General features: G+C 41.0%; 3 protein-coding genes, 1 long non-coding RNA gene, 1 other non-coding gene and 1 pseudogene across 10 annotated transcripts; 4 read left to right on the forward strand and 2 right to left on the reverse strand.

Annotated features, from left to right (window-relative positions):
• Positions 1 to 25175: 25175 nt before the first annotated feature.
• On the reverse strand, positions 25176 to 282279 carry LOC141583723 (uncharacterized). Its single transcript, XR_012516574.1, has 4 exons — positions 281257 to 282279; positions 265944 to 266019; positions 73367 to 73455; positions 25176 to 25227 (listed from the first exon to the last, which is right to left on the reverse strand). It is a non-coding gene; the product is annotated as an uncharacterized LOC141583723 (long non-coding RNA).
• LOC101028611 (DNA repair nuclease/redox regulator APEX1-like) lies at positions 57536 to 58539 on the forward strand (annotated as a pseudogene).
• LOC120366427 (U6 spliceosomal RNA) lies at positions 137944 to 138046 on the forward strand. Its single transcript, XR_005581095.1, has one exon. It is a non-coding gene; the product is annotated as a U6 spliceosomal RNA (small nuclear RNA).
• On the forward strand, positions 160747 to 202109 carry IL33 (interleukin 33). 5 transcript variants are annotated; one of them, XM_039475281.2, is made up of 8 exons: positions 160747 to 160844; positions 186041 to 186142; positions 194021 to 194146; positions 194671 to 194796; positions 196664 to 196789; positions 197342 to 197392; positions 198572 to 198663; positions 198811 to 200193. In XM_039475281.2, exons 2-8 carry the CDS (start codon positions 186052 to 186054, stop codon positions 198898 to 198900), a joined length of 702 nt encoding a protein of 233 aa, XP_039331215.1. In that variant the 5' UTR covers positions 160747 to 160844; positions 186041 to 186051; the 3' UTR covers positions 198901 to 200193. The 5 variants fall into 5 exon arrangements, with proteins under 5 accessions (XP_039331215.1, XP_003928223.1, XP_074250884.1 ...); XM_003928174.3 differs by having other exon boundaries at positions 160749 to 160844; positions 200100 to 202109; XM_074394781.1 differs by lacking the exon at positions 160747 to 160844 and adding an exon at positions 179054 to 179121 and having other exon boundaries at positions 200100 to 202109.
• Positions 282280 to 282398: 119 nt separating the features above from the next.
• Positions 282399 to 375472, forward strand: UHRF2 (ubiquitin like with PHD and ring finger domains 2). Of its 2 annotated transcripts, XM_003928173.4 has the most exons (16): positions 282401 to 282891; positions 289831 to 290061; positions 305877 to 306136; positions 326227 to 326445; positions 339280 to 339389; positions 343856 to 344042; positions 348312 to 348435; positions 348665 to 348772; positions 352598 to 352702; positions 361847 to 361953; positions 365534 to 365696; positions 366364 to 366504; positions 368236 to 368332; positions 369256 to 369413; positions 373003 to 373101; positions 374449 to 375472. In XM_003928173.4, the coding sequence occupies exons 1-16, from the start codon at positions 282739 to 282741 to the stop codon at positions 374593 to 374595; spliced, it is 2409 nt and encodes an 802-aa protein (XP_003928222.1). In that variant the 5' UTR covers positions 282401 to 282738; the 3' UTR covers positions 374596 to 375472. The 2 variants fall into 2 exon arrangements, with proteins under 2 accessions (XP_010337073.1, XP_003928222.1); XM_010338771.3 differs by lacking the exon at positions 326227 to 326445 and having other exon boundaries at positions 282399 to 282891.
• Positions 375473 to 402335: 26863 nt separating this feature from the next.
• On the reverse strand, positions 402336 to 519958 carry GLDC (glycine decarboxylase). The gene is made up of 25 exons (XM_003928172.4): positions 519474 to 519958; positions 518834 to 518912; positions 490235 to 490370; positions 477222 to 477386; positions 473910 to 473987; positions 472509 to 472656; positions 471955 to 472151; positions 469836 to 469932; positions 458253 to 458358; positions 455625 to 455764; positions 454951 to 455031; positions 452644 to 452741; positions 452079 to 452163; positions 451858 to 451899; positions 450645 to 450787; positions 436550 to 436625; positions 428808 to 428933; positions 426719 to 426868; positions 425350 to 425462; positions 423922 to 424063; positions 421456 to 421567; positions 410085 to 410180; positions 405711 to 405883; positions 404109 to 404189; positions 402336 to 403026 (listed from the first exon to the last, which is right to left on the reverse strand). Exons 1-25 carry the CDS (start codon positions 519726 to 519728, stop codon positions 402883 to 402885), a joined length of 3063 nt encoding a protein of 1020 aa, XP_003928221.1. The 5' UTR covers positions 519729 to 519958; the 3' UTR covers positions 402336 to 402882.
• Positions 519959 to 546762: the final 26804 nt, after the last annotated feature.

Below are 546762 nucleotides of genomic sequence, written 5' to 3' on the forward strand. Positions count from 1 at the left end.
AGATTGCAAAAATTTTTTCCCATTCTGTTGGTTGCTGATTCACTCTAATGACTGTTTCTTTTGCTGTACAGAAGCTGTGGAGTTTGATTAGGTCCCATTTGTCTATTTTGGCTTTTGTTGCCAGAGCTTTTGGTATTTTGGTCATGAAGTCCTTGCCTATAGAATTTCATATAAATAGAATTATTCAGCATGTGGCTTTTGTATCTGGCTGCTTTCATTTAGCACAATGCACTGAAATTCATCCATGTTACTGCATGTTTGTTCCTTTTTTTTTTTTGAGATGGAGTCTCACTCTGTCCCCAGGCTAGAGTGCAGTGGTGCAATCTTGGCTCATTGCAACCTCCACCTCCCAGATTCAAGTGATTCTCCTGCCTTAGCTTCCTGAGTAGCTGTGATTACAGGTGCATACCACCATGCCCAGCTAATTTTTATATTTTTAGTAGAGACGGTGTTTCACAATGTTGGCCAAGATGGTCCTGATCTCTTGAACTCGTGATCTGCCTGCCTTGGCCTCCCAAAGTACTAGGATTACAGGCATAAGCTACCACTCCTGGCCTTTCCTTTATATTTATATGTCATATTAATATATTGGGATTTTATCATATGAATTTACTACAATTTGTTTATGTGTTCATTAATCAGTAGACGTTTCGGTTGTTCCCAGTTTTAGGAGATGAATAAAGCTCCTATGAATGTGTGAGTACAAGTTTTTGTAAAAATATGTTTTCATTTCTTTTGATAAATAGCTAGGAGTAGAATGCCTTGGTCATATGTTAAAGGTAGTTTTATAAGAAACTGCCAAATGCTTCCCAAAGTGGTTGCACCATTTTTCATTCCTAATAGCAGTTTATAAGAGTACCAGTTGCTCCACAGTTTTGACAACACTTGGTATTGTCAGTCTTTTAAATTTTAGTCACTCCAGTGAGTATTTTGCAGTATCTGATTCTAATTTTAGTTTGCTTTTCCCTAAGGACTGATGGTTTTGCACATCTTTTCATATGCTTGTTTGCCATCTGTATATCTTTGATGGAAGGTTTATTCAAATCTTTTGTGTACTTTTAAAAAAATCTAGCTTTCTGTCCTCTTAGTATTGCATTTTAAGGGTTCTTCATATATTCTGAACACAGGTTCTTTATCAAATGTATGTTTTCAAATATTTTTCTCCTTTTTTCCTTAACTGTGTCATTTGAAGATCAATAGACTTTAATTTTCAGGAAGTTCAAGTTATTTATTTAAAAAGCTTTAAGATTTATACTTTTTTATGGCCTATTTAAGAAATCTTTACCCAATTGAAGGTCACAAAGATTTGTCCAATGTTTTCTTCTATAAATTTTGAAGTTTTGCTGGGCATGGAGGTTCACACCTGTAATCCTAGCACTTTGGGAGGCCAGGGTGACTGGATCACTTGAGGTCTGGAGTTTGAAACCAGCCTGGCTAGCATGATGAAAACATATCTCTACTAAAAATACAAAAAGTTAGCCAGGCATGGTGGCATATACCTGTAATCCCAGCTACTTGGGAGTCTGAAGCAGGAGGATTGCTTGAACCCAGCAGACAGAGGTTGCAGTCAGCTGAGATCACACCACTGTGCTCTAGCCTGGGTAACAGAGTGAGACTGTCTCAAAAAAAAAAATAAATTGAAGTTTTAGGTTTTACATTTAGATCTATATCAAGTTGATTTTTGTATATGGTCAGGTATGGATTGAGATTCATTTTTTTCCATATGCATTTGTACTTGTTCAACTTTTCCACCATTGAATTACTTTGGCATCTTTGTTGACTATGAATTGAACTGTCAATTCTGAACCTTATATTCTGTTCCATTACTCTATTAATCTATGTCTGTCCTTTCTCTAATACCAGACTGTGTTGATTTCTATTCCTTTAAAGTAAATCTTTTTTTTATTATTATTTTTTGAGACAAAGTCTCGCTCTGCTGCCCAGGCTAGAGTGCATGGAGTGCACTGGCATGCTCTCAGCTCACTGCAACCTCCACCATCCGGGTTCAAGCAATTCCCTGCCTCAGCCTCCAAGTAGCTAGGATTACAGGTGCAAGCCCCACACTCAGCTTATTTTTGTATTTTTAGAATAGATGGGGTTTCAACATCTTGGCCAGGCTGGTCTTGAACTCCTGACCTTGTGATCCACCTGCCTCGGCCTCCCAAAGTGCTGAGATTACAGACTAAGCCACCACGCCCCACCTACAGTAAATCTTGAACCCAAGTATAGTTTCCATAATTTCACTTCTCTTTGAAAATGATCTAGTTTGTCATCCAAGAAGGGAAGGAGAATTGTTGTAGAATAAGAGAGACATAAGACATAAAATCTGCACCTTTCCACTCCCCCATGGAAATATAAATTTGGAAAAATGTCTAGCAAAAATATTCATCGTCCATTTATTCATTCATTCTAGTAATGTCTATTTTTGTTATGATTATATTTCTTTTAAAGGTTCTAATTCTGGCTTTAGTATAAATAGGAAATATCCATAACCCAATATGTTAACTTAGGCCTTTTCTTCTAGCTTTGTTGTGAAGAATAATTATTAAATAAAATTCTAAAAATCATTGAACACTGTAATTTTTAGAAAGTACTTTCTAGGCTATAATAAATTGAGCACACTTTTAAGCTAATTAAAGTCCACACACTTTGTAAAATTTGTGTATAATTAGGAACTTTTTGCAATCTAAACTCACTGCATTTTGAAAAATTAAATATTAATCTAGATAAAACTGAAAACAAATTCCGTAATTTTTTTCATTGTGAACTTACAGATTTAGAATAATATCTCAACTTCTTCACCTCACCCAGATCTTCTGCAAAAAATAGCTGAGGACAAAGATATTCCTGATATCTGGGGCTACAACCTTAAGCAGCTTGTGTTTCAACTTAAAATAGTTATGTAAATATAATGTTCTAATTGCTTATATTTTCAAGTTTTTTTTTTTTTTTTTTAGTATAAAACTGCTGTCTCTCTAAGCTTTTCACTTCATTCATTGATTCAGCAAATATTCACTAAGTACCTACCATATGTCAGGCACTGAGCTGAGGCATTGGGGATACAATGCTGAATAAAACAGAATGTCTATCTTCGTAAAGTTTACAGTCTAGTCTGGAACTCCTTAGCTCATGCCAAGAAGACCAGCCATGTTGAACCTGTGGTTACCTCTTGCTTCTAGGTATATGAGAAACATAGTAGTGAAACACTATTATCATCTTTTAAGAATTGTGTGGCAATTCAGATTATCCAAAGTTGAATTAAAATATATCCAAAGTTGAATAAAAATGTAAAATTCTGCATGAAAACTCAATTGGATTATTCTCCAGATGGTTGAGAATATTTACATAGTACTTGCAGGTATTAACTGATTTAATTCTCATAACAAATTTTTTAAAGGGTAGAAACAGGCTTTGGAAAAAAATTCTAAATACAGATTTAATAACTGACTCAGAGGAAAGTTATAAGTGTGATGGAGGATATCTACCATCCAGACATTTGATGCTCATTTTGTTCTCTTAAAATAAGAATGTTTGGGCTGGGTGTGGTAGCTCACACCTGTAATCCCAGCACTTTGAGAGGCCAAGGCAGGTGGATGACTTGAGATCAGGAGTTCAAGACCAGCGTGGCCAACACGGTGAAACCCCATCTCTACTAAAAATACAAAAATTAGGTGGGTGTGGTGGTGCATGCCTGTACTCCCAGCTACTCAGAAGGCTGAGGCTAGAGAAGCTCTTGAACTCAGAAGGTAGAGGCTGCAGTGAGATGAGATCATGCCACTGCACAACAGAACAAGATACCTTCTCAAAAAAAAAAAAAAAAAAAAGTTTGGCTCCTCCCAGGGATAGAGAATGCTCAGTAGAAGCAATGCCTAGGGGGAGGGTTGGTGGAGAATGAAGAAAGAACCAAAGTAGAAATCAGATGGACACTTATTAGACATTTTATTAGCTACGAATTTGAGAAAAAAAAGACACTCAGAAAAAAATCTCACACTGCAGACATATTAAACTGTATTGGAAAAGTAAAGCACTTGGAAAAATATCTTTATAATAATACTAGTAGGGTTACAAAAGTGAAAATATATTTTATTGATTAGACCTACTGTTTTGGACAGTCTGTTGTGTAACAGAAAAAATAAAAATTACACAAAGGACCTGCCCACTTGGGTAGTGTACTTGGTAGAAAGATCTTAGAAGATGCCAAAACATTTTTATCTGCATCTTGAGCTGGCATGACTTTCTACTTGACTGACTTTCTACTTAAGTTGAGGAAATTGTATCTCTAGGAAGAAGTAATAAAAATGAGATAAATATGGCCAGGTGTGGTGGCTCATGCTTGTAATCCCAGCATTTTGGGAGGCCAAGGTGGGCAGATCTCCAGAGTACAGGAGTTCAAGAACAGCCTGGCCTGCATGGTGAAACCCCATCTGTACTAAAAATACAAAACTTAGCTGGGCATGGTGGCATGCACCTGAAATCCCAACTACTTGGGAGGCTGAGGCAGGAGAATCACTTTAAACCAAGAGGCAGAGGTTGCAGTGCCGAGATTGCACCGCTGCACTCTAGCCTGGCGACAGAGTAACACTCAGTCTCAAAAAAAAACAAAAAGAAAAAGAAAAAAAAGAATAAGAAATTAATTATTTAGCCATTGAATTAGAAGTCCTGTTAGTATAAAACTGCCACTAGTGTACTGATCTGTTTGCAGCCATTGTATCATGTCTACTGTATTATTGTGTTTATACTTTTCAAGTTTTTGAAAATATGATCTATGAGAATTGTGACAAGTGTAATTGGTTAAACTTGCAAATTATCAAATGAATTACTTGCAAATAAAGTGTGCCTAGGACCAGGGTTTCTTGAAATGGAGGACTTTTAGTTCTGGGAGAACCCTATGCAAAGGGGGACCCTAACTTTCATCAACTTTTAAGTGTCAGAAAAATATTGTTTGTAAAAAGATATTAACTATAAAGGTTAAACTAGATTCAAGTTAAACATTTTTAACAAGAATCCTTTATAAGTGATGCTTTGTAATTCATATGCATTACATCACAATGAACAAAATATTTGGTTGTCCTTCGATTATTGTTGCAAAGCTTTAAGTGTGACTGCCTGATCCCTCTATTTTGTTTTTCTCCTTTAGATCAATAGTTTATTTTAGGGTGTTGATACTTGGACAAACTTCAGCTTGTCCTTGTCTGAATCAGTCATTTCACCAGGAGTGGGGACAAAGGTGATTGCTTTTCTAATTCTATATTTTTTTCTATACTTATAAGCTGCTGTTATTCTGTAAAGAGGAGCTGTCCTTCATTTTCTAAGGCTAACTGGCTACTGTGAAGGATTGCTTAATTCTTACTCTTTAATTACCAATTTGCAGAGTAAGGAGTTAGTGTAATAACTACCTACAATGGTGATAAATATGGTTGTTTTGTTATGTTTTGTTTGACCTTCTCTTTTGTTGATTGGTTAGGAACTGTGAAGAATCACATTTTACCTTACTTCAAAGTGAAAAAGCTGGCCTTCCAGTTATTATTGTGTTTATTATTTTCAAAAGTTTGTGAAAATCTGATGTATTAGAACTCTGACAAATGTAATTGGTTAAACTTGCAAACTACCAAATGAATTACTTGCAAATAAAGAGTGCCCAGGACCAGGGTTTCTTGAAATTGAGGACTTTTAGTCTTGAGAGAGTTCTAGGCAAAGGGGTACCCTAACTTTTCCCTAACTTTCACCACATTTTAAGTGTCAGAAAAATATTATTTATAAAAAGATATTAACTATAAAGGTTAAACTAGATTCATGTTAATATTAAAATATATTTAAAATGTGAAGTTCACTGATAAAGGCCAAGTCAAACATTGGTAAGAACAAAAATAAACCAGAGACAAAGTAGCAAGTGAGTCACAGGACAACTCAGACTATGCAGTCAGTTTTTACCACTCTTCCTTGCAAGTTGCTTTGGACACATGTTATTGACATGTTCATATATGAGTGGATTTCATCTGAGGATGTTTTAAAAGCACCTATTGACCTGGGCACAGTGGCTCCTGCCTGTAATTCCAGCACTTTAGGAGGCCGAGGTGGGCCTCGGAGTCCTGCCCCTACGAATTCCCTAAGCAGCTTTCCCTGCCAACTCAAGTATCCCTAATGGTAGAGTGGTCTCCTCTTGCTGGGATTCCAGAGGTCCATAGTAAGAGAGAGTTGCTTTTTGCCTGTTTAGCTCACAGGCAAGAAGTAGTGGTAGCCCCACGCAGGGTTCCCAGCTTCTTCCCCCTTCAGTCCAGCCTCTGTCTTCCCTCCACTCACTCTCAGTGCCTTCTTTCTGGAGATGTGGTTCCTTGCTTGTCTGAAAATGATTTTATTTCTCCTTTGCTTATGAAGCTTAGTTTGGTCAGATATGAAATTTTTAGTTGGAATTTCTATTCTTTAAGAATGTTGAATACAGACCCCCCTTACTTCTGGCTTGTAGAATTTCTGCTGAGAGGTCTGATAAGCTTCCCTTCATAGGTGACCTGTCTTTTCTCTCTAACTGCCTTTTACTTTTTTTTTTTTTTTTTTTTTTTTTTTGAGACCGAGTTTTTTCGCTCTTGTTACCCAGGCTGGAGTGCAATGGCGTGATCTCGGCTCACCGCAACCTCTGCCTCCTGGGTTCAGGCAATTCTCCCGTCTCAGCCTCCTGAGTAGCTGGGATTACAGGCACGCACCACCATGCCCAGCTAACTTTCTGTATTTTTTTTTAGTAGAGACAGGGTTTCACCATGTTGACCAGGATGGTCTCGATCTCTTGACCTCGTGATCCACCCGCCTCGGCCTCCCAAAGTGCTGGGATTACAGGCTTGAGCCACCGCGCCCGGCCTACTTTTTTTTTTTTTAATCTCATTTCAACCTTAGAGAATCTTATGATTTTGTGCGTTGGGAATTATCTTCTTGTCAAATATTTTCCACGAGTTCTTGTATTTCCTGAATTTGAATGTTGGCCTCTCTAGACACGTTGGGGAAGTTCTTGTAGAAGATATTCTGAAATATGTTTTCACATTGCATCCATTCTTCCCATCTCTTGCAGGGATGCCAGTGAGTTGTAGATTCAGTCTCTTTACACAATCCCATATTTTTGTCTTATTTTTTTTTAGATGGAGTCTCATTCTGTCACCAGACTGGAGTACAGTGGCTCCATCTTGGCTCACTGCAATCCCTGCCTCCTGGGTTCAAGCCATTCTCCTGCCTCAGCCTCCCAAGGAGCTGGGATTAGAGGTGTGCACCACTACACCCAGTTAATATTTTTTGTATTTTTCAGAATTTTTGTCATTCCTTTATATTATTTTCTCTTTATTCTTGTCTGACTGTCTTATTTCAGAAAGCAAGTCTTTAAGCCATGAGAGTCTTTCTTCAGCTTGGTCCTTAGTCTATTCTGCTGTTAACACTTGCAAGTGCATTATAAAATTCTTGTAGAGTGTTTTTCAGCTCTGCCAGGTCAGTTACATTCTTTTCTATACTGGCTATTTTGTCTGTCAGCTCCTGTATCATTTTATTGCGATTTATAGCTTCCTTAGATTGGGTTTCAATGTTCTCCTGAATCTTGATGATCTTCCTTCCTGTCTGCATTCTGAATTCTATTTCTGCCACTTCAGCCATCTCAGCCCAGTTAAGAACCCTTGCTGGAGAATGAGTGTGATTGTTTGGAGAAAAGAAGATACTCTGGCTTTTCGAGTTGACGGAGTTCTGGCACTGGTTCTTTCCCACTTGTGTGGTCTGATGTTCCTTCTGTGTCTGAAGTTGCTATCCTTTGGATGGACTTTTTTTTCTTTTATCCTACTTGATGACATTGGCGGTTTGATTGTGATATAAAGAGGCTTCAGTGGACTGTTTTCATTACTAAAAGGTTTTAGAGGGGCAAGGCTCAGCTCAGGACTCCTGACTGCATGATCTAACTCTTGGAGACTGGTATCAGACCCTAGCTTTGTTCTCTGGCTCCTCAAGGTTAGGAGCCTGTTGCACTGGAGGAACCAAAGTGCTCCCAGACTGCTGGTCACAACACTGCGATGGGTGGTGCCAGCCAAAGGACCTTATAGAGCAGTGGCAGTCAGATCTGTCCTCATTTGCACATGTCAGCAGCAGTGTCAGCAGCAGCACAATGGAGTGCATCCTCATCTGCTGCAGCAGGATGCTAGTGGGTGCTGGGGTACTGGCCTTCATGTGAGTGCTTGCAGCAGCGGTGGTGGCAGTATGACTCAGGGAGGTGGGGCTCCTGCCAGTGACTGCATGTGTTTATATTGGTGGTGGTGTTAGCACAAGGGCAGGGCACTGGTGGGCACAGGACTGTGTGCATGCTCTGTGCATGCTAATGCTGATGGGCTCTCTGCTGCCGATACGCTGATGACAGTGGCTGTGCAATGGGGAGAGGGAGAGTGGAGTGCACTCACCCTGGCAGCACTGGCATGGCAGGATGCATAAGCATGTGTGTGCTGGTAGAGAAAGGAAGGCTAGGTCCTCTAGCACACATGCACTGGCAAAGTGATGGGGGAGAAGGATTGGATGTAAGCAAGTGTCTATAGGCAAGGCAGATGGAAGAGGCTGCAGTGAGGGGAGGGCACAGGTAGGCTGCTGTGTGTTTATGGGCAGCTCTGCTGGAGCACTCTGCTAGTCAGGCCTGGTCTGCCAGCACAGAAGCTATGATGCAAGCCCTTAAGAGGTACCTGAGGGCTGACCTGCAAGCAGGCACAGCCAGGCTGGGGCCTCAGGAGAGGCCAGCAGAGAAAGGGCCACTGAAGTCCATCTTGCCTCATGTCATGAATAAGACCACCACCCAGAATTCAGGTCCAGTACTTTACCTAGGGCTAAAGTATCCTATGGGAGCAAGTTGAGCTTAGGGGGAATGGGTGTTCTTGGGATCCCCAGACACTCCTTCACCAAATCCTCTGAGCTCCTCTCCAGCTGCAGACAGCCACTGTCATAAGAATATCGGTAGCAGAGAGTCCATCAGCATTAACATGCACAGAGCACGCACACAGTCCTGTGCCCACCAGTGCCCTGCCCTTGTGCTAACACCACCACCAATATAAACATATGCAGTCACTGGCAGGAGCCCCACCTCCCTGAGTCATACTGCCACCACCGCTGCTGCAAGCACTCACATGAAGGCCAGTACCCCAGCACCCACTAGCATCCTGCTGCAGCAGATGAGGATGCACTCCATTGTGCTGCTGCTGACACTGCTGCTGACATGTGCAAATGAGGACAGATCTGACTGCCACTGCTCTATAAGGTCCTTTGGCTGGCACCACCCATCGCAGTGTTGTGACCAGCAGTCTGGGAGCACTTTGGTTCCTCCAGTGCAACAGGCTCCTAACCTTGAGGAGCCAGAGAACAAAGCTAGGGTCTGATACCAGTCTCCAAGAGTTAGATCATGCAGTCAGGAGTCCTGAGCTGAGCCTTGCCCCTCTAAAACCTTTTAGTAATGAAAACAGTCCACTGAAGCCTCTTTATATCACAATCAAACCGCCAATGTCATCAAGTAGGATAAAAGAAAAAAAAGTCCATCCAAAGGATAGCAACTTCAGACACAGAAGGAACATCAGACCACACAAGTGGGAAAGAACCAGTGCCAGAACTCCGTCAACTCGAAAAGCCAGAGTATCTTCTTTTCTCCAAACAATCACACTCATTCTCCAGCAAGGGTTCTTAACTGGGCTGAGATGGCTGAAGTGGCAGAAATAGAATTCAGAATGCAGACAGGAAGGAAGATCATCAAGATTCAGGAGAACATTGAAACCCAATCTAAGGAAGCTATAAATCGCAATAAAATGATACAGGAGCTGACAGACAAAATAGCCAGTATAGAAAAGAATGTAACTGACCTGGCAGAGCTGAAAAACACTCTACAAGAATTTTATAATGTACTTGCAAGTGTTAACAGAAGAATAGACCAAGCTGAAGGAAGAATCTCACAGCTTGAAGACTTGCTTTCTGAAATAAGACAGTCAGACAAGAATAAAGAGAAAAGAATACAAAGGAATGAAGAAAAACTCTGAGTAATATGGGATTATGTAGAGAGACTGAATCTACAACTCACTGGCATCCCTGCAAGAGATGGGAAGAATGGAAGCAATGTGAAAACATATTTCAGAATACCTTCTACGAGAACTTCCCCAACATACATAGAGAGGCCAACATTCAAATTCAGGAAATACAAGCACTCCTGAAAAATACTTGACAAGAACATAATTCCCAAGACACATAATCATAAGACTCTCTAAGGTCAAAATGAAAAAAAAATGCTAGAGGCAGTTAAAATGAAGGAAAAAATTTTAAAGGCAGTTAGAGAGAAAAGACAGGTCACCTAAAAAGGGAAGTGCATCAGCCCTCTCAGCAGAAATTCTACAAGCCAGAAGTGAAGGGGGCCTATATTCAATATTCTTAAAGAAAAGAAATTGCAACCAAAAAATTAATATCTGATCAAACTAAGCTTCATAAACGAAGGAGAGATAAAATCATTTTCAGACAAGCAAATGCTGAAGGAATTTGTTATCACCAGACCTACCTTACAAGAGCTCCTGAAAGAAGCAATAATATTGAAAGGAAAGACCATTACCAGCCACTACAAAAACACACAGACCAGTGAGAATATAAAGCAACTACACAAACAAGTCAGCATAATAAATAGCTAGCAACAGGATGACAGGATCAAATCCAGGCATATCAATACTAACATTGAATGTAAATGGGCTAAATGCCCCAATAAAAAGGCAATGTGAGTAGCAAGCTGAATAAAGAAGCAAGACCCAATGGTATGCTGTTTTCAAGAGATCTATCTCACATGCAATGACACTCATAGGCTCAAAATAAAACGACAGAGAAAAATCTACCAAGCAAATAGAAAACAGAAAAAAATGAGAATTACGATCCTAATTTCAGACAAAACAGATGTTAAACCAACAAATCCTCAACACAGGATCCTCCAGATTCATAAAGGTAGGGCTTAGAGACCTTCAAAAAGATTAGACTCCCACATAATAACAGTGGGAGACTTCAACATCCCACTGACAGTCTCAGATCATTGAGGCAGAAAATAAACAAAGATATTGAGGACTTGAACTCAACACTGGACCAAATGGACCTGATAGACATCTGCAGAACTATCTACCCAAAAACAATAGAACATACATTCCTCTCATTTTCACAGGGCACATACTCTAAAATCAAACATATAATTGGACATAAAACAATCAGAAAATTAAAAAAAAAATCACCAAAATAATACTATCCACATTCTTGGACCACAGTGCAATAAAAACAGAATTCAATATGAAGAAAACAGCTCAAAACCATACATTTACATGAAAATTAAGCAACCTGCTCTTGAATGACTTTTAGACAAATAATAAAATTAAAGGAGAAATCAGGAATTTCTTTGAAACTAATGAGAACAAAGATAAAGTATACCAGAATCTCTGGGACACAGCTAAAGCAGTGTTAAGAGGGAAATTTATAGCACTAAATGCCTACATCAAAAAATTATAAAGATCTCAAATTATCAGTCTAACATTACAACTAAAAGAACTAGAGAAGCAAGAGCAAACCAACTCCAAAGCTAGCAGAAGACAGAAAATGATCAAAATCAGAGCTGAACCAAAGGAGAGCGAGATATGAAAAGGCATTCAAAAGATAAATGAAGGCAGGAGCTGTTTTTTTTTTGTTTTTTTTTTTTTGGAAAAATTAGTAAGACAGATAGACCACTAGCTAGACTAATAAAGAACAAGCAAGAGAAAATGCAAACAAATACAATAAAAAACAACAAAGGGGATATTACTACTAACCCCATAGAAATATAAATAATCATCAGAAACTATGAAGAGAATATTTATGCACACAAATGAGAAAATCTAGGGAAAAAAATGGATAAATTATTGGAAACATACAGCCTCCCAAGACTGAACCAGGAAGAAACCAAATCCCTGAACAGACCAAAACTGAATCAGTAATAAATAGTCTACCAACCAAAAATAGCCCTGGACCAGTCAGAGTCACAGCCAAATTCTACCAGCTGTACAAAGAAAAGCTGGTACCATTCCTTTGGAAACTTTTCCAAAAAATTGAGGAGAAGGGACTCCTCCCCCACTTACTCTATGAGGCCATCATCATCCTGATACCAAAATCTGGCAGAGACACAACAAAAAAAAGAAAACTACAGGCCATAGCTGAGTGTGGTGGTGCACGCCTGTAATCCCAGTTACTTTGAGGCTGAGGCAGGAGAATCACTTGAAATTGGGAGATGGAGGTTGCAGTGAACCACGAAGATTCCACCACTGTCTGTATTCCAGCCTGGGTGACAAGAGTGAAACTCAAAAGAAGAAAGAAAGAAGGAAAGAGGAAAGAAGGAAAGAAAGAAAGAATGAAAGAAAGAAAGAAAAGGGAAAGGAAAGGAAAGAAAAGAGAAAGGAAAAAAGGAAAGGAAGGAAAGGAAAGGAAAGGAAAAGAAAGAAGGAAGAAAACAAACTACAGGCCAACATCCTTGATGAACAACTGACACAAAAAACCTCAACAAATACTAGCAAATTTTATCCAGCAGCACATCAAAAATCTAATCCACCACTGTCAAGTAGGTTTTATTTCTGGGATGCAAGGTTGGTTCAACACACACAAATCAATAAACATGATTTGTCATGTAAACAGAACTAAAGACCAAAACCACATGATCATCTCCATAGATGCAGAAAAGGCTTTTGATACAATTCAATATCCCTTCATGTTAAAAATTCTCAACAAACTAGTTATTGAAGGAACATACTTCAAAGTAATAATAGCCATCTATGACAAACCCACAGCCAACATCATACTGAATAGGCAAAAGCTGGACATACTCCCCTTGAAACTGGCACAGGACAAAGATGCTCTCTCTTACCACTCCTATTCAACATAGTATTGGAAGTCTTGGCCAGTGCAATCAGACAAGAGAAAGAAATAAAAGGTATACAAATAGGAAAAGAGAAAGTTGAACTATCCTTGCTTGCAGATGACATGATTCTATATCTAGAAAGCCTCATGGTCTCATCCAGAAAGCTCCTTCAGCTAATAAGCAACTTCAGCCAAGTTTCAGGATACACAATCAATGAACAAAAATCATTAGCATTCCTATACCCCAACAACAGCTAAGCTGAGAGCCAAATCAGGAAGGTAACCCCATTCGCAATTGCCACAAAAAGAATAAAACACCTAGGAATACAGCAAACCAGAGAGGTTAAAGATCTCTATATTAAGAATTACAAAACACCCCTGATAGAAATCAGAGATGACACAAACAAATGGAAAAATATTCCATACTCATGGATGGAAAGAATCAATATTTTTAAAATGGCCACACTGCTCAAAGCAATTTATAGATTCAATGCTATTCCTATCAAACTACCAATGACATTCTTCACAGAACTGGAAAAAACTATTTTAAAATTCATATGGAACCAAAAAGGAGCCTGAATGGCCAAGGCAATTCCACTCAAAAAGAGCAAAGCAAGAGACATCATGCTACCCAACTTAAAACTATGCTACAGGGCTATAGTAACTGAAACAGCAGGGTACCAATATAAAAACTGACACACAGTCCATGGAACAGAATAGAGAGCCCAGAAATAAGGTTGCACATTTAAAACCATCTATCTGATCTTTGACAATGCTGACAAAAAGAAGCAATGAGGAAAGGATTCTCTTTTCAATAAATCGTGCTGAGATAACTGGCTAGCCATATGCAGAAGATTGAAACTGGACCCCTTCCTTATACCATATACAAAAATCAACTCAAGATGAATAAAAGACTTAAATTTAAAACTCCAAATTATAAAAATTCTGTGAGACAACCTAGGCAATACCATTTTGGACATAGGGACAAGCAAAGATTTCATGACAAAGATGCCAAAAGCAATCACAACAAAAGCAAAAATTGACAAATGGGACCTAATTAAACTAAAGAGATTTTACACAACAAAAGAAACTACCAACAGAATAGACAACTTGCAGAAAGGGAGAATATTTGCAAATTATGCATCTGACAAAGGTCTAATATCCCGGATCTGTGAGGAAAAAACAAACTTGTGAGAAAAAACAACCTCATTAAAAAGTGGGCAAAGAATATGAACAGACAATTTTCAAAAGAAGACATACATGCAGCCCATATGTGTATGAAAGAAAGCTCAATTTTACAGATCATTAGGGAAATTCAAATCAAACCACAATGAGATATCATCTCACATCAGTCAGAATGGCTATTTAAAAATAAAAAAAAATAACAGGTGCTGGCAAGGTTGCAGAGAAAAGGGAATGACAACACATTGTTGGTGGGAGTGTAAAACAGTTCAATCATTGTTGAAAACAGTGTGTTGATTCCTCAAAGAACTAAAAATAGAACTGCCAGTTGACTCAGCAATCCTATTACTGGTATATATCCAAACAAATACAAAATCATTCTATCATAAAGACACATGCACACATATATGTTCATTGCAGCACTATTCACATGGCAAAGACATAGAATCAACCTAAATGCCCATCAATGGAAGAATGAGTAAAGAAAATTTGTTACATATACATTATGGAATACTATGCTGCCATAAAAAGCAGAGATCATGTCCTTTGCAGGAACATGGATAGAGCTAGAGGCCATGACCCTTAGCAAACTAATGCAGGAACAGAAAACCAGATGTCACAGGTTCTCACTTATAAGTTGGAACAAAACGATGAAAACACATGGACAAAAAGAGGGAAACAACAGACACAAGGGCCTACCAGAAGGGTAGAGGTTGGGAGGATGAAAAAAATAACTCTTGGGGACTAGGCTTAGTACATGGATGATGAAATAAGCTGTTAATCAAACCCCTGTGACACAAGATTACCTATATAACAAACCTGCACATGTACCCTGAACCTAAAATAAACGTTAAAAAAAATTAAAAAACTAAATAGATGAAGATGAAATATTTTCAAAAGTCCATAAAGCAAAAAAAATTGCCTCCAGCTTTGTTTGGAAAAAATAAGTTCTTCATCTTTAATGATATGTTGAATATTGGAAATCTTATAAGCATGTTTAAATAAATATAAGAAACTCAATTAGGTATAGCAAAATACATATCTGTTAGAAAGAAATGAAATAGAAAACCTTATGGCAAATCTTTGAAGAATGTACCCTTTAAAGAAGTGTTACAAATATGCAAGACCAATATCTACCAATAAAACTCTTTTAGGATAATTTATAGAATATGACTACACAGTAACAGTGAAAGTACTTAAAAAGTCAAAGGGTCAAAGGTACAAAAGATTTATATCCTGTATTCTAAATGAACAGAGAAGATAATTTATTGACAAAGAAATATACAATCTAAGTCACAACATGAAAAATTTCCAATTTTAGTACCAATTAAAGCAAAGCAAAATAAGGATACAACCACATTTCTACTTAACTATCCAAGATAAATCAAACCAACAACATAGCATTGGTGAACTGCTGGAAAATAAATATATTGCTGGTAGTCCTTGATGACTTTGCTGAGAATCTAGAGCAGTGGTTAAAAAAGTTTTTGATGTACCAATTTCATTTTGAGCAATAGATCCTAAGTGGATGATATAAAGGAAAACAAAAATCAGATATATGTTTCTCCACAATAGATGTATGTTAGAGTACTGAAAAACTGAAAATAACCCAACAATAGGTGAAATAATTGTTGAATTAACTATGAAACTTTTTTCAAAACATATATATGTGTGTATATACACATATATACATTTTATTTCAATAGCTTTTCTGGTACAAGTGGTTTTTGGTTACATAGATGAATTATATGGTGGTAAAGTCCAAAATTTCAGTGCACCCGTCACCTCAATAGTGTACACTGCACCCAATATGTAGTTTTTTATTCCCTACCTCCCTTCTATTTTACCATCTTCTGAGTCTCCAATGTCTATAATACCATTCTGTATGCCTTTGTGTACTCATAACTTAGCTTCCACTTAATGTGAGAACATACAGTATTTCGTTTTCCATTCCTGAATTACTTCACTTAGAATAATGGCTGCCAGTGCCAAACAAGTGGTTCAAAAGACATTATTTTTATTTTTTTAATGGCTGAGTAGTATTCCATGTTGTATATATACCACATTTTCTTTCTTTTCTTTTTTTTTCCTTTTTCTTTTTCTATTTTAGGAGTAAATAACTTGTTCTGACACATTTTCTTTATTCACTCGTCAGTTGATGGGCAGTAGGTTGGTCCTACATCTTTGCAATTGTGAATTGAACTGTGAAAAACATATGCATACAAATGTCTTTTGATATAATGACTTACTTCTTTTCCTTTGGGTAGATACCCAGTAGTTGTATTGCTGGGTTAAATGGTAGAACTACTTTAAGTTCTTTGAGAAATCTCCATTCTGTTTTCCACAGAGGTTGTACTAATTTACATTCTCACCAGCCACTGCTGGTGAGCATTCCCTTTTCACCACATCCACGCCAACATCTATTTTTTTTTTTTTTTTTTGACTTTTTAGTAAAGGCCATTCTGGCTCAGGCAAGGCGATATCTCATTGTGGTTTAAATCTGTATTTTCCTGATGATTACTGATGTTAATCATTTTTTCATATTTTTGTTGGCCATCTGTATATTTTCTTTTGAGAAATACCTATTAATGACGTTTGTCCACTTTTTTGATGGAATTATTTGTTTTTTTCTTGCTGATTTGTTTGAGTTCCTTATAGATTCTGGATATTAGTCCTCTGTCAGATGCATAGTTTGCAACAAATATTTTATCCCATCCATCCTGTGGGCTGTCTGTTTATTTCTTTGTCTTTTCTTTTTTTTGGAAGCGGAGTCTTGCTCTGTCCCCCAAGCTGGAGTGCAGTGGTGTGATCTCAGCTCACTGGAACCTCTGCCACCCGGGTTCAAGCAATTCTTCTGCCTCAGCCTTCTGAGTAGCTGGGACTACAGATGTGCACCACTATGCCAAGCTAATTTTTGTATTCTTAGTAAAGACGGGGTTTCACCATATTGGCTGGTCTCAAACTCCTGACCTCGTGATCTGCCTGCCTCAGCCTCACAAAGTGCTGGGATTACAGGTGTGAGCCACTGTGACTGGTCTCTGATGATTATTTCTTTTGCTGTGCAGAAGCTTTTTTAGTTTAATATGGTTCTAGTTACATATTTTTGTTTTTGTTGCATTCACATTGGGGGTCTTGGTTATAAATTCTTGTCTTAGGCCAGCGTCCAGAAGAATGTTTCCTAGCTTTTAAATCTTTTAGAATTTCTTTGGTTTCAGGTCTTAGATTTAAGTCTTTAATCAATCTTCAGTTGATTTTTGTATATGGTAAGAGACAGGGGTCCAGTTTCATTCTTCTACATGTGGCTTGCCAGTTTTCCCAGCACAATTTATTGAATAGGATGTGCTTTCCTCAATTTATATTTTTTGTACGTTTTGTCAAAGATCAGTTGGTTGTAATTATTTGGCTTTATTTCTGGGTTCTCTATTTTGCTCAGTTGGTCCTCATGTCCACTTTTATACCAGTTCCGTGCTGTTTTGGTTACCATAGTCATGTAGTATAATTATAATTTGAAATTAGCTAATGTGACGCCTCCAGATTTGTTCATTTTGCTTAGGATTGTTTTGATTGCCCAGGCTTTTTTAAAATTTCATATAAATTTTAGGATTATTTTTTCTGATTTTATGAAAAATGATGTGGGTATTTTTCTTCTTCTTTTTCTTTTTGAGACAAATTTTCAGTCTTATAGTCCAGGCTGGAGTGCAATGCAGTGATCTGGGCTCACTGCAACCTCCACCTCCTGGGTTCAAGCAATTCTACTGTCTCAGCCTCCTGAGTAGCTGGAATTAAAGGCACCCACCACCGTTCCCAGCTAATTTTTGTATTTTTTAATAGAGATGGGGTTACACCATGTTGGCTAGGCTGGTCCTGAACTCCTGACCTAGGGTAATCCACATGCTTTAGCCTCCCAAAATGCTGGGATTACAGGCGTGAGCCACCACACCTGGCCTGATGTGGGTATTTTCATAGGAATTGCATTGAATCTGTAGATTCTTTTGGGCAGTATGGTCATTTTCACAATATTGATTCTTCCAATTCAGAGGATGAGATGTATTTCCATCTGTTTGTGTCATCTATGATTTCCTTCAGCAGTGTTTTGTAGTTCTCCTTGTAGAGCTCTTGACCTCTTCGATTAAGTATATTCCTAAGAGTTTTATTTTATTATTTTCAGCTAATTGTAAAAGGGATTGAGTTCTTGATTTGATCCTCAATTTGGTCATTGTTGGTATATACCAGTGCTACTGATTTGTGTACATTGATTTTGTAACCTGAGACTTCACTGAACTAATTTATCAAACCTACGAGTCTTCCAGAGGAGTCTTTAGGGTTTTCTAGGTATACAGTCATGTCATCAGCAAACAGATAGTTTGACTTCCTCTTTTCCAATTGGTGTGCCCTTCATTTCTTTCTCTTGCTTGATTGCTCTGACCACCATTTTCAGTACCATGTTGAATAGAAGTGGTGAAAGTGGGTATCCTTGTCTTGTTCTAATTCTTAGGGGGAATGTTTTCAACTTCTCCCCATTCATATGTTGTTGGCTGTGGGTTTGTCATATATGGCTTTTACTATTTCAAGATATGTTCCTTCTATGCCTAGTTTGTTGAGGGTTTTTAATCACAAAGGATGTTGGGTTTTATCAAATGCTTTTCCTGCATTTATTGAGATAAGCATATGGTTTTTGTTTTTAATTCCATTTATGTGGTGAATCACATTTATTGATTTGCATATGTTGAACCATCCCTGCATCCCTGGTATGAAACCCACTTTATCATGGTGAATTTTCTTTTTGATTTGCTGTTGGATTTAGTTTACCTAGTATTTTACTGTGTTGAGAATGTTTGCGTCTGTTTATCAGGCATATTGGTCTTTAGTTTTCTTTTTTCTTTTTCTTTTTTTTTTTCTTTTTTTTTCTTTTTTTTTTTTTTGCTATGTCCTTACCTGGCTTTGGTATCAGGGTGATATTGGCTTCATAGAATTAGTTAGGGAGGATTTTTTCTTCCATAATCATTTGGAATAGTTTCAGTAGGGTTCGTATCAATCCTTCTTTTTTTTTTTTTTTTTTTTTTTGAGACAGTCTTACGCTGTCACCCAGATTATAATGCAATTTCTTCTATTTATTTTTGAATTTATTTTTGATTCAACTGTATTTTTTAATTTCCTTTTTTCTCCCTTGAGGATGTGACTTTAATGATTAGAGGGTTTTTTGTTTGTTTGTTTGTTTTTGTTTTTCATATATATAACCTAATTCAACTCTGAGTGCTTCAGGGGTAAACAGTCTTTGAGTTTCTTAGTTATAGAGAGTCTTTTTATGATTAATTTCTCAGATGCTGGGTGTAGTAGCAATATGCATGGTATGTGAGCAGGTTCACTGTCTCCTATGGGAATGGCAGAGGTCTCTTGAAGCTTATCTCACTTCCCGGTAGTGTGCAATTTTTATTTACTTATTTTTGTCCCCAGTATTTTATTTACTGGGTTAAATAGTTCAGGCTTCAGGGCCAGTAGAGGAGGTTTCCACAGTTAAACACTGGCTGTGGCTAAAGCAGTTGGATAAATGCAATACTCAATGGTGGGCAGAGGTCCCAGCCTTGACAGAAGTGACTAGGGGAGCTCTCAGCAAAATGCACTGAGGTCTTATTGGGGGAAAGGTGAGAGCCACCTCAGCTTCCCTGACAGTTCAGCAGGAAAGCTATCCACCTTCCAGTCACACTCCTAACCCAGTGTTCTGGCTATTCGGATCAAACAGGCACCTCTTTTCATTTTCAGGAAAGTCAATATTCCATGTAGAGAGGGATGGTGACTCTCCTCCTTGTGCAAGTCTGAACGTGGAGGGTACTCTTTTTGTGGGAATGCAGTCACCCTAAAGTCTTCTCAAAAGGCAGTCTACTGTTTGCACCCATGCTGAGCTCCTTTGGGAGAAGCCCATCTGTGTCTGCAGTGGTGGGTGAGGGGAAGAAGAAATCCCCTTTTCCAAGACCTTTCGTGAGCACCAGGGCTGCCTGTTGGGGTAGAGTTACAGCACCTGTTGGTGCTGTCCCCTACTGGGCTTAGCACCACATCTGTACTTCTGCTGAAATAAACTTCCCACAAGAAGACAGTCCTGGGATACAAGGCTTGGCACCTGGATTCTTTTGTCCGATGGGGGTACTCTCTTGATGTGGTGCACCCTCCTTTCCACAGGAGTAGGAGTCCTACTCCTGTGGAAAGGAGGGTGTCTAGCTGCCCAGCTGGGCTGCCATTCTCCAGGCCAGTGCTGGGGAATGTCTACAAGGGATCCAGTGATGTGACCTATCCTCAAGTCTCCCAGCAGTGGGTACCAGCATCAGGTCAGACAGAGGTGGCTGGGGAGTAATGTAGACTCTGTGAGATTCCTTGGTTATAAATAGCCCTGGTGTGTTGGCTTTCTCAAATGCCAGCTGTAGTAGTAACGAACTAGTCACATGGACAGACTTAGAACCTCCTGGTTAGTCAGGGTGATGCAAGCAATTGTGATAGCTGAGGCCATGCACAAGTTTTCGCCTGCCTGAGCACTGTGTTCTTCTGCCTGAAGATGCTGTAGTGGCTGTGCCAGCTGGCCTCCAGCTTTGATCCTTTCATCACATCACTTCCTAAAATATGTGTTCACGTGCCAGGTCACCTCTCTTCCTTCATTCAAGTGTTTCGTGAAATGTGACCTTCATTTGTGTTGCCTTCTGTTACCCAGGGGAAGTACTCTGGTACCTCAGGCAATGAGCAGGGCCAAAGAGCTCCCAAAAGTTTCTGTCATTTATATTAAGTGACCAGAATGGGTGGAGAGGCAAAGCCAGATAGGGAATGGGTCAGGCAAGTCCATATTCTGGTTCTCCATGTGCAGACACAAGCAGTGGCCCCAGTGGAGATCGGAGGGCAGTTCTCTGCCTGCTGGAGTAATGTTTTATGGGGGAGTACAGCTGCTTCAGCTGCACAGAAGAGTCTACAAGGGGAGCGGTGAGCAGCAGGTGGCAGTAAGCCCCACCCAGCTTCCATGCACTTAGCAAGCCAGGTCTCATGCTTGCAATGTTCCACTAGCAGCAGCTCACTGGGTACCAGGCAGCCTATGCTCAGAACTCAGAACTGCCCCAGACCATAAGCCTTCTCCATGGAGGCAGATATTGAGGCTTTCAGGCCACACTCTGGTCTGCCTGAAGCAGGGGCACCCAGCTCCTGCTTAATTTCCATTGCGAGCTTCTCTCATCCTGTGACTGCTGCCTGAGTTAGCTGGCTGACTTTTGTGAAGTACCCTGTGAAGCAGAATCAAGAATGACTTACTTCCGTCCTGTCTGCAGACTGGGAGTGCACATAAAGCATGTCCCAATGCTATTCCTTCTCATATACTCCCCCCCATTCACTATATTAGCTCCAGCACTGTGTTGGGTTAAAACCTTCCCTCGTGGCCTGGATTACCAGGTTCCCTGGTGGAAATGTATATCCCGGAGGCAGCTTCTGCCCCCTCACACTCTGGTGATTTTAAGGTTTACACCTGGCTCGTGGTGTAGGCTGAGGCTTGCTGCTTCTTTCATAGGGTCTGTGGTTTCTTTCAGTTTTCCTGTTAAGTTCTTGTGTTGCTTCTTGGAACAGAGTTCACAGTGTCAATCTCTATACACTAGCTTGTCTTTCCAACTGGGAGAGGCATGCTAACAATGCCTCCAATCTGCCATCTTGGAAAAAAACCCATGATACTTCAAGACATGTTGAAATGTTTATAGGAAAAAAGAGAATATACAATATGTACACACTACATATACTTTGTATAAAAATATGGCTTTATGTTCATTGATTTTGTTTTCCCATAAAGTTTCTTAAAGCTCTGGTTTGTTTTAAAGATGTTGACTTGATTTTCACAACAATTTAGTGTAGGCTCCTGAGAAGCTGGCACCACAGGTGTGCACCACCATGTCCAGCTAATTATTTTTATTTTTTTGTAGAATCGGGGTCTTGCCATGTTGCCTAGGCTGGTCTTAAACTGCTGGGTTCAGGCAACCCTCCCGCCTTGGACTCCCAAAGTGCTTGGATTTAGAGTCAGGAGCCACTACACCTGGCCATGGTTGTCATTTCTTTTTTTCTTGCTAGGACCCATGGGAACTTTTGAATTACTCAATAGGATATTCCCTTGAAGTCACAGTTTAAGGTAAGGGTTTGGATGCAGGTAGTTTACTTAGGAATTAATCTGATGGAACAAGAGTATGAGACAGAAAATAAGGGAAAGTTAACACAAAGTTCCATTAGTTAGTTGGTTACTGCTATGGGCTTAAAACTGTTGACTTGAAGTGTCAAGGAACAAGCGATAGAAGCATTCATTCATCTGCTCCTACCCCCTACTGGCTGGGGCAACAACCTCTCTGGTTTGTGTGTGTGGTTAAGTGCTAGGTAGACACCTATGGGCACTCATAGCAAGGACTCAGAGAGGCCCTAAAGCAGGAAGTGAGAAAAACAAAGGTTAAGTTTGAGGTGAGATATTGTCAGTGCAAAGAGGTGGAAGCCTTCAGGGATCTTTTTGCCACAGCTGGAATCTGAGCTGAGGCTTAGAGGATGTGAAGTGGGGCTAATAGACGTTCCCAGTGGTGACTAATACAGGGAAAGGGGCTCAATAATGACTAAGCAATACAGGGCATAGAGACTTAAACATATTTTTTTCTCCTGATTAAAAAAGTAATACAGGCTGGGTGTGGTGGCTCACACCTGTAATCCCAGCACTTGGGGAGGCTAAGGTAGGAGAATCACTTGAAGCCAGGAGTTTGAGACTAGCCTGAACAACATAAAGACTCTGTCTCTACAAAAAAAAAAGGTTTCTTAAAAAATAGCCGGGCATAGTGGCACATGCCTGTAATTCTAGCTACATGGGAGGCTGATGAAGAAGGATCACTTGAGCCCAGGAATTTGAGGCTGCAGTGAGCTGTGATTGTACCACTACACTCCATTCTGGGCAACAGAATGAGAACTTCAACTTAAAAAAAATCTAATACATATATTTTTGGAGTGTAAATGAATTTAATATGATTAATGGAAACATAATCTTTCTGATTTATCCTTGTTTTTGGTCTAAGGTTTATTCCTGTTATAGTAACACAATACCTAATATAACACCATGTCTTACTCTGTTTTTGGTTGCTATAACAGAATGCCCGAGACTGGATAATTTATAAAGAAAAGAGGTTTGGAGTCAGAATGGCTATTATTAAAAAGTCAAGAAAATAACAAATGCTGGCAAGGTTGCAGAGGAAAGGGAATGCTTACACACTGCTGGTGGAAGGGTACATTAGTTCAACCACTGTAGAAAGCAGTGTGGCGATTCCTCAAAGAGCTAAAAACAGAACTACTGTTCAACCCAGCAATCCCATTACTGGGCATATACCCAAAGGAATATAAATCATTCTGTCATAAAGACACATGCACACGTATGTTCACTGCACCACTATTCACAATAGTGAAGACACAGAATCAACCTAAATGTCCATCCATAGTAGACTGGATAAAGAAAGTGTGGTGTATATATACACCATGGAATACTAGGCAGCCATAAAAAAGAATGAGATCATGTCCTTTGAAGGAACATAGATGGAGCTAGAGGCCATCATCCTTAGCAAACTAAGGCAGGAACAGAAAACCAAACACCACACATTCTCACTTGTAAGTGGGAGCTAAATATTGAGGACACATGCACACACAGAGGGAAACAACACACGCTGGGGCCATTGGAGGGTGGAGTGTGGGAGAAGGGAGAGGATCAGAAAAAATCAAAGTAAGCACTCAAATACACATTTGTGGAATAAATAAATATGTAATTAATCAAAGTAAGTTGCCTTGTAAAGTATAATGAGTGCTTGCTAGATATTAAGTGTTGTGGGAGGTAGTTTGTGAAATCCCAAGACAAAATAACACTGGAAATACTTGGAGTCTCAAAACACGCTCAGACTTAGATGCCTCTGCTATGTGACCTTTCCAGGCTCTCAGTGAATTTAAATAAGTTTGGTGCTATCAGTCTTGCTCTTACATCATGAAAGCAGCTTACCTAGAAGCTTTGTACTCTTATACCTAAAATAAGGTCAGCTGAGGAGGGTAGGGTATTACTAGTACTGTTATTACATTTTAGGAAAAAAAATGTAAGCTCCCAATTCAGCCTTTCTATTAAAAATAAATCCAATCCCTGCCCATGCCCCGCCCTCCCCTCGCCCAGCCAAAAAAGAAAAATACTGGGCAAAAAACAAAACCAAAACACTTTGCCCCTCCCTTCAGGAATTGACAGGTTAGTGGGGAAGACAGACATGTATAAATAAATGTAATAAAGACAGAATTATCAAAAGTATGGTACAGAAACAAGCCAAGTACTGGAAGAGCCCAAGGAATCAAGTCTGAATTGTGAGTTGGGGCAGCAAGGGGAGACTACATGAGGGTAGTAACATTTGAGTGATGGTAGAATTTTAACCTATGGGGATGGGGAAGAAATTTCAGGGAAAGGGAACAATCGGAGCAAAGGCCTGGGGGCAAAAATATATTCTTAATGTTTTACTCAAGGGATGATAATCTCTACTGTAACTGACTTGTGGAGTGTTGTGTGGACAGTAAGTGGGAAAAGGTTAACTGGGGCCTAATAGTATAGAAAGATGAAAATCATAGTCTTTCATATTATGGTCTTCCATTGCAGCCACATATGAAAAATAAATACTTGCTCAGGCCATGCATGAATTATACATATGTATTTGAAAAGGTCCCTAGGTGGTGCTGGTGGGAGCTAAGATGATGACTTGAAAAAGGATGTGGAAGGCAGTGTGAGAAGTGAGATGGCTGGAGGAGGCAGGAACTGGAGGCAAGGGATCCAGGTAGAAGATTTGGAAAACCAGGGGAGAGTTTGTGGAGAAAGAAGACGAACCCAGTTCAAGTGAGTGAAGAGATGGGTGGCACTCTAATCTGCTAAATATTGAGGGTGACTCAAGATCCATAGGCTAGAAGGTAGCTACAGCATTCCTTCATCTTGCATTTCTGGCTCATGAATTTCTCCTTTCTTTATTGGGAACATGTAATACAGATTCTAACTGGTCTTGGTATGTAGTATAACATAGTAATTAAAAAGCATGATATAGGGTCAAAGGACTTACCTTGCTCCATAACCTTCTGCAAGTCCTCACACTTTCTAAGCCTCAATTTTCTCATCTGAAAAAAAGGAAAAAATAAATCTACTGAGAGGATTGAAAATGAAAATACTTCGTTGAGCACCTAGCTGTGATAGTCAAGGTTGTATATTCTAAGCTACAGTGATGATTAATTCCCAAATGCCTGTGATTTTAGATGAGATTTATTTTTCAATCATGTTAATTATCCACTGTGGATCAGCAGGGGACTCTGCCCATTGTAGTCACTCAGGGACCTGGGCTGACAGAGTAGCTACCATCTTGAATATTGTTAGTACCTATGTCAAAGGGAAAGAGAACTCTTGAGGGTCTGGCACTACTAATTCAACACTTGGTGCAGAACAGATACATGTCTGTAATCCCAGTATTCTGGAAGGCCTAGGCAGAAGGATTGCTTGAGCCTAGGAGTTTAAGACCAGCCTTGGAAACAGTGAGACCCTGTCTCTACGAAGTTTAAAAAAGAAGGAGGACAAGGAGAAGGAGAAGAGGGAGAAGGAGAAGGAGGAGAAAAGAGATACATACCACCCCTGCTGACAACTTACTGGCTATTGGCCAGGGCCAATCATATAGTCCCACCTATAACAGGAGGATTAAGGAGAGCAGTCCAACCATACAGTCAGTAGATGGGAGAGCCTGAAATATTTGGTAAGCCTTTATTACGACTCTTTACTTATAACCTAAGATCTGCAATGTTAACTGTCTTCTCTCCTGTACCCCTGCCTCTTCCTTGAGTCCCCATTCCAGGGGGCTGCATCCAATAGCTCCCCTCACCTAACTGGCAACAGAGTCCTCACAGTGCCCTCTAGTGGTACCTAGAGCTATTTCATTAGCCCTCTGAGGGAACTTAATTCCGAAGCATCTGGAGCGGAGTTTACCCAGCACGGTTGAATAACAACATTAATTGTCCAGTTTGCCTCACTTTGTAAGCCTCATAAAAGCATTCAGTATAAGCCCTTATGCCTCGAGACTACCCTTTCAGGAGTATTCTGTGGAATCTATCCTTTCTTCTTGGCAAGAATATCTAAACTTCAATAATTTAAAGGACCTAGATACAAAACCCAACATGTTTTCACTATGTAGATGGTTTCTATTATATAAACTCCCCTTATGTCTCCAACAACCTTTCCTTTCTTATAAAGCATATAAATACGTATAGAGATAGAGCCAAAACCATTATGTGATTCCCGAAAGTCTATCTGCAAACTCCACTAGAATAATGATCCTTAATTATAAGAATAATAGAGAGGAGTTGCTTCTGAAGGAACCAAAATGTCACGTTCCCAGTCTCCTATTACCGCTTCCTAACTAGAGTCCATAAACACCTGACCACAACAGTATTTTCATATAATTGATTTCCTTTGTGATTCTATGTATTGTATTTTGTACTTTTAAAAGCATTAGTCTGAGAAGAGGCCCAAAACTTCATCAGTCAGCTAGAGGCACTTAGCATCTTAACGTTGTAAGATGGAAGTTGTACTTGGCAGTGTGAGGAAACATTTTCAATCTTGCCACAGGGTGGAGCTATTGCTTTAAGGGTAAGGAAGAGCAAGTCAGCAGGTTGAACAAGAATCTGTTACCTCGGAGAAGATTGAGAAACCAAGTACTGATGTGGTCGCAGAAAGTTTGCAGTCGTGTTAGTCTTAGTGGCAGTTACGAATTCCTAGCAGATAAAATGCAAATCCATTAACTAAGACATTTTTTTCTATTACATAAGATGTGATTAGTAACGGGTTTTCCTATTTTAAAGTAGTATATAATACAAAAATTTTATACCTCTCAAGATTTTGAGGAGCTGTTAGCCAACCAATTACATAAATATTCATTCTACACAAGATTAAAGATTTTCTTCAGCACACAGGTGGCTCACCAGTGGTATCATTTCTCTCAACCACGTTGTCAGAGTTTTATTTTTGCCCTTGGCTCCATTCTGGGTTTTTGTATGTAGACATCATACTACTTCATATGTACTGAATTTCAGCAAGGCACAATCATGATGAGATGCACACGGCAAGTACAAAAGCAGAAGACCCAACTCCCGAATAGGAACTGATAATCAGATGATGAAAATTGCACAAAGACCCCAAGAAACCACCATAAAACAGAGCTGGTTAGACTGTCAAAAGCAACATAATCAGACAGATAAAACAATTTACTTCAAAACAATTTGGAGGAGAAGGTGATGATGCAGAAATGGGTAGTCGTATAGTCAAAATAAAATGATTATGTGATAATCTTTAAAGCAGGGAGATAAGCAATTGGGAGTTCCTTATACAATCTATTTTTTATACATTTTAAATTTTTGACTAAAAGAATTAACATATCCATAAAATAAAACAATGTTAAAAAGCTGAATTTTTGGTGATCAGAGTCAGGTATGTGAGTACAAACCAAGCCACAGAATTACTAGAAGGGAAGGAAGGATGAACACTGATGCAGAAGAGGTTGTAAGTCACAGGAAACAGATAAACTTCAGGAAGGTGTGATGCTGAGTTGTACTACTCAATCTCCACTTAGACTAGATTTGTTTTTTTTTGGGGGGGGGGGATGTTTTGTAACTTTTTTTCTATCAAATCTAAAAATATGTTTTTTATGAAACTTTAAGTCTCCTGGACCTTTGTTTGGGGACGGGTGAGTTTGGAGTAAGGGAATTGGTGAAAGTCAGCAAAACCAGGTGTTAGGGAAGACAGGAGACTCTTCCTGTAGCATTTTTAGACAAAAGGGTAAGGAAGAAAGCTGGTCTTTCCTATTACCCTTGTAAAGTCTTCATGGCTTTAAAAAGAGAAGAATTGGTTTATTTTTATTAACTATGATCCACTTGAAGATATTTGTTTTAAGAAATCTATTTTACGTTCATTGTCAAAAGAACTTTTCAGGTTGTTATAAATGCATGTTCATGGAATTTAGTATTTTTGAAAAGGTCAGATAGAAATGCGTTTTTTTTTTTTTTTTTTAATCTATGAATGCCTCCATTTCTGCTCTAACCGCAAAAGAAAAGAAATGCGTCTAAGTTGATCTTCCTTAGCATTCAGAAAACCCCTTATTTTTTTACTTTCAGCAGGATAACTAAGGAAGACCTTTCTATTTTTAGTTTTACAAGGACAAGTAGGAATTGCAACTTACTCTCTGTCAATACAGCAGTAGTATTTTATCCTCTTGGATAAAAGAAAATTTATTAATGGTAACGCAATATAGTTTTATTTAAACCAAAAACACTTATAAGAAGTCATTTTAAAATGGTCTAATTGGTAAGCTGATTATTTTTTTTCCTCCCAAACCTTGTCTACCATTAAGATTCCATCATGAGGTTGGAGTCTGGAAGGAGAGGATGTGACCTACAAGTGGAAAGCCTCAATGTTGCCCCTTCTGGTCCCAGGGGGTTGTGGGGGAGAAGGGAAACAGATTGGAGAGAGATGAGGGGTGAGGATCAAGTAGCCTGGTCTCCCCTCTCTGAGCTTTGACCAGAATGGGAACATCCATGTTGAGGGGAATTGCCTTGATCCACAACTGGGCTCCAGAGGGAGCTTCCGTATCAACTGGGAGCAGCCACAGCAAAGATCTCTGTGTCACAGCCTGATTGCACAGAGTACGGGCCTGAGTTGTATTCTTGAGTTGCTCTTGGTTTCCAGGTGGCAAAGATGAAAAGTCCCTGCATATTGCTGGAGGAGCATCAGGAAGGTGGGCCTGCTATGGGGTCTGCTATGGTAAAAATGGCACAGCTTAGGTGGGCATCATAGGTCAGGGCTAGATAGGGAAAAGGCAGTCTCCTAGAGGAGTCTTCAGCATCAGCTGAAAGCCAAGGCAAGGATGAGCTGTCTGGAAGAACATAACCTGGTTCTGATGAAGCTGAGAGATGAAACCACCATGAGGTACTCTACTGCACTTCAGCAGCACTGGTCAGGAGAAGGCACAGGGATGGGACCAGTCACCCTTGAGTACTCTCCAGGGAGTACTGTGGAATAGCCACTCAACAGTAGAGACAAGCAGTGGTCCAGATGCCATCACAAGGATTTGAGGACTTCATGTCACTTCTGCTGTCATTGAACACCCAGCTATTGCCCTTGTTCTATGAAGCCAGGTGACAAAAAAGAGAGGCTCTGGAGAAAGGTGGTAAAAATTTGAGAGATTAAACTACTAAAAGAAATTTAGTGCTTATCCAAAGAGGCTACTTAAATTATTCCAGTAGATTAAGTTTATTGGAGTGACCTAACAGTGGTTCCCCTTACCCCAAGTACCGGACTAGTGGAAATGCATGAAGGGAGTTCAAGACCAACTGGCTAATATGGTGAAAAAATCCATCTCTATTAAAAATACAAAAATTGGCCGGGCGTGGTGGCTCAAGCCTGTAATCCCAGCACTTTGGGAGGCCGAGGCGGGTGGATCACGAGGTCAAGAGATCAAGACCATCCTGGTCAACATGGTGAAACCCCGTCTCTACTAAAAATACAAAAAATTAGCTGGGCATGGTGGTGCATGCCTGTAATCCCAGCTACTCAGGAGGCTGAGGCAGGAGAATTGCCTGAACCCAGGAGGCGGAGGTTGCAGTGAGCCGAGATCGTGCCATTGCACTCCAGCCTGGGTAACAAGAGCAAAACTCCGTCTCAAAAAAAAAAAAAAAAAAATTAGCCAGGCATGGTGGCGGGTGCCTGTAGTCCCAGCTACTCAGGAGGCTGAGGCAGGAGAATCGCCTGAACCCAGGAGGCAGAGGTTGCAGTGAGTCAAGATCGTGCCACTGCACTCCAGCCTCGACTCGGTGATCGAGTAAGACTCTGCCTCAAACAAACAAACAAACAAAAACCAAAAATCAGAACGCTACAAAATGAAAAGATGAATGGAAATTCCTTTAGTGGTCTCTTCATAGTTTAAGTTTATGATTGATACTGCCTCTACTTCAGAAAAGAAGTTGAGATAGTTAACAACAAAATAAGAATAGCTAATGCTGAGTGGTTCTTCCTTCTGCTGGGTACTGTTTTAGATGTTCTAAAGTATATCATTGAATCTACAAAGTAGCAGCATTGTATTATACCTATTTGACAGATAAGAGAAATGAGGCCCAGAAGGGTGGAGCAACTGGCCCAAGTTTTCATAGCTAGGAACAGGGAAAGATGGGCTACAAACCTACTTAGCTTTCAAAGCCTGTGTTTTTAACCACTTTACTATCAAAATAAAAACTTAAATACCTTAGGGAAAGCGGTAACAGTTATATCCAGAGAAGGCTAACATAGTCTTCACAACCAAACATTAAATTTCGCTTACTGAACATCCAGACCAATTAAAACTTATCTTTGTTTATCGGATGACCAGGAACTGAACTCAAAAGGAAATTATGAAAAGTAACATTGGACATTTTGCTTGATAAAGTTTACAAAAATTCTGCCAAAGAGCTCAAGAAAGTAAGCCTATCTGCTAACTAAGAAAATAAGGTAGCTTGGACATTTTGCAACATGTCAGATTACGCCAGATCCTTCACATGAATTGTCTTCTCTAACGCTCGCAATAAATGCTCTGAAGGTAGGACTTTACTGTCCTTATTTTACAGATAAGGAAACAAGCTTTTACAAATAAGCTTTGCTCAGGCAAATCTTCTTGTGGTCCTATAGCGAGTAAAGGGTGGAGTTGGGATTTGATCTTGCAAGCTTGACCATCACATCATACTGCCTCCTGCAACTAGAGAATACTATGATGTTCATCAGATGGTCACTGCCAGGACCAAGATGCTGCTAATGTATACTGGAATAGTCCCCACGGTTTACCTGGGATTGGCCATCCATCCTGACTCATCTTTGCCTATGCCCTTACTTGTTATACATTTTAAATATTATCTCTGTCAACTTCTGGTGAAAAGGTTAGGGAATCAGGATATATTTTCAACCAGCGAGAGCAATCCCTGCTTTGAAAGCACTTTTGCACAAATAAAATTGAAATATATAAATAAATAAATTCCAAGAATGTAAAACCATTATTTCAAATGATTTTAAATGGCCAAACTGAATGTTTTGGCAGCTGGGTGTTTTTCCAAAAAAAAAAAAGAAATTGGTGGTGAATCAGCAATTTGGTTAAAGTCCTTTTTGGGGGGTGTGAATCAATAAAATAGGGGGATCAAAAAAGAGCAATCTGTAATAATCAGGTTTCCTGTAGGTCACATTTTGTTTCTGATGTATGGTATCAAGGGCTGTTGGTGGTGAGTTTAAGTGCTAGGCATGGCCCTGGGGCCAAGCAAAGTATAGGACACAGGAATTTGGCTCAGACAGAATGGGTGGGCATTGAGGGGAGCCACTCTAGCATGTATGAGTTCAGTTAAGACGTCAAAGCAGGTCCAAGTAAGACCTGACTATCACAGGGCCAAGAAAATGAAAACAACTGGAGACATAGTAAATGCTTGCTGAAGTTTAACAGAAACACAAGATTTTCTCTTGGCCCATTTACTCATGGGAAAGTCTTTAAGAAACAGCGCAAGTGTGCTCTTTGTGTTTTCTTGTTTCTTCCTCCACCTTGTTCAGAATATGGATACCGAACGTGGTTTATTTTGAACCATGAAGTCAAATTGCTACAGAAAGGAGCAAGAAGATAGAGAGAACCTGATCTTTGTACCAAACCATGATGCACCGTCTACCTCTAGATCTCTGATATGGACTTTGATTGGGGGGAATAAATTTCTGTGCTACTCGAACCATTATTCTGTTGGTTGTTGATCACCTGCATCTGAACCTAATCCTAACTAATAAACACCGCTTACCATAAGTGAGGAAGCAGACTGCAATGAATTGGCATGAGGAAGTATATTAGGGGGTGCCTCAGAATCCACGATTGTGGAAGAGAAGGAGGCAGAATTGGACAGAGGGAGAAGATGAGCTATGATGTGATCATAACAAAGGCCCCAGCTGATTATATGAAAAGCTCTCATGCTGGCATGGTCATTGAGAGTTGTCCTGTGTAGTGGATAGATGGCCCAGCCTTTATATCCTCATGCTGATCAGTCATTCTGTGTGGGCTGCCTCCAGGGAAGGGAGTGTGAATTTGGTTGAGGCAGATCTGTATATTCAAAGATCTTCCCAAAGAGGGATGGCAGCTGAGGTCTTACAGCAGGTTGGGGAACCTGTTCCTGGTAGTTGAACAGGATGGCACAGCACAGCCCCCAGTCTACCACTTGTCTTCATTTATTTATTTATTTTTGAGACTGAGTCTCACTCTGTTGCCCAGGCTGGAGTGCAGTGGCACAATCTCAGTTCACTGCAAACTCCACCTCCCTGGTTCAAGCAATTCCCCTGCCTCAGCCTCCTGAGTAGCTGGGATTACAGGTACATGCCACCATGTCCGGCTAATTTTTTTGTATTTTTAGTAGAGACGAGATTCCACCGTGTTGGCCAGACTGGTCTCGAACTCATGAGCTCAGGCAATCTGCCTGCCTCAGCCTCCCAAAGTGCTGGGATTATAGGCGTGAGCCACTGCACCTGGCCTCATCTTTATTTTATGATAATGTATTTTTCAGTTATTGATATTTAAGAGTGATACTCAATCAGTTTTAATGCTTTCAGTTGCAAGTAACAGAACACCCAACTTAAAGGAAAGGAGAAGCTTGCAGTAAAGAATCTTTAAGTCATCTGCAGTTGGGAATAAATGACAACCACAGAATATCTACACTTTTTTGGAAGTAATTCTATCAGGAGACCAAAGCTTTTAGCTAAAAAGGTAAATTTCAAACAATGGGGTAGTCATTTTACAGGAAGAAAAGAAATAATTTCAAAGAAACTATCACCTTCTCAAAGACTAGACTGCGATTGTGAGCCCCTGCAGTACCCACAGATCCTGAGGAGTGGCGGGCTGTCTTGACAAGGAGACAGAGAGTCAAGAAGTTTAGTGAGATCAACAAGAATCCTGCAGCCTCTCATCTTCCAGATCTGCGGCAGCCTGTGTTGCAGTCCTACTAAGCTGAAGGCTTAACCATGTCTGCCAGTTCATGGTACGGAACCCTGCTGACTATTTATTTTCCTTCTTTCTTCCTGTAGGGAATGTTCTCCTTCAGTGGCCACAACACATCAAAGATTCTCCTTCATTTTAGTAATTTTCTACATTCTGTGTACTACCTTCTCAGTGTAGAAGCCAGAAAACTTACACATGCTCAGATTCCTGTATCGTTATAGTGCAATCATGTGACCTATATTCTATGAAACATATGTAACCACGAGACTCAGATTTCTTCAAGTGCAGTGTGATTAGCTAGCCACAGACAGCAGGATGGATGTGGCATATTATCCTGAGCATTACAGATGTTTAATGACAGTGACAGTGACAAACCTCCAAAAGCACCCGCACCCCCCACCTCACCCGAAGTGTGGTCTGGGCACTGTGCTTGGCTACGTGGCCTCAGCCTCTGGCCTCTGATCCTCCCAGAGAATCTGTGAGTTATCAGTTATTGTTTAACAAATCTCTCCACCTTATTTTATTCTTAAACTATCTAGAAAGGATTCTATTGCTTGCAGCTAACAATATACTCCTGAAAGGCAAATACAGTCAGTAAATGCCCCTGTCAGCCAAATCCCATCTTACATGTATTAATATACTCTGAATTTTTTACTTGTTAATATCCCAACTTCTGCTTTAAATCTATAACCTTAAGTTTGCACCACATCTTACATTCACTTTCTCTTTCCTATAAGGAAGTGGTGCTAACTGAACGACATGGGTGTCAGCAGAACATGCTGCAGCTTTACAACAATGCTTGGTAATAGTATCAGACAGCTTCATTCCTCTTTCTTTTTGTTTCTGATACGTTTTGTTTTTCAGGCAGATGAAATTGCTAAGGTAATCTTCAAAGGCAAGGCATCAAAATGGTCCTTTTTTTTTGAGATGGAGTCTCACTTTGTCGCCCAGGCTGGAGTGCAGTGGCGCCATCTTGGCTCACTGCAACCTCCACCTCCCAGGTTCAAGCAATTCTCCTGCCTCAGCCTCCCGAGTAGCTGAGACTACAAGTGCACACCACCACGCCCAGCTAATTTTTGTATTTTTAGTAGAGATGGGGTTTCACCATGTTAGCCAGGATGGTCTCAATCTCCTGGCCTCGTGATCTGCCCACCTTGGGCTCCCAAAGTGCAGGGATTACAGGCATAAGCCACCATGCCTGGCCTTTTTTTTTTTTTTTTTTTTTTTTGGAGACAAGTTCTTGCTCTGTCACCCAGGTTGGGGTGCAGTGGTGTGATCACAGCTTAATGCAGCCTCAACCTCCTGGGCTCAAGTGATCCTCCCACCTCAGCCTCCCAAGAGCTAGGACTACAGGTGTCTGCCAATTTTTTAATTTTTATTTTTGTAGAGTTAGGAGGTGGGTCTTGTTATGTTTTCCAGGGTCATATAAAATCTTAGCCACTAGAAATACATTTGTGGTCAAAACCACATATCAAGGACTTGACTGCCCTTTCTCTACACTGATATTTCCCAAAACTGGTTTTTTTGTTTGTTTGTTTTTGTTTTTTGAGACAGAATCTTGCTGTGTTGCCCAGGCTGGAGTGCAGTGGCACAATCTCGGCTCACTGCAACCTCCACCTCCTGAAGCAATTCTCCTGCCTCAGCCAGCTGAGTAGCTGGGATTATAGGCCCATGGCACCACACCCAGCTAAACTTCATATATTTTGTAGCGACAGGATTTCACCATGCTGCCCAGGCTGGTCTTGAACTCCTAAGCTCAAGTGATCCACCTACCCTGGCTTCTCAAAGTACTAGGATTACAGGTGTGAGCAACCATGCCCAGCCCTGAACTGTTTTTTAACCTTCACAATAGTAAGCAACAACCACTTCTAGCCTGACACTCAGTCCACAGGGAGATTCATGACTGTCTGCTCTTTTACTACTTAACAGAGATTGGTTTTGAGATTGGGCAATGTTATGGGAATTGACTTATTGAGAATATTTTCTGAAGTTTTCTTTTTTTGGAACTGCTTTAGAAGTGATAATGTGAACATTCCCCAATGATACATGCTTTTGCTGCTGCGATTATACAAGCACAAAGAACTGTGTAGCACTTGGATGTGCCCAGGACCTACACTCTTCCTCTTCACATATAACACATGGGAGCTCAGGCATAGAGAAAAATATCAGAAAATAAAAATTTTGATGGGATTTGAGAGGGCCAGGTTAATATATTTTTAGTTTTACTTCTGCTAAGATTAGGTTAAAAGTTCCATATCATCATCATCTTTTTTTTTTTTTTTTTTTCAGACAGAGTCTCACCCTGTTGCCCAGGCTGGAGTGCAGTGGCACAACCTTGGCTCATGTAACCTCTGCATCCCGAGTTCAAGCAATCTCCTGCCTCAGCCCCCTGAGTAACTGGGATTATAGGCACACACCACTATGCCTGGCTAATTTTTGTATTTTTAGTAGAGACGAGGTTTCACTGTGTTGGTAAGGCTGATCTCAAACTCCTGACCTTGTGATCTGCCTACCTCAGCCTCTCAAAGTGCTGAGATTACAGGTGTGAGCCACTGCACTCAGCCTATCATCATCTTCATGTGATAATTATTTACAAGATTTTCAATGAAGAATTCCAATAGCAGAATCCATATTTAGGATTTGTAGTAGACTGAATTAAAGGCCCAAATTCTTCATCTTTTCCTGTATCCATGCCATTTGCCATCTAACTTTTCACAGTTTCTCCCTCTAAAGCAGGATTTCTTAATCTCAGCACTATTGACATTGGGGCTGGGTAATTTTTTGCTGTTGGGAGCTGTTCTGGACATTATAGAATGTTTAACTGCATTCGTGTCTTCTGCCTAGTAGATGTCAGTCTCATTACACACCACTTACAATTGTGACAACCAAAAATGCCTTTGGACATTGCCAATATCCTCTCCTTGAGGACAGCATCTCCTCTAGCTGGGAACCACCACTCTAAAGGTGGGCAGTTCTCACACAGACTTCAAGTTCAACCAACATAACTGTCTGTGTCAAAGAAAAACTTGAAATACGTTTGTGTGGTGAAGCTTGCTCTCTTGTGCTTCTTACATCACCATGAGCAGAACGTCTCCAGGAAAGCTGCTCTGTCTTCAGCCTGGGCCCTAGAATGAAGCCACCTTAGCTGATCCCAGAAGAACGTATCCAAAGAAGTAGGACTACCCCAGCTACCAAGTCCTGAAGTAGAGTTGTTTCATCCAACTTCAGATGTGTGAGAAATAGATAGACATTGTATGCCACTGAGATTCTGTGGTTGTTTGTTACGCAGCAAAAGCTGAGTGATACTGCTTAGCCAACATAAAGTATATCCAACTCTTAGTTATATTGTATTGAATTTTTTAGTTGCTTACTATGTCTTGAGATTCTCCCTCATTGCTGTTTCCTCCCCTGATTGTAGCTAATCCTCTTTGTCAAGGATGCTTCTACTTCATACTAATCCTTCCAACTCTCTTCTGAGAGATACCTGCAACCACTTGACCATGTATTTCATGTAAATTTTGGCAAAGAAACTGGATTGTTTGTCCTTTTAGTATTGAATTTTATAGGGATTCTTTATACATTCTGTATACAAGTCCTTTGTCAGATATATAAATGGTGGATATTTTATCCAAATCTGCAGCATTTTTTTCAGTTTCTTAATAGCATCTTTTGATGAGCAAAAAACAAAAGTAATTTTGATGAATCTAATCTATCATTTTTTAATTTTCTGGTTAGTGCATTTTTTGTTCTAAGAAGGCTTTGCCTAGATTGCAAAGATATTCTCCAATCTTTTCTTTTTTATAGTTTTAGCTTTAGTGTTTAGCTTTTGTAGGTTAGCTTCATAGTCTTAGCTTTTGTATTAGAGCCATGAGCTAACTTGAATTAATTTTTGTGAATGGTGTGAGTTGTGAGTCAAGATTAATTTTCAGGCCGGGCGCGGTGGCTCAAGCCTGTAATCCCAGCACTTTGGGAGGCCGAGGCGGGTGGATCACGAGGTCAAGAGATCAAGACCATCCTGGTCAACATGGTGAAACCCCGTCTCTACTAAAAATACGAAAAATTAGCTGGGCATGGTGGCGCGTGCCTGTAATGCCAGCTACTCAGGAGGCTGAGGCAGGAGAATTGCCTGAACTCAGGAGGCGGAGGTTGCGGTGAGCCGAGATCGCGCCATTGCACTCCAGCCTGGGTAACGAGAGCGAAACTCCGTCTCAAAAAAAAAAAAAAAAAAAGATTAATTTTCATTCATGTAAATACCCAGTTATAGTAAATTTAAATATAATATGTTATTGAAAAAAGCAGGATGTAAAATAGATACTGTAGGGTCAGAACCATTTTTTAATCTTATTTAAAGAAATAGGATAGGAAATAAATATAATCAGATTAATACACCTTGTCACTGGTAGGACCTTGGGTGAGTTTTTTCTTCCTGTTTTTCTGCATTTTCCAGTTTTCTACACTACACTTATATTAATTTAACAATTTGAAGAAAAGCTCTAGTTCTTTTTGTTATTGTTGTTGTTTTTGTTGTTTGTTTGTTTTTGAGACAGATTGTTGCTTTTGTCACCCAGGCTGGAGTGCAATGGCACAATTTTGGCTCACTGCAATCTTTGCCTCCCAGGTTTGAGCGATTCTCCTGCCTCAGCCTCCTGAGTAGCTGGAATTACAGGTGCACACCACCACGTCCAGCTAGTTTTTGTATTTGTAGTGGAGACAGGGTTTTGCCATATTGGTGAGGTAGTCTTGAACTCCTGACCTCAGGTGATTCGCCCACCTTGGCCTCCCAAAGTGCTGGAATTACAGGTGTGAGCCACCACACATGGCTGGAATTTCAAGAACCTTTAAGGTGATTCCTCCATATGCTGGGATTAGGATTAAGGTGGTCCTCAGGCCTTTGTTCTGCCTATAATGTTCCTGAGGGTTGCTTTCTAGGTTTGATTGCTGCTCAAACATTCACAATCTGAAATAGCAAAGAAAGAAAAAAGAGGAAATCCATTCCAAAGCAGATACTATAACTGAAAGTTGAACGCATGTCAGGAAACATTATAATTTGATATAATATGATATTTCAGCCTTATTTATTCTGAATTCCTAAAGCTTTGTATGAAAAAATATTTGTTTACCTAGAAGCTTAGGGTTCCAAAGTGTATACCTTCTATGTTTCATTTGGCCTGTGGACAGGAGAAATATTACATAATTCTGTAACTAAGGCCATCTCTCTGCAACTTCTACACAGCATTCTGTGTCCTTGACCTTTACATGGTGGGCTGTACTGTCCCTGTCACAATGCTTGTGCAGTATTCCTCTCTCAACCAGACCTCCCTATTTACTCCTAAGTGCTAACTCTTATCTTAATATACTGTCTCTAATACCCATTCACTCCACCCAGACCTTTGCCCCCTCCTCTCCTCCTAGACCACGTGGTTAGTTGTTTCTAGTGGTTTTATTCTACTACCACAACTGTCTTTCTGCCTATAATTTCCTCCTTGACAGTGCTAGCTTCCAGAAAACATATATTTTGCTACACGCCCATGTAATATTGCTACCTGACATATTACAACTGATACAGGAGTGCTGGGAAGGAAAGAGCATCGACCCCTTAAATAATACAGAAGTGGGCAAGGGAAGTGCTGAGTAGAGAAGGGCATGGTCCCTCAGCTAGGTCCACCTTCATGGACCTAGCTGAGGACAGGCACTCCTGCCTTGGAGCCCAAATGTTGAATTTCCCAAGGCCACCCTGGGCTGCCACTCCCCCATCCTGTGTCTACAGAAACCCGAGACCCTAGCAGGCACACACCCAAGAAGCTGGACATTGTGAAGAATACATCGGTGGAAGAAGACACAAGGAGCTGGTCGTGGAGAGCACACTGGCAGAAGAGCATGCTGACAGGCACCAGCACGCCATCAACCAGCGGAAGACACAAAGTTTCACTAGAGAGGCTGGAGAAGAGTCCAGTAGCAGGACTCCAGGGAAAAACTATCTCCCTTCTGACTCCCCCATGTTCTGAGAGCTACTTCCACTCAACAAAACCTTGCACTCATTCTCCAAGCCTAGGTGTGATCCAATTCTTCCGGTACACCAGGGCAAAAAACCCTGGGATACAGAAAAACCTCTGTCCTTGTGATAAGGAAAGGGGTCTAATTGAGCTGGTTAACACAAGCCGCCTATAGATGGCAAAGTAAGTGAGCACCGTGTAACACATGCTCACTGGGGCTTCAGCTGTAAACACTCACCCCTAGACACTGCCATAGGGTTGGAGCCCCACAGCCTGCCCATCTGTGTGCTCCCCTAGAGGTTCGAGCAGTGGGGCACTGAAGAAGTGAGTCACAGCCCCACTGCATGCCCTGTGAGGGGGACAAGGGAACCTTTCCTATTTCATAACCAGAAAAAAAATGGAGTTGGAGGTAACACGAGAAGAATTTGTAAACAAAAATGAACAGAACTGCAATCCTATAGGGAATCTGACTAACCAGGATAGCTTGTTTCCAGAAAGCATCAGATTTCAGAAATATGTAATCTGGGCAATGAGAACAAAGACATACCTTTAAAAATATGTGGCAGGAAAAGTAGGATATCACATAAAGGTGGGTCATGTAGGGAAAATCTGGGAAAGACTGCAATGTCTGAGTGTCTTCAGTGGAAACTATGGCCTTGTTTAGCACACAACCTCCAGGTTACCTGATTCTATGAGGTTTGTGCCTTTCATTATCTTTGAGCCATTTTATAACTGTAAATTTAGACAATAACTAGCGATGCAAATTATTCTTGTTTCTGATGCGCAAATGAGTTCTGTCTAGTGGACTGGCAACTGTTTTCCCTCCCCCGATCCTCTGTGGAATAAGCCAGTTTTACTTCATTTGTTAATTCATTCCAGTATTCTTAATTATCTCGTGTGTGTGTGTGTGTGTGTGTGTGTGTGTGTGTGTGTATCTTTGAATTCTCCTTTGAACTGGCTGTCACAACTTACTGGTCCCTTGGTTAAGAGTAAAATAAGGCTGGGCACAGTGGCTCATGCCTCTAATCCCAGCACTTTGGGAGGCCAGGATCACCTGAGGCTAGGAGTTTAAGACCAGCCTGGGCAACATACCAAGACCCCACCCCTACAAAAAAAAAAAAAAATTGGCTGGGTGCAGCAGCACCTACCTATAGTCCTAGCTACTTGGAAGGCTGAGGTAGGAGGATTGCCTGAGCACAGGAGGTCAAGGCTGCAGTGAGCCATGATTACGCCACTGTGTTCCAGCCTTAGCAACAGAATCAGACCTGTCTCAAAAAAAAAAAAAAAAAGTTAAGTAAAATTTTGACACTCATTATTCTGCCTCTAAAAATATCTTTTAACAATCACTTAAAGATATTTGTTAAAAAATAAATTTAGGAGCCGGGCGCGGTGGCTCAAGCCTGTAATCCCAGCACTTTGGGAGGCCGAGGCGGGTGGATCACGAGGTCAAGAGATCGAGACCATTCTGCTCAACATGAGGAAACCCCATCTCTACTAAAAATACAAAAAGTTAGCTGGGCATGGTGGTGCGTGCCTGTAATCCCAGCTACTCAGGAGGCTGAGGCAGGAGAATTGCCTAAACCCAGGAGGCGGAGGTTGCGGTGAGCTGAGATCACGCCATTGCACTCCAGCCTGGGTAACAAGAGTGAAACTCCGTCAAAAAATAAATAAATAAATAAAAAATTTAGGAACTGTGACAATAGGGTCTTACTTTCACAAATAGGCCTAGCAGAAATTATGGCAAAATGCAAGTCCTAGTTTGAATCTGAGAACTTTGTTCCCACTCCTATTAGGTGCCAGAACCCTGGGTTAGTAGAGAAATGCCATGTACTCAAGAACTCAGATTTGGGCGTGAGTTATGTGGGATACCTGGCCACCCCACACTGACACTTAAGAGATGTACCACCTGGTGGCATTCCCCAAATGGGGCTTCTGTCATCATACAAGGAGCAGCCATGGTTACTTATAAACCTTGTCATTTTGTAGGTGAGTATTATAGCTGACAGGTTTGGCTTGCTGCTTCCTGTTTCAGTACAAAGTGGTGCAGCCCCTAGAAAGCTGTAGGAAAACCTGGAATTTAGTTCTGTCAGTATAGGGATTCACTCATTTTTTTCTGAGGTCCAATCCTGGATTGTAGTGCTGTTCTCTTCCTCTGTCCCTGTTCCTGTGTTTCAGAGTTCAGAATGTTACTATAAGAAATTTCAGAATGAAGCAGACTGGAATAAGAAAATTCGTTATTTTTTTCCAGCCTACCATGCTGCTCTCATCTAATTGACTTCCTGGTTATACTTTCCTTTCCTCTCTACTTCCCCACTTCAGGTCCTCCTTGCTTCCCTTTCAGCTAACAGGCTCCTCAGGCACGACCTCTTTACATACTCAATTACTTTCTTATCTCCATTCTTTCACCTTTCTTCTTACTTTTGATCAGCCTGAATAATTCCATCAGGCCACCAAACACCTCAACCATCACACTGGCATTGCATAAAAGGAGAGTGTTCACTTCATCCAAATTCAAAGACATAGTCCTGAACTACTCTCTTCCATCTTTTCTTTTGGAGGGGGTATTACTCTATTACCCAGACTGGTCTCAAGCCATCCCCCCACCTCAGCCTCCCAAAGTGCTGGGATTCCAGTCATGAGCCACCATACCCGGCTTCCTCAATGTATTTTTTTAACTCCTATTGTTTTCTGATTCTTCTGGCTATTGATTTGACTCCATGTTGACCTGTATGCTAGATATGATTTATTTGCAGCTTTGTTTTTCTTAGCAATTATAATTTCCTGCTTTGCATGTATTGCCTTCAAACTGTCTTGAATAAACACTTTCTCAATTTATCTTAGTCCTAAAATCCTTCCCCTTTTGTCCTGCATCCAATGGTAAAGCTTCCTGCCAGCTCACTCAAGGCTTCATCATTTCCTTTCCACCTCAGAGGAGTTATGTAATCTAGTGTAGTTCATATAGTAGTTACCCAATCATGTGAACGTCAATGATGGCTGCTAGGAGTTTCCAAGTAGAAGAACAGTGGCTCAAATTTTCTGTTATTTGACTAACTTTCTACAGCCACATTCTGTTAATTTCATCCTAAGGGCCATTCTCCTAGAATATAATCTACCCTCAGCAATATACACTCACCAATCAGGAGAATGGTTTGTCAGCAGTCCTAGTTAGGATTAAATTATTCTCAACCTATCCTTTTCCCAAAAATGCTGCATTTCCTCTTGATTCCACCCACATAACATGACTCCTCAACTAACACAAAGCTATCTATTATTTCTATTTTTTTCTTCTCAGAAACATTACTCATCTTCAAGACTTCCTCTTCCAAGCTTCCCATTACACACATAGTTGCCCAAGCTTGAAGCCTTTGTTATCTTCCAATCTTCTTTACCACCTTCGCTGCTTCTTCACTCAATTGAATCAGTCCCACTTTATCCCCTCCTCTGTACTAAGACTAAGACTGTTCTGTATCTATTTCTCTCTAGACTTTCTGCATAACCCTCATTCTTCACTGTCAACCTAAAAAATCCCTACTTTTCTTCTGTAATGGATCCTACATTTCCTACATCCCGTATCTTCTACTTTTTGGGTTTATTTTTGTGAAGAGACTGATGGCTGTATACTTAATATTATTTTTTTTTCCTAAGGGAAATCACAATTTATTTGTGGGTGGCAGTGTGTCCAGCCAAAACCTGTATTTCTCAGTCCACCCTGCAGATAAATATGGCCCTGTAATATGATTTTGGTTGCTGTAATATAAGAAGTTTTTGGGTGAAACTTTCCAAAAAAGTTCTAGTCTCAGCTGACACATACATGGCATCCTTTCCCTTTCCCTTTCTTCTTGTGGGGAATAAAGACATGAGTCTTCCCATTGAGAGAGAATGTATAAGTCACATGGACTTAATAATTTAGTTCTCTATAATTTAAAAGTTCTCATCATTAATTGATAAATTGACATTCTGGTGCATACGTCACTCTATGAACCTGTTAGAGTCTTTCTTAAGAGATAAACCCAGTTTTGGCATTTTTCCAACTAGTTTTCTTAGACTCCAATATTGAAAAAGAGACTATGGGAAATTCTTCATAGCCTGTGAGGCTTTTTAGGAGTTAGACACTACCAGCCTTACCTGGCAACAATCTAAATACAAAAATATAAATTAAATATATGACATAAATATAAAGCTTTTCTTCTGAATGTCAAGGGATTACATATTTGTACTAATAATACATAAATGCGCCACTGAAGAAAAAATAAAATGTGACTTAAAGGCAACCCATGAGGAGGCATAAAAGCTTTCTTCTTCTCAAGGCTACCCCACATTCACTAATGATTTATTCAATCAATTACATTCTCTCAGGGAATTTGAATGTGAGACATATAGAGAAATACACAAACAGTAGAGAAACACAGAAACAGACAGCAAGGCAGAAAAAAACTGTAAAAGTCAAAGCCATGAGGCAGCAAAGTCATGAATAAACAGAAAATCATGAATAAGTTGAAACAGTATCAGGTGGTATGAGCTGTACCATATCGTGATGATGATCCATATTTTGAAACTTGCTGAAAATATGTACATAGTTTCATATTTTTATTTTCTCATTCATCTTGATAGTATATCACTTAAGATGATCTCAGTGGGCCTATGTGCCTTACAACTTTTAACAGTTATTAGCACAAATATTTCACAAATCTATTACCTCATATCTGTGCCCATTTCCCTGCCTAGATTAAGCCTTCATTCTTAGTCACATAGATGACTAGAACTTTCACTCTTCCATCATGTAACACAAATCTTATGTCACTCTCTCTGTTCATGAATAATGCATGTGTGAGAATTGTCATGTCATACAACCGTGTGTCATGGGGCTGGCTGTAGAAACATTCCACCTGTGTGTGTGCATAGGCCTGAGAGTCAGAAAGATGGAGGAGGCTTACCATTCCCTTTGAGTAGGGAGGTGAGAATCAGAAAATTAGTGGTAGCTACATTGACTCCTCTGGCTTCCATCACTATATATATGCTGATGACCTCTGCTTCACTGTCTCCATCTCCTGACCTTAGACACATATAGCCAACTGTTTACCCCACGTCTCCACTGGGAGGACTTATAGACACTTGAATCTCAACATGTCTAAAACAAAGCTCATCAGCTTTCCCTTACTGTGTGAGTGATTTTATTTCTCTCTTTAGGGACTGGCATCACTATTTTTTCAAGCCAAAAACCATGAGTACTTTTTCCCTCCTCCCTCATTCTTCATTTATAAGAAATCACCAAGTTCTCTTAATTTTACTTCTTTAATGCTTTTTGAATCTGAGCTCTTCTCTCTAACTCACTGAATTACTTTCATCTGATCCATCTCTCTCATGTAGTTAATTCACAGGTCTTTCTCACCTATTCCAGGATCTTCCCAAATACATTCACTACTCTGCATCCATCCACAGGTGTCTGTTTAAGTAAATTATGAAACACCCATGCAATGTAATACTGAGTAGCCTTTAGAAAGAATGAGGCAGATTTGCATGTGCTGAATAGAAAGCTTTTATTTGATAAAAATACAAATAACTGAATGGCATGTATTATATTATCTTTCTAGGCAAATTTATAAAATATACGAAATGTTATAGTTTCATTTGTTTGCCCCCTCCAAATCTTGTATTAAAAGTTGATGCCCAATGCTGGCGGTGGGGTCTAGTGGGAGGTGTTTGGATCATGGGAGCAGATCAATCATGAATGTTGTGGTGCCATCCTCTTTGTAATGAGTAAGTTCAAACAAAAAACACTCGCTTTTCTCTTCATCCTCATCAGCAACTGTTTGTTTGTTTTTGACTTTTTAATAATGTAACAGCTATACAGACTAGTGGAAGATGATGTATCATTTTGATTTGCATTTCTCCAATGATTAGTTTTGTTTTCATATGTCTGTTTGGCCACCTGTATGTCTTTTTTTTGAAAAGTGTCTGAGATAATTTCTCTTGCTGTGCAGAAACTCTTTAGTTTAATTAGGTCCCACTTACCAATTTTTGGTTTTGTTGCAACTGCTTTTGGAGACTTAGCCATAAATTCTTTGCCAAAGCTGACGTAGAGAAGGTATTTCCCAGGTTTTCTTCTAGGTAGTAGTTTGAGGTCTTACATTTAAATCTTGAGTTAATTTTTATACATGGTAAAAGGTAAGGATCCAGTTTATTCTTCTGCATATGGCTAGCCAATTATCTTAGAACCATTTATTGAATAGGGAATTCTTTCCCCATTGCTTATTTTTGTCAACTCTGTTGAAGATTATATGGTTGTAGGTGTGCAACTTCATTTCTGGGTTCTCTGTCCTGTTTCATTGGTCTAAGTGTCTATTCTGTCAGTACCTGCTTTGGCTACTGTAGCCTTATAGTATAGTTTGAAGTTGGATAATATGATTCTCCAACTTTGTTCCTTTTACTTAGGATTGCTTTGGCTATTCAACTTCTTTTTTGGTTCAATACACATTTTAGAATAGTTTTTTCTATTCTGATAGGAATAACATTGAGTCTGTAAATTGCTTTGGGTAGTTTGGCCATTGTAATTATATTGATTCTTCTAACCCATGAGCATGGAATATTTTTCTATTTATTTGTGCTTTATCTGATTTCTTTTAGCAGTGTTTTGTATTTCTCCTTGCAGAGCTCTTTCACCTCCTGGGTTAGATGCAAACCTAGGTATTTCATTCTTTTTGTGTGGTTATGGTAAATGGGATTGTGTTCTTGATTTGGCTCTTAGCTAGAATGTTATTGGTTTACAGAAATACTACTGATTTTTGTACATTGATTTTATATCCTAAAACTGTACTGAAGTCATTTATTAGTTCTAAGATCCTTTTGGCAGAATCTTTTGGATTTTTAAGTATAGAATCAGACCATCAGCAAACAGAGATAGTTTCACTTCTTCTTTTCCAATTTGGATGCCTTTTATTTCTTTCTCTTGGCTAATTGCTCTGACTAGGACTCCCAGCACTACATTGAATCAGAGTGGTCATCTTTGTCTTGTACCAGTTCACAAGTGGAATGGTTCCAGCTATTGCCTGTTTAGTATAATGTGGGTTTGTCATAGATGGCTCTTATTATTTTGAGGTATGTTCCTTTAATGCCTATTGAGGGTTTTTATTATGAAAAGATGTTAGATTTTGATATGGTTTGTCAGTGTTCCTACCCAAATCTCATTTTGAATTGTAGTTTCCATAATTTCCTCATGTTGTGGGAGGGATCCAGTGGGAGATAATCATGGGGGCAGTTTCCCCTATACTGTTCTCATGTTAGTGAATAAGTCTCATGAGATCTGATGATTTTTATAAGGGGAAACCCCTTTCACTTGACTGTCATTCTTTCTTGTCTGCCGCCATGTAAGGCATGCCTTTCACCTTCTGCAATAATTGTGAGGCCTTCCCAGCCATGTGGAACTGTGAGTCCATTAAACCTCTTTTTCTTTTCTTTCTTCTTTTTTTTTTTGAGATAAAGTATCACTCTGTCACCCAGGCTGGAGTGCAGTGGTGTGATCTTGGCTCAGAGCAACCTCCAACTCCCAGGTTCAAGTGATTCTCCTGCCTCAGCCTCCTGAGTAGCTGGGACTACAGGCGTGTACCACCATGCCTGGCTAATTTTTGTATTTTTAGTAGAGACAGGGTTCCTCCATATTGGTCAGGCTGGTCTTGAACTCTTGACCTCATGATCTGCCTGACTCGGCCTCCCAAAGTACTGGAATTACAGGTGTGAGCCATCGTGCCTGGCCAAACTTCTTTTTCTTTATAAATTACCCAGCCTCGGATAAGTTTTTAGCAGCAATGTGAAAACAGACTAATACAGATTTCATCAAAAGTTTTTTTTCCATCTATTCAGATGATCATACGGTTTTTATTTTTTATTCTGTTTATGTAGTGAGTCGCATTAATTTATTTGTGTCTGCTGAACCAACCTTTCATTGCAGAAAGAAAGCTTAGTTGATCATGGTGAATTAACTTTTTGATGTGATGTTGGATTCTGTTTGCTAGTATTTTGTTGAGGACTTTTATGTCTATATTCATCACGGATATTGGCCTTAAGTTTTTTTCCACTGTGTCTCTGTCAGATTTTAGTATCAGGATCATGCTGGCTTTGTAAAATGAGTAAAGGAGGAGCCCCTTCTCCTTGATTTTTTGGAATAGTTTCAGTAGGATTGGTACTAATTCTCCTTTGTATGTCTGATAGAATTCAGCTGTGAACCCATCTAATCCAGGGCTTGTTTTAGTTGGTAGGATTTTTTTAAATTACTAATTCAATAATTTGTTATTGGTCTCTTCAGGTTTCACTTTCTTCCTGGCTCAATTGTGGGAGGTTGTGTGTTACCAGGAATGTATCCATTTCTTCGGAGTTTCTAATTTGTGTGCATAGGGATGTTCGCAAGTCTTTAAAGATCTTTTGTATCTCTGTGAGATAAGTTGTAATGTCATCTTTGTCATTTATGATTGTGCTTATTTGGATCTTCTCTTTTTTTGTTTGTTCTCCCAGCCCTCATGATAATAGCTGCTTTCTTCAATATCCATATCTATGATGCCTTTAGAGTTTTCTATTTGTCTTGCTTGTTCTTCAATGCCTGTTAACATTTTTTTTCTTATTAAATAGGTAATAAGCTACCATGTAAGTAATCATCAGTAAACTTTCAGGTCATCTGTCCATTTATCAATTATCTATTTTTCCTCTGTTTACCTGTTTTTCTAACGATCTAGTCAATGCATTTTTATCAGGAAATTTCCATGTTTTGTGGAAACAACTTGGCAGTCTGACTTGATGTAAATAATTATCTTCAGAGTGTAGTTTGAAGTACACCTCTGGTCCCAGCACATCCCCCTCACTGCCTGTTGCCTACCAAAATTTCCACCATTAGGGAAATCATCCTTTTGGGATGAATTTTTGTCTCTGGGGATTCTGTTAAAACCCATATGTAATCACCTAATGAGTTCTTCCTGCCTCCATCACAGATAAAACCAGCTCACTGAGACCATGGTATTGCAGTAGAGAATTTTTTTAATGCAAAGCCAGCCACATGGAAGATGGAGTTGTTACTCAAATCTGTCACCTCAAAGCCTTGGTGACTCTGGTTTTTCAAGGATTGCTTGGTGGGTAGGAGGTAGAGAATGGGGCAATCAACTAATGTTGATTAGTTGGGGATGCAGTCATTGGGGTGTGGAAAAGTGTCCTACTGCACTGAGTCAGCCTCTGTGTGGGAGCCACAGACTGGTTGAATAATGCATTGTGTGTTCTCACCCAGACCCATGATCCATGTTTCAACTAGTCCTGCAGTCCCCACTGGAAGGCAGCCAGTCAGCCAGTCATCAGAAATGCAAAAGTGTGAAACAAAATCTCAAAAGGCCCATCTTAGCTTCTACAATAGTGATGTTATCCCAGGAGTAAACAGGGAAATTGCAAATCTCATGACCTCTGGAACAATGGCTGGTAATTGTTCAGCTATGGATACATCTTAGCAGAATTCAGGACCCTCTTGATGGTGACAGGAGGCATCCAAATGCTTAGGCAGATAGGGGTGGATCCCCAGTGAAATGCCACCTCCAAGCCAAAAACAGCCTGAAGGCAAAACCAGACTGTTGGTCCTGGATGAAACCCACAACAAATAGGAAGAACTTTCTGTTCCTGTTTGCCAGCCCTTTCCTGATTGTTTTTTTCTGAAAAATGCCTTTTAACCAATCAAATGTTGCCTTTTCCAATACTACCTAGGCCTGACCCTTCCCCATTCTGAGCCCATGAAAAGCCCCCAGACTCAGCCATATTGAGGTGGCTTTCCTGCCTTCAGATAGGGGAACCACCCTCACATACTCTCTCTGCTGAAAGCTGTTTCATCCCTTAATAAAACTCCCTGTCTTGCTCATGCTTTGATGGTCAGTGCATCATCATTCTTCTTGGGTGTGGGACAAGAACTTGGGAACTGGTGTATAACCCAGACTTGGCCTAGGCAGGCTGAGTGGGCAGGCCACCTCTTGCAGCAGGTAGAGGCCATCTCCAGTAGCAGGTAGTGTGGTTCAGTAAGGCCCAGGCGCAGCATCACCAGCTAAAGGTTCCTGGCTTGCAAAGTGACCAAGAAGAAAATCTTGCATCACTCTCATAATCCTAACCTTGGCCTTCCATTAGTTTTACAAAGGGTGTTTAGTTTGGGAAGGGTTATTATTCTTGCTTTAAGTTTGAACTCTAAATTAAACTCCTCCCGGAGTTAGCTTAGTCTGTGTCAAGGAGTGGACCAAGGACAGCTTGGAGGTTAGAAGCAAGATGATGTCAACTATGTCAGATTTCTCTTACTGACATAATTTTGAAAAGGTGGTTTCAGAGATATTCCTCAGCATGTACAGTATGGTGTCATTCATATTGTAACATAGATTAGCAGATCATATTGTTTATTCACCTGTCAGAACAATGGCAAAAAGGAGTACAGAGCATTGTAAGTTTTCATAACTTGATCATGAGCCCTTGTTTTCCTATATCCTTGGGATTTCCATTGTGACTTGTATACATTATACGCTGAATGAGTATGTGTCAACAGCCTGGGACACAGTTGAGGTGGGAGAAAATGAAGCAGAAGACGGAGTGTGGCACAGGAAGCAATATCTGAGTGTGGCAACCTCTCAACCAGGAGGTGGTCTCAGAGCCACGGCCACCTGAAAAGAGGGAAAGAGCAGAGAAATGGCAGGAAGGACTGCTGAGGGTAAACTTTGCTTATTTCAGAAGTCCTGTCTCAGACGTCCTCTGAGGCAAAGATTGTGTTTAAGTGAAATTAATTGGCAACAAATAATCTTTTCCAAAAAACTGTGATAAGAAATCGTTTGTATCACAGCATGGCCTTCCTTTTCCTGTACTGTCCTTCTATATCAGTGTAAAGTTAGTCATAAGACCAGGTTTATGGAGAGTCCCTGACACAGATAAATTCAGGGTGTAAAATAAGCTAATAGATTGAGAAATCGTATCTCTTCTCTTATTAGGAAAGACTAGTTTTCCTTAAGCAGTTGTGGGATGGGAAACTGAAAAAGACTTACTCATTTAGGCTCTGCTATTTACAACTCTTTTTCATTCTTGCTTACAAGGTTTTCAGCACTGACACTTTTTACCTGCCTTGCACTTTTCTCCTCCTCTCCAAAATTTGTCAGAGAAATGCTTACCTATACCAATATCTATGTCCAAATCTATATTTATTTTTTTCTCAGCAGAGCTGCCCTTACAGAGGCCTTCTTTGTATGCTAAGCAGCATTACGGAAGTACTAGAAAACTACAAAAAGATGGATCACTCTCACTATATGGGTATTTGATTGCTCTTACGTTTTCAGAGAGATTTTATGTCTGAAAGCTTGTGTCCTGATTGCAGGCCATGAGCAGAAAAGAGGAGTAAGGAAACTAATGTGAACAAATAGAACAATTATTGGACTTCCATTCATGTGGGCAGAGTGATGGATTAATACTGAGTGTCAACTTGATTGGATTGAAGGATATAAAGTATTGATCCTGGGTGTGTCTATGAGGGTGTAGCCAAAGGAGATTAACATTTGAGTCAGTGGGCTGGGAAAGGCAGAACCACCATTAATCTGAGTGGGCACAATATAATCAGCTGCCAGCATGGCTAGAATATAAGCAAGCAGAAAAATATTAAAAATGGAGTTTTTTCATTGGTTTTGGGGTTTCTGGTGCTGGTTAATAAAATTAGACCCCAAAATGCTAAAGACTCTACTTCTAATGATAGTGAACACTTACAGTTCTTGGTGTGAACTGTAGAAATTTATGCAAAATAAATGCATTTGCCACTCCTGATTCATTGCTCATGAGAGGCAAAGAGTTTAGTGACTCTAAAGATATTACTTTTGACCATATGTGGAGAACCAAGGAACATAATAAAGCTGGTTGGTTGCTCCTAAGTTCAGTGGACAAAGTGATTAAAGAAAATGAACTCAGGGATTCTATCTCCTGGCTTCAGAAATAGCCACAAATCTGCTAAGATTGCCCTAAGTGAGAGTCTTATCTCCTGTAGAGAAAGAGCTGAAATTGTGGAAAAATAGACACAAGTTCTTATCATGCAAGTGGCTGACTTGCAATGAAAGGTGGCATGCACAGCCTTACCAGATGTCTACTGTTAAAGTGAAGACACTGATTGGAAAAAAAAGGGAGCCTGCAACTTGAAATGGGGATGTGTGGGAGGACGATGATGAAGCTGGGGACACTGAGTTTGTAAACCCTGATTAACCTTTTTTGCCAGAAGAAACAGTTTCCCCATCCCCAGTAGGAGCAACATCCTCTCCCCATCTCATGTTTCCATCAGCCTTTCTACCTGTGTCTGAGGAAATTAAACCCTGTGCTGCCTGAGGCAACAGTGATGGCCTCCCCTGAGGCAGCTGCCAGGCAAGATAATGTTGATTCTCCTCAGTAGACACTACCAATGCCCAGTTTTACTTCTAGGCCTACAACTAAAGTCCCAGCAGGCTCCTGGAGGTGAAGTTGAGATTGTTATCATGAGGAGATGCACTACACTTGAAAAGAACTGCTTGAGTTTTCTAAATTACATAAACAGAAATCTGGAGAACAGGCATGGGAACAGATATTAAGGGTGTGGGATAATGGTGGAGGGAACATAGAGTTAGATCAGGATGAATTTATTGATTTGGGCCCACTAAGGAAGGACTCTGCATTTAATGTTGCAGCTCAGAGAGTTAAAAAAGGTTTTAGTAGTTTAGTTTCTTGGTTAGCTGCAATATGGATTAAAAGATGGCCCACTATGAGCTGAAAATGCCTGATATCCCTTTGTTTGATGTAGAGGAAGGGATCCAAAGGCCCAGGGAGATTGGGATGGTGGAGTGAATTAGTCACTTTAGACATATTCATCCCAGCTAGGAGGGTCCAGAAGATATATCCTTGACCAATGCCTTGTGAAACAGATTTGTGAGGGCAGCACCTACATCTTTGAAGAACCCTGTAATTACCCTTCTTTGTATGCCAGATCTAACAGTGAGAACCACAGTCACTCAACTACAAAATTTAAATACAATGAGAATAATTGGATCCCAAGGTGGCAGAGGCCAAGTAGCGGCACCCAACCATAAAAGGCAAGGTGGGCATAGCTACCATAACAGACAGCAGAGGCAAAGCAGAAATCAGAATACTTTGAGTGTTGCAGAGATTTGGCATTGGCTAATCAATTACAGTGTTCCTAGAAATGAAATTTAAAGGACGCCTCCTGCATTCCTGTTTAATTTATATAAACGGAAAACTTCTAGGTCAAATGGACAAAAGACTAATTTGAATTTGAATTATTAAAAACAGGGTATCATGGCCCCTCAATCAATTTCCAGACTTGAGCCAGTTTACAGACCCAGAACCCCTTGAATGAAGGGGAGGCCATGTCACCTTGAGGAAGGACCCCAGTACATTACCGACAATTTATGCAGTAAATCTTTCTCTCACTCTTCCCCAAGGAGATCTCTGGCCTTTTACCAGGGTAACTGTGCATTGGGGAAAGGGAAATGATCAGATATTTCAGGGACTACTGAACACTGGGTCTAAGCTGATGGACCCAAAACATCATGATCATCCACTTAAAGTAGGGGCTTATACAGTTCAGGTAATTAATAAAGTTTTGGCTCAGGTGTCACTTACAGTGGGTCCCTGGGTCCTGGTTCAGTAGTCAATTCCCCAGTGCCGGAAAGCATAATTGGCATAGAAATACTTAGCAGCTAGCAGAACCCCCACATTGACTCCCTGACTGGTAGAGTGAGGGCTACTAGGTGGGAAAGACCAAATGGAAGCCATTAGATCTGCCTCTACCTGGGAAAATAGTAAATCAAAAACAGTATCACATCCCTGGAGGGATTGCAGAGATTGGTGCCACTTTCAAGGACTTGAAAGATGCACAAGTGGTGATTCCTACCACATCTCTGTTCAGTTCTTCCATATGGCCTGTGCAGAAGACAGATAGATCTTAGAGAATGACAGTGGATTACGATAAGCTTAACCAAGTGGTGACTCCAATTGCAGTTGTTGTACCAGATGTGGTTTCATTTCTTGAGCAAATTAACACATCTGCTGGTATCTGGTATGCTGCCATTGATGTGGCAAATGCCTCTTTCTCCATTCCTGTTCATAAGGCTAATTTGCCTTCAGCTGATAAGGCCAGCAATATGCCTTTACTGTCCCACCTCAGGGGTATATCAACTATCTGCCTTTGTGTCATAATCTTACTTGGAGAGACCTTGATTGCTTTTTACTTCTGCAAGATACATACTGGTCCATTACACTGATGAGATGTTGATAGGATCCAGTGAGCAAGAAGTAGTAAACACACTGGAATTACTGGTGAGACATTTGCATGCTAGAGGATGAGAAATAAATCCAATTAAAATTCAGGGACCTTCTATCTCAGTAAAATTTCTAGTGGTCCAGTGGTGTGGGGCCTGTTGAGATATTCCATCTGTTGAGATATTCAATGAAGGATAAGTTGCTGCATTTGGGCCCTCCTACAACCAAGAAAGAGGCATAAAGCCTAGTGGATCTCATTGGATTTTGGAGGAAACACATTCCTCCTTAAATGTGCTACTCCAGCCCATTTATCAAGTGACCTGAAAGGTCTCCAGTTTTGAGTGGGGTCTAAGAGAATGCTCTGCAACACCTTCAGTCTGTTGTGCAAGCTTCTCTGCCACTTGAGCCATATGACCCAGCAGATCCAGTGGTGCTTGAAGTGTCAGTGGCAGATAGAGATGCTATTTGTGAATGCCATAGGTGAATAACAGTGGAGCCTCTGGGACCTGAACTGCCTATCATGAACTATGTGCTTTTCAACCCATTTAGCCATAAAGTGAGTCATGCACAGAAAGATTCCATATTCATATGGAAGTGTTATATATGTGATTGGGCTGGAGCAGGTCCTGAAGGCACAAGTAAGCTATATGAGGAAGTGACTCAAATGCCCATGGTCTCCATTCCTGCCACCCTGCCTTCTGTCCCCCAGCCTGTACCAATATCTTCATGGGGAATTGCCTATGATCAGTTGACAGAGGAAGAGAAGACTAGGGCCTGGTACACAGATGGTTCTGCACAATATACAGCCACTACCCAAAAGCGGACAGCTGCAGAACTACAGCCCCTTTCTAGGACATCTCTGAAGGACAGCAGTGAAGGGAAATCTTCCCAGTGGGCAAAATTTCAAGCAGTGCACCTGGTTTTGCACTTTACATGGATGGATAAATGGCCATGTGTGTGATTATATACTGATTCATGGGCTATAGCCAATGGTTGGGCTGGCTGGTCAGGAACTTGGAAGAAGCATGATTGGAAAATTGGTCACAAAGAAAACTGGGGAAGAGGTATGTGGATGGACCTGTTTTAGTGGTCAAAAACTGTGAAGCTATTTGTATCCCATGTGAGTGCTCACCAATGAGTGATCTCAGCAGAGGAGAATTTTAATAATCAAGTAGATAGGATGACACATTCTGTGGACACCACTTTGCCTCTTTCCCCAGCCTCGGTCATTGCCCATGAACAAAGCAGCCATGGTGGCAGGGATGGTGGTTATGCATGGGCTCAGCAACATAGATTTCCACTCACTAACGCTGCCCTGGCTATGGCCACTGTTAAGTGCCCAATTTGCCAGCAGTAGAGTCCAACACTGAGCACTCGATATGGCACCATTCCTTGGGGTGATCAGCCAGCTACCTGGTGGCACGTTGATTATATTGGACCTCTTCCATCATGGAAAAGGCAGAGGTTTCTCCTCACTGAAACAACACTCTGGAAATAGGTTTTCCTATCTTGCATGCAATTCATCTTCCAAAACTACCAACAGTGAACTCATGGAATGCCTTATCCACTATCATGGTATTCCACACAGCATTGTCTCTGACCAAGGCACTCACTTTAAGTGTGGCAGTGGGCTCATGCTCATGGAATTCACCAGTATTACCATGTTCCCCATCAACCTGAAGCAGCTAGATTGACAGAACAGTAGAATGGCCTTTAGAAGTCACAATTACAATGCCAACTAGGTGACAATACTTTGCTGGGGCAAAGTTCTCCAGAAAGCTGTGTATGCTCTGAATCAACATCCAACATATGGTATTGTTTCTCCCATAGCCAGGATTCACAGGTCCAGGAATCAAAGGGTGGAAATGGAAGTGACCCCTAATGTGTCATTAGCAAAATTTTTGTTTCCTGTTCTGACGACATTATATTCTGCTGGCCTAGAGGTCTTAGTTCCAGAGGGAGGAACACTGCCACAAGTAGACACAACAATGATTACATTAAACTGGAAGATTGCCACCTGGAATTAAGTCTGGGCCAATCCAAGATGGCTGAATAGACACAACTCCAGCACACAACACCCAGTAAGAGAGATGCAGAAATCCAGAGATCTCCTAACTCCAACCGAGGTACCAGGTGCATTTCAATGAGTCTGGTCTGACGGTGAGCAAAGCTCACTCAGGGCAGAGAGGCAGGGAGGGGTACTCCTTCACCCAGAAAGTGCATCTGATCAGTGAGTCAGAGGCTCCCCCTCCGGCACTCCAGTCCAGATGCAGCGCTTCCCCCAAAGCCTCAGCAGTACACAGAACAGGAGATCTTTGCCAGTCAAGTGCCGGGAATTACAAGCGTGGAGTTGAATAATAATCCAGGACGGTGTCCCAGATTGGCACATAGACCTAAACAGATGCATAAGCCAAAAAGGCAGCCAGGAGAGCCTGCGGACCCAGCTACTGCCCCCTCCCCCCACCCAGAGAGAGAGGGAGCTGTAAGCAGGAGCAGCTGGGTAGGCCCCTACCCCATGACTGGAGAGAGAGGAAGCTGAAAGGGGGAGACAGAGATGGCTGGGTGCTGCTGGGTGGGTCCCTACTCTCCCTCACAATTCCCAGAGGGCTGAAGCTCTAACTCTAGTGGGTTGCGCAGCCAGTGCCACAGTCTGAGCTGAACCCTGAATGATCCAGCCCAGTGAAGGAAGGGCACAGCACACCATGAGAGGGGTGGGACTGGGCTACATGTTTCAACAAAAAACACAGGAAGCCTACATAGCAAACGGACAGTGTTCTTGACAACCTAGAAGTGCCTACAGGTCAGCAGAAGAGGTGGGCCTAATCTCCAAGTATAAACAAAAAAGACACAGGAAGTTTCCCTAGTAACCTGAAGGAGTCCCTAGAAACCCAGTAGCGCCTCCACAGGCAGACAAGCGACTTCATCAAGCAGCTCCCTGACAATTGCAGCCAGGTAAACCCACAAAGATGGGAATAAACCAGAGCAAAAAAGATCAAACCATCAAAGATCAGAACACCTCTTCTCCTTCAAGGGATCACACCTCCTCAACAACACAGGATCACAGCATGACCGAGAAGGAGTGCGACGAACTGACAGAAACAGGCTTCAGAAGGTGGATAATAACAAACTTTTCTGAGCTGAAGGAACACGTCCTAACTCAATGCAAAGAAACCAAAATCCTTGAAAATAGGTTAGACAAAATGCTAACTAGAATAGCCAGCTTAGAGAAGAACATAAACGACTTAATGAAGTTGAAAAACACAGCACGAGAATTATGTGAAGCAAACACAAGTTTTTTTTTTTTTTTTTTTCTTTTTTTTTATTGCATTTTAGGTTTTGGGGTACATGTGATGAACATGCAAGATTGTTGCATAGGTACACACATGGCAGTGTGCTTTGCTGCCTTCCGTCCCCTCACCTGTATCTGTCATTTCTCCCCATGCTGTCTCTTCCCACCTCCCCACCCCCCGCCCCTCCCCCATTTCCCCCCAACAGACCCCAGTGTGTAGTGCTCCCCTCCCTGTGTCCATGTGTTCTCATTGTTCAACACCCGCCTATGAGCGAGAATATACGGTGGCAAACACAAGTTTTAACAGCCAAGTCGATCAAGCAGAAGAAAGGATATCAGAGATTGAAGACCAACTCAATGAAATAAAAACAGAAGGCAAGACAAGAGAAAAAGAGTGAAAAGAAACGAGCAAAGCCTCCAGGAAATATGGAATTATATGGAAAGACCTAATCTACGCTTGATCGGTGTACCTGAATATGACGGGGAGAATGAATCCAGGCTGGAAAACATGCTCCAGGAGATTATCCAGGAGAACTTCTGAAGCCTAGCAAGGCAGTCCAAGTTTCAAATTAAAGAAATGCAGAGACAGATCTCGCGAGTAGGGTACAAGGCACTATGAAATGATCTTGTTACGTGGGTGAGCGACTGAAGGGCCTATGATGCACTGAGGCTGGGAAAGGATTTAGAAATAACATGGTTTAAAAAGCGGGACCTGGTGTGGGGATGCTCTAGTGAGGAGTCTTCTCCCCAGTTTTAACTGATTTCATTTCTTTGCGTCTGTAGGCAATGCAGTAAAAATAATCCTTCGGTGGGCGACATGGTACAGGTGCCTCTGAAGGGCATTCGTTAGGGGAATGCCGAAGCGAGGGAAAAAGGGAGCAGTGGCAGAAGACGGGAAAGAGCTCAAGACGGAGCAAAACGGCGGCAAAGAAAAATGACAAAGAGGCAGCAGGCGAGGGCCCAGCCCTGTATAAGGACACCCCAGATCAGAAAACCTCACCCAGTGGCAAACCTGCCATACTCAAGATCTGCTCTTGGAATGTGGATGGGCTTCGAACCTGGATTAAGAAGAAAGGAATAGATTGGGTAAAGGAAGAAGCCCCAGATATACTGTGCCTTCAAGAGACCAAATGTTCAGAGAACAAACTACCAGCTGAACTTCAAGAGCCGCCTGGACTCCCTCATCAATACCGGTCAGCTCCCTTGGATAAGGAAGGGTACAGTGGCATGGGCCTACTTTCCCGCCAGTGCCCACTCAAAGTTTCTTGTGGCATACGTGAGGAGGAGCATGATCAGGAATGCTGGGTGATTGTGGCTAAATTTGACTCGTTTGTGCTGGTAGCAGCATATGTACCTAACTCAGGCCGGGGTCTGGTATGACTAGAGTACCGGCAGTGCTGGGATGAAGCCTTTCGCAAGTTCCTTAAGGGCTTGGCTTCCTGAAAGCCCCTTGTGCTGTGTGGAGACCTCAATGTAGCCCATGAAGAAATTGACCTTCACAACCCCAAGGGAAACAAAAAGAATGCTGGCTTCATGCCACAAGAGCACCAAGGCTTTGGGGAATTACTGCAGGCTGTGCCACTGGCTGACAGCTTCAGGCACCTCTGCCCCAGCACAGCCTATGCCTACACCATTTGGACTTATATGATGAATGCTCCATCCAAGAATGTTGGCTGGCGCCTTAATTATTTTTTGTTGTCTCACTCTCTGTTACCTGCATTGTGTGACAGCCAGATCCATTCCAAGGCTCTCAGCAGTGATCACTGTCCTATCACCCTATACCTAGCACTGTGACACCACCCCTAAATCACTTGGGTCCAGTGAAATAAGCCCCCTAAACTACCATTCTTTCTTTAAACACTCTTCAGAGAAATCTACATTGTATTTTTCATCTATAAAAATAGGAATCCTCCAGCCAGCTTCCTCTAACAGGCTTAGATTTCTTTTACGCTCAAGATTTTTTTGAGGGTTTCTAAAAAAAAAAAAAAAAAATTGAACAAAGACCACTAGTGACTTTGTTTGAATTATCCACATGAAAATAAAAAGCCATAGTTTCAAAAAAAAATACGGAGAACTCCACAAAGATATTCCTCAAGAAGAGCAACCCCAAGGCACATAATCATCAAATTCACCAGGGTTGAAATGAAGGAAAAAAATGCTAAGGGCAGCAAGAGAGAAAGGTCAGGTCACCCACAGAGGGAAGCCAATCAGACTCGCAGCAGATCTCTCAGCAGAAACCCTATAAGCCAGAAGAGAGTGGGGGCCAATATTCAACATCCTTAAAGAAAAGAACTTTCAACCAAGAATCTCATATCCAGCCAAACTAAGCTTCATAAGTGAAGGAGAAATAAAATCATTTACGGACAAGCAATTACTGAGAGATTTTGTCACCACAAGACCTGCCCTACAAGAGCTCCTGAAAGAAACACGAAGCACAGAAAGGAGCAAGTACCAGTCACTGCAAAAACAAACCGGTTGGCAAAGACCAAAAATGCAATGAAGAAAATGAGTAAACTAATGGGAAACAAAACCAGCCAGTAATAAAATGGCAGGATCAAATTCACACATAACAATAGTAACATTGAATGTAAACAGCCTAAATGCCCCAATCAAAAGACAGACTAGCAAACTGGATAAAAAGTCAAAACCTATCGGTGTGCTGTATTCAGGAAACCCATCTCACATACAAAGACATGCATAGACTCAAAATAAAGGGATGGAAGAAGATTTACCAAGCAAATGGAGAACAAACAAAAAAAAAAAATAGCAGGGGTTGCAATCCTAGTCTCTGATAAAATGGACTTCAAACCAACAAAGATCAAAAGAGCCAAAGAAGGACACTACATAATGGTAAAAGGATCAATCTAACAAGAAGAGCTAACTATCCTAAATATATACACACCCAATACAGGAGCTCCTAGATACATAAAGCAAGTTCTTAATGACCTAAAATGAGATTTAGACTCCCACACAATAATAGTGGGAGACTTCAACACTCCACTGTCAATATTAGACAGATCAACGAGACAGAAAATTAACAAGGATATCCAAGACTTGAATGTAGAGCTGGACCAAGTGGACCTAATAGACATATACAGAATGTTCCACCCCAAATCCACAGAATATATATTTTTGTCAGCACCATATTGTACTTACTCCAAAATTGACCACATCATTGGAAGCAAATCACCCCTCAGAAAATGCAAGAGAATGGAAATCATAAGAGTCTATCAGACCACAGTGCAATCAGACTAGAATTCAGAATTAAGAAACACACTTAAAACTACACAACCACTTGGAAACTGAACAACTTGCTTCTGAATGTTGACTGAAACAATGAAATGAAGGCAGAAATAAAGATGTTCTTTGAAACCAATCAGAATGAAGACAAAACTTATCAGAATCTCTGGGACACATTTAAAGCAGTGTTGAGAGGGAAATTTATAGCAATAAATGCCCACATGAGAAACAAGGAAAGATCTAAAATTGACACTCTATCATCAAAATTGAAAGAGCTAGAGGAGGAAGGTCAAAAAAACTCAAAAGCTAGCAGAAGACAAGAAATAACTAAGATCAGAGCAGAACTGAAGAAGATAGACACACAAAATAACCCTTCAAAAAATCAATAAATCCAGGAGCTGGTTTTTTGAAAAGATCAACAAAATAGACAGACTGCTAGCCAGATTAATAAAAAAGAAAAGGGAGAAGAATCAAATAGCTGCAATAAAAAACAATAAAAGGGATATCACCACTGATCCCACAGAAATACCAACTACCATCAGAGATTACTACTGACAGCTCTATTCACTTAAACCAGTAAACCAGGAAGAAATCGATAAATTCCTAGACACTTGTACTCTACCAAGACTAAACCAGGAGGAAGCCGAAACCCTGAATAGACCAATAACAAGGGCTGAAGTAGAGGCAGCAATCAATAGCCTACCAACCAAAAAAAGTCCAGGTCCAGATGGGTTTACAGCCGAATTCTACCAGACATACAAACAGGAGCTGGCTCCATTCCTTCTGAAACTATATCAAACAATACAAAAGGAGGGAATCCTCCCTAACTCATTTTATGAGACCAACATGATCCTGATACCAAAACCAGGCACAGACTCAACTAAAAAAGAAAACTTGAGGCCAATATCCATGATGAACATCAACGCAAAAATCTTCAATATTGGGAGGTTACCATGAACTGAGATTATGATGAACACTATATATATGATTTAATCTTCCTCATAAGTCTCCCAAGTGGATCCCATTATCATCCATATCACACATTAAGGAAAATGAGAATTGGTGAAGATGTGTGCCTAAGGTTACACAGCTAAGTGGCAGAAATATGCCAAGCAGCCAGATCTTCTAACAACAAAGTCTGGCTGGGCTGCCTGGCTACCCACACCTCCCCTTCTGGAATCCCTTTTATATATTCCCTACGTGGGTTCCTACTGAAGGAATGAGCCATGGGTCCAGGCACCACTGACTTTATCATATGGCCCTGTCCTCCTGTACAAAGCTTGTTCTAACTTTCAAGATAAAGATTATATAATTTTAAACTACAGCCTGGCTACGCGTTGTTCCCTGCCCTTGCATTATTACAGTTGTTTTCTTAAAATGAACAAACCCCTCTTGGCTTGAGATATTTATGTTACCATTCCTTGCATTCTTTCTGGTTTTTATATTCTTTGCAAAAATCCTTGCTTGAAGTGTTCAAAATCTCCTCCAAAATGGGCACCGCTGGTAGACTCGGAAAGCCTGAGCTGCTGCTGTACAGTCCAAAATCTACTCACGCTGTTGAGACTGGAGAAGGGGAGATGGAAATGGTGCTCACAGCCTTCCATCTTTGTCTGGTTCAATGGCTAAGTTGCTGCTTACATAAGGAGTTTTTGGCTGGGGCTTAAACCCTAAGGTTGGAAGATTAGCTTCCCTGACTCTGTTTCCTGATCCTTCTCTTACTGTTCTGAGTAGTGATTCTGTACCATCTGATTAATGCAAACGATGCAGTATTTTCTCCCTCTTTAATGAACATAGACACTTGTGATGAAAGACACATAACACATAGGATGGAGAGGGAAGGGATTTATGAGTTCAGACACAAAGTTGGGGCAGTGAATGCAACCTCTTACACAGAAATTCATCAGAAAGTCTCCAATCTCAACATGTGGTACGTTTTACTCAGTACTGTCAGGTAGCTTTTATTTAATCCCTTTATTCATGAAAAGACAGATTAAGATGGCATTTGCCACAGGTATCACAACTAGCTAGCTACTGACAGAATCATGATTACAATGGAAGGATTTTTATTCCTCTTCCAAGATTACACTATGCTTGGCAAAATAAAAGCATTCATTCATTCCTTATTCAGCACATGTTTATCTAGCACCTTTTCTGTGCTAGGTTTTGGGGAATTACGAAGGGAGCAGAATAATATAATCACTGATGTCATGGTGAATACAGCTCTGTGTCAGATCAGACATGAATCAGATAATCTCATACAAATAAAAACTTATATTTGTTTAGAAGTAAGGGAGTGATAGCCCCAAGAGAACAGATGTCAAAAATGAGGTTAGTAAGAATTTCATGTAAGATGGGTTAATCATATTAATTATCAAGCACAAAAAGTTTCTTTATTGAAATCATCAATGATCAGGAAATCACTACTACACAATATATCCATGTAATCTGTACTGCATTTGTATTCCTTACTCTTATACAAATTTAAAAACAAATCTTTGATGTATCAGTATTTGAAGAAAATCATATCTTTTTCATCTGTGATGCCATCAGTCAGATCACAGCTGATCTAATTAGAGGCTAAATTGCTAACAGCTGCTAGCTCTTTTGGACCACAGAGCTTGTTAAATTTGATACTTAAAAATATAAATTTTTAAAAATAAATGGCTTATTCTGGATTCTTTTAGCAGAGACAGTTTCCTCTCTTGGCACCAGGCAAGTCTACTTGAATTATTCCCTTATGGTTAGAGTAAGAAAACCTCTTTTCCTTGCACTTTAGCTGGGCCTAGACTCAGTGAAAGCTAAAAGACACAGGCTATGAGCCCTCAAATCCCACCTCCATTCCACATAGGACACAGCCCCTCTGGCCTTTTCACTTCTGGAAACTTGCTTTGCTGTCTCCCCTCTCAATCCTAAAAGTCTACATATTCATCTAGCAGCCTGGCTTCTTTGTGGCCTTTATGCAGATGAAGTGCTTGGTAACATTTTATGTCTCTCTCTTTGCAAAAGTAATACTGGTTTCCTATAAAAAAACAGAAATGTGAGCTGTCACCACTCATCGTTATCAGGTTTCTATTGTTTCTCTTTGTTTTTCAAAGTTGATAAAGAATGGAATTTTAGACTCCTAAATTTCCTTTTGGTTTTAGAAGTGACTTCATAAAATAATTGCCCCCAACCTAACTTTTCTGGTTCTTTCAGGCTCTTTTTAGACAAAGCAGATCAGCTGAAAACCCCACTTACAGTAAATTGTGGGGGGAGGGGGGAGGAAAGAGGAGAGACCGTAGGTTTTAATCCTGCTTTTACTCTATATTATACTTTGTGGTCTCTGTCAATGTAAAAAAGACATGGGCATTCCATCACTGTTGGTATAATTGTTTTAGACTTCCAGAGCCACTAGTTTTACATGTGGTAGTCTTGAGTTCTGCAGTGCACAATCTGCACAGTTACACCCTTGCTCATTCTTTCTGCTCTGTTCCAGGTCTATTCAACTTCTATAGTCTTTGTCTTGGGGAAACTTCATGAGTAAATTTGGCCTTCAAAGTTTGGTCCTTTTATAAATAATTTGTCCTTATCAGTGTGGCTAGATTTAGCAAACAGAAATGAGGATACCTGTTTACATTTGGGGACATATTTATACTAAAAATTATTCCTGAGTATCTACAATTGAGATTTATTATAGCTGGGCATCCTACATTTTTTCTGGCAACGCTTACCCTGACCTTAGCTTTTTTAGGCCTTGGATGTGTTTGGTGATCCCTCTGCCTGCTCAGGTATCTTCAACCCTATCCTGGGGAATGCTCATGTCCTCTAGGGGACAATGAATTTTCTCACACGAAGTGTAAGAAGCAAAGTTCTTCTGATTGAGGAGCATGGAGGGACACGGTCTAGATAAAATAAATGAATATTGTCTCACAATTGTCTATTCACTAGCAATTTCCTAAGTGTTTATATTATAGCTGTTACATTGCAAGATTGCAAGTTTCTGGAAGACAGGAACTTTTTTTTTTTTCTGTGTCACAGTAGGTTTTATTAAGATCAGAGAGATTCAGTTATAATCAAATCAATCAAGCTTTAATGTATTGGCTGGCTAAGAGACTTCTAAGAAAACCAAGCTTCCCTAAAAAAAAAAAAAAGAGCAATTAATTATTTTTATTCAACTTATCATGCAAATATCTGAATAATTTACTTTTGTTTGGTCAGTTCCCACATAGCTCAGTTTATAAGTATTGGTGTGGAAGCTATAGGTTAAAGAAACATATTTATGTAAATTTGCTGTCCCATATAGCATTTACCACCATACCATGTTGTTTATCTTGAGAGGCTAAATATACAAATAAATACTGGCCAGACCATATATGACAAAACAACGCTGACCATAGTCTCTGCAGCAACCAGCCCAGGAAGCCCAACCATAACCTTTGTAGCCATTGGCCCAAACTGGTCAGAACTTGGTCAGTGACTCTTAGCTTTCCTAATGTTTGCTCTCACTTCTAACCCACCAGAACCAACCAGAGAAAGAAAATGTGCTCCCCAAACCAATCCTAGAGGCTTCTACATAGCCCACATCCAGCTTCCCCAGGCCAACAGCTTTTGAGCAGGGCACACCTGAAGCTTTTCCTTTTTTCTGCTGTAACGCTTTCCCACTCCTCTGCCTGCCTGTGAGTCTCTGCCAAACAAAAGTGATGGTACCTGACTTCCTTGCAAGCTCTGGATGAATAACCTCTACCTGTTCTAGATCAGATTGTCTTTGTTTATTTCCACAGTGTTTATTAAGATCTCTATACAGAATCTTTTAAATGGCAAGATTAGTCCTGCCTAGGTTTAGAAAATCATTTAGGGCTGCCAGATATCAAATATGGTACCAGAAAAAGTGTTGAGACTGGTTCAAACTTGGGTCGAGAGTCCTTTGATCTAGCTCAAATCTGCGAAATTTGATATTACTCAATCCTCTTTCCAGCACATCTCAGCAAAAGTCCCACTGCTTGTAAGTGTCCTGCATCCAGTCTGACTTGGGTGGTTGTTTCATTTGCGGAATTACTCAGAGGTCACATGACATTTACCTGTGGATAGTTCAAATTGACTCTATTTCCTTAGGTCTACTTTGCCCTATTCATTGAGGAACACGTGGTCTCTGATATTAGATTGTTTTAATTTGGATTCTGCCAATATCTTTTATTCATCTTGTGAGTTTGGAAAAGTACATGGACTTATTTAAGTCTTAAATTACTTATTTAAAAATTGTTATAGTGACATTAGCACCTAACATATAGGTTTGTTTGAGAATTAAAGCATTATTTCTCTAAGACAATTACCAAAGTTCTAATATGTAATAGTTATTCAATAAGTAATAGCTATCATTATTACCATTATTACATCAAAATAGGTGCTTATATTTTCAAATTAACAATCTTTTGTACTTTTGATATCATAATATGTACATTAAGTGGTACAAAGAATTAAGGCACCATCTTCATAATTAGATGATAGCAACTTTCTTCTGTATTGGAAATCAAGCATCTCAGAATCTTCAGGATTAGCTATTATGCTTTTTGACCTCAGCATTCTCAGTGGCTTCTACTGGTAGAGCAAGTTACAGCTACTAACTTGGTCAAGATTTTTGGATATAAACTTTACATTTTAGAGTGTAGACCAACCTACATTTAAAATATGACACTCCAGAGGCACAGAAAGGTACGTGACACAGCCAAATGAAGAGGCAACATGTCCTAAAATATTTTCTCTATTATCTTTTGAATCCCATTATAATCAAAGATATCTTCATGGTGAAATGCTCATTTTGCAGACATGACATGGATACGTTTAATTTCAAAATCATACAAAGGAAAAATTCTGGGGCATTTTATGTACATTTTTGTTAATGTGATTCACAGATACAAAGTTAGTCATTCAATCCCAAATGAGACATGACCTCAATGGGAGATTTGTTCCTTGAATAAATTACAGAGATCCACACAAAGCACATGTCAACTGCACTGTCCATGTGCTCCTGTCTCCTCACCGATGTCAGAGATTTGTTCTGGGAAGCCTCTAGCAAACATTTTTGGAACAGAAATTTTGTGAGAATGTCACTGTTTGTGTCACAAAGGTAATTTAATGGTCTAACTGGAACCAAAAATGGAACGAGTTACTTCATCAAAATTTTAAATCAAAAACTGTTTATTTTGTTTGGTGGGTTTCAACAGGAATTAGAGGAGCATGTCATGATGGAGAAGCAGGAGATCTATCAGGAGCACCAGGAATGCTTTTTCAAAATATATATATTCTATTAAATTAAATGTTACTATGAACAGACCCTCAATGCAGCCTCATATTGCCTATTTTTCCACTTTTCTACAGTGACTATTTCAGATATTTTCCAGTATCTTCAAATCTCTACTCCTGTGTCCCTTATTAACTACCCCTAATGACAGCAGCAGTGGGCCATCTGGAGTGGACAACACCATCACACTGGCAGCAGTAGGGAGGTGTGGCCAGGGCTGCACACTCTGTGGAGCCAGTGGGAACCAGGGACAACCAGGAGCCCCATCCCTTTCATCAGAAAGTCTCCAATGTCAACATATGACACTTTTTACTCAGTACTGTCAGGTAGCTTTTATTTGATCCCTTTACGGATGAAAAAACAGGTTCAGATGGCATTCGCCATAGGCATCACAACTAGCTAGCTACTGACAGAATCATGATTATAATGGAAGGATTTTTTATTCCTGTTCCAGGACTGCACTACCTTGTGGCAAAATACAAGCATTCATTCATTCTTTAGTTATTCAGCGCATATTTATCTAGTACCTTTTCTGTGCTAGGTTTTGAGGAATTACAAAGGGAGCAGAATAATATGATCACTGATGTCATGGTGAATACAGCTCTGTACCAGATCAGACGTGAGTCAGATAATCATATAAATAAAAACTTACAAATTTTTGTTCAGAAGCAAGGGAGTGATAGCCCCAAGAGGACAGATGCCAAAATGAGGTTAATAAGAATTCATAAGAGTTAATCATATTAAAAAAGCAAGAATTTAAATAAATGCCAAGCATAAAAAAGTTTCTTTTCTGAAATCATCAATGATCAAGAAATCACCACTAAACAATATATTCATGTAATTTGTACTGCATTTGTACCCCTTAAATTTGTACAAATTTAAAAACAAATCTTTGATGTATCAGTATTTGAAGAAAATTATATCTTTTTCATCTGTGATGCCATCAGTCAGATCACAGCTGATCTAATTAGAGGCTAAATTGCTAACAGCTGCTAGCTCTTTTGGACCACAGAGCTTAGAGTTAAATTTGATACTTAGAAATATAAATTTTTAAAAATAAATGGCTTGTTCTGGATTCCTTTAGCAGAGACATTTTCCTCTCTGGGCACCAGGCAAGTCTACTTGGATTATTCCCTTATGGTTAGAGTAAGAAAACCTCTTTTCCTTGCACTTTAGCTGGGCCTAGACTCAGTGAAAGCTAAAAGACACAGGCTATGAGCCCTCAAACCCCATCTCTATTCCACATAGGACACAGCCCCTCTGGCCTTTTCACTTCTGGAAATTTGCTTTGCTGTCTCCCCTCTCAATCCTAAAAGTCTACATATTCATCTAGCAGCCTGGCTCCTTTGTGGCCTTCATGCAGATGAAGTGCTAGGTAATAATTTATGTCTCTCTTTGCAAAAGTAATACCAGTTTCCTATTTTAAAAAAACATGGAAATGTGAGCTGTCACCACTCATTGTTATTAAGTTACTATTGTTTCTCTTTGTTTTTCAAAATTGATAAAGAATGGAATTTTAGGCTCCCAAATTTCCTTTTGCTTTTAGAAGCTATTTCAATACTATGTTGAATAGGAGTAGTGAGAGAGGGCATCCTTGTCTTGTGACAGTTTTCAAAGGGAATGCTTCCAGTTCTTGCCCATTCAGTATGATATTTGCTGTGGGTTTGTCATAAACAGCTCATATTATTTTGAGATATATTCCACTGATACCTAGTTTATTGAGAGTTTTTAGCATAAAGGTCTGTTGAATTTTGTCGAAGGCCTTCTCTACATCTATTGAGATAATCATGTGGTTTTTGTCTTTGGTTCTGTTTATGTGGTGGATTACATTTACAGATTTGCATATGTAAAATAAGCCTTGCATTCCAGGGATGAAGCCTACTTGACTGTGATGGATAAGCTTCTTGATGTGCTGTCAGATTCAGTTTCCCAGTATTTTATTGAGGATTTTTGCATCAATATTCATCAGGGATACTGGCCTGAAATTTTCTTTTTTAGTTGTGTCTCTTCTAGGTTTTGGTATCAGGATGACGTTGACCTCATAAAATGAGTTAGGGAGAATTCCCTCTTTTTCTATTGTTTAAAATAGTTTCAGAAGGAATGGAACCAGCTCCTCTTTGTACCTCTGGTAGAATTCAGCTGTGAACCCATCTGGACCTGGACTTTTTTTGGTTGATAGGCTACTAATTGCTGCCTCAATTTCAGACCTTGTTTTTGGTCTATTCAGGGTTTAAACTTCTTCCTGGTTTAGTCCTGGGAGGGTGTAAGCATCCAGGAATTTATCACTTTCTTCTAGATTTGCTGGTTTATTAGCATGGAGGTGTCTATAGTATTCTCTGATGGTAGTTTGTATTTCTGTGACATGGTAGTGATATCCCCTTTAACATTTTTTATTGCATCTATTTGATTCTTCTCTCTTTTCTTCTTTATGAGTCTGGCTAGCAGTCTATTTATTTTGTTGATCTTTCAAAAAAAAAAAAAAACAGATCCTGGATTAATTGATTTTTTTAAAGGTTTTTTTGTGTGTGTTTCTATCTCCTTCAGTTCTGCTCTGTTATTAGTTATTTCTTGTCTTCTGCGAGCTTTTGAATTTCTTTGATCTTGCTCCTCTAGTTCTGTTAATTTTGACTGTAGGGTATCGATTTTAGATCTTTCCTTATTTCTCTTGTGGGTATTTAGTGCTATAAATTTCCCTCTACACCTTGCTTTAAATGTGTCCCAGAGATTCTGCCATGTTTTATCTTCATTCTCATTAGTTTCAAAGAACATCTTTATTTCTGCCTTAATTTCATTATTTATCCAGTAGCCATTCAGGAGTGGGTTGTTTAATTTCCATGTAGTTCTGTGGTTTTGAGTGAGTTTCTTAAACCTGAGTTTTAATTTGATTGCACTGTGGTCTGAGAGACTGTTTGTTATGATTTCTAGTCTTTTGCATTTGCTGATGAGTGTTTTACTTCCAATCATGCAGTCAATTCTAGAGTAAGTGTAATGTGGTGCTGAGAAGAATGTATATTCTGTGGATTTGGGGCGGAGAGTTCTGTAGATGTCTACTAGGTCCACTTTGTCCAGATCTGCCTTCAAGTCCTGAACATCCTTGTTACTTTTCTGTCTTACTGATCTGTCTAATATTGACAGTGGAGTGTTAAGTCTCCCACTCTTATTGTGTGGGAGTCTAAGTCTCTTTGTAGGTCATTAAGAACTTGCTTTATGTATGTGGGTGCTCCTGTATTGGGTGCATATGTATTTAGGATAGTTAGCTCTTCTTGTTGCATTGATCCCTTTACTGTTATGTAATGCCCTTCTTTGTCTCTTTTGATCTTTGTTGGTTCAAAGTCTGTTTTATCAAAGACTAGAATTGCATTGCAACCCCTGCTTTTTTTTTTTTTTTTTTTTTTTTTCATTTTCCATTTGCTTGGTAAATATTCCTCCATCTCTTTATTTTGAGGCTATGTGTGTCCTTGCATGTGATAGGGGTTTCCTAGATACAGCACACTGATGGGTTTTGACATTTTATCCAATTTACCAGTCTGTGTCTTTTAATTGGGGGATTTAGCCCATCTACATTTAAGGTTAATATTGTTATGTGTCAATCTGATCTTGCCATTTTGAAGCTGGCTGGTTGTTTTGCTCATTAGTTGATGCATTTCTTCATAGTGTTGATGGTCTTTACAATTTGGTATGTTTTTGCAGCAGCTTGTACTGGTTGTTCCTTTCCATGTTCAGTGCTTCCATCAGGAGCTCTTGTAAGGCAGGTCTGGTGTGACAAAATGTCTCATTATTTGCTTGTCTGTAAAGGATTTTATTTCTCCTTCACTTATGAAGCTTAGTTTGGCTACATATGAAATTCTGGGCTGAAAATTCTTTTCTTTAAGGATGTTGAATATTGGCCCCAACTTTCTTCTGGTTTGTAGGGTTTCTGCCAAGAGATCTTCTGTCAGTCTGGTGGACTTCCCTTTCTGGATAACCCAACCTTTCTCTCTGGCTGCCCTTAGCATTTTTTCCTTCATTTCAACCCTGGTGACTCTGATGATTATGTGCCTTGGGATTGCTCTTCTCAAGGAGTATCTTTGTGGTGTTCTCTGTATTTCCTCAATTTGAATATTGGCCTGCCTTGCTAGGTTGGGGAAGTTCTCCTGGATAATATCCTGCAGAGTGTTTTCCAACTTGGTTTTATTCTCCCTGTCACTTTCAGGTACACGGATCAAACATAGATTTGGTCATTTCACATAATCCCATATGCTTGAAGGCTTTGTTCATTTCTTTTCACTTTTTTCTCTAATCTTGCTTTCTTACTGTATTTCATTGAGTTGTTCTTCAATCTCTGATATCCTTTTTTCCACTTGATTGATTCAGCTATTGAAACTTGTGTATGCTAAACAAAGTTCTTGTGCTGTATTTTCCAACTCTGTCAAGTCGTTTATATTCTCCTCTACACTGGTTATTCTAGTTAGCATTTTGTCTAACCTTTATTCAAGGTTCTTAACTTCCTTGCATTGGGTTAGAACATGCTTCTTTAGCTTTAGAAGTTTTTAATTATTCACCTTCTGAAGGCTGCTTCTGCCAATTTATCAAACTCATTCTCCATCCAGTTTTGTTCCCTTGCTGGTGAGGAGTTGTAATCCCTGGAGGAGAACAGGCATTCTGGTTTTTGGAGTTTTCAGCTTTTTTGTGCTGGTTTCTTCCCATCTTCGGGGATTTATCTACCTTTGGTCTTTGAAGTTGGTGACCTTTGGATGGGGTCTCTAAGTGGATGTCCTTTCTGTTGATACTGAAAATATTTCTTTCTGTTTGTCAGTTTTCCTTCTAACAGTCAGGTGCCTCTGCTGCAGGTGTGCTGGATTTTGCTGGAGGTGCACTCCAAACCCTGCTTGCCTGGGAATCACCACTGGGGGCTGCGGAACAGCAAAGATTGCTGCCTCTTCCTTCCTCTGGTAGCTTCATCCCAGAAGGGTACCTGCCAGATGCCAGCCAGAGCTCTCCTATGTGAGGTGTCTGTCAGCCCCTGCTGGGAGGTGTCTCCCACTCAGGATACACGGGGGTCAGGGAGCCACTTGAGGAGGCAGTCTGTCCCTTATCAGAACTAGATCACTGTGCTGGGAGATCCATTGCTTCTTTCAGAGCTGCCAGGCAGGGACATTTAAGTCTGCTGAAGCTGTACTCACAACTGCCCCTTTTCCCAGGTGCTGCATCCCAGGAAGGTGGGGGCTTTATTTATAAGTCCCTGAAGGGCTGCTGCCTTTCTTCAGAGATGCCCTGCCTAGTGAGGAGGGGGTCTAGTGACACAGTCTGCCTGCAGTGGTCTTGCCGAGCTGCTGTGGTTATTACTCACCTTCTGAAGCCTGCTTCAGTTGCTGTGTAAACTTCCCAGCAACTTTGTTTACTCATGCAAGGTTAAAACTGCCTACCTGAGTCTCAGCAATGGCAGACACCCCTCCCCACACTGAGCCCTAATATCCCAGGCCAAGCTCAGACTGCTGTGCTGGCTGGGAGAATTTCGAGCCAGTGTATCTTAGCTTGCTAGTCTTCGTGGGGGTGGGACTTGCCAAGCCAGATCACTTGGCTCCCTGGCTTCAGCCCCCTTTTTTAGGGGAATGAGCGGTTCTGTCTTGCTGGTGTTCCAGGTACCACTGGGTTATTAAAACAACAACAACAACAAAAACAGCTGCTGCTAGCTTGGTGTCTTCCCAAATAGCCACTCAGTTTTGTGCTGGAAACCCGGGGTGCTGGTGTTGTAGACACCGGAAGGAATTGCCTGGTGTTCAGGTTGTGAAGACCATAGGAAAACTCAGTATCTCAGCCAGAGTGCCAGAGTGCTGGGGAAAGTCCCTAATGACTTCTCTTGACTAGGAGAGGGAGTTATCTGGCCCCTTGTACTTCCTGGGTGAGGCAACACCCCAACCTGCTTTGGCATGTCCCCCTTGGGCTGCCCCACTGTCTGACCAGTCCCAATGAGATGAACCAGGTACCTCAGTTGGAAATGTGGAGATCACTCACTTTCTGCGTCTCTCTCACTGGGGGCTGCACACCAGGGCTATTCCTATTTGGCCATCTTTGGAAAAACTCTTCATATGCTTTTTAGACACGTGTATATCTTCTTGTATATCTTTTGTGAAGAAATGTATACCCAAATCCTTGACCATTTAAACAATTTTTTTTTATTGTTGAGTGTTAAAAATTCTTTATATATGCTAAATGCCAGTCCCTTATTAGATATGATTTTCCAGTATTTCCCTCATTCTGTGAATTGCCTTTTTATTTTCTTGATGGTATCATTTGAATCATAAAAGTTTTAAATTTTGATGAAGTCCAATTTATCTAGTTTTTTAATTTTTTATACTTTTGGTGTTATAGCTAAGAAACCACTGCATATTCCAACATCAGAAAGTTTTAACCTTATGTTTTCGGCTAATAGTGTTATATTTTAGCCATTACACCTAGGTGTTAGATCAACTTCTAGCTAATTTTTGTACATGGTGTATAAAAGTGAAGATTAAAACAAGGGATTTTATGGCCAGGACTGAAAATGGAATGCATGAGTTCTTCTCACACTCTAGTGGCCAGGACCCAGTCACATAGTAACTACAATGGAGACAAGAAAATGTAGCATTTCTGTTTATTCAGGAAAAATATAAATTGGATTGGTAAACATCTAGCCAATTTATGTTACAAGAGGATTTGGGCTGTGTTTCTGTTTCATTTTTTTTCATAGTAGAAACAGTACTGACATCCTGGCAGTCTGGCTTTTTCAGCTGGAGGCCAACATTTTCACATGTAAAGTGGATTCTTACAGGGGTGTTTCTTTTTAGGCATGGAGGTCTTAAGAAATCAGTCAGGTGCCACCTTGAGAGGAGGCTTATGGGAGAGGTCTTTTGGTCTCTGATCTTCACTTCTACCACAACACATCTGTTTTAAAATTATTCTAAAGTTTGAGGGTTCTATGTAGAGTGTTGTTAAAAAACATTTCTATTACAAAAAAATATGTATTTTAAAAACCACTTAACTAGATTAACAATTATCTTACTTTCAGCTCTGATACTTGCAATACAGGATCGGGGTTAATTAATTCATACATGAATTCAACAACCTACCTTGTATTATAAACTGGACTAGGCAGTGAGGACATCTCTAGAATGCTTATACTGTAGCTAACAAAACAAGGAATTCATACCTTTTGTAAGGGTTTCTTGCACATATGTTTTCTGGCTCTCCACAAAACCAATTTTTCTCCAAATATAAATCTCTCCAATAAACGTTTACCTGAGTTGTATTGAAAGGAAAAATGAGGCTTTGTTAAATTCTGATTATTTTTTCACCTTTTTATTATTGTATTTATTCACTTTTTCAATTTTTTTGTTTTCTTTTATCTACAGAAATGACATAAGAAAATTATGTTTAATTTTTATCAAAGCAATATATACACATAATTTTGAAAATCACATAACATTAAATGGGCCAAAATAAAAGTCAGTAGTGCCCATTTTATTATTCTTTACTTTTGATTCCTGTCCACAAATTTGATTCCTTTCTTCACTTTTGATTTCCTGATCTACAAATATTTAAAATATTTTAATGCACTTTTTAAGGTTTATTTCCATGTATAATATACTTACTGATTTTTAAGATTCAGGTATTATGTACAAGATTTACTTTATGGTTGTGGGTTGAATAGTGTCTCCACAAAAATGTAATGTCTGCCTGGAACCTCAGAATGCCACCTTATTTGGAAGTAGAATCTTTGCAGATGTGATTAAGGATTTTGAGGTGAAATTGTGCTGGATTTAAGGTGGTTCCTACATCCAATGAGCAGTGTCCTTATAAGAACAGGAGAGGCTACATAGACATGGAAAGAAGTCCATGTGAAGACAGAGACAGAGATTAGAGTTATGTTCCCACAGGCCAAGGAATTCCTGGAGCTACCAGAAAGCAGCAAGAGGCAAGGAAGGATTCTCTGCTAGAGCTTTCAGAGAGCATGAACCTGTTGAGATTCCAGACTTCTGGCTTCACAACTGGTGATCATATACATTTCTGTGTTTTAATTCACATAGTTTGTGGTACTTTGTTACAGCAGCCTTGAAAACTAATAGAGTAAGGGAGGAATCTGCTTACCCACTCCTGCCCTACTTTAGCCCATTCCTTTCATTCCCATGCCTACACCTCTATTCCCAGAAATTTCATGAAATGTTTTGGTTAAACCAATATTTACATTGTTATGATCACATACATATTCTTTACTACAAAATGAAGTATACTATGTGATATGGTTTGGCTCTATGTTCCCACTCAAATCTCATGTTGAATTGTAATCCTCACATGTCAGGGGAGGGACCTAGTGAAAGGTAATCAGATCATGGGGGTGGATTTCCCTCTTGCTGCTCTCATGATAGTGAGTTCTCACAAGAGCTGATTGTTTAGAAGTGTAGGGCAGCTCTCCCTTTGCGTGCTCTCTCTCTCTCTCTCTCTCTCTCTCTCTCTCTCTCTCTCTCCTGCTTTGCTGTGGTAAGACATGCTTGCTTCCCTTTCACCTGCAGTCCTAATTGTAAGTTTCTTGAGGCCTCCTAACCATGCTTCCTGTAGAAGCTTCCTAGTCTCTGAAACTGTGAGTCAACTAAACCTCTTTTCTTCATAAAGTACCAGGTAGTTCTTTATAGCACTGTGAAAACAAACTATTACACTATGATTTCTTTCCTTTGTTGACAATGACCTCCAAAACCTTTTCTTTTTAATTGCTTAATTTTCTACAGATCTATTACAATTCTTCCACACTTCATAACAAACTGCCAACACATTTCCCATATTAAATACTGTATCAGTGTTTTTATTATTGGTGTTTTTCCCTAGAGTCTTCTGGCTCTGGTCTGGATTGGTGCTATCTGCTACTGCTACGCAGCTATCACCCTAAATCTTGCTTTGCCATCTCATTCTGGATAATCCTGTTGTCTCTTTGTTGTCTGGGATTGCTCATTTCCTGGAAGCTGTAGCTTTCACTTTTTTGCTTATTGGCTTATTTGGTGAAGCACATTCCCCATAGTTTAGTACTTCCAAGAAGTACTAAACATAGAAAGGAACAACCAGGACCAGCCACTCCAAAAACATACCAAATGGTAAAGACCATTGACACAATGAAGAAACCGAGTCAACTAATGGGCAAAACAATGAGCTAGCATCAAAATGGCAGGATCAAATTCACATATAACAATATTTGCCTTAAATGTAAATGGGCTAAATGCCCCAATCAAAAGACATAGACTGGCAAATTGGATAAAAAGTCAAAACCCATCAGTGTGCTGCATTCAGAAAACCCATCTCATGTGCAAGGACACACATAGGCTCAAAATAAAGGGATGGAGGAAGATTTACCAAGCAAATTGAGAGCCAAAAAAAGCTGAAGTTGCAATCCTAGTCTCCGATAAAACAGCATTTAAACCAACAAAGATCAAAAGAGACAAAGAAGGGCATTACATAATGGTAAAATGATCAATGCAACAAGAAAAGCTAATTAACCTAAATATATATGCACCCAATACAGGAGCACCCAGATACATAAAGCAAGTTCTTAATGACTGACAAAGAGACTTAGACTCCCACACAATAACAGTGGGAGACTTTAACACTCTACTGTCAATATTAAACAGATCAATATGACAGAAAATTAACAAGAATATCCAGTACTTGAACTCAGATCTGGACCAAGCAGACCTAATAGACATCTACAGAACTCTCCACACCAAATCCACAGAATACACATTCTTCTCAGCAACACATCACTCCTACTCTAAAATTGACCGCATAAAGGGAAGTAAATCACTCCTCAGCAAATGAAAAAGACTGGAAATAATAACAGTCTCTCAGACCACAAAGCAATCAAATTAGAAATCAGGATTAAGAAACCCAACTCAGAATTGCACAACTTCATGGAAACTGAACAACTGTCTCCTGAATGTGGACTGGATAAACAATACAATGAAGGCAGAAATAAACATATTCTTCGAAACCAATGAGAAAGAAGACACAGTGTACCAGAATGTCTGGGACACATTTAAGTCAGGGTCTAGAGGAAAATTTACAGCAATAAATGCCTACATGAGAAGAAAGAAAAGATCTAAAATTGACACCCTATCATCAAAATTGAAAGAACTAGAAGAGCAAGATCCAAAAAACTCAAATGTTAGCAGAAGACAAGATCAGAGCAGAACTGAAGGAGATAGAGACACAAAAAAACCCTTCAAAAAATCAATAAATCCAGGAGCTGCTTTTTTGAAAACATCAACAAAATAGACAGACCACTAGCCAAATTAATAAAAAAGAAAAGAGAGAAGAATCAAATAGATGAAATAAAAAATTATAAAGAGGATATCACCACCAATTTCTCGGAAATGCAAACAACCATCAGAGATTACTATAAACAACTCTATGCACATAAACCAGTAAACCTGGAAGAAATGGATAAATTCCAGACTCCTGCACTCTCCCCCAAGACTAAACCACAAAGAAGTTGAAACCCTGAACAGACCAATAACAAGGGCTGAAGTTGAGGCAGCAATTAATAGCCTACCAACCAAAAAAAGTTCAGGTCCAGATGGTTTCAGAGCTGAATTCTACCAGACATACAAAGAGGAGTTGATACCACTCTTTCTGAAACTATTCCAAACAGTACAAAAAGAGGGAATCCTTCCCAAATCATTTTATGAGACCAACATCATCCTGATACCAAAACCTGGCAGAGACTCAACAAAAAAAAAGAAACTTCAGGCCAATATCCATGATGAACATAGATGAAAAATCTTCAATAAAATACTGGCAAACCGATTGTAACAGCACATCAAAAAGCTTACTCATCATGATTAAGCATGCTTCATCCTGGGTATGCAAGGCTGGTTCAACATTCACAAGTCTATAAATGTAATCCACCACATAAACAGAACCAAAGACAAAAACCACATGATTATTTCAATAGATGCAGAGAAGGCCTTTGACAAAATTCAACAGCCCTTTATGCTAAAAACTCTCAATAACCTAGGTATCAATGAAACGTATCTCAAAACAGTAAAAGCTCCTTATGACAAACCCACAGCCAATATCATACTGAATGGGCAAACACTGGAAGCATTCCCTTTGAAATCTGGCACCAGACAAGGATGTCCTCTCTCACCACTCCTATTCAGTATAGTATTGGAAGTTCTAGCCAGAGCAATCAGGCAAGGAAAAGAAAAAAAGGGTATTCAATTAGGAAAGGAGGAAGTCAAATTATCTTTATTTGCAGATGACAGACTGTATATTTAGAAGACCCTATTGTCTTAGCCCCAAATCTCTTTAAACTGATAAGCAACTTCAGCAAACTCTCAGGATACAAAATCAATGTGCAGAAATCACAAGCATTTCTATACACCAATAACAGACAAACAGATAGCCAAATCAAGAGCCAACTCCAACTCACAATTGCTACAAAGAGAATAAAATACCTAGGAATACAACTAATAAAGAATGTAAAGGACCTCTTCAAGGAGAACTACAAACCACTGCTCAATGAAATAAGAAAGGACACAAACAGATGGAAAAATGTTCTGTGCTCATGGTTAAAAAGAATCAATATTGTGAAGATGAATCAATACTGCCCAAAGTAATTTATAGATTCAATGCTATCCCCATCAAGATACCTACAACCCTCTTCACAGAACTGGAAAAAAAACACTTTAAAATTCACATGGAACCAAAAGAGAGCCCACATAGCCAAGACAATCCTAAGCAAAAAGAACAAAGCTGGAGGCATCATGCTCCCTGACTTCAAAGTATACTCCAAGGTTACAGTAATCAAAACAGCATGGTACTGGTACCAAAACAGAGATAAAGACTAATGGAAAAGAACATAGGCCTCAGAGGCAACATCTACAACCATCTAATCTTTGACAAACCTCACAAAAACAAGTAATGAGGAAAGATTTCCCCTTTTAATAAATGGTGTTGCGAAAACGGTCTAACCTTGTGCAGAAAACAGAAACTGGACCCCTTCCTGACCCCTTTCACTAAAATTAACTCCAGATGGATTAAAGACTTAAACTTAAACATCAAACCTAACACCAGGAAAACCCCAGAAGGAAACCTAGGCAATACCATTCAGGACATAGGCATAGGCAAAAACTTCGTGACTATAACACCAAAAGCATTGGCAACAGAAGCCAAAATAGACAATAGTATCTAATTAAACTTCAGAGCTTCTGTACAGCAAAAGAAACAATCATTAGAGTGAACTGGCAAGCAACAGAATGGAAAATAAACTTTTGCAATTTACCCATCTGACAAATGGCTCCAGAAACTACAAAGAACTAAAACAGATTTACAAGAAAAAAAACAAACACATTTGAAAGTAGGTAAAGAATATCAACAGTTTTCAAAAGACAATGGCAACAAAAGCTAAAATAGACAAATGTGATCTAATTAAACTGAAGAGTTTCTGCACAGCAAAAGAAACAATCATCAGAGGAACCAGCAACCAACAGAATAGGAAACTATTTTTGCAATCTACCCATCCGACAAAGGGCTAATAACCAGAATCTACAAAGAACTAAAACAGATTTACAAGAAAAAAAACAAACAAACCCATTCAAAAGTGGGCAAAGGATATGAACAAACAATTTTCAAAAGAAGACATTTATGAGGCCAACAAACATATGAAAAATGCTTATCATCACTGGTCATTAGAGAAATGCAAATCAAAACCACATTGAGATACCATCTCACTCCAGTTAGAATGGTGATCATTTAAAAATCTGGAGACAACAGATGCTGGAAAGGATGTGGAGAAATAGGAACACTTTTAAACCGTTGGTGGGAGTGTAAATTAGTTCAACCATTGTGGAAGATAGTGTGGTGATTCCTCATGGATATAGAAATAGAAATTCCATTTGACCCAGCAATCCCATTACTGGGTATATACTCAAAGGATTATAAAACATTCTATTATAAAGACACATGCACACGAATGTTCACTGAGGCACTGTTTACAACATCAAAAACTTGGAACCAACCCAAATGCCCATTGACGATAGACTGGACAAAGAAAATGTGACATATACATAGCATGAAATACTATGCAGGCATAAAAAATGATGAGTTCGTGTCCTTGGTAGGGACATGGATGAATCTGGAAACCATCATTCTCAAAAAACTGGCACAAGAGCTGAAAACCAAACACCGCATGTTGTCACTTATAGGTGGGTGTTGAACAACGAGAACTCACGGGCACAGGGAGGGGAACATCACATACTGGGATATGTTGAGGGGTGGCGGGCTAAAGGAGGGATAGCAACGGGCAGGGAGGTTGAGGAAGGATAACACTGGGAGAAATGTCTGATGTAGGTGATGGGAGGATGGAGACAGCAACCCACCATGGCATTTGTGTACCTATGCAACTATCCTGCAAGATCTGCACATGTACCCCAGAACTTAAAGTACACTAAAAAAAAAAAAAAAAAAAAAAAAAAGGTTCGGTAATTCCTCAAAATGTTAAACACAGAATTACCTCATTATCTAACAATTCTACTCCTAAAGAAATGTACTTAAACAAATACATGCATATACATGTTCAAAGCAGGACTATTCGCAGTAGCCAAAAGGTGGAAGCAACCCAAATATTCGTCAAAGGATGAAAGGATAAGTAAATTGTGATATGCATATAACTATAAACGTTATTTGGTCATGTAAAGAAATGAAATAGTAATACTTGCTACAACATGGCTGAACTTTGAAAATGTCATACTAAATGAGAGAAATCAGACAAAAAGGATCACATGCTGTATTATTCCATTCACATGAAATATCCGGAATAGGTGAAATCTATACAAACAGAAGGCAGACTGGTGGTTGTCAGGGGATAGGAAAATGAAAAATAATTGTTTAAAGAGTATTAAGTTTCCTTTTGGGGTGATGTTTTGGGGCTAGATAGAGGTGGTGGTTGCACAACAATGCAAATTATACTTAATATCACCAAACTGTAAGCTTAAAAAGACTATAATAGTTATTTTCATGTTACATATATATTAACACATTTACTACAGTTAAAAAAATCTCAAGTTAACAACCTAACATCACAACTGAAAGAACTGGAAAACCAAGAGCAAACAAATCACAATGCTAGCAGAAGATAAGAAAAAACCCAAATCAGAGTTGAACTGATGGAGATCAAGACACAAAAAACCATTCAGAAGATCAGAAGCTGGTTTTTTGAAAAAAAAAAATTAATAAAATAGACCACTAGCTAGACTAATAAAGAAGAAAAGAGAGAAGATTCAAATAAACACAATCAGAAACAACAAGGAGGATACTACCACTGACCCCAGAGAAATACACACAGCCATCAGAGAATATTATGAATACTTCTATGCACATAAACTAGAAAATCTAGAAGAAATGGATGAATTCCTGGACACATACAACCTCCCACACCGAACCAGGAAGAAATTGAATCCATGAACAGACCAATAAAGAGTTCTGAAATTGAGGCAGTAATAAATACCCCACCAACCACCCTCCACCCCCCAAAAAAAAGACCAGGACAAAACAGTTCATAGCTGACTTCTACCAGATATACAAAAAATAACTGGTACCATTCCTACTGAAACTATTCAAAACAACTGAGGTGGAGGGGGGCTCCTCCCTGACTCATTCTATGAGGTCAGCATCATTCTGATACCAAAATCTGACAGAGATACAATAAAAAAAGAAAACTTCAGGCCAATACCCTTGATGATGATCCATGCAAAAATCCTCAACAAAATACTAACACACTGAATCCAGCAGCACATCAAAAACCTTATCCACCATAATCAAGTAGGTTTTATCCCAGGGATGTAAGGTTAGTTTAGCATATTTAAATCAATAAATGTGACTCATCACATAAACAGAACTAAAGACAAAAAAACCTCCATGATTATCTCGATGGATGTAGAAAAGGCTTTCAATAAAATTCAGCATCCATTCATATTAAAAAGTCTCAAAAAACTGGGTATTAAAAGAACATACCTCAAAATAATAAAAGCCATCCCAACATATAAAGGTGAGTATGTAAGAAATAAAATGTTTTATTTTTCTCTTATCCAACCTCACTCTTATTTGAAGATTTTATTTCATCAGAGTGGCAGAAACAAGATTTCAGCAAATCTGGATTCTCCTCTCCTTTTTCCAGGGCTGTATCTAAATTCCTGGGGCTTATAAAGTGCAAAGACCTGGAGAATACAGTGGGTACGTGAGGATCTGTCTCAGCCTCCCTGACAGCTCTGGAATCATTCAGAGGCTGAACCAGCTACTGGACAAAAAACACTGGTGCTGAGATAACACAGTGATAATGACAGCTTATCTTTTCATAGTGCTTACCATGTGTCAGGAATTAAATAAACACTTTGCATATATTAATTAATTTAATTTAAACAGCAACCCTTCAAGGCAGCACTCTATTTATCAGACAAAGTCAAATGATACATAAGTTGCCTGATTTGTACAAAGTTGCACAGGCTACCATATGAACCCATTCAATCTGGCTCCAGTGTCTTCATGTTTAACGAGTCCATCATACTATCCCTCAGGCTTGTCTGTGAGACTCCCTTCAAGAGATCAGGAATTGCTACTGTTTCCCTGACACACTTGAAGTCTCAAGAATCTTCCTGCTGCCTCTATCTCTGTCTCTTGTTTTGGGTGTGCCCTGTTTGCTAGCCAGGCACACCACCCAGAAATGACATAGGACCACTTGCCCTTCAACTATCATCTGCCTTCTTTTCTTTTTTTCCCATCTTCCCTGGGGAATCCTATCCTAGTCTCTAGGAATAAATCCTTTCCTCTAGTAATTTTGTTGTTTTCTCTAAACAATTGGTTTTGTTTTCTGACTTTAAGTCGTTAGAAGGCAAAGCAAGCAATAGTGTCCTTAAAGTATTTGTGGAAAAGGAAGGGGAATGGTAGTAAATTAGGGAAGAAGACAGAAGGAAATATCAAAAAGAAAAAAGAAGCTAGGTACAAATTTTAAAACATTCTGCCAGAGTGGCTTCTGGTTAAAGTGAATAGATTGACTACGACGTTTGTTGTCTTTCTGAATACTGCTAGTTTTCTCACGGTGCTCCCAAAGGTATTTCATAAGTGTACTCAACCAATCATTTACAATGCTTTGTTCTCTTCCCTGGAGTCACTGGATGTATACTTTTTTTTTTTTTTTTTTTTTTTTTTTTGAGACGGAGTTTCGCTCTTGTTACCCAGGCTGGAGTGCAATGGCGCGATCTCGGCTCACCGCAACCTCCGCCTCCTGGGTTCAGGCAATTCTCCTGCCTCAGCCTCCTGAGTAGCTGGGATTACAGGCACGTGCCACCATGCCCAGCTAATTTTTTGTATTTTTAGTAGAGACGGGGTTTCACCATGTTGACCAGGATGGTCTCGATCTCTCGACCTTGTGATCCACCCGCCTCGGCCTCCCAAAGTGCCGGGATTACAGGCTTGAGCCACCGTGCCCGGCCGGATGTATACTTTTTAGTGTCTTGGACTACCACCTCATCACTGATGTTAGTGTGGCTTTAGTCATTCTTTCTCTGTCACAGCAGTGAGGTGAGAAAATGGCGCTATTTTTCAAAATGCTGGGAGTAAAGTGTGGTAGATTGATTACAAAATGGCTTCTCTATTCTCCTTTCTTGCACTCATGCCCCTTGTGATAAGACTTTGCAACCACTCTCATCAGGAAGTGAAGTCTATTACCCTATGTCTTGAATCAGGGTTGGCCTATGACTGGTCTAAGTGGCGGAAGTATCTGTGCTCTTGCCCTAAGCCAAAGGCCTCAAAGGTCTTGCCCAGTTCATCTCTCCCTGGCGCCTCTGCCTATACCACAGGACACATGGAGCAGAGCCATTCATCACAGTCAAGGCTGTCTTCATCAACCAAAGGCCAGTCAACCACCAGCAGGTGAGTCCCAGCTGTGACAGAACTACTGAAAGATCAGCAGAAACCACAGACTTGAAATAAATGGTTGTCTGGAGCCACTGAGTTTGGAAATGGCTTATTATAGAACACTACTGTGGCAATAGATAAGTGCTCCAACTGTGTACTCTCAGTTTCTTAAAAGGTTACTGGTTTGGGGACTGTATCTGTTTTTAAAGCTCACCCACATCAGTACTGTGGCACAAATTTCTTAAAAGAGAGAGTTGAGAGATAAGAACACCCCACCTTTGGACAGGGCTATAGGAACCTAGGAACCACTTTTGTGCTGCGAGTGGGGAGCAAAGACTCAACTTACCCATTTCAAATATTGCAAAACATTGCCAGCCTTTCCTTAAAGCCTTGGGGCCATAACAATTCATTTCTGTTCTTTTCTCTTTGGTCTGAGGCAAGTAAAGTGGTATTTCTTGGTTTCAGCAGAAATACCAATGTGGGCACTAGAATCCCAGACCCTAGTTTGAATTTATGACTGTTAAAATCATCTATTGTTGTCTCTCTTTTCCCCAGTAGAACAGCCACTCTTTTTTGTTTGTTTGTTTGTTTTTGACCAGTCACTCTTCAAGGACCAAGACCATTCATCTGTGTCCTCCAAATCCAGAAAAATGCCCAGTACAGGGAAAATATCCAGTAAATGAATTAAAGAATAAATAGATCAGGAGTGTCAAGACAGTCAAATCTGAGAATAGGTAGATAGAGGACAGTGTGGCAATCACTAAGACTAGCTCACAGAGAAAACTGGGATTTCTAGCGGGAAGGAGAAGCTGGTGAGGCAGGATGTGGTCAAGAAGAGTCAATAGGCCTCGCTAATGGTGTCAGACACAGATGCTATGAAAGACATAGAACTGGTAATTGCTTAATCAGAGAGTCCTGGTTAAAATACAGGAAATCTGGGGTAATGAGGCAGAGAACCAGAGTACTTTGAGGTCAGGGATGAAAACTAGAATTTTTTTTTCCTGAGAAACATGCTGCTTTGAAGAGGCCCATGGATTCACTGCTTTGATCTTCCTTTTCTTACAGCTCTTTAAAGGTCAGAGCTCTCCTTATCCTGAAGGAATCTTACCCTTAGCTATAATAAGTACTCTCAGTTACAAAAAAGGAAGAAATCTTGAGGCCTATTGGCATCTCCCTGATCAGAAGGTCTTTCTCTGTCTCCCATGCTGGAGCGCAGCACCACAATCCTGGCTCACTGCAGCCTCGGCCTCCCTGGGCTCAGGTGATCCTTCCACCTCAGACTCCAGAGTAACTGGGATGACATGTATGTACCACCATGCTGGGATGATATTTAGGTTTTTTTGTAGAGGCAGAGTTTCGCTGTATTGATTAGGCTGGTCCCGAACTCCTGGGCTCAAGTGAGTTGCCCACTTCCACCTTCCAAGGTGCTGGGATCACAGGTGTGAGCCACCACACTCGGCCAAAGTTTCTCATTAACACAAATTACTGATGGCTCCTTGAATAACTGAGATATAATTTTGTTAGATTTTTTTGTTGCCATATTTTTGGATTTCGCAGAACTATAATTTGTTGTTACTGTAGTTAGGTTTGGAAGACTGACATAGGGTTGCAAATAATCAAGTAGGAATGGAATAACATCATAATAAACATCAGTATTGACCAAAAGGGAAGAGCTGGCCATCTTACACTCATACATGTATCTTGCATTGTCCTCATTTTTCTCATTTTGTCCTAGACCAGTGAGAGCATTGTCTTGGGTCCTTACCAGTCTATTGGTCTGAAACTACTAGAATGAAGAATGGAAAATTGTTAAGTAGGCGGCAATAACAAATCCTGTGCTTTAGTGGACTATAACAATGAACCACCAGAGAAATACGGCATTAACGATATCGAGTTAACCACCCCCCCCAAAATATATTGCCTCTATAAAAAATGCGGTGACTTTTCTGTTGCCCTGCAGCTATAAGACCACACCTAAAGTATTTTGAGATAAAGAATTCTCTGCCAGATCTGAGTGTGCTCCAAAATTAACCCTCAAGGTGATGAGAGGATTTGCAACCATATTATACTTATGAGCTGAGAGAATGCATGGGTATATTTGCAGGAGTAAAGAGTGGTTAAAAGGTATAACTTTTGAATGGTTGGCTCAGTGTACAAACCAATGACTTACCCAGGAACCTTCTTCAGAGGGCCTCAGAGGCCCATCTTTTCCCAGCAACCAAGCTATGACCTTGCTCTCTGAACCATGGTTGACCAAACCTAGGCCAGCTGATTGTCTCCCAGAGTTTGGAATTGGGACTGTGATCGTTTGAATTGTGGTTTGGCTAAGGGAATGTCAAGAAGAACTTACAGAAAGAGCTCTTCAAAATCAAAAACGCATCTCAGAGAGCACGTATCCCTTACTTGAATCAATTCTCTCCTCTCCCTCTCCTCCTCCTAAGTAGAGAAAACAAGGCAGCCAAGGTTCTTGGTCTGAGGGATTCACACATCAGAATATTATTTCAATCAGATAAAACCCTTAAAAAACCTACAAACTCTGAAAGGCTGTAGTGCAAGACGATGTCAGGTGATTCCATGGATGGATGTTTTTATTTTAATGCTTACATTAATTAGTTTATTTTCATGTATTTCAGTAAAAGAAAAAAATTACTTCTAAGACATCAAGCTCATGAATTCATGAATATTGTTTCAAAAAAGGCCTAATCTATTTAAGTAAGAGAAAGATGAGTTTAAAGAAAACTATTACATACATAATAGTCAGAAAATAAGAAAAACATCATGAGAATGAGTCACAAAGGAGGCTCAAGTACCCCCAAAATGTTTTCAACAAAAGCAACAGAAAAGTTAATGCCCATTGATCTTATTAGTAATATAAATTGACACGTAATAAACCAAACACTGAAACTCACTGAGGTTTTAAGAAACTGGCTTGGATGATTCAGAGAGTGAGTAATAACTAACATCTGTTGGGCGGTTAAGACCTATCAGGCATCATTTAAGCTCTGCAAGCATTAACTTAAACTCATTTGATTCCTTGGAACACCTTTATGGGGTAGGTGATTATTGTTATGCCCATTTTCTAGATGGGTTAACTAAAAGAGGTTTGTAACTTACCCGATTATCTGCCATTTGTAAGTCACAGAGAACTTGCTTTTTCTTGAGTAAATCTGACATCCCAGTCTGCTTATTTTGAATGTGAACTGGATTTTGGTTTCTTGGTGCTATATATTAGTCATTTATAACTCTCCAGTGTTAGCACCATGCCTGGTACTTTGCAAGAAAAATGAAACAAAAAATAAATGAGTAAAGGAATAGGTGTGATGATGGTAGCAGTTTGAAATGATCCTAAAATTTTCTCCACATTTATTTTCCGCTTAAAACAGTAAGAGCTAGGCAAATCAAAGTACCAAATGGAAGTGCCAGGTCAAAGGATTCCCTTCTCTCACACACTGTGCTGTGGCCACAGCTAGGACTTGGCAAACTCTCAACTCAGCTTCTTAGAAGCATGATGAGGTAAGCTGAGGGCTTACTTGACTCTGATGCCTTAAAAAGTACGTTTTGCTTAATGATGCCCTATGGCCCTTTCAATTTGACTACCCCATTGCTGTCATAGTTTTCTTTCCTCCATTAAGAATGTTTATAACACCTGGAATAAATTCTTCCAATTGGTCAGTCCTCCCACCAAAGTACAAGTATCTCAGGTATTATCACAGTGCTGCCTGGGAGTCCTGGAAGAGTGTGGGGAGGGAAGTAGGGACAGTGACACCTTAGGCCTATCTTGTGTAAGTCAGGCATAGCCGCCATGACTTCAGGGAACAGGGATTTCAAGTTGGGGCTCTTTCCTGGACTGTGAATGGAATATTTCCTCCTTTCTAAGTTGTCTACTGTCCTTGGCAGTTAGTCCATTGGTATATGATTCAGGAACAAATATGAACCTTTAATCCTTTTAACAAGTTAATTTAAACCTTTTGTGTTATGGTCATATCTAGGGGAAGGGAAATCCTTCATTCCACAGTCTCCTCCACTCACTTCTCCACCCTGCCTAAATAATGTACAAATTGTGTATGCTATGGCAGGCAAGGCATTTTCTGCTTTCACAACTTGTGGCTATACTTGGCAATTATTAAATCAATATGTCATTCAAGAACAAATATGAATTTTAATCCCTTTGGCAGGTAAAGAAGAGTCTTTTCATATTGAGCTCAAGAATGCTGGTCATGTTAAAGCCACACCAATCCACAGAAGAAAAACTTTTATAATTCATCATATTGTTTTCTCACTATTCCCAATTGCCAACTCATGGACAGAAAGAGGGAAAACAGACACAGTTCAGAATCTTCTTTTGACTTTTCCAATCTCTCTAATTTTTTCACTCACTCATTCTTTTATTTATTCAACAAACATGAACCGTCTTCTATGCTTTATGCTTAGTTGGACCTTGCTGGGCTTGATTCCAAGCTACAGGTTGGTCCAGTAGGCCAGTGGTCCCCAATCTTTTTGGTATCAGGAACCAGTGTCATGAAAGACAATTTTTCCACAGACTGGTGGGGGAGTGGGGGATGGTTTTGGGATGAAACTGTTTCACCTCATGAGGATCATCAGGCATTAGCTTCTCATAAAAAGCGTGCAACCTAGATCCCTCACATGTGCAGTTCACAATAGGGTTCACACTCCCATGAGAATCTAATGCCACCACTGATCTGACAGGAGGTAATTACTACTCAGGCAGTAATGCTCCCACACCCTCTGTTCACCTCCTTCTGTGTGGCCTGATCCTAACAGCCCATTGACTGGGTACTGGGGTTTGGGGACCTCTGCAGTAGGCTATACAGGACATTTTTTTTCCTCGTGACAATGGGAGAAGCGCAAAAGGGCAAGCCCAGTTTCAAATCTGCTAATATTCCATTGCCAAAGCAAGTTACATAGCCAAGCTTGAAGTCAAGGGGCAGGTAAATACATTCTGTCTCTAGTGAAAAGAACTGTAAAGTCAACTGGCAAAGAGTATAGATATATCAAAGAACGATTAGGAACAATTATACAATCAATCACACTGACAAAAGATATCATGATGTAGTTTCAAAAAGCTCTATGAACCCTGTGCAGTATAAAATACCTAAAAAATGAAAACTTAAGCAGATTGCCGTAAAACTTTATCAGAAACTAAGAGGTAAAGATCTTACCCCTTCAGGTGGGGTAAGGCCAATATCAGTAGATGATTACCACTGAAAAAAGTGTGTTATTCACAGTTAATGTCTTAGTACATTTCATCTGCTATAACAAAATACTGTAGACTAGGTAGCTTATAAACAACAGTAGTTTATTTCTCACAGTTCTGGAGGCTGGAAAGTCCAAGATCAAGGTATTGGTAGAATTAGCATCTGGTGAGGGCCTGGTTCCAAGACAATGGTCCTTTGTTTCAGACAATAGAGAGGGCAAAGATCTCTTTGGGGTCTTTTTTCATACAGGTCCAATCCCATTCATGAGGGCTTTACCTAATCAACTAATCACCTCCCAAAGGACCCACCTTCGAATACCCTGAGGGATAGAATTTTAACATATGAATTTTGGGGGACATAAACATTCAGTCCATTGCAGTTACCAGGAAGAAGGAACATGCCACACCACATACGGCCACATGGAGAGTACCACAGTCAGGCAGGAGGCAGAAGGAATGTGTGAAAAATGGGCAAGAGCCTCTGTTGTGGTGGTTTCCATGGGAAACAATGGGCAAAGGGTAAGAAGGCTTAGGATTGGCTAGTTTGAATAACTTCAATGAGCTCTTCAGTGGGGGTATAGGAATTGTCTCAAGTTTTCTGGCACCTGGTCCTGAGGTTATTAGGGCAGGGGATAAGCAGCTTGATGTGTGAGAGCCAGATAAAGGAGATGGTTTGGATATGGGCTCTGGATTGGTTGGTTTGCATTTGAAAGGTGCACTCCCAGGTGAGTCTTTAACTATCTCTAGGAATTGGCTGGCCCCTGAAGGGCCAGTCTCTTCAGAACAGCCAAGACCATACACATCAGAGGATCAGAAACATGAAAAATTAAAAGGCATGATTAATAGAAGAGAATGTCTTAAAAGCAGCCAGAGAAAAAAAAGGCATGTTTCTTTCACTGAGTAAATGAACTAACACATGACATCTCAGTAGAAAGAAGTCAGTAGATAATGGAAAGGTATCTTTACTGTACTGGAAAAGAATAACTGCCACCCTAAAAATTCTATGTTCAGAGAACATAGCCTTTCAAAAGGAAGGCCAAATAATCATTTTCAGACAAATGAAAACTGAGAATTTGGTACCACTCAAGAAAGTTATAGAATTCTTCAGACAGAAAAAAAAAAAAAAAAAAAAAGAATCCAGATAGATGCAGACACATGCAAAAAGAATAAAAAATAACTTAGAGAGTAACTAAATTAATATAAATGAAGTTTGACTGTATGATACAGCACCAATAAAGTTTTAGGGCATATACACTGTGTAAATGTAAACATAGAATTTAATATATATGTAATTTATGTGTTAGCAGTTGACATAAAAGGCAGAAGGGCAAGTGGATTTAAATACTCTAAGGTCATTACTTTCTCCCAAAATCAACCTGTAGACTAAATACAATACTGATTTTAAAAATCAAGGATATTTTTTGTGGGGGTGGAAAAAGAGAATGTAGTAACTAATTGTAAAATTTATATAAAGATACAAAGTGTCAAGAATAGCAAAGATACACAGCTCAGTTAAAAGGCTTTCATTGTCTACTCTTTCAATACACATACATCTTTACTGTTTGAAAGGTGTTAAACTGTCAACCAATCGTCATGGATCTGAGGATAATTTTGCAAAGCTGAATGCAAGTGTACTTCATTCATAGTGTTTATGTAAAAATACCATAAATCTTCACTTTTGCTACCTTGATACAGCACTGGGCTATCAAATTACAACATTGAAATATATTGATTTATTTAAAAAATAATTTTATAAGTTAAAAATAGCAAAGACAATTTTATCTTTCTTAACTTCCTATGAAAAGGGTCAAACATATACAAAAACAGAAAAATATAATGAACCTATTACTCATCTTCAATAGTTTTCAGTTCATGGTCAATATTGTCTTATTTATACCCTCATGCCCACTTTTTCATGTAATTTACTTGTGCTTTGAGGGCCTCCTCAGGCCCAATCATGTATATGCCACTTCCATTTGATAATGGAGTGCTGTTGTGCATGCTGTGCCCAACTTTTGGCTCAGTGAATCACATAACACCCAGTTTATGATAAACCCCTACAGTCACATGGTAACTTGGTAGTCTGTGGTCAAGTGTGGATTTTTACTAAGGCCCAGTAAGAGGCAAAGAGCTGTCTCTCTCATTATCTGTGGTGATGGCAGGACCCTGCCTCAAAAATGCTAAAGGCTTGTGCTGTGATTCACTTATAGGGGCTTGGCAAAGGCTCCAAACAGCATCCCTATCTGTCACTGACACTTCAAGCACCATTAGATATGCTGGATCATATGTCCCAAGTGGCAGAGTAGCCTGCACAGCAGCCTGGACCTGTTGTGGAGCCTTCTTTTGTTTCGGGCCCTAATAAAACTGGCAGCTTTTTGGTCACTTGAAAAAGAGACTGGGGAACACACCCAAATGAGAAATATATTACCTCCAAGATCCAGATAGATCCAATAAGCATTGTGTCTTTTTCTTGGCTATAGGAAGGACCATATGCAACAACTTATTCTTCACCTTGTCCCATACCACAGAACCCCTAGAAATTTCACTAAGGAAGAAGGCCCCCTGAGTTTTAGTTGGATTTATTTCCCACCCTCTGACATGCTAATATCTTACTAGTCTAGAGTAGTTGCTATTTTTGCTCACTAAGGCCAATCAGTATAATGTCATCAGTGTCATGGATCAGTATTAACCCTCATAGAAGGGAAAGGTGATCAAGATCCCTGAGAAGTAAATTATGACATAGAACTGGAGAGTTGATACTCCCCTGTGATAGGACACTGACGGCACAAGGCTGGTCTTGCCAGCTGAGGGCAAATTGCTCTGGTAGGCCTTATGAACAGGCATGAAGAAAAGGCTATCTGTAAGATCAATAGCTATATGCAAAGAATCAGGAGATGTGTTAATTTGCTGGAGCAATGAAACCACACCTGGTACAGCAGCTGGAATTGGAGTCATCACCTGGTTGAGATTATGATATCTATTGACATTCTCCGAGATCTACCTGTCTTCTGCACAGGCCAAATAGGAGAGGTAAATGGGTATGTGGTTTGAATTACTACCTCTCCATGCTTCAATGCTTTACACTTTAATCTCTGCAGTTTCTCCAGGGATGCAGTATTGCTTTTGGTTTACTATTTTCCTAGGTAGAAGCAGCTCTCATGGCCTCCAATTGCCCTTTTCACCAAAATAGCTCTCACTCTGTAGGTCATGGAACCAATATGGAAATTATTCCAGCTGCTAAATATGTCTATTCCCATTATGCATCTGGAACTGGGAAAATAACCTGTATAATTTCAGGGACCCACTAGACCCACTGTGAAATGGACCTTAGCTACAATTCCATTAATCACCTGACCTCCAAAGCCCTCTGTTAGGAAAAACACAACAAAACAAAAAAACAACAACTCACAAACTGTTTTTGCCTCTGCTCTCACACCACAGCAACCATCAACCCAGAAGTCTTCTGTGACCAAATGTGTGGGGATTTCTCCCCACCAAAAAGCACGCAAGCAATTCTGTACCAACTAGGAGTCTTCCAATTCAATTCAATTTTGATGCTTTCTACCTAGAGATAACCTCAGAAACCACAGGCTTAAGGGGTCAGTCTCCGAGACTGTTTTCCCTTCAGACACCAGTCATAAGTCCAGGCCTCTGGAACTTCTGATCAACTGGCTTCAAGTTGGTGTTCCCACTACCTCTTTTGGGGGGTTATTTTGCTAGAGAAGCTCACAGAACTCGACCAAACACTTGAGTTCTGAAGCAATGCAACCAGAGGACCCCTAGAAACTTCCTCAAGGAAGCATTTGAGTTCTGTGAGCTGCTCTGAGACAAGGTGTTGGGGAAGGGGCACAGAGCTTCCATGTGCTCTTTCGGTGTGCCACCCTCCAGGAACCTCCAGGTGTTCAGCTATCTGGAAGCTCCCCAAACTCAATCTTCTTGGTCCTTTTATAGAGATTTCATTAGAGAGACATGACTGAAGCCTGAACAGCTATGTAGAAATGTGATTGGACAAAAAGGATATTATCTAATGGTAATAGTCTGAGTGGAGAAACCCAGAAAGACCTATGTACTTAGATTCTTGGCCTCTATGTGGAACATTTGTTCCTCCAGGGTATGAGACAGGACCCTTTCTGGAATGGGGGCCTTATGACTTACTATCAAACAAGGTAGGTTGGATAATTTCTTTATAGGCAGAAGGGTGGGGCTATGGCTGGCTTTCAGGAAACAGAGTTCTGGTTTCTATGATTCAGTTTGGGGAAGAAAAACTTTAGTTTCTAGGGATAGCCTTGAGGGAGAATCCCTCTGATTTCGAGTTGGAAACTTAATCCCCAAATTCATATGTTGATGATTTTTGGAGGTGGGGCCTATAGGATTAGTTAAGGCCATTAATTAGGATTAGTTAAGATCTTTAGAGTGAAACTTCCATGATAAGACTGATGGCTTTGTAGTAGAGGAAGAGAAATCTGACCTGGCATACTCTTGCTCTTTTGCCACGTGATGGCCTCCACCATGTTAGGACACAGCCAAGAAAACCCTCAATAGATGCTAGAGCCATGCTGTTGAACTTCCTGCCTCCAGAACTTTGAGCTAAATAAACTTCATTTCTTTATAATTACCTAGTCTGTGGCATTCTACTATAGCAACAGCAGACAGACTAAGACACCCTAAGCCACTGAATCCCTTCCTCTACATTAAAACAAGGGGGATCGGGCATTTCCAATTTTCTCATAGTTTAGCCAACCACCTAACAAAACAATTAGAGCCCTTTCCAGCTTCCCAAACTGCAACAGTACATGCAGAATCTCTGCTTAGTGAGTTCATATCAATAAATTCTGCATGCTCCAAGTTTACATTCCTTTCACCATTATCCCACATGGTTAATATCCACTCCCACACATGTTCCCAAGATTTCTGCTGGTATAAATTAGAAAACTCAAGTATTAATATTTTTTGGGGGGAGTGTAGTACAACTCCTCATTGGTCACACTTTGTACTTCAACCTTAGGTGCCTGCTGAGACTTGAGTCGAATTATAGTTCTAGAATCAAAGAAGATGATGGGATGGATCCTGAGGAGAAACTGTTGTCTTTGTGGCAACTACCTCAGGAGACACCATTGCTATTTTCTCAGGCAATGCTGTGTTAATCACCTCAGATGGTGGTGGAAAATTTGGTGGAAAGCAGATACCACTGGGGTTGGAGAGGCCACTTCTGCTTGGGGATGAGGAGATCTCTTTCACTGGCAAAAAAGACACATCACAATTTAAGAGTCTAAGTCCCCAGCTTAAGCAAGATCTTCCAATATGTCCCCATCCCAACTCATAGGATACTATTCTTTCCCAATCAATGCCCCTACTTTAACAGTAGATACCCTGTGAGGTTGGGAGTCCAACTTGCACTGTAATTCAGCCAATCATAAGATGAGGTTCTGCATTTGACTTTTCAACAATTTCAGCCCTGTGGCTATAGGAGATAAGACTCTCTTTGAGGGTATATCTATAGACTCTTAAGTCATTTTTGCAGTGCTTAAACTAGGAATTCAAATCTCTAGGCTCATCCTTTCCTTTCACTGCTTTATCCAGCAACATCAGGAGCAAGAAACCAATGTCATTATGTTCCCTGGTTAAAAAAAATGTCAACCAGGTGCAATGGCTCATGCCTGTAATCCCAGAACTTTGGGAGGCCAAGGAGGGCAGATCATCTGAGGTCAGGAGTTCAAGACCAGCCTGGCCAACATGGAGAAACCCAGTCTTTACTAAAAATACAAAAAAAAAAAAAAAAAAAAAAAAAAAGTCTAAAAGTGTATCACATATAAAGTTACTTAGCTCATTGCATTCTGTAAGTAGTAGATTAGGTGTATCCAATGCAGATATTTTGTGTGTCTCTATAAGCAGGTAACATCATGGACTACCAGTGCTTTCTTTACTACTGGAAATAGTCACTAATGTCTTTAAATCTAATCAAATTAGAGAGCCAATTCAGAAAATTCATCCTTAAAATTTTTATCCTCTAGAACAATTCTTGATCCCAAAATCTATGTCAGTTTTCCAGAGAGACAGAACCAATAGGAGATATATATACATATATATATAATATATGTATATATATAATAATTATAACTAAATAAAATATAATTAAACAATAAGAATAATTTATTATAGAAATTGGATTTATGGAGGTCAATATGTCCCACAATCTTCTATCTGCAAGATGGAGAACCAGGGAAGCTGATGGTATAATTCAGTCTGAGTCTGACAGCCCAAGAACCATGATTGCTAATGTTGGCAGGAGGAGAAAGATGTCCCATTTCAAACAGAGACAAAACAAATTTTCCTTTCTTCTGCCTTTTTGTTCTATGTGGGCCCTTAATAAATTGAATGATGTCTGCCTACATTGATGAGGGTGATCTTCTTTACTCAACCAACTGATTCAAATGCTAATCTTTTCTGGAAATATTCTGATAGGCACACACAAAAATAATGTTTTGCCAGCTATCTGGGCAACACTTACCCTAGTCAAGTTGATACATAAAATTAACCATAACTCAAATGTCCACCAACTGATAAACGGATAAACAAAATGTAGCATATCCATACAATGAAATGTTATTTAGCTACAAAAAGGAATAGAGTACTGATACATGCTACAACATGAACAAAGCTTTTAACAATTCTAAGTGAAAGAAGCCAATCACAACCTCTATCTTTCTGCATGGTTTATGGCAATTATTCACTAAGTCTTGTCAACTCAACCTGTTTTAACGTTTCAAAAAAATATCACTTCATATTCAAAATGTGTTTGGTTGTGAGCAAAGGAAATTTACTCAGACCAACTTACACGGATATCCTTTTAATAACAACTCCTGAAGTATGTCTACTCCTAAATTCCAAGGGTAAGGGAATGTAGCCAAGTCTCATAAAAGACTGAACTGCTCTTGCTACGATCATCACTGAACTTCCAAAAGTCAAAACTATAGGACTCTTTTCCATTCTTATCCTACTTGACCACTCCACAGAATTTGATACACTTTATTCTTTCTTGAATCATGCACACATGTGCTCTCTCTCTTGCTCTCACTCTCGCTCTCTCTCTGAATGGGAAAAATCATTTTACACAAGAACTTTCAGTATCGTGTTTCTCCATGTATATACATAATTCATTGGTTTCATAATGTCATCATATTCTTTTCATGTTTTTATTCTACCATCCTCTTTTGGTCAGCATTGTCTCTCAAATTATCTCCCTTCATGGTCTCCAATACCTCTGCTTTCTTTTAAATCTTAGATCTTGCTTCTGGGGTCATTTTGTGAGTTCCTGTAGCAGCCTGCAGCAGCCAGGGTGAATAAAAAAGATCCTGTTCAAATACTACGGATCTGTGTTTGGATTGCCAATCATTGTTTCTGATCATAGTGATACCGACAAAGAAGTGAAAAGCTATTGTTTCACTTCTAGCCTTTTTGCAAGCTCCTCCCTTCCACCTGAGGTGAATTCCAGGGGATTCAAACCTAGAGCAGCTATAGGACACCACCAAGTGGATCCATATATGCATTTTGGGAGTCTGAAGATGAGGCAGTGGGGCAGAAAGAATATTCTAAGAAATAATGGCTAAAAGCTTCACAAATGTGATAATACACATGAACATTAATATATAAGAAACTCAACAAACTCCAAATAAGAATTCAAAGAGACTCATTACATTACAATCAAACTTTTGAAAACCAAAGACAAAAACAGAATCTTGGAAGTAGCAGGAGATCATTGATTTGTCACTTACAAGAGATCCTCAATAAGAATACCATCAGATTTCTCATCAGAAACTTTGGAACAGAAGCCAGTGGACTGATAAATTCAAAGTGCAAAAAAAAAAAAAAAAAAAAAAAAGAAAGAAAGAAAACAACCTGTCAATCAAGAATCTCTTACCTGGCAAAACTTTCCTTCAAAATTGAGGACACGATTAAAATATTCCCAGGTTAACAAAAGCTGAGTGAGTTCACTACTAAACCTCCCCTGCAAGAAATGCTTACGTCTTGCAAGGTGAAATAAAAGAACACTAGACAGTAACTCAAAGCTATATGAAGAAATAAAAATCTCAGCAAAGATAAATACATGGACAATTATAGATGCTAGTATGTTGCAACAATTGTTTGTATCTCCACTTTTTGTTTTATACATGGTTTGAGATTTGTACATTAAAAACTGTTCGTTTAAAAGCTAGTATTATTGTAACTTTGGCTTGTAACTCCCATTGACTCAAATTAAGGCTGTTGAGGCAGAAATAATTTGATAAAGTTTTACTGGAAGCCAAATGTGAGGATCAACCTGGGAAAACACATCAAAAAAATTGGGAGTGTTCTAGAATCTGTTAAAGGTTGGAAGACTTTTTTTTTTTGAGACGGAGTTTCGCTCTTGTTACCCAGGCTGGAGTGCAATGGCGCGATCTCGGCTCACCGCAACTTCCGCCTCCTGGGTTCAAGCAATTCTCCTGCCTCAGCCTCCTGAGTAGCTGGGATTACAGGCACACGCCACCATGCCCAGCTAATTTTTTGTATTTTTAGTAGAGACGGGGTTTCACCATGTTGACCAGGATGGTCTCGATCTCTTGACCTCGTGATCCACCCGCCTCGGCCTCCCAAAGTGCTGGGATTACAGGCTTGAGCCACCGCGCCCGGCCGGAAGACTTTTATAAGTAAATTTAGGGGAAGGGAGAAGGACTCCTCATAATGAAGTTGTCCTTTTTCATTGCAGGATACAATACAAAGGTTGGCTGCAAAGTACAACATACAGGCTAAAATGTCTATGTGCAGGACAATCAGTGAAACTTCATGATTCAGAAACAAATCAGCAAAACTTTATGATTCAGAAACAAATCAGCAGGCTTTTTTACGTCAGAGGGCTATAAATTAATCATTATACACCAATAATTTGAGAAACTCAGATAAGATTCTTTAAACAGGAGCAGGAGGTTGCCATGAATCACAAGATCACCCCAAGACAGGTTAATTTAAGAAGCCCTGTTTACTTTTAGGGCAAACTGCCCCACATTTGTTTTCTCCTTTTTTTTTTTTTTTTTTTTTTTTTTTTTGAGACAGTCTTGCGGTGTCACCAGGCTGGAATGCAATGGTGCAGTCTCGGCTCACTGCAACCTCCATCTCCTGGGTCCAAGAGATTCTCATGCCTCAGCCTTCCAAGTAGCTGGGATTACAAGAGCCCACCACTATGCCCAGCTAATTTTTGTATTTTTAGTAGAGACACTGTTTCACCATTTGGCCAGGCTGGTCTCAAACTCACAATCTCAGATGATCCGCCTGCCTCAGCCTCCCAAAGTAGTGGGATTACAGGCATAAGCCACCATGTCTGGCCAATTTTCTACATAATTTAAGAGACTAATGCACGTAAATAAATTATTACTTTATGTTTTGGGGCACAAAAATATAAAAAGATGTAATTTTATGACATTAACAAGTAAAAGAGGTAGGGAAAGAATTGTAAAGGAGCAGAGTTTTGTATGTTATTGAAGTTAAGATGGTATAAATTCAGCCAGGCGCAGTGGTGTGTGCCTGTAGTCCCAGCTACTCGAGAGGCTGAGGCTGGAGGATTGCTTGAGTTCAAGAGATCTGGGCTGTAATGTGCTATGCCAATTGGGTGTCTGCACTAAGTTCAGCATCAATATGATGACCTCCTGGGAGTAGGGGACCACCAGGTTGCCTAAGGAGGGCTAAACTGGCCCAGGTCGGAAATGGAGGAGGTCAAAACTCCTGGGCTTATCAGTAGTGGGATCTCGCCTGTGAATAGCCACTGTGCTACAGCCTGAGCAATATAGCGAGACCTCATCTCTTAAAAAAAAAAGATGGTATAAATTCAAATTACAGTGTTATAACTTTAGGATGTTAAGTGTAATCCCCATGCTAACCATAAAGAAAATAGCTAAAGAATGTATACAAAAGGAAATGGAAAGAAATTTTAAAATTTTACTACAAAAAATCAACTAAACATGGAAGAAGATAGTAAATGCGGGAAATGAGAGGCAAATAAGCTATAAGTCATAAAAAACAAATAGCAAAATGAAAAAAATTTAGTTTCTCCTTATCAGTATATACTTTAAATGTAAATGGATTAAACCCTACCATCAAAAGGTAGGGATTAGCAGAATGAACAAATACATTGTCTGACTGTTCACTGTTTACAAAAGACTCACTTTAGATCCAATGATACAAACAGATTAAAAGTGAAAGGATGGAAAAAATATTCCATGTAAATAGTAACCAAAACACAGCAGGAGTAGCTATAATAATATCAGACAAAATAGACTTTCCTTTTTAACAGGGTCTCACCTTGTCACCCAGGTTGGAGTACAGTGGCACAATCTTGGCTCACTCTAGCCTTGACCTCCCAGGCTCAAGCAATCCTCCTACCTCAGCCTCCCAAGTAGCTGGGATTACAAGTGAGTGCCACCACACCCTGCTAACTGTTGTATTTTTAGTAAAGATGGTGTTTCACCATGTTGTCAGGCTAGTAGAACTCCTAGGCTCAAGTGATCTACCTGCCTCAGGCTCCCAAAATGCTAGGAGCACAGGCATGGACCACTGGCCCCAGCCAAAATAAACTTACGAGGTTATACTGGACAAAAAAGTTTACATTAGTTAAAGACCCAATATAGCAAGAATATATTCAGTTATAAACATTTATCCCCACTTAGAACAGACCATCAAAACATACAAAGCAAAAGCTTACAGAATGAAAGGGAAAAAGAGATAGTTCTATAAAAATAGTTGGAGACTTCAATACTCAACTCTCAATAATGGTTAGAACAACCAGACAGAAGATAAGCAAGGAAATAGAGCACTTAAACAATGCAATAAAACGACAAGACTAACAGGTATATACAGAACCCCCTATACAACCACCACAGCATACACACTTTTCTCAAGAGCACATGGGACATTCTGCAGTATACATAATATGTTAGGCCACAAATTCAGTCACAATAGATATTAAAATGTGGATATCATACAAAGTATCTTCTCTGACCAAAGGACATTAAGTTAGAAATCAATAACAGAAGTGAAATGGAAAATGCATAAATTTATGAAAATTAAACAACAAACAACAAATGGGTCAAAGTAAAAATCACAGAGAAAATTAGGAAATATTTAGAGACAAATAAAAATGAAAACATAGGCCGGGCGCGATGGCTCAAGCCTGTAATCCCAGCACTTTGGGAGGCCGAGGCAGGTGGATCACGAGGTCAAGAGATCGAGACCATCCTGGTCAACATGGTGAAACCCCGTCTCTACTAAAAATACAAAAAATTAGCTGGGCATGGTGGCGCGTGCCTGTAATCCCAGCTACTCAGGAGGCTGAGGCAGGAGAATTGCCTGAACCCAGGAGGCGGAGGTTGCAGTGAGCTGAGATCACGCCATTGCACTCCAGCCTGGGTAACAAGAGCGAAACTCCATCTCAAAAAAAAAAAAAAAAAAGAAAACACAACATGCTAAAACTTATGGAACAAAGCAAAGGCAGTCTGTGGCTGGAAATTTATAGCTATAAATGCTTACATGAAAAAAAAAGAAAACTGTCAAATCAAAATCCCAACTTCACAAGTTTAGAATAAGAATAGGATGGGTGTGGTTGCTCATGCCTGTAGTCCCAGCACTTTGGGAGGCCAAGGCCGGCAAATCACGTGAGCCCAGGAGTTCAAGACCAGCCTGGGAAAAATAGTGAAATTGGAGCTCTAGAAAAAATACAAATATTATCCAGGCATGGTTGCACATGCCTGTTGTCTCAGTACTCAGGAGGCTGAGGTGGGGCAATTGCTTTAGCCTGGCAGGCCAAGGCTACAGTGAGCTGTGATTGCACCAATGCACTCCAGCCTAGGTGACAGAATGAGATCCTGTTGGAAAGGAGAGAAGGAAGGAAGGAAAGAAGGAAGGAAGGAAGGAAGGGGGAAGGGAGGGGGGAGAGGGGAAAGGGAGGGGGAGGGGGAGGAGGGAAGGGGGAAGGGGGAAGGGGAAAGGGGGAAGGGGAGAAGGGGGAAGGGGGGAAGGAGGGAAGGAGAGAAAGAAAGAAAAAGAAAAACAAACTAAAGTCAAAGATAGCAGAAAGAAGGAAATAATAAATTAGAGCATAGAAATCAAGAGAAAATCAATAAAACCAAGAGTTGGTTCTTTGATAAGATTAAGAAAATTGATGAATGTTTATCTAGGTTTAAGAAAAGAAAAGAGAGAACATTCAAATTACTAAAATCAGAAATAAAAGTGGGTACATTACTGTTTATTCTACAGAAATAGAAAGAATTATAAGAGAGTACTAATAACAATTACATATTGACAAATTGAATAACCTAGAAGAAATGGACAAATTCCTTGAAACACAAGCCTATCAAGACTAAATCACAGAGAAATAATCAATCTGAATAGACCTATAACTAGTAAAAAAGATCAAATTAGTAATGGAAAAATATTCTCACAAGGAAAAACCCTGAACCTGATGACTTTGCTGATGAATTCCACCAAACATTTAAAGGAAAATACCAATCCTTCTCAAACTATCCCCCCAAAATTATAGAGGAAATACTTCCTATCTCATTCTATAAGGCCAGCATTATCCTGATACCAAAGTGAGACAAAGACACTACAAGAAAAGACCATTATGTCATAAAATTCATTTTGCTAATATTTTGTCAAGAATTTTTAAAAATCCTTTTAATCTTTTAAAACAATATATTTTTTGACTATTGATGCAAAAATCCTTGACAAAATATTAACAAAATTAATTCAGCAGCATATTAATAGGACTATACACCATTACCAAGTCATATTTATTCCTGCAATGCAAGGATGGTTCAACATATGAAAATTGATTAACAAAATATACCACATTAACATAATGAAGAATGAAGAGAAACAACCACATGATCATCTCAATTGATGTAGAAAAAGCATATGACAAAATTCTACACCCTTTTATGATAAAAACACTCAACAAACTAGGAATAGAAGAGAACTTCCTCAACATGATAAAGGGCATTTATAAAATTTTCATGGCAGCATTATACTCAATGGTGAAAGACTGAAAGCTTTTCCTTCAAGATCAGGAACAAGAAAAGATGTCTGCTTTTTCTGCTTATATTCAACATAGTACTGGAAGTTCTAGTCAGAGAAATTAGGAAAGTAGAAGAGGCAAAAGATATCCAAACTGGAAAAAAAGAAGTAAAATTATCTCTGTTTGTAGATGATATGATTTTATATGTAGAAAACCCTAAAGATTCTACAAAAAAACTGTTGGAACTAATAAATAAATTCAATAAAGTAGTAAGATACAAAATCAACACACAAAAAATAGTTTTATTTCTATACACTAAAAATCAACAATATGAAAAAGAAATTACTACAATTCTGTTTATAATAGCATCAAAATGAAGAAAATACTTAAGAATTAACTAAATAAGTGAAAGACTTGAACAATAAAAATATAAAACATTGCTGAAAGAAATTAAGATATAAAGAAATTGAAACAAATTGCACGTTTGTGCATTAGAAGACAATATTGTTAAAATGTCAATACTATATAAAGAGATCTACAGATTCAGTGCAAACCCTAGCAAAATTCCAGTGATTTTTTTCTGTAGAAAAACCTATGCTAAAATTCACATGGAATTTCAAGGGATCCTGAATAGCCAGAAATAATCTCAAGAAAGAAGAAAGCTGGAAGACTCGCACTTCCTAATTTTAAAATTTACTACAAAGCTATAGTCATTGAAACAGTATGGTACTGGCATAAAGGCAGTGCCATAAAAGCATAATATCAGAAATACAGATCAAAGAACTAGGATTGAGAGCACCAAAATAAACTCTCACATGTATGGTTAAATAATTTTTGACAAGGAAGCCAAGACCATTCAATGTGGGAAAGAACAGTCTTCAACAAATGGTGGTAGAAAAACTAGATATCCACATGTCAAAGAATAAAGTTGAAGCCTTACCTAATTATACACAAAAATTAACTCAAAATGGATTAAAGATCTAAAGGTAAGACTTAAAACAATAAAACCCTTAGAAAAAAACATAGGGAAAAACTTCACAACATTGGACTTGGCAATGATTTCTTAGCTATGATAACAAAAGCACAGGCAACAACAAAAAGACAGATTGGTCTTCACAAAAATTTGCGCATGAAATCACCATCTGCTGCATAATCCTCCTCTACTTGGTTTGTGAGTTTTCTTTCTTAACATGAAATTCTTGTATTATTTGAAATGGTTTCAGAGTCATTTATTCTGCAGGTATCCCACTTCCTTGGCCCCCACCCTTTCCTTAGAGACAGGGCCTCACTCTGTCTCTCAGGCTGGAGTGCAGTGATACAATCATAGCTTGCTACAGCCTAAAACTCTTGGACTCAAGTGGTCCTCCTGCCTCAGCCTCTTGAGTAGCTAAGATGACAGGCTCACACTTCTATGCCCAGCTTTCTTTCTTGCTTTCATCTTTCATAGACAGTGTCTTGCTATGTTGCCCAGACTAGTCTCCAACTCCTGGCCTCAGGCAATCCTCCCTCCTTGGCCTCCCAAAGTGCTGAGATAACAGGCACGAGCCACTGTGTTTGGCCTATGTTTTTCCCAATAGTTTGTCCATTAATTCTTGTTAATACAGGCTTTTTACTTCCTTAGGTTATAATCCATTTATACCCAGCTGAGAAAGTGTTCCTTTTTTATCTTAATTATTTTTTTCCAAACATTTTATAGTAATCTTACTTGTTAATTTCCCAGGTAAAATATAACCAGGGAAAATTTGTCCATTTCTAAATCCTGATTGTGTGAATTTCAACTGGAAGTGTGGTAAACTATGAATTACTCAGATACTCAGAGAGGAATTGAAGTTTTTAAAATGAGCTTTCCGTTTAAGAATACATATTTTTATATATTAACTCAAATCTTCTTTTACATCTTTGTTTAAAACAAAACATATCTAAACTCAGAATACTAAAGCTGCTGTATTCTACCTATAAAGATATGCAGAAAGTAAAAGGTATTTTTCTTTGTTGTGTAACCTTCTTATATTGGTAAAAACTTGACTGAAATTGATAACTGGAAATATCCTGCCACTTGGACCTGTCTCTATCAGACTTAGAGTGATGTGAAAAGAACATTATTTCAATTATTGCCAGGGTAGGCTTCAGTGAGACAATAAATCGCATGTACAGGCAGGTATTTTTCTTTGTCAAGAACAAGAATGTGAGTTACCAGATCAAAACTGACTTGGACGGCAGAATTTTATCACATTCTTTTATGTAAACTAAGTGAAAAAGACACATTTGGAAAGTGATCACATACTGTTAATGAGTAACTAAATCAGTTCTGTTCCGAATTTGAGGGTAATTAACTATTAAAAAATTGTGGTTCAAAACAATAGAACTTCAACACACCAAATGAATGTGTTCCATGGTGGTCACGAATCTCCATATTTGTGAACATAGAAATGTTTAGGCAGATGCCTTTCTCTCAAATCATAGATCCCACTGAGAGTCTCCAGTTTTCTGTGCGTATTCTCAAGCCACAGGTATTAATTCCCTTTCAACTTTTACTAAAGTTTTCCTGTCCTCTGATAGACATTTTTGACATGTGAAAATTCATTTCCATCTTTCATAATCAAAGTGTGCTACAATTAGTGGAATTCAGCAAAGGCAAGACGAGACATAGCTGAGTTGTCAGCTAGGTATGCTTGTTGTCAAAGTAACTCCAGCTTTAAAACACCTCTTATTCAGGATCACTTGAGCCCAGGAGTGAGCTAATGTGATTCAAGTGGCCTTACAATCTGTTCAACAAATATTTTGGCATTACCAAAAGAAACCTTTCAAATTTATTTTTTAGTTTCCTTGGCAAAAGGTTAACCAAAAGGATCTTCTGTAGGTGGACAAGGATTGAGAAAATGAAGTAATTTGATCCATTGAATCTATTGTGGCAGAAATGTGATGGTTCTGTATGGACCTAAACAACTTGGGCAACATAGCGAGACCTTAATGAAAAAAGGGAGATTTTGGAAGTGTAGCCAAAGCTACAGGACTAATAAGTAGCAAAAGTGAGAGTTGAAGTCAGACAGGCTGACTTAGAATATGTGCTCTTAGCCATATTTAACACAAGGTCTCGGCAAAATGTAACATTTTCCTTGCCCACAATCAGCTAGTAATCAATTTAACCCCAGTTTCAGAGAAGTAATTTTGCATAATCACCAAAATAAGACTCTGGAGCCTACCTCTACCACATATAAAGCATCTGACCTTGGCCAAATTGCTTACGTTCTCTGTGCCTTAATTTCCCTATATAGAAAATGTGGATAATAATGGCACCTACTTCATAGGATTGCTGTGAACACTAAGCAGGTTTGTATATATAAGATGTCTACAACTCATAGTAAGCACTGTTCTTTATTAATAGATAATTGGATTAATGAATTATGATACATTCATAATGTGGAATATAATGGAGTCATAAAAACCTGAATAACACAGAACTATGTTGACTGAGGAATGCAGCTTACACAATTGAATAAGATGGAATAAAACTGTGTTTGTGTGTGTGCATGTATCTGCGTGCATGAGTGCACATAAAGTTAACTTGTTTGTTGATTTTATTAAAAATTTTTTCTGTATTTTGAAAGAATTACAGTAACTTTCACTTAAAAGATCTGATTAGGAAATATGGAGATTACACACACACACACACACACACACACACACACACACACACACACACACAGAGTTGTTAGGCACAGAGCTGGACTGCGGCACAGAGCTGGGCTGCAACCCAGATCCCCTGATTCCTTGTCAAGATTTGGTCTATCACATCTCCCTGAGTACACAGATGAGGTATGTGAATGAAATCTCTCTGAGTCAAGAGGAAGAGCCCCCCTAAAGTTTTTTTGTCCCCAATGTTTCTTTGCTGAAACATTTTCTCATCTGTGAAACAGGTTAATAACAGTGCCTGCTTCAGGTAATGCTATTAGGACCCATATTAAATACTTAAGCCTTCAAATAGATAACATTCATTAAGACATCTTGATTCACCCACCATGGGGCAATTTTCCTGAATTGTAGAATGGCTCCCACAAAAAATAATTGCCTTCTCAAAACTCATTTGGTCTCCCAAGTCCAACCGCAGGAAATAGGAGAACTAGCCCTAATAGTAATACTGTCAAAGAGAAAGAAACATATCTGCAAATTAGTGATGCTATATTACATGCAGTGGAGAGGAAATGGTTGCATAATCTCCAAAAAGGTACCTGAACTAAAATCACTATCCTTATAGTTGAGTCTTTGACATTGTTCATTTCTTCCTGATGTCGAGAGGGTTTGCTCTGAGTCCAAAGAAATCTAGCCAGTGGTGGAGTGGAAATGACAAGGTAACTATTTCCCAAGACAGAAAAGCAAAATTAAAAGTGAACTTTTAAATTTGTTCAATTTTTGGCATCCTTAAAGTCTCACTTCCCTAGAGCAAAGCCTTAATTGCCCTGCCTTAGCTGTGATTTGATAATAAGGAAGAGCTATTGAGTGCATGTAATGGGCTAGCACCTACACTTGACATTTATTATCTCATTAACTCATAGCAACCCAGTGAGGTGGAAGAAACCAGTATTCTACTCATAGAATCATAGAAACAGAGTAGAATAGTGGTTTTCAGGAGGTACATTGGCTCCTTCCTGTCAGAGGGGTATAAGGTTGAAGCCAGACAGGCTGACTTAGAACATGCGCTGTTAGCCATATTTAGCACAAGGTCTCAGCAAAATGTTACCTTCCTACTTATCCTTGCCCCCCGCCCCCACACACATATATATGTGTGTGTATAATATAAATATACATTTATATTTTATTCTATATATATATTGTTTCTCTGAAGAACCCTGACTAATCTGACTAATATATTTTGCTAAATGGTTTCTGGGAAATCATAAGCTTTCTTGATATGAAAGAACAGTAGCATGTGGTACAGACATTATCCTACCTATTTTTCCTTCTTCTTGTTTTGAAGTGATGACTGGAGCTAGAGCTGCAGCAGCCATCTTGCAACTATGAGGGAAAGGTCAAATAAACTGCAGATATAGATGCCCTGATATCAGAAATACCAACATCAGCAGCTGCCTGCTTCTAGGCTTTTAGCTATGTGAGAAAAGTACCCCTCAATTTTTAAAGGTCATTTTTTGTTTTATGTTATTTTGAATTAAAATCCTTCTTAATTGATAGAGTAGTGATCTCAAATGCTAGAAAAGTTTTCCAAAAAACGATTTACTAATAGGCTTACCTTGATGTATTATTGCATTCTAGATACATCATACTTTCAATGATTCATCTAGAGCAGAGTCACATGCTCACTCCTAAGCTAATTAGAAGTAAATGACCTTTTCATGATTGGCTTAAACTATTCAAAATCCACGGTCCCAGAACAGGAATTGGGATAAATACCATGGAGAATGGGATAATACCTGGGAAAATCAGTTTTGATATTAGGAAGGGAGAAGGAAGCCAGTAGATGTTGAGTAGGTAACCGAGAGTGTCTGCCACACTTACAAAGGAAAAAGAATCCAATTGGCATCAAACTACCGGAATACATAATAAAATCTGAAAACCAATTAAGTTATTTCTATAGGCTACCTCCAAAACTGAGCTGAAACCCAAAAATTCAGTGTCTAACCTAGTCAGGATAAAAATATATATATTTGCATAAGCTCAGGAATTCAGAGAACATTAATCACATACTTCATGTGAGAAGAACATTATTAAACTACAAATGTTAGAGATTTCAAAATGAGAGAAGAGGAGCAGTAATAGGCAATACATTTGGCTCTATATGTAGAAAAATATAAGTGAATAGTGGCAGAGTGACCAAGAAATTATAATTTTAATTTTAAATAAGGATTTTTGAAACAAAAACTATGTATTTTAAGGAAAAATATAAAATCTTTGGGTCTTAGGGTATTAAATATTTCAATACTTGGATCTTAAAATATAATTTTTAAAACAACTCTAGGATTATAGTAGTGGGTAGAAAATAGATTATGGGAAGTGAGAGCATTCCAAGAGTCTCATCTGAGGAGGAGATGGGACAGTAAAACTATCTTAAAGGTTTCATTGTAGGGGAGGAATGAGGTGTGTGGAAATATTTGGCATTTTGCTCTCTTACTAATCGAGATATGTTTTCCATTATGAATGTCATAAAAAGGAAGGTGACCATTAGCAAAATGCAAAGCTGCATCGAGAATCCCATATTCATAAGGGAGAAAGTGGAGAAGAGGGAACTAGAAACTTGACCAAACTAGTAAAAACAAACAACCAATAAAACTGGTAGCAATAACAAGAAAGGCCAAAACAGCTCAAAAGTTGAAATAAATAAATATCAAGCATAAAATTAAATAGAAGGAATAAAGTCATGAATATCAATTGTTAGACTTAATGTGGATCTTCCATTAAAATCTAGATTGAGTCAAAGAAACAAAATCTAGATACATGTTGCTTACAATTAACACTTAAAATGATAAAAAATAAAAGATGGACAATAAGACACAAGGTAAATTCAAGCAAAAAAGAAAGCAGAAATGTCAATATTATTATTAGCTATAATGGAATTTAAGATTAAAGTAACTGACCAAAGTGCACTAAGTGATTTTAAAGGGGACAATTTACAAAGTAAATGTAATTCTCATAAATCTACATGCAGCAGTGTAGCAAAAACTGTTACAAACAGATGGAACACCTAATGGAGATACAATTGTCATGGGATATTAATACACTGTCTTCAGAATTAAACAGACTGAATAAACAAAAAATAACTAATATCAGAAGATAATGTAAACCTGAAATAACCAAAAGGGTCAGTATCCCGTTTTGAAGAGATTATTCAGGCAAAAATCTGGAAATGGACATTCCAGGATGCATAAATTCCAGAGAAATGGGTTCAGTACTCTGAATTTAAAAGCTAAGTTCCTGTTTATACAGGAGAAAGACAAAGAAATGTGAAATAATTTTACCATTTTTCTATACAAGCCTGGTTTTAGAGTTACAACAAATTAATTAGTTACAGTTTGTTTTCTTTTCTGTGTGGCTTGTTTTCTTTCCTTTACAGCTGGTTTTCATTTCCTTTCAAACTTAAAAGAGTATATTTAACATTCCATCTTAAGACAATGTGATAACCATGAATTCTTTGTGTGAGAAAGGAAAGAGGGAGGTTAATTTATAAGGAAAGGCAATAGTATAGAGGAAAGGGGGTCTTCCCTGGCATCCTTCAGCCATTTACAACATTTTACAAAACAAAGCACATAAGGCAAAAGCTTTCATCCATAACTAGAGGAAAAAAGGTTCTAGCTGCCTAGGTTACAGCAGCCTGTGATGTGACTCAGGCCTCATAGTTCACATTTTTTTTTAAAACTCACAATAATTTAGAGTTCTAACAGCTTTGATTTTGAATTACTTATTTCACAATAACACAAATAAAACTTGACATAATAAATGCATATATCCTTAGAATTGACAATATTTATTTTCTATGACCATGATTTGTTCAACAATTATATTTGCTGCAAAAAAAAACATTAAAATATAAAACAGTAAATATTTTTAAAACCATTAACTCTGATCCTAATCCAATAAAATCAGAAATATATCATATAAAAATGAAGTGACCAAGATGGCAGAATAGAAGGTAACCCACTCATATCTCCCCACAAGAATTCTGCATCCATCCATAGTAAAAAGTCACTCTGCAAGAGCCTCAGGATTGAGGGAGGAGTTTGTGAAACCCTAGTGAAGTCTAAGACATCCGAGGATCATTTGCAGAGGGCAGACCTACACATAGGTGGCTGATCCACCAAACTTGTTCCTGGGTTCAAGCCAGAAAATGACCCAGTCTCCCAAGGGGTTTGGCTACAACCCCACTTCATCTCAATCCTGCAACAAAAGCCATTGCCAAAGAGAAGAAGGAATTGTGCACACTAGTGCCTTGGTAGAAAGGCTCATCTTCCTACTAACAGTGGTGTTTGCAGTCATTGTGAAAGTTGGCCTCTGGTTCTGCTCCAGCCCCCTCGGGTGAGGTACCAGCTCAGAGCTGATCACACAAAGAACCAGAGGGAGACTTGCCCATAACTTGCAGCCCAGTAGTCTGAGCCTCTCAGACAGGCTAGAACTCTTAACTACAGAGGCAAATCTCTGTTCCACAGTAGATAACAAGGGGGCCCAGTCTCAGCTATAGCCTCTCACATTGCAACCAAAGAACTATTCCATCTGTACAGAAACTTGATGGGAGAATGTACCTCTCTGAGCCAATGAGACCAGGCTCTCTAGCTTCTGCCCCACAAGAGACGTCAAAGGGGCCCTAGCTCTAGTGCATCCTGCTGCAGTTGGGGAGCTATCTCATCTATGCTGAGACCTGCTTGGAGATGTGTACCTGTCTGAGCCAATGAGAAGTGCTCTTCAGCCTCTGTCCCACAGCAGATCCTGAGAGGCCCCAGTAACAGCTCTGATTCCTCCTGCTGCACAGAACTTAGCCCATCTATGCAGAGACCTACTTGAAGATGCATACCCATATAAACCATTGGGATAGGCATGCCAGTGTCTGTCTCACAGCAGGTCCCTTGGAGGTCCAGCCTCAGCTTTGCCCTCTCCTGGTACAGTCAAAGAACTCCCTGCTTGTTCAGGGTACTGCTGGGTGACACATAGCTGTCTGAGCCAACAAGATAGGTTCACTAGCTTCCTTTCCGTAACAGATCCTGAAAGGGCTCAGGTTCAAGTCCATCCTCCCTTGCTGCAGGTGGAGTCCCAATCCACATGTGCAGAGACCTGCTGAGAGGCATGCACAGGTGGGATGGGTCCTCAACTGAACACAGTCATCCATCTTGGCTACCAGGACAGTTGTCTGGATTCAGGTCCCCCGCCAGCATTCCCAAATAGCCCAAGTATCCTTCTTGGGTCTCCCTCTGATCCATCTGGGCTGGAAAGCTGTGCCAATCGTATAGTCCTCACAAGACTTGCAGAAAGACAGTGAAAAAGGATGGAACTGTAGGCCTTTGTTAAGCTAGTCACAGAAAGACAAATACTGCATGTTCTTATTCATATGTGGGAGCTGAAAAAGTAGATCTTATGGAGGTAGAGATTAAAATGGTGTTCACCAGAGGATGTAAAGTAAAGGCAAGGGAGGTAGGAGGAATGAAAATAAATTGGTTAAGGGAAACAAAAACATAGATAGATAAAAAGAATAGGTTCTAGTGTTCGATAGTATAGTAGGGAAATTATAGTTAACAATAATAATTTATTGTATATTTCAAAGAAGCTAGAAGAGATGTGTAATGCTCCCAATAGAAAGAAAAGATAAATGTTTGAAGTGATGGCTATCCCAATTATTCTGATTTGCTCATTACACATTGTATGCAGGTATCAAAATATCACATGTACAACTATTGCATATCAATTTAAAAAATTGAGATTGGCTATGCCAATCTCATAGTCCTCACAAAACTTCCAGAAAGCCTGTACTTAGAGCATCTTCTAGTGCTGATATTGCTTCAGAGGTCAGAGGCTCAGGGAACACAATAGTCAGACTGTAGAGAATCCCTACAAGTATAGGCACAAACAAAGCTAGATTGCAAAGACTAAAATATTAAATAAATACCTAATCCATCAATACACAGACATCATTTCATGTTCATAGCATCAAAAACATTCAAAGAAATACGACCTCATCATATGGAAAAAATAAGATGCCAGAGGCTGACCCTAAAGTGATAGAGATATGCACTTTCTTAGGCAAATAATACAAAATTGCTATTTCGAGAAGCCTGACTGACTTCAATAAAATATACAGAATCAATTCAGAGATTTATCAGAGAAATTTAATAGAGATTGCAATAATTTTTTTTAAAAATCAACAAGAAATCCTGGAGCTGAAAAATAAAAGAATGAAAGGAAAAATGCAATAGACATTATCAACAGCAGAACTAATCAAGCCAAAGAATCATGAGCTTGAAGACAGAATATTTGAAAATATGCAGTCAGAGGAGAAAAAAGAATAAAAAGTAGAAAGAAAGTTTACAAGAATGATGGGACAGCACCAAAAGAGCAACTATTCAGGTTATTTAGTTAAAGAGGGAAATGAAAAAGACAAGAAGGTAGAAAGCTTAAACCTAAAGATATAAATATCCAGGTACAGAAAGGTAAATGGTCACCAATCACTTCCAACCCATACAAGAATACACCTAGGCATTATAATCAGACTCTCAAAGGTCAAAGACAAAGAAACGATTCTGAAAGCAATGAGAAAAAAGAAGCAAATAATAGATAAGGGAGATCTAAAAAGCCTGGCAGCACACTTCTTGGCAGAAACTGTGCAGACCAGGAGAGGTGAAATGATATATTCAGAGTGCTGAAGGAAAAAATTGCAAAGCAAGAATATTGTTTCCAGTAAAGCTATTCTTCAGCAATGAAGGAGAGAGAAAGGTTTTTCAAGATAAACAAAAGCTGAGGGAATTTGTTGCTACCAGACTTGTCCTACAAGAAATGTTCACAGGAGTTCTTTAGGCCAAAAGAAAAGGATACTAATGTGATTGCTACACTAATATTGTAATTGTGATGTGTAAATCAATTAAATCTTTACTAAGAAGACTGAGACAAAACTACTAAAAATAATAACCAGAACAATTTATTAAGAGATGAGCAATATAAAAATATAAATTGTGATATCAAAAATTCAAAATATGGGAGGAGAGGGGAATTAGTATGTATAAGGTTTTGTTAGTTTGTTTCTCTTTGCTTTTGTGATCAAAGCTAATTTGGAATCAGTTTTAAGTAACTTGTTATAACTATAGAGTTTTTGTAAGCTTCATGCTAACCACAAAGCAAAAACTAATAATAGGCCAGGCGCAGTGGCTCAAGCCTGTAATCCCAGCACTTTGGGAGGCCGAGGCGGGTGGATCACGAGGTCAAGAGATCGAGACCATCCTGGTCAACATGGTGAAACCCCATCTCTACTAAAAAATACAAAAAATTAGCTGGGCATGGTGGCGCGTGCCTCTAACCCCAGCTACTCAGGAGGCTGAGGCAGGAGAATTGCCTGAACCCAGGAGGCGGAGGTTGCGGTGAGCCGAGATTGCGCCATTGCATTCCAGCCTGGGTAATGAGCGAATCTCCGTCTAAAAAAAAAAAAAAACTAATAATAGATATACTGAAAATAAAAAGCAATGAATAAAAACGTACTACCAGAGAAAATCACTTAACCATAGAGGCAGACAGTGAGAAAGGACAGAACTGTAGGTCATTGTTAAGCCCATCACAGAAACACAAATATTGCATGTTCTCATTCATATATGGGAACTGAAAAAGTGGATCTCATGGAGGTGAAGATTAAAATGGTGTTTACCAGAGGATGTAAAGTAAAGGTGAGCGAGGTAGGAGGAATGAAAATAAGTTGGTTAAGGGATGCAATAACATAGATAGATAGAAAGAATAGGTTCTAGTATTTGATAGTATAGTAGGGAAATTAGAGTTAACAATAATTTACTCTATATTTCAAAGTAGCTAGAAGAGAAGATTTGTAATGCTCCCAACAGAAAGAAAAGATAAATATTTGAAGTGATGGCTATTCCAATGACCCTGATTTGCTCATTACACATTGTATGCAGGTATCAAAATATCACATGTACAACTATTATATAGCAATTTAAAAACCTTTTAAATCCAAAAATACTTTTCAAAAAAGAAGCCTGTATGTCCTAATGACTGTGGAGTAACCATAACACTCCTGTACTGCCTGTACACACATGAAAGAAAAATAAATTTCCATTTGGAAAAAAAAAATACATCATATAAATATGATCTTAAAAATTATTTTCCAAACTCAAAGAAAATAAAAGCTAAAATTGATGAAATAGAAATTTTTTACATGCAAAAAGAATGCATCAACTGAAAAGCTATTCCTTTGAGAAGACCAATAAAAACAATAAGCTTCATGAGCCTGATTACTGCAAAATTAAAATATGCCCACAAGAGAAATTATAAATGATTAGGATAGAAAAATGATAACTATTAAAGAAATAAAAATATTTTTTTAAAAACTGTAAGAGCCGGGTATGATGGTTCACAGCTGTAATTCCAGCACTTTGGGAGGCCAAGGCAGGAGGATGGCTTGGGGCTAGGAGTTCAAGCAACCTGTATGGCCACAGTGAGACTCTGTCTGTACAGAAAAAAAAAAAAACAACAACAACAACTAAAAAATTAGCCAGGCATAGTGGTTCATGCCTGTAGACCTAGGTACTCAGGAGACTGAGGCAGGATGATTGCCTGAACCTAGGAGGTTGAGAATGCAGTGAGTTATGATTGCGCTACTGTACTCTAGGCTGGGTAATGGAGTAAGACTCTGTCTCAAAAAAAAAATTATAAGAATATTATATGCAAATCTGTGAAACAAATTTGAAAACTAAGAAGAAATTGCTTATTTCTTAGCACATACAAATGTCTAAAATTGACCTAAAAAATAGAAAACATTAAAAGGCCAATTTCCTTAAAATAGATTTGAAAGGTGATAAATGATAGCTGTCCAAAGATGTCTGTGTTCTAATCCCTGAATATGTTAATAAAGTATGTTATTTTACCCAGCAAAATGAACTTCACAGTTATGATTATGTTAAGGTATTCCTAGACATAGGAAGAGTACCGTGCATTATCCAGGTGGGCGCGGTGATGTAACCACAAGGGTCTTTGTAAGAGTAAATGTGGTAGGCTGAATAATGCCCCCCAAATATATCCAATTCTTGATCCTTAGATCCTGTGAATATTACTTTATTTGGCAAAGGGATTTTGCAGGTATGATTAAATGAAGAATTTTTTAGAATAAGAGATTATCCTGTATTAGTTGGTGGGCCTTAAATATAATCACAAATGTGCTTGTAAGAAGGAGAAAGAGGGAGATATGACCACAGTAAAGGGTGATGTCATCATGGAAGCAGAGAGAGATTTGAAGATGCTATACTGCTACCTTTGAAAATGGAGGAAGGTGCCATGAGCCAAAGAATGCAAGTGGCCCCTAAAAGCTGGAAAGGGCAAGGAAACAGATTCTCCTCCAGAGCCTTCAGAGGGAGTGCAGTCCTGCTGACACCTTGACTTTAGCACAGTGAAGCTGTTTTGTACTTACGACCTCCAGAACTACAAGACAATAAATTTGTGTTGTTTTAAGCCCCAAAATTTGTGGTAATTTGTTACAGTAGAAATAGGAAACTAACACAGGTCAATATTGATCTACGATTAAAACAAGGTGCCAGAACCAAATGTTTCATAACAGTGTTCTAACTCTTAAATAACAGAGAGCAATAACCCTATTTAGTTTCCTTTTTTTATTTTATGAAGTCAGCATAATCCTAATACCAAAGCCAGATGGAGAATATAAAAATGTAAAACTCTTAAATGAATCTAGATATAAAAATTCTAAATAAATTATTAGTAAACAAAATCTAGATTTTAATAAAATGAAAAAATATATTATAAGTTGTGTATATTTTAGGAATGCAAATGTATGATCTAAAATCAATCACAACATCACTCATTACAACACCAAATTAAGGAAGATAAACTACATAATTATATCAATACTTACTGAAAAGGTATTGCTAATATTCATCCAGCTCACCTAATAATATCTTGGAATAACATAGGAATAGGAGGAAATCAATGGAAAAAAACAATGAATGACAAGTACATGAAATATATAAGTTCCCATTCATTTAATATATATTTAAGTAGTTCCTAGTACCAGGCACACTCTGGTGACACAACAGATGGATACATGATGGATATAATCTGTGCTCTGCAAAGCTTACAGTACAGTGAAAGTGACAGGAAATTTATTGGAGGCTTTGATGTGGAAGAAGGATATTGAAACCCATGAGAAAACACGAAGCTCAGTCAGGGTCATGTGACAATAGAATTCCTGCAGACAGTTAACAATTAAATTGAGATCTGAAAAGTGAGAAAGATGTATACAGATTAAAGGGAGGGCAGATGGAGAAAATATTTCTGGGATAGAGAATAACACTTACAAAGGCCTGGATGGGAGAGAACCAAAGTAAGTTGAGTGTGGCAGAAGTACAGAGCAAGAGCTCAAGATGATGTGATACAAACTGCTGAGAAAGGCTCAGCCCAGATCAGGAAGGCTTTGGAAGCCAAATCTAGAAGTTCGCACTTTACTCTATATGCAACGTGAAGATATGGGTTGGTGTTAAGCAGAAGAGTTGCACTGGTTCTTTTGTTTCCCATACCTCCAGATTCTCTGCCCTTTTCCTCTTCTGCCCTGGAAATCAGATCCCCATAGGGTTTGTCACCCACTCTCCCTTGCCTACTGGCTTCGATATGGGTTCAGCCAATGCAGTGCCTATTCCCTGGGCCCCTTTGCTTCATTGCTACACCTCTGATAGTAAGTGTATCCCTCCTCGAACACAGGTCCTGCCAGGCATCCCCTTTGTGGCTCCAGATTTTACTGAATATTTCTTGTCTCTTCAGGCCTAAAAAGGAATATGGCTTCCCCTGTTTCTAGTCTTTCATTTTGCCCATACCTCCATAAGTGGTGCTTTCATCAAAGCTTTTCATTTGAACCATCTGAATTAAAGTCTATTTCCTTTCAGGACCTGACTGATATAGGCGTGATTAGGTCATGTTTGTGTTTTACAACAATCCCTCTGGCTGCTTTATGGAAAATAGATTGGAGGATGGCAAAGACTGGCTCCAAGGAGACCAGCGAGAAGGCTGCTGTAATTCTGGAGGTAAGAGAGAATGGTGGCCTGGGCTCAGATGGCAGAACTGGGGTTCAGGAATGAGGAGTCTAACTCCTGGCTGAAATAACATGTGTGATATTTCAGGGCCCACCACAGGCAATTACACAGGCTTTACCTGGAAGACCTCATAGGAAAAGCTGCCCTTCCACACCAGACTTGGTGCAGAGCCAAGACATTGTAGTGTCTGAAGAGAGTTGCAGTCAAGGACTCAGGCCCCCTGGTCAGCTGTGCTCTTATATATAGCTGCATTCATGGCCCATGCACCTCCATTTAGAAGTCCTCTCCTTTTCAGGGAACCTTGAAGGCACTTGCCCCACTCTGACCCAGTACTCAATATTTTCTACTTCTAGCCCTCCTGCTGTTCCTCACTTCTGGCTCCAAGGTCCATAAAACCCCAGGAGCCTTCTGGTTGGAGATCCCTAAACAATGAGTTGACTCTACCAACACACTGTTCCATAGGGGGAAATGAAACAAAGGGAGTCAAGGTTTGACTGCTACTTTTATTCTGGCATTTTTTTTTTTGAGGTGGAGTCTCACTCTGTCACCCAGGCTGGAGTGCAGTGGCGCAACCTCGGCTCACTGCAATCTCCGCCTCCTGGGTTCCAGCGAGTCTCTGCTTCAGCCTCTTGAGTAGCTTGGATTGCAGCACCGACCACCGTGCTCGGCTAGTGTTTGTGTTTTTAGTAGAGACGGGGTTTCACCATGTTGGGCAGGCTGGTCTTGAACTCCTGACCTCAAGTGATCTGCCCGTCTCAGCATCCCAAAGTGCTAGGATTACTGGCATGAACCACCACACCTAGCCTTGGCTCATTTTTAACCAGCTGAACTATCACCTGAAAGCTCAGATTAGTTCCTGATGTAAAGAAGCATGTAGATTCCAGAGATATTTGGATGACAGAGTTGACAGGATTTGGCCATTGATTAGAATGGGGAATGGGGTGTGATAGAGAACAGTGAGGGAAAATAAAAAGCCAAGGAAACTGCATAGGTGATTTGAGCAATGGAGTAGATGGTGGTGCCATTCACTAGACCATGAAACAAGGAGCAGGAGCTGAGTAGCAGGAAAATACTTTCATCTGGGGCAGGAAGGAAGGAAGGAAAGAAGAAAGGAAGGAAGGAAGGAGGGAAGGAGGGAAGGAGGGAGGGAGGGAGGGAGTGAGGGAGGAAGGAAGGAAGGAAGGAAGGAAGGAAGGAAAGAAGGAAGGAAAAGAGAGGTTTAAATAGACTCATGGTTCCACATGGCTGGGGAGGCCTCACAACCATGGTGGATAGTGAAGGAGGAGCAAAAGGCATATCTTACATCATGACAGGCAAGAGAGCATGTGCAGGAAAACTGCCCTTTATAGAGCTGTCTTATTCACTTATTCACTATCATAAAAACAGCATGGGAAAACCCTGCCCCCATGATTCAGTTACCTCCCATCAGGTCTCTCCTATGACATGTGGAGATTACGGGAACTAATCCCCACATTATGGGAACTCAAGGTGAAATTTGGATGGAGACACAGCCAAATCGTATCAGTAAGTTAATCCTGAAAGGCTGAGAATAAAGCAATCATAAAGGTGGGGATTTCCATTCTGTGTATATTTTTACATCCTGTTTTGTTATAAAGTGTTATTTTGAAACAAAGGCCTGGAAAGAAATCCAAGTAGGCTCTGACCTCTCTTGCACCTCCTATACCCATAATGGAGGTAATACAGATCCCATACTTCCATGAAATGAATGCAAGTTTTGGAATCAGGCTGACTTGGGCACAAATATGAACTTCATCACTAACTAGATATGTAAGCCTTAATTCTCCTATATTTGTAATGAGAACTTTTGGGGGTTCTGGTCTGGATTAAATAAAACATTGTGTATAAAGCCCTAGGCACATAGTAGGTGCTCAACATAGTAAGTGCTCAATAAGTGGGAGCCACAGTGATATTTATTATGAAGCTTAGACCCGTCAGGAGAATGAAATGGGCCAGACTTTGGGAGGAAGAAAGAAGGGAAAGAAAGATGTAGATCAAGTGGGAAAATAATGTCATGTCTTTTAATTCACTTTTCATGGAAATCAGAAGAGATTGCCAGTAACAGAAGGTCACTTGGGTAGCTGTCCAGGATGCAGAGGGTACCAAGAAAGATTCATCAGATTGAAGAAGCGAGTTCAAAGTTCATTAAAACTTCTGTTTACATTTAAGCAAAACCTCCTCTTAATTATTACTCTCAAAAGTTTCAAGCTAAAGTAACTAAATGATTCACCAAGTATGTAGATACCAGGTCTGAGGCTCAGAAGACCTGTCGAGAGTGGGTTACCAAGCTCCAGGCCACCAGGCTAGGTACAAGAGTAAGATTACAATTCTCAGGAAGGAAGAATGGAAGCCATTATCCGAGAGGAATATAGAATGAGCTATATTCTATGTGGTGGAGGGAGGAAACTAGAGAACAATACTTGGCAACAGGGACTGCAGGGGTAGCTGGTTTTGTTCATGTGTTTACTGCCCAAGAACAATTTCTGTATCGTTGGGTGACAGATCCCTATTTAACTTTGCCACATGACCTCTCCTATTGAAGGTGCAGGCCTTCCCAAGGTTGACCGATTCATTTTGTTCCTTTAAATGTTGAATCTTCAGTAGATATTTTAAAATGAAAAATAGTATGAATTCCTCTGAGCAGGAGTGCCTTGCAGAGTCCCTATTCCATCCTTATTACCAGATCCTGTTGTTTCCTAAATTAGATTCTCCAGGATTCTTGTAGCTCTGTGAATTGCTCAATATCCTTCCAACCAATCCATTTTCTGCTTAAGTAAGTCAAAGATGGAGACCCAGTCACCCATCCCTGGGACACTGACTCAAAAAATAGTTTATATGAAAACAGGGGATGCTCCTCATCCCCTGGAGTTCAAGATCAGGCTGAGAAACATAGTGGGACTCTGTCTCTACAAAAAATTTTTTTAAAAAATTAGTTAGTCTTGGTGGCACATGTCTGTAGTCCCAGCTACTCAGGAAGCTGAAGCCAGAGGATCACTTGAACCCAGGAAGTCAGGGCTGCAGTGAGCCATGATTGTACCACTGCACTTCAGACTGGGTGACAGAATAAGACTTTGTCACAAAACATAACAAAACAAGTAACTACAATACAACTCCCTGGGAAAGGTAAGTTTTAGCTTTAATTCCTGCGCTTTAATATTCTCTATATTGCAAGGTGCTAAAAATTTACAAACTAGGTTCCCAAGTTTCCTAAGTAGGTGACTTCCAGTTAGATTTTTCCAAAGGCAGGTCTTGGAGAAAGACCAGAAGGCAAGAGGAAGAGAGAAGCTATTTTTTCCCATTTTCTGTTTCTGGATCCAGCTGTAGTCACAGAGAGCCATAGAATCCAGAAGTCTCCGCAGAGAGTCCAGTAGCATCAAGGGTACTATGGGCTCCCAAGTTCTTGCAGGTTCAGTAAATGTGCAAATTCTCAGCCTCCTGAAAGGTAACAGCAGCAGTGGTTTCAATAAGTAGCAGGAGCGTTCACAAAAGGATGCTGGCAACCTCAGCAACACAGCTCTTTTTAGTTCTGGATGCCATCACTGGCCCTTTTTGCACCTTCACGGATTTTATTCTCTCTGTTTGAATGCCTAGAGAAATTCTGCTTTAGAAAAGCAGAATTGAACACCAATTAATTGAACATCAATTACTAACTTGAGAGTGATCTACTATTAAACTTTTGGCAGGAATGTTAACAGGTGAGTACAATCAGCAAGATGCAGTACAATTGAACACATTTGTGTTTAAACCAGGCTCCCCCATCTATTAGTAGTGTTCTTAGTCAAATAACTTAACCAAGCCTCAGTTTTTCTTATCTGTAAAATAGAAATGATAGAATACCTCATAGGAATGTTACATAAATTATGAAAAAGTTTTATATATAATGATTTAATGTATGCAAAATGTACCTGGCACTTAATAGGCACTCAACAAATCTTGGTTTCCTACATCTTTCACTCAGCACTTGCTTGGTATGGCTTGGGTTCATGGACACAGACACATTCTAGAGATTTTTGTCTCAGTCAAGCTTCTATCAGCAACTAGAGTACAATAGAAACTGATTACATGAGGAAGTCAGATATGAAGGAAAAATTAACTAGATGCTGACAGGAAGTGTTAAATGGGATTTCTAGAAAGGATACTTCTCAGAAGAGAAGCATCATGCAAAAAAAATTTAAGCCTTCACTTAGTGACAGCCTAATTCAAATCACAAACATAGGCCTGTACTCAGAAAAGTTACGTTCCTACATAAGCATAGGAATTAGATATTCTTTGGAAGAGAGAAACCCTGGCTGCTGGTCCTATTGAGGATACCTTCATACTTCACTCGGAAGCTGGAAGAGATTATTATTATTATTATCATCGTTATTGTTATTTGAGACAAGGTCTTACTCTGTTGCCCAGGCTGTAGCGCAGTGGTGCAATCTAGGCTCAGTGTAAGCTCCACCTCCCCAGCTCAAGCAATCCTCCCACTTCAGCCTTCTGAGTGCTGGGACTACAGCCACCACATCCAACTTTTATTTATTTATTTATTTATTTATTTGTACTTTAAGTTCTGGGATACATGTGCAGATCTTGCAGGATTGTTGCGTAGGTACACACAAGCCATGGTGGTTTGCTCTCTCCATTCCCCCGTCACCTACACTGGGCATTTCTCCCAGTGTTATCCTTCCCCAACCTCCCCATCCCCCACTGACCCTCCCCTAGCCCCTCATCCCCCAACAGACGCCACTGTGTGATGTTCCCCTCACTGTGCCCATGTGTTCTCATTGTTCAACACCCATCTATGAGTGAGAACATGTGGTGTTTGGTTTTCTGTTCTTGTGTCAGTTTGCTAAGAATGATGGTTTCCAGATTCTCCTTCATTACCATCTCACTGGCTCTTCTACCTTCTTCAATTCTTCGTAATATTGCCCTTGAATTAGTTTGTCCATTGATTTTACTGTATCTATCTTAAGACTCAAGATTGAAGTTTCTTAAATGTGTCCTGTTTCCATTGATACTAGCCCTTCATGAGCTATTTTTTTTCTGCCTTTTCTGTCCTTAACTATCCAGCAAATTCCTCCTCATCTATCAAGACTCAGCTTGAGAATCGCCCCCTAAGAAGTCAGTCATGACCCATGTTTGACTAAATGGGAATCCTATCTATATCAGAGAAATCTCAGCACAGTGTCTGAGCTATTTATTTTCAACCAAATAAACTCCTTGTAAAGCAGTGTGAGAGCAGAATTGTAAGGCATTTTTAATATTCCCTATTTTAATAAAACTCTTTTTATGTCTGATTTTTCTTTATATTCTTTTTCCGCATGTATATAGATGTGGATACATCACATTTAACACGGTTGCAATCAGAGGGTGATCTGATTTGTTAACTTAATGTCACATCATAAACATTTTACATGCTGTTATATAATATGTGTAATCATTTTTAATGGCTACATAACATCCCATCCTATTGACAAATCATTATTTCCTTAATAAAATCTCACAGTTGGGAAAAAAAAAAAAAAAGAATGATGGTTTCCAGATTCATCCATGTCCCTACAAAGGACACGAACTCACTGTTTTTTATGGCTGCATAGTATTCCATGGTGCATTTATCCCACATTTTCTTTGTTGAGTCTATCACTGATGGGCATTTGGGTTGGTTCCAGGTCTTTGCTATTGTAAACAGTACTACAATGAACATACATGTGCATGTGTCTTTAGAACCATTTATAATCCTTTGGGTAAACCCAGTAATGAGATTGCTGGGTCAAATGGAATTTCTATTTCTAGGTCCCTGAGGTATCGCCACACTGTCTTCCACAATGGTTGAATTAATTTACACTCCCACCAACATTGTAAAAGTGTTCCTATTTCTCTACATCCACTCCAGTATCTGTTGTCTCCAAATTTTTTAATGATTGTCATTCTAACTGGTGTGAGATGGTACCTCAATGTGGTTTTGATTTGCATTTCTCTAATGACCAGTGATGATGAGCATTTTTTCATAGCTTTGTTGGCCTCAGATATGTCTTCATTTGCAAAGTGTCTGTTCACGTCCTTCACCCACTTTTGACCATTCTATTGTTTGCTGGCGATTGTTTCTTTTGCTATACAGAAACTCTTAAGTTTAATCACATTTGTCTATTTTGGCTTTGGTTGCCAATGCTGTTGGTGTTTTAGTCATGAAGTCCTTGCCTATGCCTATGTCCTGAATGGTATTACCTAGATTTTCTTCTAGGGTTTATATGGTATTAGGTCTTACGTTTAAATCTTTAATCCATCTGGAGATAATTTTAGTATAAGGTGTCAGGAAGGGGTCCAGTTTCTGCTTTCTTGCACATGGCTAGCCAGTTTTCCCAACACCATTTATTAAACAGGGAATCCTTTCTCCATTGCTTGTTTTTGCCTAATTTGTCAAAGATCAGATGGTTGTAGATGTGTGGCATTTCCTCCGAGGCTTCTGTTCTGTTCCACTGGTCTATATCTCTGTTTTGGTACCAGTGCCATGCTGTTTTGATTACTGTAGACTTGGAGTGTAGTTTGGAGTCAGGTAGAACGATGCCTCCAGCTTTGTTCTTTTTTGATCAGTATTGTCTTGGCTATGTGGGCTCCCTTTTGCTTTCATATGAAGTTTAAAGTGGTTTTTTCCAGTTCTGTGAAGAAGGTCATTGGTAGCTTGATGGGGATAGCATTGAATCTATAAATTACTTTGGGCGGTATGGCCATTTTCACTATTGATTCTTCCTAACCATGACCATGGAACATTTTTTCATCTGTTTGTGTCCTCTCTTATTTCCTTGAGCAGTGGTTTGTAGTTCTCCTTGAAGGGGTCCTTTACATTCTTTGTTAGTTGTATTCCTAGGTATTTTATTCTCTTTGTAGCAATTGCGAATGGGAATTCACTCATGATTTCGCTCTCTTTGTCTGTTATTGGTGTATAGGAATGCTTGTGATTTCTGCACATTGATTTTGTATACTGATACTCTGCTGAAGTTGCTTATCAGTTTAAGAAGATTTTGGGCTGAGACGATGGGGTCTTCAAAATATACAATTATGTCATCTGCAAATAAAGACAATTTGACTTTCTCTTTTCCTAATTGAATACCCTGTATTTCTTTTTCTTGTCTGATTGCCCTGGCTAGAACTTCCAATACTGTATTGAATAGGAGTGGTAAGAAAGGGCATCCTTGCTTAGTGCCAGTTTTCAAAGGGAATGCTTCCAGTTTTTGCCCATTCAGTATGATACTGGCTGTGGGTTTGTCATAAATAGCTTTTATTATTTTGAGATACATTCCACTGATACCTAGTTTATTGAGGGCTTTGATAATAAAGGGCTGTTGAATTTTGTCAAAGGCCTTCTCTGCATCTTTTGAGATAATCATGTGGTTTCTGTCTTTGGTTCTGTTTAAGTGGTTGATTACGTTTATCGACTTTTGTATGTTGAACCAGCCTTGCAGCCCCAGGAAGCAGCCTATTTGATCATGATGGATAAGCTTTTTGATGTGCTGTTGCATTCAGTTTGCCAGGATTTTATTGAAGATTTTTGCATTGATGTTTATTATGGATATTGGCCTGAAGTTTTCTTTTTTATTTGTGCCTCTGCCAGGTTTTGGTATCAGGATGATGCTGGTCTCATAAAATGAGTTAGAGAGGATTCTCTCTTTTTTTATTCTTTGGAATATTTCAGAAAAAATAGTACCAGCTCCTCTTTGTACGTCTGGTAGAATTTGGCTGTACACCCATCTGGACCTGGACTTTTTTTCGTAGGCTATTAATTGCTGCCTCAACTTCAGTCCTTGTTGTTGGTCTATTCAGGGTTTCGACTTCTTCCTGGCTTAGGCTTGGGAGGATGCAAGTGTCCAGGAATTTATCCATTTCTTCTAGGTTTACTGGTTTATGTGCATAGAGTTGTTTGTAGTAATCTGATGGGAAATTGGTGGTGCTATCTCCTTCATTGTTTTTAATTGCATCTCTTCAGTTCTTCTCTCTTTTTGCTATTAGTCTGGCTAGTGGTCTATTTCATTGATCTTTCCAAAAAACCACCTCCAGGATTTATTGATTTTTTTTTTTGAAGCGTTTTTGTGCCTCTGTCTCCTTCAGTTCTGCTCTGTTCTTAGTTATTTCTTGTCTTCTGCTAGCTTTTGAGTTTTTTTTAATCTTGTTCCTCTAGCTCTTTCAATTTTGATGATAGGGTATCGATTTTAGATCTTTCCTTGCTTCTCATGTGGGCATTTATTGCTGTAAATTTCCCTCTAGACCCTGATTTAATTGTGTCCCAGAGATTCCGGTACTTTGTGTCTTCTTTCTTATTGGTTTCAAAGAACATCTTTATTTCTGCCTTTATCGTATTGTTTATCCAGTCAACATTCTGGAGACAGTTGCTCAGGTTCCATGAGCTGTGCAGTTCTGAGTTAGTTTCTTAATCCTGAGTTCTAATTTGATTGCACTGTGGTCTGAGAGACTGTTTGTTATTATTTACATTCTTTTGCATTTACTGAGGAGTGATTTACTTCCAATTATGTGGTCGATTTTAGAGTAGGTGCGATGTGGTGCTGAGAAGAATGTATAGTCTGTGGATTTGGGGTGGAGAGTTCTGTAAATGTCTATTAGGTTTGCTTGGTCCAGGACCTGCATATCCTTGTTAATTTTCTGTCTTGTTGATCTGTCTAATATTGACAGTGGAGTGTTAAAGTCTCCCACTATTATTGTGTGGGAGTCTAAGCCTCTTTGTAGGTGATGAAGAACTTGCTTTATGTATCTGGGTGCTCCTGTATTTAGTGCATATATATTTAGGATCGTTAGCTCTTCTTGTTACATTGATCCTTTTACCATTATGTAATACCCTTCTTTGTCTTTTTGGACCTTTGTTGGTTTAAAGTCCATTTTATCAGAGACTAGGATTGCAACTCCTGCTTTTTTTTGCTCTCCATTTGCTTGGTAAATCTTCCTCTATCCCTTTATTTTAAGCTTATGTGTATCCTTGCACATGAAATGGGTTTCCTTAATACAGCATACCAATGGGTCTTGAATTTTTACCCAATTTGCCAGTGTGTCTTTTGATTGGGGCATTTAGCCCATTTACATTTAAGGTTAATGTTGTTATGTATGAATTTAAACCTGCCATTTGGATGCCAGTTGGTTGTTTTGCCTGTTAGCTAATGCAATTTCTTCATTGTGTCATTGGTGTTTACCATTTGGTACGTTTTCGGAGCAGCTGGTACTGGCTGTTCCTTTCTGTGTTTAGTGCTTCCTTCAGGAGCTCTTATAAGGCAGGTCTGGTGGCAACACTGTCTCTCGGCAATTGCTTGTCTGTAAAGGATTTTATTTCTTCTTCACTTTTAAAGCTTAGTTTGGCTGGGCATGAAATTCTGGGTTGAAAGTTCTTTTGTTTAAGGATGTTGAATATTGGCTCCTACTCTCTTCTGGCTTGCAGCGTTTCTGCCAAGAGATCTACTGTGAGTCTGATGGGCTTCCCTTTGTGGGTAACCTGACCTTTCTCACTGTCTGCCCTTAGCATTTCTTTCTTCATTTCAACCCTGGCAAATCTGAAGATTACGTGCCTTGGAGTTGCTCTTCTTAGCAGTATCTCTGTGCTGTTCTCTGTATTTTCTGGACTGAATGTTGGCCTTCCTTGCTAGGTTGGGGAAGTTCTCCTTGATAATATCCTGAAGAGTGTTTTCCAGCTTGAATGCATTCTCTCTGTCACATTCAGGTACACCCAAGCATAGATTAGGTCTTTTCTCATAATCCCATATTTCTTGGAGGCTTCATTCATTTCTTTTCACTCTTTGTTCTCTATTCTTGCCTTCTCATTTTATTTCATTGAGTTGATCTTCAATCTCTGATATCCTTTCTTCTGCTTGGTTGATTCAGCTATTGAAACTTGTACATGCTTCATGAAGTTCTCGTGCTGAGTTTTTCAGCTCCATCAAGTAGTTTTTGTTCTTCTCTAAGCTGGTTATTCTTGTTAGCAATTCATCTAGCCTTTTTTCAAGGTTTTTAGTTTATTTGCATTGGGTTAGAACATATTCCTTTAGCTCAGAAAAGTTTGCTATTACTCACCTTCTGAAGCCTGCTTCTGTCAATTTGTCAAAGTCATTCTCCATCCTGTTTTGTTACCTCACTGTTGTGGATATGTGATCCCTTGGAGGAGGAAAAGTGTTTTGGTCTTTGATGATTTGATCATTTTTGCTCTGGTTTCTTCCCATCTTTGTGGATTTATCTACGTTTGACCTTTGAAGTTGGTGATTTCGGATGGGGTCTCTGAGTGGACATCCTTTCTGTTGATGTTGAAGCTATTTGTTTTTGTTTTTTAGTTTTCCTTCTAACAGTCACGCCTCTCTGCTCTGGGACTGCTGGAGGTCCACTCCAGACCATGCATGCCTGGAAATCACCTGCAGGGGCTGTGTAGGAGTGAGGTCTGCTGCCCAATCTTTCCTCTGGTAGCTTCATCCCAAAAGGGTACCTGCCAGATGTCAGCCAGAGCTCTCCTGTATGAGATTTTTTTTGGTTATTCAGGGGTCAGGGAGCTGCTTGAGGAGGCAGTCTTTCCCTTGTCTGCCTGTAGAAGCACTGCTGGGCTGCCTCGGACTCAGCCTAGCTGGTATGTAGGCTTCCTCTGGCTTGTGTTTACACAGGTGAGATTAGACCCACCTTCGCAATGGTGGACGCCCTTCTCCGCATCAAGCTCAATCATCCTGGGTCAAGCTCAAACTTATGTGCTGGCTGCAAAACTCTCAAGCTAGAGGGCTTCAGTTTGCTGATCTTTGTGGGGGTGGGACCTGCCAAGCCATATCACCTGTCTCCCTGCTTTTAAGCTCTCCCTGGGGGATGGGTAGATCCATCCTGCAGGCACTCTGAGCGCTAGTCAAAACTTCTGCCCAGATCTGTGCCAAGAACTCATGGTGCTCGCCCAGCCAGAGCTGTTGCTCAGATCTGTGGTAGTAACTCACGGCACATTCCAGCCTGGTGTCGTTCTCCTGGACTGTGGGTTGCACAGGCCATGGGAGAAGTGCATTATCTAAACCTGAGTGCTGAGGGGGTAAAGTCCCCAACCTCAAGTTGGTTGCACTTCCTGGGTGGGGCGGTGCCCCGCCCTGCATCAGTTCGCCTTCCTTCAGCTACACCCACTGTCCAACCCATTGAAATGAACCTGGTACCTCAGCTGGAAGTGTGGAGATAACTCACCTTCTGTGTCTCTCTCACTGGGACCTGTGCTCTGGAGCTGTTCCTATTTGGCCATTTTGGAAGAAGTCTTTTTTTTTTTTTGGTAGAGACAGCATTTTACCAAGTCATGAGGCTTGTCTTGAACTCCTGAGCTTAAGTGATCTGCCCTTCTTGGCCTCTTATAGTGCTGGAATTACAGGCATTAAGCCACCACACACTTGTCGAAAGAGATTATTTTTTATCTGTCTGTGGAGACATTTCACATTTTTTATAATTTAATGTAAGTCATGGTGGATGGAAAGATACAAATATGGCTTTTCACAAGGTGCCCCTTTGAGCCTTCAGAGCACTAGATCTCTAAAATGAAGTATTTGGAGTCCAAAAGATATAAATAAGAGGTCATGATGGTGTCTTCATGAGAAAAAAATAGGAATTAAAGATGTTTATGCTGAAATACAATTATAAGATACTAGGATTGGATGATGCTTTAAAGCCCTTACCTCCCACACTTATATTTTAGATGAGAAAACCTAAGCTCAGAGGAGGGAAGACTTCTTAAATTACACAAAAATTTGGAGGCAGAAATGTCACCAGGTTTCTTATATCTGGGAGAGAGACCCAAAACAGTTGTTAATCTTCTGGAATGGTCTTGGCTAGAGCCTTTCTCCTTTAAGAGTGGGGCTGGAGGATGGAGCCAGGTCAGTTGTGGGTCTATGCCATTGGCTTGTGAAAAGCACTCACATAAAAATATGCCACACTGACTATAAATTAGTTCAACCATTGTGGAAGACAGTGTGGTGATTCCTCAAGGACCTAAAAATAGAAATTCCATTTGACCCAGCAATCCCATTACTGGGTATATACCCAAAGGATTATAAATCATTCTATTATAAAGACACATGCACATGTATGTTTACTGCAGCACTGTTCACAATAGCAAAGACTTGGAACCAAGCCAGTGATGGACTGGATAAAGAAAATGTGGCACATACATACCATGGAATACTATGCAGCCATAAAACAGGAGGAGTTCATGTCCTTTGCAGGGACATGGATGAAGCTAGAAACCATCATTCTCAGCAAACTGACACAGGAACGGAAAACCAAACACCACATGTTCTCACTCATAAGTGGGAGTTGAACAATGAGAACACATGGACACAGGGATGGGAACATCACACACTGGGGCCTATCAGGGAGTGGGGGGCTAGAGGAGGGATAGCATTAGGAGAAATACCTAATGTACATGACAGGGTGATCTACAAACCACCATGGCATGTGTATACCTATGTAACAAATCTGCATGTTCTGCATATGTATCACAGAACTTAAATTATAATAGACTATATATACATATGTATGTATGCCATCCTTTGGGTGCAGCCACTAATGTTACAGTCTAATATTGAGTAAATGGACACTTGATTTTACATATCTCCTTCAATATATTTCATCATATTAACAACTATCATAACCACAAATTATCAAAAACTCCCTAATTTTTAAGAATGTACATCAGATGAAGAATGCTGGCTCTCCTCTGTCCTAGCGAGGGACAGAGATTGGCCTAGAAAGCAGGTCTCTTGTTATCCAGTCCAGTGTTCTTTCCAGTTTCCCCAAAATAACCATAGTATTCAAAGGTATTAAAATACAATGCCTTACATGGGTCTAATAGGAAGATTTTGTGCTTGCTTGAAAAGTTAGCTATAATAGTAGTCTAAATTTTTAGTAGGCACAGTAGAAGAACCTAAAGTAAATGTTTTAATTTTATGCTAATGGTTATGAAGGATTATCATAGAATTACCATTTTTGGAGAGCTTGAAAAATAGGTGTGACAATTTGAGGGATGAAAAGATAACCAGAAAATAAATTTAGCTCCTGCTGTTGCCACTAAATGTGATGACAAGTGATACAGAGAGGTCATTCTCACAAGACCTAGGCTGAGGAGAATGAAAAAGAGACACTGCACCAGCATTTAAGTTTAGAAATCAGGTATGTGGGTGGCTGTTATGGTTGCTTTTTAAAATTAGTTTTAAAAAATAATAGCTTTGTTGAAATATATTAATAATTCACATACACATAATTCACTCACTTAAAAGTGAACAGATTGATGGTGTTTACTATATTCACACAGTTGTGTAACTTTCGCCAGAATATTGGAATACTTTCATGACCCCAGATGAAATGCCATACCCATTAGCCATTCTTCCCTTTCCCTCCCTTCATTCTACCCCAGATCCTGGCAACCACAAATCTACTTTTTGTCTCTTTAGGTTTGCCTCTTCTGGACCTTTCATATAAATGGACTCACACAAAAGGATCACTGATATGTAATCTTTTGTATCTTGCTTCTTTCACTTTAATATAATGTTTTACAGATTCCTCCATGTTGCAGTATACACCAGTACTTCATTGCTTTATATTCTCAAATAATATTCCATTATATAGATATACCATGTTTTGTTTATCCATTTACCAAATGGAGGACATTTAAGTTGTATCTTCTTTTTTGTTGTTTTGAATAACGATGTTACGAATGTTCACGTGTATCTTTTTTGATGCATTGCTTTCATTTCTCTTGAGTGTATTCTTTTTTAATACTTGTTATTATGTCTCTTTTACATTTTAACCATCCTATCATGCATGAAGTGATATCTTACTGTGGTTTTGATTTGCATTTCCTGTTAGATAATGATGTTGACTCTTTTCATGTATGATTGGCTATTTGCATATTTTTTTGAGATATTGCCTTTTTTTTGAAAGATAGTTTTACTGGACATAAATTTCTTGATTGACAACTTTTTGTCTTTCAATACCTTCAAAATGTTACCTCCCTGCCTTATGGCATTCATTGGTTCTGATGAGAATTCAGCTGTAAGCATTATTGGCATTCCATTATATCTGATCAGTCCTTTTTCTATTAAGCTCTCAACATTTTTGCTTTGGCTTTGGCTTTAAACATTTTTACAGTAATGTGCTGTGTGTGGATTTCTTTGTATCTATCTCACTTAGAATTCATTGAGCTTCTTAGATACATAGAGTAATAATTTTTATGAAATTTGGGTACCCTTAGACCATTAATTCTTTGAATACTTTTTCTGCTTTTTTCTGTCTCCTCTCCTTTTAGTATACCCATTACACTTATGTCTGCAAAGTCAATGGTGCCCCACATTTCTCTGAGGATCTGACACATTTTTCTCATTATTTTTCTTTCTGTTCATGAGATAGCACAGTCTCTCAGTCTCTCTTCAAGTTTACTGATTTTTTTTCTTCTGCCAAAACCAATACCTGAAGCTACCAAATGGAGAACAAAAACAGATTGATACTGAGGGAAGTCAATGCTGGGCAGAAAAGAACAAAGATCAACTTCCATTTTGTGTGCGTGGGTTTTTGCCATGTGGGGTAGCTAAAACTCTGATAGAAAATCCTAGTTTTACTGGCTTAAGAATCTGAGAAAAATTTGTGTTTGGGGAACTAGATCTACTGGAAACTGAAGAAGGAACTCCCAGAAAGGAGAAAGCCAAAGAATGGGTCTCAAAGTCTAGGTACAAAATTTTCCCAAATCTCTGAGTAGTTCTTGGATATGACTATTGGGGTAAGACTCAAAGCAGATCACTTAAAGTTAAGAATTGAAATAAAATTTCAGCTACACTCATCACAGTGGAGATACAGTGTTACAGTGTAATTCTATAAAAGTGAAATATGTGCTTTAAAATCAATATTATTCAGAGGAACATTCAGATTCTGGAACTTCTACAACACATCATTTACAATGTTGAAGATGCAATCCAAAATTATACAACATTCAGGCTGGGCACAGTGACTCATGCCTGTAATCCCAGCACTTTGGGAGGCTGAGGCGGGTGGATCACCTGAGGTCAGGACTTTAAGACCAGCCTGGCCAACATGGTAAAATCTCATATCTATGAAACTATAAAAATTAGCCAGGCATGATGGCAGGTTCCTGTAATCCCAGCTACTTGGGAGGCTGAGGCAGGAGAATTGCTTGAACACAGAAGGCGGAGGTTACAGTGAGCTAAGATTGTGCCATTGCACTCCAGCCTGGGCAACATGGCAAGACTATGTCTGAAAAAAAAAAAATTATACAATATTTAACAAAGCAGGAAAACATGACCAATTCGTAAGAGAAAGATCAACAGAAAACAATCTAGGATGACCCAGATGTTGGAATTAGCTAACAATTATCTTAAAGCATATATTAAAACGATACTCAGTGGTAAAACGAAAAATATGCTCACAACTAATAAAAGATGGGAAATTTCAGCAGAAGAAAAGAGATTATTTTTTCAAAGCTCAAATAGAAATTCTAGAACTGAAAAACAAAACAGCTGAGCCAGGTGCAGTGGCTCATGCCTGTAATCCCAGCACTTTGGGAGGCCGAGGCAGGTGAATCACATGAGGTTGAGAATTCAAGACCAGCCCGACCAACATGGAGAAACCCCATCTCTACTAAAGATACAAAATTAGCCAGGCATTAGGTACATGCCTGTAATCCCAGCTACTTAAGAGGCTGAGGCAGGAGAATCACTTGAATCCAGGAGGCAGAGGTTGCAGCAAGCCAAGATCACGCCATTGCACTTCAGCCTGGGCAACAAGAGTAAAACTCCATCTCGAAAGAAAGAAAGAAGGAAAGAAGGAAAGAAGGAAAGAAAGAAAAGAAAAGAAAGAAAGAAAGAAAGAAAGAAAGAAAGAAAGAAAGAAAGAAAGAAAGAAAGAAAGAAAGAAAGGAAAGAAAGAAAGAAAGAAAGAAAGAAAAGAAAGAAAGAAAGAGAGAGAGAGAGAAAAGAAAGAAAGAAAGAAAGAAAGAGAAGAAAGAAATCCTGAAAGATTTTATATAACATAATATCCTTTGGCCAGGCCGTGTGGCTTAAGCCTGTAATCCCAGCACTTTCTGAGGCCGAGGCAGGTGGATCACAAGGTCAGGAGTTCAAGGCCAGCCTGAGCAATATGGTGAAACCCTGTCTCACTAAAAATACAAAAATTAGCCAGGCGTGGTGGCACATGCCTGTAGTCCCAGCTACTCAGGAGGTTGAGACAGGGAAATCGCTTGAATCCGAGAGGCCCAGGTTGCAGTGAGCCAAGATCTCGCCACTGAACTCTAGCCTGGGCAATAGAGCGAGACTCCATCTCAAAAAAACAAACTAACTAAAAGCTGAAATATAAAAATAACTTAAGAACAAAATGGAATGATGCAGGAAAGAAACAATGGACTTTAAAGTCAGTAGAAATTATCTCATTTGAAGAACACAGAGAAAAAAATTTTAATTAACAGAGCCTATTGATCTGTGTGACAATTCAAAATTGGAGACCTGAAAGAAGAGAGAATTGAGAGGAAAAAGCATGGCTCAAATTCCCTAAACTTGGCATGAAACATATAGTTATAAATTTACAGCGCTTAGGAAGAAGTAGAAAAAACACTCCTATTTACATCGTAATCAAGCTATGGAAGAAAAATATTTAAAGGCAAAGAAAAATGACACATTGAATACAGGGAAACAACTAAAATAATGGCTGCCTTCTCATAAGAAGCAAAAGAAGGGGAGTCAGAAGACAGTGAAATAATATCTTTAAAGTACAAGGGAAAAGCTTGTCCACTCAGAATTCAGCAAAAACATCTTTCATTATTGAAGGCGAATAAGAGTTTCAGATAAAGAAAAATAAGAGAATTTATAACCATCATATCTGTGGTAAAACAGAAAGAACAAACAACAAGACTGAAGTAAATTCTTCTAGTCTGAAAGAAAATAAGCCTTCCTATGTGCCAGGGCCTTCCTTAGGCACAGAAGTCTAAGTTTGAGTATAATGAGGTTCATCAGGGAGTTTGTAGCTTATAGATGAAATGGAAACCAAACATTGTACTTCACAGCGGTATCAATAGAGCAGAAATGCTTAGCTTCAATAACAATAGGGGACAAAAGCCATACATTTATTTGCTAAAATCTCTCCCTAGAGGGCACACCTATAAGTCTCTGCATTTTGCCACTTACACTACTTTATCTTTCAACCCTTACATAGGGTCAGATTACCTGACAACAGCTGTAAGCCAAGAGAAAATTGGAGGAGGAAAGAATTAATAGATACCTGATACAGGATATAAGGGCTAAGCTTTAAATTTTTCTGTCCTGATTCAACCCAGAGTATTCGGTTTCTATTGTTTTTCATTGAAAGAAGATAGGTCTTTCAACACACCTGACTTCTGTGGAATTAGTGGAAAATAACAGCTAGAGACTCGAAGCATTTACAGTAGATACATTTGAGTAGGTACATTGTTCAAGTCACACTGTAACTGCCCAATGGGATCATTTTGCCTGCTGCTCAGATAGACTCGATTTATTAAGACAAATGTACTACAATAGACAAAGAGTTTAATTCATGCACAGCCAGCTAAATAGGAGACAGAAAATTCAGAAACTGAAGGTTTTTAAGGGCAATTTGGCAGGTAGAGGGCCAGATAATGAGGAGTGCTAATTAGTTGGGCTGGAAATAAAATAATAGAGGGTCAAAGTGGGTTGCTGTCTTCTGTTTCTGGACAGGATTAGACAACGGGTTTACCCAGATTACTGAGCTGGATGGCACCAGCTGGTGCATCATAATTTTAGGGTCTGAAAAATATTTCAAGCACCAATCTTAGGTTTTACAATAGTGATGACATCTCTAGGAGCAACTGGGGAGGTTTGGAATCATGTGGCTTCTGGCTGCATGACTCCTAAACCATAATTTCTTATCTTGTGGCCAATTTGTTAGTCTTACAAAGGCAGTCTGGTCCCCAGGCAAGAAGGGCATTCATTTCTGGAAAGAGCTGTTAACATCTTTATTTCAAAGTTAAACTACAAACTGAAGCCCTCTCAAAAGTTAGTTTGGCCTTTTTGCCCAGGAATGAACAAGGGCAGTTTGGAGGATGAAAATAAGATGGAGTCAGTTGGGTCAGATCTCTTTCACTGTCACAACTTTCTCACTGTTACAATTCTTGCAAAAAATTAAAATACCACAGTCAGGTCAACAAATACCACAGTTGCAAAAAAATAAAATACCACAGTCAATATAAATACCACAGTCAGGTCAACAAATATTTTGAAAATGCGAAAAAGGGACTTTTCAAATTAATTTTTAAAAGAGATTAACCCCAGAAGGTCTTGTACGGGGTGGAAAAGTAACAGGAAAATTATATACTGTGATGATTCTGTGAAACTAGTGGGTCAGAAATAAGTGTTTCCAGGCCAGGGCCTGGTGGCACCAGAATGAGCTCTTGGCAGTGGCCAGCTTCCTGTGTTGGGTTTACATGTTGGTTCGCCCATGTGGCTGCATACCTGATCTTGGTGAGTGCTGAGGCTAGAAAGCCTGATCTCATGAGTCCTGAGGCTAGGAAGCCTGAGGCATTGGTGTCCCTGACCATCGCCTAGATGTTTCTCATGGCCCACTAGAGACCAGTCCAACTCCCTGTCCCCTTCTTCCCCTGAACTCCCTAAGAAGTTCATCTGCTCCTTCCAGGACTGTACATAGCACCAATTACGATAAGGTCCAGATGCTTGAAGAGCACCTTTGCAAGCACAAGAGGAAGAGACCATTCATTTGTAACTATGAAGGATGTGGCAAGACTTTCCTCAGGGTCTACCACCTGAGTCACAACATCCTGATTCATATGGAAGAAAAGGTGTTTATGCACTAGTGGCTGTGATAAAAGAAAAAATGCAACACAAGCTCAAACTTGAAGAAATATTTTGAACACAAAGATAAGGTTCAGCAAACAACATGTATGCAATTTTGAAGGCTGTAAAAAGATATTTAAGGAACGGCAGCTGAAAATCCATCAGTGCCAGCATACCAACGAACCCAGAAAGGATGTGGGAAACACTCCCTGACCCAGCAGGCTGAAACCACACACGAAAGTCCAGCAGGGCTAGATGTCAAAAGAGATGTTCCTTTGTGGCAAAAACATGGGTTGAACTTCTGAAATATGTGAGGAGAAAAAAAAACCCATAATGTGAATATGCCAGAAAACTTTTAAACATGAAGATTATCTTAAGCAACATATGAAAACTCATGCTCCAGAAAGAAATATTTGCCAATGTCCAAGAGAAGGCTATGGTAGAACCCACACCACTGTATTTAATCTACAGAGCCATATCCTCTCTTTTCATGAGGAAAGGCGCCCATTTGTGTGTGACCATCCTGGCTGGGGCAAAAGGTCTGCAACGAAAGTCTCATAGAGACATACTATTGTGGCAAGAAGAAAATTAAACTCAAAGTAAAACCAACTCATGAAAAACGGAGTTTGGCAGGGTGCAGTGGCTCACACTTGTAATCCCAGCACTTTGGGAGGCTGAGGCACGCAGATCACTTGAGGTCAGGAGTTTGAGACCAGCCTGGCCAACATGGTGAAACCCCATTTCTACTAAAAATACAAAAATTAGCTAGGTGTGGTGGCATGCACCTTTAGTCCCAGCCACTCAGGAGGCTGAGGCAGGAGAATCACTTGAACCCAGGAGGTAGAGGTTGCAGTGATTCTAGTTATGCCACCGTACTCCAGCCCAGATGACAGAGTGAGACTCCATCTCAAAAAAAAAAAAAAAAAAAAAAAAAAAAAGAAAAGAAAAAGAAAAAGAAAAACAGAGTTTGGCCTCTGGTCTCAGCGGATATATCTCTCCTAAAAATAAAGAAAAACAAGACTTACCTTTGTGTAAAGATGGAGAGACGCTGAACTGTACTAGAGACATGGTGCAATAACTTAGCCTCAATTAAATATCACATTACTTTGTTTAAAAGACTACAAATCAGTGAGTTTTCTTTCAGAAGCTTCTTTTTTAATTAAAATCACTGATGCAGAACAACAATGTGTTTTCTATGTGCCCTTGGTCAACACCTACATCTTTATTATGTCTCCTATGAGCTGGTACTGGGCACAGAGGATGCAAAAAAAAAAAAAAAGAAATTAAAAAAAAAGAAATAAAAATGAGGCACCATCAGGGATTTCCTCCAGGAGGCAGTGTCACTCTAGGAGGACACCAGCAACCCAGGGATTATATTACCAGTTTCAATTCTATCTAGGTTGCTGGCCCTCAGAGAGGCATGACTGCTGAGGGCAGGAGCCTTTATAAAAGGGAACCCCTGGCCTTTCGGCTGGATGCCTCTGTGCACCCCTCCAGGCCCACTCTCCACCTCCCACAACCCTGCTTTATGACCACAGAGGCTGACTTTCTAGGCTGCTCCACTGGGCAAACTTGCTCTCAGTCAAGGACATGGGATTTAGTGAGGTTTCACCAAGCTATGATTCATGGCCAACCACCTCAGATTATTACAATAAATATCTCCTCCTGTTTCATGTTAAATAAGGGCTTGGGGTAGGTGGCACATCTGTGGTGCTATGGCTCAGCTGCAGGTGTGGGGATACCACAGGTGTGTTCCACACATGTCTCCTCATCCAGGGACCCCTGCTGAAGGATCAGTCACCCTTGGGGCATACACTGAGGTTAGAGCTTTTCTTTACTGAGCTTCCTCCTTACCAGAATTTTGTGGTTGGCAGATTCCATGTACTGAATCCTTAGCTGCTGCCTAACAATTCCTTCCTAGAGCTGTATTCTCTGGGCCCAATCTCTGCTGCTCCTTGACTCTTGGCTACAAAAAGCAGAACTATTCTTGAGAGAAATGCAGCCCTGCCAATACTGTGATCCTAGTATGGTGAGACTGGTGTAGGACTTCTCTGACCTGTAATACTATACATTTGTATTGGTTTGAGCCATGAGGTTTGTGGTGATTTATTATGGAAGCAATAGAAAACTAATAAACCTTCTCTCCTGTTTTCAGGAAGTAGAGGAAATCTTGAGCCTTGAAAGGCATACGCCCAGGGTGATGAAAAGAACGCAAACATTGAGTGTGCCAAGTAGCTTAGCATACACTTAAAAACAGCTCCTATCTAAACCACCCTTCCTGAGATTGTAAATATTGCTCAAGGCCATTTATCTTATAAATAAGGAAATTTGCAGACGCTATATAACATTCCCTACACTGGGTGAAACTCATTGCTGAATCAGTCAAACAATAAAGCCTTGTGTAAAAGAAAAAATAATATGAGTTAGGGTAGCCCAAGTGGGAAATGCTTCTGCACAGGTGGTGGCATGGGAAAACTATACTAGTGGAAAAGAGTAGAGTGGGTTCCATGGTGGGGATGAAGTTGCCAAAAGTAATACCCTAACAACAGATGATCTGGAAGAAAAGGACCATAGGCTGGTGCAGCAGCTGTACCCAAAGTCAGACTACAAACCTTTGACTGTATCTTCCGCCACCTCATTTCTCACCAGGCTCAGTCCAGCAATACTCCAAGGAAGAATGCTTCTTTGGTGTAGCTCCATACATATCTTCTCTCCTGGCTTTTGATATGCACCTGTCAAAACTTCCCGGGAGTGGAAGACTGAAGGCTGTTTCTCTTAGAACATGCTGTTTCCCTTACAATTTTCTTAGATATAAACCAATGCAGGACATTCCTATAGACTGGTGGTTTTCAAATCTCTTCATCTTAGAATCTTGGGGCCTCCCACAACTGGGATAGTTTAAGCAACAGAGATTTTCCCCTAACTTCTCCTTCAACTATAGGAGCTCTGCATCTATATGTTGACATGAATGAATTCTGTTAAGATTTGATTTGATCCTTGCTTCAGCAGCACATATACAAAAATTGGAACAATACAGAGAAGATTAGCATGGCCCCTGTGCAAGGATGACATGCAAATTCGTGAAGCATTCCATATTTTTAACTCACATAAATCCGGGCACCTTTTCAACTGGCAACCGGAACACCTGGGAGACAGAGTCGCCTGTGCAACTGAAAAAAAAGGGGACTGAAACAGGGAGCCACGTGATCTGGCTCAGCTGGTCCCACCCCCACGAAGACCAGCAATCTGAAACGCTCTGGATTGAGAGTTTCACGAAGGGCATCTGCCATTACCAAGGCAGTCCACCACTACCAAGGTAGTCTGCCATTACTGAGGCAGACTGCCATTACCGAGGTGATTCTAACTATACCCCTATAAACAAAACTGCAAGGAGGTTCACACAGCAGCTGGGCAGAGCCCACAGCAGTTCAGCAACATCTATGCTGGCAGACTGTGACTAGGCTACCTCCTTACTGGGCAGGACAGCTCTGAAAAAAGGCAAGAGCAGGAAGGAAACTTATAAATAAAGCCCCACATTCCTGGGACAGAGCCCCTGGGAAAAAAAGGTGGTTATGGGTTCCACTGCAGCAGACTTAAATGTACATGCCCAGCAGCTCTAAATGGAACAACAGAGCTCACAGCTCAGCACGTGAGCTCCTGTAAAGCACAGACTGTTTCCTCAAGCAGCTCCCCAAACCCCCTATATCCAAAGAGTCACCTCATAAAGGAGAGCTCAGGCTGACATATGGCAGGTTTCCTTCTGGGACAAACATAGCAGAAGAAAAAACTGCCAGTAGCCCTTACAGTTCTGCAACTGCTGCAGGTGATCCCCAAGCAAGCAGGGTCTGGAGTGGACCTCCAGCAGTCCTACAGCAGAGGGGCTTGACTGTTAGAAGGAAAACTAAGAAACAGAAAGAAATAACTTCATCATCAACAAATACGACATCTAGTCAGAGAACCAATCTGAAAGTCACCAACTACAAAGACCACAGGGAGATAAATCCACAAAGATGGGGGAAAAAAAACAGCATAAAAAGGATGAAAACACCCATAACCAGACACCTCTCCTCCACCAAGGGATCACAACTCCTCACGAGCAAGGGAACAAGACTGGATGGGGAATGAGTCTGATGAACTGACAAAAGCAGGTTTCGAAAGGTGGGTAATAAGAAACTTCTCTGAACTAAAAGAACATGTTCTAACCCAATGCAAAGAAACTAAGAACCTTGAAAAAAGCTTTGATGAAATGCTAACGAGAACAAACAGGTTAGAGAAGAATATAAATAAATTGATGGAGCTGAAAAACACAACATGAGAACTTCACAAAGCATGCACAAGTTTCAATAGCAGAATTGACCAACCAGAAGAAAGGATATCAGAGATTGAAGATCAACTCAATGAAATAAAATGAGAAGGCAAGATTAGAGAAAAAGAATAAAAAGAAATTAACAAAGTCTCCAAGAAATATGGGATTATGGGAAAGGACCTAATCTACATTTGATATGTGTATCTGAATGTGATGGAGACAATCAATCCAAGCTGGAAAATACTCTTCAGGATATTATCCAAGAAAACTTCCCCAACCTAGCAAGGCCAGCCAATATTCAAGTCCAGGAAATACAGAGAACACCATAAAGGTATTCTTCAAGAGAGCAACCCCAAAGCACATAATCATCAGTTGAAATGAAGGAAAAAATGCTAAGGGCAACCAGAGAGAAAGGCTGGGTTACCCACAAAGGGAAGCCCATCAGACTCACAGTGGATTTCTCAGCAGAAACTCTTCAAGCCAGGAGAGAATGGGGGCCAATATTCAACATCCTTAAAGAAAAGAACATTCAACCGAGAATTTCATATCCAGACAAACTAAGTTGCATAAGTGAAGGAGAAATAAAATCCTTTACGGACAAGAAATTGCTCAGATATTTCATCACCACCAGGCCTACTTTCTAAGAGCTCCCGAAAGAAGCACTAAACATAGAAAGCAACAACCAGTAACAGCCACTCCAAAAACATACCAAATGGTACAGAGCATTAACACAATGAAGAAACTGCATCAACTAATGGGCAAAACAACCAGCTAGCATCAAAATGGCAGCATCAAATTCACACATAACAATATTAACCTTAAATGTAAATGGACTAAATGCTTGAATCAAAAGACAAAGACTGGCAAATTGGATAAAAAGTCAAAACTCATCAGTGTGCTGTATCCAGGAAACCCATCTCACATGCAAGGATACACAAAGGCTCAAAATAAAGGGATGGAGGAAGATTTACAAAGCAAATGAAGAGCAAAAAAAAAAAAAAAAGCAGGAGTTGCAAATCTAGTCTCTGATAAAATGGACTTTAAACCAACAAAGATCAAAAGAGACAAAGAAGAACATTACATAATGGTAAAAGGATCAATGCAACAAGAAGAGCTAACAATCCTAAATATATACACACTCAATACAGGAGCACTCAGATACATGAAGCAAGTTCTTAATGATCTACAAAAAGACTTAGATTCCCACACAATAGTGGGAGACTTTAACACTCCACTGTCAATATTAGACAGATCAATGAGACAGAGAATTAACAAGGATATCCAGGACTTGACTGCAGACCTAGACCAAGCAAACCTAAAATGCATTTACAGAACTCTCCACCCCAAATCCACAGAATATACATTCTTCACAGCACCACACCACAACTACTCTAAAACTGACCATATGATTGGAAGTAAATCACTCCTCAAAATGCAAAAGAATGGAAATCATAACAGTCTCTCAGACCACAGTACAATCAAGTTAGAACTCAGAACTCAGAAACTAACTCACAACTGCACAACTTCATGGAAACTGAGCAACTGGCTCTTGAATGTTGAGTGGATAGACAACGAAATGAAGGCAGAAATAAAGATCTTCTTCAAAACCAGTAAGAATGAAGACACAACATAGCAGATATCTGGGATACATTTAAAGCAATGTATAGAGGAAAATAAACAGCAATAAATGCCCATATGAGAAGCAAGGAAAGATCTAAAATGGACACCCTATCATTAAAATTGAAAGAGCTAGAGGCACAAGAGCAAAAAAACTCAAAACCTAGCAGAAGACAAGAAATAACTAAGATCAGAGCAGAACTGAAGGAGATAGAGACACACACACAAAAAAACCTTCAAAAAAATTAATAAATCCAGGAGCTGTTTTTTTTTTTTAAAGAACAACAAAATAGACAGGCCACTAGCCAGAATAATAAAAAAGAAAAGAGAAAATAATTATATAGATGCAATAAAAAACAATAAAGGGGGTATCACCACAGATTCCACAGAAATAAAAAACACCATCAGAGATTACTACAAACAACTACATGCACACAAACCAGTAAACCTGGAAGAAATGGATAAACTCCTGGAAACTTGCATCCTCCCAAGCCTAAACTAGGAAGAAGTCAAAACCCTGAATAGACCAATAGCAAGGGCTGAAGTTGAGGCAGCAATTAAGAGCCTACCATCCAAAAAAAGTCGAGGTCCAGACGGGTTCACAGCTGAATTCTACCAGATATACAAAGAGGAGCTGGTACCACTCCTTCTGAAACTATTCCAAACAATCCAAAAAGAGGGAATCCTTCCAAATCATTTTATAAGACCAACATCATCCTGATACCAAAACCTGGCACAGACTCAACAAGAAAAGAAAACTTCAGCCCAATATCCATGATGAACATAGATGCAAAAATCTTCAGTAAAATACTAGTGAACCAATTGCAACAGCACATGAAAAAGCTTATCCATCATGATCAAGTAGGCTTCATCCTGGGAATGCAAGGCTGATGCAACATATGCAAGTCTATAAATGTAATCCACCACATAAACAGAACCAAAGACAAAAACCACATGATTATCTCAATCGATGCAGAGAAGGCCTTTGACAAAATTCAACAACCCTTTATGCTAAAAACTCTCAATAAACTAGGTATCGACGGAACATATCTCAAAATAATAAAAGCTATTTACGACAAACCCACAGCCAATATCATAATGAATGGGCAAAAACTGGAAGCATTCCCTTTGAAATCTGGCACTAGACAAGGTTGCCCTCTCTCACCCTCCTATTCAATATAGTATTGGAAGTTCTAGCCAGAGCAATCAGGCAAGAAAAAGAAATAAAGCATATTCAATTTGGAAAGGAGGAAGTCAAATTGTTTCTATTTGCAGACAACATGATTATGTTTTTAGAAGACCCCATCACCTCAGCCCAAAACCTCCTGAAACTGATAAGCAACTTCAACAAAGTCTCAGCATAAAAAAATCAATGTGCAAAAATCACAAGCATTCCTATACACCAATAACAGACTTAAAGAGGGCCAAATCAAGAATGAACTGCCATTCACAATTGCTACAAAGAGAGTAAAATACCTAGGAATACAACAAACAAAAGATGTAAAGGACCTCTTCAAGGAGAACTACAAAACACTACTGAAGGTAATAAGAGAGGACACAAACAGATGGAAAAACATTCCATGCTCATGATTAGGAAGAATCAGTATCGTGAAAATGGCCATATTGCCCAGAGTAATTTATACATTCAATGCTATCGCCATCAAGCTACCAATGACCTTCTTCACAGAACAGAAAAAAACACCTTAAACCTCATATGGAACCAAAAAAGGAGCCCGCATAGCCAAGACAATCCTAAGCAAAAAGAACAAAGCTGAAGACATCATATTACCTGACTTTAAACTATACACTACAAGGCTACAGTAATCAAAACAGTATGCTACTGGTACCAAAACAGAGATATAGACCAATGGAACAAAACAGAGGCCTCGGAGGCAATGCCACACATCTACAACCATCTGATCTTTGACAAATCGGACAAAAACAAGCAATAGGGAAAGGATTCCCTGTAAATGGTGTTGGGAAAACTGGCTAGCCATGAACAGAAAGCAGAAACTGGACCCCTTCCTGACACCTTACACTAAAATTAACTCCAGGTGGATTAAAGACTTAAACATAAGACCTAACACCATAAAAACCCTAGAAGAAAACCTAGGCAAAATCATTCAAGACATAAGCATAGGCAAGGACTTCATGACTAAAACACCAAAAGCATTGGCAACAAAAGTCAAAATAGACAAATGGGATCTAATTAAACTCCAGAGCTTCTACACAGCAAAAGAAACTATCATTAGAGTGAACCAGCAACCAACAGAATGGGAAAAAAATTTTGCAATCTACCCATCTGACAAAAGGCTAATATCCAGAATCTACAAAGAACTAAAACAGATTTACAAGAAACAAACAAACAAACCCATTTAAAAGTGGGTGAATGATATGAACAGACACTTTTCAAAAGAAGACATATATGAGGCCAACAAACATATGAAAAAATGCTCATCATCACTGGTCATTAGAGAAATGCAAATCAAAACTACACTGAGATATCATCTCATGCCAGTTGGAATGGCGATTGTTAAAAAATCCGGAGACAACAGATGCTGGAGAGGATGTGGAGAAATAGGAACATTTTCACACTGTTGGTGGGAATGTAAATTAGTTCAACCATTGTGGAAGACAGTGTGGTGATTCCTCAAGGACCTAGAAATAGAAATTCCATTTGACCCAGCAATCCCATTACTGGGTATATACCCAAAGGATTACAAATCATTCTATTATAAGGACACATACACATGAATGTTCACTGCAGCACTGTTTACAATAGCAAAGACTTGGAACCAACCCAGATGCCCATCAATGATGGACTGGACAGGGAAAATATGGCACGTAGACAGCATGGAATACTATGCAGCCATAAAAAAGCGATGAGTTTGTGTCCTCTGTAGGGACATGCATAAACCTGGAAACCATCATTATCAGCCAACTGACACAAAAACAGAAAACCAAACACCACATGGTCTCACTCATAGGCGGTGTTGAACAATAAGAACACATGGACACAGGGAAGGAAGCATCCCCACTATGGTGGGGAACTAAGGCAGGGACAGCAGTGGGCAGGGAGTTGGGGAGGGATAACATGGGGAGAAATGCCAGACATAGGTGATGGGGAGGAAGGCAGCAAACCACATTGCCATGTATGTACCTATGCAACAATACTGCATGTTCTTCACATGTACCCCGAAACCTAAAACGCAATAAAATATATTTTTTAAAGATTTTATTTGATGAGAGTTTCTGCTTTTAAGAAAAATATGTAAACTACTGAGCTAAATCGAGTTTATTAAGTCCATGGAGAGAATACTTTCTGTCCCAGAGTCGCCTGACAGCTAACCGTAAAAAATGTTGAGCACTTGATGCCAAGTAGAGTAGTCCCCTTATCCATGGGGATACATTCCAAGACCATCAATGGATGCCTGAAACCATGGATTGTACCAAACCGTCTATATTTTACTGTTTTCCCCCATATACATATACCTTTGATAAAGTTTAGATTATAAATTAGGAACAGTAAGAGATTATCAAAAACTAATAAAATAGAACAGTTATAACAACATACTGTAATAAAATTTATGTGAATGTGGTCTCTCTCTCATTCTCAAAATACTGTAACATTTTCAGACCACAGGCCAGGCACGGTTACTCACACCTGTAATCCCAGCACTTTGGGAGGCCAAGGCAGGCAGATTACGAGGTCAGGAGTTTGAGATCAGCCTGGCCAACATGGTGAAACCCCATCTCTACTAAAAATACAAAAATTAGCTAGGTGTGGTGGCAAGCACCTGTAATCCCAGCCACTTGGGAAACTGAGGCAGGAGAATTGCTTGAACCCAAGACATGAGCCGAGGCCACAGCACTGCACTCCAGCCTGGGCTGGAGTGAGACTCTGTCTCAAAAAAAAAAAAAAAAAAAAAAAAAAAAAAAAAAAAAAAACTATATATATATATATATATATATATATATATATATATATATATATATATATTTCAAACCACAGTAACCACAGTTAACTGCAGAAAGTAAAACTGCAAATAAGCAGGGAGTACTGTATCTGCTATCTCTCAATTAGTGCACCTTATGGATTATTTTTCTAGGCCACCAGGGATGGAAACAGAGAGAGAACTTGACCTCTGTGATTTCCACAAAACCACCAAAAACCAGGCTTACTAGTGTATAGCAAACTAGATTGCTCTAAATCCTTGTACATTCATTTGACAATCAGCACTTTCCTTTCTAGCTACATCTCTTGTCAAAGGAAAGAATGAACTAGCAAAGAGACTGAGAGTAAAATCAAACATTGGCTTGATGATCTCCCAGGAAGGGCAGTTGTCTGCTGCCTAGCACTTCTCTTCACCCATCAATCCACAATACAGCAGGTCGGGATCTGTCCAGTGATCACTGAATAAGGGGCATGAGGAGCACAGGCAGAATACATTTTCCAGAGCTTTTCATTTTTATATACTGGATGCTAATCAGCAAATCTCTAAAGGTAGATTGACTGATTATTTTTCTAAAGGGTTAAATATATGTTCTAAAAAAAAGCACAAAGTAAAAATTTTCAGAATTGGCTATGGGGCATGTAACTCACTCTTCATATCACAGGGGGATGATAGGCATTCTAGAATGTCTTCCCTCTATCCCTCAGCTCTTCTCTCTCTCCCTCTTTTTCTCAATCCAATCATATCCCCCTCACAAAACTCTGTGTCACTTCCTGATGTCCCTATTCCCTTCCTCAAGACATACTATCCTTATGTCTCTACAACAATGCAGCTTCCAGTCCCAAGTCATCTAAAATCTTGCAATCTGTCACCTGAAACTTTGTATCCCTGTCACTAGGGTATCTTCTCTGGCTTCTGCTCAGCGTCCCCCATGAGGAAGCTCTGGTCCCTTTGTAAAGGGGAGGAAGGAAATGATGGTCCTTCAATTTCAGCTCAGTCTTTTTTCACCAAAGTTTCTTCATAAGAAGACAAACACAACTTATTAATGAAAGAACATCTCTTTTCTTCCAACTAGCTGGTCTGGTCTACATGAGGAACATAGATCTTTATCATCTCAATTGTGACCTGACTTCTTGTGAAATAATCACCCTGGTCTAATGGTCCTAAAAGACTTTGCTTCTTTCCTGACCTGGATTTTTCAAATTAATGGTGTTTAATGATGATCTTATTGTAAGGACTAGCTTAATTGCCTTGTGACTAGAGAACGTGGTTTATTTGACACAGCTTTTTTAAAATTGAGGTAAAATTCACATGATATAAAATTAACCAGAAGAAAGAGGAAGATGGCTGAATAGGAGCAGCTCTGGAGTGTGCTTCCCAGTGAGAACAACTCAGAGGGTGAGTGATCACTGCATTTCCAAAAGAGTTTTTATTACCCATAGACCAGGAGATTCCTGGGCTGAAAAGTGCCATGAATTTCCAGCAAGGCTGTTTCAACTGACGCTGCAGGTTTCCACACAAAAACTCACACAAATCTGGGTGGCCGTTTCAACTGGCACCTGGAACTACTGGGAGACAAAGCCACCCATTCAACTGAAAAAGTGGGCTGAAACAGGGAGACAGGTGATTTGGCTTGGTGGGTACCACCCCCACAAAGACCAGCAATCTGAAACGCTCTGGATTCAGAGTTTCGCAGCAAATGCAGCTGGGACAGTCCAGCTCAGTTAGGGGAAGGGCATCCGCAATTACTGAGGCAATCCACCACTACCAAGGCAGTCTGCCATTACCGAGGCAGTCCACCAGTACCAAAGCAATCTGCCGTTACTGAGGCAGTCTGCCATTACTAAACCAGTCCACGATTTCAGAGGGCAGTTCTAACTGTACCTCTGTAAACAAATCTGCAAGGAAGTTTACACAGCAGCTGGGCAGAGCCTGCAGCAGCTCAGCAACACCTCTGCTGGCACATTGTGACTAGACTATCTCCTTGCTGGGCAGGGCATCTTTGAAAAAAGGCAGCAGCACATCAGGAACTTATAACTATAGCCCCACCTTCCCAGGACAGAGCACCTGGGAAAGAGGCTGTTAAGAGTTCTGCTGCAGCAGACTTAAAGGTACCTGCCCAGCAGCTCTGACTGGAACAAAGGAGCTCAAAGCACAGCACTTGAGCTCCTTTAACGGACAGACTGTCTCCTCAAACAGCTCCCCAACCCCCGTATATCCAAAGAGACAACTCATAAAGGAGAGCTCAGGCTGACATCTGGTGGTTACCCTTCTGGGATGAAGGTAACAGAAGAAGAAACCGGCAACAACCCTACAGTTCTGCAGCCCCTGCAGGTGATCCCCAGGCAAGCAGGGTCTGGAATGGACCTCCAGCAATCTTACAGCAGAGGGGCCTGACTGTTAGAAGGAAAACTAAAAAACAGAAAGAAATGGCTTCAACATCAACAAGAAGGACGTCCACTGAGAGACCAAATCCGAAAGTCACCAACTACAAAGACCGCAGGTAAATAAACCCACAAAAATAGGAAGAAACCAGTGCACAAAGGATGAAAGCACCAAAAACCAGAATGCCTCTCCTCCTCCAAGGGATAAGAACTCCTCATCAGCAAGGGAACAAAGCTAGATGAAGAATGAGTCTGATGAATTTACAGAAGCAGGCTTCAAAAGGTAATAACGAACTTCTCTGAGCTAAAAGAACATGTTCTAACCCAATGCAAAGAAACTAAGAACCTTGAAAAAAGGTTAGACAAAATGCTAAATAGAATAAACAGGTTAGAGAAGAATATAAATAAATTGATGGAGCTGAAAAACACAACACGAGAACTTCATAAAGCATACATAGGTTTCAATAGCTGAATCAACCAAGCAGAAGAAAGGATATCAGAGATTGAAGATCAACTCAATCAAATAAAATGAAAAGGCAAGAATAGAGAACAAAGAGTGAAAAGAAACAAACAAAGCCTCCAAGAAATATGGGATTATGTGAAAAGACCTAATCTACGTTTGACAGGTGTACCTGAATGTGACAGAGAGAATGAATCCAAGCTGGAAAACACTCTTCAGGATATTATCGAGGAGAACTTTCCCAAACTAGCAAGGAAGGCCAACTTTCAAGTCCAGGAAATTCAGAGAACACCACAAAGTTATTCTTTAAGAAGAGCAACCCCAAGGCACATAATCTTCAGATTCACCAGATTCACCATTCTTGAAATAAAGAAAAAAAAAGCTAAGGGCAGCCAGAGAGAAAGGTCTAGTTACCCACAAATGGAAGCCCATCAGACTCACAGTGGATCTCTTGGCAGAAACACTACAACCCAGAAGAGAGTGGGGGTCAATATTCAACATCCTTAAAGAAAAGAACTTATAACCTAGAATTTCATATCCAGCCAAACTAAGCTTCATAGGTGAAAGAGAAATAAAATCCTTTAGGAGAAGTAATTCCTGAGAGATTTCATCACCCCCAGGCCTACCTTAAAAGAGCTCCTGAAAGAAGCACTAAACATAGCAAGGAACAACCAGTACCAGCCACTCCAAAAATGTACCAAACGGTAAAGACCATCAACACAATGAAGAAACTGCATTAACTAACAGGCAAAACAACCAGCTAGCATCAAAATGACAGAATCAAATTCACACATAACATTAACCTGAAATGTAAATGGGCTAAATGCCCCCATCAAAAGACACAGACTGGCAAATTGGATAAAAAGTCAAGACCCGTTGGTGTGCTGTATCAGGAAACCCATCTCACATGCAAAGACGCACATAGGCTCAAAATAAAGGGATAGAGGAAGATTTACCAAGCAAATGGAGGGTGAAAAAAAAAAAAAAGCAGGAGTTGCAATCCTAGCCTCTGGTAAAACAGACTTTAAACCAATAAAGATCAAAAGAAACAAAGAAGGGCATTACATAATGGTAAAAAGATCAATGCAACAAGAAGAGCTAATGATCCTAAATATATATGCACCCAATACAGGAGCACTGAGATACATAAAGCAAGTTCTTAACAACCTACAAAGAGACTTAGACTCCTACACAAAAATAGTGAGAGACTTTAATACTCCACTGTCAATACTAGACAGATCAACGAGACAGAAAATCAACAAGGATATCCAGGACTTGAACACAGATCTGCACCAAGCAGACCTACTAGACATTTACAGAACTCTCCACCCCAAATCCACAAAATATACATTCTTCTTGGCACCACATCACACCGACTCTAAAATTGACCACATAATTGGAAGTAAATCACTCCTCAGCAAATGCAAAAGAATGGAAATAATAACAGTCTCTCAGACCACAGTGCAATCAAATTAGAACTCAGGATTAAGAAACCAACTCAGAATTGCACAACTTCATGGAAACTGAACAACCTGCTCCTGAATGTTGACTGGATAAACAATAAAATGAAGATATAAAGATGTTCTTAGAAACCAGTGAGAATGAAGACACAACGTACCAGAATGTCTGGGACACATTTAAATCAGGGTCCATAGGGAAATTTACAGCAATAAATGCCCATATGAGAAGCAAGGAAAGATCTAAAATTGACACCCTATCATGAAAATTAAAAGAGCTAGAGGAGCAAGATCAAAAAATTCAAAAGGTAGCAGAAGACAAGCAATAGCTAAGAACAGAGAGGAACTGAAGGCAACAGAGACACAAAAAACCCTTCAAAAAAGTCAATACATCCAGGAGCTGGTTTTTGGAAAAGATCAATAAAATAGACAGACCACTAGCCAGATTAATGCAAAAGAAAACAGAGAAGAATCGAATAGATGCACTTAAAAATGATAAAGGGGATATCAGCACCGATTTCCCAGAAATACAAACTACTTTCAGAGATTATTACAAACAACTTTATGCATATAAACTAGTAAACCTGGAAGAAATCGACAAAATTCCTGGACACTTGCATCCTCCCAAGACGAAATCACAAGGAAGTTGGAACCCTGAATAGACCAATAACAAGGGCTGAAGTTGAGGCAGCAATTAATATAGCCTACCAACCAAAAAAAGTCCAGGTCCAGAAGGGTTCACAGCTGAATTCTACCAGACATACAAAGAGGAGCTTTTACCACTCCTTCTGAATCTATTCCAAACAATCCAAAAAGAGGGAATCCTTCCCAAATCATTTTATGAGACCAACATCATCCTGATACCAAAACCTGGCAGAGACTCAACAACAAAAAAAGGAAACTTCAGGCCAATATCCATGATGAATACTGATGCAAAAATCTTCAATAAAATACCAGCAAACCAAATACAACAGCACATCTCAAAGCTTATCCATCATGATCAAGTAGGCTTCATCCTGGGGATGCAAGGCTGGTGCAACATATGCAAGTCTATAAACATAATCTACCACATAAACAGAACCAAAGACAAAAACCACATGATTATCTCAATAGATGTAGAGAAGGCCTCTGACAAAATTCAACAACCTTTATTCTAAAAACTCTCAATAAACTAGCTATCAATGGAATGTATCTCAAAATAATAAAAGCTATTTATGACAAACCCACAGCCAATATCATACTGAATGGGCAAAAATGGGAAGCATCCCCTTGAAATCTGGCACTAGACAAGGATGCCCTCTCTCATCCTCCTATTCAATATAGTATTGGAAGTTCTAGCCAGAGCAATCAGGCAAGAAAAAGAGATAAAGTGTATTCAGTTAGGAAAAGAAGAAGTCAAATTGTCTCTATTTGCATATGATATGATCGTATATTTAGAAGATCCCATCGTCTCAGCCCAAAATCTCTTTAAACTGATAAGCAACTTCAGCAAAGCCTCAGCGTACAAAATCAATGTGCAGAAATCACAAGCATTCCTATATACCAGTAATAGACTAACAGAGAGCCAAGTCAAGAGCCAACTCCCATTCACAGTTGCTACAAAGAGAATAAAATACCTAGAAATACAACTAACAAAAGATGTAGAGGACCTCTTCAAGGAGAACTACAAACCACTGCTGAAGGGAATGAGAGAGGACACAAACAGATGGAAAAACATTCCATGCTCATGGTTAGGAAGAATCAATATCGTGAAAATGGCCATATTGCCCAAAGTAATTTATATATTCAAGGCTATCCCCATCAACCTACCAATGACCTTCTTCACAGAACTGGAAAAAAACCACCATATGGAACAAAAAAAGAGCCCGCATAGCAAAGACAATTCTAAGCAAAAAGAACAAAGCTGGAAGCATCACACTACCTGACTCCCTGTTTAATAAATGGTGTTGGGAAAGCTGGCTAGCCATGTGCAGAAAGTTGAAACTGGAACACTTTCTTACACCTTATACAAAAATTAACTCCAGATGGATTGAAGATTTAAACATAAGACCTAACACCATACAAAGCCTGGAAGAAACCCAAGGCAAAACCATTCAGGACATAGGCATAGGCAAGGACTTCATGACTACAACACCAAAAGCAATGGCAACAAAAGTCAAAACAGACAAATGGGATCTAATTAAACTCCAGAGCTTCTGCATAGCAAAAAAAACAATCATTAGAGTGAACCACCAACCAATGGAAGGGGAAAAAGTTTTTACAATCTACCCATCTGACAAAGGGCTGATATCCAGGATCTACAAAGAACTAAAACATATTTACAAGAAAAAAACAAAAAACAAAAAAAAAACAGACAACCCCAATCAAAAGAATACATATATGAGGCCAAGAAACATATGAAAAATGCTCATCATCACTGGTCATTAGAGAAATGCAAATCAAAACCACATTGAAATACCATCTCACACCAGTTTGAATGGCGATCATTAAAAAATCCAGAGACGATAGATGCTGGAGAGAATATGGGGAAATAGGAACACTTTTATACTGTTGGTGGGAGTGTAAATTAGTTCAACCATTGTGGACAACAGTGTGGCGATTCCTCAAGGACCTAGAAATAGAAATTCCATTTGACCCAGCAATTCCATTATTGGGTATATACCCAAAGGATTAGAAATCATTCTATTGTAAAGACACACTCACACATATATTCATTGTGGCACTGTTTACAACAGCAAAGACCTGGAACCAACCCAAATGCCCATCAATGATAGAATGGACAAAGAAAATGTGGCACATATACACCATGGAATGCCATGTAGCCATAAAAGATGATGAATTAATTTCCTTTGTAGGGACATGGATGAATCTGGAAACCATCATTCTCAGCAAACTGACACAAGAACAGAAAACCAAACACTGCATGTTCTCACTCATAGGCTGGTGTTGAATGCTGAGAACACATAGACACAGGGAAGGAAGCATCACATACTGGGTTCTGTTGAGGGGGGACTAGGGGATGGCCAGTAGGGGATGGGGAGTTCGGGAAGGGATAACATGGAGAGAAATGCCAGATATAGGTGTCAGAGGGATGGAGGCAGCAAACCACCCTGCCATGTATGTACCTATGCAATAATCCTGCATTATCTGCACATGTACCCGAGAATCTAAGGTACAATAAAAAAATAAAAATTAAAAAATTAACCAATTTAAAATACAATTCAGTGACATTTAGGATATTCACAGTATGTGTAAACATTACCTGTCTAGTTCCAAACAGGTTCATCACTCCAAAAGGAAATCTTGCATGCATAAAGGATCCATTCCCTATTTTTCCTTACCTTCAGCCCCTGGCAAATAGAATTTGCTTTCTATGTCTGTGGATTGTCATTTCTGGATATTTCATATAAATGGAATCATACATTATGTGATATTTTGTGTCTGGCTTCTTTCACTTAGCATAAGGTTTTTATTCATGTTGTAGAGCAAGTATCAGTACCTTATTCCTTTTTATGTCTGAACAATGTTCTATTACGTGGGTATACCACATTCTGTTTATTTATTCATCAGTTGGTGAACATTTTAATTTATTCCACCATTTGGCTATTGTGAATAGCATGACTATGAACATTTAGGTACAAGTTTTCATTTAAATACCTGATTTTAATTCTTTGAGTATATACTTTGGGGTAGAATTGCTGGGCCACATGGTAATTCTATGTGTAACTTTCTGAGGAACCATGAAACTGTTTTATGTATTGGCTGCATCATTTCACATTCCCACCAGAATACATGAGGGTTCCATATTCTCCACATGCTCAACAACATTTATTTTTCCATTAAAAAAAATATATATAAGTATCCTAGTGGATGCAAAGTTGTATTTCACTGTGGGTTTGATTGGCCTTTCCCCAATGACTGATGACACTGAACATGTTTTCATGTGCTTGTTAGCCATTGTTTATCTTCTTTGGAGAAATGTCTATTGAAATCCTTTGCCCATTTTAAAATTGGGTTACCTTTCTGGTTTTGAGTTATAAGAGTTCTTTATATGTGCTGCAAATTAGATCCTTATTAGATATATAATTTGCAAATATTTTCTTCCATCCTGACGGTTGTATTTTCACTATCTTGATAGCGTCATTGAATCACAAATATTTTGATTGTATTGCAACCTAGATGTGCTGGCTCATGCCCATAATCCCAACACTATAGGAGGATAAGGCAGGAGAATCACTTCAGATCAGCTTAGGCAACATTGCAAAAATCTTGACTCTATAAAAAATACAGACATTAGCTGTGTGTAGTGGCATGCACCTGTGGTCCCATCTACTCAGAAGGTGAAGTGGGAGGATTGCTTGGGCCCAGGAGGTCAAGACTGCAGTAAGCCATGATAGTGCCCACTGCACTCCACCCTAGGCAACAGAGCAAGACTCTGTCTCAAATAAACAAATAAATAAATAATTGTAATGAAATTCAATTTACCTATTTTGTTGTTACTTGTGCTTTTGTTGTCATATCTAAAAAATCTGTTACCAAATCTAAAGTCATGAAGACTTACTCCTATATTTCCTTCTAAGAGTTATATAGCTTTAAGTCTTACATTTAGGTTTTTGATCCATTTTGATTTATTTTGTATATGGCGTGAAACAGAGATCCAACTTCATTTTTTGGAACGTGGATGTTCAGTTGTCCCAACACTATCTGTCAAAAAGACTATTCCTCAAGACAATTCCTTTCCTCATTGATTTTTACTCCCTTGTCAAGAACCAGTTGACCACAGATGTGAAGGTTTATTTCTGGACTCTCAATTTATTTCACTTATTTATGTGTATATCCTCTGTCAGTACCATACTTTATCACTGTTACTTTATGGGAAGGTTTGAAATTAGAAAATATGAGTACTACAACTTTATTCTTTTTCAAGATTGTTTTGGCTTTTCTAGGTTTAAAATTCTATATCAATTTTAGAATCATTTCCTCATTTTCTACAAAAATCCAGCTGGAATTTGGCCTACAGAATGTGTAGAATATTTAGATCAATGTCAAGCATGTTGCTATTTAATAACATTAAGTCCTCTTATTGGTAAACATAGGATGTCTTTTTAAATTTCTTTCAACAACATTTTGTAGTTTCCAGTATTCAATTTTGTCACCTCCTTCATTAAATTTATTCTTAAGTATTTCGTTTTTGACACAATTACAAATGAGATTGATTTCTTAATTTTCTTTTTTGATGCACTGATATTGTATAAAAATACAACTGATTCTTAAGTGCTGCTTCTATATCTGCAGCTTTGCTAAATTCATTTATTACCTCTAATTGTTTTTTGTGGGTTCTTTGGGATTTCCTATATATAGAATCATGTCATCTGCAAATAGATAATTTTACTTCTTTCTCTTCTAATTTGTCTGTCTTTTATTTCTTTTTCTTGACTAATTGCTCTGGCTAAACTTTGTGGTATGATGTTGAACAAAAGTTTTGAAAATGGGCATTTTTGTCTAGTTACTCATCTTAGGAGGAAAGCTTTCAGTCTTTCATCAGTGGGAGTAAAGCCACCGTGATTTTTTTCATAAATGCCCTTTATCAATTGAGAACACTCCCCTCTTTTTCCAGTTGAGTGTTTTTATCATTAAAGGGTAATGGATACTGTCAAAACCTTTTTCTGCATCAATTGAGAAAATGATGTGGGTGGGCTTTTTTTCCTTCATTCTATGAGTGTGATTTATTACATTGATTGGTTTTTATATGTTGAACCACTCTCGCATTTTTGGTATAAATCTCACTTATTTATGACATAGAACCTTCTTAGTATGTTGCTGGATTTATGCAGCAGTTATTACAGGGCAGTTCTACTAGTGATGAACTCCCTATTTTGCCCTATTTTTCTTTATCTGATAACATCTTAATTTCTTAATGTCTACTTTCTCTCTCATTTTTGAAGAATAGTTTTTCCAGATATAGAATTGTTGGTTAACAATGTTTTTCTTTCAGTCTTTTAAACATGTTGTCCCATTGTCTTCTGGCCTCCATGGTTTCTGAAGAGAAAATGGCTGGTTATCTTATACATGAGTATCCCTTATATATGGTGAGAAACAACTCAGTTGCTGCTTTTGAGATTTTCTTTTTATCTTTGGCATTTGACAGTTTGGTTATAATGTATCTCAGTGTGAATCTTTTGAGTTATCCTGCTTGGAGGTCATTGAGTATTTAGAATGTTTAGAATCTTGGTTTCTCATCAAATTTGGGACAGTTTTTATCATTATTTTCCTAAATATTTTCTCTGTTTCATTCTCTCTCCTTTCCCTACAGGACTCTCATTGTGCATATGTTGGTATGTTTGATGATGTCCTATAGAACTTTTAGATGCTGTTCTTTTTTTTTTTTTTTTTTTTTTGGCTCATTCTTTTCTCTTTCTGTTCCTCCAACTGAACCATTTCAATTGACCTATCACTGATTCTTTCTTCTCTCTGCTCAAATCTGCAACTGAACTCCTCTAGCGAATTTTTTATTTCAGTTATTCTACTTTTCAACTTCAGAATTTCTATTTGGTTGTTTTTTATAATTTATATCTATTATTTCTTTTTTTTTTTTCTTTTTTTTTTTTTGAGATGGAGTTTCACTCTTGTTATCCAGGCTGGAGGGCAATGGCGTGATCTCAGCTCACCGCAACCTCCGTCTCCTGGGTTCAAGCAATTCTCCTGCCTCAGCCTCCGGAGGAGCTGGGACTACAGGCGTGCACCACCATGCCCAGCTAATTTTTGTATTTTTAGTAGAGATGGGGTTTCACCATGTTGACCAGGATGGTCTTGATCTCTTGACCTCGTGATCCACCTGCCTCGGCCTCCCAAAGTGCTGGGATTACAGGCTTGAGCCACCACACCCGGCATTATATCTATTATTTCTATCTATTATTGATATTCTCTATTTACAAATATATCATTTTCATGGTTTCCTTTAGCTCTTTATACATATTTAAAACAGTTGATTTAAAGACTTTTCCTAACAGTTGATTTAAAGACTTTTCCTAATAAGTCATATATCCGGTCTTTCTCAGGAATGATTACTGTCACTTTTTAAAGTCCATTGTTTCTTTGCATGTCTCCTAATTTTATATTGAAAACTGAACATCTTGTACATTCTAATACAGCAACTCATGAAATTCAATTCTCCCCATCCCCATGGTTTGCTGTTGCTGCTTGTAGTGGGTTGTTGCTATCTGCCTGTTTGGTGACTTTTCTAAAGTATTTTTCTACAGTTGGTATTCTTTGTTATGTGTAGTCACTGAAGTCTGTGTTCCATTAGCTTAGTGTTCAGCTAGTGTTACGACAATGATTTTCTTAAACAACTAGAGCCAAAAATAGAAGCTGTAGAAAAGGAAAAGAAAAAATTACTCTCTTAGTTTTTTCTGATTGCCTCTGTGTTGGACACATATTTAATGCATAGCAAAGCCATTTACAACTCTGCTTTAGTCTTCATGTCCTGCTTGCATGGAGCCTGAAGGCCAGAGGTGAAAGCTTGGAGTCTTCTCAGGACTTTTCTGAACATGTGTACATTCCTAGGAATGAGTGTTGTCTTCCTGATTCCCCAGTATATGTGGGAACTTTGTAAAGCTCTTATTCCCCTCATGTATTTCCTTTTCTAATCTCTTCCTTCCCTGGCTTTTCTGATATGTCTATTCCTTGTTCTGACTGTTATCCCTTGCCCCAGGCTGCTGTAGGCAATACTTTTACCTTTTTACTTTTACCTTTTAATACTTTTGGCAAATGCCACCTGAGAAGCCATGCCAGCCCTAGAAACACTTTTAATCAGATGAACAAAGGCAACTCCTCACACTAGTCCTTAAGGGAGCCCCGAGACAGGCAGAAACACACAATCACCATTCTTTGAGAAGAAGGTCCGTATTAGTCCCTCTGGCACTAGCAGCATGCACTTGGAATGTGGGCTACCATCTTCGTAACTGCCATTAATCTGGGGGCTGGCAGGTGAGGGATAGCAAGTAGGCAATTTAAAATCCCACAGGGCTCTCTTCTGCAATGCATCAGCTTCTTTCTTCATTAAGTTTTCTATGGCTTTTACAAGCTTTAAACTACAAGCAGAGTTCTGTGAAAGTTGATTTTGACAGTTTTTGCCAGCTTATTAGTTGCTTTTATGGAGAGATAGACCTTGAAGTTTCTTATTCTGCCATTTTTGGTGACATCAATTGAAATAATTCTACAACTGACTTGATAGATAAGAAAATGTTTAATATTGCAAAAGTTCCTTGTGTGCTTGAAAGAAGTATGTATTCTCCATCTGTTGTATTAAGTATTATTATATATCCATGTGTCCCAGCTCATTGTGGCAACCAAAATTTCTATATTCTATATTCTTTCCAATGTTTTTCCTGCTTGATAACATTGCTAATATTGCATCAAATCTCTCACTAGGATAACAGATACTTGTGTCTCTCCCTGTAATTATCTTTATTTTCATTTTATGTAGTTAAGACTGTTAACAGGTGTTTGTAAGTGGGGATTTATTTCTTCCCAATGAATTTAATTTTGTCATTATTCAGTGACCTCTTTTTTGTTTGGTTTGGTTTCATTTTTGAGATGGTTTTTCACTCTGGGTCTACATCTAGGCTAGAGTGCAGTAGTATGTTCAAAGCTCACTGCAGCCTTAAACTCCCGGTCTCAAGCACTCCTACTGCCTCAGCCTCCCAAGTAGCTGGGACTATAGGAATGTGCCACCATTCCTAGCTAATCTTTGATTTTCTTTTGTAGAAACAAGGACTTACTAATGTCCAATTTCTATTATTCTAAATTTTTTCCTAAAAATTTAAAAATGAATACAGAGCCCAAAATTCAGCAATATTTTTACCCTCTTCCTGAGCAATACAATATATTTGGGACTTCCCATTCCTAACAGCATCTCTCCAGACTTATAGGCTATTTTTGTAATGTATTTAGTTCTAGCTTGTTTTTCTTAACCTTACAAGATATTATTATCAGTATTAACCATTAATATTTGTTAGCATTACCTCAATATTTAATGTACTTTTTATTCTTCAATTATGCTTATATTTCAGACCTACCATTTAGGTTCACCTTCCTCCATGTGATGTATATCCTTTAAATTTTCATTTTTTAAGGTCTGTTGGTAGCAAATCATCAATGTGAACTTTCCTCCTTTGGGAATAAAATAGTGCCACCAGATGGAATATATTTCTATGAGTTAGCAAAATTTTAGGCAGTCACCCATGTACCTTGCATCTACCCTGAAAGGAGGAAGTTAGTAAGGCAGTTCTGGCTTTTGGGAAGTAGTTATTATTCCGGTCAAATGATTAGTAACACTCTTTTCATTCTCAAAAAATTTATGATTCAGATAACAAATCATATGGTTACTAGAATAAAGTCTGTATGGCTCAATCCTTAGTCCTCCTGCCTTCTGGAGGCAAGCTTTTATCTTCATTCAACTAGCTACTTAAGTAGAATGGAGTAATGTGTGGCAGTCCAGTGTTACCACTGAGAATAACCAGAAAGATAAAGGGAGAGCTGCTGAAGCACTAAGGATGAGGAGCTAAGATTCCATGGAGAGATTAGCTAACAGTTATAGCAACTTTTCATAACAGTTACAAGAACATTTGCCAAGGCAAGGAATCTGTATTTTACCAAGGTAGGAGGCCACTGTCAGAAGACAGAGTAATCATTGTTGATTGGTATTGTGGGGATGAAGAGAAATTAGAAATTGGAAGGTCCAAGGCCCCAGCTAGAAGAGAGAACTAGCAAACTGAACCTAATTTGAGTTTCCTCTTCAAAACTCTTGCCAAATTCTGCAGCTGCATGGGGGCAGAGGCAAATAATAATAATAATAATAATACAGAAAGCCTCCCAAGTAGCTGGGACTACAGGAATGTGGTTTTAAAAGCAGAGCTATGGTTTTAACAGGCTTTTTATTTTTGCTTTGTTTCATAAAGAGACAAGAGTTATATTTCATGACTGCTGGGAAAAAACTGAATAATTTTTTAAAAATTGTTTCATCCAATAAAGAGCATAAGCCAGAGAGACAAAATAGGGGGAAAAAAGAGCAAGATAGTAGAAATGAATTCAAATATATCAATACTTTCAATAAATGTTCCAGTTCAAAGACAAATGGTTGTCAAAAAAAGAAAAAAAAAACCTAACTATATATTACTTATATGTGACACATCTGAAATATAAGGACATAGTTTGAAAGGAAAAAGATAAAAATGGATACACTATGTGAATACCAGCCAAAAGAATGTTTGCAGAGTTCTGCTAATAGTGGACAAAGCAGACTTTAAGGCATGACGCATAACTAGAGATAAAAAGAGGCATTTTGTAATAATGAAGGAGGGTTCAATAGACATCATGAAGACACATTATTCATGCTTTGTAATTTTCTCAGTATTTGTAAGAATTCCCAGAGTACGCTGATATCCCCTTGGCTGTTACTGGTCACCTCTTCCTCCCATTTGTTGCACATAATTAAATTCCTGATTAGTTCTTGTCATCTTGGCATCCTTTTCTGGAGGACATAGCCAGCTTTCTTCATTCCTCACAAACACAACATTATAGCTTGTAGCCAATTGCTCAGATTTGGGGATGACTAAAGGGGATTACTGTACAGAAAATGAAACAACTTTAAACAAGATAACAGAGTTCCTTAGCTGTTTTTTCCAAAGGGGACTCCATCACAGTCACATTTTCCCAAGCCCTGGTCAGCCATCTATTTCAGCTGTCTCATTTTCTCTTTCCCCTGACATTCTATCCCTCAATATGCCATGAGAAAACTAAAAAAATTCTTATTTCATTTTACAGTAAATGTCTTCTGCTGCCCCTTTGTTTCAAGTTCACCCTTCTAATCTTGTAGATTGAATGGTTGTAGGGGCTTGCTAGGCTAACAGTCCCATCACAGTATCCGTCTAAGTACAGCAGCAGTCTTATTTTCAATGTGTGATCTTAGGATGCAGAATCAGTCCAAGTCTTAAAAGAGCATCGCTTCACCTCTTTATTTTCTGCTATAGATCCCAAAAGAAATGGTGAGAGGGTGAGTAGGAGCAAATTTTCTCATGAGGTAAGAAGAACAACTTATGGAATCTACAGTACAGGATTTCCTTTTGTAATAAAGTATTATCTTCTGTGATATATATGAGATGAACAGAAATAAAAGATGAACAATGGGAAGCAGGAAGGCATGTTAGATATGATGGAATACACAGAGTATCTAAGAGTTTTTATTTGTAGACAAGTTGCTAATTACTGATATGCCAAAGGGGGTTGCAAATTTCTATTATAAAGGAATTTGGAAGAATAAACTGACCTCTTAATGAAGGTTATAAATTAAGAAGCCAATGGCCAAAAGTGAAAATATAAATGGCAAAAGAATTTCAAAATGAATAGTGCTGCAGTTGAAGCTCAGGAGTTCAACTCCAAAGAGCCAAAATGTGAAGTTTAGGGGCAGAGGAATCATAACTGCTGTTTTAAAATATTCATATGGAGGGAGGACACAGAAAGCAACGAGCCCTAGATGTTGACAGAATTGTAAATCTGTTGGCTCTTTGCATGAGATTTAAAGCCTCTTCAAATTTCAGCCGCCCAGATCTCCCTTCTAAGGAAATTTGGTTGTCTGCCAAACTTTAGTTGATAAAAAGAGTCTACAGACTCCGAACACAGAGCTGCAGCTTTTCAAAGAAGAAAACAAAACAAGATTACAAGGTAAGAGTGAATATTCCGGGTGATTTTTAGTCAGATTTTATGAAGTAAAATCTTTGTAAAATATCAGAAAAAGAAAAAACAAAACCCCGCAGTTCTCCATGGTTCCCAAATACAAAGTAAAATTTGGGAACCATGGAGAACTGCGGGGTTTTGTTTTTCCTGAAAAATAAATGATAAAGCCAATTTGTTTATTGCTAATAGCAGTAAAAGTTGATGACATTAGCTGTTACTAACTTAAAATTTCATTTTGCTTTCCCTTGGGTGATTTGTAAAATTCATAAACTGCTAAAAGAGATTGTAACAGTTTTTATAGTAAATGCTGACCCTTCCATGAAACTTTATTTTACATTTTTTAAGATGTGAGGTCTTGCTCTGTAGCACAGGCTGGAGTGCAGTCGTGTGATCCTAGCTCACTGCAGCCTCCAACTCCTGGGCTCAGGCAATCATCCCGTCTCAGCCTTCCAAGTAGCTGGGACTACAGGCACATGCCACTGTGCCTGGCTAATTTTTTTTTAATTTTATGTAGAGACCGGATCTTTGCTTTGTTACCAGGCTGGAAACTTTATAAAGCAAGTTGATAATTCTACTTCAAACTCCTAATGCTTACTCAAGACAAGCCTGCTTGCCATTGTTTTCAAGTGGTTTTCAGTAAAAGGAGGACATTGCCAGGAATGGTGGCTCATGTCTGTAATCCCAGCACTTTGGGAGGCCGAGGTGGGTGGATCACCTGAGGTCAGGAGTTTGAGACCAGCCTGGCCAACATGGTGAAACCCTGTCTCTACTAAAAATACAAAAAAAAAAAAAAAAAGAAAGAAAGAAAAAAAAAAAGCTGCGCATGGTAGCAAGTGCCCGTAATCCCAGCTACTCAGGAGGCTGAGGCAGGAGAATTACGTGAACCAGGGAGGTAGAGGTTGCAGTGAGCCGAGACTGCACCATTGCACACCAGCCTAGGCAAAAAGAGTGAAACGCTGTTTCAAAAAATAAAAAATAAAAAAAAAAAAGGTAAAACGGGAATAACCATGTAATTGTCCAATGGGCTTTTCCTGCCCACTGCCCAGACAAAACCAATTCATTGAGACCATGGCATGGCAATAAAGAGTTTAATTGACACAAGATCAGCCATGCCACATAGGATTCAAAGTTATTACTCAAATCTCCCCCAAAATTTGGAGGCTAGAGTTTTTCAAGGTTAGTTGGTGGGCAAAGGGCTTAGGGCAATAGGTGCTGCTGATTGGTTGAGAGTGGAATTATAGGCACGTGATAAACGGTCCTCTTGTGTGTGCTGAGTCTTTTTCTGGGTGGGAGTCACTGGTCAGCAGAAATGCAAAAGCCTGAACAGATGTCACTAAAAGTCAATCTTAGCTTATACAATAATGATGTTATTTACAGTAGTCACTGGGGAAGTTGCAAATCTTCTGACCTCCAAAATAATGGCTGGTAATCATTTTACTATGCCTACATCTTAGTAGAATTCAGGACCCTCTCAACCTCGTAACTTGGTGGTCTTTCATGAATTTTACCAAAGTGTTTTACTTTTGGGGAAGGGTTATTATCATTTAAACTATACACTAACTTTCTCCCAAAGTTAGCTTGACCCAAACCCAGAAATGACCAAGGCCAGTTTGGAGACTGAAAGCACGATGTGGGTTGGTTAGGTCAGATCTCTTTCACTGCCATAATTTTCTCACTGTTATTTTTCACTGTCAGTTTCAAATAGAAGAATTGAGAGGTACTAACCCCTCAAAAATAAACATTTGTGAAAAAATAAGGACTTGATATCCTAAATGGGGAAATTCAAAAGCGCATCAGTTTTGCTACTATTCTTCATTACAGACTTTGCTTTGAAGCTTGTTTTCTTTTCTTTATTCCTTGTTTTCAGCCTCCTCACAATTTTCTCTGCCTTTCCTTTCCACACATGAATATAAGACTCCAGGCTACTTTAATAATGAAAAAAGCACAAAGCCAAAAGTATATCCTGTGGCTGCACACAAGTCAGAGACTTGAGAATGAAGTATCTAGGGCGAAGACCTGTACTCCCTCCTCTGCACTGTGCTTCTCCCGCCTGAAGCATCCTCTGTGTCACCCTGGGGTCCTATACTGTTTCCAGCATTTTTTACCTATTCCTTCTCAAATTTGTCTTTTGAATACTTGATGCTCCTCTTTTGATTTTCTCCCAGAAAATGTACCACTCTAAGTTGAGAAAACTTCAGAATCCTCTATTTCCCAAAGTTTAGCATGTTTGAACTGAATCGCATAGCTGGGTAGTGTCTTAAACACTTAAGAACTTCTAGCACAAGCATCACTTTTCTCAGCTCAATTTCACATTTTCTCCATTCTTCTCTAAAAGGATCCTGGACTTTCTACCAATCTTTGATTGGTTACTTCATAACTGATTTTCTAAGCAACCTAGATGTTTATTCTCTTTCCCATCATCGTATAATTTACAGTATCTACAGTCAGAAAGCACCTCTTTCCCTTTCCCATTTATATAGAGAAAAGAATTCTGAGGCAAACTTTCACTTACAGTTTGAAATAGCCAGAGCTGAAAACAAGGGAAGAGATTGAGAAACGGGAAATGCCATTCCTGGCCAGGCTTTCCCGGGGATTAAGGAAATAGAGCTTACAACTAACTTTAGGGAAATAAGCATGAAATTCAACTGTGAAAAGTTGAGCTCCATCAAGTAATTAAATCATTATAGGGAAATACTGAAGAGGGGTCAGCAATGGGAGATAATGTGTGTGTGTGTGTGTGTGTGTGTGTGTGTGTGTGTGTTATATTTTACTATATATGTGTGTTTTTACTATATATAGTTTTATTTATGTGTGTATATATATATAAAAGAAAACATATATGCCAGTAAATCTGATATTATAAGTGTTTTTCTGGAGATGTGAGTTGGATTGTGCCAAAATCAATGTATCTTTTATTCAACTTGACATTTTGGCAAACATGGTGGAAATCAAGAGGGTTGACTGGAATCCACCTTCTTTGTATCTCAGCTTGTAGCAGGAGCATTTAGAAACATTAAGTCCAAATATAAACTCCTGGAACAGCAGAAATAAATGGACCTTAGTCTACCAACAAAGTGACTGGGTCAGGTTCAAGAACTTCAGGAAATGATGTAGAACCTCTAATCTCTTAGGTTTCCTGTAGGTTCTCTGGTGCTGATATCTGCACACAAAAGTAATTTTTACGAGGATACAACCTTAGTGGGCCTCACAAAGTTCAGGCAAAGTTCTTTATGCAGGGAGTGGTAAGGTGTAATGAGGAATTGCCGGCACTTCCTCCCTATAGGAGACTCCTGGCACATGCTGCTCATGTTATTATTGGTAGATTACACTATAACTGTGAAGATATTTTCGGTTTTTTTTTTAAGTGAAGAGTGCAATATAGCATAATAATAAAAACACAGGTTTTTAGAGGCAGTCAGGCCTCCAATCCATCATCCATCATTGACCAGCTGTGTAATTTTGGATGATACTTAACTTTTCTGAGTCTGAATTTTTTTCTCTCTCGTAAAATATGAAACAAACAACAAAATCCTACTCAAGACAGGTGTTGCGATGGGTAAAACAAGTTAGAAGCAGTCATCAAAGGTAATTTATTAATCACTGACCATTTACTAAAAACGAGACATTTGTCTTCCACCTTATCCTTCACAGCACCTCTGTGAGGTAAATATTATCTCTATTTATGAAATTGAGACAGTAGGATTTGAAAAGGTTGTAGTACTAACCCAAAATCTTAAAGTTAGTAAATTTCAGATCAGAGATTAAAATCCAGGGTCAGGTCTTGTTAAGAAAAAAGAACTGAAGAATGATTCCAAACTACTTCATTTATTGCATCTCTAATCTTTGTGAATCTATTTTTTTATTCAAAGCTTCCATCATTTTCGAATTAATGAGGTGACATTAAAACCTTCTGCATATTTTCTTCAGGGCTACATTCACAGTTACTTGAGGGAAAGGGTTCCTGTAAGCCATTGTTCTCTTAGGTAACTTTTTTTTTTTTTTTTTTTGCCATTCCCATTGCTATTTCCAGAACTAGAAGAAGTTCATCCACAAAACTGACAGAGTGCTTACTTTTAATCAGCACCCAGTTTACATCCAATTTCCCTCCACTTCAAACTCTCCAAAAATTCAATGATTGTCATGATTTTCCCTAGCCATATTAGTGCCTCTGAGATCTTTTGCAATCATAAGAATGTTTTGCTCATTATATCTCATGGAGTTCCTAGCAAAGATTCAATATTTCCTTAAAGAATTTAACAGAATTTAGTAGTTTTGTGTATCTGCTGTGCTCAAATCTCAGCCACTCTAACTTTTAGCCTGCTGGATTATTAGTAACAATTGTTTAAGAAATGCTATTTAAGCTGTTTACAGTTTCTTTTTAAAGAGAGGACTATATGCTTTTCTCCAATTGTTCTTTTTATTTTTTTTTTGAGGGATTATTACATCCAAACATGAACTTCCTCAAATCTGAATTTATTAGTTCCAAAGTTTTTCCTCGCTAAATTTTATTTTTCCATTATATCTTACACATCCACATTCTTTAGCAATCCTGTTTCACAACACTTGATCAGTAGCCAGCATAACTGCTTCATATTGGTAAATTATTATTATTTATTTTTGAGACAGAGTCTCTCTCTCATCCAAGCTGGAGTGCAGTAGCTCAATCACAAATCACTGCAGCCTCAACATCCTTGGCTCAGGCTATCCTCCCACCTCAGCCTCCTGAATAGCTGGAACTACAAGCATGTGGTGCCTTGTCTGGCTAATTTTTTTACATTTTGTAGAATAAGGTCTCACTATGTTGCCCAGGATGATCTCAAACTCCTGGGCTTAAGTGATCCTTCCACCCCAAAGTGTTGTAATTACAGACATGAGCCACTGTGCCTGACCCATAATTTTTAAGTTTCCTTGAGTAATATTTCATTCTAAACTTTTGAACAAGTTTCAGGCACAGAAATAAATACCAACATTCATTCTGATATAATTTAGTGACTATCTCCAGCTTCCTATTTTTTCTCCCATAAGAAAAAAGGTCCATATTACCTGAATTATGGTGGCATTATTTTTATTAAAGAGGGTGCATTTTTTTTGCACTGATTTATTCAAGAGCCATATGGTTTGTGAAACTGTAATCATAATTGTCAGTATGTCATGGTCATTTAATATAAAAATCAGGTGCTATTAACTCACTAAAGTATAAACTATTTTACAAAAATTTTGGAGGATACTATGCTAGGACATGACAGGTAATACATCTAGCTGTCCAACTGTTATTACTTTTCATTATGTCAAGTGGAAGAATTTCTGCTCAGTGCTATAAGGCCTATGAAAGAAAATTCAAAATATTCAGAAATATATTTTTGTCTTTATATTTCTTAATTCATAAAAGTATAAAAATTAGACAGAAGTCTATTATTTTGCCAGCATCCAATTTTTTTTTTCAAGGCACTTATAGCAAAAGCTGGTAAAACAGCATCTGGGTTTAGACCCACTGGTTCTCCCTACTATCTGGGTGAAACCATGTAGCAACCAGTAACCTCTAGAATGGCAGTTCACTGTACCTATTTTATGTAAAGTCTCTTGACAAAGGAAAGACTACCAGTTATATTTCTCCATGCATCCATGGGTACACTAAAAAAGAAGTCATATCTATCCAGAGCAGAAAAATAATTTAGTCTTATCTTTGGGAAGAAGAGAGGTGTTTAACAGAGTCTTTTCACTTTAGTAGCTTTCACCCTAAGGCCAGCTACCAGGTAAGTAAGGCTGAGACAACTAAGAATTCCACAGAGAAATTGTGAAGCCAGCAATTTGGGGAACAGCTGGAGTAGCTCATGAAGTAGGGAAGGTGAAAAGCTTATCATAACCATCATGGTCAAGCTTCCAGACCTTTAAGTTGCATTTTCAGATCACTGCACAAGGCAGTTCTGTTAAAACTTTATGGAAATGAAATATCCAGTGTGTAGATTGTGGCTTATTTTATTCAGATAAATGGCCAGGAAGCTTCATCTCTAGAAGAAAGCCTCTATACTCTTAAATTTTAAAGAGCTTTTAATAATCTAATTTAATTTTATCTAACAATGTTAGAAGGCAGCCATTTAGTTGTACAAGAAAATCTCATGCTTTCTGCCCAAGTGATATTCAAAGTATTTAATAGCTGGCATGCAGCAAAGATAAATAAAAAAGGAATCAGCCTTGGAACATACCAGCTAAATATCAGCATTGGGAGGGACTCTAATTTTGGCTTTTGACTATGCCAACTAAAATAGATGATGTGGCAGTGAAAGTATTGTGGAATATACTACATGTTTTATAAAACTTTTAATAACCTGTTCTATAATCTCAGTTATTTCTGTCACTATTCAATAAGCACATCCCAAGTATAAGAAAAAGAAAAAAGCCTGCAAAAATTATACTGTCTGTAACTTCAGTCTTGTCACAAGGAAAAACTTTCACTTTTTTAGTCAAACTGTTACAATTTAGCACATGGAAGCCCCTTTACACTAGCTCACTTATTCTTTTAATACAACCACAGAATTGTAAGTAATGCATCACTGCTTTTAGGCAACAATTTCTTTTTAATTTTAAAAGTGTTGATGTTATATTAACGGATTTTTTTTTTATTTGGTTGCTACCGTTGCTCCTGGAGGATAGGGAAGTCTGCTTAACAGTTGACTTTATGAGTAGAGTATAAACTGAAGTCTGATTTTCTTTCTTTTAAGATTTTTAATTAAGAAATATATCATATAAGGCCAGGCGCGGTGGCTCAAGCCTGTAATCCCAGCACTTTGGGAGGCCGAGGCGGGTGGATCACCAGGTCAAGAGATCGAGACCATCCTGGTCAACATGGTGAAACCCCATCTCTACTAAAAATACAAAAAATTAGCTGGGCGTGGTGGCGCATGCCTGTAATCCCAGCTACTCAGGAGGCTGAGGCAGGAGAATTGCCTGAACCCAGGAGGCGGAGGTTGCAGTGAGCCGAGATCGCTCCATTGCACTCCAGCCTGGGTAACAAGAGTGAAACTCCATCTCAAAAAAAAAAAAAAAGAAATATATCATATATAATATATGGAATGTATATGTAAGTCCTGGAGCAAAATAATAAAACAAATACCTGTGTATCATCCAGCTTAAAAAATAGAATATTCCTTATACCTTTGAAGGCTGCTTGGTGTCATTACCTAATTGCATCTCCTTTGATTTCCACCAGAGATAACAACCAAAAATTTCTGTTTATTAATCCTTCTTTTACTTTAGGATTTTATGAAGTTTGATTTTCAGTCTTTGCAAGTCATTTCATTTTGTCACTATTTGTCCCACAATGACTTAAGGCATGATTTACATGTATATGATATTCATAATCATTTTATAGACAAATTTATATACACAAAATTGTTTGTAAACAAACGTGACCGATGTTTTTCTGTTTTGCAAAAATAAAATAGTAATAATAGTACTATTACTGGTAATCTGCACTTGTGGCTGGTTTCTGCTACCTTTTCCTTTTGTGGGTTCTCACCATGGTGCCTAGTATTCTTGCTTGCTTTACAAATTTTGACTGCAGACTAGTCATTCGTCCTGAAGGCTTTTCTGTGGGAATTCTTGGTGGTTTGTGTAGCAGCTGAGTTCTTGAAAATAAAATTTATGTTTGCCTTTCTCATTTGCCTTGGGGCACTGCCAACCTAAAACTACTTTATACTTAATTCTCTATTTCAGACTTCTGGAAGCACACAACTAGTGTGATTTCAGACTATAAATCAATGTAGAGGCTGACTTGCCCTGAGAAGATAAATTCTTAGAGATATGTGTTTCCTTCTAGCTAGGGCTGGAGCTGAGACAATCAAGGTTTCTGACTGTTCCCTTTTGTGAATGGAGTTTATTTATCTTGATCACATATCTATTGTGAATGTAGCCCTTTGAGAGTCTAGGTTTATGCAGCAGCTTCCTATTAGACTCCCCATCTCAGACATAACCTGGGCTTTATCTCCTGGTCCTGGTACTTTACCTAATTTTTCCTCTTTGTCTCTAGGATACAGCAGACAGCTTTAGAAAAAAGCCAAGGTTGCTAGCCTCCCATTCATGCCAGCTCAACATTGTTTGAAAAAATATTTTAAAATACTTCTTGTAACATTTTAGTTGTTTCTATCAGGAGGGCTGTACATAGTAACTAATCCATTATTATGCTGGAAACACTATATTTAATCCAATATCTTTATAATGAATAAATATAAATGTAAACTTATGAAGCATCTTTAAATTAATAAATTAATGATTCTGTCTTCTTTTATCTATTAGGCTTCCATGCAATATTTTTTTTTCGGAAAAGGATTCTACTCTTTACAAAGTTTTGAAAACTTCTTCCAACCATAAAGTGTAATGCTTTCTCCTTATAATGCTACTAAATCTTCTCTAGCTTGACTACCACTGATGGTGTATGAACTGGGCCTCAGTCTATCACCCACCTTACAGGGTCAAATAACTCAGGTGGCATGGGCCTAATGACATATTTTCAAACTTTTAATTTTTTTTCTTACCAGCAAAACCTCTTCTACTTAGAAAACTTTATAGGTAGGAGTTTTCTGCACTGGATGCAGGGGCTAGAGCAGGCGTCCCCAAACTATGGCCCGCGGGCCGCATGCGGTCCCCTGAGGCCATTTATCCGGCCCCGCCGCACTTCAGGAAGGGGCACCTCTTTCATTGGTGGTCAGTGAGAGGAGCACAGTATGTGGCAGCCCTCCAACAGTCTGAGGGACAGTGAACTGGCCCCCTGTGTAAAAAGTCTGGGGACGCCTGGGCTAGAGGAAGATCTGGAACACAACAGATTTGGATTCCTCTACCTCTTTCCTGAAGCACCTCATGAACTCTAAAAATGTTTGCTTGGGGTTTCAGCTATGAGGCCTTGGGCATTGACTTGATCTCTCTGTACCTCAGTTTCCTCATATATAAAAGAGGAATAATAATAATGCTACCCTGACAAGATTGCTACAATAACTGAATAAGTTAAATATGTGAAGCACTCAGTACAGTCTTGTCACATAGTAAACACTACATAAGGGCTAACTATAAAAAATTACAAGAGAGCTAGACATGGTGGCTCATGCCTCTAGTCCCAGCACTTAGTCCCAGCACTTTGGGTAACCAAGGCAGGAGGATCACTTGAGGCCAGGAGTTCAAGGTTGCAATTAGCTATGCACTTTAGTCTAGGTTATAGACCAAAGACTCTGTCTCTCTCAAAAAAAATACAGGAGAATTTTTATTTAACTCTACATGTTCCTGCTAAATATTTCATACTCGTTTGAATTTTTTTTTTTTTTTTTTTTTTTTTAGACAGAGTCTCACTCCATCACCAAACGCCAGGCTGGAGTGCAGTGACGTGACCTTGGCTCACTGCAACCTCCGCCTCCCAGGTTCAAGGAATTCTCCTGCCTCAGCCTCCTGAGTAGTTGGGACTACAGGCACGCGCCACCATGCCCAGCTAATTTTTATATTTTAGTAGAGACTGGGTTTCACCATGTTGGCCAGGATGGTCTCGATCTCTTGACCTCGTGATCTACCTGCCTTGGCCTCCCAAAGTGCTGGAATTACAGGTGTGAGCCACCGCGCCCGGCCACTCCTTTGAATTTTTACAAAATTCATAATTTGTACATTACTCGTCCAGTTTGGTGTAAAACGCATTTAAAAAGTAAAAGAAAAAATGATCTCAACTTTAGAGTTAAACTAAAACCAAAGGTCTCTCTGTTCCATGTTGTATTTTTTTTTCATACATTGCTTTCTTCCAGCACTGAGAGCTTTCTGAATCCATTAAACAACAGCCAGGCATGGTGGCTCACACCTGTAATCCCAGCACTTTGGGAGGCCAAAGTGGAAGGATCACTTGAAGCCAGGAGTTTGAGACCAGACTGGGCAAGAAAGCAAGACCCTGTGTCTACAAAAATAAAAAATTAGCCGGGTGTGGTGGCACATGCCTGTATTCCTAGCTACTTGCAAGACTGAGGCAGGAAGATCCCTTGAACCCAGGAGTTCAAGGCTACAGTGAGTTATGATCATGCCACTGCCCTCCAGTCTAGGTGACAGAGCAATGCACAGTCTCAAAAAAAAAAAAAAATCATCTTTCAAATATTTGGCTACTAAAGAAAAAAAAAAAAACAAGTAAAAACAAAAACAAAAAATGCTGCAGACTCTGTGGACTTTTCTGGAAAATAAAAGAAGCAGTCACAGAGCTGAGGTAGAATATATGTGTTTTCTGAGGATGGGACCCTTTGCGTGAATAAGGAGCTGGTGCAGCTTCCAGTATAGAAGGGGCCCTGGAAAAAGGAAAGAAATGGGCTAAATGAGGAACCTGTACAGGAGCACAGGAAAGAGTCAAAGGGAGGAAAATGTTTTGAAGACAAGGAAACTGAGACCTGGAGAGCTGCAGGAACTTGAGGGAAGGGAGAAAATCCTGGGTCTAAGCCTGGGAAGGGGAAGCCAGTCTACCTCTGCTTCTTCAAAGATTACTACAGACTTGATCCACTGAGTCCCCCAAAGTATGTGAGGCATGGGCAGGCGCCCAGGAGGGGAATAAAACAACTTAAACTGAGTAATTTGAAATGTTCAGTCACATTAAAACTGCAGAGCCATAGGGCAGCTGGAAAGTCAGCTTTTAAAAATGCTTTACAAAGAGCACTGACCAAGAACAAGAAGACCTGAGTTTTATTAGACAGAGGCATATAAAACTGTCATTTCTGTAGGTCAGAATGCTATAGTGCCAAGTTCATACAGCTCAACCTGGGATTCTAGCTCCACTGCTCTGCAGATCTTTGGGATTTGGGTAGGGTCCCCACATCTACCTAGTGGATGATGCCTGCCTTAATTTATAGGGTATCTGTAAGGACTGATCCAAATTACAGAGCACTTAAGTGCCTGCAGTGGATAATTTCTGGGGAAAAAAAGATGGCTAAAGTACAACTCTTATTCCCAAGAACCCAGCAGTGGAGGAGGTAGGAAAACAAACAGAGCTGGATATATTATCATAAATATAATATATAAGGAAGGAATAGAGGAAACAACAAAGTCGGCTTGATTGTGGGTTGTCAGGGAGATGGTAACATTTAAATTGGGCTGCAAGGGTTAAGCAGAAGTTTCCCAGACAAGGGGGAAGAGGTAGCACTAGCAAGAGGAATAATGTGAGCAAAGTCATGGAGGTGTGAAAGTGCATGGTGAATTGAGGAATGGTAAACAGTCCAACGAATCTAAATGTAGAGAGTATGGAGGGAAGGGTAAGGTTGGAAAGGTTGATGGGGCAGATAGTGCAAATGTTTAAAAATGACTGGATAAGACTGCATCCAGGAAAACCATGGTAAAGCTTAGAAGTACTTTACAAATGATGAGTACTGTTTACCTTAAAGACATAAAAGAAAGTTTCCCTAAAATCTCACACCATCCCTCCCCTCTTCTCACAAGGGGTTTGGCTTTAGTCATAGATTGATCTACTAGATTTCTTTATAAAGTGCTTCCTTTCCCTGGGAGAAGTGTTCTTCCCAGGGTCCAAGAATGTGGCAGATGGAAACTCTTCAGAGTGGTTGGGGGTAGGTGACAGGAAGTGATCCAGTTTGCATGAGGAGGTTGCTGTCCTCATTGTTCCCCAAGTTTCAATTTTCCCTTCTTCCATATGATTTAGTCTAATCTCCCTTAAGAAAGAAGTGAAACTGCTACACCCAAGGGAGTAGAGGATTGGTGTGACACCCTCCCCTTTGTTCCCCACCCCCTTCACTTCTACTTCTGCCCCTTTGCAAAATCTCCCAAAATGAAGTCATATTGTGTTGGCAAATTTGGCCTTGATCTCTATTTCCTCTCCCTATCAGCCAGGATCAGTCTTCTTCCACTGGTTCCACTGGTATTGTTTCCAGTACCCAGCAATAGGTTCATTCATCCCACTATATGCTTATAGATCCTCTTCCTATTCAAGAGAAAGCAAGCTTGATGAAGTGGTGAATGACATATAAGGCCCTGGCATTCCATTATATCCCATCCTACCAATGTTCCCCATAAATGAAGAGGAAGAGCCAGATAGCCCTAATATCAGATTTTGGCTTTGCTACTTCTTACCTATGTGACCTTTTGCAAGAGCCGTTATTTCTTCACTTCTAAAAGGGAGACAATTATATCCAAACTACAGAATCACAGTGACATTAGAGATAATATATGTAGAGCATCAGTCTTACAGAAGACACCCAAACACTGTAGCTACTACTATCAGCAGCAGCAGCATCACCACAACTACCATTATTAAGCATCTGAATTAATGCAGACTCCTGGTTGGTCTCATCCCTTCCCTCTTATTGCCCTCCATCTGTTTCTCACATGATAACCATAGCACAAGTTTAAAAATAAAAATCAAATCACATCTCATGTTATTCAAAATCCTTCCTTGGCTTTCCAGTGCACTCTGAATAAAATCCAAGTTTCTTCCTCTGGCCTCCAGGGCCCAGACCAACCAAGCTTCTGTCCCCTTCTGTCTCCAACCCCTTCACATTATGCTCTCCCCATTGCCCACTCTGCTCCAGCCACAATTGCCCTCTCTGTTTACTGAGCACCATGGCTTCTGTCCATCTCACAGCCTTTGCCCCTGAGGTTTTCTCTTCCCCATGTCTCTTCCCTTTCATATATTCCTCACGCGTTTTCGGTGCAATTTAAATGTCACCTTCTCAGACTACACTACCTTACTACCATTCTACTTTATCTTCTTTACCAGTCCAATTCTTATTTATCACTGTTCATTAATAACATATTTATACAACTATGTAAGTAACTTCCACCTCCCCAATAGAAAGTAAAATCCAGGGGGGCAAGAGAGTTTGCTTTGTTCAGTACTGTATCCCAGCACCCAGCCCAGTGCTAGAAGTAGTATTTTATTTATTAATGGTTTTAGGCAGCACTTCATGTTGTAGTACAAACAGATACAAATCCAGCATCATTTGTACCCTGAGGATCTCAGGGGGAGGTTAGGATTTCCTTACAACAATTCCCAGTTGTATTCCTAGTTAAATTCTTTTCAGAAAATGTAGCTAAATTCTTTTAATTTAAATTCTCTTAAAAGAATTTAACTACTCTCTAGGATATTGAAGGTCAGACTTTCCCTTTTCTATATTATCTAACTTTTCCATAATGAGTATGCATTTTTAGTAAGAATTTCGCATAAACTCTGCCTTGTAACAAGACTGATCACAGCAAATCAATCTGATTAAATGAATTCATTTTGAAAGTGAAATTAACAATAAAGGAAGAAAGGCCAACAGCCAACTTAACCTTCTTAAAGGTATTAACATTTTAAAAGTGGGAAATTGTTAATCAAAGATCATTGCCTGACATATAAGAGGTTAGTGATTCAATAAATAATTTTCCAGCTGATTAGATGTAGATAACATGACAACATGAAATAAAAATTTTCATGCAGCACCATATGAGTTAATGCTCATGGAAAACACAGTCCCTGTCATGTAATGGGTATTCAATATTTGTCGAATGTAAGTTTCTGGAAGATTTCCCCAGCCAAAGAGGCAATTACACAAATTTGCAACTTTGAAAATAATAATAACTCAAATATTTCTCATTGCTGTCATTGTTCCGAGGTAAAGGACCAACTAATACATTTCTATTTACATTATTTTATTTAATTACTATGTTATTTATTGACAGATTAAAATCTTTTTGGTTGTTTTCCTAATTTAAATGTGTCATTTCCTCTGGGATGTTCCCCACCCATACACATGCATATTCCTTACTCTCTCCCTCCTTTTCCTTCAAAAGCGCTGTTTCCTATGACTATCTAAAATGTGACTTTCCCCTGGTGATGTCATATTCTCAAAACCCACTCCATTTTTTTGTGTGCACATTTCCCAGTAGAAAAGGTCTTTCTAACCTCAACCCCATCCCTGGGCCCAGTTACTTATACTAATGTCTTTCCTTTCTGGTCACTAGGGACCCTGATCTCTTTTGCTGTTCACTGTTGCTTCTGCTGTTACCACCCTTGGTGACTTCACTGTTTGTTTTGATGACTCTAACACTATTCAACAGTTCACCCAAAAAAAATCTCATTCTGACTACCGTCATCATCAGAACATCTGTCTTTCTAAAATAAGAAACACTGGAATTCTTCTGTTTATGAACAAACTCCCATCTTTCTACTTCTTCTACTCACATTTATTCTTTTTTTGAACCTTTTTTTAAATTGTGGCAAAACATACATAATATAAAATTTACCATTTTGACCATTTTTAAGTGTACAGTTCCGTGACATTCACATTTTTGTCCAACCATCACCACCCTCCATCTTGAGAACATTTTTTCATCTTCCAAAACTGAAACTCTATGCTAACAGTATCACCACATTCCAAAGTTAATTGTTTTTTTATATTTGCTAAGGATCTGCTTCAAATTTTCTCCACTGATCCTTAAAACTTCAAGCCAGTGCTTATTTCTCTTAATTTCTGTAACTCTTTCAGGACCTACAATACACAGATTGAAGCCATTTTATAAGACCCTTAAGTTCACATCCCTAGATCTTAAAACAGTTCCTCCTCTCCTGCAGGAAGAAGTGTGCCTCCTCCTTTTCAAAGCTGATCCTTCCATTCATGTTCTTTCCCCCTCTCTTCTCTGTCTCCTCTGGAAATATTATATAAGTTTTCCCCTTTTCATAGGCTACCTTCTTTCTACATTGAAGCATACTCAAAAGTCTCACAATCCAATATGAACATCAATATTAATGACAATAACAAACGTATTTTCTACTTTGCACCAGTTACTGTGCTAGGTGCTGAAAATATATCTTCTCATTTAATTCTTACAACAGAATAAGTTCAAATTATTATGAAACTATCATGGGTAATATAACAATTATTATTATAAAAATTGTCATTATTTTGAAGAAGAAACGGAGGCTTCAGAGATATCAAGTAACTTGCCCAAGATCACCCAGCTAGTAAGTAGCATCTTCTCTTTTCCACACTACTGTGTAAAGATACCATTCTTTGTTTCTTTGCTCCCTTTCACTACTGTACTATACTTCTTGGAAATGTCTTACTTCCTCCTCCTCCACTCTGTGCAGTTCTCTGGAGTTGTTTTGAGATTCCCACCATACTTAAATGACTCCCTCCAAGTTCTCTTAATCTCCAACTGGGTCTCTATAATGAGTATTACCAACTGTTCCTGCTTTTTGAGACAATGTTCACTCTTAGCCTTCATAATATGAACTCCTCGTTTTTTGCTTCTCTGTCTGGTCTTCTTAATAACTTCTTTTCTCCTCTTTCTCCTTACATGTAAGATTTCCCAGAGTTTAGTCTTCTCACAGCTTTCTCTTCCTGCTCCACACTCAGCCAAGACAATCTCATTCACTCCCTCACAATCAACTACTGTAACATGCCTTCACAAATACCACATGATAATTTTGGCCTCTGGCCACCCAGTTCCCACTCCCTACTGAATTGTCCATATAACTGTTCCTCAAGTACCTCAAACTCCATCTGCCCCACATCAAACTCATTCCCTGTCCCTCCCCACCTGAGTTCCCTATTATTAACCACTGGAATTATGTCACTTCCCTTCACCACCCTGCTTCCCCTCTTTCCCAGTCCACAGCAGGTACACCCAGATCCAGAAAGAGCAGAGGAGGTATTGTGGTAGACATGCCTCTAAACTGGGAGTGAAACTTGGGTTTTAATCCTGACTCAGCCACTTGGTAACCGCATAACTTAGTGGAACGAGAACCAGAATCTCTGGGGCCCTTACTCACGCCAACCTGCAACGACTCTGTGCAGTACCCATAGCACTCATCATTCTCATCCCTTCCTCATTAGTCTTATTAACATTGCCCTCACTAGGTCCTCACTGCTTTTTGACTAGGCTATTTTAACTGGCCTCCTAACGGGTCTTTTCTCCTCCCTCTCCCTTCTTTCCTCCCTTCGGATAGTGCTTCACACAGACATAAAATTAAATTCATAAAACACAATCTAGAAGATGCTTCTCTTTTGCTCTAGAAACTTTCAAAAGATTCGTGTTGTCCATCGGATAAAATTCAAACTCCTTATTGTAGCAGTCATAGCCCTCTGCGTACTGGTCCCAACATAACATGTGAAACTTCACTTTGTCTGAATTGAATTTCAAATGTATTTGGGAGGAAAAAAATCCCAAATGTATTTTTTCTTTTTTCTTTTTTTTTCATTTTTAGAGACAGGGTCTCACTCCATGGTCCAGACTGGAATATAGTGCTATCAAAGGTCACTACAACTTTAAAATCCCGGGCTCAGGTGATCCTCCCACCTCAGTCTCCCAAGTAGCTTAAGAGAGCAGGTGCACACCACCAAACCCAGCTAAGTTTTAACATTTTTTTTCTGTAGAGACAGGGTCTCTTTATGTTGCCTATGCTGGTCTTGAACTCCTAGCTTCAAGTGGTCCTCCTGCCTAGGCCTCCTAATGCACGGGGATTACAGGCATGAGACATACACCCAGTCCTTATTCTTTATACCAAAAGTAATAGTGAGGCAATCAAAGATTTATACATAAAGTATTAAACAATGAATTTTTAGATAATATCATAAGTGAAATTTATAATCTTAAAAGAGGAAAGGTATTTTAAAGCAGAACACAAAACTAGAAGTTCTAAAAGAAAACACTGATTATATTTTACCACATAATATTTGAAAACTTATGTATGGCCAAAAAATGCCATTAGCAAAATCTAAACATAAATGACATGGGGGAAAAAGCTATAACACATATCACAGACAGGGTCTAATTTCATAGTTTACATACAGTTCTTAAAAATCAATAATTTATAGAAATTGATAATACATAATTTTTTAAAAGATGCTCAGTTCCACTAAATAAAAGAAATATAATTCAAAACTATAAGATAGTTTACACTCTTTAGAAAGGCAAACGTTTCAAAGGTAATGATGACACTCATTGTTGCTAGGAGGATGGAGAAAAGGGTACTCACCTGGATTGTTGATGAAACTGTAAATTAATACAAGTTTTTGGAAGTCAATTCATTAATATCTGTCAATATATAAGATACACGTATCCTCTGATTCAGCAATTGCACTACTAGAAGTTTGTGCTACCAATGAACTTATAAAGATTTTCAAAGAATCACAATACACACTCACATCCCTACACCCCTACACCCACACACCCACACACACAGCCACACACACACAACTATCAATATGAGAAAACTAATATTGCAACACTGGCAATATTAGAAAACAAAAACAAAATCTGGAAACAGCCAGTGTTAATCAATAAAAGACTGGTTAAGATATATTTCTATGACTGAATTCTATTTATAATACTACTTGTAAAGAATGTTTCTAATATGTGGAAATATATATAATATAGTGTTAATCAGAAAATGGAAAAAGCTTGTATTTGCAGAATGATTCTATTTTTTAAACAAAAGAGAAGTGTGTAACTTTTTAGACAGGAAAAGAATGACAGGATCTACAACACATACACTTTCCTGTTATTTACATATTTTCTAAGTATACATATATCCTTTCTATTATTAGAAAAGAATTACTTAAAACGTTTTCTACTTTCTTTAGAAACGAGAAAGGAAACTGAACAATCTGTGTCCTTCTATATTATGTATTATACAATAAACACTACCTAGAGTCTATATTGTAGAGATTTTATAAAAGTGAATGATTAACTAACTATAACTCTTTTAAAGTGCTACAGCTAGGTCAGGTGTGGTGACTCACACTTGTAATCCCAGCACTTTGGGAGTCTGAGGCAGGAGGATCACTTGAGGTCAGGAGTTCAAGACCAGCCTGGACAACATGGCAAAACCCCATCTCTACTAAAAATACAAAAAAAATTAGCTGGGTGTGTTGTCGCGTATCTGTATTCCCGGTACTTGGGAAGCTGAGGCAGCAGAATTGCTTGAATCCAGGGGGTAGAGGTTGCAGAGAGCTGAGATTGTGCCACTGGACTCCAGCCTGGCAGCAGAGAGAGACTCTGTCTCAAAATAAAATGAAATGAAAGTGTTATAGCTAAAATAATCCCTGTTTAGGATCTGACGGTAGGAAGAATACAAGCTCCCACATGTTCTAATGCATTTTTAACTAGCTCCATCTGTATTGCCTCAGACAGCAAATGCTGTCATGCAATGTTGCGTAATCCATGTGTGTGTGTCTATATAAGTAGAACTGGGATGTAACTGCCTTAACTACTACAATTGCTGACTACAGGAAACCACATCATCTGAAATCAGCACTTTGTAACTTAGGTAAGTATCATAACCAGTGTGCAGGGATATATTTATTGTATGTCACTGGGAATAGCAGCAAAAAAGAACTAGTTTATATTGCTATATGCTCCAAAATATTTCTGATGTAAAAACAGGAGAGTATTGAGTAAATTTTAGCCTAAAAAAAAAATGGTGAAAAGAGTGATCAAGGCAAAGAATCTGCAGGTTATTTGAAGAAAATACTTTTTCAGAATAGGATTTGGAAATATTCCCTGACTATGCTTTTAACTTATCATGTGGTTCTATAAAGGGTGTTGACTTTATCTGTGCCAGTGACTTCATTGTAATTGTGGTGTTTTCAGTTTATCTATCTTGCTCAATTATGCAAGCTAATACTGGTTTATGGCAAAATTCTTCTAAGTGCATTCTCTCAAACTAGTCCATGAGGGTGATAAGAGGGGAGAAAAAGGTTATGAGATCAAATAACTACTGAAAACAATTAATTAAACAAAGGTACCCATGATTCTTCAATAAAGGACAATCAACACCTTTTCTATGCTAACATGAGTCTGACTCTCCAAGAGATAGGATGTAGACTGGAACATTTCCTATATTTATTTGAAAATGTAACTTTTTATTAAAATATTCTAAGATTATAAAAAAGAAAAAATAACTTTTTTTAATGACAAATAATTGTTTTTTCTAGGATATAAGTATCCTTGGGTAAAAGAGAAAACAAACAACATCACAGCAATGTAACTTTTATGTTAGTAAACTGTTACTTCATTATCTACTGTGTGTAGAGTACTATATAAACTATTTAATGTACAAGTTAAAATGTAACTACAATTAGGTTCCCTATCTTATTATTCCGAATGTGTGATTGCAAACTAACTATCATATAGAGAAATTTATTATTTCAAATAAGTTGGACAATTGCTTAGTATATAAGAAAGACTGAGTGTTTGGAAGTTAAATTCCCAGTTGATTTTTTTTTTTTTTCTTATTTTGAGGAGAAAATGGAGAAAGAATGGAGGGAGACAGGATAGGAAAGTACTGGCATCAAGATGGCAGTCAGGAGGCGAGATTCTGTTTCTGGTTCTGTTTCATAATCCTAGGCAAGGCACTTAATCTTCAAAGTTTCAGTCTACTCCTCCGTAAAGTTAGGGACTCAGTAAAATGACACGTAGATCCTCTGCTTCTAAGCATTCTTAATCAACAAAGGTGGGAGAATCCAAGGAAGAAAATAAGAGTTAACGTGAAGTATTTAAGCTGTGGGAGCACAACATTTACTCCCGTGTCAAGACTGAGCGGCAGAATAGGTAGTCTTCAACTGGCTGACCATTGAGGATTTTACACATGGAACTGGATGTAAATAGGTAGCATGCACATATGGTTATAGCTGTCCTACCTAGACAAGATCATTTGGAGTTTCAGCCTCCAGAGGTTTGTCCAGGGACAAAATAAGTGTGCATAAAGTTTACCTTCTAATGAGTCCTCTAACCCAGGAACTCAATGTTCCTCTTTTAACTGCTAGAAGAGATTATTCATATGAAGTCTGTAAGAGATTTAAGTTGTAACCACTGCTGGGATAATTTGGTTTGCTTGTTTATAATGTAGCAAAACAAGAGACCAATACTTAAAAAGAAGCAGCAATGATTATTGATAGAATTTCAGGCAATGTCAGAGAGTTTAAGCCTAGAGAAGAAGTCCTGCTCTCTCCACAAACCACTGCAATAGTGTCATACCCTGATGCTGAAGCCAGATTGCAGAACCATACTAAGAGAATGTGGAATTTTCTGCAATTTATGAAACAGAACTCCATGTTTTTTCAGTATGACACAGTGACCTAGCTTGATCATCAAGGTATTGCAGCGATTGACATTCCTTGCTTGAATCAAGTCTTAAATTGGGAGTTGCAAGATAGTGATTTGTCTAATTCTGAGAGAGAAAGAGGGAAAAAAAACAGCTAGGCAGAGAGTTAGGGCAAAGTCCTCGGCAGAACTTTCTTCTAACAAAGAGTAGCCTGACATCAAGCTGCAAACATAGATAAGGAAGCAAGCTCCAGTGCAAGAGTGCCTTCTGTGTAATCAGCAAGTTTCATATACATTCCGTGGGCCTCAGTGAACACATTCCTTTTTTGGAGACAGCTAGTGCTCGACTTACAACCACGATTGGTTCCAACAAACCGGTCGTAACACAATTTGGTCATAAGTGGAGTAGGCTATATGTACAGTACTGTGAAATGATGTTATAAAAATCTTTAAGTCATATTTTATCATAATTTTCTTTCATTGTTATATATCATAATTTTCTTTGTTCATTTTATGCCATTTGTATCATATCTACATCATTTTGTTTCTTATTTTTACATTCGTCAGGTTTAAGTAAAACACTGCTTTATCAGTACAACTGGTTTAATATTTGTAAAACATATAAAATTACAAAATACAGGTGTAAAAAATACCATAGGAAACATTTTCCCAATTGCAAAACATATCAAAATATATAAACATATACGAGACATTTTATTGGCCGCTGGTGCTTGGCTGCGGATCGTTGATATTGTCATCTGAGGCAGCAGTTGGGGTTACCAGAGTTGGTTTCTTCATAAACATGGTGAGCTTTGTCTGAATTGTATGTTTCTTTTTTTCTTCATAAATTTCACGATGCGGATGAAACACATCGTGCGCCATCTGTTCAATCTTTGCAAATCGTTCGATGTTTGGGTCCATTGCTTCGAAATGTATAAGAAGTTTATTCAGTAGAGATAAACCGTCTGATAATCCCTTAGTGGTTAACTTTCTTTCTGGCTCCTCCTCTTCTTTCTCTGCTTCTCTTCTTTCTTCTTCCACCACTCTTTCTTCTTCCAGTTCGATTACCTCTTCATTTGTAAGTTCATCAACATTGAAAATCTGTTCTGCTAGATATCCCTCATCTGTAATTAATTCATCCAGACTATCAACAAACTTACATGCTCCTTCCTCATCTGCACTCGCTGCTTCTCCAGTCACTCGAACACTACGCATTTGGAATCTTTTCTTGAATCTCTGGAACCAGCCAGAGCTTGCTACAAATTCTTGACTCTAATCTTCTCCAGCAATCTCCTTCAGAGTCTGAAATAGACTTCTCACCTTCATCTGTACAGTAAAAAGACTTAATGGTGTCCGTTTTTTAATTTGATCTTCCATCCAAATATATAGCAATTTCTCCATTTCGTGGATGGGCCTGCTTCGTTGCTTTGTTATAACTGTTGATCACATGGGTGCAAAACCTTTCACAGCTTCACGAATTCTTTCTTTATCTTTCAAAATCGTCAACACAGTCGAGCGTGATAACTTTGTATCACGTGCGATCACATTCACTTTATTTCCTCCTTCATACTGCTTAATTACCTTCATTTTCGTGTTGAGATGGATGGCCTTTCTTTCCTTCTTGGCAGGCTGAGGCGTAGACAAAGACAATTTCCTTTTGGTAGACATCTTGGGAGGGGTTTGATGAAAAATATCGAAGACACAAAACACAAATTGCTGTACCGAGTCTGGGATAACAGTTGAAATGGTACACACAGAGATGGTAGTGTTGCCAGAAGCTGGTCTGCACTGTCGTACACCCAGCTGGGCAACGTTTACGCTGCCAGATGTGGAGCAGTCGTGGCTAGCGATTGTGATCGTAAAGTCGAACGGTCTTAAGTTGCATAGGTCGTAAGTCGATCAATACCTGTACTTGCTCAGGAGGGCTTGCTTGAAACATGTCTATAGCTACACAGATAATAGGAGTTACACTGAGCTAGGCATGCCCACAATGGAGGATTCTACCCCCTAACACATGCACAGTAAGGGAAGTCAAACAACATGGAGTAACTTAGGCTACCAGCTCACATGAACACTGGAAGGAAAGGGTTGGGGTTGTCAGGAATTCACACCTTCTGCAGATGACACACCTAGTCCTAATCAATTTGTCACACATTATGTAAATAAAGCACCCACTCCCTACTGACTCCTTTATAAAAACCCTTGTATTCCACTATAGAATAGCAACCCTTTTTCAGGACCCCTTTCTGCCACCGAGAGGTTTCTCTGTTTCTTTTGTTTGTTTGTTTGTTTGTTTGAGACGGAGTTTCTCTTGTTACCCAGGCTGGAATGCAATGGAGCGATCTCGGCTCACCGCAATCTCCGCCTCCCAGGTTCAGGCAATTCTCCTGCCTCAGCCTCCTGAGTAGCTGGGATTACAGGCACGCGCCACCATGCCCAGCTAATTTTTTGTATTTTTAGTAGAGACAGGGTTTCACCATGTTGACCAGGATGGTCTCGATCTCTTGACCTCATGATCCACCTGCCTCGGCCTCCCAAGGTGCTGGGATTACAGGCATGAGCCAGCGCGCCCGTCCTGTTTCTTTTGTTTATTAAACTTTTGCTTTAACCTCACCCTTGTTATGTCCGCATTCCTTGATTACCTCAGTCATGAGATCAAGAACTCCAGGTGGTACCCCAGATAATGAGGCCAGTTTCAATTCTATCATTCCTTCTATAATGAGTAGACCCCTCCCTGTTCATTGAATTCTTGAGAAATACTACGAACTTGTGGGTTTCTTTAAATGCTTTATAGTCAATTACCACCATTATTCTTTTGATCCTCAAATTGTGGCAAGTTTGGCCAGCAGGAGATCTTTCCCAGTGGCTCATGCATATGCTTCTGACATAACCTCACTAGTTTTTTAGTGACTCTGCTTTCTGACACAACAGGATGTTCCATGTTCACCACTACTTTACCAGCTCCAGATCTGGAGCTCTGGTTCCTTTTAGTTGAGAAAGTATTAAGAAACTAACATATGGGCACACTGATACTGCTGACACAAATTTAACATTCCACAAGTTTTCTCATGACTTCTTTTATGTTTGTATCTCCTTTCCCTTAAAATCAAACACCATGTAACATATCTACTTATTTCCTCTAAAGTATAACAAAACAGTCTCAGAATTGCAGTACCAATATTTCCACTGTCTACAAAAAGAGTCAAACTTTGTAAAATAGTTGAAGAGAATTATTCTGAGCCAAATATGAGTGACCATGGCCCATGACAAAGCCTTCAGGAGGTCCTGAGAACACACGCCCAAGGTGGTCGGTGTGCAGCTTAGTTTTACACATTTAGGGAGACATGAGACTTCAATCAAATACATTTAAAAAATACATTCGTTTGGTCCAGAAAGGTGGGACAACTTGAAGCGTGGGGTGGAGGGTTCCAGCTGGGAGATGAGCGAGGGATAAAAGACTACAGTCAACTGGGATCAATAGAAAGGAATGTCTGGGTTAAAATAAACGATTGTAGAAACCAAAGTTCTTATTTGCAGAGGAAGCCTTCAGGTTGTAGACTTCAGAGAGAATAGGTTATAAAATGGCAAGTCTAACACAGCGGTATTTGTGTATCTAAACATATCTAAACACAGAAAAAGTAAAGAAAGTAAAGTAAAAATATGGTATGAAGATTAAAAAATGGTACACTTGTACAGGGCACTTAACTATGAATGGAGCTTGCAGGACTGGGAAATGAGTCTAGGTGAGTCAATGAGTGAGCAGTGAGTGAACGTAAAGGCCTAGGTCGTTACTGTGCACAATGATGGACTTTATGATCACTGTACACTTAGGCTACACTAAATTTATTTTAAAGTTTTTTCTTTTTTTAATAATACATTAACTTTCCTTACTATAACTTTTTTACTTTATAAACTTTTAATTTTTTAAATGTTTTGACTCTTGTAGTAACACTTAGCTTAAAACCCAAACATCATACAGCCATACAAAAATTTCTTCCTTTATATCCTTATTCTATAAACTTTCCTCTATTTTTAAATTTTTTCAATTTTAATTTTTTTACTTTTTAAGCTTTTTCCTGAAAATCTAAGACACAAACACACACACACATACACACACACACACACACACACACACACACACACACACTAGCCTAGGGCTACACAGGATCAGGATCATTAATATCACTGTCTTTCACTTCCATATCTCATCCTACCAGAAGTTTTTCCGGGGCAATAACACACATGAAACTGTCATTTCCTATAACAATGTCTTCTTTTGGAATATCTTTTGACAGACCTGCCTGAGGCTGCTTTACAATTAACATTTTTTTATAAGTAAAAGGAAGACAATCTACAATAATTATACAAAGTACAGTATAGCAAATTATAAACCAGTGACATAGTCATTTGTTATCAAGTATTATACATGACACATGATTATATGTGCTATACTTTTATATAACCGGCAGTGCAGTGGGTTTCTTTACACCACTATCACCACAAACATGCAAGTAATGAATCGTTCTAGGATGTTATGATGGCTGCAACACCACTAGGTGATAAGAATTTATCAGCTCCATTATAATCCTGTGAGACCACCATTATATATGCAACCTATTGACCAAAGACTCATAATGCAGTGCAGAGTACCATATCCTAGCATGAATGCGTAGTTAGAATACTATGTTGGGCTGGGCCCTGTGGTTTATGCCTGTAATCCCAGTACTTTGGGAAGCCAAGGTGGGTGGATCACAAGGTCATGAGATCGAGACCAGCTGGCTAACATGGTGAAACCCTGTCTCTACTAAAAATACAAAAAAATTACGCTGGCTTGGTGGCACATGCCTGTAGTACCAGCTATTCAGGAGGCTAAGGCAGAAGAATTGCTTGGACCCAGGAGGCGGAGGTTGCAGTGAGCCAAGATTGCACCACTGCGCCCCAGCCTCGGCAACAGAGTGAGGTTCCATCTAAAAAAAAAAAAAAAAAAAAAAAAAAGGATACTATGTTTAAACTTTACTGAAATAATTATTTCCTCTATATGGTTATGTATGGTTATGTTACCAATTTGGTACTGAGCTAGCCACAGTTGTCTGTCTGTTTTCAAGTTGAGACAAATAAACTCATGTTATATTTTAATCCAACAGAAGCCTGAAAAATGAAGCCTAAAATGAAGTATTCAACCAACAGAATTTCCACAGCCAAGCGGAAGAACACAGCAAGCAAAGCCCTGTGTTTCAAACTGGGAAGTAAGGACTTAAGTATCTGAATGTTTTACACTGTTTTTATCTGTTATCAGATCTTTACTATTCCAATGTTTATAATGCTATCTTATCAAAATCTACTAAGACTATAAGAACTGAAATCAAAAGGAATGGCACATAAGGGTATAATGCAGCAGACTGGCTTTAAATAGACCATATATAACCAATTTGGCATATTTAACACATCACAGGGCAGAAATAGCTGAGATCATCGGAACCTGTGAATAGTGATAAACTTGATTATAGCCTTTTATATCAACCATTTCTTGTTTCACATACTTTCTGCCACCAAATCCCCAAAACCTTTCCCTGATAAACTAGCAAAACTTTAAGCAGATCCACTTTCATTCAACAAATATTCAGTAAGACCTTTGGTGGTATCAGGCATGTGATCTTGACTTGAGACTACTGATGAAGACAGTAACAAGTGAAAATATTTGACTAATCATCTCAGTCTATCTGTGTTGCCATAAAAATATACCCGAAGCTGGGTAATTTAACCCTTTTCCCGTTTAGGAAAAAAAAAGGCAAAGCTTGCTGCCAGTGCTTATTTTAATTTTACATAAATATCTCTTTGAGGCCAAAGCAAATGTGATTTTCAGTGCAGAAATAGAATATAAAAACTGTTCTTGGAGTTATTTAAACAGAACTACCATCAGCATTGTCTATTTCGGAAAAAAAATCAGTTTCATTAAATGAAATTTCAGCCAACAACTGTTAAAGAACTGTTCAAAAATGTTAACATCACAAGTAGGAATGTTACATTTTCTAGGATTTGACATTTTCAGCAATCAAAAATTACTATATTTTATAAATGAAAATAACCACTACTACTAAAAGCAGAATGCTATAAATAGAAAGATGGCTTTTGTTTCCAAAGTTGATATACTAGAGAGATGTAAAAATAATAATAAAAGCGAGATCTTTCAGGGCAAAGGTGTCTTAGAGTAAACACCGCAGTTGTAAGTGCTGCCAGCAATTATTCTCTGGGAAAATGGGAAAAGGCAAAAGAGGGTTTATTTGGCTTACAGTTCTGCAGGCTGTACAAGAAGCATGGTGCTAGCACCACTCTTTTTCAACAACCAGTCATCTTGCAAACTAAGAGTGAGAATTCACTATTGTGAGAATGGCACCAAGCTGTTCATGAGGGATCCACGCCATGATCCAAATACCTCCCACAAGGCCCCACCTCCAACATTGGGGATCATATTTCAACAAGAGACTTGGTGGGACCAAACCAACCAAAGCCAAACTATAGAAATAAGCAGAATCAACAAATAATGCTCACGTCTATCTAGCTGCAAACTCAGAGTTTGTAATAAGATGGAAGGTAAATAAAGTCAGGTGGCAGCTATAGCTCTGAGATTAAAGGGCTGTTTAACTTTTTGATCCTTAAAATTGCTTGTCCTAGGAAGGACGTATGCAAATTTATTTATTTATTTTTACTTTTTTTCTTTTGAGACCGTCTCACTTTGTCCCCTAAGGTAAAGTGCAGTGGCTCAGCTCACTGAAACCTCTGTCTCCCAAGTTCAAGTGATTCTCTTGCCTCAGCCTCCCCAAGTAGCTGGAATTACAGGCACACACCACCATGCCTGGCTAATTTTTTGTATTTTTGGTCAAGATGGGGTTTTACCATGTTGCCCAGGCTGGTCTTCAACTCCTGACCTCAAGTGATCCACCCACCTCAGCCTCCCAAAGCTCTGGGATTATAGGCATGAACCACTGCACCTGGCAGGAAGCATTCAATTTTACAATCATGTTTTTTGTATGGGAGCAGTAACGCAACATAAAGTAAACGGAGTCCTGGCAGATGGGAAAGAAAATGGAGGATAAGGAATGATGGTGGGAGAGACTGGCATATCCTTGTCCTTCATGCTCCTTTCCCTTTCTCTACATCTTTAAGGCTAGAAGAGAAAGTAATGTTAGTATCATTTCTGTCTCATTCTGTCTTCCCTGAGGCTCTGGCCCACCCACACTGTTCTCTGGTGACCAGAGAAAGTACTAATTTGACTATGGTTTCTGAACAACCAGGAAATCACAGCTAAATTAATCCTTTTATTTGTAGCTGAGTCAAAATGCTCTCTGTAGAAACAGTGACTCAGTGACTTTACATCCCTAAATTGCCTCTCAATAAAGAATGCATTTTCTTTGTAGCTCAGGAAATGCTGGCTCTTTATAGACACTGGGATGAAAGTGGGCTAGAGTATATGCCAGAGTTGGTGGCATTGATACAAAAGTTAAAATGTAACCCCTCCTTTAAGGGAACAATGGTCCTAACTACTTATCTATACCATTTAGAGCACAGTGACAAAAATAATCTCCGCATCACAGTTTTTTATTACACTTTAAGTTCTGGGGTACATGTGCAGAACGTGCAGGTTTGTTACACAGGTATACATGTACCATGGTGGTTTGCTGCATCCATCCCCCCGTCATCTACATCAGATATTTCTCCTCATGCTATCCGTCCCCAATCTCCCTACCCCTGCTATCTCTCCCCTAGCTCCCCATCCCACACCAGGCCCCCGATGTGCACATCACATTATTTTAATTGTCCCTTAGCAGATCTTTCTCTCCAATAATATTGGCTTAGTTGAACATTGTACTCCCCTCTTATTTTCAGGGAGTATGTACCAAGACACCCAACAGATGCCTGAAACTGTGGATAGTACCAAACCCTATATATACTATGTTTTTTCCTACAGATACATAACTATGATAACATTTAATTTATAAGTTAGGCCCAGGAAGAAATTAACAATAACAACTAATAAAAAAGTAGAGCAATTAGAACAATGTGCTGTAATGAAAGTAATGTGAATGTCTGTGCTCTCTCTCTCTCTTTCTCAAAATTTCTTACTGTATTTCACTGCAGGTAACTGAAATAATAGAAAGCAAACCCACAGATGGGGGCAGAGGAGATAGAGCTACTGCACTAAAATTATCATTATTTAAACAATCCTGGTGAAAAATTCGACAGACGTCTCTGGGGTATATGACAGGTGTAAACCATTTCTCAACTTAGAATGCAAGATATGTCATATCTTGTTTTTCTAAATAAGATTCTGCTCTAAGATCCCAAGAAACAAGGCAAGAAAGCACATTTAATTCCTTCTCTTATCTTGAGCTACCAGGATCTAACACAAGACACAGTTCACAATGCCACAAAACATAACAGCCAACCACTGCAGATATCCCCACAGTCAGTCCCACATGAGTATGGTCACTCCCAGGGTATTTTGCTTCTAATGCCAACAGGGTGCGGGACTTCTTGACCTGAAGGAAAGCTTCTCTCACAACTTGTCCCTTCCCAGTTTCCAGGAAGCTACTTCCTAGGGTCAGGGTTTTCTCTTCTCCTACTTTCTCTCCCCTACATCAGTCAACACTTTCTCTTCCCTAAAAATTCAGCCACCTTCACTCATGGATCTAGCCAGAGGTCACAATATGGGACCCTTGAGACAGATCCATCAAGCAGGAGTATTTTATTAGGACTTAATAGTGTTATTGATGTTCCTAATTGAGTCAATTTTCTTAAAATTAGTCTATTTTTAATGAAAATCTAAATGTATATAGTTTCTCTCAAAAAACCCAAAGATCTATAAACACTGGGTCCGTATCTTGCATGGCAGTAGTTGGTAGAACTGAGTAGAGATCAACTTCTTTAGTGTGAGTATATGAAAGGAGACCTGACTTTATCCTGTAGACAGTAGGGAATCACTGAAAATGTTGAACTGAGGACTGATAAAATATTTTTACTTTACAGAGATCACATTGGTGAAGTGTAATGATAGCAGTGTGATGATAAAGTGAAGAGGCAAGAGTAGAAACAGAAACTGATTAGAGGTCTACCACATTCATCCGGGGTACTAATGATGAAGGCACGACCTAAGACAACAGAATAGAGAGGACAGACTAGATTTCAGATATATTCAGAAGGTGAAATCAATAAGACTTAATGACACATTGAATAAATTGTAAGAATGGAAAGAAGGAAAAATGAATGATTCTCAGCTCTTTTATTTAAGAATTGGGTAGATAATGATAGTTATATTATTTTTCAAGATAGGTAATTCAGGAGAAATATATTGGGGTAGAAGAAGATAAAGAAGTTTTTTACTATAAGTACTGCCATGGTTTGAATATCCCTTCCAAAACTCATGTTGAAATTTGCCATTGTGATAGTATTAAGAGGTAGGACCTTTAAGAGGTGATTAGATTATAAGGTCTCTGCCCTCATGAATGGATTAATGCCATTGTCATGGCAGTGGGTTAGTTATTGCAGGATTGGGTTTTTGATAAAACTGATGAAGTTCAGTCACCATCCTTTCTTTGTCTCATGTGACATCTCTCACCATGTGACGCCTCCCACCGTGTGATGACACAACAAGGCCCTAATCAGATGCAGCTCCTCAATCTTGGATTTCCCAACCTCCAGAACCAGAAACCAAATAAAACTCTTTTCTTTGTAAATTACCCAGTCCATGATATTGTGTTTTGGCAACAGAAAATAGACTAAGACCAGTATATTTTAATTTTAGGTAGCTGTAGGTCACCCAGATAGAGACATCCAGAATTCAGAAAGATACACAGAAAGAGACAGCGATGCTTTAAGGTAGCTGGGTCAAAATGCCTTGTGGAGAAAGAACAACAGAAAGAACATCAGCCTCTAAAAAGGTGATCGAAGTCATTGGAGCAAGCATAATTGCCCAGGAAGAAAGTTTAGAATGACAGAAGAAGAGAAAGACAAAACCCTGAGGAACACCAACATTTATGAGCAGACAGAAGAAGATTAACTAACAAAAAGACAAGGTGCACTAGTCAGAGAGAAACAAGAAAAACCTAGGGAAACTGGTGACATGGCATAAGGAAAGAGGGGTTCAAAGAAAAAAGTAGTCTTGAGAGTCCAATGCCACAGACAGGTTGAGGGTAGTAAGCAGTAAGAAGGGACCTTGGTAAAATCCATGCTTGGGGAAGAAATGAAACATGGAGTAATTCACCTTTGTGATTCCTATCAGCCATAGTCTGGTTCTCTGAGTGGCAGAATTATGGAAAGACTTCCAGGCCCCTTCCCATTTACTCAGCAGAAATCCCTGAGAAATTCATGCTGCTGTTATGATGAAATTAGCTATGAGAATTTTCTTAAAATTTGTACTAAGCCACTGCTCTGAGGGAGCAGGCAGGATAGAGACAGAGAATGGTAGCAGCCCTTACATATATTTGAGCTGGCTCTTTAACCCCAGTGGAATGCTCTCTCCTGCAGAATCCACATGCCAATGCCACCTTTGCACTTTCCTCTCCAGAAGACAACCCTCACACTTTCAGCTGCCCAGAACACCAAAGTATATGTTCTTCAAAATTCTGATGCAAAGTGTTTTCAATACTTCAAATGTAGTAACCCCCATCCTTGAACAATACCCACTGCTTGTCCTACTAAATGCTATCCCCCACACCTATATCTTTAACTCTCTTCTTATCTCCTAAAGGATTTTATATCCTCAGTACTTCCTCAATATTGTGATCCTCACTTTTAGCTACCCAAGACTGATATCCTGTTCCCCACAAAGTCCACACTCAGTATTAGACAGGCCTATCATGTTCCCACGTGATGCTGACTACAATATAAAGAATATAAGGAGTGAGCACGCTTTCAGTTATCATCTCATGCCTCTTAGCTCTGAAAAGACAATGTGGTATAGTTGCTATGGTTTGAATGTTTCCACCAAAACACATGTTAAAATTTAATCACCATTGTAACAGTGTTTAGAGGTCGGATCTTTAGGATGTAATTAGGTCATGAGAACTCTATCATCATGAACAGATTACTGCTGTTATCATGGGAATGGTTTGGTTATCAAGAGACTAGGCTTGTTATAAAAGTGAGTTCACCAAATTTTCTCTCTGTCTCTCATACTCAATGCTGCTTTCCACCATCAGATTATGCTTACCAGATGCCAGAATAATATCCTTGGATTTCTGCCTCTAGAAGTGTAAGAAATAAATTTCTCTCTTTTTTTTCTTTTTTTAGAGATAGGGTTGCACTCTGTCACCTAGGCTGGAGTGCAGTGCCTGATTATAGCTCACTATAGCCTCAAACTCCCAGGCTCAAGCAATCCTTTGATCTCAGCCTCCCAAGTTGCTGAGACTATAGGAGCAGGTCACCATGCCCAGCCCTTTTTTTTTTTTTTTAACTTTTTGTAGGGACAGAGTCTTAATTTTTTGTTGCCCATGCTGGTCTTAAACACCTGGCCTCAAGCAATCTTCTCGCCTCAGCCTCCCAAAGTGCTGGGATTACAGGTGTGAGCACAGCACCTGGCCAATACATTTCTTTACTTTATAAATTACCAAGTCTGTGATAGTAGCAGAAAACAAATTAACAATACTCAATCAAGTATTGTGTTAAATTACTTGCCAGGAGAACAAGTACAATGCTGGCTCTGCCACTAGTTTTCTTCGTGAAATATCTTTGTAAGTGTAAAAGCGCTACAGTATAAATGTAAGATACCACAGTTGATATTTCAGAACTGTGAATCAATGGTAGAAAGTTCCAGAGTATACATAAATATAATTAAGTGGTCTTCCCTTGTTAAATCAGTTGGAGATAGTTAAAGGTACCTGCTCATCTGAATTGGAAGCAAGATGTGGATAATTCAAAATAATAGCTAACAAAAGTTTTCCACTTATCTTTAAAAAGAATTATTGTAGGAAGGCAAATCCTCTGGATAATTTTTTTTAATTCATAAAATGGATCCCAAAGTCACAAATAATTAATTAATTTTCTGAATTACTGTGACTAATTGAAATTTGACTTCATTGTAAAAATTGCTTGATAATTCATTTACTACATAATGTTAAAAATTGAGATCCTATGACTCATGTGTTACAATTTTCTTTTCTAACTGATTCTGAAAGTCTTTTTATGATTTTCCAGATAGCAAATTTAATCTTCTTTTTGAGACTTAGATTTTTCTTTAGCAAAATCAAACAGTTACGGAATAATACCTTTTTTACTTTGACTAATTTGAATCTGCATTTTGTTAGTCCCTTAAATTATAGCGTAGCATTTTCTTAGATGGTGGTAAGTGGATGGTAATGGAAAGAATAGGCTTGATTTTAGACACACTTCAGTCACAACTTCTCACCAGCCCTGTAATCTTGGGCAAGTGTCATGACTCCTGAGAGCCTCAGGTTATCATCTGTAAAATTGGGACAATAATGCCTATCTTGTAACATTATGATGAATAATTTCTGGATAAAATTATTAGCACAGTGTATGGCCCACTATAGATACTTAGTAAATGGTAGTTATTTTATTACTAATAACCTTTGTAGACTTCAGCCATCCCTTCAAAATTATTAAAAGTGTATTCTAGATAATGAGAAGAGATTGCACATTTCGTATGAGTACAAGATCCCCCTCAATTAGGCAAAGATCGATATACGTTGGATATAGGTTCACACTCCCTAATATGGAATTATGAAAACCAAAATTTTTTTCAGAACTTATTTGGCAGCAAAATATGACCTAAACTCATTTCTGTTAACTCCTTATGTGAACTAGCATGAGGTCATTATTTCATTTTGTGTAAATTTTCCTATGTTTCAATAAAAAATTAATCAATCTTGACTGTGGGATTAAAAAAAATTAATCTCCTCTTCTCAGATGCTATGTATATATAGTTATATGTTCTACATTACAATCCTAAAATCTAAAAAACTCAGAATTTTGAAACACAGCTGGTCCCAAGAGTTTCTGATAAGATACGGTGAACCTGTACTTGCTTTCTTGGTCTGCTACACTCAGGGTTTGTAAAAGCATAAAGATGAATGTAATGAAATAGTCTCACAAGTTTTTCAATTGTTTAGAATCCCAACAGAAGGCCAAAGAAGTTTGCCATGCATACTTTATGAAGCTCCGCTCTGGCCTTACAATAAAAAAGGAGGCCTGTTACTTTAGGAGAGAAACAACCAAAAGACCTTCACTGAAAACAGGTAAGAGGAACTGTACCTTCTCTGGCAATAATAATAGGTGTCTATTTGCCTTCACTTACCACATTTAAATATGCAATTATTTTTCCTCACTTCAAGGTTATTTTTGGAAAATAGGATGAACTGCTTTTTAGCTATTTTTAAAAGGGCATATAAAGAATTTTCAATAGCATGACAGAAATGGTTATAATGTTAAGTGAAAACAGAAGATAAAAAATTATGTGTAAATATGTTCACAATATTTTTAAGCTTTTTTTTTAATTTAAAGTAGGTTTAAGTGTTAATAGTGTTTGCCTGTTGGGTGTTGAGACTCTGGGTGACTAGTTTTCTTCCTCCTGATCTCTGACAAGTGTGCCCTACTGAGGTATAAGGGTGCCAAGAGGTATTGATCCCTTTGGACCATGGGGTGGCCAAATCCCTGCAATCAATCACTACTCTCAGCAAGCAGCCTTAACTGGGAATCTTCAAAGGGATGTTTGTGCAAAGTGGAGATTGACAGTCCACCCCTAACCCCATCTGGTCTGCAGCTGGAAAGCACAAAGAACATCTGGTACTCACTGCCTGTCAACAGCAATCTACCATGAAGTGCTTTGCCTTTGATATATCAGCAGTCCAGAAATATACTAGAGCACTTCATGCTGCAAGTATCCCAGGTATGACTGGTTACAGAGGTGATGTGGGAGTGAGGAGGGAGGTATGACACAGGACCCTGGAAAGTGCTACTCCAGGTAGCAGTCCCAAATCTATGTCTTTAGCATGTACCAGAAACTTTTGCCCATTTGCAACTGATGTGTCCGTCTAACAAGGCAAGGCAGCTGATCTAACAATGCACATGCATTCTCTAGTTAGCACTCCATCATTATTGTGAAATGGTTGCTATAGATTGGAATCTCATAGTCATTAGTTTTGGTGAAAATATATTATCCTTTGGGAACAAAACACATTCCTCTCCCCGCAAATTTCAACAGTTTGACCATGAAAGAAAAGAACTATTATATTTTTAAATATAATTCCAACACTTTATACATTTTAAATAGTAGTTCAGATGGTTTTAAATTTTATCACGTCCTTGTACAAGGTCCCAAGTTGATGGTGACTATCAAGAAGTGAAGAGATCATTATTTTTAAAAAACCGGGCCAGGTGTGATAGCTCACACCTGTAATCCCAGCACTTTGGGAGGCCAAGGCAGGCGGATCACCTGAGGTCAAGAGTTTGACACCAGCCTGGCCAAAATGACAAAACCTTGTCTCTTATAAAAATACAAAAATTAGCCAGTCATGGTGGTGTGCACCTGTAATCCCAGCTACTTGTGAGTCTGAGGCACGAGAATCACTTGAACCCTGGCAAACATTGCTGTGAGTCGAGATTATGCCAGGGCACCCTAGCCTGGGCAACAAGAGTGAGACTCCATCTCAGAAACAAACAAACAAAAAAACTTAATTTGGAACTTGCAGTTGCCATTTCAAGCATTATTCCTGCTATAAATGTCCTAAATTCCCAGAAGCAACACTGAAGTTTCTCATTAAGTATTTCTAATTCATTTACTTTAGAAGTTCATGTACAAATTCAGTATGTAACATTCTCCTTAATATTTTGTATCATATTTTTTTCCAGGCCCCAAGTAGATAGTCCCTAAATCTGCTCCAGTTTACTTCAGCAGGCTACAAAAATATTATCATTTTCTATGTATATTTTGACACTTGTTAAAAGTTGGGAGCACTGCACTAAGTGTGCCTGTTATTTAGCCAGAGGAGAGAACAGCCCTCATGCTTGCATTCTCCAAGACTGTCAGAAACTTCTGGGTAACTCCATACTTCATAGATAAACATTTATTTATCCATATCTACCAAAATACAGTCCCTTCTTTACCATGGTCCTCAGACCACGGGGTGTCATAAAGTGAAAGTTTCCTCAGGCAATGTCTGTTACTTTCCATCATCTTTTTCCCACCAAACCTTCCCATAAGCACACTCATACGGCCTCCCAGGGCCTTCGTGCAGGAAACTAGTACCTTTAATCCCTTTCAAGGGTCACATCTCAGATTTTGAGCTATGTAAAGCTTCTGCAAAAGTCTTTCATCTACCCAACAGTGACATACAAAATGCAACTCAAATTGCAAAGATGTTTTTTGAGCATTTTTTAAAAAGGTTACCAAAAGAATTGTGCCTGGCCGGGCGCGGTGGCTCAAGCCTGTAATCCCAGCACTTTGGGAGGCCGAGGCGGGTGGATCACAAGGTCAAGAGATCGAGACCATCTTGGTCAACATGGTGAAACCCCGTCTCTACTAAAAATACAAAAAAAAATAGCTGGGCATGGTGGCGCGTGCCTGTAGTCCCAGCTACTCAGGAGGCTGAGGCAGGAGAATTGCCTGAACCCAGGAGGCGGAGGTTGCGGTGAGCCGAGATCGCGCCATTGCACTCCAGCCTGGGCAACAAGAGCGAAACTCCGTCTCAAAAAAAAAAAAAAAAAAAAAAAAAAAAAGAATTGTGCCTGACAAGTTTTTGAATTCTTAACAACAGGAACTTCACCTATTACAGAATCTCTTGCTTCCCTAAGCACATACAATGATCAATCCATTATTTTTGCTTTGGAGGATGAAAGTTATGAGATATATGTTGAAGACTTGAAAAAAGATGAAGAAAAAGGTAGAATATTTTCTTTTTCTATAATGATATAATAATGACTAATAAAAGTAAAACATTTTAATAAAACTAAATCTACCAAACTTTAAACAATGGATTAAGTTAGACATGGCAAACAGGTCACACCGTGTGCTAAAACTCTAATGCATTGGCAATGGATGCCTGAATCCACTTCTATATTAAGAAGGACTCAGAAGCTTCGTCAGGTTCATCAGAGAACGCTGACATTGAAATATGGTATCTGTTGTGAAAGACAGAAAGAGGGACCACAGTATTTGCTGTCTCCAAATTATGCACTAGATCTTTCCAGTTTTAATAATATCACCAAAGTACAACCTTTAAGCCAATACTATGAAAAATATTTTAAATATTTTAATAACTATATTGGAGAATTCATCAGAGCATATTCATGCATTTTTGAGACCTTTCTCAAAACCACGTTTTGCTTTTATTGATATATAATAAAAGGGGAGGATTTTTCTGATGTTATGTGTTAGAACCAAAAACTTAATAAAATTGTATTTCACCAGAGGGATTTTATGCCTTCTCTTTCAGACAAAGTGTTACTGAGTTACTATGAGTCTCAACGCTCCTCAAATGAATCAGGTAATTTGGAGGGCTGGGTAGCTATAGTGCTTGAAATATTAAGTATGGGGTAAAGATAAATCCAAAATGCCCCATGGGAAAAGAAGATAGTCACAGAAGGTTATCTCCAACCCAAGCTCATGGTAAAACTTAAGATTCTCAGAGGATGTATTCCCATCCATTTCACAGCTTAATCATTAGGGTAAAGTTTTAGCTACACTTAATAGAGATACAAAACAAGAGTGGCTTATGCTAGAGAAAACTTTCTGTCTTAACCAGGGCTGAAACGGGAGTTCTGCTCAACAAGTTGTTCAGGGACCATCTCCTTCTATCTTGTGGTTCTGCCAACATCTATGTGGTTCAAGAGAACTTAGGAACATCACAATGCCCAGTTATCAGGACAGAGAAAAACAGATGCATGCATTCTATGTCCCTTTAACGGTACAACCTAGATGTTGCACCTAGTACTTCTTCTCATCTCACATTGGTCAGAACTCAGTTGTAATATTATACTGAGCCATAAGAAACCAAGCTGGGGAATGTCCTATTGCTATCCCAAAAGAGGAGTAAATATTGGGGGACACTATGAGTGGCTTTACATGTAGAAAGGAAAGCTGACATCCAGAGAAGTACCCATTAGGGTCACAATTCTCCAATTAAAAAGTATGTAAGAAAACTAATTTCTCTCTGGTTTATAAGTATCCTCTACTTTTTTTTTTTTTTTTTTTTTTTTTTTTTTGAGACGGAGTTTTGCTCTTGTTACCCAGGCTGGAGTGCAATGGCGCGATCTCGGCTCACCGCAACCTCCGCCTCCTGGATTCAGGCAATTCTCCTGCCTCAGCTTCCTGAGTAGCTGGGATTACAGGCACGCGCCACCATGCCCAGCTAATTTTTTGTATTTTTAGTAGAGACGGGGTTTCACCATGTTGACCAGGATGGTCTCGATCTCTCGACCTCGTGATCCACCCGCCTCGGCCTCCCAAAGTGCTGGGATTACAGGCTCGAGCCACCACGCCCGGCCAGTATCCTCTACTTATGAGTGACTCTTGAATTTGGGTTCAAATTATTTCGAAGAGACCTGTTAGTGAATGAAGTAATTATGTTATGTAACATCTTAGACTCTTTCCCTGTATTAAATTCATTTAAATAAAGATGAGCTACAGTTCTTAACTTTATCATTTATAATTTCTTAATTGTAAGGTGATGGTGTTGATGGTAAGATGTTAATGGTAGCCCTGAGTCCTATAAAAGACTTCTGGTTGCATGCCGACAACAAGGAGCACTCTGTGAAGGTAAATATACATATATGATTATGGAACTGTCATGAATGATTCCACCCATTTGTTTAGATTCGGGTGTTGGGGTATTTTGCAGAAGAAGGTTTTTTTATCCTATTGTACATAAAGCACAATCACTTACTACAAATGACTTGCTTCTAGGGTAAGGAAGGGAGGAAAGTGGCATATATGACTTTACTACTGAAAATCTGCTCTCCACCAGCAGTACAGCATCACCTGGGAGGTTGTTAGAAATAACGGATTCCAGGCCCCCCCAGAAATAAATTGGATTCTGCATTTTAAGAAATCTCCAGGAAATTCATATGTGCCTTAAAGTTTGAGAAGCACTGTTATATAGAATGATCTCAAATCCTTTCTGTTTGGCTTTAGGAACCACTATGTTCCTCTAGGAAACATTTCTTTGTGTAATATCGTTTTCTTAAACAAATACAAAAAAACCTTTCCATTCTGAGCCTGCTTAAGAGAGGTCATAAGCATTTCCGTGTGCCAAGATTTATAAATAACCTAACATCTACATTCCGAACATAGGATTCATTGCATACTCTTCTTTAGTTAGTAAATGGCATTATTATATTGGTCATGATATGTAATTATAACTATCTTGACAAACAAGCCAAAGGTAGAGGCATGGAAGAAGTGCATAACATAGAAGATAAATTATATAAATTTATAAATTATATAAATACACAAAAACAGAAGAGCATAATATCGAAGATAAATTATATAAATACACAAAATTATAATGCTAACTAACATAACCATGTAAGGCCTTATTAACATAAATGGTGGATGGTAACCAGCATCCTCCTAACCAAAACATTCCTAAGCATATATAATCTAGTGTTTGGCATGTAAAACTACTCAATAATAGGGCTACTTAGACTGAGGTCTATTATATAGCAAGCATTGTGCTAAATGTTTCGCAAGTATTATTTTATTTAATACAGTAACTCTACAATGGAGTTGTTGTATTGCTCAAATGTTGCTGTGTAACAAATCATTCCAAAGCTTAGTGCCTCAAAATAATAATCATTTATATTTACTCATGCGTCTGTAGGTATTTTGGGGATTGTCTGATCTAAAAAACTGGCTAAACTTAAAAAAAATGAGGCTTGAGAGATAAAGCAACATGCCCAAGTTCTCAGAGACAGTATATGTCAAAAGAAGGGTACAAATCCAGAACTACTGCATCCAGATCCAGTCACCCCAACCAATCCATACTACCTCTCTATCAACTGTCAGTGAATCGGATCAAAACTACCCCCACCCCGCTATTCACTTCTCCCCTCTTCTCTCCACTACCGACTAAGCAAACTTGCTAGAAATATCAAGTCATAAGTAAGTATTCCCCTTTAGTTTCCAATACAGACAGGTAAAGTTGACTCTGAACTTCCCATTCACATATGGATTGCTTTCTCTCGTTTCCTCAGCTCCATAAGTGTGAAAAACCACTGCCAGACCAAGCCTTCTTTATCCTTCATAATATGCCCTACAACTGTGTTTCATTTGAATGCAAGACTGATCCTGGATTGTTTATAGGTGTAAAGGATAATCATCTTGCTCTGATTAAAGTAGACTGTTCTGAGAATTTGTGTAGTGAAAATATATGGTTTAAGCTCTCTAAAACTTAGTTGATGGAAACTTGTGGGTCTTGGGTTGGGTACCCAAATGCTACCATTGGAGAAGGGATGAAAGATAAAGAAAGAGACAGGTGACACCTAAGGGAAATGAAGAGTGCTTAGCATGTTGTGGAATGTTTTCCTTATTATGAATACAAATATTTTTTCTAATCCTTTTTTTAAATTTCCCTCTGTAAAACTGCATATTCAATACAAGTATCAATATATTAAATAGGATATTGGTAAAGAAACTGTCAACATTCTAAAGAGATACAGTGTGAACTTTACTTTTTTTTTTACTTTCAGTCCAGAAAGAACTTCACATTTAGAGCTAAGACCACTGAGGAGAGCAAGAGCCAGAGTTCAAGTCTCTGTAGGCAGGGATCCATTTCAAAGAGCTACTTAGAGAAATAATTTTCCCCAGTTCCAAACAATAGGCTCAAACACTAGAGCTGCTAGTAAAAAGAAGACCAGATGCTTCATAGAATTATCATTTTTTCAACTGGAATAAAATACCAAGTTTTTTGTAGATGTCTTAGGCAACACTCTGATCAGCTCTCCTTTACTGTCAGGGGATACGGAACTTCAAAGGCCCACGTGCCAAGGCAGTAACATAAATGTGTGAAAAAGTAAAGATAATTGAAAAATTAAGAAAAATAAATCCAATATTTGCGAAGTGAATAACTTCATTAATTTTTTAAATTCTGATTTTTATATGTTGAGTTTACTTTAAGCAAGACATTCTTACATTAGGAAGTGAAGTAAATTTTAGTTCAGACACAAAATTTTATTTATTGGGAATACCTAACACACCAAAACTTTAAAAAAAAAAAGTACTGAGCCACAACATGTTTTAGAGCATCCAGGTGCCATATAATCCAACTACCATGGTAAGGCCAGAAATCCTCTAACCTACCAGAGCCTAGATGAGACACCGAATTAACATTAAAATTTCAGTAACTGACTGTCCCTCATGTCCATGGCCTACCATCCCTTCTGACCCTGGCTCCCAGGGATCTCTGTCTTTTGATATACTCACTGCCACATTGGGCAAAGTTGCTTCTAATCCTTGTTTCCCATGTGCACAAGTCTTTCTGTTGTCCAGCTTCATGATAACCCTGCTTATTGTGGAATATTCATTTGATGACGTCTGTCTCTTTTCATTTCTTTTAACCACCAAGTCCTTGATATATCTTGTGCACCCCCCGAACTTCATTTCTGTATCACCTGACCTCTGGATGCCAAAACCTTTATTCTTCTTTGTCTGTGCAGAATTTTAGATAAACCTATGAATAGCAATATTTTTTGTTAAACATCTTTGTGTTTTACTGTCACCAGAGCAATAAAATTTATACTCAACTATATAATAACATTTTTAACTACTAAAGGAATAGTTTTTGTTTATTTTTAGGTCTTAGCAATTTTTATAATTTTTCTTAGACTTAATACTTATGATAAATGACTAACATAGTAATAAAATATTTATGAAATATGACCTTTTCTGAAAGTCTGTACTTTTACATTTCTAATTTATTGAGACATATTAGATATAAGAGCTGGTAGAATATAAAAGAGACTGAGAATTAATTACTGTACATGGGCATTACAATTGTAATTGTAATGTAATTGTAAATGTAATTTGCTTCATTGTTTTGTCAATAATTGTTAACAAAGAATAAAAATAAAAGCAGAATATGTATCCCTTCTGAAAAACATTATTGACATGTGCTTCTGTATGACAAACTTAAAATGATTATTAAATAGCCAAATATAACTACTACATTGTTTATATTCTTGAATAAAGTATATTTTCCAAAAGTATGTGAGACTGTAATGATTTTATCTTACGATGACTTAATATTCTAAAATTCTTTTTTTTTTTTTTTTTTTTTTTTTTTTTGAGACGGAGTTTCGCTCTTGTTACCCAGGCTGGAGTGCAATGGCGCGATCTCGGCTCACCGCAACCTCCACCTCCTGGGCTCAGGCAATTCTCCTGCCTCAGCCTCCTAAGTAGCTGGGATTACAGGCACACGCCACCATGTCCAGCTAGTTTTTTGTATTTTTAGTAGAGACGGGGTTTCACCATGTTGACCAGGATGGTCTCGATCTCTTGACCTCGTGATCCACCCGCCTCAGCCTCCCAAAGTGCTGGGATTACAGGCTTGAGCCACCGCGCCCGGCTAATATTCTGAAATTCTTAAGTGAAAGTAAGCATACTCTAATCTACCAATGTTGGTATCCGGAGTAGGTCATTACCTGGTAATTTTGGTGATTCATAACTAAGTAATAGTTTCAAGAGAAGAGATTGTGGGAAATAAATCAAGAAAAGAAAGTGAATGCAAGTTGATAGAGAGAGAATCAATGAATTATTTCCTACTGAAGTGCCAAGATGACTGTGATGGTTAGTATTAGGTGCCAACTTGACTGGATTGAGGTATGCCTAGAAGGCTGATAAAGCATTGTTTCTGGGTATGTCTGTGAGGGTGTTGCCAAAGGAGACTGACATGTTTGTTTTTGAGACAGGTTCTCACTCTGTAACCTAGGCTGGAGTGCAGTTGAGCAATCTTGGCTCACTGCAACCTCAGCCTCCCAGGTTCAAGTGATCCTTCCATCTCAGCCTCCCAGGTAGCTAGGATTACAGGCACATGCCACCACATCCACCTAATATTTGTATTTTTTTGTAGACCCAGGGTTTTAGTATGTTGCCCAGGCTCGTGTCAAACTCCTAGGCTCAAGTGATTCACCCGCCTTGGCCTCCCAAAATGCTGAGATTAGAGACTGAGCCATCACAGCCTGCCAGGAATGACTTTTGAGTCAATGGAGTGGGAAAGGACGAACCACCCTCAAATTGGGTGGACACCACTCAATCAACTACCAGCACAACTAGAACAAAGTAGATGGAAGGAAGGGTGATAAACGTACGTGCTTAGTCTTCTCACTCTCTCTTCCCTTTCCGGGCACGTGCTTCCTCTCCTCCTGTCCTTGGACATCAGACTCTAGGTTCTTCAGCTTTGGGACTCTGAGACTTGGACCAAGGGCCTCCCAGGGGGTCTTGGGCCTTCAGCCTCAGACTGAGGGCCACACTGTTAGCCTCCCTGGATTTGAGGTTTTCAGACTTGGGCTGAGCCACTCTACCAGCTTCTCTTTTTCCCCAACTTGTAACTTGTAGATGGCCTATTTGGGGACTTCACCTTGTAATCATGTGAGCCAATTCTCCTTAATAAACTCACGTGTGTGTGTGTGTGTGTGTGTGTATAAAATTGTGTGTGTGTATAAATTTGTGTGTGTGTGTGTGTGTGTGTGTGTGTGTGTGTGTGTGTGTAGATAACCTGGTTTTCTCCTCTGGAGAACCCTAATATAAAGATGAAACACTTGTTCAAGTTTAATTACAATCCCTAGCACAGAGGATGCTCCCACAAAGAGATTGCGTGAATCAGTGTCCAGTATATTAAGAACAGGGTTGGTTTGCTACTCTATAGGCTGTGCAACTTCGGAAAGGTAAGTAACCTCTCTTGATACCTATTTCTCCTCTGTAAATAGGCAGTACCAAATACTGTAATTATCTACCTAATATTCACAACCACCACCCCTACTGCTTTATCAACAGACCCTCATAGTTTTATCAGACAACAGTGCACACAACTAAAAATACACTCTTTCCCAGATTTCCACACAGCTAGATGGGACACCATTCAGCATAGTTCTAGTAAATAAAATGTAAGCAGAATAATTGTTTAAGAAAAACTTATTGGCCGGGCACGGTGGCTCAAGCCTGTAATCCCAGTACTTTGGGAGGCTGAGGCGGGTGGATCACGAGGTCAAGAGATGGAGACCACCCTGGTCAATATGGTGAAACCCCGTCTCTACTAAAAATACAAAAAAGTAGCTGGGCGTGGTGGCACATGCCTGTAATCCGAGCTACTGAGGAGGCTGAGGCAGGAGAATTGCCTGAATCCAGGAGGCGGAGGTTGCGGTGAGCCGAGATCGCGCCATTGCACTCCAGCCTGGGTAACAAGAGGGAAACTCCGTCTCAAAAAAAAAAAAAAAGAAAAAAAGAAAAACTTATTTTAAGAAGGCATATTTGACTGGCATGTCATCTTTCAGTCTTTTACCCCCTCTTTTCTTCCTACCTGAGCCACAGATAGGACACTGAATGCAGAGCAGCCAACTTCTGACCATAACATGATGAGCATGGGGACGAAGCCCTACACATTAAAAACAGCAGCAGGGGCCAGGTTAGGGTCACACCTGTAATCCCAACATTTTGGGAAGCTGAGGCAGGCAGATCACTTGAGGTCAGGAGTTCAAGACCAGCCTGGCTAACATGGTGAAACCCCATCTCTACTAAAAATATAAAATTAGCCGAATGTGGTGGTGCATTTTGTAATCTCAGCTACAGGGGAGGCTGAGGTAGGAAAATCACTTGAACCTGAGAGGCAGAGGTTGTAGTAAGCTGAGATCGTGCCACTGCACTCTAGCCTGTGTGACAAAGCAAGACTCTATCTCAAAATAAAATAAAATAAAATAAAATGGCAGGAAGGAAAGATGAAAGAATCTTGGTGTAGCAGACAATATTGGTGCTCTGCCCAAATTCCCTTGGATTTCTTTATATTGGATCTGATACCATTTCCACTTGTGCCACACATCCATAACACCACCATCTTCCATATTCTTCCAACATCCAGCACTGGCAGCTCTTACAAGGATTGCCTTTGTGATACTGATGCTGCTTTGCCCCCATGCACAGAGAAATGAAAATGACTATGAGCTTGCATTACTCCCACCAGCCTCACAAGGTTTTTGAAAGCCTAACTCCTCAGTTCTTGGGTAGAATACCTCTGTCTTAAATTTCACTCAAAAATTATGGTACAGAGCTCATGCTGAATCTGCCCTGTGTAGCACTTTAACATGAGATCACATACTTACTTAGATTCCTGTTAGTCCCTGCCTGCCTTGTCCTGCCCTGCCCTGACTGCCTTATCAGAATTTCTTGGAAACATTTCCTTAGTAAACCACATTATCATAATCATTAACTCAGGATCTGCTCCTGGAGAACCTAATGTAAGATACCAGGTCACATGTGACATTGGAGAGCTGCCATACCAATCTTGTAGTACTATCTCCAAACTTCTTGTTGAGAGAGAAAAATAAACCCATGTCTGCTTAAGCTAGTGTTGGGTTTTCTGTTGAATGTGACTTAAAGCAAATTTAACCCGTAGAAGAGATGATGGTAACACCTGCCTTTTTTTTTTTTTTTAGACTGAGTCTTGCCTTGTCACCCAGGCTGGAGTGTAGTGATGGGATCTCAGCTCACTGCAACCTCCACCTTCTGTCTTCAAGCAATTCTCCTGCCTCAGCCTCCTGAGTAGCTAGGATTATCGACTTGGCCACCATGCCAGCTAATTTTTATATTTTTAGCAGAAACAGGGTTTGCATCACCATGTTGGCCAGGCTGGTCTTGAACTCCTGACCTCTGGTGATCCATCCACCTTGGCCTCCCAGAGTGCTGGAATTACAGGCATCAGCCACCGAGCCCAGCCCACATCTGCTTCTTAGGACACTGACAAGAATTTCCTGGCACATAGCAAGCACTCAGTGAAAGTTGGCTTAGAAAAACAAACAAACCTGACTGATAAGGAGAACAGTTTTTCTTAGGTACAATTAAAACACAGAAAGATGGCCGGGCACGGTGGCTCAAGCCTGTAATCCCAGCACTTTGGGAGGCCGAGGCGGGTGGATCACGAGGTCGAGAGATCGAGACCATCCTGGTCAACATGGTGAAACCCCGTCTCTACTAAAAATACAAAACATTAGCTGGGCATGGTGGCGTGTGCCTGTAATCCCAGCTACTCAGGAGGCTGAGGCAGGAGAATTGCCTGAACCCAGGAGGCGGAGGTTGCGGTGAGCCGAGATCGTGCCATTGCACTCCAGCCTGGGTAACAAGAGTGAAACTCCGTCTCAAAAAAAAAAAAAAAAAAAAAAAAAAACACAGAAAGATAACCAAATGACTCCACAACTTTAAAAGAATTTATTTTCTGAGACATAAAGTAGGTGGCAAAAATCAGAAACATGAAATCTGGCAGGTATTAACCTACAAAACAAATAGGTATTTATTTATACTTAACATACAAATAGGTTACATAAATTCTTTCATATACATCTTAGTTCATTCAGGCCACAATGACAAAATTAGCTTATAGACAACAGAAACTTATTTCTCACAGTTCTGGAGGCTGGGAAATCCAAGATCAAGGCACTGGCAGATTCACTGTCTCATGAGGGCCATTTCCCTAGACAGCATCTTTTGGTTATAACCTCACATGGCCAGAGTAGCTACCTACCTCTCTGGAGTCTGTTTTATAAGGGCACAAATCCTACTTATAAGGGCTCTGCTTTCATGACCTAATAGCTTCCCAAAGGTCCCGCCTCCTAATGCAAGTTAGGATTTGGCAGTTAGGATTTCAACACATGGGGGGACATAATCATTCAGACCATAGCAATTTGCATCAAATATTACATTATGAATATAAAAACATTTAATAATAAAAATGAAAGAAAGACTGATATTCCTTCAAAAGATTATTGGATAAAACTGCAGATGTTCCAAGATATAAGAATTGGATAACTGGCCAGGCACGGTGGCTCAAGTCTGTAATCCCAGCACTTTGGGAGGCCAAGGCGGGTGGATCACGAGGTTGAGAGATCGAAACCATCCTGGTCAACATGGTGAAATCCCGTCTCTACTAAAAATACAAAAAAATTAGCTGAGCATGGTGGCACATGCCTGTAATCCCAGCTACTCAGGAGGCTGAGGCAGGAGAATTGCCTGAACCCGGGAGGCGGAGGTTGCGGTGAGCCGAGATCGCGCCATTGCACTCCAGCCTGGGTAACAAGAGCGAAACTCCGTCTCAAAAAAAAAAAAAAGAATTGGATAACTAAAAATTTATGTAATAATTTATAATATTAAATAGGTAAGAAAAAATAGAGAAATCAAAAGCTGTACATTGAAGAAAAAGCAGTAAAATTGATAAACTGTGTCCAGACTGATCAGGAAAAAAAAAAGAGGATACAAATTACCATTATCAAAAATAAGAGAGTTGACATCAATAGAGATTCTAAAAATATTAAAAATAGTAAGATGGAAATATTATACGCAACACTACAATAAATTTGACAACCCTAATGAAAACAGACAAATTCCTTGAAAGGCATAAACTACCAAGATTCACTCAAGAAGAAATAGGAAACATGAATAGGCCTCTATCTACTAAGGATATCAAATGTAAAGCTTAAAGTCTCATAAGAAAACTTCAACCTTCATTAGTGAATTCTTCCAAACACTTAAGAAAGAAATAATATAAACTCTACACAAACTCTTTGAAAAAAACTGAAAAGGAGGAAGATTTACTGAATTTTTCTATGAGGCAAAAAACACTGATATCAAAAACAAACATGACAAGAAAACTACAGACCAATGTTTTTCATCAACACAGACACAAGAATTCCACAGAATTCCATAAAACTTTTGGCAGCAAGGCATGGTGGCTCATGCCTATTATCCCAGCACTTTGGGAGGCTGAGGTAGGAGTATTGCTTGAGAGAATGATGCTGTAAGAAACAGAAATGAAGAGATGGGAAACAGAAGTTAGTGTGAAGTAGATAATGAGTTTGTTGGGACAGGTTGAATGCGAACTGACAATGGAATCGTGATATGGAAATACAGTTTAGAAATATAATTGGTACATTTGAAAATCTTGAAGCACAGTTGGTAATTAAACATTAGTTGTCTTCTACCATCCCTTTATTCAACTCCTCCCTCTTATACGTTTCCACTCATTCTAAAGTAACAGACAGTCCTACTGTCATATTAAGTTGTAAATATGGTCTCAATTCAATAATTAGAATGTCCAGTTCTATGAACAGACAAACCTCTAAGCTCAGTTTAGCCTACCACAACCTCTGCTGGTTCACTCTGCCCTATGTGGCCCTGCATGGCACGTGGGGATGCTCTTTCCCCACCGTGTATGTATATGCGACTAATAAACTGCTGCCAATCTCATCCAACTGGTATTGGCTGTTGTGTGTTCAGCCATCTCATACTATTTAAGGTAGGTCCTCCCTCCCCTTAACTAACAGGATGGATAGGAATTGTTCAGAACAGGTGGAAGCCTGCTGCAGGTTCAGGAAGGAGTAGTTACAGACATCAAGGACTGTCAGACCCCTGACCCTCTTCATTCCTCACTCCACATTGCCTTCCACAATTCCCTGCCCAAGATCATCAGCTCCCAGGGTTTTAGCTGCCCCTTTATTGACTGCTAACTCTCCAGATCAGTTCCTGAGTTGCAAGCCAACTGTGCTTCCAATTGCCTATGAGACAGCACCATTTGGATATGATGCATGGTAACTGACCACCTGGACTTTAGATTACTACTTTGCATGATCTTCTCTCTCACAGCAAGACCTTTTGAGTCTGTAATATCTGAGACCCAAAGGACTGTTTTATCTTGAATTCTGATACCTGCAGTTGCCTCCCTGCCTGTAAGCTTTCTCTTTACCAATCTTCGGCCTTCCCTAGTTTTCCCTCCTTGCCTAGGCTGAGGCCCTAAGCTGCTGCTCACTGTTCAATCCTGACATTGCACCTAATATTTGCAAAGGGTATAGTCCAAAGAGAGGTTGGTATTGTTCAATGTTGAATTTATCAAGACAAAAATACTCAGGTTCTGCTTAAGGTACATGACATGATCAAAGCTTCCCTAACACACTGAATCTAAAGAAAAATATGACATTTTTGTCAACTCAACTGCCAATTGCCTTTAAGTAGGAACATTCCAGAAACCACAAAGCAGCCATGGATTATAGGTTACTTTTGTGTTGGGCCTCCATATTAATAGAAGCATGATGGGCAACAAAGAGCATAAACGTTGGTACTAGAGAGATCCTGGTACTATTTCCATTTCTTCCAGCTATGGGACTTCATTCCACTCTGAACCTCAGTCTCTGCCTATAAGATGGGGCCCATATATCACTTAGACAGGGATCTTGAGAAGATGGCATAAGGGAATGGCCTGAAGCCCTTAGCACAATGCCTAGCTTGCATTAGGTCAACCAATGTTAATCCTATTTCCACTCCTCCACATTCATTTATAATTTAAAACCTAACCAGCCTTTTCCTTTCCACTCAAAAGAGGCCTGCTTGTCACAGAGTCACACTCAAGGAAAACAAACAAAAATGGCTAAGATTCCTGTTGCTTAGGCTCAGATGAAGTGGCCAGATGCTCTCTTAAGTCAGAACATTGCAGCATTTTATGAGTCCTCAAACATGAGTGTTTTGTTAAGTTAAATACAGCCAAAAGAACTAAATATGTCTCTACTTTTTGGTACTGGTAATATGATATTGTGCAATACTGGCCTTTGCTTCTGTTAAAATAATTATTTTACTCCATGATATTAAACAAACAGTTTGGGATTTTGGGATGAGCTTCAGCTGGGACACCACCAGTTTGGCCTAAACAGTATCTCCTCAGTAAGCAATCTTAAGAAATTACAGTAAATAGGCCGGGCGCGGTGGCTCAAGCCTGTAATCCCAGCACTTTGGGAGGCCGAGGCGGGTGGATCACGAGGTCAAGAGATCGAGACCATCCTGGTCAACATGGTGAAACCCCGTCTCTACTAAAAATACAAAAAATTAGCTGGGCATGGTGGTGCGTGCCTGTAATCCCAGCTACTCAGGAGGCTGAGGCAAGAGAATTGCCTGAACCCAGGAGGCGGAGGTTGCGGTGAGCCGAGATTGTGCCATTGCACTCCAGCCTGGGTAACGAGAGCGAAACTCCGTCTCAAAAAAAAAAAAAAGAAATTACAGTAAATAATTTTAAGAAGAACAGAATGAACTGATTTAGTAATTCAGTTTCATGCAACTACAACTTATTTAACAGGATTTTTTCTATTTCTCCCTGTAGTTATCACCAGGACCTGATTACTGGAAATAAACAGTAAAGTACCCAATATTTGAAATTCAGCTATTTGGGGCAGCAATCTCTCCCTTGACATGTCCTTCCCCTTCAGTTTAAAAGAGGACCAGCAGGTGACAGAAAAATCATCTTTCCTTTTTTTTTGAAGCAGGGTGTCACTCTGTTGCCTAGGCTGGAGTATAGTGGTGTAATAACAGCTCATTGCAGCCTCAACCTCCCACCTTACAAAGTGACCCTTCCTGCCTCAACCTCCTGAACTGCTGACATTACAGGCATGTGACACCATGCCTGGTTAATTATTATTATTATTATTATTATTTTTGTAGAAATGAGGTCTCACTATGTTCCCCAGGCTAGTCTTGAACTTCTGGCATCCTCCCACCTTGCCTTCTCAAATTCTTGGAATTAAAGGTGTGAGCCACTGCACCTGGCCAAAAAGTCATCTTATAGAGGAACACTAACTTTGTAAAGAAAAATAAATCCCCTTCTCTTTATTTCTTGAAAACCAAAAGTGAACAACTTCCCATAAAATCATAAAATATGGCTAAATTTGGGGAGTCAGCCAAAAAAGGACACTAATATTTTATTGCTTGGCTGGTGCCTGCTCTACTACAGGCCCTGCCCAGGGAAGGTATGTTTAGGAAAGAATATGGAATGGTCACAATAACAGTTTGAGAAGCTTTAAAAGATTATTCTTTCAGTATTTGACAGAATAATTACACCAAAAAAATCATTAAGGATAAAGAAGACTGACAACACTATCAACTAAATTGACCTAATGAACATTTACAGAACATTCTACCTAACAGCAGCAGAATATATATTATTTTCAAGGCACCTAAAACATTCACCAAGAAACACAAAAGAACTGAAATCTTATTAAGTATGTTCTCAGGCTGGGCATGGTGGCTTACACCTGTAATGCGAGCAATTTGGGAGGCTGAGGCGGGTGGATCACTTGAGGCCAGGAGCTCAAGACCAGCCTGGCCAATATGGCAAAACTCCATCTCTACTAAAATACAGAAAAAAATAGCTGGGCATGATGGTCCCTGCAAGTGTAGTCCTAACGACTCAGGAGGCTGAAGCATGAGAATCTCTTTATCCTGGGAGGCAGACATTGCAGTGATTGGAGAGATCATGCCACTGCACTCCAACCTGGGTGACAGACTAAGCTTCTGTCTCAAAAAAAGAAAAAAAAATTATCTGACCACATTGGAATTAAATTAGAAGAGAAAGATATTTGGAAAATTCCCAAGTGTTTGGAAATTAAACAACCCTTTTCCATAACTATATACCAAAAAAAAAAATCATGACAATTAGAAAATATTTTATTTAAATGAAAATAAATTTAATATGTCAAAATCAGTGGAACACAGCTAGAATAATGCTTGAAGGGAAATTTACAATATTAAATGCTTATTTTAGCAAAGTCTCAAATCAGTGTTATAAATCTCCACCTTAAAAACTAGCAAAAGAGCCGGGCGCAGTGGCTCAAGCCTGTAATCCCAGCACTTTGGGAGGCCGAGGCAGGTGGATCATGAGATCAAGAGATTGAGACCATCCTGGTCAACAAGGTGAAACCCCGCCTCTACTAAAAATACAAAAAATTAGTTGGGTATGGTGGCGCGTCCTGTAATCCCAGCTACTCAGGAGGCTGAGGCAGGAGAATTGCCTGAACCCAGGAGGTGGAGGTTGCGGTGAGCCTAGATCGCGCCATTGCACTCCAGCCTGGGTAACAAGAGCGAAACTCCGTATCAAACAAAACAAAACAAAACAAAACAAAACCAGCTAGCAAAAGAAAAAGAAATTAAACCTAAAGGAAGAAGAAAGGATATAATAAGTGGGAGAAATCACTGAATCAGTATCTAATTGCACATTTGGCCATTTCTCCTTCCATGCAAAGTGCACAACCAGGTGCACTGCTCAAAATTCTCCCCAATGGGAAGATTTCCCTTTACTGCTGCCTTCAGAGATGTCCTAGAAAGGGGCTATAGTGCTACAGGTGTCCACTTTTGGATGGTGCCTGGATATCACGCAGAAACATCTGTGAACCAGGCCCTCGTTTTCTCTTCCTCTGTCAATTGATCACAGGCAACTCCCCATGAGGCCATCGGTGCAGGCTGGTGCAATGATGGTGCAATGCTGTTGTGCATGACCCACTCTATGCTAGATGGGTCAGAAAGCACTCAGTTCATGACAGGCAGTTTAGGTCGCATGGTGACTTAATGGCCTATAATTAAATGTTCCATTTCCACCAAAGCCCAGTAATAGGCCAAGAGCTGATTCTCAAAAGGAGAGTAGTTATCTGCAGAAGATGGCAGGGCCTTGCTTCAAAATCCTAGATGATTCACCTAGGGGTGCCTGCCAAATGTTCCAAACAGCAGCCCTATGTGCCACTGACACCTCAAGCAACATTGGATCTGCTGGGTCATATGGCCCAAGTGGCAGAAGAGCTTGCACAGCAGCCTAGACCTGTTGTAGAGCCTTCTTTTGTTCTGGACTCCACTCAAAACTGGTAGCCTTATGGGTCACTCAATTAAGAGGCCAGAGTAACGCACCTAAATGAGGAATGTGTTGCCTTCAAATCCAAATAAGCCCACTAGGCATTGTTCCTCTTTCTTGGTTGTCTAAGGGGCCAAATGCAGCAACTTATCCTTTACCAGAGAGGGAATATCTCGACAGGCCCCACATCACTGGACCCCTAGAAATTTTACTGAACTAGAAGAACGCCACATTTGAGTTGGATTTATTTCCCAACTTCTAGCATGCAAATGTCTCACCAGTGAGTCAAGTGTGTTTTCTACTTCTTGCTCACTGGATCCAATCAGCATAATATCATCAATGCAATGGACCAGTGTGATATCTTACAGAACTGAAAAGCAATCAAGGTCTCTCTAAATATGATTATGACACAAAGCTAGAGAGTTGATATACCCCTGAGGTAGGACAGTAAAGGTGTATTGCTGGCCTTGCCAGCTGAAGATCAATTGCTTCTGGTGGCCTTATGAACAGGAATGGAGAAAAAGGCATTTGCCAAGTCAACGGCTGCATACCAGGTACCAGGAGATGTGTTAATTTGCTCAAGCAATGAAACCACATCTGGCACAGCAGCTCCACTGGAGTCACCACTTGGTTAAGCTTATAATAATCCACAGTCATTCTCTAAGATCCATCTGTCTTCTGCACAGGCCAAATGGAAGAACTGAACGGGGATGTGGTGAGAATCACCACCCCTGCATCCTTCAAGTCCTTGATGCTGGCACTAATCTCTGCAGTCCCTCCAGGGATGCAATATTGTTTTTGATTTACTATTTTTCTTGGTAGAGGCAGCTCTAATGGCTTCCATTTGGCCTTTCCCACCATAATAGGCCTCATTCTACCAGTCAGAGAGCCAATATAGGGGTTTTGCCAGCTACTAAGCATGTCTATGTCAATTATGCCTTCTGGGACTAGGGAAATGACTACAGGATGAGTCTGGGGACCCACTGTAAGTCAGACCTGAACTAAAACTCCATTAATTACCTGGCCTCCATAAGCCCCTACTTTAGCTAGAGGACTACAATAACAGTTTGGGTGTCCTGGAATCAACAGCTCAGAGCCAGTGTCCATTAGTCCCCCAAAATATCTGATCATTTCCCTTTCCCCAGTCCACAGTTACCCTGATAAAAGGCCAGAGGTCTCCTTGAAAAAGGATGGGAGAAAGATTCACTGCATAAATTGTTGGTAATGTAGTGGGGTCCTTCCTTAAGGGAACCCAGCCTCCCCTTCATTCAAGGGGTTCTGGTCTGTAAACTGGCTCAAGTCAGGAGACTGACTGAGGGGCCATGATTCTCTATTTTTGTAATTCAGATTAGTCATTTTTCCACTCAGCTTAGAAGTTTTCTGCTTGCATAAATTAAGTAGGATGCAGAAGGCTTCCTATCAATTTCACTGCTAGGAACACCATGATTAGCCAATGCCAGAGCTCTACACCAGACTATTCTGATTGCTGCCTTACCTCTGCTGTCCATTATGGTAGCTACGCTCACCTTGCCTTTGACAGTTGAGTGCTGGGACTTGGACCCTGCCACCTTGGTATCCAATTATTCCCATTGTATTTAAATTTTGTAGATGAGTGACTGTGGTTACCACTGTTAAATGTGACATACGAAGAAGAGCAAATACAGGGTTCTTCAAAGATGCATATGGTACACTCACAAATCTATTTTGAAGGGCACACTGGTCATGGATATATCTTCTGGACCCTCCCAGCTGGGATCAGCATGTCGAAAGTGACCAATCCACTCCACCATCTCAAACTCCCTAAGCCTTCGGATCCCTTTCTCTATATTAAACCAAGGGAGATCAGGCATTTCCAGCTCACCCACAGTGGGCCATCTTTTCATCTGTATTTCAGCTAACCAAGCAAATAAACTATTACAACCTTTTTTAACTCCCAGAACTGCAACATTAAATGCAGAGTCCCTATTTAGTGGGCCCAAATCAATAAATTCATCCTGAACCAACTCTACGTTCCTCCCACCATTCTCCCACACCCTTAATATTCATTCTGATGCCTGTTCTCCAAATTTCTGTTTACATAAATTAGAAAACTCAAGCAGTTCTTTTCTAGTGTAGTTCATCTCCTCATGAGTCATACTGTCAACCTCACCTCTAGGGGCCCACCAGGACTTTAGTCTAGTTATAGGTCTAGAAGCAAACAGAGGTGTTGGGGATGGTTCCTGAGGAGAATCAACATTATCTTGCCTGGCAAATACCTCACGGGAGGCCATTACTGTTGCCTTAGGCAGCACAGGGTTTATCTTCTCAGACAAAGGTGGAAAGGCTGATGGCAGCATGGGTTGGAGAGGGGATGTTGCCCCTACTAGAAATGGGGAAGCTGTTTTTTCTGGCAAATAAGGTTCATCGGAGTTTACAAATTCAGTGAATCCAGCTTTATCAGGGTCCTCCCACACATCCCCATTCCAAATTGCAGGCTCCCATTCTTTTCCAATCAATGCCCTCACTTTAACAGTAGAAATCGGGTGAGGCTATGCATGAACTTTTTGTTGCAGGTCAGCCACTTGCACAATAAGAGCTTGTGTTTGTTTTCCATAATTTCAGCTCTTTCTCTACAGGAGATAAGAGTCTCACACATGGCAACCTTATCATATTTGAGGCTCAGTATCTGCTTCTGAAGCCAGGAAACAGAATTGTAATAACCAAGCAAGTAGAAGGAAACGCCATTGTCTGAGTTCAAATTATGAGTCCTTTATTCAGCCAGCAACTGAGAGTGAGCTAATGCTCAAAATCTCTCGGCCCCGAGGAAGGGGTTTGTTTTCCCTTTATACCTTGATTTAGGTAGGGGAGGGGGCAGTCTAGCTGAAGCGGAATTTTACAGAAGCAGAACAAGCAAGTTAGTAGGAGGAGGCTGGTAACCAGGGGACAGGAGGTTCCCAGAATTGCTGGTTGCTAAGGGTATTTCCATACAATCACTAAGCAGGGTAGCAGGGGGAACTTTCCATACAATCAATCACCAAGGAAAGTATTCACAATAGCAGGTAAACTTGCCAACCAGGGTACAGTTACGGTGGTTACAGGTACTGTGAACAGTGTGAACCACTCTTTTTTTTTTTTTTTTTTTTGAGACAGAGTTTCGCTCTTGTTACCCAGGCTGGAGTGCAATGGCACGATCTCGGCTCACCGCAACCTCCGCCTCCTGGGTTCAGGCAATTCTCCTGCCTCAGCCTCCTGCGTAGCTGGGATTATAGGCACGCACCACCATGCCCAGCTAATTTTTTGTATTTTTAGTAGAGACGGGGTTTCACCATGTTGACCAGGTTGGTCTCGATCTCTCGACCTCGTGATCCACCCGCCTCGGCCTCCCAAAGTGCTGGGATTACAGGCTTGAGCCACCGCGCCCGGCCAGTGTGAACCACTCTTAACCGTTCAAAGCTTCGAGTGCAGCATGACCCAGTAATGCATCTGAGCGTCTGCTGCAGGAAGGGAGAGGCTCGAGAGAGCTTGTCAGGTTTGCAGCCAAGATGGAGTCAGTTAGGCTAACCCAGGTTAGGTTATCACAGAATCCCTGAGTTCATTATCTTCTTTAATCACTTTGTCCATTAAGCTTAGGAGCAACCAATCAGCTTCATTATAGTCCTTGGTTCTCCATAAAGTCAAAGGTATTATGTATAGAGTCACTAAACTCCTTGCCTCTCATGAATGATGAATCAGGAATGTCAAATGTATTTATTTTGCATAACTCTCTAAACAGTTCATGCCAAGGACTATCAGTGTTCTCTATACTATTAGAAGTAGAGTCCTTAGCATTTTGGAGTCTAAACATATTGAACAGCCAACTCCAGAAAACCTAAAACCAATGAAAGAACTCTATCCTTACTTTCTCTAGAGAGACAGAACTAATGGAACAGATATATATAAAGAGGGGCGTTTATTAAATATTAACTGACAAGATCACAAGGTCCCACAATAGGCCCTCTGCAGGCTGAGGAGCAAGGAGAGCCAGTCTGAGTTCCAAAACTGAAGAACTTGGAGTCTGATGTTCGAGAGCAGGAAGCATCAAGCATGGGAGAAAGATGTAGGCCAGAAGGCTAGGCCAGTCTCTCTTTTCACATTTTTCTGACTGCTTTATATTCTAGCCATGCTAGCAGCTGATTAGATTGTGCCCACCCTGATTAAGGGTGGGTCTGCTTTTCCCAGCCTACTGATTCAAATGTTAATCTCCTTTGGCAACACCCTGTAGACACACCTAGGATTAATACTTTGTATTCTTCAATCCAATCAAGTTAACAGTATTAACTATCACCTAAGGATTCATATCCTTCCTCAACTCCAAAACAAAGTAGAGAAAAATCCACTTCTACCCTATACTGACAGGACAGGGCATTATTAGATTAAGAATCTCCCAAAACACTCAATACCACAAAAATGAACAAAAGGAAAATTAACAAATCTATAATTTTTAATGCTAAATGCCACAATTCATAATAAAGATATAACACGAAGATTTATGCATCAGATACTACAGAAACCACCTTTATGAAACCAAATTTACATAAGATGCAAGGAGACTTAGAAACATGCTAATAATAGAGTATTTTAATACACTAACTCTCAGCACAAAACAAGTAGACACAAAAAGGAGATAGCCAATCCAAACAACATATGTAATAACATACATCTTTTAGACTTACATTGAACCCTATTCCTGAAAATAGAGACTACAACTTTTCAAGAACCTATGTAACATAAATAGTGATCATATATAAGATAACAAAGAAATACTACTAATTTTCATTAAGTAGAAATATTACAAAAAACACTCACTGATCATAATACAATAAAACTAGAAAATACTTACAAAAATAAAATCAGAAAGGTCTTTCCACCTGGAAATATTAAAACCTTCTACTATTAAACAACTCTAGGTGAAAAAAGAAGTACAACTGAAATTACAGAATATTCAAACAATGACGATGAAAACAACTACATATCAGAATCTACGGGATACACATAATAACAGCCATCGGAGAAAAATTCCTAATAGCTGTTAAGAAAAAAATTACCATGACATTTGTTTAAACAGTAAAGCAAAATTTATTCAAGACTACCGCAATAGTTATGGGGACTACTACAGACAACAGAGTGATTGGGCCCAGCTCCAGAAAGAATAAGGAAAACTGGGAATTTATAACCAAGGAGCAGAGTTGGAGGTAAGAGGAGGTCAGTAGACAGAAAATTACTAAGAGGGTAGGGTAGTTAAAGTGACCTAAAAAGATTCTTGCTAACGGCAGGCCAGGGTAATTGAGTATTACCTAGGAGATAGTGGAGAATAAGGAATTTGATCATACATTCAAAGGTACTCAAATATTGAGGGTGGGGGATTCTAGCTAAGCTGAGTTAGCAGGATTCTTGCCAAAACTGGTCTCTTGAGAACATACCTAAAAACAGGGCCTACTTGAAAAAATAGCTGAAAGGAATCTAACTAGAATTTTGTCAACAAAAGAGTCTTTAAATAGCAAACATTTTTAATCAGTAAAAATAAACGGTTGAAGATATATGACTTAAAATTTTAGCTTAGAAAAACAAAAACAGAATGAAATAAGCCAAAAGAAAGCACAAGGAAGGGCACAGTGGCTCACGCCTATAATCCCAGCACTTTGGGTGACCCAGGCGGGCAGATCACTTGAGGTCAGGAGTTCGAAACCAGCCTGGCCAACATGGTGAAACCCTATCTCTACTAAAAGTACGAAAATTATCCAGGTATGGTGGTGGGTGCCTATAAACCCAGCCACTGGGGAAACTGAGACATGAGAATTGCTTGAATCCAGGAGGTGGAGGATGCAGTGATCACATTATGTACTCCAGCCTAGGTGACAGAGTGAGACTCAAAAAAAAGAAAAGAAAGTACAAAGTACAAAGAAGGAACTGATAAAGATAAAAGCAGAAATTGATGAGGAAGCAAAGAGAAAATTACAGTAGACCTAATTAATTAAAAACCTGGGTTTTTGAAAGAACTAAGAAAATACACAAGCCACTAGCTAATATGATCAAGAAAAAAACGGAAATCACAAATATACAAAACACAAAATGACAAAGAAAATAATTATTGAAAGAAGAAATTTTAAAAATCATAAGATACTACTTTGTTGCATACCTCTATGCAAATAAATTTGAAAAACTAGATGGAATGGATAATTTCCTAGAGAAATATAGATTACCAAATTATAATTAGCTTAAACAAACCACTTTCCATAGAAAAAACATAGAGAAAGTCAGTAAGAATTTCTTCTTACACAAAAACTATCAAGCCCACATGGTTTTCCAGGGAAGGCTTGGTAAGCCTTCAGAGAGCAAATAGTCCCAATGATCTATAAATTTTTCCAGAGAATTAAAAAAGAAGCAAAACATCCCAAATCCTTTATAAAGCAAGTAGCACTGGTACCTAAACTGGATGTACATCATATATACCTATAATCTATATCTATCTATCCTAGAACCAATATATTATTTAATTAGGAAAGACTAGAAGCATTTCCATTAAGATCAGGAAAGAGACCAGATGTCCACTATCTCGATTACTATTCAATACTGAATTAGAGATATTGGTCAATGCAGTTAGACAAGAGACATTACTTGGGAGCATAAAAACGGGTAAAGAAGAAGTAAAACTATTCCTACACCTCAATGAAAGACAGTATCCCTAGATGACCCTAAAGAATAATAAAACTAACTTAAACATTTTAAAATATAATAAGGTAGCAGAATATAAAATTAAAATACAAAAATCAACAGCCTTCATATACACAAACAACAACCAGTTAGAGAAAATATCACTTGTGATGACAACAAAGAAAACTAAATATTTAATAAGGTTAGCATGAGATGTGTGAAAACTACGTAAGGAAAATTTTTTAAATACTTTCCAAAGACATCAAACTATTAGACTTGAACTAATAGATACTGCCTGTTCTTGGATTAAAAAACTAAATAATAAATTGTCATCTCTTCCTAGTTTAATTTATAAGTTCAATACAATCTCAATAAAAATAACATAAGCTTTTCTATGGTATTAGACAAGTTAATACTACAACTTAGACAGGCATGGTGGCTCACACATATAATCCCAGCATTTTGGGGGACCAAGGCAAGCGGATCATCTGAGATCACAAGTTCAGGACCAGCCTGGCCAACATGGTAAAACCCCGTCTCTAATGAAAATTTAAAAATTAGCCAGGTATGGTGGCATGCACTTGTAGTCCAAGCCTCTCAGGAGGCTGAAGCAAGAGAATCGCTTGAACCCAGGAGGCAGAGGTTGCAATGAGCCGAGATCCCACTACTGCACTCCATCCTGGGTGACAAGGCAAGACTCGATTCCAAAAAAAAAAACAAAAAAACAAAAAAACAAAAAAAACGACAAACTACCACTTATATGGAAAAACAAATATGAAAGATCAGCCAGGAGAATACAAAAAACAAAAAGCAAACAGACATACCAGACACTATATAACATACAAATGAAGTCTCTAACAAAAATTGTGTGATTCTGATACATGAATATACAAAACATACAAACCAACCAATTGAATAGAATAGAAAGCTCAGAATAGACTTGAGGACATTTGGAAATTAAGATCTGATAAAGGTGACATCTCAAATCATTAGGACAAAGATGGACTTTTTTGTTTGTCTGTCTTTTTGTTTGTTTTTTAAGTCACGTAAGAGAAATTTACAACTCATAAAGATGGACTTTTTAATAGTTATCCTGGGAGAACTAAGCAGCCATTAGAAAAAGATAAAATTAGATTCATATCTCACATTACATACAAGAATAAACTCCAAATGGATTAGGAAACTAGATATAAAATATAAAGCCAGCTGAAACTTAAGCCTCCACAAAAACCTGCACAAATATTCATAGCAGCTTTATTCATAATTGCCAAAACTTGGAAGCAACCAAGAAGCCCTTCAATAGATGAATGGGTAAATACACTTTGGTACATCCAGACAATAGAATATTATTAAGAACTAAAAGGAAAGCAGCTATCAAGTCACAAAAAGATGTGGAAGACACTTAAATGCATATTACAAACTAAAAGAAGCCAATCTGGGCTGGGCACGGTGGCTCACACCTGTAATCCTAGCACTTTGGGAGGCCGAGGCCAGTGGATTGCTTGAGGTCAGGAGTTTAAGACCAGCTTGGTCAATATGGGAGAACCCTGTCTATACTAAAAATACAAAAAAATTAGCCAGGCATGATGGCAGGCACGTGTAATCCCAGTTACTCTAGAGACTGAGGCAGGAAAATCACCTGAACCCAGGAGGCAGAGGTTGCAGTAAGCTGAGATCATGCCATTGCATGATTCCAACCATATGATATTCTGAAAAGGGCAAAACTATAAAAATAGTAAAATATATATGTGTGTGTGTGTGTATATATATATATATATATATATATATATATGTATTAGTCACTATTTAAAAAATATATATATATATACTTTGTCAGCGACAAGGGGGTCTCACACGGGAATGTTCCCCACAATACTTTATAAAGAATACTTGTGTATTCTTTAAACGTATATACACAACACACACAAGTATTATATATGGTATACAGTTTAAAGATATTCTTTAAACTATATATAGTTTAAAGAATACTTGTATGTGTGTGTATACAATATATGTATACACACACACACAAGTATTATATATAGTATATAGTTTAAAGAATACTTGTGCGTGTGTATATATATGTGTATATATACACATATGTACATATATACGTACATATATGTACATATGTGTGTATATATACATATATACACATATATACATATATACGTGTATATATATATGTACATACATACACACACACACACACACACACACACATATATATATATATATATATATATATATATATACACACACACATACAAGTATTCTGATCATCTTCACTTCACTACCTCTCTGGTCTGGTTGAATACCTCTCCTGTTTACTGCCATGGCAGTATGCTTCCTTTACTCTTCTTAGATGATATTATAATTGTTTATTTCTCTGTAAGAGAAGGTATCATATCAACCACGTTCACCATTTTAGCCCTAGCTCCAGCAGAATGTAAGAATATGGTAGGTACTTTAAAATTATCTGTTGAATGAACACAGTAATATGTGAACAAAATTAATCTATCCTTATGCCAGCTGATGACTACATGGCAACAATTCCTAGAACTACTCTTTTCTCAAGTGGTCTGATTTAAGTCTATGTTGGAAAAACATAGCCAAGTTCCAATTTAAAAAGTTTCCCTTAAGGTCAGACTGACCCTAGACTGAGCAGCTAATTTTCTAGTGGCCTGAGGGTCAATCATACCTTTTATTACTTTTCCAAACATACAAGAGAAGCATTAAACACCTTAGTTGAATTTCATCTGTGAAAATGGTCCAGCTCTGGCCCCTGGAATAAAGCATACCAGAGCCCCAGTTCTACATTAAGGTCACTACTACTGTTTTCTTTCTTTACCTTGAGATCACTTGAGGTCCAAGACCCGCCTGGCCAACACGGCAAAACTCCATCTCCACTAAATATATAAAAATTAGCCAGGTGTGGTGACGCATGTCTGTAAATCCATTTACTTGGGAGGCTGAGACAGGAGAATCACTTGAACCTGGATCTTGGAGTGAACCAAGACAGTGCCACTGCACTCTAGCCTGGGCAACAGAGTGAGACTCTTTCTCAAAAAGGAAAAAAAAAAAAATCAGATAAATGCTTAGCTCACCTTTCAGCCCCTCTTTTTTCAATATGACACATTAATATCACAGACGAGTTTTTTCTTGCTTCCCTATTATTGTTGAGGGCCCTTATCTTATAAGGAGACTGTCAGACAGCTCTGGTTAAAGGGGACCAGTGAGGCCAAGGTTCCAAACGTAAGTCTCATATGAATCAAACAGTGTCTTTCTTCCCCATGAGCACAAACTGCATCTGAATTGTTTTCACTCATAATACTTCTGACACTAAAGGTGTGTGTGCAGGGTGGGGTGGGGGGCAGTTCTCACACCAACCAATTCTCCAACTCTCCAGATACCAAATGGGTGTCCCACAATTCACTTCAGTTCTGACACTAACTACCCAGCACAATTCACTTCAGTTTTGACACTAACTACCCAGAGGCAGCATCGGACTCTAAAGGCTTAAGGACTTAGTCTCACAAAACGACCCCCACTTTCAGACACAGGTTACGAATTCAGGGGTTCACACAACCCCCTCGTCAGGTTCCTTAATTTGCTAGAATGACTCAAAAAACTCAGGAAAACACTTTATTTGCTCTTACCAGTTTATTATAAAGGATACAGCCCAGAAACAGAGAAAGGCATAGGGCAAGGTATGGGGAAAAGCATGCAGAGCTTCTATACCCTCTCTGGGAGTGCCATGCTCCCAGCATGTTAATGTGTTCACCAATCTGAAAGCTCCTAGAATCCCATCAGTTAGGGGTTCTTAGGGAGATTTCATCACATAGGCATGATGGAGGAAATCACTGGCCGTTGGTGACTAACTCAATCTCCTGCTCTCTCCCTTCCCCAGAAGTAGTGGGGAAACTTCCTTTTTGAACAAATGACAACTACGCTTTTATTTGTATTTTGTTTATATTACATTTCATTTCCTTTACTTTATTAATTTTTTGTTTTCAGCTTTAGGAGTACAACTGGTTTTTTATAATCATCAAAAAATTGATAATTATAAATAAAAAAATTTATGATTATAAATCATCAATTATAGAGTGAAGTCTTGGCTCTTAATGTACATGTCACCCCAATAGTGTACACTGGACCCAAAAGGTGATCTTTTATACCTCATTTCCCCTATCCTCCCTTTTTCTGAATTTCCAATGTCCATTATACCACTCTGTATGCCTAAAAGATACTCTTAGCACTCCAGAGATTCCAAGGGCTTTAGAAGCTGTGTATAAGGAACCCTCAGTTTTCTAAAATTCTTTTATAGCACCCTAACTTCTACCCAGTTTTGCTAATTGATCAATTATATTAGCAAGAACCTCTTCCATTATACATCCTATTTATAGCCCTCTGATATTGCCATTCTTATTCATTTTTTATTTATTTGTTTATTTGTTTAAGATAGGGTCTCACTCTGTTACCCAGGCTAGAGTGCAGTGGCACAATCTCGTCTCACCACAACCTCTGCCTCTCAGGTTCAAGCAATTCTCCTGCTTCAGCCTTCCGAGTAGCTGGGATTACAGGTACACACCACCACAACTGGCTAATTTTTATATTTTTAGTAGATACGGGGTTTTGCTATGATGGCCAGGAGAGTCTCCAACTCCTGAACTTGGGTGATCTGTCCACCTCGGCCTCCCAAAGTACTGGGATTACAGGTGTAGCCACGGTGCCCAGCCTCTGTTGCTTCTTAATATAGTCCATCACTCAGGAAATTTCCAAGGATTTGGAGGTCCTTTCCAAGAACCAGGGACAAAAGCCAGATCTCCCATTCCTATTCATATTTTAACCATGCCAAAATAATGAAATCACACTTCAATATTTTAATAATGAAATCATACTTTAAAATATTTTAATAATTTAAGATCTGCTGCTCAGATCAGGATGCTCTTAAACCATCCTAAAGCACAATCGTTTAGAAGCTAGTGTGTCTGACTCCTCCAATATTTCACTGTTTGCTTGGGGTTTACGGTTTTGCATAATATAACAACCTAAAATGTCTCCAATATTTTCTTTCTTTAGAATATAAACATGACTCCCCTCCCCTGACCCATCTCCCTTTTATCCCTAGAGTTTTCTTTCTTTCTTTTAAAAAAACAGAAATACAGTTTCCACCTGGAATATCAATAAGGAAAGATGAGTAAGATTCAATTCTTTTAATGATGTATATAAAATTAGGTTTTCTTAAGGGCACTGTTAAATATGTGAGCTAATGGAGAAAATATTCACCCTGACACTGCTGCCTTCACTAGTAAAGCTGTTATGATTGATGGATGAGAAACAAAAAAGTCCTACAACTGCTGCTCTATTCATGAATTACTGAAGTAGGCTCAGCTATGAGGGGAAAGTAGTCTTCTCAGGCATTAGCCTGTTACCATTGTAGAAACAACTGACCACACCTTCCACTAGCCTTTGTGTTCTCATCTTATTAGGGTGTAAGTCAGTATCAAAAGGAAAAAAAGTAGGTATGCAAGTTAGAGACTGCCAAACTAATTTCAAAGTCAGTCTTGAAAATGCCTTTAAAAATCTTATCATGTATACTCCCATTCTAGACTTTCCAAAATAGCAGATTCAATTCAGCAAATTATTCCTCGTTTATAACCAGTTGTTGACACTGAACTCTTTATCCCTAAAGGCTTATGAATTATTTTTACAGTGGAAGAAAATAGAAGAAACATGATAAACCATGTTAACATTTCTTGAGTCTAAGAAATAATTTATTTTAAATTTTCCTGTTAGATGAAATGGCAGACACTGTTCATCAACTATATAACAGGTAGGATAGTCGTAATATCCTTCCTCCTTATTCATGAACAGTGATACACCTGTCAATAAACATTTGAGTTTCCATTTTTTGCTATTACAAACTGCATTGCTATAAACATTCCTGCACTTCCTTCACATGTCTCTCAGGGCAAATGTGCAAGTGTTTCTGTAGGGGTGAAACTGCTGAATCATGGTTGATACAAGCATTTTTATGCCACATTTTTTTCCAAAGTTATATTCCAAAGTTTATATTCCCACTCAAAGTATACGTGTTCCTCTTCCTTCATCTTCTCACCAACACTATTTATTGTTAGATTTAATTTTTGCCAGTCTCATGGGTGGGATAACCAGGTATTATATTACGGTTTTAATTTGCATTTCCTTAATTAATAATAAGGTAGAATATTTCACTAGGATTATTGGCTATTCTGCTTTCCTCTACTATGAAATGCCTAGTCAAGATTTCGCCCATTTTCTATTGATTCATTTTCTAATTGATACATAAAAGTTATGTATATATCCTGGGTAAGGACTTTCTGTCAGTGATATAAATTGTAAATGTCCTTCTCAGTTGTGCCTTGTGTTTTCATTCTCTTTGCTGTCTTTTGGTAAATAAAAATTCTTAATTGAATTAATGAATCTTTTCCTTTATGGTTTGTCCTTTTATCTTAAGAAATCCTCTCCCACTTCAAGTCATTAAGATATTTTTCTAAAACATTGCTAACAATTTCATAATTTTGTCTTTCACATTTAAATCTTAATGCACCTAGATGGGGTGCAGTGGCTCATGCCTATAATCTCAGCACTTTGGGAGGCCAATGTGGATGGATCACTTGAGGTCAGGAGTTTGAGACCAGCCCGATTAACACGGTGAAACCTCATTTCTACTAAAAATACAAAAATTAGCCAGGCATGGTGGCAGGGGCCTGTAATCCCAGCTAATTGGGAGGCTGAGGCAGGAGAATCACTTGAACCCAGGAGGTACACCACTGCACTCCAGCCTGGGTGATAGGGCAAGACTCAGTCTCTAAAAAAAAAAAAAAAAAAATACCTATCTTGAGCAGGTTGTGGTGGCTCATGCCTGTAATCCCAGCACTTTGGGAGGCCAAGGTGGGCGGATCACCTGAGATCGGGAGTTCGAGTCCAGTCTGACCAACATGGAGAAACCCCTTATCTACTAAAAATACAAAATTAGCCAGATGTGGTGGCACATGTCTATAATCCCAATTACTCAGGGGGCTGAGGCAGCAGAATTGCTTGAACCCAGGAAGTGGAGGTTGCAGTGAGCTGAAATCATGCCATTGCACTACAGCCTGGGTGACAAGAGTAAAACTCCATCTCAAAAAAATATATATATATAAATATATAAATAAATAAATATATATATATATATATGGACCTATAATTTATTTTTATCACATGGATGGATAGTCAAATTCCTTGGCATCATTTATTCGAACATCTAGTCTTTCTCTGATGATTTGCTTTAAGTTTCCATATATGCAAAGATTTCTTACTCTCTATTCTATTCCATTAGTCAATTTGTCTATCTTTGAACACGTAGCTTTATAAATCCTAATATCCAGGATTCCAGTATAGCCAGCCCTCCAACCTGTATTTCTTCAAAAATAGCTTGTCCATTCTTGATCTTTTGCATTTCCATGTGAATTTTAAAATTAAGTCTTTGGGCTTAAATACACAATTGAGACTTTGATCAGAATTGCATTGAATTTCATGCTCCTGTGACACTAGCATGAGTCCTTCCCCCAGTTCTACAATTAAGACTCCTAAAAATTCATTTATTCAGGCAACAAATACTTAAAAGAGCCTAAGATATGGCAAAAATTATAGTGAACACCAAGAATACAATGGTGCAGAAAACAGAATTAGTCCCTGCATTGCTCAAGGTTTCAGAGAAGTGAAAGTTGTGGGAGAGGGACAGAGGGAAGAATAGTAGTATACTAATTGTTTTTCCATTTGCTTTCATTCCATTTTTCATTTGTAAGCTAGGTTAATCATTTTTAAGTCCCCTTGCTTACCTAGTCCTTTACTGCATGTCTTAGTCAGGGGTCTCCAAAGAAACAGAACCAACAGGATATGATAGAGAGAGGGAGGTTTACTTTAAGAAATTGGCTCATGGGATTATGGAGGTTTAGTGAGTTCAAAATTGGAAGAGATTGACCAGCAGGCTAGAGAAGAATTGCAGTTAGAGACCAAAGGCAGTCTGCTGGCCGAATTCCTTCTTGCTCAATCAGTCTTTGTTCTATTAGAGCTTTCAACTGATTGGATGAGGCCCACCCCCATTATAGAGGGTACTTTACTTAACTCAAACTCCACTAATTTAAATGTTAATCTTACGCAAAGACACCCTCACAGAAACATCCAGAATAATATTTGACAAATATCTGGGCATTGCGGCCCAGCCAAATTGATATATGCACTTAACCACCTTCTTTTTGAGAAAAGGTCTTGCTCTGTTGCCTAGGCTGGAGAGCAGTGGCATACTCATGGCTCACTAAAGCCTTGACCTTCTAGGTTCAAGCAGTCCTCCCCCTTAGCCTCGCTAATAGCTGGGACTACAGACATACACCATCATACTTGGCTAATTTTTGGATTTTGTGTGGAGACAGGGTTTCACTGTGTTGCAGAGGCTGGTCTTGAACTCCTGAGGTCAAGGGATCCATTTGCCTTGGCTCCCCAAGTGGTGGGATTACAGGCATGAGCCACTGCATCCAGCCAAACCATCACATTTCTTACCCTCTCCTCTGTTACCTATACCCTTGAGTCCACTTTTCTTTTTTATACGAAAGGAGAACTTGCATAGAAGAGGGAAAAAGGGATAAAAAGAATATGTGTCAAGGACATTCCATCTGATTCCTTCTTTTTCTTCAAGTTTAAGCTGTGAGGAAGGGTTCAACTCTTCAGCCTACCAACTGACCCTGAAGTTCCTGCAAGTAGCATTGTGTTCATATTCACCTCCCTCAAAACCTTCTAGTACATGCATAGATTATGCTGCCAACCTTGCTGTAGCTAAAGAAAACAAACCTTACAAAGCAGAGTGTTTCTTAGGAGATGATAAATGCAAAGTTGTTTGCAGTTTTTGTTTGCTTATTTCAAACCTGAAAGGGCCCACATAGACTTTCCATGCTAAAAGAAATTTAGTTTTCAACTTGGAATAATAGAAATAATAGAAACTAATTAATTAAAATGCTATAAAATAAGAATCTGAAAAACAAAAATTTGTCAAATACAAAACAAGAGGGCTCTTTGGGGGATACTGGGAAAATATGTGTATTTATTTATTTATTTATTTGAGACAGAGTCTCACTGTCTCACCCAGGCCAGAGTACAGTGGTGCAATCTCAGCTCACTGCAACCTCCACCTCCTGGGTTCAAGAGATTCTCCTACTTCAGCCTCCAAAGTAGCTGGGATTACAGGTGCCCACCACCATGCCCAGCTAATCTTTGTATTTTTAGTAGAGACAGGCTTGCACCATGCTGGCCAGGCTGGTCTCAAACTCCTGACCTCAGGTGACCCACCTGTCTCAGCCTCCCAAAGTGCTGAGATTACAAGCATGAGCCACTGTGCCCAGCCTGTTTGTTTTTAATTTTTTGTAGAGACAGGGATCTCCCTATTGTTGCCCAAGCTGGTCTTGAACTCCTGGACTCAAATGATCCTCCTGCCTCAGCCTCTTAAAGTGCTGAAATTATAGGAATGAGCCACTGTTCTAAGACTTGTTTGTTTTTCTAAATATCTCTTTTACAGAAATGAAAAAAGATATATCAAATAACAAAGTGTATCCTGCTTGTAAAATCATATAAAATAATTTCTTCAGGATGGGTATAAAACTCAGCTTATACGCAGACCATAGCAATCTACAGAGCATTATAAGATAAGTGGGCAAGTACATAAACCAGAATTCACCTTGGCTCAGTTGAAGAGTCCACCATCAGAAGAGTTTACACTACCATCTAGTGGTTCATTTCGTGAAAAGACATTTGTACTCTTCAAAATGTTTCAACTAAATAAGTAGGTAATCTCCTGAGGAAAAAAACAGGCCAAGATCAATAAAACAAACACTTAGATATACAGTAGGCCATGGCGGACAGACTATTGGATTAAAAGCCTCAGATTTGACTTCTAGCTCTGACATCTACTATTCACAGCTGTGTGATTTTGGACATGTAATTTTACCTCTCGTGGCTTGTTTCTTATTTGTTAAATGAAGTGACTGCACTAGATTGGTATTTCTGAAGTAGTAAGTAACATATTAGCCAAAATTAATATAATAGATCATGACCAGATTTTAAAAAATTTAAACAGAACAAAAAAATCGAGTACATCTTCAACAGCCCTTTATGTTAAAAACTCTCAATAAACTAAGTATCCATGGTATGTATGTCAAAATAATAAAAGTTTTTTACAACAAACCCACAGCCAACATCACACTGAAGGACAAAATCTGGAAGCATTCCCTTGGATATCAGGCTCTAGACAAGGATGCCCTCCCTCACCACTCCTATTCAATATAGTATTGGAAGTTCTAACCAGAGCAATCAGACAAGAAAAAGAAATAAAGGGTATTCTATTAGGAAAAGAGGAAGTTAAACTGTCTCTATTTGCAGACAACATGACTGTATATTTAGAAGACCCCATCATCTCAGCCCGAAACCTCCTTAAAGTGATAAGCAATTTCAGCAAAGTCTCATGATACAAAATCAATGTGCAGAAATCACAAGCATTCCTATACACTAATAACAGACAAACAGAGAGCTGAATCAAGAGCGAACTCCCATTCACAAGTGCTACAAAGAGAATAAAATACCTAGGAATACAACTAACAAAGGATGTAAAGGACCTCTTCAAGGGGAACTACAAAGCACTTCTCAAGGAAATAAGAGAGGATACACAGATGGAAAAACATTCCATGTTCATGGTTGGGAAGAATCAATATCATTAAAATGGCCATACTGCCCAAAGTAATTTATAGATTCAACACTATCCCCATCAAACTACCAATGACTTTCTTCACAGAACTGGAAAAAACCACTTTAAACTTCATATGGAACCAAAGGAGAGCCCACATAGCCAAGACAATCCTAAGCAAAAAGAACAAAGCTGGAGGCATCATGCTACCTGACTTCAAACTATACTACAAGGCTACAGTAATCAACACAGCATGGTACTGGTACCAAAACAGAGATATAGACCAATGGAACAAAACAGAGACCTCAGAAGCAACACAACACATCTACAACCATCTGATTCAAAAACAAGCAATGGGGAAAGGATTCCTGTTTAATAAATGGTGTTGGGAAAAATGGCTAGCAATGTGCAGAAAGCAGAAATTGAACCTCTTCCTGATACCTTACACTAAAACGAACTCCAGATGGATTAAAGATTTAAACATAAGACCTCACACCATAAAAACCCTAGAAGAAAACCTAGGCAAAACCATTCAGGACATAGGCATAGGTAAGTACTTCATGACTAAAACACCAAAAGCAATGACAACAAAAGCCAAAATATACACAGGGGATCTAATTAAACTTCAGAGCTTCTGTACAGCAAAAGAAACAGTCATTAGAGCAAACCAGCAACCAACAGAATGGGAAAAAATTTTTGTAATCTATGCATCTGACAAAGGGCTAATATCCAGAATCTACAAAGAACTTAAACAGATTTACAAGAAAAAAAAAAAAAAAAAAGCAAACCCATTCAAAGGTGGGTGAAAGATAGGAACAGACATTTTTCAAAAGAAGACATATATGAGACCAACAAACATATGAAAAAATGCTCATTATCACTGGTCATTAGAGAAATGCAAATCAAAACCACATTGAGATACCATCTCATGCCAGTTAGAATGGCGATCATTAAAAAATCTGGAGGCAACAGATGCTGGAGAGGATGTGGAGAAATAGGAACACTTTTACACTGCTGGTGGGAGTGTAAATTAGTTCAACCATTGTGGAAGACAGTGTGGCGATTCCTCAAGGACCTAAAAATAGAAATTTCATTTGACCCAGCAATCCTGTTACTGGGTATATACCCAAAGGATTATAAATGGTTCTATTATAAAGACACACGCACATGTATGTTCACTATGGCACTGTTTACAATAGCAAAGACCTGGAACCAACCCAAATACCCATCAATGATAGACTGGACAAAGAAAATGTGGCACATATACACCATGGAATACTATGCAGCCATAAAAAAATGATGAGTTCGTGTCCTTTGTAGGGACATGGATGAATCTGGAAACCATCATTCTCAGCAAACTGACACAAGAACAGAAAATCAAACACATTTTCTCACACATAGGTGGGTGTTGAACAATGAGAACACTTGGACACAGGGTGGGAAGCATCACACACTGGGGTCTGTTGCAGGGGCTAGGAGAGGGACAGTGGGGGTGGTGAGGGTGGGGAGGGGTAGTGTGGGGAGAAATGTCAGATATAGGTGACAGGGGGATGGAGGCAGCAAACCACATTGTCATGTATGTACCTATGCAACAATGCTGCATGATCTGCACATGTACCCCAGAACCTAAAGTACAATTAAAAAAAAAGAAAAATTAAACCCACCCAAAAGTGGGCCAAGGATATGAACAGACACTTTTCAAAAGAATACATATATGAGGCCAAGAAACATATGAAAAATGCTCATTATCACTGGTCATTAGAGAAATGCAAATCAAAACCACCTCAAGATACCACCTCATGCCAGTTAGAAGGGCAATCATTAAAAAATCTGGACACAGCAGATGCTGGAGAGGATGTGGAGAAATAGGAACACTTTTACATTGTTGTCAGGAATGTAAATTAGTTCAACCATTGTGGAAGACAGTGTGGTGATTCCTCAACGACCTAGAAATAGAAATTCCATTTGACCCAGCAATCCCATTACTGGGTATGTACTGAAAGGGCAAAAAATGTTCTATTATGAAGACACCTGCACACGTATGTTCATCGCAGCACTGTTTACAATAGCAGAGACCTGGAACCAACCCAGATACCCATCAATGATAGACTGGACAAAGAAAATGTGGCACTTATACACCATGGAATACTATGCAGCCGTAAAAAACAATGAGTTCGTGTCCTTTGTAGGGACATGGATGAATCTGGAAACCATCATTCTCAGTAACCTGACACAAGAACAGAAAATCAAACACTACATGTTCTCACACATAGGTGGGTGTTGAACAATGAGAACACATGGACACAGGGTAGGAAGCATCACACATCGGGGTCTGTTGCAGGGGCTAGGAGAGGGACAGCAGGAGTGGGGAAGGTGGGGAGGGGTAATGTGGGGAGAAATGCTAGGTATAGGTGATGAGGGGAAGGAGGCAGCAAACCACCGTGCCATGTTTGTACCTATGCAACAATCCTACATAATCTGCACATGCACCCAAGAACCTAAAGTACAATAAAATAAAAGAAAATCATCTATGGATTACTATGGGTTATAGCTAAAAGATTTGGAAAGCCTCTACGGTTCCTATCAACTCTAAAATTCCACGTTCCTATGAATTGTCGATATTCGTTCTGCCTCAGAGTGCTAATATAGAGATTGTAACTGCCTAGTTTATAGTCTGATAGAACCTAGAACAGTCTGCTGACCAGGGGTGATATCTTTTATTTCTCTCTTATAACTCAAAAAGACTCCAATCAAAATAGATGGAAATATTTGCCTGGTATTAAGCTGTACTGTAGACCAATGTCTAACAGACATTTACAGAACATTTAACCCAACAGCTGCAGAATTCAAATTATCTTCATCAGCATATAGAACATTCTCCAGGATAGATCACGTTAGGCTATAAAATACATGTCAATACATTTAAAAGAATTTAAAGGGCCGGGTGCAGTGGCTCACGCCTGTAATCCCAGCACTTTGGGAGGCTGAGGCGGGTGGATCACGAGGTCAAGAGATTGAGACCATCCTGGTCAACATGGTGAAACCCCGTCTCTACTAAAAATACAAAAAATTAGCTGGGCATGGTGGTGCGTGCCTGTAATCCCAGCTACTCAGGAGGCTGAGGCAGGAGAATTGCCTGAACCCAGGAGGCGGAGGTTGCGGTGAGCCAAGATTGCGCCATTGCACTCCAGCCTGGGTAACAAGAGCAAAACTCTGTCTCAAAAAAAAAAAAAAAAAGAATTTAAATCATGTTAAATATCTTTTCTGATCATAATTGAGTACAAATAAAAGTTAATAAAAAGAGAAACTTTCGAAATTGTACAGATACATAAAAATTAAGCAGCATGTTCCTGAATAACTAATGGGTCAATAAAGAAATTAAGAAGCAAATCTAAAAATTTTTTGAAACAAATGAAAATAGAAACAACATACCAAGACCTATAAGATGCAGAAAAAGCAGTATTAAGAAGCAAATTTAACAATAAACACCTACATCAAAAAATAAAAAGCTTTCAAATAAGCAACATAGCAATGCATTTCAATAAACTAGAAAAGTGAGAACAAACTAAACCTAAAATTAGTAGAAGAAAATAAATAAGATCAAAGCACAAATAAAACTGAGACCAAAAACAGTTTCAATGAAACAAAAAGTTGGTTTTTTTAAAAAAAGATAAATAAAATCAATATAGTTGCACAAGTTAGACTAATCAAGAAAAAAGATCCAAATAATAAAAATCAGAAACAAAAAAAGAAGGTATTACAACTGATTCCTGCTGGGAAAAAGACTGACGCTTATCTGGCACAGGATGGGATTGAAGAAATAACTGTCCCCAGGCACAGTATTTGAATTGCTGGGGATTACGATTCACCCTCTTTGGAGAATATACTTTCTTTTCACCCCCCACGTCCTGAGAGCCACTAATGTAAAATACAGAAACATAGCTGAGGAACAAATAGACCATTTCCATACTAAACCAATTTGTTAACTTTAGATTTCTTCCAATAGTGTGAGTGTATCCATTGCTGGCAGTGGAGGGCTTGCCATGAAAATGCAGCCTATTTAAGGCATACATGAGTAGTATTAAGTTGTGCTGTCTCCTTTTACGAGGGAAGACTGAAGTGTGGAATGCATTCTATGGGGAAAGAAGCTATGAAGGTGCATGAGACACTTTGTACAACTATCCTGCAGCCCATTGGTTGCTTCTATTTATCCCTTGGCTCAAGTTCTGCCCTTTGGAGAAATGCTGAGCGAGTCTTTCACTCTGTGTGTGACAGCCCTCTGAATACTTGAAGTTGTTTGTTGTAACTTCAGGTTATAACAGCCCTTAGTTCATTTATTCTGCATTTGTTCAATAAATATTTAACTGAAAAAAAAAAAAAAAAAAGAAAAAGACCTGCTTATCTGGCACAGGATGGGATTTAATAGAAGACCATGCTCCGGGCTCAAAGCAAGGAAGACCTCTTTGAAGCACCAGAATGTGGCCAGACTTGCCAGCTCTAGCTGTTGCCTTTTCCCTATCTGTTTACTGATTTAATCTAAAGTAGAGCATGCTCTGTACCTTCAAAGGAAATGCCAAACCACCACAGCTATAGACCTACTGCTTGATGCTTCGCTTCTTTTTAACCCCTCATGTCCCTGAGCACATGCTTCTTTCTTTAAACACTCAATAAGTATCGTGGGTCTCCAGTGCTCGGGGCCTTTGCATCCTCCTATTTGTGTCGGCCCTTTGGGAGCCCACCTTTATGCACTCTTAATCTTGTCTCTTAATTTGTCTCCACTGACCCTCATTACTTCCTAGGTTGTGTCTGGGCTGGTCCCCAACAGATACCACAGAAATAAAAAGTCTCCTATCAAAAAAAAGCCCAGGACCCAACGGCTTCACTGCTGAACTCTATCAAACATTTAAAGAAGAACTAAGTAAAAATTCTTCTCCAAGTTTTCCAGAAAATTGAGGAGGATAAAATTCTTCCAAACTCATTCTATAAAGCCAGCATTGCCTTGATACCATAACTAGACAATAACGTAACAAAAAAGAAAACTATAAGCCAATATCCCTGATGAAGATAGATGTAAAAATCCTCAACAAAATACTAGCAAACCAAATCTAGCAACACATTAAAAAGGTAATTCACTATGATCAAGTGAGATTTATCCAAGGAATCCAAGAATAGTTCAACATACGGAAATCAGTAAGTGTGATACATCAGATTAACAGAACCAAGAAAAAAACCATATAATCATTTCAACAGATGCTGAAGAAGCATTTGATAAAATTCAACATCCCTTTATGATAAAAACTCACAACCAACTTGGTATAGGAGAAACATACCTCAAAATAATAAAGGCCATATATGGCAAACCCAAAGCTAACATCACACCTAATTGGGAAAAATTAAAAGCCTTTCTCCTAAGATCTGGAACAACACAAGGGTTCCTAATTTCACCACTTTTACTAGACATAATACTGGAAGTCCTAGTCACAGCAATAAGGCAAAATAAAGAAATAAAGCACATCCAAATTGGAAAGGAGGGAGTCAAATTGTTCTTGTTTGCAGACAGCATGGACTTCAGTGTACAGAAATCTAAAAGCGCTACCAAAAAAACTCTTAGAACTGATCAACAAATTCAGTAAATTTGCAAGATACAGAATCAATATAAAAAAATCAGTAGTCTCTATACACCAACAAATAACTAGCAGAAAAAGAAATCAAAAAAGCAATCCCAATTACAATCACTACCAAAAAATACCTAAAAATATTTAACCAAGGAGGTAAAAATCTCTATAAGGAGAACTATAAAGCACAATGAAAAAACTGAAGAGGACACAAAAAATGAAGAGACACTCCTTCTTTACAGAAATTTTTTTTTAAAAAATCCTAAAATAGGTATGGAACCACAAAAGGCCCTGAATAGCCAAAGCAATCCTGAGCAAAAAGAATAATGCTAGAACCAGGCACAGTGGCTCACACTTGTAATCCCAGTGCTTTGGGAGGCTGAGGAAGACGGATTGCTTGAGGTCACGAGTTTGAGACCAGCCTGAGCAATATAGCAAGACCCTCTCTGTATGAAAAAGAAAAAAAAAGGGCAATGCTGGAGGCATCAAACAACCAGACTTCAAAATACACTATAAAACTATAATAACCAGAATAGGATGGTACTGGCATAAGAACAGACATATAGACCAATGGAACAGAATAGAAAACCCAGAAATAAATCCATGTATTTAAGGGCAACTTTTTTTTTTCTTTTCAGTCAAGGTCCCACTGTATTGCCCAGGCTGAAGTGCAGTGGCTCACTTCAGACTTGAACTCCTGGGCTCAAATGATCCTCCCACCCTAACCTCCTGAGTAGCTGGATTACAGGTACAGGCCACCATACCTAGCTAAATTTTTGTTGGTTTTTTTTTTTTTCTTTTAGAGAAATAAGGTCTCACTATGTGGACCAAACTGGTCTCCAACTTCTGACCTCAAGCAATCCTCTTCTGTTGGCCTCCCAACATGCTCGGATTACAGGTGTAAGACACTATGCCCAGCCTGCCAACTGATTTTTGAAAAAGAAACCAAAAACACTGATAGAGAAAGGGACAGTCTTGTCAATACATGGTGCTGGGAAAACTGGATATCCATAAACAGAAAAAGAAAAACAGGCCAGGTATGATGGCTCACACCTATAGTCCCAGCATTTTGGGAGGCCAAGGCAGGCAGATCACTTGAGCCCAGGAGTTCACAACCATCCTGGGCAACATGGTAAGACCCCGTCTCTACAAAAAATACAAAAAATTAGCCAGGTGTAGTGGTGCAAGCCTGTAGTCCCAGCTACTCAGGAGGCTGAAGTGGGAAGATCACCCGAGCCTGGGAGGCAGAAGTTACAGAGAGCTGAGATTATACCACTGCAATCTACTAGCCTGAGTGACACAGTGAGACCATGTCTCAAAAAAGAGAGAAAAGAAAAAAGTAAAAGAAAACCAAACCCCTATCTCTCACTATGCACAAAAATCAACTCAAAATAGATTAAAGACTTATGACCTGAAACTATGAAACTGTTAGGATAAAATACAGGGGAAATACTTCAGACATTGGTCTGAGAAAATATTTCATGTTGAAGACCTCAAAAGTACAGGTAACAAAAGCAAAAATAGACAGATTACATTATATCAAACTAAAATAGCAAGAGAAAAAAAATCAACAGAGTGAAGAAACAACATCCAGAAAACTTCGAGAAAGTATTTGTAAACTCTTCACCTAACAAGAGATTAATATCCAGAAAATACAAGGAACTAAAACAGGTCACTAGAAAAATACCAAATAATCCAATTTTAAAATGGTCAAATGAACTGATAAATAGACATTTATCAAAAGGAGACATATAAAGTGCCCAAAGGCATGTGAAAAAAAAGTCTAAATGTCACTAATCATCAGGTAAATACAAATAAAACCACAATAAAATATCATGTCATCCCAGCTGGAATGACTATAAATTTAAAAAAAAAAAAATTGCTGATGAGGATTCAGAGTAAGGAGAACTCTTTTACACTGTTGGTAGGAATGTAGATTAGTATAGTTATATGGAAAACAGTATAAAGTATCCTCAAAAAACTAAAAATAGAACTACCAAATGATCCAACAATTCCACTACTGGGTATATAACCAATATACAAAATTAGTATGTTGAAGAGATATCTGCACTTCCAGGTTTACGGCAGCACTACTCACAGTAGCCAGGTTATGGTATTAACATAGGTGCCTGCCAACAGATGAATGGGATAATGAAAATATGGTAGATATATACGATGAGATACTAGTTAGCCAGAAAAAAAAAGAACAAAATTATTTCTTTCATTGCAATATGAATGAGTTTGGATGACATTATGTTAAATAAAATAAGCTTAGCACAAAAAGATAAATATGATATGCTATCACTCATATTTGGAAGCTAAAAAGTTGATCTTATAGAAATAGAGAGTAGAATATTAATTACGGGAGGCAGAGAAGGATAGGAGGAAGGGAAGGACACACTAAGACTGGTTAACAGATACAAAAGTACAGCTAGAAAAGAATATTATTGTGTTCTATAGCATTGTAGAATGACTAACAATTTATTGTATATTTTTAAATAGCTAGGAGAATTGATTTCAAATGTTTTCAACACAAGAAAATGATAAATATTTATGATGATAGATATGCTAATTATCCTGGTTTGAGCATTACATATTGTATACATTTCTCAAAATATCACAGTGTACCCCATTAGTCTGTACAATTATCATGTATCAGTTTAAAATAATGAAAGAAGTAAAACGTATATAATCTAACTATATGCCATCTGTAAGACACTCAGTTTAGATTCTAAAACAAACAGTGGCTCGGCGCGGTGGCTCAAGTCTATAATTCGATCACTTTGGGAGGCCAAGGCAAGCAGATCACCTGAGGTCGGGAGTTCGAGACCAACCTGACCAACATGTAGAAACCCTGTCTCTACTAAAAATACAAAAAAAAAAAAAATTAGTCAGGCATGGTGGTGCATGCCTGTAGTCCCAGCTACTCAGGAGGCTGAGGCAGGAGAATCGCTTCAACCTGGAAGGTGGACGTTGTGGTGAGCTGATATCGCACCATTGCATTCTCCAGCCTGGGCAACAAGAGTGAAATTCCATCTCAAAAAAAAAAAAAAAAAAGGCCGGGCGCGGTGGCTCAAGCCTGTAATCCCAGCACTTTGGGAGGCCGAGGCGGGTGGATCACGAGGTCGAGAGATCGAGACCATCCTGGTCAACATGGTGAAACCCCGTCTCTACTAAAAATACAAAAAATTAGCTGGGCACGGTGGCACGTGCCTGTAATCCCAGCTACTCAGGAGGCTGAGGCAGGAGAATTGCCTGAACCCAGGAGGCGGAGGTTGCGGTGAGCCGAGATCGCACCATTGCACTCCAGCCTGGGTTACAAGAGCGAAACTCCGTCTCAAAAAATAAATAAATAAATAAATAAAAATAAAATAAAATAAAATAAACTAGAAAAAAACACAAACTCAACACAAAGCTAACAGAAGGCAAAAACAGAGACTAGAAGACTAGAGCAGAGATAAATGGCAGAGAATAGAAAAACAATAGAGAAATTTAATGAAACCAAAACTGATTTTTTAAAAAGATCAACAAAACTATCAAGCCTTTAGCTAGATTGGCAAACACACACAGACACACACACACACACACACACACACACACAGAGAGAGAGAGAGAGAGAGAGAGAGAGAGAAGACTCAAGTTATTGAAATCAGAAATGAAAATGGGGATATTCCCATAGATTTTACAAAAGTAAAAATGATTATAACAGAGTACATAAGCAAATTGGAGAATGTGGATGAAATGGACAAATTCCTAGAAACACAAAATCTACCAAGACTGAGTCATGAATAAATAAAAATCTGGATAGACCTACAACTAGTGATGAGATTGAATCAGCAAAGAAAACTATTTCCCAATAAAGAAAACCCCAAGACCTGATGGCTTCACTGGTGAATTCTGCCAAACATTTACAGAATTAATATCAATCCATCTCAAACTTTTCACAAAAAAATTGAACAGGAGGGAACATGTTCTAACTCATTCTATGAGGCCAGCATTATTCTAATATCAAACCAAGAAAACACTACAAGAAAAATAAAAACAATATCCCTTATAAATATTGATGTAAAAATCCTCAACAAAATTTTGGCAAACTGAATTTAGCAGGATAGTAAAAATGATTATGTATCATGACCAAGTGTGATTTAATCTTGAAATCCAAGGATGGTTCAACATGGAAATGATGATCAATATAAATGCTACATTAACAGAACAGAGGCAAAATACAAAATTCAGTGCCCCTTCGTGATTTAAAAAAAAAAAAAACACTCAACAAATTAGGAATAAAAGGAAACTACTCCAACATAATAAAAGCCACATATGACAAACTCACAGCAGTCAATGACCGAAGACTGAAAGCATTTCCTTTAAGACAGGTGCAGAGAGTGGTGTGACCACATAGACTTACACCTGAGCCAGGATTAGGGACAGAATTCCAAATAAGTGAATATGAGTCAGGTCATGAACTTATCTACTACAGAAACCCTCTCTACTTGTTAAGCCTCATACCCCTGCCAGAAATGAGAAGAGTCATCAAGGTTAAGGTAAGTCCTTCTGATTCTCCCTGCACATCTTCATGTCTATCCACTCTCTCAGTTTTCTGGTGCCCTCAGCTCATCCACATCGTATTTTTAACCCTATGCCACTTCAATCTCCCTTAACAACCCTATGAGGGAAACCTGAGTATCTCATTAACTGGGTTCTTGATTTAGGGTCACCATTGTCAAAAATCTGGTACCTGGACGGGTGCGGTGGCTCACGTCTGTAATCCTAGCACTTTAGGAGGCCAAGGTGGGTGGATCACCTGAGGTCGGGAGTTCAAGACCAGCCTGGCCATCATGGTGAAACCCCATCATTGAAAAAAAAAAAAATCTGGTACCTGTTCTCACTAGAAAGTTATGGGTCAGGGCTGGGTGGGGTGGCTCACACCTGTAATCTCAGCACTTTGGGAGGCCGAGGCAGGTGGATCACAAGGTCAGGAGATTGAGACCATCCTGGCTAACATGATAAAACCCAGTCTCCACTAAAAAAATACAAAAAAAAAAAATTAGTTGGGCGTGGTGGCACGTGCCTGTAGGCCCAGCTACTCGGAAGGCTGAGGCAGGAGAATCGCTTGAACTCGGGAGGCGGAGGTTGCAGTGAGCTGAGATTGCACCACTGCACTCCAGCCTGGGCAACAGAGCCAGATTCCATCTCAAAAATAAAAATTTTTTAAAAAGTTATGGGTCAGAAGGGCAATTTTGGGAACCACTGGGAAACCATTACTACCCTGACCAAGAGGAAGAGTCTGTTTTCATTACATTGTTGTTGTTTTATAAAAAAGTTTATTTGTACACCAAACAAATATTTGTTACACTTTTACTATGTGTCAGGTAATGTTTAGGTGCCAGGGATACAGCAGGGAGCAAAACAGACCAAAAAAAAAAAATTCTGTTTAGGCAATGTCGTGGCTCATGCCTATAATCCCAGCACTTTGTGAAGCTAAGGCAAGAGGACCACTTGAGGCCAGGAGTTCAAGACTAGCCTCAGCAACCTAGCAAGTCCCTGTCTCACTCTGTTGCTGAGTCTGGAGTACAGTGGCACTATCTCAGCTCACTGCAATCTCCATCTTCTGGGTTCAAGTGATTCTCCTGCCTCAGCCTCCCAAGTAGCTGGGATTAAAGGCACAAGCCACTACATTCAGCTAATTTTTGTGTTTTTAGTAAAGACGGAGGGTTTCACCATGTTGGCCAGGCTGGTCTCAAACTCCTGACCTCAGGTGATCCACCTGCCTTGGCCTCCCAAAGTGCTAGGATCACAGGCATGAGCCACTACACCTGGCCAAAATAATTTTTTTTTAATAAGCCAGGTGCTGTAGCACATACCTGTAGTCCTAGCTAACCAGGTGGTTGAGGCAGGAAGGAGGTTTAAGCCCAGGAATTTGAGATTACAGTGAGTTAGTTACCATCACACCACTGCACTCCAGCCTGGGCGTCAGAGCAAGACCCTTTCTCTTTTTTTTTTTTTTTTTAAAAAAAAAAAAAAAAAGAGAGAAGAAGAAAAAAACTGTCTTTACAGAGTTTATGTTCACATTGGGTGGGAAATAAATGATAACATAATCAACATCCATATATCCATTACAAGCTTATGACCCAGCATAACTATTTACCAGCTTATTTACACCCTCAAATCTCACCAGAGCCTTTCATGGAGCTTCCTGATGGGGTTGGTTGAGCAGCTGAGAAAGGGGTGCGCCTTCGCAGCAGTCATCATAGACACCTTCTCATTTATTCCTGGCCTGCTATCACTCTGAACCTTTTTTCTCCCTCTAAACTCCGTCCTTGCTTCTGTCTGACTCAAACCTTTGGCTCTCTACTGCCCAAATTGTGAGCCTCCCTGTGGCCTTTAAAACTTGGTATTTAAGGCCGGGCGCGGTGGCTCAAGCCTGTAATCCCAGCACTTTGGGAGGCCGAGGCGGGTGGATCACGAGGTCGAGAGATCGAGACCAACCTGGTCAACATGGTGAAACCCCGTCTCTACTAAAAATACAAAAAATTAGCTGGGCATGGTGGCGCGTGCCTGTAATCCCAGCTACTTAGGAGGCTGAGGCAGGAGAATTGCCTGAACCCAGGAGGCGGAGGTTGCGGTGAGCCGAGATCGCGCCATTGCACTCCAGCCTGGGTAACAAGAGCGAAACTCCGTCTCAAAAAAAAAAAAAAAAAAAAAAAAAAAAAAAACTTGGTATTTAAAACAGGTGTTCCCATCAAATGCCTCTTATCTTTTCCTAATAGATTTTTTCTGATTTAATTTGCCCCTTGATAGCTGACCTTGCTCTCTAAGGAATCCTGACAGGCCCATCAGAATCTTATAGAAGATAGGCAACTCACATGTTTGGGATCACCAAAGATTGGCTAATTTGCAATGTGTATATTTGTCAAGGAAGCAAACATATTTATAAAAATAAAAGCTAACATTTATATGCCACTTACTAGGGACTAGGAACTATTCTAATGTTTTTAATGCCTTAACTCATTTAATTCTTGTTTTGTTTTTTGGTTTTTTTTTTTTTTGAGATGGAGTTTCGCTCTCGTTACCCAGGCTGGAGTGCAATGGAGCGATCTCGGCTCACCGCAACCTCCGCCTCCTGGGTTCAGGCAATTCTCCTGCCTCAGCCTCCTGAGTAGCTGGGATTACAGGCATACGCCACCATGCCCAGCTAATTTTTTGTATTTTTAGTAGAGACGGGGTTTCACCATGTTGACCAGGATGGTCTCGATCTCTCGACCTCGTGATCCACCCGCCTCGGCCTCCCAAAGTGCTGGGATTACAGGCTTGAGCCACCGCGCCCGGCTAACTCATTTAATTCTTATTGTAGCTCTTTAAGGTAGGTTTTAATTATTTCTATTTTACAGATTAAGAAACCAAGACTCAGCCGGGCATGGTGGCTCAAGCCTGTAATCCCAGCACTTTGGGAGGCCGAGGCGGGTGGATCACGAGGTCAAGAGATCGAGACCATCCTAGTCAACAAGGTGAAACCCTGTCTCTACTAAAAATACAAAAAATTAGCTGGGCATGGTTGTGCGTGCCTGTAATCCCAGCTACTCAGGAGGCTGAGACAGGAGAATTGCCTGAACCCAGGAGGCGGAGGTTGCGGTGAGCCGAGATCGCGCCATTGCACTCCAGCCTGGGTAACAAGAGCGAAACTCCATCTCAAAAAAAAAAAACAAGAAACCAAGACTCAAAAAAATTGATGGGGCTCAGGACATGCTACCCCCAAAATATGGCACCTTGACATGGTGAACATTTTAAGCTGAAGAAATTTGAGAAAACAATCCGGACATGGTGGCACCCACTTGTAATCCCAGCTACTCAGGAAGCTAAGGCAGGAAGAAGAGTGCTTAAGCCCCAGGGTTCAAGGGTACAGTGAGCTGTGATCACACCACTGAATTCCAGCCTAGGTAAGAGAGGGAAACCCTATCCCTTAAAAAAAGGGGAGGGGAAAGAAAAGAAAAGAAAGAAATTTGAGAAAACAGCAGAAGCAGGAAGGCTAGTCTTAACTTCCCATCTCCCTTCTACCATCAAGCAGGTCATAAAACCCAGGGAAGATTTTCTGACCTTACCCTGAAGCAGGTCGTAAGACCCTCATGTGAGAAATATCCTCCTATGCCTGGCCAAAGGGAACATCTTTATCTCTGAAGAAAAAGGGTTATAGAGAAGAATATGACTTGTTAAGATTCTAAGGAATTGCTAAGTTTCCCCTAGTTTATTACCATTAGAGCACACCCTTTTTGCCTGTCACATTTCTCTGCAACTATCCATTCTTCATCAAACCTAGCATTTAAAAAACCCACACACACAGCCCTCAGGTTTAATGGTTTCTTCAGATTTTTATTTCTGTGTGAAGTCTCCAAGTAATATAAAACTTACATTAAATAAATTTGCATGCTTTTCTCTTATTCATCTGCCTATTGTTGTAGGGACCTTAGCCATGAACCTAAAATGGGTAGAAGAAAAGGTATTTTTCCTTCCCTACGAGCTAAAATAACTTTCCCAAAAACACACTGCTAATAAGTGGCAGAACTGGGGTTTGAACAAGGATTTTGAATCTAGACCACCACCTTCTTTATCCATTATGTGGCATACTTATAACACCTGACCCTCCAAACAACTAATCTACCTGGGCCTTGTCTGAAAGGCAATGGATGCCCTATATTTTTTGCATGTGATTAAAATAAATGTTCTTCCTTCAGATATCCATATAATTCCCTCACATCTGTATAAATAAATTATATCCCTCCCCAAATTTATATGTTGAATCTCTAATCCCCACCATTCAGTGCAATGTTTGGCACACAGTAAGTGATCAATAAATAAATAAGAGGAGGGAAGAAAGTTCAGGAATTGACTGAGTCTTCCTCAGACCAAACTCCATAGGACAGGAAGGAAGCAGGACTGAGCCAAAAAAGAGGGACCTGGCTTGTGCTTAGAAATGAAGCAAGCATGATGACAAATTATAGCTTCAACAAAAGATTGGGGTAGCTGGAGTCAGAAAAGCAAATGGATCCAAACCAAGAAGGCATCTTAAGTCGCTAAAAACTGAAGGGCATGAAGGAAGCCAAAGACTAATTCTGCAATAGACCTGGTTGTTAAGCCTCGTGGCTCTTACTCCTCTGCTCACTTCACCTGCTCAGTTGTTGCCTAAAGAATGCTTTAAAGCATTCTGTTCTGACATTCTTTTGACCTTAGCCCAGGCAGGATTGATGGTGATCTAAGGAATGATACGCAAGTCTACTCAGCTGCTTCAGAAGTTTCCTTCTGCCTGAGCATAGCAGCTCATGCCTATAGTTCCCCTGCTTTGGGAAGCTGAGGCAGAACAATCGCTTAAGCCCAGGAGCTGGAAACCAGCCTGGGCAACAGAGCAAGACCCTTTCTCTACAAAAAATAAAAATTAGCTGGATATGGTGGCACATGCCTGTGGTCCCAGCTATCAGGGAGGCTGACGTGGGAGGACTGTTAGAAACTCAGTTCAAGGCTTCAGTGGGTTATGATTGCACCACTGCACTCCAGCCCAGGGGACAGAGTGACACACCATCTCTAAAAGAAAAAAAAAGTTTCCTTCCCTCCTAGAGCTTGAGGGTCCTAGAAAAAAAAATCCTTAGTGTGCTCTTCCAGGTGGCAGTTCAAGGAGTCTCTCCAGACTCCACTGGAAATCCCTTGCTTGGACCAACCTTTCCCCACCGTCCATCTCTTTGCCACTTGAATTTCACCTCTCTCCATGGTCCCTTTTGATGGCCTCTTAGTTGTGGCTTTACTCCTAGGTATTGTCTCTTGAAGTACTTTGCTCAGCAGTCTCTGAGCAGCCCAACCCTTCATCGGGGCTCCTGCCCCTGCAGGAGGGGACTTAGCAAAAAAGAAATAAAAAGAGTATCTGTAATATACCTCTTCTTTCAGTCACCTCCCACACTCACAGCTCTACTTCAACACTAGGGGGTGCTACTCACGTGCTCATTTTACACTATTCTGCTCTACACAAACTTCATTGTCATGCTCTTCAACTCCATACCTCCATCAGCCACAACTCTTAAAGAAATGTTTGGCCGGGCGCGGTGGCTCAAGCCTGTAATCCCAGCACTTTGGGAGGCCGAGGCGGGTGGATCACGAGGTCGAGAGATCGAGACCATCCTGGTCAACATGGTGAAACCCCGTCTCTACTAAAAATACAAAAAATCAGCTGGGCATGGTGGCATATGCCTGCAATCCCAACTACTCAGGAGGCTGAGGCAGGAGAAATGCCTGAACCCAGGAGGCGGAGGTTGCGGTGAGCCGAGATCGCGCCATTGCACTCCAGCCTGGGTAACAAGAGCGAAACTCCGTCTCAAAGAAAAAAAAAAAAAAAAAAGAAATGTTTATGAATGCCTAAATCGAGGATTCCCCCTGAAATGTGGATGAATGTTATGCCAGTTCCTTAAGTAGAAAAATATTTACCATTAGAAGGCTCTAACGTTACCTGTAGAAATAATTAGCAATACAAGAAAAGAATCAGAGAAATTTTTTAACTCCATAGAGTATGGGACAAAATCCATGTATTTACTTCAAACCCAAGCAAGTAGAGGGGACTCTGTTCTGATCCAAAATGAGAAGAGAAAAATGCTTCTCTCAAGAAAGAGGTTCTTTGTGGCAGTGAAGGGAGAAGCAAAAAGATTAATTTTGAGGGTCAGCAGATGAAAAGAAAAAAAGTGAGCCAGGAGCTGCCGAAGCTGAGCAAGAAAGACTCACAGCTTCTCATGAAGTGGCAGCCTCCAACCCCCAAACTCTGAAAGCCTCCATGCAGCTCCACCCCTCATTACTTTCTCCCAATCATCTTGTAGGGAGAATTTTCTGCCCTAGGCTACAGAGGCCCAGAAGTGAGGGAAGTTGGGGAAACAAAGAGTCCCCCATTCCTGGCATCCCTAGCTGGACCCCTGGAAACATCTTCCTATAACAATACTGTTCATGGGGTGGCCAAGTCCTGTAATTCTGGAACTCTACTTCAGAGCATGATGGATTAATCCTAGCTAACCACCAGGCATAATATGGTTACTATGGAGAATGCATTCTGAGTCACATAGAACTCACTTCTGGAAATGAACTGCTGGAATTCTGCCATTCTGACATGGGGCTGCTTGTGTAACTCTCAAATGAGAGAGGAAGATGCATCGACATCTTTTGGACCTGTTAGATTCATAAGACAAGGAATAATTTTGAATCCTTTTTGCTTGAGAGCTTTTCATATTGCCTTTTGATCATTCTGGAGATCAAGAAATATGTTCCCATCCTTCTGGTCAGGTTTTAAAGAATCCTGAGGCCTCTGGCTGGCACATTCACTGATTCCTATAGCATCAAAGCAGTGATTTTGAGTCTCACTTGCTTAGAAATGTAAAGGAACGAGTAAAAGACGGAAGGAAGTTTAATTTTAGCTTCTTTGGGCTTTTTGATCATGAAAACTAAAGCATATTTGATACAAATACACTTCTTTACTGAAGTTTAGAGAGTTAAGTTTGTCTAAATTCAAATTATTAAACTGTATTTTAGCTGCTTTAGCATAACTGTGTGTGAGAGAGAGCACATGAGACAGGGAGAGAGAAAATGACTCGTGCAGTCTTCTCAGTGAAGCTGCAAGTCTAGTTAACCCTGAAAAAAAGCCATTACTAAGTGAGCTCTAGCTCATTGTTTATATGCAAGCTAGCCACCAAATCATATTTATCCTTTTTGGGAGTCCTTTAGCAAAATAATGCAATCAATTTCTAGTACATGAGAATATTTCCACATTTCAAGTTTTTCTGAAAAGAAAAAAAAGAAATCACACCATGATTTGAAAGCAGCAAGAGACGAAACAGGCTTTTTCATATCACACTTTGGTAACAAACATTTTTACATGTAAAAAATGTCCTGCACTTTTTTTTTTTTTTTTTTAGAAATTAAGGTCTCACTGTGTTGCTCAGGCTGGACTTGAACTCCTGGGCTTAAGCTATCTTCCCAAATGGCAGAAGTTCTGCTGCCGCTATTAAACATTAGCCACTATTACCAAAGATTGCCAAGGGGCTCCTGCATAATGCAGCATCACATGCAAAGCATTTCCAAAGAAGGTTTTCTCTATAAGCAAGAGGCCACTTGCTTAAAGGAAGGCATTCTTAAATATTACTACCAGTTTAAAAAAAAAACCTCTAAAATTAAAATAATATACACTTTTTGTGCAAGACATTCTTTAAGCAAGCATCTTTTAGAAGCAGAGTATGAATAATGCAGTCTGCATCAAGAACAGCCACTAAATCTTATAGGAATATAGATGAACTGCTTAGGGGTAGGGAAATGGACAGAAACAAATAGAAATGCACATACACAGTCACCACTCTGCTACCACCCAAGAGAAAGAAGAGGTATGGTTGTGTGCTAGTCTCACCTCTAGCCTTGCACAGAAGCTTGTTAATATTGGGAGGCTCAAGCCTGGTGACCTGAGCCAGCTCATTGCATAATCCTCTCTTGAGGCTGTGGCTGAACTGTGAAAGTTTGTATGAGTCCCTCTCACTTCCCCCGGGGTAGCTGAAAAAGCTGTGAAGATATTATCCCTTCCTCCCGGTAGATGTGCAATGCCTATCAGTTCTTGTGGATGGACCTTCATAAACCCCCTCTAAAAATGACTGTGGGGCTTCAGGAGCAGTACCGTCGCCCTCCATGTCTCCTAAAGTACAATATGTTGGAAATGTAATCAGCTTGCACCCACCAATGCGCTTGCCCATTCCCAACCAAAGCTCTGGATATTCACAAATCATGATGATTGTTTGATTTCAGAGAGTTTTTGCTGAATTGCCTCTAAATTCCTCTAAATTGATGAAAAGAGATAGACGGGCTTCCCACAGCAGCTGCTAGCCCCAGCTGTATCTCCATCCCAAAATCAACTGATTGGGTGGACCCAACAGGAGCATTTCTCCTCAGGGCTCTCAATTTTCCTCCTATAATATCCTATTCCCTGGGTCCAGGGATGGAAAAAAAAAAAAAAAAAAGCAGACCATTGCCTTGTTGCCAGGGCAACCAAAGTTTTCTCTGAATCCAGTGGTTCATAACAAAATATTCAACTGCTCCTTGCTGAGAGGCAGAGGTTGTTCTAGCTAGGGTAGAAGTTACTTTCTAAGGGGTCAGAAGTGGAACAGCATTTGCCATGTGGCGTCAGGAGGAAAGGCCAATGGATTCAGAATCCATTAGAGAAGCCTACATCTGAAAACTGGCAAGACAAAGAACTAATATGTAAACCAAACGCCAGAGATTGGAATGTCAGGCAAACAGAGATTCAGTTTATATGGTAAGAGCAAATGCAGGCGTCCGGGGGCATTGCTGTAAAAAATCTCAGGGTGTTTGTAAGTAACGCAAAGACATGAAACACAAAAGGATACTCAGCCAGATTTGTCAGCCTCATAGCAAAGTGTGCAGCCTTCTACCTCCTGTCCAACTCTTGGGTTAGTTGGAACAGGTACTGTTTCCAGTTCTAGGCCCAAGTGTGTGCATCAGTGAGTCGTATAACAGAAAAGCTCCTTCTTCAGGGCTGTGATACCACCTTGACTACATCCTCATACTTTGGCCTACTGTAATCTCTACTTGACCATAGACTAGCTGAAATCTCAAGCTCTTTTTGCAGAAGGTCGTCTTGTCTCAAAGCTTTGCAGATAAATGTCAGACAAGATCTCAAGTCAGCTCCCACTTAAGGCTCTGCAGCTGTAAGTGCCATCTGACTGGCAGATAATCATCCCAATAAAACAAAAATCTAAATACCTTCTCGTGGTCTTCAAGGTTTGCCTCATCAATTTCATCTTATTACCAAGCTTCTCATGCTTACTTTCATCCAGCCTCAACAGTCTTTTCGATCCTTGATTATGCCAAACTCTGGTACCACCTCTAGATCCAGGCTCTACCCTGAGTCCCAAATTTTATAGGGTCCCATCTTGATGAATTTCTTTCTGCAAACTTCCTCACTGTAGGGTGAGGTCCACAAGTCAACGGACACACCTAGCAGGAACCAATACCTCTTACACTTCCAGATCATACTTGGGATTCCTGGGACCACAGAATGTTCCGTACAAGTAGCCTCAAAAATGCTCCTAGGGCCTGCAAAATCCTCTTCCCTAGGTCCAACCCCCTGAGGAGACCACTCTCACTGGTATGTACATCTCTAGACTCTGTTACACAGCATATCATAGAATACAGTGAAACAGAAAATGACAATTAAACAAATAAATTAAATTACTGAACATGTTTGGTTAGTTCTGCTCAGAAAAACAGGGTTAAATTAAAAGCCATACCTTTAGCTGTGCCCTGAAGGTCAACTCACAAATGTTTTGTTAAACTAGAAAGCCTGGGAACCTCAGAGCTCGAGGCCGCAAGAGGCCTTTAACTCTTGCCTTTTTTGTTGAAAATCCTGGAACTTGCTCCAGGTCTTCCAAATAGGCCCAGCACCTCAGAGGTTTGAGGATTAAATTCAGCATTTCACAGGTTGGCTGCTAAACTAATGCTACAACCCAACTTTTATCATTAATGGCAGAGACTGCCTCCTTAAAATACTTTTGAAATCAGCATGCCAATCATATTTGGATACTGGTACAGAGATTTTAAATATTTAGTACTTGCCATCTTAAAAAGAACTGCTCAGGCCGGGCGCGGTGGCTCAAGCCTGTAATCCCAGCACTTTGGGAGGCCGAGGCGGGTGGATCACGAGGTCGAGAGATCAAGATCATCCTGGTCAACATGGTGAAACCCCGTCTCTACTAAAAATACAAAAAAAATTAGCTGGGCATGGTGGTGCGTGCCTGTAATCCCAGCTACTCAGGAGGCTGAGGCAGGAGAATTGCCTGAACCCAGGAGGCGGAGGTTGCGGTGAGCCGAAATCATGCCATTGCACTCCAGCCTGGGTAACAAGAGCGAAACTCCGTCTCAAAAAAAAAAAAAAAAAAGAACTGCTCATGAACACTGGTTTGCTGACACATATTAAATGATAACTGTAAATAAAAGTAATCAGATGCTACATAGCTATTCAAAGCCTCTATATCTCCAAGCAATATTAATTTTATTAATATCAATTTATAGGCTAAGACATCTGGCTAGTTATTATAGAGGAAAATAGAATTTCTGTTTCTGTTGTGCAAATATTTTTAAATACCACCTGTGGTTAACTTTTAAAAGCAATCTATTTGATTTTTACTTCATTCTCTCTATTAATTTTCATAGAAATAGCGGAGAAAAACTGTATTTCAAAACTCACTTCTGCTTATCTACATAATTGTTTTCCTCTCTAAAGTCAACTACCTGGTTGGGTAAGGCGAAAGTGAAGGCCATTTTCTTAGCCCTGATTTCTTAGAAAACAACAAGAAGCAAACTTTGTGCTAATTCTTTGTTAGAGATTCAGTCCCAGGGAGGCAAGAGTGAGAGGCAAAGGCAGGTGAGGCAGGAAAGGAGAAAACAGTAACACAAGATTATGTGTTTACTGAGCTGGCCACACCCGTGAAAGAGATGTAAAAAGTTTCTTGGTAACATGGGATATCTCCAGAGAGGCAAGTTGGAATTCCTGCCTCTTGGCATCTTTATGACTTATTTTGTGTTGTTTGTTTTGTTTTTTATTGAGATGGAGTCTCACTCTGTTGCTCAGGTTGGAGTGCAGTGGTGTGATCTCAGCTCACTGCAACCTCCACTTCTCGGATTCAAGCGTTTCTCCTGCCTCTGCCTCCTGAGTAGCTGGGATCACAGGCGCGAGCCACCATGCCTGGCTAATTTTTCTGTTTTTAGTGGAGACGGGGTTTCACCATGTTGGTCAGGCTGGTCTCAAACTCCTGACCTCAAGTGATCCAACTGCTTCAGCCTCCCAACGTGCTGAGATTACAGGTGTGAGCCACCTCACCCAGCCCTCTTGGAATCTTTGAAAGGCAAGGAATTTATCTACCAGCTTTTTCCCATCTTCTTTCTCTCGGTAAAATTTTCCCCATGGGACATTAACTTCATGCTGTGTCTGCATGCCCTGTAAAGGCAAATTAATTTGCTTCCTCCTACTAATAGAAATTTTTTTAAAAAGCACTTATTAAACTGATCCTGCATGGTAAATCCTAGAGGATAAATTGATGTGCTTCTGTAAAGATAATCATATCCCCTGGGCACAGTGGCTCATGCCTGTAATCCCAGCACTCACTTTGGGAGGCCGAGGCAGGTGGATCACTTGAGGTCAGGAGTTCAAGACCAGCGTGGCCAACTTGGTGAAACCCTGTCTCTACTAAAAATACAAAAAGTAGTTGGGCGTGATGGCGGCTGCCTGTAATCCCAGCTACTAGAAAGGCTAAGGCAGAAAAATTGCTTGAACCCAGGAGGCAGAGGTTGCAATGAGCTGAGATTTCACCATTGCACTCCAGCCTGGATGACAGAGAGAAACTCCGTCCATCTCAAAAACAAAATAATCATATCCTACCCCCAGCTATGAGTGGAACTGCCTCCAGACCAGGCATATGGGGGCTCACCATCAGCTGCTATGATCCATCTGGTTTTAAGATAAGCAGCAAGTTGAATTAAAAGGGAATGGGATGAAGACCACCCTACCCCTCTCCTACAGGGATACATTCTTCAAGTCTGATAATGGTAGCAATTCCTGCAATATTTTCTTCTTTTTTTTTTTTTTTTAAATAAAGATGGGGTTTCACCAGGATGGCCAGGCTGGTCTTCAACTCCTGACCTCAGATGATCCACCCACCTCGGCCTCCCAAAGTGCTAGGATTACAGGCAAGAGCCACCGCACCCGGCCTCCTGAAATATTTTCTAGGTTGAGATATGGTTTTAATTTACATTCTTGACTGAGGGTGAGGGTACAGTCAGTTTCTGACACTTCCACTTGGCTTTTCTAAAAATAACAGTCATTCGTCCACACAGTGCAGGGAACTCATGTGAGGGATCTGATATATATTCCACTTGATACCTATTCCATTTGTATATTCAAGGACTAGGAAAATAACTACTCATTGATTCTTCTGTGAATTGAATTGGGGCCAAGACTTCGTTTGTCATCTGACCACCATAACACCTATTGTAACTAGAGGACCAGAATGGCATTCAGGGTTTCCTAATAGAAGTACCAGCTTAGGCTTTATATCTCACAGATTTTTAAAGCCTGGGTATTCCCCTTCCCCCTAGCACAGTTACTCTGATAAATGGCCACTGGTCCTTTTAGGAAAGGATCAGAAAAATATGTACTTTGGTGGCATTGCCAGCTTCTTCTTCAAGGGAAGATGATTTCCTCTTGAGTCAATGAACTCTAGGTCTATAAATCAATTTAGTTCTTGGTACTGGGTGATTTTTCCATAGTAGTATTGATGTCAGCTTTCTACTTTCCAGCTCTCAATTTTCTTTTGTCATACAAATCAGGCAACAACCTGGTCAGTTATCCATCTATCTTGCCTCTAAAATTGCCACAGATCCATGTAGGTCAAAACACTCTAATTACCACCCTGATTTTGATGCCCATTATAAATAATTATGTCCATCCTACCTCTGAGAATTAAGTCCTACCACTGGTCTCTATCATTCTGGAATCTCATCATCCCCATTGATATTAGGTAACCTAATTCCATGGCCTGCAGAGAACATGTACCACCAAGCTTTCTAAAGAAATGAATACATCCAACATATCTCTCATTGCTTTGGAAATGGGAATTTTTTCTGGCTCCTTCCAGAGAAAACAGTTAGTATTTGGTTCTTAGATATATCCATTCTAAAGCTCCTGCATCTTTGATTCATATGTCCCCTTTACTCAATATAATGCCAAGAGGTCTGACAACTTTATCTCACATACTTGAGGCCATTATCATATCCAAGCTTTAAGAAGCCAAGCTGATAGTATGTTTAGACCAGCCCTAGGTCCCAGAACACTGAATCCCGAGTTACGGGAGAATGTCCTATACCAGTGAATTCTCTCCTATTCATTGTTATATTCTTCCCCCGATGTTATATCCTCAAAATCAACTCCTACACATGTTGCTGTGTTTCCTGCTCCTATATAATAGCCAAATTCAGCCATCTGTTTGATAAGTAAGCTATTTCTTCTCTGAGCAAGGACTGTACCTTCCCTCTCAGGCTATGCTGAAGTATGATCCTGGTTATTTTCCTGGAAGCAGTCAGATGTGGTGGAGGCAGCTTGTGAGGCAAGCAAGTATCATCTTGCTAGGCATCTGCTTCTGGTGAGGTTCTTGCATAGTCTCTAGGCAAGGGGGATGGATTGCATTGGCCCAGAAACTTCAGATGAATTTTTGATTCAGGATTCTTAGGTTTATCCATTCAGATATCCTCATCCCAAGTCTTTGTGCCCTCTTTACCATCTGGGACCTGGCTATAATATAGTATATTCATTGAGGCTGCAAACTGAATTTCCTGTACATCTCTACTTTACTTATAATTAGAATCTGGATCTGATTTTCTATTTGTTCTACCCTGAGGTCCTACTGCCATTGAGACCTCTGGTTTTTAAAGGATCCCTTAAGTTAGCAATTCGCTTTCCTGAGCCTAACATTCTCTTTTTATGAGACTGGCACTGACACCAAAATTAGCCACCCATACAGCCTTATAATTACTATTTTCCACATGCTGACCTTCCAGTGCCTCTCCTTCTGCCTTGTATCTTCTCCCAATAAACCACAGGCAAAAGCTGCAAAAATTGGGATCTCACTGCAAGAAGTTATTATGGCCCCACTTGCACTAGCAATGGGGTCTCCGTTGCCTTTAGTCAAGAGACAATTGAAATCCCATCCTGAGAGTTTGCTTTTGTGGGCAAATACTAGAATTCATTTTCTTAGCCTTAGTTCCCTAAAAAAACAGAGCCTGAGAAAAAGCTTTTATGCTAATGTTTTATTAGAGGGTGCAGGGAAGAAAGAGTGATGGGAAAAGAAGAGTAGTGCTTAGCGTGTCGGCTCATGCCTATAATCCGAGCACTTTGGGTGGTCGAAGCAGGAGGATCAGTTGACCCCAGCCCTGGCAACATAGTGAGACCCTGTCTACATAGAAAATTTAAAAATTGTCCAGGCACAGTGGCTCACGCATTTAACCCCAACCCTTTGGGAGGCCACGGCGGGCAGATCACAATGTCAGGAGTTTGAGACCAGCCTAAATAGTAAAACCCCGTCTCTATTAAAAATACAAAAAAGGCCGGGCGCGGTGGCTCAAGCCTGTAATCCCAGCACTTTGGGAGGCCGAGGTGGGTGGATCACGAGGTCAAGAGATCGAGACCATCCTGGTCAACATGGTGAAACCCCGTCTCTACTAAAAATACAAAAAATTAGCTGGGCATGGTGGCGTGTGCCTGTAATCCCAGCTACTCAGGAGGCTGAGGCAGGAGAATTGCCTGAACCCAGGAGGCGGAGGTTGCGGTGAGCCGAGATCATGCCATTGCACTCCAGCCTGGGCAACAAGAGCGAAACTCCGTCTCAAAAAAAAAAAAAAAAAATACAAAAAAAATTAGCCAGGTGTGGTTGTGGGCATCTGTAATCCCAGCTACATAGGAGTCTGAGGCAGGAGAATCACTTGAACCTAGGAGGCAGAGGTTGTAGTGAGCCAAGATTGCACCGCTGCACTCCAGACTGGGCGACAGTGCAAGACACTGTCTCAAAAAAAAAAAAAAAAAAATTAGCTGGGTATGGTGGCATGCACCTGTGGTCCAAATTACTCAGGAGACTGAGGTGAGAGGATTGCCTGAGCCCAGAAGTTTGAGGAAGGAGTGGGCTGCAGGTCATCCCAAGAAATGTCCTTGAGCTAGAAACTATGCTAGAGTTTGTTTAGTTTTCTTTTTTTTTTTTTTTTTTTTTGAGACAGTTTCGCTCTTGTTACCCAGGCTGGAGTGCAATGGCGCGATCTCGGCTCACCGCAACCTCCGCCTCCCAGGTTCAGGCAATTCTCCTGCCTCAGCCTCCTGAGTCGCTGGGATTACAGGCACACGCCACCATGCCCAGCTAACTTTTGTATTTTTAGTAGAGACGGGGTTTCACCATGTTGACCAGGATGGTCTCGATCTCTTGACCTCGTGATCCACCCGCCTCGGCCTCCCAAAGTGCTGGGATTACAGGCTTGAGCCACCGCGCCCGGCTAGTTTTCTTAGTGTGTGTTTGGGTGGCAGGAGGTTGTGGGGGGGGGGGAAGGGGGATGAACAAAATCATTTATACTGAGTGTCTGCAATTCCTATAGGCCAAGGTTGAGGCCTTGTCAAGAAGAGCCTGAGTTTGGTCAAAAAAAGTCTTTGTCAGGACATCCATGAACTAAGGGCTGTATAGTTTCTGATACATATCACTATCTGGCATCAGCCAATTCTCTTGTCTAGAATATTCCATACCATTATACAATAGCATAGATAGTAAAGTGAGCCTTATAAACCAGTACCTTTACTGCCTTTCACTCATTCATTCATTCATTCATTCATTTACTTATTACTTTCTTTGGCCTTATATTTAAAGCATTTTTTTTAACTTCTGGAGAAATTATGATTATGTTAAATAAGATATATATAAGATAGCATCAATAAACATTAGTTCTCTTCTCTGTCAAACTTCACTAAGAGATCCTCTGATACCAGCTCCCTTTTCCCAAGTGATTCCCTCACCGAATTTCCTGTTTAGTGGAGCCCTGGATTTTCTGACTCATGCTCATGTATTTTGTCTCACACTTTTCTGAGTAGGCTGGGGCATTTAACAGTTCCTGCCTGATTCACAGATGGAGTCAGGACTTCTATGACTTCTACTTCGACCTTCTAGAGCCACAGATACTCTCTTCAGATTTCAACTCTGCCCAGACCCCTGGGAAGTCTCTTGCTAACATTTATTTATTCTAGCAGGCCAGCCCTGGCTCCTCAGGCCAACTCAACGTCCTAGGGCCCTGGTTTGGAAAGGAAAGTTAAAAAAAAACCTTCACATCAGTAAGAAAAGCATCTTCCTTTGCAGCTGCATACCGTTCCCTCAGTCTTTACAAAACAGCAGGAAAACCTGACAAATACCTTCCACACTTCTCTGCAAAGCACTGGATAGCTACACTGCAATTTAGTCAAGATGGATGACACCACTGAACCTCTAAAGGGGTTAGTAAATTAGCTCTGGTTTTCCACTGTCCAAAGAGAAATGAGTGTTTGCTGTTATTGTTGTTTAGGGAATAATAGGCATTGCCTTCTACTTATTACAAATTCAGATTTTAGCATTACTGACTTATTAGATATGTGATTTTTAGAAAACGAATTCCTGGGCCAGGAGTTTTCTAACTCATCCTTGAGTTAACATTTTTACTAATCATCTACTTAAGAAATGCCTGGTGTGCTTCTTTGCAGACATTTTGGACTTGACCCATATCAGAATCTGTTAGTGTGGTGTGTCAAGAATCTACATATTTTTAACAAAGCTCTCTAAGTGATTCTTATGAACACTAGAGTTTAAGAACCAGGGTAAAAGGAGATAAGCACTCTCATACATGGCTTCCAAGAGGGCAAATCAATAAAACTCTCCTAGAAGGCAGTTTAGTAGACACTCTCATGCAACTCTAAGTTACCCAAGTCACCAGAAAAACTGACAGTCCTTTCCATCTATAAAACACACTGCTGGCCATGGTCCATTGAGTTCTTAATGGCAAGAGGCTACTCTTTGATCTGCTCTTGAAATTGTGAATCATCTGCTAACTAAGGGTCAGCTGTGTATGTGACTTAAAAACTTTTATGCCGATTGTACTTGTTTTATACTTACATCATTTAATCAATATTATGTAAAATAAATCATAAATCATAAATCATAAAATAAAAAGGGTTGTTCCAGGGAAAAGTAATTTGAATACTTTGGATGATTCTAAAGGCAAGTTACATACAAATGATGTCAAATTAGGAGTAAAATATTGGGGGAGGGGTAGCAATTTTGAATGACTCTATATTGTCGTTTTTTTTTTTTTTTTTTTGAGATGGAGTTTCGCTCTTGTTACCCAGGCTGCAGTGCAGTGGCGCGATCTCGGCTCACTGCAACCTCCATCTCCTGGGTTCAGGCAATTCTCCTGCCTCAGCCTCCTTAGAAGCTGGGATTACAGGCACACGCCACCATGCCCAGCTGATTTTTTATATTTTTAGTAGAGACGGGGTTTCACCATGTTGACCAGGATGGTCTCGATCTCTTGACCTCGTGATCCACCTGCCTCGGCCTCCCAAAGTGCTGGGATTACAGGCTTGAGCCACCGCACCCGGCGACTATTGTTTTATAAATTTTTTTTCAGTTCTTGCCTGCCTTACAAAAAAAAAAGGAAAATAAAAATCTTAGATAATTTATTGTAGATGTCATTTATCCAGGAATGATTACATAGACAGTTGTAATCAGGGAACCCATTGTTAACAACCATAAATTCCTTGGCACTAAAAAGAAATTTTAAAATTTCATTTAAATAAGGAGGAGGCAAAGCAAGGCAGCTTGATAGAAGCCTCCACCAATCATCCTCCCCATAGGAACACCAAATCAAACAACTATCCATATAATAAAACATCTTCATAAGAGCCCAAATCACGTGAGTGATTGCAGTACCGGTTTTAACTTCATATCACTGAAAGAGGTACTGACGAGGGTAGGAAAGACAGTCTTGAACTTCCAGGGGAAACCCTCCTGCATCCCAGGTCAGCAGCTGTATAGCATGAAGAGAATCTGTGCACTTGAGGGAGGGCGAGTACAGTGATTGCGGGAACTCAGTGCTTTACATTGGAACTCAGTGCTGCCTTGTCACAGTGGAAAGCAACACTTGGCAGAACTTAGCTGGCATCTGCAGAGGAACATTTAGAACAGCCACACCCAGAGGGGAATCCCCCATCCCAGTGGTTGGAACCTAAGTTATGGCAAGCCTTGCTGCCACAGGCTAAAGTGCACTAGGGTCCTAAACAAACTTGAAAGGCAGTTTCAAGTTTATTAGGCCTCAAGGACTGCAATGACTGGGCAAGTCTTGGTGCTGTGCTGGGATCAGAACCACTGGACTTGGGGGACAAGTAACCTCGTGGGACACCAGCCAGGGTGACCAAGGGAGTGCTTGCAACACCCCGCCTCCCCGCCCCCGTGCCAACCTCAAGCAGCACAGCTTGAAGCTCCAGGAGAGACTCTTTTCCTCCATTTGAGGAGAGAAGAGGGAATAGTAAAGAGGACTTTATCTTACATCTTGGATACCAGCTAAGACATAGTAGAACAGGGCACTGGGCAGAGTCCTGATACCCCTATTTCAGGCTCTAGCTACCAGTGATATTTCTAGACACAACCTGGGCCAGAAGGGAACTCAGTGACTTGAAGGAAAGAGCCTTGTTCTGGCAGGATTCATCGCTTGCTGATCAAAGAGCCCTTGAGCCCTGAATAATCAGCAGCAATATCTAGGCAGTACTTGCCATGGGCCTTGGGTAAGACTCAGAGATGTGCTGGCTTCAGGTGTGATGCAGCACATTCTACCTGTGGTGGCTATGGGGAGAGACTCCTTCTGCTTGAGAAAAAGGAAGGGAAGAGTAAAGAGGACTTTGTCTTGCAGCTTAGGTACTAACTTGGCCTTCATGGGGTAGAGCACCAAACAGGCTCTTAGGGTCTCTGATTCTAGCACTTGGTTTTTGGATGGCATTTCTGGATTTGCCTGGAACCAGAGGGGAGCCCACTGCCCTAAAGGTGAGTTCCAGGCCTGGCAGTATTCACTACAAGCTGACTGAAGAGCGCTTGAACCTTAAGTGAACATCAGTAGAACCCTGGCAGTACTTCCCATGGGCCTGTGGTGATGATGGACATAGGGAGAGGCTCCTACACCTGCAGAAAGGGGAGAGAAGAGTGGGAAGGACTTTGTCTTGTTTCAGTGCCAGCTTAGCCACAGTGGCATAGAGCACCAAGTGGATTTCTTGGGTTTCAAACTCCAGGTCCTGTCTCCCAGGTAGCATTTCTGGACCTCCCCGGGGCTGGGGGGTAACTTGCTGCCCTGAAGAGAAGACAAAGTTCTGGCTGGCTTTACTACCTGCTGATTGAAGAGCACTAGTGCCATGAGTGAACATAAGCAGTATAGCTAGGCAGTGGTTACCAGAGGCCTTGGGCAAGACCCTAAGCTGTGCTGGCTTCAGGTCTGATCCAGCACAATCCCAGTGCTGGGGGCCACAGTGGTGCTTGTGTCACCCCTCCCCTATCTCTAGGCAGCTCAGCACAGAGAGAGACTCTGTTTGTGTGGGAGAAAGTAAGGAAGACAACAAGAGTCTATGACTGGTAATCCAGAGAATTCTGTATCTTATCAAAGTCCACCAATATGGTACCTCTATGAGCTTGCAAAACCAACAGTAGTACTGGGCTTGGAGTGTCCCTTAAGGCAGATATGGCTGCCATAGCAAAAGCTTAGATCACAACACCCAAATCCCTTTGAATACCTGGAAAGTCTTCCCAAGAAGGGTGGGTACAACCAAGCCCAGACTGCAAAGACTACAATGAATACTTTACTCCTTAATGCCCAGAAACTGACAAACATCCACAAGAATCAAGACCATGCAGGAAAGCATGACTTCACCAAATGAACTAAACAGGTCACCAGGGACCAATTATGGAGAGAGAGAGAGATGTGAACTTTCAGACAGAGAATTCAAAATAGCTGTGTTGAAGAAATTCAGTGAAATTCAAGATAACTCAGAGAAGGAATTTAGAATCCTATCAGATGAATTTATTTACTTATTTAGAGACAGGGTCTCACCCTGTCACCCAGGTTGGTGCCCAGTGGCATGATCCTAGCTCATTCTATCCTCTGCCTCCTGGAGTCAAGTGATCCTCCCACCTCAGCCTCCTGAGTAGCTGTGACTACAAGTGGGTGGACCATTCTCAGCTAATTTTTGTAATTTTTTTTTTTTTAAGAGATGAAGTTTTGCCCTGTTGCCCAGGTGGGTCTCAAACTCCTGGGCTCAAGTGATCCACCTGCCTCAGCCTTCCAAAATGCTGGGATTACAGGCATGAGCCACTGCACCTAGCCAGATAAATTTAACAGAGATTGCAATAATTAAAAAGAATCAGGCGGAAACTCTGGAGTTGAAAGATGCAATTAATATATTGAAGAATGCATCAGAATCTCTTAATAACAGAATTGATCAAGCAGAAAAAAGAATTAGTGAGCTTGAAGATAGGCAATTTGAAAATACACTGATATGGTTTGGCTCTGTGTCTTCACCCAAATCTCACTTTGAATTGTTCCCCACATGTCATGGGAAGGACCTGGTGAAAGGTAATTGAATCATGGGGGCAGGTTTTTCTCAAGCTGTTCTCATGACAGTAAATAAGTCTCATGAGATCTGATGGTTTTATAAAGGGGAGTTCTACACATCCCCTCTTGCCTGCCACCATGTAAGATGTGACTTTACTCTTCTTCTGCCTTCCACCGTGATTATGAGGCCTCCCCAGATATGTGGAACCATGAGTCAATTAAACCTCTTTCCTTTATAATTTACCCAGTACTGGGTATGTCTTTATTAGCAGCATGAGAACAGACTAATACAATAAATTGGTACTGAGTAGTGGGGCAGTGTTGTAAAGATGCCCAAAAATATGGAAATGACTTTGTAACTGGGTAACAGGCAAAAGTTGGAACAGTTTGGAGGGCTCAGAAGAAGATAGGAAAACGTAGGAAAGTTTGGAACTTCCTAGAGACTTGTTAAATGGCATTGACCAAAATGCTGATAGTGATGTGGACAATAAAGTCCAGGTTGAGGTAGTCGCAGATGGCAATGTGAAACTTGTTGGGAATTGGAGCAAGGATGACTCCTGTTATGCTTTAGCAAAGAGACTGGTGGCATTTTGCCCCTGTCCTAAAGATCTATGGAACTGTGAACTTGAGAGAGATGATTTAGAGTATCTGGCAGAAGAAATTTCTAAGCAGCAAAGCATTCAATTGGAAGAGACCACAAAAGTTTGAAAAATTTGCAGTCTGACAATGCAGCAAAAAAAAAAAAAAAAAAAAAAAGTGGCTGGGCATGGTGGCTCAAGCCTGTAATCCCGGCACTTTGGGAGGCCGAGGCGGGTGGATCACGAGGTCAAGAGATCGAGACCATCCTGGTCAACATGGTGAAACCCCGTCTCTACTAAAAATACAAAAAATTAGCTGGGCATGGTGGCGCGTGCCTGTAATCCCAGCTACTCAGGAGGCTGAGGCAAGAGAATTGCCTGAACCCAGGAGGCGGAGGTTGCGGTGAGCCGAGATCGCGCCATTGCACTTCAGCCTGGGTAACAAGAGCGAAACTCCGTCTCAAAAAAAAAAAAAAAAACATTTTCTGGGGAGAAATTCAAGCCAGCTGCAGAAATTTGCATAAGCAACAAGGAGCCAAATATTAATCACCAAGACAATGGATAAAATGTCTGTAGGGCATGTCAGAAACCTTTGCAACAGCCCTTCCCATCACAGGCCCAGTGGCATAGAAGGAAAAAATGGTTTTCTGGGCCGGACCCTGGGTCCCCTTGCTGTGTGCAACCTAGGGACTTGGTGCCCTGTGTCCCAGCTGCTCCAGCTGTAGCTAAAAGGGGCCAAGGTACGGCACTCAGGCTATGGTTTCAGAGGGTGCAAGCCCCAAGCCTTGGCAACCTCCACATGGTGTTGACACTGCAGTTGCACGGAAGTCAATAATTGAGGTTTGGGAACCTCTACCCAGATTTCAGAGGATATGTGGAAATATCTGATGTCCAGGTAGAAGTTTTTGCTGCAACAGTGGGGCTCTTATGGCTATCCTCTGCCAGGGAAGTACAGAGGGAAATGTGGGATCAGAGACCCCACACAGAGTCCCCACTGGGGCACTGATTGGTGGAGCTGTGAGAAGAGGGCCACCATCCTCCAGACTCCAAAATGGTAGGTCCACTGACAGCTTGCACTATGCACCTGGAAAACCCACAGAAAATGCCAGCTTGTGGAAGCAGCTGGCAGGGGTTGTGCCTGCAAAGCCACAGGGGTGGAGCTGACCAAGGCTGTGAAACCCCACCTCTTGCATCAGCATGCCCTGGATGTGAGACAAAGAGTCAGAGGAGATCATTTTAGAACTTTAAGGTTTAATGAATTGATTTCAGACTTGTGTGGGGCCTGTAGCCTCTTTGTTTTGACCAATTTCTCCCATTAGAAATGAATGTATTTATCCAATGCCTGTACCCCCATTGTATCCAGGAAGTAACTAACTTGCTTTTGATTTTACAGGCTCATAGGTGGAAGGGATTTGCCTTGTCTCAGATGAAACTTTGGACTAGGGATTTTGAAATGATTTAAGACTTTGGGGGACTGCTGGAAAAGCACGATTAGTTTTGAAATGTGAGAACATGAGATTTGGGAGGGGTCAGAGGCAGAATGATATGGTTTGGCTCTGTGTCCCTACGTACCTGTAAAACTTGGTAAATTGCCTTAACTGTGTACTAACTGCAGCCAAGTTCAGCCTTCTCAGTTAAGGACACGGTTAGTTCCTTCTCAGTTAAGGACATGTCCCCAGGCCTTACCAATTGTGAAGCCAGCAAGTCAAAGAGTTTTCAAAACCCAAAAAGCAATTTGTAATCTCAAAACACTTAGCAAATCTTGCAGGTGACCCGCATTTTACCAGTTTTTAGGGCTGTTTTTATTTCCTAAAGATAAAGGTCATATGAACTGAAAGGTACCACAGCTTTTAACTTCCCTTTAAAAAATATTAGATCTAAGTGCTTGTCCTTCTTTATGCCAAATTAATTAGAGCTCTTTTTACAGACATCACACACAGTACACACACAGACAGGCAGAAGAAAACCCATGCACTGGGTGGGACCCTTTAAGAGACAGAGACAGTGCTAGGAAAACATGCAGATACCAAACCAGAAAGAAACTTATTCCCTAAGACAGGATTGCTAAACAAAGCCTTGCCACCAAAGTTACAAGTCATGCCCTCAGGATGTAAAACAAGATGGAGGCTTGATTTCACAATCAAAACTTTACAGAAAATATAAACAGTGATAGTTGGTGGGGCTGGCCTAGCAAAACATCTTCTAAAAGAAAAAAAAAAAAAAACGTTTAAAGTTAACTTGCAGATGGGGTAGAGAAGGGGAAAGAAAGAAACAGTTTAAAACTGCCTGGGGAAGAACCTTATTCTTACGCAAGTGCTTCCTCCATCAGGGAGAAAAGGTTGATTACTTTCTGATGGAGCTAAATCTCTTGGCCAGGGAACAGGAAGGCTCCAATGTCTCATGGCAGGAAACACCAGCCAGCCACCACCAGTGCCTTGGGCCATATGTCCAAGCCCGGCAGGGAGTGGTGGGGGGTTGAGGGTAGCCGTTGCTCACCAGTGAGTCACAAAAAAGGAAGGAAAAGGCCATGAAGAGACCTGGAGCAATGAGAGGTGAAGGCATGGTTTCCCCCATCCTCAGACGTCTGAGGGTGAAAAGGCTCAGAAGCAACAGTGAGTTTTTTAGTTTCCATTTCACTTACCACTTCTCAAGCCACATGTGGGGTGCCAAAATTGTTGCAGGATTTTTCCTTAGTTCAGCTAAGGATGGGGTCCTTGTCTGTCCCAGAAAAATTCAGGCTGAGAGACTGAAGGGTGAGTAAAGCAGAGTTTTACTGGGTAAAAAAGAAGAAAAGGGGGAAACAGACTCTTTCTAGGACAGAGTCCCTGTTAGAGTGCTTCCTGTCTGACATTTGAATCCCAGGTTTCACACAGGAAGAAGAGAGGCCAGTTGGCCAGTCTCCTTCTTGCTGCAAATGGTGTGAACCTCTTGAAGCTCCACCCCAGCAGACAGGCTATTTGGAGTTTCTCTGGGTACTCCTTCCCACCTGGCTCTCTCAATATGTGCCAGTCTCATGATAACCTTAAATCAAGAAACAGACAGACCCCAATTTGATAATAGACGGAGACCTCAACACCCAACTTACAACATTGGACAGATCATCCTGACAGAAAATCAACAAGGAAACATCAGACTTAATCTGTGCTGTATACCTAACGGACCTAATAGATATTTCCAGAGCATTTCATCCAATGGCTGCAAAATATACATTCATCTGTTCAGCACAGGGAACACTGTCAAGGATAGGTCATATGTTATGCTACAAAACAAGCCTTAAAAAAAAAAAAAAAAAGAAATTATGTTATGTATCCTCTTTGACAACAATAAAATAAAATTAGAAATCAATAACAAGGAATTTTGGGAACTGTACAAACATATGGAAATTAAACAATATGTTCCTGAATGACCAGTGGATCAATGAAGAAATTAAGAAGAAAATTAAACATTTCTTGAAAAAATGATAATGAAAACAAAATATACCAAACCTATGGGAAATAGCCAAAACAGTACAAGGAGAAAATTTTATACCTATAAGTGCATACATCAAAAAAGAAAAAAAAAACAAAACTTCAAATAAACAACCTAATGATGCATCTTAAAGAACAAAAAGCAAGAGCAAACCAAACCCAAAATTACTGGAAGAAAGAAAATTACAGAGCAGAAATGAATGAAACCGAAATGAAGAAAATAAAAAGATCAATAAATTGAAAAGTTAGTTTTCTGAAGAAATGAACAAAATCAACAAAACTTTAGCCAGACTAATTCTGAAAAAAAGAGAGAAGACCCAAATAAATAAAATCACAGATGAAAGAGGAGACATGCTCTTCTACAACTGATACCACAGAAATTTAAAGGGTCCTTAGAGGCTACTACGAGCAACCATATACCAATACATTGGAAAATCTAGAAGAAATGGATACATATCTAGACATATACAGCCTACCAAAATTGAACCACTAAGAAATCCAAAATCTGAACAGACCTGTAACATGAAATGACGTCGAAGCTGTAATAAAAATTGTCTCGGCAAAGAAAAGCCCAGACTCCAATAGCTTCACTGCTGAATTTTACCAAACATTTTAAGATGTTTGGTGATTACCAATCCTACTCAAAATACTTTTTAAAAAAATAGAGGCGCAGGGAATACTTCCAAACTCATTCTATGAGTTCAGTATTACTCTGATATTATAAGTAAACCAAGACACATTTTTTAAAAAGATAACTACAGGCCAAGATCCCTGATGAACACTGATGCAAAAATTCTCAACAAAACACTAAGAAACCAAATTCAACAACACATTAAAAGGAGTATTCAAGGCAGGTGTGGTGGCTCCTGCCTATAATCCTACCTTTAGGAGACCAAGATGGGAGGATCACTTGAGTTCAGGAGTTTGAGACCAGCCTGGTTTTGTAGAGACACTGTCTCTGCAAAAAATAAAAAATTAGCTAGTCATGGTGGTGCATGTCTGTTCTCAACTACTTCGGAAGCTGAGGTGGGAGGGTTGCTTGCACTTGGGAGGTCAAGGCTGAAATAAGCTACATTTGCACATGGCACTTCAGCCTGGACAAAAGAGTGAGACCCTGTTTCAAAAAAATATATATGCAAATAGATAAATAAATAAATATAAAGAACATTCATCACGACCAAGTAGGATTTATCCCAGGAACGCAAGGATAGCTTAACATGTGTAAATCAACCAGTGTGATAGATCATAGCAACAGAATGAAGGAAAAAAATACATATGACCATTTCAATCAATGCTTAAAAAACGTTTGATAATGATCCTGAACTAAAAGAACAAAACTGAAAGGATTACATTACCTGACTTCAAATTATACTACAAAACTGTAGTAACTAAAACAGCATGATGTTGGCATGAAAACAGCCACGTGGGCCAATGAAACAGAATAGAGAACTCAGAAAAAAATTCGTACATCTACAGTAAACTCATTTTCAATGAAGGTGCCAAGAACATACATTGGGGAAAGGACAATCTCTTCAATAAATGGTGCTGGGAAAACTAGACACCCATATGCAAAAGAATGAAACTAGCCTTCTATCTCTCATCAAAATCAAAAAATCAAATACAACTGAATTAAAGACGTAAATCTAAGACCTCAAACTATAAAAATATGGACAAATAGGTTCAAAGAAACTTGCAACATGGTGGCACATTCCTGTAGTCCCACCTACTTGAGAGTCTGAGGTGGGAGGATTACTTAAGCCTGGGAGGTCAAGACTGCAGTGAGCAGTGGTTGTGCCACTGCACCCCAGCCTGGGTGACAGAATGAGACCTCGTCTCAAAAAAAGTTTTGCGCCGGGTGTGGTGGCTCAAGCCTGTAATCCCAGCACTTTGGGAGGCCGAGGCAGGTGGATCACGAGGTCAAGAGATCGAGACCATCCTGGTCAACATGGTGAAACCCCGTCTCTACTAAAAATACAAAACATTAGCTGGGCATGGTGGCGCGTGCCTGTAATCCCAGCTACTCAGGAGGCTGAGGCAGGAGAATTGCCTGAACCCAGGAGGCAGAGGTTGCGTGAGCCAAGATTGCGCCATTGCACTGCAGCCTGGGTAACAATAGCGAAACTCCATCTCAAAAAAAAAAAAAAAATTTGCTTTCTAAAGCTAGATAAGATTAAATCTTTTCCTTGACAACCCAATAATTCAAATTAATAAAAGTATGCAGTGAGAAAACAAATATTTGGTGTACACAAAACTCGAAGACAAAGAGTGTGCTGAGATAAACTGTTTTGAAACAATTTGTCTTTCAAACTTGGCTTGACTTGGCTTTCCTGCTTTATAAACAAACACAGTATAGAGGCAAGAGAAGAGGCCTGTGGTTGTCCACTCTGTCTGCAGATTTGAAGCGTTTCTTGTGTGCTGGCAAGTTTTGGTGTGTGCTTCCTCTCAGAGAATTGTTCCTCTTTTACAAAGTCCAAACCCGTCATTAGAGTTTGAAAAATGATATTATAACTTAAAGTTATAGAAGGCATTCTTAATTTTCAACATTCAAGTCAGAAAAAAATTGGATCATAGTATTCTTTCTCACAGTAACAGTTTTCTATTCAGTTGTTTTTTTGTTATTTGGCAGTGATCTTATTTCTATTTTAGATAAATCAACAGAATTTTCTAAGCTCAATATTCAACATGTGGCTACAATGCATTCAGTTTTTAGCCATCTGAAGATCTATCTGGCGAAATAATTTTTAAATTCCTAAATTTGTTCCAGGAGTTTTTCTAATAGTAATTCATCCTTTATTTAAGGTATTTTGCTCTTTATAATTGGGAGTAAGCTGTAATCTTAAAAAGAAGGTGGTTAAGGCCAGGTACCATGGCTCACGCCTGTAATCCCAGCACTTTGAAAGGCCAAGGTGGGTGGATCACCAGAGGTGGAGAGAGCAGTCTAACTAACATGGAGAAATCTCGTCTCCACTAAAAATACAAAATTCGCCAGGTGTGATGGTGTATGCATGAATCCCAGCTATTCAGGACGCTGAGGCAGGAGAATCGCTTGGACTCAGGAGGCAGAGGTTGCAGTGAGCCAAGATCGTGCCACTGCACTCCAGCCTGGGCATACAGTGAGACTCTGTCTCAAAAAAAAAAAAAAAAAAGAAAAGAAAAGAAAAAAAGAAAAGAAAAGGAAGGCAGTTAATGAGAGAATTGCAAGTTCACAATTGTCTCATTGGTCTTTCTAGCTGCCTACTTCATGGACAAAAATTAGATCCTTGTTTGTGGACAGGAAATAAAGGAGAAAAATAGGGAAGTTCAGAAGACTCTTCAAGACCGAAAAAAGTCTTTAAGAATGAAGCCAGGCTGTCCTGAAATGGAGTCAGATATCAGTTGTGGATTGAATCGTGCCCCCCAAACCCAAATTCATTATGTTGAAGTCCTAACACTCAATATGATTGTATTTGGAGAGAGGGTCTTTAATGACGTAACAAGGTTAAGTGAGGACATAGGGGTATGGCCCTAATCCAATTTGACTGGTGTTGCTATGAGAAGAGAGAAAGATACCGAGGATGCACATGCACAGAGAAAAGGCTGTGTGAGGACACAGAAAGCAAGCAGCCATCTGAAAGCCAAGAAGAGAGGCCTTAGGAGACAACCAATCTGCTGACACCCTGATCTTGGACTTTCAGCCTCCAAAACTATGAGAAAATAAATTTCTGCTGTTTAAGCTACCCAGTTTGTGGTATTTTGTTGTGGCATCCCTAGCAAGCCAATACAACATCTGAAGCATTTAAATCACCAATATTTTAAAGCCACAGATAAATGCCTGCCAATGCATGGTGGCTCACGCCTGTAATCCCAGCACTTTGGAAGGCTGAGACAGGTGGATCACCTGAGGTCAGGAGTTTAAGACCAGTCTGGGCAACATGGCAAAACCCCATCTCTACTAAAACTATAAACATTTAGCCGGGTGTGGTGGCCCATGCCTATAGTCCCAGCTACTCAAGAGGCTGAGGCAGGAAGATTGCTTAAACCCAGGAGGTAGAGGCTGCAGTGAGCTGAGATTGTGCCACTGCACTCTAGCCTAGGTGACAGAGTGAGACTCCATCTCAAAAAAGAAAGGAAGAAAGGAAGGAAGGAAGGAAGGAAGGGAGAGAGGGAGGGAGGGAGGGAAGGAAGAGAAAAAACTTACAAGTGATACAATAGAAAGTAATTAATTGAAGTGTATAATAAACTGGTTCTATACACAATAGAAAGTAGAATGACCATGGGTCTGGATGCTTTAATGACAACACCATGGTTGAGTTGACTGCTCCAGAACTGAGCCCTCTTCAGAGGTATCATTGTAGTCACTATGTACTAAAACTGATCCAGAAAAGATACAAGGAAATCAGAGGAATTATATTTCCTTCATGCACTGCTGTTATATCTAGTATTGGCCTGACTAGACTTTCTTCTTCGATGGAGACAGTCAGAGGTCTCTATTCTACGCCTACTTACTTTCCAAAACTATAGGACAGTCAGGTGTGGTGGCTCATGCCTATAATACCAGCACTTTGGGAGGCCAAGGTGGACGATTGCTTGAGCCCAGGAGTTCAAGATTGGCTTGGGCAACATAGCAAGACCTCATCTCTCCTAAAAATTTTAAAATTAGGTGGACGTGGTGGTGCACACTTGTAGTCACAGCTTCTCAGGAGGCTGAGATGGGAGAATGGCTTGAGCCTGCCTGGGCAGTCAAGGCTGCAGTGAGCTGTGTTTGCATCACTGCACACCAGCCTGGGCAACACTGCAAGACCCTGTCTCAAAAAAAAAAACAAAACAATGAAAAAAAAAACTACGAGACATACAAAAATTGTTTATCCATATTTTTGTAGTTGTGTGAGAATCGTTTATCTGAAGTTATTGAACACAAAATCTGACAATGGCATACTCACTGCCTCAATTACATTCACTGTCTTTGTTTTTTGACCCTTTGATAATTAAAATTCATTTAAGCATATTTGCTGATTTTGTATAAAGTTATTGATGATATGTGCCAATTTCAACCACATTCATTTCCTAACCCATGACTTTTCTTCCACTGCTCTATGAATTTCAGAATAACTGAAATCCTCAAGGAATATGTGTTAGGTATAATTCTCTGTTGTTAAAAAAGTTGTATCTTGGCCGTGCGCGGTGGCTCAAGCCTGTAATCCCAGCACTTTGGGAGGCCGAGGCAGGTGGATCACAAGGTCAAGAGATCGAGACCATCCTGGTCAATATGGTGAAACCCCATCTCTACTAAAAACACAAAACAATAGCTGGGCATGGTGGCGCGTGCCTGTAATCCCAGCTACTCAGGAGGCTTAGGCAGGAGAATTGCCTGAACCCAGGAGGCGGAGGCTGCGGTGAGCCGAGAGCGCCATTGCACTCCAGCCTGGGTAACAAGAGTGAAACTCCGCCTCCAAAAACAAACAAACAAATAAAAAACAAGAAAAAAGTTATATCTTGCTTCAGTTTATCCTCCCAAATCTCAGTCTCAGAAAGCTAAATAAAAATACATTCTGGCTCTTTATTTTGGCTTTTAAAAATTACACACATCAGATATTTTCAATACACACACACACACACACACACACACACACACACACTCCAGTAGGTCTCATTCTTTTTTATCTTCTCTTTCACACGTCCCTTTAGACTCTTCATTAAAGAACTTAAACCACATCGGTCAAGCACACTCTTCCCTACTTTCCCTACCCCTGTCTCATCTCAAGGGGTTCATCTCTATCCATTCCTGCATTTGTCAATGCTGCAGTCTGTGGTCACATAGCTCCTAACCACCTCTTTGCAATGGAGTTCAGTTTATTTCACTTCTGAGGGAACTTGTAAATTTTAGAATCACCACCTTCCCGCTCTGAACTATGTGTTTCCAGTTATAATGGTTTTTAGGAGAGAGGTGAAGCAGGTCAGGCAGCTCTGCTGTTTACAGCCTGTCTCTGAATTATCTGCCCACTGCACCCATAACACCACTAACATGAGGCTGAAGAATGTCTAACAGTTTTCTGAAGAATTAAGAAAAAGCTAGAGTGAATTACAGTGTAAGAAAAGCATAGAATTGGCCAGGCGCAGTGGCTCATGCCTGCAATCCAGCACTTTGGGAGGCCGAGGTGGGTGGATCACCTGAGGTCAGAAGTTTGAGACCAGCATGACCAACCTGGTGAAACACCATCTTGAAAGAAAGAAAAGAACAGAAAAGAGAAAAGGAAGGAAGGAAGGAAGGAGAGAAAAAGAAAGAAAGGAAGGAAAGAAAGAAAGAGAAAGAAAAGAAAAAAGAAAGAAAGGAAGGAAAGAAAGAAAGAGAAAGAAAAGAAAAAAGAAAAAGAAAGAAAGAAAGACAGAAAGAAAGAGGGAAAGAATAGAACTAGGTGTGATGGCATGTGCCTAAAATTCCAGCTACTGGGGGAGCTGAGGCTGGAGGCTGAAGTTAATTCCTGGCTTGCGCCCAGGAGTTCAAGAGTAGCCTGGGCAACATAGCAAAACTCTGCCTTGGGGGAAAATAAAGGCCCAACTGAGAAAAAAAATTAAAGTACAGAACTGGTGCTACGGGTCCAAAGAAAAAGAAATTAGCCTTTCATATGGGTATCCTAGGGTGAGCACCACAGTTCCTAGACTTGCTCCCACCTTGTTTCAAAGTTCACTCTGCACAAAGAGCTTCTTTACCCTTCTCAGTGAGATTATACACCTTGCCACTTTAGGAATGCCCTAACACAGGAGTGATGTATTTGTCCTAGACTCTGTGCCCTGTGTCCCACCACACCCTAAGGCAATTCATCTGAAGCTAAACATTTCCCTAAATTTTCATTGTGTCTAGAATAACAGTACACAGAAGCTTCAGCAGAATTGTTCGATTTTGGGAGACTCAAAGTATGCACACTTTCACAAAATATTTGCTAGCTTAGCGTGAAGCTATGCCTCCTTACTCCTGTGCAAATTTAAACACATTTGCATGCATGCACATGCACACACATGCATCACACATGCACGCATAGCACACATGTTCACACATTCATACATACCAATGTGTGTGCATATACACAGCACACATATATGAATGTACAATATATACATGCCTACATGTTCATATATGCACAGTACCATACCTTTCAAAAATCAGAACAACTAATAAATCTCTCATCAACATCCTTAGCTACAGAACCTGTAGAAAATTGTGGATTATAAATTTAGCTATTCTTTTACCTTTGACCAAATCAAATACTCTTTTTTTTTTTTTTTTTTTTTGAGACAGAGTCTCGCTCTGTTCCCAGGCTGGAGTGCAGAGGCACCATCTCGACTTACTGCAACCTCAGCCTCCTGAGTAGCTGGGACTACAGGTGTGTGCCACCACTCCCGGGTAATTTTTGTATTTTTAGTAGACGGGGTTTCCCCATGTTGGCCAGGCTAGTCTCGAATTCCTGACCTCAAGTGATCCGCCTGCCTGGGCCTCCCAAAGTGCTGGGATTGTAAGCATGAGCCACTGCACCGGCCTCCACATCAAATTCTTATGCTGGGTATTCACCCTAATTAAACCTTGAAAATGAAATTGTTTTCTTTTTAATATCTCTATACAGGTCAATCTCGAGGCCAGGGATAGAATTTATGATTTCATTTATACCATCAATAGATAAAAATAAAAAGTCCAATTTTTCTAACAAGAACATCTGTATAATTAGGCCGGGCGCGGTGGCTCAAGTCTGTAATCCCAGCACTTTGGGAGGCCGAGGCGGGTGGATCACGAGGTCAAGAGATCGAGACCATCCTGGTCAACATGGTGAAACCCCGTCTCTACTAAAAACACAAAAAATTAGCTGGGCATGGTGGCACGTGCTTGTAATCTCAGCTACTCAGGAAGCTGAGGCAGGAGAACTGCCTGAACCCAGGAGGCGGAGGTTGCGGTGAGCCGAGATCACGCCATTGCACTCCAGCCTAGGTAACAAGAGCAAAACTCCGTCTCAAAAAAAAAAAAAAAAAGAACATCTGTATAATTATGTGATTATAGGCATGCATAAACATTTAATATACATATATTAAAGTGAACAAATCGTAGGTGTATAGTTCAATAAATGTTTACATATATAAACCACCCTGTGGTTACTACCCAGGTCATCATATAGAATATTATGATCACCTAGATTCCTTTGCACCTTTCCCAGTTAATACCACCAGTTTCTCCACTCCCCAAGTTTTTGACTTGTAACACTATGAATTAAGTTTGTATATTTGTGAACTTCATATAAAGTTAATCATACAGAATGTGCTTTTCAAGCCCGGCTTTTTTTAACTCAATGTAATGATTTAGAGATTAATCCATGTTGTAGTATGTATCAGTAATTCATTCTATTTTTATTGCTATGTAGTATTCCCCTATGTAAATATACTACAATTTTTTCACCCATTCTCCTATTTGTAGACATTTAAGTGGTTTTCAATTTGGGCCTATTACAACTAAATCTATTACAAACCTTCTTGTGCCTATTTTGTTGGATATATGCACTAATTTCTATTGTATGTATAGCTACAAGTAGAACTGTTCCTAGAACAAGTATGTAGAAACTATTCAGCAGGTTTCCAAGTTGGTTTAATCAACTCACACTCCACCAGCAATGTATGAAAGTCCAGATGCTCTATAATCTTACTAACACTCAATATTATCAGCCTTCTAATCGTTAGTACATTCTAATGGGACATGCAGTTCCTTGATAGTGATATGTAGGATCTTTTCATAGGCATGGAGGCCTTTTATATGTCCTCTTTTTTTTTTGAGATGGAGTTTCGCTCTTGTTACCCAGGCTGGAGTGCAATGGCACGATCTCGGCTCACCGCAACCTCTGCCTCCTGGGTTCAGGCAATTCTCCTGCCTCAGCCTCCTGAGTAGCTGGGATTATAGGCACGTGCCACCATGCCCAGCTAATTTTTTGTATTTTTAGTAGAGACGGGGTTTCACCATGTTGACCAGGATGGTCTCGATCTCTTGACCTCGTGATCCACCCGCCTCGGCCTCCCAAAGTGCTGGGATTACAGGCTTGAGCCACCGCGCCCGGCCTATATGTCCTCTTATGTGAAGGGCGTGTGCTGATTTTTTTTCTCTGCCCCTCTCCCACTGAGACTATTTTTAATTAAGTTGTTGTTCACCCATATTATTAAAATTGTACTTATTTGTGATATGTTTTAAGAAACTAAATACAGTCATCCTTGGGTTTACAGGGTATCGGTTCCAGGACTCCTGTGTATACCAAAATCTGCACGTGCTCAAATCCCACTGTAGGCCCTGTGCATATTTGAAGTCAGTCCTCCATATAAGTGGATTTTGAGTCCCTCCAATACTGTATTTTTTTATCTGTGTCACATTGAAAAATAAATCTGCATATAAGTGAACCAATGCAGTTCAAACTTGTGTTATGCAAGGATCCACTAAATTGTGATTTTTAAAAGCTATTTTTATGAATTGCTATTCGTAACAATTACTATGAATGTTAAATAATCAAAACGATAATCCCTAATGTCTTTCACTATTATATAGTCTGAGGAGTCACTCAAGAAAGGATTTAATTTTCCCTTAGCTAGACTTATTAAAAAATGATACATGGCCGGGCGCGGTGGCTCAAGCCTGTAATCCCAGCACTTTGGGAGGCCGAGGCGGGTGGATCACGAGGTCAAGAGATCGAGACCATCCTGGTCAACATAGTGAAACCCTGCCTCTACTAAAAATACAAAAAAAACCTAGCTGGGCGTGGTGGCGCCTGCCTGTAATCCCAGCTACTTAGGAGGCTGTGGCAGGAGAATTGCCTGAACCCAGGAGGCGGAGGTTACGGTGAGCTGAGATTGCGCCATTGCACTCCAGCCTGGGTAACAAGAGCGAAACTCCATCTAAAAAAATAAATAAATAAATAAAAATAAAAAATGATACTGAGTCACAAAGGTTGAGGTAGATTAAAGTTTATCAGCATCAACTGGTCGTCAGCATCAGCCAAAAAGAAAATTCAGCCTGAACCAGTGAATGTGTGAAACATACTTAAAACAATAATCTGTGGTAGAATGAGGGATTGAAAGATTACGAAAAATAGAGGACAAGATTATTACCAAAGCTATAAAAGGTTATTAATGGGTAATATATTATAATTAAGATTAGGAAGAGATAGTATTTTAGATTAATTATAAAGATGACCAGGCCGGGCACAGTGGCTCACACCTGTAATCCCAGCACTTTGGAAGGCTGAGGCGAGTGGATCATCTGAGGTCAGGAGTTCAAGACCAGCCTGACCAATATGGTGAAACACCATCTCTACTAAAAAAAAAAAAAAAAAAAAAAAAAAGATGACCATAATTATTCCTCTCGCAATATACACACTCCTTTGCAATGAGACTTTGCAGCTCCTCCTATCAAGAGGAGGAGTCAATTTTCCCTCTCCTTAAATCTAGGCTGGCCTTGTGACTTGCTTTAGCCAATAAAATCTGTTGAGGTGATCCTGTGCCAATTCCAATCTTGGACCTCGACACCTTGTAGGCTTCCACTGGCTCTCTTAGAACCCTATCCAGTTGCTATGTGAATAAGTCTAGGCTAGACCCACATAGTGCACTGACAGATTATCTCAGGTAAGATATACCCTGCCAGAAGATCCTGAGATATGCATGTAGACGAGTTTGAGAGGTTATAAATTGTATGGCAATTTACAAAGGAAAGCATTTGAGGCTGGGTTTGGTGGCTCACGCAAGTAATCCCAGCACTTTGGGAGGCTGAGGCAGGTGAATCACTTGAGATCAGGAGTTTGAGACCAGCCTGGCCAAGTCAACGAAACCCTGCCTCCACTAAAAATACAAAAATACCTGGGAGTGGTGGCATACAGCTGTAGTCCCAGCTACTCAGGAGGCTGAGACAGGAGAATCACTTGAACCTGGGAGGCAGAGGCTCCAGTGAGCTGCGACTGTGCCACTGCACTCCAGCCTGGGTGAAATAATGAGACTCCATCTCAAAAAAAGAAGAAAAAAAAATCACTTGAGGTCAGGAATTTGAGAAAGCATTTGAGTAACAACAAGAGCAAGAAAAATTCTGCTCACCTTTTTATAAATGCATTTTTGTCAAAGCCTGAAATCCTTGCCTGCCTGCCAAACAGTTTAGCTTTACTAACAACATCATTTTATTGTATTATAATAGGATTTGTTTGGATAATTGTTTAGATAATTTGTTGTATTTTGTACATATTACCTTATACCAGTTAGTAGAAAATAGAAAGAGTGAAAGTACTCTTATAATGACAATGCAATTGGGAGCAAGATGGACTCATTAAATTTGCCAAAAGCGGCCCGGCGCGGTGGCTCAAGCCTGTAATCCCAGCACTTTGGGAGGCCGAGGCAGGTGGATCACAAGGTCAAGAGATCGAGACCATCCTGGTCAACATGGTGAAACCCCATCTCTACTAAAAATACAAAATATTAGCTGGGCATGGTGGCGCATGCCTGTAATCCCAGCTACTCAGGAGGCTGAGGCAGGAGAATTGCCTGAACCCAGGAGGTGGAGGTTGTAGTGAGCGGAGATCGCGCCACTGCACTCTAGCCTGGGTAACAAGAGTGAAACTCCGTGTCAAAAAAAAAAAAAAAGAAAACATAACATGCTAAAACTCCAGGCTGGAGTGCATGGCGTGATCTCAGCTCACTTCAACCTCCACCTCCTGGGTTCAAGCCACTCTCCTGTCTCAGCCTCCCAAGTAGCTGAGACTACGGGCGTGCACCACCACACCCAGCTAATTTTTGTATTTTTGGTGGAGACAGGGTTTCACCATGTTGGCCAGGCTGGTCTCCAACTCCTGTCCTCAGATGATCCTCCCACTTTGACTTCCCAAAAGTGCTGAGATTACAGGTGTGAACTACCACACCCAGCCTAGAGTGAACTTTCCTATCATGCAGGCTCAGGTAAACTGAGGCCGTCTGATTAGTGGCTGTGTTGCTATTAAAATCCTGGCTTATTTATTTACTTATTTGAAATCTAGCCCCTTTCAAAATTAAGTTTTCTTATGTGGCACTTAGCATTTAGCACAGGTGACTCCTTGCTGGTTTGGTCTGGTCTGCTGGGGGTTAGTACAGGATCAGTCTAATAAATTTTGTTGTTCTGTTTTGTTTTTGAGATGAAGTCTCACTCTGTTGCCCTGGCTGGAGTGCAATAACATGATCTCAGCTCACTGCAACCTCTGCCTCCTGGGTTCAAGGGACTCTCCTGCCTCAGCCTCCAGAGTATCTGGGATTAGAGGCACATGCCACCATGCCTGGCTAATTTTTGCATTTTTAGTAAAGACAGGGTTTCATCATGTTGGCCAGGCCACTGGAACTCCTGACCTCAAGTGGTCCTCCCACCTCAGCCTCCCAAAATGCTGGAATTACAGGTGTGAACCCGGTGCCAGACCCTCATAAATTTTGTTAAACACTCTTGTCAGTGGAAGAAATAACTAATTGATTCAAAGACCCCCAGAAAGTTTTGGCAAGCGGAAGGACAAATTGCAGAAGACAGGCAAATTGCAGAGGAAGGCATAAGATTGAAAACGGGGATACATAGGCCGGGCGCGGTGGCTCATGCCTGTAATCCCAGCACTTTGGAAGGCCGAGGCGGGTGGATCAAGAGGTCAAAAGATCGAGACCATCCTGGTCAACATGGTGAAACCCCATCTCTACTAAAAATACAAAACATTAGCCGGACATGGTGGCGCTTGCCTGTAATCCCAGCTACTCAGGAGGCTGAGGCAGGAGAATTGCCTGAACCCAGGAGGCAGAGGTTGCGGTGAGCCCAGATCGCCCCATTGCACTCCAGCGTGGGAAACAAGAGCGAAACTCCATCTCAAAAAAAAAAAAAAAGAAAAAAAAAAAAAGAAAATGGGGATACATTACATGTTTTTAGTGAGAATCCCAGGTCTCCACTCCTAACCTGAGCTATCAGGTTGTCCAAATAACCAGGACTCTTGGTCTCTAGGACTGCAAACAGGTAAAGAGTGGCCCTGGAGAAGACAAAGGAAGACATCCAACATAAAAGGGCAGATGAAAAGGTATTAATCATAGCTTCAGAGGACAGCTTGTAATTCATTTTTTTTGTTTTGCTTTGTTTTGTTTTTGAGACGGAGTTTCGCTCTTGTTACCCAGGCTGGAGTGCAATGGCACGATCTCGGCTCACTGCAACCTCCGCCTCCTGGGTTCAGGCAATTCTCCTGCCTCAGCCTCCTGAGTAGCTGGGATTACAGGCACGTGCCACCATGCCCAGCTAATTTTTTGTATTTTTAGTAGAGACGGGGTTTTACCTTGTTGACCAGGATGGTCTCGATCTCTCGACCTCATGATCCACCCGCCTCGGCCTCCCAAAGTGCTGGGATTACAGGCTTGAGCCACCGCGCCCGGCCTCATTTTTTAAAAAATAAATTACTGCCTTTGGGACAGTAGTTGAGAAACAAGACATTCTGAAGCATAAGATTCGGGAATTTGTTCTACAATCAACCTTTTTCTGTTTAGCCTCTTGACTTGAACAAATATTGGATCATGACTGATGGTATAAACTTCAGTATTTGCTTTTCATCCATGTAAATAATTTCTCTTTATTTTTCCTTGTTCATAGCCAAATCGTTTTAGCTACACACTTGGTAGTAAGGCGTGATGTGCCGAAACTGTCTTGGCCAGGTACGGTGGCTCATTCCTGTAATCCCAACACTTTGGGAGGCTGAGCTGGCTGGATCCTTGGAGGCCAGGAGTTTGAGACCAGCCTGGCCAACATGGTGAAACCCCCATCTCTACTAAAAATACAAAAATTAGCCAGGCGTGGTGTTGTATGCCTGTAATCACAGTTACTTGGGAAGGCTGAGGCACAAGAATCACTTCAACCTGGGAGGAAGAGGTTGCAATGAGCCAAGATTGAACCACTGCACTCCAGCCTGGGAAAGAATGAGAATCCATTGCAAAAAGTAAAAACAAAAAACAAAAAAAAACTGTCTAATATTGTGGTTTTTGTCAGAGAACTGGCTTTTTTCACAACTGGGCAGATGCCTAAGCACACAACAGTATTGTATGCAAAGAGAGAAAACAGTACACAGCACTATATGGAGAAGCACAGGGAGGGTGTATTTTGTTATATATAGAATCATTACTTGTAATTTTTTGTATATACCTAAGTTGCCTATTGCACACATAAATTTATGTTTCCAGACCTAATTCATTTCGTCTGCGGGACAAATATATAATTTTTGAGTCTTAAATGGATTTATACGCAAATCCTATGTAATCTCAGTAGGTGCCTAATTTTGACAGTAGTCTTCCCCCAACCGCTACCCCATCAGAGTTCTCCATTAAAGCCCCAACACATTAAGAAAGATAAATCTCATGAGTGTGTACAGGAGGTCTTAACAAGTCCCTTTTTAAGAACGTTCCTATTTCTCTTTAATACTTCAAACTTCTATTTCCAGTTGTCAGTTAGACATCTCCAGCTAGACAGATGCTGTATTTTTGATGCATTTCAAATGCAACACAACTCGTTTGGAACTCATTGCATTTTCCCAACTTGCCTCCTCTTCAAGTTCAGAGCATCACCATCTGCCCAAGCCATCAACTTAAATCTCCTAAACTAGAAACTTGGGACCTATTCTTAACGTTCCATTTTCCTCATCATTCATATCCACAATCCTACAAGTTTTATAGGCTTAATTTTCTGGAATACATCTTCACCTCTCCTACTTACCACTACTAATTTCAATAAAACTCACACAATTGCTTCTTCCCTAAACTTTCTGACAGTAAGTTCTTGTCATCTTACTCTCCTTTACTCTAAGGCATCTGTCCAGATTCCTTTTGCTATTATTCCAAATCCATATTAATAGAACCATCTACTCCTTAAAAATGTTAGTTTTTCCCTGGGGCCCACGAAAATCATCTGCTTTGAATGTTAATTTCCACACACTACCCTACTCTATTTAGTCAATCATTCTCTACTTTTTGTCTTTGTTTAAGCAGTCTTTCCTCTCTGAGCATACTCCATTTATCTAAATCTCCATAACAACGGCACTAAAATAATTTATTGTGTACTACTAAGGGACAGTATGCAAAGCACTTTACATTCATTAGGTATTTCAAGCACCATTTTACACTGAGGAAATTGAGGAAGTAATTTGTACAAGATCACATTTTAAGCAAGCAGTAAAATGGGATTACAATTCCGGTCTATCTCAATCCACGAACTGAACATTTAAATGCTGCCTGCTACTACCATGTATCACATAACTCGTGTCAAGTTGTACAGCTACCTTTAAGCTTCCAGATCATTCTCGTTCCCGTCTCTCAACTCTAATCATGGTTTGTGCCAACATCAGTGTTTAATACTAAATTATTCTTTAATGTTTTATTTTTGTTAAATCTTATCGCAACTACATTGTATTTTTTGTGTGCGTGAGAAGGAACTAAAAAAAAAAAAACTTAACGTAACTCCACAAGGCCAGAGCATAATTTTATAATAGTAAATAGTTTTGCCTTATTGGGGTAGGTAGTAAGCGTGCTTTAGGCAAATTTAGTTGGTGCAAAAGTAATTGAGGTTTTTACCGTTGAAAGTAATGACAAACCGCAATTACTTTTGCACCAACCTAAATGTCTCATTTACATAAGTAGTAATTACTCACTATTTGCTTCAATTAAAATAGGAGCAGGCAAGTGAATTATATTTAGAGGTTCTAGGTGACTGAAATATTCACAGGGGCAGAAACCCAAAACACATATGTGCAGTTCATTTTTTCTGTCTCTCCCGTGTTGGGCCAACTTTTCTTTTTTTTTTTTTTGGGTAGGGGGACGGAGTCTCACTCTATCGCCCAGACTGGAGTGCAGTGGCGTGATATCTGCTCACTGCAGCCTCCGCCTCCCAGGTTCAAGCGATTCTCCTGCCTGAGCCTCCAAAGTAGCTGGAACTACAGGCACCCGCCATCATGCCCGGCGATAGTTTTCTTGTATTTTTAGTAGAGACCGGGTTTCATCATGTTGGCCAGGCTGGTCTGGATCTCCCGACCTCAAGTGATGCAGCCGCCTTGGCCTCTCAAAGCTGGGATTACAGGCCTTAGCCACTGCGCCCGGCCTTTCTCTTCTTTTGAATGATATATTACTGGCCTTGTCTGTGCTCGTAATTATTTTAGCTGTTCGTTAGTTTATTACAAAAATGATACTCTACCTTTGTGGGAATAATTAGCACCAGTCTGAATATTCAAGTCACCGATTTTGGCAAATGCGAAGTCCAAGTTGTCTTGCTTTGTTTCCTTTTCCATGCTCTCTCTCTTCCGGACAACAAATATTTCCTTTTAAAATAAGCCCACTCACCCCCACGCCCTTGACTCAGCTGCAGCGGGGAAGGATTAAGTGTGGGCGGCGAAGGCCTGTTAGGTAGCGCCGCCTTAGACCCGCTTCTGAGGATTTAATCCTAGTAGGGTCTTTGGAGTTCTTCGCAGGCGTGTAGCTCTGCGTTATTTATTTATTTTTATGAGTAGGCAGATGATATTAGGGATTTATTACAGCTAAAGACATCACTCTTCATTATTTAAAACTGTTTTCTGCACACCCGCAATCCCTTACGTCAAAGGCCCCCCCTAACGCGGAAGGTCTCCGAACGGCAATGTCCGGAGCTACAGAGTGGCCCTTCCGGCAGCTGCCCCGGCGCCTCCTAGGCCGGAGGGCCGGCTAGGAGCGCGGCGGGCCGGAGAGGGCGATCCCAGAGGGACCCACGCGGCCTGCGGATGGGCCTGGGGCCGCCGCCTCTGCCAGGCGACGGAAAACCTCGGAAGCGGGTTTCCGGGAAAAAGCAGCATTGCGGCCAGGCGGGAAACGTGCTCGCGAAGCAGCGCAGGCGGGCCCCCAGGGCCTTTCCGGGGCGACCGGACCCGCCAGCCCGCGTGGCGGGAGCTTTCCAGTTGAGCGCGGTGGAGCGTGCACATTTCCTTCTGTTCTTTCTCAGAAGTTTAGGCCGCACCCGCCCGCGCCCCCTTTCCAGGATCATACACATGCCCGTCTGGGTTTCTTATTTTTGGTGTGTGTTTGAGGCAAAGAACCATATCCGCTAGGCCCGAGGAGTCACCCGCCCCCTAAGCCCTGAAACCAGGCCTCAAAACTGCAACCGCTGTAGGCAGCCGCGCAACCATCCGAAACCCAAAGGCTAGAAGGCGCGCTCTGGGGCCAGGTGCAATCAGCCCGGCAAGTAACGGCTTTTGGTAGCCCCGCCCCTCCGACCCGCCCTCTTCGCGCCAGCCTTTTTTCGTTCCCTTGGGTCTGTAACCGTCTCCCGGTCCGCTTCCTCTTTAAGGCGGAGCCCGGCATGGATCTCGCGAGATCCGGCTTGGCGCCGTGACCTCCATGTGGGAGCTCCAGCTCTGTAAGTAAACACTCTGCGCGGCGCAGACATGGCCTCTTTCTGTTTTTGAGGCGGTGGCTGCGGCAGCTTCTCAGAGTGGTTCCGGTCGTCTCTCCTTAGCTCGGCTAGTTGGGCGTGCGGGTGAGAGTCTCCGCCGCTTCTCGGGCCCGGTGTCCGGTCGGTCCAGTGCGCGCGCTCGCCCGCCTGCCGCGGAGGGCCCGAGCCGCAGGGGAAGCGGCGCGGGCCGGGCGGGGCGCGCTGCCCCGAGCGCAGGGGGAGACAAAGGGGATCGGCTCGTCTCCTGGCGCCAAGATGTGGATCCAGGTTCGCACCATCGATGGCTCCAAGACGTGCACCATTGAGGATGTGTCTCGCAAAGCCACGATTGAGGAGCTGCGTGAACGGGTGTGGGCGCTGTTCGACGTACGGCCCGAGTGCCAGCGCCTCTTCTACCGGGGCAAGCAGGTGAGATGCGCCCGCCGCGCCCCTCGGGAAGCCGTGGACCGGAGCAGCTGGTCTTCGCTGGGCCGGCAGGTCCGAGGGTTCGGTGCGCCGCTCGCGCGGGGCTCACCTGGCTGCGTTGCGGCTGAGCAGCCCCCGCGAGGCGCAGGGTGCGGGGCCCAGCTCTGCTGGGTGTCTGGGAGTGGGTCTCTGCCAGCCCCAACTGCAAGTGCGCTCCGCGGGGTCGAAGGTGAGGGCGTCCAGAGCGCAAATCTCTTTGCGGTTTGTTTTTGGTAGGACAGCGACCACAGGCACAGGGCGCCCGGGTCCCTCGCTTCCCGCGCTCGGCGGGGCCTGGGAGGGCAGCGGGTTCTGGCGGCCATGCCACCGCGCGGGAGACTGGGAGAGCTGGCCCCTCCGGCTGCTAGCGGTGCTGACCCTGCTGAGCGTTCGCCTCGCTTCCGTGGCTCTTCCGCGTCTTCGGCTCTCAAATAGGGAAAACTCAGGAATTGAGCTCTCAAGAGAGTCCTAGCTCTGCTTCCTGACTGTGGAAGGATTCGCGCACACTGAAAGGGTTTTCAGAACTTCTCGTCCCTCTCCCTCTCCTCCTCTCCTAGGTTTGGAATGTCTCGAGGGAGGTTAGCGACCTGGGCTTGAAGAAGCGGTCGGTGTAAACGGGGACCGGGTTCTCGATTGCCCAACATAGGCCAGAGTTTTTAATTCCCAGAGTGAAGAGGAGTACAAGACTGTTTTGCTCTTAAAACTTCTCGCCTTCTAATTCTCATCTCTTTCACGCTTTTAGTACAGCATTGCAGCATAGCCAGCGGTGCATACCTGAAGACTCTTTTTGGCCATCTCTGGTGTTTTCGCGGTATGGCCATGATCTGGCCGGTCTGATTTTTTTTCACCCCTATTCCACAGGTCTCTCATAGTCTATACCTAGACATTCAGACCCATCATATTTTTCTTTGTCTTCATATTTTTAATGCACAAAAAAGTTGGCATTCTGAGTTGATAGACCACAGTTGAGATCAATTCCTGTGGCTTGAAATAAATGTAGCTCTTTGATTCGGTAGAGATAGCCTACAATTGCAAACTACTTAAAAGGAATATTTTCCTTCCCTTCACAGGCTTAGTCTTCAAAGACTGTCCAGGAATTTCACAGTAACAAATTATACTTGGGGAAAGAGAGCTTCTCCTCCCCCTTCTTTAAAATGTTACAGCACTTTGGATTGGTGTTTGCAGCCAGTTTTATACTGACTCCTTAGTGTTTGACTTGTAAAAACATATTTAGTTGTAAGCTTTGCTTTTGAAATAATTGTACACTACATAGGTTTGTTTTGCTGTGCCTCAAGTGGCTGATACCGTTTCCTTTTGATCATAAGTGAAAAGGCATATAATCAAGTCTTCTGTATTTTTTCTTTTAGCTAAGGACAAACAGTACCTGAATTCCTAGGACACTGGTGATTTCAGCATCAGATAGAAATGAAGGCTGTTCCTGGGCAATACCCCTAAAATTTTTGTTTATCAAATATTTTAAAATAATTATCTAACACGAGATTGGGTTAAATTCAAGGAAACATGATTAAACCAGGAAGCTCATTCCAGATTCCAGGGAAAACTGAGGATAACAACCTTACACTTCCTCCTCATAGTCGATAATTCACTACTTTGGTTTCTTCAGCTCAGTGATAAACCAGTAGGGATGAGAAATAGACCTTTCATGCCAGCCATTATTAACTTGGAGACAGAAAAGAAAGGTCATTTGTACCAACTGTGTTCACTTCCTTATGAGCTGACCAGTAACTATGGCAATGAGTGTTATCTTTATTGGTCTTTGGAGTGCCACAGATGAGGTAGCCTGCCTGTAGCAAGTAGCTACTAGATTGGTATCACAGACGGTCCCCATCCTGTAAAATACCGTGTTCTCATTGAAAAAAGGTGCCCCTTCTTCAGAATGCTTTACTGCCACATAGTGAAAAATGTCATAAATTGTAGACATGACATTTATTTTTGTTTGAGTAGTACCCCCCCATGCCCCATTCGTAAATTAGCCTGCTGCTTTTAATCTTTGGTATACATCAGAATCGCTTGTGGATATTTATTATAGATGGTCAGCTCACCCCAGAACTGCAAGTAGTTGAATTGACAGCTACTCAGGTGTTACCAGAATCTCCCACGAGATTCTGGTAACACCTGAGTAGCTGTCAATTCAACTACTTGCAGTTTAGAAAATGAATGTTGAAAGATAGTCTCCTACTAGTCTCTCACTATTCAAAGTATGTCCCTGGATTCTCGGGACCAGCAGTATTAGCTTAACCTAGAGTCCTGACACCAGACCTACTGAATTAGAATCTGTGTTTTAACAAGATTCCCAGGTGATCTGTATGTAAATGAAGTTGGAGAAGCGGTGTTAATCGACTTCACCTTTTTTCTTTTGATGGGGGCTGGGACGGAGTTTTGCTGTCTCCAGGCTGGAGTTCGGTGGCCCCATCTTAGCTCACTGCATCCTCCTTTTCCTCCCTGATGCAAGCAATTATTACCCTGCCTAAGCCTCCGGAGTAGCTGGGACTACAGGTGGGCACCACCATGCCCTGCTGAGTTTTTGTATTTTAGTAGAGATCGGGTTTTACTGTGTTGGGCAGGATGGTATCCCCTTACCTCATGATCTGCTCACCTCCACCTCTAAAAGTGCTGGGATTACAGGTGTGAGCCACCTTGCCCAGTCTTGACTCCACTTTTGAGAGTCAAAAGAGAGACCTCCCAATTCAGGGTTGTATGTAAGTTCTGGTTAGAATAGGGTAACATGCTGTGAACATTATTATCTGGGAAGTTGAGTTTGAGGTGCGCTGAGGATTGGGTCTTTTTAAGGAAGAGTTAGTATGTTGGTGGATCTCTAAATCTTTTGAGAATCCAGAGTTTTTCCTGTTTTAAAGGATTCACCCTCCTCTCCTGTCATTCTTTCACTCCTTACCACTATAGAGATGACCTTAAAATAGATTACAATGTGGTTCATGAACCATAGTTGGAAGAAGTTGGCCCTCCTCCTTGGTTTTCACACAATATAAAAGTATTTGCAGGGGCCAGGCGCGGTGGCTCAAGTCTGTAATCCCAGCACTTTGGGAGGCCGAGGCGGGTGGATCACGAGGTCGAGAGATCAAGACCATCCTGGTCAACATGGTGAAACCCCGTCTCAAAACATTAGCTGGGCATGGTGGCACGTGCCTGTAATCCCAGCTACTCAGGAGGCTGAGGCAGGAGAATTGCTTGAACCCAGGAGGCGGAGGTTGCGGTGAGCCGAGATCGTGCCATTGCACTCTAGCCTGAGTAGCAAGAGCGAAACGCCATCTCAAAAAAAAAAAGAAAAAAAGTACTTGCTATTTAAAGGAATGTCTGTGTGTGTGTTACATATGATGTGTATACAACATATATATACTATGTGATAAATATATGAATGTTGTTAGGCCCTTCACTGGCATCCCTAGTCAGTAGTTGCTTGGGAATGACTTCCCCACTCCCCTCTCATCCACTTCCACTTGATAAGTACTTTCTAGTATTCCTTTGCATCAATACTGCAGTTCTTGTTACCTGGAATTTCTTCATTTGACCCAGTAAAAATTCAGAAGTGTGGTCTCAAAAAATGCTTAACCTATTATTCTTGATTCTTTAGTACTGTAAATCCTGCATCTCCATCTTCAAGTATGGCAGCTCTCAAACATTTACTTCGGAAACGTTGATGGACCTAAGTTATGTGCTTCTGACACATATATGTTTATAATTTCTAAATGACCCCTTTTTTTCCCTACTTGGAGCATAATTTGAGTGTCAGAGATAACTTTCAATCTTTCATTAAATATGGAAGAACTTAAGTACTTTTCAAGTAAATCATCTCAACACTTCACTGCTCTTCATAATATGTGAAGCTTTGTGGAATAAAGCTGTGGGGAACGTGTTAATGCAGTAGATAACAATCACTATTGTAGGAAGACTGGAGGAGTACCCATGAAATAGGGAAGGAGTGGAACTGAGTTTAAAAAGCCTGTCATAGCAAGCATGAGGTAAGGTGGTTATATTTTACTGTGGATATAACTTAATATAGGGCCTCATGCCTTGCTTGAAATGCTTAGACATTTGCTTAGACATATGCTCTGACTTACGACATTTTTCCTGTCAAATCAAGTTTTTAAAAGTACCACTTGAAACAGCTTGTATTTACTCCTGACAATCACTTAGTAGAATCCAACCAGGAGTTGAATGTAGAAATAGCCCCAACATCCCTCTGACTCTGGTTCCTCAAACTTCAATGGAAAAATGTTCTTTCAATTTCCGATAGTTTTATCACTTTAATTGCTATCTTCATTTTTGGAAATATCCTACTAGTTAATTTGCATGTTTTATATTATTAGAGTTTATTATCTTTGAACACTTCCCTTTAAAAATAGTCATAATGTCTATCAGTTGTATCTTATGCTTTTTCAGCTCCTCCAGAATTAGGTATTTTGTTCATGGTTTTTTTGGGGGGCTGTTGGAGAATGTCAAAATAATGGTGTGAATGCAGTGTTTGCTCCTTGAGTTTTTTGGGTTTTTTTCCTCCACCACAGGAGTTAAAAGACTAGAGGGTGTTCTTTTTTTTGTTTTTAATCAAGGAAGCAATATTTACATCCCTATCCTTATTAGGGCTTATTTGCTTACTGACTTGGGATACTACTTAGGCTTATTTAGAGTAAGCATGTTAATTTGTGAGGTGGTATATAAGTTAATTTCCTGACTAAGAAATCTGTGAAGTTCTTGATACCTTGTTCTATTTGACAAACGTGAGTACTCGCAGTGTTTGAGATAGTGCTTGTTGGGTTTTTGGACCACCTGAATTCAAATAACTGATCTAGTAGATTAAAAGTTTTAAAAAAAATTCAGGATATACTTAGATTTCCTTTTGGTTGACTTCTCAAATATGGTCTTACTATGTTAAGAGTTGTGTGTGTTGAAAAGTAATCCATCCTGGCATTACATCTTTTGTATTTTTTGGTGCAAACGGGATTTCACGCGAAACCCCGTTTGCACTAAAATTACAAAAAATTAGCTGGGCACGGCAGAATGGGCCGAGGTCACACCACTGCACTCCAGCTTGGGTGACAGTGAGACTTGGTCTAAAAGATGAAGAAGAAAAAGTAATACATATGAAGAGTAGAAAATGAGCACTTTAAATATTATGTTTCTGGAAAAATGATAGTTTTGGCCTGAAAGGAGTTGAGTTTTCTTTCATTGTATCATAGTGAAATTGCCATCTGAACTTTATATAAAGAAACAAAATGAAGACTTAGGTTCCTTGGGCTTCTGTACTAATGTATCAAAACCAAGATGGCTTAAAACAATAGAAATTTACTGTCTCACAGTCCTGCAGGCTAGAATGCAAGGTGTCAGCAGGGTCATCCTCTGAGCTCTGTTGGTGGGAATCCTTCTTTACACTTTGCTGGAAATCTTGTTCTTTGACTTGTGTTATGTTATATACATCACTCCAGTCACATGATTGCCTTTTTCCTTCCTGCTGCTGCTTTCCGATTGTCCCTCCCCCACTTTTTTTTTGAGATAGAATTTCACTCTTGTTGCCAAGACTGGCATGCAGTGACACAATGGCTCACCGAGACCTCCACCTCCTGGGTTCAAGCGATTCTCTTGCCTCAGCCTCCTGAGTAGCTAGGATTACAGGTTAGCTGGGATTACAGGTACCCACTACCACACTTGGCTTATTTTGTATTTTTAGTAGAGATGGGGTTTCTCCATGTTGGTAAGGCTGGTCTTGAGCTCCTGACCTCAGGTGATCTGCCCTCCTTGGCCTCCCAAAGTACTGGGATTACAAGTGTGAGCCACCATGGCCAGCTAATTTAGTATTTTTTTTTAAACAGTGAAACACGGCTGTGCACAGTGGCTCACGCCTGTAATCCCAGCACTTTGGGAGGCCTAGGTGGGCAGATCACAAGGTCAAGAGATTGAGACCATCCTAGCTAACACGTTGAAACCCGGTCTTTACTGAAGATACAAACTTTAGCTGGACATGGTGGTAGTCTGTAGTCCCAGCAGCTCAAGGGGGCTGAGGCAGGAGAAATGCTTGAATCTGGGAGGTTGCAGTGAACTGAGATTACACCACTGCACTCCAGCCTGGGTGGCAGAGCGAAACTCCGTCTCACAAAAAAAAAAAGTGAAACACTGAGCTGATGAGTTTTAACGTCTTTCTGAGTGTAAGGTTATAAAGCAACTTTGAAAATTCGCCTTTCTTGAAGTTGATTCAGGTACTGATTAAAAAGTAAAACTTGAGAAATTAAATCTAGTTTTAGCGTTTTCCTCTGTAGGTCATAAGGTTACAGCACAGTGAGACATTTTGGATTTTATTTATTTTATTTTTGAGACAGGGTCTCTGTTGCCCAGATGTGCAGTAAGTAGCATGATAACAGCTCATTGTTAGGCTGAAGTGATCCTCCCACCTCACCCTCCTGAGTGCCTGACCACAGGCATGTGCCACCACACCTAAGTTTTTTACTTTATTTATTTTTTATTTTTTTGTAGCGATGGAGTCTTGCTGTGTTATCCAGGCTGATCTGGAACTCCTGGGCTCAGGTGATCCTGCCACCTTGGCTTCCTAAGCTGGTCTGGAACTCCTGGGCTCCAGTGATCCTGCCACCTTGGCTTCCTAAATTGTTGGGATTACAGATGTGAGCCAGGGACCCTGGCCTATTTTTTGTTTAAATGGCTAGCATTATACTCCGTAGTTAATAGGGAGTAATTATTAAGAATTTATTGGGGTCCAGAGAGGATGCTGACGTCAGAGGCCGTTAAGTAATAAGAATAGTTTTAAACTCCCCAAATTATAGTGGTATGGATTTTAAGTTTATCTAGGACATTTGAACAACAGAAATGTAAGAAAATACATTTTAGAGAAGCATTTCAGTATTCTTTCTTTTTTTCCAGTTGGAAAATGGATATACCTTATTTGACTATGATGTTGGACTGAATGATATAATTCAGCTGCTAGTTCGCCCAGACCTTGATCATCTTCCTGGCACATCTAAACAGACTGAGACAAAACCCTGTTCTAATAGTTCACCTAAAGTAAAGAAAGCTCCGAGAGTGGGATCTTCCATTCAGCCATCTACATCAGCTCGTGCCCGTCTTATTGATCCTGGCTTTGGAATATATAAGGTATGTTGTTTTCTTCAGGCTTACTGTTGTGAGAATACAAATAAATCTCTTTTCTGTTCATGGTGTTGTGAATAAGTAAATATTGATTGCCATTTGAAAATAAAGATTGGGATGTTAATATTGTAACTTTTTTTTTTTTTTTGAGACAAAGTCTGGTTCTGTCGCCAGGCGCCAGGCTGTAGTGTACTGGTGCGATCTCGGCTTACTGTAACCTCCGCCACCTGGGATCAGACAATTCTGCCTCAGCCTCCAGAGTAGCTGGGACTACAGGTGCGCGCCACCACCCCAGCTAATTTTTCTATTTTTTAGTAGAGACAGGGTTTCATCATGGTCAGGATGGTCTCGATCTCTTGACCCCGTGATCCACGCACTTCTGCCTGCCAAAGTGCTGGGATTACAGGTGTGAGCCACTGCACCCAGCCAATATCGTAACTTTTAAAAGTAGTCTGTTTGAAATTGCTATGAAATACTTAGATGAGTGAAAATGTATACGTACAGTTTAAAGATCAATAAAGGAGACACTTGTGTAATTGCACTAAGGTTAAGAAGTAGAATGATTAAAGTAACCTTTTTAAAGCCTCCTGTGTGTCTCTATCAGAACATTTCTCCTATCTCCTGAAGAGGTAAACTACTTGTTCTGACTTCTATACTCATTTTGTTTTTCTTTAGTTTTGTTACTTGTATGTGATTCTCTAGGCAGTATGTTTTGTCTGTATTTGAATCTATATAATGGAATTCTACTTTTTCTTAACATGGAAAGATTCTCTGCATATAGCTGTGTTTTTATTCCTTTTCACTATTATATCATTCCATTTTATTAACATACCATGGTATACTTACCTAATCCATAATTCATACATACCTGGGCTGTTTATAGTTTCAGCTGTTTTAAACAGTGCTGTTTTTAATCTTCTGTTATCCTGGTGCATATGTTCAAGAACTTCTACCTAAGGAATACAAGTGCTAGTTGTTCACTCACAGGGTACCGCTGAACTACTATACTTTGTTCCATTGGTCTATTTGTCTATCTCTGTTCTTATACTTTTTTTTTTTTTTTTTTTTTTTGAGACGGGGTTTCGCTCGTTTCCCAGGCTGGAGTGCAATGGCGCGATCTCGGCTCACCGCAACTTCTGCCTCCCGGGCTCAGGCAATTCTCCTGCCTCAGCCTCCTAAGTAGCTGGGATTACAGGCACACGCCACCACGCCCAGCTAGTTTTTTGTATTTTTAGTAGAGACGGGGTTTCACCATGTTGACCAGGATGGTCTCAATCTCTCGACCTCGTGATCCACCCGCCTCGGCCTCCCAAAGTGCTGGGATTACAGGCTTGAGCCACCGCGCCTGGCCTGTTCTTACACTTTTATGAATACTGTAGCCTTATAGACTGTTTTGATCTTCCTCTCTCCTATCTCCCAAATTTCTTTGCTCTTTTGGGGTCTCTTGGTTTTCTTGGCCTTTTAATATTTGCATACAAAAACTGTAGAAATAGCTTGTCAAAGCTCTACAAATAATCTGCTGGGATTCTGTGTGGATTGCATCTATAGATCAGCTTGGAGAATCAACATCTTTACAATGTCGAGTCTTTTAATTCATAAATATTAAAAGACTTGACTTCTTCATTAATTTAGATCTTTTTTTTACTTTTTTTTTTTTTTTTTTTTGAGACAGGGTTTTGCTCTGTAACCAAGGCTGTAGTGCAGTGACATGAACACGGCTCACTGTAGCCTTCACCTGCTGGGGTCAAGCAATCTTCCTGCTCGGCCTACCAAAGTGCTGGGATTACAGGCATGAGCCACCACGCCCAGCTGACTTAGATCTTTGACATCTTAGTTAGTTCTCTTTATATATTTAATGTTTTGCTTTATTTCTGGTAGCTTTGTTTTTGATGAAATTATGTATAGTTGTCTTCTAAAATAGTAATTTGTTTGCTGATATATAGAAATGAAATTGATTTGACATTTGTAACCAGCAACCTTTTCAAAGTCTAATAAATTGCATAGAAATAATCAAATGGCAGTTTTGCTTTATCCTTTGCTATCCTTGTAACTTTTTCTTAATTCTTATCAGTTAGGATAAATGGGCACCTAAACTGTTTTTCAAAGCATTTTAGACCAAAAATTTAAAAATTGGCAGATGAAGTAAATTATTCAAGATTATTCAAATGAAGATAATTTTGGATATGTGGAAAAGTGCCAGCAGATCTATATATGTATATAGCAAGATTAAGAAAAGATATAACAGAACTATGTTCCAAAAAAGGCTTGAGCGGGTGAATTGTTTTACACCTATGAAGAATAGATCGTTATAATATTACCTAAATTGAGCCACAACATAAAGAAGGAAAACTACCTATTGCTTTATAAATTGAGTTTAATATTGCTACTAAAACATGATAAGCACATCAGCATTGCTAGCATTGATAGAAAACCTAAGTTCTAGTTAGCAAATATAATTATGGCTGTATTCACTTATTTAACTTGCTTTTTTAAAAATCACGGCTGCTTATTAAAAACATATTACTTTAAGCATATATGATTTGTCAGAATGTGGGGAGAGTTCATTATTACAACATGTTTTAGTATAATTCACTGTACTAATAAACCAAAGAAAACTAATTTAAAATGTTTACTGCATTTAAATACAAATTCAAGTCATTTGTGACTTTTTTTTTTTTTTTTGAGACGGAGTTTCGCTCCTGTTACCCAGGCTGGAGTGCAATGGCACGATCTCGGCTCACCGCAACTTCCGCCTCCTGGGCTCAGGCAATTCTCCTGCCTCAGCCTCCTGAGTAGCTGGGATTACAGGCACATGCCACCACACCCAGCTAGTTTTTTGTATTTTTAGTAGAGATGGGGTTTCACCATGTTGACCAGGATGGTCTTGATCTCTCGACCTCGTGATCCACCCGCCTCGGCCTCCCAAAGTGCTGGGATTACAGGCTTGAGCCACTGCGCCCGGCTGACTTATTTTTTTTTTTTTATGGGAAACTCCTGGTAAGAGGAACAGACAAAATAGGTTAATATTTAAAACCACATTCTTTCTTTTTTTTTTTTTTTTTTGAGACGGAGTTTCGCTCCTGTTACCCAGGCTGGAGTGCAATGGCGCGATCTCGGCTCACCGCAACCTCCGCCTCCTGGGTTCAGGCAATTCTCCTGCCTTAGCCTCCTGAGTAGCTGGGATTACAGGCACGCACCACCATGCCCAGCTAATTTTTTGTATTTTTAGTAGAGACGGGGTTTCACCATATTGACCAGAATGGTCTCAATCTCTCTACCTCGTGATCCACCCACCTCGGCCTCCCAAAGTGCTGGGATTACAGGCTTAAGCCACCGCGCCAGGCCCCTAAAACCGCATTCTACACCAGTATTCCCTTTAATGACAAGCCAGACAAGGAAGCCAATTAATGCTTCCTTATTTGACATCTCTCTGGAAATACTTGATAATGCAGTTAATCAGGAGAACAAAACAAAATGTAAATATTAGAGAAGGCAAAGTTACAGCTTATGGATACCTGGGAAAGGTGAGAAAATGTTTCAGAAAGTTAGGAGAAATCAGTAAAGTGGCTGTCTTCAAATTTAACGTTGAGCTAGTGATAGCTCAAGGAATTTTTACATCAATTAGAACGGGAAAAAATTTTGCAATAACACTGGTACCATGCTGTGTTGATTACTGTATCCTTGTAGTATAGTTTTAAGTGAGGTAGTGTGACGCCTCCAACTTTCTTCTTTTTGCTTACAATTGACTTGGCTATGCGGGCTCTCCTGTGGTTCCATATGAAGTTTAAGGTGGTTTCTTTCCAGTTCTGTGAAGAAGGTCATTGGTAGCTTGATGGGGATAGTGTTGAATCTGTAAATTACTTTAGGCAGTATGGCCATTTTCACAATACTGATTTTTCCTAACCATGAAGATGGACTGTTTCTCCATCTGTTTGTATCCTCTCTTATTTTGTTGAGCAGTGGTTTATAGTTCTCCTCGAACAGGTCCTTTATGTTCCTTGTTAGTTGTATTCCTAGGTATTTTATTCTCTTTGTAGCAATTGTGAATGGCAGTTTGTTCTTTTTTTTTTTTTTTTTTTTTTTTGAGACGGAGTTTCGCCCTTGTGACCCAGGCTGGAGTGCAATGGCGCGATCTCGGCTCACCGCAACCTCCGCCTCCTGGGCTCAGGCAATTCTCCTGCCTCAGCCTCCTGAGTAGCTGGGATTACAGGCACACGCCACCATGCCCAGCTAATTTTTTGCACTTTTAGTAGAGACGGGGTTTCACCATGTTGACAAGGATGGTCTCGATCTCTCGACCTCGTGATCCACCCGCCTCGGCCTCCCAAAGTGCTGGGATTACAGGCTTGAGCCACCGCGCCCGGCTTGGCAGTTTGTTCTTGATTTGGCTCTTTTTAAGTCTGTTAATGGTGTATAGGAATACTTGTGATTTTTGCACATTGAATTTGTATCCTGAGACTTTGCTGAAGTTGCTTATCAGTTCCAGGAGATTTTGGGCTGAGATGATGGGGTCTTCTAGATATACAATCATGTTGTCTGCAAATAGAGACAATTTGACTTCCTCCTTTCCTATTTGAATACCCTTTATTTCTTTTTCTTGCCTGATTGCTCTGGCTAGGACTTCAAATACTATATTGAATAGGAGTGGTGAGGGAGGGCATCCTCGTCTAGTGCCAGATTTCATAGGGAATGCTTCCAGTTTTTGCCCATCCATTATGATATTGGCTGTGGGTTTGTTGTAAATAACTTTTATTATTTTGAGATACGTTCCGTCAATACCTGGTTTATTGAGCGTTTTTAGCATAAAGTGCTGTTGAATTTTGTCAAAGGCCTTCTCTGCATCTATTGAGATAATCATGTGGTTTTTGTGTTTGGTTCTGTTTGTGTGGTGAATTATATTTATAGACTTGGGTATGTTGAACCAGCCTTGCATCCCCTGGATGAAGCCTACTTGATCCTGATGGATAAGCTTTTTCATGTGCTCTTGCAATCAGTTTGCCAGTATTTTATTGAAGATTTCTACATCTATGTTCATCATGGATATTAGCCTGAAGTTTTTTTTTTTTCTTGTTGAGTCTTTTCTGGGTTTTGGTATCAGGATAATGTTAGTCTCATAAAATGATTTGGGAAGGATTCTCTCTTTTTGGATTGTTTGGAATAATTTTAATAGGAGTGGTATCAGCTCCTCTTTGTATATCTGGTAAAATTCTGCTGTGAACCCATCTGGACCTGGGCTTTGTTTGGGTGATAGGCTATTAATTGCTGCCTCAACTTCAGCCCTTGTTACTGACCTATTCAGGGTTTTGACTTCTTCCTGGTTTAGGCTTGGGAGGATGCAAGTGTCCAGGAATTTATCCATTTCTTCCAGGTTTACTGGTTTATATGGATAGAGTTGTTTGTAGTAATCTCTGATGGTGGTTTGTATTTCTGTGGAATCTGTGGTGATATCCCCTTTGTCGTTTTTATTGTGTCGATTTGATTATTCTCTTTTGTTAATCAGGCTAGTGGTCTATTTTTTTGATCTTTTCAAAAAACCAGCTCCTGGATTGATTGATTATTTGAAGGGTTTTTTTGTGTCTCTGTCTCCTTCAGTTCTGCTCTTATCTTAGTTATTTCTTGTCTTCTGCTAGGTTTTGAGTTTTTTTGATCTTGCTCCTTTAGCTCTTTCAATTTTGACGATAGGGTGTCGATTTTGGATCTTTCCTTGCTTCTCATGTGTGCATTTATTGCTAAATATATTCCTCTAGACACTGCTTTTAATGTGTCCCAGAGATTCTAGTGTGTTGTGTCTTCATTCTCCTTGGTTTCGAATAACATCTTTACTTCTACCTTCATTTCATCGTTCATACAGTCAGCATTTAAGAGCCACTTACTCCCTTTCTATTGAAGCTGTGTGGTTCTGAGATAGTTTCTGAATTCTGAGTTCTAACTTGATTGCACTGTGGTCTGAGAGACTGTTATGATTTCCATTATTTTGCATTTGCTGAGGAGTGATTTACTTCCAATTATGTGGTCAGTTTTAGAGTAGGTGTGATGTGGTGCTGAGAAGAATGTATATTCTGTGGATTTGGGGTGGAGAGTTCTATAAATGTCTATTAGGTTTGCTTGGTCCAGGTTTGAGTTCAAGTCCTGGATATCCTTGTTAATTTTCTGTCTCATTGATCTGTCTAATAATGATAATGGGGTGTTAAAGGTTCCCACTATTATTGTGTGGGAGTTTAAGTCTCTTTATAGGTTAAGAACTTGCTTTATGTATCTGGGTCCTCCTGTATTGGGTGTGTATATATTTAGGATCGTCAGCTCTTCTAGTTGCATTGATTCTTGTTGCACTGATTGCATTATGTAGTGTCCTTTTTTGTCTCTTTTGATCTTTGTTGGTTTAAATTCTATTTTATCAGAGACTAGGATTGCAACTCCTGCTTTTTTTTGCTCTCCATTTGCTTGGTAAATCTTCCTCCATCCCTTTTTTTTGAGCCTTTGTGTATCCTTGCATGTGAGATGGGTTTCCTGGATACAGCACATCCATGGGTTTTGACTTTTTCTCCAATTTGCCAGTCTGTGTCTTTTGATTGAGGCATTTAGCCCATTTACATTTAACGCTAATATTGTTATGTGTGAATTTGATCCTGCCATTTTGATGTGCTAGCTGGTTGTTTTGCCTGTTAGTTGATGCAGTTTCCTCATTGTGTCGATGTTCTTTAATTTGGTTTTTGGAGTGGCTTTTACTGGTTGTTCCTTTCTATGTTCATTGCCTCTTTCAGGAGCTCTTGTAAAGCAGGTCTGGCAGTCATGAAATCTCTGAGCAATTGCTTGCTCGTAAAGGATTTTATTTCTCCTTTGCTTATGCAACTTAGTTTGGCTGGGTATGAAATCCTAGGTTGAAAGTTCTTTTCTTTAAGGGTGTTGAATATCGGCCGCCACTCTCTTCTTGCTTGTAGGGTTTCTGCTGAGAGATCCGCTGTGAGTCTGATGAGCTTTCCTTTGTGGGTAGCCTGACCTTTGTCTCTGTCTGCCCTTAGCATTTCTCCTTCATTTCAACCCTGGCGAATCTGACCATTATGTGCCTTGGGATTGCTCTTCTTTAGGAATATCTGTGTGGTGTTCTCTGTATTTCCTGGACTTGAATATTTGCCTGCCTTGCTAGGTTGGGGAAGTTTTCCTGGATAATATCCTGAAGAGTATTTTCCAGCTTGGATTAATTCTCTCCATCACATTCAGGTACACCTATCAAATGTAGATTATGTCTTTTCGTATAATCCCATATTTCTTGGAGGCTTTGTTTCTTTTTATTCTTTTTTCTCTGATTTTGCCTTCTCAAAATTTTATTTCATTGAATTCATCTTCAACTCTGATATCCTTTCTTCTGCTTGGTCTGTTGTGCCATTGAAACTTGTGTTTGCTCTGTGAAGTTCTCGTGTTGTGTTTTTTAGCTACATCAATTCATTTATGTTCCTCTCTATGCTGTTTATTCTTGTTAGCATTTCGTCAAACCTTTTTTCAATGTTCTTAGTTTCTTTGCATTGGGTTAGAACATGTTGTGTTAGCTCAGGGAAGTTTGTTAATACCTACTTTCTGAAGCCTGTTTCTGTCAATTCATCAAACTCCTTCTCCATCCAGTCTTGTTCCCTTGCTGGTGAGGAGTTGTGATCCCTTGGAGGAGGAGAGGCGTTCTGATTTTGGGTGTTTTCTCCCTTTTTATGTTGGTTTCTTGCCATCTTTGTGGATTTATTTTGATGTGGTCTTTGTAGTTGGTGACTTTCAGATGCGGTCTCTGAGTGGATGTCCTGTTTGTTGATGATGAAGTTATTTCTTTGCTTCTTAGTTTTCCTTCTAACAGTCAGGCCCCTCTGCTGTTGGAGTTTCACTCCAGACCCTGCTTGCCTGGGGATCACCTGCAGTGGCAGCAGAACAGTAAGGGTTGCTCGCAGTTTCTTCTGCTATCTTTGTCCCAGAATGATACCCGCTAGACGTCAGCCTGAGCTCTTCTTTGTGAGGTGACTTTGGATATACCAGGGTCGAGGAGCTCCTTGAGGAGCCAGTCTGTCCTTTATAGGAGCTCAAGTGCTGAGCTGTGAGCTCTGTTGTTCCTTTCAGAGCTGCTGGGCAGGTACTTCTAAGTCTGCTGCAGCGTAGGTCAATACTGCCTTTTTTCCCCAGGTGTTCTGTCCCCAGAAGGTGGGGCTTTATTTTTTAAGTTTCTGTCATGCTGTTGCCTTTTTTCAGAGATACCCTGCCCAGCGAGGCGGTAGCCTAGTTACAATCTGCCAGCAGAGGCACTGGTGAGCTGTGGTGGCAGCTGCTGTGTGAATTTCCTTGCAGTTTTGTTTATAGAGGTATAGTTAGAACTGCCTCGGTAATGGTGGGTGCCCTTCCCCCACAGAGCTGAAACTCAATCCAGAGCGTTTCAGATTGCTGGTCTTTGTGGGGGTGGTACCAGCACAGCCAGATCACCTGGCTCCCTGTTTCAGTCCCCCCGCTTTTTTTTATTCCAGTTGCACAGGCGACTCTGTCTCCCAGGCATTCCAGTCGCCAGTTGAAAAGGTGCCTGGATTTTTGTGAGTTATTGTGCAAAGACCTGCTTCTGTGGCTGAAACAGCCATGCTGGGGAATCATGGCGCTTTCCTTCCCAGGAATCTCCTGGTCTGTGGGCAGTAAAATTTGGTTTGGAAATGCGGTAATCACTCACCCTCTGCGTTTTCTCTGGGAGCTGCAATCCAGAGCTGTTCTTCTTCGGACATGTTGGATCCCTCTCCTAGCCATTGTATTATCTTACTTTCTAGCACTACAACACTTCAGGTACTTCTTGGATATTTCCCGCTTCAGTCCTAGAATCAACGTTTCTTCAAGGTTCCCTGGTTCCTTTGTCAAATGGTAGGGGCTGTGCAGGGTGTCTCAGGCTTGTAATCCCAGTCCTTTGGGAGGCTGAGGCAGCTCGATCACTGCAGGTCAGGAGTTCAAGACCAGCCTGGCCAACATAGTGAAACTCTGTCTCTAACTAAAGATACACACACACGTGCACGTATTAGCTGGGCATCATCACACACACACACACACACACACACACACACACGCATGCTCTCACACTCTCACACTGTCTCTCACACACTAGCTGAGCATTGTGGCACATGCCTGTAATACCAGCTACTCAGGAGGCTAAGGCAAGAGAATAGCTTGAACCCGGGAAGTGGAGGTTGCAGTGAGCTGAGTTTGTGGGCACTCCAGCCTGGGCAACAGAGTGAGACTTTGTCTCAAAAAAGATAAATTACTTAAAAAATAAAAAAATATAAAATGTAACTCTGGGCTCTAGGTATGCGCCTTAGTATTCATGTGTCATTGCTTTTAGAGCTTTCAACAGGCAGCACGGAAATAATACATATTTATACTAACCTGTGTATGTATGCATTTATGAACATTTATGTAACCATCTGTATATTAAGCTTATGTTATTACTTTTTGTCTTTGACCAGAATTTAGAAGCTGCTGCTTTTGAATCGATTGTTTTGGCCGTGACAGGACGAATTTGCTTTCAAAGGAGGGCCAGTTTATGTATTTGCACATCTGAGGTTAATCAAGGTTAAGCAGTTCAGGTCAGCTCAAATTTCTGTTTAGCAACCTTCTCAATACCCCTACCATTTTTTTTCTCTTCCCTCCTCAGTCTAATTCAGAAGATCATCAGGAGAAATTACTTTTCTCTGCAGGTCTCTGGTTTTTATTTTTCAGTGTTACTGCTTTGGATGTGAACTACAGAATTTAAACTCTGTTTGACATCTCTTCTACTTGCTATAACAATGTAGTATAGATGTTAAAGACTTGAGCTTTATCATCAGACCTGGTTTCAAATTTCAGTTCAGTTGCTTCTTGGTTATACAAATTGGCAAGTAAATTTTACATTAAGGCTCCCTTTCCCCATCTAGGAACACATTGGAACCTAGCACTTAAATTCCCAGAAGGCTGCTGTTTATACAGTAATAAATTTAGACCTGTGTTTAATCTTAGTTGAAGCTCCTGTAGATATACTTACTTTTTTTTTTTGGAATGAGCCTTAGTAATTGTCATAGGTATTTGAAATTTTGACTGGTGCCTTTATTTTTTTCAGATACAGGTACATATTTCTGGATAGTTCATTCCATAAGTATTTGGATATCTAGCATATGTTTTTAATCAGTATTCTGCCTTCACAGAATTTTTAACACATACTGACTTGTTGATTAAACTGGAAACCATTTAGAAGCTGCTACTTTTGAAATGATTGACTTTATTTTTATTTTCTTTTTGAGATGGGATCTTACTCTGTTGCCCAGGCTGGAGTGCAGGGGTGCCATCTCAGCTCACTGCAACCTCCACCTCCTAGGTTCAAGTGATTCATTGGCTTCAGCCTCTCAGGTAGCTGGAATTACAGGTACCCACCACTAGGCCTGGCTAATTTTTGTACTTTTTGTAGAGACGAGGTTTCACCATATTGTCCTGGCTGGTCTCCGACTCCTGTCCTCAGGTGATCGCCCACCTCAGCCCCCAAAGTGCTGGGATTACAGGTGTGAATCACTGTGCCCGGCCCAAATTAATTTGTTTAAGATTTGCATTGGATTTTTTTGTATTTCCTATAGTACAAGTCTGAGTAGATAATATATCAAAACCTTAAGTTGATTATAGAGCACTTAGAAATTGGACATTTTATTGCTTTGTCTTGTTTTCTTGCCTCTGCCACTTGGTAAATATTTTCTTTTTATAGATGTAGAGCTTTCTATACTTGAAATTGCTTTATGGATGAACGAACATTTTTAGACTTTTCCTTCTGACTGAAATGTTCTATGAACCTCATTATAAACAGGTATAAAAGATGAATTTTCAAATTAACTTTATTCAAAACTGGCATGAGTAAACATTTAAACAATATGTTAATGTGAAATTTTAGGCCAGGTATGGTGGCTCAAACATGTAATGCCAGCACTTTGGGAGGTTGAGGCAGGCGGATCACCTGAAGTCAGGAGTTCATAGCCAGACTGGCAAACATGGTGAAACCCTGTCTCTACTAAAAATACAAAGATTAGCCAGGCGTGCTGGTGTATGACTGTAATCCTAGCTATTCGGGAGGCTGACATAGGAGAATCTCTTGAACCCAGTGGCAGAGGTTTCAGTGAGCTGAGACTGCAACCACTGCACTCCTGCCTGGGTGACAGAACAAGACTCCATCTCAAAAAAAAATTTTTTTTTTACCCAATATATATTTTTTTATTACCCAATATAATTCTTTTGTCCTATTTGATAACTCTGAGCAATATGTAACCAGTTTCAAATATTTTCATACGTTACTGCAAGAAACTAGATACCACTACCACATATGGAGAGACTATGAAAGATTGTACAGAGGCTGGGTCCATCCATTCACATTGCGTGTACATTGAACATAAATTGAATCACACTGACTCTAGATTAGGAACTAATTTCCTGAAGCAAGGTAGACTTTTAAACCTAAGTTGGTTTCAATTTTGGTTTTTGTATATGGAAGGTTTTTATAACTCCAGAATGATTGTACTTTTGAAATGGCTGTCTGTCAGCGTGGCCTAAATGATGACTGTTTAGGATTATGATGGTAGGCCTTTACAGTTTAGGTGAGTATGTGGCACTGGTAAACTTCTTACGTGTTTTCTTATACTCATTGTGTAATAGAAAGTACTGGAAGCAGAATTATTGATATCTTAGTATATTATTTTTGTCTACAGTACAGTTTTTGATGTTTAACCTTTTTGATTATGAAATGTAATAGTACAGAGTATGGTCAGTGTTTTTCTTCTGGATTGCCTTTAAAACCCAAGCTTTATAAAACAGCTTTAACATCTTACATTCATCTTGGCCCATTCAAATTTTGCCTGACTTAGTATGTCTATCCAGTGTGCAGAAAGTTTTAAATTTAAGAGCATTTCTCCCCCCACCCAGTTTATATGGATTTCTGTGAGTGGTTACTCACAGCAGTACTTGGTAGGATACTTACTGTACTTAGTAGGATAATACTTTTTTTTGGCCAGGCAGAGTGCCTCGTGTGTAATCTCAGCACTATGAGAAACTAGGAGTTTAAACCCTGCCTCAGCAATAAAGCAAACTCTGACTCTACAAGAAATAACATTTGCTAGGTATGGGGGCATATGCCTGTAGTCCTAGCTGCTCAGGAATTTGAACTCAGCAGTAGGAGGCTGCAATGAGCTGTGGTCAGAACGCTGCATCCAGCCTGGGCAACAGAGCGGGAGCCTGTCTTTAAAAAAAAAAAAAAAAAAAAGACAAAAGGTAATCCAAGAACCTTGAGAGGCAGAGGCAGGCAGACCACCTGAGGTCAGGAGTTTGAGACCAGTATGGCCAACATGGTAAAACCTTCTCTACTAAAAAACAAAAAAAAAGTTCTTATTTCCAGTTATAATTTCTAGCTAAAATGCAGTTATAAATGTATAACTTGGGCTGGGCCTGGTGTCTCACACCTGTAATCCCAGCATTTTGGGAGGCCGAGGTGGATGAATCATGAGGTCAGGAGTTTGAGACCAGCCTGGCCAATATGGTGAAACCCTGTCTCTACTAACAATACAAAAATTAGCTGGGCATGTTAGTACATGCCTGTAATCCTAGCTCTTCAGGAGGCTGAGGCAGGAGAATCGCTTGAACCCAGGAGACAGAGGTTTCAGTGAGCCGAGGTCACACCATTGCACTCCAGCCTGGCTGACAGAGCAATACTCATCTCAAAAAAAAAAAAAAATCCATAACTTTTTTCCAGTTATAAAGGTAGGGCATATAAAGAATGCCCTGTCTTTGTGAGCTATTGTGTTCTGTGTGTTGATGTTCAAGCAGTGGCAGTATTTTGAGGTTTATTTAGGTTTCTGTTAACTTTTAGTTTTATTGTTAGATATTAAGGTAGCCAGGTTTTAGATCTGCCTGCTAGTATCATATATTTGATAGGCAAATTCAGTACCTCATTTGTGCCTCTTCCTGCTCCTTAGTAAGGTTGATTATAGCTTAATATATTTTTGCTGTTACCATTTTAGTATCAACTATATGCTGCATTCTCTGCTACAGCAATTATTTTTTTCCTTTGAGACAGAGTCTCACTCTACTGCCCAGGCTGGAGTACAGTGGTGTCATCTCAGCTCACTGCAACCTCCTCCTCCAGGGTTCAAGCAATTCCCCTGCCTCAGCCTCCCGAGCAGCTGGGACTACAGGTACCCACCACCACACCCAGCTAATTTTTGTATTTTTAGTGAAGACTGGGTTTTACCTTATTGGCCAAGATGGTCTTGAACTCCTGACCTTGTGATCCATCCACTTTGGCCTTCCAAAGTGCTGGGATTACAGGTATGAGCCACCATGGCTGGCCTTACAGCAATATATATATATATATTTTTTTTTTTGAGACAGAGTTTAACTCTTGTTACCCAGGCTGGAGTGCAATGGTGCGATCTCAGCTCACCGCAACCTCCGCCTCCTGGATTCAAGCAATTCTCCTGCCTCAGCCTCCTGAGTAGCTGGGATTACAGGCACGCGGTGCCATGCCTAGCGAATTTTTTTGTATTTTTAGTAGAGACAGGGTTTCACCATGTTGACCAGGATGGTCTCGATCTCTTGACCTTGTGATCCACCCGCCTCGGCCTCCCAAAGTGCTGGGATTACAGGCTTGAGCCACCGCGCCCAGCTACAGCAATATTTTTATAGTAATATATGAAACTTATATTTTGATTGGCTGTGACAGGTTAGTAACCTCAGTTTATTCTCCTAAGTGTGATGGACCTTAATATTGATTATTTTTATTTTTACTGCATTGTCTACCAGAGACTAAATGTTTTTAATTTGTCAGTGAGTACTGTGGGAGAAATGAGCCTATGTTTATTTAATATATGAGTTAATATATGTAATGTATAACATACTGCATCTCTGATTCTTGGTAATACCTAGCCTGGTTGGCTCTTAGGCTTTTCTTTTTTCCTAAACTCTTCATTCTTGTGTAATATTAAACGTATGTATTTCAAGCTGTTTCTTTTCTTTTTTTTTTTTTTTTTGAGACGGAGTTTCGCTCTTGTTACCCAGGCTGGAGTGCAATGACGCGATCTCGGCTCACCACAACCTCCGCCTCCCGGGTTCAGGCAATTCTCCTGCCTCAGCCTCCTGTCAAGCTGTTTCATTGCTACCATGTTCATTACATATACTGTCTTTGGTCAAATGTACCTCTTCTGGTAATGACAGTAGATACTTTTTGTTTTGTCTAGTCTTTCTACCTTTTCTCAGTTTGTGGTTTGAACCCTTTATTTCAGTAACTTATTTCTAAGATCCTCATTTACCTTTGAAATTCCTGTATACCTGTCTTGCCATTTATATCAAGGTTCAAGGTATGAAGACAAGAACATAAGCTTTAAAGTCAAGGATGTCTTCAAATCCTGATATTTTATTTCATTAGCTTAAACCTAAAGCAAGTTACTTTCTCAGAGCCTTTCTTTCCTTATTTTGTAAAATAGGAATAAGACTTGTTAGGATTAGACATACCTGAGTGAAGACCCTTGCATAATATCTGACATTGATATTTAACTTTTGGTATATACTTCTCCCACAGGGTTTACCATCTGTCAGAATTATGTTAAACACCTTAAGTGGTCTCTTCTGTCCTCAAGGAAAAGATTGCTTGATGAAATAGTGATCGTGTGTTGATTTCATTTTTTCCTTTTTATGGGCTTAAAAAAAGTTGAAGGAATTTCTCTTGGCTCGGGCTTTTTTTTTTTTTTCTCCCCGTTTTTGAGACAGTCTCACTCTATTGCCCAGGCTGGAGTGCAGTGGCCTGATCTTAACTCACTGTAACCTCCACCTCCCGGGTTCAAGTGATTCTCCTGCCTCTAAGCTTTCTGAATAGCTGGGATTACAAGGGTGCTCCACCATGCCTGGCTAATTTTTGTATTTTTAGTAGAGACGGGGTTTCACCATGTTGGTCAGGCTGGCCTCAAACTCCTGACCTCAAGTGATCCACCCACCTTGGTCTCCCAAAGTGCTGGGATTACAGTGTGAGCCACCACGACTGGCCTGATCTTTTAAACAGTGTTTAAGAGGACAGGATTTTTATTTTAACCTTTCATTTTATAACTCTTAATTTTCTGATAATACTCTTTCCTTTTGTCAGATTGCATGGGTTAGTTCTGGATCAGCCACTAGACTTGACTACATTTTGTGTATTACAGTCCCGTTCATTTTTATATTCATCTTTGTTCTTAGAGATAGTAACTCAGTAAGCAAATATGTGTATCTACTAACAAGTGATGGAACTTCACCATTTTGTATAAATGGGTTCATTAGACTCTTTTTTTTTTTTATTGTGCATACTTCTCTCATTTTCAAGTTTTGTTTTCTGTTTAATACTTTACTGTTTTCTGGTTGGACTGACTGTGTAAGTTACCTTGAAGATTATGAAGAAATGAATGGAACAGATTAATAGTCATAATAGTTTAAAGTCCTGGCTTTTCATTAGTGTCATTCTTATTGGATGACTTGCAAGAATGACTCTTAGGTACATAAGAATTATATTTTCAAAAGTCTAGTATATATATATCAGTAAGGAGCAGTTAAAGAAAACACCTATTTCATTGAAGGAACTTAGGAAAAAAGTTAGTTTTTATATCAGTTAATAGATTTAGGATAGCACAATCCAGAAAGAATAGTCTTAATCTAATCTTATTAATCACTTTAAACATGAGTAGGCTGAAAATATTGTTTACCATGATAACCCACAAATAACTTGTTATATTGAGGTTTTTGAAGCAGTAGACAAAATTAAGCTTCATTAACTGATTTTAAACTTTTTTTAGGTAAATGAATTGGTGGATGCCAGAGATGTCGGCCTTGGTGCTTGGTTTGAAGCACACATACATAGTGTTACTAGAGCTTCTGATGGACAGTCACGTGGCAAAACTCCACTGAAGAATGGCAGTTCTTGTAAAAGGACTAATGGAAATATAAATCATAAATCCAAAGCGAACACAAATAAATTGGACAGTGTACCCTCTACGTCTAATTCAGACTCTGTTGCTGCTGATGAAGACGTTATTTACCATATCCAGTATGATGAGTAAGTGCTCAGACTGTTGAGGACTTTATTCATGTTTTCATTTATAGAAACAAAGCCTTCTATTTCAAGATAATTTTAAAAAGTCTTTCTGAAGAAATCCTTTAGCGGTTATGTTCAGTCTGTTTTTGTTTTTGGTGGGTGTACTTTAATAAGGGCCTTTTAGCTCTCGATTATTTCTGGTTCTTACGTGGTTTATTTTTCAGTATCATAATATTTGGCTTAATTTAGGGTGTTATGAGTTTCTGCTTGTCTTTTTCTCTGTTAGATTTTTGTTGTTGTTGTTTTTGTTTTGTTTTGTTTTGTTTTTAAGCACGGAATCTTTTTGTTGCCCAAGCTGGAGTGCAATGGTGTGATCTTGCCTCACTGCTACCTCAGCCTCCTGGGTTCAACTGATTATCCTGCCTCAGCCTCCCAAGTAGCTGGGATTACCGGCACATGTTGCCATGCCTGGTTAATTTTTGTATTTTTAGTAGAGATGACGTTTTACCATGTTGTCCAGGCTGGTCTCAAACTTTTGACCTTGAGTGATCTGTCCCCATTGGCTTCTCAAAGTGCTGGGATTATAGGGGTGAGAGCCACTGTGCCCAGCCTCTACTAGGTTTTTTGATAGGTATTTTAACAGTATTTTGTAAAGTGTGTTTTGTAATATGTAGCGTAACAGCCATTTGAGTGACATCTACATGTATATGTTGTAGTGGGGATGGGGACAGGGTCTCACTTTGCTGCACATGATGGAATACAGTGATGTGATGGTGGCTCACTGCATTCTCCACCTCCTGAGTTTAAGCGATCCTCTTACCTTAGCCTCCCAAGTAGCTGAGAATACAGGCATATGTATTGCCATGCTTGGCTAAGGGTCTTTTTTGGGGGGGGAGGTGGAGTCTCACTCTGTTGCTTAGGGTGGTGTACAGTGGTGCAGTCTCAGCTCATTGCAAGCTCCACCTCCTGGGTTCAAGCTAGTCTCCTGCCTCAGCCTCCCAAGCAGCTAGCGTTATAGGCGTGTACCACGACGCCTGGCTAATTTTTGTATTTTTAGTAGAAATGGGGTTTTACCATGTTGGCCAGGCTGATCTCAAACTCCAGATCTCAGGTGATCTGCCCTCCTCAGCCTTCCAAAGTGCTGGGATTACAGACATGAGCAGCATGCCCGGCCAGCTAAATTTTTGTAGAGATGTGGTCTCACTATATTGCCCAGGCTGGTGTTGAACTTCTGAGCTCAAGTAATCCTCCCGCCTCAACCTTCCAAAGTGCTGGGATTAAAGGTGTGAGCCACTATGCCCACTGCAAAATATTTTTTTAAAACAGCTTTTCATTGAGATAGTTGATGTACAGTTTACCTGACATGTCACCACAAACTAATTTTAGAATATCCCCCCAAAAAGAAATCTCATATTGATTAGCAGTCACTCCTCAATCCCACTTCCTCAAGAAAATAGGATTGATTTATTTATTTAGAGATGGAGTCTCTCTGTCACACAGGCTGGAGTGCTATGGTACAGTCCCAGCTCACTGCAACCTCCACCTTTCAGGTTCAAGCTATTCTTCTGCCTCAGTCTCCTGAGTAGCTGGGACTAGAGGTTCATGCCTGGCTAATAATTATATTCTTCAACAGAAACAAGGTTTTACTGTGTTGGCCAGGCTGGTCTTGAACTCCTAACCTCAAGTGATTAACCTACCTTGGCCTCCCAAAGTGCTGGGATTACAGGCCTGAGCTACCACACCCGGCCCAAAATAGGTTTTAAAATGTTAGGATGGAAGTGGTATTAAGAACTTGCCTTGAGGGCTTAGATTCTGACAGTAAACTGTTGTCTTTACCCATTAAAAAAAAAGTGTAGTACAAAAGTTACTGTTGGGACAGATTGACTGACTGAGTTGGAGTTTGACTCTTGTTACCCAGGCTGGAGTGCAATGGCACCATCTTGGCTCACCGCAACCTCCGCCTTCTGGGTTAAAGTGATTCTCCTGCCTCAGCCTACCTAGTAGCTGGGATTACAGGCATGTGTCACCATGCCTAGCTAATTTTGTATATTTTTTAGTAGAGACGGGTTTTCTCCATGTTGGTGAGGCTGGTCTCGAACTCCTGATCTCAGGTGATCTGCCTGCCTCGGCCTTCCAAAGTGCTGGGATTACAGGCGTGAGCCACCATACCCAAACAGAAGTTACTGTTAGGACAGATTTAGTACGTATTAAACACACCAAATGAGCTTAAGTCACTATTCAAGTGATACATTAATATGTGTGGAAAATATGCTACCAAATTCTTACCAAGTATTAGTTCAAAATCTAGAATGTTTGTAATTTTTCATACCAGAGTATAAATTTGTTGTCTAGCTCCCATCCCTTAAAAACAACAGTACTAGCAGGACGTGTTGTGTGCTCAGAGTAGGATTCAAAACGTAAAACTATAGTGAAGAATAGCTGAAAGAACTAAATACTTAGCTTGAAAGACTTAGATTATGACAGTTCCCACATTTTAAAAGCTCTTTTAAAAGGAAGTTCTATGTAACATAGAAGGGAAGTTTCAGGATAACCTAAACCTCCTACCAGTCAAGTCTCTCTGAAGATAGAGAATGGTCCACCTTGATTTGTAGCCAGTAAACTAGCATTGGCCATTTTCAACCATAGTCTGGAAGACTTACTGGATATGATGCATTGCAAAGAGAATTGATGAAGTTCGTAATTGTATTAGATGACCTCTAACCTCAGCATATCATTTTTACCTCTAAGCCAGTGTTTCTCAAAGTTTTTTTTATTTCAACTAAATAGACTTTAAGTACTTACAGATTACCATCACATTTGCATTTATGGCTTTATGGCATTTCTCTCAAATAACTAGTTTTTCATTTTTCTCCTAGAGTGATAAGCATTATTTGGGAAACCTGTGCACAGTTTTATCTTCAGACCTCTGAGTGCAGCAGTATAGTTTGAACAAAATGTCACTTAGCAAAAGCAGGGAGATGTACATGAGATAAAAGAAACCTGCCTCTGGAATTCTTTTGGGATATGCAATGTTTGTTAGTCAAAATGAAGATATTTAAAATCTATTTTTTATAGTAATCTACATATCTAATAGATTACTAGACCAGATTAATTAACAGTTTTTGAAATGAACCTTCATTAAAACAAAATTGCTTGCTGAATTAGGCCAAGATAGATATTCCCTTGAATTTTCAGCTCCTACTCCAGTCAGAGCAGAGTTAAAAACAATTTTTAGTTTATGAGGAATGATAGACATTACAGATATATGATGTTTCCTATTGGGTAGAGGAGTTTCAAAAACAAAACCAAAAAACCTTAAGATAGGATAGAAGACGTATTTCTCAAATATAACTGAAATAATTTGTTTCTTAATTTGTCTCCATTTTTCTTCTAGAAATTACAGATATAAACTAAGTTCATGAAAAACAGGTTATATTAAATTTGAGATGTTTTAAAATTTGAGTTTTACTAGTTGCTTGTAAATGTTCCTTTTTTATGGATTTCTTGGTGAACATAAGCTGAATTGGTTTTTCTTTGTTTGAATCAGAGCCTTGCTCTATGGCCCAGGCTGGAGTGCAGTGGCATGATCTTGACTCACTGCAATTTCTGGCTCCTGGGTTCAAATGATTCTCCTGTCTCAGCCTCCTGAGACACAGATATGCACCACCCCAACCGGCTAATTTTTGTGTTTTTAGTAGAGACGGAGTTTCGCTATGTTGGCCAGGCTGGTCTTGAACTCCTGACCTCAAGTGATCCACCTGCCTCCATGTCCCAAAGTTTTGGGATTACAGGTGTAAACCCCCATGCCCTTCCTGAATTATTGAAGGTTTCTTGTGAATATTCGATAGTTTGTCTGCCTTAGGGCCTACATTAAGCTGTCAACTTTGTGGTTCACAGCTCTATGCAGATAGTGCAAAGCAAACATGGGGTTCATATTATGTATAAAGTAGATGGATATTTGTAGGTTTTTTTCTGGATTGCTCTTCTCTGTCACTTATCTGTCCTCACTCTTGTTTTAGTAGAACTCAACCTAATCAGTACTCAGAGAGAACTTTGGCAGTAGAATTATTGAATTTAAACTCTGGAGATTTAGATTCCAAGGAATTCTTAAGTCATTTTTAAAAGCACTCCATTAGTGGACACATACAACTTGGCTTCAAGAATTACCTCTCCTTACTCAGACCCTGATTACTGGAGAGAGACTGTACTTTTGAATGAAAACTCTTGTTTCTAGTGGTATTTTGAACAGAACAGAAATGGACTTTGGGAGGCCAAGGCAGGGAAAAAAGAAAACGGAGGAGAACTTAAAAGTAGGCAAGATGTCAAGATAATAGAGGCAATTATAAATATTAAGTCATCAGTATTTTATTTTACTAAGTGTACTGTTCAGTTTTATAGCTTCCTCAATATTGCTTATTCCTATCAATTATCCTCTCTGTAGTTAAGATATTAAAAGTTAAGATTTAACATTTTTAAGAGCCCTAAATGTCTAAATTCACAAAACTGACAGCCGTCTTGCAAGTGGAGACCCTGAAGCTATTGATGAAGAGTCAGGATATTGACTGAGGGAAGTAGTGGTATTGAAGGGCAATCATTTCCTTAGTGTTTTTAATAATATCTGTGGCATAGCTTATGATGTTTTAGAGATTATTGTCTTATGTGCCAGACTCGGCATAACTCCTCATGCAGATGCTGCATAATCTTTAGTGTGAATATAATGTTAGTTACATTAACTCTCATATGAGGAAACCAAGGGTTAATTATATAATTAGCCAAGGGTCACATCTATTAAATTGTCTGACTCTAGAACCTTAGAGTTCACCAATATGCAATATTGTGATTTAGCACAGACATGATACATATAATTGTAATAGCCTACTTGTATATTGCCCTCAGAGGTGAACCATTTTATATAAACATTTAATAGCAAGTATAACCTAAAGACTTGCTTTAGACTTTGCCTGGGATTTAAAGCAAAAAGCACACACGCAATTTCTATTGAGTTAAACTATGGGTGTGTCGTCCACTTAGGCTATCCTGCCAAATTTTATCTGTACTCATCATTTGGCTGCTTTATGAGCAGACAAATGCTAAAATCTTTGTCTTGATTTTGTATTAAGAAGCATCTGCTCTCAGTGGATTTGGTTTAGATTCATTTGAATTACTTAGACTAGTGGTCCTCAACCCTGGCACACATTGTCTAAGTTTTCAAAATGATCAGTGTATGGGACCTCTTCCCATAGAATTTCTAGTGTAATCCTTCTGAGGGATCCCCCTTCCTTCTCCCTGGCATTGATGTCTTCAAAAGTTCTAATGATTCTTCTAATCATTCCCTGTGATAATAATTCCCTGTGATTCTAATGTCTAGCCATGGCTGAGAACCACTGCGTTTGTCCACTGATTCTCAAAGTGTGGTGCTTGGCCAGGAGCATCAGAGTCACGTGTTAGAAATGCAAATTCTTGGCCTGTGCAGTGGCTCATACCTGTAACTCTAGCACTTTGGGAGGCCATGGCAGGCAGATTACTTGAGCCCAGGAGTTCAAGACCAGCCTAGGCAACATGGCAAAACCCCATCTCTACAAAAATAAAAAATAAAAATAAAAAGCCAGCTATGATGGTGTGCACGTGTAGTCCCCACTACTCAGGAGGCTGAAGTGGGAGGATGGCTTGAGCCCAGGAGGTGGAGGTTGCAGTGAGCGAATATTGTGCCTTGCACTCCAGCTTGGGTGACATGGTGAGACGCTGTCTCTACCAAAAAAAAAAAAAAAAAAAGAAGAAGAAACTAAAAACCAAAGAAATGCAAATTCTTGGGCTCACTCCAGACATAGGAGGAATCATTCTCTGGTGGTGGCTGAGCGATCTGTGTTTTTAATAAGTCCTTTGGATGACTCTGATGCACACTCAAGTTTGAGAACAAATCATTATTCCTTTTGGCCCAGCCTTATCCATTACTATCAGGCAACTGCTGCTAAATGGCAGTATGGGAGAAAGGAGTTGATATATGACAGTTTAAATATATTTTGAAGGCCAAAAATGATACGCTTTTTTTTTTTGAGACGGAGTTTCGCCCTGTCATGCAATCTGGAGTTCAATGGCGTGATCTCTGTTCACTGTAACCTCTGCCTCCTGGGTTCAAGCAATTCTCCTGCCTCAGCCTCCCTAACAGCTGGGATTACAGGCATGTTCCACCATGCCCGCTTAATTTTTCTGTATCTTTTAGTAGAGTTAGAGTTGTGATTTCACCATGTTGGCCAGACTGGTCTCAAACTCCTGACCTGGTGATTTGCCTGCCTCAGCCTCCCAAAGTGCTGGGATTACAGGCATGAGCCACCGTGCCTGGCCACATTCCTTCTTATTTTAGTGTGTCTAGGTAGTTTGTAGCTTGTTTTTTGTTTTTCTTTTTTCCATTTTGTTTCCCTGTTGACAAAATATTGGAACTCAAAGTCTTTTCTAAAATTATATTTCATTCAAGATAAATGATCTATAGGTGACTTTAAATGAGGGACCGTTTCTCGAGTATACAGTCTTTACCCATATGAATTTTGCATAGAAAGTAATGTGCATAATGTATTTATGGGGGAATTTGTCTGGTAAATTCTTGAATGGGGGCTGTGCTATGTAATAGTTGACCATTCTCAGATCTAAGGTTTTTCTCGCTCTGTTGCCCAAGCTGGAATGCAGCGGCATGATCTTGGTTCACTGCAACCTCTACCTTCCAGGTTCAAGTGATTCTCATGCCTCAGCCTCCCTAGTAGCTGAGATTACAGGTGCCTACCATGTCTGGCTAATTTTGGCATTTTTAGTAGAGATGGGGTTTCACCATGTTTGGCAGGCTGGTCTTGAACTCCTGACCTCAAGTGATCGGCCCACCTCGGCCTCCTAGAGTGCTGGGATTACAGGTGTGAGCCACCACCGGCAGTCAGTCCTTTTAAATTAGATGTCACATTCTTTCCTGATTGTAAAGTGCTGTTTCCTTGAAATGTTATCAGTGGATGAAGCAGCTTAGTCCCTGGTCAGTACAGAATAATCAACCCATAAATTTTCAGGCAGTTCAAAAGTTCTCTAAACATTGTCATAAAGTGTTTTCTCTTTTTCTTTTTTCTTTCTTTCTTTCTTTCTTTTCTTTTTTTTTTTTTTTTTTTTGAGACGGGGTCTCACTCCATCACCCAGGTGGAAATGCAGTGGCGCAGACATGGCTTACTGCAACCTTGACATCCTGGACTGAAGTGATCCTCCTGCCTCAGCCTCTAATGCAGCTTGGACCACAGGTGCACACCATTGCACTCAGCTAATTTTTGATTTTTTTTTTTTTTTTTTTTTTTTTAAGTGATGGCATCTCACTTTGTTGCCCAGGCTGGTCTCAAACTCTAGGCGCAAGCAATCCTTCCACCTCGCCCTCCCAAAAGTGCTGGAAGTACAGGCCTTCAGCCACTGTGCCTGGCATGGCATGAAGTTCATAATGCTGTGGTCTAGGCTTTAATTTTTAGGCCATAGTTACCTTACTACCTCCTGTTCTCTTTATCCTCTTAAAACCAAGGATTTAACATGCACTGTTAGTCTTAAAGGTCAATTCAAAAGATAAGTGTAAGGAAACTATTATTGTTAGTGACTTGCTTTTTCTTGCTTTATTAAACTTAGTGGTCTAATTTAGAGGTCTTGGCTTATAACTTTAGCTGATTTCTGTAAGAATAAAAGTAAGCTAGAAAACACCTAGTAGTTTGAACAACGCAATCTGTATGTAAAGAAGGAAAAATCTTAAGAAAGTTAGTATATCAGTATTGTATCTTTTTTTTTTTTTTTTTGAGGTGGAGTTACCCAGGCTGGAGTGCAATGGCACGATCTCGGCTCATCTCAGCCTCCGCCTCCTGGGTTCAGGCAATTCTCCTGCCTCAGCCTCCTGAGTAGCTGGGATTACAGGCACGCGCCACCATGCCCAGCTAATTTTTTGTATTTTTAATAGAGACAGGGTTTTACCATGTTGACCAGAATGGTCTCGATCTCTTTTTTTTTTTTTTTTTTGAGACGGAGTTTCGCTCTTGCTACCCAGGCTGGAGTGCAATGGCACGATCTCGGCTCACCGCAACCTCCGCCTCCTGGGTTCAGGCAATTCTCCTGCCTCAGCCTCCTGAGTAGCTGGGATTACAGGCACGTGCCACCATGCCCAGCTAATTTTTTGTATTTTTAGTAGAGACGGGGTTTCACCATGTTGACCAGGATGGTCTCGATCTCTCGACCTCATGATCCACCCGCCTCGGCCTCCCAAAGTGCTTGGGATTACAGGCTTGAGCCACCGCGCCCGGCTGGTCTCGATCTCTTGACCTCGTGATCCACCCGCCTCGGCCTCCCAAAGTGCTGGGATTACAGGCTTGAGCCACCGCCCGGCTAGTATTGTATCTTAAGAATGAATAGTTACCTGTGGCTAGGTAAGTTGCAGTCTTTAACTATGGGCAAATGATTGCCTAGATCCTTTTCATAGTGAAGACCAAATTAAAGTACCTTAATCCAATAATTATCTTAATAAAATAACACTGTGTGCCAAGCAGTATACAAATAATTTACCTGGATTTTCTTATGTAATCCTCATAGAAACCCAGTGAAGTAGATATTTTCTTATGTGTAAAGTGGGAAGAGTAACTGAGGTTTAAAGAAGTAACTTGCCCAGTGTTAGAGAGCTAGTAGGTAGTAGGCAGACTCCAAAAAGCACATGCTTGCAACTGCTCTGCCATACTACCTCTCATTTTAGGAGAAGCATGCTTTAAAAAAAAAACTGTTGTAAAACACCATCTGTCTATAGCAGGCGTCCCCAAACTTTTTACACAGGGGGCCAGTTCACTGTCCCTCAGACCGTTGGAGGGCCACCATATACTGTGCTCCTCTCACTGACCACCAGTGAAAGAGGTACCCCTTCCTGAAGTGCCGCGGGGGGCTGGATAAATGGCCTCAGGGGGCCGCATGCAGCCCGAGGGCTGTAGTTTGGGGACGCCTGGTCTATAGCATATCAGTTTGTTTACATAACTTAAATATTTGTTTATCTCTAGTAGGGAACAGATGGTATAAACCAGGGAGGTTCTTTATTTGCCAATAAACACCTGTATGTACTTCTCTGTGGGGAGAACACATAATCTTTAGTATTAAAAGCATTGCTTAAACCAAATAGGTTCAACTGCTGCTTTTAATACAGTGTTAAGGCTTTACCATGGGATTGAAATCAAATGAAATGTTACAACATTACTTAGAATTTTGTGGGTGACTCAGACAAGGCTGTAATTAAAAACTCATCTGGCAAACATCCTAAAATGTGTGGTCCTTGTTCCCAGCATTCTTTAAGATTTCTGGAGCTATTTCTCAGGGTGTGGTACATGATTTTGAGTAGCCTTGATTATGGCTACTGCAAATAGAAGTCAGTGAGCCAATTCTGAATAAAATCAGGTGGTATTTTTAGATGAGAGTAGTTTTTCTAAAAAGTAGCAAAACTGCTTTTCTTGAGTATATTGATGTAGTGATCTTTTTCTTAAAGGGCCCCAAAAATGTTTTTAACAGTGTCAAATGTAATGATTTCTAGGTTTTGAGGGGAGAAAGAGTAGATTTTTCTTGAATTAAATGTCATGTCAGTCTTGAGTATAGGGAACTAAAATAAGACATTTAATTTCAGAACCCTGGTACAATAACCTGTCTGCTCTATTGCTTCTTGGTTGTTACTGGTGTATCTACCAAAGACTTAGAGTATTTCCTCTATGTATGACTTGTAGGGTATCCTGAGTGGATGGTAATCAAAAGGAGAGAGGAAGAAGTTAGATACGTATGTGACTTGCTTATTGCTCATGTGTTAAAAGATCACTTAGTACTTAGAAAAAGGACTTAGCAGTAGATCTGACCTCTTCAAATCTATATATCTTCCCTTTACATTTGTGTTTCTCAAAGATGGTCAGAAACACTGCATTTTAACTAGTGCAAGATGTTTAAGAAACAGATTCCTGAGGGAACCCTCTCTCCTTGCCCTCTCATTTTGTGGTCCTTGGATAGGCCCCAGGAATAACCTACTTGCTCTTTTGCTTTCACTCTTTTGCTCCTTCCTTCTTTGTTTCGCTCCTCCCTCCCTCCCTCCCTCCCTCCCTCCCTCCCTCCCTCCCTTCCTTCCATCTTCCCCCACCCTTGCCCCCTACCACAAGGTCTTGCTCTCGTGGCCCAGGCTGCAGTGCAATGGCTCAATCTCAGCTCACTATAGCCTCCCACTTCTGGGTTCAAGCGATTCTTGTGCCTCAGCCTCCTGAGTAGCTGGGATTATAGGCACCCACCACCACATCTGGCTAATGTTTGTATTTTTAATAGACACGGGGTTTCAACATGTTGGCCAGGCTGGTCTCGAACTCCTGACCTCAGTGATTAACCTGCCTTGGCCTCCCAAAGTCATGGGATTACAGGCCTGAGTCACCATGCCCAGCCTAGGAATATACTTTGCAAACAGGTACCACAGTGACCATTAATTATACAGAGCAGTGGTTCTATAGCAGGCCAGAGAAAACTGAAACCTATGGACAAAAAGCCAACGAGCAAGAAGCAAGCAGAGCAAGCAAATTGGTTTTGGAGAACTTCGGGAAGGCTCAGGCCTTGAATTCACTAGGTACTTTGGAGGAAGGCATGTGGAATAGAGCTAAGAATAAGAGGCTTGGTTAATTTGTATTAAAGAGCATTTTAACTACTTTTAAACCCTGCGTAATGTTTAAAACAAGAAGGCATGCTCTCCAGGGAATAGGAATCAACAAAGGAGATAATGGAAGGAGATCCTAGCATGATAGCTATGGACCAGGAGTAAAGCCTACAATTGAAATTGGATGGAGGCTCTAGAAGAAATGTTTCAAAGTTGCAAAAAGATGGAGTACCTAGATGTCTGAACAGAGTTCTACAACTGTATAGGAATGTAGATAAATTAATAGTAGGTATATATTAACAACTAAAAAGAGCAACCAAATACTCAAAGGAAAACACAGTTGTGGAAGGAAGGAAATGTAATTGAAGCATTATTTCATTACTTAGCTGTGAATACTATTTAGTTGACGTATAAAAGATACTGATTTTACAAACTACATAGTTTGTATAATATCCTTAAGAAGAAAAAAGTTTGTCAGTCCTTGTTAAGAGTATAGAGTCTAGAGCAGGCGTCCCCATACTTTTTACACAGGGGGCCAGTTCACTGTCGCTCAGACCGTTGGAGGGTCGCCACATACTGTGCTCCTCTCACTGACCACCAATGAAAGAGGTGCCCCTTCCTGAAGTGCGGCGGGGGGCCGGATAAATGGCCTCAGGGGGCCACAGTTTGGGGACACCTGGTCTAGAGCCAGATGATCAGTTTGAATCATATCTCTCTCTTCTTACCATCCAAATAAGTAACTTCTATGCTTCATCTGTAATATAGGGATACAATAATGCCTAACTGTCCTAAGGGTTGTTGTAAGTATATGTGAATTCTTAATGCTGTGCCTTGGTGTTAGTAATTATAAGAGGAGGATGGAGGCAAGCAAAATATATTTGGTAGATGTTAAGAGTAACAGTTTAACAACAAAAAATACAAAGCATGCTGTTTGAAAATGTTGAGGTAAATAAGATAAAGTGTTTGCCTCTTGAGTAACAGGAGTTAGGAATGTGGTGGGTTGTGGCAGTAGACAGACTACTTGTCTTCATTGTAAGCCTTGAATGTTATCTTTTAAAATTTATACAGGTAAGGAAAAACTTCAAAAACCAGGAAGAGCCTTTTGTGTTTAGCCCGTGGTTGGATTTTCACTTGCATAATATTTGTATTTATTACAGAAATCTTTAAATATTGCAGAACAACAGTATGATGAACCCATCACCTTGATTTAATCATTTTCAACTCATGGCCAATTTTTTTTTATCTTTACCGGCACCTTTGAGCATCACTGTATTTTTTTGAAGCAGTTCCTGAACCTTACATTATTTCTGTTGCAAATGGCCTCATATGTAGCCTTAGAAACTATGAATTTCCCCTTAAGAAAGATTTTTGATGGCCGGGCACAGTGGCTCATACCTGTAATACCAGTACTTTGGGAGGCCAAATCAGGTGGATCATGAGGTCAGGACTTTGAGACCAGCCTGAGCAACATGGTGAAACCCTGTCTCTACTAAAAATACGAAACTTAGCTGGGCATGATGGCATATGCCTGCAATCTCTGCTACTTGGGAGGCTGAGGTAGGAGAATCACTTAAGCACAGGAGCCAGAGGTTCGCGCCGCTGCACTCCAGCCTGGGTGGCAGAGCGAGACTCCATCTCAGAAACAAAACAAAACAAAACAGACCATCGCTGACCAGCTGCAAGTAGTGCAGTTAGCTGATCACTCTCAACTACAGCTCTTTCTAATTCCGCAACAGTGTTAGAGGCAAAGCTGTGCTCTTTCTTGGCCTCCCTCAGCCAGTGACCAAGTGTGGCCGAGCTTCTAGGATTTGGCAATTTCTACCCAATGTTGATGTAACACCTGAGCTTACCGTTAGGTTGGCAAAGATGCTGTCAGAGTTGAACCACACTCAGGGTTTTCCTGCCCCTTTCTTCTTTCAAAGTGATAGACCAGCATCATGTTCTAAGGGCTTTTACTGCCTAGTTATGCTTTCTTTCCCTGTTTTTTAATAGGTGTTACCTTCATCTTTTCTGTTTCCCAGAGTATCCAACTGACAAAATGGCTTAAAAATGATTCTTTTTAAGCCGGGCACGGTGGCTCAAGCCTGTAATCCCAGCACTTTGGGAGGCCGAGGCGGGTGGATCACGAGGTCGAGAGATCGAGACCATCCTGGTCAAGAAGGTGAAACCCCGTCTCTACTAAAAATACAAAACATTAGCTGGGCATGGTGGTGTGTGCCTGTAATCCCAGCTACTCAGGAGGCTGAGGCAGGAGAATTGCCTGAACCCAGGAGGCAGAGGTTGCGGTGAGCCGAGATCGTGTCATTGCACTCCAGCCTGGGTAACAAGAGTGAAACTCCGTCTCCAAAAAAAAAAAAATGATTCTTTTTAGAGTTTGCAGAAAAGAGTTACCAGATCTGAGACTGCTGTTCCTAAAATGATCGGCTCGTATGGGTTGGCCCTTGCCTGTGGGAACCTAACATTTCAGGAACATTCCCATTATTTTCTGATTAAAAATCGTTCACTGTGCCTGAACTGTTTTTGCAAACAATATGATTTATGCTGAGCACTTGCTTCTGGAAGTTTGGAATTCTGGTATGTGCTAGGCAGTACCTATTATCAGCCCCAATTACCTTGAACACACTAATAAGGTGCCCTCGCAGACAATATTTCACACATGTTGTCACAGTTGGTTGTTGGCAGCATTAAGCATGCCCTGTGTAACTCTCCTGTGTCTGTTTCCTCTGGTCACTTCATGTGCCTTTTCCCGTTGCTGATTTTGCTTTTTGTTGTTGTTTTTTGTTTTGTTGTTGTTGTTGTTTTGGCTATATTAAACCATCCATTGGTATAGCTTCATGCTGTGATGTGTGGAGGAGTCCTGTGAGTTCTTCTACAGCATTGAACCTAGGAATGGACTTTGAAACCCTGACATACAAAGTGTAACAACAAATGTAACATAAAATTTCCAGTGATTCCTTAACATCAGATAACCCATCAGATAAGTGTACATAGTTCCTTAATTATCTTTTAAAAATTACCTAGGTTGTTCAAATAAGGATCAAAACAAACTCCATCCATTGCATTTTGTTGCTTAGTCTCAATCTACAGATTTCTTCCCCTTTTACCCCTCTATTTATTTAAATAAACTGTGTCATTTGTCTTGTACAATTTTCTCAGTCTGGGTATTACTGCTTACATCCCTGATGTGGTATTTAACACATTCTTCTGTTCGGTGTTAGTTTCCTGAGAAGCTAATAATCACATCTAAAGTTTCATTTGATTTAGACTCTATTAGATAAGACTACTTGAGAGACTGTTTTTGATTAACCTAGGGCATGGCATCGCATCAGGAGACACATAATACTTTTCTGTGGTAAGATTCAGATGTTGTCAGCCTGATAAACTCATCATAAAATTTGCTACATACTTGTAATGTAATTCCCTAGAATCCTTCAAAGGTTGATCAGTGAGATTGTTATTTTTAAATATTATGAACTTCCAGTGCGTCTTAACACTTATTTTAACCTATCCCAGTTGTTACTTTGGTGCTCAGATTGTCTCATCTTTGGCCTATGGAGGATCCTTCAAGTTGAAACTGTCATAATAGTTTTTGAGTGTTTCTTTGTGTTCAGGTATAACAGTGTTCCAGCTCTGGGTTCAGCCATGTCTAGGAATAGTTATTTTGAATTGGAAATGGTATTTAAAGCACACAGTCTGTCCTGCTTATTGATATGTGATTGATCATGTTTCTAGGTCTTGTCATTTGACAGAACTAGGAAATAACTTAAGTATACTAGGAGTGAATATTGATATATCCAATTAAATTTAGAGTGAAAGAGTTATAACTTAACCACTGTGGTTTTATATTTATTTTACCATGAAAAATCACAGTTCCTAATGGTGTCAGTGATTTGCCTTATCCTACTCGTGGTAATTTTCATACTAACAATACTAATATTGCAAACAATAGGACTACTGAAAAGTCACTTCTTTTTTCTTCTTAGGAGATATATCATTTGGGCTGTCTAGTGAACTATGCTTTCTCATAACTTGTAATAGTTTCTCTTGGTGTTGTTAAACTACCAGTTGTGTAGTTCGTTCATTTTGCTTTTGGTTTTTAGGAGTTTCTCACATTTTGTTAATTGTTTTATAATTATGTGACACATTACATAGTTCTGTAGTTAAGTCTCCAAAACAAAGTATACTAATGAGAAGTTGAGCTTCCATCCTGTTTGCTTATATCTTATTTCTTACCTAGTTTTGTAAGTAACAGTATTTGTTAGTTTGGTTTATACTTCTGTTTTAATAAAAGTGTATGTGTATATACACACACATATGTGCCATATACCCTTATAAAAATGTATATATGTGGCCGGGCGCGGTGGCTCAAGCCTGTAATCCCAGCACTTTGGGAGGCCGAGGCGGGTGGATCACGAGGTCGAGGGATCGAGACCATCCTGGTCAACATGGTGAAACCCCGTCTCTACTAAAAATACAAAAAATAGCTGGGCATGGTGGTGCGTGCCTGTAATCCCAGCTACTCAGGAGACTGAGGCAGGAGAATTGCCTGAACCCAGGAGGCGGAGGTTGCGGTGAGCCGAAATCGTGCCATTGCACTCCAGCCTGGGTAACAAGAGCAAAACTCCGTCTCAAAAAAAAAAAAAAAAAAAAAAAAAAAAAAAAAAAAAAAAAAAAAAAAAAAAAAAAAAAAAAAAAATTGCTATCATTCAGGCTTTGTTCTCCATTTACAGAGCACAGTCAGCATAGACATGTATACATATATACACTGGGCAGAAAATAGAACACTTTATGTAGAACACTTTATGTACTCTTTGCACCTTATATATTTAAGTTCATATATCTTGGAGATCACTTCATAGTATATGTTTCTCATTTCTTTTTTATAAGAGCACAATATTCTATTATGTAACTATATCATGTTACCATAAGAGTTTCTATTATGGACATTTGATTGTTTTTAGTCCTGTTACAATTAGTGCATAGCCCTGTGTATCTTTTTTCAGGAATTTATTTATGTCTGGGATGCAGTCCTAGAGGTGGGATTCCTGGGTGAGAAAGTATAGTAAATATATTGACATTGTTTCTAGTTATTGACAGATTCCCCTCTAAGTGGGGAAAATTTTACCACTTTGTATTCATCAGCAATATATGAGTTTTTTCCATAGCCTGTCAAGAAATTGTAATCAGACTTCATAAAAAGACATAGATCTATTTTATAAGCAAGATGTGTTGGGCCTAGTTTGGGAAAGATAGATTTTAACTAAGGAGATAGAGTTACATTAAATAGTAATTAACAGATTATCGTAAGTAGGACTAAGTAACTGGATAAAGGCAACATCAGAGGAATTGGGGATAACGCTTACACTTCTAAGAGCATGAACGGTTTTTCTTAGAGAATACTGAGCACCAGCAGATGACGGGGTAGAGGGATTCCATTTTGGATGCTTTGAATTTGAGGTACTTCTGGGTCATCTCATTTGGAGGTGTAGTTGGTTATATGAATCTGAAAAGTCTGGGTGAAAGTGGAGCTTTAGAGTTATCACTGTATATGTTAAAATATGTGCAAATGAAGATTCCCCAGAGAGTATTATACCTAATATTTGAGCACATGATAGGTTCCCAACTGTAAGAGAAGTTTTATGTACCTTTTCTGTTTTGTTTTTTTAATCTCCTTGGTTAGAATTTAAAAACATGTGCTTCATTTTCATGACTTAACTCTTACAGACTTAACTATGTATATGTATGAGTATATATAGAATACATATAATTCACTACATAATTCTCTCCTGAATTTGTACAAATTTCGTTTTCATGTGGGCATAGCTTAAATTTCCTTGCTGTGGTGTATGGAATGATTTATTTTGTCCTGTCTCCATATAAACATAACTTTATATACAGTTTTAAAACTTTGAAAGTTGAGGTTCTCTACTTTGTTCAAAACATTTCCATTCTGGGTATTTAATTTTGACAAAGTTAGGCAAATGGAGGTGGGTTTTTTTGTTTGTTTGTTTTTTGTTTTTGCCACTGACATTTGCTTTTTACAATATTTAAAAACATACAGAATGATGTGTTATCAAAATAATTTTCACATTACAGCTGAGAAAGGAATCTCATCTGAAATAAAATAGTTTTCTGTCTTTGGCCTTAAAAATACTGAGGCAGCAAATGAATTCACAACTATGGAATTAGAAAAGCACTAAAATATCTAGTTTAACCTCATTTTATAGATTGAGAAAAATGCTGGTTATTTTTCTGACCAAACCGTTGTGAAACAGCCTGAGTGTATAAACATCTGGTGTTGGTCTACAGACTTTTAAATTTATGTTTGACCATTAAAAAGTGTGATTGAAATGGAGAAGAGTAGAATCATAGACGTAATTTTGTACTTGCCAGATTCCTTCTTTAAGATTCCTTCTGCATAATAATAAAATATTAACTGACATTTACTTACCCCATTATGTACTGTTGTAAGTGCTTTAAAAGACTTCTCATTTTAGTTCTCAAAACCACCATATGAGATACAGTTACCATTAGGTGCATTTTACAGATTAGGAATATAATCTGAAAGGTTTGTTAACTTTCCCAAGGATACACAGTGGCCAGAAGCCAAGTTGAGGGGTTGATGGGAAGTTGAGAAGCTAAATTGAGAATCTAAACGTAAGCAGGCTGAAAATAGAACGTCTTTGGAGTGAGGACACCAGGATGAGAAAGGGATCCAAAACCTTGTCACGTGAGTTGAAAGAAATTCATTAAAAATGGTTTGAGTTAGAAAAGATGATTGAGGCTGGCAGGGGCATTTAGGCTAAGTGTTAGATCTGTTGTGACAAGAGTATGTCGGTTTCTTCATGGACTTTAGGCATAGAATGAGTTCCAAAAGCTTATCTTTGATTGAGTACCAAGTACCTTTCTTTCCTATGTCAGAACTATGTGAACACAGAATGGCCTTTCTTAGGGTTAAAACTGCCCCCCCCTTCCCCTAGCCCCTGTCACCTACTGTAATATCCCACACAGGATTAATATCTATTTAATCTAAATGAGTTAGGTATAAAGAGTCCTGGGCTTACATAGTCTTTGTTTGATTTGGAGGAGCCAGGGCTAGCTGCTTCTAACTTCAGGCCCACTTTCATTTTGAGCAGGCCACTACTAATTGGGTACTGGTTCAAACTTTCTTCCTTTAGTTTCTACCTTTTTAATGCTACCTTACTAGGATATGATGTTTAATATCATAAATATTCTTAAATTTCTATAGCACAGTGGGTTTTTAAACTTGAGCATGCATCTGAATCACTGAGCGGATTTGTAAATGTAGATTGCTGGATCTCATTTCCAGAGTTTTTGACTCGTTCTGAGATGGAGCCCAAGAATTCGCTTTTCTAGCACATCTGCAGATGATGGTGATGCTGCTGATCCGGGACCATACTTACAGAACCACTGGTGTAGCAGTATGGCCTACTTCAATAAATTGAGCTTTTTAAGAGCAAGAACCAGATGTTACTCATATCTTTGTCCTTCTACTACTTAGTAATACATAAAAGCAGCAGGTCTTAATTTTATAGAAGCCAGTGTGGACTGTTACTAATGTCTTTGGTCTCATGATATCAGGAAGTGAGGCCTAGAATTGAAGAAACCAGCTGAGCATGATTGCCTATGCCTGTAATCCCAGCACTTTGGGAAGTCAAGATGGGAAAGTTGCTTGAGCCCAGTATTTTGAGACCAACCTGGGCAACATAGTGAGATCCTGTCTCTACAGAAAATTTAAAAATTAGCTGGGCATGGTGGCATGTGCCTGTAGTCCCAGATTCTTGGGAGGCTGAGGTAGGAGGATTGCTTAAGCCTGGGAGGCCTAGGCTGCAAGCAAGCATGATCATGCCACTGCGTTCCAGCCTGGGTGACAGAGTGAGGCCCTATCTCTAGAAACAGTAAATAAAAATACATAAAATTGGAGAACCTTATAAAGCTTTAGGTTCAGGTGAGGTTTATGTTTGTGATGCTTACTATTAGGAAATACACGTATAGCCAAGATGCTGCCAGAATTTTTACATAGTTTTACTTTTTGATATGTATGAAATTTCTTGGTTTTTTCTTTTTTAAATATCACTAGGGAGCTGGCTACATATAGAAACTGGAATCTTACCTTTCTCTTTCAGAGAAAATGGAGGCTGTTGGAACATGCTAGGTTCATGTTCTTACAGGTAGTAAAAATGGCAGAACTTGATGAACTTATACAAAGATCAGAAACAGGCCAACATCTAGTCCTATTAAAACTTACTTAAACTTGGGCCAGGCGTGGTGGCTCACTCCTGTAGTCTTAGCACTTTGGGAGGCCAAGGTGTGCAGATCACTTAGGTCAGGAGTTTAAGACCAGCCTGGCCAACATGATGAAAATCTCTCTCTACTAAAAATAGAAAAATTAGCCACACCTATTGGCACATGCCTGTAATCCCAGCTATTCAGGAGGCTGAGGCAGGAGAATCACTTGAACCCAAGAGGTAGAGGTTGCAGTGAGCCAAGATCACACCACTACACTGCAGCCTGGGCGACAGAGTGAGACTCCATCTTAAAAAAAAAAAAAAAAAAAAAAAACTTGGAGCCAGACATGGCGGCTTAAAGTCTGTATCCCAGTACTTTGGGAGGCCATGGTAGGAAGATTACTTGAGGCCAGGAGTTCAAAACCAGCCTCATCAACATAGTAAGATCCTGCTTGTACAAAAGAAAAACTAAACATACTGGCTGGGTGTGATTGTGCGTGCCTGTAGTACCAGCAACTTAAGCACCTCTGGTGCTAGGATTTCTTGAGCCCAGGAGTTTGAGGCTACAGTGAGCTATTACCTCATGACTATACTCTAGCCTGGGTGACAGAGTGAGACATTGTCTCAAACCAAAACAAAACTTGAGTTAAAAAAAAAAAGGAGAGCAAAAGCTTGTGTTTTTATCACCTTCCTCAGTCCCCTACCTTCCCAGCTAACAATGAATTTCTTAATAAGACTTTATCAAAAATTGCTTTGCTCTGGCAAATCATGAGTGTATATCATGTGCCATTGCGAATATCCAATTTCTCATTCAGAATACCAAGATTATAACAGTAATATGTGATTGAATAGATATGTTACAAATAGTGTGTTCTATAGAAAAATAGTATATATAGCTCCCTCAAAGTAGTTCTTCAACAGGGGCTGAACACTTTCTTGCCTGGCAACCTGCAAGCCATGAAGAGATCCACATCTCCAAGGCCTCGTGGGGATGGGAGAGGGTTCATGCTCACACTCAATGAAACTACCCTGTAGGTATCACAGTACACGTGGGAAGCCAGCGTGAAATAACACCTGCTATTTAAGGACACTGCAGCCTATTACTTTTCTCCTAGATAGTTAACTCAGCAAATTAGGTTTTTCTGTGCATTGCATAAAACTTTAGTTGTGTTTGGTAATCATAAGCCATGTTCTATGGTTTTCTCTCTTCTCAGATACCCAGAAAGCGGTACTCTAGAAATGAATGTCAAGGATCTTAGACCACGTGCTAGAACCATTTTGAAATGGAATGAATTAAATGTTGGTGATGTGGTTATGGTTAATTATAATGTAGAAAGTCCTGGACAAAGAGGATTCTGGTTTGATGCAGAAATTACCACATTGAAGACAGTCTCGAGGACCAAAAAAGAACTTCGTGTGAAAATTTTCCTGGGGTAAGATTGTCTTCACTGGTGTGCCATTTAATTACTGAATTAATCAAGGAATGTATTTTTAGGTATTAAGCACATGTCCCTTAGTTAAAAAAAAAAAAGAAAGAAAAATGGAGTCTGTGAAAGCTCGAAATTTCCATACTGAAGGAGAATATTTTTATAAACCCTTCAGAATTTTTAAAAGTTAAGAATGGCTTAAATCTCCAACTCTACTAAGGTTGGAGGTATTATTTGGAAGAATCTTGGAAAGAACTAAGTGTTTTATTACAGAAATTCTTACTTGCTTTATAGGAATGTTACAGATCAAACCAAATAATACATAAAAGCGTTTTTTAGACTATGTTTGCTGTAAGGATCTGTGTTGATGTAATAGCAGTGGATAACTACCTATTCTTAGTAATTTTTCAACTTACAGAATTTAAGCTTAATAAAGAGAATTCAGTATGCAAAAAGTTACCTAAATCAAATCACTCAGATATTTCTATCAATTTTATTTTATTTTGAGACAAGAGTCTTGCTCTGTTTCCCAGGCTGGAATAGTGGTGTGGTCTTGGCTCACTGGCTCACTGCAACCTCTGCCTCCTGGGTTCATGCAATTCTCCTGCCTCAGCCTCCCAAGTAGCTGGAATTACAGGTGTGTGCCACCACAACAAGCTAATTTTTGTACTTTTAGTAGAGACAGGGTTTTACCATGTTGGCCAGGCTGGTCTTGAACTCTTGCCTTCAAGTGATCTACCCACCTTGGCCTCTTAAAGTGCTGGGATTACAGGCATGAGCCACTGTACCCAGCGTTCTATCATTGATTTTTAAAGAAATACTTAAACATGTTCCCCCGAGTGATTAAGTCCTAGCCATTATTTTATTTACCTCTTTATGGTTTGGAAAATATTGTCACCCTCTTTCTGTGTCTGCTGCTTCTGAATGATTTGCTCGATAGTCACTAATTTACTTCTTAATAAATAAAATCACTGTGAATTGTTTCCAGTTGTTTATTATCAGTAATTATGTAAACATATAAACATCCTTGTGTATGCATTTTTGTGCATTTCTTTTCTTTAGAGTAAATTATTAGAAGATGTGTTGTGTTGAGCTCTGAGGGTTTTAGAATGACCCTGACAGTTTTTTTAAAAACATAAGAGAAGCAGCTAAATGATTTTTAAATAATCTGTGGCTATTTTATTGCTCAGCAGTATTGTTGAATAATTGCAACTGAGACCATCTAGCCTGCAAAGTCAAGACGACTTACTTTCTGGCTCTTCATGGAAAAAAATTGCTGACTCCTGAGATAAAGGAAAAAAATGGTGCAGGGTGTTGAAAACTTAACATTTTAGAAAACAGATTTCAGAACTTCCTACAAACAAAAGTATGATTCTGTTGCTAGACTAAAGGTGTAGCTTAGTCACAAACAACTTGAAACTCTGATGTGGATACAAATGAAGAATGAGAAAGCACCTAAATAAATTGGCTATGTTAGGAGCCTTATAACCTACTCGTGTGTTGGAAGTAGAAAGCATGTGTACACAGTAGGATAACAGCACACATAACACTGAGCTAAAAAACCTTGCTATTAAAAAAAGTTTTCCCAAGTGATCCTGAGGTATAGTTAAAGAGTGGAACACACTGGCTTTAGTAAGTGGTACTAAGACTGAGTGGGCCAGGTGAAGTGGCCCGCGCATGTAATCCCAGCACTTCGGGAGGCCAGAGTGGGTGGACCACATGAGGTCAGGATATCAAGACCAGTCTGACCAACTAGTGGGACCTGTCTCTACTGAAAATAAAAAATTAACTGGGTATGGTGATGCATGTCTGTAATTCAGTTATTCGGGAGGCTGAGGCAGGAGAATTGCTTGAACCTGGGAGGCAGAGGTTGCAGTGAGCTGAGATTGGGCCATCGCACTCTAGTCTGGGCAACAAGAGCAAAACTTCGTCTCAAAAAAAAAAAAAAAATTACTCCGCATCATAATTTGATTGGAAATTATGGGTGGGCAAATAGTGGTTTGATAAAGAGAATGGTTATGTGATGGCTATCCCAACAGTACAGTACAGTGTCCTATATTCTTCTTTGTCATTTTGAGTTTTTACTAGAAACCTATTAGGAACATAGTAACTAAAAAGGAGCCAGTGTGGCTTGTGGATAGGTTTTTTTTTGTTGTTTTGTTTTTTGTTTTTTGTTTTTTTTTTTTTTTTTACAATTAGAAATCTTTTTTTTTTTTTTTTTTTTTTTTTTTTTTTTTTTTGAGACGGAGTTTCGCTCTTGTTATCCAGGCTGGAGTGCAATGGCGCGATCTCGGCTCACCGCAACCTCCGCCTCCTGGGTTCAGGCAATTCTCCTGCCTCAGCCTCCTGAGTAGCTGGGATTATAGGCACGCACCACCATGCCCAGCTAATTTTTTGTATTTTTAGTAGAGACAGGGTTTCACCATGTTGACAAGGTTGGTCTCGATCTCTCGACCTCGTGATCCACCCGCCTCGGCCTCCCAAAGTGCTGGGATTACAGGCTTGAGCCACCGCGCCCGGCCTAGAAATCTTTTATTTTCACTGGTAAGAACAGATAAATAACACGTTGAAAGTACAGATGCATCCTGCTGTTGATAGGCAGTTTGGGGCTCTTAGAAACAATGCTGTCATTACCTTCTTGTACCTATACCTATATCCTGGCACTTGTATGCATTATTTCTGTTGAGTATATCATGTCTAGAATTAAAATAACTAGTTTGTAGAACCCATGAATCTTCAACTTGAGTAGATAGAACGAAGTGTCTGTACCAGATTATAGTTCTGTGACAGTATGAGAGTTTCTGTTTCTCTTTTCTCATCCATGCTTAGTTTTTTCAGACTTCAGTTTCCACTAAGCAGCTGGGTATGTAATAGTATCTCATTTTGGCTTTCATTCGCAATTTTCTGACTCCTGTTGGGGTTGAGAACCTTTTCATATTTTTATTGGCAAGTTGGATATATCTTTTGTGAGGACCTGGTTCTAATTTGATGACTTTTTGCTCTTAAATAATGTATCTGATTCATTTTTAGGAGTTATAATCGTAGAGACTAGACCATTTTATTTACATGTGGCAAAAATACCTTTCCTAATTCTGTGGCTTGTCTTTTTCTCCTTAGGATGTTTGAATAGTAGTTTTCTTAATTTTAATGCAGTTGAGGTTATCAAAATTCAGTAAAGTGTTTTTCCTTCATGCTCGTACTTTCTATGTCTTGCTTAAGAAACTTCCCTACCCAGGGATCATAAAAGTACTCTTATTACCTTCTAAAGCTTTGTGGTTTTGCCTTTCTTTAGTCTTTACTTGACTTGGAGTAGATTTTTGTGTACAGTGTGAAGTAAGGGTCTAATTTAACTCAATACATAGGAGTAATCATTTTTCCCAGCACTGTTTATTGAAAAGCTCATTTTCTTCCCATTGATCTTCAGTATCACCTCTGTCATATCAAGAATCTTACATTTGATGAATCCTGATGTCTGTATTCTGTACCATGGGTCTGTTTTTTTACATATCTTTATGTCAGTTCCATACTTTTATAATACTACAGAGCACGTGATCCTGCCTTGTTCAAGTAAGTTTTTTTTTTTTTTTTTTTTTTAAATATATATTGTGTTTTAGGTTTAGGGGTACATGTGAAGAACATAGAAGATTGTTGCATAGGTACATACATGGCATTGTGGTTTGCTGCCTTCCTCCCCATCACCAATATCTGACATTTCTCCCCATGTTATCCCTCCCCAACTCCACACCACCTGCTATCCCTCCCCAGCTTCCCTCCCCAGACACCAGTGTGTGATGCTCCCCTCCCTGTGTCCATGTGTTCTCATGGTTCAACACCCACTTATGAGTGAGAACATGCAGTGTTTGATTTTCTGTTCTTGTGTCAGTTTGCTGAGAATGATGCTTTCCAGGTTCATCCATATCCCTACAAAGGACACGAACTCATCTTTTTTTATGGCTGCATAGTATTCCATGGTGTGTATGTGCCACTTTTTCCCTGTCCAGTCTAGCATCGATGGGCATTTGGGTTGGTTCCAAGTCTTTGCTATTGTAAACAGTGCTGCAATAAACATTCATGTGCATGTGTCCTTATAATAGAACGATTTATAATCCTTTGGATATATACCCAGTAATGAGATTGCTGGGTCAAATGGAATTTCTATTTCTGGGTTCTTTCTTTCTTTCTTTTTTCTTTTTCTTTCTTTTTTTTTTTTTTGAAACGGAGTTTCGCTCTTGTTACCCAAGCTGGAGTGCAATGGTGCCATCTCGGCTCACCGCAACCTCCGCCTCCTGGGTTCAGGCAATTCTCCTGCCTCAGCCTCCTGAGTAGCTCGGATTACAGGCACGTGCCACCATGCCCAGCTAATTTTTTGTATTTTTAGTAGAGACGGGGTTTCACCATATTGACCAGGATGGTCTCGATCTCTTGACCTCGTGATCCACCCACCTCCGCCTCCCAAAGTGCTGGGATTACAGGCTTGAGCCACCGCGCCTGGCCAATGCTTTGTTTTATTTGCTGTTGTGTGACAGGCCCTGTTCTAGGCACTAGTTATAATAGATTTACAGTAAACACAGTATTTCATAGATTCTGAGAGAACAGGTTTTTATATTTTAACATATCTGAAATAAAAATGTATCTTAAAATTACTGTTGGGCTGACTAAAGTTGAATTCTTTCAAAGATTTGAGTTTGCTTTTACTAGTCACTTGGGAGTGCCATTTAACTTTAACTCTCTGCTTGAACCTTTTTAGACCACACAGATAGCATGAATCCAGGCCTCTGAACCAGAATGAATCCTAGCTTATTTAATTCTTGGAGGATGCTTTTTCATGCTTATACCCAGTGGTAGTATTGAAACAAGAATGTTTCTTTATCTGCAAGGTGATTTATTTCTCCCTTTAACTGTGAGGACAGGTTGGTGGTTTCCAAGCTTTATTTGAAGATCTTCCTTAGATACCTCATCACAGTCTTTCTTTTCTTACTTGAGATTACACATCGTGTCTTTTAGTTCCTGATTACCGTTTGGTGTCCCAGCTTTATTTGGGAGTTCTTAGAGTGCCTGATTTCAGGCTAGTTTATTTTTCAGTAGCATATGAATTGTTTTATAATTATTGGCCTATTAAATTCAGTGAAATGTGATATTTCTTTAGAGCATGAATTGATTATATGCATGTTTTTATTATGATCAATGACTTTTAGTTTTGTGCATAAGAATGTGATAAGCCTTTAAACTGATAAATAAGTGAAAAAGTGACTTGGCCTTAAATTTGTCACATTTATTGAACCACTTAAAGTAGTACATGGAAAGCATCTGCTTTGAGGTAGGGTGGGACAACTGGCAGTAGATAAGTACTCTTAGCTAAAACAACTAGAATAGTCAGGTCAAATAGTTGATCATCTCTTTGAATGCACCAGAGAGTCAAAGAGAACCACTACCAGTATGACTCTCGAGAGGTAAGAATCTCAGAAAGCAGGTGGCTTTGTAGTTGTGTTTTGCCTCTGGGGAAATCTACTAATTGTGGATACAGTGCAAAACCTAGTTGAGAACAGCTAGGAGTAGTGTGGAAAGAGAAAGCAGAGCTTTTGGCAGATTATTTGGGATGCCTTGAGCATATGGCCTGTTTTTACCTTTGACTTTGGTTGAATACCGGACTTTTGCTGGGCAAGAGGTTGGAAATGTAAGTAAAAAGCGGCATTTTCGGCAGTCTTAGAAGGCAAACTCTAGATTTTAGAGTCACTACTATAATGGCTCCACAGAATATGTGGGTCTTTTAGTTTGGAAACTGGATGGCTAAGGCATACAAGTGGACCAACTCTTACTTCAAGACTGTAAACCAGCCTTGACTCAGCTTAGATACTGATTAAATGTTAAACCACCACAGTATCTCCCAAGCAGAAGGAAGGATGGACTTTCCTTTACATAAGATAGTATCTGAAGCTTCTTGACATTCTATATATACCTTCCACATTGGACCCAAAAATGCTATTCTGCCAAAAGATGGTGCCACATATTCAGAAAACAGAAGGACGACCAATGATAGGAATAGACCCATAGGGGATACTGAAAATTGAAGTTATCAGAGAGACTTTCACTGTGGTTAATATGCTGAAAACATGTGAATTTGTACTGACATTTGGAATTCACAAAGAAGTTCTGTTAACTCTAAGCAGGATAGATATAAAGAAAATGTAGAGTGGCATATCACAAATAAGAGTGCTAAAAACTAAAGATAAAAACACAAGGAAGATGATCAGGTTTTCATCAGAAGCAATTTAAGCTAGGAGACAGTGAAATGGCATGTGAAAATACTGATTTAAAGAAATTCCTGGCCATGCACAGTGGCTCACGTCTATAATCCCAGCACTTCGGGAGGCCAAAGCAGGCAGATCAATTGAGCTCAGGAGTTCAGTACCAGCCTGGCCAACATATAAGACCCTATCTTTACTAAAAATAAAAAAAAATTATCGGGGCATGGTGGCCGGTGCCTGTAATCCCAGCTACTTGGTAGGCTGAAGCAGGAGAATCGCTTGAGCCTGGGAGGTAGAGGTTACATTGAGCTGAGATCATGCCACTATATACCAGTCTGGGTGACAGAGCAAGACTCCATCTCAAAAAAAGGAAAAAAAAAAAAGGCCCGGCGCGGTGTCTTACGCCTGTAATCCCAGCACTTGGGGGAGCCGAGGCGGGCGGATCACCTGAGGTTGTGAGTTCGAGAGCAGCCTGACCAACATGGAGAAACCCCGTCTCTACTAAAAATACAAAACTAGCTGGGTGGTGGCGCATGGCTTTAATCCCAGCTACTCGGAGCCTGAGGCAGGAGAATGGCTTGAAACCTGGGAGCTGGAGGTTGCGGTGAGCCAAGATCGCACCACTGCCCTCCATCCTGAGACTCTGTCTCAAAAATAAAAATAAATAAATAAATTCCAACTTAAAATACATTTCTAATGAAAATACCTGTCAAAGCCAAAGTAAAGGTGTTATCAAACAAAACCTGAAAGAATTACTACCAACAGACAGGGCCCAAGAGAAATAATAAAGGAAGTTATTTAAGTGAAAGAAAGGAGATTCCGGATGGAAATACGGGACAGAAATAAGAGCAGGGAGAATGTAAATGTATTGGTAAATATAAATAATTACTATTTTTAAATAGTGACCTTTAAAACATGTAGAAAAAATGCGTGACAATAATGCAAAAGATGAGGTTGGTAAATTGAGTTGTGAGGCTCTTGGCATCACTAGGGAAGTAGTGAAAGTAAAATTTAAAATAGATTACATCAGCTTTGCACAGCCCAATCTTTTTTTTTTTTTTTTGAGACGGAGTTTCACTCTTGTTACCCAGGCTGGAGTGCAATGGCGCAATCTCGGCTCACCGCAACCTCCGCCTCCTGGGTTCAGGCAATTCTCCTGCCTCAACCTCCTGAGTAGCTGGGATTACAGGCACGTGCCACCATGCCCAGCTAATTTTTTATATTTTTGGTAGAGACGGGGTTTCACCATGTTGACCAGGATGGTCTCGATCTCTCGACCTCGTGATCCACCCGCCTCGGCCTCCCAAAGTGCTGGGATTACAGGCTTGAGCCACCGTGCCCGGCCTGCACAGCCCAGTCTTTAGGGTAACTACTAAAAATCAATACAGGATTTTTATTTATTTTTATTTTTTTTATTTTTTATTTTTTTTTTGAGATGGAGTTTCGCTCTTGTTACCCAGGCTGGAGTGCAATGGCGCGATCTCGGCTCACCGCAACCTCCGCCTCCTGGGTTCAGGCAATTCTCCTGCCTCAGCCTCCTGAGTAGCTGGGATTACAGGCATATGCCACCATGCCCAGCTAATGTTTTGTATTTTTAGTAGAGACGGGGTTTCACCATGTTGACCAGGATGGTCTCGATCTCTCGACCTCGTGATCCACCCGCCTCGGCCTCCCAAAGTGCTGGGATTACAGGCTTGAGCCACCGCGCCCGGCCAATACAGGATTTTTAACAAATTTACACACAGAAAATGGAAAATAAATATTAGACTGATCCAAAAGAAGACAATTGCGGCTAAAGGAAGAAGATGAAGTAGAAAACATACTGTAAAATGGCAGAAGCACACAGCTGTATCAGCCGTTATATTAACTGTCTGTGAGTCAAGCATTTCAATTAAAGACAACGATCAACAAACGATTAAAATAAAACATCCATATGTTACTCTTAAGAAAGACTCCTTAAAAAGTCACAAGAAGTGAAAAGAGAAGCATGGTTGGGATTCTAAGATGACAACAGCAATGACTTTTCAAATCTCCTTAAATGTCCTGGCAATATAGAGCAAAATAATACTAAATCATCTAATTCAAAAACTCATGGACAACATCGACAATAAAACAGGGTGATATGGTATCCCTGTAAGCCCCCAAATAGCTGATGGGATAAACAGTGGAAAGCTTCAAGATCCATGTAGTATCGGTGGCTATTCAAGAGAAATGTGTGTTGAGTCCAAGAATTCCAAATGATGAATTAGCTCAGCAAACTAATTTGAAATTAGTAGCTATGGTAGCTATCTTTCAAGGTAACTCCCAATGATTCCTGCTTACTAATACCTTCATGTTATTTTCAGGCATATTTTACTAAGGCAACTCTTTATGACCAGCAGAATATGGCATAAGTGATGCTATACCACTTCAAGATGAGGTTTTAAAAAGATAACCAGCTTCCATTTTGGGTGCTCTTTTGGATCACTTCCTCTGAGGGAAGCCAGCTGCATGTCATGAGGCTATTCAGGCAGCTTTTTTATTTTGCCTGAGTAGAGCCTTTAGATGAGACTGCACCCCCAGCTAATGGTTAAACTGCAATCTTGTGAAAGATCTTAAGCCAGAACTACTCAGCTAAACTACTCCCAGATTTCTGACCCACCCCAATATGAATAAATACAAGCAGTTTGTGGTGAAGTCTGAAGGGGTTTAGAGTAACTCTTCAAACTCTAAAATGGTCAGCTAAAGCTCCATTTCAGGACTAAAGCTCCTTATTGAGAAGAAACTGTTAGAAATAGGATCCAAACCCAGTAGGACAGGAAGAATAGAGACAAAGGAAAAAGGGGTCCCTTTAGAAATAGAGGAGGAGAATAGAGTCATAAGATTTCAGAAAGTTATCTTCCATACTGTCTTTTTAAAATTGTTTTTGAGGTATAACTTACATGCAGTAATACGTACCTACCTTAAGTGTATTTTAAATACAGTGAACATTGACAAGATAGACACATCACCACTAGTCAAAACATTTTTATCACCCTCCAAAGTTCCCTTGGGTCCCAGACCACCACTGATTTGCCTTCTGTCACAAATTTTAGCCTCTAGAATTTTGACTGTTTCTGCAAGAAGTGTGTTTTCTATGGCTGTGAACTAGCAAAAGGTGAAGTGGAATTAGATCCTTTAAAGGGTTCAGAAAATTTATCTTATGAAAATAAGCAAAAGGAAAGCATCGATGTTAGATTCTGTATGAACTTGGAAGAGAGTGAGAAAATAAGGAACAGTGTAACATGCTTACATGGAAAATATCCCAGAAAGACAAGTATGAGTCAAGTAAAGGAGAGCCAAGGATTTTAAGTCTAGCCAAACTAGACTTTAGTATAACAGCTATAGACAAACTGTCATTAACTTCCAAGAACTGGAGGAATAGTATATTGTTCTCATGAACCCTTCCTGAGGATTCTTCAGGAGAACCCTGTTCAAACAATCAAGATGACTGAAGATAATTTGACATAAAGAGTTGTGCTAAACTTTTAAAATATTTCTATGCTTAAAACCAGAACATACTGAACATGAAAGAAAATATGGTATCTACTGGCTCTGTTATCTGACACGGTTAGCTATATTATAACTAAAACATGGAAGGGAAAATAAAACTATTTTCAGTAATGGACAACTGGCAACAATGTCTTGCATGTAATGTGGGATAAAGCAAAGGAGTATTTGTAATATTCTAGTTTTGGAATCCTTGAGAATCAGGACTTCCTGGTTGTGGGAAAAAGGAAAAAACATACTTAATTTTTTTTTTAAGTAAATATCCTTTATCCCTGAATTTGAATACAAAGCATTAGTATGAACTTATGAGATGTTTTGTGTTTGAGTGTATATATTAATGTGTATGTTTAAAACTTATACACTGTAAACAATTGCAGTAAGCTTTCGTAGTACCTAAATAAGGTCTTGAAATACCCTTTCCCATTGAAAGAAACTCCTGGCTGGGGGCATAAAATTTGTAAGATAAACGTTGATTATCTTGTCATGCAAATAAGGAATGCCACGAAAGTCTGCTAAGTTCTCCTCAGAAGGGTTTGAGTCAACCAGAAGTTCCTACTGGTCAAAGATGAGACAGTTTGAACATTGATTAAAAAAAAAAAAAATGGGTTGAGACATATCAAATATATTTAAAACCACGAGTCCATAGTAACACTAAAACTTGACACAATAGAAGTTGTTAGAGAATTGTTTGTTTATTTTTTGATAGGGAGTCTTGCTCTGTTGCCCATGCTGGAGTGCAGTGTGATGTGATCTCGGCTCACCGCAACCTCCATCTCATGGTTCAAGCAATTCTCCTGCCCCAGCCTCCCCAGTAGCTGGGACTGCAGGCGCCTGCCACCACACCTGGCTAATTTTTTATTTATTTTTAGTAGAGATGGGGTTTTCACTATGTTGGCCAGGGTGGTCTCAAACTGGACCTCGTGATCACCTGCCTCATCCTCCCAAAGTGCTAGGATTACACCAGCCTGGCCAACATGGTGAAACTCTGTCTCTACTGAGCCCGCCTAGCATGGTTTATTTTTAAAACTGCTAAATAAGCATTTTATCTGTCTTTGTTACATGAACTATACCACTGCGTCACCAACTAGTTAATGATGTAATTTCTCTATAGAATTGTTGATGCCAAGTAAATGAGATGAGAAGGGAATGATAGAATGGAATATCAACACAATTTTTAATCCCCAATGAATTAATGTAGTAGCTGCCATCATGAGAGGAAAAGAGACAAATAACTAGGTGCTTCCTGATGGAAATAGACCTAAATGAACCTAAATCTGATTGAGTCTTTAGCCCAGGAGTTGGCAATATTTTTTTCCATGAAGAGCCAAATAGTAAATAATAGTTTAACCTTTGGGGGCCAGATGGTCTGTCACAACTACTCAACTCTGCTGATGCAGCATGAAACCAGCCATAGATAATACATAAATGAATTGGCATAACCAAGTTCTAATAAAACTTTAAAGTTTTTTGACTTAAGATCAACTACCAATGTACAAGAAATATGAATGACAGAAAAAACTGTTTAAACCATACTTTGGGAATGGAAAGGTAAAAAATCAAGACTGTGAAAAACACTATACAACAAATGGGATTCTTAACATATTTCAAGGAGGAATGAGATGGCATGTGAATTTATAGGTTGGAGACTTCAAACATAGGCAAACTGTGTTTTAGGGAGTTAGACAAGCGACATGAAAAAAATTTAAGGTAACTGTAAATCTTGGGAGGACATGAAGTTGTCAGTGGGAGGGCCTTTATGGTAGTTGATGTTCCTCTGTCTTATATCATTGTTGCAGGTCACAAAGGGTGTGCATGTGATTATTGGTTAAGCTATCCATTTCTGCATTTATATATATTTGACATTGAAAGTATTTAAAAAAGGGGCAAAAGGATGGAAAAAGTCTTCAGGCAAGTGCTAACCAAAAGAAAGCAGACTTTTGATTGAGAATGCATTACTGAAGATAAATATTCAATAAGATTTAGGCTTCTTAAATCGGTGCTTAATAACATCAAAAATATAAAGCAGGAGCCAACAGATTAGAAGGAGTAATAGGCCAGGTATGGTGGCTCATGCCTGTAACCACAGCACTCTGGGAAGCTGAGGTGGGTAGATCACCTGAGGTCAGGAGTTTGAGACCAGCCTGGCCAACCTGGTGAAACTATTTCTTTACTAAAAATAACAAAAATTAGCTGGATGTGGTGGCGAAGGTCTGTAATCCCAGCTACTTGGGAGGCTGAGGCAGGAAGATTGCCTGAACGTGGGAGGTAGAGACTCCTCCCATGAGATTGGGTGAACTGAGATTGCACCACTGCACTCCAGCCTGGCAACACAACGAGACTCTATCTCATAAATAAATAAATAAATAAATAAATAAATAAATAAATAGAGAAATGTACAAATCCATAGCCATAGTAGGAAACTTTGAAGAAGTATATACAAACAAATATGAATTGCTCCTGACAAGTATGATTTAGTATTTGAAAGACTATAAAAAGGGCATCTTATTTTTGTCCAGAAGTTTATTATGTTTATTGGAAATTCGTTTTTTGTAGATTTTTAAATAAGTTCTACAGAATTATCCCATGTAATTACACTTTCACAAAAGTATATGGAAATATATTGCTTACATAAAAAATGTTAAAATTCTACCAAAGGGCAAAACAAACAGAAAACTTACCTTTTTTTTTTTTTTAATAGAAAGGTTCAATATTGCACAGATTTAATACTGCACAGGAAGTATATTTAAATCTTGCATTTTAATTGACAAGGTACCATTTTATCTAGTCCTTTACAAGATAGCCACTGCTTACCAGATAATCTAATGAAGTGTGTATTTTTTTTTTTTTTGGCCTCATATTACCCTAAAGTTACGCTTAACTTTGAATGTTAACTAATCACTATTGTACTTTTCCTACTATTGAAAACAATAATTCAGAATGATTGGAATAGCTCTAATCTCAATTTATAAATAGGCAGATTACAGTGAGGTTCTAAATTGACTATTGTTGTTTGTATATAGTTTAGATTTTGCTGGCAGAAGTTAACCTTTCTTTCTTTTTTAAACAGAGGTTCTGAAGGAACATTAAATGACTGCAAGATAGTATCTGTAGATGAAATCTTCAAGATTGAGAAACCTGGAGCCCATCCTCTTTCGTTTGCAGATGGAAAGTTTTTAAGTATGGATTTTTGCTTTTGGGTTTAGACTACATGTATTGTACATGATTGAACTTTATTTTTACTGGTCAGTGAATAACTTCGAAGTATAAAACTGTAGACCATACGAATTTATTTTTAAAACAACAGTTTAGATCTAAGATTAATTTTGTTGTAATTTTTTTCCCAAATGATAAAATCGTATTTTTAAAGAAATATATTATCTTGATATTTAATTGCTATTTTTCTATTTTAAAAATATTTATGGATATGTAATAATTGTAGATACTTATGGGGTATATGTGATGTTTTGATACAGGCATACAGTGTGTAATGATCAAAACTGGGAAATTGGGATATTCATCACCTCAAACATTGACACTTTTTGTGTGCATTGGGAATGTTCCAAATCTATTCTTCTAGTGATTCTGAAGCATACAATAAATGTTAACTGTAGTCCCCCTATTGTGCTTGTAAATATTAGACCTTATTCCTTCTAACTATATTTTTGCACCCTGTAGCCAACCCTTCTTTATCCCCTGCCCTACTTCCCTTCCCAGCCTCTGATAACCATCATTGTATTCTCTACCTGTGCAAGATCAATTTTTTTGGCTCACACATCCGAGAGAGAAAGTGTCACATTTGTCCTTCTGTACTTGGCTTCTTTCACTTAATGTTCTAGAGTTTCATCCATGTTCTAAATGAAAGGATTCTATTATTTTTTATAGTAGAATAATATTTTGTTGTATATGTATACACATTATCTTTTATCTGTTGATGGGTTTTCTCCTGTTTCCTGTGTTGTTATAGATTATAGATTCTCTCTATAATTTTGTAGCCATGCAAGTTTAGTTTTTAATAATGAAATTTATTTTTACACCAGTAAAGCCTGAGAATTACAGTGCTGACTGAGCCCTGAATTTCTAGGAGGTAATCAATGACGCATATATAAACAGTAGAAGGTTAGAATACAGCTGTATCTCTCCATTTTATGATTTTTCTTGATTATCTAAAACATTTGGTAACAGAGATAGGATTAGATTTTTGGTCTTTTCATTCATGATGGGTTTTTTCGTTTGTTTTTTATTTTCTGTTTTGAAATAGTTTTGCTCTTGTTGCCCAGGCTAAAGTGCAGTGGAACGATCTCTGCTCACTGAAACCTCTGCCTCCCAAGTTCAAGCAATTCTCCTGCATCAGACTCCCAAGTAGCTGGGATTACAGGCGCATGCCGCCATGCCTGGCTAATTTTTGTATTTTTAGTAGAGATGGGGTTTCATCATGTTGGCCATACTGGTCTTGAACTTCTGACCTCAGGTGAATCACCCACTTCAGTCTCCCAAAGTACTGGGATTACAGGCATGAGCCACCGAGCCCTGGCCTAGTAAGAAGAGTTAATTGCTATATTTCGAAATAGATTATTGTGTCTCATGCTCCCTCCTAAGTTTTTTTTGTGATGCGTAGTTTGTTGACTTTATGCCGTTTGTCAGTGCTTAATATGTTTTGGAAAAGAAGTGTTTAAAGCTAACAGGCCCTGCCCAATCTCTTTTTACCACAATTGTATAAGGTTAGAATAAGACAAGATGTGACAAATTAGTAAGTAGACTTCCAGATTACCAGACTAGGCCATTCTCATGTTTTGAGGCTACAGTGCTCAATATATCTGGATCTGAATTAAGAACCTTAAGGCATGACAAACCTACTTAATGTGACTTCATCATTTCCCAGTAAAACACAATACAAAACCAAGATAACTAGATTTTTCTGGCATCTTTCTCTACCATCTTCCACTCTCAGTGTATGTGGATATATTTGTTCTCTCTTCTGCGTAAGGCCAATCTTGATAAAGCCACCTGTTGAACTTGTATGTAAAAAAACCATTTCCAAGGCAGACTACCACTGGTCAGATCACTCTTCAATCCAGAAGATCTAAGCCTTTGACATTTTGGGACTGTTCTATTTCCATTGCTTATTTGTTGTCATAGCCACCTTAGTGGAAGAGAAACAAAATTGTAATCTTTGATTAATTTGCAAGAATAAGCAGAGATCAATCAAAGTTAGTACTAAATCAGTAGCCTTAATACTTCTTCCCTGTCTCACTTGTCAGGTACTGTTCCCGTTTTTCTCACATTGCTAGATCAGCTCTGATATGGTGAATTTTCTCACAATTATATAAATTCAAACAGTATTGAACTCCCAGAAGGCAATCTTTTTAATAATGTATGTCATTCCAGACATCTTCCTATGACCATGTAATTCTTTGTTTATTTATACAATTAATATTGTTTAAAAAAATAGGTTCCATCACCTCATTTTTGAATTTAATATACATGGATATTTTACCCTTGTAAATTTACCTTTTTTAAATAAAATATAACTGTTTCCCTTTTCATTAACAAGTAAGTTACGATTTTGTGAATATTGGTGTAAGACTTTTGTATACAAGAATTATGCAAAACTTTTTTGTATACATTGATTAAGGGAATGCTTTGGCAAAAGGTATCTCGATTTAGAAGGAGGTTAATAAAGGGTACCTCTTAGGAGAGTTCTGAACCAGCTGACAAGACAAAAAATTAACTGAATTAGAAATGCAACCTCAGTTACTGATAAAGAGTAGCTTGGTGGCATAGCTTGTAGGAAAACCACAGTGGGCTTGCCAACTAGCTTAGTACAGCCACCTCAAGGAAAGGTTTGTATCTGCAGGAGAGATGGACTGTTTTCATTGGTTGGGGTGGACTGGGAAAGTGAGAACAAATCCCTCATGATTATAACCTTTTGATTAGATACCTAGATGTATAGCTGAAACCCACCAACTGAATAAGCCACTCTGCCTCCACAGAAGAGTAATAAGAAATGTGATAAGACTCTAACGCTGAAAATCTAAGTTATGTTTTTCTGAGTATTGTAAAATGGCCTGTTACATGTTTATCAATTTGCATTTTCACCCGTGTGCCTATTTCTTCATATCCTTATCAACACTGAACATTTTATTGTTCCTAGTCTCATAGGAGTTAAAGGCCTACCATATTGTAGCTCTCTGAATGGAATTAAGTATCTACCTAAGGTCTTACCCATAGTTTCTCAGACTTTGTTGGCTCTTTGAGCCATTAGTGTCTCAGTAGGTTTTTCTTGGCACTCATAAACCAAAAGAGATGCCTAACAGTTCCGTTTATTAAGTAGTTGGGTCCAAATAACTGTCAGACAAATCGTGTTTCTGCCGGGCATGGTGGCTTGTATCTGTAATCCCAGCACTTTGAGAGCCCAAGGCAGGAGTATAACTTGAGCCAAGGAGTTTGAGACCAGCCTGGGCAACATAGTGAGGTCCCATCTCCACAAAAAGATTTTAAAAATGGCCAGTCATGTGGTACACACCTGTGGTTCCAGCTACTTGGGAGGCTGAGGTGGGAAGATCAAGGTTGATTGAAGCTGCAGTGAGCTAGGATCATGCCACTGCACTTTTAGCGTGTACAATAGAGGGAGACCCTGCCTCAAAAGAAAAGTATATTTCCTTTGAAATTTTCAGATAATACTCTGGTGCCCCAATTACTTCACTACACTGCCCTTGGGTATATTGGTACACATTTGGGGAACTGTGGATCTGTATATGTATGTATAGAAATTTAAGGCAAAAGTATAACCTGTCCTCATGTTTGCTGACCATTAAATTTTTCACTGGCATATGCCTGGGCCATATTCCTGAAAATCTGACTCAATAAGTCTAGGATGAGTATTAGGCATTTATTCTTTTTTTTTTTTTTGAGACTGAGTCTCATTCTGTCACCCAGGCTGGAGTGCAGTGGTACGGTCTCAGCTCACTGCAACCTCCACCTCCCGGGTTCAAGCAATTCTCCTGCCTCAGCCTCCGAGTAGCTGGGACTACAGGTGCGCACTACCATGCCTGGCTAATTTTTGTATTTTTAGCAGAGGCAGGGTTTCACCATATTGGCCAGGCTGGTCTTGAACTCCTGACCTCGTGATCCATCCACCTTGACCTCCCAAACTGCTGGGATTACAGGTGTGAGCCACCGTGCCCGGCCCGGCATTTATTCTTAAAGCCTCACCCTTGATTCTTTTTTCTGTATCCTTTCTTCTCATTGGAAAAGCTGTATGCTGGCCCGGCACAGTGGCTCACACCTGTAATCCCAGCACTTTGGAAGGCCAAGGTGGGCAGATCACCTGAGGTCAGAAGTTCAAGACCAGCCTGGCTAACATGGTGAAAACCTTTCTGTACTAAAAATACAAAAATTAGCTGGGTATGGTGGCAGGCATCTGTTATTCCAGCTACTCAAGAGGCTGAGGCAGGAGAATCACTTGAAACCAGGAGGCAGAGGTTGCAGTGAGCCAAGAGCTCACCATTGCACTCCAGCCTGGGTGACAGAGTGAGACTCCATCTCAAAAAGAAAACCAAAAAAAACTAGCTGTTTTCTTCATGAGGTTCATAGATACAAAAATTGTTTTAAGACTAGGCTTGCTATAATTTTGTTCTTAATAGGGCGAAATGACCCTGAATGTGACCTATGTGGTGGAGACCCGGATAAGAAATGCCATTCTTGTTCCTGTCGTGTATGTGGTGGGAAACATGAACCCAACATGCAGCTTCTATGTGATGAATGTAATGTGGCTTATCATATTTACTGCCTGAATCCACCTTTGGATAAAGTCCCAGAAGAGGAATACTGGTATGATTATCAGGTTTTTATTGTTGTTGTTCTTGTTAGGTAAATAATTAAACATGAAATAGGTGTTTGAACCACCTAAAATAGATTTTTAAAGGTACATAATATAAAAGTGCTTAAAATGTTGTGACCAGTGGTTACCTAGCATTTATATCTCTGTACAATTACAAATATTTTGTAACAATCTCTGAACCATCTCTAGCCCCATTTTTTAATCCCTTCAGTTCCTTCTCCGATATAAGAATCTGTGTTCATTCAAAAATGCAAATCTGATTGTGTTACTTTGTTGCTTCAGAAGGTTTATGCTGCCTTACTGGAGGACCCTGTGTAATATTTAGTTTCTTCTTCAGCTATATCTCTTACCATTTTCCTCTTTAATTTCTCCAAATACTCTACACTCTAGCCAGATTCAGTATCTTTCAAATCCTTAAACGATGTTCTTTTTCAGGTTGTCACACTTGACACATTTTCATCTTGGAAGCATTATCCTCTTTGCTTAACTTGAAGATGATAGTAATCCTTTAGCTTTTCAGTTAAATGTGACTTCCTCTGGTAATCCTTTATGGATGGTCCTCTACCCCCAACTATGTTGGATACTCTTGTTATGTTCTATAATAGTACTTAATATTTACTAAACACTAACGAAGTGGTTTATATGGATTACTGTATTTAATCCTATGACGTTGATACATAGAACAAGGCAGCAATTATACTTGCCAAAGTCTGTTACTCTCCAGTGGAGTAGCGATAACTACAAAGAGAAATGATTAGAAAAGAGACTGGGGGAAATATGCCCAAAGTTGAACCTTTTAATACCATGTTAAGGAGTTTTTTTCTTTTTAAACTATGGGCCATATTGTTACTGTGTGCTTTTAAGGAAGATGGATAACAGTCAGAAATAATTGATGTCACAAGTGGGTAGTTGGTATCAGTATGAAAAAACAGATTGTTGCTTTGATCTCTCATCAACCTGTTGGGAAGGTGGTTGCTGTATTATGACAGAGGCTGTGGAGGTGAGAGAAAGGAGGAAAGGATGTATCTTCTTTTACCTCTTACTACTACCTCACTTGATCACTCTGAATCTTACGTCACTAATAACTATTTCCTCTAAAATCTCGTCTTTTTCTTCTTTCTTGTTCAATGGATGACATATTTCTGCTTTTCTAAAATACGAACTCTTTCACCTGCTCTCACAGTCCATAGTCTTTCCAGAAACTTCACCTTTGCAATTAATTCCTCTCCCAAGTTGCCATTACTAAATTATTCTCATTAGCCTTCTAGAATCTCTTTAATTTGCAAAATACACGCTAACCTTCCTTGAACCCATTTCTCTCACCAGCTATCTACCCCGTTCTCTGCTTCTTTCATGGCAAAGATTGTCAAGTGCTATCTCTACTAATTGTTTCCGTTTCCTCTCCTATTCATACTTCAGCACTCCAGTCTGGCTTTCCTTCTACTGTGTCTGCTTATGTCAGGTTCACAGACACATTTTATGTATAAACCTAAGGGTCAATTCTCATTCCTTACTCAACTGCTCAGCTCCTTGCTCTGTATTAGAGATTTGAGATCTTAAGATCTTGGCTTTCTGTGGGTTTTTGTTTGTTTTGTTTTTTGAGACAGAGTTTCGCTCTTGTTGACCAGGCTGGGGTGCAATGGTGGAAATGCAACCTCTGCCCCCCAGGTTCAAATGATTCTCCTGCCTCAGCTCCCTAGTAGGTGAGATTACAGGCATGTGCCACCACACCCAGCTGATTTTTAGTAGAGATGGGGGGTTTTCCATGTTAGGCTGGTCTTGAGCTCCTGATCTCAGGTGATCCGCCTACCTGGGCTTCCCAAAGTGCTGGAATTATAGGTGTGAGCCACTGTGCCCAGCCATGATTCTGTTTTTCTACCTACTTCACGGGCCTTTTCTTCTTAGTCTCTTGTTAACATTTCCCTTCACCTACCAGATTTCAGAGTCCCTCCACAAAGCACTGCCTATTTTCTCTTTATGCTTGCTCCCTAGATGATCTCGTCCAACCATGAGATGTTAAATATCAAGCTAATAGTTCTGAATTTATGTCTTCATATCTAATCCCCCTGGGCTTTATATTCCTATATGCAGTTGGTTAGCATCACAAAATTAGTCCAGATGGGGTTCTTGATTTCCACAAACTCCCTAAAATCCTGCTCTTCCCCCAGTCTTCAGTAAATAGTATTAATCATTTTATCTATTTGTTGATGCCAAAAAGCCAAACCTAATCCTTGATTCCTCTTTTGTTCTTTCATATACTCTACATCAGTTGATTTTAATGGTGCATAATGTTTCTCCATTCTCACCTCCCAGCCCAAACTGCCATCTCTTCCTTGAATTTCTGTAATAGATACCTAACTAGTGTCTTTGCTTCCTTTCTTCCATTGCAGCAGAATAATCTTTAAAAGGCCTAAATTAGGTCATTCGTCTGTTTGAAACCTTCTGATGTCCTCCTATTTCACTTAGAATAAAAGTCTAAGCCCTAACCATTTATGACCTGGCCCATGTCTACCCTCTGACTTCCCTTGCTTATCACTAGTCTATCTGCTTACTAACTTTGGTCTGTACCCACTTTATCTTCCTCAAAACATACGATTTCTTTTTATTTCTGATGACCTTTGCACTTAACTGTTTCTTTGCCAGGAATGCTTTTCTTGGGTTATCTACTCTAAGAAGCATACTGTTTTGGTTACTCTTACCACATAACCCTGCTCTATTTCCACTTAACACATTCTGAAATTCTTTGCTTCTATGTACTGGTTTTTCTTAACTACTTATGTACAAACACTTTTATCACAAACATTTATCGCCAGGACCAAAATAGTGCCTTGCACATAGGAGGTTCTGAACAAACTTGTTGAAGGAATGAATCAATCCCAGAGACAACTTTAGGATGATATAATTCGAAGACTATCTTATATTACTCTAGAGCAGGCATCCCCAAACTGCGGCCCCCTGAGGCCATTTATCCGGCCCCCCGCCGCACTTCAGGAAGGGGCACCTCTTTCATTGGTGGTCAGTGAGAGGAGCACAGTATGTGGCGGCCCTCCAGTGGTCTGAGGGACAGTGAACTGGCCCCCTGTGTAAAAAGTTTGAGGACGCCTGCTCTAGAGTATAGCTCTGCATTCATATCAAGGTCTTTCACTTCATCTGGAACTCCTTAACCGTAAATCTTTTCTGCTTCTCCAAATCATGTTGTCTGGATATTTAATCTCTGTAGTAATTTTCTCATCAAACAGATAATGCTTGCTTTAAATCACAGAATCTTTAATAAAATTAGTTATAAAGATGAGCCCATCAGATAAAACACAGCTTTTCTTTAGGACACTTTATTTTTGGAAGCCTTCCTGATTTCCCAACTAGAAAGGACTTAATTCATAGTATTTAGTGCCTTCTCAAACATAATTTACTCAAGATCAGGGACTGAATTATTTAAATTTTTCTCCTATAGTGCTCAACAAAATATCTCATAATTGGATTGACTTGTGCGCATACTCTTCTTTGCTCTAAAAGCTACATGGAATAGGTAATTGTGAAATAGAAAGTATGGGCAAAGAAATTTAAGATTAATTGGGCGGTGGTCATTAGATTTTTGTTAGGGTATTCCCAAAGCGTCCATTCCTTGGTGACATAAGAATAACCTCATCTCATTTTGTAGACATACGCCTTGCTTTTTAGAAAAGATTCCAGGCAGTTTATAAAATACAAGTTACAGTAGTGTAATCAATTACAAATAGGCTAAAGGACAAGTGAGCATAGGGAATTAACATTGAGCTATCAATAAGGTTAATATAAACAAACATTCTTGAAGTCCTGTATACTGGTTATATAAACTACCATTTTTCTCTGGGAATTCTAATAATCAATTTAGATGGGGAGATGTATCTGTCACACAGTTGAATGTTCTATGAAGATCTAGCTACTTTTGTTATAGTGACAGAAACTTCAAGTTTCTGTTCTCAGAGTTAGCAATTAGAGTTCATGGCATCATTTTGAATCTCATAACTTTGTCTGAATTTGGAACTGAATTTGAGGATTTATAATAAAATCTTGAAGTTATCTAAAGGAATGACAAGAATATTTTTATAGCCAGCCTAACCATGTATTTTGAAAGTTTACTATTTTAATGCCAGCTAAAGCTCTGTAATATATACCAAATAATGCATCCTAAAACTTGTTCTAACATAGGAAAGCTAATATTCTGTTACTAACCTAAATATGGTATTGTGAAAATTTCTTTGTTCTTTTTTCTTTTAAAGGTATTGTCCTTCCTGTAAAACTGATTCCAGTGAAGTTGTAAAGGCTGGTGAAAGACTCAAGATGAGTAAAAAGAAAGCAAAGATGCCATCAGCTAGTACTGAAAGCCGGAGAGACTGGGGAAGGGTAAAGAAGAAATTCCCCTTTTCTTTCTAGTAACAAGTTATAATATATAATGTTTTAATATCAATAGTAGTAATGGTATAAAAAATTAAACAATATCATTTATTAGTATCAGTGGTATTTAAATTACATAAACAATTGGGTTCCTATTTTATTCACATCTCATGAGAATTAGGGGCTTTCATTAAAATTTAATATAACTGATTCTCAAAGTTTGTTTTGTGACTTTTAGGGAATGGCTTGTGTTGGTCGTACAAGGGAATGTACTATTGTCCCTTCTAATCATTATGGACCTATTCCTGGTATTCCTGTTGGATCAACTTGGAGATTCAGAGTTCAGGTATGTTTTAACATTGGCTTAGTTGAAAGGGGAAAATTGGCTATCAAATTATAGCAGTGTTAATGTCTGTTGATTGTAAGTGAACGTAACACATAACATTCACTTGTTAGAATCAAAGATTTTCTTTAGGATGGGTATATTCTTTATGGGGGTTAACAAAGGAACATACCTCACAGAATTGGACGTTAGCTATGCATTTTCATTACTCCGTTGTTACTATTCTGTTATAGTTAATGGTAATAGTAACCATTATTGTTAAGCTTTCTAAATAGCTTTTCTTGCCAAAAATTTCACTTTTGAAATATTAAACTTGAAATCATGTGGCAAGTTCTCATTGAGTGTGGTTGAACTCTAAGCTTGTTTCAGGTGTTTTATTTGGAATTTATCATCCTGAACGAATGATAAGACATTGGGCAGAGGAAGTGCCAGCTAATCCAAGAATAAAATTATTTCCTCTTTCTAATTAGAGACACCTAGGATTCTGAACATTAAGAGCGGCTTTAATTTTTATCTCGAATGGCCCTGGTGCTCAGACCTTTAATACAATTAGAAAAATAAGGTAATGTACACTTGTCCCTTGGTATCTGTGGGAGATCGGTTCCAAGATCTCCCACAGACACCAAGTCTGTGGATGCTCAAATTTTTTATACAAGCTTGTGTGGTGGCTCACATCTGTAATCCCAGAACTTTGGGAGGCCACAGCAGGCAGATCACCTGAGGCCAGGAGTTTGAAACCAGCCTGGCCAACATGGTAAAGACCTGTCTCTACTAAATATACAAAAATCAGCCAGATGTGGTAGCAAGCACTTAAAATCCCAGCTACTCAGGAGTCAGAGGCAGGAGAATTGCTTGAACCCAGAAGGCAGAGGCTGCAGTAAACCAAGATTATGTCACTGCACTCCAGCCTGGGAGACAGCCTCTGTCTCAAAAAAAAAAAAAAAAAAAAAAAAAAAAAATCCTTTATAGAGTGATGCAGTATTTGCATATAATCCATGTGCATCCTCTTGTAGACTTTAAGTCATGTCTAGATTACTTATAATACCTAATACAGTGTAAATGCTGTGTAAATAGTTGTTACACTATGTTGTTTGGGGAATCATGACAAGAAAAAGTCTGAACATAATCAGTACAGACACACCATCTACTTTTTCCCCCAAATATTTTCCACTCTCTTCAATTGGCAAGACCTGTGGATCAATTGTATTACATATCCATGGCTTAAAAAGCTATGTATGTATTAATATGAGTAAATAATTTATATTTGAAAAACCCACCCTAGTTTTCATTCCCATTTTCTGTTTTTCAGAGGCAACGACTTTAAAATTTTAGTTGTTTCTTATGGATTTACCTTCTTTTTTTTTTTTTTTAAAGAGACAGGGTCTTGCTCTATCACGCAGGCTGGAGTGCAGTAGCAGTTACAGCTTACTGTAACTTCAGACTTCTGGGCTCAAGTGATTCCACCTAGCTAGAACTAAAAATGTAAAATTGTGTGCCATCATGCTGACTGTTGGTTGGTTGGTTTGTTGCCCAGGCTAGTCTCAGACTCCTGGCCTAAAGCAGTGCTCCAGCCTTGGCCTCCCAAATCACTGAGATTATAGGTGTAAGCCACTGCTCTTGGCCTACCATCTTCTTCTGCCTTTATTTTAGACAGGGTCTCGTTCAGTTGTGTAGGCTGGGGTGCAGTGGCTTAATCACAGTCCTCCTGGGCTCAAACCGTCCTCTAGCCTCAGCCACCAGAGTAGCTTGAACTACAGGCACACACAACCACACCCAGCTGATTTTTGTGTTTTCTTGTAGAGTCGGGGTTTCACAATGTTGCTCAGACTTGAATCCCTAGGGTTCAAGTGATCTTTGTGCTTCAGCTTCTCAAAGTGCTGGGATTATAGGTGTGAGCGACTATGCCCAGCCCTACATTATTATTTCTATTAATAAATAACGTGTTTATAGTACTTTATTCTTCATCTTTTAGTTGCATTAACTTCTTTCTGAGGAAGATGAAATACTTAGTTTAATACTCTTGTGTTCTCTCATCTTTGCCATAGTTGTATTACAATTTTGGTTGAACCAGTATTTGAAATTTAGGTTATTAAGACTTTGGATCTATAAATACAATAAAATACTGAATGGAATGTAATACTATAAATATAGTAAAAATACACTATTTCTAATCACCTTACTTTTTTTTGCTTCTTTTTTTTTTTGTACATCCGTCACATATTTATTTTCTAAACTTTAACAGCCTCCTTATATAGTCTAAGATGAGTATGAGATTTTCCTGAGCAACTAGTAAGATGGATTTGCTATTTAGAAAGTGGAGAAGGTTTAGGAAAAACAGATTATTTTTGCTATGGTTGGTGAGGTGGGGAAATCAAATAGTCCCTTCTGCTGAGGTGTTTCAACAGCCGAAACCTTTCCAGGTTCTGTTGCTGTCAGCTTCTTGTTGACTTCTAAAAGGTTCTAAATGCCTTCCCCCTACCCCTCGCATGCCAAACTCTTATGCAAACTTGAATTTCAGCTTCCTTTACTCTGCTAAGAACAATTGTGTTGGCTGGACATGTGGCTCACAGCTGTAATCCCAAATTGGAGGCTGAGGCAGGAAGATCGCTTGAGCCCAGGAGTTCTAGACCAGCCTGCTGGGCAACATAATGAGACCTCTGTGTCTACCCGAAAAAAGAACAATTCTATAAAAAACAGATGAACTACAACACCTTTCTCAAGAATTTTGAAGTTCACAAAGATGTGACACTTGTTTCAGTGAGGCAGGAATGAAGATACAAGGGAAAAAGCAGTCAGCCATTGAAGCAGAAAAGCAGAAATGAATAAAGTAGAAATGGATAGCACATTTGGCTAACATTGAGTAGTTTTGGCTCAGGCATCTAAGTTCCTAGAAAGAGAAGCTGGAGATAAGGCTAGGAAAAATAGATAGGAGCCATATTAAGCAGTTGAAAGTCAAAGCAGAATTATTTTTTAAGAGAATTATCCAGTTTGTGATAACCTAGGATGGATTTGAAGGAGCAAAAGTAGAGGCAGTAAAACAGGATCTATTGCAAACATTCATGACTCAAACTAAGATTAAACAGTGTAAGTAAAAAAAGATGGGTTTGAGAAATTTAGGAGGTAAAAGAAGCAATCCTTGTGATCAACAGCGTTTAAGGAATAAGGGAGAAGAGTGGGGCTAAAATAACACCTGCATTTGAACTTCGCAAACTAGGTAGGAAACAGGGCCACTATCCAAGACTAGAGTAATCCCAGCACTTTGGGAGGCCGAGGCGGGTGGATCACAAGGTCGAGAGATCGAGACCATCCTGGTCAACATGGTGAAACCCCGTCTCTACTAAAAATACAAAAAATTAGCTGGGCATGGTGGCGCGTGCCTGTAATCCCAGCTACTCCGGAGGCTGAGGCAGGAGAATTGCTTGAACCCAGGAGGCGGAGGTTGCGGTGAGCCGAGATCGCGCCATTGCACTCCAGCCTGGGTAACAAGAGCGAAACTCCGTCTCAAAAAAAAAAAAAAAAAAGACTAGAGATAAAGGGAGAAATGATACATACTGCTGCTAGTTATCTTTTAGCTGAGTTGAGCTGAAACTTCCAATAGATAGAAGATTTACTAGTCATTGTGCAACTCAGAATTCTACCCAATCAGTTTTACAATTTTCAGAACCTAAAGGATATATTTGAGGAGATGTAAAATGAGAGAGCAAAAGATAGATCTCTGTGAGACTCACTTCTTGAGTCTTTAGGTACCAATAATATATATGAAAGCATTTTGTAAGTGTATCTTAACTGTTCAGAGGTACTTTGAGACTCTCTTTACTTGTTTTATAGGTGAGCGAAGCAGGTGTTCACAGACCTCATGTTGGTGGAATTCATGGTCGAAGTAATGATGGGGCCTATTCTCTTGTCCTGGCTGGTGGATTTGCGGATGAAGTCGTAAGTCATTATATAAAGTTATTCATTAGAACCTGCCTTGATCATATGGTAAAATACAAAAGTTTTTCCTAGGATGCATCAAATACTATTGTGTCTTTCTAGCAGTTTTTGTATCAAAGTAATCAGTTCTATACAAGTTAGGAAGTAAATCATTTGGCAGTGTATTCTTTACATGTACTATGTACTGGTTTGACTTGTATGTGTTTGGTAAGTGAGTATTACAAGAAAAACACACATTCTCTAGAGCTTTTTTTTTTTTTTTTTTTTTTTTTAAAAAAAAAAACAAAAACAAAAAAAGACAGAGTCTCAATCTATTGCCTGGGCTGGGGTACATCAGTGGTGCAGTCTCAGCTCCCTGCAACCTCTCTGTCTTTGGGTTCAAGCAATTTGCCTGCCTCAGCCTCTCGAGTATGTGAGGTTTCACATGCCCACTATCACACCTGGCTGATTTTTTAAATTTGTTTGAGGTGGAGTTTTCCTTTTGTCGCCCAGGCTAGAGTGCAGTGGCAGTCTCAGCTCACTGAAACCTCTGCTTCCTGGGTTTAAGTGATTCTTCTGCCTCAGCCTCTCAAGTCGCTGGGATTACAATCATGCACCACCACGCCCAGCTAATTATTGTATTTTTCATAGAAACATGGTTACATCATGTTGGCCAGGCTGATCTCAAACTCCTGACCTCATGTGATCAACCTGCCTTATCTTCCCAAACTGCTAGGATTACAGTTGTGAGTCATGGCACCCAGCCTCTATGGAGCCTTTTTTCCTCCTCCTCCTTTAAATTTTCTCTTTAAAAAAATAAAAACTTTCGTTTCAGTGTTAAAGATCGATAAAGATTTTTTTTTTTAATTAAACTTATTATTTTGAGGTAGTTGTAGATTCACATGTAGCATTAGAAATAATACAGAGGGCCGAGTGCAGTGGCTCATGCCTGTAATCCCAGCACTTCGAGAGGCGGAAGTAGGTGGATCTCTTGAGCTGAAGAATTTAAGATCAGCCTGGGCAACGTGGCAAAGCCCTGTCTCTACCAAAAAAGAAAGAAATTAGCTGGGTGTGGCTGGGCATGGTGGCTCACACTTGTAATCCCAGCATTTGGGAGGCCACGGTGGGCAGATCACCTGAGGTCGGGAGTTCAGGACTAGCCTGACCAACATGGAGAAACCCTGTCACTACTAAAAATACAAAAATTAGCTGGGCATTGTGGTGCATACCTGTAATCCCAGCTACTCCAGAGGCTGAGGCAGGAGAGTTGCTTGAACCTGGAAGGCAGAGGTTGCAGTGAACTGAGATCACGCCATTGTACTCCAGCCTGGGCAACAATAGCAAAACTTCATCTGGGAAAAACAAAAAAAAGGAATTAACTGGGTGTGGTGGCACATGCCTATAGTCTCAGCTACTTTGGAGACTGAAGCAGGAGGATTGCTTGACCCCAAGAGATCAAGGCTGTAGTGAGCCATGATTGTGCCAGTGCACTCCAGCCTGGGCTACAGAGAGCAAGACGCCCTGTCTTTTAAAAAAGAAAAAGAGAAAGGGAGGAGGGAAGGAATACAGAGATTCTGTGCCCTCTACCCAGTTCCTCCCAGTGTTGACTATCTTGCAGAACTATATAGTACAATATCAGAACCAGGATGTTGACACTGTACAGTCAGGGGCTGAACATTTATATTATCACAGTTTCCATTATTGTGTTGTATTGCCCCTTTATAGCTACACCTATCATATGTAAAACCTAACTGCTTCTTAACGTCTGACAACCACTAATCTTTCCTCCTCTTTTTATGCTCTCATTGCCCAGACTGGAGTACAATGGCGCAGTCTCAGCTCACTGCAATCAGCCTTATAAATAGCTGGGATTACAGGTACCCACCACCATGCCTGACTAGCTAAATTTTGTATTTTTAATAGAGACGGGGTTTCACCATGTTGGCCAGGCTGGTCTCAAACTCCTATCTTCAGGTGATCTGCCCATCTTGACTTCCCAAAGTGCTGGGATTACAGGCATGAGCCACCACACCCAGCCTTTTTTTTTTTTTTTGAGACAGAGTCTCACTCTGTCACACAGACTGGAATGCAGTGGCACGATTGGCTCACTGCAACCTCTGCCTCCCAGGTTCAAATGATTCTCCTGGCTGAGTTTCCTGAGTAGCTGGGACTATAGGCACGTACCACCATGTCTGACTGATTTTTGTATTTTTAGTAGAGACGAGGTTTCACCATGTTGGCCAGGCTGATCTCAAAACTCCTGACCTCAAGTGATCCATCCACCTCAGCCTCCCAAAGTGATGATATTACAGACGTGAACCACTGCATCCAGCCTCTTTTCTTTATTCTTGTAATTTTGTCACTTCGAGAATTTTTATAAATGGAATTGTTTAGTATGTAACCTTTAGGATTGGCTTTTTCCATTCAGTGTAATCCTCAGGAGATTATGATATGTATCAGTAGTTCATTCCTTTTTATTGTCTAGTTACTAGTACATGGTATGGATGTACTACAGTTTGTTTAATCATTTACTCGTTGAATAACAGCTGGGTTCTTTTGAGTTTTTAGCTATTACAGATAAAGCTACAGCAAATATTTGTGAACAGGTTTTTGTAAATATAAGTTTTTATTTCTCTGGGATAAATGCCCCCAAAGTGCAATTCCTAGGCCACATGTGGCAGTTGCATGTTTGGTTGTTGAAAAAAACTGCCAAACTATTTTCCGCAGTGACTGTACCATTTTACATTCCTGTCGGCAGAATACGAGTGATCCAGTTTCTCTGCATCTCACCAGTATTTGCTGCTGTTGCTGTTTTTTGTTTTAGCCATTCTGATAGATGTGTAGTGATATCTCATTGTTGAGCATCATTTGCTTATTTGCCATCTGTGTAACCTCTAATAGTAGAGCTTTTCAGGTTTTTTGGCATTTTCTAATTGGGTTGTTTGTGTTTTTACTGTTCATCAGATCTATGGTTTACAGGCATTTACTTGCTTTCATGGATTGTTATAAAGATGAATTAATTCACATAGTTATGAAGAGCACAAAATATAATATGTTTTCAGACAGAAATAAAAAAGCTTTCCATCTTTCTGAAAGGCACATTTGGCAGAGCATTTACATTAACATGGCAAAGTAAATGAAAATGGAAATATTTAGGTTCATCCTTTGCATACTTCTTTAGCATGCGTGTTTTGAGGCTCTGTATTTATGTATTTGTCAGAAATATAAAGGATGTTGCATAGTTTATTACAGTCAGCTCTTGGAATTTTTTTAAAGGCTCTGTAATAAACCAACTAGAAATGTAGTCTCTTTAACATTTGTTTTTAGCATCTGGGAAATTGTATTTGATCTGGTCTCTGATATTTGTTGTATATGAGACTTGGGCCAAATTATTTAACTCTAATAAACCTCAGTTTCCTCATCTGTAAAAAGAAGTAATAGTATTTTATGTCAGGAAGATGGTTACATTAGAGATAATTTATGTAGTCCTGTGCACATAACACGGACTCAAATGTTATATTCTCTGTAGCAAAATATTATCTTAAATAGGGCCAGGCACAGTGGCAGGCACCTATAATCCCAGAACTTTGAGAGGTCAAGATGGGCTGATCACTTGAGATCAGGATTTCAAGACCTGTCTAGCCAACATGATGAAACCCAGTCTCTACTAAGCATACAAAAATTAGCCAGGCGTGGTGGTGCCTGCCTGTAATCCCAGCTGCTTGGGAGGCTGAAGCAGGAGAATCTCTTAATCCCAGGAAGCAGAGTTTGCAGTGAGCCAAAATCACGTCACTGTACTGCAGCCTGGATGACAAAGTGAGACTCTGTCTTAAAAAAAAAAAAAAAAAAAAAAAAAGAAAAAAAAAGAAAAGAAAAGAGGCCCCATGACCATGCCTCTTTGGATACTGCTTCAAGGTTGCTGCACTGTGTATGAACAATTTCTCCATCCATGTCATCTCCCAGGGGAACCATCACCCCCGGGATTTAACTCAGCTGCTTTCCATGGACACAGTAGGCTCACAGGGAAAGTCCTGTTACTGACTAAATGAAAGATAAACCATTAAGTAAACACATTTATATACAGCTTCTAAATAAATCTGCCAGACTTTGTCCCCACTCTTAGAAGAGATAAACAACTGGAACCTGGAAAGAAGGTGGCCAAATAGGAACAGTTCTGGATTGCAGTTACCAGCAAGAGCTACGCAGAGGGGGAGTGATTTCTGCATTTTCAAACGAGGTACCAGGTACATCTCAAAGAGACTGGTTGCACTGTGAATGTAGCCCAAGAAGGGCAAGCCAAGGCGCTGCCTCACCCAGGAAGTGCAATCCCCATAGGACACCCCCTTCCTGCCCAGTGGAGGCCATCTGAGGCTTTTCCAGCCACTCCAGCACTCCAGTTCGGATACTGCACTTCTCCCGCAGTTTTTACTGCCCATAGACCAGGAGATTCCCGGGCTGAAAAGCCACGAGTTTACAGCATGGCAGTCAGCACCGCGGGTTTTGGCACAGAAACTCACACAAAGCTGGGTGGCTTTTTCTTTCTTTCTTTTTTTTTTTTTTTTTTTTTTTTTGAGACGGAGTTTCTCTCTTGTTACCCAGGCTGGAGTGCAATGGCGCGATCTCGGCTCACCGCAGCCTCCGCCTCCTGGGTTCAGGCAATTCTCCTGCCTCAGCCTCCTGAGTAGCTGGGATTACAGGCACGTGCCACCATGCCCAGCTAATTTTTTGTGTTTTTAGTAGAGACGGGGTTTCACCATGTTGACCAGGATGGTCTCGATCTCTCGACCTCGTGATCCACCCGCCTCGGCCTCCCAAAGTGCTGGGATTACAGGCTTGAGCCACCGCGCCCGGCCTGGGTGGCTTTTTCAACTGGCACCTGGAACGCCTGGGAGACAGAGCCGCCCATGCAGCTGAAAAAGAGGGGGCTGAAAGCAGGGAGCCAGGTGGTCTGGCTCTGCAAGTCCCACCCCAACAAAGACCAGCAACCTGAAACGCTCTAGCTTGAGAGTGTCCCACCAAACACAGCAATTGGAGCTTGACCCAGGATGTCCGAGCTCTGTTGGGGGAAGGACTTCTGACATTACCGAGGCAGTCCATCACTACCGAGGCAGTCCACCATTACCAAGGCACTCTGCCATTACCGAGGCAGTCCTAACTGTACCTCTGTAAACAAAACTGCAAGGAAGTTTACACAGCAGCAGGGCAGAGCCTGCGGTAGCTCAGCAATGCCTCTGCTGGCAGACTCTGGCTAGACTTCCTCCTTGCTGGGCAGGGCATCTCTGACAGCAGGCAGCAGCACATCAGAGATTTATAAATAAAGCCCCACCTTCCCAGGACAGAGCACCCGGGAAAAGAGGCGGTTATGAGTTCCACTGCAGCAGACTTAAACATACCTGCCCAGCAGATCTGATGAGAACAACATATCTCCCAGCACAGCACTTGAGCTCTGATAAGGGACAGACTTTCTCATCAAACGGCTCCCCGACCCCCGTATATCCAAAAGAGGCACCTCATAAAGGAGAGCTCTGGCTGACATCTGGCGGGTACCCTTCTGGGACAAAGATAACAGAAGAAAAACAGGCAGCAACCCTTAGTGTTCTGCAGCCCCCGCAGGTGATTCCCAGGGAGGCAGAGCCTGGAGTGGACCTCCAGCAGTACTACAGCAAAGGAGCCTGACTGTTGGAAAACTAAAAAACAGAAACAGCTTAAACATTATCAAAAAGGGCACCTACTCAGAGACCACATCTGAAAGTCACCAACTTCAAAGGTCCACAAAGATGGGAAGAAAGCAGTGCAAAAAGGATGAAAACACCAAAAACAAGAATGCCTATCTCCTTCAAGTTGTGAAACTCCTCACCAGCAAGGGAACAAAGCTGGATGGAGAATGAGTCTGATGAATTGACAGAAACAGGATTCAGAAGGTAGGTAATAACAAACTTCTCTAAGCTAAAAGAACATGTTCTAACCCAATGCAAAGAAACTAAGAACCTTGAAAAAAGGTTAGACGAAATGCTAATGAGAATAAACAACTTAGAGAAGAATATAAATGACTTGATGGAGCTGAAAAACAAAGCACAAGAACTTCATGAAGCATACGCAAGTTTCAAAAGCTGAATTGACCAAGCAGAAGAAAGGATATCAGAGGTCAAAGATCAACTCAATGAAATAAAACAAGAAGGCAAGATGAGAGAAAAAAGAGTGAAAAGAAATGAACAAAGCCTCCAAGAAATGTGGGATTATGTGAAAAGACCTAATCTAGGTTTGCTAGGTGTGCCTGAATGTGATGGGGAGAATGAATCCAAGCTGGAAAACACTTCAGGATGTTATCCAGGAGAACTTCCCCAACCTAGCAAGGCAGACCAATATTCAAGTCCAGGAAATACAGATAACACCAGAAAGATATTCCTCAAGAAGAGCAACCCCAAGGCAAATAATCATCAGATTCACCAGGGTTGAAACAAAGGAAAAAATGCTAAGGGCAGCCAGAGAGAAAAGGTCAAGTTACCCACAAAGGGAAGCCCATCAGACTCACAGCTGATGATCTGGCATAAACTCTATAAGCCAGAAGAGAATGGGGGCCAATATTCAATATCTTTAAAGAACTTTCAACCTAGAATTTCATATCCAGCCAAACACAGCTTCATTAAGTGAAGGAGAAATAAAATCCTTTACGGACAAGCAATTGCTGAGAGATTTTATCCCTACCAGGCCTGTTTTAAAGAGCTGCTGAAAGAAGCACTAAACTTGGAAAGCAACAGCCAGAACCAGCCACTCCAAACGTACCAAATGACAAAGACCGTTGACACACTGAAGAAACTGCGTCAACTAACGGGCAAAACAACCAGCTAGCATCAAAATGGCAGGATCAAATTCACACATAACAAAATTACCCTTAAATGTAACCAGACTGAATGCCCCAATCAAAAGACACAGACTGGCAAATTGGATAAAAAGTCAAGACCCATCAGTGTACTGTATTCAGGAAACCCATCTGACATGCAAGGACACACATAGGCTCAATATAAAGTGAAGGAGGAAAATTTACCAAGCAAATGAAGAGCAAAAAAAAAAAAAAAAAAGCAGGGGTTGGAATCCTAGTCTGATAAAAAGGACTTTAAACCAGTGAGGCTCAAAAGAGACAAAGAAGGGCATTGCATAATGGTAAAAGGATCAATGCAACAAGAAAAGCTAACAATCCTAAATATATACGCACCCAATACAGGGGCACCCAGATACATAAAACAAGTTATTAATGACCTACAAAAAGACTTAGATTCCCACACAATAACAGTAGGAGACTTTAACACTCCACTGTCAATATTACATCAACAAGACAGAAAATCAACACGGATATCCAGGGCCTGAACTCAGATCTGGACCAAAGAGGACCTAATAGACATCTATAGAACTCTCCACCCTAAATCCACAGAATATACATTCTTCTTAGCAACACATTGCACCTACTCTAAAATTGACCACATAATTGGAAGTAAATCATTCCTCAGCAAATGCAAAAGAACAGAAATTATAACAAAGAGTCTCTCAGACCACAGTGCAATCAAATTAGAACTCAGGATTAAGAAAATAACTCAGAACTGCATAGCTTCATGGAAACTGAATAACGGTCTCCTGAATATCGGCTGGATAAACAATGAAATGAAGGCAGAAATAAAGATGTTCTTCAAAACCAACGAGAATGAAGACACAATGTACCAGAATCTCTGGGACACATTTAAAGCAGTGTCTAGAGGGAGATTTATAGCGGTAAATGCCCACAAGAGAAACGAGGAAAGATCTAAAATCGACACCCTGTTGTCAAAATTGAAAGAGAGGAGTAAGATCAAATAAACTCAAAAGCTAGCAGAAGATAAGAAATAACTAAGACCAGAGCAGAGCTGAAGGAGATAGAGACACAAAAAACCCTTCAAAAAATCAGTTAATCCAGGAGCTGGTTTTTTGAAAAGATCAACAAAATAGACTGCTAGCCAGGTTAATGAAAAAGAAAAGAATCAAATAGATGAAATTAAAAATAATAAAGGGGATATCACTACCAATTTTACAGAAGTATAAACTACCGTCAGAGGTTACCACAAACAACTCTGTGCACATAAATAAGTAGTGAATCAGATGGAGATAGTAATATCCATAAAAATTTCTAGAGTGCCACAGAAGTAATTGGTGAGCTAGTGTACGGGACATCTTTTGGCCTTTTTACGTTTAGTAGATACTTTATGCTACTTTTAGTTTTTCAAATTTTTCCCAAATTTCTTCTTAATGGAAGGTGATTATTTTACCTGACTGTGATAGGTATGAATCCACAGAGTATGAAATAGAGAGATCTTACTATACTGTTAGAATGTTAATATGAAAGCCAGGGCGTGGTAGCTCAGGCCTGTAATCCTAGCACTTTGAGAGGCCAAGGCAGGTGGATCACTTGAAGCCTGGAGTTGAAAACCAACATGGCGAAACCCCATTTGTACTAAAAATACAAAAACTAGCCAGGTTTGGTGGCAAATTCCTGTAATCCCAGCTGCTTGGCATGCTGAGGCAGGAAAATCTATTGAACTTGGGAAGCAGAAGCTACGATGAGTTGAGATGATGTCACTGCACTTTAGCCTGGGTGACAGAGCAAAACTCTGTCTTCAAAAAAACAAAAAAAAAAGAATTTTAATAAGTTTTTAGGTAATCTTGCTTTTATAGTACTTATTGTCAATGCCAGAATTTGAAATTTGAGACAGGACACTTAGGTGTGGTGTAGATGTCCGTTGGAAATTTGGGTTATGGAGTGTTTATTGAAGTGGTATTATCTATAAAGAACCTACAAGCTAGTATTGACAGTTTTTGATGTTGAATTGAATAAATATTTCAACCCATAAGACGTACCTTATAACATTGTATTGATTATTTGACTACATATATACCACGAGTCTACCCATGTTTGGAGATGTTGAAAAGTGATAATTTAAAGTGAAAGCTTTAGGTCAAGTTACATAACTTGAAGGTATACTATACACAAGATTGCATTTAAATTTTGCATTATTTTGAGAGCTGCCTTGAGAGAAAATGGCAACTTACGTCCTAATGAAATGTTTTGACTCTGAAATAAGAATTGGTGAAATTATACTTGGGTTTAGTTTTCTTAATATAGAAAATCTTCTCTCACAGGACCGAGGTGATGAGTTCACATACACTGGAAGTGGTGGTAAAAATCTTGCTGGTAATAAAAGAATTGGCGCACCTTCAGCTGATCAAACATTAACAAACATGAACAGGTACTACTGTAAAGACTGTTTAGAATTTGAACATTGTATAAAAGTTTCATAAGAGGACTGTAAATTATAACTTACATTGCAGAGGAGAATCTAGAACTGGGAGTTAAATATCTGGAATTAAAATTCCATTGCCTGATTATATAATTGTGTCTAAGCATCCTAACATATCTTTATACTGGTTTTTTATTATTTATTACTTTTTTTCTTTTTGAGATGGAGTCTCACTCTGTCACCCAGGCTGGAGTGTAGTGGCATGATCTCAGCTCACTGCAGCCTGTGCCCTCTCTCCCCACCCCACCAGGTTCAAGTGATTCTTCTGCCTTAACCTCCCAAGTAGCTGGGATTACAGGTGCCTGCTACCACGTCTGGCTACTTTTTGTATTTTTAGTAGAAACGGAGTTTTTACGTCTTGGCCAGGCTAGTCTTGAACTCCTGACATTGTGATCCACCTTCTTCCGCCTCCCAAAGTGTTGGGATTATAGGCGTGAGCCACCGCATCTGGCCTGTACTGTTACTTTTTAAATGCCATAATTCCTAGTCTTACTGAATACATGTGCTATACATTTGAAAATGTTGACAACTTTGAAAGAAAGGAGCCTGTGTAATTTAAGTGAAATTGAGAATAAGGTGGCTTGTTTACTACTCATTGGTCAAAGCTAAAGTAACAAACTTCTTTTTTAGAGTAAACTCCGAAATATGAAATGATGTTATGTTTGGGAGCCACATTTATGTACCTAGATGAAACATAAGGCCACTTAATCAGATCTGTACTGAATGTACTTTTAGGATGTCTGCTAGTAAGTTACCTTCTAGTGTTGTTTAAGGAAATGTTCATTTAGTCACTGAAATGTTTTTTCTAACTAAATCCCCTTAAGACATTACAAAAAAGCCACCTTATGCTGACCTTTATTCTATAGAAATACTAATGACATCTCAGCTTCCACGGGTACAGAAAGTTTATTAATTTCAAAATGTTTTATTTTCTAAATGCGCTCAATGCCAATATTAATAAGTAATCCGGACCACCAGATAGCAAAAAAAAAAAAAAAAAAAAATCACATTATAATTTGTCATACTGAAAATTTCATGAACATTTCATAAAGTTAACAGTTTTTATATCCTTAAGGGTATTTTGTGGATTAATTGAGTAAAAGTATTTTTCACTTTGAGTCTAAATCACTCAGTTTTAAGTAGTGTCCCCTTAATTTCTGATTACTGTGTGAAGTAAAGGATATACCAGAATGATTTCAACACTTTAATGCATACCAAGTTACATAGAATTTCTGTTTTTATGTGTTCTATATTATTTCTGATGGTAGGATTATTTTTACTGAACCAGCAGAGGAGACAGGTCAGATTTGCTGGTGAATACATTCCTGAGACAGGAGCTTAGTCCCTAGTTAATCTTTTTCTAGCAAAAAAGTAGTCATTCAAGAAGAATGTCTTAAAATAAATATTTTGGTGTGTTTTTGTCAATGAAAGTGTATCTTGAATTTGCAGAAGGACTCTTTCAAGTTGTCAAATCTGATAATTATTTTTCCCTTTAATAATCAGTAATTTTTCTTGAAAGGAACTTCCTTTATAACTACTCACCATTGTAATGTACATGTTAGATTCCTTTCACTCTTTTGGACAATCTAATAAGTACCCCCTACAGTCTGATTAGAATATAATTGACAAGCAATATAAATGTTTGCTATAAAGAGGGGATAGTGAAAATGAAATAGCAACTGGAAACAATTTAGGATTGAATTACCAGAGAGACTTTAACATCCTGTCACTTTATACATTGTTGTGAATACAAGTTGTGATTGCAAAAGTGCTTGGGCAGAGGTACCTATATGTCTTACAAACACGAAAACTGAGGTGAAAGGCTCTTTGCTCTGACCCATAGTATGCCCTTTCCCCAGTAGTGCATAGTTCAGTTCATTTTTGCTTCTTTGCTAAGAGGTAATTCGATACCTTCTTGCTTCTGAGTTTATTCCTATTTCTTCCCAGCTTTTCTAACTTTAAGAAACTAAAGAGGGCAGCAAAGTAACCTGGGCATCTTTTATCAGGGCAGTCAGAGGCACCTGACTGGTTGAGCTGCAGAGGAGGAGCTTTGTTGCCATGTTGCCTAGTTTCATCTTCTTGGACTCTCTTCACATACTTGAATAGCCTAATTATCTGAAGCCAGAAGTGAGTTGACAGTGTCAGTTAGTGGTGGCAGTAATCATGACTGAAGGTACCTGTGAGCATTAAAGCATTCCATTCAGTGACAGGAAGGTAATACTTAATCCTAGCTCTTTAAGATAAAGTATGTATAATACCTTAATAGGTATTCAGTAAGTAAGATATAATACTAATACTAGAGTTGATGGCTGTATTTTCTTCTACCTCCCAGAATTTTAATGCATCTTCATTTTAGATTTAAAAAAAGAAAAAGTAACTTGGTAAGCTTTAACTCTTTGACCACAGCTATATATATACTTTTTAAAACAAACACTTTAAGTTCTTTTACTTACTAAAATATAACTATGGTCAAGAAGTTTTTTTCCAATAAGCTAGTCATGGTCTTGAGGTCTGTTTTTTAACTTGAGCCTACATAAAAAGAATTATACCCTCAAATAGTAGTTTATTTAATATCTGCTTTCACCAGATTGGGTATAGTTCTGTTTTTTGTTTTTTCACCTTAAGTGTCCTCATTGTTTTCTTTACACTTAAATAGGTGTCTTAGATGAAAATGCTAATTTTAAACTGATTCTAAAACTGTTATTTTAAAATACTAAAAATAATTTGAATACAGATTTTGGTACAACTAGGTTCTCCCAAGAAAGGTCTTCTAACATCTGATGAGCTCACTGACTTGTTACTACTGGGTGAATGCACATACTAAGCAAGTTCCAGCTAGGTCAGGTGCTGCTTCCAACTCAGTGTTCCTCCTTGACCATGTCAGTAAAATGTAGTGATCTCAAGCAGCCAGAAATCTTTATTGTGATTAGCACAGGCATTTGAATGCTTCAGCCTTATTGAATTTATCTTTTTATGGAGGCCTTTAAAGAATATTGTCATACAGCACTTGTTCTTAATCTTTTAAATTTTAAGGATTCTCTGTTGTCTGGAATGTGGAAAGTAGACCTGGGAAGGTCATTTGTACGTTGCTGACAAATTTATATTTCTGGATTTCTTTCTACATTATTCCAGCAATTTACCTCACACCCTTATCAAAGATAACTATTAAAACAGTCATTTGCTTTAGCTTTCCAACATTCTCCCTTCCCCCAACAAACGTTATTTAAAGAAAAATTCCATGTATTTCTAGTTGTTTTCTATTATACGTGGCACAGATGTTATTACTTTCAGAAGAACCCTACAGGCTATCTGAGAACCAATTCCCTGGCTTGGGGGTGACATCAGAAAACTGATTTGTCTTCTCTGCTGGTGGGGGAAAGCATAATCCTATTATCTGGAATAATATGGAAAGAATCATAGAATCTTAACCATCAGGTAAGGTATAATTCACCTTTTAATTGAGCTAATGACTCGATTGTATACTTGAAGAAAAATTACGTGGTATAAAGACTTTTTTGTTGTTTTTTAGGGCATTGGCCCTAAACTGTGATGCTCCATTGGATGATAAAATTGGAGCAGAGTCTCGGAATTGGAGAGCTGGTAAGCCAGTCAGAGTGATACGCAGTTTTAAAGGGAGGAAGATCAGCAAATATGCTCCTGAAGAAGGCAACAGATATGATGGCATTTATAAGGTGCTCTATCTGGCATGACATCTTGTTTGTCATTCTTCCTGGGCTTTCAAGGCAGGGTTGCTGCAAAGAACTACTGGGGGTGGGCTCAAGGAAACAGTAGCCATCTTATATTGCTACTTTTCCTGGAAATTTAACAAATGCACAAAACAAACTCTTAACTTCAGTACTTTACTTTTAAGGCTTATTTAGAGTTCTTAAGGGCACAGTTTTATTTTGGGTTGAGGGGTGTGTGTGTGTGTGTGTGTATTTATAATAAAACCATTTAACTAACTGGCTGTTATATAAACTTGATTTTTACATATCTTTTCAGAGTGATTTTATTTGTAATAGATTTTCAAAGCAAAGCACATTATGATATTACTAGATTTGCATTCTTTAAATAGAAATTTGCTGCCATGTTTACTATACAGAATTTTGTTAATTAGCATAATCTTGTCACTCTACTATATTTATACCAATCATGTATTCATGGGAAGTACTGTAATAGAAATTAAGATCAAAACTGTTTTAGTGAGTATTCTTGACTTATTTACTATCCTTACAGCAAAGCAACATATTCAGAAGTTGCATTTAGTTCTGGCACAGGTGATTTTGGTACCACTAATGTGATGACTTGAGAAAGTCTAAACTTTAAATCTCAAACTAGTGCTGAAATATTGTGATTTAGGTGGTGAAATACTGGCCAGAGATTTCATCAAGCCATGGATTCTTGGTTTGGCGCTATCTTTTAAGAAGAGATGATGTTGAACCTGCGCCTTGGACCTCCGAAGGAATAGAACGGTCAAGGAGATTATGTCTGCGTTTACAGGTTAGATTACATTTGTCTAGGCTGCCTATATGTTCATAAAAATATACACCTCTACTGTCGACATGCCTTAACACTGGATATAACCCACAGCATTGATGGTAGACTATAAGGGGTGAGGAATAAGACCATGCAAATAGACACAGGAAAAGAAGTGAAAAGGTAGCATCCTGAATATCGGACTGCAATAGAATCAAGAGTTGTACTTGGAAAAGGCTGGGCTTGTTAATTAAAAGTAAAATGTTTCCAAATCAAGTTGGAAATGACTTGAAGTGTGAGGGAAAGGGATTCCTAAAAATTAGGTATAGGAGGCTTTGAAAAAGGACATTTATCCTAGAGGGCATGGGGGATGTCTTTCTGGTAGGGAAAGGGTGGGGAGGTGGCTGTATAAGAGTGGTCTGCTTTCTACCCTTCTCACTTTTCCTCACCCCTTTTCTCTCTTCCCCCACAAAGCTGCTTCCCTGCCCTGCTACCACCTTTAGTGCTTTGCCTTTTTTCCCCTTTGCCTATGCTCAGCTGTTAACCCATAAAGACTTTGATTTTGTGTGCATAGTGGATGGTATGGCTGCATTTCCCCTTCATGGCCTGTATACCCTAGAATTTGTCCCTGACACTGACTTCAGAGCATGGTTTGAGTTCATCTCCCATCATTCCCCATTGTTGTGCCTCCCATAAAAACTGCCAGCTTTGTCATTTTCCCTGGCTCTGCCCACACTGCATGTGTAGGGGCTGAACTGTGGGCAAGTGTCTGACCATCCAGGCAGGTGAGTGTGTCTTCTAGTGCTTATCTGTTTCTGTTTTTGTTGTCTTTTTAAACTCATAGAATTGGTTGTTGAAAATAAGACATCAGCTGCTAAAGCAACTACTAAAATAATTCTTTTTAATATTAAAAAACCTTTTAAAATTCACTTTCAGAAGATTTTTAAGATGCCCTTGTTTGAGAGCATTGTTTTAGATAGGTTAGATTTGAAACTGAGCAGAAGCATGTGAGCCCATCTGCTATGGTGAGTTAATAGGCACTGAGGCCTGAAACATACAGTGCTTTAAGCATGACTGTTTTACAAAGCATGCTTCTCCTACCTCAGCCCCTCAAAAAAGGTAGCCATCGAAACGTAAGGATAATAAGCTTTATGGCAAACATAAACATAAAAATAATAGATAAATGAAGTTATCTATATTAACTAATAGATAATAGTTACTTCAAGTCTAACTCTTAGTTGGTAGAGGATTCAGTAGTACCAACTCTTAGTTGGTAGAGGATTTAGATCTTCTAAAAACTCCTCCCTCTAACTTTAGGAGATTAGAAGTTTAACCCTTAATGTTTTGATACTTTTTTAGATTGACTCCACAATTTCCTGTGATCGAATCGATTTGATTTCCACCTGTTGTGCTCTATGATTGGTCCTCATTTATCTTCGTATCTGTATTCTACTTTCTTTTAAGCTACCTAATCACAACTCCTGAAGCCTTATCTTTCTTAGATCTGAAATGTAAGATCAGTATATTATAAAATGTAATCTCTTAGCAGTCACAGCTACATATTTTACTCTGAAATTGAGATTTTAATAGTTATCTGTGCTCTGAATTCTTTTCCTTTAAATGTCTGTTTCTTTTATGTAAAATTTTTCAGTTTGGGGAAAGTGTAGTCTTCCTGTCCCTTCTAATTTCTCACCAGGATTTAAAACCCCCTTCTCTGTGAAGCTTAAATCTATATTGTACCCCCCCTCCCATCAGTATCCAGCAGGTTACCCTTCAGATAAAGAAGGGAAGAAGACTAAAGGACAGTCAAAGAAGCAGCCCAGTGGAACCAAAAAAAGGCCAATTTCAGATGGTAGGTAATGATTGCCAAATATAAACCATAATAACATACTAGGTTTTTTTTGTTTTGTTTTTGTTTTTTTGGAGACAGGGTCTCACTCTGTCACCCAGGCTGGAGTACAGTGGAAAGATGGTGGTTCACTGTAGCCTTGACTTCCCGGCTCAAGTGATCCACCTACCTCAGCCCCTGGAATAGCTGGGACCACAGCTGTGCATCACCACAGCTGGCTAATTTTTTTTATTTTCTGTAGAGTTGGAGTTTCTCAGTTGCCCAGGCTGGTCTAGAACTCCTGGGCTGAAGGGATCCTCCTGCCTCAGCCTCCCAAAGTGCTTGGATTACAGATAGGAGCCACTGCATCCAGCCAATGTACTTTTTAATAAAGATAAATGTTAAGAAAATAAATGGAGAGACTTACAAGAAATGAAAGCAAAGGATTTGGTTGGGGGGTAGAACATGGATCTTTTGTGTATTTTAATAGTGTCAGAGCCATGTAGCAGAAAATATAGTATCCTAAATTCTAGAGGAATTTTTTTTTTTTTTGAGGTGGAATCTCACTCTGTTGCCCAGGCTGGAGCACAATGGCACGATCTCAGCTCACGGCAATGGCTGCCTCCCAGATTCAAGCAGTTATCCTGCCTGAGCCTCCCAAGTAGCTGAAATTGCAGGTGCCCACCACCGCACCCAGCTAATTTCTGTGTTTTTAGTGGAGACGGGGTTTCACCATCTTGGCCAGGCTGGTCTCAAATTCCTGACCTTGTAATTCACCTGCCTCGTCTTCCCAAAGTGCTGGATTACAGTTCTAGGGGAAATTAGATGCTGCTTTGTGTTGGTTTATCTTTTTACTAAACATTACTTGTGCCAGTTAACTCTCTTGTTTCATAGTTCTGCTTAGAACCACTTGTAAGTCTGCTGATACATTTTTAAAATAAATCTAGATGACTGTCCAAGCGCCTCCAAAGTATTCAAAGCATCAGATTCAACAGAAGCAATCGAGGCTTTTCAACTAACTCCTCAACAGCAACATCTCATCAGAGAAGATTGTCAAAACCAGAAGCTGTGGGATGAAGTACTTGCACATCTTGTGGAAGGACCAGTATGTTAAGATTTTTTAAAATAATAACATAGTGATATTAACATGATAAGTAATTGTCTCATAAAGTATGTTTTTCACATGTCAGTCAAAACTTCATCCTTCTATCCGGTTTTCTCATCCAGTGCCACTGCCTTTCAGAAGTAATCTCAGGCAGCACATACATAAGATTCTAAATATATTTTAAACTTCTTAGATGTTTGATTTTTACTTCTCTATGGCTAAACTTACTTTACTTTGAGATACTGTTAGAAGAATTTTCATGGTCAGCTTAACCTAAAATCGCCACAGAAGTTTTTGTAACAGTTCAAAGTTACCTAACAGCGTAAGTCTTAAGCAGTTCAGCACAAATTTCAAACCTACATGTTAAACTAAGGGATAAAATAAACCAGATTGATTTGTCTATTTAAGTATTTTATGTGTTTAAATATTTCATTTTTTTCTTAATCACATAATTTTAAAATGAAAAGGAATCACATAATTAATGTGTGGGTTTTGTGTTAAGCTGTGTTTTGCAGGCAAGTCTTTCTTAACAAATCCCTAAAGTTGGAGGCTTCAAATATGAATTTTCTGTTCATTCATCACTGACTTATTGTATCTTTAATTTTACTTATAAATTTGAATCTTGTGTTGAATATTGACCCCTTGTCATTGGCAATACTTCTCTGTTTTCTTTCTCGCCAAAGTGTCGATGTGCCCCTATGTCTGTGTTTTCTATCTCGACAGCAACGGAAAAACTCTACAAGAGTTCTCTCTGTGAGGGATAGTCGTTATTACTAATGAAGAATGTTTTTAATATGATTTTTAAACTTTTAGAAATTGTGAAATTTACCAAATATCATTTGGATTTGAATTGTCATTTCCTTTGCCTATAAATGTGATAATTGGGTTTTCCTTGGTAAAATGAGGCTTACATGCTTAGAAGGCAGGGAAAAGTGATTACACTTGGAGAAGTGTTCCTTGCATTTTAGCCAAGACACCCAGGCATGAGGAGAGTCTGACTATGTTAGGTCACACTCATTTTCACATACAGAAAATTAAGATACAGGAAGCGGTTGTTTATCAGCCTAATTCTCTGGTAGGGAAAGATATGTCTAGTTAGTGATAACTGAGTTGAGTTCCGACTTTAGGTGGGCATGTGGGACAGTAACAATTACAGAGAGGAAAAATACACCTGAGTGCATGTGAAAGAGGTCTTCCCTATCGGCAGTATCCCACTGGTGACAGAATCTGACCTGCCTAGGTCATATTTTGTGACCTTGCTGCTAGTGGTTACTCTGGACATTATGTACTGTGACCCTGGACACGTTTCATGCCTATTCTCTTCAGATAGGCCAGTAACACATTTATTAAGACAGAAAAAAAACAAGTGTTAGCCAACAGTGACTTTAAATAAATACATATGTGTGCATATACTTAAGTCCAAACTCCTTCCAAAGACCTTGTGATCAACAGCTCTACCTACATCTATAGTCTCCTCTTACTGCTACTCTCTTGTGCCCAGATTGCTTGACTGCAGTGGTCACTGTTTTATTTAAACACACACAACATCTTGAGATCTCTGGGCCTTTACATACGTACTGTTTCTCTGGCTGGATTCTCTTTTCATGTGGCTCACTCTTTCATATCCTTTAAGTCTGTTTAAACATGAGACTCCTCAAGAGAGGTCCTCCTAAACTACCCTTTCTAGAAACCTCTTTTTAAAGTTTAAAAAAAAAAAAAAAAAAAAAAAAAAACTCATACAGATGGGGTTACTATGTTGCCCAGACTGATCTGGAACACCTGGTCTCAGGCAGTCCTCCCACTTTAGCCTCCCAAGTAGCTGGGATTATAGGTGAGAGTCAGTTTGCTGTTTCCTCAGTTACTACTATCTGAATCTATTTTTTTTGTTTGCTCTCCTATAGAAGCATAAGTTCGACGAGAGCACAGATCGCTTTTTTAGTACCGCTGTAGGTGAACACCTAGCACATTATAGCTACTCAAAATACCTGTATTAGATATACCCATATTATAGGAACTATAGAAGAACCATGTTAAATATTGGTCATTAACAAAGGAGTTTGTTAATGAGAGAGTGCCTGGTATAAAGTTTGAGAGTTTTCAACATCTCCTCATAATTTCCATATTCTAAAAATGTGTTTATAATACTTTGTAATGCATTTGATTTTAATAATCCATGTTCTCCCCTTTGCTGACTTTTTTGGTAAAGCAAAAAATAATAATAATCCATGTTCATAAATCAGTTAATATGAGCCATCTTTTGATTTTTAAATTTGAAACTTAGAAGTTCTACTTTTTTTTTTAAATGGAGTCTCTTTGTCACCGTGGCTGGAGTACAGTGGCACAGTCTCAGCTCACTGCAACTTCTGCCTCCCAGGTTCAAGCAATTCTCCTGCCTCAGCCTCCCAAGTAGCTGGGATTACAGGTGCCTGCCACCATGCCCAGCTAATTTCTTGTATTTTTTTTCTAGAGACCGGTTTTGCCATGTTGGCCAGGTTGGTCTAGAACTCCTGACCTTAAATGATCCACCTGTTTCGGCCTCCCAAAGTACTGGGATTATAGGTGTAAGCCACTGTGCCCAACCTTACTTTTTCTATTAATATAAAAAGTAAATGTGAAATGTACTCGCTCACTACCTAAAGTAACTGAAGGAGTATGCTTATGACTGATTTAGAAAAAAACTACTTTTCCTTCTAGCTTCAAAAAAAAAAAAAAAAAAAAAAAAACAGCCAAGATGAAATGGAGCCAGTAATAAAGGGTAGCCAAGATGAAATGGAACCAGCAATATAGGGCATCCATTTGATCATGTTTATTTTAGGTGGCTCTATTTTTTGTAATTTTGTCCTATTGTAAGTAAACATTAGCATCAGGAAGGTATATGATTTTAGGATTGAGGTAAAAATACCACAGATTAATCTAAGGAAAATAAACATGTGGATTTTTTTTGGTGGTATTAGATGCAACAGAGTATTGTTGCCTAGTGCTTTTTTATTCAAGCTCCAAAAGACACAAATATTCAAGTTGTATAATGGCAGAAGATTTAATAATACATGCTCATACACTGGAATACTGTGCAGTACAGCATTTTGAAAAAAGACAGTACGTAATGACCTTGAGACCAGCTGCCATTATTTTTTTTTTTTAAGTGAAAAATAGTTTATCCCTGGAATGCAAGTTTTAGGAGAACTTTGACTTTTTAACATTATATATTGACTTTCCAACTTTTCCTATCTAGTACTATGATTTACAACTAACGTCTATGGAATCGGGTTTCTTTAGTTTGCTTTTGTCAGGTAATTAGAATCATGACTACCTGATTTTTTGAATAGAAGACATTAAATGTGACTGAGACATTTTTATTGCCAAATAATAGATGGATATATTTTGGGATACATGTGAAATTTTGATATATTCATATAACAAGTAATAATCAAGTCAGGCTAATTGGATTGTTCATCACTGTAAACATGTATCGTTTCCTTATGCTGGGAACATTTGAATTATTCTCTAGCTGTTTCGAAATATACAATAGATGAATTTTATTAATATATTATGAACTGTTAACTTTCCTTATTCTTGGGTACCATTCTAGAATTTTCTGAAAAAATTGGAACAGTCTTTTATGTGTGTTTGCTGCCAGGAACTAGTTTACCAGCCTGTGACAACTGAGTGCTTCCACAATGTCTGTAAAGTAAGTAGAATTCCTTCCTCATTTTCCCTGTAAGGCATGAAGACACACTAATCTCTATACCTGTTTTCAGCATGCTAAGAAGTATTTTCCACGAAGTCAGGATAGTGTGGAACCTTCTATTTAAGAAGCATTTAATTATATCTTGGTGGTAAATGCATGTTTTAATTAGACACTAGTTAAATTCCAATATATGTTGTTTGAGGTATTCTATCATGTTTGGAATTTTGAGGAGGGGCTGAAATGCGAGAGAAAGTAAAAAGTCATTGCTCTTTTCTGTGTAATAGCTTTTATGTTTTATATATTATAGTGCAAACTGGGGTATTTTCATGCACTTAATGAATAATCTAAAAGTTTGTATCTGGCATTATGCCCAGATGAATTGAATATTGTGTTATCAGTATAGTGTTAAAGGAAAGTTTGTGTTTTAGTAAAGCGAGGGTTCAAATCTTGTTCTACCCAATGGTGATTATGTGCCCTAACTTCAGAACTTCAGTTTCTTTTATAAAAAGGAAACAAATCTACATATGAATTTATACCTGGAGTTGAGTTGATTAACTCGTAATATAATGTATTTAGCACACCTATATACATACATGAAAATGCATAGTCAAGCCAAGGTTTGAATCTTGTTCTACAAAGTGGTGATTATGTGCCCTAACTTCAGAACTTAATGTTTTTTTATTTTGTTTTGTTTATTTTTTGAGATGGAATCTCGCCCTGTCATCCAGGCTGGAGTGCAGTGATGCAGTCTTGGTTCATTGCAACCTCTGCCTCCTCAGTTCAAGCGATTCTCATGCCTCAGCTTCTAGAGTAGCTGAGACTACAAGCACGCACCACCAAGACCGGCTAATTTTTGTGTTTTTTAGTAGAGACAGGGTTTCACCATGTTGGCCAGGCTAGTCTTGAACTCCTGACCTAAGGTGATCTGCCTGCTATATGTTAAGTGATTTGGTAAAATATAAAATTTATTTCTAAGCAAGGGAATCCTGATTTTTCTTTTTTTCTTTCCTCTAGGTCTCTGTTTAGAAAGAATGGGATTAAAATCTAACTTAAAAGATGAGGCTAGTGGGAACCATATGTAATCTCTTAACTCCATCATTTTAAGTAGATGAGGAACTGATGTACAAAAGTTAAATAATTTATCTAAAGTCTCACAATATGTGCCAGAGATGAAACTAAAGCCATGACTGTAGGTTTTTCCAGCAGTGCAAATTCAGGCCTCTGTGTTTGTTAATCCTGTACATTTCTCTCATTACCAGTTTCTGGTTCCTATTTAAAAGCATAAGTTGCTGAGTACTTACATGCTTTACCATCAGATGAAATTGAATGTTTTTGTTTTTACCATAGGATTGCCTGCAGCGCTCCTTTAAGGCACAGGTTTTCTCCTGCCCTGCTTGCCGGCATGATCTTGGCCAGAATTATATCATGATTCCCAATGAGATTCTGCAGACTCTACTTGACCTTTTCTTCCCTGGATACAGCAAAGGACGGTGATCTGTCTGCTCTCACTGTGTTGTTCATGGTGGCTTTTTGGACAATAAAGATTCTAAAATGGGTAGGGAGGGTGAAAGAAATGGTGGACTGTATCTCTCACGTTCTGAAGCAGCTAATCCTCTTTCCCACATAGCCATCATCTTGTGTGTGTAGTAAGAGGCCCATTTCTCAACTGTCTTTTAAATATCTAAAGGTAGTTCCTGTAACAACTAGTTTTAATGAGTAAAAAGTCAAAGCCTCAGCTCTAGTTGATATCCAAGTTATGATTTATTTTGCAACTACCTCAGGACAGAAAAGATTTATGGGGATTTTAAAAATCATTGAATAACTAGTTAAATGAAATTTTAGCTACACACTGCCTCCCAAATATTAGTTGTGCCTGGTTCTTGTAATTTGATTTTACAGAAAAGGAAATGACACTTGAGATCCTTGGAATGAACACAGCTTCTATAGTGTGCATATACTTTTTTAAACATCTCTTCTTTCATTACAATGTGTGTTTTGCAAGGACAGGTTCATTTTTTTAGCCCACTTTGTGAACTCCATTGTGCTTTTTTCTGGTGTTTTATGCAAGTTGACTACTAATGACTAATGAGAACAATAATGAATGCATTGTTGCTGCATTAGTGTAATGTGGTGTGGTTTTGCACTTAAAAGAGGTATTCATATGCTCTAGTTGTAAATGTTCATGAAACTCCACTTCTGTACTAGTCGAACTGCTTTTAGTGTCTCACCAGTGGTTTTACATCTGCAGAGTTTTGAGGGCTGTGCTGACCTTTGAGAGGATTTGAAATTGCTTCATATTGTGATCCTAAATTTTATATTCACTATATTCCCTAAAATATACCTTAATAAATATTTTATGATCAGAAAAACACCTCATTTTTCTTTCCTTTTTTACACTTGTCTGACTTATGTTATCAATTTTAAAGAATCCTTTATTTCTGCAGTTTTTCATTGTACATCTCTGTTGAAACAGACATTTTTTTACTTCACACTGGTAATGAGAACTAGAGTGAAATCTTAAGCCGTAAGAAAAAATTTCTTCCTTATTTTTTTAAAAGTTTATTCTAATAGGAAAATTTTTTTTTTTTTTTTTTTTTTGAGACGGAGTTTCGCTCTCATTACCCAGGCTGGAGTGCAATGGCGCGATCTCGGCTCACCGCAACCTCCGCCTCCTGGGTTCAGGCAATTCTCCAGCCTCAGCCTCCTGAGTAGCTGGGATTACAGGCACGTGCCACCATGCCCAGCTAATTTTTTGTATTTTTTAGTAGAGACGGGGTTTCACCATGTTGACCAGGATGGTCTCGATCTCCCGACCTCGTGATCCACCCGCCTCGGCCTCCCAAAGTGCTGGGATTACAGGCTTGAGCCACCGCTCCCGGCCAGGAAAAAATTTTTAAATAGTCACCTAGTGACTATTTTGCCCGTAGTTTCTGTCCTATGTTCAGGTTTAGTCTAATCAGTGCTTATTTCACAGACATAAGAATGTTTTAGGCCGGGCGCGGTGGCTCAAGCTTGTAATCCCAGCACTTTAAGGGGAGGCCGAGGCGGGTGGATCACGAGGTCAAGAGATCGAGACCATCCTGGTCAACATGGTGAAACCCCGTCTCTACTAAAGATACAAAAAATTAGCTGGGCATGGTGGCACATGCCTGTAATCCCAGCTACTCAGGAGGCTGAGGCAGAAGAATTGCCTGAACCCAGGAGGCGGAGGATGCGGTGAGCCGAGATCGTGCCATTGCACTCCAGCCTGGGTAACGAGCGAAACTCCGTCTCAAAAAAAAAGTGTTTTAAAACATAATTCTGTTCTCTAAACTATACTGCTAGGCCAGGCACGGTGGCTTATACCTGTAATCCCTTTGGGAGGCCAAGGTAGGAGGATTGCTTGAGCCCAGGAATTCAAGACCAGCATGGGCAACACTGCAAGACCCTGTCTCTAAAAAAATAAAATTAGCAGGGTGTGTGGTGTGTGCCTGTAGTCCTAGCTACTTGGGAGGCTGAAGTGGGAGGATTGCTTGAGACGAGGAGGTTGAGGCTGTAGTGAGCCATGATCACACCACTGCACTTTAGCCTGGGGGACAGCAAGACCCTGTTCCCCACCCCATCTTCCCCAAAAAATACACTGTTTCCATCTGAGGAAAGTTTTAATGTGATCCAGTCAGTCTTTCCACCCCTAAGTTCACAGCCATATAAATATTATTCATTGAATACTGTGTACTAGTCACTTTGTATGTATTATATGTATTCATTAAATCCTACCAACAACAGATATTATCCCCATCTTATGCAGATCAGTGGCACAAAAAGGTTAAGTAATTTGACCAAAGGTCACACAACATCCAGAAGGCAGATCTGTGCCATAAACTTGGGCAGTCTGAGTCCAGAGCTGGTAATCTTTGCTATATAGGCCCTCACCCTTGGATATATATATAGCCAACTAGTTTCAGTGCGTTTCCTACATTCAACTAAATTCCAAATCAAGTTGTGGAAAACACTTGGAATTATTGTCTCTTAGATCTAAATATTGGAGTCATTTTTATTTTGAAGCATTTCATTTAAGTAAAACCTTCTTAAATTGAAAATGAATCATTAGATTGCATCATTCAGTACTGTATCTCCTGAGGTACTGGCCACTTTTCTGCATGAAGAGTGAGAAATAGTTTCCAGTTTCAGCTACTTGAACTGGTTTATTTCTACCACTTTGATCAGCAAAATAGGAGATTCCCAGTTCTGCTTTGTATTTTCTGAACTCTAGCTATAACGTGACAGGCTAGGAAAGAAGGCTGATTGTAGCTTAGCATATTCACAGATGTGAAGAACGGCCCATGAACTTTTAAGTCGTCAGGGTTCTTTTATATAAATATTTCAGTTGGCATCTAGAAAATGGGGACTTTTAGGACACATAATCACAATACTATTCCTAAACATGTTTTAAAAAATTAACAGTTTTTTACATCATCAAGTATCTAGTAAATGTTCCAATTTCCATAGTCTCAGTTGTCCTAAATTGCTGTTTGGTTTTCAGTTAGTTTGTCTGAGGATCCAAATGAAGATCTCACATTTTGATTAATCGCTATCTCTTAAGAGTCTTTTATACATCCCCTCAATCTTTCTTCCCCCCTCTTCACCTTTTGCAATTTGTGAGTTTAAATTGAGTTGTTTCTTCGGAAGCATTTCTGACAGAACATATTTAGCTAATGGAACGCTGTGGTGTAGTTTAACATGTTGCCCTTTATTTTCTGTTAATTGATAGTTTAGAATTAAAGCGTGACCAGATTCAGACTTGACTTTTGGGTGTGGGGAGTGAGTAAGACGTTTTCATAGGTGATTTTGTTATCCTTCAGGAGGTACATAATACCTAGTTGTCTCTCAGTCCTCAGTTTGAAATATAAGCTTTTAAAACTGGAATTTACTACATTTGGTAGGTTACAGTGATTACTGTCAAGTACTTAATCACTTCCATTTGGTAATTTTTTTTTAATTAGATAGGGCCTCTAGTTTTCTCACTTCAAAGTAATATGGTTTACTCAACACATAAGTGCATGTTAGTGTTTGAATATATTGGTAAACTTGCAGAAGCTGGCAAACTTTCGGAAACTGGCAGTCTAAATACCTTTAGCTCTCAACCCTTTTACAACATTTAGCTAACAGAAAGGGGCCCTACTTACATACTTAAAGCTTTGGATTTCATTACAGATCCTGCTTAGAAGAGCTGAGTAGAGATCTGCTCTGATGCCCATTATGTGCTATTTGCCTGTTAAGGACCAAACCCTTCCTGATTCCTAAGGACAGCCCTTAAGAATTAATGCAGGAATTGAGCTTGATATGGCCCATTGACCACAGGCGTACATTGGAAAGAGTTATCCTTGCTTGCGCATTCTGTCTGGTCCCTACAACTAGACTGTCACAATTCCTGAAGGAAATGATACTTAGTAACCTGGCTTAATCTAATCCTACACAGAAAAGAAGATTAAATACCTTCAGTGGTTGTAGGAAAATCGAGAGCCCACCTAGAGGGACCATGCAGGCAGATCAGGTATAAAAGAATAAGATCTTTCTTATTATTGCATGACTAGGTCCACAAGTATGAAATTGCATTGCATTGACAGAATGAAACAGGCTGACATGTGAAGAGTAATTTGAGGCTGAAATTCTTGGAAGTAAACGATTGTGAAGACAAAGTGCAACAGATGAAACAATTGGATAGTGCCAAAATTTGAATGTATTGCTCAGTAATCTGTTATGTATGGATGTGACACGGTTTATTCATCTACTGATGGATATTTGGATTGTTTCCAGGGTTTCGCTGTTATAAAGATGCTGTGAGCCATTGTAAGTCTTTGGAAAACTTACAAAATTATGTACTTACCTTACGACCCATCAGTGTCACTAATTTTTGAGAAAAATGACATGTTCAAAGTAGTTTATACCATTTTGCATTCCTGCCAGGAGTGTATGAGAGTTATAGTTCTCCCGCATCCTCACTAATACTTGGTTTTGTCATATAAACGACTCTAGAGGGTGTATAACTCCTTTGAGACACAAGAATGAGTTGCATATTTGGCAACAGAAGAGTGGATTGTGGTAGCCATTTGTACTGTTCATCTCAGGTACCTTTGGCTCACAAGTGCCTGTGCTAGGATTGTTCTTTCAAGCTTCCTTGTGTTTGGATAGGGCCATGTGACCACTTAGTTGTGCACAGAAATGTTGTATATCACTTACAGGGTCCAAAGTTTTATTTCCCCTTCCATGGAGACCAATAACAACCCAGATGGGACTTTTCTGTCAGCTTAAATCTCAGAATAAGAATGATACAGAGCACCCAGCTAACTTTTGGTGGGCATGCAACATGAAAGAGAGGTAAATCCAAGCCCCTAGGTTTCTCGGTTGTTAGCACAGCATGACTTAGCCTAACTTGACTGATAAAAACATTCCTTTCTTCCTCAGCCTAACAGCAGATACAGAATTGAATTCCTTTTTTTTTTTTTCTTGAGATGGTCTCTCTCTGTCACAGTGGCATGTTCATAGCTCACTGCAGCCTCGACCTCCTGGGCTCAAGCTGTCCTCCTGCTTCAGCCTCCCAAGTAGCTGGGACTACAGGCATGCAAGACCACACTTGGCTAAATTTTTTTATTTTTATTTTTAATAGAGATGAGATTTTGCCATGTTGCTCAGGCTTGTCTCAAACTCCTGAGCTCAAGCAGTCCACCTGCCTCAGGCTCCAGAAATGCTAGGATTACAGGCATGAGCCACCGTACCTGGCTTGGAATTGAATTTAATTTGTCCTTTAATATTGAATCTGAAACTTTCACTGTTTTAGAGCTAATTCTTTAATATGCAGCTCAATTAACTAAGCTATTCATAAATTGGTTGGTAGTATAGTAGGAATCCTCTAAGATGGACCCCAGTGATTCCTGCTCCTGTTCTTGATGCCCTGATATAATCTTCTCCTCTTGAGTGTGGGCTGGACTTAAATTCTGTTGTAACCAACAAAATACAGCAGAATTAATCAGATGTCACTTCTGAGGTTAGATCACAAAAATACTGTGCCTTCCTACTTGGAGTACCCTCTCTCTTTGAATCTGGGGAAGGTCCTCTGCCACGCTGTGAGCTGCCAAATGGAAAGGCACATGTGGCAAAGAACAGAGGTCTCCAGCCGACAGCCAGCAAGGTCACGAAGCCTACCAAAAACCACAGAAGTGAGCTTGGAAGTGGATTCTTCTCCAGGGGGAGCTTGAGATGACTTCAGCCCTTTATTGCAACCGTGTGAGAGACCCTCGGCCACAGGTATCCATGATTCCTGATACATAGAAACAGATAATGAATGTTGGTGTCTTAATCTATTAAGCCCTGGTGTAATTATTATGCAGTAAAAGATTACTATGCCCCTGAGTGCCAGTTTGCCCAGGAAAGACCCAATTTGCATTTGTTGCTCCAAAATTATTATGAATACCATTCGCTTTTCCTCTTTAAAGTGCCCCAGATTGGATGACGTCACACTAGTTACTCGATTGAAGTCGTATCTACTTGTGTGGAAGATTGTGAACTAGAATGTTGAAATACTTTATCATTTGAATTTACCTAGATTATGTCACCTTTTTTTTCTTTTTAGATGGGTCTTCCTCTGTCGCCAGGCTGGAGTGCAGTCCTGTGATCTTGGCTCACTGCAACCTGTGCCTCCTGGGTTCAAGCAATTCTGCCTCAGCCTCCAAGTAGCTGGGACTACAGGTACATGCCACCACACCAAGCTAATTTTTGCATTTTTAGTAGATACAGGGTTTCATCATGTTGTCCATGATGATCTCGATCTCTTAACCTCATGATCTGCCCACCTCAGCCTCCCAATGTGCTGGGATTACAGGCGTGAGCCACCACACCTGGCCTGTAGTAAATCTTTTTTTTTTTTTTTGAGATGGAGTTTTGCTCTTGTTACCCAGGCTGGAGTGCAATGGCGCGATCTCGGCTCACCGCAACCTCCGCCTCCTGGGTTCAGGCAATTCTCCTACCTCAACCTCCTGAGTAGCTGGGATTACAGGCACGTGCCACCATGCCCAGCTAATGTTTTGTATTTTTAGTAGAGATGGGGTTTCACCATGTTGACCAGGATGGCCTCGATCTCTTGACCTCGTGATCCACCCGCCTCGGCCTCCCAAAGTGCTGGGATTACAGGCTTGAGCCACCGCGCCCGGCCCTGGCCTGTAGTAAATCTTAAATGGGCTTATATTTACCGACTACTAAAGTACCCCCGCGACCCCCAACATAAACTGTTTTTGTTTGTGTCACAGATATTTAACAAAGCTCCATTTCTATAAAGAACAATCCCTCAATTTATGTTTAAAAATTCTATGTATTTATTTGTTTTTGAGATGAAGTATCACTCTTGTTGCCCAGGCTGGAGTGCAATGGAAGGATCTCAGCTCACTGCAACCTCCACTTCCCAGGTTCAAGTGATTCTCCTACCTCAGCCTCCGGAGTAGCTGGAATTACAGACATGTACCACCACGCCCAGGTAATTTTTGGTATTTTTAGTAGAGACAGGGTTTCACCATGTTGGCCAGGCTGATCTCAAACTCCTGACCTCAGGTGAGCCACCACACCTGGCCTTTTTAAATTTTGAAGTAGTTATAGAGTCACAAGAAGCTGCAAAAATAGTACAGAGAATTTCTTTTTTTTTTTTTTTTTTTGAGACGAAGTTTTGCTCTTGTTACCCAGGCTGGAGTGCAATGGCGTGATCTCGGCTCACCGCAACCTCCGCCTCCCGGGTTCAGGCAATTCTCCTGCTTCAGCCTCCTGAGTAGCTGGGATTACAGGCACGTGCCACCATGCCCAGCTAATTTTTTTTGTATTTTTAGTAGAGATGGGGTTTCACCATGTTGACCAGGATGGTCTCGATCTCTTGACCTCGTGATCCACCCGCCTCGGTTTCCCAAAGTGCTGGGATTACAGGCTTGAGCCACCGCGCCCGGCAGTACAGAGAATTTCTATGTACTTTTCTCCCAGTTTCCCCCAAGGATAGCATCTTATATAATCACAGTAAGTTGTCCAGACCAGGAAATTGACACTGGTACAATAATATTAAGTAATTGCTTACTCGAATTTCACTGATTTTTATATGAACTCATTTTTAGGTGTATGTATGTATAGTTCTATGGGATTTTATGACATATACATTGATTTTATACATATATACATAGAATGGTAGTGGTATAAACCACCACCATAATAGAAGATGGACTGTTCATCATCAAAAAGTTAATTCTCTCCTGCTACCTTTTAGAGTCACAACTTCCCCCAACCCTAACTCCTGACAACCATTGTTTTGTTCACCATCACTATAATTTTGTCATCTCAAGAATGAAATACAAGGGGAATCACATGGTATGTAACTTTTTTGAGATTGGGATTTTTTTGTCCCACAGCACAATAACCTTGACATCCATCTGAGTTATTGGGTAGTTTCATTCCTTCTTCTTACTGAATAGTATTCCAGTTTATTCATCTGTTCATGCCTTAAAGGATTTTGGGGATGTTTCTAGTTTTTGTCTGTTATAAATCTGCTAAATATTGGTGTACAGAGTCTTGTGTGGACATGTTTTCATTTCTCAGTGACATAATTCTAGGTTGCATGATAAGTATATGATTAGCTTTATAAGAAACGATTTCCCAAAGTGGCTGTAGCATTTTACATTCCCATCAGTAATGTGTGAGTTCCAGTGCTCTGCATTCTTGTCCACACTAAGTATGGTCAGTATTTTTATTTTGGCCATTCTAATAGATGTGTAGTAGTATCTCATCATGGTTTTATTTTGTATTCCCCTGATGGTGACCTAATTGTCACTTCATGTGTTTAGTTGCCATCCTATATGTTCATGAAGTGTCTGTTCAACTGTTTTGCTTGCTTTTTATGGGATTTTTTTTTTTCTGTTGAATTTAAAATTCCTTATACATTCGGAATACTGGTCTTTTGTTAGATTTAAATTTTTTTTAGTTTTCTATTTTTGTGGGTACATAGTAGGTGTATATATTTATGGAGTACATAAGCTGTTTTGATACAAGCATGCCATGTGAAATAAGCACATCACAGGGAATGGGTTACTCAAACCTCAAGACATTTATTCTTCAAGTTATTAACAATCTATGCTCTTCAAGTTACATTAAAATATACAATTATTAGTTGCCTGTAGTTACCATGTTGTGCTATCAAATAGAAGGCCTTATTCTTTCTGACTAATTTTTTGTATCCATTAACTAACCCCACCTCCGCTCTGACCCCACTACCCTTTCCAGCCTCTGGTAATCATTCTTCTACTCTGTCCATGGGTTCAATTATTTTGATTTTTAGATTCCACAAGTAAGTGAGGGCATGCAGTGTTTGTCTTTCTGTGTGTGGTTTATTTCACTTAACCTAATGATCTCCAGTTTCATTCATGTTGTTGTAAATGACTGGATCTCATTCTTTTTTATGGCAGAATAGTACTCCATTGTGTATATGTACCACATTTTCTTATCCATTTATCTGTTAATGGACACTTAGGTTGCTTCCAAATCTTAGCTATTGTGAACAGTGCTGCAGCAAACACAGGAGTGCAGATATCTCTGATACATGGATTTTTTCTTTAGGTATATACCCAGCAGTGGGATTGCTAGATCATATGGTAGTTCTGTTTTTAGTTTTTGAGAAATCTGTTATCCATAATGTTTGTTCTAATTTACATTCCCACCAATAGCATACGAGAGTTCTTTTTTCTCCACCTCTTCACCAGCATTTGTTATTGCCTGTCTTTTGGATAAAAGTCTTTTTCACTTGGGTGAGATAATATCTTTTTGTACTTTCGATTTACATTTATCTGATAATCATTGATGCTGAGCACCTTTTCATATATACCTGTTTGCCATGGATATGTCTTCTTTTAAGAAATCTTCAAATTTTTTACCCATTTTAAGTCAGATTAATAGTTTTTTTTCTGTAAAGTTTGTTAAACTCCTTATATATTGTGATGATTAATCCCTTGTCAGATGGGTAGTTTGCAAGTATTTTTCCCATTCTGTGGGTTGTCTTTTCACTTTGTTGATTGTTTCCTTTGCTGTGCAGAAGCTTTTTAACTTGATGTGATCCCGTTTGTCCATTTTTGCTTTGGCTGTTTGTGCTTGTATGAAGTATTGCGCAAGAAATTTTGGCCCAGACCAGTGTCCTAGAGAGTTTCCTCGTTGTTTCCTCTTAGTGGTTTTATAGTTTGAGGTCTTAGATTTAAGTCTTTAATCCATTTTTATTTCATTTTTGTGTATGGTGAGAGATAGGAGTCTAGTTTCATTCTTCCGCATATGGCCGTCCAGTTTTCCCAGGACCATTTATTGAAGAGACTGTCTTTTCCCCAGCATATATTTGTGTTGGATTTTTGACTTGCAGATATTTTTTTCCAGTCCACTAGTTGCTTTTGTTGTTGTTGTTGTTGTTGTTGTTGAAACGGAGTTTCACTCGTTACCCAGGCTGGAGTGCAACAGCGCAATCTCGGCTCACCGCAACCTCCGCCTCCCGGGTTCAGGCAATTCTCCTGCCTCAGCCTCCTGAGTAGCTGGGATTACAGGCACGCACCACCATGCCCAGCTAATTTTTTTTTTGTATTTTTAGTAGAGACGGGGTTTCACCATGTTGACCAGGATGGTTTTTTTTTTTTAATTTTAATTTTTATTTATTTTTTTTCTAGCCCATTACCCCTAATTTTAATTTTTTTTATATATGTATATTTTTTATTGCATTTTAGGTTTTGGGGTACATGTGATGAACATGCAAGATTGTTGCATAGGTACACACATGGCAGTGTGCTTTGCTGCCTTCCGTCCCCTCACCTGTATCTGCCATTTCTCCCCATGCTATCTCTTCCCACCTCCCCACCCCCCGCCCCTCCCCCATTCCCCCCAACGGACCCCAGTGTGTAGTGCTCCCCTCCCTGTGTCCATGTGTTCTCATTGTTCAACACCCGCCTATGAGCGAGAATATACGGTGTTTGATTTTCTGCTCTTGTGTCAGTTTGCTGAGAATGATGGTTTCCAGGTTCATCCATGTCCCTACAAAGGACGTGAACTCATCGTTTTTGATGGCTGCATAATATTCCATGGTGTATATGTACCACATTTTCCCTATCCAGTCTATCGTCGTTGGGCATTTGGGTTGGTTCCAGGTCTTTGCTATTGTAAACAGTGCTGCAGTGAACATTCGTGTGCACGTGTCCTTGTAGTAGAATGATTTATAATCCTTTGGATATATACCCAGTAATGGGATTGCTGGGTCAAATGGGATTTCTATTTTTAGGTCCTTGAGGAATCGCCACACTGCCTTCCACAATGGTTGAATTAATTTACATTCCCACCAACAGTGTAAAAGTGTTCCTATTTCTCCACATCCTCTCCAGCATCTGTTGTTTCCCGATTTTTTAATGATCGCCATTCTAACTGGTGTGAGATGGTATCTCAATGTGGTTTTGATTTGCATTTCTCTGATGACCAGTGATGATGAGCATTTTTTCATATGTTTGTTGGCCTCCTGTATGTCTTCTTTTGTAAAGTATCTGTTCATATCGTTCGCCCATTTTTGAATGGGCTTGTTTGTTTTTTTCTTGTAGATCTGCTTTAGTTCTTTGTAAATTCTGGATATCAGCCCCTTGTCAGATGGGTAGACTGCAAAAATTTTTTCCCATTCTGTTGGTTGCCGATTCACTCTACTGACTGTTTCTTTTGCCGTGCAGAAGCTGTGGAGTTTGATTAGGTCCCATTTGTCTATTTTGTCTTTTGTTGCCATTGCTTTTGGCGTTTTGGTCATGAAGTCCTTGCCTACACCTATGTCCTGAATGGTTTTGCCTCGATTTTCTTCTAAGGTTTTTATGGTATTAGGTCTGATGTTTAAGTCTTTAATCCATCTGGAGTTAATTTTGGTGTAAGGTGTCAGGAAGGGGTCCTGTTTCTGCTTTCTGCACATGGCTAGCCAGTTTTCCCAACACCATTTATTAAACAGGGAGTCCTTTCCCCATTGCTTGTTTTTGTCAGGTTTGTCGAAGATCAGATGGTTGTGGGTATGTTGTATTTCCTGTGAGGCCTCTGTTCTGTTCCATTGGTCTATATCTCTGTTTTGGTACCAGTACCATGCTGTTTTGATTACTGTAGCCTTGTAGTATAGTTTGAAGTCCGGTAGTGTGATGCCTCCCGCTTTGTTCTTTTTGCTTAGAATTGACTTGGCTATGCGGGCTCTCTTTTGGTTCCATATGAAGTTTAAGGTGTTTTTTTCCAGTTCTGTGTAGAAGGTCATTGGTAGCTTGATGGGAATAGCGTTGAATCTGTGAATTACTTTGGGCAGTATGGCCATTTTCACGATGTTGATTCTTCCTAACCATGAACATGGAATGTTTCTCCATCTGTTTGTATCCTCTCTTATTTCGTTGAGCAATGGCTTGTAGTTCTCCTTGAAGAGGTCCTTTACGTTCCTTGTTAGTTGTATTCCTAGGTACTTTATTCTCTTTGTAGCAATTGTGAATGGCAGTTCGTTCTTGATTTGGCTCTCTTGAAGTCTATTACTGGTGTATAGGAATGCTTGTGATTTTTGCACGTTGATTTTGTATCCTGAGACTTTGCTGAAGTTGTTTATCAGTTTCAGGAGACTTTGGGCTGAGATGATGGGGTCTTCCAGATATACAATCATGTCATCTGCAAATAGAGACAATTTGATTTCCTCCTTTCCAATTTGGATACCCTTTATTTCTTTTTCTTGCCTGATTGCTCTGGCTAGAACTTCCAGTACTATATTGAATAGGAGTGGTGAGAGAGGGCATCCTTGTCTAGTGCCAGATTTCAAAGGGAATGCTTCCAGTTTTTGCCCATTCAGTATGATATTGGCTGTTGGTTTGTCGTAAATAGCCTTTATTGTTTTGAGATACGTTCCGTCAATACCTAGTTTATTGAGGGTTTTTAGCATAAAGGGTTGTTGAATTTTGTCAAAAGCCTTCTCTGCATCAATCGAGATAATCATGTGGTTTTTGTCTTTGGTTCTGTTTATGTGGTGGATTACGTTTATGGACTTGAGTATGTTGAACCAGCCTTGCATCCCCGGGATGAATCCTACTTGATCATGGTGGATGAGCTTTTTGATATGCTGTTGCAATCGGTCTGCCAGTATTTTATTGAAGATTTTTGCATCTATGTTCATCATGGATATTGGCCTGAAATTTTCTTTTCTTGTTGAGTCTCTGCCGGGTTTTGATATCAGGATGATGTTTGTGTCGTAAAATGATTTGGGAAGGATTCCCTCTTTTTGGATTGTCTGGAATAGTTTCAGAAGGAATGGTATCAGCTCCTCCTTGTATGTCTGGTAGAATTCAGCTGTGAACCCATCTGGACCTGGGCTTTTTTTGGGTGGTAGGCTCTTTATTGCTGCCTCGACTTCAGACCATGTTATTGGTCTATTCAGGGTTTTGGCTTCTTCCAGGTTTAGGCTTGGGAGGTTGCAGGTGTCCAGGAATTTATCCATTTCTTCCAGGTTTACTAGTTTATGTGCATAGAGTTGTTTGTAATAATCTCTGATGATGGTTTGGATTTCTGTGGAATCTGTGGTGATATCCCCTTTATCGTTTTTTATTGCATCAATTTGGTTATTCTCTCTTTTCTTTTTTATTAATCTGGCTAGTGGTCTGTCTATTTTGTTGATCTTTTCAAAAAACCAGCTCCTGGATTTATTGATTTTTTTGAAGAGTTTTTTGTGTCTCTATTTCCTTCAGTTCTGCTCTGATCTTAGTTATTTCCTGTCTTCTGCTAGGTTTTGAGTTTTTTTGATCTTGCTCCTCTAGCTCTTTCAATTTTGATGATAGGGTGTCAATTTTAGATCTCTCCTTTCTTCTCATGTGGGCACTCATTGCTATATATTTTCCTCTAGAGACTGCTTTAAATGTGTCCCAGAGATTCTGGTATGTTGTGTCTTCGTTCTCATTGGTTTCGAAGAACATCTTTATTTCTGCCTTCATTTCATTGTTTATCCAGTCAACATTCAAGAGCAAGTTGTTCAGTTTCCATGAAGCTGTGCGGTTCTGAGTTAGTTTCTGCATTCTGAGTTCTAGCTCGATTGCACTGTGGTCTGAGAGACTGTTTGTTATGATTTCTGTTCTTTTGCATTTGCTGAGGAGTGATTTATTGCCAATTATGTGGTCAATTTTAGAGTAGGTGTGATGTGGTGCTGAGAAGAATGTATATTCTGTGGATTTGGGGTGGAGAGTTCTGTAAATGTCTATTAGGTTTGCTTGTTCCAGGTCTGTATTCAGGTCCTGGATATCCTTGTTGATTTTCTGTCTGGTTGATCTGTCTAATATTGACAATGGGGTGTTAAAGTCTCCCACTATTATTGTGTGGGAGTCTAAGTCTCTTTGTAAGTCATTAAGAACTTGCCTTATGTATCTGGGTGCTCCTGTATTGGGTGCATATATATTTAAGATCGTTAGCTCTTCTTGTTGCAGTGATCCTTTTACCATTATGTAATGTCCTTCTTTGTCTCTTTTGATCTTTGTTGCTTTAAAGTCTATTTTATCAGAGATGAGAATTGCAACTCCTGCCTTTTTTTGCTCTCCATTTGCTTGGTAGATCTTCCTCCATCCCTTTATTTTGAGCCTTTGTGTATCCTTGCATGTAAGATGGGTTTCGTGGATACAGCACACTGATGGGTTTTGGCTTTTTATCCAGTTTCCAGTCTATGTCTTTTGATTGGGGCATTTAGTCCATTTACATTTAAGGATAGTATTGTTATGTGTGAATTTGATGCTGTCATTTTGATGCTACCTGGCTGTTTTGTTGGTTAGTTGATGCAGATTCTTGATTGTGTTGCTGCTTTTTTACCATTTGGTGTGTTTTTGGAGTGGCTGGTACTGGTTGTTCCTTTATATGTGTAGAGCCTCTTTCAGGAGTTCTTGTAGAGCAGGTTTGGTGGTGATGAAATCTCTGAGTGCTTGCTTGTTCACAAAGGATTTTATTTTTCCTTCACTTATGAAGCTTAGTTTGGCTGGATAGGAGATTCTGGGTTGAAAGTTCTTTTAAGGATGTTGAATATTGGCCCCCAATCTCTTCTGGCTTGTAGGGTTTCTGCTGAGAGATCTGCTGTGAGTCTAATGGGCTTCCCTTTGTGGGTAACCCGACCTTTCTCTCTGGCTGCCCTTAGCATTTTCTCTTTCATTTCAACCCTGGTGAATCTGACGATTATGTGCCTTGGGGTTGCTCTTCTTGAGGAATATCTTTGTGGTGTTCTCTGTATTTCCTGGATTTGAATATTGGTCTGCCTTGCTAGGTTGGGGAAGTTTTCCTGGATAATATCCTGAAGAGTATTTTCCAGCTTGGATTCATTCTCTTCATCACATTCAGGTACACCTATCAGACGTAGATTAGGTCTTTTCACATAGTCCCACATTTCTTGAAGATTTTGTTCATTCCTTTTTGCGCTTTTTTCTCTGTTCTTGCGTTCTCTTTTTATTTCATTGAGTTGATCTTCGACCTCTGGTATCCTTTCTTCTGCTTGGTCAATTCGGCTGTTGAAGCTTGTGCATGCTTCACGAAGTTCTCGTGTTGCGTTTTTCAGCTCCATCAATTCATTTATACTCCTCTCTATGCTGTCCATTCTCGTCAGCAGTTCGTCCAATCTTTTTTCAAGGTTCCTATTTTCTTTGCGATGGGTTAGAACATGTTCTTTTGGCTCATTGTAGTTTCTTACTACCCACCTTCTGAAGTCTGATTCTGTCATTTCATCACCCTCCTTCTCCATCCGGTCTGGTTCCCTTGCTGGTGAGGAGTTGTGATCCCTTTTAGGAGGAGAGGTGTTCTGGTTTCGGGAGTTTTCATCCTTTTTGCGCTGGTTTCTTCCCATTTTTGTGGGTTTATCCACCTGTTGTCTGTCTCTGTCCCAGGGAGTTGGAGCTTTATGAGTTTCCGTTGCACTACTGCCTTTTTTGATTTTTCTTTCAGGTCGGACCCGCCCAGCTAGCAGCACGCCTAGCCTCTGCCTGCCCGCAGGGGCTTTGCTGAGCTGCTGTGGGCTCCGCCCAGCTGCCCTGAGCTCTTCCCTGTAGTCCTTTTTATATGGGCGTAGTTAGAACTGTCTCGGCAATGGTGGCCCCGCCTCTGTTATGGTGGACTCTCTCTGTTGTGTCAGGTTGCCTCGGCAACGGTGGGTTGCCTCGGCAACGGCAGCCTGCCTCAGTAGCGGTGGAGAGTCTCAGTAATGGCGGAAGCCCCTCCCCCACGGAGCCGGACCGTCCCGGTTCAGCTGTGCTTGGTTTGAAGGGCTCAACCCAGAGGGTTTCCAATTACTGTTTTTGTTTTCGTTGTTGTTGGGGGTGGGACCAACCGAGCCTGATCACCTGGCTCCCTGACTCAGAGTCTTTTCTTTTAAGTTGAACGACCCCGCGTTTCGGGTCGCTTGTTGAAAAGGCGCCGGGATCTCCCATGCTGCGACTCACGGAGTCGGCTCGAACTGCGGCGCTGGCTCCTGGCGGATTTTTTGCCTAGGAATCTCCTGGCCTGACTCGCTATTTCAGATGAATGGGCAACTCTGCCGTCTCAGGGCTCTGCTCGCCAGCTAAGAGGGCTCCCAGACCAGTGGCTTTTGTATGGAGAACCGCAGCAACAGGGAGTGGTCACAGCAGCCGCGTGGGCGGAATCAGCCCCACGGGGGCCAAAACAGCCGCACCGGCTGGGACTGCGACGCTGGCGACCCCTCTGCCTGGGTATCTCCTGTTCTGTGGGCAATAAGAGTTCGTCTGGAAATGCGGCATCCACTCACCCTCTGCACTTTCACTGGGAGCTGAAGTCCTGAGCTGTTCTTAGGCGGCCATCTTCCCAGCGACCAGGATGGTTTTGATCTCTTGACCTTGTGATCCACCCACCTCCCGAAGTGCTGGGATTATAGGCGTGAGCCACCGCGCCTGGCATTAGTTGCATTTGTTGTTGTTGTTATGTTGAATTTTCATCCTTTTAGTAGGGTATTTCAGAGAATAAGTTTTTAATTTAGATGAAGTCTGATTCACCAGTTTCTTACTTTATGGATCATGCTTTTGTTGTCAAACATAATTTTTTAAACTTTGAAGGAGAAGAATAGTTTAATACCCAGATAGTTCCCCTTGCCGTTGCTCTTTCCAAACTTGATTTTCTAAGTTTTTTTCTATTACTTCTTTTCTGCCTGGAGAACTTTACTCTAGTAATTCTTTTAGATCAGGTCTGCTAGAGACAACTTGTCTTAGTTTTCCTTCATACAAGAATGGTCATTTCACCTTGATTCCTAAGGGATATTTTCACTTTCCTGAATTGGCATTTTGTTTAGCGCTTGAAAATAACTTGCCAATTCTTAGTGGCTTCCGTGATTTCTGATAAGAAGTCTGCTGTTACTCATTTTCTTTTTCCCCTATGGGTAATGCATTGCTCTTCTCTGGCTTCTTTCAAGACTTTTTTGTCTTTAGTTTTCAGAAATTTGATTATGATGTGTTTGAGAATGAGTTTCTTCAGGTTTATCATGTTTTGAGTTCACCCAGCTTCTTGAATCCAGGTGTTTATCTCCTGTCAAACTTGGGAAGTTTCTAGCCATTACTTCTTTAAATATGGTTTCAACTCTCCACTCCTCTTTCTCTTCTGCTGGAACTCCAATGACATAAAGATTAAATATTTTATTACTGTCCCAAAAGCCTCTGAGATTCTGTTCATTTTTATTTGGTTTATATTCTGTTGTTCAGATTGGGTAATTTCCAGTGATTGAGTTCACGGATTCATTCATATATCTACATTGTTCTGTTGAGCCCATCCAGTAAGTTTTTTATTTGGAATGATAAATTTTTCCATTCTGAAATTTCCATTTGGGTCTTTGTAATGTTTTTTTTTCAAGTGGAGACTGTCTTGTTTCTTGATAAGATAAGTAATTTTCCAGTGTGTACTGGACATTTTGAGTACTATGAAACTCTAATTTCTATTTAAATCTTCTATTTTATAAGGAAATCAAACAGTTTAGGTTCAGAATGCATCTTCTGGCCCACTTTTGAAGGCTGTGTTTCTATGTCAATCTAGTTTTCAAAGCCTTTGCAGTGTTTTCTAGTCCGCCTCACTTGGATGCTACCTAGAAGCCAATCTGAAACCTGAACTACAGCCACTCACAGTTCATTTTGCTGTGTTGAATTATAGTCGATGTGATGCATTGATCTACTTCAGGGTCTTCCCAGAATTTCCTGCAAAGATTTAAAGAATCCATTTCTCTAGCTTCCTTTTCTCTTCAGTCCCACCTCAATCTCTACTTGGAGTCGATGGGATGCTGCCTTTTTGCAGTCAATCACTCGGTACAGGGAAGGCATGGTCTACAAGGGTCCACTCCACAGTCTTGGGCAGACCCAGTGACCAGGAAGAATGGGTATGGTTTTCTCCCAGTGTGTTCATGTAGAGTAGGCAGTTTTTTCTCCTTCAGGGTCACCCCTTTTTCCATTCATTTGGCTTGTGAGAGCAAGGTTTTTGTCTTTGTCTGTATCCATTGATGTTTTCTGGTTGTAGGCTTCCACTGCACCCAAGCCAAAACAAAGCAAGAGAAGGCAAAAAGCAAGTATAGGAAAGATCCCAGGAAGCTTACTCCCAGGATATTCTATGTACCCCAGAGTGCTTAGGTTTTTAAATTTTATTTATTTATTTGTTGTTCATATTAATACATTTTATTTTTTAATTTATGTCTTTCAAACTATTTTAATTTCTGTATCATTATAATGTTTTATCATCTGGTAGAGCAAATTGTCCCTGATTTGTCTTCTTTGGCAGAATTTTCTTGTGTATTCTCACATGTTTAGTTTTTCTTCAATAAGCTAAGTGTCGGTATCTAGTTCAGAAGAGAATCCTGTTGGTTTTACATGAATCCACATTCATTCCACATACATTTATATTTATAATATGGTTTGATGAGAATCGACTTCGTTACATTATGGAGGCTTCGATCCAACAAGAAGACCTCAGTTATTATTTATTCAAATTTTGTTTTACAACTCTTGATGAATTTTTTTGTTTTTTAGACAGGGTCTTACTCTGTCACCCAGGCTGGAGTGCAGTGGCACAGTCACAGCTCTCTGCCACCTCAACCTCCCAGGCTGAAGCGATCCTCCCACTTCAGACTCCCCAGTAGCTGGGAATACAGGTGGGCACCACCACACCAGGCGAAGGCTTTGTATTTTTTTTTGTAGAGACTGGGTTTTCTTAGTTTTTAGTTATAATTAGCAAGAGGAATAGGGTGGAATATACTAGTCTCCATCTTGTTGGAATTTGAGGTGCCCAAAGCAACCTTTCAAAGACAGATTTTTAATCTAAGAAACTAAAACATTTTACCACAAGTATACTCTTTTAGCGAAAACTAATGTTTTATTTTTACTTTTTATTATTGTATTTTTGAGACAGAAGCTTGTTCTGTGGCCCAGGCTGGAGTACAGTGGCGCGATCTCAGCTCACTGCAACCTCTGCCTCCCAGGTTCAAGCGATTCTTCTGCCTCAGCTTCCCAAGTAACAGAGACTAGAGGCACGTGCCACCATGCCTGGCTAATTTTTTGTATTTTTAGTAGAGACACTGTGGTAGCCAGGATGATCTCGATCTCCTGACCTCATGATCTGCCCGCCTCAGCCTCCCAAAGTGCTGGGATTACAGCAGTGAGCCACCATGCCTGGCCTGGGTAAACTAATATTTATTAAACACCTATGCATCTATACTATATGACAGACTTCCCAACAACCCAACAAATAAGCTATTTCTTTTTTTTTTTTTTTTGAGACAGAGTCTCACTCTGTCACCAGGTGCCAGGCTGGAGTACAGTGGCACAATCTCGGCTCACTGCAACCTCCGCCTCCTGGGTTCAAGCAATTCTCCTGCCTCAGCCACCCGAGTAGCTGGGACTACAGACGTGCGCCACCATGCCCAGCTAATTTTCATATTTTGTTAGAGACGGGGTTTCACCATGTTGACCAGGATGGTCTCGATCTCTTGACCTCGTGATCCACCCGCCTCGGCCTCCCAAAGTGCTGGGATTACAGGCGTGAGCCACCGTGTCCGGCGCTATTTCTTTTTTATTAAAGCTAAATACACTCAGCCAGCAGATGGAAAGTAATATCTATGCTATGCTCTGTGCTTGAGGTTTTTGTTTTTAAAATGTGGAAAACAACAAATACTGTAGCATGCAGACTATTCCGTATTGGTCATTGTTTACGTATTTGTTTCTTAAAGAAGAAAGCCAGGCGCGGCTAATTTTTTGTGTTTTTAGTAGAGACAGGGTTTCACCACATTGGCCAGCCTGGTCTCAAACTCCTAACGTCAGGTGATCCACCTGCCTTGGCCTCCCAAAGTGCTGGAATTATAGGTGTGAACCACCGCAACTGGCCTCACAGTGACAGTCTTTGAAGAGTAAATATTCTCAATCTTTGCAGGTCTGAAAATATCTTCATTTTTTACACTGGTTTTAGAAAGTTAAATTGGCTGGGTCTAGACTTCTAGGTTGCTGGTTAATTTTCTTCAGCATTTTGTAGATATACCACTATTCTGGCATATATTGTTGCTGAAAAAAGTTGAATGTCAGTTTGATTGTCTTTTCTTTGAAGGCTCTGTGTTTTCTAGTAGCTTCTGAGTTTCACTAAGATGTGTCTAGATGTGTATTGCTATCTAGTTTGGGACTCATTGTGCCCTTTTAATTGAAAGTTTGTATCTTTAGTTCTGGACATTTTTTATTATCTTTTAAATATATTTCTCCTTTCCCATCCTATGTCCTTCTTAAATGTCTTAGAAGTCTTTCATCTACCCTGCACAACACCACTGGGCGCGGTGGCTCATGCCTGTGATCCCAGCACTTTGGGAGGCCGAGGCGGGTGGATCACAAGGTCAAGAGATCGAGACCATCCTGGTCAACATGGTGAAACCCCGTCTCTACTAAAAATACAGAAAATTAGCTGGGCATGGTGGCGCGTGCCTGTAATCCCAGCTACTCAGGAGGCTGAGGCAGGAGAATTGCCTGAACTCAGGAGGCGGAGACTGCAGTGAGCCGAGATCGTGCCATTGCACTCCAGCCTGGATAACAAGAGCGAAACTCCATCTCAAAAATAAATAAATAAATAAATAAACAAATTTGTGCCTGCAAGTTTATAGTTTTCTTCTGAGAAAATTTTGTTTATGGCTTGGTTATGGATGCAGCTGCTTCCTTTGGAGAAATTTTTAGGTTATTTCTGCTGAGGCCTTACATGGTTTTCTGAACTGAACCAAATGTTATGTTCTGTTAAATGGGACTCCGTCACCATGCAGATAATATGAACTGGTTTCTGTATTTACATGCAACCACACCTCTTGTTTGTATGACTTTGTTTCAACTGATGAGATCAGGAACTTGTTTCTTGCAATGACCCTGGACTAGTAGATACTGATTTTTCAGTCCTCATATTGGAACAGGGCTTTCCCAATTCTAAATATGCCCATTTATGCTCCTTACTATCCATTGTGACTGCAGCTTCAATTCTTAACATCCATTTCTCAACATTATTGAAACACCTCAATTCCTAAGGTACAACATACCCAGTCTAGGGACCTCTATGGGCAATGTGGTTTCAAGTTCTGTGTGTTCCCTCTTTATTTCTATCACCTGCAAACTTCCCTTTCTTCCTTTAGAACTTACTTTTTTCTGTGGAAAAGAGGTAAAGAGGAGTATTTACTGGGGAAATTTGAGTGAGGAAAAGAGGAATATTTTATTAGCATGTCCGTTTCTTTGAAGTAGGGATGGGAATATTTTCCATATATATTCAGTCTGTATCTAAAAAGAGAAGTGAGTGTTGTTGGTATTATTCACCTCTATAAGTAAAATAATGTGTGACCAATACCAACAGCACTCAGGTAAATGTCATTGTCACCATTTTACAGATAAGAAAGCAGTTTCAGAGAGTTAACCACTTGCCCTAAGACACAGCTAGTCATTAGTGGGGCTAGAATTTAAATTCAAAGCTATATATTACTTTGCACTATTTTTTTCTGCCTCGCTATTGTTCATTTATTTACTCAATAATTTACTTTTAATTTATCTTATATCGTTTTGCCCTTGACATCAGGTTTGGACAGTATTCCAAAGGGAAGTTGTCTGGCATGATGGCTCACACCTATAATCCCAGGGCTTTGGGAGGCCGAGGTGGGAAGATCTGCCTGAGGCCAGGAGTTGAGACTGGACTGGGCAATATAGGGAGACCTCCTTGCTACAGAGAACTAATATGCAACCTGACTAAATTTCATCTAAAAACACCTGACAATGATTGTTGCATGATGCATATTTCTTTTAGAGACTCCCCTTATTTTCATACCATAATTATCATGGGCTTCATTCTTATCGTCTTCTTTTTTTTTTTTTTTAGTGGTGGGACCGAGTCTCGCTGTTGTCACTCAGGCTAGAGTACAATGGTGCAATCTTGACTAACTTCAATCTCCAACTCCTGTGTTCAAACAAGTCTCCTACCTCAGTCTCAGCCTCTTGAGTAGCTGAGACTACAGGCAGACACCACCATGCCTGGCTAATGTTTGTGTGTGTGTGTGTATTTTTTTTTTTTTTTTTTGAGACGGAGTTTCGCTCTTGTTACCCAGGCTGGAGTGCAATGGCGCGATCTCGGCTCACTGCAACCTCCGCCTCCTGGGTTCAGGCAATTCTCCTGCCTCAGCCTCCGGAGTAGCTGGGATTACAGGCACGCGCCACCATGCTCAGCTAATTTTTTGCACCATTAGTAGAGACGGGGTTTCACCATGTTGACCAGGATGGTCTCGATCTCTTGACCTCATGATCCACCTGCCTCAGCCTCCCAAAGTGCTGGGATTACAGGCTTGAGCCACCGCGCCCGGCGTGTGTGTGTGTATTTTTAGTAGAGATGGGGTTTCATCATGTTGGCCAGACTGGTCTCAAGCTCCTTACCTCAAGTAATCCGCCTGCCGCAGCCTCCCGAAATACTAGAGTTACAGGCATGAGCCACTGTTCCTGGCCAAGCTTTATTCTTAAATGCAACTTACTTCTGGGAAATAATTGTTTAAGGACTGTATTAAGCCTGCTTTACTAGCACCTTCCTGCAGCCTCTTCTCCCAAAATACCCTCATGCTTGGTAGTATTAGACTTCAGATTGACAGCACTTCTATGAATGGCAGACACTCAGGCTAATGGCTGTCCTTTTTACAAAATACGAAAATAATGTTGCTAGACTGATGCAGTAGCTCACCAGCACTTTGAGAGGCCAAGGCGGGAGGATTGCTTGAGCTCAGGAGTTTGAGACCAGCCTGGGCAACATAGTAAGACCTTGTCTCTTTTAAAATTCCAAAAAATTAGCTGGGCATGATGGCATGCACCTGTAAGTCTTCAGCTACTTGGCAGAGGTGAGGCAGGAGAATCGCTTCAACCAGGAAGGTCAAGGCTGCAGTGAGCCCTTATTGTGCCACTGTACTCCAACCTGAGAGTTTTTGTTTTTTTTTTTTTTTTTTTTTTTAAATAGTTTTGCTAGATAACCCTCCATTCCCAACCTTCTAATATGTCTGACACCACAGACTATACTCATTCCTTTGCTATTTCCAAGTTACAGTAGCCTAACGCACCTGCCTTATCCACAAATTTTCTTCATTGTCTTTTGGAATGCATTTAACCAGTAAGCTTTTTACCGATAAAACCATCTAGATTTTGTATTTTGCATAACATTGATATTCCTTTATAGTTCGTATTGGATGAAATGTCTTGAACACAGCAAGTTATCTTTTTTTTTTTCCGTTCTGTATGCCAGACTTTTAAAGATAGAATCTGCATTGAGTTCAACTTTGGCTGCTTGCTCTTCTGCTGTGAGTAGCAGTTTTCAATCAAGTTCCCAGTGGCAGCACCAGTAGGGGAGGTCTGCATTTTTTTAGGATGACCTACCTCAGTCCTAGAGCTGTTGGATTCCAGCCTGTTTTGGAGGAGTTTATTCTTTTGGTTATTATTTAAAGCACTTAAGTCTTCTGAATCTCACTGAGTTTTTTGTTTTGACTTTTCAAATGTTCTTCACAACTCTTGTAGGAAATTTAAAATGTTATACCCAGAACTGTACAAGTACTTTACTAGTGAGGTTAAACTAAATGTAACAGTGCAACAACAGATCAGAAGCACACTAAGATTTCACTTGTGTCAGTCTTGAAAACCCTAGACCTCTTAGAGCAACCAGAGAGTTGTTTCCTTTCATGTAGTTCCACTTAAATAGCAATTTACAGCTGTGTTTTTTTTTTTTCAATCCTCCATAGATTCTGCTAAATTCAGAAGAAATTGCATGCAATCCCCGGCTTTGTTCCAGAAGTTAATTTGTGAAAGAATGAAAGCCATGATCTTTGTCTTGATGTAAGTTGAAAATGAAATAATCTTTTGTTTGTATGAATATTTCCCATAGGAACAATGATATGTAGGGGTGTCCAATCTTTTAGCTTCCCTGAGTCACATTGGAAGAATTGTCTTGGGCACAAATAACATTAACTAACAATAGCTGATGAGCTTAAAAGAAGAAGAAGAAAAAGTTAAAACCTCATACTTCTTTTTTTTTTTTTTTGAGATCTTGAAACGGAGTCTCAGGATCTAGCTCTGTCGCCCAGACTAGAGTACAGTGGTGCCATCTTAGCTCACTGCGGCCTCCACCTTCCAGGTTCAAGTGATCCTCCTGCCTCAGCCTCCTTGGTAGTTGGGATTACAGGCATGTGCTACCATCTCCAGCTAATTATTATATTTTTAGTAGAGACAGGGTTTTACCGTGTTGGCCAGGCTGGTCTAGAACTCCTGACCTCAGGTGATCCACCCACCTCGGCCTCTCTAAGTGCTGGGATTACAGGCATGAGCCACCATGCCCGGCCTTCTGAACACAATTTTCAACCTCAGACATTTTAATGCCTCGGATGTTCATTCACTTCCCTCTTAATACGCTGCATTTGGGCCCATATCTGGGCTCCTCAGTTCAGCACTCTTGCTGCCTAGTTGGGGAAGGGTGAAGGATGGGGGAGAGACTTTCTTGACTCAGTGCTGGCAGGAGCAAGAAGCCAAGCACATCAGAGTTCAAGGCCAAAGTACCAGGAAGTGGTCTGGGACTAACTGTAGGATCCCTGGCCAAAGCCAGGGAAAAAGGGGCTTTCTCTTAAAATGGTAAGACTTGCATAAAAGATGCAAGGTTAACTAAGTCTAGCATTATCCTGTAAAGGCCTAGAGTTATGGAAAGTTTCCTGAAATTTGAACAGCACAAGTTGAGAGGCAACCCTTTATCTGGATAAGGGGCATCAGGTTTCCAACGACAAAACTGGTGCCCCTCATTTAGAAAAAGGATTTAGAGGGCCAGGCACGGTGGCTCACGCCTGTAATCCCAGCACTTTGGGAGGCAGAGGCAGGTGGATCACGAGGTCAAGAGATCGAGACTATCCTGGTCAACATGGTGAAATCCCATCTCTACTAAAAATACAAAACATCAGCCGAGCATGGTGGTGCGTGCCTGTAATCCCAGCTACTCAGGAGGCTGAGGCAGGAGAATTGCCTGAAACCAGGAGGCAGAGGTTGCAGTGAGCCAAGATCATGCCACTGCACTCCAGCCTGGGTAGCAAGAGCGAAACTCCGTCTCAAAAAAAAAAAAAAGAAAGAAAAAGGATTTAGGTGCCACTTCAGGGTGCATGAATCCATCTGAGACAAGCAGTTTGGAAGCTGAAACGGGATCACTTATAGTGATTTACAAGGCTCTGGGACAGACTGTTGGTCAGACATTGGCCAGGGTTTGGGCTGTTTGATGGCGTATATAGGTCTCATGGGTTTCCAGATGGGGTTGGGACCATTGCTGTTTATCACACCAGGCTACCAGGTGAGGATTGCTTTCAGTTGCCTGTGGTCAGTCCCAGGTGGAAGTGGCTAGGGCCAGGGCTGTGAGGATGCAGAGGGGATGCCCAGTTCATAGGACGGGTGTGTATGTCTGCCTTTGGCTCCCAGTCTTAAAACTGTTCATCTCCACTCCCGCTGCTTCACTTGACTAAATAAAAACCACCTTTGCACAACCTTGTGAATGTACTTAACTCATGGTATGCCTGAGAATGGTTAAAGTGCTACATTATGTATATTATGTATATTTTTCCATGATAAGCAGAAAAATTTTAGGGAACACACTCTACACAAAGCCAGTTCAGAGGCCCCATCTTCAAGCTCTGGCATTTTGTACATATCTTTAAGAACTGATCACAGCAGACATTGGAAATACTGGTTCCCATGGCAACGTGCCTTTTTGAGATCATTAAATTCTTTTTTTTTTTTTTTTTTTTTGAGACTGAGTCTTTGTCACCCCAGGCTGGAGTGCACTGGCCAATCTCAGCTGACTGCAGCCTCTATCTCAGGTTCAAATAATTCTCCTGCCTCAGCCTCCTGAGTAGCTGGGACTACAGGCACGTACCGCCACACCCGGCTAATTTTTATAATTTTTAGTAGAGACAGGGTTTCTCCATTTTGGCTGGCTGGTCTTGAACTCCTGACTGCAAGTGATTCACCCACCTCAGCTTCTCAAAGTGCTGTGATTGTAGTGGTTAGCCACCGCACCCAACCCACCATATATTTCTTTTATCTCGCTCTCACTCTTGTTCTCTCTCACTCTCTCTGGTGCTGTCTCTCCCTCTGTCACTCAGGCTGGAGTGCAATGGCGTGATTTTGGCTCGCTGCAACCTCCACATCCTGAGTTCAAGCGATTCTCGTGCCTCAGCCTCCTGAGTTGCTGGGATTATAGGCATACATCACCACGTCTGGCTAGTTTTTTGTATTTTTAGTAGAGATAAGGTTTCATCTTCATCAACAGTGAAGGTGGCTTCAAGCTTCTGACCTCAGGCAATCTGCCACATCTTGGCCTCCTAAAGTGCTGGCATTACAGACATGAGCCACCACGGGCCCAGCCCATATTTCTTTTTATTTGTTGAACACATACTACTTGGAAGACCCTGGCTCAGCACTAAGAATCCCAACGATGGGTCAGATACAGTCTCTGCTAGAGAGACCAAAACATAGAGACAAAAACAGAGTGAACATTAAAAAATTAATTACAAATGGTGCCCAGGGTACAGGAGGAAACAAACCAAGGGCCAAGACAGAATGTTTTAACAGAGAAAGCCTATTTCATGGGGATATGAGGAAGGCATTTTTGAAATGATGAAATGCAAAGAATGACTAGGAGCCCGCAAAGCAAGGTGGCTCGGGACAGGGATCCAAAGGGCAGTGCCTTTGAGGATGAGAGCCCAGACAGGGAAAGACTGGCACAAGCGTTAAGTAATACGTGAGTAATTTAATAGTGAAGGACAAGTGATTCACTTGACTCTTATCACCTGTGTTTGGCTCTGCTATGTTCTAGGGGCAAACTAATGGATCATAGCCATGGAAACAACCTTGGCATGCAACTGTAAACACTGTAAAGTAAGTAGAAATGAATTGCTGTTTGCTTCCATTATTTACTAACTCAAGGACAGGGTCCCCAGGTCTGCAGTTACCATGGCGGCAGGATTTCCTGTTTTTGCTGATAGGCAAAAAATTAGCTGGGCATGGTGGTGGACACCTGTAATTCCAGTTACTTGGGAGTCCTGTTGTCCAGGCTGGACTGCAGTGTCTCAATCTCAGCTCACTGCAGCCCCTGCCTCTGGGGTTCAAGCAGTTCTCGAACTTTAGCCTCCCCAGTAGCCAGGACTATAGGTGTGCACCACCACGCCCAGCTAATTTGTTATATTTTTAGTAGAGAAGGGGTTTCAGCATGTTGCAGGCTGGTCTCAGGTGATCCTCCTGCCTCAGCCTCCCAAAGTGCTGGTTACAGGTGTGAGCCACCACACTTGGCCTTTGCTCTTCCCTTTTTATCTTAACTAGAATGGGTACATGGTGCCTGAATAGGCAACAGCCATCCTGAGACCATGCGGATGAAAACTGAAGGAGCAGCAGGGCTTGGCATATTACCTCTGGACTTAAATGAGAAAAGATAAATTGCTATTTGATTGAACTTCCATAGCTGGCATTCAGTTACATGCAGTCTAACTCAGTTCTAACAAAAAGGGCCAAAGTGGCCTTCACTGTTGACCAAGGCAACTGTTTCTTCAGCCAGTCAAAGGCAAAACTGATGATGTAACAATGGCTGTTAGGTTCTGTGTTGTCATTGCCGTTCAGCTCCCTCTAAAACGATAAAGTAAACCAAACCAAAGAAAGGCATTCTTCCAATTGAAATGCTTTTATTATTAGAATACTAATAAATGCAGATAAAAAAAACCCACACACAGAAAAAGAGGAAAACACTCAGAAATGTGATTACAGGTTAAGCATATTAGAGGAAAAAGAGTTGCTCAGGGTATACAAAATGTAAACATTTTCCCTGGGATTTCCCACAGATGGCACAGTCCACACGGACTTTTTTGGAACAAATACAAGTCTGTTGAGTCTCCAGGATAGCCTCTATGTCTGCAAACTTGCAACACTGTTTAAGTTCCTAAGAATTTCTATGCAAAAAAACAAAATGGCTCCCAATCCAGGCAACTGGCACGTGTGGAAGCAAAATAACCAAAGCAAATCCATCTTCCAACAGTCAGCTTCAGCTCCCTCCAGCTACTGTATTTACATTTACCTTGACAGATTACAAAGATATATATATACATAGTATATAAGACGCCTACTTGAGGCAGGGCTGTGAGATGAAATCTTTCTTGCTTATAAAATGCTCTGAGGAGAGGCATCAGATCAGTCCTTGGAACTTATCGACAGAGGACTAAGAAGAGGCTCTCTTCTGTTCAGAAAATGGAGACTCATAAACTTCCATGGGTGGGCAGGTACAAACCAGGTGCTGATCTCCATATATGTCATCAATCCGGGCAATGGTTGGCCAGAATTTGTTCTCTGGTTTCACGAAGGGCTGCAAAGGACAAAAGATGGAAATGCTGTGACATGTTCTTAGATTTATCTTAGGAAAAAGGAGGTGGCAATGCTATTCCCACAGCCTAAGTAAGACACCATCAGGCCAACAAATATTCTGAGATCCTAAAAGCTAACCTTACATTACTTTAGTTTGGATATTTGGCTGACCTTCTCTTTTAACATAGTTCTAATTTATTTGCCATGTCACTTTCCATACAGTTCAGTTGATTTAAAAGTTAATTTCTCATACTGTGCATTAAAATAAAATTTTGGCCGGGCGCGGTGGCTCAAGCCTGTAATCCCAGCACTTTGGGAGGCCGAGGTGGGTGGATCACGAGGTCAAGAGATCGAGACCATCCCGGTCAACATGGTGAAACCCCGTCTCTACTAAAAATGCAAAAAATTAGCTGGGCGTGGTGGTGCGTGCCTGTAGTCCCAGCTACTCAGGAGGCTGAGGCAGGAGAATTGCCTGAGCCCAGGAGGTGGAGGTTGCGGTGAGCCGAGATTGCGCCACTGCACTCCAGCCTGGGTAACAAGAGCGAAACTCCGTCTCAAAAAAAAAAATAAATAAATAAATAAAATAAATAAAATTTTGAACAATTTTTTTTTAAAGTGCCATTTTGTTTGCCCTCCTCTCCAATGCCAACCATTATCCTGAATGTAGGATTTACTATTCTCATTATGTTTTATACTATCAATCACTGCACAGATTCATAAATAACACATAGCATAATTTGGCACATTTTGAGTCTTCTCCCTACCTCATTCAGACACAGAACCTTCTCTTCCATAAAAGAATCAGGACAGGAAGGTTGCATCGGGTGCTAGCTCCCTGTCCCATGGTGGAGGAAAACGCATTGGTCCACTGGGCAGGACTCCTATTCAGTTTTCTCCCACTATGTTCCCTATGGCTTCCCAGACCTGTGGTAGATACTCTGTGACCTTGCCTTTCTCATCAAGACCCACATTTCACAAGGTGACCCACATATGGTTTCTATAATGAGGAGGCTAAGAGTGTACACCCCTCAGGATATGAGCTGGCCTGTGCCTTCCCAGCTGGCACAGATTCAGAGAACTTACAAGTGGGAATGCTGCCACCTCTCTGGAATAAGGCCGGTCCCAGTGGGAGGATGTAACGCAGGTCAGGGAGTGTGGAGACATCTGAGACAGAAACACAGAGGAGGGGTCAGAGCAGTACACTACTCCCACCCTGCACCCTCAGCCATCAAGCTTCTGATAGGAGACCAGGCAGAGAAAGGTGTCTTCTTTCAATTTAGGGGGTACAATGTGATTTGTAATTGTGTAGTATTTTAAATACTAGAATGTCATGGTAATAATAATTACATCTATCACCCAGCAAAGTCTAATGAACATTCTGTCATATTTGCTTCACCTTCTAGAAAAAATTACCTATACACTTGGAGATGCCTGTGTATCCCCTTCCCAGAGCTAACCACTCTTCTGGATTTGGTGTTTACTATTCTCATTATGCTATTATACTATTACTGCGTATGTTAATAAACAGTATATAACATAATTTGGCTCATTTTAAAATGTATCATCCTATGGATAGTATTACCCACTTGTATTATATCTCACTATTATGCTTTTTAAAATGTATATTGACATTTTTTTTTTTTTAAATCCTAAATCCTAAAAAGAAGAAGTCTCCAGAGAGAAAAGAGAAGTAAATGGCAGTAAACGTAATCATCTTGTATGCCTCCATTACTCTATGAAACTCACAGCTAGCAAGGTGCCTGCCTTCTACAAGTTGCTGACTCCTGCCATCTCCTGCAGGTAGGCAGTTTGGGAGCCTGCCCCAGCTACTACAGGCATCTCAGACTTGTTCTATGGCTTTATAGCCATGAAGACACAACCATAGCCTTCGTGATATTCTCCACTCCTGATCTTCCAGCTTACTACCTGGACTAACAAGAAACTTAGGACTCTGACCAGATATACAATTAACATGTTTTGGAAGAAGCAGAGTGATGCCCAGCCAACTCTTCCCCAACAAGGGGCATAAACGTTGTAACATTCAGTCCAAATGCCAATCCAGTTTTTTGTCACCCAGGCTGGAGTGCAGTGGCACAATCTCGGCTCACTATAACCTCTGCCTCCCAGGTCCGAATGATTCTCCTTCCTCAGCCTCCCGAGTAGCTGGGACTATAGGCACACACCACCACGACGGACTGATTTTTTGTATTTTTAGTAGAGAGAAGGTTTCACCTTGTTAGCCAGAATGGTCTTCATCTCCTTACCTTGTGATCTGCCCACCTTGGCCTCCCAAAGTGCTGGGATTATAGGTGTGAGCCACCGCGCCTGGCACCAATCCAGTTTTCTCAGCGATAACTGCTCTAACGTAAGAATGTGCTTGTACAGAGTTTGTAATGTGAATACGTAAATTTCATTTATGCCATAATCTCACTACATCAAACAGAATCACAGAATGTTACAAATTATCCACCTAGACAGTTGGAGGACAGTTTCTACAACCACATCATCTTTGAGTAACTGTTCAAGATGATGCAAACTTCAAAGTAATAACTATCTTCTGAGAACTACCTTATTCTAGGGAAGAACATCATCTGCAGATGAGAGTTCAGGAGTTGCTGGTACACTGTCCAGACACCATTTTCTACTTTAAGGAGCATTTCAAGCAAAGTTCCAGGGCCTACGCACCTTCAGCGGATTGACCCTGGGGTCGATGCGGCCCTCCTCAATGTCAGCAATTTCCTGCCGAATGCTGATCATGGCATCACAGAATCTGTCCAGCTCTGCCTTGTCCTCCGACTCAGTGGGCTCAACCATGAGGGTCCCTGCCACAGGCCAGGACATGGTAGGGGCATGAAATCCTGCAAAGGTAGACAGGAGAACTTGCCTCACTGAAAGTCAGTAGCCTGCCCAGTTTGGAAGAAAAGTTCCCATCCCCTCTTACACTTTATCCTAAGAAAACCGTCAGATACTTTTGCAATTACATGTATTTTGGGATTCAACTCAATGGTGTTTTTAGAAGAAAAACTCAGGAAACAACCTAATATCCAACAGTGGAGGATCAGATAAGCAAATTTTATAGAGCACCCACATAGTAGGTAGACAGCCATTCAAAAGTATGTAAATCTGTTAAGTTGATTAAACATTCAAAAATATTAAGTGAAAAAAGCAAGCCACAAAATGATATCCCATTTCTAGATATAAATAAAAGGACAGAGAGAGAGAGAAAAGATGCCTTGAAGAAAATATAAAATGTTAACTGTAAATATGGCCAGAAAATGAGACTGGGATTTTTATTTCACTTTGATTATATATTAGAATCTTTCAGTAGTTATCATGTATTACTTGCAATTAAGGGAAATACAAATATTAGAACCTATCAAAAGTTAAACAGTGAAATAACAAGTGTTACAGACCCTGGAGCAAATCTTATTGTTCCCATTTTATAAGATAAGGAAACTGAAGTTTGGCCAGTATGTGGAAAGCCTTTGCCTCTACATTGAACACGGGCTCAGTGTGTTTCTGTTTCCCAAGGTTTTCACATGTAAGGTGATGCAACAAGACACATAGTCAAGAGAGACTTCCAGGACAGAGGTCAAAAACATTTTCCGTTTCCTATAGCTTTTCTATAAACTTTTTTTTTTTTTTTTTTTGAGACAGGGTCTTGCTCTGTCCCCGAGGCTGGAGTGCACTAGCACATTGGCAGCTCACTGCAGCCTCAGCCCCCTGGGCTCAAGTGATCCTCCCACCTAAGCCTTCCAAGTAGCAGAGACCACAGGTGTATGCCACCATGTCCAGCTAATTTTTTTTACTGTTGTTGCAGAGACAGGGTTTTGTCATGTTGCCCAGGCTGGTCTCCACCTCCTGAGTTCAAGCAGTCGGCCTGCTTCTGCCTCCCATCATGCTGTGATAATAGGCATAACCCACCACACTGGGCCTATAAAACTTTTAAAAGCCAAAGAGCAACTCCCAGGTTGATACACCTCTGAACTAATCTTGTCCCAGCATATAGTGGTTCTGAAATTCTGGTGACATCATAATTACATGGGGTACTTGAGAGTCACATTTGCATGATTTAAGGAATTCTCTTCCCAACATTTTATTTTAAAATGTTCAGGCCAGGCGCTGTGGCTTACACACCTATAATCCCAGCACTTTGGGAGGCCAAGGCCAGTAGATTGCTTGAGCCCAGGAGTTTGAGACCAACCTGGGCAACATGGCGAAACCCCATCTCTACTAAAAATACAAAAATTAGCTGGGTGTGGTGGTGTGTGCCTGTAGTCTCAGCTAGAAAGCTGAGGTAAGAGGATCACTTGAAGGAGATACGGCCTGCAGTGAGTCAAGATCAAGATCACAACACTGCACTCCAGCCTGGCAACAGAGTGAGACCCTGTCTCTATTAATAATAGATTTAAGTTGAAAGAACTGTAGGTGAGCACCTATATACCCACCACCTAGATTCTACAATGCTATTGTTTATCACATACCTACTCATCCAGCCACCCGTCTTTCTTTTTGATGCATTTCAAAGAACACTGCAGTTGGGCCGGGCACAGTGGCTCATGCCTGTAATCCCAGCTCTTTGGGAGGCCAAGGTGGGTGGATCACCTGAGGTCAGGAGTTCAAGACCAGCCTGGCCAAAATGGTGAAAACCCATCTCTACTAAAAATAAAAAAAGCCAGGCATGGTGGTGCATGCCTGTAAAACCCAGCTACTCAGGAGGCTCAGGCAGGAGAATCGCTTAAACCTGGGACACAGAGGTTGCAGTGAGTCAAGATCGTGCTATTGCACTCCAGCCTGAGTGACAGAGCAAGACTCTGTCTCCAGAAAAAAACACCAAAGTACATTGCAGTCATTAGTACACTTAACTCTTAAACTCTTCAACATCCATATCATGAACTAGAATTCAGTGTCTGTTAACATACTTTTGTGATAAAACTTAACAGTGAAATGCACAAATCCTAACTGTACCATTTAATCAGTTTTGGTAAATGCCTACACCTTTGTCACTCAAACCAGACAGGGTGTGAGCAAATTCAATCCAACATATCCTGCTGTAGTGGTTCCCAGATTGCAAACCACCTGAGGATTTCTTGCAGAAACACAAATTCCTGCATTTGGACCCTGATTCAGGAAGGAAAGGCTCAAAAATCTATGAGTCATAAAACATGCCAGGTGATTCTGATAATTGGTCTGATAATTAGCTTGGAAACTGCTGTCTAGGGCAGTATGCCTCAAAGTTGTCTAAGAATACTCATACAGAAACTCGCTCATGTTAAATAGATTATAATAAACGCTCTTTCTTAAAAATTCACGTTCATCAGGTATGCTTAAGACCTGGAAACTGTGTTGTCACGTTCATTGTTTTTTGACTTAGCTATTCATCTGGTCTCTTGTTTATTTATATATATTTTTTGAGACAGTCTCTGTCACGTAGGCTGGAATGCAGTGGCACAATCTCGGCTCAATGCAACCTCCACCTCCAGGGTTCAAGCCATTCTCTTACCTCAGCCTCCTACTCTGAGTAGCTGGGATTATAGGTGCATGCTACCACGTCTGACTAAGTTTTGTATTTTTAGTAGAGATGGGGTTTCACCATGTTGGTCAGGCTGGTCGCTAACTCCTGACCTGTGATCCACCCACCTCAACCTCCCAAATGATGGGATTACAGGCCTTAGCCATGGTGCTCAGCCCTGGTCTCATTTATTAACACCACGAGGTGAGTATCTACTATGTGCTAGGCACCTGGACAATTCTGGGCATTTGGAGAAGTGTGGAAACCATTCTATCCATCACCAAAATAACATCAAGGTTGGGAGACAGAACATGACTTGGAAATACTGAGAGCCACTCCTCTCCCTCTTTGCAAATCCTGCTGCATTGAGATGTGTGAAGTAGGCAAGGCATCCAGAAAGAGAATGTGTAAAACACTATCACTAGCTGGGAGGCTGTCAGAGGAAAGGAGTTCTACTGTGCAGGTGACAAGAGTTGCCCAGAGGAGATCTTGAGGATTCATTAATGAAGACTTTCTCTGGCTTTCCCATTTATTGTCAGACTAACTCTGCATAAGATCATTCGTTTGAGAGAGGAATGAGTCACACACATGGGATTCCCATTATGATGCAGTAGTGAAACTATTAAATTTAAAAGATTTACCTCTTTTCTTCCCAAAACAAGTCATTAAAATTCAGATAAGACTCCATATCCATCGAATGGCAAAGTTCTCCCCAACATAGCCTTAATATTATAATATCGGCTAGGTGTGTTGGCTTACACCTGTAATCACAGCACTTTGGGAGGCCAAAGCGGGTGGGTTCCCTGAGCTCAGGAGTTTGAGACCAGCATGGCCAACATGGTGAAACCCATCTCTACTAAAAATAGAAAAAAATCAGCTGGGTGTGGTGGTATGCACCTGTAGTCCCAGCTACTTGGGAGGCTGAGGCACAAGAATCACTTGAACCTGGGAGGCAGAGGTTACAGTTAGCCGAGATCACACCACTACACTCCAGCCTGGGTGACAGAGTGAGACTGTCTCCCCAACCCCCCAAAAACTAGTATGATCTTAATGTTATAATATTTATAACATTGTTCACTAGTAAAATGTAGTGAGCTGAGCTGAATGAACACACCTAATGCACAGATAAAGGGTTCAAGTCTTTGTTTCATTTTCTTTGTGAAAATACTACACTTACTACTTCATCTCTTGAAACAGCTGGTGGCTACAATGCTTCAATGCCATTCACTTTTACCACTTCCATGGGTTACTGGCTCTGCTTCCTTCACCGCTACACTCACTGCAACTCACTGGGATTTTAATTTTAATCATAAACACTTCTTTTCTTTGCCATTAATGGATTCAAGATGTGTATCTTAGTATCTTCTGAAAGGCAGGACCAGTGCAGTCATAAGGAAACTTTTTTCCCTATTATTTTGGAGAATGCCAGGAATCCTGAACTCCCCACTTATCCCCCAGATCAGTTTACTGTGGTGCCTGCACTTTCCATCTGTGCTTTAGGAAGTGGTCCACAGCCGGCATGGGCGACAATGTCAAAAGCCACTTACCATAATCCTGGAGTCTCTTGGCCACATCCACAGCCTCAATATTTGCAGACTTTTTGAAAGGTCTTGTGTCCAAGATAAACTCATGACCCACATAACCTGTTCAGGAAAGCCGTTCAACTCAAGGTTAGCATCAGCTTATTGTTTTACCCAAACGAATGAATAATTTATAAGTACATCAGCTTTCTATGTGTTATCAGTGAGGACCGAGAAGCCATGGGCACCAGGTAAGTTTGTTGTTGGCAATAAAGACATCATTTAGTCTCATTACAAATAAAAATGTTTAGCACATTGGGCCCATGTGTCTGATATTTAGCTCACTACACACCTGTGAACCTGATTATGGCTAACGACAGGTGGGAGGCATTACTAGAACATTTTAAGGGAGGTGAGCTTATTTTAAGGTAGCTTATTTCTTTTTTTTTTTTTTTTTTTTTTTTTTGGAGACAGAGTTTTGCTCTTGTTACCCAGGCTGGAGTGCAATGGCGCAATCTCGGCTCACCGCAACCTCCGCCTCCTGGATTCAGGCAATTCTCCTACCTCAGCCTCCTGAGTAGCTGGGATTACAGGCATGCACCACCATGCCCAGCTGATTTTTTTGTATTTTTAGTAGAGACGGGGTTTCACCATGTTGACCAGGATGGTCTTGATCTCTTGACCTCGTGATCCACCCGCCTCGGCCTCCCAAAGTGCTGGGATTACAGGCTTGAGCCACCGTGCCCGGCCAAGGTAGCTTATTTCTACTCTGCAGACCTAAAACCTACTTGCAACAGTTAAATGCATCGTCTAGTCTTGATCCTTTTATACAAAATATTTATAGAGCCATTGACACTTTTCAGCACCTTTACCCTCAACATCAAATAACAACTATTTGTGTAAGTATAGATATGGATATATTAAACACATATCCATAAGACACATACAGAATTTTATGTGTTCTTTGAAGGACCTTTTGATGTTTTGGTTTCAGGCTGCAAACAAAGAATTAGAAATAAGCAATGTCAAACAATAAACCATAAGAAAGAAGGAGTTAATGAGGCCAAAATCTGAGACTCAGTCCACTTTGTTCTACCAATGATATGTCCCTTATTTGAAATCATAGATCTTTATTTGAGCCTCATGCTAGCATTCAAAAAGTTTTGGATTTTCAGGCCAGGCACAGTGACTCATGCCTGTAATCCCAGCACTTTGGGAAGCTGAGGTAGGCAGATTGCTTTAGAATAGGAGTTCCAGACCAGCCTGGGCAACAGGGCAAAACCCTATCTCTACTAAAAATACAAAGAATTAGCCAGACTTTGTGGCCCAGACTGGTAGTCCCAGCTACTCAGGGGTCTGAGGTGGGATAATCCCCTGAGCCTGGGAAGTTGGGGCTGCAGTAAGCTGTGATCACACACCTGCACTCTAGTCTGGGTGACAGGCATGAGACCCTGTCTCAAAAAATTAAATAAATACAAATATTTAGAGTTTTAGATTTTCAGATTAGGGATATTCAACCTGTAGGTCATAAATAGACTGCTTCTCTAGATCCAGGCTACCAGTAGCTCCCCAGAATGAGCTACTGACCACACAACCGTCATCAGGAATAAACCATTAAGTCAGCATTTTAACAAACAGACCAATATTCCTCCAGGGCTGCCCAAATTCCACAGTCCACCAACTGATGAATTTCCTTCCAGGAAAGTATCTACTCATGAGATAATGATGTACTCCTCCTTAACCCACTTTCCTCAATTTCAGCAAAAATGAATTCACTTACAGAGACTCAGAGCAAACAACTTCTCAAGCCTGTGAAGAATAGCTCCAGTAATTAATAGCCCCTGAAGACAGTCTATGAACTGTTCTGCTTCTTATAGAATAAATAAATATGAAAGAGGTGGGGCCACTGCACTCCAGCCTAGGAGATGGTGAGACTTTGTCTCAGGAAAAAAAAAAAAAAGAAGTAATTTTGTTTGAAAAATAAAACTACAATGAGCTTACGACTGAATATACTGAAACTGCATCTTTTTAAACCACGCTTTATGGAAAAAAAAAGTTAAAAGTTGAGATGGGGACCAGGCACGATGGCTTATGCCTGTAATCCCAGCACTTTGAAAGGCCAAGGCGGCGGATCACGACGTTGAGATCATCCTGGCCAACATGATAAAACCCTGTCTCTACTAAAAATACAAAAATTATCTGGGTGTGGTAGCACATGCCTGTAGTCCCAGCTACTTGTGAGGCTGAGGCAGGAGAATCACCTGAGGGAGGCAGAAGTTGCAGTGAGCCGAGATCACGCCACTTCACTCCAGCCTGGCAAGAGTGATACCCCATCTCAAAAAAAAAAAAAAAAAAAAAATTGAGACAGGGTTGGGCATTCTGTCACTCAGGCTGGCATGCAGTAGCACCATCACAGCTCACTACAGCCTTGACCTCCTGGGCCCAAGCAGTCCTCCCAGTTCAGCCTCCCGAATAACTGGAACTACAGGTATGTACCACCATGTCCAGCTAATTTTTGCATTTTTAGTAGAGACGGGGTTTCACCATGTTGACCAGGATGGTCTCGATCTCTCGACCTCGTGATCCACCCACCTCGGCCTCCCAAAGTGCTAGAATTATAGGCATAAGTCACCGCACCCAGGCAAAACATGCTTTCTAACAATGATGGAGAATAAATTTGTAAGGAGTGTGATTCAAAAGCAGAAAATTCAGCCAGGCACAGTGGCTCACACCTATAATTCCAGCATTTCTGGAGACCAAGGCGGGAAGATGGCTTGAGCTCAGGAGTTTGAGACCAGCCTAGGCAACATAGTGAGACCCTGTTTCTACCAAAAAAAAAAAAATAAAAAGTTAGCTAGGTGCAGTTGTACCTGCCTGTAGCACAAACTGCCTGTAAGACTGAGGTGGGAGAATCGCTTAAGCCCAGGAGGTCAAGGCTGCAGTGAGCCAAGATCACACCACTGCATTCCAGCTTGGGTGACAGAGTGAGACCTTTACAGAAAAAAAAAAAAAAAAAGGGGAAAATCTTATTCATGGATGGGTAAACATAGGGGAAAATGCTTAAACAGACTAGTCAATCAGCGTTCAAGGGGAAAATCATAAGATTAGATTTTTATCGCCGGGCACGGTGGCTCAAGCCTGTAATCCCAGCACTTTGGGAGGCCGAGGTGGGTGGATCACGAGGTCGAGAGATCGAGACCATCCTGGTCAACATGGTGAAACCCCGCCTCTACTAAAAATACAAAAAATTAGCTGGGCATGGTGGTGCATGCCTGTAATCCCAGCTATTCAGGAGGCTGAGGCAGGAGAATTGCTTGAACCCAGGAGGCGGAGGATGCGGTGAGCCGAGATCGTGCCATTGCACTCCAGCCGGGGTAACGAGCGAAACTCTGTCTCAAAAAAAAAAAAAAAGATTACATTTTTATCACCTACTAATACCAGGACTCTTAAACGCTCATCTGAGGATCGTTTGAGCTTGGGAGTTGGAGACCAGCCTGGGCAACAAAGCAAACCCTATCCTACAAAAGATTTAAAAATTAGCCAGGTGTGTGGCACACATCTGTAGTTCCAGCTACTCAGGAGGCTGAAGTGGGAGGATCGCTTGATCCCAGGAAGTCAAGGCTACAGTGAGCGATAAAGTGACTGCACTCCAGCCTGGGTAACAGAGCAAGACTATCTCTTAAAACAAAATGTCCTGACTGTGACAATGATTGGAGGAGGAAGGCTAGTGGAAGCTTGCTGCTCGGAATGACACCAGGTGGCAGGGAGGGGAGGAGGGGAACACAGTGGAAGAGGAGGCACTCTTGCTGACAGAGTTAAGAGGAGAGTCTTCCAAGCAGAGGTACAGTAATAGCTGAAAGGCACCATCCAGCCAAGCTCAACACAGCACTGCTAATACCACAGTGCCATCCGAAGAGGCCCCCACCACAGCCAAGAGGTTTAGGAAGAGCTCCATTTTCTAAATCAGGTTCAGATGTTATTTTCTCAATCCACACTCTATTGCATTCAACTAAAAACTATAGTGGAATTCCAGCATCTCTCTCTCCATCTCTACATGAGCCCTGAAAGGGATGAAATTTCAACTTGGTGGCTGTTAAAAGTCAGATCCTAAGATGTTCTTTGTTTTCAGCTTTTAGGAGAAAAGACACAAAAACCCACTATAGGGCAATGGTGGGGCAGTATCAAGTGGAAACTGTATAAACCACTCAGTTCCAAGGTTTTTTTGTTTGTTTTTCGTTTTTTTTTTGAGACGGAGTTTCACTCTTGTTACCCAGGCTGGAGTGCAGTGGCGCGATCTCGGCTCACCGCAACCTCCGCCTCCTGGGTTCAGGCAATTCTCCTGCCTCAGCCTCCTGAGTAGCTGGGACTACAGGCATGCACCATCATGCCCAGCTAATTTTTGTATTTTTAGTAGAGACGGGGTTTCACCTTGTTGACCAGGATGGTCTCGATCTCTTGACCTTGTGATCCACCCGACTCGGCCTCCCAAAGTGCTGGGATTACACATTTCCAAGTTTTAATGTTCACAGAGTAGGTGTTTCTGCTGGACCTAACCATGACTGTAGCGGAGAAGGTGCCACGTGAAAGGGGCAAGGAGGATAGGAGGGGGTGGATGGCTGTAAGTAGGAACCACCACCCCCACATGCTGACTGTCTTCCGAGGGTAAGAACAACATGGGAATTTGCTGTGGAAAAATAGGGCTTCTCAAATCCCTCCTTGTGAGAAGGGACCAGACCTTACTTATCCCCCATCTTCAAGGTGGCTACTGAGGAATAAATGAAACTCACTAGATAAATACTCTGTAAAGTTCTATTGGGCAATCAATGCTTGGTCAGTCCTTTTAGCTGCAATCCACAGACCATGACTAACACAATGAATCAGACCTCCTGGCTGTTTCCTTGTAGTTCAAGCTGAGAATGAGGTTTCCCTGAGAATGAGGTCAGGTAAGTGGGACAGAGCAGGGTCACTTGTGAGCCAAGGACATGAGGGCCCAGCCCCTGAGGCCGCTGCGTACCCCTATAGCAAGGGCCAGCTGGAAACCTCAGCAGGGACAGGTATTTGTGGAAGAGTTGGGTTTGTCTGATGTTTAGAAAAAAAAAAAAATTGATAGGCATATAAGAAATTAAAACATAAAGAAAACAATGGGATACTAACAAAGTCATCTTCTACTAATGGGAACTCGATTCAGATCAAACAGTGACCTCTGCCTCCCACAAAAGTAGACATCTGTGGATTTTTGCAATTCTTCCTTTAAAAATGTATCATCTTACCTAGGTAATTCCTCTTATTCTAGCAGAATACAGTCATGTGTCACTTAATGAAGGGAATACGTTCTGAGAAGTGCATTGCGAGCTGACTTTGTCATTGTGCAAACAACATAGTGTACTTACACAACTAATTGGTAAAGTCTGCTATATATACCTACGCTACATGGTACAGCCTCTTGCTTCTACTGTACTGAATACTGTAGGCAACTGTGACACAATGGTCTGAATCTGTGTATCTAAACATATCTCAGCATTGAAGATACAGCAAAAATATGAGAGAAAAGATTAAAAATGGCACACCTGTGTAGGGCACATGCCATGAATGGAGCTTGCAGGACTGGAAGTTGCTCTGGATGAGTCAGTGAGTGAGGGGCAAGTGAATGGGAAGGCCTAGGACATTCCTGTGTACTACTGTAGACTTTGTAAACACTGTACACATAGGCTATATTATTTAAAAATTTTTTTTCTTCAATAATAAACTCAGCTTACTGTAACTTTTTTTTTTTTTTTTGAGACAGAGTCCCAGTCTGTTGCCCAGGCTGGAGTGCAGTGGCACAATCTCAGCTCACTGCAACCTCTGCTTCCCGGTTCAGGTGATTATCATGCCTCAGCCTCCTGAGTAGCTGGGAACTACAGGCACCTACCACCACGCCTGGCTAAATTTTGTATTTTTAGTAGAGATGAGGTTTCACCATGTTGGCCAGGCTGGTCTGAAACTCCTGACCTCAAGTGATCTGCCCGCCTCAGCCACCCAAAGTGCTGGGATTACAGGCGTGAGCCACTACGGTCGGCCTACTAAAACTTTTTTACTTTATAAACTTTTTTTTTTTTTTTTTTTTTTTGGAGACGGAATTTCGCTCTTGTTACCCAGGCTGGAGTGCAATGGCGCAATCTCGGCTCACCGCAACCTCCGCCTCCTGGGCTCAGGCAATTCTGCCTCAGCCTCCTAAGTAGCTAGGATTACAGGCACGCGCAACCACGCCCAGCTAGTTTTTTGTATTTTTAGTAGAGACGGGGTTTCACCATGTTGACCAGGATGGTCTCGATCTCTCGACCTTGTGATCCACCCGCCTCGGCCTCCCAAAGTGCTGGGATTACAGGCTTGAGCCACCGCGCCTGGCCACTTTATAAACTTTTTAATTTTAAAAAACTTTCTGACTCTTTTGTAATAACACTTAGAACACAACCACATTGTTCAGCTGTCCAAAAATATTTTCTTTCTCGATATCCTTATTCTATATGCTTTCTTCTATATTTAATTTCTTTTTACTTTTTTAACTTTTTTGTTAAAACCTAAGACACAAGCCAGGCGCGGTGGTTCAAGCCTGTAACCCCAGCACTTTGGGAGGCCAAGGCAGGTGGATCACGAGGTCGAGAGATCGAGACCATCCTGGTCAACATGGTGAAACCCCGTCTCTACTAAAAACACAGAAAAATTAGCTGGGCATGGTGGCGCGTGCCTGTAATCCCAGCTACTCAGGAGGCTGAGGCAGGAGAATTGCCTGAACCCAGGAGGCGGAGGTTGCGGTGAGCCAAGATCATGCCATTGCACTCCAGCCTGGGTAACAAGAGCGAAACTCCGTCTCAAAAAAAAAAAACTAAGACACAAACACACACTTTTGTCTAGGCCTACAGATTCACGATGCTCAATAGCACTGTCTTCCACCTCCACATCTTTTTATTTTTTGAGACAGGGTCTCTGTCACCAAGGCTGGAATGCAGGGGCACCATCACAACTCACTGCAGCCTCAACTTCCCAGGCTCAAGCCATCCTCCTGCCTCAACCTTCCAAGTAGCTGGGACTACAGGTGTGTGCCACCATGGTGGTTAATTTCTTTCTTTTTTTTTTGGCAGAGACAGAGGTATCATTATGTTTCCAAGCTGGTCTCAAACTCCTGGGCTGAAGCAACCCTCCTGCCTTGGCCTCAAACTGCCGGGACTGCAGGCATGAGCCACAGCACACAGCCCAAACTCCAACATCTTGTCCCTCTCGAAGTTCTTTAGGGACAGTAACAGACACAGAGCTGCCATCTCCTGTGGTAACAATGCCTTCTTCCGAAATACCTCCTGAAGGACCTTCCTGAGGCTGTTTTACAGTTAACCTGTTTTTTTTAAGTAGAGGAATACACTCTGAAATAATGATGGGGACCAGATGGAGCGGCTCATGCCTGTAACCCCAGCATTTTGGGAGGCCAAAGTGGGTAGATCACCTGAGGTTAGGAGTTTGAGACTAGTCTGGCCAACGTGGTGACATCCCATTTCTGCTAAACATACAAAAATCAGCCGAATGCCTGTAGTTGTAGCTACTCAGGAAGCCGAGGCAGGAGAATTGCTTGAACCTGGGAGGCGGAGGTTGTAGTGAGCCGAGATTGCGCCACTGCACTCCAGCCTGGGTGACAAAGCAAGACTCTGTCTCAAAAATAAATAAATAAAATAATATTAAAAAGCATTATATAGTAAATGCATAAACCAGCAGCACAGTCTTTATCATTATTAAGTATTAGGTACTATATATAATTGTATGTGCCATACTTTTAGACCACCCACCTCAGCCTCCCAAAGTGCTTGGATTACAGGTGTGAACTACTGCACCCAGCCACTACTAAATAAAATTAAATGTTAAGAAGTTTAAAATATGAACAAATAAGCAATTAAAGAAAAAACCAATAGGATGCAGTTATATATATTTTTAATTTGGAAACAACTATATCTTAAGCTGCGAAATCAGAGTCGGCTGTGAAGGAGAGTGAAGCTACGGTAGAGAGAACAGATGGGCAAACACAGTTACCCATTATTATTATTTCTTTTTTTGGGACAGAGTTTCACTCTTGTTACCCAGGCTGGAGTGCAATGGTGCGATCTCGGCTCACCGCAACCTCCGCCTCCTGGGTTCAAGCAATTCTCCTGCCTCAGCCTCCTGAGTAGCTGGGATTACAGGCACGTGCCACCATGCCCAGCTAATTTTTTGTATTTTTAGTAGAGACGGGGTTTCACCATGTTGACCAGGATGGTCTCAATCTCTTGACCTCATGATCCACCCACCTCGGCCTCCCAAAGTGCTGGGATTACAGGCGTGAGCCACCGCGCCCGGCCTTCGACACTGCCACTTTCAAAGAATATTTAGTGACATGGGAAAATGTTCATAATATACACTTTAAAAACAGGCTAAAAACTGTATTTATAGGCCGGGTGGAGTGGCTGATGCCTATAATCCCAGCCCTTTGAGAGGCCGAGGTGGGAGGATCACTCAGCAGAGGAGTTCAACATCAACTTGGGCAATAGAACAAGACCCCGTCTCTACAAAAAAATAAAATCTAAATAAATTAGCGAGGTATGGCCGTCTGTGCCTGTGGTCCCAACTACTTGGGAGGATCTGTTAGGAGAGCCTAGGAGCTTGAGATTGCAGTGAGCTACGATGGCACCACTACACTTCAGCCTGGATGACCAACTAACAAAACTATCTGTAAAATATGATCAATTGTACAAAAGAAAAAGAAGAAGAAATATAGAAAATATTACTAATGGCTAGAACTGACTGATGGAACCATGGCTTATTTATGTTTTCTTTGTCATGCTTCATTTTCCAAAATTTCCATGCTGAGCATATGTACATTATATAATCAGACAAAATAAATATTGAAGCTATTCCTTAAAGCCAATACATAAGCAGGATGCATTTCACAGAGCAGGAGCTAAACTGTATTTGAATCAGTTAGTAGCTCCTGTCGCGTCTTTAGTACCCACTTCAGAAGCATTTTCGTGTCTAGCTTAGAGACATGTTGCCCACAACTGTCTTTTCTGCTCTCTGGGGAGCATTCTTAACCAGCACTTCTGGTTATTTGGTCCTGTTCTTTTTCAAAGTGTGGAACTACCACTTTGAATACAGATTTATAAGGTGAGATCAGCCATAAATTAAAGCTCACAGCTATAGAGGTACATTCCACCTGGGCCAGAGAAGCCAAGATCCCGTACGGGCCTCATGGCTGTTGCCCAGGTGCGGACGAGTGGGCTGCTTCCTGACGTCTGTCTCTCTGATTCAAGCTCCAGGTCCTGGTCTCTGTCCTGCTCCCACTCTGGGCCCATAGCAAGGACTTGTACCTGGTTCTCAGTTTCAGCCTTTCCCTTCCAGAGTGACTCTGTTCCTGCATCTATTTTTTCTCTCTAAGGTATCTTCACTCTCCCTTCTCGCAGCCTGTTCTCTGGTAGCTTAAAATCATACTTTCATAGTTAAAAAGAAAATATAACCACATCCTACTGAAGCAGCACCCTCCTCCTTCACTACCAAAGTCCCCTCAAACGTGAATCCTTCCCTCTCCTTCCCAACCTCTGTCCCGTCTCAGCCCATTTCTATCCAGCGTCTGCCTCACCACTGTCCCCAAAGTACTTTCAAAGGCTACCAAAGGCTTCCTAACTGCTATAGACAAAGGTTCCTATTAAGACTCATAATTTAAAATCAGATGTCAATCATACCTCAGTAAAGGTGGAAAAAAATCTAAATAAATAAACTTAAGTAAGGTTAAAGTAAAGTTAAATCAGCTACCTGCCCTTTACAGTGTCTCTCCTTATTATTCGACATCCCATGCATTTGTCTGTTGACTGCCAGAGAAACAAAGCAGGCACAGCCTCCACCCTTCTCCTGGACCCTGGATGGGCATAGCCAGACAATACAGAGTGGGAAAGCAACTGCTCAGGGATGGGGTGGGGGTGGGGGCAAGAGGAAGGACTGGCTGACTCCGGAGAGGGGCTGCAGGGGGGTGTCGGACCCACAGGGCAGCCAGAGGGCCAAGCAGAGGGTGTTGACGGGAGGCACTGTGCCAGGGGCTGCCAGGGTTCTAAAGCTGCCTCAGGTGTGGAGTGCCCTCACCAGGCACCCGACTTCTGCCTCCCTCTTAATGTAGCCATCTGCTTGAGGCGTTTTGTTCTGGCTTCTCACCTTCAATACTCTTTCCTGGGGCCTCAACACTTCCAAGACTCAGCTATCATGTTCTGAACCCACAGCCAAGTATATAAACGGCTGCTTGGTTTTTAGTTCCCTCTCATCACTTCCAGGGTGATTTGTTCCCCTGCCTACGATTCCCTCTATCGTAAGCCCTAGAAGCTAACCTGAAATCACAGGTGTGATCCCAGGACTGCAGTTGTGAGTCACCACCCCAGCCCCATGCTACCTCTAAGCATGTTTACCCCTTGCCACTGCCTTAATGATTCTAACAGTCTCTTCATGAATCCTGACACTCCCCTGCTCAAAAACCTTTAATGGCTATTGTCCGGATCAAGAGTGAAGTCCAGAGCCTGCTAGGACCTTCGAGGCCCCATGCTACCTTTCCAGCCTCGTCGTCATTTGCTCCCTCTCCCTAATCCCATCCTACGCTCCAGACGCCCAGACAGCTTCCCTTCCTCCGCTTTGCTCCTGTGTCTCTGCTTATGCAGGCTCTCATCTGCTACGTGCCTTCCAGGCCCATCTCAAATGGCTCCAAAAATAAGGTGCTCTCAACCATTCCACCCTGCCTCTACCCCGTCCGAGTTACTCTACTCTTTCAATGCATAGACATAGCACTTTGTAAATACTTAGCTCATGGTATTTATGTGCACATTTCAGTGTTGTGGACTCTACTGACCTGGGCTGTATAGATTAAGAGACTAGGAGAGCCTTGCATATAGTAATACCCCTAAACTCTTAACTGACGTGGAGTTATGGCTGGGTGTGATGGCTCATGCCTGTAATCCCAGCACTTTGGGAGGCTGAGGTTGGTGGATCATCTGAGGTCGGAAGTTCGAGACCAGCCTGGCCAATATGGTAAAACCCTGTCTCTGCTAAAGAATTAGATGGGTGTGGTGATGCATGCCAATAGTCACAGCTACTCGGGAGGCTGAGGCAGGAAAATCACTTGAGAATCACTTGAACCCAGGAGGCAGAGGTTGTAATGAGCCAAGATCGTGCCATTGCACTCCAGCCTGGGCAACAGAGCAAGACTCCATCTCAAAAATAAAAAAATAAAAATAAAGCAGACTTATTTCCAAGAACACGACACTTTTTATGTTCTAAGAAACAGAAGACTCTTACCCATGTCAGAAAAACACATCTAGGTCAAACTTGGTTTGGCCCAGAAAAGAGTATTAAAGTTGATACTTGCCTCTTGCACCCCTGAAAAGAATTCTGTAGTGTTTTTCTAATCGCTTGGCCATGTAGTTGGCATTTAATATTGCAGTTTCCGTGGCTTGTTTAAGCCCCTTGCCTCCCATCATCTGCAACAGAGGGAAAAAGCCATTAGCCATTGAAAGGGCAAACCCAAAGGTCTAGACATCAACCAAAGACACCCCCAGGTAAATTCCACTCACAAAGGAAGGCAGCCCACCCTGACTCGAGAAGAGAGGAGTGGAAAATTCCAACAAGGACATCTGTCAGATCCCTCTAAGCCTGTAATACATTTTTGGTTTTTTCTTTTAACAGTAGTTTTACGTTTTCTATTATAGTATTGTGTTTTGGGTTTGTTTGTTTACTATGCATTTGAGGGGTCTTGATAATTGCCAGGAATCCCATGGGATTTTGGCCAGTATCTCCCCATTGAAGCAATTTTGTATGGTTTCCCATTGTCCCTAGTCAAGGCCGCTTATGTTTACGAACTGATCAGTCTTGTCCGGGTAGTTAATCAGTCCCTGCAATCATAAGGGATATACATCATCACTAGCAGAGAGCTTTCAAATCAAGACTGCACCAATTCCGATGGGCTACTTTCTTCCCAGAGTACCTCACATGTGATGGAGTCGGCATATGTATTAAACACATAACTAATGTAAAGAGAGAGCACCAAATAAAACAATAGGAGTACTTCGATATCACTAAGGTGGTCCAAAGTAAAAAGGGCGCACATTGCTCCAGGCTGGTCAAAGAAGGGTTCCTAGATTAAGAGACAGAAAGAACTTGGCTAGCAACTTAGAAATAGAATTTAGATAGGGAAAGAGAAAGGGGAAGGCACGCCAGGTGAGAAGAATGGCAGAAATGAAGGCGTGGAAGGGGAGGGCACATGACTGTCATCTGGGAGCAGATGTAGGCCAAGGTGAATTGTGACTCCATTTTTAAGCCCAAACCTTCGCTAGGAAGGACTTTGACGTCAGCCAGCCAGCCACTATGAGTTCTCAACCTATGACTCATGGCGGGTATTTTCAAAATACAGATGGCTCAAGTCCAACCCTACATATGTTCAATCTGGTTCTCCATGGAATGAGGCCTAAGCATGTGCATTCTGAAGGAATCCCCTAAGGATTTCGTGCAGGCTATTGAGAACCAGGTAAAGCAACAGGAAGCCAGGAGAGGTTTGTGGGTGCCTAGGGTGAGTCTAGCAGTCCTGCGGAATTGCAGCAGGGAGAGAGGCAGCTAATGCTAGAGTCCAGGGGATAAGTCACAACAGCCTGAAATAAGAGAAGGTCCAAGGTCAGAGGGGTAGCTTAAACCCTACTTTATTTATTTAGTTTTAAAACTGAGGCACCGGCTGGTGTTCCAGGCATGCAGCCAAACCAAACTTGGGGCATTTATTTTCTATATGTGGGAAATCATCTCCAACCCAAATATGTTCATACAAATAACCAAGATTTACAGAACCCAGAGATCAAAAGGGAAGTGGGAATTTGATTCTGCTTACAAAGAGGCAGACCTTTATTCCGACTGCTTGTGTTGTTTGCAAAACAACTTGAGTCTCATTTTGAAAAGCAAGTGTTAGTCTCTGTGGTACAGGATTGTTCTGGCTTCCAAGAAACTTTTTGTGAAGAATCATAAATGCCACCCTGTTCCAGAAATAAACAACCAGCTCCAGAGAGTCCTCTGGCATGATTTGCATAGCTGTGTTTTGGGGGTTTTGTTTCAGTGGGAGTCCCCCTTCCTTTAAAGCGGGGCACTGGTTTGGGGAGACTGCTCTAATTAGCGGCCGAACAAATGTTCCTATTCAGTCTTGTCGGTCCAGGAGGTGGGCAGGCCAGTCTGAACAAGAACTGTAGAAAATCAGCTCTCGCCCTGGTGTTTTTTGGAGTAAGACAAAGGAAGGAAGCCTGTTCTCTGACAAAGTCTAATTACACAAAGAGAACAGTGCCACAAGTCCTAAAGGCCGCAGAACTCTGGGAAACCACCAGAGAAGCAAATTTCCGCTACTTTTCATCTTATCTTCCAAGGCCCCCCAAGAAATATACAGCAAAGTGAGATGTACTCCTAAAATTCATCCCAGGATCTCAGCAAAGTGAAGTAATTAGTACATGCACTGCTTTTCACTCAGATGGGGCTATATAAATCCTGCAGGAAACCAAAGGACGCAGCCAGAACATCCATGACTCATCGAACTTAGCTGTGTCTGGAAAAATATATCTGGCGCTTCAGTTTCTCTGATGTTAGACCCACTCCAGAAACCCAAAGGAAGTAGTGTAATGAAGGAGAGATGAAATTATTTCTAGCTCATCTCTTTAGGAAGGTTTCTTCCACCCAGGTCATCAGCAGTATTCTTTGAACCACATCTCAGATGATAAATTTCTTTGTTTTTAAGCCAAGAAGGAAGTCTGCAGTCTCCAGCCCCCACCCATACCTGACGTCCCCACCCACGTGTACAAGGCCTCACCTTGATATAAGCCCAGGAAATGGGCAAGATGGAACTGGAGCCCCATGGGGCGGCGCTGATGGTTCCCACAGGACAGGCATCCTCATTCAGCTTTAGTGAAATGATGGGATGATTGGGCAAAAATGGGGCAAGATGCTTCTTCCTATATATTTTTTTAAGTGGAAATTCAGAAAATGTAAAAAGATTCAGTTTAATCTAATGGGAAGGTTCTGGGCCTTCCTAGGAAGCCCTGATCTTAGCAGAGGAGCTCTGACATCACAAGGGACCCTCCACCTGCTGGGAGGCAGATGTTCAGGAAGCAATCCTTTCTTCCCTTCCCTTCCCTCCTTCCTCCCTCCCTCGCTCGCTCCCTCTCCTTCCCTTCCTTCCCTCCTCCCTCCCCTCCCTCCCTCCTCTGTTTCCCTCCCTCCCTCCTCTGCTGGAGGTCCACCAGCCATCAGTGTCCCAGGACTCACCCAAGAACTGTGGTGGAGGACTTGGTAGAGGAAGACAGTCATGAAACAATGGAGTTCCGTGCCCCTCCCTCCCCCCTCCCAGCCCCATTTCCCTCTCCCTTCCAGGCCCCCACCCCTAGACACTTTCCCAAGATGAATGTAGGAGGGGCTGATGAGAAGATGCCCCATGGGCTGACATGTACATCATTCTCCCCACCTCCCTGAGCACTGGAGCTAACCCATTTACTAGAAATAATCATCAAAATGAATCTCACTTTAACAGTAGTCAAAAAAAAAAAAAAAAAGAAAGAAAGAAAAAAGAAAAAAAAAAAGACAAGACAGAAAGAAAAGAAGAAAAAAGTAAGAAGGCCAAGCTTCCAGAAACTCTGAAAACTGGCTTCTTTGCATATTTTTGGAATACTCAAGCAGCTCAGGAAACAGCTGCTCTCATCGTCATTTTCCCAAGATGAACTGGTTTCAGTGTAAAAAGATATCAACAGCTAAGAAATATTCCTTCAGTCCTACTCCTGCTTCATCCAGTTGTTTCTAGTAATAAGGTTTGTTTCTTCTTTACTTATCTGTTACTTATCTCAACACCTTATATGTAATTCACTTTCAATGGAGCCATTAGCTGATTTTAAAAAAGAAAAGAAAAAAACTGCTTGGAAATCCAAAAGTATGAAAGACACTTTCTAGTGCTGATATTCCGGTTCCAACACATATGCTTAGGTAAAGTTCTCTATTCATTATTCTGTTAATAAACCTGCTCTGTCTCAATGAGGCCAGATGTTGTGGTTAATAAAATCTAGTTACGCTTTTCTTTGGATGTCCCCTAAAAGCACACATGTTGCTGCTCTTCCCCCAGCCCCTACAAGTGCACTACACTAACAAGGGTATCCTCAACACATGAGGACTCTGATGGGATGAGTAGCGTATCTGGGGCCACTCCATTCCATCTCCGAAGCCATTCTGAAACCAGCAGCCCAGAACTCACACTCCGATGGGCCCCATGCCAGGACCACCTCCTCCGTGGGGAATGCAGAAGGTCTTGTGAAGATTTAGGTGTGAGACATCAGACCCAAAGTCTCCAGGGCGACAGATTCCCACCTACCACAAAGGCAAGGGCCAAAGGCCAAAAAGTCAAGAGCTTGGAAGCACCCTCCAGCGTGAAGGCTGTGGCTGGATGGTGCTGCCTTCCCTCAGAGAAGCAGGCAGAGCCACATCCATGGTGTTCACAGCAGTGTCCTCTAGACAAGCCCAGTTCTGCAGTCGAAACCTGGCATCCTATAGGCAGAGTGCTTGTGGTTGCTATGGAAATAGCAACTGACCATTTAGCCCAATTTAGATTTAAAAATATGGATCCAAATACACAGTCTCTTCCTAACTATCCACACCATGACAGAGAAGTGTCTCTAACACAAGAAAGGGCAAGGCTGAGCATGGTAGCTCATGCCTGTAATCCCAACACTTTGGGAGGCTGAGGCAGGCGGATCACGAGGTCAGGAGTTCGAGGTCAGCCTGGCCAATATGGTGAAACCCCATCTCTTAAAAAAAAAAAAAAATTAAAAAAATTAAAAAAAATAAAAAAGAAAAGGGCAGAACCTCCGTGCTATTGAAATAGACATCTCTTCCCTGAGCAGTGCTACCTCCCGCTGCACAGTCACCTCTGGTATGATGGACTGAATGGTCCCTTTGGATACAATGATGGTAGGGGCTATAGGGGCACCAGAGAGGAGGCTGAACTGAGAGAGGGAAAGCAAGGCTGGCAGCTTTCCTGAGATGATCCAGATACCAGGCACAATATCCCAGTAGCCTTCCCACCACTTGCATGTTAGGACTAATTTTGATGGTGGCCAAAGACACAATTCATTTATGCTACAGAAGCAATAGACAATCCCCGGACTACACTTGTGAAAGGAATCAGAAGCAAAGAAAGAGTCTAAAATAGTAGGATAAAAAAGAGGCCGGGCATAGTGGCTCATGCCTACAATTCTAGCACTTTGGGAGGCTGAGGCGGGCAGATTGCCTGAGCTCAGGAGTTCAAGACCAGCCTGGGCAACACAGTGAAACCCTGTCTCTACCAAAATACAAAAAAAAAAAAAATTAGCCAGGTGTGGTGGTGCACGCCTGTTGTCCCAGCTACTCGGGAGGCTGAGGCAGGAGAATTGCTTGAGCCGGGGAGTCAGAGGTTGCAGTGAGGATAAGTGGCTTTCCATGGCCATGAGAGATCAATAGCCACCACTGGTCAGGTCGTGGGTCTGCGTTCCCTCAGGCAGGGAACCTCTCAGGAAGTCAGAGAAAAAAAACTTTTAACTTATCCATTTTCTCGGTGGGAACTAAGGGCAGCTCTCTCCAGTACCCACCTGAGCATTCATATTTGCCCCGTCGAGGAAGACCTGTCCTCCATGCTGATGAATGAGGTCACACACATCGCTGATATTCTCTTCAAACACCCCATTGGTGGATGGGTACGTAATCATGATGGCTGCTAGGTTCTCCTTGTGCTTATCCACCTGTGAGAGCAAAAGCGGTAGAGAGGGACATGGAGGGAGGATATGTTTCTTTCTTGGCCAAACACTCGCGTTTTATTTTAAAGAATAAAGAAAGATGAAGTCTTAGTCTTTGCATTACTGGAACTGTCTCAAAGTACAATCACAGCAATAAAAGATCCACAGCCATTACTCCTTTCACAAATCATTCCAAAGAAATAATAAGATCCTGGTTAGGTGTGGTGGCTCACGCCCATAATCCCATCATTTTGAGAGGCCAGGAGTTTGAGACCAGCCTGGCCAACATGGTGAAACCCCATCTCTAATAAAAACACAAAGTTAGCTGGGCTTGATCATGGGTGCCTATAATCCCATCTACTCAGGAAGCTGAGGCAGGGAGAATTGCTTGAACCGGGGAGGTTGCAGTGAGCCAAGATTGCACCACCGCACTCCAGCCTGGGCAAAAGAGCAAGGCCTCATCTCAAAAAACAAACAAAACAACAACAGCAGCAACAAAAAAAAAAGAAAAAGAAAAAGAAAAGAAATAATAAGATCCTTTTAGGCTAGGTCTCTATGGCCCAGACTAAAGGAACTATTCACAAGACTTCTGGGTATTTTGGGCCCAGCTCTCTGAGGTGGTTTTCCCTGGTTCAAGTCATCTCAATAATGATTTCAGATGTTCGTGGCTCTAGGCACACCATTCTCACAGTGAATCTCTCTGCTCATCTTCTCATATCCATTCCTTTCACTTGCCTTCTGTTGAAGTTAGAATTCCCAAATTACAGCTAGATAGGAGGAGTAAGTTCTAGAGTTCTATACCACCTCAGGGTCACTATCTATAACAATACATAATTTCAAATAGTTAGAAGGAAGATATTGAACGTTCCCTCAACACAAAGAAAGGAGACATGCTTGAGATGATGGACATGCTGATTGCCCTGATCTCATCACTATACATTTTATGTCTTGAAACATCACTATGTACCCTATGACTATGTACAACTATTGTAATTAAAAAGATAAAGAACAGGAATTGAGAAAAAAAAAAAAAAAAAAAAAAAACAATTCCCACAAGGAGAGTTTCTGCTTAAATAAAAGTTTCCTTCATTCTTTCTTTTTACGGAAGGCAAGCGTATATAAAAGTCGTGCCCCTGTTTGTTTTCCTGGCCAGCATATCAGAGCAAGCATGGGGGTGGCCAGGGGAGTCATGTGCTATATATTACTATAATGGAGGGACTTAATAATTTCAACTACTGGCCTGGCACACTTGTTGGAAGACTTTGTGGGGCAATGGAAGGGTAGGGGGAGATGGAAGAGAGGTGCAGCATTCTGGATTTTCAGCTTCCTTTGGAAGGCAATTGCATGGCGTTCCCAGTCTCCATGCCTAATAACGCCACCATCAAAATCACATTGCTATTCTACTCATTTCCTTCCCTCTTAAGATGCAGCCTCCAGTCCGCTGGTGGGAAGCAGATACAGTTGCTAAGCAACCTCTGCCTGGAGGTTGGGAGGTTGAGAGTGGGGGCTGGTGGAACCCAAGCTGCATGCTGCCTGGAATGCAGCACTCTGGGGCTGACACAGTCATGGATATTTGCAAAGTTGTCATTTGTGTTACAATTCCTGACAGAAAGATTCAGTGCAAGTATGACTGCCGTTTTGATTATCAAGTGGGGAAGGGGAGAAGGAGAGGGAAGATTGTGCAGAAAGAAAGAGACAGGTCCTGCAAGGAGTACTCTTGACCACCATGAATAATTCATTCAGTTTCTTACACAAGCTGGAATTAGAGAACGGGGATTTCTCCCTGTTGGTAATGGGAGGGGTAGAGTAGACTCTGGTCAAAGGAAGAACTGCAGACTTTTCATTAGAATGCAAGAGAAGACGTTTACATAATCCATCAAATCCCTGATCCCCACCACTGCTCCCCACCCCAGGCTCTCCCATCTGCTAAGGGGAAGACAAGTACCATGGCCTTGAGGTGAGCTGCATCGATATTCCCGTATTTATCCACCTCCACAGGCTGAATCTTCATGCCTGCCATGTGGGCACTTGCTGGGTTGGTCCCATGTGCTGATTTCGGAATGAGGCAAACCTGAGGAATAGAAAGGAAGGAAAGTACGAGGAAAATCATCATCTGACTATGAATAATGAGAGAAAAGACCTGCAACATGGTTATGGCACAAATTAGACATCACCTGTTTTTATTTAAGCTGAACACTAGTGCTTTAAAATCTGCTACAATTTAATTATTTGTCATTGCAAAACAATGTCCAAGAGTTTCCAGTTGAATACTGTTGTCTAAAGATGCTCAGAAAATCAATACAATCTTCCCTTATCCCAGCACACTAAAAATAGGCCTGAGCTGATTCTAACCTTGTGTCGGTTAGGATGCATAGAAAACACCTCAGAAAACATGAGATTGGAAGTTAAACCCAAGAACTCTGTTCCTACATCACAGCCTCAGTGCTCTGCTTGGCTTATCCAGGACAGATGATAATGATAGACATAATTCCAAGGCCTCCCAGTACCAATATACCAATTATATAAATATTTATTGGATGCTTACTCTGTAATAAATTATTAGTTACTATAAGAACCATAAACTAAGCATTAAAAATGATCAACCCGGGGCCAGGCGCGGTGGCTCACGCCTGTAATCCCAGCACTTTGGGAGGCCGAGGTGGGCGGATCACGAGGTCAAGAGATCGAGACCATCCTGGTCAACATTGTGAAACCCCGTCTCTACTAAAAATACAAAAAAAAAATTAGCTGGGCATGGTGGCCCGTGCCTGTAATCCCAGCTACTCAGGAGGCTGAGGCAGGAGAATTGCCTGAACCCAGGAGGCGGAGGTTGCGGTGAGCCGAGATCGCGCCATTGCACTCCAGCCTGGGTAACAAGAGCGAAACTCCGTCTCAAAAAAAAAAAAAAAAAATGATCAACCCAGCCGGGTGTGGTGGCTCACGTTCTATAATCCCAGCACTTTGGGAGGCTGAAGTGAATGGATTGCTTGAGGTCAGGTGTTGGACACTAGCCTGGAAAATATGGTGAAACCCTGTCTCTACTAAAAATACAAAAGATAGCTGGGTGTGATGGCAGGTGTCTGTAATCCCAGTTACTAGGGAGGCTGAGGCAGGAGAACCTGCGGAGGTTGCAGTGAGCCGAGATAGTGCCATTGCACTCCGACCTGGGCAACGAGAGTAAAATTCCATCTAAAAAAAAAAAAATTCAAACTGGCAGGGCGTGGTGGCTCATGACTGGAATCCCAGCACTTTGGCAGGCTTGAGACAGGCAACCTCACCTGAGGTCAGGAGTTCAAGACCAGCCTGCCCAACGTGGCGAAATCATGTCTCTACTAAAAATACAAAAATTAACCAGGCATGGTGGCACATGCCTGTAGTCCCAGCTACTCAGGAAGCTGAGGCAGGAGAATCGCTTGAACCCAGGAGGCAGAGGTTGCAGTGAGCCAAAATTGAGCCATTGCACTCCAACCTGGGCAACAGAGTGAGACTCTGTCTCAAAAATAAGTAAATAAAAATGATCAACTCCTGCCCTGGGTTCACACAACTCACCCGCTGACAACGGTGGCCTATGAATGACTGTCTAGAGTCCAGAGGAGCAGCACCAACATGAAGAAGGGGGTGTAGCTTCAGGTTAAGGAAGTCAAGGAAAGTGTCTCAAGAGTGAGCCTAAGTTAGAGTTTACAGCTGCACTGAATTTTTATGGAAGCTGGACAGTAGGTGCAATGCTAGAATTCTCAGACTCAAATCATCCTCCATTTTCTCCAAACAACCATGTGGACACAGGCCAAGACACATGCTCTTGTAGAGCTGATGAAGTGTCTCAATAGGAAAGTCAGTCACAAGGTTTTCCCCAACAAAAAGCATCAAGGAGAAGCCATGATTACCCTGAAAATAATCCTATATTTTATCCCATAGCCCATATTGCAACCCCTTTGAAGAGAAAGGGATGAGCATTATTAAAAATAGGCTATGGGCCGGGCACGGTGGCTCAAGCCTGTAATCCCAGCACTTTGGGAGGCCGAGGTGGGTGGATCACGAGGTCAAGAGATCGAGACCATCCTGGTCAACATGGTGAAACCCCGTCTCTACTAAAAATACAAAAAACTAGCTGGGCATGGTGGCACATGCCTGTCATCCCAGCTACTTAGGAGGCTGAGACAGGAGAATTGTCTGAGCCCAGGAGGCAGAGGTTGCGGTGAGCTGAGATCGCACCATTACACTCCAGCCTGGGTAACAAGAGCGAAACTCTGTCTCAAAAAAAAAAAAAAAAAAAAAAAAATAGGCTATGAAGTTAAACCTTAGCTTCCAGCTCTTTCCTCAAAAACAGCAAATGAGTCTGCTTAAGAAAAATACACATGTACAAAAAGAGAACGTTAGCCAGAGGCCAACATGGACTACTCTGCACTCTTCTGCTGTCAGAAGCTTGGTACCCCTTTGGAATGGCTGTTGGTCTCATACTGGCTATGTTGTGCTGACCTCAAATCCTTTTTCTTGTTTGAATGCTTCCCTTCTGTAGTGATTTTTTTTTCTTTAATTTCTCAGGACTCAAGCGGGAAGCACTGTCCTCTCTCACAAGGTATTGTGAGTCTACAAAAGGATCACTGGATGAAAGGATCCCTTCAGGGCAGAATATTGGTAAGAAGGAGAAAAGTGAGTATCAAAAATGAATATAAAATATTCATAGAAAGCCAAAATTAAGAATTCATACCAGGCGAGTTCTGTTGAAACACAAACATGTAAAAATATCAACCACCCTTTGGTACACTGAATAATGGGCTCCCAAAGACATCCCTGTCCTAACCTCAGAACCTGGGGGTGTTCCCTTATATGGCAAGGGGGACTTGCAGATGGCATTCATGTAAGGAAAGATCTTGAGATGGAAAGATTATTCTGGATTTGGGGTTGGGCCCTAAATGTATTCTTATGTGTCCTCGTCAGAGGGAAGCAGAGGGAGATGGGACCACAGAGAGAGCAGGAAATGTGCTGACTGAAGCAGGAAGCTGGAGCCAAGGCACACAGGGCCTGCAGACGCCAGCAAAGGCAAGCAAACGGATTATCCTGTCTCCCCCAGAAGGAACAGCCCTACCAACACTTTCATTTTAGCCCAATGAAACCAATTTCTAACTCCTGGCCTTCACAACTATAAGAAAATTAATGTGTGTTGTTTTAGGCCACTAGGCATGTAGTGATTTATCACAGCAGCCATAGGAAACTAATACACATCCTGGTACAAAGAGTGATGGAAAAAGAAGTCTCAGTGGCTTTGTCAAGGCCTTATATGTTGCTGTCAGACATTTCTGGTATTCTATGAGGATTTGGCGGACTTTATGATGTTAATTTTTTTCTCAGTTTAAAGTTATAGTGCTGGCTGGGCATGGTGGTTCACACCTGTAATCCCAGCACTTTGGGAGGCTAAAGCGGGTGGTTCACTTGAGGCCAGGAGTTCAAGACAGCCTGGCCAACATGGTGAAACCCCGTCTCTACTAAAAATACAAAAATTAGCCAGGTGTCATGATACATGCCTATAGTCCCAGCTACTCGGGAGGCTGAGGCAGGAGAATCATTTGAACCCAGGAGGCAGAGGTTGCAGTGAGCCGACATCATGCCACTGCACTCCAGCCTAGATGACAGAGAGAGACTCTGTCTTGGAAAAAAACAAAAAAATTGTATTGTTGTGAGGGATATGGAAGTAATAGGACACAGATTTGAAGCTTTGGTTTATCCAAAGCAAATTCAGCTTTTGGTGCATTGATGCCCATGTAGGGGGGTGCTATGTTTTCTAAACTCCCCAGGGTGCCGCATGGCATAGAACAGGCATAGGTCATACTCTAACTTGTTGAATGAGTGAGGATTGAGGACTTTTCCTGTGCAAGGGAAATTGACATCTTACCACTGGTAAAATCTAAAAAGTAGGCCACTACTCGGTCTCAGGCAGTTGGGAAGAAAAAAAATATTCCCATACCGGTTTTGAGCTTTCTTTGGTGATTTACATATATGCATAACTTTTTTCCTTTGGTCAATGTTTTCCCTTCGTATAGGAAACTCAGACTATGAACAGCAAACTTGTTTTTCTTCAGAGTTTTTATTTTTTCACAAGATATGGTAATCCGGTGATCTGCTGATTAAGTTAGTATTTGCCTAACAAATTGAAATATTAATTGAAAAGCGTTAAAGGCCAGGCCTGGCACATGGTAATTGCCATGTAAATGTTTGTTAAATACATTTCTATTCTCCCAAATTAAACTCATAAATCAAGAAGCTGGGCATTCCATTTTAGAAACCTCTGAAATTTAACCTCAGAGAAAATGTGAAAGTAACTTCAAAAAGCAGCTTGAAAGAAGAAACCCATCAGGAATCCAGGCACTTCTGTAGCACATGATTTCCCCACACTCCCTTTCAAAAAAGAAGGATATATTTTGCTGGATTCCATTAGAATTTATTGTGTGGAAGCAGCTGCCTTAGACAGTACTGATGTGAAAAAATCTTCCCTGATTAGTGAATAATAAGTCATTTTTTCTCTAGCTAAAAAACTTGGCTTTAATTAAAAGAATTTTTTTTTGAGAGTCTTGCTGTCTTGCCCAAGCTGGAGTCCAGTCACACGATTTCAGCTCACTGCAACCTCTGCCTCCTGGGTTCAAGCAATTCTTCTGCCTCAGCCTCCCAAGTAGCTGGGATTATAGGCAAGCACCACCATGCCTGGCTAATTTTTGAATTTTTAGTAGAGACAGGGTTTCACCATGTTGGAGATGTTGGCCATCTGATCATGTTGGCCAGGCTGATCTTGAACTCCTGACCTCAGGCAATCTGCCTACCTCAGCCTTCCAAAGTGCTGGGAATATGCATAGGCATGAGCCACCACGCCTGAGCTAATTACAATTTTTGATTCAGAAGGATGCCAACATTTCCAGGCTTATGAGCTTTGTATTTTCTAACAGCTCAGTGGCTAGAGGGAGGGAGACTTCTGTGACTCTCCCTCTCCCACTCTCCCTGAAGTGCAGCATCCAGCCCCTCTCCCTCCTACAGTATGAAATGGCCTCTCGTGACACTTCAGTGATGGCAGTTTGGGCAACAGGATCAGGAGAAACATCACAAACAGCGGGTGGAGAAGAGAAGGAGGACCAGAAAACACAAAGGGAGAGAACAGGAGCCAGAAAGAATCTGTGAGTCACCCCACCCAGGCCAAACCCCAAGGCCTCTCATTCTTTCTCCTTTGTCTTTCCAGTTAGGTCTCTAGTTCCTGGACATTGACCTCTACTTCCTGGTGTGAGACTAGGGAATTTGGGAAATGTTGAGGGGTGAGAAGCATCAGTGCGTGGGAAGAATCTGGATTTTAGCGGGTCCTTTGCCATTAGCTAGTCATCTGCCTTCTCCAAACACCGCTCTCTGCAGCCTCTCCACTCAGCAGTGGAGGAATGGGGTGGAGATGTCACGTGGGCCAGGCTGCTCCCTTTCCACCATCCCCAAACTCCTGGGCACCTCGTGCTGAAAGACGCTAATGATGAGGAGGTCCAGGGGTGACCTCAGCACATGGAAGCCATGAAAGAAAAATAGGAAAGGGAGCATCTGGCATTGTTTCACTGGTTGGACACTTGGAACTCCAAGGTTTCCTTTCTGATTCTGTGAAAGTACCAAGACTCTCAGGTCCCAAGAGCAATTATAGTTCTTTTTTTTTTTTTTTGAGAGAGAGTGTCGCTCTTGTTACCCAGGCTGGAGTGCAATGGCGCGATCTCGGCTCACCGCAACCTCCGCCTCCTGGGTTCAAGCAATTCTCCTGCCTCAGCCTCCTGAGTAGCTGGGACTACAGGCACGCGCCACCATGCCCAGCTAATTTTTTTTTGTATTTTTAGTAGAGACGGGGTTTCACCACGTTGACCAGGATGGTCTCGATCTCTCGACCTCGTGATCCACCCGCCTCGGCCTCCCAAAGTGCTGGGATTACAGGCTTGAGCCACCGTGCCTGGCCGCAATTATAGTTCTAAACTAATCATTCCTTAGAAAGTTGAGAGTTCAAAACCACAAATGAATAAACTTGGCGGGGGGGGGGGGGGGGGGGCGGGAATTTCAGGGTCTATGCCTGTCTGGTTGACCATTTCACTTCTCTCTGGACTGGCAAGCACTCCTTGACCATGACCAGGGTTTAATCATTTATTCAATTCACAAATCGACTGTTTTTCAATTAGACATGAATTCTAGGGCCAGGTGAGGACAGTCATGCCTGTAATCCTGGCCTCTCTAGCACTTTGGGAGGCTCCCTTGAGCCCAGGAGTTCAAGGCCGCAGTGAGCTATTTAAAAAAAAAAAAAAAATGAGGCCGGGCGCGGTGGCTCAAGCCTGTAATCCCAGCACTTTGGGAGGCCGAGGCGGGTGGATCACGAGGTCAACAGATCGAGACCATCCTGGTCAACATGGTGAAACCCCGTCTCTACTGAAAATACAAAAAATTAGCTGGGCATGGTGGCGCGTGCCTGTAATCCCAGCTACTCAGGAGGCTGAGGCAGGAGAATTGCCTGAACCCAGGAGGCGGAGGTTGCGGTGAGCTGAGATCGCGCCATTGCACTCCAGCCTGGGTAACAAGAGCGAAACTCCGCCCCCCCAAAAAAAAAAAAATGTATTCCCCAACCAGGATGAAAGCCTGGAAAGACACACCTGTGGAATCAGGATGAGCTATGCAAGGGAAGGAGAGAAAGAGAAGTTCTTTCTTTTCCCCTTTATGAAAGGGAAGTGAAACAGTTTCAACATTCTTTATTGCAAATTCCAGGCAACTGGCCATAAGTAACCTTCCAGTGGTAATAAAACCAGAGATGGACTAAGATTAGGCCACTACCACTCCACCCCACTTAGGCAGCCAGCACCACCCTACACCCTTTGTCTCCAACTCTCTAGGACAAGCAGATACTTTTGTCCTGCTCCCGGTTCCTAGCCGACGCTCCCACTAAGGGCACCCACTCTACAGCTCAGTGGAAACTCTAGCATAGCACTGGCCATCAGATTGAAGGAACCAGAAACACAGGCCACCTCTGCCACAAGCTGAGGTCTGAGTTAGGTCACTGCTTCAGGCACTGCCCCTGGGGGCAGGTGGTGCCCATTAGTACCTGCTGGTCCCCACAGTGGTCCCCAAGAGGTGATTGGGATCCTGGAGACCAGATTCTCACATCCAAAGCAATGAAGCAAGACCGTGAACTCTGCTTTATGCCTTTTTTGGTGCTTGAAGTTGAGAATCATCTAACAGAGAATTTATTTATTCAAAAATATTTTTTTAGCATATGTATGGCCAGCACTGGGTTTCAGCAAAATAGGGGTTACGTAAGAATTTAAGCATGGTCTCTGCCCCTCATCCAGGCCCAGGGCCGGGGCTGAGCCAAGAAGAGGATGCTTGCAATGGCAACATTCCTGCCCTCTTCCTCCCTCAGCTCCCTAGAGAGCAGTTCCACAGCCAACTGGCTGACGTTTGCATTCTGGGTTTAAGCAAAAGTCTTTTATCTCTGAATGTTTTCCCTCAAAATGGTCAAGCGGGATGTCTTGGAAGCAAGGATCATAATGGCTAGTTCACAGAAATTTGTTTCTTGACTATATGTTCCCTCATCTGCTTCCAAGAAGACTTGGAGGGAGTGTCCAACCGAAGAGACCCTGAGAGCTAGGACCTCTGTGCCCCCCATGGTGAGAAAGTGTCACCTCCTGCCACACTCACCGTTCTGTGCCCCTCTCCTTTCTGGTCTAAGTAGGCTCGGATAGTGGCCAGTCCAGCATATTCCCCCTGGGCTCCACTTGCAAAGACAAGAAGAAAAGGATCATGGTTAGGTCTTCTGGCTTTCTTTTGCTTATTCAGTATTCATTAGGCCCTGGCCAGGAGTTCACTAGCGCATGACACATGGTCACTGTCCAGACACTGAGAGGAGCTCACTGGGGAGCTCTGCCGGAGCCAAAGGTCTTGAACAATCAAAACAATCAAAGCAGCAGTCCAATTTGTGCACTACAGCTCAGCTACTTCTACCCAAAGATGGGGCTTTCTACCCTTGTTCAGGATCACTCACTGAAAATAGCCTTTTGTCATTATGAAAAACTTCAAAACTATACCAAAATACAGAGAAGAACAAAAGGAACCACCATGTGTGTATCAGCCAGCTGTAACGATTCGGTTTATGGTCACTCTTGTTCCAATTATATTCCTCACTAACCACTTTCATGCTGAACTATATATTTTGAAGCAAACTTCAAACATCCTAGCATCTGTTCAAATGTCAATATGCAGCCTTCAAAGGTAAGTATTGTTTTTAAAAATAAAACTACAGGCCGGGCATGGTGGCTCACTCCTGTAATCCCAGCACTTTGAGAGCCCGAGGTGGGTGGATCACCTGAGGTCAGGAGTTCAAAACCAGCTTGGCAAACATGGTGAAACCCTGTCTCTAAAATAAGTAAATAAATAAATATCAGTGTTGTATGCCCATCTTCTACGTGTGTGTGTGTGTGTGTGTGTGTGTGTGTGTGTGTGTGTAGAGGCCGGGTGCAAATGTGGGCAGATCATGAGAGCTCAAGAGTTTGAGACCACCCTGGGCAACATGGTAGAACAATGTCTCTACTAAAAGTACAAAACATTAGCCTGGTGCGGTAGCACACATCTGTAGTCCCAGCTACTGGGGAGGCTGATGTGGGAGGATCACTTGCATCTGGGAAGTGGAAACTGCAGTAAGCCAAGATGGCACCACCGCATTCCAACGTGGGTGACAGAGTGAGATCCTGTCTCAAAACATAAATTAAAAAAAACTGCAAACACAGTTGTCACACCTAGAACAATGACTTTCCATTTTTTCCTTTTTTCCCCCTTTTCTTTCCTCCTTTAAATGGGTAATATACCAATATCTTAACAAGGTTCAAGGAAGGCACACCTATACATGAGCATGAAAACCGATTGTCACTCTTTCTGACTTCTTAATACCACCAAATATCAAATCAAGGGCCCGATCAGCCCCAAAAGGATGATGGACTTTTAATGTGACACCACTGCTGGCAGTCTCAGGGTCTGCTCTCCCAGGCCCCACATGCAGATGGCTGCTAGGGGCTGGCCATCCTCATCTCAAGGGTCTTGGAAGGCACCACCCTCAGGGCAAATGCAATGACTAACATTCCTGTGAGCAATGGTGACTCAATCGTAAGCTGTTATTTAATGTTCTCAGCACCCCATGCAGGAAGGGAAGGGAAATGAGTAATAGATGTATCAGTCCCATGCAAAATGTGTATGTCTGCAGAAGCTGAAGGCAAAAATTAAATACTAAAAAAAGAAACAAAAATTTAAACTTTAAACAAGTGAAAATAAAAATAAAATTAAATTTTTTTAATGTGACCCACAGAAAATAGGTGAGAAGAAAAATAAAATGTGTATGTCCTCCATGCCATCACCCCCATTTTACATATGAAGAAACTGCGGTCAGAACGCGACATGCCAAATGGCCAACAGTGACAGACGAAAGCCTGGGTGTGGAGTCGGCCTGTCTCCCGGAGCGACAGGCTTCTCTTGGAGGCAGTGCCGTTCCTCTGAGCACACTGTGCTCTCCAAGGATTGAGAGTTGTGGGAGCAAATGCTGGTTCTCCTTCACAGCAGAATTCTTGTCAGATTGATAGAACTGGCAAGTTTAGCTAAAATCAAAAAAAGGAAAAAAAAAAAAAAAAAAAAAGAAGGAAAGAAGAAAGCAAGCAAGCCTGTCTTATGAGACCTGGCTTTCCACGTCACCCACACTGACTCAGCTGTAGCTGTCTCCGCTCTCTTCCAATAAGAACGCAAAGACTGCTTCTTCTGTTTTCCTGGCTTCTGAAAAACAAGTCCTGGCCTATTTGAGGTTTTTTATTTTGAGGACAAGTAAATGAATATGCCGTGCTTCAGGAAACCACTCACATCACTAGCATCTCTGTCTCCCTGTACCTACATGCCTGTGACATGGGTACCATCGCGCAGGGCGGATGTGATAAGTAGTGACATCACCGATGTCAAATGCTTCTCACCCAAATCCTGCCTATTTTTCATCTGGCTCCAACTCTCTGCAAAGCCTTTCCCAAAGCCACCAGTCCAGCTCTTTGTCACTTCCTCAGAGAGGCCTTCCCTGAAGGCAAGAATCTTGTCTACCTTGTTTATAATTGTATTCTCTGTGACAAAAACACTGACATAAAGAACATTTGATAGATCGACTAAAGAAATAATCCTGTACCTCCTCCAAATCTCATAACACTTTACAATCTTATCTGACATTACCGTCCTATACATGTACTGCACACTGAAAATTATTACTGATCTCACATTTACTTTGTGTGCCTGTCTTATCTCAATTAGAGAATAACCTCTGAAAGTCGGGTCTAATTCTCAGAGTTCTGTACATTCTCCAACAGGGAATATATAGAACAGTACTCTGCATGTAGTAGTTCTGCAATAAATATTTAGTAAATATTTTAAAAATTGAATTTCTCCATCCCAAGCAATCAATATGGATGTCATCCTTTCCTGTACAGTAAAGAACCTCAAGAAAAGCACTGTATATTTACTCCTATGTTTTTCTCATGAATTCTATTCATCTTACTTTCTTGGAAGGCCAATCAAGCTGTAGACTAGGAATGAAGGAAGAGGCAGGTTACTGGCTGCAAGCCAGGAGTGCAGGAGAAGGCAACATGCTAAAGACTTTATCAGAAATCCTGGATTTCTCTCTCGCCCTTTTTCTTTTTTTTTTTTTTTTGGACTTAAACATCTATAAAATCAGCTATGTTTCAACTCAAAAAGTTCAAATGATAAATTCAAATGTGACACAAGGATTACTACTGGGATATTAAAACAAACTGTTACTGCCACCTGTTGGTAGAAGAGTATTATGAAAATTAATTGCTTATCTACATAACTCAGACTGAACAACCATCAGCAAACTATTATATATGGACGAGAGGCAGGCTAGGACAGTGCTTTTCTGACAACTGTTTAAAATGAAGTAGTGAATGGTTTGGAGCTGCAGGGCTGGCCAGTGGATAGGGAGCCTCATACATGCCAAGTTTATGTTAGTGCAGCCTAAACTGTCTTAGAAAAACAAAGCCTTCCAGGCTGGGGGTGGTGGCTCACGCCTGTAATCCCAGCACTTTGGGAGGCCAAGGCAAAGGGTAGATCGCCTAAGATCAGGAGTTTGGGACCAGCCTGGCCAACATGGTGAAACCCCATTTCTACTAAAAATACAAAAAAAGTAGACAGACATGGTGGTGCAGGCCTGTAATCCCAGCTACTTTGGAGGCTGAGGTGAGAGAATCGCTTGAACCTGGGAGGCGGAGGTTGCAGTGTGCCAAGATCGTGTGACTATGCTCCAGCCTGGGCCACAGAATGAGACTTAATCTCAATAAGAAAAAAAAAAAAAAAAAAAAAGAAACAAAAACAAGGTCCTCATATGTACGGCATTCACTTTGGCTGATGAAGGAACTGCTGTTTAAGGCAGAATGCAGAAACTGAGTACACAACTTCTTCCAAAATCTGGATTCATTCTACAAAGAATCCACAAGAAATTCAATAGACTAGAAAAAGTAGAACAACCACATAACAGGTATAAGAACCCGCAGGGTGAAAATAAGTTGGAGTTGATGGAATTCAACACTATTGTGATGACTATAACCTAGGCGCTTTCAGTATCAGTGTATCATCATAGATGTGCAAGTTCAGGAGAAATACTCAGTGTGAACTTAGGAAAAAAAAAGAATTTGTAGATGACATGGCAGAGATAGGGTGAGGGTGCTAGCTCAGAAGAGCTAAAAGTCCTTTTGCCAAGGTTAGAACAGGAGTTCAAAGGCAAAATAAATTTTAAAGATTTTAAAAATTAATTTATCTTTCCCTTTACTAAGAACCCTAGCCAAACACATTGAGAATTAGAAATAGATGTTGTAGGCCAGGTGCTGTGGTTCACACCTGTAATCACAGCACTTTGGGAGGTCGAGGCAAGACGATGACCTGAGGTCAGGAGTTCGAGATCAACCTGGACAACATGGCAAAACCCCATCTCTACTAAAAACACAAAAATTAGCCCGGTATGGTGGCATGCATCTGTAATCCCAGCTACCTGGGAGGCTAACGCAGAGGAATCACTTAAACAGAGGAGGTGGAGGCTGCAGTGATCCGAGATCGTGTCACCGCACTCCAGTCTCGGCGACAGAGTGAGACTCAGTCTCATGGGAAGGAAAAAAAAAACACACTGTGGCTGACTTACCATAAGCAACTTCTCAGATGGTGAGATGGTGGCTGCTTTGGAATACTTGGAGATGGGTCACTGTAGCTATATGTTTTTACATATGCAAAAAGTAACATGAAACCCATTTTGCAAGATTACAGAATGCACTAAAGTAATAATTTATGGTGAACACCAGTGGTCACCATAACTCCCACTATATCCCAAAGTTTTAAAAATTATAGTACCAACAAATTAAGACTTATATATGTTTGAATTACCAAATACCTAGATTGACCAGATCTATTTTAGTTTTAACATTCCCTAAATATTCTGAAAATTATTTTATAGTTTTTAACACACTATTATAGTTTCTGCATGGATGGCCATCTTCAGTGTATGATTTCACTGAAGCTCTCACTGAAGTTGTTTATAAGCAGTGGACCATTTTACTTTTTATATTTGTCCCAAAGGAATGGGACAGTTAAAGATTTTCCACTGGGCCCGGTGGCTCACCTGTAATCTCAGCACTTTAGGAGGCTGAGGCAGGCAGATCACCTGAGGTCAGAAGTTTGAGACCAGCCTGACCAACATGGAGAAATCCCATCTCTACTAAAAGTACAAAATTAGCCAGGCATGTTGGTGTATGCCTGTAATCCCTACTACTCAGGAGACTGAGGCAGGAGAATTGCTTGAACCTGGGAGGCAGAGGTTGCTGTGAGATGAGATCACACCATTGCACTCCAGCCGGGGCAACAAGAGCGAAAATCCGTCTCAAAAAGAGATTTTCCACAGCAAGGATGGTGACTCTTCCCATAGCGAGATTGTTTTGTTCTCTACTGCCAGCTTCTCTTGGGTCTTGCTCACTGCTGAAGTCTAATTCTCCATCAGCTCTGTGAACTGCCCAATAACTTCCCTGTAAATTATTTTTCTGGTTAAGCTCACACAAGCCATTTTTTGTGGTTTGCAACCAAGAGCCCTTAGGCAACACATATTGTTAAATGTTTCCTATAACAATGGTGTGTTAAAGTCACTCATTCCCTGAGTGACTTTAATGTGTAATGTGTGTTAATTTCACACATTACAGGTGTGAAAGCAGATCTCACCGACAGTTTCTGCAGACACCCTGGAGTTTCTCTTGCCTCTAATATAAAAGCCGTTTCTTATTTGCTGCCCCTTTTCAAAGCTGTTTGGCTCCAAGCAAATATTCCTCTGGATCTCATGTATCACATGAACATAATACTACCTATTTCACAGTGCACTTAAAATTTTTATGAGAGAATACATTTATGTGGGCACAGGCACAGTGGCTCATGCCTATAATCTTCGCACTTTGGAAAACTAAGGCTGGTGGATCACCTGAGTTAGAAGTTTGAGGTCAGCCTGGCCAACACAGAGAAACCCGTCTCTACTAAAATACAAAAATTAGCTGGGCATGGTGGCGCATGCCTATAATCCCAGCTACTCGGCAGGCTGAGGCAAAGAATCGCTTGAGCCTGGTAGATGTAGGTTGCAGTGAGCTGAGATCAGGCCACCGTACTCCAGCCTGGAGAACAGAGCAAGATTCTGTCTTTAAAAAAAAAAAGGCCAGGCACAGTGGCTCACGCCTGTAATCCCAACAAACTATGGGAGGCAGAGGCAGGCGGATCACAGGTCAGGGGATCAAGAACATCCTGGCTAACACGGTGAAACCCCGTCTCTACTAAAAATACAAAAAATTAGCCAGGTGTAGTGGCACACGCCTGTAGTCCCAGCCACTCAGGAGGCTGAAGCAAGAGAATCATCTGAATCTGGGAGGCAGGGGTTGCAGTGAGCCGAGACTGCACCACTGCACTCCAGCTTGGGCAACACAGTGAAACTCCAAAGAAGAAAAAAAGCAAAAAGCAACCCCCATCCATTCTGCCTACTGTCACTCCCCAGAAAAAAAAATACTTCAGTTTCTTGTGATAGACAAGGGTTTGGTGCTGGGCATCTTTCATGTCAAACTCCCCTCATCCAAACTCTACTTTACTTTGAAAATACCATTATCAAGTGTTGAGAAACAAAAGTAAGGCAAGTGAAACATTAGCTGAGATATGGTAAAAATGATGGCAGTAAAATGTTCCCAACAACCACTGTCGAAATGACCCACTTCAGTTCATGGCAACTTCAGAGGACCACTCCCAAGAAAATAAGGTAAAAATTGGTGCAGATTCCTAACTTCCAGGTGGAAAAAACAGGTGAATAACAATTTAACAGTACAAATACCTTGGAAATGGTATGATTTTCACCAGTCTAACTCCTTGTATGGCACGTCTCAAGTACCCTAACATTACCTAGGTCTCTATCTCTATAGGTTTAAAATCAAAACCCCTCATTACATCATTCTGTAATGTTCTTACCAACCTGTATCTAATTTGATGTAAGTTTAATTTCATAATTAACCTTTACTATCTAGTCAAAAAACATAGATAAATCAGCTGGTATCAGAAGAGCACCTCAGAGCCGTGGTTCTCGTGCTCAGTCTAGTCCCCAGACAACAGACAGTATCAGCATCACCTGGGAACTTGTTAGAAATGCAAATTTAGCCCAACACTTTGGGAGGCCACAGCAGGCTGATTGCCTGAGATCAGGAGTTCAAGACCAGCCTGGCCAACCCCGTCTGCAAATTAAAAAATTAGCTGGGCTTTTTGGCAGGCGCCTGTAATTCCAGTTACTTCGGAGACTAAGGCAGGAAGATGACTTGAATCCAGGAGACGGAGGTTACAGTGAGCCAAGATTATGCCACTGCACTCCAGCCTGGGTGACAGAGCAAGACTCCATCTTAAAAAAAAAAAAAAAAAAGAAATGCAAATTTGTAGGCTCCACTCCAGGAATACTGAATCAGAAATTCTGGGGTGCAGTCCAATGTTAGAACTACTGCCCTAAAGTCTACCAAACTACAGAAATCAAAATATACTTTTGAGAGTTAAGGAAATTGGGAGAGAGGAGGTCCTCACTGCTTTACCTTTCTCCAAAGATGGCTCTCCTCATCCCTCACCCTGCTTTCTCTTCTTCCTGGCGGTCTGAGTGTTTCTTTGGGAAATCAGAGAGGGCTCACAGGTCCCTCATATTTGGCCCCCAGAGCACTCTGTTTGGCTCGGTGGAAAACTTACCAGAGATGATCAATGACGTCAACCACAAGCTCAGGAAGGGAGCGATATGGCAAATAGCTAGCGGGCTTTTGACCCTCCCTGCTCTAAATTATTTGTAATATGCACTCAATAGCCACATCCATCTGCCTACACCTCCCTCTTTGGTGTTCCTCCAGGCCAAACTGCTCTCCAACCCACTGATGCACAAGAGAATCACCTGCTTAAAAACTTGCCCACTTCTTAGCTGGGTGTGATGGCAGGCACCTGTGGTCCCAATTAACCATGAGGGAGGCTGAGGCAGGAAAATCGCTTGAACACAGGACTCAGAGGTTGCAGTGAGCCGAGATGATGCCACTGCATTAAAAAAAAGGGAAAAAAAAAAAAAAAAACTCTCCCACTTGGGCTCCTACCCGCAGTGAAGATTCTGATTGGTTTGTGCAGTAGGTGGAACATCGGAGTTCTTCAAAGTCTTCCCAGGTAATTCATGCAGCCAGGTCTGAGAACCTCTGTAAACCCAGTGTTTTTCACAGGCTGGTGGACAAACCAGCAGCCTCAGCATCACCTGGGAATTTGTTAAAAATGCAAATTCTGGGGCCCTACTCCATCCAGACTTACTGAATTAGAAACTCTGGAGGGTGAGGCTTAGTAATTCCACAAGCCCTCTAGGTGATTCTCATGCACAGTTAATTCTGACAGCCATTAAGAGCCCTGTTCACGCCTCAGTTTAAGAATCTTCCCAGGTAAAACATATTATGTTCCTAGTTTTAAAAGTACCCAAACTATGATTTATATAATTTATTGGCATTTTTGCTGAATAGGTTTAAGTCAGATAATAGATTTTAAAAAAGCAAATGAAGCAGTGTGTCAAAATTTAATGTTTCATAATAAAAAATAGATACGTTCACTTAAAAAAAAAAAAAAGAAAAAAAGAATCTTCCCAGGAAGGAGAGTCTGGGAAATGCAGTGGCCAGTTTGCAGTTTTTAAGGACAAAAACAACTTCCTCAATTTTTTAAGCCAAGTGAGCTAATAATAATTCCAACTTGTCTTTCACTTTACACATTCATGGGAGGTGTTAATTACTCTTTCTGTCAGCCTTAAACATCACATCGTAATTCTAAACCAGCAATTCCTAGAATGTACTTGTGAGATGCTGAATGATTTTAAGAGTGGCAAAGTGTTTTCGAGAAAAAGCTGAAGCAAGCCCCGCAGGGCTCAGTAGGAAATAAAAGGTACTTAAATATTATTTGGCTGTTTTCTACGCCAAACTGGAAATCCTCCCCAGGGTTTATGGGTTGAACAAATATATAGGAGAAAATAGGAATAAGCTTTTGTTTTGTTTTGTTTTGTTTTTGAGACAGAGTCTCACTCTGTCACCCAGGCTGGAGAGTGATGGCATGATCCTGGCTCACTGCAACCTCTGCTCCCGGCTTCCAGCGATATTCCTGCCTCAGCCTCCCGAGTAACTGGGACTACAGGTGTGCGCCACCACACCCAGCTAATTTTTGTATTTTAAGTAGACAAAGTTTCACCATATTGGCCAGGCTAGTGTCAAACTCCTTGTGGTTCGCCCGCCTCAGCCTCCCCAAAGTGCTGGGATTACAGGCGTGAGCTGCCTTGCCCAGCCACTGGATAAGCTTCTTGACATTTTTTCTTTCATGCCCTTCAAACACCCTAAATGTCCTAAGGAACTAGGAAGACCAGTGAAGTCTTGGCTACATCAGAGTTTTCTTGACAAAATTTATGGTTATCTTAATCCATCCAGGCACTATAACAAAATGCCAAAAACTGGGTTGCTTATAAACAACAAAAAGCTATTTCCCATTGTTCTAGAGGCTGAGATGTTCAAGATCCTAGAAGCCTGCAGACTTAGTATCTAGTGGGGGCTCACTTTCTAGTTCATAGATGGCTGTCGTCTTGCTGTGACCTCACATGATGGAAGGAAGGAGTAAAGAGCTCTCTGGGATCTTTCTTACAATAAGGGCACTAGTCCCATTCAGGAGTGCACAACCCTAAAGACCTAATGATCTGCCAAAGTCCCCACCTCCTAATACCATCACCTTGGAGTTAGGATTTATTTTCTTCTTCTTTTTGAGATGGAATTTCACTCTTGTTGCCCAGGGTGGAGTGCAATGGCACAGTCTCGGCTCACTGCAACCTCTGCCTCCCAGTTTCAAGCAATTGTTCTGCTTCAACCTCCCAAGTAGCTGGGATTACAGGCACCTGCCCCCACACCTGGCTAATTTTTGTATTTATAGCAGAGATAGGGTTTTACCACATTGGCCAGGCTGGTCTCAAACTCCTGATCTCAGGTGATCTTCCCACCTCGGCCTCCCAAAGTGCTGGGATTACAGGCATGAACCACTGTTCCTGCCCTGGAGTGAGGATTTCAATAGGTGAATTTTGAAGAACACAAACTTTCAATCTATAGCACTTATAAAACCTTTTTATGATCCATATTTACTGTCTATTCCTGGATTAAATTTCATTCACTCTTCTGTTGCATAGGGCAGAAACCTACAACATGACTTGGTAGGAAGCCACATAACAGAGCCTTCAAAGACCTCACATTTTCTAGATCTTGAACCTTTCCCTTAAGCTGCTGAATTCTCTCGTAGAAAAAAACAAATCACTGAAGAGAAAGGTCCCTGCTGCAGTATACATGTGGGCAGAGAATGACTGCAGAAAGAACAAAAGTCTTCGGGGAACATAACACAGAAATGCCCTGGCTGAGAAGACAGCACCAAATGGTGCAGCAGCAAGGATGAGGCAGAGCCTGCAGGGCCACACAGGGGAAAATCCAGGCTCAGGCCTGAGGTTACATGTTATTTTCCTACTTGGTCATTTGATAACAAAGAGTTGATGTTAAATATCCTATTCTGCAGAGCTTGAACTGGGAGCTTTGGGAGACTTCCTCAGTGCATTTATGTTTACGAGGCGCCTGTAATGTTTATGTATATGAGGTGGTATGTTTTGCCTCCAATCCCAGGGAAAGCTTCAAAGCCAACTTTATCACACCATCAGCTGATGGAGAAACCCTCTGCGATCAGGAGAACCAGGTGCAATGCTCATTTATATAACGCATGTTGGTTATACGCATGTTCTCCACCATAAAAATAACTTTTTTGGAATGAATAAATTACATATGATCATGGCTTTAAAAAATTTAAATAACCTAAAAACATAAGAACAAAAAGCTAAATCACCTGATATTCTACCACCTAGAGACAACTGTTTGAGTCCCATCCTTTTATATATCTTTCCACCTATGCCCCTGCACACACACATACACAGTTTTACACAACTAAGATCTGTTGTTCTAAATTTTATTTCACTACATTTTATTTTCTTATAATTCCCCTCCTCCTTGGCTCCTGTCTCTTTTTTGGCTCAAGTCTTGATTCCTTCCTTCCTTCTACTTGCTTTGAGTTTAATTTACTTTTTTCTCTGATGTTTTAGGGTGGAAGATTAGGTTGGTTTGTTTATTTCTTCTTTTTTCTTTTTTTTTAAAACAGAGTTACCCAGGCTAGAGTGCAGTGGCTCTATCACAGTTCACTGCAGCCTCAACCTCCTGGGCTCAAGCAATCCTCTGGCCTTGGCCTCTCAAGTAGCTGGGACTACAGAAACACATCACCATGCCCAGCTAATTTTTAAATTTTTTTTGTAGAGACAAAGTCTCACTATCTAGTCCAGGATTATTCTTCTTTTTTTTTTTCCAAGACAGGATCTTGCTCTGTCACCCAGGCTGGGGTGCAGTGGTGTAATCATGGATCACTGCAGCCTAGATCTCTGGGTGTAAGTGATCCTCCCACTTCAGCCTCTCAAGTAGCTGGGACCACAAATTCATGCCACCACACATGGCTAACTTTTTCATTTGTAGAGACAGGGTCCCACTATGTTGCCAAGGCTGGTCTTGAACTCCTGGGCTCAGGTGATCCTCCCACCTCAGACTCCCAGCGTGTTGGGATTACAGACATGAGCCACAGCACCCAGCTCTTTCCTCTTCTTTTTTAATGTAGTTATTTACAGCTATAAACTTTCCTATTAGCACTGCTTTAGCTACAGCCCATGATGTTTGATATGCTGTATCTTCATTTTGATTCACTGCAAAGTACTTTCTTTTTTCTTCTCTTTGAAACAGGGTCTTACTCTGTTGTCCAGGCTGGAGTGCAGTGGCATGATCATGGCTCACTGCAGCCTCAACCTCCTGGACTCAAGTGAAATACTCACACCTAGGTCCCTTCCCTCACACCAGTCATTCTCCATTGAGATTATGATTCAATCTGAGATTGTGATCTGGATATCATGAATGTTATAAAGTCACCATGAGATTCTAATTTCTAGCCAAGGTTGTGAACCACTGCTTTAAGAAGACAAACATTGATTCTTAGGTCAGTCTTCTGGAACCCTGGCTGGGATCACAATTTTCTGCAAGAGCTAATAACCAGAATTAAAAGAGTCTTGAAAAATCACTCTCCATTATGACATGAAGATGTGATCATATTCCGTCACTAGAGGGCGAAATTTATTCATTTTCAACATTTAATAACTATCATAGCCTCAGGGTTAAGAATTCACTGAGGTTCCTCTATTAAAAACAAACAACCCCCAACTCCAAATAAAAGTAATGAAGTTCTAACAAAGGCAGGCGTCCCCAAACTTTTTACATAGGGGGCCAGTTCACTGTCCCTCAGACCGTTGGAGGGCCGCCACATACTGTGCTCCTCTCACTGACCACCAATGAAAGAGGTGCCCCTTCCTGAAGTGCGGCGGGGGGCCGGATAAATGGCCTCAGGGGGCCGCAGTGTGGGGATGCCTGAACAAAGGTCTACTAAAGCTTGCCTTTCATGCTATCAGCCCCTACCTATTTATGAAGTGAGACTTTAAGATGCAATTGAGAACACTGTGTCCTTTCGTTTGCCACATACCCTCTTCCCAAAGGGCTTGTATTTTATAGGGCGTATCGTTTTTACAAAATACATGGCTTTGCTATGTAGTCAATGTTACAAAACAGGAGGTAGGGCATCTTGAAACAGAAATTTTGCATTACTAACCAGCTCTCAAAGGGGTCAATTCTGAGGCTGCCAGTGGAGAACCATACTATGAGCAGTAGGAGGTGGAAAACCTAGGGGCAGATACCATAACTCATTTCTGAAGATATTCTAAGATGTAAACTCACACACTGATAACATGATCACTGCATGTCTATCTATCTATCTATCTATCTATCTATCTATGTATCTATCTATCTATCTATATCTGTTATCTATCCTCATGAAGACAGATCACAAATCCAGGGGATTCCAAATTGACTGTGTATTAGAATCTCTTGGTTGCTTCTTAAAACTAAAGATTCTGGGCTGGGCACAGTGGATCACGCCTGCAATCCCAACATTTTTGAAGGCCGAGGCAGGTGGATCATGAAGTCAAGAGATTGAGACCATCCTGGCCAACATGGTGAAATCCCGTCTCTACTAAAAATACAAAAATTAGCTAGGCGTGGTGGTGCCCACCTGTAGTCCCAGCTACTCGGGAGGCTGAGGCAGGAGAATCGCTTGAACCTGGGAGGCGGAGATTGCAGTAAGCCGAGATTGCGCCACTGCACTCCAGCCTGGCGACAGAACAAGACTTTGTCTCAAAAATAAATAAATAAATAAATAATTTTATGAATAAAGTATTTGAGACTAAAAGGTTCTTAGTCTCAACCCCTGGAGGTTATGATCAGTAGGTCTGGAGCAGGGCTAGGAATTTCTATTTTTAACAAGTGCCCAGGAGATTTTGCTGGACCCTGTTGCTTTTGAAAATCACTGTTATTCAAAGTTTTTCCTTTACAAAGAAACTGAGGCTGGAAGAGGAGAAGGAACTTTTCAAAGTTAGTGACATCACCAAAGCAGGATCCAGGTTCTCCTGGCCCTGATAGACTGAGACACTTGTTCAAATTCAGCAAGTGTGCTTGATCCTTCTTCTTAGGCTGTGTCACTGATAGGTGTGGTAAGCAGCTTCCAAAGACACCCACAATGAACCACACCTCCCAGCATTCACACCCAGGTGTTGGCCCTTCCCCGATGCAATCTGGGCTCATCCTGTGACTTGCTTTAATAGACAGACTAATCTGGAAGGGATGCCATGTAACTTAGGAGGTTGGGCCATTAGAGACTTGCAGCTTCTGCATGCTTCATCTGAGAACATGCATTTTCAACCCTGATATTGTGCTGCAAGGAACAAAGAAGCTCAAGGAACCACAGGAGAGCCCCATATTAAGAAAAACTAAGGCTCTGGTGAACATCCTCCAATACACTTGCAGCCAACAGCTCTTCACCAGCTATGTGAGGGAGAACACCTGGCACCTTCAAGCCACGCCCCCGGGAGTGGGGTAGAACTGCCTAGCGAATCACAGACTAACACAAATAACAAGTTGTTGTTTTAAGCCTTTCAGTTTTGGGGTGTATGCTATACAACAAAAGTCTGCTGAAACAACAGGAAAATTAACCCCCCTACCTGTTTGGCTGGAAAGAGATCCGGTCATAACCTGTGAGTTCACATAAATCCTTCTCAAGCTCTCGGAAAAGCTGCTGATATCCTTGAGCTTGGTCCAGAGGCACAAAGGGGTGAATGTTTGCAAATTCTTTCCATGTGATAGGCTGAAAAGAAAGAAGAAAAAAAAAAAGCATAGCAATAATCACTTTAATAATGATGATGAGAAAAGCTATGTGCCAGGCACTGTTCTAAACACTATACATATTTTCATTCGTTTAAGTTCCACCACAACCTTAAGTACCATTACTGTCTTCATTTAAAATGGGACATAGTTGCCTAAAAAGGGAACTTATACAAAAATATAATGTTTTGTTAACTTTTCAGGGAAAAAAAGCCCCCAAAATAGATTTCTTTCCAGGAAACACAATGAGTTGCTTCAGGTATGATTGACATAAACTCTTATATAGCACATATATTATTCTCTTTCTTCACTAAGTGGAACAAGAAACAAATGCAAAAGTAAATGGGTAGGCCAGGCACAGTGGCTTACACGTGTAATTCCAGAACTTCAGGAGGCTGAGGTAGGAGGACTGCTTGAGGCTACCAGACTGGCCGATAAGCAAGATACCAACTCTATTTTTTTTTTTTAAATGAAGGGGGAGGGAAATCTTCTTATCACAATATAAAATGATTTCTTTTGTCTGATACAACTTGTCACATCAGAATAAACATAAGAAATGAAAGGAAAAAAAGCATTGCTAAAATGGATCCTGGCCTAGTAAAGAAACTTGTCAACCACAAGAGTGAGTTACACAAATCTTCCATTGACTTGAACTCCTATCTTTCTGATACAGGAATGGATTTCTGGAAAGAAGGCTTAAGCTTCTTAATTCTACCTGAGATTTAGAAATATAAACAAATTTTTTTAAAAAAGCTTTTACTATGGCAGGTTTAAAGGGGGGTGGGAGCAGGTGAAGGATAGGATAGAAAAGCATATAATACCATATACATTTCATTAATTAAAAAAAAAAATGTTTACCCATACATTTAAATGATGAAGTGGTGAGAAATACAGGGTTTCTTCTGAAATCGTTGAATAGCAATGTAAATACTTATTAAAATAGTTCTTTAATCACAGAATCACAGCCCCAGTAGATTTCACTAGTTCTAAGCCTCAGTGGATGCTAGAACACTGCCCCTTGCTGAGTATCCCCTTCAGAAGTGAGCTACTTACTGCAAGTTCAGATGAACTATTCAGCTTCATGGTGCAGGATCCCTTTAAGAAGAACATCCAAAATATATCGTGTTAGTGATTTTCTATACTCCATCAATCAACCCTCAACTCTCCCCGCATGGCCACCCCTTTGTCACTCTTGGAGCATTTTAGGTAGGAACAAATGTGGTGGGATTGCGGTAGCTTTGAAATGTGGGAAAAAAAAGGCCACAAATAACTACCAGTGGAATCATGCTGTGAACAAGGGAAATGTCTTTATTTTCCAGTTTCTTCATATACCGGACAATATTTGTTTCAGAGTGGTAGCTGTGAACACAAAACACAGAATTAGGGTCGCAAAAGGTAGATATGCGTCCATGCACATCCTCCTGCAATTTAAGACACACCGAAATCTGCCTTCAAAATGCAGATCGATTTTAGCCATGGGCAATATGTCAACTACACTCAGAGAGAAGGGCACAGATCCCCACAAACCTCAGAGGTTGCCTTGGACAAGAAGCTGCCTGTGGGCATGTGTTGAAGGTTGGGAAGAAGAGGATTTAGGGCTCCTGGGAATGAATTTCAGCCTGGCAATTATTCATCTTAAATCCCTGCTTCCTGACTGTGCAAAGGGAGCAGAGCCACCAGGAAACGAAGTGTACTTTTCCCAAGTCAGGAATGGGATCCTTACCAGGATAAGATACTTATGAGCCATGGCTGAGCCACAAAAACCAGGCCACAGCAGGCGAAGTTAATACAGCGAATTGTGACAGCACAAAACGCAGAAGTCACACAAGACACACAAACCTGTTGAACACTTGATGGGTGAGGAACTGACTGGTCCTCTTGAACACAGACCCTGGAATACCTCTGCGCTCCTCTCCCATGCTTTCGGCAACCAGTTCCTGAAGGAGAAACAGAGACAATGAGGCCAGCGATGTATCTAGAGCTATGTGTGGACATGCAGGCTTCTGAATGGCTGGGCCACAAAGCACTCAAAATGGATCAAATATATCATTTTATTTATTATTTTTCAAGACAGGGTCTTGCTCTGGCACCCAGGTTGGAGTACAGTGACACAACAATCTCGACTCACTGTAGCCTCGGTCTACTGGGCTTGATCCTCCTGCCTCAGCGTCCTGAGTAGCTGGGGCTACAGGCACATGCCACCATGCCTGGCTAATTTTTGGATTTTTCTGGAGATGGGGTTTCACCATGCTGCCCAGGCTGGTCATGAACTCCTGGCCTCAAGCAATGTGCCTGCCTTGGCTTCCCAAAGTGCTGGGATTATAGGCATGACCCACTGTGTCTGGCCGAAGCTATAAACTTAAAAGCTAAAACTACTAAATCTTAGAAGAAAATCTATGGGCAGATCTGCATGACCTTCAATCTGGCAATGGTTTCTTAAATGTGACACCAAAGGAATAAACAATAAATATACAAAAAAATTAGACACATTGAATTTCAATAAAATTTAAAATGTGTGTGCCTCAAAGAACATTATCAAGAAAGTTAAGAGACTACCCAAAGAATGGAAGAAAATATGTGTAAGTCATGTATCTGATAAAGGTTGAATATCCAGAATATATAATGAATACATGGCTTGATCCTCATTCCTCCCCAGGCTAATAATACAGCTAATACAGATTGAATATTTGTCCCTGCCAGATCTCAGGGTGAAATGTGATCCCCAATGTTGAAGATGGGCTTGGTGCTGTCTTTTCACAGTAATAAGTGAGTTCTCACCCTTCTAGTTCCCATGAGAATTGATGAGAAGTAATTGTTAAAAAGAGCCTGACATCTCCCTCCTTTCTCTTTTCCTTTCTCTCTCACCATGAATGCCTGCTCCCCTTCCACTTTCTCCAAGAGAGGAAGCTTCCAGAAACCCTTACCAGAAGCAGATGCTTCTTGCACAGCACAGCCTGCAGAACTGTGAGCCAAATAAACCTCTTTTCTTTGTAAATTACTTGGCCTCATTTGCATTCCTTTATACAATGCAAATGAACTAAAACAATGGCCCTCTTGACCCCTTAGTGATGCTCCAGAAACATTTCTCAAATGCATTAACCAAATATCTGTGATTAAATTTAGTGCAGAGTTCCACAGAGAAGGAGCTGAGTCCTGCTTATTAACTGAAGTTTGAAAGAGAATGTTGTGATGCTTCTTTGATGATTTATGAATGTTATCTGGCATAATCCTTTGAAGTCGTCTCTCAAAGAGGACACAGATAACCAAGACAACACCACTCAGCACTCTTGAAGGTATTTCTACTTCCTTTAATTGATCCATTCAACAAATATTTACTTCATGATTAATACACACCAGGCTATAGTCTGCTGTGATTAGCTCCTTGACACGGGCCTAGGCAGCTACTGTTTGCTCTCTTTCACTCTCAGGCCATGAAATGGTAACTCTTCTCTTGCTTGTCCCTGCTACTTCATTATTTTAGAAAGCAAGTCATTACACTGAACTGCGTATAGCTTTCATGTACCTGCTCTCCCAGCCTTTGTGACTGCTTTGTCCAGCATCCAGTACACTCAGACCCTTCTTCCTTTCCCTTCATTGTGCCATCTTGGTCTAGATAACTCCTGCTCATCGTGTTGGTAAGGTGCTCATCTGTGAATTCCCAGAACATCTTCACACATCACCCACCTGGATTCTAATCTTGAGCTTGTTTGTCTGAATCCCTAAGAAACTGTAAGCTCCATGAGGACAGAAAGCATGTCTAATTCACCACTGTATCCTCAGGGCCTAGCATAGCACCTGGCACATATTGAGTCCTCAATAGATATGTATTAAATGCATATCATAATTTTCCAATGAATCACATAACCAAGATGCCAACGTCTTGAATCTTTGTATTAGAGGCAGTTTCAATTAAGCACCATTAACAATCTTTCCAACTAGCCTAGCTGCATAATACTGGCTGGAGCCCTAGAGTAGTGACCTCCAGCTGTCAGCAGTGACTAACAAGGGACAGTCAGCGGAGTAATTTTAACAGCAAGCTACCAATGTCCCATTTGGGTCCCTTCTCCCTCACATTCAGAGGATAAGCTACCTTTGCTACCATCTCTAATAGTCATGACAAGGAATGCATGTTTTTATTTTACTTACTGCAGATGACTCACAACCAAAGATCCACAACAAGTCGTCCAGATCTTTTTCATTGACTGTTTCATCAAGAGAAATACCAAGCTACAGAAACAAAACCAAAAATGGAAAACATCAACTCTAAATTGCAAGATCAGTGGAGGAATCCCAAGAGAGGTCAAAGGGGAGATGGTGCTAAACAAAATCCCATCATTCCAACATAACAGGGTACCATTATATCCAAGCTAATGCCTAGAAGAACGTGGCTGGATCAGTCCCAGGCTTCACATGGCTGGGAGTTTATCCAGCCACCCGTGAACTCTAACGTTCCATGGTTGCAGGACGCTCCTGTTAGAGCTAGACATGCTTATCTTTTTCTCCCCATAACCTACACTACCCTATCAGTTATCAGAGCCTTTATCTTAAACTATCAGTCATACTGTGAAGAGAGTATTATAAGCAAAATATATGCATTTCAGTCCCACATATGAAAACAAAAAGTCTAAAAGAAAGCAAAGGGTGAATGATCCTTTACTGAAAAGATTAGAGTATTGCATATTGTAAATAAAACTGGTTTATGAAAAAATAGACTGTGCCTAAAGTTTTCTTTGAATTTTTAAAAACAAAGAGGAAAGCTTTTAATGAGAAAGGATGTGAGAATTTGAAGAACTGATAAAAATACTGAAAACTTGACTTACTGTGCCATCCTCAAAGAGCCGAAAATTGATCTGCCGCTGAGCAGCCCTGCCTAACACCTCCTTCACTGAGCAGCCACACTGAATCTTCAAGGTGTCAAAGAACAGGTCATGCTGGAGTTGATGCCCTGCTCGCTTGAGACCTAGACAAGATGGGAAAGCCCCCAATCTCCGATATTGAAACCTACTCCTCAGCCATTGACATGTCAGAGTAATAAAGAGATAAATTCTACTAGACTCTGTTGCTGGTCCTGGGCAGTGTTTTGGTGATTGCTTTTTTTTTTAAAAAAAAAAAAAAAAAAAAAAAAGCCGGGCGCGGTGGCTCATGCCTGTAATCCCAGCACTTTGGGAGGCCGAGGCGGGTGGATCACGAGGTCAAGAGATCGAGACCATCCTGGTCAACATGGTGAAACCCCGTCTCTACTAAAAATAAAAAAAAATTAGCTGGGCATGGTGGTGCGTGCCTGTAATCCCAGCTACTCGGGAGGCTGAGACAGGAGAATTGCCTGAACCCAGGAGGCGGAGGTTGCAGTGAGCCGAGATCGCGCCATTGCACTCCAGCCTGGGTAACAAGAGTGAAACTCCATCTCAGAAAAAAAACTAAACCTGCTTATTATTATGCTATAGAAAATTATGAAATACATATAAAAGAGTAAGGAAAATCTCCATAAAAATTACATTACTGCTTGTATTTTGGTGTATTATATCTCAAGAAATGGGGAAGCAGGAACTATCAGATATATATTTATATTTCATTGTACCTTTTTTTTTTTAACAGATAGGGTCTCACTCTGTTGCCCAGTCTGAAATGCAGGAGCATGATCATAGCTGATTGCATTTTCAAATTCCTGGGCTCAAGCTCAAGAAATCCTCTTGCCTCACCTCCCAAGTAACTGGGATCACAGGCCCATGCCACCATACCCAGCCACTAATTTTTTAAATTTTTTGAAGAAAGGGATCTTGCCATGTTGCTCAGGTTGGCCTTGAACTCCTGGACTCAAGCAATCCTTTCACCTAGCCTCCCAAAATGAGGGTATTATAGGTGTGAACCACTACACCTGGTCTCATCTATGCTTTCCTATAGATCACTGTCTTAAATCATTTTTAACAGCTACATAATAGTCAAACATATAGATGTACCATGATTTAATCACTTCTTTTTTTTTTTTTTTTTTTTTTTTTTGGAGACAGAGTCTCAGTCTGTTGCTCAGGATGGAGTGCAGTGGAGCGATCTTGGCTCATTGCAACCTCTGCCTCCTAGGTTCAAGCGATTCTCCTGCCTCAGCCTCCAGAGTAGCTGGGACTACAGGCAGGTGCCACCATACTAATTCTTGTATTTTTAGTAGAGATGTAGTTTCACCACATTGGTCAGACTGGTCTTAAACTCCTGACCTTGTAATCCATCCGCTCTAGCTTCCCAAAGTGCTGGGATTACAAGAAAGAGCCATCGTGCCTGGCCTATTTTAATTTTTTTATAGAGATGAATCTCACTTGCCCAGGCTGGTCTTAAACTACTGGCCTCAAGCAATCCTCCTGGCTCAGACTCCAGAGTAGCTGAGATTACAGACACAAGTCACCATGTCCAACTCACTAAACAACAGCATTCTTCTGATTGCCAGTGTAATGGGATAAACACTATTTTATTGCTTTATTTTATATTTCTTTGATTAATAGCAAGGCTAAAATTTTATATATGTCCATTGGCCCTTTGTTTCTATACAGATTTCTTTTAAAATTACATTTAAAGTTCTTTGCCCATTTTAATATTAGGGAATTCATCTTTCTTATGTTTGGGGCTAGTGGGAGAGTAAGAGTTCTGAATATTAAAAATATCACAGTGTGGGCCAGACGCGGTGGCTCATGCCTGTAATCCCAGCACTTTGGGAGGCCGAGGCAGGTGGATCACGAGGTCAAGAGAACGAGATCATTCTGGTCAACATGGTGAAACCCCATCTCTACTAAAAATACAAAAAAAAATTAGCTGGGCATGGTGGTGCATGCCTGTAGTCCCAGCTACTCGGGAGGCTGAGGCAGGAGAATTGCTTGAACCCAGGAGGTGGAGGTTGCGGTGAGCCGAGATCGCGCCATTACACTCCAGCCTGGGTAACGAACGAAACTCTGGATCAAAAAAAAAAGAAAAAAAAGAAAAAAAAAAACACAGTGTGGCTCACACCTGTAATCCCAGAACTTTGGGAGGCCAAGTCGGGTGGATAATGAGGTCAGGAGTTCGAGACCAGCCTGGCCAACATGGTGAAACCCTGTCTCTACTATAAATACAAAAATTAGCCAGGCTTGGTGGCGGGCACCTATAATCCCAACCACTCAGGAGGCTGAGGCAGGAGAATTGCTTGAAACCAGAAGGCAGAGGTTGCAGTGAGCAGAGATCATGGCACTGCACTCCAGCCTGGCGACACAGCAAGACTCCAAAAAAAAAAAAAAAAAAAGGAAGAAAGAAAGAAAAAGAACAACAACAATAACAAAATACCCATAGATGTTGAAAGTACCTTTCCTGGTTTCTCATTTGACTTTTAATTTTGCAAATAGTATTGGACATAAAATGTTTTCAATTTTACTTACTCTACTTTATCAGTTTTATTACGCCCAAATGTTTTAGACAGATTACCAACTCACCTTCTGACAAAATCAAAGTGGCATTATGTACCCTCCTGGCAATATGCTCCAGCCCACGGGAACCATGGTAGATTGCAAACATGGCAGCCATATTCGCCAAGAGGGCCTAAAGGATAAGAACATTTAAAGGATCATTTAAAGAATCACGTGATGGAGGACAATTAGCGGGAGGGAGTAATTACCTGACTTGGGATGCCAGAACTGAAGACAGGGACAAAACAAGGTGATCAGATTTCCTACATTCTTTGATAGTTGGGGACAATTAGTATATAACTTGCCCAACTATGTGGAGGGAAATGGCCTCCAAGACACCCTGGAGTTACTACTATACTAAACCTTCACATTTGACTATTACAAAGGGCTTCATCCATGCAACACAAGCATGTCACCCTTAAGGGCAAAGATCAGACTACCATCAGACATTAAGAAGCAATATCAGTGAAGCAATAAAGACTTCAGGGAGAAAAAGTGAGATCTGAGAATTTTACACTCAACTGGGCAGTTCTTCAAGAATAAAAAGGAACAAGCAATGTACAAACATCCAAGGACTTCAGGAATAAAATTCTCCTAAAACCGTAAATAAAACACTAGAGGCTGAACTTCTGCCAGCCATGGTTGAATGTAGAATCTGTGGCAAAGGACTGGCCAAAATGGAAATGTGCAACTCAGCTGGGAGTGGGGTGGTGCACAACTGTGGTCCCAGTGACTCCAGAAGCTGAGATGGATCACTTGAACCAAGGATTTCGAGGTTACAGTCACCTGTGATTGCATCACGGAACGGACTCCAGCCCAGTTGACAATGTAAAACCCTATCTCTGAAAACTACAGTTGAATGGAAGATTGATGATTAGGAGCAGCTCAGGATTGCAGCTCCCAGCAAAAGCGTGGAGGGTGACTGGACGCCGCATTTCCAGACAGATTTTTATTGCCCACAGACCAGGAGATTCCAAGGTGGAGGAGCCCCAAGATCAGACTACCATCAGATAGTCTGTATATCCGGCTGTTTGGGCTGGCACTGCTGTTTTCGCCTGCGTGGCTGTTTTGCTGGCACCCAAGCCAGATGGTTCTCCATATAAAATACACAAGCCTGGGCGCCATTTTAGCTGATGAATGGGAGACAGAATTGGTCTGCTAAAAAGGGGACTGAAACAGGGAGCCAGGCCAGGAGATACTTGGGCAAAAAAGTGCCACAAATCTCAGTGTGGTTGTTTCAGCCAGCACAGTGGGTCACCACACAGGAAATCACACAGATCCCGGTGCCTTTTCAATAGGTGGCTGGAACACCTGGGAAACAGAGTCAACTGTTCAACTGAAAAAAAAAAAGGTGGGGGGGCTCTGAGGCAGGGAGCCAGGTGATCAAGCTCAGCTGGTCCCAACCCCACAAAAAAACAGCAATCAGAAATGCTCTGGATTGAGAGTTTCACAGCAAGCTGAACCTGGGATGGTCTGGCTCTGTGGGGGAGGGGTGTCTGCCATTACCGAGGCAGTCCACCACTATGGAGGTAGTTTGCCATTGCCGAGTCAGCCCGCCATTACAGAGACAGTCCGCCATTGGTGAGACAGTTCTAACTACACCTGTATAAACAGGACTGCAGGGAAGTTCACACGGCAGCTGGGTGGAGGCCAGAGCAGCTCAGCAAAGCCTCTGCAGGCAGACAGTGACTAGGCTGCCTCCTCGCTGGGCAGGGCAGCCCTGATAAAAGGCAGCAGCACAACAGAAACTCATGAATAAAGCCCTAACTCCCCAGGACAGAACACCTGGGGGAAAAAAAAGGAGGGGTTTATGAGTTCTGCTGTAGCAAACTTAAATGTACTTGCCCAGCAGCTCTGAATGAACAATGGAGCTCACAGCTCAGCGCTTGAGTTCCTATAAAGGACAGACTGTCTCCTCAAGCAGCTCCCTGACCCCTGTATATCCAAAGAGTCACCTCATAAAGTAGAGCTCAGACTGACATCTGGCAGGTATCTTTCTGGGACAAAGATAGCAGAAGAAGCAACTGGCAGCAACCCTTATTGTTCTGCAGCCACTAGAGGTGATCCCCAGGCAAGTAGGGCCTGGAGTGGACCTCAGCAGTCCTACAGCAGAGGGGACAGACTGTTAGAAGGAAAACTAAGAAACAGAAAGAAATAACTTTATCATCAACAAACGGGACGTCCACTCAAAGACCCAATCTGAGAGTCAACTACTACAAAGACAACAGATGGATATATCCACAAAGATGGGAACAAACCAGCACAAAAAGGATGAAAACACCCAAAACCAGAACACCTCTCCTCCTACAAGGGATCACAACTCCTCACCAGCAAGGGAACAAGGCTGGATGGAGAAGGAGTGTGATGAATGGACAGAATCAGGCTTCAGAAGGTGGGTAATAAGAAACTTCTGTGAGCTAAAAGAACATGTTGTAACCCAATACAAAGAAACTAAGAACCCTGAAAGAAGATTTGATGAAATGCTAATAAGAATAAACAACTTAGAGAAGAATATAATTGAATTGATGGAGCTGAAAAACACAACATGAGAACTTCATGAAGCATACACTAGTTTCAACAGCTGAATTGACCAAGCAGAAGAAAGGATATGAGAGGTCAAAGATCAACTCAGTTCAATAAAACGAGAAGGCAAGCTTAGAGAAAAAAGGGTAAAAAGGAATGAACAAAGTCTCCAAGAAATATGGGATTATGTAAAAAGACCTAATCGACGTTTGATAGGTGTACCTGAATGTGACTGAGAGAATGAATCCAAGCTGGAAAATACTCTTCAGGGTATTATCCAGGAGAACTTCCCCAACCTAGCAAGGCAGGCCAATATTCACGTCCAGGAAATACAGAGAACACCACAGAGATATTCCTCAAGAAGAGCAACAGCAAGGCACTTAATCATCAGACTCAACAGCATTGAAATGAAGGAGAAAATGCTAAGGGCAGCCAAAGAGAAAGGTCAGGTTACCCAAAAAAGGAAGCCCATTAGACTCACAGCAGATCTCTCAGCAGAAACCCTACAAGCCAGAAGAGAGTGGGGGCCAATATTCAATATCCTTAAAGAAAAGAATTTTCAACCCAGAATGTCATATCCAGCCAAATCAAGCTTCATAAGCGAAGGAAAAATAAAATCCTTTGCAAACAAGCAAGTACTCAGAGATTTCATCACCACCAGGCCTGCTTTACAAGAGCTCCTGAAAAACACACTAAACATAGAAAGGAATAACCAGTAATGGCCACTCCAAAAACATACCAAATGGTAAAAAGCATCAACACAATGAAGAAACTGCATCAACTAATGGGCAGAACAGCCAGCTAGCATCAAAATGGCAGGATCAAATTCACACATAACAATATTAACCCTAAATGTAAATGGGCTAAATGTCCCAACCAAAAGAAACAGACTGGCAAATTGGATAAAAAGCCAAAACGCATCCATTTGCTGTATCCAGGAAACCCATCTCACATGCAGGGATACACAAAGGCTCAAAATAAAGGGATGGAGAAAGATTTACCAAGCAAATTGAGAGCACAAAAAAGCAGGAATTGCAATTCTAGTCTCTGATAAAATAATTTTGACTTTAAACCAACAAAGATCAAAAGAGACAAAGAAGGACATTACGTAATGGTAAAAGGATCAATGCAACAAGGGCTAACGATCCTAAATATACACGCACCCAATAGAGGAAGCACCCAGATACATAAGGCAAGTTGTTAATGACTTGCAAAGAGACTTAGACTCCCACACAATAATAGTGGGAGACTTTAACACCCCATTGTCAATATTAGACAGATTAACCAGACAGAAACTTAACAAGGATATCCAGAACTTGAACTCAGACCTGGAACAAGCAAACCTAAAAGACATTTACAGAACTCTCCACCCCAAATCCACAGAATGTACATTCTTCTCAGCACCACATCACACCTACTCTAAAATTGACCATATAATTGGAAGTAAATCACTCCTCAGCAAATGCAAAAGAGCAGAAATCCTAACCAACAGTCTCTCAGACCTCAGTGCAATCAAGTTAGAACTCAGAATTCAGAAACTAACTCAGAACCACACAGCTTCATGTAAACTGAACAACTGGCTCTTAAATGTTGACTAGATAAACAATGAAATGAAGGCAGACATAAAGATGTTCTTCGAAACCAACAAGAACGAAGACAAAACATACCAGAATCTCTGGGACACATTTAAGCAGTCTCTAGAGGAAAATATATAGCAATAAATGCCCACATGAGAAGCAAGGAGAGATCAAAAGTTGACACCCTATCATCAAAATTGAAAGAGCTAGGGGAGCAAGATCAAAAAAACTCAAAACCTAGCAGAAAACAAGAAATAACTAAGATCAGAGCAGAACTAAAGGAGATAGAGACACAAAAATCCCTTCAAAAAAAAATCAATAAATCCAGGAGCTTGTTTTTTGAAAAGATCAACAAAATAGACCACTAGCCAGATTACTAAAAAAGAAAAGAGAGAATAATCAAATAGATGCAATAAAATATGATAAAGGGGCTATCACCACAGATTCCACAGAAATACAAACCATCAGAGATTATTACAAAAAAACTTTTTGCACATAAACCAGTAAACCTGGAAGAAATGGATAAATTCCTAGACACTTGCATCCTCCCAAGCCTAAACCAGGAAGAAGTCAAAACCCTGAATAGACCAATAAAAAGGTCTGAAGTTGAGGCAGCAATTAAGAGCCTGCCACCCAAAAAAAAGCCCAGGTCCAGATGGGTTCACAGCCGAATTCTACCAGACATACAAAGAGTAGCTGGTACCATTCCTTCTGAAACTATTCCAGACAACCCAAAAAGAGGGAATCCTTCCCAAAACATTTTATGAGACCAACATCATCTTGATACCAAAACCTGGCAGAGACTCAGCAAGAAAAGAAAACTTCAGCCCAATATCCATGATGAACATAGATGCAAAAATCTTCAATAAAATTCTGGCAAACTGACTGCAACAGCACATCAAAAAGCTTATTCACCATAATCAAGTAGGCTTCAGCCTGGGGATGCAAGGCTGGTTGAACGTACGCAAGTTTATAAACGTAATTCACCACATAAACAGAACCAAAGACAAAAACAACATGATTATCTTCACTGATGCGGAGAAGGCCTTTGACAAAATTCAACAGCCTTTATGCTAAAAACCCTCAATAAACTAGGTATTGACAGAACATATCTCAAAATAATAAGAGCTATTTATGACAAACCAACAGTCAATATCCTACTGAATGGGCAAAACTGGAAGCATTCCCTTTGAAATCTGGCACTAGATAAGGATGCCCTCTCTCACCACTCCTATTCAATATAGTATTGGAAGTCCTAGCCAGAGCAATCAGGCAAGAAAAAGAAATAAAGGGTATTCAAATAGGAAAGGAGGAAGTCAAATTGTCTCTATTTGCAGATAACATGATTATATATCTAGAAGACCCCATCATCTCAGCCCAAAATCTCCTGGAACTGATAAGCAACTTCAGCAAAGTCTCAGGATACAAATTCAATGTGCAAAAATCACAAGCATTCCTATACACCAATAACAGACTTAAAGAGAGCCAAATCAAGAACAAACTGCCATTCACAATTGCTATAAAGAGAATAAAATACCTAGGAATACAACTAATGAGGAACATAAAGGACCTGTTCAAGGAGAACTACAAACCACTGCTCAACGAAATAAGAGAGGACACAAACAGATGGAGAAACATTCCATGTTCATGGTTAGGAAGAATCAATATTAAGAAAATGGCCATATTGCCCAAAGTAATTTACAAATTCAACACTATCCCCAACAAGCTACCAATGACCTTCTTCATAGAACTGGAAAAAAACCCACCTTAAACTTCATATGGAACCAAAAGAGAGCCCACATAGCCAAGTCAATTCTAAGCAAAAAGAATAAAGCTGGAGGCATCACACTACCGGACTTCAAACTATACTACAAGTGATCAACACACCATCGTACTGGTACCAAAACAGAGATGTAGACCAATGGAACAGAACAGAGGCCTCGGAAGCAACACAACACATCTACAACCATCTGATTTTTGACAAACCTGACAAAAACAAGCACTGGGGAAAAGAGTCTCTGTTTAATAAATGGTGTTGGGAAAACTGGCTAGCCATGTGCAGAAAGCAGAAACTGGACCCCTTCCTGACACCTTACACTAAAATTAACTCCACATGGACTAAAGACTTAAACTTAAGACCTAACACCATAAAAACCCTAGAAGAAAACCTGGGCAAAACCATCTAGGACATAGTCATAGGCAAGGACGTCATGACTAAAACACCAAAGGCATTGGCAACAAAAGCCAAAATAGACAAATGGAACCTCATCAAACTCCACAGCTTCTGCACGGTAAAAGAAACAGTCATTAGAGTGAATCAGCAACCAACAGAATGGGAAAAAATTTTTGCAGTCTACCCATCTGACAAAGGGCTGATATCCAGAATTTACAAAGAACTAAAACAGATTTACAAGAAAAACAAACAAACAAGCCCATTCAAAAGTGGGCGAAGGATATGAACAGACGCTTTACAAAAGAAGACATACATGAGGCCAACAAACATGAAAAAATGCTCATCATCACTGGTCATTAGAGAAATGCAAATCAAAACTACGTTGAGATACCATCTCACGCGAGTTAGAATGGCGATCATTAAAAAATCTGGAGACAACAGATGCTGGAGAGGATGTGGAGAAATAGGAACACTTTTACACTGTTGGTGGGAGTGCAAATTAGTTCAACTATTGTGGAAGACAGTGTGGTGATTCCTCAAGGACCTAGAAATAGAAATTCCATTTGACCCAGCAATCCCATTACTGGGTATATACCAAAGGATTATAAATCCTTCTACTATAAGGACGCATGCACACGAATGTTCACTGCAGCACTGTTCACAATAGCAAAGACCTGGAACCAACCCAAATGCCCATCGATGATAGACTGGACAGGGAAAATGTGGCCCTATACACCATGGAATATTATGCAAAGCCATCAAAAACGATGAGTTCATGTCCTTTGTAGGGACATGGATGAACCTGGGAACCATCATTCTCAGCAAACTGACACAGAAACAGAAAATCAAACGCCGCATGTTCTCACTCATAGGTGGGTGTTGAACCATGAGAACACATGGACACAGGGAGGGGAGCATCACACACTGGGGTCTGTTGGGGGTCAACAGGGGAGGGACAGCAGGGGGTGGGGAGTTGGGGAGAGATAGCATGGGTAGAAATGCCAGATATAGGTGAAGGGGAGGAAGGCAGCAAATCACACTGCCATGTGTGTACCTATGCAACAATCTTGCTTGTTCTTCACATGTACCCCAAAACCTAAAATGCAATAAAAAAATAAAAATAGGCCGGGCACGGTGGCTCAAGCCTGTAATCCCAGCACTTTGGGAGGCCGAGGCGGGTGGATCACGAGGTCAAGAGATCAAGACCATCCTGGTCAACATGGTGAAACCCTGTCTCTACTAAAAACACAAAAAATTAGCTGGGCATGGTGGCGCGTGCTTGTAATCTCAGCTACTCAGGAGGCTGAGGCAGGAGAATTGCCTGAACCCAGGAGGCGGAGGTTGCGGTGAGCCAAGATCGCGCCATTGCACTCCAGCCTGGGTAACAAGAGCGAAACTCCGTCTCAAAAAAAAAAAATAAAAATAAAAATAATAAAAACAGTTGAATGATGTTCCATACTGGGTCCATTTTGTTTGGTACATCTTTGTTCTGCTAGACTACTAGAGGAAATCTCTACGAAGCCAATGCAAAATAAGAAACAGTTTCCAAAGATGCCAGAAGGTGAAGTCAGCAGACAATGAAGTAAATGAGGAAAAAGAGACATCAGAAAACACAGAAATAGACGTTCTTGTACTAAAAGTCCTATACAAAGTGTAAACAGTCTTGTGGACCCCTTATGACAATCAGAAATAAATACAGAAATTCCATAGAACTTTACCGCTGTGGAGTATGCAAGGGAGTGGTAAAGAATGTGTAACACACTGTGCCCAAATGCTCATGACTGTGTAGCTGGGGAACAGAAACACAGGCCTGACATTCACAGAATGCCCCAGAAGCCTCCACCACCACATTGTAGAGATTGGTTCATTTCCCTTTTAAATCCAGAGATGACTCCTTCCACAATTAGGAGACTATATCACATGGCTGAACAACAAATTGATGAGAAGCATAAAACCACTTTTTAAAACTTCAAAGAGCATTAGAATATCAAAAGAACAACCAAGAAACTAAAATAGAGACCAATAATAAAAAATTAATAAAATAATTTAAAATGACAATTTCTTTCATAATTGGGACAAACTTAAAAATATAATAGGCTGGTCTCACACCTGTAATCCCAACACTTTAGGAGGCTAAGGTAAGAGGATTGCTTTAGCCCAGGAGTTCAAGACCAGCAAGGGGAACATAGCAAGACCCTGTCTCTAAAATAATTAAATAATAACAACACAATTAAGGTACTTAAAAGCATCAAAACCTAATGAATGCTGAAAAACATTAGTTATTGGGGAAATGCAAATCAAAACCACAACGAGATTATCACTTCACATCCAATAGGATGGCTATAACCAAAAGATAGGCAATAACAAGCATTGGTGAAAAAGAAGAAATTAGGATATTCATATGCTGCTGGTAGAAAAGCAAAATAATCAGCCACTTTGGAAAATGTTTGGAAGTTCCTCAAAAAAGTTAAACGTAGAATTATCTTATGACCCAGCAATTCTATTGCTAGGAATATATCCAAGAGAACTGAAAACACTACATTCACACAAAAATTTACACAGAAATGTTCAGAGCAGCCTTATTTAAAACACCTCAAATGTTTACCTATTGATGAATGGATAAACAAAATGTGGTATGTCCAAACAATGGGATACTACTCAGCCATGGAAAATAATTAAGCACACATTCATGCTACAATATAGATGAACCTTGAAAACCTTGTGCAAAGAAGCCACGTACAAAAGGTCACATACTGTATGATCCCATTTATTTGAAATACTCAGAATAGGCAAATCCAGGGAGACAGAAAGTAGGATGGTAGTTGCCAGGGGTTATAGGAAGGGGAGAGGGATGAGGAGTGATTACTTCATAGGAATAGAATTTCTTTTAGGAATAATAAAAATATTCTTTTTGTTTTGTTTTGTTTTTGAGATGGAGTCTTACTCTGCTGTCTGGGCTGGAGTGCAATGGCAATTTCAGCTCACTGCACCCTCTGTCACCCAGGTTCAAGTGATTCTCCTGTCTCAGCCTCCTGAGTAGCTGAGATTACAGGTACCCACCACTACTCCCAGCTAATTTTTTGTACTTTACGTAGAGATGGGGTTTCAACATGTCAGCCAGGTTGGTCTTGAACTCCTGACCTTGTGATTTGCCTGCCTCGGCCTCCCAAAGTGCTGAGATTACAGGCATGATAATAAAAACATTATGAAATTAAATACTGGTGATAGTTGCACAACCTTGTAAATATAGTGAAAGCCAGAGCTGAATACTTTCAATGGGTGAAACTTATGGTGAGTTACATCTCAATAAAAAAAGCTAACAAAGTATAAATTATTCCTTACTACACCTGACTTTAGAAAAGCCAACAAGGCTGGATGCAGTGGCTCACACCAGTGATCCCAACACTTTGGGCAGCTGAGGCAGGAGGATTGCTTAAGGCCTGGAGATCGAGACTAGCCTGGGCAACAAAGTAAGATTACCACCTCTATTTTTAAAAATGTTTTATATTAAAAATAAGAAAAGTTGGCAGGGCACAGTGGCTCACACCTGTAATCCCAATTTGGGAGGCTGAGGTGGGCGGATCATGAGGAAAGGTAAAATGGCTAACATGGTGAAACCCCGTCTCTACTAAAAATACAAAGAATTTAGCATGGCGTGGTGGCACACATCTGTAGTCCCAGCTACTCGGGAGGCTGAGGCAGGAGAATCGCTTGAAGCCGGGAGGTGGAGGTTGCAGTGAGCCAAGATCACACCACCACACTCCAGCCTGGGTGACAGAAAGAGACTCCATCTCAAAAAATAAATAAGTAAGAAAAGCTAATAAAAGAGCTACTCATTGCAGTAGAAGCTAAGAAATAAGAGCATATAAAGAACAGGACATAATTAATATTCAGACATCTGAGGTAACACCACAGATTTATGGAAAAATTGTTTCTTTTACTTTTTGTTTTGTAGAGGTGGGGTCTGGGTATGTCACCCAGGCTGGAATGCAGTGGCGTGATCGCAGCTCACTGCAGCCTCAAGCTCCTAGGCTCAAGTGCTCCTACCACCTCACTTCCTGAGCGGCTGGGACTACAGGTGTGCACTACAACACCTGGCTAATTTTTGTATTTTTTATAGAGACAGCAGTCTCACTATGTTGCCCATCCTGGATTTGAACTCCTGGACTCAAGCAATCCTCCTGCCTTGGCCTCCCAAGGTGTTGAGATTACAGGCGTGAGCCACCACACCCTATTTTTCTGGTTTTGTTTTAGAATGGGGCAGCCTGCTGAGGCAGAATAGGCTTAGAGAGATTCTCTATAGAAAAATTTATTTTAAAAAGAATTCATTGGCTAGGCACAGTGACTCATGCCTGTAATCCCAGCACTTTGAGAGGCTAAGGCGGGTGGATCACAAGGTTGAGAGATGGAGACCATCTTGGCCAACAAGGTGAAACCCCATCTCTACTAAAAATACAAAAATTAGCTGGGCGTGGTGTTGAGCGCCTATAAGCCCAGCTACTCGGGAGGCTGAGGAGGGAGGATCACTTGAACCCAGGAGGCAGAGATTGCAGTGAGCCGAGATTGTGCCATGCACTCCAGCCTGGAGAAAGATCCAGACTCAATCTCAAAAAAAACAATTCATTAACATAGTTTCAGAGATTAAAAAAAGTCATGTTCCATCAATGATGCATAATTAAAAGTGGACTCCCACAATGCCAAGGGAGAAGAGCAAGAGTGAGAAGAACGTGGAACAGTTGCTACAACAGAAGGCGGGGGTCAAAGACACACAGTGCAAAAGGAACAACTCAAAAGACACTACTTATCTCCTGACAAAACAGGGAGAAGTGAACGCTTACAAAGAGAGTGGAACTGGAGTTATGAGTAATTCGTTTATGCAATCAATTATGAAAAGGCACATATGCAGTGAAATAGACAACCATGGCTCACTGCGGCCTCAACCTCCCAGGTTCTGGTGATCCTCCCACCTGAGTCTCCCTAGTACCTGGGATGACAGACACATACCAGCAATGCTGGCTAATTTATTTTATTTTATTTTTCATAGAGATAGGGTTTTGCCATGTATCCCAGGCGGGTTTCCAACTCCTGGGCTCAAGTAATCTGCCTGCCTTGGTCTCTCAAAGTGCTGAGATTACAGGCACGAGCCACCACACCCAGCCAACACTGTATTTTGGTTCTCATAAGACACTGAGCCTTTTACACCAATAAGATCTTGCCATTTCTGGTGTGCTCACTGCTCAGGAGGTGGTGAATGAATGAATCAATGAATGAATGAATGAACAGCTCATTTCTGTATACCATAAGGCATTCAGTGGTCAGGTCAGACATGTGATTTACCTGAGCTGTACAGATGTTGCTGGTAGCCTTGTCTCTCCGGATGTGTTGCTCCCTGGTTTGAAGAGCAAGACGATACACTTCTTTCCCAGTGGCATCTCTGGACCAAGAATAAGGTATCCAGTTAGCACAGATAATCACAGCACCGCAGGGCTGCTATAAATAATAGAATTACTTCTTTTCTTCCCAGCTAGAAGTGAATTCAGCAAATGTACTTGAGTGCAAGTTCATAAAGAAACAATTTCTAATCTAAACAGGATGACTGAATTTTTTTTTTTTTTTTTTTTTTTTTTTTTTTTTTTTTTTTTAGACAGAATTTCCCTGTTTCACCCAGGTTGGAGTGCACTGGCAGGATCTCGGCTCACTGCAACCTTTGCCTCAGAAAAAAAAAAATCCACAAATTAAAAAAAACCAATATAGCATAACAACTACTAGGTGTTATAAGATGGTTTAAAGTATACAGGGGCCAGGCTTGGTGGCTCACACCTTTAATCCCAGCATTTTTGGAGGCGTGGATGGGCAAATCACTTGGGCCCCAAGACCAGCCTGAGCAATATGGTAAAACCTTGTTTTTACAAAAAAAATTTAAAAATTAGCTGGATGCAGTGGTGCACACCTAAAGTCCCAGCTACTTGGCAGGCTGAGGTGGGAGGATTGCTTGAGCCTGGGTGGTGGAGGTGCAGTGAACTGAGATGGTGCCATTGCACTCCAGCCTGGTGACAAAGCAACATCCTTTCTTAAAAACGATGTGCACAGGTTATATGCAAATACTACACTGTTTTATTTAAGGGACTTGATCATCCATGGATTTGGGCATCCATGGAGAAAGGGTCCTGGAACCAATCCCCTACAGATATGGGACAACTACGCTGGAAATACAAAGTGACGGTATGGCTATTTAAAGAAAAAAGAAGAAGTAATAGTCTTACCATTTGTCTCAAAATTTTTCCCTCCCTAATACAAAAAATTTGAATAAACTCAACATTCAGTAGTCTTCAACTTTATTTCATCAACCTCTTGGGCCATTTTTCAGAAAAATAAGTTCATTATAAAAATCAGACAATAGGCTGGGCATAGTGGCTCACGTCTGTAATCCCACCACTTTGGGACACTGAGGCGGGTGGATCACGAGGTTGGGAGATCAAGACCATCCTGGCCAACAGAGTGAAACCCCATCTCTACTAAAAATACAAAAATTAGCCGGGCATGGCAAGGTGCCTGTAGTCCCAGCTACTTAGGAGGCTGAGGCAGGAGAATTGCTTAAACCCGGGAGATGGAGGCTGCAGTGAGCAGCCACTGCACTCCAGCCTGGGTGACAAAGCAAGACTCCGTTTCAAAAAAAAAAAAAAAAAAAAAAAAACTCAGCCAACAATAATTAATATACTAAACTTTTTGAAAGCCATCTGGTATAATTTTTAAAATATAATTTTTTAAAAACTTGACATTATCATCACATCATTCACTAATTCAGGCTACCCACTATGTTAATAGCCTGGCTTTTATCAAAGTTCAAAGAGTTAAAGCTAAATTTCCCTAATAATAATCCTGGCATGCGTCTAGGTCCCCCTTCCTTTTCTTCTTCTTTTTTTTTTTAAGGAACAAAGACTACTACTGAACATCTGTTTTTAATCTGAGCGGTTTCACCAATGAGAAGTAATCAGGAAAGTACATTTAGAAATTACTCAGATAGCCACGTGGCAGAAGCCTCTAGGAAGGAAAGCAGAGGGCACTAAGCATGTGGTTTATGGATGTTTTTTGCATTTGTCTTTACAGACCCATGTGGCATCATGCTTTTAAGGAAGGAACTGTCTAGATACAAAACATGCCTAAAATATTTAGTCTTTCAAGGCTTCCATCAACCTAAGCAAACGTGTTATATGACTTCAATACAACTACGTTGTAAATTATACACAAAATTTTTCAAAAAATTTACAAATTTATGGTGTTTGAGAAGTACTAGCTCATACCCCAAACAGAATTGTTCTTCTGAATCTACAGTGTACATTTCCTTAACTGACTCAATATGGCCTGACTGAATTGAGAGAAATCAACATTTGTGATCAGGAGAAGGAAACAGGGAAATCACAATCACAATAAAAGGAGAGAAACATGAGCCCCTTACCTTGTTACCCCCACCATTCTTCCAGGCATCATTCTCACCAAGCTTTCTCTGACAGCGAAAAAGGCTGCATGGGGTCCCCCATAGCCCAGTGGCACTCCAAATCTCTGTGAGCTGCCCAGAGCTATGTCTACCCCAAATTCTCCAGGTGGTCTCAAGATGCACAGAGCTAAAAGGTCAGTAGCACAGCAGGCCAGGCTCTAGAAAGGAAATGGGAGAAAAGGAATAAGGTTGCTACCTTTCCCTGAGATTAGTGAGAGAGTAGCAAATTACCTTAACTACAGGAAGACTGGCAGAGTGTATTTGTATCCTATGAACTCCATTTGCTCATTTACTCATTCAGTAAATATGCACTGAGGGCCCACCATGTGCCAGGAATCAGTGAACAGAACAAATGTGCAGCAAGGAGGCAGGAAGGAGAGTCTTACCATGTGATAATGGTAAAGAAATTAAGGCACATGAAAAGACAGAGAGAGAGACAGAGGCAGAGACAGACAGACAGACAAACACAAGTTGGGATACACCTGCATAGACCCCCACAAGAAAGGTATGCCTACCCCACTCTGATGAGCTCTCTCCACGAGTTCTGTAAAGTCTTCCACCTTCCCCTCCGTGTCTGGGTACTGGAACAACACTCCGCTGACATCTTTTCCACTGAAGTCCATTTCATGGGGTAACTTCAGCTCAGTGAGGACTCCAGCATATCTGGGAAGACAGATAACAAAGAACATTGATGGTTTTGGATTACAAAGGGAAATTAATTAACTAACACTTCTTTTTCAGTAAGACAGCTTTCATTTTCTGTGCCCTCCAATGGCCTCTCACTCCTGCCCCCATCCCGTCCCACACCAGGCTCCTCAGTGGTAACTGCATTACAGCAACTCTAGCACATCCAACAGCTCTGCTTCTGTTCCCCTCTTCTATCCTGTGACTCCCCTTTGCCCTTTCCTGTCACAATCTGCTCCTGAGAGAGGACCAGGAACATGGCTTCCTAGGGCTAATGAGCCAATACCTGTAACAACAGATTCATCACCTCTTTCACGAGGGATCACTCTTCAGTGAAAGGAAAACCATCAGTAAGACAAAGAGGAAGAACTTCCTTAGATTCCTGAAACTATCTAATGCCAATTATATGTCAGAAACCCCCCTCTGAAGGGACAGTGGAATGGGTAGGTGGAAGAATGCTCAACTTTTACAAAGGAGAAACCAAATATCTATAACTGGTGGTCATTTCCAGGTTTGTTTTACCTGGTTACAGCACTAAAGAGAAGCACTACACTTTAAACTACATTGCATCTCACCTAGGAACTGTGGGCATCCTCTGTAAACTACATTTGCAAGTAATACACACAAAATTCTAACAGTTGTCTTTGAATCCCATTTTTCTCTCTGTTTTTCAAACATTCCAAAACCTGACATGATGAAAACAATTTTTTTTTTTTTTTTTTTGAGACAGAGCTTCATTCTTTTGCCCAGGCTGGAGCGCAGTGGCACCCTCTTGGCTCAGTGCAACCTCCAACTCCCTGGAGCTTCAAGGTGATTCTCCTGCCTCAGCCTTCTGAGTAGCTGGGATTATAGGCACATGCCACCACATCCAGCTAATTTTTATATTTTTAGTAGAGACGGGGGTTTCACCAAGTTGGCCAGGATAGTCTCAATCTCCTAACCTCGTGATCCACCTGCCTCGGTCTCCCAAAGTGCTGGGATTACAGGTGTAAGCCACCGTTGTATAAAGCAATGGCAACTGTGTATTTCCCCGCTCAATTCTAACACAGTTTACTTACCAGAGATCCCTAGAAGAAAGTGAGAGGGAAGGCAAAACTCAGCAACCCCAATTTAAACAGCAAAAAAGCCTGTTTCAGATTTACCTCCAATGAGTTTAGAAGTGAGAAAGACAGACACAGCAGGAGATGAACACGACATTATCCTGAGTTTAAAATATAAATAAAATTAATTACTTGGCTCGAGTCTGGACAACAGCTATTGTCTGTGGGTGGCAACGGGGGTCAACAAAGAATTTCCTCCTCTTGTTGTGTCTGTTGAAAAGAAAATGCACATTATAACATGAATATTAAACAAATCAGACTATCTTCTAAGAATGCAAAGCAAACACGGTACCTAGGGTAAGTGTAAGCACAGTATAAAAAATACTGAGTCATCAATAACTAATAGCATTTACTGATCAGCATTTCCTCACAGATCCAATTCCCATTCAAACCCCGTTTAGAAAGTCAGTCTCAAGATGGTTCGATTCCTATGTTTATTCAGTAACAATTTTTTTAAAATGGTTCCAAATGTTTAAAAATATACCAAGAGGAAAAAGAAAATAAAGCAAAGGAAATGGATTAGATACAAGTGAAAACTGACCAGGTGCAGTGGCTCATGCCTGTAATCCCAGCACTATGAAAGGCCAAGACGGATGGATCACCTGAGGTCAGGAATTCAAGTCCAGCTTGGCCAACATGGCACAACCCCAGCTCTACTAAAACTACAAAACTTAGCCAGGTGTGGTGGCACCTGCCTATAATCCCAGCTACTCAGGCTGCTCATGGTGGCTCACACCTGTAATCCTTGCACTTTGGGAGGCTGAGTCAGGTAGATTGCTTGAGCTCAGAAGTTAAAGACCAGTTGGGAAACATGGCAAAACTCCATCTCTACAAAAAATAGATGGGCATGGTGACACGAGCCTATAGTCCCAGCTACTTGGAGGGATGAGGTAGGAGGATCGCTTGAACTGGGGAGGTCAAGGATGCAGTAAGCTGAGATTGTGTACTCCACCCTGGGTGACAAAAGTCAAACTCCGCCTCAAAAAAATAAGTAAGATAAAAAGCAATTTTCTAAAAAAGAGGTAAGATGACAATTAGTGAAAAGCTGAGAATAATAACCACAGGTACTGAGAATAATAACCACAGGTAGCTAGATGGCACTCCTTTGTTGCTGTCTGTCCCTGACAAAAGGGACAACCCGAACCCACCCCCAACAGCCACTCAGGAATCAGAAAGGCCTATGGCTGGAATGCACCAGAGGCCCGTAAACCTGCTGCGCAAGCATGGAGCTCGCTTTTCACCCCAAGTCTACAGAAGCCAAAAACGAGGCTTACATAGGCACTCGGGACTAGGGGCACAAAACCTAAGACACAGCATGCATGTGGGCACCTTTCCCAACTAGATGACCATCTACATGAGAATTCTACCAGGAAGGGACACTCCTGAGTACTGGCAAGGCAAATGAAGGAAGGGATGAGCTGGAGAACCACTGTGGATTGTCCATCCTGATTCCGTGACTCCACCTCTAGAAATGGCTCTTCAGGAAATAATAATAAGTTTTAACAAAGATGTATTGTAAGGATGCACATGAAATACTATTAGTAACAGTAAAAGATGGAAACAAACTAAATGTGTCATAGACGAGAGATTAAATAATTATGGCAGTTCCATGCCAGTGCCATAGAGACACCAGAAGTCCTACTCTACAGGCCTGAGAATCCCCCCTTGGCCAGTGCCAGGACCTCTGTCGCTGTGCTGCTACACCTCCACCAGAGACCCTCATACCTTTACACTCAGCTCTACTGCCAAAGTTTGGAACAATGGGGAGGCTCCCAAGCGTTCAGTCATGTGTGTGTGTGTGTTATGGGGGGATCCTCACATCTGACCTACACCCGCCCTGGGAGCAGCACCCTCACCCCCACTCCCAGCCACATCTATCCAAAGTCCACTCCTAATTGGGCTTCCCCCTCCCCTGCTCCCGTCCTCTCCCCTCCCAAAGCAAGGCACCAAGTCAGCTGCTTAAGATCACATTGCCGCCCTAGCCTCACTGCCTTGCCCTATCTGACCTCTCCCTGTCCCTCGAACAACCCTCCTGGCCCCTGGAGCTACCCTCACAGCCCCCAGGCCTGCACTCAGCTGCTCCCCCATGCCAGCACCTCCCAGTGGGGGACCTGGCACCAGCTCCCTGTCCTTCCTTCCAAAAATAGTCCCTCACCAAGCGAGCTGATGTCTTCAACCCCCACCTGCCAACCCTGGCCCTCCCGTCTGATCTTCCCCCACCCCAACCAAAAATCTGAATGGAGATACCCAGAAGGACCCTGGGAGCTCTCCAAATACAGAGGCCATCAAGGGGTGTCCTGCGCACAGCAAGGACCCTGCGCCTGGGCAGGGGGCTCTGTGGGTACTCACAGTGGGCAGCTGCCAGGAGGAAATATCCAGCCCCTAGATTTTGAACCTCTGAGTTTTTCAGTTTCTTTAAAAAGTCATACTCTAGAAAGCTGACTAAAGAAATATTCACAATATACTATAAAAAGAAAACAAGGCCGGGCGTGGTGGTTCAGGCCTGTAATCCCAGCACTTTGGGAGGCCAAGGCAGGTGGATCACTTGACGCCAAGAATTCAAGACCAGCTTGGCCAACATGGCATATTTTAGTAAACCACGAAAATGGCGTAAATAGCCAGCCATGGTGGCACATGCCCATAATCCCAGGTACTCAGGAGGCTGAGGCACAAGAATCACATGAACTCAGGAGGCAGAGGTTGCAGTGAGCTGAAATCGCACCATTGCACTCCAGCCTGAGCGACAGAGAAAGACTCCATCTCAAAAAACAAACAAACAAACAAAACAAGCTATAAACAAATATAACCTAAGAACAATATTCTTCATAATCACAAAAGAGGGTGATATTTTCTATTACATTGCAGATTGCTACTTCTTACCTATCTATTCCTCCCTTCACCCCAACGAACAGGACTCGAATACATAGGGGGAACAGCGGTGTGCCCATCTAAAATGTTCTTTCTTTAGGTCACCTGCAGGAAGCGGTGGCCAATGAAGTGTAAGTGGTTGAGTGGAGCTTCCAAACGTTTGTTTAAAGAGGTCTTATTTAGCTACAAGTCTCCCTTACCCTTCCCTGATTTTCCTGGGTGCATAAGTCACGGCTAGGCTAGAACTCCTGCAGTTGTCTTCTGACCATCAGGGTTAAAGCATCACAGAGACGGTGGAGTGAGAGAGGCATGGTTCCCTGATAACATCTTGGGGTTGTTATAAAGATTCCTAAGCCTAACATTACCTCTGGACTTAACAAGTGTGTGTGTGTGTGTGTGTGTGTGTGAGAGAGAGAGAGAGAGAGAGAGAGAGAGATAGGAAGAGAGAAAGAGAGAGAGATAGGGAAAGAGAGAGTGAGAAAGGGAGAGAGAGAGAAGTCACTGGGCACTCACGGGTACTGTGGAGCCTGCCCGTGCTGGAGAGAGACTGCAGGCATCTCAGGGTAAGCCTCTCACCTGTAGCACAGCTGTAGCGCCTCTGCGGCTGCAGTCCCCTCATCCAGCAGGGATGCATTGGCCATGTCCAGGCCTGTGATGTCACACACCATGGTCTGGTAGTTGAGTAAACTCTCCAGCCTCCCCTGAGACACTTCAGGCTGGTACGGAGTGTACTGGGTGATCCTGCAAGGGAAACAAATGGTCTCGTACAGACTCTGACTCTGCTCTTTACAGAAGCAAACGGAATGCTTTCATTTTAGGATTCAGTACCTGAAAATAATTTGCCTGTCTTGAGGAGAATTACATAACACATCATTAAGCTGCTTTTTGGCCTTTGTAAAGAAGCTTAAATTAAATCATAGTAACAGTATTACCCTTTGGGCATAAGCAGTACTTACTTTCCTATCTCTCTAGTTTTCTTGTTTTTGGTTTGTATTTTTTTGTTTTTCAGACAGGGTTTCGCTCTGTCACCCAGGCTGGAGTGCGATGGCATGATCACGGCTCACTATAGCCTCAATGTCTAACTAAGGCTCAAGAGATCCTCTGGCCTCAGCCTCCCAAGCAGCTGGGACAACAAGCACATGCCACCAGACTCTGCTAATGTTTGTATTTTTTGTAGAGCCAGGGTTTTGCCATGTTGCCCAAGCTGGTCTTCAACTCCTGAGCTCAAGCAATCCACGTGCCTCAGCCTCCCAAAGTGCTGGTGTTGGGATTACAGGCATGACCACTGCACTGGACCTCCCTCTGTTTTTTTTTTTTTAATATTGTACTTTAACAATCTGTGTGTGTGTGTGTGTGTGTGTGTGTGTGTGTGTTATAAGCTGGCTCTTAAAATCCACTTGAGCCTACCTATAATATTATAAACAGAAATTTCACTTGGTTTCTTTCCCCTAGATAAAAGAAGAACTTATTCACAGTTTACAATCGGAAAGCGTCCAAGAACCTAACAGGTAATACTCAAAACATTTTCATTTTTTTTTTTTGAGACGGAGTTTCACTCTTGTTACCCAGGCTGGAGTGCAATGGCGCGATCTCAGGTCACCGCAACCTCCGCCTCCTGGGTTCAAGCAATTCTCCTGCCTCAGCCTCCTGAGTAGCTGGGATTACAGGCAAGCGCCACCATGCCCAGCTAATTTTTTTTTTTTTTTTTGTATTTTTAGTAGAGACGGGGTTTCACCATGTTGACCAGGATGGTCTCGATCTCTCGACCTTGTGATCTACCCGCCTCGGCCTCCCAAAGTGCTGGGATTACAGGCTTGAGCCACCGCGCCTGGCTCAAAACATTTTCTTTATTTGTTTAAAATCTTTGTTTTATGCTATAATCAGGAGAAGTTCTACATGCTAAGAAATTAATAGAGGTCTATTTAAGAATTCTCACTATCTAGTTACTAAGAGTCTGTGGCAGTTAACTCCATAGCTACTGAAATTCTAAAGCAGAAAAATTTAGAAGGTAGCATAAACATGGATTCTAACTTATCTCCTTCAATTATTAGCCAAGAATATGGCTTTGGATATGTGAGTTAACCAATTTGGTTCCTTCATCCTTATGGGTGAGAGCCACCAAGCCTGGCCTATTCTACTTTTAAAATTAGTATATCGTGAACATCTCCCACATCAGCAAATTTTTTTACAGCATCATTTTCAATGAATGCAGAGTATTATATACATATTGTCTAATTACCATTTCCTTTTTAGCAGACACTTTTCTTGTTTTTCCTGTTGTTTTCTGTGCTATGATCAGTTCTCTGGAGCATTGTTCTCTCTCTTCCTATTGTATATCCTGGGTCTGTCTTTATGGATATACTAAGTCTTTCCTATTTATCAGCTGGACCAGCTTGTATGTGTCTACACCTGAGCATGTATGTGTTTCTACATGGCAAATAATGACTCCGAGTAAAATGAAAGTTTTTTACTAGCCAGGCAATCTAAGCAGTTGGCTGGAGTAGTGCCACATCTGTCTTCAAGGTGTCAAGCCACGTGTGTAGACCTTGTCTGATTTGAGATCACAACTGCCTGCCTGTTGTCTACGCCTTTTGTATGACCCCATTTCTATTCAGATTTCCCTTTTTATTTGCCAGCACCATGTATTGTGTGTCTCATTCATTCCAGTTCACCACCCACTTAGAATTTGGCAAACTAATCTACAGTTGCTAAACCAGGCTGTTCAAGAAAAATCCATTCTGCCGTATACAGACAGACAGAGAGACAGACAGACAGACAGACAGACACACACACACACACACACACACACACACACACACACACACACACACACACCCACACCCCAGTACAGACAAATCTCAGGAAATTATTTCAAAGTCTTGACATTGTACTGCCTGGAAAGGCAACCAACCTCCCCACCACACTCCCTGTCAAAGATAAGACATTGGTTTCAAAACTTTCAAAAAAGAAAGAAAAGTAGATGGAGGCTGGGCGCAGTGGCTCACATCTGTAATTCTTGCACTTTGGGAGGCAGAGGGGGGTGATCACTTGAGCCCAGGAGTTTGAGATGAGCCTGGGCAACATATGAGACCTCACCTCTATTAAAAAAAAAAAAAAAAAAAAAAAAAAAATCAGGCCAGGCATGGTGGCTCACATCTGTAATCTCAGCACTTTGGAAGGCTGAGGCGGAAAGATCACGAAGTCAGGAGTTCGAGATCAGCCTGGTCAATATGCTGAAACCTTGTATTAAAAATACTAAAATTATCCAGGCTTGGTGGTGCGTACCTGTAGTCCCGGCTACTCGGGAGGCTAAGGAAGAAAAATCACTTTAACCTGGGAGATGGAGGTTGCAGTGAGCCGAGATTGCGCCACTGCACTCCAGCGTGGGCAAAAGAGCGAGACTCTGTCTCAAAAGTAATAATAATAATAAATAAAGCAAAAACATGAGGCTGAAGGATAGGTTGAGGCTGCAATGAGCCATAATCACACCACTGCACTCCTGCATGGGTGATGGGAGTGAGACCTGTCTCCAAAAATAATAATAATAATAATAATAATAATACAAAATGATCTCATTTTTATAAATTTGTAAACCAAGTAGGTAAGCCAAAATGTAAGCCAGTTTTCTCTGGGTGGTGAGATGATTAACCCTAAATTTTCTATTTGTTGTATGTTCCAAATGTTAAAGACACCAGCTACCATTCATTAACCATCTCTTATGTGTCAGGAACACATTTACTACTTTTTTTTTAAGATTACATTATACATGTTCATTGTAACAAATTGGAAAACCCAGATAACTATTGAGAAAATAAAATCATTTATAATCCCCAAACTTTAACATAACTACAGTTAACATTCAGGTGCATTTTTTTCAATCCCTTTCTGTATCATAAGCTACTTATACGTAGAAGTAGGACTGGCCAAGCATGGAGGCTCACACCTATAATCCCAACACTTTGGGAGGCCAAAGTGGGAGGATCACTTCTTGCACCAGGAGTTTGAGACCAACCTAGGCAACATAGTGAGACTCTGTCTCTACTAAAAATAAAATAAGTTTCTGTATCCTAACATTTTTCAGTTAACATTACTCCATGAACAATTTCTAACATCTTTAAATATTATTCAAAAACATAATTTTAACTGTTCTATGGTATTAAATAATTTATAAATAAATATATTTATTGTAACTTAAATAATTTGTTATAATTTCTGCATGTAAATCTTGATTTATTTAACAAGTTCCTTTCAGTTGAATATTACTTTTGATTTCAAATATTAGAAATAGCATAATAGTGAAGATCCTTATCTTTGTCTTACTTCCTTAGGATAAATTCTTAGAAGTAGAATTCCAAATCATAGGATAATTAGGTTTGTTTCTGTGTTTTTTTGAGATGGAGTCTTGCCCTGACACCCACACTGGAGTGTACTGTCGAGTTCTCGGCTCAGTGCAACCTCTGCCTCCTGGGTTAAAGGATTCTCCTGCATCAGCCTCCTGAGTGGCTGGTATAACAGGCACACAACACCATGCCCACCTAAATTTTGCATTTTTAGTTGTGATCAGGTTTTGCCACGTTGGCTAGGCTTGTCTTGAATTCCCAGCCTCAGGTGATCTACCTGCCTTGGCCTCCTTAAGTGCTGGGATTACAGGTGTGAGCCACCTTGCCCAGCCTGATAATTAGTTCTAAGGCTCCCAGCACACAGTGCCATGTTCCTCTTCAGAAAGAGCAGATCTTTCTGTATTCTCTTAAGCAGTACAGTGACTCACAGATTTCCCTGCGTCTTCAAAAATACTATTAAGAAGCACTGGGTTTTTGTTTTTTGAGACAGGGTAGGGTCTTGCTCTGTCATGCAAGCTGTAGTGAATGGCCTGATCTTGGCTCATTGCAACCTCCACCTCCTGGGCTCAAGCAATCCTCCCACCTCAGCCTCTGGAGTAGCTGGGACTTCAGGCATGCACCACCACGCCCAGCTAATTTTAACATTTTTTCGTAGGGGAAGTTTCACCACGTTGGCCAGGCTGGTCTCAAACTCCTAGGCTCAGTGACTCACCCACCTCAGCCTCTCGAAATGTTGGGATTACAGGTATGAGCCACCATGCCCAGCTGAAGCTCTGGATTTTAATTTTTTTTTTTTTTTTGTAGAGACAGGGTTTCGCTATGTTGTCCAGGCTGGTCTCAAATTCCTGGGCTTACGTGATCCTTCCACCTCAGCCTCCCAAATTGCTGGGACAACAGGGGTCAGCCACTGTGCCAAGCCTTAATCTTACTTTCTATAATCATGCATGGCTTAACAACAGAGATATGTTTTGAGAGATGCATCATTAGGTGATTGAGTCTTTGTTGTGTGAACCTCATAGACTGTACTTACACATACTTAGAAGGTATAGCCTACTACACACCTATGCTACATGGCATAGCCTATCACTCCCAGGCTACCTACATGTACAGCACATTACTGTACTGAATACTATAGGCAATTGTTACACAATGGTTAAGTATTTGTGTTTCTAAATATAGAAAAGGTACAGTAAAAATACAGAAGTATAATTTTACAGGACCACCGTCATACACACAATCTGTCACTGACCAAAACATCACTACACAGGGCATGAGTGTACTTGTGAACTGAGACAAATAGCTAAACCTCGCTCTAGCCAATATCTCTTGGCTCTCAATGGAAATGACATTGCCTATATGAGAGACTTTTCTTAATGCTCAAATCAGATTAATGTACTATCCAAAGGTTATTCAAGTGAATAATATCAACTGTAAATTAGCATCTGTAGATTCTTTTGCACTTATAAGGACACTCAAAAACTTTTAAAATCCCTAGCTTTCTGCCTATATGTGTCTGTCTATATGTGTTTTAAGACTCAGTATAAAGGCCAGGTGTGGTGGCTCACAGCTGTAATCTCAGCACTTTGGAAGGAAAATCTCTTGAGGCGAGTAGTTCAAGAACCACCTAGGCAACACAGAGAAACCTTGTCTCTACTAAAAACTTAAAATAAAAAATTAGGGCTGGGCGCAGTGGCTCACGCCTGTAATTCCAGCACTTTGGAAGGCCGAGGTGGGCGGATCACAAGGGAGGTCAAGAGATCATGACCATCCTGCCAACATGGTGAAACCCCATCTCTATTAAAAAAAAAAAAAATGAAGGCCGGGCGCGGTGGCTCAAGCCTGTAATCCCAGCACTTTGGGAGGCCGAGGCAGGTGGATCACGAGGTCGAGAGATCGAGACCAACCTGGTCAACAGGGTAAAACCCCGTCTCTACTAAAAATACAAAAAATTAGCTGGGCATGGTGGCGCGTGCCTGTAATCCCAGCTATTCAGGACGCTGAGGCAGGAGAATTGCCTGAACCCAGGAGGCGGAGGTTGCGGTGAGCCGAGATCGCGCCATTGCACTCCAGCCTGGGTAACAAGAGCGAAACTCCGTCTCAAAAAAAAAAAAAAAAATGAGCCTGGCGAGGTGGCTCACACCAGTAAGTCCCACCTACTCAGAAGGCTGGGCAGGACTACTTGAGCCCAAGTTCCAGTTTACAGTGAGCTATTAGAGCACCACTGTACTCTAGTCTAAGTGACAGATGGAGACCCTGTCTTACAAAAAATATATATATATATAGACTTCGTATATAACCAGTATTTTCTTTTTTTTTTGAAACGGAGTCTCAGTGTCGCCCAGGCTGGAGTACAGTGGCGCAATCTCCGCTCACTGCAGCCTCCTCCTCCCAGGTTCAAGTGATTCTCCTGCCTCAGCCTCGAGTAGCTGAGATTACAGGCACCGGCCACCACATCTGGCTAATTTTTTTGTATTTTTAGTAGAGACAGAGTTTTGCGATGTTGGTCAGGCTGGTCTTGAACTCCTGACCTCAAGTGATCTGCCCACCTCAGCCTCCCAAGTGCTGGGATACAGGCGTGAGCCACCGCACCTGGCCCAAACAGTATTTTCTTTTCTGTTATTTGTATACAGGGTTTTGCTATGCTGCCCAGGCTGGAGTGTAGTGGCTATTAACAGGTGTGATGATTGGGCACTATAGCCTCAAACTTCTGGACTCATGTGATCTTCCTGCCTTGGCTTCCCAAGGAGCTGGACCACAGGCATAAGCCAACATGCCTGACTTAGGATCAGTATTTTCAGTGACCCACTGGCTCTTGAAGAGTTGGGGTTTTTTACGTTATCATCTTCAAAAAAAAATTTTTTAAGCATGTGCTGATAGGCCTTTCCCAAAAGGACTTCCCCAGAATTCAATTTAGATATTATTATATTACCACTTAAAAACTATTTTTTATTCAAATTCGTTACATCCTTTTCATCCCTTAAGTAATATTTCTCTCAACCGTTTTATAAGTCCAAGGTGAGGTTAATGTTGTTTATCACTGCTAAAGGTAGAGACCTTTAAAATTGTTGTCTTGCAAAGATGCCAAATATATAATCTCACTCCCTTTACATGTAAACTTCTTGTATTAGTCAACAGGTTTTTGGCACTACTGAAATAAAACAGGTATTAATGCTCTTAACAATGATCTATTAAAGGACAGAAAGCCACAATGATCTATTAAAGGACAGTAAGCCTCAGATCTGAGGGATGATAAATAAGCCTCATTTCAGGAGAAAATTATTATCAAAAGGCCTAGCCATCATGCTTACAAGAGTTTGACTCAATTAAGTAAAACAAAGTGATTAATAAAATGTGTCTGTGATCTATAATGTCTATATTCCAACTGACTAACTCAATTGGTTTGTTTCTAAATATATTTTAAAATATAAAAAGATATCTGCATATTCAAGAAGGCATTTAGTTTAGCTCAAATAGTATGCTTGATATATTCAACATGGCATTAACAGTTAACCCAAAATAATCAGTGTTCTCTATCATTTTGGCTGTGACTTTCTTTTGGAATTGGGAGAGGGTGTCATGGGGGTTTGCAGGACAAACACTCCTGAGATTCTCTCATTTTAATCCTGCTGCCAAAATTACACCAAACGGAAATAGCTATGAGGAAAATGTAAACGTTTTGATGTTATCAGCAGTTGAAAATATGCAAGAGTGAACCTCATAAAATAAATTCTAGACCTGATGTAAATTTTCTTTCAGGAGCCCAAACGTTTGTTTTCTTTCAAGGCTATGTCATCCATTTATTTTCCCCTCACGCCACCGGAATTTGTTGGTTCCATCTCTATGGAAACCATTCAGAAGGATGATAATGTGAAGTCTACTGCCCACATGTGCACAGCCCTCCCTATCAGTGCTGGTGGCGTGCAGTATTACTCTCTGGTTCAGATCAGCTTTCAGAGAATGGAAAGAAACAGTATTTAAAATGCACCTGAAAAGCGAATGAAAAGTACAGGACAACGTCATCTCCTTCTCAAAACACTGGCTGCTCCTACAGCAAATTAACATCTGTCTACAGCCAGAAAGCAATATGGTGAATATTCTGTACAGCCACCAAGAGCAAGGGCTACTGGCTAGTATTCGGATGCCTGGAACGCTGCAGCCCATTCATGTACTTTTGAGGCTTTTCTTAAAGGGGAAGAGAAACAGGCCATTTTCTTTTCAAATCAACCTCAGAGTTTACCATTCAAATTTTTACCAATACCACAGTGAAAAATAAGCCTTCATCAATGCAAACGCATTGACATACACTACAGAGAAACTAGTTCTTGATTTTCCTGTCCCCTTATTAATAAAGAAGTGGAGCATACTGAAACTAAGAGTTATGTGCAGGAACAGCAATACAGGAATGATTGTACTGAGAGGTCAAGCTCCTATAATGATATGATGAAAATAACTGCATCTATGACAAAGCATCAGGACAACATTTGCAATGATGGAAAAGAAAAGATGCAAAGTGTTGACCAAATTGTTAACACCCATTGATTGACAGCATGTACTTGGATATTTCAAAAGCTCCTGTTGATGCAACTTATGATTTCCCATTTAGGGAATCCTACATTCCCTTTAGTAAAGTTGGTTTTTACATACGTTAATCTGAAAGACAATCTGTGCCCCTTGCTAGGAATACCTTTGAATTGCAGAGGTAACCACATACTCTGTCCTCACATCATAATGATCCTGCTAGAAATAAAAGTTACCTCTTATACAATCTAACATCAAAAAATCACCTAGGAATTATCATCATACTCGATCTATGTTTGATTTGTTTCCATACTGGAAATAAAAAGTACGCACCCAGGCCAGGCACGGTGGCTCAAGCCTGTAATCCCAGCACTTTGGGAGGCCGAGGCGGGTGGATCACGAAGTCAAGAGATCGAGACCATCCTGGTCAATATGGTGAAACCCCGTCTCTACTAAAAAAAAAATACAAAAATTAGCTGGGCATGGTGGCGCGTGCCTGTAATCCCAGCTACTCAGGAGGCTGAGGCAGGAGAATTGCCTGAACCCAGGAGGCGGAGTTTGCAGTCAGCCGAGATTGCGCCATTGCACTCCAGCCTGGGTAACAAGAGCAAAACTCCATCTCAAAAAAAAAAAAAAGTATGCACCTGTATTTTCAAATAAGATGTCTTCCTTTTAAGACTAATGCATCATTTAAAATAAAATTTCAACTCGAAGTTTCTGGTGTATAAAATGGCACCAATCCAAAAAGATGGGAAAGAAGAGCCCACCGTTCCTCCTCCAGTTAGACCTTATTTCTCAATGAACTGAAGAGGCAGATGTCCTGAACTGCCCTCAGATGCTTTTGGAACCACAGCTTCTGCCTGTCAGGGGAGGTCCAAGGTGTTTTCTTGTTTGGTATTGAAATGTAAACCTCTATTTGCTTCTTTCTCTCTCTCCCTCTTTTTTTTTATATATAAAGGAAAGAGGTTTAATTGACTCAATTCCACATGTCTGGGAAAGCCTCAGGAAACTTACAATCATGGTGGAAAGCAAAGGGGAAGCAAAGCACATTCTTCACTAGGGGGCAGGAGGGACAATGCACACAGAATAAACTACCAAACACATAAAACTATCAGATCAGCTGAGTACAGTGGCTCTTGCCTATATTCCCAGTACTTTGGGAGGCCAAGGCAGGTGGATCACAAGGTCAAGAGTTCGAGACCAGCCTGGTGAACATGGCAAAACCCCATCTGTACTAAAAATACAAAACTTAGCTGGGGGTGCTAATGCATGTCTGTAATCCCAGCTACTTGGGAGGCTGATGCAGGAGAATTACTCGAACCTGGGAGGCAGAGTTTGCAGTGAGCTGAGATCGCACCACTGCACTCCACCCTAGGTGACAGAGTGAGGCTGAATCTTGAGTAGATGGGACTACAAGCAAGTGCCACCACGTCCAGCTAATTTTTGTATTTTTAGTACATATGGTGTTTCACCATATTGGCCAGGCTGGTCTTGAACTCCCAACCTTGTGATCCACCCGCCTTGGCCTCCCAAAGTACTGGGATTACAGGTGTAAGCCACCATGCCTGGTCTGTTCTGCTATTCTTAAAACTGCACATAAACATTATATGTGTGTGTTATCATATATAGCCAGGGGTAGTGATTCATGCCTGTAATCCCAACACTTTGGGAGACTGTGGAAAAATCACTTGAGCCCAAGAGTTCGAGACCAGTCAGGGCAACATTGCAAGAACTCATCTCTAGGAAAATAAAAATAAAAAGAACTTTGAAAGATATATTATACATTTCATAGCCGAGTACAATGACTTACACCTGTAATCCCAGCACTTTGGGAGGCCGCGGCAGGTGGATCACGAGGTCAAGAGATGGAGACCATCCTGGTCAACATGGTGAAACCTCATCTCTACTAAAAATACAAAAAATTAGCTGGGCATGGTGGCACATGCCTGTAATCCCAGCTACTCACTCAGGAGGCTGAGGCAGGAGGAGAATTGCATGAACCCAGGAGGCGGAGGTTGCGGTGAGCGGAGACTGCGCCATTGCACTCCAGCCTGGGTAACAAGAGCGAAACTCCATCTCAAAAAAAAAAAAAAAAAAAAAAAAAGCTAGATGGGAGTGGTGGTACACGCCTGTAATCCCAGCTACTAGGGAAGCCAAGGCATGAGAATCACTTGAGGCCGGGAGGCGGAGGTTGCAGTGAGCCAAGATCACATCATTGCATTCCAGCCTGGGCAACAGAGGGAAACCGTGTCAAAAAAAGAAAAAAGAATATATTATATATTTCAAAAATTATGTATCAGATATCTATTTCAAGTATTAGATGTTGGATATATATTTCAAATTTTCTTAACACTTATAAAAAGAAACTCTGGCTTGAAGTAGCTTAGGTTTCCAGCAGACTCGTTGGTTTTAGAGCCTGGCCTTGCATATTATGCTACTACTATTACAAACCTCTTCCTCCATGAGAAAAAAATGCACAAAAAAAGTGAAGTGTGCTCTGGATGTAGATCTGCCTGATGATGCATGGACAGAGGTATTGGACACAGGTCTGAGGATGGCAGGCATTCCATTTCTCTCATCTGCTCATTCTTCAAGCCTCAACTTCCTGACATGAGGACAAACCCAGGACTCCTCTCATTTTCCTCAAGCCATGCCCTTCCACGCTTTCTCTTACGTGGTGTCCCTTCAGTCTAGAATCTTCTCCACCTAGCATGATCTTGCTCCTCACCTGACATTCTTCTGAAATTTCATTCTTCAGTCTTCCCAGGCAGCTGGGGTCTTTGCCATTTTTTCTTTTTTCTTTTTCTTTTTTGAGACGGAGTCTCGCTCTGTCACTCAGGCTGGAATGCAGTGGTGCAATCTCTGCTCACTGCAATCTCTGCCTCCCAGATTCAAGCCTATTCTCTCTTTTTCTTTTTTTGAGACAGAGTTTCACTCTTCTTGCCCAGGCTGGAGTGCAATGGCGCCATGTGGGATCACTGCTACCTCCGCCTCCCAGGTTCAAGGGATTCTCCTGCCTCAGCCTCCCAAGTAGCTGGGATTACAGGCATGTGCCACCACACCTAGCTAATTTTGTATTTTTAGTAGAGACAGGGTTTTCACATGTTGGTCAGGCTGGTCTCAAACTCCCTACCTCAGGTGATCGGCCTGCCTTGGCCTCCCTAAGTGCTGAGATTACAGGCGTAAGCCACCACACCTAGCCTATTTGGTTCTTTACATCATACAGCAAAGAGCAACGGAAAATAATGAAATAGCATGGAAGTGGAGTAGAAATATTTTCTCAAATACAGGAGAAATGCTTTCTGTGTTAATTCTGTCAGTGAGGGCAGGAGTGGGCAGGAGACACAGACATGGATGGACAGACAGATACACACACACACACACACACATGCAAACACACACACACACACACACACACAGACACACACACACACCTAGAAGTAGGAGTGACTTACCTAACTGTTGAGGTGAGACTGGAATAAGTAACTGATCATGTATAGCTCAGGCCTTTCTCATCTTTTTTAGATGAGCCTGTCTACAGAATGCACATGTTCTCTTTCTCTATAAAGTGCCAGCAATAAAGCTTATGTTATGATCTCCAACACATGTCTGTCAGTCAGTTGTGAATCAAAAATCTAGGGGGTGGGAGGGTAAGGGAACACGATTATCCATCCCCCTTAAAAATCCTAACAGAGGCCGGGCGCGGTGGCTCACGCCTGTAATCCCAGCACTTTGGGAGGCCGAGGCCGGTGGATCACGAGGTCAAGAGATCGAGACCATCCTGGTCAACATGGTGAAACCCCGTCTCTACTAAAAATACAAAAAATTAGCTGGGCATGGTGGCACGTGCCTGTAATCCCAGCTACTCAGGAGGCTGAGGCAGGAGAATTGCCTGAACCCAGGAGGCGGAGGTTGCGGTGAGCTGAGATCGTGCCATTGCACTCCAGCCTGGGTAACAAGAGCAAAACTCCGTCTCAAAAAAAAAAAAAAAAAAAAATCCTAACAGAAAGGCCGGGTGCTGCCGCTCACATCTGTAATTCCAGCACTTTGGGAGGGTGAGGCAGGCGGATCACCTGAGATCAGGAGTTCAAGACCAGCCTGGCCAACATGGAGAAACCCTGTCTCTACTAAAAATACAAAAATTAGCAGGGCATGGTGGCGGGCACCTTTATCCCAGCTACTCAGGAGGCTGTGGCAGGAGAATCACTTGAATCCAGGAGGGAGAGGTTACAGCAAGCTGTGATCTCACCACTGCACTCCAGCCTGGCAACAGAGCAAGATTCCAACTAAGTGGGGTGGTCAGGAGAAATCCTAACAGAAGACAGAGGACCAAGATTCTCTCCCAGACACCCCCACTGACTCACTGAGTTAGCTCTGAAGTAGCCAAAGTCCCAGCATCTCCAAGGAGAGTAAAGCCCACCCGCAGGTTTCACATCTTACTCAAATACAGCACAGAAATTCAGTTGGAGAAGACAAAGAGATGACCAGATCCACAATTTAGCATCCTAGCAGATGTTATGGGACTGGAAGTGGGAACAAACCTCTAGTTTATCAACATTTGCGCAAGAACATTTCCCAATCCAGAGAAATCCGTTAGCTTCCCGGAGCGTGGAGACAGCACTGGGGAGTGGGTGCCCTGTGGAGGCTCTGAGACTGCATGGGGACAGGTGGTGGATGGAGAGAATTACGCAAACCACAGTAGCCCTGTTCTTGAATGGAGAAATACATTACCATCCTGAGTTCTCCAGTAAGTTCCGCAAAATCGTCTGTGGCACTGAGCAGTTATAATAGCCCATGCCAATATATGATCTCCAGATCTGGTTTTTGCTTGAAATGGCATGCAGAGTTGCAAGGATTTCATTTTCACCTGATTGTGGAAAAGAGAGAAATGTTACAGAGAGAAGATATCTCAGAAAAGAGCTCTAATTACAGTTTGAAACCCTCATTTTTTTTGAACATTTATGAGAGAATAACCATATGGAAAGATAAGGGTCATCCATCCAGCCAACACTTAGTACTGTATGCGACATCTCAAAAAAAAAAAAAAAAAAAAAAATCCCCAAACATCACTAAATTTCTCCTCAAGGTTTGCCCCTCATCATTGTTTTAACTCTTCCCTTATTCGGTTCTGTTTGCCAGAATTGCCCATTTTAATACTTACCCCATTCCAGGTTTTTTCTACTCCCTTTCTTTTTCTGCTGTATATAGCTAAATAAAAATTCTGTCTAATTCCCAGTGAAATACTGTATTTTTCTTTGGCTAGAGTCACCGAACTAAAAAAAAAAAAAAGAAAATACTGTGTTTTATCTTCTAAACTGCCTTACACTCTCTGGAAGTAGGCACAGCTTCAGTCTAATTAACACATAATCTACATTTTTCTCTAAAATTGTTCTACTCAGTTGCACATTCTTCCTTTCTGTCACCAAAAGGGCAACTTATAAAAACACCATCATCCAACAGTAGAAAATATCAGTTGTGCAGGGCACGGTGGCTCATGCCTGTCATCCCAGCACTTTGGCAGGCCAAAGCGGACAGATCACCTGAGGTCAGGAGTTCAAGACCAACCTGATCAACATGGAGTAACCCCCATGTCTACTAAAAATACAAAAATTAGCTGGGTGTGGTGGCGCATGCCTGTAATCCCGGCTTCTCAAGGGGCTGAGGCAGGAGAATCGCTTGAAGCCAGGAGGTGGAAGTTGTAGTGAGCCAGGATAACACTATTGCACTCCAGCCTGGGCAACAAGAACAAGACTCTGTCTCAAAAAAAAAAAAAGAAAACAAAACAAAAAAGAAAGAAAATATCAATTGTAATAGAAGACTCTCATGCAGGGCTGAGCACAGTGGCTCACACCTATAACCCCAGCACTTTGAGAGCCCAAGGTTGGCAGATCGCTTGAGTTCAGGAGTTCAAGACCAGCCTAGGCAACATGGTGAAACACAGTCTCTACCAAAAAGACAAAAAATCAGCCAGGTATGGTGGTCTGCACCTGTGGTCCTGGATACTTGGGAGGCTGAGGTGAGAGGATCACATGAGCCTGAGAGGTAAAGGTTATAGTGAGCTAAGATGGTGCCACTGCACTCAAACCTGGATGACAGAGTGAGACCCCCATTTCAAAACACACACACACACACACACACACACACACACACACACACACACAGACACCTTCGTGCAGTTTCTACCAGCATTCTCATTAATTAAGAAGTATAAAAATGCTTGGCCGGGCGCAGTGGCTCACACCTGTAATCCCAGCACTTTGGGAGGCCGGGGTGGGTGGATCACGAGGTCAAGAGATCGAGACCATCCTGGTCAACATGGTGAAACCCCGTCTCTACTAAAAATACAAAAAATTAGCTGGGCATGGTGGCGCGTGCCTGTAATCCCAGCTACTCAGGAGGCTGAGGCAGGAGAATTGCCAGAACCCAGGCGGCGGAGGTTGCGGTGAGCCGAGATCGCGCCATTGCACTCCAGCCTGGGTAATAAGAGCAAAACTCCATCTCAAAAAAAACAAAAAACAAAAACAAAAACAAACAAACCAAAAAAAAAAAAAAAAAGTGCTTGGATGCAGGTGGGACCCTTTTTCGGGTCATTCATATAACAAAATGATAACAGCATTTGACATTTATTGAATATTATTCTGCCAGGAATTGTACCATATGCTTTTTGAGCAGCCTAGGACACTGAGGATTGAAGATAGTCACTTGGTTGAGGTCACATGACTTTAAATTAAAGGATTACTAACCCAGTCTCTATAACTACAGATTCCACACTTTAACTCACTGGACTAAGTTGAGAGCTGCTACATGAACAGCTCTTACCTAAAAAGGTAAGGGTACTTTTTAGATACAAATGACATCATATGGTTCTTTCTTTGCCTCTCTGCATAGATATAGATCATGCTACTGAAATTTAACTGGAATTTAGCTACTTAGGAAAATGTCTTCTTTAAGATCTTCTTAGGGACGCAGTCACTTAACCCTAGGAATTGATTTATTTTATTGTTCTTCAATCAGAGAAAAATTTAGGTACAGAAAAATCTATGACAGCAAACTGGCAAGGAAGACACTTAACATTGTTTTAACACTATTGAGCTCTATCTGAATATTATTTGCATCAATCTTTATCCTCAAGTAAAGTACTTTCACCCCCCACCACACACACACACACACACACACACACAGACACACACAGAGACACACACACACACACCCCACTCCACGTGCTTTCCCAGGAAATAAACTGACAGGAGATTTGGTACTTTGCCAGAGTAGAGTAAGGAAAGAAAGGGTAGCCTTGAAGGTATCCATTTCATGAGTAAATATAATCTAACTACCTTATGGAAGATGATCTTGCCGTCTTCCATGGAAAGTTTAGGAAGTAAGTAAAAATACAATAAACCCACATCTAAGATAGGCAAGGACAGCATCCCTAGAAACAATTATGCAAGAAGTCCAATCACTTCCCAAACAATCTTCTTAGGGGCAGAATGATTCAGATGCCCAGTAGGAGGAAAGATGAATTAGCAGTGCCTTTTAGGCGAGTCCAACTTCAATTACGATCCTGCCAAGGCGGCGGGGGTGGGGGGCGGCAGGTCCCTGTTCCGCATTATACCATGTAGACAAAGGATCCAGCTCTCAAATGACAACGGTCTGTGAAGGGCTTTGTCTGTCAAACTGAGTTTAGCCTTTGGAAATCAAGCTGGAGAATATGATTCTTTTTACAATATAGAAAGATAATTCTACTGATAGTGTGAAAAGGTAACTAAGGGGAGACCCTGGCTTCAGGGAGATACAGTAAGAGGCCAGCACTACAGTCCAGGAGGCAGAAGGGTAAGGAGTGTTACAAGTTGAATTGTGTTCCTAAAAATGATACTTTGAAATCCTAACCCCTGGTACCTCTAAATATAACCTTATTTGAAAATAGGGTCTCCACTGATGTAATCAAGTTAAAATGAGATCATGCTGGATTAGGGTCAGCCCTAATCCAATGACTGCTGTCCTTATAAGATGAGGAAAATTGGTACACACAGAAACACACACAAGAAGAATCCATATGATGATGGCAGCAGAGACTGCAGTGATGCATCCAAGGAGTGCCACGGACTGCCAGCAACCCCGAGAAGTTAGGAAAGAGGCAGGGAACTGATTTTCCTTCAGAGCTTCCAGAGAGGAGCCAACCTTGCCAACGTCTTGATTTCTGACTACGGAACTGGTAGTCAACAGGTTGCTGTTTTTCGCACCACCAATTATCCAGCCCAAAGGTTTGCACTGATTGCTCTCTCACTCACACGGCCTGGCATGGGAAAGGAAAGCCACCTAGTTTGTGGTACTATATTACATGGCAGCTGTAGGAAACTAATAAAGAAACTGTATCAGCCATTTTTAGGAGATATGGTAATACTCTTGGGCCCAGCTGGCCAGTTAAAAAAAGCTCAGGTTGGCCAGGCATGCTGGGTCACACCTGTAATTCCAGCACTTTGGGAGGCCAAGGTGGGAGGATCACTTGAGGTCAAGGAGTTCAAGACCAGCCTGGCCAACATGGTGAACCACTAGCTCTCTTTTTTTTTCTTTTCTTTTTTTAAAGATGGGGTTACACCATATCGGTCAGGCTGGTTTCCAACTCCTTACCTCAGGTGCTCTGCCCACCCCAGCCTCCCAAAGTGCCGGGATTATAGGCGTGAGCTACCGCGCCAAGCTAGTGAAACACTATCTCAACTAAAAACACAAAAATTAGCCACGTGTGGTGGTATGTGCCTGAAATCTCAGCTACTTGGGAGGTTGAGGCAGCAGAAGTGCTTGAACCCCAGAGGCGGAGGTTGCAGTGAGCTGATATCGTGCCACTAAACTCCAGTCTGGGCGACAGAGCAAGATACTGTCTCCAAAAAAATAAATAAATAAAAGTTAAGATTCTACTAGTGGAAGTAATCAACCCCAACAGTAGCATTCTCTTTACTAATCAACATTATCCACTGGCTTAAGAGAGCCGGTGCTACAGTTCTGGGATGTGTTGGAAGTCTGTGCAGAGGGGTGCAGCAGCTTCCCCCACAGTCCCTCAGAGTCATGCAGCTAGAGGTCAAACCAGCAGCGCCAACTATCCAGTCCAAAGGTTTGCACTGATCACTCTCTAACTCACATGGCCTGGCATGGGAAAGGAAAGCAGTACCGTCTTGCAGCCATGTTGTTCCACAAGCAGCACGGCTGAGAGAACCAACTCAATGGCTGACTTTTAACTGGCTCCATGCCTGGGGAAAAGTAATATAATAGTAATTGAAATAATCAGAAATAGCTGAATGGACATTGTGGACATTGGTGGGAGCCAATAGGATTATTTAAACCAACAGTCTTCATAGTGAGTGAAACTGCTAACGTAATTTTTCCATTGCAGAACTCTCCTTTCTCATACCCTGGCCCCAGGAGACAAAACAGGATTAGAGAGAGGAATTTGGCTATTGTGCCAAGAGCCACAATTACAGTCCCTCAGTAGGTCAAGTTTTCTGAAAAAAGCACTTCAAGGACTCAGAGGGAGGTGATAGAAGCCCTGGAGCTGAGAAGAATCTTGAACTGAACCAAACTCCAGATCTCTTCCGTATGACATACGATGCCGCCCCTCCACCTCCCTCCAGCGAAGATCTACTGCTCTTGCCCCATATATAGGTGTTCAAATGTGTTTTGATTTTGCTTGGAGACTTTCAGAAGGTCTCTTTACTATGGTTTTATTTTCCACTCCTGTGATAGTGGCCCTGGCTGTTTTGTTAATTCCCACTGGTAAGAAAATGTAGGGTTAAAGTTTCATGGGTCTGCAGCAGAGGCCACCTCTTGGGAAGGAGTAGACAGGCACTCACTCAAAGGAGGGGGAGGCTAGGATCCCAGGAAGGAAGGGGGCATCACCCTAATCCTGACAATTAGCTCCAGGAGACCAATCAAGAAGCTCAATTCAATCCTGCCTACAGAAGGAGCAGGATTGAAAAAAAAAGAATAAAAAAATAAAAAGAAGAAGCCCAATTGAATGGGAGTATTGCAAAAACTAAAAACGGTAGTTTATTATTTCACTTGAAGAAGGAACACAAGAACCAAGACGGCGCCTGCCACTGTGTTTCAAGATAGACCACTTTTATGCCTCTGGGTCTTTATAATTAATTACGTTGTTCTTCATTTATACTAACTGGCCTTTTAAAAATTTCAAGTGTTCTATTCAAATGTGAAAATCATCAGTGCTTCTATGGGAGATGGTGACGTGTGGAGTCCCTACATTCTCAAATAGAAGAGAGATTTGAATTTTCCTTTCACAAGAAAACCCATTCTCTCACACCTCTCTTCTGCACAGCTATCCAGGAGGTAATAGGTAAGGGTCAAGCCCTGTTGTGGGATAGCCCTGACTACAGCCCAGTTCCCATCTCCCTCCCTTCTGTCACCTCCTGCCACTCAGGCCCTGGTCCCACCCTGCCCCATGTCCTCAACAGTAAGGAAGAGAAAACACCACATCAGACCAGCCAGGAACTCACTGGCCCAGTCCGCATCAGTTCAGAGTCTCCAGATACAAATCATCCTTCAGAGCAGCCGCTGATGTCTAACACACTTGAATCAAATGCCTGAAAACTTTAAAAAGCAAACTAGCTTAAATAAAGAACAAAATATTAATTATAGGTAAGACTCAGAAGCATAAAAACTGTCAAACATGAGACAAAGAAGTTTCTAAGTCGACAAATACATACTCTAGTCTATTCCATAGGACCAGCCAAACTTCTCAAGTACCTGTGAACTCTGTCCCTATCCAGCTTGGGGCTAATATGGATTTTCCTGGATTGGTTCTTATGATAGCCTAGTTGTTATACCTAATTTTACCTTCTGTTGAGAACAAAGTGAGTTAATAGAATGAGCCGTCCCCTATATGACAAGTTAATGGACACTTCTGAGCCATTAAGGGTAGGTCCCTAGTCATGCTTCTTTCTGTTCACTCATCCTTCACCCAACACTACAAAACCTCCCAGCACAAACTTCCCAGCTAGAAGCCAAGACAGTCTGTGACTTGACGAACAGAGAGGTAAACTGCTTCTTACTGATAAAAATCTAAGACCTCAGGCTTCCACAGCCACATGTAATAAAAAGAATTCCCCAAACATACAGCCTAGTGAGTGTCTGAATTGTTTCAAATGTTTGTTCACTGATTGCCATTTCTCAAATCCACTCATGAAATATCTATCACTTTGGCCAAATCTGCAGAAGAACAAATCCAGTGTTCTTAGAAGCCCAGAGTTTGAGTTTATTTTGATGTCAAGACAGCAATAGATGCAGAGAATGGAGAGAAGACACAGAAGTCCACAATCAGAGATCTACCTGCTGGACCAACCTGAAGTTGAACTTAGCAGAATCCAGTCTCTAAGTCAAAGTTAAGGGGAACATGATGATATCTAAATAAAACCTCAAACCCTAATTAAGCACAGAATTCCCACCACTGTACTCCTCTTCTCTCGTAGAAAAGAGGTCCCTTTCTAGAGGAAACAGTATTGGGTCCTGGCTGGGCATGGTGGCTCACGCCTGTAATCCTAGCACCTTGGGAGGCTAAGGCGGGTGGATTACGACGTCAGGAGTTCGAGACCAGCCTAGCCAACATGGTGAAATCCCACTCTACCAAAAATATAAAAATTAGCTGGGCGTGGTGGCATGTGCCTGTAATCCCAGCTACTGGGGAGGCTGAAGCAGGAGAATGGCTTGAACCTGGGAGGTAGAGGTTGCAGTGAGCTGATCCAGCCTGGGTGACAGAGCAAGACTGCCTCAAAAATAAAAAGTAAAAATAAAAATAAACAGTATTGGGTCCTTAAATCCCAAAGTTGCAGCCTTCTCCTCCTGAGTAGTAAAAGAAGCATTCTGAGGTCGGGTGTGATGGCTCACACCTGTAATCCCAGCACTTTGGGAGGCAGAGGTGGGCAGATCGCCTGAGATCAATAGTTCGAGACTGCCCTGGACAACATGGTGAAACCCTGTTTCTACTAAAAATACAAAAATTAACCAGGTGTGTTGGCAGGTGCCTGTAATCCCAGCTACTTGAGGCTGAGGCAGGAGAATCTCTTGAACCCGCCAAGCAGAGGTTGCAGTAAGCCAACATAGCTTCATTGCACTTCAGCCTGGGCAACAAGAGTGAGACTCTGTCTCAAAAAAAAAAAAAAAAAAAAAAAGGAAGAATTCTGAAAAGGTGATGATTGTGCCATCCAATCCTTGGGCAGCAAATCAGAAAAGAGAAAAAGAAAACTACAGTGTCCCTGCACACCCCAGCAAATCTCACAGCAGAGCACATTCCTCACACTTCTGCTTTCAACTGGACAAAACCAGCTGGCTCCAGTGCATAAGCCTAATTCCTGTAGCTATCTTCCTCAACAGGAACTACAAAGAAACTAACTGGGGGAAAGCGACAAAATGAGAAAGGGGGTCATCCATTAAGAAACACTTGAGGCCGGGCGCGGTGGCTCAAGCCTGTAATCCCAGCACTTTGGGAGGCCGAGGCGGGTGGATCACGAGGTCGAGAGATCGAGACCATCCTGGTCAACAAGGTGAAACCCCGTCTCTGCTAAAAATACAAAAAGTTAGCTGGGCATGGTGGTGCGTGCCTGTAATCCCAGCTACTTAGGAGGCTGAGGCAGGAGAATTGCCTGAGCCCAGGAGGCGGAGGTTGCGGTGGGCCGAGATCGCGCCATTGCACTCCAGCCTGGGTAACGAGAGCGAAACTCCGTCTCAAAAAAAAAAAAAAAGAAAGAAAGAAACACTTGAAGGCTGGGGGCAGTGGCTCACGCCTATAATGCCAGCACTTTGGGAGGCCAAGGCAAAAAAATTGTTTGAGCCCAGGAGTTCGAGCCTGACCAACATAATGAGACCTCATTTCTACAAAAAAATTTAAAAATGAGGCAGGAGGACTGCTTGAGCCCAGGAGGCCAAGGCTGCAGTGAGCTGTGATTGCACCACTGCACTCCCACCCCTGTGGCAGAGCAAGACTTTGCCTGAAGGAAAGGAAAGAAACGCATGGATGCAAGCTGTTGTCTTCCAGATCCTTACCTACACCTATGCAGGGCAACCAGTGGCTGCGCATTATTTTGCACTCTCCGCCATGAAGGAATTCAGGCAATCCTTCAGAAGCCTACACAGTAAGTTATTTTCTTGCAGGATAAATGCCTGCTTCTGACCTTGTTTATTACTATGCCTCAGAGCATTGCATAACCTCCTGGTCCTAATGTACCAAGAACAGAGTTCAGTGGCCTCTAGGCATCACTTCCTAGGAATCTGCAGGTAAGAACTTGCACTGCTGCTGCTTCTCAGAATTCAGTATTAATGCTTCCTCTTTACATCATTCCACGTAAGAGCCATTCTACAGCAACTCCCTTGCCACTGAGCCTAAAATAGCAAGAATTTTGAACCAACCACTACACCAAATAAATGCTTTCTAATAGCAGTAACATGATTAACTGTTACATTTTCTTTTTTTCTTTTTCTTTTCTTTTTTTTTTTTTTTTGAGATAGTCTTACTCTGTCACCCCGATAGAGTGCAATGGTGCAATCTCGGCTCACTGCAACCTCCGCCTCCTGGGTTCAAGTGATTCTCCTGCCTCACCCTCCTGAGTAGCTGGAATTACAGATATGCACCCCCACGCCCAGCTAATTTCTGTATTTTTAGTGGTGATGAGGTTTCACCATATTGGCCAGGCTGTTCTCAAGCTCCTGACCTCAGGTGATCCACCTGCCTCAGCCTCTCAATAGCTGTTAAATTTTCAATACATTACTAAGACTAGGTTTTAATATCTTGTTTATGTGAATTTGCACAAGAATTGGGGAAATGTCATTAAAATGGACAGGCAATCTGTATGAGTCAAGATACCTGCTGCTACTAAACGTACACACACACACACACACACACACACACACAGTTTCCCATCCTTAACCCATTACCCTAAACACAACCCTACTATTTCATTTTGGCCTCAACTGTAAGAAAAAAAATGCATTCAGGTTTTGCTCTTTGCTTCTTTGACTATCTAAAAATGCTATACCTGAAGTTTTACACTACATACATATATATATATACACACACACACACACACACATTATGCTATCAATATTTTTAAAATAATATATAATCATATGTTTATATATTAACAGAACATCTTTGGGATGACTCACAAGAAATTGATAATAAATAGAAGATGATGGAAATGGGAGGGAGGCTTCCTTTTCCCTATATAGCCTTTTTTTTTTTAAGAGAGAGAGGAGGTTTCACTATATTTCCCAGGCTGGTTTCAAACTCCTGGCCTCAAGCAATCTTCCAATCTCAGACTCCCAAAGTTCTGGGATTACATGCATGAGCCACCCCACCTGGCCTCCCTGTATATCTTTTTGTGCTTCTGAGTTTTGACCAATGTGCTTACATTATTTATTTTAAAATTAAATTAAAATGTTGCATCTGGAATGAAATCCTTCTTGTAAAATACATGAGTACATGGGTGTAGACCCTGTCGGTTGCCGACACCGGCAGGCCATCCACAGAGCGAGTTCCAGGCAGCCCAGACAGCAATGCCTCACACACAGCAGCCACTAACCGTGTCAGAGCCTCCCTCACTCTTCGCCCTCCATGCAGTTGGCAAAACACTAGGAAAAGGTCTCCAAGGAAATCATCAGGACTGAAAACCAAACACTCATATTTGAATTTGCCCAATGTCACCAGTTTGAGAAAGGCCTTTCTCTGCTAGAGGCTAAGGGGAAAGCTGAGGCCAGAATGTGAGGAAAGAGACTGCCTGGGCAGATTTTTCTAGCCAGGATCCTAATCCTTGGCTGTAGAGCTGCACAGGAACCTGGGGTTGGGGCTGGGGTATCAATCAAGATAAACAGACCATGAATGACAGCGTGTCAGGACTTTCTCATCTTTCTGAAGGGAAGTCAGAATTTGGATGCAAATTCCATCTGCATGCTGAGCCTTTTCTCAGCATCACCCAGTCATTTACAGCACTCCTTTCTCTCCCTCATAGCCACCTGGAACAAGCCCACTTTCCCGGTCCACAGACCCAACTCCCTATTATTTGTCAAGTTTCCTCCCTGGGCAGAGGAGGGTTTCACTACCAAAGTCAGCTGCGTCACAGAATGTGTTGAATCATTCTGGGAAGCTAATCCAATCCATATGCTCTGCACAATGTACAGAGGAAACTGAACTGAAAACCCTTGAAGACGAGCAGAGCTGAGCCATTTGTGAGGGCGTCGTCAGGACAGCAGCACACAGGCCCAACCTGGGGCTGTCTCCTTGCTCTAATCCTGCCAGGCTCTTCCCTGTCTTCTTGCTCAGCCAATTAATACCAAGCCTCATTCAGTCCTTCATGACCCTCAGGAGTTACCGCCCTCCTGAGGGCACCTCCACTCAAAAGGAGCTGAGGCATGTCCCATCTGTGTTTCTGATGACTCTTTGGTCCCTTGTCTCCGTATGAGTGAGCAGTCCTTGCAGCTCTTCTTGATCACCTGAGAGATGAACAGCTTCAAGATCCTACCAGCTGTACCAAAACCAAAACAACATTCACAGTGGGGAGTGGGAAGAGATGCTATGTCTGTTATTTTACCCCGTGAACTTGGATCATACTCCTTCCTGTGGGAGGCCCCTTTTCATTTAATCTAAAAATGTTTTTTAAAGAAATGTACAGAGAAACATTGCAATTCATAGTATTTATCTGGAATACCAGCTGACCTATGTAATCAGGGCAAATGGTGAGTTTCAAATGAGAATCCGTGGAAGTCTCAGAGCATTTTTTTCCCCTCTTTGCTGCCCTAAAGGTACACTGTCATTGCCTATGGGGCAAGAACAAGAAGGGAAGGCTATGTCCTAAAAGTCCATCACAAACAATTTATCATACTTGAGGAAAATATAATTTTTTTTTTTTTTTTTTTAGACAGAGTCTCACTCTGTCACCAGGCACCAGGCTGGAGTACAGTGGCACAATCTTGGCTCACTGCAACCTCCACCTCCCAGGTTCAAGCAATTCTCATGCCTCAGCCTCCCGAGTAGCTGGGACTACAGGCACGCGCCACCACGCCCAGCTAATTTTTGTATTTTTAGTAGAGACGGGGTTTCACCATGTTGGCCAGGATGGTCTCGATCTCTTGACCTTGTGATCCGCCCGCCTCAACCTCCCAAAGTGTTAGGATTACAGGCTTGAGCCACCGCACCCGGCGGGAAATATAATTTTTTATAGATCAAAGGCATATGGGCCAGACACGGTGGCTCAAGCCTGTAATCCCAGCATTTTGGGAGGCTAAGGTGGAAGGATGGCTTGAATCCAGGAGACTAGCAAAAGCAACATAGCAAGACCACGCCTCTACAAAATAAAATAAATTAGTCCATGGGTTGGCACATGCCTGTAGTCCAGCTACTCAGGAGACTGAAGTGGAAGGATTTCTTGGGCCCAGGAGGTTGAGGCTGCAGTGAGCCATGATCATGCCGCTGTACTTCAACCTGAGGGACAGAATGAGACTCTCTCAAAAAAAGGGCATATGGAGAAATTTGCAGTCCAACCCAGAATCACTCCAGGTGAATTGTAATTTTTTATAGCAAATGCTCAGAAAATACAGGTCAATCAACATGTTGCAAGGAAAATTCACCTAAACATTCACATACAGTTAGCTCAGTGTTCCCAGAAACCCATCCATCACAGAATCATGATGACAAATCAATGTACAAATTGTTCTCACATTTGGTTCAACTATATCTCAAAACGCATGAGCCTTAGAGAAACATTTATCAATGGAAAGCTGTAGCTATTAAGAAAGCTGTATAAAGCCGGGCGCGGTGGCTCAAGCCTGTAATCCCAGCACTTTGGGAGACTGAGGCGGGTGGATCACGAGGTCGAGAGATCGAGACCATCCTGGTCAACATGGTGAAACCCCGTCTCTACTAAAAATACAAAAAATTAGCTGGGCATGGTGGCGCGTGCCTGTAATCCCAGCTACTCAGGAGGCTGAGGCAGGAGAATTGCCTGAACCCAGGAGGCGGAGGTTGCGGTGAGCCGAGATCGTGCCATTGCACTCCAGCCTGGGTAACAAGAGTGAAACTCCGTCTCAAAAAAAAAAAAGAAAGCTGTATAGCCGGGCATGGTGGCTCACACCTATAGTCCCAGCACTTTGGGAGGCTGATGCGGGCGCATCACAAGGTCAAGAGATCGAGACCATCCTGGTCAACAAGGTGAAACCCCGTCTCTACTAAAAATACAGAAATTAGCTGGGCATGGTGGTGGGTGCCTGTAGTCCCAGCTACTTGGGAGGCTGAGGCAGAAGAATTGCTTGAACCCAGGAGGCGGAGGTTTCGGTGAGCTGAGATCGTGCCATTGCACTCCAGTCTGGGTAACAACAGCAAAACTCCATCTCAAAAAAAAAAAAGAAAGAAAAAAGAAAAAAAGAAAGTTGTATAAAATAATGCAATGTCTACATTTATTTCTTCAAGTCAGTCAGTAGGTTGATGATATAGGCATTGAAAATCCTTACTAAAATTCTCAGTTTGCATTTTTATGTAAATACACTGGACTTACAAAAAGTAAAGCAAACTGGAACCAAAATGAAATCAAAGTCATTCATGCATCGTATAACCGAGACTTATTAAAGCAAGACAGTGCTTTTTGGTGGGGTGGGAAGAGGACATGAAGAATGGAAGTCAGAACACAGATTCGCCCATAGCCGCTCACATCCCTGTTATCTAGCACGTGCCCCGTGCAGCCGGGGCCCTCACTCCGTCTCCTGAGGCAGGTCACTGAGTGTCCAGGCAGAATGTGGGTGGAGCTGCCCCACCTCTCTCTCAACCTCACTGAGCTGACTATCGGACCTTGAAGTCCTCCCCTCAGCTGAACTCAGTCACCCCATTTCTCTGTTCCTGCTTCCAGGTCACTGACCGATGGTGGGTGGGGTGGAGGACATTCAAACAGGCCTTACAAATTCCTGCCATTCAGTCTCAGCAGACCCTCCCTGAAGGCCAATCAAGGGTTCTTACCACCCAGATGCTCTCAGCAGACACTGCCTGCAGGCCAATCAATAGTCCTTGCCACCCGGACGTGCAAAGTAGCTCTTCTGAAATTGACTTTTCCTTAGTGCTCGGTCTCAGCCTTCCTGTTTCTCATCGAGATGGATCATCAGACACGCAGCACCTCAACTGCTCTCACCTAAGAAGATCCTTACGTCTTTATGCAGACTTTCTTTCTTCTTCTACCTAAGAAAGGTCCAGAATATGACACAGGGGTCCACAACTCCCTTCCTGAAAATATATCCTCCTGCCTCTGATAACTTCATCTCACACTGCCTGGATCTCTCCTTCTGCATGTTTTATTTCCCGATATAATATCCTGGCTTCTGCTTTCTTCCCCACACTCCATCCCTGGGAAATTTCACTCATTCTCATGAATTTCTTCAGAAAACTCACTAAATCTGCAACTCCATCTTTTCTCCCTCTCTGGATATCTAGTCTCTACTTTCCAACTTTCTTCAACTTTTCCAAATGCATATTCTATGAGTACCTCAAGCCCAATTCTGAACAAGCAAGACCCCATCTCTCCTTCCTCTTCTCCCTGTTCCCCCTCTGTTAATGAATGACATCAACATCACTACCCCACCGAGAAACTGACTTCCAGCCTCTTTGGATCAACCACCATGTCTATATGAAAACCATGCTTCTGGCCAGGCATGGTTGCTCACACCAGTAATTCCAGCACTTTGGAAGGCTGAGGAGGGTAGATCACTTGAGACCAGGAGTTCAAGACCAGCCTGGCCAACACGGCAAAACCCCGTCTCTACTAAAAATACAACAATGACCTAGCAGTCTAATCCCAGCTACTTGGGAGGCTGAGGTGGGAGAATCAGTTGAACCCAGGAGGTGGAGGCTGCAGTTAGCCAGGATCCCGCCACTGTACTCTAACCTGGGCAACAGAGTGAGACTCTGTCTCAAAAAGAAAAAAAAAAAACCCACGCTTCTTACACCTCTAATCCCAGCACTTTGGGAGGCTGAGGCAGGCAGATTGCTTGGCTGAGGAGTTCAAGACCAGCCTGGGCAACATGGCAAAACTCCATCTCTACAAAAAATACAAACTTTAGGGAGAGATCCAAGATGGCTGATCACTAGCAGCTGGGGATTGTAGCTCCCAGTGAAAGCGCAAAGAAGGAGAGGACGCCACACCTTCACATGAATTCTTGTTGCGCAAGCACCAGGAGATTCCCAGCGGAGGAGCCCCACGGGTCGCCAGCGCGACTCCTGTGACCGGCGAGGCGGTTTTGCCGGCGCCTCGGAGCGTTGGTTCTTGGTGCAGAGTCAAAAAACCACCATCAATCTTAACGCCGCTGATTTAGTCGGCACAGTGGGTTGCTCAGATTTCGGCGCTGAGAATCAGTAAGTTGGACGTCCACTCAGAAACCCAATTACAAAGTCGGTAATTATAAAGACCACATGGATAAATCTACAACGAAGGGAAGAAAACAGCCAAAAAAGGCTGAGAATACCCAAGATCAGAACGCCTCTCCCTCAGCGGGGGATCACAGTTCCTCATCAGCAACGAAACAAGGCTTGATGGAGAACGAGTGTGTTCCAATTACAGAAGCAGGCTTCAAAATGTGGATAATAAGAAACTCCTGTGAATTAAAAGAACTTGTTCTAACACAATCCAGAGAAACTAAGAACTTTGAAAAAAGGTTTGACGAAATGTTAACAAGAATACACAATTTAGAGACGAATATAAGTGAATTGATGGAGCTGAAAAACACAATACGAGAACTACGTGAAGTATGCACGAGTTTTAACAGCCGAATTGATCAAGCTGAAGAAAGGATATCAGAGGTCGAAGACCAACTCAATGAAATAAAACAAGAAGACAAGATTAGAGAAAAAAGGATAAAAAGGAACGAGCAAAGTCTCCAAGAAATATGGGACTATGTGAAAAGACCTAATCTACGCTTGATAGGTGTACCTGAATGTGATGAAGAGAATGAATCCAAGCTGGAAAATACGCTTCAGGATATTATTCAGGAAAATTTTCCCAACCTAGTAAGGCAAGATAATATTCAACTCCAGGTAATACAGAGAACACCACAAAGATATTCCTCAAGAAGAGCAACTCCAAGGCACACAATCGTCAGATTTACCCGGGTTGAAATGAAGGAGAAAATACTAAGGGCAGCCAAACAGAAAGGTCAGGTTACCCACAAAGGGAAGCCTATCAGACTTGCAGCAGATCTCTCAGCAGAAACCCTACAAGCCAGAAGAGAGTGGGGATATTCAACATCCTTAAAAAAAAGAACTTTCAACCCAGAATTTCACATCCAGCCAAGCTAAGTTTCATAAGTGAAGGAAAAGTAAAGTTTTTTGTGAACAAGCAAGCACTCAGAGATTTCATCACCACCAGGCCTGCTTTACAAGAGCTTCTGAAAGAACCACTACACATAGAAAGGAATAAACAGTATCAGCCTTTCTAAAAAATACCAAAAAGAGCATCAATATAATGAAGAATTTACATCAACTAATGGACAAAATAGCCAGCTAATATTAAATGGCAATATTAAACTCACATATATCATTGTTAATTCTAAATTTAAATTGACTAAATTCCCCAATCCAAAGACAGACAGACAATTTAGATAAAAAACTAAAACCCATCAGTATGCTGCATCCAGACCCATCTCACATTCAAGGATACACAAAGACTCAAAACAAGGAATGGAGAAAGATTTACCAACCAAACAGAGAGCTAAAATAAATAAAAAGCAGAAGTTACAATTTTTGCCTCTGATAAAATAGTTGTTAAAGCAACAAAGATCAAAAGAAGCAAAGAAGGACATTATATAATGATAAAAGGATCAATGCAACAACAAGAAGAGCTAAAGATCCTAAATATGTACGCACCCAATACAGGAATACCCAGACATATAAGACTAATAAAGAGACTTAGACTCCCACACAATAATAGTCGGAGACTTCAACATTAATATTAGACAGATCAATGAGACAGAAAATTAACAACGATATCCAGGACTTGAACTCAGATCTGGAACAAGTAAACGTAATTAACATTTATAGAACTCTCCACTTTAAATACACAAAATATACACTCTTATCATATCAGCTTAGAAGTTTAAATGAAATGTTGGTTGGCTCCTTGTTTGTTATTCTCTTCCCTCATTTTCTTTCACGTCTCCATTATTAAGGACAATTATAGGCATGCCCATATTTAGACTGCATTCTAGTCCGGGCAATAAAGCAATACGCCCATTCTCTCTCCCTCTTCCTCTTTCTCTTTCTTCCTCTTCTTTATTCTTAAAAAAAAAAAAAAAAAAAAAAAAAAACTTTAGCTGCGCATGGTGGCTCATGCCTGCAGTCCCAGCTAATCGGGAGGCTGAGGAGGGAGGATCCCTTGAATTCAGGAGGCAGAAGTTGCAGTGAACCAAGATGGTGCCACTGCTCTCAAGCCTGGGTGACACAGCCAGACCCTGTCTCAAAAAAGAAAAAAAAAATCATGCTTCTACTGGGATGCCTAAGCCAGTGACTAAGCTCTGTAGGAACACTAATGCAGACTCATTCACTCTGGAGACATAAGACTCCTCCGATGGGCAGCTGTAGCTCCAGGACTCCATGTGGGTCTGATGGAAACTCTCTTAGATTTGTTCTACACTGTAAGACTCTTTCTACCTAGTCTTCTTTCTATTTCTCTTTCCTTCCACCAAAGTGAAACCTGCATTAGTTTAGAGGCTTCCTCTGCCCTCTCCTGTGTCTATCCCCAATAAAAATGTCTTGTGTATCTAACATCATCTTGGTGTCTGCTTCCTGGTGGACCTGAACTAATGCATATTTACATCTCACATTGAAAGTCTTCCAGTTGGTTTCCCTGCCTCTGATCTCAGAGGCACTCTGCAAAACACAGAATCAATCCTTCCACTTCACTTTTCACATCCACCCTTTACTTAGAGGGCGAAAAATAAATCCTCTGGCTCTGAGCCCTCCATATTGTAGACCCATACCTTGTTTTCCATGTCCCTCTGCAAGCTAACATTCTAACCACATGGCCTATTCACCATCCCTCAAATAACCACCTATTTCCACATTTCCATGCCTCTGCTCATGTCATAACTTCAGACTCAGTCTCCCTCCTATTTGCAGACCCAGCAAACTATCCAACATCTATTTCCTTATAAGTTGCAACCTATAGCTGGGGATCATAGCTTTATCATCTTTGACCGACTGACTTTTGTACCAAGTGCCTAAAGCAGTACCTTAACTTCTACAACTAACTCTCAGTAAGTGCAGAATGGAAGCACACGGAGAAAGCTGTAGAAGGAGATTTGGCAACAGTAGCTTAATAACCCACTGATAACAAAGGTGATCGCAAACACCAGTTGAAAAACCAAAAGCTGAGTAGTCTAGGGCACTTTATTTACGGGCAAATGGTCATATGTGCCATAATAGTCCTCAAGGATAGGGCCGGGCGCGGTGGCTCAAGCCTGTAATCCCAGCACTTTGGGAGGCCGAGGGGGGTGGATCACGAGGTCAAGAGATCGAGACCATCCTGGTCAACATGGTGAAATCCCATCTCTACTAAAAATACAAAAAATTAGCTGGGCATGGTGGTGCGTGCCTGTAATCCCAGCTACTCAGGAGGCTGAGGCAGGAGAATTGCCTGAACCCAGGAGGCGGAGGTTGCGGTGAGCCGAGACCGCGCCATTGCACTCCAGCCTGGGTAACAAGAGCGAAACTCCGTCTCAAAAAAAAAAAAAAAAAAAGAATAGCACTAGATTTATAATGCAGTGTAACAGGTTTCATTTTGATAGCACTGCATATGTTTTGAGGTTAGAGTGAGTTACAGTGACACCATTGTACTCCAGTCTGGGTGACAGTGCAAGACCCTGTCTCTAAATAATAATGATGATAGGAGCTGGGCATGGTGGCTTACATTTATAATCCCAGCACTTTGGGAGACCAAAATGAGAGGATCACCTAAGCCCAGGAGTTCAAGACCAGCCTGGGCAACATACTGAGACCTCACCTTTACAAAAAATTTTTAAAAATTAGCCAGGCGTGGTGGTCCTCCCTGTGGTCTAAGCTACTTGGAAGGCTGAGGTGAGAGGATTGCCTGAGCCAGGGAGGTCAAGGTTGCACAGAGCTGTGATCATGTCACTGTACTCCAGCCTGGAGGACATAGCAAGATCCTGTCTCAAAAAAATAAAAGATAAAATTAAATAATAATAAAATATTTTAAGATAAAAGTGATAATAATGGATAGATGTTATACAACAGTTGTCTAAATCCCTAGAAGGTACAACACCAAGACTGAATTCTAATGTAAATAATCGTCACTTTGGGTGAGGCCAGGCACAGTGGCTTACCTGTAATCCCAGAATTTAGGGAGGCCAAGGTGGGCAGATCACCTGAGGTCAGGATTTCAAGACCAGCCTGGTCAACATAATTACCAGTCTCTACTAAAAATACAAAAATAGCCAGTCATGGTGGTTCACGCCTATAGTCTCAGCTACTCGAGAGGCTGAGGCAGGAGAATCGCTTGAACCCAGGAGGCGGCAGTTGCAGTGATCCAAGGTCACACCACTGCACTCCAGCGTGGGAGACAGAGTGAGACTCTGTCTCAAAAAAAAAACTCTGGGTGATAATGATGCATTAATGTAGGCTCAATCGTAGCAAACGTACCTCTCTGGTAGGCAACGCTGATAATTTGAGACGCTACTGTAAAGCCGGTTGCCTTGCAGGGAAGTTGGACACACCCACCTCTGTACCCGGCAGGAGGCTCTGCACTCCGCACTCTGCCGCAGGGCTCCCCGGGAAGGCTCCAGCTGACGCCTGCTCTCCCACCGGAAAACCCGCCCAACAACCCGCCAACCAATAGCGGCCCGCCCCCTCTCAATCCCGCTCCCCTGGAGTCAATCAGAGCACCCAGCTGTTGCTGGTTCCTCCTAGCCATAAAAACCCCAGGCCCCAGGAAGTTGGCACGACTTCCCTGGCCTCTTTCCCCGGGACCACGGAACCTCGCCCGGGAGTTAAATAAATTGGTATTTAATTTTCTTTTTTTTTTTTTTTTGAGACGGAGTTTCGCTCTTGTTACCCAGGCTGAAGTGCAATGGCGCGATCTCGGCTCACCGCAACCTCTGCCTCCTGGTTCAGGCAATTCTCCTGCCTCAGCCTCCTGAGTAGCTGGGATTACAGGCGCGGGCCACCATGCCCAGCTAATTTTTGTATTTTTAGTAGAGATGGGGTTTCACCTTGTTGACCAGGATGGTCTCGATCTCTTGACCTCGTGATCCACCCGTCTCGGCCTCCTAAAGTGCTGGGATTATAGGCGTGAGCCACCGCGCCCGGCTGGCATTTAATTTTCTTATACTGGCCTCAGTTTCCTCATTCTAAACTCGGCAATAACCCTTACAGCTATGCTGGTAAGCGTAAAGGGAAATCTTTGTACCTTCCACTCAGTTTTGCCGTGAACCTAAAACTGCTCTAAAAAATAAAGTTGGCCGGGCAAGGTGGCTCACGCCTATAATCCCAGTATCTTGGGAGGGAGAGTTGGAAGGATTTCTTGAGCCCAGGAGTTCGAGATCAGCATGGGCATCACAGTTAGACTGTCTCTACAAAAAATAAAAAATATTAGCCAGGCCTGGTGGCATGCACCTATAGTCCCAGCTGCTCGGGAGGCTGAGGTGAGGGACCACTTGAATCCAAGAGGTCAAGGCTGCAATGAGCTGTGATTGCACCACTGCACTCCAACCTGGGCAACACAGTGAGACCCTGTCTCAAAAATAAAATTAAAACACCACAATAGGCCAGCCGTGGTGGCTCATGACTGCGCACCCAGCCTCATCTTTGCTCCTTTACATCTCTGTTTTACATCTCGGCTTCCTTACATTGAGAAGATATATTCCAGCTCTTAACTCTGTTTTTCCATCCCATTTCACATAATTTCTGAATACTCATGACATTTTATCCACAGCTCTCATGGCACCTGGAACTTTTTCACTGTCTGACCTATTTTATAAAGAAGGTTAAGGTGTAAGCTCCTTGGAGATAGTGACTATGTTTATTCAAATGTATGGCCTCGCCGGGTGCGGTGGCTCACAACTGTAATCCCAGCACTTTGGGAGGCAGAGGTGGGCAGATCAAGAGTCAGGAGTTTGAGACCAGCCTGGCCACATAGTGAAACCCTGACTCTACTGAAAATACAAAAATTGGCCAGGCATGGTGGCTCACGCCTGTAATCCCAGCACTTCGGGAGGCCAAGGCAGGTGGATCATCTGAGGCCATGAGTTCAAGACAAGCTTGACCAACATGGAGAAACCCCATCTCTACTAAAAACACAAAATTAGCCAGGTGTGGCAGCGCATGCCAGTAATCCCAGCTACTCCAGAGGCTGAGGCAGGAGAAATTGCTCCAACCTAGGAGGCGGAGGTTGCGGTGAGCCAAGATCGAGCCATTGCAATCCAGCCTGGGAAACCAGAGTGAAACTCTGTCTCAAAAAAAAAAAGTTAGCTGGGCATGGTGGTACATGCGCATAGTCCCAGTTACTTGGGAGGCTGAGACAAGAGAATCACTTGAACCCGGGAGGCAGAGGTTGTGGTAAGCTGAGATCACACCACTATATTCCAGCTTGAGCAACAGTGTGAGACTCCGTTTCAAAAAAGAAAAAGAAAATGTATATCCTCAGAATGTCTTCCAATAGTAGTCAGTAAACATTTAACAATTTAGGCAACAGGGTGACTGTCCAAGGTTATCAGTCAGGTATCTGCCTAATGAGCAATTAATAACAAAAACATAAGTACAAGACAGATTCTGCTGTGAGGGACTAACTACATATACAAATGGGCAATTACCAGACCACGTTTTAAAATAGAGCTTTCACCCACACCTGTCCAGGAAACTAACACACTTACTTACAATAAACAATCCAGGAAGCCAGCCTGCTACAACTTAGACTTACAGAGAAAGCCAGATTGCTATCTCTAGTGACAATCCAGGAAACTGAACAATAACTTCCCTAACAGTTGGCCCCAAATGGCCAGAACTTGATTAATGACGGTTAGCTTCCCCAATTTTTGTCCCACTTCCAACATAGGACCAACCAGGCAAAGCCAAATATGTATCCATAACCAATCACATCAGATGCCCAACTTCTAGTTAACCCTAAAACAACTTTCATTGTAAACAACCTCCAGTCAAAACTCTTCCCTTTTTTCCACAATAAAGCTTTCCTCTCCACTGTCAAAACGCAAGTCTGACTCCCTTGCTATAGCAAGTTCATTATAAATAGCCTTTGCGTCTCTCATTTAGCTGGTCTTCACTTCCACAGTCATTTAATGAAAATCTATTGGAATCATCCTAAAGAAGAAATCATAATTCATAAAAGCTGGGAATCAAATGAGCCAGGAATGTCCAAAGGAAAGCCTTGTCACAGACTGAGGGGCCTACAGGCAGGACCTGGCAATGGGCACCATATGGCTAAAGACAAGTCATGGCCTCGGCCTCGGGAACAGCTGCCCCAGCCTAGTTGCCCCTGGGGTCAGTTCAGGAGAGTGTTCAACTCAAGTAGGGTGACAAAGCCAACACCTGCAGTTACATTACACAACACTCCCTCCCCCTCTGCTCACTGCCCCCTGCCCTCCATTAACCATTTAATAGAAATCACTCTGGAACATTCAGCTGGCACAAGTCCATCATTCTGACAACTCAGCTGCTCGGCTCTAGTTGAATAATATGAATGTTAGAGGGTTTAATTTCTCCCCTCTCTTCCACAAGCAATGTGCAATTTTGTGTAAACGTGAAGCCCTGCAGTTTATCTAAGATTAGTTGGTCCAGTTCAGTCTAGTTATCTTGAGAGGAATGTGCTGAAAAGACTACACAGCTGGGCACACCAAAGCTAAAAGTAACTGGCTTTGGTCATAAAGTAATTTTTAACTTTGAATTAATTATAAAATGAATACCTACACTGCAGAAAATCCACAAACTGCAAAGTAATTAGGAAAACTAAAACCACCTCTGAATGAGGGCACCATTCAGAGAAACCAGTGTCCCCACTGACACACACCCTTCTAGTCCTTTTGTTGTTGTTGAGTGCATGTGGATGGAGAATGGGGGATTCACTTAAGCAGGACAGGATTTAACTGAATAGCTTTGCTTGTTTCTTTGAATAATGACTGACTTATCGGCCAGTTCATTATCAAGGTATTTTTTCAAGGCACTTCCTGAATTGTCCAAGAAGAGGGGGAGCATGCTTCGTGAGTGATAGACCACCCGTCCTTCCCTGGTTCTGTCTAGCCATTCTGTCCTGAACAGGTTAGTCCCACTGCCTGCAGCAGCCTCCCCCAGATTTACGTAGCAGAGCGTCACTGCTCATTCTTCAACATGCAGCCTCCGTACCACACTTCCGTGACCCCTTCCCTCGCCCCGTCAGCAGGCCTGAGTGCTCCCGTATCTGTACTCCAGGAAGCTGCCGCTTTTCTGCTGGAGCAGTTGGCATACGGCAGCACGATTCCAGTGCAACTAGGTGTGTGCGGATCTGTAAACTGGACACCCCAGATGAGTTAGGACAGACGATTTCCACTTTGTATACCCACTACCTTGCAGAAGACAAAATGAAAAAAGAGCAAAGTAGGGGATGGAGTGTGGACAGTGGAGCTGGGCTGCCTGGGTTTGAATTCTGCCTCCACCGCTTACCAGCTATGACCTTGGGCAAGTCATGCATCCTCTGTATATCATGGTTTCTTCATTTTTATTTATTTATTTATTTTATTCTATTTTTTTGAGACAGGGTCTCACTCTGTCACCAGACTGGAGTGCAATGGTTCAAGCTTTGATCACCGCAATCTCTGCCTCCCAAGTTCAAGTCATTTTCCTGCCTCAGCCTCCCAACTAGCTGGTATTATAACCCAGCTAATTTTTTTGTACTTTTAGTAGAAACAGGGTATCACCATGTTGGCCAGGTTGCTCAGTCTTCTGACCTCATGATCCTCCTGCCTCAGCCTCCCAAGATGCTGGGATTATAGGCGTGAGCCACCACGCCCCGCTTGTTTCTTCATTTTTAAAACAGAAGTATAAATGGTACTTTCCTCATAGGGTTGTAATATACTTTTTTTTTTTTTTTTTTTTTTTTTTTTTTTTTTGAGACGGAGTTTCGCTCTTGCTACCCAGGCTGGAGTGCAATGGCGCGATCTCGGCTCACCGCAACCTCCGCCTCCTGGGTTCAGGCAATTCTCCTGCCTCAGCCTCCTGAGTAGCTGGGATTACAGGCACGCGCCACCATGCCCAGCTAATTTTTGTATTTTTAGTAGAGATGGGGTTTCACCATGTTGACCAGGATGGTCTCGATCTCTTGACCTCGTGATCCACCCGCCTCGGCCTCCCAAAGTGCTGGGATTACAGGCTTGAGCCACCGCGCCCGGCCGTAATATACATTAATACACGAGAGCATGTTAAAGAGTGCCCAGTACATGGTAAGCACTATGTAAATGTCTGAGATTACTGAGCTATGTGTAATAAGTAACCCAAGTATTTCCACACTGATTACAACCCTCACAATCTTTATTCTGCACTGAGGACATTTAACACTCCTATAACTAGCTCACCCTACAGTTTTCTCTCTACATGGTAAACAAATATTTAATCCAGAACTCCTCTCTGACTACACTAGAACTTTCCCATGAAGCAAAGTTTGAGTAATGGTGCTCCACTATTCAATGGAAATGCTACTGCCAGAGCTTACATGCTCCCACTTGCTCTCCCCACCTAGAGAACATTCATTTACCATGATACACACACACCTCAGAGTCAAAATTCATCCTTTGCATCCTCCTCCACTCTCCCAACACCACCAGCTCATTATTCCAAGAAGCAAGCTTTGTTGAAGAGCTGGTCCATTTCAAGGCATGGGGAGACTCCTGATGGTGCAATATTTTCTGGAATCATCTCAGACTAATTAGATGGAAGAAGTCCAAAATGTCACAGAAGCTGCTAGGTTTAAAGTTTATACAGGCTGGGCGTGGTGGCTCATGCCTGTAATCCCAGCACTTTGGGAGGCTGAGGTGGGTGGATCGCTTGAGGTTGGCAGTTTGAGACCAACCTGGCCAACATGGAGAAACCCCATTCTACTAAAAATACAAAAAAATTGCCAGGTGCGGTGGCTCATGCCTGTAATCCCAGCACTTTGGGAGGCCACGGCGGGCAGATCCCGAGGTCAAGAGATCAAGACCGAGGCCGGGCGCAGTGGCTCATGCCTGTAATCCCAGCACTTTGGGAGGCCGAGGTGGGTGGATCACCTGAGGTCAGGAGTTCAAGACCAGCCTGGCCATCATGGTGAAACCCCATCTTAAAAAAAAAAAAAGAGAGAGATCAAGGTCATCCAAGCCAACATGGTGAAACACCGTCTCTGCCAAAAAATACAAAAATTAGCTGGGCGTGGTGGCGCACGCCTGTAGTCCCAGCTACATCAGGAGGCTGAGGCAGGAGAATTGCTTGAACCCGGGAGGTGGAAATTGCAGTGAGCCAAGATTGCGCCACTGCACTCCAGCCTGGCGCCTGGGGACAGAGCAAGACTCTGTCTCAAACAAAACAAAACAAAAAAAATTAGACAGGAGTCTGTAAAAAATTACAGACAAGTAGTCTGTAATCCCAGCTACTTGGGAGGCTGAGGCAGGAGAATTGCTTAAGCCGGGAAGGCAGAAGTTGTTGTAGTGAACCGAGTTCGTGCCACTGCTTTCCAGCCTGGGCAACAGAGCAAGTATCTGTCTCAAAAATAGTAATGTTTATACTCAAGTTGCAAATTAATTTTCAGAAATCCACTTCCAGAGTGAAGAATCAGAATCCCTTGATGTTCTAATTATTCAGCTGGAACCAAGAACTAAACTAAAAATGGATACACAACTTTGCCACGTTTCCCAGGCTCTAATGCTCTGAAAAGAACATTATATTTTAGAGCATATATATTATAAAAATAGCTAACCTAAACATTGCCTGACTTTGAAAGTCTCAAGAAGGCATTCACTTGTTCAAATATTCACCTCAAATATCCTGCCTTAAAGATACACAACTCTTCACTCTTCACACATCCAATAAATCAGATTCTGATTTTCTTTTCTTTTTTCCTTTTTTGAGATGGTGTTTCGCTATTGTTGCCCAGGCTGGAGTGCAATGGCATGATCTCGGCTCACTGCAACCTCTGCCTCCTGGGTTCAAGCGATTCTCCTGCCTCAGCCTCCCCAGTAGCTGGAATTACAGGCATGCACCACAATGCCCAGCTAATTTTTTGCATTTTTAATAGAGACGAGGTTTCTTAATGTTGGTCAGGCTGGTCTCGAACTCCCCACCTCATGTGATCTGCAACCTTGGACTCCCAAAGTGCTGAGATTATAGACATAAGCCACCACACATGGTCTTTTATTTTTTATTTATTTTTTTAAAGACAGAGTCTCACTCTGTTGCTCAGGCTGAAGTGCAGTGGAGCCATGTTGGCTCACTGTAACCTCCACTGCCCAGCTTAAGTGTTCCTCCCACTTTAGCCTCTAGAGCAGATGGGATTACAGGCACATACCACCACGCCCGCTAATTTTGTATTTTTTGTAGAGATGGGGCCATATTGTCTAAGCTGTTCTCAAAACTCCTCGCCTCAAGCAATCCACCTGCCTAGGCCTTCCAAAATGCGAGATTATAGGCATGAGCCACCTTCCACAGCTTGGATTCTGATTTTTATTTTATTTATTTATTTTTTTGAGATGGAGTTTCCCTCTTGTTACCCAGGCTGGAGTGCAATGGCGCGATCTCAGCTCACTGCAACCTCCGCCTCCTGGGTTCAGGCAATTCTCCTGCCTCAGCCTCCTGAGTAGCTGGGATTACAGGCACGAGCCACCATGTCCAGCTAATTTTTTGTATTTTTAGTAGAGACGGGGTTTCACCATGTTGACCAGGATGGTCTTGATCTCTTGACCTCGTGATCCACCCGCCTCGGCCTCCCAAAGTGCTGGGATTACAGGCTTGAGCCACCGCGCCCGCCTGGATTCTGATTTTTAAAAATGAAAATAGATAACTCTTCTTTCCGGCTATCCCTAGATCTCAACTCGTTCAATTTAACAAAACATGCAAGGCCGGGCGCGGTGGCTCAAGCCTGTAATCCCAGCACTTTGGGAGGCCGAGGCGGGTGGATCACGAGGTCAAGAGATCAAGACCATCCTGGTCAGCAAGGTGAAACCCCGTCTCTACTAAAAAAACACAAAAAAGTAGCTGGGCATGGTGGCGCTTGCCTGTAATCCCAGCTACTTAGGAGGCTGAGGCAGGAGAATTGCTTGAACCCAGGAGGCGGAGGTTGCGGTGAGCCGAGATCGCGCCATTGCACTCCAGCCTGGGTAACGAGAGCGAAACTCCGTCTCAAAAAAAAAAAAAAAAAAAAAAAAGTAACAAAACATGCAGATTTTCTTGAATGACTATCCGATTTGAAACCAACAAAGCAGCAGCCCTCAGCACAGCCTGAGCATTAGCCAACCAGAAGCAGATAGGCGCTATACCGCAAACGTCCACTTTCAAACAAAATAAAGCTTGCCATCTGCATACTATATCCTTTCTATCATAGCAACAAAACAGCTGCTCTCTCTTCATTTGATTCTAGAAGAAAAAGATATAAGTAGCTTTACGATTGAAAGTGAGATAATCAGATTAAGTTTTTTTTTTTTTTTTTTTTTTTAAGAGCTCTGCCTGTGCCCTTGACTTATGGATTATCTCCCCACTCCATGGAAGTCAAAAATCCACGTAAAAATACCCATGAGGCTGGGCCCAGGGGCTCACACCTATAATCCCAGCACTTTGGGAGGCTGAGGCGGATGGATCACCGGGTCAGGAATTCATGAACAGCCTGGCCAAGATGGTGAAACCCCATCTCTACTAAAAGAAAATACAGCCGGGCGCGGTGGCTCAAGCCTGTAATCCCAGCACTTTGGGAGGCCGAGGCGGGTGGATCACGAGGTCGAGAGATCGAGACCATCCTGGTCAACATGGTGAAACCCCGTCTCTACTAAAAAAACACAAAAAAGTAGCTGGGCATGGTGGCGCTTGCCTGTAATCCCAACTAGTCAGGAGGCTGAGGCAGGAGAATTGCTTGAACCCAGGAGGCGGAGGTTGCGGTGAGCCAAGATCGCGCCATTGCACTCCAGCCTGGGTAACAAGAGCGAAACTCCGTCTCAGAAAAAAAAAAAAAAAAATACAAAATTTAGTAGGGCATGGTGGTGGGCACCTGTAATCCCAGCTACTCGGGAGGCTGAGGCAGAGAATTGCTTGAACCTGGGAGGAGGAGGTTGCAATGAGCCAAGACTGCACCACTGCACTCCAGCCTGGGCAACACAGCGAGATTCTGTCTAAAATATTTTAAACCTAAAATAAAATTCTAAGAAAGTCTATGGCTAAACTGACCTTTCTTAACCAAATGTAAATCTTATTTGTGTGTTTTTCTGAAAAAACCATTCGAAGCCGGGCACAGTGGCTGGTGTCTGTAATCCAAGCACTTTGGGAGGCTGAGGCCATTGCATCACGAGGTCAGGAGTTCAAGACCAGCCTAGCCAACATGAAGAAACCCTGTTTCTACTAAAAACATAAAAATTAGCCAGGTGTGGTGGTGCATGCCTGTAATCCCAGCTACTCAAGAGGCTGAGGCAGGAGAATCGCTTTAACCCAGGAGGCAGAGATTGCAGTGAGCCAAGATCATGCCACAGCACTCCAGCCTGAGTGACAGAGAGACACTGTCTCCAAAAAAATAAAAAAAGGATAAGAAAAGAAGGAAAAGAAAAACCATTCAGATCCAAAAAGTATTGCTGCCTTTCAGGTGGTAGATAATAAAATTTAGACGTGAGATAAGAAAACAATTGGAAGCTACTGAAATCTAAAGAAGCCCTGGGAAAAGAAGGCCAGATGTCTGGTCACTTCCCCAGTTACACAAACATATGCATTTCCTAGATCCTTTCTGAGTCTATACAGGTCTGCGAAGGTGATGACACCTCTCAACCCAAAGTATGAGAGAACCCTGGCCGGTGAGAGGGTACCTGGGAAGTGGGGAGTCTGCTTGCTACAAAACCCTAGCGAAGCTCGCAGGGACCTTCAGATAAAGACCAGGAACCACACAACATCGACTCCCTCCTACAGCACCGAACTGTCTGCTCTGAGAACCAAATATCCCACCCTCTCGTGGCTCCGGAGGTACCCACCACTGTTTTACTTATTCCACATATTCCCAGTCCTGAGCAATTCTAACCCCAGAGCTGGACCTTCAAGAGACCACAAAAGCCAAATAGGCCATAATAAGTAGAATAAGCAGAGTCGCTTACAAACAGGATCTTCCATTTTCAAGGGTCTTTTCAAACGGATGCTGGCAGGGACCGTCTTCTCGATCAGTTCATCAATGCTCTAAAATTAAAACACAAGACAGGGGAAAGTGCCTCTGAGTTAAAAGAGTCACTTCTGTGTTTTGCGACTACAAAGGCTTGTGGGAACCTCATTTAAATCGCCTAATTAGGGTTCTTTTTAAAAGAGAAAAGGAAAACTTTGAGCAAACCAGAATCACTTGGAGGAAAGAAAATCATAAAGCGGGGTGGCGATTCAGCCACTCAGGGTGTCATTTCAGTTGCAACCGGAGCTAGCTGGTAAGCCCATCCTCTTAACCGGGGTGGGGGGGGGGGGGTCCTCCTCCTCTTGCAAAGTTAGGGCCCATCCACGGGTCTACTTGCGCTGGGGCGGTTCAAAAATGTACAGTTTTGAGGCATGAAGACTGGGTGCAGGAGAAAGTAAGCGAGTGAGAGAAGGCACGAGGACCAAAGGCACGAATTCGCTTCCACGCCACGGCCCGGGATCCAGGGTTCGGGAGGCAAGTGGAGCGCAGCAGGGCTCAGGGCGGGAGCCAGGAGGCCGCGCGGGCAGAACCCGGGCCAGGAGCAGGGGAGGCCGCGGAGGGCCAATGGAGGTCCTTACCGCCAGCCCCAAGGTCTGCAGCATCTCTTTCTGGTCTTTGTCCCCAGGGCCGATGTGCCTCCGAGCGAAGTCGTCGTGTCTGGGCAGAAGGCGCTCCAGGAGGCGCGAGGCCCCAGCCGCGGCGTCGTCCCCGCTGCCACTGCTGCTGTCCCGGCCCCGCGGCGCCCAACACGGCCCGGATCCCCCAGCTAGGCGGCGGCAGCCCCCGATCCCGCGGCCCAGGCGCAGCCCCCACGCCCTGGCACAGGACTGCATGGCCGCGGCCACCGTCGCCTGCCCCGGTCCTCAAGGGTGAGCCGCGCTCTCAGCCCCTCTGCTGGCCTCGGTGCCCTGGGTAGCGGCTGCGTCGGGCCTGGAGCCCCTTTCGCTGGACCGCCGGCCGGACAGATGGAGAGACGCCTGCGGGCAATGAATGAGCGCCGCGCTCAGCCAAGTCACTCTCGCAAAGTTGCTGCTCCACCCAAGGCACCTGCTCCGCACACTTTAAGCGGCGTCCCGGAGGCGGGAGGTGGGACGGGGCCAGGAAGCCCTTGGCCAATGAAAGTAGATAGAGGGGAGGGGGCAGAACAGTTCCCGCCCCCTCCCCCCTCCCCCTCCCCAGTTCCCAGACCCTCCGCAGAGTCCCGCTTCCCCGGGCCCAGAGGCTGCCATCTCCAGTCCTGCCCATTCTATCGCTGGCTGTTGCTGGGGACCGGGACCCTCCGTGCGCCCCTTCCAGGGTGTGGAGCCGCACTGGTGCGGGATCAGGAGCGGGCAGCCTTAAGACTCCGGGCGAAGATCCTGGGGGACTCAGCGGAGATGGAAGATGATTCTCGCAGCTCTTCATTTCTTTAATTTTAAGGTATCTTTACCAGTCACATCTCATCTCAGGAAAATTAATATGGGCTGTTGGCAGTTCTTTTATCGTTGCGGGGGCGTGGGCAAGTTACTCAACCTCTCTGAGCTTTAGTTTTCTCATCTCAACAGAGCTGGGTGGGATTTTAAAAAGAGATGATATGTACGTGAAAGCACTTGAACACTAGATTTGAACTCTCTCTCTCTCTCTCTCTCTCTCTCTCTCTCTCTCTCTCTCCATATATATATATATATATATATATATATATATATATATATACACATAGTTTGTTTTTGAAATGGAGTCTTGCTTTGTCACCCAGGCTGGAGTGCAGTGGTGCAATCTTGGTTTACTGCAACCTCCACTTCCTGGGTTCACGAAGTTCTCCTGTCTCAGCCTCCCGAGTAGCTGGGATTACTGGTTTGTGCCACCATGGCTGGCTAATTTGTATTTTTAGCAGAGACAGGGTTTCACCATATTGGCCAGGCTGGTCTCCAGCTCCCTTCCTCAAGTGATCCGCCCACCTCATCCTCCCAAAGTGCTGGGATTACAGGCTTGAGCCAATGTGCCCAGCCTCTATATATGTTTTCTTTATCTCTCGCTCTGTCTCTCTCCTCCTGCCTCCCTCCCTCTCTCTCCCCTCCTTCCTTTCCCTCCCCCCTTCCTCTCCCTCTCCCCCTCTCCTCTCCCCTTTTCTCTCTCTCTCTCTCTCACTGTAATATAATGGCCAGGCCCTGTGGAGTTTGAGACCAGCCAGGGCAACATTGTGAAACTCGGTCTATACAAAAAATACAAAAATTGGCCAGGTGTGGTGGTGAGTGCCTGTAATCCCAGCCACTCATGAAACTAAGGCAGGAGAATCGCTTGAACCGGGGAGGCAGAGGTTGCAGTGAGCCAATATTGTGCCATTGCACTCCAGCCTCAGCAACAGAGGTTGCTGTTTAAAAAACAATTAAAATTCTGTTTATTACTACCATTAGGCTATACACTTCACCAGCTTTCTTCAATTCATCCTCCATCCAAGGAAGAACTTGTTTGATCACTTATTGAAATCAAGATGTATTTCATTATATTTTATAATTCGTTTTTCTAATGATCACGAAGAATGAAACTACGTGTGTGTGTAAAAGTGTAAAGGATATTAAGATACACATTTTTCACTGTCATCTTACTTTGAAAGTTAGCCATCTAGAACTGGATTTTTTGTAAACCTACCATCTCCAGCTGTCTCATGACAGTTTTAGCAAGAGAATGAACTTTTAAAATTCCAGTTGTTCTAATATGGGGAAGAGACCACAGAAATAATCCAAACATTGCTTGTATTTAAACTAGGGGGAAATAGAACCTGTTCTCTTTCTCGCTTGTCTGCTGTTTCCTCCTCCAGTCATCCTTAAGAGACTCTGGGCTCTGTACCCAGGAGGCACAGACTATTCAGAAAGGCAGGAAAGTAGAGATGGAAAAGAGGGCAGGAAAATATACCACAAAGAACAGTAGGTAAAATGTCTGTGTGGCAGGCAGAGGCAGGTGGTGAGCTGGGAGGGCTGGACTGAATGTCTCTGAAGTTTTCCATCCATTTGGAATTGAAATTACAGACTTCATAGAAGTTGGGAGATCCTCTCAGTGCCAGATGGTAGCAGTTGTGGGGAAGGATTGGAGGGAAAAGGTAATCTGCGTGTATTCCTATACCTGTCTATGTTCTTTCTATGTATCAGAGGGACTGGAAGCCAGGGAACAATAATTCCCAGATCCCTTTGGCTCCACGATGATGGATGTTATTTGCCTTTTGCCAAAAAATATATGTATGTATGAGAATTGGAGCCCGGCACAGTGGTTCACACCTGTAATCCCAGCATTTAGGGAGGCTGAGGTGGGGGGATCACTTGAGATCATTTCAAGACCAGCCTGGCCAAGATGGTAAAACACATCTCAACTAAAAATATGAAAAAAAAAACTTAGCTGGACGTGATGGCGTGCACTTGTAGTCTTAGCTACTCAGAAGGCTGAAGCAGGAGAATAGCTTCAACCTGAGTGGCGGAGGTTGCAGTCAGCCAAGATTGCACTCCTGCACTCCAGCCTGGGCGACAGAGCAAGACTCTACCTCAAGAAAAAAAAAAAGAGAGAGAGAGAGAGAGACAGAGAACTGGGAAATGGAACAAAGGTAAACAACTGTTTTCTAATGCCTCTGACTGCAACAGACAGAGACAGGAGCTGCTGCAGACACAACGTGCTTACTTACCAGTCACCTACCTTAAAGTAGCTGGGAAGCTGTGTCCACCAATGGAAAAGTCCTGCAGTTTCCCAGCAAGAATCTCTGTGTACCAGACTAGAGCTTCAGTGGTTGACCTGAAGATCACACTGGGATTCCCTGGTTTTTGCTCTTCCAGTTCTTCCAATGGTTACCTATTCCTGGCATTTAATTCTCCTCTGCTTGAAATGCATTGAGTGTTTCTTGCTTGTGTGTGTGTGTGCATGATGTTGTAAAATACATATTTGGTATTCATCCCATTTCCTGGCATACAACTCCTAAAATCCCTGGAATCTCCAGGCAGCTGCCTTTTGGTATGCTAATAGCTGATAGCTTCAGGGTGGGGCTGGTCACTGGAAAGGCAAAGCCATAATTAGGGAGTTGAGACTTTCGGCCCCACCCTCAACCTCTGGGTAAGGCAGAGGGTCAATGATCAGTGCTTGATCAATCATGCCTAGGGGGCCGTCCCAAGAGGATAGCTGGGCTGGTGGCTCACACCTGTAATCCCAGCGCTTTGGGAGGCTGAGGCAGGCAGATCCCTTGAGATCAACAGTTTGAGACCAGATTGGCCAACATGGTGAAAACCGTCTACTAAAAATACAAAAATTAGCTGGGTGTGGTGGCATGCACTTGTAGTCCCAGCTACTCAGGAGGCAGAGGCAAGAGAATTGCTTGAACCCAGGAGGTAGAGATTGCAATGAGCCAAGATCGTGCCACTACACTCCAGCCTAGACGACAGAGCAAGACTTCATCTTTAAAAAAAAAAAAAAAGCCGGGCGCGGTGGCTCAAGCCTGTAATCCCAGCACTTTGGGAGGCCGAGGCGGGTGGATCACGAGGTCGAGAGATCGAAACCATCCTGGTCAACATGGTGAAACCCCGTCTCTACTAAAGATACAAAAAATTAGCTGGGCATGGTGGCACGTGCCTGTAATCCCAGCTACTCAGGAGGCTGAGGCAGGAGAATTGCCTGAACCCAGGAGGCGGAGGTTGCGGTGAGCCGAGATCGCGCCATTGCACTCCAGCCTGGGTAACAAGAGCGAAACTCCGTCTCAAAAAAAAAAAAAAAACCCAAGAGGACAGTTTTCATACAGCTTCTGGATAGCCGAATACATGGAGAGTGGCACGTGCAGAGAGGGCATGGAAGGTCCTTGCCCCTTCTCCCATACCTACGTCGTCCTGTGCATCTCTTCATCTGTGTTATTTGTAATATCCTTTTTATAAAAAATCAGTAGACTTAAGTGTTTCCCTGAGTTCTGTGAGCTGTTCCATCAAATTAATCAAATCCAAAGAAGAGATCATGGAAACCCCAACTTGAAGCTGATCCATCAGAAGTTCTGGAGGCCTAGACTTGTGACTGGTGTCTTGGGGACTGGGCCCTCAACCCTTGGGATCTGACGCTATCTCTAGATAGAATGTCAGAATTGAAATGGAGGGCACCCAGCTGGTGTCTGCCTCAGAACCAACTGCTTGCTTATTGGTGGGGAGAAATCCCCATGTATTTTGGAATCACGGAAGTTGTCTTCTTCTTCTTCTTTTTTATTGGCATGGAGTCTTGCTTTGTTGCCCAGGCCAGAGTGCAGTGGTGCCATCTCGTCTCACTGCAACCTCCACCTCACAGATTCAAGCAATTCTCCTGCCCCAGCCTCCAGAGTAGCAGGGATTACAGGCACATGCCACAACACACAACTAATTTTTGTATTTTTTTAGTAGAGACGGGGTTTCCCCATGTTGGCCAGGCTGACCTCGAACTCCTAACCTCAAGTGATCCACCCGCCTCAGCCTCCAAAAGTATTGGGATTACAGGCACAAGCCGCTGCGCCTGGCCAGATCATGGAGGTCTTCTGTGTTGATTGTTGTAGTGTGGTGTGAGAGCCGAGGAAGCACAGTTACAGTGTTTTTTCAAAACAGTTGGTTTTCCTGAACAAACCTAAACAGAGGCTATAATGTAAGCCAAAAGCAGATTCAGGAGGGCTTAATGTTTGTGTGAAAAAGGCAAGAGATTCCTGACAGACACATTCACTCTCTGCCGTTGCATGAGCTTTCAGGGTGTTTTTTCCTTTGCCTCCACTTTTGTTCCTCCGCTGCCTGTTCTGCTGCAGTACAAATATTTTGTCCTGAGCCAGCTTCCACCTCTTATTCAGAAGTCTCATTAGAATATTCTTATGTGAAGTTAAAGAGAATGAAGACTTAAAAATAAGAAGAAAAAAGGCAAAGAGAAGAGGATGAAGAAACCCAAGTTTATGTTGTTAGAATCTGGTGGACAATAACATAACAAACTTGGTGACCTTTCAGGAACCATGGCCCTAGAAATGAATCATGGGGCCACGTGCGGTGGCTCACGCCTATAATCCTAGCACTTTGAGAGGCCAAGGTGGGTGGATCACCTGAGATCAGGAATTCAACACCAGCCTAGCCAACATGGTGAAACCCTGTCTCTACCGAAAAATACAAAAATTATCCTGGTGTGTTAGCGCACACCTGTAGTCCCAGCTACTTGAGAGGTTGAGGCAGAAAATCGCTTGAACCTGGGAGGTGAAGGTTGCAGTGAGCTGAGATCACCACTGCACTCCAACCTCGGTGACAAAGCGAGACTCTGTCTCAAAGAAAGTAAATAAATAAAATGAATAAAGGAACTTATATATGTGCATTTGACAATGGTCTTTTTACACAAAGATATATATATGGAAGTTCTTTTTTTTTTTTGAGACGGAGTTTCGGTCTTTTTACCCAGGCTGGACTGCAATGGCGCGATCTCGGCTCACTGCAACCTCCGCCTCCTGGGTTCAGGCAATTCTCTTGCCTCAGCCTCTTGAGTAGCTGGGATTACAGGCACGCACCACCATGCCCAGCTAATTTTTTGTATTTTTTGTAGAGACGAGGTTTCACCCTGTTGACCAGGATGGTCTCGATCTCTTGACCTTGTGATCCACCTGCCTCGGCCTCCCGAAGTGCTGGGATTACAGGCTTGAGCCACCGCGCCCGGCCTATATATGGAAGTTCTTTATGGGGCTGAGCATGATGGCACATGCTTGTAATCCCAACCACTTGGGAGGCTGAAGTGGGAGAATTGCGTGAACCCAGGAGTTCTAGACCAGCCTGGGGAGCCCAGCAAGATCCCATCTCAAAAAAGTTGGGGGGAAATGATGTGGGCCCTAGACTTCTTGAACAGTTTACAGGTGTCAGACTGATTCCAGAACTGCTCTGAATTCTGGCTGTGGATAATATGGCATAAATTCAGATGAACTTGTTCTTGGGCATTAAGATGAAATTGGACCATATGTGAAATTTGGAATTAATTGGAAACCCTTGGTATCCATGAGGTCTCCAGAGGATTGCTCCAGGAGTCCCAGCTATTTAAAAATTTAAAAAAAATTTTTTTTTTTAAATGGCCCGGCACAGTGGCTCATGCCTGTAATTCCAGCACTTTGGGAGGCCAAGGTGGGTGGATCATGAGGTCAGAAGTTTGAGACCATCCTGACCAACATGGTGAAACCCTGTCTCTACTGAAAATACAAAAAATTAGCCAGGCTTGGTGGTGTACGCCTATAATCCCAGCTACTCAGGAGGCTGAGGCAGGAGAATCACTTGAGCCTGGGAGACGAAGGTTGCAGTGAGCAGAGATTGAGCTGCTGCACTCCAGCCTGGGCAACAGAGCCAGACTCTGTCTGAAAGGAAAAAAGAGAAGGAGGGGAGGGGAGGGAAAGAGAGGGGAGGGGAAGGGAGGAGGGACTTGGAATGGGAACATTTTTGTAGCTCGGAATGAATTTTTATTATCTTGAAATGCCAAATTCCACTTAATCTCCTTTGGTAGCTAAATCCATTCCTCCTGCCCTTTTTCATAAACTGGTCATACCTTGCATGAAGATCCTGTAATGACTTCGCTAAAGGCACCAACCTTGCAATGTAATGTCAGTGCTTCTTTGCTTTCAGATGCACAACCAGAATCAGATCTTAACATACCCCAAGACGATGAGTAAGACATTTGACACCAGAGGAGAAGCTTATCCAAGGAAAGTATCGCAAAGTGTTGCTAATATATATTATCGCCAGAGGATTTCTATGTGGGAATAGATTCTAAACCAGACAAAAAGAAATGTAATGTTGAAATTACTGATTTATTTATAGCATGAGTGATTCTGGATTCAGTGTGTTAGTTCAATCAACCAAGAGAGGCTTTTTAGTTTGCTGAACTGGTTGATGAAACCATACTTAACAATGACCTTCATTAAATGAATATACCAGAACTTCTGCCTGGACACAGTTGCTCGCACCTGTAATCCTGGCACTTTGGGAGGCTGGGGAGAATGGATCACTTGAGCCTAGGAATTCCAGACCAGCCTAAGCAACATGATGAGACCTTTGTCTCTACAAAAAATATAAAATTAGCTGGGCGTGGTGGCATGCCCCTGTGGTCCCAGCTACTCTGGAGGCTGAGGCAGAAGGATTGCTTGAGTCTGGGAGATTGAGGCTGCAATGTGTCATGATTGTGTCACTGCACTCCAGCCTAGGTGACAGAGTGAGACCCCATCTCCAAAAAAAAAAAAAAGAGAGAGAGAAGGTACTAGAACTTCCTTGGAATAATAGAGAAGGATCCAAGGCTTGGTGAGAAAGGAATGTTGGAGTAGATTTATCATGAGTAACACTCATCCATCCTTACAGTGTATTCCTCAGGAGAAACCAGAGGACAATGCCTTCACCAGAGTATTGAGAAGTCCATTGATAAATGGAGCACCAGTGCTTTTGAAAAGTTCTGTGGCTGCTGTCCTCTGCAGACATAAGATGGTGGTACACAGTGAAACTGTTGAGATGGGCTCCCGGATTCTTACGTTGATGATGGAATCCCGAAGTGGTAGAAGCCAAGTGGCAGCACTAGTCAATGGAGAAAGATGAGCAACATTGTCATAATGGGCAGTGGATCAGAGAGGTAACCCGTCAGATGATCCACGGGGATCTTTGGTGCTCACAAATTGATGAGCAGACTACTAAAGACGTAACTTGATCTGGTGAATGAAAACTTGATATGTCACCAAAATTGAGAGACCCAGCTTCTCAACCAGTTCCCTGACTTGAGACAGTTCATAGATCCAGACGAAGGGGATGTTGAAAAGGACACTTGGAAAAATATCTTACCCTGCTGTGAGTATATACTATAAATCTTCCTCCTGAACTCCCACAAAAATACCTGTGGCCATTTACCAAGAAAAGGAAAAAAATACCCAGACTTTGGGTGGATTACTAGAACCTGGCTCTAAGATAACGCTAACTCCTACATATCTAAAACCGCTCTGGGCTGGACATGGGGCTGAGGCAGGAAGATCACTTGAGCCCAGGATTTTGAGACTGCAGTGAGCTATGAGTTTGACACTGCACTCCACCTTGGGTGACAGAGCAAGATCATGTCTTAAAAAAAATAAAAATATAGGCTAGGCTTATGCCTATAATCCCAACACTTTGGGAGGCCAAGGCAGGTGGATCACTTGAGGTCAGGAGTTCAAGACCAGCCTGGCCAGTATGGCAAAACCCCATCTCTACTAAAAATACAAAAATTAGCTTGGCATGGTGGCATGTACCTGTAGTCCCAGCTACTCAGGAGGCTGAGGCACAAGAATCAGTCAAAGCCAGTAGGTGGAAATTGCAATTCACTGAGATTGCACTACTGCACTCCAGCCTGGGCGATAGAACAAGACTGCATCTCAAAAAAAAAAAAAAAATGATGGACAGATTGAAAATCAATTTTTTTTTTTTTTTTGCCTTTGTAACCTGAGGCAGTAAGACGAGTGCTTCCAAAAAAAAAAAAAAAAGAAGAAGAAGAAAGAAAGAAAAAATAATATTTTTTTTGGATACATTAGGTAGGAACATGTAAATGATAATATTTTTTGATAAATTAAGAAAGGCCGAGTGTGTAGAGGTTTCAAGGGGATGTCCAGAGCTTTCTTCATAGCAAAAGCCTACTCGCCAAAGGAAAGGACTTTGGCAGAGCTTTGTTCCAGCTGAGGAATGGAATTTCTCCTACTCTAGCCTCCTCCAGGCTTCTTGTCTTACACAATGAAGGAAAAACAAAACAAAACTTAATAAACAGGGATCAGGGCTTAGAGGAAATCAACAGGCTATTTGGCAGCCAGAGGGAGAGTACAGGGTAGAAGAGAAAGAAACTGTATCGCTGGAGAAACATTTAAGTTCATAGACCAATAATACAGGACTGTGAAAACACCAATATTTATCAGTACACTCTAGAATGCTCCCTGTCCCCTGCAACTTACTACAGCAGCAGCAGGGCTTGCATAGTAGCAACTAAAGGTGCTGCAATAAACAGACTGCCCCTCAGGAAGAGTACAGTAGGCCCCCTTATTTGTGGCTTCGCTTTCATGGTTCTGGCTCCCTGCAGTCAACCACCTTCTGAAACCATACATGGAAAATTCCAGAAATAAACAGTTCATAAGTTTTAAGCTACGTGGTCTTGGGAGGAGTATGACAAAATCTCTCACTGTCCTGCTCCATTGAGACTGAGATGTGGTTCATTACTTTGTGCCATGTATCCATGCCCTCTATGCACAGCACCCTTAGTCACTTAGTAGCCTTCTCTGTTGTCCCAGTCTCAGATTGACTGTCAGGTTATTGCAATATTGTGTTTTACTTAATAATGGCCCAAAATTTCAAGAATAGTGATGCTGGCTATTTGGATATGCCAAAGAGAAGCTATAAAGCACTTTTCTTTAAGTGAAAAGGTTAAAGTTCTTGACTTAATATATATACAACATGGAACACTATGCAGCCATAAAAAAAGAATGAGTTCATGTTCTTTGCAGGGACATAGATGAAAGTGCAAACCATCTTTCTTAGCAAACTAGCACAGGAACAGAAAACCAAACATCAGATGGCCTCACTCATAAGTGGGAGTTGAACAGTGAGAACACATGGACACAAGGAGGGGAATACCACACACGGGGGTCTGTCGAGAAGTGGAGGACAAGGAGAGGGATAGCATTAGGACAAATACCTAATGCATGAGGGCCTTAAATTAGAAATGATGGGTTGGTGGGTGCAGCAAACCACCATGGCACATGTATACCTATGTAACAAACTTGCATGTTCAGCACACGTATCCCAGAACTTAAAGTCTGATAAAAATAAATAAAAAGAAAGAAAACCAAAACCAGTATATATGGAGTTTAGTACTATGTACTATTCAAGGTTTCAGGCATTGACTGGGGCTCTTGGAATGTATCTCTTAAGGATAAGGAGATACTACTACAATTTAGAAAATGCAAGAGAAGGAAAGTTGATTGTATTTATACTTTTTCTCTTTCTATTGTTTTTTAATTCTTTTTTTTTTTTTTTTGACAGGGTTTCACCATGTTGGTCAGGCTGATCTTGAACTCCTGACCTCAGGTGATCCACCCACCTTGGCCTCCAAAGTGCTTGGATTACAGGCGTGAGCCACCATGCCTGGCTTGTTTTTTTATTCTTTTCTGATGTTCCAAGAGTCCTTCTTTTGTTATTTGCTTTTCATCTAGAGAAATTTCTTTTCTTTTCTTTTCTTTTTTTTGAGATGGAGTTTCGCTCTTGTTGCCCAGGCTGGAGAGCAATAGCTCTATCTTGGTTTACCTCAACCTCTGCCACCCAGATTCAATTGGTTTTCCTGCCTCAGGCTCCTGAGTAGCTGGGATTACAGACACCTGCCATCATGCCCAGCTAATTTTTTTTTTTTTTTTTTGTATTTTTGTAGAGATGGGGTTTCACCATGTTGGCCAGGCTGGTCTTAAGCTCCTGATCTCAGGTGATCCTCATGCCACAGCCTCCCAAAGTGCTGGGATTACAGGCATGTGCCACCATGACCGACTAATTTTTGTATTTTTAGTAGAGACAGGGTTTCACCATGTTGACCAGGCTAGTCTCAAACTTCTGACCACAGATGATCTGCTACCTTAGCCTCCCAAAGTGCTGGGATTGCAGGTGTGAGCCACCATGCCCAGCATTTTTTTTTTTTTTTTTTTCGGTCTTTCATAAGAGACAGGGTCTTGCTCTCTCACTAGGCTTAAAGTACAGTAGTGTAATTGTGGCTCACTGTAGCCTCACACTCCTGGGCTCAAGCAATCCTCATACCTCAGCCTCTCCAGTGTCGGGGACTAAAGGCACAGGCCGCCAGACCTGAAAAGCTTCTGTCTTTTTTTTTTTTTTAAGAGACAGAGACTGGTCTTGAACTCCTTGGCTCAAGCAATCTGCCCACCTGGGCCTCCCAAAGTGCTGGGATAACAAGCATGAGCTACCACGCCCAGGCTCAATCATTATTTCTTTTTCTTTTTTTCTTTTTTTTGAGACAGAGTCTCAACCTATCACCCAGGCTGGAGTGCAGTGGCATGATTTCGTAACCTCCGCCTCCCAGGTTCAAGCAATTCTCTGCCTCAGCCTCCTAAGTAGCTGGGATTATAGACGTGAGCCACCACGCCCAGCTAATTTTTGTATTTTTAGTAGAGACAGAGTTTCACTATATTGGCCAGGATGGTCTCGAACTCCTGACCTTGTGTTCCACCCACCTTGGCCTCCCAAAGTGCTGAGATTACAGGTGTGAGCCACTGCGCCCGGCCTAATCATTATTTCTTGCGTACTTTTTCAGTTTTGCCCTCTTTGTCCTCTGAGACTTCAGTAGCATGAATGCTGGAACTTTTGTTATAGTCCCACATGCTTCCTGAAGATTTCTTCATTTTTTTCTGTTTTCTCTCTGCTTGGGTTGGGTAATTGCTATTGCTTTACATACGCGTTCACTGATTCTTTCCTCCGTCCTTTCTATTCTACTGTTGAGCCCAGCCATGGATTTTGGTTTTTAATTATTTACATGTTTATATTTTTCAGTTCTAAAATTTCCATGTGTTCTTCTTATTTAATCTGAGTTGGGATTTTTAATACAATTTTGTTTTTGTTTCTTTGGGTTTTGTTTTTATTTTATTTTATTTTTTATTTTTGTAGAGACGGGGTCTTGCTTTGTTGCCCACTGTCTCAAAATCCTGGGCCCAAGTCATCTGCCTGCTTCTGCCTCCCAAAGTGCTGGGATTACAGACATGAGCCATAGCACCCAGTCAGATATTCCCATTTCAGCCTTCCAAGTAGCTGGGAATATAGGCACATGCCACCACTCCCAGCTTTGAAGTTTTGTGTTTTTTTTTTTTTTTTTTTTTTTTTGAGACGGAGTTTAGCTCTTGTTACCCAGGCTGGAGTGCAATGGCGCGATCTCGGCTCACCGCAACCTCCGCCTCCTGGGTTCAAGCAATTCTCCTGCCTCAGCCTCCTGAGTAGCTGGGATTACAGGCAAGTGCCACCATGCCCAGCTACTTTTTTGTGTTTTTTTAGTAGAGACGGGGTTTCACCATGTTGACCAGGATGGTCTCGATCTCTCGACCTCGTGATCCACCCGCCTCGGCCTCCCAAAGTGCTGGGATTACAGGCCTGAGCCACCGCGCCTGGCGTGTTTTTTTTTTTAACAATTTTTTTTTTTAATTGAATGGGTTTTTTAGTTTTGTTTTTTTTGTTTTTGTGTTTTTGTTTTTGTTTTTGTTTTTGTTTTTTGAGACGGAGTTTCGCTCTTGTTACCCAGGCTGGAGTGCAATGGCTCGATCTCTGCTCACCGCAACCTCCGCCTCCTGGGTTCAGGCAATTCTCCTGCCTCAGCCTCCTGAGTAGCTGGGATTACAGGCACGAGCCACCATGCCCAGCTAATTTTTTTTTTTTTGTATTTTTAGTAGAGACGGGGTTTCACCATGTTGACCAGGTTGGTCTCGATCTCTCGACCTTGTGATCCACCCGCCTTGGCCTCCCAAAGTGCTGGGATTACAGGCTTGAGCCACCGCGCCCGGCCCTGTTTTTTTGTTTTGTTTTGTTTTGAGACTGGGTCTTGGTCCATCCCCTGAGCTGGAGTGCAGTGGTGCGATCTTGACTCATCACAACCTTTCCTTCCAGGACTCAACCAATCCTCCCACCTCAGTAGCACCCAGTACCCCCCTCCCCCACTCCAGGAAGCTGGGACTACAGGTGCTCACCGCCACGCCCAGCTAATTTTTGTGTTTTTTGAAGAGGGAGTTTCACCATGTTGCCCAGGCTGGTCTCAAACTCCCGGCCTCAGGCAATCTGCCCACCTTAACCCAAAGTGTAGGGATTACAAGTGTAAGCCACTGCACCTGGTGCAATGTGTTTTTTTAATGGAAAAAAAAAAAAGCAAGCGGAAGATATTCATGCCCTGGCCCAGCAAGGGAGCCACCCCAAGTAAATGGCGATTTGCTGTGGGAATGGGAGCTGGATCTCAGTCCTGACCAAGATCCCTGTGGGAGAGTCCCGGCTCTGCCACTTAAAGTGTATGTTGTAGCAGATTACTCAACTTTATTATGCCTCTGTTTCTCATTTGTAAAATACAGTTGTTGTGAGTTTTGAGTAAGTCACCATTTCCTTCCCTTCTTCTTGTACTATCAGACTGTTAGTCTTTGCAATCCCAAATATTTACAGAGATTGCTATATTTATTTGCTTTTATCACAATGTCCTAACTTGGGTAAATCAACATGATGCAATAACAAGACCTCTTTGGTCATTTACTGGGCTAAAATCTTGTCATAAATACTCACAAGATCTCAAATGGCAAAACTATATCATTCAAAAGATCTGAGTATTATAAATCCAGAGTAATGTCACGTACAGAATAAGAGAATTAGGGAACACTTTAGCCACCCACTAATCCCTGATACATATCTATTAAACATCGTGGGCCGGGTGTGGTGGCCTGCACCCATAATCCCAGCACTTTGGGAAGCTGAAGTGGGTGGATCACAAGGTTAGGAGATGGGGACCATCTTGGCCAAAATGGTGAAACCCTGTCTCTACACCGGCGCGGTGGTTTACTCCTGTAATCCCAGGACTTTGGGAGGCCAAGGTGGGCGGATCGCGAGATCAAGAGTTGGCGACCAGCCTAACCAACATCATGAAACCCTGTCTCTACTAAAAATACAAAAATTAGCCAGGCGTGGTCATGGGCACTTGTAATCCCAGCTACTCGGCTGGCTGAGGTAGGAGAATCACTTGAACCCGGGAGGTGGAGGTTGCAGTGAGCCAATAAGGCACCACTGCACTCCAGAGCCAGACTCCCTTTCAAAATAATAATAAGAAGAATTAATAAACATAATGGATGGGCAGCCTCAAGCTGATTTGATGCCAGTCACTTAGGTACTGAGCAAGCTGTGTAACCTCTGCAAACTCCTGCAAGAACCAGGTCAGGAGCAGGCACTCAAACCCTGGCCTGAGCACAAATCCTAGAGCTTGGACCATTAGGAAGAAAGAAGCCAGCACCTAGGCACCCTTTTACACAGGTTTTCAAAAAGAGCCACCTACACACCTACATGCCGGGGAGGTTCTGCCATTCTAGCCCCTGTACTTAGAGACAGGCAAGGAGAAGAAAGTTGGGACTCTCTTAAGTCAGAATAAGTTAACACGGTTATATATTTAAAGGCTAATAATGTAATCACTTTAAAAAGGAGAGACTGATAAGGCATTATAGGAAGTAAAAGAATTCCTCTTCAAACTTCCCTTTCTTGTTAAAGAATAAATCAGAAGTGCGCTAGTAACTCTTTGTTAAGCCCTATCCTGTGTAGCTGTTAAACATGCCATGCTTACAGGCACGTATATTCTATGTCCAAGATATCTATGCTAGATGTGCTCATAGGCATGTCCCCACTCGCAGCCTATGCCTCTTACCTGTTTAGAAAAGTTTTAAGTTATTAGCCAGTCAGGTTTTAGTTTAGATTGTGAGGTCTGCCTCCAACCAATGGAGATCAGATACAGCAGTAAGGACAACCCCAAATGCATAAAGGATAAATACGTCCGCTTTTCCTTTGTTCGTTGTGCTCTGGTGGCAAGATGGCTAGTGAGGGTACCCTTCCTGCAGTCCAGGAAGTAAAAATTGTTTTCTGAGCTGGGCTCAGTGACTCACGCCTGTAATCCCAACACTCTGGGAGGCTGAGGAGGGTGGATCACAAGGTCAGGAGTTCGAGACCAGCCTGGCCAACACAGTGAAACTCCGTCTCTACTAAAAATACAAAAATTAGCTGGCAGGCATGGTGGCTCATGTCTGTAATCCCAGCTACTCGGAGACTGAGGCAGGAGAATCACATGAACCTGGAAGGCAGAGGTTGCAGTGAACTGAGATTGTGGCACTGCACTCCAGCCTGGGGAAAAGAGTGAAACTCTGTCTCAAAAAAAAAAATTGCTTGCTGAGAGATCTGTTGTCTTGGTGCTGATTTTTCTTTGTGGTATCAAGCATCTGTTTCCAACAGGCAGGGTGGCTCGTGACTGTAATCCCAGCACTTTAAGAGGCCAGGGCAGAACAGCTGCTGGAGGCCAGGAGCTAAAGACCAGCCTGGGCAATATAGCAAGACCCCATCTCTACAAAAAAGAAAAATTGGCTGGGCACGGTGACTCATGCCTGTAATCCCAGCACGTGGAGAGGCCGAGCCCAGAGAATCACCTGAGATCAGGAGTTCAAGACCAGCCTGGCCAACATAGCAAAACCCCATCTCTACTAAAAAATACAGAAAAATAGCCAGACGTGGTGGTGGGCGCCTGTAATCCCAGCTACTCAAGAGGCAGAGGCAGGAGAATCACTTGAACCTGGGAGGCAGAGGTTGCAGTGAGCCGAGATCACGCCATTGCACTCCAGCCTGGGCATCAACAGTGAAACTCTATCTCAAAAGAGAAAAAAAAAAAAAAAAAGCCAGACTTGGTAGCATGCACCTGTAGTCTCAGCTACTTGGGAGGCTGAGGTGGGAGGATCACTGGAGCCCAGGTGTTCAAGGGTGCAGCGAGCTATGATTGCACCACTGCACTCCAGCCTGGGCAACAGAGTAAGGCTCTGTCTCTTAAAAAAAAGATAAAATTGGCCGGGCGCGGTGGCTCACGCCTGTAATCCCAGCACTTTGGGAGGCCGAGGCGGGTGGATCACGAGGTCAAGAGATCGAGACCATCCCGGTCAACATGGTGAAACCCCGTCTCTACTAAAACTACAAAAAATTAGCTGGGCATGGTGGTGCGTGCCTGTGATCCCAGCTACTCAGGAGGCTGAGGCAGGAGAATTGCTTGAACCCAGGAGGCGGAGGTTGCGGTGAGCCGAGATCGCGCCATTGCACTCCAGCCTGGGTAACAAGAGCGAAACTCCGTCTCAAAAAAAAAAAAAAAAAAAAAAGATAAAATTAAGGTTATTTTTGAGACGGAGTAATGCTGTCACCCAGGCTGGAGTGCAGTGGTGGGATCTCAGCACACTGCAACCTCCACCTTCTGGGTTCAAGCAATTCTCCTGTCTCGGCACCTCCTAGTAGCTGGTACTACAGGTGCCAGCCACCACACCCAGCTAATTTTTATATTTTTAGTAGAGATGGAATTTCACCATATTGGCCAGGCTGGTCTTCAAACTCCTGACCTCAGATGATGCACCCATCTCGGTCTCCCAAAGTGCTGGGAATACTGGTGTTAACCACTATGCCTGGCCAAAATTAAGTTTTAAAATGTATGTGAGTAAGCCTAACATTAGTGCGGGAGGGGATCATGGTGGAGGAATACACTCTCGAAAAATTTTTTAAAACAAAAATATTGAAAGGAACAGTTGTGAGGTGATAGCCATATTTCTTAAGGTCTTGCTTAGGCAAGACTTAAAAATATAAATAAAAATTTAACAATGAAAATATTACATAATAGGTCACATGGATGGCATGCCCTGCCCTCTATGCCTAAATTCTCATGTGCGTTGCATTTCTACCCTTCTGGCTCTTTGGGCAGCAACCTGGTGGTTGGCAAGAACAAGCTCCTTATGAAAGGCAGCAAAAAGGGGGCCAAGAAGGTATTTGATCCATCTTCTAAGAAAGATTGGTATGATGTGGAAGCACCTGTTATGTTCAATGTAAGAAATATTGGAAAATACTAGTCACCAGGACTCAAGGAACCAAAATTGCCCCTGTTGGCCCAAGGATCATTTGTTTGAAGTGAGCCTTGCTGAATGATGAAGTTCCATTTAAAAAATTCAAGCTTGGCTGGGTGTGGTGGCTCACGCCTAGAATACCAGCACTTTGGATGGGAAGCTGAGGCGAGCAGATCACAAAGTCAAGAGATCAAGACCATCCTGGCCAACATGGTGAAACCCCATCTCTACTAAAAATATAAAAATTAGCCAGGTTTGGTGGCATGAACCTGTAGTCCTCCCAGCTACTCGAGAGGCTGAGGCAGGAGAATCACTTGGACTGGGGAGACAGGTTGCAGTGAGCTAGGATAATGCCACTGCACTCCGACCAGGCAACAGAGTGAGACTTCATCTCAAAAAAAAAAAAAAACAAAAAACAAAAACAAAAACAAAAAAAACCTCAGGGCAAAACACCTAACTTCCATGAAGTGGATCTTACCATTGACAAAATGTGTTCCATGGTCAAAAAAGGGCAGACATGATTGCAGCTCATGTTAATGTCAAGACTACCAATGACTTCCTTCCAAGACTACTACTACTATTTGCTTTGTCTATTCTGTGTTGGTTTTACTAAAAAACACAACAGTCAGACAGGCATGGTGGCTCACGTCTGTAATCCCAGCACTTTGGGAGGCTGAGGCAGGCGGATTACCTGAGGTCAGGAGTTCTAGACCAGCCTGGCCAATGTGGAGAAATCCCATCTACACTGAAAAAAAGAAAATTAGCCTGGTGTGCTGGCATACACCAATCTATTTACCCTCTCCCTGATGTCCTGATGAGTAAAGTTAAAATGCAGAAAAAGCCCAAGTTTGAATTGGGAAAATTAATGGAGCTTCATGGTCAAGGTAGTAGTTCTGGAAAAGCTACTGAGGACAGGACAGGTGCTAAAGTTGAATGAGCTGATGGATATGAACCACCAATCCAAGTATCTGTTTAAAATTCAGACTTTTAGGCCGGGCGCGGTGGCTCAAGCCTGTAATCCCAGCACTTTGGGAGGCCGAGGCGGGTGGATGACGAGGTCGAGAGATCGAGACCATCCTGGTCAACATGGTGAAACCCCGTCTCTACTAAAAACACAAAAAAGTAGCTGGGCATGGTGGCGCTTGCCTGTAATCCCAGCTACTCAGGAGGCTGAGGCAGGAGAATTGCTTGAACCCAGGAGGCGGAGGTTGCGGTGAGCCGAGAACGCGCCATTGCACTCCAGCCTGGGTAACAAGAGCGAAACTCCGTCTCAAAAAAAAAAAAAAAAAAAAAAAAAAAAAAAAATTCAGACTTTTAGTAGTGACAAAAAGTCCTGTTTATAAAAAACAAACAAACAAAGTCAGTTACTTGGCTGGGCACAATGGCTCATGCCTGTAATCCTAGCACTTAGAGAGGCCGAGGCATGCAGATCACCTGAGGTGAGGAGCTCGAGGCCAGCCTGACCAATATGGTGAAACCCTGTCTCTACTAAAAATACAAAAATTAGCCCAGCATGGTGGCGGGTGCCTGTAGTCCCAGCTACTTGGGAGACTGAGACAGAATTGCTTGAACCCGGGAGGTGGAGGTTGTAGGGAGCCGAGATCATGCCACTGCACTGCAGCCTGGGCAACAGAGTAAGACTCTGCTTAAAAAAAAAAAAAATGGCCGGGCGCGGTGGCTCGAGCCTGTAATCCCAGCACTTTGGGAGGCTGAGGCGGGTGGATCACGAGGTCAAGAGATCGAGACCATCCTGGTCAACATGGTGAAACCCCGTCTCTACTAAAAATACAAAAAATTAGCTGGGCATGGTGGTGCATGCCTGTAATCCCAGCTACTCAGGAGGCTGAGACAGGAGAATTGCCCGAGCCCAGGAGGCGGAGGTTGCGGTGAGCCGAGATCGTGCCATTGCACTCCAGCCTGGGTAACAAGAGTGAAACTCCGTCTCAAAACAAACAAACAAACAAACAAACAAACAAACAAACAAACAAAAATGTTGGCAGGGTGTGGTGGCTCACACCTGTAATCCTAGCACTCTGGGAGGCCAAGGTGGGTGGATCACCTGACGTCAGGAGTTCAAGACCAGCTTGGCCATCATGGTGAAACCTCATCTTTTTCAAGGAAAAAAAAAATTTAAGTTAAAAAAAAAAAAAAGTTACTTGATATTAGTAAAACATAATGAAGACCCTTACTACTACTTACAGGTGAGGGACCAGAGAAAAGGAATGATCAAAGGTCATTCCTGAGTTTTGAGTTCTAACAAATGGGAGGGTTTTGGCTGCCATAATGAAAACAGGACTGTCCATGAAGACAGTGGGTCCAGGGTATAGGAAACTGACTGGTCCCAGAAAGGTGAGTTTGGGGATTGGTGGGAGCACTGAAGGGGAATGACAGAGCAGGCCACGAGGCCAGGGCTACTGTGTGGTAGAGGTCAGAGTTCAGGTTGAGGGATGTGAGCTCCAGAGCTATCTCCAGGGATGAGGGGAGGGGAAGCGAGTAAGTATACACTGTTCAAGCAGGGTCTCTGGGGAAGGATTCAACCACACAGATCCAACCAAACCTTCAGGGTCATCTATATTTGAGGGGAGAGAGCAAAGCCCCTGAAGGAAGCAAAGAAGTCTTGAGAGAGAGGAGACAGGACAGCATAGAGTCCTGAAGACCAAAGAGGAGAAAATGTCATAAACAAGGTGGGGGCATGGTGACCAGGCAACCTGGTGAGGTCAGAGGGAAGGGAAACAGGAAAAGACTCCATGGAATGTGTGCCCAGGAGATCTCTGTGACCTCTGAGATAACAGTTACCCCCAGATCGGCCTATTCGTGCATGGCTACAGGGCAAATAATGAGGAAGGGACGCACCAGATTCTAATCACTGCTTCAGATGGCCAGTGATTAAAGAAGGGAGGAAAATCCCACAATGGCTCAAGGGAACAAGAACAAGTTTTCGAAATGTTCAGACCTTGACCCCCCCTTGTGGCATTGGGCAATACACTTAAGTGAGCCACCTAACTAGAGGTCTTTCCCTTCCGCAAGGAGTTGCCTCGTGGGGCTGGCCATGGTGGTGTAATCCAGCACTGCCTGGACACAGCTTTACACCAATAGGTATCATTGTCAATTCCAAAGTTCACTCAGTGGCCAGCTTGTGAAAGAGCAAATAAACCATGGTTTTTTTTTCTCTCAAATGCCACTATCTGCAAAAATGACCTCTGGAATGGCATGCAGAACATCATCTACGCATTTTAGAAAGTGAGTGTGCCGGGCTCGGTGGCTCAAGCCTGTAATCCCAGCACTTTGGGAGGCTGAGGCGGGTGGATCACGAGGTCCAGAGATCGAGACCATCCTGGTCAACATGGTGAAACCCCGTCTCTACTAAAAATACAAAAAAATTAGCTGGGCATGGTGGCGCGTGCCTGTAATCCCAGCTACTCAGGAGGCTGAGGCAGGAGAATTGCCTGAACCCAGGAGGCGGAGGTTGCGGTGAGCCGAGATCGCGCCACTGCACTCCAGCCTGGATAACAAGAGCGAAACTCCGTCTCAAAAAAAAAAAAAAAAAAAAAAAGAAAGTGAGTGCATTGGATATAAAGACACTGAAACAGCCGGGCGCAGTGGCTCAAACCTGTAATCCCAGCACTTTGGGAGGCCGAGGCGGGTGGATCACGAGGTCAAGAGATCAAGACCATCCTGGTCAACATGGTGAAACCCCGTCTCTACTAAAAATACAAAAAACTAGCTGGGCGTGGTGGCGCGTGCCTGTAATCCCAGCTACTTAGGAGGCTGAGGCAGGAGAATTGCCTGAGCCCAGGAGGCGGAGGTTGCGGTGAACCGAGATCGTGCCATTGCACTCCAGCCCGGGTAACAAGAGCGAAACTCCATCTCAAAAAAAAAAAAAAAGACACTGAAACAGCCAGGCAGGGTGGCTCACACCTATAATTCCAGCACTTTGGGAGGCTGAGGTGGGCACATCACCTGAGGTCAGGAGTCTGAGACCAGCCTGGCCAACATGGTGAAATCCTGTCTCTACAAAAATATAAAAATTAGCAAGGCATCATGGCAAGTGCCTGTAATCCCAGCTACTGGGAGGCTGAGACAGGAGAATCACTGGAACCCGGGAGGTAGAAGTTGTAGTAAGCCGAGATTGCACCATTGCATTCCAGCCTGGGAGATAGAGCAAGACTCCATCTCAAAAAAAAAAAAAAAAAAAAAAAAGACATCTGTACATTTTAAAATGTTGAAGCCCAGTCTTCATAAAAAAATGAAGAGGAAAAAAAACCAAGATAGATAGATTAGTACTTATAGGCAGGGCCCAGTGGCTCACGCCTGTAATCCTAGTACTTTGGGAGGTCAAGGTGGGTGGATCACCTGAGGTCAGGAGTTCAAGACAAGCCTGGCCATCATGGTGAAACCCCATTTAAAAAAAAAAAAGAAAAAAAGAAAAAAAAAAGAAGCATACCTGGCACAGTGGCTCACGCCTGTAATTCCAGCATTTTGGGAAGCCGAGGCAGGGGGATCACCAGGTCAGGAGTTCAAGACCACCCTGGCCAACATAGTGAAACCCCGTCTCTACTAAAAATACAAAAAATTAGCTGGGCATGTTGGTGGGTGCCTGTAATCCCAGCTACTCAGGAGGCTGAGGTAGGAGAATCACTTGAACCCAATGACAGACGTTGCAGTGAGCAGAGATTGCACCACTGCACTCCAGCCTGGGCTATAGTGCAAGATTCTGTCTTTAAAAAAAGCAGTTGTGACTAGACAGCTTTTTCCCAAAGGTAGTTGCCCAGCCTCCTGAGTAGCTGGGACTACAGGTGCCTGGCACCATGCTGGCTATTTTTTTTTAATTTAAATTTAATTTAATTATTATTGAAATGGAGTCTTGTTCTGTTGCCCAGACTGGAGTGCAATGGCGGGATCTCAGCTTACTACAACCTCCACCTCCCAGGTTCAAATGATTCTCCTGCCTCATGCTCCAGAGTAGCTGGGATTATAGGTGCCCACCACCACGCCCAGCTAATTTTTGTGTATTTAGTAGAGATAAGATTTTACCATGTTGCCCAGGCTGGTCTCGAACTCCTGACCTTAGTTATCCACCCACTTCAGCCTCCCAAAATGCTGGGATTACAGGCATAAGCCACTGCACCCAGCCTTGTTATATGATATTATATAAATATTATTATATTAAATAATGTATTATTATTGATACTATATTTGTTTTATTTATACATAATATAAATATAGTTAATATGAAATATTATGTATTTTATTTATTTATTTATTTATTTATTTTTGAGACAGAGTTTCGCTCTTGTTACCCAGGCTGGAGTGCAATGGCACGATCTTGGCTCACTGCAACCTCCGCCTCCTGGGTTCAGGCAATTCTCCTGCCTCAGCCTCCTGAGTAGCTGAGATTACAGGCACGTGCCACCATGCCCAGCTAATTTTTTGTATTTTTAGTACAGACAGTGTTTCACCATGTTGACCAGGATGGTCTCGATCTCTTGACTTCGTGATCCACCCGCCTCGGCCTCCCAAAGTGCTGGGATTACAGGCATGTGCCACCGCGCCCGGCCCTATTATGTATTTTATTATTTTATTATAAAATAAAAGCTGGCATGGTGGCAGTCACCTATAGTCCCAGCTACTCAGGAGACTGAAGCAAAAGGCTTGCTTGAGCCCAAAAGTTGGAGACTACAATGAGCTAAGATCACATGCCACTGCACTCCAGCTTGGGTGACAGAGTGAGACTTGTCTGTAACAACAACAAAAAATTTATAGCACCGCTTTGTCAGAGGGGACTTTGTGACTAGAGTTCTGTTAATTTATTTACCTACTCTTTGTTTTACCATATGTAAAGGTGCTTAGAACAGTGATTGCCTAGCACAAGTAAATACTATAAACTCTTTTTTTTTGTTGCTGTTGTTGTTGCTGTTTTGAGACAGAGTCTCCCTGTCCCCCTGGCTGGATTGCAATCGTGAGCCACCGCGCCAGGCTCTATAAACTCTTATTATTATTCCACTCCTCTACCAAGTAGAATTCTTTTAGTTTACCCCTGGTAATCGCATTCCCAAACAGTATTCCTCAATTGCTGTTCCAACTGAGGCACTCAGGATAGCTTGCTTTTGTGTTTTTGGTAGAAGTTGAGAGAGGAAGAAGTCTGTTTGGTCTGATACAGGAAATCCCGCCTGAATTCTGCCCTCTAGTGGTCACTTTAAAATTAGACGCGCCCTAACAAACGAATCCAGTGTTTTCCCTCAGCAAAGAGCATTTTAACACAAGCCTCCAGGGTTCCAAAACACCCCACGCTCTCCCCACGGATACCAAAATCTGCGCATGTTCAAGTCCCTAATATACTCTGGTGCATGTATTATGGTGTCAAAATCGTATGTAAGTTACTCCCATCCTCCCAAATACTCTGAATCTCCAGGTTTTTATATTAATACAATATGCTATTTAAATGATTGTTATATTGCGCATTTCTATTCGTATAATTTTTATTGTTGTATTATTGCTTATCATTATTTTGTTTTTGTCTAAACGTTTTTGATCTGCAGTTGGTTGGATCTAGGATGTAAACTGCAAGTGTAGGCCAGGCGCAGTGGCTCACACCTGTAATCCCAACACTTTGGGAGGCTGAGGTTTACTGATCACTTGAGGTCAGGAGTTCAAGACCACCCTGGCCAACATAGTGAAACCCCATCTCTATTAAAAGTACAAAACTGGCCGGGCGCGGTGGCTCAAGCCTGTAATCCCAGCACTTTGGGAGGCCGAGGCGGGTGGATCACGAGGTCGAGAGATCGAGACCATCCTGGTCAACAAGGTGAAACCCCGTCTCTACTAAAAATACAAAAAATTAGCTGGGCATGGTGGCGTGTGCCTGTAATCCCAGCTACTCAGGAGGCTGAGGCAGGAGAATTGCCTGAACCCAGGAGGCGGAGGTTGCGGTGAGCCGAGATCGCGCCATTGCACTCCAGCCTGGGTAACAAGAGTGAAACTCCGCCTCAAAAAAAAAAAAAAAAAAAGTACAAAACTTAGCCGGGCATGGTGGCAGGCACCTGTAATCCCAGCTACTCGGGAGGCTGAGGTAGGAAAATCAAACCCAAGAGGCGGAGGTTGCAGTGAAAGATCATGCCACTGCACTCCAGCCTGGGCAACAGGGTGAGACTCCATGTCAAAAAAAACAAACAAACAAACAAACAATGGCAGGTGTGGCAGGCTGACAGCACTGTTTTGTTACTAGAGGGTGTGAGAAGAACACACCTGTGGAATTGAACACCTTCCACTCACCAGTGGCTACATAGGCATACTCTAATTCAAGTCTCCCACAATCCTCTGAGTTAATATTTGTCTCCCCATTTTAAAGATGAGAAAGTAAAGCCTAGAGAGTTTAACTTGACTTCTGTTTTGAAACTAGCTGAGAGATGAATGAGGGTTTGCACCCATGTCTATCAACTTCAACCTTCATGCTTTTTCTTCTGTACCCAAGTGCCTGTTAAATTTTGGAAATCCCGGCCGGGCGCGGTGGCTCAAGCCTGTAATCCCAGCACTTTGGGAGGCCGAGGCGGGTGGATCACGAGGTCAAGAGATCGAGACCATTCTGGTCAACATAGTGAAACCCCGTCTCTACTAAAAATACAAAAAAATTAGCTGGGCATGGTGGCGTGTGCCTGTAATCCCAGCTACTCAGGAGGCTGAGGCAGGAGAATTGCCTGAACCCAGGAGGCGGAGGTTGCGGTGAGCCGAGATCGCGCCATTGCACTCCAGCCTGGGTAACAAGAGCGAAACTCCGTCTCAAAAAAAAAAAAAAAAAAAAAAAAATTTTGGAAATCCCAAAAACAATGCACACACAAATTTGGGTTAATCTCCTTACAGATTTTGACAGTGTCATTTGAGAAACACTACACTACAGAAACACAAAACCCTTTGCACATTAATGTCATTGAAAAAAATTGTACCATTGAGACCTGAACCAAGACTTTTAGAAAACAAAGTTAGAAACAGTAGATGGATGCTAGGTGTAGTCGGAACAAAAGTAATTGTGGTTTTTGATACTGAAAGTAGTGGCAAAAGACGGGCGCAGTGGCTCATGCCTGTCATCCCAACACTTTGGGAGGCTGAGCTCAGCGGATCATCTGAGGTCAGGAGTTCGAGACTAGCCTGGCAAATACAGTGAAACCTTATCTCTACTAAAAATACAAAAAAGTAGCCAGGTATATTGGTGGGCACCTGTAATCCCAGCTACTTAGGAGGCTGAGGCAGGAGAATTGCTTGCACCCAGGAGGTGGAGGTTTCAATGAGCCAAGATTACGCCATTGCACTGCAGCCTGGGAGACAGAGCAAGACTCCATCTAAAAAAAAAAAAAAAAGCCCGGGTGAGGTGGCTTACCCCATAATCCCAGCGCTTTGGGAGGCTGAGGCAGGTGGATCCCAAGGTCAGGAGTTCAAAACCAGCCTGACCAACATGGTGAAACTCCGTTTCTACTAGAAATACAGAAATCATTCGGGTATGGTGGCGCATGCCTGTAATCCCAGCTACATGGGAGGCTGAGGCAGGAGAATCACTTGAACCTGGGAGGCAGAAGTTGCGGTGAGCCAAGATTGTGCTGTTGCACTCCAGCCTGGGCAACAAGAGAAAACTCCATCTCAAAAAAAAAAAAAAAAAAAAAAAAAAAAAGGCCAGGTGCAGTGGCTCACACCTGTAATCCCAGCACTTTGGGAAGCCAAGGTGGGAGGATCACGACGTCAGGAGTTCAAGACCATCCAGGCCTACAAAAAAAAAAAAGAAAAAAAAGACCATCCAGGCCAACAGGGTGAAACCCTGTCTCTACTAAAAAATACAAAAAATTAGCTGGGCGTGGTGGCACAAGCCTGTAGTTCCAGCTACTTGGGAGGCTGAGGCAGGAGAACTGCTTGAACCCAGGAGGAAGAGGTTGCAGTGAGCTGAAATTGCGCCACTGCACTCCAGCCTGGCACCTGGTGACAGAGCAAGACTGTCTAAAAAAAAATTAATAATAATTAGCTGGACGTGGTGGCACACACCTGTAGTCCCAGCTACCTGGGAGGCTGAGACGCCACAACTGCTTGAACTGGGAAGGGGAGACTGCAGTGAGCCGAAATCATGCCACTGCACTCCACCCTGGGCAACAGAGCAAGACTCTATCTCAAAAAAAAAAAAAAAAAAAAATTGCACCATGCTAAACATAAAGTTTGTCTTTTTTTTTTTTTTTTTTTTTCCAGAGACGGGGTTTTACCATATTGGCCAGTATGGTCTCGATCTCCTGACCTTGTGATCCACCCTCCACGGCCTCCCAAAGTGCTGGGATTACAGGCGTGAGCCACCATGCCTGGCGTTGTTGTCTTTTTTTTTTAATGGGCTTTTTTTTTTTTTTTTTTTTTGAGACGGAGTTTCGCTCTTTGTTACCCAGGATGGAGTGCAATGGCACGATCTCGGCTCACCACAACCTCCGCCTCCTGGGTTCAGGCAATTCTCCTGCCTCAGCCTCCTGAGTAGCTGGGATTACAGGCACGCACCACCATGCCCAGCTAATTTTTGTATTTTCAGTAGAGGCGGGGTTTCACCATGTTGACCAGGATGGTCTCGATCTCTTGACCTTGTGATCCGCCCGCCTCGGCCTCCCAAAGTGCTGGGATTACAGGCGTGAGCCACCGCGCCCGGCTAATGGGCTTTTTTATGTGTGTGTTTGTTTTTGTTTTGAAACAAGATCTCACTCTGTCACCAGGCTAGAATGCAGTGGCTAGATCTCCTCACTGCAACCTTAGCCTCCCGGGCTCAAGCAATCCTCCTACCTCAGCCTCCTGAGTAGCTGAGATTATAGGTGCCTGCCACCATGCCCAGCTAATTTTTTGTGTGTTTGTGTGTGTGCGTGTGTGTAGAGGCAGGGTTTTGCCATGTTGCCCAAGTGATTCTCCTGTCTCAGCCTCCTGAGTAGCTGGGATTATAGGCGCACACCAACATGCCCAGCTAATTCTGCATTTTTAGTAGAGATGGGTTTCACCATGTTGGTCAGGATGGTCTTGAACTCCTGACCTCAGGTGATCCGCCTGCCTTGGCCTCCCAAAGTGGTGCTGGGATTATAGGTGTGAGCCAGTGTGCTTGGCCTGGTTGTCTTTTTGTCTTTTTTTAAATTTATATATATATATATATATATATATATATATATATATATATATATATATATATTTTTTTTTTTTTTTTTTTTTTTTTTTTTTTTTCTTCTCTGGATGGGAAGTTCCATGTCTTTTTTATTTTTTTTAACTGA

The sequence above is a fragment of the Saimiri boliviensis genome, chromosome 2 (assembly GCF_048565385.1).
Source record: "Saimiri boliviensis isolate mSaiBol1 chromosome 2, mSaiBol1.pri, whole genome shotgun sequence".
NCBI lineage: Eukaryota > Metazoa > Chordata > Mammalia > Primates > Cebidae > Saimiri > Saimiri boliviensis.

Coding starts and splice junctions, on each gene's coding strand:
- UHRF2 (XM_003928173.4), top strand. CDS start 282,739: ATGTGGATCCAGGTTCGCACCATCGATGGCTCCAAGACGTGCACCATT. Junction 339,390..343,855: donor TGCAGATGGAAAGTTTTTAA/GTATGGATTTTT, acceptor TGTTCTTAATAG/GGCGAAATGACCCTGAATGT. Junction 352,703..361,846: donor GTGGATTTGCGGATGAAGTC/GTAAGTCATTAT, acceptor CTTCTCTCACAG/GACCGAGGTGATGAGTTCAC.
- GLDC (XM_003928172.4), bottom strand. CDS start 519,728: ATGCAGTCCTGTGCCAGGGCGTGGGGGCTGCGCCTGGGCCGCGGGATC. Junction 490,371..518,833: donor GAAAATGGAAGATCCTGTTT/GTAAGCGACTCT, acceptor TTCCACAATCAG/GTGAAAATGAAATCCTTGCA. Junction 455,032..455,624: donor GGCTCTTTGAGGATGGCACA/GTAAGTCAAGTT, acceptor TTGTTTCTGTAG/CTTGGTATTTCTCTTGATGA.
- IL33 (XM_003928174.3), top strand. CDS start 186,052: ATGAAGCCTAAAATGAAGTATTCAACCAACAGAATTTCCACAGCCAAG. Junction 194,147..194,670: donor AAGACCTTCACTGAAAACAG/GTAAGAGGAACT, acceptor TCTGGTCTGCAG/CTGGAAAGCACAAAGAACAT. Junction 198,664..200,099: donor ACAAGGAGCACTCTGTGAAG/GTAAATATACAT, acceptor TCGTTTCCTCAG/CTCCATAAGTGTGAAAAACC.